At 42.4% G+C, this 576,716-nt stretch overlaps 3 protein-coding genes and 3 long non-coding RNA genes across 24 annotated transcripts; 5 read left to right on the top strand and 1 right to left on the bottom strand.

Moving 5' to 3' along the window:
* Nucleotides 1-118,355: 118,355 nt before the first annotated feature.
* On the top strand, nucleotides 118,356-124,712 carry EOMES (eomesodermin). Its single transcript, XM_039527078.1, is given in 7 exon segments — nucleotides 118,356-118,838; nucleotides 118,840-119,289; nucleotides 120,467-120,621; nucleotides 121,129-121,250; nucleotides 121,661-121,819; nucleotides 121,917-121,978; nucleotides 122,741-124,712. Coding segments are annotated over 7 exon segments (1,956 nt in total). The 5' UTR covers nucleotides 118,356-118,566; the 3' UTR covers nucleotides 123,477-124,712.
* An 839-nt stretch (nucleotides 124,713-125,551) lies between these two features.
* Nucleotides 125,552-128,285, top strand: LOC120399142. Of its 2 annotated transcripts, none has more exons than XR_005594981.1 (3): nucleotides 125,552-126,544; nucleotides 127,172-127,254; nucleotides 127,516-128,285. It is a non-coding gene; the product is annotated as an uncharacterized LOC120399142 (long non-coding RNA). The 2 variants fall into 2 exon arrangements; XR_005594980.1 differs by lacking the exon at nucleotides 125,552-126,544 and adding an exon at nucleotides 127,010-127,058.
* A 35,586-nt stretch (nucleotides 128,286-163,871) lies between these two features.
* LOC120399146 lies at nucleotides 163,872-205,871 on the top strand. Of its 3 annotated transcripts, XR_005594987.1 has the most exons (4): nucleotides 163,872-163,930; nucleotides 166,453-166,615; nucleotides 180,521-180,746; nucleotides 204,912-205,871. It is a non-coding gene; the product is annotated as an uncharacterized LOC120399146 (long non-coding RNA). The 3 variants fall into 3 exon arrangements; XR_005594985.1 differs by lacking the exon at nucleotides 180,521-180,746 and having other exon boundaries at nucleotides 166,453-166,606; XR_005594986.1 differs by lacking the exon at nucleotides 180,521-180,746.
* LOC120399145 lies at nucleotides 178,097-209,310 on the bottom strand. The gene is made up of 3 exons (XR_005594984.1): nucleotides 209,164-209,310; nucleotides 178,775-178,858; nucleotides 178,097-178,235 (listed from the first exon to the last, which is right to left on the bottom strand). It is a non-coding gene; the product is annotated as an uncharacterized LOC120399145 (long non-coding RNA).
* SLC4A7 (solute carrier family 4 member 7) lies at nucleotides 208,952-382,111 on the top strand. 5 transcript variants are annotated; one of them, XM_039527059.1, is made up of 26 exons: nucleotides 208,952-209,167; nucleotides 274,264-274,345; nucleotides 305,203-305,346; nucleotides 309,202-309,340; nucleotides 311,416-311,576; nucleotides 315,949-316,137; nucleotides 320,442-320,798; nucleotides 333,239-333,354; nucleotides 334,832-334,989; nucleotides 336,987-337,074; nucleotides 339,829-339,975; nucleotides 341,333-341,436; nucleotides 343,091-343,265; nucleotides 346,088-346,221; nucleotides 347,770-348,015; nucleotides 349,418-349,523; nucleotides 359,834-359,995; nucleotides 361,521-361,634; nucleotides 363,122-363,283; nucleotides 363,616-363,867; nucleotides 364,417-364,485; nucleotides 365,006-365,179; nucleotides 365,597-365,728; nucleotides 367,474-367,574; nucleotides 370,923-371,030; nucleotides 377,533-382,111. In XM_039527059.1, the coding sequence occupies exons 1-26, from the start codon at nucleotides 209,120-209,122 to the stop codon at nucleotides 377,612-377,614; spliced, it is 3,750 nt and encodes a 1,249-aa protein (XP_039382993.1). In that variant the 5' UTR covers nucleotides 208,952-209,119; the 3' UTR covers nucleotides 377,615-382,111. The 5 variants fall into 5 exon arrangements, with proteins under 5 accessions (XP_039382993.1, XP_039382996.1, XP_039382997.1 ...); XM_039527062.1 differs by lacking the exon at nucleotides 377,533-382,111 and adding an exon at nucleotides 367,842-367,893; XM_039527061.1 differs by lacking the exon at nucleotides 208,952-209,167 and adding an exon at nucleotides 255,726-255,829.
* A 1,380-nt stretch (nucleotides 382,112-383,491) lies between these two features.
* NEK10 (NIMA related kinase 10) lies at nucleotides 383,492-543,725 on the top strand. Of its 12 annotated transcripts, none has more exons than XM_039527065.1 (37): nucleotides 383,492-383,648; nucleotides 395,602-395,713; nucleotides 396,080-396,140; nucleotides 401,667-401,800; nucleotides 403,548-403,646; nucleotides 407,823-407,907; nucleotides 409,125-409,166; nucleotides 413,809-413,887; nucleotides 414,293-414,360; nucleotides 415,945-416,024; nucleotides 418,690-418,776; nucleotides 421,017-421,241; nucleotides 422,132-422,271; nucleotides 423,397-423,458; nucleotides 426,307-426,384; nucleotides 429,507-429,571; nucleotides 430,985-431,087; nucleotides 431,200-431,328; nucleotides 431,824-431,961; nucleotides 433,287-433,332; nucleotides 434,021-434,142; nucleotides 434,336-434,438; nucleotides 452,417-452,492; nucleotides 484,473-484,602; nucleotides 485,201-485,271; nucleotides 489,834-490,047; nucleotides 504,205-504,388; nucleotides 504,480-504,566; nucleotides 513,326-513,374; nucleotides 515,032-515,069; nucleotides 515,185-515,325; nucleotides 521,763-521,878; nucleotides 526,305-526,415; nucleotides 528,799-528,907; nucleotides 530,859-530,911; nucleotides 531,007-531,062; nucleotides 542,958-543,723. In XM_039527065.1, the coding sequence occupies exons 2-37, from the start codon at nucleotides 395,640-395,642 to the stop codon at nucleotides 543,004-543,006; spliced, it is 3,504 nt and encodes a 1,167-aa protein (XP_039382999.1). In that variant the 5' UTR covers nucleotides 383,492-383,648; nucleotides 395,602-395,639; the 3' UTR covers nucleotides 543,007-543,723. The 12 variants fall into 12 exon arrangements, with proteins under 12 accessions (XP_039382999.1, XP_039383000.1, XP_039383002.1 ...); XM_039527066.1 differs by having other exon boundaries at nucleotides 383,517-383,648; nucleotides 521,778-521,878; XM_039527068.1 differs by lacking the exon at nucleotides 515,185-515,325 and having other exon boundaries at nucleotides 383,517-383,648; nucleotides 521,778-521,878; nucleotides 542,958-543,722.
* Nucleotides 543,726-576,716: the final 32,991 nt, after the last annotated feature.

Below are 576,716 nucleotides of genomic sequence, written 5' to 3'. Positions count from 1 at the left end.
AGAGCTCCATAGCCCTCCGTGGGTGCAGGTCCCTCTGTAGGATCTCTAAAACCTGCTCCCCACACCTTTCTTTAGTGGAATCATATCAGCTGTGGAGGAGGGGGCAGGATTTGGCTTTAAATATGTAAAGGAGACCTGGAATTGCCTATTTTGACATGAAACTGATGTAATTCCAAAAGATGCCAGCTTCTAGCATTTCCTTCCCTTACTCCCTTGACCTTGAGAGCCTCTCTTTCTGCAGTTAAGAGATGATACTGTCCCAGGTTTGCCCCCTCCCACTCTCCTGTCTGAGCAGGGATCATCCATCATGCCATAGTGTGCCAAATCCTTTACAGTGGTTTTGTGATGTGAGCTATTATCCACTAGAGACACTGAACTGAGACATGAACTCATTTCACGGAGGGCTCGACCTGAATTCCCTGAAGTGAAAGGCTAGTTCTTTTACCCACCAAGCTCCCTCTTTTTGTATTTAATCAACTACTAAATCCTCTGAAGTGAAAAAATGCGCATTTTGTTTTCAATGACTTGCTGAAGCTGAATGCTTCTCACAACCAGCAAGGTCTATGAAACTAGTATTTATTAAGGATGAGTGATTTCTCACACTTATTCTGTTTCTATCCAAGACTGCCAGTTTGGTCCACCTGGGCCTCAAAACTGAGATATCACATTTCCCACGTCTCATGCCTCCTCTGTATTTGTCCTGCATTATTTATTATGGCACTGAGTGCTCCTGGGGTTCATTGTCAGACAGGGTCAGGCTACTTTGGCCTCACCTCTGCAGTAGTAGAGGGTGGAAAGGCAACTGAACTGCACCAAGTTTATTGAACAGGCTGGTGCTTCAGTTGGCATTTTTATTTAATGATTGAATGGGAACCTGAAAAGCTGCAATGCTCGGTGGAAAGAATGCTTGTCTCAGGTTGGGATCCAAAGCAGACATTACCACCCAAAGGTCGTGACTGTATTTCTCTAAGTCCTGCTTATCCAGATAACAGACAGTTTAATTGGCATCTCCCTTAGGCCTGGTGTGCACCTAAAACTTAGGTTGACCTAGCTACATTGCTCAAGGCTATAAAAAAATGAACACCCTGTGCGATGTAGTTAGGTTGACTTAACCCCAACTGTAGATGCAGCTAGGTCAACAGAAAGTTTCTTCCCTCAATCTAGCTGCCTCTTCATGGATAGCTGGATTAATTTCAGTGACGTATAAACCCCTTCCGTCGCTGTAGTAAGTATCTACACTACAGCGCTGCAGCTGTGTCTCTGTAGCATTTGTAGTGTAGACATAGCTTCAAGGTATGTCTACACTTAGGGCTTGGCTACACGGGCAATTTACAGCGCTGCAACTTTCTCGCTCAGGGGTGTGAAAAAACACCCCCCTGAGCACAGCAAGTTTCATCCCTGCAAAGTGTCAGTGTAGACAGTGCACCAGCGCTTGGAGCCACGCTCCCAGCGCTGGTAGCTATTCCCCTCGTGGAGGTGGTTTTTTAGAGCACTGAGAGAGCTCTCTCCCAGTGCTCTGCCGCAACCACACAAGCCACATTAAAGGGTTTTCCCAGGTAATCCAGTGCCCTGAGAGCCTGTGGCTAGCTTGAAAGAAGAATTCTTCCATCCAGCTAGCACCGTCTACACTGCGGGTTAGGTCAGCTTAACTACATCTCTCGGGTGGATTTTTCATACCCCTGTGTAACTATGCTGAGGTAACTTTTTAGTATAGACCATCCCTTACACATGTTTTGGCTATCATTTCTGTCAGAGCAGCATTCCCACTGACAATAACACCCTTAATGACAGAGTTGATCAAATCAGTGCAATTCATGGTTGTCCTTCTTGCCATACTTGTAGCACCACTTGTGACAGTGTTTCAAAAAATGGTGGGGTTTTCAAAACCAGTTTAGGCAGAAAATTTTATTAACTCCTTTCGTTTCTATAGTGCTTATCACCAGAGTGTCTGGGCACTCTCTCCTAATCATTTGTTTCACATCAAGCCTTTCTTCAATGTATGTTGCTAGCTAAGGCCCCGATTCTGTGATCTGTCTGTGTGAAATGAATTGAAGTGGCAGGGCCTTAGTAGAAGTTTTTTTTTTCTCTGCATACTGTATTTCTTCAGTCTGAGAGCCACATAAGGGAATAGTGACTAATTCTGATACACAAAATAGGTAAACAAATATTTACTACATTAGACTACACGCTATAGAAAACGTTTGAAATTTCATTTATTCCTATATATTTATTTCAGAATAATTTTGAGAAGTACGTATTGCTGTTACATTGTCTCCATACCTACAAGAGAGTGTGAGCTTCTGAAAGAGTGGTTTCAGATCTTTGGACAATACCTTATCAAATGCAACCCCTGCTGGCAAATGGAAGAAGACTTGTCACATGCAGCTCACCAGTGGAATACACGAGAGGCAGGTTCTTTCCAGATTTTGTGAGTCAAGTTTTATTTTTTAAGATTTTGTTAGTTCTATTATTTTTTTAATTTGGTATAAAGAAATACAGTTTCCTAGTATTTGTTCCATGCACTGCAGCATTGAGTAACTGTATATTTCTTAAAAACAACAAGGAGTCCGGTGGCAATTTAAAGACTAACAGATTTATTTCGGCATAAGCTTTCATGAGTAAAAAACCTACTTCGGGGCTTTTTTACTCACGAAAGCTTATGCCCAAATAAATCTGTTAGTCTTTAAGGTGCCACTGGACTCCTTGTTGTTTTTGTGGATACAGACTAACACGGCTACCCCCTGATACTTGTATATTTCTTGTTTTAACCTACATAGTTTGTCAGTCAAATCTCTTCTTTGGTTATTCATTTTTGTCCTAGGAAAGACAATTGGTTTTAGTGTTTTACTCTTTGCAATTAGACTGAGTAATTGGAATATCCTTTCCATAATACATGTGATTTCTTTTAAATCTGGTTGCAACAGTTAATAATCTAGAACATCCTATAAATTCAGGTTTGTGGACCAGTCAGCTGCAAATTAGGAAGGAAAAGAAATGATATGATGATGAAAGAAAGAAAAGTACTAGGGTACTATAACACAGGGGTTCTCAACCTTTTACTTTCTGAGGCTCCCCCAACATGCTATAAAAATTCCACAGCCCATCTCTGCCACAACAACTGTTCTTCTGCATATCCAATAGATTAAAGGCCAGGGCTGGTGTTAGGGGGCAGCAAGCAGGGCAATTGCCCGGGGACCCATAAAGCTACATTTCTTAGGCTTTGGCTTCAGCCCTGGGCGGCAGGGCTTAGGCTTCGGCTTTCTGCCCTGGGCCCTAGTGAGTCTAATGCCGGCTCTGCTCTCTGGTTTATTTTGGCAGACTCCCTGAAACCTGCTTGCGGCCTCCCAGGGGGCCCTGGACCCCTGGTTGAGAACTGCTGCTATAACAGATCCAGGCCACAATGAGTTTGACAGGCAGCAGTAGGGTGACCATACGTCCTGTTTTGACTGGGACAGTCCCTTTTTTTTTTAAAGCCCTGTCCCGTCCATCCTGACTTTTTTGACAAAACCTATATATTTGTCCCATTTGCTCTTTCCAACTGATTATTGATCTTCAAAAAAGTGGAGTGCGATCCCTAGCAGGACACAGAAGAACATGCGCAGGGGCATAGGCGCCGACTCCGTGGGTCCTCCGGGGCTGGAGCACCCACGGGGAAAAATTGGTGGGTGCTCAGCAGCCAAGCTCCCCGCCCCACCTCACCTCACCTCACCTCACCTCCGCCTCCTCCCCTGAGAGCGCCACATCCCTGCTTCTCCTCCTAGTGCTTGCCGCCATGAAACAAGCTGTGGGAGGGAGGGGGGAGAAGCGGGAACACGGTGCGCTCAGGGGAGGAGGTGCGGAAGAGGCAGGACCGGGGTGGGGATTTGTGGAAGGGGTTGGAATGGGGGCGGGCCAGGGATGGAGTCGGGGCGGGTCAGGGGCAGGGGTGGTCGAGCACCCACTGGCCCCAGGAGAAGTTGGTGCCTATGGGCAGCAGGACTTGGGCGGTCCCGCACACGGGGGGACAGAGGGTGGCAGAGTGCTAACCTGTGGGGTCTTCCATTTTCCCTTTGGGAAAATACTGTCATCTTAAGCAGTACCCACTCCCATGGAGGTGTGCTGAAGTTTGTAAATATTGGTTCCTCACTCTATAAGTGTATACATCAAAATGTATCCTCTCCTCTAACAGATCATGTGATGCCATTCTGCTTGTCACTGGCAGTTTACTAAGATCAGAAATGATGAACTGTGAAACAAAAGTTGCAAGAAAGGCCTTGAATATTTGCAAAAATGCTTTACCTGCATGGCCCTATCCTACAGTCTTTACTCCAGCAAAACTCCCATTGGTCTTTGTGTGCATGCATGTGTGTTCCTGATTTCTTAAAATTTCCTCTGTCCTTTACTTCAGGATCTGTCAGAGTGCAATATTTGCTTTGTGCTTGATTAATAGCTTGAGAAGTTAAAAGCTTTTTTAAAAATCTGTTAAAAAACACCACATGAGACATGAGAAAAGAGAGAAATAATGCAGCATGCAATAACATTTGGAAGCTGTCTCTATTTTTACCAATGTCAGATAGTCTTAGCCAGAATTGGACCCCTGTTTAAGTCCACAGAGTCTCCGTAAGAAACGGAGCAACAGCTGAAGAGTGAGCAGGAGCTGAGACTTCAGGGAAAACTTCCATGAACAATAAAAGGAGGAGAAAGGGAGGTGGGGGGAGCAGGATTTTTTTAAAGCTCTCTACAGATGGGATGACAAATTGAGTTCTTCAGCTTTTGTTCTTTCTCTTTCTGGGTCTGCTGTACTTGTGAACATCTTATTGTTTGTTTTAAAGTACAGACTGACTTGAAAAGCTAATAGAAGTTACATTCATGGAAAAGGAAAATGCAGGTTTTAGCTACATTTTGTGTGTGGTGATTTCAGGGGTCGTGTATTGGTGGTGGTATGTGGCACTTAGGAGCCAAGTTTAATAAGGTCCCTATGCAATCTAACACTGGTTGCTAAATAAGGCTATGGCTGAACCACAATAATGCTAATGCCAAGTGTTCAAAAATCATTGAGTCAGACCCTTCAAAATCACGAGTTTATAAAATTTCATGATTTGTAAGCCAAAGAACAAATGTCAGATTCTTGTTATTTGCCTTTGGGTTTTTGAACCTTTTTAGGTTCATTCAGGTCACACTATCAAGATTGTCTCTGGGCTGGTCTACACTACGGGGGAAAATCGATCTAAGATGTGCAACTTCAGCTACGTGAATAACGTAGCTGAAGTCGAAGTATCTTAGATCGAATTACCTACCGTCCTCACGGTGCGGGATCGACGTCCGCGGCTCCCCATGTCGACTCCATTACCGCCATTCGGGTTGGTGGAGTTCCGGAGTCGACAGGAGCTCATTCGGGGATCGATATATTGCGTCTAGATGAGACGCGATATATCGATCCCCGAGAAATCGATTGCTACCCGCCGATACGGCGGGTAGTGAAGACGTACCCTCTGAAACCACAGGGGCTAGGAGGTTACTTTTTTTTATGAAAGCTGAAATTCTCTCTCATTCACATGGCTCTAGGTTCTGGGCATTTAAAAAAACACCAAATATCATAAAACTTCTGAGAAATAGTTGGCAACAGCCATACCAGCTAGCCTGGACTGAAAGCACTGCCAAACTTGGGTCAGAGGGTTTTGTGTGTGTACGGGAACTGAGTTAGGGGCAACACCTAAGTTAACTCTGCAGTGAAAACATACCACGTGATCCAATTGGAAACATGCCAGCGGCCACTGGTACCTTAGTTATGTTAGTTCTTTCACTGTTGTTACCGAATGTGTGTGTGTGGCGGGGGAGTTTGGGGGAGAAAAGGTCTAGGGTAGACAAGCTATTTGGGCTCAAGCGTGTTTTGAACACGGTTATGTCATGGTGTAGTCCCATCTACTTATGTTGGCCCAACCTGACTTGGACCTGATCCTCCACTTCCTTGTAATTTGTGTAGTCATTTACACCTATGGAAAAAGTGCAAAGTGGGTGTAAAATGTGACTGTTCTGGTGGTAACATTTCACACCCACTTGGCACAGGTGTAAGTGACTACATAAGGTGCAAGGCAGGGGAGAATCAGGCCTGTTATAACAGGTTTCAGCCACAACTAAATTGAAGACCAGGGTTGTTGAACTCTGTTGCATTTGGCTGCATAGGCAGGGTATCAGAGCAGGCTGCAGTGTTTTGATCAGCAGCACAGCAATCTGAAAGTTCACAAGGTGAGACGCACTTCTCACCAAGAACATGAACTGCAAACTGCATTTGGAAGTAACATTTTTAATTAAAAGTAGCATTTCTGATCCTGTTGGCAGTGGCTATAGGGCATAACTGAGGATATCATTTGTGACAGGAGATGTTTGGGACCTTGATGTAAGAGACTGCAAACCAGTTTCAAGCCTGCTTGAATAATCAAATTAAGAACTTTCATTTTTAGGGATGCATTTCAAAGTGGCACATGAATATTTGGTACAGAGCTCTCATTATCACCAATAAAATAATTGACACTAAGGGCTTAGATCAGGGAAATTTGTAGTTATGCTAGTGTGACCCCCTGATGTAAACACGCCGCACAGGTACAAAGTGAGGCTTGCACTCATGTGTGGTAAATTACCAGGGAGGGTAAAGTGCACCAGTGCAAACCAATGACATCTACACTGGGGATTGCATCTGTGCTTAAAAACCCAATATAGACAGTGCATCACTATGCTAACCTCAGTTGAAATCCAGTCCTGCAGAGCACATCCTGCATGAATGCCCTTTGGTGCCAAACTGAGGCAGTAACCTGACACTACTCAAAGCTGGGGATCCTAAATGGCATCTATATAATCTCATTAGCATACTGAAAGGCACAATATGGAAAGCAGTCAGTGTTTGCTTTTCACTTGAATCAGGAATACAGGTGTAAGTGACAGACACTTCTGTAATTAAGCAGTTTGTATTCTTTTCTCTCCCCCTGACACACTCTGTTGTAATTCAACCAGCTAATCATCCCCATTTGATTAGGTGAGAGCTTTGTTTACATACATTCCCCGACACTTGACCAGTCAGCTTCCCAAACATTTTGAAAGTTAAGTACTTGATAACAAGCCTTCTGTTCTGGGCTTTCCCAGAGCTCTACAAAGCAGAGGACAGCCAAACCACCCCATGCATTCGGAAGGGGGATCAGGATGAAAGGGTTGTATGGCAATATATATTCTAATAATAATACATCATATTTTATGCTGCTGGTGTGTATCAGTATTCTCCGTGCCTAACAGCAACGTAAAAGTCACTGAAACATAAAGCAAATCAAACACTGGAGATAAAGCTGCATAGATCAGCAAAAAGGGGGGGGGCTGCAAGAATTCCCATTACTTTCAGTTCAGAGAAGGATCCCAAAATCCTCTTGCTCTGCAAAAAGCTGAATCAAAATGATGCCTACAAGTCTCTTTTAAACAGCTGTAGATATTTTGTTTGCACATCGATTTAGATACGCTGCTGTCAGTCATGACATAAATCAGTTGGGAGGGGGCATGGAAGTCCTAATGGAAAGACACCCCCTCTTTTAAAAAAGAGAGGCATTTTTCTGTTGTATTTTTCATCTCCTGCTACATCATGACCACTATTGGAACAACTGAGTCTGTTTCTCGCATTTTATGTCACCTTCTTTACTGGGAATTTGTCTCACCAACAAGCTTATTAAAGAATATTACAGAAATGTTTATTCTCTTAAACTATCTGTGTCCAGTTCAGAAAAGCTACAGTAAGCATACAGAAACCTGAAATTCTGGATTGCTCCTTTGTAGTGTGTCACCATAAATCATCCCAACTATAAAGATCTTAGGCCACTTTGTGCTACACTCTCCCAATTAATAAAATTCTTTAGGTTTGAAACTCTGTAGGTCAGGGATCTTAGTTTTGTTGATCTAGTAAATCTACTGCTAAGCACCATGTAAATGTATCAAGTATCAGAGGGGTAGCCGTGTTAGTCTGGATCTGTAAAAGCAGCAAAGAATCCTGTGGCACCTTATAGACTAACAGACGTTTTGCAGCATGAGCTTTCGTGGGTGAATACCCACTTGCATCCGATGAAGTGGGTATTCACCCACAAAAGCTCATGCTGCAAAACGTCTGTTAGTCTATAGGGTGCCACAGGATTCTTTGCTGCATGTAAATGTATAGCACTACATAAATGATTGGTGATACAGTGAAACCTATGGAAAGGGACCACTTAAGGCAGTGGTCCCCAACCTTGTTGTGGCCAGTAGCACATTCGTGTTTTCAGAAGAGTGTGGCGGGCGCCAACAATTTTTCAAGGCTTATTTTCTGTTTGTACATTAAATAATACTAAAAACATCATATTTACATAATATATGAATCCATAAGATAAAAAGGATAATTTCACATGTAAAAGGTATTAATTAAATTATTCGGCAATTACTCTTTCACCTTACCATGTGAATTTGCTCTTTTTTATCTACAAACTATTTTACAAAATAAATATCATAAACAGTTTTCATCGTATTTATTTTTAAAAAAGTAAAACATTGTTGAACTGCTGGTCCAAATATATTTATTATTCTTACTTTAACATAGAATGAAGCCTGCAGCCCCGGAGTTCTCTGTCCCTGGCAGGCGTGGGGCTACAGTTTCTCTCCGGCTTAAGCCGCGGCCCCGCACCTGCCGGGGACAGAGAACACCGGCGCCCATAGCCTGCAGCCCCGGAGAAGCCAAAGAGAAGCCGCAGCCCCACGCCTGCCAGGGACAGAGAACGCCGGCGCCTGCAGCCCCGGAGAAGCCGGAGAAAAGCTGCAGCCCTGCGCCTGCCAGGGATGGAGAGCGCCAGAGACAGAGAGCACCGGCGCCTGCAGCCTGAGTTCTCTGTCCCCGTCAGACGGGGGGCCGCAGCTTCTTTCCCCTGCTGGGCACTAGGCGGGAGCACATAAATGCCCCGGCGGGCACCATGGTGCCCACAGGCACCGGGTTGGGGGCCACTGACTTAAGGAATGGGAAACAAATAATTTGTTTCATTATGCAGTAGTGTCAACTCCAAGAATTCAAGAATCATGAGTCAGGGCCTGCAAATTTATGAGCTTGGCTTAAAAATCATGAGCTTTAAAAATAATATATTTGTGGTTCTTTTGGTTTGCCTTCTGGTTTTTTTTTTTGTTTTGTTTTGTTTTTAGCCTTTAGAGTTCTCATTTTCAACCTTTCCTCCACAACCATGAAGACTGGAAACTTACCTTGAAAAAACAACTGAGATTCTCGTATAATCATATGACTTATGACTCCAGGAGATGGGAATTTAAGAAAAACAGTCAGTATTGTGAGACTCATGATAAAATTGCAAAATTTGGCAACACTGATTATTATCATCATTTATATTGTAATAGCACCTAGAGTTCAACCAGTCAGGGCCCTGTTGTGCTGGGCGCTGTACAAACATATATAAAAAATGACAGTCCCTGCCCCCCAAAGAGTCTCCTAATTAAAGGCAAAGCAAAATTGTATTCAGTATCTTTTATGGCTACTTTGGGGTTGTCTCAGGATAGATGCTGGCCTAAAAAAGGTGGTCTTTTGTACAGGTTTCACTGTATATCTCAACGAAGAGTTGACCATGGGTAAGATTTCATTCTCCATTTTGTACACTGAAAGGTGGCTGGGTTACTGAATCTGATCCCATATTAATTCAGGCCTTCCTGAAAGGATCAACTAAATGTCTTTCTTAAAGCAGTAAGCTCATTTCTACAATACTAACCAAAAAATGTGATAGTCAAGAGCAATTAAACTATTCGTATTTAATTAGATTCTAATGCACATCCATGGCATACAGTATTTGTAATGTTCTTCATTTTCATCAGCATTCATTTAAAAATAGTTTAATGCTGCCTCTGACTGCCAAGTGCTAAAATACGAATCTTCACACTTCTGAGTCACCGATGTAACCAAGCTGTGGCTTCAGCATCAGAGAGTTTCCTAGGAGTAAAGCTAACTGTGCATTGTGCCCACAATAACATCTGAGTCATGAGTTCCAGGGTGATTCTAGCCCACCGTTGTCAAAACTGAACTCCTACATTTTTCCCTCCCCAGCTAACCCAGCAGATCTCTGCAGCCCCCTTCAACGATAACTGTGTGGTTTGAGCCTTCTGATTTTAGACGGGTTGTCAACCTGAAAGTTACTAACTGCCCCTGCCTCTTCTGACGCAATCAGCATCAGCTTCGAAACAGGCACCGCACAAAAATGCTTTCCGTGTTATATAAAGATAACATAGCCAATCTTGTTAATCCTTTCCTTACAGAAGTATGGGAGAGAAAGGATACATGGGGAGTTGCAGTGGGGCAGGAAGACAGCAATTTAATGTCTCAGCCCTACCAGCTGAGAGCGTAAAGTATACCAAACCTACTCTAGAACTGGACATGTGACGTGAAAAGGCTGTAGATAAATGCTTAAGTTATACTGTGAAGAGATGTGTTGCAAGGGAGAAACTATGGTACCCATAAACCAAGGGACCCCAAATCTGTCCATTGTCAGCATAGCTAGTTAATTACTGTTACAGATGATCAAAAATCAGGGAAGAAATTGTTCTGTAATTAAAATAAAATTGCAATTTTTTTCAGATTTGAAAAATGGCTGTTAGCTGAAGAGATGGTCTAAAAGGGGGCAATTGTGAATATTTCACTGAAATGTTTCCTTTTTTTATTTTTTTTATTTTTAAATTTAAAAAAAAAATTACTGGCTCCGCTTAATAGAATGTCACACACAGTTACTTCTAGAGCCTTTTAAGGTCACTCTGGGCCTGGACCAAACTAATTCAACTGGATCCATGCATATCTGGCCCAGGGACCTCAGCTGCCTCTGTGATAGTATTTTGTTCCTTTTTTCCCGGACCTCGTGGAGGGCACTTAGAGGGCCTGGACATCCACAGGGAGAGAAGAGACAGGGAAGGTGGAAGGAGGAATAGGAAGATGGACACTGTCCTCCCCTGGGCCTTACAAAGTTTGTGGCTGAGATGTAATACACCTCTAGGCAGTGCTGCCTTTCCAGCAGTCTCCTTTTCTGTTGGGTTCCCCTCTTGAGGAGGGGACTCCCAGGGCAGCTCCTATTTGCAAAAGCTGTGAGAGCATTTTAGTGGAGCAGCACTGTCAGGCAGCAGAGGAGGCCTGTGGGTGCACAGAGGCACAAAAATCTCTGCAGAGATGCCCCCTCTCCCCAGGATGCACAGATTTGTGTGCATCCTCCAGTCTGTTCCACAGGGGACAAACCCAGCTCCCTTACTGAATGATCAAAGACAAATTCCTCAAGGAGAACGTTGCTGAGATTTCCTCCTCCTTTAGCTGCATCCTGCAGGTTTAACCATAAGTAGTCAATCAGGTCTTTTCTTAACAGAATCCTCTTCTATCAGCCTGGAGTTTACGAGCAGAGATGAGGCTATGTTGTGGTGAAGTGGTGCATAAAGGAAATCTTGGAAAACATCACTTCTGATATATATTTCTCAGCATCCAGTGTAAAGCAATATAAACTGTATATCTTACCTCAGCTTGCCTTCTTATTCTTCTTTCTTTTAATTTGTCATGTTAAATATAGCAGCTCATAAAAATAATGGGCCTAATTCTTCTAATAATAATATAATAATAAAATAATATATGGAGATATACCTATCTGATAGAGCTGGAAGGGACCCCAAAAGGTAATTGAGTCCAGACCCCTGCCTTCACTAGCAGGACAAAGTACTGGTTTTGCCGTGATCCCCCAAGTGGCTCCCTTAAGGTTTAAACTTGCAACCCTGGATTTAGCAGGCCAATGCTCAAACCACTGAGCTATTCCTCCCTCCTCCTGTCTTGTGCCTAATTCAGTTACACCAGTTATACACCTGTATAAGTTGAGCCCTGCACGGATACAAAGTTTATATTCACATCCAATCTGTGATCCACAAACATGGTCCGTGAATGTCTGCGGATATAAATCGGATATCTGCAGATTTGCAGGGCTCTATGTATAAGTGCGAGAAGAAATAGGCCTAATTATTTTTATGTGCACCAAAACTTGGAATCAATGTATCAGGTTATTTTCAACAAGTAATCAGCAGCACTCCCTCTATTGTATGTATCTATGAGGAAGCAACTCAAACATATTGGTTTTCCTTTGGGGCTTGGAAAAAGGATGATAACAGAAAGCAAATTAAAATGATGGAGGGAGAGAGAGGGGCTCTTTTTCTCTGTTCACTTCATGTTGAAACAGGTATTTTTATGCCTGCGCACAACCCCAGTCAGTGAGGCTGTGCATTGGACAGGGGCGGCTCTAGGCACCAGCGCGCCAAGCAGGCGCTTGGGGCGGCGTCTCCGGCGGGCATTTTCTCCGTGGAGCTCGGCCGGCCATGCCTGCGTCCAGTCCACGCGCGCGGACGCGCGCGGACCTGGCCGGGCGCAGGCGCGGCGGCGCGGGTCCGCTCTCCTTCGACGGTGCCCGTGCGCCGCGGCGGCCGGAGCGCGGGAAGAGGACCGAGAAGGGGACGCGGGAGGGACGACGGAAAGGCGGCGCGGCGCGCGCGCTGCCGCTGCCGGCAGGGCGAGTTTCTGGCATTGGACTAGAGCAAAGTGAACAAGGTAGCTTTCTTTAGGAGCAACTTGTAAAGGAAAATGTCATCCAGTGAATGAACAAAATGAACTTGCTTATACAAAACAAGTCGAGTCTTCAACAGGAGCTCCTTTAGCCCTCCAAATAAAGCAGCACGTTTGGTTTTTCTCTCTTCAGGTTTGGAGGACAGGGCTTGAGCACTAGATGGCAATCAGAAGTTTGCCTTGGCTATATCAGCTATTAATTTAAACCAGTATTTTTTGTTTTATAAAGAGTAATATAAATAAAATGCATAATTGTACTAGGGCATGTTCTATTACTATGTGCAGTTTCAGGCATTCTGACACTTATCCATGCCCAGGCACATAACTTGAAATATTTCTGACTTTAAAATTGCAAAACCAATTTTTGTCAAACTTAGCACAGTGACTATTGTTCATTAAGGACTAGACATACACCAAAAAAAATCAATGTTTTATATTTGAGTTATTGTAGTACAAATTATACATAAATAACACAAAAAAGAAAAGTGTTGTCTTCTTCACACAACTCAAAAACGACCAAACATGGGTCCCAAGTTTCCTACTGAATTCAGTGGGCCTTGGAGTGGGCCCCAGGTTTGCTCAAATGTTTAAAAAGGATCACCTTTGAGCTGAGACCTTGGTTTTGACCACAAGAGAGAAAGTAGGATTTGTAATCCAACACTGTTGCAATTCCATAAAGGGTAGCAGTGCCCGAAGCTGTAGTGTAAACAGGGCTAGGCATTTAAAAACAGTTGTCTAATCCTGTTCAGAGTCAAGTTAGATGATACAGTGGTGAAAAGAGGGAGCCGTCATTACACTGCAGCTTTCACGGTGTGGGAAATGCATAGGTGGAGACTTATGGGTTCCAGTTTTCCAGATGTAGCACGTACTTAATGTAATGTATTGACTGATCTGTATATATGCCACTGCCCCCTGGTGTGTGAATACACGACTGCCTCCTGCCAATTGTCTTATTTCATGGAGTACCTTACTTGCATTTAAATGGTCCTAACTTGGCTTTGAGGTTAATATTTCTTTGATGGGAGTTAAGTGATCTGCTTCATGTCTTCAGTTGTTTGTTTGGGGACAGGTCTTTAGAAGACTGGCTTAACAAGGAAGCAGAATTTTGGGAATGTTAAATTCACAATAATAATGCATAGTTCTTCCATAGCCTCTCCATCTTCAAAGTGCTGTACAGCCGTTAACTAATTAATCACAGTGATAAGGGCTAGAAACAGTCATTGTTCTGAAAAGAAAGCTTTTGGTTCTGTAGAAAGCAAACAATTGTGAGAGCCATTAAGCTGGGCTGTCCACTCACTCTATATCTAAATAGATTCAGGCTTCACGTAATTTATAAACAGAATAAATACTAATTTGTGTATGTTGATGGTTTAGGTAGGGTCTTTTCCTCCTTTTACCCTCCAACCCCAGATAATCGTCCAGATTTTAGTACATTTTCCAAAATTTAAACTTTAATTTAACACCCTCACCACCCCCAAGAGTTCGGTCTCTAGCCCATCTGGCTTTGAAGATAACCTTCCTCATGCAAATCCATGAACTGTTGTTTTGAGTCTGGAGCCAGACAGGCTAAAACAATAGTGTTACAAGACGTATACACTTTCCCCATTCACCTCAAAGGGGGTAAGTTCTGACACTTAATTAAGATGGTTTAAATGCTAAAGCTGCCATTTCATTGTTGATTGCCATAGCAGAAGCATCCACCTCACATGTTTAACTAGTGCAGCTGCAGGTCCTGACATATCCCCAATCATTTGAAAGGACATCACAGAGGAATGAAGCTTCATGTTTTCAACTAGTCAAATACTGAAATTACCAATCAAATGGTCCTTAATGTTGGTCCTCAACTGATCTAATATTTAAGATGTCCCTTCCCTTTTCACATTTCTTTTTTCTCGCTCTTTCTCTCTGGTTTACTAGATTTGTTTGTTTTTTTCTGGTTTTGTTTTCCAATGGTATATTTTAATTAGAATCATTTTACATTTTCACACTGATCGTGTGAGATGTTCTTTTCAGTGGGAAGCACCTCTCATTTTTCCTTTTCTTTCTCTCCCTTCAAAAACTCATTGTTACAGACAAGGTTAACTTCTTCCTCCACATCTGATTAGTGCAATTTCAGTTCAGTTCAGTGAGACTTTATTGTCATGACAAGCTATGCAAGTGTTGCCAAAGTGTTTAAAAAAAGAGACAGACTGACAGATTCCTTTGCTCTGCATGCAGCTTTAGCATGAACCAGTAAGTATTCCAGAGTCCCCTTCCCCCTCAGGGGCCGAGCATGCTGCCTTTGCAGCAATGCCAGTGTACTACAGGTATGAGGAGCTCTGGGCCTTCATTCAGGTCCCTGCATGGCAGCACATTGTGCCTCCCTGAGAGCTTGGCCAGCCTCAGCTATGCTTATTTTTAAGATGTGGATTTCCTTTCCTGAGTAAGGAAAATGCCATACTTAGCTTATGTTCATGCAGCTTTTGAACTCCTTGAATTGCACTCAGATACCACAGTGCTGAGTGTGTTATAAATACCTGGATAGATAGATAAAGTGCACTGATTTGATTAGTTGGCTTTAAATAAGGTAGACAGACAGGTAGAAAGACAGGTAGAAAGATCTAATCTAAGATGCTTTCCCTATCTTATATGCCCTGGTGGTCTTGCCTGCCTATCTGGTTGTACATTTCTAATGTGTCCATCACTGTAGTATCTAGGCACCTTTTTAAAGCAGATTTACGAGACAAAATTTGGTCAGAGTTTACCATGGTTGTTTGTCCTTGTCCACACTTGCAACTGAATAGTGTTCAGCACCAGTTCAAATGCACTCAGTTGGCTTGTCTGCACCAGGAACTTGCATCCTGTTAGCCCATCACCCTGAAGAGTCACATGATGTGTAGAAAGGGACAGTGGTGCATACCGTCATGTCACCCTAAGGTTAGACACAACCAGCTGACAATGTTACACTCAATGTTGGTTATCACAATACCTCAGGGTTGTGTTCTAACACAAAGTAACTCCCCCATGTATACAACTTCCTTGCTGACACCTGTTGGCAGCACATGGGTAGTTTCTTTAGGGTAAGCAGTGCCTTAGAGGTGAAAGAGTAGATCTCTTCAGTCACATCATTGGTCCTTTTGCTGATTGTGTTTATAAAGGAGTCAATGAACTCCAGTTTCCATGGATTTTTGGGAGGTGAAGTGGACACCCATCCACTAGGGTCTGACTAAGGCCACTAAGTGATTTGGCAGCGGGGGGACACCAATTTTTGATGACTTTAATCTATCAGTCTAGAAGTGAAAAGTTTCCTTTTGTCAGTTTGCTGAGTTTTCCAGTCTTCTTTGTATCATAGGGATGCGGTCAACTTGAAATCTAGTCGCTTTGAAAAAAAGATGAGTTATCGGTAGTTTCAGGTACAACAACTGCCCCTGAGTGTGCTTGCCAACTTGTGTGGTCTTACAATCACATTTTCCTATTTTCTGCCTGATACTAACAAGGCAACTGACTAACTATGGCCCTGATTCTGCAAGCACCTGGGCACATATGTAATTTTACATGTGTAAGAGTTTGCAGGATCTGGCCCTAACTAACTGTATACAAAGAAAGATTATAGAAAATATATTTTTCTCTCTCGAATCTTTATCAGTTGTAATAGTGTTAACTGATAAAAAAAATCAGCTAGAGGCTGATTTTTAAATTGTTAATGTCCCTTTAATTATCCCTTCAGAATGCACATCTTGTAATAAACAAGCTCCACCATCTACTCTTTGTAAATACAGCCAGACAGGAATTAGAAGAATCAACACCAGTGTTAGGGCTTTGATCCTGCAAAGACTTATGCATGTGAGTAATATACATCCATGGGCATAGCCATATCAAAGTCAAGACTTGTGTGCATATGTCTTTGTAGAATCAGTGCCTAAGAGATTAGTCATTCTCTAAAGTGACATTATTGTAGCGAACCAGACAATAAAGAGAGGGATCATTTTGTATAAAAAAATGAATGTAACTACAGAAAAATATACCAGAATCAGAGAGATTGTCCATTTTCAACTTTCTCTCTAAATACATTATTGTCTAGAGCGAGATGATTTATAGTTCAAAAGACTTAAAAAACATATTTGGCTCTTACACTCTTTGGGGTGGGGCCGTCTTATTGTTCTGTGTTTGTACAGCATCTAGCACAATGAGGTCCTCCTCTATGAGTGGGGCTGCTCAGTACTATCAGTACAAAACATAATAATCTATGGTTGAAATGACTGCTCTCTGAATTTAATAATATGGTGGTTACCTGCCTGAAATGGGCTCTCCCTTTGCTGCTTTAAATGCTGCTTCAGGTCACTTCTGTCAGATAGCTAGCCACTGCTAATCTCCACTCAGCTATTCCCTGCTCCCACTGTCACAGCTGGACATTATAAGTATATGATGCATGTAACATCTATGAAATATAGCAGTTCAATGATAGCAGCTCACTGAAATCATAAAGGAAATGTTAAAAAAACCCAACTGCACTCCTTAGTCCTTCCTCGACTTCTGGCATGAGTCTTAGGGCTTTGAAAACTGTTTAAGCTAAACAGGATCCAGGTACTCTTACTCTGAAATAAAAGTGTCCACACATGGACTATGAAGAAACATCTGTTCCTGAATAACTCCCTGTGTAAACAAACCCATATTGATGAATATATCTTACTCAGGGTATGTTTTCCAGGCCTTACTCAGCTTGCTAAGCACTTAGGTTAATAGCAGCCTTGTGGGCTGCAATGGGACTACTTGTGTGAGTCAGTACTTAGCAGCATGATGACGGGTTGCATGATCAGGTCCTTAGACTGTAAACTCTATGGGGAAGGGAGCTTGTCTTCTTCTATTTAAGTCCTGTGCATACCCATTGCACTATATACATAAATCATCATCTAATTCAATAGATAAAACAACAGGAAACTAGCAATTGAAAATACATGTAGGACCATTTGGGATGCACCCGTGCATAAGAGCATATTTGGAATGGTCATGCAAGGTCCAAGGCATTTTTCCCCCATATCATCCCCATGCATGAATGGTAGACATCTTAGATGCATATATGAGTTAGAGAAGGGAAGATGTTGCCCTCATTTACTGTGTCACATGAAAATATAGGCTATGTAGAGGTATGAGAGAGACCAGACGTTTTGAACTGGGGCACGTGTCTTTCATGGTATATTGGATAATTAGGAGGTCGAAAGTGATGCGAGGGCAGATTTGCTAACAGGATCACAAACCACCATAGCAGAATTTTCAAAACTGACCTTAACACTCTGTTACTCATGGCTCTTTCATGATGACTTCTTGTAAAAGGTAAATGAAAGGGCTGAATTTGTAAAGAAAGAAAAATGAAACTAAATTAGTAACATAATAGAAAGAGGAAATATGATCTTACAGCTAAGACCCTGAACTCAGAAGATTTGGGCTGAATTCCCTGGTCTGCCAAAGACTTCCTGTGTGATCTTGGGCAAGTCACTGAGCTCTTCTGTGCCTCAGTTATCAGGGGATAACACTTCCTTTCTCCCACCCTTTGTCTATCTGTTTAGACTGAAAACACTTCAGGGCTGGCACTGCCTCTGACTATGTATTTGTACAGCACCTAGTGCTTCAAGGGCCTCATTTCAAGTGGGGGCCTCTAGGAGTTACTGTAATACAAATAATAGATCATAGTAATCTATACAGAGACTTAACAATTGTGAGTGCTTTTATAGTAATAGAAAACTATTCAAACATTTGATTTTCTTTAGTTCACCCTATCATGGCCAGATTGTCCCTGGCTTATGCCCAGACTAGGGGATGGGATGATATAAAGATCCTTTCTCTGGAGCCCTCCATACAAGGGCAAGGGCAAAATACATCTCTCCACTACAGGTGAAGGGTAGGAGCTGCTCCTGGTGTATCCACTGAGGATGCAGTCCATCTCAAAAATAGATGGAGAAGGGCAGGGGGCTGGCTGGCTGAAGATAGATGAGCATATGTCTCATCTCTTTGCAAGACATAATACAGCCTGTGTGCTTTACCTGTGCTCCCTGGAGCTATTCTGCCTAGGTACTTTATCTGGCCCTCATCACTTTAGTAGCAATGCACCTCAAAATCATCAGTGGATGTTAGCCTCACAACATCTCTGAGAGGGGTGTGTGTGTATGTGAGGAAAATGTTATCCCCATTTTATAGATGGGAAACTGAGAGATAGGATAGATTAAAACGAACGTCACATAGGAAATCCCTGACAGGGCTGGGAGTAGAATCCATGTCTTCTGATTCTGTCTATCCCCTATTCACTAAGGCCTTGTCTACATTACAGAGTTTTGTTGACAAAAGTTATGTCTGACACATGCGTCTGACGAAGTGGGTTTTCAACCCACGAAAGCTTATGTTCCAATACATCTGTTAGTCTTTAAGGTGCCACAGGACTCTTTGTTGCTTTTTACAGATCCAGACTAACACAGCTACCCCTCTGATAAAAGTTATGTCGACACTCAAAAAGCGCTGTAATAAACATTGGTATTGCACACTCACACATACTCCCTGTCAGCAGAGCATGTCCACACTTGGGGCACTAGCATCGACAGTGTGAACAGTGCACTGTCGGTACCTATCCCACAGTCCAGCATGATACCTTCTACCGCTAGGTCTTGGGCAGATCTTGGGACCGGGCTCAATGTCCCATGATGCATTGCTTTCTGTCCCCTTAAAGACTAACAGATGTATTGGAACATAAGCTTTCGTGTGTTGAATACCCACTTCGTCAGACGCATGCGTCAGACATAACTTTTGTCAACAAAACTCTGTAATGTAGACAAGGCCTTAGTGAATAGGGGATAGACAGAATCAGAAGACATGGATTCTACTCCCAGCCCTGTCATGAATTTCCTATGTGATCTTCGTTTTAATCTATCCTATCTCTCAGTTTCCAATCTATAAAATGGGGATAACATTTATATTCCATGGGCTTCTGGCTTTCTTTTGCAAGATTTTTCAATGGCCCTTGTTTGCTGTGTACCACAGCATCTTTGTGAGAAAGGATGGATCATGCACTGCTTTCCTATGCTCTGATAACTGTCATGAAGACATCGTGGGTGGCAGTGCAGTTAATTGTGAAGTTTCTAACTGAAGAAGATTCCCAGTTGCCTGACATGCTGTGTGATATGGATAGTAGCAACTTTAGATTGCTTTTGGCATTTACAGAACAGCTTCAGAAGGTAGACTGTCACTTTTGGACTCGGGAAACAAGCACTGAATAGTGGGATCGTATCGTCATTCAGGTGTGGGATGATGAGCAGTGGCTACAGAACTTTCGGATGCGGAAAGCCACCATCCTGGAACTGTGTGCGGAGCTCACCCCACCACTGCAGCATAAGGACCACCAGCATGAGAGCTGCCCTATCGGTAGAGAAGCATATGGCAATCGTTGTGTGGAGGCTGGCGACTCCAGACTGCTACCAGTCAATCGTGAATCAATTTCGAGTCAGGAAGTTGACCACTGGGGCTGCGTTAATACAAACATGCAGGGCAATTAATCCTGCTACAAAGGACCATGACTCTGGGAAATGTGCATGAAATAGTGGACAGCTTTGAAGAAATGGGTTTCCCTAACTGTGGAGGGGCAATAGATGGCACACATATTCCAGTTTTGGCACCAGATCACTGTGCGACGGAGTACATCAACAGTAAGGGGTACTTCTCCATGGTGTTGCAGGCAAATTAGGAAGGCTTTGAGGCAACACTTTGAAAATGAGAACCAGTAATGTGTATATCTGTGATTGATGCTGCAATGTTACATTACATATAGTTTTCCTAGGAAGCAATGGTGACATTTGGGGCCTTACATTCCAGTAAGCAAATGGTTAAACTGCCTGGGTATGTATTGGTAGTGCCTGCTATCTCAATTTGTAGGAAACAAATAAAGATGAATTACCATTCAAAAACTTTACTTTTATTGCACAAGAAACACACACACACACACACACACACACACACACACACACACACACACACACACACACAAAGATGCTTGGTGGGAAAGGAGGTACCAGGAAAGGGCAGACTTTCAGAGCTGTGTGCCGGTCCAACTATCATTTTAAAAGTTGTCAAGGGAGTGGAGTAAAGGAGAAACCAAGAAGTTCCAGAAAGTGGAAAGGACTGTGAGGGCAGAGTTGGAGGGGAGGGCATGCAAAAGAGTTCTGAATGTGCTGCAGGGGAGGGCGGGCATACATCTGCTCAGTCTGCAGCATTATTAAGAATTTCAACATCTGCGTTTGCTCCTCCATGACTTTAATCATCTGCTCAGTAGCATCCTTAACAAACTCCTGATTTTCTTTTCTGTCCTGCCATTCGTCTTCCCTCCACTCCTTTCATTCCCTTTTCTCCGCATTGGAGACGTGCAGTACCTCCTGGAACATGTCTTCTTTGCTCCATCTTGGGCACTTTCTTATCTGGCGCAGCACAGATGCTTGGCCAGTGTGGCGGGGGGTATTCCTGAGGGCCACGTCTGCCGAAGCAGAAGAAACAATGCACAGAAGCATGATTGTTAAGTTCATGCACAGCATTAAAACATTTCAGTAAAATATACCTTTTGTACATAATCACTTTCTCACTGACCCTTGGCAAGCACATATCTCTGCGAACACCCAAGACATGGTGAGTGTTGGCTGGGCAGGAGGCACTCTACATGGGAAAAAGAGCACTCTGCAAGGGTTGCGGTACAGCCGACTACAGAAAAAATTCTAAAATTCTCCCACACTTTTCCACAGGTGGGGGTCATGTAGCAGACATCTCACTGCTAAGGGTAAGCAGGGAAGTGAGCGTACATCTACGACAGGCTTGTGGCTTCTGCCTTAATCCCTATGCTGCTCACCTGTGTGCCGCTTTGGTCCCCGAACAAGTGATTGCCGAATGGCCTGGGAAAGTTTCCTACAATGGGGGAAGAAACAAAGCAGCTCTGCCAAGGAACCTTCGGCAGAGGAATGACGAGTACCTCCAGGAAACTTTCTTAGAGATCTCTCTGGAGGATTCCTGTGAGATCTCAGAGTGCATCAACACCTTGTTCCACTGTACTGATTAGCTATACAGGGAAATGTCCAGCACACAGAAACACAGCCAGCCTTACATTTCTATGCGCCTCCGCACTACACAAACCACAGCCACTTACCAGGCATCTCCTCTCCTGCTTCTTGCTCGCCGGACTTGCTGAGACTGGCTAGACGCCTCCGGAGTAGTGAACAGTTCCTGGCTGCCTGCCCCACTGGGCGAACCCACCAGGAACTCCACATCATCGTCTAACTCAACCTCTTCATCAATGACTTCATCCTCCACTGGATTAGGTCCTCTTTCCGCCGCCTTCAAGCCCACCAAAGTATTCACGGGGCTCTTGGCAATGGAGGTTGGGTCACCACTGAGGATAGTGTCCAGCTCCTTATAGAACCGGCAGGTTTTTGGTGCAGCACTGGAGTGACGGTTTGCCTCCCTCGCCTTATGGTACACCTGCCTCAGCTCTGCACTGCAGCGAGTCCTGAACAGAGCCCTTTTCGCACAAGTCTTGAGAAATGTGCCCGTAGAGATCCCAGTTCCTATGGCTCAAGCGCAGCTGGGACTGCACAGCCTCCTGTCCCCATATATTGAGCAGATCCAAGAGTTCTGCAGTGGTCCAAGCAGGAGAGCATTTGTTGTGATCACCTGCTGTTGTCATCTGGGAAGACCAGATGAGACTTCTCCACACCGAGCAACCTGGAAATGGAATTTCAAATATTCCCAGGGCTTCTAAGGAGGATGGGTGGATGATTGTTTACCTGGCTGCAGGGAAGTGGAGTTCAAACTGCTGACCAGAGTGGTCACAATGGGCATTGTGGGACACGTCTTGGAGGCCAATTAAAGCGATAAAATCAAGCATGGTGGCACTACACTGGCACTTTGTCGACTAAAATTTTGCGCAAAAATCCTTATGTCTCTCGTTGGGGTGTTTCATTTTGTCGCCAAAACAGGGCATTTTTGTCACCAAAAGTCGCACCACAGTGTGTACGCATCCACTGTTTTGTCGACAAAAGCTGCCTTTTGTCAACAAAACTTTGTAGTGTAGACAAGGCCTAAGTAGAATATCTTTCTCCTCCTCACAGATTTCCTCAACAATCCCTTTCTCCAGAAAAATACCTTTACTCAGAGCTGTGGCTAAATGCCACATTCTAGCCCAAGGGCTTGAGTATATTGTTTCCTCTGTAAACAGTTTAAATCACTCCAAGGAACACCTAAAACAGCAGTTTTTTTGACCCTCCTCCCCCATGCATAAGAAATCCTGAACTCAGGACTCCCTAGGTAAATGGAGGAAATTATCTTGGCATAATTTAATATTTTTATTAATACTAAAATATTCTGTTATTGATTGGGGATTGTAAACATGTCATTGGTTTTATGAAGCTGTTTTAAATTTCATTTAATCTTTAACAAACATAGAGTGGTGGAGAAAACATTAAAGTGAAAGACAGAGGTAGAAAAAAGCTGTATGCTTTGCACTGTCTCACACCTTCTGCTGTTTTCTGCAGATGTATGCTACTTACTCCTCTTGGTTGCACAGTGGCGTAGAGTACATAATACTTTTATCTTTTTTTGGTTTGCTTAGTAGTTGTTATATTGGCAAAATATAGTTCACCTGCTGTTACAAGTGTTTAAATTGGATTTCACTTTTATATAATATTAAGTATTACAAAACTGGCTGAGAGTCGGTGTACACACTTGGCTTTCCTTTAGCAAATGTAGAAAAGGACACTATCGATTTTAAATCTAGTCAAGTTTTTAAAATGAATTGAAAGTTTCCAGCATTGTACCTTTGTGTCATATTTGGGAATTAAAAACAACTTCCTATATATTTATTCCCCTCCATGGCTGTGGAATAGATCCATAAACAAAAGGAGAAACTAACTTACTATATAGGAGGAAAAGGTGAAATTGACTGGTAGAGCTGGTTGGAAGTTTTCCTTTAAAAAGAAGAGAAATGAACGGATGAAGGGAGATCTAAAATACATTCACAGTTTTCTGACCAACTGTATTGACTATACACAAAGTGATTTCAAATGCAAAAAATAAATCAACTGAAAAAGAAGAGGAAAATATTTACTGTACTTAGTATAATTATATATGTTGTTACTTGTGACAATAGTTGGTAAAATAAAACAATGCAGATAGATATTTGTTGTTTAATTCAGAGAGATTAAGTTGCTCTTTTAACTTTTAGTAAACATAGAGACTTTCCAAGGAATGATAAAGCTCGAACATAAGCCTATCTTTTTGAAAGCCAACATACTTCACTAGCAGCTGTGGAACTGCTTTTCTGTACAGCCCATCCTCCACACTAATTAACTAAACACAAAGTACAGGCTAGAACATTAGCTGAACCAATATGTTACTCATCACAGATCTCCGCCTATTGTGCCCAATAGGAACACAGCAGTTCAAATGGACTACATTTCGCTCATGTGTATGTTAAGTAAAATGAAACCTTTAATTCTTGGATTAACACACTCAGACCATTAACACACAAAACACATCTCTAACAGAAATGACTTATTACCAATATTAATTAAAAGCACCTCTCCTGACCCTACATAATCTTTTAAAACTAGGCTATTTTTAAATGAAGAAAGCTCTTCATTGTCTGAGGTCACTTGAGGTATGTCTTCACTGCAAAGTTAACCTGGGTAATTGGCATCTGGATCTGAGCATCCAGGTTAGCCTGGCCCTGGTGTGAGCAGCTGGATTTCAAAGCCACACTCAAGTTAACATATCCTCACTAGCGTTGCACTCACTTATGTGTGTGGCTAAGGCTTCTGGGGCAGTGCAGTAAACTGAACTGTCTATGATTCTTTCCCGGTGACTTGTGGGAGAACTTCTCTGTTCTACTCGACACACTGGGGGAATTGTGAGAAGGCACTGGAAGACAATCAGGTTTAGCCTGTGTCCTCACTGCAAAGTGAGCAAGTTACCAGGCTGAGTGAAAGCAGCACCTAATCTTTAGCTTGTACTCCTGGATGGGGTAGCTAGGCCAGGTTGAAAACACCGATAAACTTGGATCACAGGGGTTAGTGTGTGGATGGGAGCTGAGTTATGGGCAACAGCACTGTGTAAACTCTGCAATGAATACATGCATACCCTTAGAAACAGCACCCCGCCCACTGAAGTCAATGGGAGTCCTTCTATTGAATTAATTGGCCACTGAACTGTGCCTTTAATTATTACATAGATCCAGGGGCGGCTCTACAAAGTAGGCTGCCCCAAGCAGCGCGCCGCCTTCCCAGTCCCCTCTTCCGCGGCTCCGGCATCCTGGGAGGGCGGCATTTGCATGCCTGCGGCAGGTCCACCGGAGCCCGGGACAAGCGGACCTGCCGCGGAGCTCAACCGACCGAAGGCGGTACCGCCGCAGGCATGACGCAGGTCCGCCGTCCCGGACTCCGTGGACCTGCTGCAGGCATACCGGCGGAGCTCCACCGAGCCAAATGACGCCCTCCCAGGATGCCGCTGGTGCCTAGAGCCGCCCCTGCATAGATCATCCTCTGTCCCTCGGGGAGACCCAAAGAAGAACAAATTCCAACAGTTACACTAAACATGAAGCTCTTGTTATGGGAACTATGAAAGGAAAACCTGAATTGCTCTGTGAATTGCTCATCCTTATATTACTCAAAACAGAATGTAATGTCAGTACTTTGCATAATTTAAGAGACAAAAAGACCCAAAAGAAAACCTTAAGAATTTTCAAGGATTTGACATAGTTTAATCTAATTACTGACGGGTCTCACTATAATAGAGTTGGTTTATTTGAGCAACAACCAACATGACAGTTTGTCATGGTCTCTCTGACCAGTGTGGTCTGGAATTTTTCTGAGAACTATGCTATGTAAAGCATATTGACGGGCTCGTCTATATTAGAAAACTTGCACCACTGTAACTAGAGTTTTTCTCCAGGAAGAGTTGCACTGTTTTAATTAAAGGTGTGAATTTAAACTCCTACAGTTAAACTGGTGCCGAAGACTGGATGAATGCTCTGATTTGGTTGATGAGTAGCTTATTTTGGTGTAACTTAAGTCTATTAGGAACAGGAGATTTTGCCTCTATATGGCATTGGTGAGACAAATTCTGGAATACTGCATGCATTTCTGATGTCTACATTTTTTAAAGGATGTTGAAAAATTTGAGAGGACTCAGAAGAGCCCGCAAACTGCCTGGGAAAAATGTTTTATTGTGAGAGACTTAAAGAGCTCCATTTGTTTAGGTTATCAAAAAGAAAATCAAGAGGTGACTTTGATTGTTGTGTATATAAAGGGATCTTTAGTCTAGCAGAGAAAAGCATAACAAGAACTAATGGCTGAAAGTTAAAACTAGACAAATTCAAATTAGAAATAAGACACAGTATTTTAACAGTGAGGGTGATTAGCAAGTGGAACCAACTACTTAGGAAGTGGTAGATTCTCCATTTCTTGATGTCTGCATGTCAAGACTGGATGCCTTTCTGAAAGATATGATTTAGCCATACTCGGGCAATTGGGCTCAATTCAGGGCTAACTGGATGAAATTCTATGGTCTGTGTTATATTGTCTTAAAATCTATGAAAAAGAATAAGCATTTTGCAGGGGTTTAATTAAACTAGGGCAAATTTGTGTGTAGGCCTTAATAAATTTAGTTACACTTATGAAAAAAACCAAAACCATGTATATGGTGTCCATAGACTTGACCTGGATCTGCTCTGTATCACCTCTCAGTAGGGCAGGGGATTTGGCATGTATGAGTCTAAGGTCCTATCTACATTATGAAAACTACCAAACTGTGGGACAAAGCCCCTGTGGTAAAACCCAGATAAGACTAAACATGAACTTGCCTATTAGGGTGGCCAGGTGCCTGGTTTTCGACTGGAAAGTCTGGTTGAAATGGGGACCTGAGGTTGTCCGGTCAGATCTACTGAGTGGACACTCAAAGTCTGGTTGCTGTGGGCGGGGGAGGCAAGGAGGCGCCAGGTCACCTCTACTCAACTGGGGCCACCTCCTACCTCTGTTGGACGGCTGCCGCTCCCAGCCCCGGCTCCGCAGGAGAGTCCCTCCTGACCTGGGCAGGGGGAATGCAAGGGGAAAAACAGCAAGCGACAATGGGGAGGGAGAAAGATGAGTGGACTGGGGCAGGGCCTCAGGGGAAGATCTGAGGCAGGGAAGGTTCCAGTACTCCTGCTGGAGTGTCCAGTTTTAAATATTACCACGTTGGTAACCCTATTGCCTATGTAGCTGTGACCTTTTAAAGAGCCTTTAAATCTTGCGAGGGAATTGGACTTCACAGCTTAACTAAAATATTTTGATGACTGTTGACCGACAGGCATATTAATAATTTGCAAGGATAGCGTGAAGACCTGTTTATAGCAAGTACCATCTGTGGTTGAACAAATACAAAATTGTACCCAGGACAATAACAATTAATGCAGCTTCACCCAATTCTCTCTCCCTCCCTTTTGTGCAGTCATATTCTCACTGGCTGTTGCCTCCACCCGAGAGAAATTCGGAACTATCATTCTCCACCAGTGCAGCAACCTTGATGGTCAAAATGTCTATACTCTGGCCTCCACCATTACTGCCACCTGGGGGAGCTTCATTGACTGAGAATTACAGGTCACAATTTTCCTAGCCTTCAGTTTGCTTCATTTCAGTAATGGATAAAGTGATATCTGTATGTGTAATCTCTGTCATTTTGAGATCCCCTGTGATGAAAAGTACTATATAAAATGTGAGTTCCTATTATTATATGATCATGTGTATGCCTTCTAAAGAAAGCAAACTCCTAGGAAGGCCTTGAAGATGAAAAATTACAATAATCAAGCCCAGAGAAGACAAAAGTGTGAATAAGACTTTCAGCAGAAGTGTGACTGAGACTGTGTTGAATATAGGGCAATATAGCGAAAGTGTTAATAAGCAGATTTACAAAGACAGGAAATGTGAGAAACAAAGGTAAGCTCAGGATCAAAGAGAGTGCACAGAATTCTTTCTTCAGACATAAAATGGCAACAAAGACTTAAAACCACCAGCACAAATGTTAATAATTCTTCGGCAATGACCATCAGAATGAAATATTTTATGAAAAGATAAACAGAAATACTAAGAATCCTTACCAGCAAGACAAGTGCAATCTGGCTCGTCTCAATGCATTTGTAACCTCCTTTTTTAATTGTATTTTAAAAGGCTGGGCCAAATTCTGATCCACATATACTGTGGTAACTAATGAAGACAACGGTGTAACTGTGGATTTTGCATGGTTGTCGCCGCTAGAAGAATCAGGCTCACTGTATCACTTTAATAATGATCAAACTTTGGCATTCCCATTGTTGCTTTTATGCAAGGGTATTGAATCAAATTAATGAGTTAAGATTCAAAACACTATTGGGAAAGGTGATGTCCCCATTTTAACAAAGGGGTTAACTGAGGCAAATAGAGGTTTAAAGGGCACCACCAACTTGAAAGCAAATCATTTTTTTAAAATGAATTAAAAGTTGTCTCAGATGTTGCACCTGCCTCTGAGTCTCCCCTGCCAATGCTGGTGGTTTCAAATCACATTTTCCTATTTTTAACATTGTTCTCTCCCCTGTTGCTGTGAAACCCACGCAAACAATAGAGGAAACTGACTGACTGTACGGGGGAAACAGTGAATGTGACTTCACCCAAAGTGCTGGCACATGCACGAGGTAAACAAATGGAAATCTTCTTGCTGTCAAACCCCTTCAGTTATAGTAATGTCAGCTGTTACTTGTGATCATTAACAAAAAATTGTCAGACAGGAGTGTGATCTTCAAGTTCATAGTGCCCCTTTGGGTGTCTTTTTGGCACAGGTCACACAGGAAGTCTGTGGCAGAGCTGGCAGTGGGACTCACGCTTCTGACTCTCAGCCCTGTGTGCAGATATATAGATACTGACCTAGATAAAATCACAGAAGGGCTGTAAAGAACCTTCCTGGTACCTTGCATTAGAGCAGGATTATGCTTTTCACTAAACCCAAAGAGCTAGATTGTCTCCTGTGCTGGAGATCCTCAGCCCACTGCATAAAGGAGCAGAGGAAAGGCACATCAAGGAGCTGGTTACGGCTCCCTGATTCTGTGGGCTATCAGCGCAGCCTCGATCTCATTGTGGGGTCTAGCACCTGCTCCAGTTTGTAGGAGTTGAGAACAGGTAGAGCAGAGCTCCACTTCAGCCCTGACAAACCCTCTGCTGTCTCTGACATCCCACCTATGCAAGAGTGAGGCCGTTGTCACAGGAGTTGTCTGGCAGTTACAGCCACAGTCTAGCTGCTTTCTGCTGCTTGAGCAGTGCAAAGGGGTCAGATCAGAAACTTGAGCCTGGCCCCAAATGATATGTCTAGACTAGGTTGGCAGTGCCTCAGTTTAGTCCATTGTCCTGTCACTAGACTCTCTATTACAGGTTACTTATTTAATATTGAATCTAAATGTTCTGTTGTCCAGCTTGAGGCTGTTACTCCATGTTGTAACCATCTTAAGTACAATGTTCCTTGTCCTTTTTTCAGTGATTCCCTCTCAAGTGTTTGTACATGGCTAGTCCTCTCTTCATTGTTTCCTTTTGAAGATGAAAATGGAGTCGATGGAGCTCTGTCAGGGAAGAATTTGGCCTATGCAGTCGTCACATTTTGAGAACACAGATGTTGCAGTTGCATCCCTAAGATATACTTGTGTGTACACACACACACACACACACACACACACACACACACACACAGAGCCCAGCTTGTGTGGGTGCCAAAGGGAGGAGGTACAAGGAACATTTTCCCCTCATCCTTTATGGCCTTTTTCATGGGCTGATACAATCCTGCTGCCGAGTGGAGACACTGCTCCTGGCTAGTGCTGTTGACAACACCAGCCTCCCACAAGTGAGTGGGGCGGAGTGACTGTAAGAGTCAGCAGAGCTGGCTTGCTGCAGAAAGTGAGCACATTGTACCCTTTCAATTCTGAGTGAGCCTGAATTCCTGCAATGGCTCGCACTCTGGCACAGCCTTACCTCATCCTTTCACCTCACCACCACCAAGTGGCCAGTTGTTTACAGCAAGCTGCAGTCTCTCTGCAGCCAAAGGCTAAGCAAAGTACTTGCATGAAAAAATAACCCAGGTGTACATGCAGGAGAATCTGAAGCCCAGCCCTGCTCAAATAGCTAGATAGAGTGCAAGCACTGTTTGAGGCTGCTGGAGAGGATGGCAGGAGCTCCACAGCAGTGTGTGCTGCAGTCCCTTCTATCACACAGGCCACCCACACAGCACTTGTTCCCAGCTCCTACATGTTACTGCTCTGAGATCTCCCACAGAGAAAGGTGCACCTTCTGCATGGCACCTGCTTTGTATCTAGCTCCCCCACTGTGCTTCAGAATAGCACCAGTTTTGTTACCATTTTGGTCCTTAGTTCATACCATTTCCTGTGTGTATTTGCACTTTCATATCTTATTGGTATATCTTAAGCCCCTATATTTAGTATGATGCCCACAAATTCCTTTAATTTGTCTTCACAGGTTATGCCACCAAACCCATTTTTTTCCTCTTTATTAGCCTTCATTGGTTTCCCTTTAGTTTATCAGTCATTTTATAGTGAGGATCTTGGATCTGTACACTGTACTCTTGTGCAGTTTCCTGTTGAGTTTGGCTAAGCTACGATAAATACAACCACAAAAATATTCTACATTTATTAAAATAGAAACATTGAGTTTCTTATCTACAGCCACAAAAGCCAGGAAATTCAGAATTAGTTAAAAATTGTAGACTGACAGGGCTGTTAAATGACAGAGGGCTGGGGAAGACATACCACAACAGTTAAGGACTGAATGCAAAGCTAGAGTTTTAGGTCTAACTTTGAATTTTAACTTTGTGCCCTTGGCTTTGTGGCTTGTAGGTATAGTGTGGTTATATTTGCTTTTGTTTTACTGCTGCTTTTACAGTAGTTAAAAGAAAAACTAACAGCCTGGGAGTAATGCTAAAATATTACTCTGCAAACCATCCAAAGCCCAATGCTATGGCCTTTACTCATGCAAAACACTGACTGAGATTGATGGGAATTTTGCAGGAATAGAGACTACAGAATCAGGCCCCGGGATGATAAAGGATGGAAGGTAAAGCATCAGGACTATGATGGAGGTATACAAGTATTAAGTTACTGACTTTGGGTGGCAAAATTTTGAAAGGACATAGTCAATTTAAAAATCTCACTTTTGTCTGATTTTTTTTAATACCTATTATAGTTACAAGTAACAAGATTGCTACAACTGAAAGAAATTAGAGAAAGGTACTTTTTTCAGTCTTTTCCACTTGTTTACTTTATGAACATCACAGCACACTGTACATAGTCATTTTTATTGTTTCCCCTGTATAGGCGTGTACAAGGGTTTGCCGGAGCTCGACCCCCTCCAGGGCGGCGGGGAGCCACACCAGCTCACTAACTGCAGTTGACGCTTGGGGAATTAGTCTGTCCGTGGGGTCTTCCTCGGCAGCTCTTGTGGTAACTGGAACAAACACCGTAAGCCCAGGCCCTGGGTCAGGACGGGCAGTGCAGAGTCAGGAGCTCAGGCCCTCAGACAGGGCTGAGCAACAATAGTAGGCCCCAAGCCTCCAAAGGCCTGGGAGACAGGGGGACGCAGGCCCTCCCACTTCACTGCGTCCCAGCTCGGGGCCCTATCAGCGGCAGAAGATCCACTGCTGAGTCAGTGGGGATCCTGGCCGCAACACACTGACATGGGCTCTGGCAGTGCTGCAGCCAGACTAGGGTCAGATGCTCCCAGGCTACTTCCAGACTCCCCCTTGGGTCGTACCTGGGTCAGGGTATTGTCCTCTGGGGTGTTGTCCTCAGGACCATACGTTCCTAGGCAAGTGGCAGGCCCGGCAACTCTTCCGGGTAGCGGGCGCGGGGCAGATCTGGCAACTCCTCTGGGTAGCGGGCACGGGGCAGGCCCGGCAACTCCTCCAGGTAGCAGGCACGGATCAGGTCTGGCAGCTTCTCCAGGTAGCAGGCGTGGAGCAGGCGTGGGGCAGGTCTGGCCAGTCCTGGCGGCCGCCTTGGGCCACGGGGTTTTCCCAGGCGCGGGCTAGGCTGGAGGCATCTGGGCTTTCTGGCAGCTCGGGCCTTACTGAGCTCTGAGGGCGAGTCTTTATACTTCCGGGTTGCCACCTGACCCTCTGAGGGGCGGGCTCATAGCTCCCTAGATCCGCCCACTCCGGCCTCCGAAGGGGTTCTTTTCTCTCCGGGGTGGCGGGGAGCCAAACCGCCTAACTACAAGACACACACAGTCAGATTCACTCTGTGTGTGTGTGTTACAAACAGCAACAGGGGAAAGATAGCCATTTTTCTAAAACAGGAAAACGGAATATAAAACTTACACACACAAAAAATAGTGGTGGGGATTCAGAGATAGGTGTAGTACCCGAAATTGACTTTTAACTTGTTTTTTTAAAATTGATTAGATTTCAGGTTACCTGGCCCTTTTTAAGCATTGCTTTAGGGCAGAGGTTGGCAACCTCTGGCATGCGGCTGCCAGGGTAAGCACCCTGGCGAGCCAGGCCAGTTTGTTTACCTGCCACATCAGCAGGTTCGGCCGATCGCGGCTCCCACTGGCCACAGTTCACCATCCCAGGCCAATGGGGATGGCAGGAAGCCACGGCCAGCACATCCCTCGCCCGCGCCGTTTCCCATCACCCCCATTCGCTTGGGACGGCGAACCGCAGCCAGTGGGAGCCGTGGTCGGCTGAACCTGCCTACGCGGTAGGTAAACAAACTGGCCTGGCCCCCTGGCAAGCTGCGTGCCAGAGGTTGCCGACCCCGACTTAGGGTGTAAGCTATTTGGAAAGCAGTCAAGTGCTATGTATAGTGTTGTTATAAATGGTGAATGGAATAAACTAGTTATGTACTGAGTATAGCACTCAGAAGTTATAATGTATATCGGGGTCGGCAACCTTTCAGAAGTGGTGTGCCGAGTCTTCATTTATTCATTCTAATTTAAGGTTTTGTGTGCCAGTAATACATTTTAATGTTTTTAGAAGGTGTCTTTCTATAAGTCTATAATATATAACTAAACTATTGTTGTGTGTAAAGTAAATAAGGTTTTTAAAATGTTTAAGAACCTTCATTTAAAATTAAATTAAAATGCAGAGCCTCCCGGACCGGTGGCCAGGACCCAGGCAGTGTGAGTGCCACTAAAAATCAGCTTGCGTGCCGCCTTCGGCACACGTGCCATAGGTTGCCTACCCCTGATGTATATGATAGGCTAAATGTAGTCGTGTGTGTGTGTGTGTGTGTGTGTAAGAACTGGATGGAATGCCAGGGCTGTGTTTTCCAGCACCCTGTCTCTGTAAGGTTTGGAACTCTGCTGAGGAGGTCACATTTCTGGTGATCAGGCTATGGTGCTCTGGGAGAAACTCCATCATCTGGGCTTGTGCAAGCTCTGTGTGTTTGTTGGATTCTGCCAAAAATGTTAATACAGTGTTCCAGTTTAAAACAGCACCCTGATACCAGAATGTGACATGAGCACTGCTTATAGAGCCCCTCTCCCCACTGATGCTTTGTTTTATTGCATGCTTTCTGAATACAGCAATTGCTTTCTTGCTTCTATTGAGAGAGCGGAGAATAGGGAAAGGGTGGGGAAGAGAGGGTGGAGAAGAGGGGGAGGGGAAGAAAACAGGATCCTGGAGGCAGTGCTCCCTCCCTCCAAGCAAGGAAGGGGAGATCCACACATTGAAGGCCCGTTTAGTGCGGGACTCCTTTAGTTTGTAGACTACATACTCCACCAATGCAAACCAATAAAAACAAGAAACAAGGGAATAAACAGCTAAGTCATTCAACACCCCATCTACACACCCATCACAGATTCCTCTTCCAAACCTCAGCAACCACCCTTCTGCCACACATAACCCACATATCTCACCCTGATCCTGAACAACTAACAGGCAGCCTTCACTCTAACCATATTTATTCATGGTTACACGTTCAAGTCCTTTGAGTAATAGAGGGTTGGTTTGTTAGATGATATTGTACTTAGTTCTCTATATAGTTTTGTACTGGTGTGTGTAAACGAGATACACGAAATACCAGGTTACGGATAATGACTATGAGGTTATTTTCTCCCTATAATGGGTAAAGTTATGTGAATGGATAATCCAAGTTGTGATTGTTCTAAATGTGGTGGTCATTATAAGAATTGAAATCTGTATTTGTATGCACATTGATGCATTATACTTGTGATCTCAGTCCAGGGTGCCGGCTGGTTTTCAGAATGAGGGTGAAGATACATGGGGAAATGGGCAAATTTTGTTCCCTATCAAAAATTTCACTAAAAAACTTACATTAAAATGTAAATTGGCCCTTGAGTTTTATTGTGCCAATTTTGGAGAATAAATTAAATCCTTAAATTATGAAACAGATTTTATTCCTGCTTTAAGTATAAATTGTAAAGCAACCTCAACTGTGGTGTTGACAGAGCTGGTCAAAAATTTTTAAACCATTTTTTTAATTTCAGATGAAAATTTTCCCCAAAATCTGTCAACGTCAGAATTTTTTTTGGTGAAGCAATTAATACTTTTTTCCCTATATATTTTGGTTTTTTTTTATCAGAAATGTCACCCAAGTGGTTGCACTTTCAACAACTATTTTGATTAAAATATTGATACTGATGTCAATAAAAAATTAAAATATCACATTATGGGGGATTATGAAAAGGTTTCTAAAACAAAAAATGGAGCCATTCCAAATCCTTAAAAAGAAAAACAACTTCAAAATTGTGAAATTTTTGCAAAAATAGACTTTCATATTTCAACCAGTTCTGGTTGTTAAAGTTTTGTAGAAAAAAAGATGGAGAAAATGGGGTCCAGGCTCTGAACATCTTGTATCCTAAAAGATATAGGCTGTACAATGACCAGAGGTAATTTGAGTTCCATGTGGACACTAGCACACTTGGCAAAGATTAATTTGAAGTCAGTTCCAAATGCATGGGGCAGTGTGGAACAAGGCATTGGGCTGGGAGAAGGAAGCAAATAGAGTAGATGGGAGAAGAGTTTGTGAAGAGCTCAGAGTGCAATATTACCAACTCCAAGCATCCAAAAATCATGAGTCAGGCACCCCGATGTTATGAGATTGACTTAAAAAATCAGGAGGTTTTTTTTAATAATACATTTGGGATTCTTTTTATTTGCCGCCTAGGTTTTGAACCATTAGGGTACACTTGGATGATGATTTCAAGCATTTTCTGCAAATCTGTGAGGGCTAGACACTTCTATTTAAAAATAAGAGAGAACTGACATTCTTCTGAAATAATATGACTCCAGGAGCTAGAGCATTAAGTAAGACACCAAATATCATAAGTCACATGATAAAATTCTGACAGTTGGCAACTCTGGGATTTGAACAGGGAGTAGGCAGGAATTATGTTGGAGATATAGGCCTTGATTCAGCAAAGGACTTATGCAAATAATTAATTAAGTCCCTCTCTCTTCAGCAAGTATCTGCTTAAAATCCATGGAAGTCACACCAAGTTAATGAGACATTTCAGAGTAGCAGCCGTTTTAGTCTGTATCTGCAAAAAGAACAGAGTACTTGTGGCACCTTAGAAACTAACAAATTTATTTGAGCATAAGCTTATACATACACCAAGTTAAATGTATGCTTAAATGCTTTGATGAATCTGGTTGCTAGAAGCAGTCGTAAAATGTCAGATTACAGCTATACAGGAATGTATTCAAATCAGGGATGGGTAAATTACCTGAGATTAAACAAGAACAAGTCCTATTATTATAATATATATAATTATTGTGCAAAGTGCTTAATAGTCAAGTAAAAACATAAGATCCCTGCCTGAGCAGTTTACAGTGTAAGTTAACTTCACTTTAGCTGACCCCATTTAAAATTCTAAAAAGTTTTGATTAACTTATTTATTATTTAGTGGTTGTTTTTCATTTTCTAACTTCTGCTGTCGTGGGTTAACACTAGGTCTGGAAGTGGAAGTTCTGATGCACCACAGGAAAGGCTGTTCTCATAGTATTTCCTGCCTGGCTGGAAGCAGAAAAGTACCAGAAATCACATGAGAGCTAGACTTCCTGCCCAATTTTGGAGATGAAGAAGTTCAGCTAAACCCTCAAATAACTACCCAATCACAAGGATGCTTATCCAAACTAACAATAAGCTCTGAAACTTATTAGGTCTGGCCATCACTACTTCATAGTTATTTTAGAGAAGAGTTTTGATACTTATCCTCTCCATGTAAACATTTTTTTAATAAAGTCAAAATTTATTGTGCTTTCCTAAAAAAAAAGAAAAAGAAAGAAAAAGAAAAAGAGGGAGGGGGAAAGCAATCATCAGAAAATATGCCTTTGGGTAGTAGTTTTTTGTTTATATATGGCATCAAACTACAATGAAACTAATCATTAATATTACTATTATTATTATTATTATTACTTTGCACTTATGAAACATCTTCCATCCAAAGATCATAAAATTACTGTAGCTTCATAATACCCCTCTGAGGTAGGTATTTTCATCCCTGATTTGAAACTAGGCAGAGAAGTTAATGGTCACATTTTCTAATTTGGCATGCCTCCATTTTTTGATGCCCAACTTTAGATACCTTGGATTTAATTTTCAGAAATGCTGAGCAGTCACTGCTCCTACAGGCCTCCCTGGGAGCTGGAGGTGCTCAGCACTTCTGAAAATTGAGCCTAAGGTATTGTCATGAACCAGCTGACTCATTACCTGGAGCTGTTTTTATCTGTAGTGCAACATCCAGCCAGCAGAAGGGCCCCATAATCTTCAACACAGGAGAGAAGTACTGCCAGAGGTGAGAGACCTCTGAGAGATGTAGTTAAACCAACCTAAGCCCCAGTGTTGACAGTTCTTCCCTCGACCTAGCTGCCAACTCTCATAGAGGTGGATTTAGGGCATGGCTACACTTGCAGATGTAGAGTGCTGTGAGTTAAACCAGCCCTCAGAGATCGCAGCAGGGAAAGCGCTGCAGTGTGTTCACACTGTCAGCTGCAAGCGTAGTGGCTTGGCCACATTTCCAGCACTTGCAGCAGCATTGGGAGTGGTGCATTGTGGGCAGCTAACCCACAGAGCACTTCTTCCCATTCTGGCACTGTGGCTTGTGGGAAGGGAGTGGGGGTCTGGGGCATTCTGGGTCCTGTCCCAATGCCCCGTGATGCATCGCTTCACATCTCAGCACTCTGTGTGCTTCCATCCACATTTGGTGCCATCTTTCAACGTTTTTTGTACTGCACACTGTCTTTCCTTTCGGTCTGCAGGAATGGAGCCCGAACTGCTGAGGAATATGCTGATGGGTCTTGCCAGCACATCATGAATCACAGTCGAGTTACTGCTTAAGCTACAAACTGACAGTGAGGAGTCCAACGATGATGTCGACTCGCATAACGCATACGACACGAGATTGCTTGTGGCATTCATGGACATGTTCACCACTGTAGAATGCCGCTTTTGGGCTCGGGAAACAAGCACTGAGTGGTGGGATCACATCTTCATGCAAGTCTGGGATGACAAGCAGTGGCTGCAGAACTTTCAGGCTATGGCTACACTTAGCGCTGCACAGCGCTGCCGCGGGAGTGCTCCCGCGGCAGCGCTTTGAAGTGCGAGTGTGGTCGGAGCGCCAGCGCTGGGAGAGAGCTCTCCCAGCGCTGTCCGTACTCCACCTCCTTATGAGGATTAACGTACAGCGCTGGGAGCACAGCGCTGGGGCTCTGATCACACTGGCGCTTTGCAGCGCCGCAACTTGCAGCGCTGGAGGGGGTGTTTTTTCACACCTTGCTGCAGCGCTGCAAATCTGCAAGTGTAGCCAAGGCCTCCAATGAGAAAAGCCACTTTCATGGGACTCTGTGCTGAGCTCTCCCCCACCCTGTGGCACAGGACTTGAGATTGAGAGCTGCCCTGATGGTGGAGAAGCGGGTGGCTATTGCAATCTGGAAGCTGGCAACTCCAGACAGCTACTGATCGGTCGCTAACCAGTTTGGAGTGGGAAAGTCTACTGTTGGAATTGTGTTGATGTAAGTTTGCAGGGCCATTAATTGCATCCTGCTCAGAAGAACCGTGACTCTGGGTAATGTGCAGGACATTGTGACTGGCTTTCCACAAATGGGTTTCCCTAACTGTGGAGGGGCGATAGATGGGACGCATATTCCAATTCTGGCACCAGCTCACCTAGCCTCCGAGTACATAAATCGGAAGGGGTATTTCTCTATGGTTCTCCAGGCACTTGTGGATCACCGTGCACGTTTCATTGATGTTAATGCAGGCTGGTCCTGAAAGGTGCATGACGCACGCATCTTTCAGAACACTGGCCTGTTCAGCAAGCTGCAAGCCGGGACTTTCTTCCCAGACCAGAAGATCACCATAGGGGAAGTCAAAATGCCCATTGTGATCCTTGGAGACCCCGCTTACTCTTTAATGCTGTGGCTCATGAAACCTACACAGGGAGCCTTGACAGCATCAAGATGAGATTCAACAGGCTGAGCCGGTGCAGAATGACTGTGGAGTGTGCTTTTGGCCGTTTAAAGGGCTGCTGGCGCTGTCTGTATGGGAAGCTGGACCTGGCCGATGACGACATTCCCACGGTTATATCCGCGTGCTGTACCCTCCATAACATTTGTGAAGGGAAGGGTGAAAGCTTCACTCAGACATGGACCTCCGAGGTTCAACACCTAGAGGCTGAATTTGAACAGTCAAAGAGCAGGGCTATTAGAGGGGCCCAGCATGGGACTGCAAGGATTAGGGGTGCCTTGAGGGAGCAATTTGAGGCTGAAAGTCACCAGTAATGTTTGATGCCTGGCACGGGAGTGAAGTACAGTGGTTTCAATGTTAGTAGGAATCTGTGTTTGCTACGTATGATGCACTGACTTGCAGTGCCTGTTGTTTTCCTGGGCTATGGTATCTTTTCCTTAATGCAATAATAAATAATGTTTTCAAAGCCAAAACATTCATTTATTGAAAAGAAAAGTCTTTTGTTGAAAAGAAACACAATTGCTTGGGAAACAGAGAGAGCATGACACATCTGTGCTGTGTGGGACGAGGGAAGGCAGTGGGATGGGAAATGGGACAATCACAGATTTGCATATGTCCTGTTATCATACTCAGCCTTCCTGTCTGGAGTGCCGTGCAATGAGTGCTGCACTTCAGGCTGGCTAAAATGCATGGTGATGGGGGTTGAGTGCAGTGAGTAAGGGTCATAGTTTGCAGGGCTGGGTGGTGAAGCTACAGGTATTGGAGGCAGCTGGTGGCGATAAGAATCTGGATGTTGGGGAAAGTGGGTTGGCAGTGACATGGGGGCACAAGGGAAAGAGTTTTGGGACAAGGGCTGCAGCAGGGGGTGGGCACGGAAGTGCTCCGCCTGCATTGCTACGAGTGCCTGTATTGAGTCAGCTTGGCTCTCCATGATGCTTAGCAGCCGCTCCGTGTTTTGCTGCTGGCGATCCGCATTCTGCTGGCAGACCCTCCTTCCACTCTCCCGCCACTCCTGCACTTTTTAATTTTCATTAAAGGACTGCTGCATGACTTCATGCAGCATGTCCTCTTTGCTTCTTTGCGGATGCTTCCTGATTCTTTGGAGTCTTTTGGCTGTTGATAACAAGGACGGCTGGGATCTTAAGGTTGCATCTGTAAAGCCAAAATGCAACACTTAACAGAGGCAGCATTGTTTACGACAGACAGAGCAATGATTCAGCTGAACTTAAAGACAAGTACAGTGTACAAAATAGCAGAAATTGCCCATCCCAAAGTTAGCACACAGAACCCACAGGAGCCCCAAAATGGTGAGTAAGCACAGGGGCAAGGGGATCTGATTGTTTCACGGCTGTACTGTCCGCTGGGGTTCTGTGCCTTGGGGTGAGCCAATAGCTGCAGGGGGCCCCTACACTGAACACTGTCCCCACATTTTCCACAGGATGAGTTTGTCCTGGAAGATTGCCCAGCTTCTGCATGAGATCTTTGAAGAGATCACTGAGGCCGATTATGGTGATGTGAGAGAGCACATCAACGCCCTATTCCGCATCTGCGCATGCATGCAGCCCTAACCCTCCTCGCCCCAAGATCCCACACCAAACAGCTTCCTTCCCAAAATAAAAGCCGCTTACCAGGCACCTCCTCTGGTGTTTGTTCTTCCACAAGTACCATCCCCTGCGACTGGCTACCTTCCTCCTGGCTTGAAAACAGCTCCTGGCTGCATGCATCTATGGATGCCGGGCTGTCCCCCCAACTCCTCACCACTCTTGCTCCCGCTTTCCTCCTTCTCCTGCCTTGTTGAACTGGGCTCTGAAGTCTCCATTGTGGTCTTTGGAGTGGAGGTGGCGTTGTCCCCAAGTATTGCATCCAGCTCTTTGTAGAAACGGCAGGTCACGGGGGCAGCAATGGAGTGGTAGTTTGCCTTGTGGGCTTTGCGGTAGGCATTCCGCAGCTCCTTCACTTTAACCTTGCACTGCAGTGCACCCTGGTCATGGCCCCTTTCCATCATGTCCCTTGATATTTGCCTGAAGGTATCGTAATTCCAATGGCTGAAGCACAGCTGGGACTGGATAGCTTCCTCCCCCCAAACACTGATGAGGTCCAACACCTCGCCATTGATCCATACTGGGGATTGCCTGGCACATGGAGGCATAGTCACCTGGAAGGATTCGTTGAGAGCACTCCACACCTTGCTAAGCAAACAGGAAGGGGATTTTCAAAATTCGCAGAGAATTTAAAGGATGGGTCTGACGTTTGGTTACCTGAGGGTAGGGCAGTAGAGTTCAAAGTGATGACCAGAGTGGCTAGAACAGGCATTGTGGGACACTTCTGGAGGCCGATCAGAGTGCATTAATAGACCAGGGCATCCACACTGGCACCGCAGCGCTCCAGCCGGGGCTCAGCAAGCGTTATGCTTCTCGTGGAGGTGGATTACCAGAAGCGCTCCAGCCGCAGAGTCCGGGCGCTCTACGTGCCTTGCCAGTGTGGACGCATCATGAGTTAGGGCGCCCAGGGCTGCTTTAATACGCTCTAACTCGCAAGTGTAGCCAAGCCCTTAGTCACAGATAAACCCCTTCCCATCTCTGTACTAAGTATCTACACAACAGTGCCAGAGTGCCAGCACTGCAGCTGTAGTGTTTCTAGTGTAGACATACCCACAGTGTGTGGTACGCCCACCACACTACCAAAAATCCAGGAGATTGGCATACACACAGCACTTACACCAATTCCCTGCAGCGGGGACAGTCACAGTATATCAACATGTGCTTCCAAAATCAGTGGCCACTTCTGAAAATGTTGGCTTTAATGATTTGTCCATGTTGGTCACTCAGCAAATCTATGGCAAAGGTGAGAATAGAAACCAGATCACTTGACCAGTGCTAATAACAATAACTCCATGCTTCCTGTCTCAATACCTGCTCTGAAAAGAAAAGAAAAGAAAAGAAAAGAAAAGAACTCCTATTGTAACGCTGTCAGAAGAATAATGTTTAAGAAAGAAAAAGAGCACTGAGGAAAAACAATTTCATTTGGAAAAACCTTAAACAAAGAGCTCGTGAGCACAGGTTCTGCTATTTAATTATTTCATCCTCTGCCTGTATGCGCCCTGCAAATACCTTCTGTAATGTTAGAGGTGGTAAGGTTTCAATACACAGCCCAATAGGAGATTCCTCAGAACCTGAGCCTGCAACATCTTCTCACCTCTGACAGAGAGGAAATTGTATAGACAGCTGGCATGGCACATCTGCTGCGCAAACCTTCAGTGACATCTCTTTGGCTGTGCTTTCAGGTAGGTTAGAGCTACATAATTAGAGAGAGTAAAATAAATAGCTATATGCATCTTTGCAGAGTACCATGTGATAATATATAGCCCCTATTTATCAGTCACTAGTGGCTAGAAGTCTGGACTTGTACAAAAATTGTGCTGACACATGTCAAAGGTCAAAAGATGTCACATACCAAAGAACATGAGACACTTCCCAGTTTGCAAGCAGCACAATTCCTTCAGTGGTTTGCACCTCTTCAATTATTTTTAAAAATGGTTTTGATAAGCTGCCAATTTAAAAGGTGTGACTTTTCTCAGCCCTCTGCTCTTTTTAAAAAAAAAATTGGTTTTGGGGTTAGGATTTTTGTTTGTTTATTTGTTTTTTACCATTTTACGTAAAATCAACAGTATAATGCTCTCTCCCAGCTCGTGTCATTGGTTTTTTTACAATATGCTCGCTAAAGAAATAAAGCCACTAAATGTATTCTGTACTTACTGTTCCAAATAGAAGGGGTTCTCAGATTTTATCTTAGTGTGAACCACTTCTTAATAGAGAGACTGACTTGCAAACCAACTCATCTCCAAACATAGGTCAGCTGCCTTTGGGTTAAAAAATGGTGTTGAACTTGGTTCAACTCTAGTTGAAGGCGAACAGGAAGCAACAGGTTTGACACCCATTGGATATCTTAGTTGTTCTTTATCTTACTTTCCAGCCTTAACACTTAAATGTTTTCTTTGGTTGGTTAAACTTAGTCCTTGGGTTACCTGCAAAGATTTTTTTTAAGCGTTTGGCTTTGTGCCTTTTTTTGTTGTTTTATGAGATACAAAGAAGATCTGAAAGGTTTTTAGGTTTTTTTTAGTTCTTTGCTTGTTGTCTTTTTCATGTTATAAATATTCACAATATCAAATCTGCTCTTACCCAGATGTTTCAGAGCATGGATATTGTGAACTCTCTCTCGTTAATTGAAGTGTTGAGAGTGCTGTAGCTTTAAAAGAAAGATATCCTTTCTCCAAAATGCTAATTAACCACTGAAGTTAAATAGGCATTAAAATTCCTTCCCTCTGAATTACTTAGTCTTGCAGAATGCAGAAAACATTCAGAACCCTCTCCTTCTCTTTTTTTGGAAAAAATAAATACATTTTTCCAGGCCCTCTTTATCAATAAATAGAAGTAAAAATGGTCGCAAGCTATTTTTGTTCATTGGCTGATCACCCTTTAAACTTAGCTTTGTGATTTGAGTTGATTTTTTTTTATTAGAATCCAAAGAAAGAAAATAAGGAGAAAGGTAAAAAAAGAGACCCTATGAAAATATATAAATCACTGTACATGTAATTAAGGGCTTCTTGAAACAGATGATTCGCATATATGTGGGCTATTAGTCTATTGTATTGATGCATAATTCGAGGCTCTTTAAATTCAGGCTTTTTTTGACACAATAGTCTATATTGATTATTTTAAAGCTGTTGACCTCCACTACAGTGTCAAGGGCTATTTTGTTACTTCTAAATGAGGAGAACATTATGTAAATACAGTGCATGTATGTATCAGTGACTCAATAAGTGTAATTACACAATCAGTAATTGAGAATTTATTTTGTACACATTTTAGGGATTGTTAGTAGCTTGTTGTACTGGTTTAACTAAATTGGTTTAGAAACCTTAGAATTATTTAGAAACATTTAGAAATCTAAATAAGCTCCCAGTGTAATGCTGTGGCCAAAAGGGTTTATGTGAACTTTATGCATATGTAGTAACCCTGGCCCAGGCACTACCACCACCAGTGTAGGATGCTGTCCTGGGGGGTTGAGGGGGAGAGCCAGTGAGAGGGCAGCTCGAGCTGGGGAGGGGGCTCGGAATCCTCATTAAGTGGGAAGCTGGAAAAAGCTATTAGAGAAGAAGGAAGGAAGGAGAAGGATCTAGATGCTGAGCTAGCAGATGAACAGGAGCTGGCGTAAGAGGTGAGGGGATAAAATAAAAGAACAGGAGAATAAAAGTAGTGGACTAGGAAGTGAAAAGGAGGAAAGAAGGAAAATACAAAAGGTTCCAGATCAAGAAAAACAGGGAGTATGTAAACAGACACTATTAGAAAAGCAAAGTAGAAGGAAATTAAATCTGCAAATGTTCGAGAGAGAGAGAATCAAGGGAAAAAAGGAAAAGGAAATAACACTGGTGAAAAAAGGAATTGATCAAAAAGCTGTTAGATGAAAACAGATCCTGAAAACAGTAAACAAGAAGCCCACTGACAAAGGACCTAAAATATACGAACAGAGAGAATGACTGTGGGAACAATTTTTGGAGGAGTACAGTTCAAAGGTGCCTAATGGACAAGTGAGGGCCCACCAGATGAAGAAACTCCGCTGGTGGATAAACTTGGTGAAAAGAGGTACAGCCACAGGAACATCAAATCTAAGGATACGTCTACAGTACCCGCCGGATCGGCGGGTAGCGATCGCTCTATCGGGGATTGATTTATTGCGTGTAGTGTAGATGCGATAAATCGATCCCAGATCGCTCTCCTGTTGACTGCGGAACTCCAGCTCGGCGAGAGGCGGAAGCAAAGTCGACGGGGGAGCCACGGCAATCGACCCCGCGCCTATTCTCATAGCTGAAGTTGCGTATCTTAGGTCGATTCCCCCCCCCACAGTGTAGACCAGGCCTAAGGACCACTTCAAGCTGAAGAGAAGTAAAGAACAGGACAGCACAAGTGGACCTGGACTTACAGGCAAGGAGAGGAAAAGTTGATTCTCCTCTGAAGTGACACAGTATATTGTTGAGTAATCTCTTTTGTTCTTGATAATAACAATGCGTTTGGTATTAACTGCCCAGCGTGAGGAAGGTCCAAGCTCGCCAAGGTTAATGTGTTGTTAACCTATAGTTTATTATTGTAAGTAGTAAGTACTTGGTAATGTTCTATTTATGCTCCGGGTACAATTTTTGGGTTTTCCCTTATAAAGTTCTAAAAGTTTAAAATTATCCCATTTATCTTGGTTTGCCTCTGCCTCTCCTCACGGTTAGACTAGTCTAGCCAGGTTGCAGCACATAAACAGGGGAATTTCAAGTAGGAGTAGAGAGGTTATATTATGTCTGTGTTTGGCACTGGTGGAACTGCTGCTGGAATACTTTGTCCAATTCTGGCATCCACAGTCCAAGAAGGATGTTAAAAAAACCTAGAGAGTTCAGAGAAGAGCCATATTTCTTTGCTCCATTTTACCTTTGCTACCATCTTGTGCCTTTCTCCATTGTTTTTTCCAGACAATAATGTGATTTTTTTTTCATTTTTTATAAAATACAGCATATTTCTTCAGGTTATTGTCAGCCTGGTTAATTTTCATAATATTTGATCTCAGTATTTCACCTACTCATAACCTTTTGACTGCACCAGCAAGATAACCTGTTAAAAATCCATCTGTTTGAAACTCCCACCAACCAACCCACACAGGCTCCCTCACTAGCATTGTTTCTCAACTTCATACGGAGTATTTCATCTGGTTTCCCATCACATTTTGGCTTTGTATCAAGTTCTGAATCAAAAGTCAAATTCAAGAGAGTCTAGGTGAATTTAAGAGAATTGTAAGTGGTGAAATTTACACCTTCTTTCAGCTCCCTCAAAGAGTGCAAGTTAAACCACCTTAGATGTGTTAGACTTCACACCCACATATTGATATGCAACCTAGACCTCCTTACACATTATCTGTGAATTTGAGCAGTATGGAGATACCTGTACTAGGCTTCTTTGTAGGGCTGTAAAGCGATTAAAAAAATTAATCGTGATTAATCACATGATTAAAAAATTTAATCACGATTAATCGTGCTGTTAAACAATAATAGAATACCATTTATTTAAATATTTAATACATTTTCAAATATATTGATTTCAATTACAACACAGAATACAAAGTGTACAGTGCTCACTTTATATTTATTTTATTACAAATATTTGCACTGTAAAAAACAAAAGAAATAGCATTTTTCAATTCACCTAATGCAAGTACTGTAGTGCAATCTCTTTATCATGAAAGTTGAACTTACAAATGTAGGAGGGGAAAACCTGCATTCAAAAATAAAACAATATAAAATTTTAGAGCCTACAAGTCCATTCAGTCCTACTTCTTGTTCAGCCAATCACTCAAACAAGTTTGTTTTCATTTGCACGAGATCATGTTGCCCACTTCATGCGCTAAAGATTCATATGTCCCTTCATGCTTCAACCACCATTCCAGATGACATGTGTCCATGCTGATGACGAGTTCTGCTCAATAACAATCCGAAGCAGTGTGGATTGATGCATGTTCATTTTCATCATCTGAGTCAGATGCCACCAGCAGAAGGTTGATTTTCTTCTTTGGTGGTTTGAGATCTATAATTTCTGCATCGGAGTGTTGGTCTTTTAAGTCTTCTGAAAGCAAGCTCCACACCTCATCCTCTTTGATTTTGGAAGGCACTTCAGATTCTTCAACCTTGGGTTGAGTGTTGTAGCTATCTTGAGAAATCTCACATTGGTACCTTCTTTGCGTTTTGTCAGATCTGCAGTGAAGGTGTTCTTAAAATGAACATGTGCTGAGTCATCATCCAAGACCACTATAACATGAAATATATGGCAGAATGCAGGTAAAATAGAGCTGGAGACAAACAATTCTCCCCAAAGAGTTCAGTCACAAATTTAATTAAAACATTATTTTTTTAACGAGCACCACCAGCATGGAAGCATGTCCTCTGGAATGGTGGCTGAAGCGTGAAGGGGTATATGAATGTTCAGCATATTTGGCACGTAAATACCTTGCAATGCCGGCTACAAAAGTCCCATGTGAATGACAGTTCTCATTTTCTGGTGACATTGTAAATAAGAAGTGGGCAGCATTATCTCCCATAAATGTAAACAAACTTTTTTGTCTTAGCGATTGGCTGAACGAGAGGTAGGACTGAGTGGACTTGTAGGCTCTAAAGCAGGGGTGGGTAAACTTTTTGGCCTGAGAGCCACATCGGGGTATGGAAATTGTGTGGCAGGCCATGAATGCTCACGAAATTGGGGGTGAGGGCTCTGGGGTGGGGATGGGGATGAGGGGTTTAGGGTGCAGGAGGGTGCGCCAGGCTGGAACCAATGGGTTCAGAGGGTGGGAGGGGGATCAGGGATGGGGCAGGCTGTTGGGGCACTGGGGGGTGAGGGCTCTGGCTGGGAGTGCGGGGTCTGGGGTGGGGCTGGAGATGAGGGGCTTGGGGTACACCAGGGGGCTCTGGGCTGGGATCGAGGGGTTCAGAGGGTGGGAGGGGATCAGGGCTGTGGCAAGGGATTGGGGCACAGGGGGGCTCAGGGGTGCAGGCAGCTCCCAGAAGCATGTTCCCCCTCCAGCTCTGAGGCGCAGCCAGGCGGTTCTGCATGATGCCCTGTCCACAGGTGCCACCCCTGCAGCTGCCATGGGCTGGGAACCGCAGTCAATGGGAGCTGCAGGGTCGGCGCCTGCAGACGGGGCAGCATGCAGAGCCGCCTGGCCACACCTCTGCATACTACGTAGAAGCTGGAATGGGGGTCATGCCCACTCCCTGGGAGCCGCGGAGAGTGGGGGAAGCCCCAACCCCGCTCCCCAGCTGGAGCGGGACAAACTCCCAGCAGTTGAGGGCCAGATTAAATGGTCTGACAGGCCAGATGTGGCCCGTGGGCCATAGTTTGCCCACCCCTGCTCTAAAGCTTTGCATTGTTTTTTTTTGAGTGCAGTTATGTAACAAAAAAACCTGCATTTGTAAGTTGCACTTTCACTTTGCACCACAGTACTTGTATGAGGTGAATTGAAAAATACTGTTTCTTTTGTTTACAAATATTTGTATTGTAAAAATGATAATAAAAAATAATAACAAAGTGAGCAGTGTACATTTTGTATTCTGTGTTGTAATTGAAATCAATATATTTGAAAATGTAGAAAAAAATCCAAAAATATTTAATATTTTTCAACTGGTATTCTATTTTTTAACAGTGCAATTAAAAATGTGAGTAATTTTTAATTGCCATTAATTATTTTGAGTTAAACGTGTGTGTTAACTGCGATTAATTGACAGTCATACTTCTTTGCAAAAAAAAAATTCACCTTTCCTATGACTGGCCCAACTCCAGAGTATAAGAATTCTAGGCAGCTGCTAACTCAAAGTAGATCAAAAGATTTTAATGCCAGAAGGGACCATTTTGATCATCTAATCTGCCCTCTTGCATAACACAGGCCACAGAATTTCACCTTGTAATTCCTGCATCAAGCCCATAACTTCTGTTTGAGCTATACAGAGCATATTTTTTAGAAAAACATCCAAAAGACTTAAAGGATGGGGAATCCCCCACATCTTTAGCTAAATTGTGCCAATTTTTAATTATAATCAGTGTTAAAAACCTGTGCAATACTTCTAGTCTGAACATAGCTAGCTTCTGCTTCCAGCCACTGCATCCTGTTATGACTTTCTCTGCTAAATTACAGAGCCTCTACTATTGGAAATCCTCTTCCCAGCCAAGGAAAATCTTCTACATGACAAAGTGCTTAAAATACCAGAGTTTCTTAAGTATAGTAAATTATACCAGCATAGTTAAAGCAGTAAACCGTTCCCCCATTGTTTGAATGCCATTATACCAGTATAATGTTAATGTATACAGGTATTGCTATGCCCATACAGGGAAGGGGAATAACTGTACTGGTATATGGCACCCACTACACTGGTATAATGTACCTTTATACTGGTATAACTGTATGCACACACAGGGCTTGGCTACACTTACGGTTTGCAGCGCTGGTAGTTTGCAGCGCTGGTCATCCAGCTGTGTAGGAGCAGCGCTGGTGTGTGGCCACACTCACAGCTACCAGCGCTGCAGTGTGGCCACATTTGCAGCGCTGTTGGGAGTGCTGCATTATGGGCAGCTATCCCGGCGTTCAAGGGGCAGCAACGTGCTTTTCAAAAGAGGGGGGTGGAGGGTGGTGTACTGTGACAGGGAGCGGGGAAGAGAGAGAGAGTGGGTTTTTGGAGCCAACAGTTTAGCTTCCTGGATTGAAAAATCACAAAATGTTCATGAACCCTTGGTCTTAATTGCAAACAGCCTGCCTCCAACGCTGTTTCTCTGTCAAGCAAACATTCACTCCCTGCCTCTCATTTGATCGTTCACAGCCAGGTACAGATAGCTCCTGTTTGCTGTGATCAGTGTTTGTTTTTTAGATAAGCAGTTCAACGGAGCTCCGATCGGAGTTCACAACAAAACAAAGAGAGGCTGCATAACAAAACAAAGAGAGTAATTTAGTTAAAAGCTTTCTGGGATATCTCCTTATTCCCTGGAGGCCAATAAAAGCGCTGGTGTGTGTCCATACTTGATGAGCAGCGCTGGATCACCAGCGCTGCAATCGCTACACCCCAACCTGGCCAGGTGTACAGCCAGCGCTGCAGCCAGGGAGTTGCAGCGCTGGATGTGCCTTGCAGGTGTGGACGGTTACTAATTGCAGCGCTGGAAAGCCTCTACCAGCGCTGCAACTTGCAAGTGTAGCCAAGCCCACAGACTTTTAGGGATGTAGGTATCTCAGTAAAAACAAAAACAAAAAAAATCACACCCTTAATCAAAATAGTTATACCCAGTATCACTTTCAAGAGTAGACCAGGCCTCAGAGGAAGTGGTGGCAGATGTGGCCAACTAGTAGATTGCCCTAAATACTTCACTAGACTTACCTGCTGATCTAGATAGTAACATGACACTCTTGACTGTCCTTCCCCCCTCCCGCCCGCTCCTGATTATGGAAACGTGGCTTTAGAAAGCAATGAAACAGCACCTGTCAAGAAGTGTATGAGAACATGATAGCACAGAATCAGTTTCAGCCATGTATTTTATCTGTGGTTTGGTGGAAACCACTTGAAATAGCACCATTTATGCACAGATCAACTCTGCTATGTTCTTATTCCAACCTGCCAGTGCAGATCAGTGATTAGCTTACCTTCCATGGTAATGGCCCTTGCCTTGGGCCAGCCACTTATGCTGCAGAGACTCTTGTATTACAAATTTTAGGCCTTACCTACTCATGCTACAGCTCTAACAGATTCAAGAAACATGGTTAAAACACAGTTCTACAAGTTGTCCCCATAATCTATCATCTATGGTAATCAGGACTCCCAGTATTGAAGCATCTGTATGCCTCAGAGTCTTCTCTACTTCATCACACTCAACAAAATTCTCAAACCAAACTTTGGGGAACTGACACTGAATCTGTACATTTGTACTAATGTTATCAGTGCCGTATCTGAGCACGTCTAGGTCTGTATGTAAAAGTTCTGGAGTGGAGAGCCTGACAGCTTCAGAGTTTACAAGGCCAGAATTTAGAAAGCCAGCTAAATACTTTTAAAGAAGCAAAGAAGAATATCCATTTATTGGAAACAATAAGATTCTATATCAGAGGGGTAGCCGTGTTAGTCTGGTTCTGTAGAAGCAGCAAAGAATCCTGTGGCACCTTATAGACTAACAGACGTTTTGCAGCATGAGCTTTCGTGGGTGAATACCCACTTCTTCGGATGCAAGCCATTGCACCCACGAAAGCTCATGCTGCAAAACGTCTGTTAGTCTATAAGGTGCCACAGGATTCTAAGATTCTATAGATGAACATAATCCATGGGGATGGGAAGTCACCACTTAGCTGTAAAACGTAACAACCTATGTCAGTGATTAAGCAAGACAAATGCCAGTGCTGTATGCCTACTGCATCTGATGAACTAAACTGGGATCATGCAGAACTGGAATTCCTCAGATAAAGACGAAGAAGCTTCTTCATGCCATCAATAAGACCAATACAGTTAATATCCTGATTACTAGTAGCCTTCACATAAATGTTCCATCCTTTATTCATGTGGGAACAAATAAAAAACAAATTGAAGGATAACATACTTGTGGTTCTGTGGTGGATTTGATGCCACAGCCTGCAAAGGGATGTCTGCAAGTGCACTGGTAGCATCTCTTCTCAAATACAGTTGAATGGTGATATGCAGCTACCTAGTCAGGTCTAGGCTATAAAAGGACAGGGTTACTTTGTAATGTAGGGATGAAACCAACAAACAATGAAATAGTCCTATGAGTAATAGCAATAAATAAAGAAAACAGTGTAACAAGGAATATAGGAATTACCATGACAGATCAGACCCAAGGTCTAGTATCCTCTGTCTGATAGTGGCCAGTATCAGATGCTTAGAGGAACAACCCTTCGGAAGGCTGATGTGCTCCTCACATAAGTCTCATCCTGGTCTCTAATAGTGATTGAGATTGGCTTTAATGCTGAGACACAAAGTGAGGCACAGCTGGAACAGGTGCAGAGAAGGGCTGCTACGTTGATCAAGGGAATGGAGAACTTATCATACAAGAGGGGACCAAATGACCTTGGCTGGGTTAGCCTAGCACTGAAGACTGAGAGGGGATATGATTGGTCTATACATATATCTTGAGAGTAAACACCAGGGAGGGAGAAAAGCTATTTACTCTAAATAGTTGGCAGTGTTGGCAAAAAAACAAATGGATATAAATTAAGCATGAGTAACTTTAAGGTGGAACTTAGAAGAAAGTTTCTAACTAGGGGAGTGAGGCTTTGGAACAGCCTTCCAATAGGAGTAATGGGGACAAACAACTTAACTAGTCTTAAGATGGAGCTATGTCATATATTTAATATCCCTTCAAAAAATTTTGCTGTCATAAATTATAACTGGATATTTCCCATGTCCACATAAATGTACAATCCCACTTTGAATTTTGTTAAGTTCTTGGCCACAGTGACTTCCTGTGGCAGTGAGTTCCACAGTTTAATAATATATTGTATGAAGCAGTTGGTTGGTTGGTGGGAAAAAACACACTTCTTCTGTCAAGGGTGAGTCCTTCAACTGAGCCTTAGGACTAGTACTCCAGGCAGATTAATGAGCTCAGCTGGGTTGTGGTAGGACCACCTGAATGGTCAATCTGCCTGATTGGCTGAAAGGGGCCCTTTTAATCTCAGCAGCAGAGCAGGATGTTCAATGCTTATGCTTGCAACTGTTTCTATCCTGCCTTGTTTCTATCCTGCTCCAGCCCACACCAGTCTGAGCCTCACTGGCTCCAACCCTCAGCTTGACTCTTGGCTCCTGATTTCAGCTCTAACCTCTGGCTTGAGTCCTGACTCTGGCTATGACCCTTGACTCTTGTGCCTGACTGCTGCTCCAACCACTAGGCATGACTCCTGCTCTAGTCATTAGGCTTAACCACCCATGCCTTGGTCATAACACCTCCATTTTGGAATAGGCCCAGGTTTTATTTTTTTCTCCCTGGTCTTGAACCAGCTGATAATGACATTCTGCATTTATTCTCTATTTAGACAAAGAATTTAAAGAAACATAGAAACATTACATAGTGAGATCAAGTAGTTGGCTTTTCATGTAGTAGAAGAGAATGGTACCCAAAAAGTCAAGATGATAGCTCCAGCATGGCCTAACTCTGCTGATTCTTGTGAGAGAGATGTAAAGGAAATATTACTTAGAAAGCTGATCGGTCTGATCTGCCTACAGGATAAACCTGAGGCGGCAGTATCTTCGCTGAATGGTTCTGTCTTTGCATTTCACTGATGTTTTCAGGAAATTTTGTTTTGATTTTGCCTTTCACTTTTTGGCCACTGTTCGTTTTGCAGGTCCCTCTTGACTGGGTCGACATAAGAGAACCCAAGAAGCTCTGAGGGTCCTTAAGACCCTGTATTCTAGCTTTCAATCTGCATGCATGTTCAGAATGGCTCATTTTGAGCTGGAGGGTCAGTGTTCATGTTGTAGTCAAGTGAAAGCCATTGACCTGTACCTTCTGTACTCATTTCCAAAGCAGAATGGCAGTGTTGCACCTACCTTGCACTCACTTTGCTGTGGTGGAGGTGAGTGCAAAAGATGCAGATCAGCAGGATCAAGTCCAAGGTTTCCGGACTCAAATCTCAGCAGTTTGTTTCATTAAGCAGAAAAATGAGAGAGGGAAGGAAACCTGAGGACCCCCATGATCTAATATGTAACAGCCCAACATTTAGTCAGCTTACATTTATCAACGTGCAGAGTCATTAACTAATGTTCACTGATGTGCTCAAACTTTTAGGTTATGCAAAAATCACATCTAACAACCTTCAGAACTGAAATGTAACAGCTTTTGTGGATTGAGAACATTGTGCTGTGAGGATCCTGCATGGTATAAACAGATAACTGTGTATGGAAGAGGGATCATTGTGTTCAGGTATTTTGTCACAGTGAGAATCATAAAACAGGCAATGTTCATTTCTCTTTTGAGCTAATAGTGCATCTGTTGTCCCCTGCTAAAAATTGTCCATGTGACACTGTCATTTAGCATTTCCAACAGTGCTGGTTATACAGTACATTTGTCATGACCAGGGAGATGATTTGGATTCACACCTCATTCACCTCTTAAATTTCTAACAATAACAAAACTGCAAATTGCGAGTAGAATACAAATATATTTCTGTTTTACACAACTGCAAGATGTTTCATGCTTCCTAAAATCTCATCATAAAGCAACAGCCCTGTTGAGAGATAATAAATCACCCTTCCTGAATTAATTCTGATCTAATCAGATTAGATCTGACCTAATCTAATTTTATGTTTGCCCACCGAGGAGGGACCTCATTGTGCTATCATCAGAGATGATGTTAACACAATGGCTTAGGTTGTTACTTCCTGCTTCGACCATAGATTCTTTGATAGGCTGGCTAGCTCCCACTTCCTGGCTTCAACTAAAGAGTATAACTTTGAGTGAGATGATGTTTGTTCTCCTCTTGGTGTAAAGGATCTACTTTAGGTTTAAAAACAGCAGAGCTGGTTACTAGAGCTGATCAGTTCCTCTGCTACGGGGAACCTTTGTGGCATGCTTTTGTTTCGTATTTCCTTGCTAATCATGGCCGGATTAATCTTTTGTGGGCCCCATCCCCTGGTCTGTCCTGATACCCTACCCAGATGCCACCCCGAGGCCCCGCCCTCATTCAGCCTCTCTCCCCCCAACCCCACCCACCGCTTACACTTGTGCCTTTGATCACTAGAAACTTTTGCTGGTATAATAATGTCAATCAGGGGTGTAGTTTTGCTTTGTTTTTTAAACATTTTTAAACCATCAAAAGCTCTACTGTAAATGCAGTTATACTTGACAGGTGAGCGGGGGAGGGGCAACTTACGGGTTGCCAAGAGGACAGGCGGACCACCAGCCTGCAGAGGGCGCTCCTGGCTGGCAGTGAGCTAATTCCCGAGGACAACCAGCAGGAGGCGCCATGGGGGTGAGTCTGCTTGTCTACACATGGATTCCAGCTTTTTTTCTCTTCATAAGTAGGCTTTGATTTTTGTGACTGTTTTTTATTCATAAACGTTTGATGGGCACCATGTGCAAACATTTCAGCCTATGGAGGACTTGCAAACTGTGTTCATTATGTTTGTTTGTAACTCTTCAGTCATTATCACTGCATGGTTAATCACATGGCGTCGTTTCTGTTCTCTGACTGGATCAGTGTAACAGTAATAAAGGGGGGAATGATCCAGTCTCATAGCATTTGATTCTCTAATTGAGAGGTTAGGAGCAGTTTATGGAGTAATGATGAACTAGACTGGTAGATGTAGGGAATTTTGTTTTGGATATTTTAAAACTTTTCCTTTTGGGGTCACTTGAATAAGGCTATCATTGCTCAAAAAATTAGGCTTTTATAATAGCATAGGCTTGGATCATAATTAGAATTAAAATTACTTTTCTTTCACCATATTCACACAAAGTAGTTTCATGTGGCATGTACATATGCAGTCCTAGCCACAAAGATCGCAATTAGAGTGGGTCAAAAATATCAGAATTTTGAGTTGTCAATTATTTGGTTTTTGTCAAATTTGATTTTTTTCTTACTGGGGCATTTTTTAAATGGAAATAGTTGTAGAAATAGTTGTGTTTTTGGCAAATTATAGAATTGGTAAAAAAAATAAATAAAAAATATCTACATTTTTCAAAATGGGGGGGCAAGTTTGAACATTTCACATTAAATGTTTCTTCAACCAATTTTAGATGCAGTCACGTTGCTATCTCAGTTAATTAAATAGCTCCTTCCAGAATTATGACGAGGGTTGTTTTTTCATTGTCCTAGTTAAGTTATACATTCCTTGTCTGAATCTTTTAACTGCATTGTTGTCAGGAGTTTGTGAAGTACAGTTTGCAGGATGCTGTACTGTTAAAGATTGTCCCATCCCATCCACAGCTACTTCATATATCTGTCTAACTAATGCTTTTATTGAATGTTTATTGAATATTTATAAATGTTTATTGAATGTTAAATTTCAGCAAAAAGCAGGACCACTGCATACCAAATGGTCACTAAGCAGTTATTTGACCGTGTGTTACTATAAGTGTCCATCACACTACTATGTCAGGTCTTTATGGTTAAAAATAACTCTTTAATTTCCTTGATCCACCATACCTTCTCCAAAGTGGGATCCCATGACTCTGTGTTTTCCTCATAGCTGGTCTCAGGCTTTTGTAACACATACAGTCACTTAGGGCATCCCTCTTGCAACTTCATGCCTGTAATAAACTGGTTACTGGTTGCTTCCCCGAAAAACGGGTGTCCCCAGGCTATTCTCGCTCGTAGTCAGAAAAGTTGTAAGACTGGCTTTCTCTCTTGTGGTTCTCCTCTTTCCTTACTGACTGTGTCTTCATCATTGCTTTGGCCAGCTCCTCCTCTTGTCCTCTTCCTCTCAGCTGGAGTCCGCTAGGATTTAACTCTTCCCGCTCTGCTCTCTTGCTGAGTGACCTTTCAATTACTCAGGTTCAGCAATTTCTACTGACTGCATGACTCCCACATCTCCCTTTTCACTTTTAACCTTTCACCTTCTCTTCAATCATAAATCTCTGCCTGTCTCTCTTCATGAAGGTTTTACCACCAGATCAAACTCATCATATCTGAAATGGAGTTTATTTCCTCTTCCCTCTTCTCTGCCTGCTTCTCTGTCACTGACAGTTGTACCATCCTCCTTGTACCTTGGACTCACAACCTTGGTATCATCTTTGACTTCTTTCGCTCCTTCTCCAGATTCAGACTAAGAATCTGGACCAAAGTCCATTGAAATCAATAGGAGTCTTTCTCTGACACTCTTCTCTCTAACATCAAAAAGGAAGTTTGTCCTTTCTTTTTATCTATACGGTGAAAACTCCAATCTATCCTCTGGTAATTTTTCACCTCAGCTATTATGATCTCCCTCTTTCCCACCTTCAGATTGTTCAAAACATTGGTGCCAAGATCATCTTCCCCCACCATTCTGAGTTCCCTCCTTCCTGAATCTCCTCTTATATTGCCTACAGTTCAAACCATCACTTTCTTTAGTATATGTTATCTGTTGTAAAGTATCATGTAGGTTTATAATGCTAGATAAATAAAACGATGCTACCTTGCCTTGTTAGAGCTCTTTTCGTCTGAAGAGCCCAAAGCTGTTTATGAACATTGATTGGTTAAGCCTCCCAGCACCCCGGGACATAGATATTACTTATTTTACAAATGGGTAAAATGAGACACAAAAAGGTAAAGGCCTTGGTTATCATTAGCGGTGATGACCTACAGCTCCTATAGACTTTGGGTCAGATTGCAATTGCCTTACTCTTGTTTTGAAAAGCCATACTTCACAAGGGGTCCTGAGTACCAATGGGACTATACATAGAGTGAGGTACTGCTCAATGTGAGGAAAGGTATCAGAATCTAGCTCTTTATCTAGAGTTGTGGGTGACCAGCACTTGTGCAAATTAGGCACAAATAGTCACACACTGAGTCAGTAGCAGACCAGGAAGAGAATCCAGAGTCCTGAATAGCAACCAGAACGTTGCTCCCATGTCTTTTGTCAGAAGCCTATTTTTTTCCATGCTGTAGGAGAGGAATGCCATAAAACAAGTCTGAGAAGTTCCACTCTACTGAAACAAGATTTCTCATGTAACATCTCAGAAACTTGGACATTTCCAACAAGAAACAGACAGACAAAAAGGGGTGTTCTGGGGTGTCTGTCCTCCTGCAGTTTTAAGAGAAGTGGTCTTACAATGGGGTATGTGTCAATCCTGCAGTTATCACTACTCTCATGTCACATTATCTCACATCATTGTGAGTCAGCAAGGCTGCAAACCCTTATCTCCATCGAAATCTGGCTTGACCTGTCTGAGGAAACAATAATACTTACCATCATTACTTACTTTGTTCAACTGGAATTGTTGCCTTATGGGAAAGATGACTTGCACTAATGTGGGACTATAGAGATCTCAGAAGGATTCTCCTCAGACCTTGTTCACACATAAATTTGCACTGGTTTAACTAAAAGGTGTGTTTTTAAACTGATTTAGTTAAAGCAAGTTTGTGTGTAGATGCTTTTTTTTTGGTTTAATTTAATCCAGTAAAACACAGATTAAACAAAATTGAAATAATAGAATATCAGGGTTGGAAGGGACCTCAGAAGGTCATCTAGTCCAACCCCCTGCTCAAAGCAGGACTAATCCCCAGACAGATTTTTACCCCAGTACCCTAAATGGCCCCCTCAAGGATTGAACTCACAACCCTAGGTTTAGCAGGCTAATGCTCAAACCACTGAGCTCCCCCCCCAACCAAAATAAGTACCTGCATAATGTTTTACATTGGCTTAATTAAGGGCATCACCTCAAAATTTATTTGGATTAAAGTAGGGTCTGAATTTAAGTGACAATAGCTATTCTGGAATGACTCCATGTGTGGGGCACTTATTACTGAATGAGTCCTATTTAATCTCAATGGATTAAGGGGTCAGCAACCTTTCAGAAGTGGTGTGCTGAGTCTTCATTTATTCACTCTGATTTAAAGTTTCGCGTGCCAGTAATACATGTGAATGTTTTTAGAAGGTCTCTTTCTATAAGTCTATAATATATAACTAAACTATTGTTGTATGTAAAGTAAATAAGGTTTTAAAAATGTTTAAGAAGCTTCATTTAAAATTAAATTAAAATGCAGAGCCCCCCAGACCGGTGGCCAGGACCCGGGCAGTGTGAGTGCCACTGAAAATCAGCACACACGTGCCATAGGTTGCCTATCCCTGGATTAGACAAAGGTCTGATCTTTGTACAGACCTATATTGGTATAACTACTTCACTCAGGCTGTGAAAAACCCAGACCCTTGAGCTATGTAGATATAGGGATTCAACCACTGTGTAGACAGTGCTAGGTCAGCGGGAGGGCTTCTCCCACCAACATAGCTACCGCCTCTCAGGAAGATGGATGAACTACACCAACAGGAGGGCTCTCTCCTGCTGGTGTAGAACATTTTCATTAAAGTGCTACAGTGACACAGTTGCATTGGTGCAGCTGTACCATTGCAGTGTTTTAAGTGTAGACGTGTTCTAAACCAGAGCAACGTGCTCTTAAGAAGCAATTTTGTCTTCAGTTCAGGGACAGGCAGACCTCTCTTTCACAGAGACTTCACTTGTGTTCTTTCTTGCTTTGTTGCTCTAATAATCTAAATCACTCTGACAAAGTATTCATATGCAGTTTGCAAATGCAAAGCCACAATAAACAAACTGGTATTCAAGACTGACTACATCAAATCTCTCACATTGTTTTCAGCATCAAACATGGCCGAATACAAGTTCTATGTATCACTTTTTAAAAATTCACGTTTGTAAGTGAAGGGCTTGTTTTACCAGGTGGGAGGGGCAATTCTGGCCCAGAATTCTTTGATTGAACTGGTATCTCTCACCTCACTTCTCTTTTTTTGTCACCATCCTGTAAGAGTCCACAAAACACATGACATTTATCATAACTGGTTTGATCCATTCAGTTGACAATTATAAATCCCCTGTGGCCAGACCTGAGGCCTGGTATTTATGTTTGTGTTATTTAGTTTCAGTCTTTCTGTAACCCTTTGTTTCCATTGGTACTGCAAAAGTCAGCACTGAAACTGCTAGCTAACTGTATTTAACCCAGTAAGATTACTTCTCCTCTCACCAGAATGAAAAGAACTTTGGATTTTAAGAATCATCTGTGTGAGGATGCATCTGGAGGAACACTGTGGTTTTTTTGGCTGAAATGTTACTGAATGGACACATTTGTTAACAGGAAGGCTCCATCAGCTTATCATTCTAGAAATTAAAGACCAAGTCTGGGGTTAGATTGTGCAGTGATTCAGTGTGCCACTCTTTCACCTGTTGAAATCTTGGATCAAATTCTGTTCTTAGTTAAAGCAGTGTAAATCCAGGGCATCCACATTGACTGAAGTGGAATTCCTTTGAATTTTCACTGCTGTGACTGAGAACAGAATCAGACCCCTTGTCTAAAAGTCTGTGTTTAGTTGCATGTGAGATGATTTTCCTGCTCATAACATAATCCCCTACTGATGTTTGTCCATTGCTAATAACCACCACATGTATGTGATACAATCCAACAAGGTTGCACTCTCCAGTCAAGACAGGCTCAAGATGAGAATAACTGGGGTGGTCTAGAACAGAAGTAAGGTGAAGTGGCACAGGCTATTATAGTGCGTCTCCCACACTATGCCTGGATCTAGAGGAACTAGTGCTCCCTGATATTTAAGATCATAATTCCACAAACAAAAAGAAATCAGGTGCTGGCTTGTTTATAGATGTATACAGATAATTATTAGCAACCTAGCCTCATTTTAACCATGTAGAAAACATTCCATGTTTGAATTTGCCTGATTTAAAATGTTAGACTTTATTTCCAGGCTTTCTGCACCATCGATTCAATCCCACCAGCACTGCTATCACCACTAGTTGCAACAGAAACAGCTTCACTGTCAGCAAAATCCTCCTCCGATGGCTGTAATACCGCACTGCCTGAGGATGTGGAATGTTGATTGAAGCATGTTCTCTATGTGTCATGTGTCAAGGATGATATGTCAGTAAATCATCCTTGAATCTCCATATAAGCTGTTTTGGTAACACAAATAGTGGCCTAATTATTATTTTTTAATAACAACATTAATCACAGTGAGCTCATTTAGGATTAATGTAAAGTCAAAAGTGCCTACAGTGTACTTCAGGATGGAATGATGGGTCCAGTAAAACCAAAAGATTTCAAACACAGATTTGAAACTGAAGTGAACACACACTGGGCCAAATTCATCTCTGGCATAACTGAATTTCCATTTACTTTAGTTGAACTGCACCCATTTACCCTGCATTGAATTTTGCCTGATAAATTTGCTACAGCTGGATGACTATTTCCAATGAATACTTTATTAGGAAAATCTCACCCCTTTGGCAATTGTTTGTCAAATACTTTGTGTGAGCAAAATTTAACCCAGGGGTTGTCTCTGTGAACAGCTTACTGCAAGCATTCACAATTCATGTTGTGTGATTGCTCACCTATGGGTATGTCTACACTGGCAGAGTTACAGCACTGGCAGTTACAGCGCCGCTCAGAGAGTGTTGAAGGGAAACCACTGTTGTGTGTTCACATTGTCAGCTGCCTGCGCAATAGCATGTTCACACTTGCGGCACTTGCGGCGCTATTTGGAGCAGTGCACTCTGGGCAGCTATTCCATGAGCATCTCTTCCTCTTCTGCTGCTAAGAGTTGTGGGCAGGAGGAGGGGTTCACGGGGCATCCTGGGACCTGTCCCAATGTCCTGCGATGCATTGTTTCGCATCCCAGCAATCCCTGTGTTTCTGTCCGCATTTGACGCCATCTTTCAACTATTTGTGTACTGCGCGCTCTGCCCCTTCAGTCTGCAGGAATGAATCCCCCACTGTTGACCAATATGCGGCTCACTCTCACTAACACGTCACAAGTGGCTGTGGAGTTATTTCTTAAACTACAAAGGCTAGAGCAGTTCAACATTGATCTCCCCATGCATAGTAGCTACAACATGAGATGCTTGTGGCATTCACGGAGGTGCTGACTACAGTGGAATGCCGCTTTTGGGCTTGGGAAACAAGCACTGAGTGGTGGGATCACATCGTCATGCACGTCTGGGATAACAAGCAGTGGCTGCAGAACTTTTGGATGAGGAAAGCCACATTCATGGGACTGTGTGATGAGCTTGCCCCAGCCCTGTGGTGCAAGGACACAAGAATAAAATCTGCCCTGCTGTTGGAGAAGCACATGGCAATTGCACTGTGGAAACTGGCTACTCTAGACTGCTTCTGATTGGTTGCTGGATTCGTGTTGACGGAAGTATTCAGGGCTATTAATTGCATCCTGCTCCGAAAGACCATGACTGGACAACGTGCGTGACATTGTGAATGGCTTTGCACAAATGGGCTTCCCTAACTGCAGAGGGGTGATAGATGGCATGCATATTCCAATTCTGACACCAGACCACCTAGCCACTGAGTACATTAATCCGAAGGGGTATTTCTCAATGGTTCCCCAGGCATTGTGGATCACTGTGGGCATTTCATGGACATTAACGCAGGCTGGTCTGGAAAGGTGCATGACACATGCATCTTTTGGAACACTGGCCTGTTCAGGAAGCTGCAAGCAGGGACTTTCTTCCACGACCAGAAGATCACCGTAGGGGAAGTCAAAATGCCTGTTGTGATCCTGGGAGACCCTCCCTAATCCTTAATACCATGGCGTATGAAGCCATACATGGGGCATCTTGACAGCCGCAAGGAATGGTTCAACAACAGGCTGAGCAAGTGCAGAATGACTGTTGAGTTTGCCTTTGGCTGTTTAAAGGCCGGCTGGCGCTGCCTATATGGGAGGCTGGATCTGGCCAATGACAATATTCCTATGCTTATAGCCACGTGCTGTACGCTCCATAATATTTGTGAAGGGAAGGGTGAAAGCTTCACTCAAAGGAATTTATGGGCTGGGAATGACGGTTGGTCACCTGAGGGCAGGGCAGTAGAGTTCATACCGATAACCAGAGATGCAAGAACAAGCATTGTGGGACATCTACTGGAGGCCAGTCGCAATGTTGTAACCTACCAGAGTGTCTACACTGGCACCGCAGTGCTGTAGCTCTGGCGCAGAAAGTTGTATGCCTCTTGTCGGGGTGGTTTTTTTACAGCACTGCAACTGCACCGTTTCTGCACACGAAATGGCTTGGCAGTCTGTAGACCTCAGGAGTTACAGCGCAGAAAGCTGCTTTACTGCGCAGAAGCTTGCCAATGTAGACAAGGCCTAAGTCACATGGTATTATTTCTGTTCCATGATTGGATGAGTCCACAAAGAGTTTTCATGCAGGGCATGTGAACTTGTCTGGTGCCAATTCTCATGCCAATACCAATTCACATATGAATACATATTCATTGCAATTTGGCTTCCCAAGCACAAAACATGCTCACTGGAATGTCTGTAAATAAAAGGGGCTGAAGACACAAGCAAAGCACACTGTCATGTATATTTACAATTACTTTTGTTCCCTGGCCTCTATTTTTTCAGCTCTTTTTTCAAGCTAGGTTTGGAAAAATTAATGATCTATATATTTTCAGCGACTTTGCACTGAAAAAAGATATGTCAGTGCTTATTTTGTAACAAAAGAGGTGCCAGGGCTCAAGCAATTAGGTGCTAGGGCTCATGCAACTTTTTTACTTTCATAAATGATGTTGCAAGCCCAGAGGTGCTGGAGCTATGAACTGCCAAGCCAGAGCTGCCAGTGCTCAGCACTGAAAAGTCCTTGGCACAAATTAAGCACTGCTTTTACTTCTATCAAAAACTTTTGAGGTGATTTTATCTGCCATCGTACGTGTGAATCCGGAGGATTTCACAGCTGCCCATGGTTCTGAAGTGGTTAGCAAGAAACACTGACCCCTACTCTAGCACACTGCTACCTTCAGTAAAATGCTTATTGTGCCTTTGTTATGTTGCCAGACCTGCACGCTTAGCTCAGCCATATAATTGTGTCTATTTCAGCAAAGGCTCTTATCTCATAAATGGTGTGGAGATGCAATCGTTTATAATTCCTGTCTCTTTAAAGTGTATGTAATATGTTTAGTATTGACTTGGTATCTATGCTCTGAAATATTTATAAACAACTTGCTGGACGTCATTATTTGCAGCACAAAATTTTCACCCTACATTTTCTCCCTGCTGGGTTTTGAGATCAGAGACAGATTGTGGTGGTCTTCTAGGGGATCCTGACATACAACAACAGAAATATGGATGGACTGTGTCCATCATTTGCCCCCAGCAGTTGTATGGTATACTCCTTCTCTAGCATTGCAGCATGCAGCCGCAACCTGCTGCATGACAGCCTTATTACATTTTGCCTAGGACACCGGGTCAGAGAGTTGCTGTTTTTCAGTGTCAGACTGCACGCTGGTTATCTGTACAAAGCAGATGCATTAGCCTGCAGTTGCGGCAATCCACACACATCAGCAGGAAGGTGAATGCTAACATCTCACTTCAGCTTTATCCAGGCATTCCTGTGTGTATGTCTGTTTTCACAGCCTTGTAATTTAATAGAAAGTATGAGATGATGGCTCATCACCACTTTAAGCTGTGATGGGCTCATAAATGTGGCAGTCTAGGGAAATAAGTACACTGGTATTCCCGTGGGAGGATCAACTTGGGCAATACCCTGTTCTTTTGGATCACTAAATTCAACTGATCATGTTAGGGGTGTCTACAACAGCCTTCCTCCCCCTCCCCCCTGGTCAAAATAATATTTTTCTTCTGTTACTACCACTGGTTCAGTGCCACCAGTGATAACAACATGGGAAGCAACAGCATAGACTGGACTTCAGGTAGCTGCTGGCATTTTTGGCAACATGTTGTCTAACTCTGCTTGGAGCAGGTTTAAACAGCTCAGTCTAAGGAAGGGCAGCAGCTCACAGCATGTTGTCTGCACTAGTAGGAGGCAGCATGGTCCAGGGGACTAAGGCTATGCCTACACTGGCAACTGAACAACAAAACTTTTGTCTTTCAGAGGTGTTAAAAAAAAAAACCAGCCCTGAAAGACAAGTTTTGCCATGACAAGTGCCAGTGTGAACAGCACATTGTTGGCAGGAGCGCTCTCCTGCCGACAACATAAACCCACCCGTTGGGGGTAGAAGTTTTTTGTCAGCAGGAGAGCCGACAAACAGCAGCTACACTGCGTGACTTTTAGCAGCATGGCTGTGGCGACAGCCATGTCACTAAAAGCTGTGTAGTGCAGACATAGCCTAAGACTCAGGAAGACCTTGGTTCTATTACTGACCTGCTGTGTTACACTGAATGCAACACATCCCAGCCCTATGCCTCAGTTTCCCCATCTGTAAAATGGGTATAATGATGCTTACCTTCCTTTGTGAACTACTTTGAACAGTATGGATTGAAAGTTCTATATAAGGACCAAGTAGGTAGCTGTTCCCACTGGTGAATCTGAAAGCATGGTAACAACAGCTAAACATTTTGGGGAAAAATTACTAATGTAGATTTATGTAGATCAGGGGTTGCCAACCTTTCAGAAGTGGTGTGCCGAGTCTTCATTTATTCACTCTAATTTAAGGTTTCGCGTGCCAGTAATACGTTTTTAGAAGGTCTCTTTCCAAAAGTCTATAATATATAACTAAACTATTGTTGTAAGTAAAGTAAATAAGGTTTTTAAATGTTTAAGAAGCTTCATTTAAAATTAAATTAAAATGCAGAGCCCCCCGGACCGGTGGCCAGGATCCAGGCAGTGTGCGTGTCACTGAAAATCAGCACGCGTGCCATAGGTTGCCTACCCCTGAAGTAGATCCATGAAACCATGAGCTTCCAAAATCAGATGTGTGCATAGACTGAAAAAAATAATCTTCATTTTAAGAGGAGTGAGCCAGTTCTAGGCATTTAAATGCCAGAATAAGCCAATCAAGCTCTAATTGGCACTCCCACAGTCATTACATTCTTTACATGCAGCTGAGTGTCACTCAGAGAAGGTGTTAATTGCTTTACAAAGATATCCAGGAAAATCAAAGAAATCGTTTCCAAGCTGATATATTGATTAGTGGTGCAGGCGCTTGTGTAAGTGACAATGGGAATGAACTTTTGAAAGCTAGATATGAACCATGTATCTGATTAACCACTCCAAGATGTAAACAGTAAAAGACATGTTCCACTGTAATCTCCACAACTGGAAGTGACTGGTTGTCCAAAATATTGTTTCTACTGCATCAAGTTCTGCTCTCTAGTGCACTGTAGCTCCTTACACCAGCACCTGCTCAGACCCAATGCAGAGAGGACCAGAGGCTGGGTTATTTTTATTTATTTTTGCAGCACTCCTGGGTAAGTCACAGAGAGCAACTAACATTTTTATTTTCAGCACAACTGGGCACATTGCACTTAGCGATTGCCCCAAATCAGAAGTGTATGAAACTTTTTTCCCTCCACCATTTTAATTTCCTTCAGCAATTTAGCACCTTTTTGCAACTCACACATATAGAACAACCAGGAACATTTCTTAACACCCTTTTGGCAAGACACATGGAGAGAACCGCTATAGTATTTTTTATTTTCAGTCCCTATGGCAAATCAGACTCAAAGTAAAGAGCACCCACCCCAAAACCAAAATACACTAAATTCTTTTAATTTCTTTTAGCAACCGACACCCTCAGGCAAGATGCAGGCAAAGAGCATGAAAATCGATGGTTTTTCTTGTCTTTTTGAATGGGACTACAAGGAAAAGTGAATTGAAAATGGTGTCATATCAAATTTTCAAACCATCATCATCTTTCATTTATTTATTTATTTTACAGGTATGTGCGTCCTTTAAAAACAGAGTTTGGGTAGTGTCTTAAGGATCAGATAGCCACAGGATAAGCAGCAGCAAACTTCACTCTCTGCTCATAATGCATCTTCATGCATAGTCATTTAAAATTTGATTCCATCCCTACCACCAGAAACATTTTTGTTCTGAGTTAATTAAAGTCAGGGGAATTACACCAGGGATTAATTTGGCCCCATATAGCCAATATGGCCCCATATTTATTTTTAATTCTCAAGGCAACTGATTACTTGGCTGTGTAAAATGGTATACTACCGAGTCCGCTGCTTTATTCACTCATGGAGTACTCACTGTGCACTTGTAGTGTAGGAGACGGGAATCAGCCCTCCATGGGCAAAAACTAGAAAAGACATAAGGACGTGCAGCTCCATCTGCAACTCTCCCCGCTAGGCTACAGATTCATACATTGAGTTTAAGGCCATAAGGGATCATCAGATCATCTAGTCTGATCTTCTGTATATCATAGGCCATCAGGGATGTGCGAAGGAATAAATATTTGGCTGCTTTTGGAGGGGCACACAGCTGAAGGAGCTGCCTAACCCCCATCCCCCTTGGCCAAAGGAGCTGCCTCTTCCTTCCCTCCTGCCCACCGTGGCTGGAGGAGCTGCCTACCCCGACTGGAGGATCAGCCCTGGGGCTGGAGGAGCTTGCTCTCCCCACCCCGGCTCCAGAAGATTTCTGTGCCCCCGTTGAGTGATTTATAATTGAATTTATCTGGCTTTAACTTCCAGCTACTGGTTCTTGTTATGTCTTTCTCCATTAGATTAAAGAGTCCTTTAGTACCTGGTATTTTCTCCCTGTGAAGCTACTTCTGCTCTGTAATCCAATCACTTCTCAATCTTCTTTTTGATACCGACCTCTTTAAATCTCTCACCAAAAGGCATTTCTCCAGCCCTCAAATGATTTAATGGTTCTTTTCAGCACCATCTCCACATGTCCCATTGTGGGAAGGGCTCTGAACGTAAGCAATCTCATCAAGAGGCAGATAAAATTTTTGCCTCCCCAATGTGCAATGAACTTGGAGGTGGGATGGGAGATGGCTTCCACTCCAGAACCCAAAGCTATCCATGTCGAAGCCCTGTTTCTCTACACTTCTTCCTATCCCCACATGCCATCTATTGAGAAGTGCAGCTGCTTTGGAGCTGATAAGGCTTCCTGGGCTGGTGGCTGCTCTTGGACTTCTGCCAACATCCCTATGGGAGAATCCATGGTGTGGATGAGGCCTTGGCTACACTTGCAAATTTGCAGCGCTGCAGCAGGGTGTGCAACCTCCTCTCTCTCCAGCGCTCAAGTGCGACTTTGCAAAAAGCGCCAGTGTGGTCAAAGCCGCTGGCGCTGCGCTGCGCGCTATTGTTCATTCCCACAGGAGGGAGAGGTGGGACAGGCGCTAGGAGCTGAGCTCTCTCCTGGCGCTGACTTCACTGCTGCTTAGCGCTGCCGCGCTGCGCTTTTTTTAAATACAAGTGTAGCCAAAGCCTGAGATGCTGTTGTGGAAAAACTAATTCAGCATTAACTTTGTTGTGCATTTGTGGGAAATATAGCACACCTTGCCAGCCTATCTCCACAGCCTTGGGGAGTGCTTGCCACAAGGTCCGGGGCCTGGAAGAACAACACTGTGGAAGTGTCTGACTTCTTCCTCTACCACCCAAAGAAGGAGATCCAGGTGTGTTTGTGGAGATCCATCTACATTCTTGAGGAACATTCAGGAGCAGTGATGTTAAGGAGTTTGTGAATTCTTTAGCCTGTCTTTGAGAGGTTGTCATCTGCACTGGGAGATATTGTGGCTAATCATGACCTTTTGAGTACATCCACACTGCAACTGTTGGTGCGATTTCTGGCTCAGGTAGACATACCCACGCTAGCTTTGATTGGGCTAGCACACTAAGGCCATGTCTTCCCTACATCAGCATAAAGCCACTGCTGTTAGTATATCGCTTGTGCATGTATATACTTGGTGCTGCACATACTCACCATGAGTGCTTGAGTCTATGCATGGTGTGATACACCATGGGTAGGCATCCCAGTGTACAACTCACCACTATCCAGCACACTGTCTTTGGGACTTTTTGGCAGTGCACTGTAGGACAGAAATGAGTCAGGCAGAGGTGACTGGGAGCAAGGGGTCAACTTTCCAGCATGAAATGGTTTCCATCACATAATGTCACCTATATGCCAAAATTTTCATGCCTTTTTAAAAAAATCCCAGAAACTGATGTCACCCTCCTTGCTGCCTGCCATCTCTGACAGAAGATATGACTATTGTCACAAGCATCGCAGGCAAGTGATGCAGGGCCGGCTTTAGGCCGATTCGCCCGATTCCCCGGAATAGGGCCCCACGCCTAAGAGGGCCCCGCGCCTTAGGCGCCTTTTTAATTTTTTTTAGGGTTTTCGGCAGCCCCGCTCCCCTGGCCAGAGCGCCGGCCGGAGTGCGGCAAGCCCGCGGCCCCGCTCTCCCGGCTGGACCTCCGGCTGGAGCGCGGCAGCCCCATGGCCTCGCGACCCTGGCTGGACCTCCGACCGGAGCGCAGCAGCCCCACGGCCCCGTGATCCCAGCCGGAGCGCGGCAAGCCTCTCGGCCGGCAATCGAAGGGCTGCTGAAGACTGGGAGCACCGCCCGGTGAGTACAAGCCCCGCCCCCAGGAATTGGGCCCCGCACTTGCTAAAGCTGGCCCTGATGTGATGCATGATCCTCCAGTATTTGCAGAGCTGTAAGAGGAACCGAATTAACAGGGAATGTGACAGTTGCTTGGAGGAGGGATTGCTTAGGCACATAGTAAGACCCAATTCAGGGTTGTTGGTGGTATTCACAGAGCAGGTTGAGCACCGCTTTGGACCTGAGAAATGAGCACTGGTGGGATCACATCATAATCCAAGCTTGGGGTGCTGAGCTATGGCTGCAGAACTTGGATCTGTGTGCTGAGCTCATTCCGCCCTCTACCTCAGGGACACCTGAATGAGAGCTGCTGACAGTGGAGAAGCAAGTGGCAATTGCATTGTGGAAACTTGCAACGCTGGATTGCTGTTTGTCAGTGGGAAATCATTTTGGAGTTGGAAAATCCACTGTGGGGGCAATTGTCATGCAAGTGTGCACGGCCATTAATCATCTCCTGCTACACAGGACTGACTCTCGGCAATGTGCAGGCCATAGTGGATGGATTTTTAGCAGTGGAGATCCCGAACTGCACTGGAGCAACAGACAGCAGCCATATCACTATTTTGGCACCAGACCACCTTGCCACAGAGTACATCAACAGAAAGGCTGTTTTTCTATGGTTATGCAAGTGTTGGTGGATCACCCCAGGGACACTTCAGAGACAGGGAAGGTGCATGATGCTCACATCTTTAAGAACACAGGACTGTTCAGAAAGCTACAAGCAAGGTCTTTCTTTCCCGACTGGCATATTAACATTGGCACGTTGAAATGTTGATAGTGATCTTGAGATGGTGGTGATTTAACTAATATTTTGCTGCTGAGGATAACAAAGACAGAGAGAGCACATCTGCTGCTGGTGTCCCGAAGCAACCTGGGCCCATATGCTGCTAGCCTGTCTACTGCTGAAGTTTATCGCTGACTGGTGTGGGAAAGTGTTCTGCAGCAGCAGAAGAAATAAGGCTGCCATCCCTAAAAACCTTTGGGAGAGGATTGTTGAGTACCTGCATGAAAGTTTCATTGAGATCTCTCAGGAAGATTCAAGGAACATCCCTGTTTATCCAAACAAACTGCTCCACCTGCCACACGCTCCCTAATTCTAGAGGCATGTGACGGGGTGTATCAGCCCCGCACTGGTACAGGTGGGGTTAACCCTTCTCTCTTAGCCAAGGAGGCCACACACCCCCAGCTCTGCTGGGCATGCGCCAGCTGGAAGCAGGATATAAAAGCCAGCAGAACAGCTCAGTCTGGGCTGACCGCTGGTGGGGAAGGAGGTGTGTCACCAACTCCTGAGGGAGGACCGCCTGCTCTCCAAGACGCGGAGACCAGCCAGTCCGAGACAGACCCGGACACACCGGCATGAGACGTCCCAGAGAGGGGAGAGACCGGAGACTCGGGTAGGAAGTGACACAGGGAGGTTTTGTGGGGAAATGGTGACAGAAGTGGACCAAGGCTCAGCGTGTTTCAGTTGGACCCCTGCCAAGCTGGTAGTGGCAAACCCACCACCGACAGGGCCCTGGGTTGGGACCCAGTGGAGAGGGTGAGACCGGGTCCCCCTAGCCTGGACACCACCCATCCCGGGGTGGTGGCCCAATCACCAGTAGTACTGACTCTGGCCATTGGGCCGCACTGCCCTGACAGCAAAGGCTGTGGTATTGATTTTGGCCGATAGGTCGCACTGCTCCGCTATCAAGGGCATTAAAGACTGAGGCCCCTGATCAGCACAGCCCCGAGACCAGGGACACCCCTTCAAACTCGATCATGGGGCTGTGATGCACCTCTCCCCTGCCCCCTCATCAGCCCCACAACAAGGGGAATGAAAAGCAGATAACAATGCTACCTCTCTTTGTTGTACCACTACCTACTCTAGCATGTGTAAATTAATAAAAGTCAGTAGCTGTGCCCTGTTAAGCTGGGGGCTCCATCAATACAACCGCTGGGACTGACTGGATTGCGGTGGAGTCTCAAACAGATCCTGGCTTGCATCGGATCTGGACCCTCTGGTTACATGTTCCCCATCCTCCTCTTCTTCCTTCTCCACCTCCTTCTCATGCTCACTGTTCACACCAGGGACCTATGACTCGGGCTCCTCGGAGGGATACACAGTGGTTTGCCGGGTGATAGTGGGGTCTCTGGAAAGTATCAGATCTGTGGCTCAGCACCAGATCAACTGTTATCTTCTCTGGCCTTCTGATGTGCCTGCCGCAGTTCCTTCGCTTTCAGGCAGAACTGCTGCTGGTCCCTGTCGTACCCCTTCTCTTGTGTCCCCTGTGCAATCTGCTTGTAGATGTCATCATTTCTATGGCTGGTACATAGCTGTGCTTGCACAGCCTCTTCTCCCCACAGGCCCAGGTAATCCAGTATCTCCTGTCAACTCCAAGCCGAAGCATGACTGGAGTGCGTAACTAGCATGGGCAGGTGCACACAACAGTTAAGATCTACTAGGTGTGTTCACCAAGCTGGACAATTTATGTGTCGACACATTCACAACTAGGTCGATGCAAGGCAGCTTATGTCAAACTAATGTTGTAGTGTAGACCAGGCCAACAGTAGCAGCGTAGCTGTGGCTACATGGGTGTTGGCACAGGCTAACCACTAGAGCACATTTGCATGGGGTCAGGTGGGATTGTACTCAAGCGACTAGCTCTGTTGCTGCCCATGTAGCTGTGGCTAGCCTGTGTACTGCAATGGTAGCACTTCAGTGAAGTTACTATACCAACGGAAGGGCTTTGCTTGTTGGCATAGGTAATCCACCTCTCCGAGAGGGGTACATAGATCAATGGAAGCATTCTCCTGTTGACCTAGTGCTGTCTACACTGGAGGGTTAGGTTGGCTTAACTATACTGCTCAGGGGTGTGGATTTTTCACATCCCTGAGCAATGTAGTTTAGCTAACTTAATTTTCTAGTGTAGAGCAGGCCTCAGAGTGTCACAGCTTAAATACAAGGTGGAACAGATTGTTTAGCATAAGTAGTTAACACATATTTCAAGGGACCATTCAAGGTGAAATGACCAATTAACACCTCTTGAGTCATAGGACAAAAAAGGGGGGCTAGTGGGTTAGATTGCTGTAATAAGCCATAAACCCAGTATCTTTATTAAATTTGCCTAACAAAGTTATGAATTTAAGTTCCAAGGCTTGTCTTTTGAAAATGTTGTGCAGATTTCCTGTTAGGACAAAGAATGAGAGGTCAGATATAGAGTGATTGCTTTGTGAAAAGTATTCACCCACAGGTACATTGTTTTTGTCTTTTATCATTTTTCTGTGCAAGTTCACTTGAGCATAGGGGTTGTCTAGTTTCATCTACATAGTTGTTGTTGAGGCAGAAGGATTTTTTCCTTCCAGTGTGTGCAAGTATGTGATAATTTCTTGTTTGAGGTGGTCCCTTCTTGGAGTATTTGAGGTGCAGAAAATGGTTCCTCTGAAGTCCTTCTGCAAAGCTGTTCAGCCTATTTGGAGTTGTATGTAGTGCCTCCCTATACACCAGTATCCCTCACAATGACAGTGTCACTGCCAGTCTCAAATATCTACAAGACAATGGACAATAATTAGGTATCCACCCCAATAGACATTGCCAAGCTCAACCATTTCCTCCTCGCCCATAACATTTTTACATTCCACAAAAAATGCTTTGTCCAAACTGTGGGAACTAGTATGGCTCCCTAGAATAGAATATCAGGGTTGGAAGGGACCTCAGAAGGTCATCTAGTCCAAATCCCTGCTCAAAGTAGGACCAATCCCCCATTTTTGCCCCAGATCCCTAAATGGCCCTCTCAAGGATTGAGCTTATAACCCTGGGTTTAGCAGGCCAATGCGCAAACCACTGAGTTATCCCTCCCCCACGTGGGCCACCTTGAGGAAGAATTTGTGGACAAATGCACCATGAAACCAATGATATACCAGAGATACATCAAAGATATTTCCAGCCTCTGGACAGATGATCTAAACTCCCTCATATATTTTCATCACAACTTCAACAACCACCATTCATCCATCAAATTCTCACTAGAATATTCTAGCCCCAGAATCAACTTCCTGGACACCACTATCAGCTTTAACAATGGGACCCTATAGGAAACTATGTACAAGATACTCCCCAGATCACCACATTTACCTTCACAGATCCAGTAACCACCCCAAACACACCAAGAAATCTGTTATATACAGCCAGGCACTCAGATACCAGAGAATATGCTCCAAGGAGCAAATCCAGGATACACACCTAAAGACACTCAAAACCGCCTTCACCAAGCAACGACCCTCCACCAGAAAAGTAGATTGCATCATTGAATGGATCACCCAAATACCGGAAGAGAAACTGCTTCAATACGGAAAGCACCTCACCTCTGACTGCACACCCTAATTATCACCTACCACGCCACATTTGAACCTATAAGTGGATTCTTAACAATTACAACCCATAGTCCCCCTTTCTGGCCTACAAACTACCCCAACCAAGCCAGGCTCATCAGAAGCACTCCGACTCAAAGCACCACCAGACTCTGCCATAACAACAGATGTAAAACCTGTAGACACATCTCCACTGCTTTGATGATCAATACCCCCCATGCATGCATCCGACAAAGTGGGTATTCACCCACGAAAGCTTATGCTCCAATACGTCTGTTAGTTTATAAGGTGCCAGAGGACTCTTTTGTCGCTTTTTACAGATCCAGATTAACACGGTTATCCCTCTGATACTCAATACCACCCATAACACACCTTTCAAAATTTATGGGTCCTACACATGCCTATCACATGTGGTGTACCTCATTCAGTGCATTAAATGCCCCTAACAACAACTATGTGGGTGAAACCAGCCAATCACTATGCTCTTGAATGGACTTACACAGGGAGAGAGCAGGGAATGATAAAAGACAAAAACATTATAGCACCTGTGGGCAAACTCTTTTTTCAAAGCAATCACTCTCAAAATGGTCCCTTGAAATATGTGCAAACTACTTATGCTAAACAATCGGTTCCACCTTGTATTTAGCTGTGATACTGAGTACTTTTCCCAGACCTGAAGAAGTGCTCTGTGTAGCTCCAAAGCTTCTCTTCAACTGACAGAAGTTGATCCAATAAAAGATATCAACTACCCCACCTTATCTCTCATGGAAAAGGTACAACACTCTCACATAGTTATAAATATAATACATATATAGAAAAAGAGTATAATATTCTCTGGGCATTTACATAACTTCCTTTATCAGAAGGTCTAAAACTATTTTACAGAGGTGAGCAAGGACTAGTATCGCCACTTTACAAAGGCAGTTTACTGAAACATAGATGAGTGAATTGACTTGCTAAAGATCACAAATTGAGCTGTGCAAATAACTGATTTTTCAGTTTATTGACCAAACCAAAAAATTGGGGGAAAATCATTTGCGGTCAACCTGAAATGAAAACCTTTGTTTTCTCTGTGAACCAAAAAAGTAAAATAAATAAATAAATACAAATTATTGCAGGTTCAATGAAACATTTTGTTTGACCTGAAAATAATATTGCATTTTGGTTTTTAGGTTTTTTTACCTTTTTAAAATAAAATTCAAAGTGTAAAGTCCATTTTTAATTGAAAAATCAAAATGTTCTCTTTCAAAAATGTCAAAACAAAAAGTTTTCTCTTTTTTGTCCTGATCAAAACACTTCAGAAAATTTGACACATGTTCACTAAATGTTTTGGTTGACCCAAATCTGCATTTTTTTTTTTTTTTTATAAAACAATTTCTTCCCAGAAATTTTACCCAGTCCTGGTATACACTAGAAATTTATTTCAGCGTGGCTATGTCTCTCAGGGGTGTGAGTGCCCTTGAGTGGCATAGTTAAACTGCCCTCCTAACCCATAGTGTAGACGGTGTTAAGTCAACAAAGGAATTCTTCCATCAACCTAGCTACCGCCTCTCAGGCAGGTGGATTACCTGTGGTGACAGGAGAACTCCTCTCAGTGGGCCTAGGTAGTATCCATGCTGAAGTGCTATAGTGCAGTGCTACACCACTGTAGCGTTTTAAATGTAGACGTATCCAGATGGCATGTCTATACTTAAAACACTGCAGTGGTGCAACTGTGCCGCTGTAGCACTTCAGTGAAGACGCTACTACGCTGATGGGAGAGCTTCTCCTGTCAGCGTAGTTAATCCACCTCCGTGAGACGTGGTAGCTAAATTGATGGAGAAGCCCACCCATTGACATAATGCGGTCTACACCAGGAGTTAGCTCAGTATAACTGTTACTCAGAGGTGTGAATTTTTTACATCCCTGCGTGACGTAGCTATACCGATGGAAGTTTATAGTTTAGATCTGGACTCAGTGTCAGTCAGGCATCAAATCCAGGTCTCCTGATCCCAGCCGGACATTCAGTCCATGAGACCACAGCTGTAGATTAGAGCCAGTGTACTGCATGTATTCCTTTTAAAATACATGCAATAAAATACAACTATGGTCATTTAAATATTTAGATATATTTTAAATTTGCAGCATGAGCAATGATGACTTACCAAAGTGTCCTACCTATATGGAAAATGTAAGCCATATGATAAACTTTTCATTAAAGGAAGGTTATAAAACATGAGCTAGATATTACCTGGGGAGGGGGGGAAGTCTGTGAAATTGATATTTTTACTCAGGAAAAGAGAAGATTTTAACCTCTAAATATGCAGAGACACTATATCAAGTATCACAAATGTGCGTTGGTACTGCAGCCAACAACACTTAATTATCAGTTCTACAAGCAAATTAGGTGAGAAAATTACTTGTCTTTTTATATTTATTTTATTTATAAAAGAATCCAAAGAAGAGAACAATTCTATCACCGCAGCATATTACACGGTGAGTGCTTGCCTATCTTATTCTTCTCCCCCACTGTCACATATCTGCACATTCTTATAATGTATACCTTAGAGACTAACAAATTTATTTCAGCATGAGCTTTTGTGAGCTACAGCTCACTATAGAAATTTAATTTCTCTATCACTCTTTTTAAAATGTTGCATTGGGTAGCTTTGAAGACCACTGCACTGGTGGAAATGAAGTAGCTTGTGGTGTGTAGGATACCTATGCTTAGAACTGTAGAAATGGTAGGACCAGAAGAAGCTATTGCTTTCTCCCATTGGTTTTTTTTTTTGTTTTTTGCTTTGGGGGGGGAGGGTGTCTTAATTCCAGTTTTCTGCCTTCTCACCCCATGCATCTCAGTCCTTTCCACTTCTAGAAATGACTGTAGGTATCTCATGAACAAGTCCTAGGTTCTGAGCCTGTGGGGGAGGTCTGAGCCCAACCTGTGAAGTACTGAGCAGAGTTGGGAAGGAGTCACAGAAAAACACTTTTCTTGAAATGTTTTCCCTTTTTTTGGGTGGGGGGAGGATTGAGAGTTTTCAAATTTTAAAATGTAATTTAAATTTTTCCTCTGAAACTCAACATTCAAAAATTCTCAACAAGTTCTAGACTCCCACTGAGCACCACTGGCATCTATGACCTCACACTATCAGTGGCTGGCAGTCTGATTGTGATCTCACTATCACTCCTGTAGATAAAGAGGCATTCCAATGGAGTTAAGTGGCCGTAAAAGTGGTGTGAGCTCCAAATCAGGACTTTAAGGCTTCAACCTCATGTATACCAGGGGTTCTCAACCTTTTTTCTTTCTGAGGCCCCTCCAACATGCTATAAAAACTCCATGCCTATCTGTGCCACAATAACTGGTTTCCTGTATATAAAACCCAGGGCTGGTATTAGGGGGTAGCAAGCAGGGCAAGTACCCACGCCACAGGGGGCCCCGGGAAGCTAAGATGCTCAGGCTTTGGTTTCAGCCCCATGAGGTGGGGTTTCGGCTTTCTGTCCTGGGCTCCAGCAAGTCTAACACTGGCCCTGCTTGGTGGACCCCCAAACCTTCTCATGTCCCCACCCAGGGGACCCGGACCCTGGTTGAGAACCACTGATATATACTACTCTGGATCAGAGATCCAAATAACGTAGAGGCTGGTTTTCACGTACACTCAAGCCCATATCTGGTCCTGAAGTCAGACCTAATCTAGTGTAGTGAGAAACAAGTTAAGCACTGGTTTCAGAGTGGTAGTGGTGTTTAGTCTGTATCAGCAAAAACAACAAGGAGTTCTTGTTGCACCTTAGAGACTACCAAATGTATTTGTCCATAAGCTTTCATGGGTTAAAACCCACTTCATCAGATGCATGGAGTGAAAAATACTGAAAGCTTATGCCCAAATAAATTTGTTAGTCTCTAAGGTCCCACAAGTTAAGCACTGTCTCTCTTTTTAAGTGAGTGCAGATGGATTAAAACACACATGAAGGCTGTGCACTAGTGAGTACATTTGGCTACTAGAGAAAGAGCCCAATATCTCCTAGATGATGTAAATAGTTGGACAGATTTTTTGAGGTTGTTGCTTAATTACCATGGGGCAGTAGGGTTGCCAGGTGCCCAGTTTTCAACTGGAAAGTCCGGTCAAAAAGGGGACCCAGCAATGTCTGGTCAGATGTACTGAATGGACACCAAAAGTCCGGTTACTGCGCCGGGGGTTGTGGTGGTAAGGTGCCAGGTCATCAACCTGCACCAGAATCTGCTCAGCCAGGGCCGCCTCCTCCCTGCAGGCAGGCAGCAGGCTCCGAGTCAGGCTGCAGCTCCTATCCCAACCCCAGAGCTGAGGGAGCGAGCTGGGGGGAGGGGGGAGGGAAGTGTAAATGATCCAGCAACAAGGAAGGAGAAGGGGGAGAGCAGCAGGGTGGAGGGGAGAGGAGTGAGCATGGGTAGCGCATTGGGTAAGAGGTGAAGCAGGAGCAGGTAGGGGAAGAGGTGGAGTAGGAGCGGGGCTTTGAGAGAAGAGGCAGAGCAGGGGTGCAGAAAGTTGGCAACCCCTATGGGGTGGAGGTGTCCTAGGTTGAAAAATCATCGTTGAATCAGTGCACTCCACTGAAGTAGGTTAGGTCTACACTTAAAACGCTGTGCAGCTGCGCCGCTGTAGTGCTTAAGTGAAGACACTCCTTGAGAGCTGGTAGCTATGTCTATGGGAGAAGCGCTCCCGTCAACATAGTGCTGTCTACATGGTTGGGTTAGGTCAGTATAACTATATTGCTCAGGGATGGTCATGGATTTTCACACCCCTGAATGACATAGTTATATCAATATAGGTCTGTAATGGAGACCTGGCTCCAGTCAGTTCCTGACTTGAGGATAGTGTCTGACAGTGCAGCAGCAGTAAATACATGTTTTCCACCCATACAGTAGCTTAGACTTTGGGATCCAAGGACATTCCAGGAAATTAAATGAATGATATGAAAATAAAATTATGATTTGTGGACATAGCGCAAGAAATAAAGCACCAGGGATTAACTCAGTTTTCGTTTGCTCTGGTTAATTAAATAGGGACAAGCTGTGAAGTCTTTACTTACAATCCTGGGCAGTTAGTGAAACAACTCAGGTGAGCTCAGAAATCAGGCCCAAAATGTCACCACTGGTGGCATGACCGTTTACATATTTCTCCATCGCTGGCAATGTTTTTCTAAAAATTATGCTCTAGTTCAAACAGGAATTATTTCGGAGAAGTCCTACGGCCTGTGTCATGCAAGAGGTCAGACTAGATTATTTCAATGGTCCCTTCAGGTCTTAGAATCTGTGAATATACTAGACGAGAAGAAAAGGTCCCAGCCAAATAATCTTTCAGTCATCAATATGTAGTGAAAAGAATGGGGGTGAGTTGAGAAGTCAACAGACAATGGAAAGATATGGGAAGCTTATACTATAGAATTCTATTCTGTCCAGGTTCATATACAGGCACTATTTGGATGGGGGTGACAGAATATTAACCAATAGTAAACCAATGGGAGAGCATTGCTTTTCAAGGAATGCTAATTGTAGGTGTTTTTGTTTGTTTTGTTTAGGGTTTTCTTTTCTTTTTTTTTAAATAATGATGAGGCACAAGAGTAGGAGGAGACTGTGTCACTGGTGGAAATTAAATGAGAAGTGCGGATTTTTAGGAAAATATTGCCATGTCCATCACAGTCACAAGGAACAAATTAATTTGCGTTCAATTTCTATCAAATGCCAAACCATTTAAGACCTACCTGACAGATCCAAACTAGACAGAGGAGAGAGCGGGGCAAATCTTGCAGTAAAAAAGGAAGTAGAAGCTGCTGCAGTTGGTTTGTTTCCCAGCAGCCCTCCCTCCAGGGTGCTAGGGTGCACAGATTCACTAATGAGACCGCGTTATTATTCCTTCCATTAGTACATGTTAAGTCACTCAGTAGCAGAGCCCTTTTGAGCCTGCCTGGCCCATAAAACCTGGAGCACTTCCCTTTCATGTGCTCTGCTGCTTATCTGCTCTGACAACAATATGGAGAGACTTCCCTTCCTTTGGCTCAGGGCCATGCTAGGTCACCCTCAACACACTGAGTTTTATGAGTAGTCAGAATAAGTGATGAAAGGTCAGAATTAGTGTTTCGTCCTCCAGAAAGGATATAAACATTAGCCTGGTTGTTCTGATTAGTCTGTACAATAAAGGAGCAATAACTCCCGTACACGTATAGGCAAATTTGTGACAACATGTTGGCTGGAGCTACTAAATCTGAAGCAAATTGGAGAATCACTGCTTGTGTGAGGTGTGTCCAAAGCCTGTCCTGTCCCAGTATATGAACGGTGAGCATTCTCATACAGTAAAGTAATGGTTGCTGTGAAAAACACATGCAGAGTGAGATTTTAATTCTGCTTGTGTTTTACAGTGGGTGGTGTGGGGTGAGGATTAGATGTGGGAAGGAAAGGTGTCAGCATTGGGGTCTGACTTCAGAGATCTCCAGGTAGATAAGGCTACTGTATATGATACAGCAGCACAGTGAAAAATAGGCAATTCTGAATTTTTAAATATCCATTTTATTTTATTCACAGTCACTCATTAGCAAACATGCAAACAGGGGGATAGCTCTTAGGTAGCCATTTGAAATTGGTCCTTGCACTGGCTTATTCACTGTCTCCATCCACAGTATTTCTGGAGTACAGCCAATATGATCACTATCACAAGGGACACAGATCTAGCGGGGTCTAATAAAAGGTCTGATAAGAGAAATTTCCACAAGATATATTTCCCCACAGGGAAACTAAACATTGTGTACTAGGTATACATGGCATATGTCTGTCTTTATCCATGAGAATAGTGAATATAGCCCCTAATTTAGCAAAGCGCCTAAACATTTATGGAACGTAGGCCACACTTTTAAAGTTAGGCACATATTTAAGTGCTAGCTGAATCAAAGCCATATTGCAGTTGCACATATTTAGTATAACTATAGGCAAGCAATTTCTATTTTGATGACTGAATTGTATTTTTCATAGGCAAGCATGGAGTTCAAATATGGAAGTGAACCACCAAATCTAACTTCCATCTTCATGAATTATTCTGTTTCCTCCCTCCCCTCCAATTCCTATCGACAAAAAGGGAAAGGATCACAAGAGTTGCCTTGCAGGATCAGACACATAGTCCATCTAGTCCAGTCTGCTGTCTCTGCCAATGGCATCAGAAGAGGGTGCAACAAACTTTATGGTGGACTGTTGTAAAATAGACAGATCATAGGGGGGCTTTCTTCTTAGCTTTCATCAGTTACAGGTTTCTTTTACCTTAAAGCCTGAGTGTTTATATCCCTACTTTTCTTCCTATAAAATATAACACTGACAGCACTCATTAACCATGCATGAATGTCTAATCTTTTTTTTTAATCTTAAATCCTTGACCATAATGGTATCTTGTGGCAATGAGTTCCACAGGTTAATTATACACTGAGGTTTTTTTTTAAAAAAGATACTTATTTTAGAAGTTTTAAATGTATAGTCTTTGGATTAGATTGAAAGTCTCCTTATTCTTGTGTTAGGAGAAAGAAATGGACATGTCATATTCTGACTAGTCATTCTTCTGTCTGTTAATGATGATTAATGAAAAGGAATGAGTTACCAATTACTTTATAAAAATAGAGAGCCAAGTTTTCAGCAATGTCTTCTATTTTTATGAGTGTCATTTAGCACTCACAAATAAATCTTGTCATTTTTTCATCAGGTGACACCATACCATTATCTGACTAATATATAATTGGGATAGAAATCAGATTGGAATAAAAGACTCATTTTTAGCTATTTTAATGTCTCTTATATTGTGGTTCAGGATCTTTTTTTAATAGGCGTTTGAATTCACATTCTTTTTAACCTATTTAATAGCCCATATACTCGTCAGTCTCCATTGTTTGTGCTGACTTGCTTTTTTCTACATTTGCATTCAGTATAAAATATTATATTGAAATAACACTATAAATCTGGCAGACAAACCAGCAGTAGCAAGAGAATTCCGAGTTAAGGCTGCCATTCCATCCATATATAACTGCATTGCAGCCAGGTCACTGGACAGGTCTTCAAGCAGTGGGAGATTTTACAAGTGGCATTAATAATGAATGTGCAGTGACATGTAGGTAGAACAAGGATGAATTAAGGATAGATTTGGAAGTCTTAGGGCCTTCTCCCAATTCCAGTGAAGTCAATGGACAACATTTTCTTATCAGTTATACCAGTGCAACCCCATTGAACTCAAAAGGCTTGCACCAGTGTAACTGTGAAAAATTTGGCTGAATTGGCATCTTGACATTGACTTAATGGGTGCAAAATCATTTGGAATAGCTATTCTTTCATCACTCCTAATCAGGTCTTTTAAGTTGTAGGTTAACAAGCTGTTTTGTTTAGTGTTTTTTTTTTCAACAATAGCCTTTGGGCGGGTGGAGTAAAGCATTCCAAAGGAATTGTAAAACCCCATCTGAAAGTTACTTGAATTGGCAGCAAATAATGCCTTTGATTTTTATATTAAGAACCTGATCCACAGCCCATGGCAGTCAATGGGAATTGTTCCATAGACTTCATTGGGCTTTCGATGAGACTGTAATTTCACAGTTTGAGAGGTTTCTTTGGGCCTGATTAATTTCAAGATGTTTTTTCAGTTCATTTCCTAGTATGAGACATTTCTCTTGATACCACTTTTGGTTAGGTTCTCCATACAATTGCAATAGAAGTTTCACTATGCAAGCTGCTAATGAAATCACAGGTATTTTATGTGATGATGTGTAATAAAAATAAATAAATAGGAAACACAGATGCTATGCTGAGTTTAAAAATTAATTGATATCTATTCCAAGGAAGGAACATAGTCTAGTGGCTAGATTTCTTGTTCTGTTCCTGGCTCAGCATTGACTTGCTATGTGATTTTTAGACCCCATGCCTCAGTTTCCCCATCTGCAAAATGAAGATAGTGAGAATTCCTTACCTATAATAAGAATTATTGTTTAGGGTCCTCAGCTGATAGGGACGATGGAAATGCCAAGTATTATCTTCTGTAGCTATTAGCTATAAAAATCTCTAAAATTCAATCAGTGTTAAGGAATAAGTGCCCCCACAAAAAAATTAACCCCAAACTATTCTATAACGTGACAATATGGAAAAGCATCTGACTCCACAAGATCCTTTTTGTTCACCAACTATGGGACTAAAAGAAAATGCCTCAGAAAGACAAACAGGATGAAAAAGGCAAGTTATAACCACCACACACACACATACACGTACATACAGAGGCACACACTCCTACCTTTGTTTATAATGCAAACCCCAGAAGCTTGCATTGTGGAGCTGTGTGATGTGACAGGTCACTTTTTGTACCCTAACCTTATGAGAGAACTTTGGGACAAATTTAAATCAATGGGATTAGTTGTGGAGTGCAATATTACTTGTGAGTGAGGGTATCATAATTTGAGCCTTTAAGAGGTTTTCAATTTTAGTTTCAGATGGAAATCCATAGACTTTTTTTTTTTTTTAAAGAAAAAAAAAGTCCTTCTGGTTATATATTTATGTGCCATAAGACGTGTTTGTGTGTTTGAAACTCAGCTTAATTGCCAAAATGCAACTCTTCTGAGTATTTGAGAGAGTGAGATTTAAGGATTTGGTGTTTTGAGTTGCTGCCCCAGCCATCGCCCTACTGATAAGTTCCTGGGTGTAGGTGTCCACTGCTCAGGGTGCTATGTAATTTCATTGTCACATCTTGTCTGACTGGAGCTGTGTGATGTGACAGGTCAAGGTCTCAACTGTAGTTGCCAGTCTGTGCACTTTAAAGCTTTGATTCCTCCCTCCCTCCCTGCCCCACATCCCCTAAGCTCGCACAACCTTCATGACCAATATGGTAAACAAAAAGCTCTTCAATAGTTTGAATTTCATTTCACTGACTCTAGGATTGTGGGTTGAAAGTCAGTGGCAGTGCTACTAGAAACGCAAGATGTTTTATTGCACAAGAAAAGCCATCTTTTAACTTTTTTAATGAATCGCCATCTCCATGTCTCCTCTGCCCTATTAATTCTGATGTCCATGTCATTATTGTAAAAGAAGAAGAAATCATACTTTGGGCATAATAGACATTTTCATTAGAGGCATTTTATACAGATTTCTAAGAACATTTTGTTATAAACAAAGTGCATGGGAAATGCCCAGTGTTTCTGTGATCTAATCATTAGTACAATTCACCAAAAGATAGTGTACATAGTAAAAGTGTTTGCTTTTTTATTGTAACGGAAAGAGCTTTGTCATAAAAACTTGCAAGGCAAACTCAAAAAATCATGTGTCCTGATTTCGCCAAAGTAACATTTTCTAGTTTTGCCTGGAATTGTTTTTACTGATTTCCACAAAATTACCATTCACAATGGAAAAAACTCTTTTATGAAAATAAGCCATTTGTTTTACTCTTTTGCTATTTTCCACCTTGGCGAAGTAGTTTTCCTTTCTAGAAAGTGTGACATTTTGTTTTGAACCAAATTAATTAATTCTCAGGAAAACTTGAGTGGGGCTCAGATTTTGTATGTGAAATTTCCCAAAAGACTGCTAGGTTTGATTATAGGGCCAGATTCAACTCCCCTTGTAGTCCATGGGAAAACTCCCTTTGGGCTCTATTCCCCACTGATTTGCACTTTGCGTAGGCATTTACAACAAAGTGGGTGGAAATCATTGCCAAATTAGAATAGTGGCGCTTAAACACACTTTGTGCTCACTTTCCACTGGTGTACATGAGTACACAAGATTCTGGGCAGTGGTGAATCTGGTCCATTAACTTCAAAGGACATTAAATCAGGCCTATAAACAGATACCATAATTCCTCCTTTCTGTGGTTACTCAAGAGTAGATATGCTGTTTCATTACCACCAGTTTTTTTCATAAGGGATGAATGGCCAATTGAACAGAATTTTTTATTTGAAATGAAATGTGTTAGCATCAGTATTTTTCTCTATTGTTGTCAGTTACTGAGCCTAATTCTCCTCCAGTTTACATCAGTTTTATATAGGTGTAGCTCTACCACCTTCAATGGATTTACTTTGAATTTTCACCAGTGCAAGTGAAAGCAAAGTCTGTCTGTAGCGGGGTGGACCCCCGCTCCTGCCCTGAAGGGTTAAAAACAGCCCTAGGAGGGGCTGTGGCTGGAGAAAGCAGCTTTTAGGCTGGGCTGATTGGGGGAAGTGGCTGCAGCTGGGGCCACACCCCAAACAGACTCAGTTGGCCCTATAAAGGCAGAGAAGCCAGGGGCAGATGGAGTCTCTCTAGCTGTAGAGCGAGATGGGCCTGGCTGTAGGCAGCTGGATACAGGGTACCTGAGTGAAGCAGGGCTGGGGAAAGGCAGAGTAGCTGGGGAGCTCCAGCCTGGAAAGCCCCAGGCTGCGGCCTAGCATAAGGCCAACAGGTACTGGGGGTTGCAGAGGGCAGCCCAGGGGTAGGCCAAGGCAGCAGGTCCAAACCCCTTTGCCCAGGATGAGTGGCTGATACTGCAGTCTGCCCCAGTGAACTGGGGCTAGATAGAGACTGGGCAATAGCCAAAACTGAGGCAAAGTGGGGATAGTGGGTTGGGGGTTCCCCAGGGAGGGGAGACCCTAAGACTGAGGGGATTACTGCTAGGGAGCAGCACCCCAGGTACAAGGGCACTGGGGTCCAGGAAGGACATGGGCGCAAGAGGACAGGCGGATCACCTGCCTGCAGAGGGTGCTCCTGGCTGGCAGTGAGCTAATTCCCAGGATGACCAGGAGGAGGTGCCGCAGGGGTGAGTCTGCTCATCTACACTGTCCATCCTCCCCCACCCTCCTGACACACACTTTTTTTCCCTGTCAGCAGAAGCAAACATCTTCTATTTGCAGAATCAACAAATTGTTTATAGATTTTTTTTTCTATCTCTGCAAAAATTATTTCCAAAATCAGAGTAGTTGTACTGCCATCGTTAAGAGAACAACTGGGCAGCTTTATGAACATCTTGTTTTTGCAGATAATAAGTTTTGTGGGATTATTCACAGATTGAGCCACAATTTATTTCTCAAAATTTCCTCTAAAAAGATGGTCGGTCAAGGGTTGTTTGTTCCTATGATAACATCTTCCATTTAAAAATTGCAGATAATTCACAAGCAAACTCTTAATAAGTGAAGGTTAATGTTTCTTTATTTTTCATAGCCTAATCAAGAACAATTATGGGGTCTAAAGGCAAGTTCTTTCCAATTAAAAACTAGCTCTGTAAACTTTGGATCATCTGAAAATGGTTCAACTTTGATTAGGATAATGATATGGAGAAGAGTTTTAGGGAGACTGAAGTGTTTTGCTGAAGTGGCCAACACATTCACCCGGGATGAAATCCTGGTCCAATTGAAATCAACAAGTCCAATATTTCACCCCAGGTATATTCAAACAAATTAAATTCAGGCACTGACACACAGAAAGGCCTACCTCATCCTCTTTGGAAGCTAGAGACCTGGATTATCCAATTAAAGAGATCTTGGGGTCACTTGTGGATCGTTCTCTGAAAACTTCCATTCAGTGCATAGCAATGGTCAAAAAGGCTACCAGAATGTTAGGAACTATTAGGAAAGGCATAGAAAACAAGACAGAAAATATCATAATCTCACACTTTGAATAGTGTGAGTTCAGGTTTCCCCGTCTCAAAAAGGATATAGTAGATGTGGAAAAGGTTCAGAGAAGGGCAATGAAGATGACTAAGGTGGTATGGAATAGCTTCCATATTGGGAGAGCCTTAAAAGATTAGGACTGTTCAGTTTAGAAAAGAGATGACTAAATGGGGATATGATAGAGGTCTATAAAATCATGAATGGTCTGGAAAAAGTGAATAGAGCAGTATTTACTCTTTTACACACACACAAAATTGAGGGTCACCTGACGAAATTAATAGCAGCAGGTGTAATACAAACAAGAGGAAGTACTTTTTCACACAATGCACAACTAACCTGTAGAACTCATTGCCATTACAACATTCTATGGCCAAAAGTATAACTGGGTTCAAAAGAGAACTAGATAAGTTCATGGAGGGTAGGTCCATCAATGGCTATTAGCCAAGATGGTCATGGGTGCAACCCCAAGCTTGGAGTGACCCTAAACCTCTGACTGCCAGAAGCCAGGTATGGAAGACAGGGTAGATCATTCCAAAATTGCCCTGTTCTGCACACTCTTCCTGAAGCTCTGGCATGGCCGCTGTCAAAGACAGGATAGTGAGCTAGGTGGACCATTGGTCTGATCCAGTACGGCAGCTCTTATTTTCTAGTGTAATGCATTACTCCTATTTTATGGCAGTGAAATATTGATTTCAATGGAGTTACACTTGCATAAAACAGGAGTACAACAATTCAAAATCAGGACTTGTATGCTGTCCATATAGACAAATGAAATACTATATTGTATGAGCTGTCTTTACCAGCAAGAAAAAGGACGTTGGTTACAGTTGTAATACTGTAAATGTGCAGAAGAAAGAACAAAGCTGAAGGGAAAAACGACAGCTCTTTTGTGCTGCCAAAAGTAGAGTTTTGGTGCAGCTTTCTGGATATCCAGGTTTCTGATACCATAAAGAAGCTAATGGTTTGAGTAACAAACAGGAGGAACTACCTGATCCAATATGCTGAAAATCTACACTGTGCAACAACACTGGGAGAATAGTGCATTCTGAAAATGTGCAAAGCTTCATGTTTCTTACTGATTTTTGAATACAAACAAGGGTCAGACCCTAAACACACACACACCCATCCCCTCGATATGGAAGGCTCTGAAAGCATCTGAACTGTGTGATTTGAGTTATCCATGTGCAAAAAGGTATCTTGAGATTTTTGAAGGACTCACATTTCATCCATCCTCACATCACTAAAAAACCTTTATGCTGGGTTTTGGGGTTTTTCATTATCCAAAAATACTAAACAAGGAAGAAATCAGAGAAAGTAATGAGGGAATGAAAACAGGGGATTAAAATGAAATGGTTCTTTCAGTCTGTTTATGGTGATTCTGGATTTTTGGCTGTCTCCACAGAATACCCAACATTGAAACTGCAAGTTTATTTTCCTCTCCCTTCCCTAATATTCCTCCTCCCAACAGGAACCACCTCCTGAGGCACTTTTGAAAATTTTACCTGCTGTTTTCTGCATACTCCCTCCAATGCCTTAAGGAGAAGATCAGCTAGCCCTTTCCCAGGCATCCTTCCCACGTCATCATTTTTTTGTTTGGTGGCAGGATTAAGCCAGCAGAAGCAATGGTGGGGAAATTTTAGGGAGTAAAGACTAGCATAGATAAGGCCTTGTTAAACTCTTTTGTTTTCATAGGCTTTGTCTACACAACTGTTATTTTTCAAATCTCCATTTGCTGCATTCCCCCTGGTGCAGTAATAAGGGGATCATACCCACACCCCACTTTTTAGGGATTGTCTCTCCTTTCAGACCATGATTATGCACTGAAATCTTTTTATTTAGTTTGTAAAATCACAATGAAATGCTTTGGTCCTGTAGCCCTCAGGTCAGATGGGTTGATGTGACTGAGGCACACTAGCTACAGGAAGGTAAAAATGGTCGAAAGCTACACTTTGTAACCCCCGGGCCTGGAGCCACTCTAGAAATTGCTGCCCCGGTTGAGCTCCTGCCGGCATGCCTGCGGCAGGTGTGAACCTGCGCGCCTGCTTGGCGCGCTGGTGCCTAGAGCCGCCCCTGCCTGGAGCCATCCAGCTACTGGGCTACTACAATTTAGGTCCAGCTGCATAAGGCCCCAAAGAACCATTCTAACAGCCTGAAATCACTGTGTTTTAGACGTATCCCAGCTATACCCTCTTTCCCCTGTGCATGTCACTATGCCATCATGAATTACAAAATGGCACCCCGGATAGGACGTGTACTCAGCGCTAGCTTTGTTCATTTAACTTCTATTACAATAGTGCCTACAAGTCCCAACCAAAATTGGGACCCCCCATTGTGCTAGGCACTGTACAAACACAAAGTAATAGACAAAGAGCATACAATCCTATACATTTTTCTAACAGGGCAGTATGTAATACACTGCCTTAGTGTGGTTATGTGGTTCTTTCCCCTTATGGGCTGGCCCTATCCACTATTACAATATGCTACTTGCAACGTACTCCTTGAGCTCAAATCGTAGGGCTGGTGCTGAAGGTCTGTTCCTTTCAGTCCTGTTCTTTTTGTGGATACAGACTAACACGGCTGCTACTCTGAAACATGTCTTAATATGTATGGCTATGGTGCATTCAGCATGCATGTGCAGTACTGCACCAACAGGAAACTAGGCCTCTCTGTTTAAAGTAAAACATTAGTCAATTATACCTGTGCGGCAGCTGAGTTCCAAAATGATTTTTTTTTTAACTTTGACTTTACCATCCTCTGATACAGTTAGTGAAAGCCCCTGTTAGGAGATAAAGCAGCAGCTGAGTATTCTAACAAGTGGCTTGTTAGTAAGGAATGTCCTAGCTGTAAATATGGAGTAGTCTTGTCACTTTTCAGCCAATCCTCTGAGGATAATAAGTAAGGAGGACAAAATGAGTGCAGCCCTCCTGGGCCTCCCCTTAAGAGTTTAAAAGCAAAATATTGATTTTGAGTTACCCTGCTTCAACTCAGCTTCACTCTCATGATATTTTTATTCCCTTGTAGATTTCTGAGTCCATTTGTTTTTTAAAAAAATCACTGGCAAAACTGTGGTGTGTCCATGTAACATTCCTGCACCTAAAAATATGGTCAATTGACACCTTGAAGGTTTCCAGGCAACTGTAACCATTTGTGACATCTTTAGTTGCATCTCCAGGATGTTCAAAACAGATAAAGTGGATGAATTGATTTTAGTTGTATAAAACCCTCGACAAAATCTCTTTGTGGCCATCTAGTCAGTCTCCTGACGATTTGTAGAGTATTTGCTTATGCCATGAATTTGATCCTTCCCGCCTCTTCACTTTGTTTTCCAACTTGATCCATTCTTTTCCCAGTGGTGGTAGAGGAATTCACCTAAAGTAAAACACAATGCTGTATTCACTGCCCTGATATCATCAGCTCTGACTCCAGACATTCCAGTGTATTAGAAGTTTGAGTCAGAGGTTCATCCTTGGGACTATTTAAAATAACAATACTAAGAAGAAAAACTCTCTTTCTTTCTTTAATTCACTCCTATCCAGCATAATTCCCCTTGCCTCCCCCACTGCCCCATCACACAATTTATTAGTCTTACAGGGGCTGATCCAAAGCTGAGAGAAGTGGATGCAGGTCTTTCCATTGACTTGAGCTGACAATGAATTGGGCTAAAATAGCAACACTGAGTAAACTTTAATTTCACTGTTGTGCAGAATTTGAATCAAGCTTTAGCACATTAGTGATCATATACAATATATTTATTTAATGGATACATCTGATTGTATCTAGCCCAAGGGCTCCACACTGGTGCAAAACATGAGTGCAGTGATGGCAATTAACATATAATAAACAGTAATTCCAATGTACAATACTTGGCATCTCAATTTCCTTTGCCATAAATGGAAAATTATATCAGAGACAGGGACTTGTGGGATGTGCTGTTGGCAGAGACAACATATTGACAAGCTGCAGTGATAATACTGCTAAATACTTTAAGAAACATGAAATGCCCCCTTAGTTAGAGAGAAACCGATAATGAGTTGTCACAGAAATCAATGAATCCAAGCAAACCACAAGTGGTTTTATAGCCAGCAATCAAGTTAATAAGTAGAGGTGCATGCAGTTCAGAGAGGCCTTGATTCAATAAAGGACTGAAACATGTGTAAATCCCATTGACTATACTGTTCGTTAATACCCATTTAACCCATCTAGTCTGACTGGCAGCACAACGCAGGCCCTAGAATATCACTCAGTAGTTCCTCCTCAAACCCATAATTTCTGGCCGATCTAGAATATATTTCTTAGAAAGACATCCAACCTGGATTTAAAGATTTCATGTGACAAAGAATCCACCACATCCTTACATTAGCTGATATTCTAATGTCAAAAAGCACCTAGAAAAACATTTCTTCCCCCACCCCAAAAATAGCCTTCCCCATAGAGTGGTGGGGGGTACCTACACACTTTTCAAGACTTCTTTACTTCTGTATCCATCATAAAGAAAGAAAAAAGAGCATGAACCCTATTTTTACTTAGCAGGTTCCTTCAAACACCAATATTATGTGAATGTTTTTAGCTTCATTCTCTCCCCACACACATGGAAACCAGTCATAAACATGCAATTATGGAAACTGTCAGGATAAGGGAATTGTTTGGAATCCATTGCAAACCTGATTTCCCCACTGCCTTGCATATTGTGTAGTCATTTTGCACAGATGAACATGACTACACCAAGTGTGAGAAGGTAGAGACTCAAGCCCAGAGAATTCCAGTTTAATATAAAAACAATGCACACCAACTCACTTCTGTGTTTTCCCTTTTTAAACAACCGTGATAAGATGAGAAACCACATGGGCACAGATAGGTCCCAAATAACCATGGTCAATCCATAGGCTGTATCTACACTTCGAGGTAAGGGTGTGATCCCCTGCTCGTGTAGCCATGGTAGCATGGGTAGTGGCAGCAGAGGCATGTGCTGAGTATATACCCACTGGTTTTAGGTAGGGATGGACTCAACATGGCTCAGCTGTGTCTCCACAGCCACTACCATGGTTACACTGCTGTTTAAACCTGCGCTAGCTCAATGAGAGCTAGCACAAATATGTGTACACAAGGCCAGAGGGACCATTGTGATCATCCAGTCTGACCTCCTGCATAACACAGGGCATAGAACTTCCCCAAAATAATTCCTGCAGCAAATCTTTTAGAAAAACATCCAGTCTTGACTTTAAAATTTCCAATTCCAATATCCAGTTTCTTTGCGTTTCTCATTCAACTATGAAGACTTTGCTAATCTGCATTTATCATTTATTTAGTCTTGATATTCCTTTTTTCTATCATCACAGTGCTTTCAGCTTTATGAAACTGGCCCTTTTAAAGCTTTCTTTATTCTGTTTGCACATTATAAATATAATCAACTCATGATCACTTGTACCTAAGCTCAGGGGTGAAAGTAACTTAAAGGACTTCACCAAGGACAAGTCATGCCTAACCAATCTGATTGCCTTGTATGATGAGATAATTGGCTATGGGGAAAGCAGTGGACGTGATATATCTTGACTTTAGCAAAGCTTTTGATACGGTCTCCCACTGTATTCTTGCCAGCAAGTTAAAAAAGTATGGATTGGAATGAATGGACTATAACATGGATAGAAAGCTGGCTAGATCGTCGGGCTCAAAGGGTAGTGATCAATGGCTCAATGTCTAGTTGGCAGCCGGTATCAAGCAGAGTACCCCAGGCGTTGGTCCTGGGGCCAGTTTTGTTCAATATCGTTATTAATGATATGGATGATGGGATGGATTGCACCCTCAGCAAGTTCACAGATGACAAAGCTATGGGGAGAGGTAGATACAGTGGAGGGTAGGGATAGGGTCCAGACTGACCTAGACAAATTGGAGGATTGGGCCAAAAGAAATCTGATGAGGTTCAACAAGGACAAGTGCAGAGTCCTGCACTTAGCACAGAAGAATCCCCTGCACCGCTACAGGCTGGGGACCGACTGGCTAAGCAGCAGTTCTGCAGAAAAGGACCTGGGGATTACAGTGGATGAGAAGCTGGATATGAGTCAGTAGTGTGCCCTTGTTGCCAAGAAGGCTAATGGCATATTGGGCTGCATTAGTAGGAGCATTGCCATCAGATGGAGGGAGGTGATTATTCCCCTCTATTTGGCACTGGGGAGGCCACATCTGGAGTATTGTGTCCAGTTTTGGGCCCCCCCACTATAGAAAGGATGTGGACAAATTGGAGAGAGTCCAGTGGAGGGCAACAAAAATGATCAGGGGACTGGGGCACATGACTTACAAGGAGAGGCTGAAGGAACAGGGCTTGTTTAGTCTTCAGAAGAGAAGAGTGAGGGGGAATTTGATAGCAGCCTTCAACTACCTGAAAGGGGGTTCCAAAGAGGATGGAGCTTGGCTGTTCTCAGTGGTAGCAGATGACAGAACAAGAAGCAATGGTTTCAAGTTGCAGTGTGAGAGGTCTAGGTTGGATATTAGGAAACACTATTTCACTGGGAGGGTGGTGATGCACTGGGATGGGTTATCTAGGGAGGTGGTGGAATCTCCATCCTTAGAGGTTTTTAAGGCCTAGGTTGACAAAGCCCTGGCTGAGATAATTTAATTGGGGATTGGTCCTGCTTTGAGCAGAGGATTGGACTAGATGACCTCCTGAGGTCCCTTCCAACCCTAATATTCTATGATTCGATGAAGCGGAGCTGGGACTGCACAGCCTCCTCTCCCCACAGAGCCAGCAGATCCAGCAATTCAGGTGTACTCCAAGCAGGAGAGTGTTTGCTGTGTGGATCCACCATGTGGAAAGATGTGATGTGAGCTCTCCACGCCGAGCAAACAGGAAGTGGAATTTCAAATAATCTCAGGCCTTTAAAGGGGGAGGAGCAGATGCCATGTACCTGGGTGCAGGACAGTGGAGTTTAAACTGCTGACCAGAGCAGTCAGGATAGGCACATCTTCTGGAGGCCATTTATAGTGACATAACCAAGCGCAGTGTCTACACTGACACTTTGTCAATATAACCTTGCCACAAAAAAGCTTTGCGTTTCTCGTCGAGGTGGTTTTATTTTGTTACCAAAGCAGGGGAGTTTTGTCGGCAGAAGCAGCATTGCAGTTTTGTCGATGACACCTGACTTTTGTTGAGAAAACTGTGTAGTGTAGACAAGGCCTGAATAACTCCACCTTTGTGAGAGGCGTAGCGCTTAAGTCGATGTAGTTACATCAACACAGCGTCAGTGTAGACACTGCATTCCTTAAATTGACTGTTGCTGCCTTTCAGAAACCATCCCACAATGCCCAATACTGGCAGTTAAATTGGTGCAAGCACCCCTGATGAAGACATACACTGCTGACACAAGGAGCATAGTGTGGACATGTAAAACCAGTTCAATGACTGTGGTGGCTGCAGCACCGTCCTTACCCATACGCAAACTACGCAGCTGCGTAGGACACCAGGCAATTTGCTCCAGCGGCCAGCCCACCCCTGCTCCCACTCCTGCCCCAACCCCCGCCCCTGCTCCGTTCCCGCTTCATTTTTTCCCACCCCTGCTCCACCCCATCCCCATCCCCACTCCACTCCTTCCCCTGAGCTATGTCCCAGGGGACTGCAGCAGGGGTCGGGTCCACCCTGCAATCACCAGGCGGCAGGAAGTGGAGTGACCCAGTCCCTACCCACTCCACTCTACCAGCTCGTGCTGGGGGGGGGGGCGGTTTCCCCCCTGACTCCCACGCCTGCTCCTGCTCCCCAAAGACCTTGGGCGCAGCCCACCCCCCTGCAGAGGTCTGGGGACACCCCTTGCTGGCTGTATGTTCACATAACTTAGGTCAACTTCATTTTGTGCTGTAGACTTGCCCACAGAGTTTTCCTGCCCTTCCCACTAGAATCACCAGATTACACTGTGCTGACCATAGAGGTGAAGCAGATTACTTTTCCCCCTCTTTTGCATGTGTGTGTGTGTGTGTGTTTCACAGTAAGGATGGGTGGAGGGTATCAAAGGCTGGGGGAGGCTGAGCTTCCTCAAACAGCCCTGCGTGGCCCCACCCATGCGCCACCCCCAGGTCCCCTCCTGCTTCCCACCGTGCTCTGCTTCAGCTCTTCTCCTGTGGCCGGGACTGGGGCTCGTGTGGGCCAGCCTGCAGCCAGGGACTCCAGGTAGCTGGAGCTGGTGCTCACGCCACCATCCCACATGGTGCTCCAAGGCTGGGGGCCGCCCAGCACTCCATGGCTGAGGGGAGCTACGCCTCCTGCCTGGCACTCTGGCTGTGGGAGAGGGGCATGCCACCCACCCACCAATCTGGCACTCCGGGACTTGGGGCTGTGCTGCCCGCCCACCTGGTGCTCCGGTGCTGGGGTGGGGGCCACACCGTCCACCCACCCAGCACTCTGGCAGCCACGGGGGGTGGGGACGGACTCTGGCAGGGGTAGGGGGGCTGGAGGGGTGGGACCTTGGGCAGAAGGTATGGGATGGGGGCTAGCCTCCCTGAGCCCGCAGTTCACCGCCGCCCATGCAGTGAGGCCTGAGACTCTATTGCAGCTTATGGCCAGGTGAAGTATAAAAGAAACCATTGTAAATTAATACTGCAAGACTTATTCAGTTTGGGGAACATGCATTCTTGTCTTGAGGGCTGTTGGGAGTTTTCTTTCAAGCTGTTCCAATTCACTTCTGTGACTTGTCTTCAACTGAACAACATAAAACAAAATGCATTAGATATTTCCAATTGCTGGATGCTTCCTTCTGCTTGTGCTGACAGAAGAGAGCAAGAATGAAAAGAATTGGTGTAAGGAGCATGGAGAAGGGGGAACAATAAACTCCATGGCATGCGTGCGACCTCTCCCCCCGCCCCCTTTCCTGAGCCTGAAAAGCCTCTCCAAAGGCAAACTGCAGGATGGAGACTCTGGTATGTTTGCAGATGTGGAAAGGAGGCAAAGCTGGAGAACAGCTGCTGTCTGTGGCTGGCTTCCCTGGTGGATTTCTGACAGGAAATCTGTGTGGGAGTTAATGCAACTTATAAAGCAGAATTTCCTCTACACCTTCTGTCCTGTTGCAGGGGGATGGGGAATGCAAACAGTATAGAGAGAATCCAGTGGAGAAGGTAGGGCCAAGAGATCAAGGTGGCTCTATCTACTGACACTTAGGGTACGTCTACACTATGAAATTAGGTCGATTTTATAGAAGTTGATTTTTAGAAATCGATTTTATACAGTCGATTGCGTACGTCCACATTAAGTCGGCAGAGTGCATCCTCACTACCGTGACTAGCATCGACTTACAGAGCAGTGCACTGTGGGAAGCTATCCCACAGTTCCCGCAGTCTCTGCTGCCTATTGGAATTCTGGGTTAAGCTCCCAATGTCTGATGGGGCAAAAACATTGTCACGGGTGGTCTGAGGTGGAACTGGTCAGCTGAGGCATACTGTTTCTTTGGAAGCAACCGATCTGTGAATACCGTGAGTGCTCTAGTTGCCCAGGGGCTGGACACTCCATGGAGATCCTCAGAGCAGAGGGGTTGGAGTGTGCCAATCACTAACCTGCAGATTTACAGCGGGGCCTGGTTTGGAGGTCAGAGAGAATGGAAAGATGCAGGGAGTCCCTGGTGTGGGCAACGTTTGGACTACTGAAGCAATAAAGTGTGTGACCCCTTATTTCTAGAACACATGGGCCAAACTCTATTTTTGGTGTGATTCCATTGACTTCATTGGCGTTACACCAGGGATTAATTCGGCTCACTGTTATTGACCATATTACTGGGTTTATAAAAACTTGTTATAGAAGCCACCAAAAAAAAAAAAAGTTTAGTCATTGGTTTATTTTCCTGTGAATGATAGTAACAGTTGAGCCTGCAAAAGCTGAAGTGATTGTGAACTATTTTTTCAGCTGTCACAGTCAAATGCCCTTTGCATTTATGTTCTGTACAAAATTGCCTTTACAGCCTTAATTCTCTATAACACTTTGTTTATAATGTAGGGTATGTATTTAATCTTCCTCTAACTTGATTTTTTAAAGAATATTATATTAATGAGACAGTCTCCAAGCTTGTTGGCACAAACTTTCTTTTATCCATATCTTATGTGTATTTGCAAAACCTATATAGTTATATTTCGCAAAAGAAAACAACTATTAAAAATGCAAGTATTCTGTGAAATGTTCACACTTCAGTGGCCATAACCCTGTTCTCTCTTGCCTTTTGCTGTTTTTCACTTGTACCTTTGAGGAACTGTCTCTATTAATTACACCAATTCACATTTTCCATAATGAAGACAGGTCAATTCAGGCTTTCAGTACAGAGACCTGGTCCTGGCCAGAGGATGGACTGAACCCATATGCAGCGAAACACTTGATCAATACTTTTACGGCATACACAGCAATTTCTGTAGAATTAAAATTCTCTTTAAAAATAAAAAATGTTTAGGTTTCATGTTTGCAAAGAAAGGCTTTAGTATCTGGAACAAATTTAAACTTATACTATGTTGTCTGACTGAGTCTTTAATTAGTCAGCTGCATTAGACTTGATTTGTCATAATGATTGAGCAAGGTGCAAGGCAGTAGAGAATCAGGCCCAGAAGCTCTGAGATTTGAATTTCCCTACTGTTCACTCTGAAACCTAATGGTGACAACTGGCAATCAAACTTTATTAACTGATCATTTTAGCAGAAATATCCAGCAACCCTGGAAATTTGAATAGAGTATAACGGGGTTCAAAAATAGAATAGAGTATAACGGGGTTTGACCTCTGACACTGACAGCACCATATACATTTACAACATAATGGGCCTGATTCTCAAGGGTGATAAGCAAGCAACTGCAAATCTCATTTTAGTCAAGCCCTGAAAAAACAGATGATATATCAAGCATGGCAGTGGTCAAAAAAACACCTGATCCTGCAGTCCTCACGAAGACAAACCTCTCTATGTAATCCAGGTAGGTATTTATTTCTATGCATATCGCTGGGGTATATGAGCATCTTACACATTTTAAGCAATATATACAGAAGGATCACTGTGTATCTCTCGCTCCTGTCTCCTATGGGAAAGGATTTTATTGGGTTCAGTGAGAAATTGCATTAACACGCACACAGATTTCTTGCATGCAAATCCAGAGGCTGAGAAAGGGATAGTGTGATGAATATGCTAAGCATGGAAAAAGTGGTTTATCATTTGGAGTTAAGTTATAGTGTGTTTAAAAAAGAAAAAAAATCAAAATACAAGTATTATAAGTTTATAACATTTAAGCAACAAGAGATAAGAGAACAAAAATGAGAGGCAGCGGGGGGTTTTAAATGCCATTGAAAATAATCAATTATAGCTTGTCTGTATTGTAAAAGTGGTCACATATTCCCTGGTTAGGAGGATGAGAGGTGCCTAGACACAAAACTAGTTTTGATAGGAGGGTTGGGGTGAATTCAAAATAAAAATATAGGAAAGGTCAGGAAATTGTCATCCTGGTGAGATCCAGTCAGCTGCAATATTGTCTCAAAAGGAACTGGTGAAAAACCAGCTAAGTCATTTGAACCAGACTGAACAAAACTCTAGGGAATATACTATAGCCAGGTTCTCAACATGAGGGGGGTCACAAACAGCTGTCAAGAAGTGGCAACAAAGGTGTCCTTCCCATATTACTAAATTGGAAGTGGATGTGAGCTTAATTCTGGCTAGATAGAAGGGAGAATCTGTGCTTGGAAAAGGTTAAAAACTATTGTACTATGGTGACAATCCTGCACTGGCTGGAGATGGACTAGAAGGCCTCTGCCAACTATAACTTCTGTTATATCCAGCCACATGGGATAAACCCATTTCTGCTAAAATGATCTGCAGTGAAAGATATCAACATGGATATTTAAATTATCCATCAGGATTAACTCACCACTGAGATAAGTGGTGAAGTTCACCTCTCTGAGCACTATTATTTCCAGGCTGGTTGTCTATTTACAAAATAAGTAAAGACCTGATCCAGTGCCCATTGAAATCAATGGAGATACTGCCATGGTCATTGGATCAAGCCCCTTAGGTTACATCTACACTGCAGCTGGGAGTGTGCCTCCCAGCCCAGGCAGACAGACTTGCACTAGCTTCGCTTGAGCTAGTGCTCCAACAATAGCAGTGTGGACATTGCAGCATGGGCGGCGGTTCAGGCTAGCTGACCAAGTCCAAGCACATCTGACCCACTGAGTCCACGCTGGGACAGCTAGCCCAAGCTGCCTCCCATCCCGCAATGACCACACTGCTACTTGTAGCTCATTAGCTGGAGCTAACCTAGTGTGAATCTTGCTACCCAAGTTGGGAGGTGTGCTCCCAGCTGCAATATAGACATGCCCTGAAGGGCCTGAAGACTCGTTTTAACTGCAATTGACTTTGACTCAGGCTCTAATTGCACTGCACTGGTTCTTGTCTGGAAGGGTCTATTTGCAACCAGAGACCTTGTCTCCAGTAGGACCCAGGACATTTGTATCTACATTTCCCACCATCACTACTCCTAATAGGAGCATTGGTAGAGACAGGGCCCAGTGGCACTTGCATTTTAGGTAAACCCGCTTTGAGCAGGGCTAGATCACACAGTACTTTAAAGCGCTGGTGGCTTCCTGGAGCACTGTCCACAACAGTGCACCCACTGTTGCTTCTTCCACTGGAGCTGATCCATTGATAGCGACAGTGGAAAATTTTAACCCAAATTTCCTAATGTCGATACAGCCACAAAACTTATTTTCTAATCAATGCTGACATTTCTACAGAAACTGAGGAGACCACTAAGGAAGTGCAGGGACAGTGATTTGGACCATGCCAACTCACTGCAACCTCAGTCTGTACTGTTTTTCTTACAGTTCCTTCCCTTCCTTCTCTAACACTTGCTTTTTTTCCTTCTCCGAGCTTTTCAGTGATGCCACTGGAAAATGGAAATGAAGTTATTTTTAAAAGATCACACCAAGGAATGTAGCTTCTTTTTTAAGCGTTCTTTGACATCAGTTGACTAACAGCTGTAGAGTAAGTCTTCAGGGCACCGATTGTGTTCTCTGTCAAGGGACACTCATCTGCTTTCTCACATGAGTCCTGTCTGTTTTGTAACTTTTTGGAAATTGTATTGTTAATTAAAAACACAATGAACTCAAATTGAACTAATAAAAAGAACTGCCCATCTCTCCCCTCACTGTATGGTTTTCAAGAAGAGATGAATTACAGACAGGCTATTTAATTTTTTAAAAAGACATTTCCTTTCTCTTTTCAGTTTAATCCCTAAACATTATTTACAAATATTTTTTCTTTAGATTGTTTGTCTATGGATTGAATAATGAAATCAAGCAGTTCTTATTTAGGGTCTGATCTAAAGCACATTAAAATCAATGGGCTATGGACTAGGCCCTTACAATAAGAGAAAAGGCTAAAAGATTTTGCCCATATTGTATTGAAGGAGATACAATATGTATGAATGAATATATTTTGTCCATGAACATACATACTTTTCTTGGCTCTTCCCCTAACCCTTGGGCAATTGGGTGCTGAGATGTGGATATGCAGTGTGCTTACTAGCTCGTCTTTAATGAAGAGGTGTTTCCTCTCTCTCAGCTGTCATTCTTGGCCACATCACAGATTCTTTCAGACAGAAAAATAATTGGCCATTTTCTTTGAGCTTAGAAGCAGGAAAACCATAGGGAATTGTGCAGTGTGTATAAATCTGAAACGATTATTATAGTGGCACCCACTAGCATCTCCTCAGACCTAGGGATTCAACTTTCCATTAGCCTCCCGTATTTCCCAGGCTTTGTCACTCAGCTGTAAGTACTTGCATGACGTTTGGCATACATTTTCATGAAATTTAACATACAAGGTCCAAATCCTCCAAGGAAAAACATATCCCTTTCTGAATTGTTAAACGATGGGACAGACATGCCAGTCTCTCCCACTGCCCAATCTCCTTTAACTGAATTATTTCAGGATATCTGTCCAGATTTTGAATTGGCTTCTTTTGCTCTTTCCTTTAAAGAAGCAGTTTTAGACCTACTGGGCTGTTTTACTTAGGGGCACCTGCAATTTTTCCCCTTGGGTGCTCCAGCCCCGGAGCACCTCTGGAGTCCGCACCTATGTTTACAACCATTTTATAGTGGGTTTTGTTTGCTCAAATAAATTTGTTAGTCTCTAAGGTGCCACAAGTACTCCTGTTCTTTTTGCAGATACAGACTAACACGGCTGCTACTCTGAAACCTACATAATTCAGACTCCCTCAGGGGGTCAGAGTTCCCACTCCAGTTCTCTAGCCCTTTGAAGTTATCCGGTAACATAAAGGAAGACAAAACTTAATATTTCCAAGTTAGAAAACAAGCAGAAATAAACTTACCATGTAGGGAGCAGAGGAACCCTTTCAGACATTCTTTCCATGTCAGAGGAGTGAAAAATGGCACCAGCATAACAATTGTTCCTTTGTAGGTCACATTTAAAGCGACCACTTTCTTCATAATGTAGTTCACTTCATTGTACTAGGACAGGAGTAGGCAACCTATGGCACGCGTGCCACCTTTGGCACGCGAGCTGATTTTCAGTGGCACTCACACTGCCCTGGTCCTGGCCACTGGTCCGGGGCCTCTGCATTTTAATTTAATTTTAAATGAAGCTTCTTAAACATTTTTAAAAACCTTATTTACTTTACATACAACAATAGTTTAGTTATATATTATAGACTTATAGAAAGAGACCTAAAAACGTTAAAATGTATTACTGGCACGCAAAACATTAAATTAGAGTAAATAAATGAAGACTCAGCACACCACTTCTGAAAGGTTGCCAACCCCTGTACTAGGATATTGTAGCCTATATACTGCATCTACATGGGCAAAAAATCAGATGTGTATTTCTTCATTGGCGGTTGCAATGAGATAAACTCTAGTATTATCAGGGCTCAGGTGTTTTACCGCTATTTTGCCTAATGTCCGAGTCCTCTTGGCAGTAGAGTTTCCTTCAGGTGAATGACGTGTCTGATTTTTGCCAGTATAAACACACCTGCCTTGTCTACACTAGGAAGATTAGGACCCCTAATTCTCGACTAATGCAGCCCCTCTGGTGGTAGCACAGTAGAGTAGACAAGGCTCTTGACAAATATTTTCAAACCTGAGAGCCTAAAGTTGGATTCTTAAATCCTTTCTTAGCACTTATATAGCACTTGATTCTGAGCACCCACAAATGCTAGTAAAGTAAATGGGAGCTGCAGGTTCTGGGCACACTTGGAAATCAGGCCTCTTATACTTAGGTGCCTACATACGAATTTAGAAGCTTAACTTTATATAATCATGTGTTTTAAAAATGGGCCCTTTGTGTTTTTTCTCAGGCTGTCCTCTTTTGCCTTCGTCTTGCAAATACTCACATGAGTAACTTTGGAGCTATTTATGTACATAAAACTACTCTGGTGTGCAACTGTCTGAGGGACTGGATACTTAAAAATGCATTGTTTTAATTAACAAATAAATGGAACCCGGAAAGCACACTAACATGATCATATACAATACAGTAACTTCAAAGTCTCATGTTTAATCATCCCAACTGTCTGCAAGCAGTCATTTCAAATTGTATGACCATTTCAAGGTGCTTTTTTATAACAGTCTCCTCTGTGATCGTGTTAAAAGTTTGCATGTGTTTACTTTTTACATGGTTGAACTATTTAGGAATGTGTAAAACATGAGTGAAGTATATAGAATAATTAATATCCTTATGAAGTACAGCAATTGCATATAGTTATCTATTAATGGAGATTCTCTATGTCCTAATAAGGAGGAGAGGATGGAAGATGATAAAATACTGGTAGGCTCTGATGAGAAACAGTCAAATGAAACAGAGTCCCATTCAATAACATCACATAATGGCAGACAGCTAAAAAGTGGCAATTTTTAAGTGTTTATATCCAAATGCTAGGTCTAATTAATAAGATGGGTGAACTCGAGTGCCTTTTATTAAATGAGAATATTGATACAATAGGCATCACAGAAACTTGGTGGAATGAGGATAGTCAAAGGGACACAGTAATACCAGGATACAAAGTATATAGGAAGGACCAAACAGGTTGTGGTGGTGAGGGAGTAGCACTATATGTGAGTGGAAGCATAGAATCAAATGAAGTAAAAATCTTAAATGAACCAAAGTGTACCGTTGAATCTCTATACATAGTAATCCCATGTTCTATAATAAGAATATAGCAGTAGGGATATATTACCGACCACCTGACGAGGATGGTGATAGTGACTGTGAAATGTTCAGGGAGATTAGAGAGGCTATAAAAATAAAAAAAAACAATAATAATGAGGGATTTCAGATATCCCCATATTGACTGGGTACATATCACCTCAGGACGGGATGCAGAGATAAAGTTTCTTGACACCCTAAATGACTGCTTCTTGGAGCAGCTAGTCCTGGAACCCACAAGAAGAGAGGCAATTCTTGATTTAGTTCGAAGTGGAGCACAAGTTCTGGTCCAAGAGGTGAATATAGCTGGACCGCTTGGTAATAGTGACCATAATATAATTAAATTTAATATCTCTTGGTGAGGAAAACACCACAGCAGCCCAGCACAGTAGCATTTAATTTCAGAAAGGGGAGCCACACAAAAATGAAGATGCTAGTGAAACAGAAATTGAAAGGTACAGTGCCAAAAGTGAAAACCCTGCAAACTGCATAGAAACTTTTTAAAGATACCATAATAGAGGCTCAACGTAAATGTATACCCAAAATTAAAAAACATAGTAAGAGAACCAAAAAAGAGCCACCATGGCTAAGCAACAAAGTAAAAGAAGCAGTGAGAGGCAAATAGGCAACCTTTAAAAAGTGGTAGTTAAATTCTACTGCGGAAAATAGAAGCAGCATAAACTCTGGCAAGCGAAATGTAAAAACATAATTAGGAAGGCCAAAAAAGAATTTAAAAAAACGGCTGGCCAAAGACTCAAAAAGTAATAGCAAACATTTTTTAAAGTACATCAGAAGCAGGAAGCCTGCTAAACAACCAGTGGGGCCACTGGACGATTGAGATGCTGAAGGAGCAGTCAAGGACAATAAGGCCATTGCGGCAAAATTAAATGAATTCTTTGCATCGGTCTTCATGGCGGAGGATGTGAGGGAGATTCCCAAACCTGAGCCATTCTTTTTACGTGACAAATCCAAGGAACTGTCCCAGATTGAGGTGTCATTGGAGGGGAGGGTTTGGAACAAATTGATAAAATAAACAGTAATAAGTCACCAGGACCAGATGCTATTCACCCAAGAGTTCTGAAGGAATTCAAATGGGAAATTGCAGAACTACTAACTGTGGTTTGTAACATATCATTTAAATCAGCTTCTGTACCAAATGACTGGAGTATAGGTAATGTGATGCTAACTTTTAAAAAGGGCTCCAGAGGTGATCCCAGCAATTACAAGCCAGTAAGCCTAACTTCAGTACACAGCAAACTGGTTCAAACTATAGTAAAGAACAGAATTGTCAGACACACAGATTAACATAATTTGTTGGGGAAGAGTCAACGGTTTTTGTAAAGGGAAATCATGCCTCACAATCTACTAGAATTCTTTAAGGGGGTCAACAAACATGTGGACAAGGGAGATCCAGTGGATAGACTGTACTTAGATTTTCAGAAAGCCTTTGAGTGGCCCTCACCAAAGGCTCTTAAGCAAAGTAAGCTGTCATGGGATAAGCAGAATAGTCCTCTCATAGTTAAAAGATAGGAAACATGGGTAGAAATAAGTGATCAATTTTCAGAATGGAGAGAGGTAAATAGTGGTGTCCCCAAGGGTCTGTACCGGGACCAGTCCTATTCAACATATTCATAAATGCTGTGGAAAAAAGGGATAAACAGTAAGGTGGCAAAATTTGCAGTTGATATAAAACTACTCAAAATAGTGAAGTCCAAAGCAGACTGCAAAGAGCTACACAGGGATCTCACAAAACTGGGTGACTGGGCAACAAAATGGCAGATGAAATTCAATGTTGATAAGTGCAAAGTAATGCACATTAGAAAACATAATCCCAACTATATATGTAAAACAACGGGGCCTAATTTAGCTGTTACCACTCAAGAAAGAGATCTTGGAGTCATTGTGGATAGGTCTCTGAAAACATCCACTCAATATGCAGCTGGGAATAAGTGACAGGGGAGGGATCACCTGTTCTGCTCATTCCCTCTGGGGAACCTGGCATTGGCCACTGTTGGAAGACAGGACACTGGGCAGTGGTTTCTCTAGGAATTGAAATTGGGGCGGGGGGGGAGGGTCGAATTTACGGGTAGTGTGTGTGTGTCAGGGCCAATGAGGGGTGAGACTGAGGGTGAAGGTGGGCTGGCACCATAGTAAAAACTGAAAAATGTTTCATGACCATTTTATTAGATTTAAATCATGTTTTAAAATCATCACACAGATTAAAAGTTGGCTACTCAGCCTGCTATGAAGCACTATGTCTACATCCTTCTTGGTTTCTTGTTATAATTTTGCACAACTCTGTTAATGAACTTCTTGAATTCAATGTGTTCATCTTTGGTGGCTTCTCATGTGTCTGGTACTTCCATTCCTTCAACTGATAAGCTCATTAGTTCATTCACATAATCAGACAGAAGGCGACTTCTTTCAGAACACAGTTCTATTCAATGATTAAAAAGAATGCTCAACTGTAGCTGTTGTGACTGGGGAGTAGCAAGAGATGAATTCCTACTTCTTTCATCCCAGGAAACAGAACACAAAGATCAGGTCCTGCCACTAGTGATGGTAAAAAAGAAGTTGAAGTCAAATCTTCATTCATTCATCGTATGATATTCCACTCTGTGTTCAAAGTCTCTGTTCTGTCCTGATCACATGGGTAGTGCCTCACTCCACTCAACTGCTGGTGTTTTATAGGACAGGCATCTGTAAAAGCTATGTGGAGGTTGAGTAGAATCTAGAAGTCGCTGTTGTAGATTTTTAAGAATCAAGTCTGTGTACTTTTTCAGTTGTCTTAACAAAACACTTCTTGTCCTATTCACTTAAGGATTCAATATAAATTGCCTTCATTAGTCAACTTCTGGACTGAAGTCTTTGCTTCTTCCAGTACTTTTTCAATGGATAGCTCTGATTGATCCAAATGTAGCTTCTATTGCTGGACAAAGATCCACTACTGTTGTAGCAGATGCCTGGATGGCATTGTTTAATGACTCAAGTGGTTTCAACAGTAGACTTACAAGAGAGAGAATGGCAATAGTCTTCTCTGAACGTAGTAGCAAAAGTAATCCACCAGCCTCACTACTTAGATCCATCCCCTCTTGGTAGATACTTTCCAAAGCCAGTAATAAAAACTGGAGTAATTTTAAGACAACAGCCAAGGATCGCTCATGAGAAAGCCAACAGGTTTTCCCAGGTTGGACTAATTTGAACTTCAGTCCCAGTGTATCTTTTATATTTTCCAAGATATTCAGTCTTTTTGGACTCTTACTGAAAAAAGAATATAATGAAGACATTAAATTTAGAACTTTTTAAATGTCTTTTGAAGATTCTGCTGCTCGTACTAGTGCTAGTTGGAGTAGATGGCCTCTGCAGTGTGTATAGGGGAGAGATTAGGGTTACACTTTTCTCTGAGCAAAGCTTGTACTCCACCATGTCTTCCAGAGAAGTTTGCAGCTCCATGAAATGCACAAGCAGCCATCTGTTTGGGGTCCAATTGACAAGCATTTAACTCTAAGATGTGAGTTGTCACAGATGCAGCCGATGTGTCTTCTATAACTTGAAGATCTAGAAATGCATCTACTGGCTTACCCCTGACATCAAGATAATGTACACAATGACTTAATACTTGATGCCCATTTGCATCGGTGCATTCATCAGCCATGTATGCAAATTTTTTGAATGTGGTGGAGAGTTCTTCACTTTTTCAGCGGTTGAGTCTTTCACTGTTGCACCGCATGCTTCTAGCCAGTCAGTTGAGTTTCTTGCAGAAAGATAGTGAGCATTTGCTGGTCTTGTTCGGAACCAGTGTTCAACTTCAGGATGAACAAGTGACAATGCACTTACCACACACTACAAACTGGAGGCCAATGTTATCTCTTGCTTAAATAGAAAGTTTGTTCGCATGAATTGTGTTGTGTCTTCAGCATTCTTAACAGCCTCATTAAGTACTTCTAAAATTGGCTTTGAAAGTAGGCTTATAAGGCTTTCTGCATGTTGATTCACTCCAGAGGCCTGGTGTTTTGCAGCCTTTTCACATAGTTTGTCAGCATTGGCTTTGCTGATCGGTTTGACAAACCAAGCTCCTCCACTTTTACCAATTATATCATTGGGAAGCTTTCCTTTTTCGTAAGCTTTTTTGCAAGAGGTGCGCCAGTAGCCATCTTTTGTAACTTCAATAAATGGGAACACTTTAACTGACAAACATCTAGAACTGCCTTTAGGTTTTGGAGACACTGTTTCTTCAGTAGGTAGCTGTATTTGTGCTTCGGGCTGGTTGGATGTAGATATACCACTTGAACCTTCAGGTGACATGTTGATATATTCTTGGTTCTTGATGTGTTCTTCACCTTGGTTAGTTTTAGAGGCCTTTGAGTGGAAAATTTGTTGTATTGTTTTTTCTTTTCATTTTCACTTTGACCTGCAACATATAAAAGAGATATGAATAAAGTAAATGTTTTGTTAGGATAATGCAAATTTAACATAAGGATAATCCAAGTTACACCAAAACACATAACAGGTCTAGATTTCTGAAAAAAATATAATTAAAAAAAATTAAATTGACTTTTGAAAAGTAAGTCATCATGGGATAAGAGGGAAGTCCTCTCATAGCTCAGTAACTGGTTAAAAGATGGGAAACAAAGGGTAGCAATAAATTATCAGTTTTCAGAATGGAGAGAGATAAATAGTGGTATCCCTGAGGGGTCAGTTCTGGGACCATTACAGTTCAACATATTCATAAATGATCTGGAAAAATGGATAAACAGTTAGGTGGCAAAATTTGCAGATGATACAGACTATTCAAGATAGTTAAGTCCCAGGCAGACTGTGAAGAGTTACAAAGGAATCTCACAAAACTGGGGGACTGGGCAACAAAATGGCAGATGAAATTCAATGTTGATAAATGCAAATCAGGACCGGCGCTTCCATTTAGGCGACCGGGTGCCAGGATTTGGCGGGGGGGGCGGCAATTCGGTGGCGGTGGTTCCTTCCGCGCTCCGGGTCCTCGGCGGCAATTCTGCGGCGGGTCCTTCACTCGCTCCGGGACCCGCCGCCGCCGCCGAAGTGCCCTGAAGACCGGGAGCACGGAGGGACCCCCCCGCCACAGAATTGCTGCCAACAACCGGGAGAACGGAAGAACCCCTGCTTAGGGCAACAAAATCCCTGGCGCTGCTCCTGATGCAAATTAATGTACATTGGAAAATAATCTCAACTATACATACAAAGTGATGGAGTCCTGAATTAGCTGTTAACACTCAAGAAAGAGATCTTGGAGTCATTGTGAATAGTTCTCTGAAAACATCCACTCAATGTGCAGCGGCAGTCAAAAAAGCCAACGGAATGTTGGGAATTATTAAGAAAGGGATAGATAATAAGACAGAAGATATATTGCCTCTATATAAATCCATGGGACATGCACACCTTGAACACGGTGTGCAGATCTGGTCACCCTATCCCAAAAAAGATATATTGAAATTAGAAAAGGTACAGAGATGGGCAACTAAAATGATTAGGGGTATGAAACAGGAGGAGAGATTAAAATGGCTGGGAATTTTCATCTTAGAAAAGAGACAACTATGGGGGGACATGATAGAGGTCTATAAAATCTTGACTGGTGTGAAAAAAGTGAATAAGGAAATGTTATTTAATCCTTCATATAACACAAGAACTAGCAGTCACCCAATGAAATTAATAGGCAGCAGGTTTTAAAAAAACAAAAGTAGTTCTTCACACAACATAAGGTCAACCCATGGAACTCTTTGCCAGGGGATGCTGTGAAGACCAAAACTATAACAGGATTAAAAAAAGAACTAGAGAAATTCCTGGAGAATAGGTCCATTGGTGGCTATTAGCCAGGATGGGGAGGGATGCAACACCATGCTCTGAGTGTCTCTAGCCTGTTTCCCAGAAGCTGGGAGTGGGCAACAGGGGATGGATCACTTGATGATTACCTGTTCTGTTCATTCCCTCTGAAGCACCTGGCCTTGACCACTGTTGGAAGATAGGATACTGGGCTAGATGGACCATTGGTCTGACCCAGTGTGACCATTCTGATGTAAAAATTAATTATAATAATAAAAATGTTTAGTACAGAAACTACCCAACATAATGACCTCTCAAGATAGCAACGATGTGAGATAACAACCTTTGAAAATAATGCATTTGAAAAATCTTGGCCTACTAGGAAACATATTTGGAAATGGAAACTTACATAGTCACAAATCTAGCATTCTGGAGTAAAGTCACTAAAATATAGTCCAACAAACAAATGTTTATTTAATGTGCCCCTCACTTTTCCCTCCACCACACCCCACTCACTAGTGTTGTCCTTGGTCAGTGGAGACTCAGAGTTCAGAGGTGCTTTTACATGAGTACACCTCTCAGTGGGGGGCAAGAAGGCACCTTGCTCATTCCTCCAGCTGCTCACTGTCCGCTCTGGCCACTGCTGTTTGTTGTGCTACCGTTCACTCCACCACTCTGTTGCCAATGGCCCTGCTCAGTCACCTTCTGCTGCCACCTACCACTGTGACCTCTGTAAGTTGGTCTCTTGGGGTTCCACCCAGCTCTCAGTGATTTCAGCTGAGCTCTCAGTGGGGGAACCTCACTGCTAGTGCAGTCTGGGCTGTTTCTTCCACAGAAACACTGTCCCCACAGCAGGGCTAAGCACTTAGTTTTTTTTTTTTTTTTTTTAAATCAGGTCTATCTGGGGATTTGTCCTGCTTTGAGCAGGGGGTTGGACTAGATGATCTCCTGAGGTTCCTTCCAACCCTGATATTCTATGATTCTATGATTATCAGTGATTTCAGCTGCAGTGGTCACTTAATAGAACAAAAGACTATCTATGGAGCCTTATCAGCTCTGTCTTTAAACAGTGGAGAGGGACAGGTCCCCACCCTCTCTCTTGATGCCCTCAATCAGCACAGGCTAAGTACAGTTCTACTGCCCTTTACTCATACAATAAGAACATTTCATTCCCCTCTCCCCACATTCAAGTGATTTGTAACCCAACCCCAGCCAAAATCTATCACTTGGGCAACACAGCTCTGTTTGCTGGATACCTAGGTAGATTAGGTGTGAATGTAAATACAATCTGGCCCTGAAGCCTTTCCCCCCAGCCCCAGCTCATCACTAGCTGTCAGGGAGAGCTCATTTAGACTTTGCTTACAAATCATCATTTAAAATTATTAGGTTAGCCAACATCACCAAAATGAATGCACTGATGTCATAAAAAACAACAGCTGTATAAAAAAGCTAGTTTATGTTCATACTTTTCAAATCTATTATACTTGTTCAGATACACGTATTTTATCATACACTGTATATTCTTTTAAAGTGTGTATTAATGTTTCAATTTCAATTCAAATGTCCAGTCACTAAATTGGCATGTAACTAGTTCATAAAACTGGGGGGAAGGGGAAATTCGGGGGGGGTGTAGGGAAATCACTGACACTGGGTTAGATAGACCTTTTGGTTTGACCCAATCTGGCCATTCTTATACCTGCAAAGCACTTAGCTGGAGGGGCTGGTGGCCTGGGGAATCTCCTGGCAGGAATGACTGTCCAGCGGAAGGGAGGGAGTGGGAAGCTGGGGCAGGGCCCTGGGAAAGGAGAACCAAACACAACTCTACTGCTCAGCCCCACAAGCTGCTCAGCCCTGCAAGGTGAACTGGGGAGCCAGCCGGGAGGGGAACGAGCCCGCCCCCGCACAGACCCAGCGGCTCCAATGGGCTGGCCACGCGGGTCCGCTCCAGGGGCCCGCGGCGGGATTGGTGCTGGAGCCACGCAGCGCGGCCTACGGGGCGCGGCTCGGGAGGGCTGCCGGCTGCCTCACGCTCCCCGCGCAGCCCGGCCAGCCCGGCGGCGGGAAAACAGGAGCCGCCGCCCCGACCCGCCTCTGTCCCGCGCAGCCCGGGGGCTCTTCCGTTCTCCTCCCCGGAGCGCGGAGCCTCAGCTCCCCCCGGGAGCCTCAGCCCCCGGCCCTGCTGGAGCTTCGCGCGCTGCGTGCGCCGGGGCCGCCCCCCTCGCGTTGACAAGCCCCTGGGCTGCCTTCATTTGAGCCATGCACGTGTCCGAGTCTCGGGGGTAAGGGCCCGATCCTGGCCTGCGTCCTCGGGCAAAATCCCCACGGACTTGAATAGGAGTCTCACAAGAGAGCGGAGGGGAGGGCTGCGTCCACAGCCGCTACCTACCTACAAATTGGCCATAGACACTGGGTGTGTGCATCCACGTTCCGCCCCACATCCCTGGCACACGTATTGGCTTAGGTGTCCACAGCTATATTATAGTGGGTGTGCTGCACACATCAGAGATATTATGGACCTCTTTATTGCACACCTTTATCTACAGAGCATCCTAGTACAGGATGTCTAGTGCTCGCACCTTTATAGATAGATAGATTAGATAACTATCAATATCAAGGTATGTATGCAGCGGGCATATAGAGAGAGTGTAGAGAGAACATTTTATATATCGTTCAAGTCGTAGTGAGACGTAGACTTTATCTCCCTGTGCGTGCATAATGGTATATATTCACTCTAGAAGACTGTATAAGATTCACCCTGGAAGACTGACAAGAATCTGCTGTCAACTTCAGATCATGCAGGGACCCTCTTTAAAACGTCTTATTCCCAGGCAGTGTGTATTGAGTGAGAAACAATATGCTTGTAAGGACTGAGCTGTATAACTGTTATTTAACAATTTGTTAACTGAAAACAAATAGTTAAATATCGGAAGCTGGTTCATGATCTGCAAGATTTACTCAGAGACACATATTTATTTCTCAAGGATGACATGGGTTAGGGATCATTACTTTACCTCGGGCTGCTGTATTGTGATCAGTGTTAAAGAGAAGGGGGAGCTGTAGTGAGGCGTTTGTGTTAGCCTCAGGCAAGTGCATTTCTTATAAATCAGCTGATAATCGGGAGCTCTTTGCTAAACTTCAGAGTTCTGAGTGGGTTTCACATAGAAGGATGGAAATTTCTAATCTGTATGACACATTGGGGAGGCAGGTGGTTCCTCTTATGTAGGTTTCCCCATTGTTTACAATCCAGTAGATGCACTCAGAATATTTCCAGTCTGCAGACTAAATGGACTGGGTACAGATCAGGAATGTGTAGTTCATAGCAGCTGAACAGTGTGTTTGTTCTCTGTCTTTTAAATGAGATATTATGCAAATTAATAAAAAATGTGTATTGCAGAAGAAAATGAGAGAGCCAAACAAATGAACCTTTAAAATCTATTTACAATGTTTATTGATACTTGTTAAAAGCATAAAACCATTACTGGAAAGATTCCTACTGACCTGATGAGAAGTCAATGCTAGTGTGTTTAGAGAAGCTTTCCATTAACTTCAATGGACTTTGGATCAGGCCCTCTAAGATTAATCTCCATTAGAATTTGTACATAAGAACAGTCATACTGGGTCTGACCAAAAGTCCATCTAGCCCAGTATCCTGTCTTCTGACAAAAAGAACAGGAGTACTTGTGGCACCTTAGAGACTAACAAATTTATTTCAGCATAAGCTTTTGTGGGCTACAGCTCACTTCTTCGGATGCATAGAATGGAACACACAGACAGGAGATATTTATACATACAGAGAACATGAAAAGGTGGAAGTATGCATACAGTGGCCAATGCCGGTGCCCCAGAGGGAACAAACAGACCATAATCAAGTGATCCATCCTCTGTCGCCCATTCCCAGCTTCTGGCAAACAGAGGCTAGGGACACCATCCCTGCCCATCCTAGCTAATAGCCACTGATGGACCTATCCTCCATGAAATTATCTAGTTCTTTTTGAAGCCTGTTAGAGTCTTGGCCTTTACAACATCCTCTGGCAAAGAGTTCCACAGGTTGACTCTGTGTTGTGTGAAGAAATACTTCCTTTTGTTTGTTTTAAACCTGCTGCCTATTCATTTCATTTGGTGACCCCTAGTTCTTGTGTTATGAGAAGGAGTAAATAACACTTTCTTATTTACTTTCTCCACACCAGGCATGATTTTATAGACCTCTATCATATCCCCCCTTAGTCGTCTCTTTTCCAAGCTGAAAAGTCCCAGTCTTATAAATCTATCCTCATATTCCATACTCTAAACATTTTGTTGCCCTTCTCTGAACCTTTTTCAGTTCCATTATATGTTTGGAGACAGGATGACCACATCTGCATACAGTATTCAAGATGTGGATGTACCATGGATTTATATAGTGGCAATATGATATTTTCTGTCTTATTATCTATCCCATTCTTGATGATGCCCAACATTCTGTTCACTTTTTTGACTGCTGCTGCACATTGAGTGGATGTTTTCAGAGAACTATCTACAATGACTCCAAGGTCTCTTTCTTGAGTGGTAACAGCTATTTTAGACCCAATATTTTATATGTATAGTTGGGATTATCTTTTCCAATGTTCATTACTTTGCATTTATCAACATTGAATTTCATCTGCCATTTTGTTGCCCAGTCACCTAGTTTTGAGAGATCCTTTTGTAGCTCTTCACAGTCTGCCTGGGACTTAACTATCTTGAGTAGTTTTGTATCATCTGCAAATTTTGCCACCTCACTGTCTACCCCCTTTTCCAGAGCATTTATGAATATGTTGAATAGGACTGGTCCAGTACAGACCCCTGGGGGACACCACTATTCACCTCTCTCCATTCTGAAAACTGACCATTTGTTCCTACCCTTTGTTTCCTATATTTTAACCAGTTACCAATCCATGAGAGAACCTTCCCTCTTATCCCATGACAGCTTACTTTGCTTAAGAGCCTTTGGTGAGGGATCTTGTCAAAGGCTTTCTGAAAATCTAAGTACTCTCTATCCACTGGATCCCCCTTAGTCACATGCTTGTTGACCCCCTCAAAGAATTATAGTAGATTGGTGAGGCATGATTTCCATTTACAAAAACCATGTTGACTCTTCCCCCAACAAATAGTGTTCATCTGTGTGCCTGACAATTCTGTTCTTTACTATAGTTTCAACCAGTTTGCCTGGTACTGAAGTCAGTGAATTGATCCCCACTTACAGCTGGGTACTCACTAAAACTTCTTGTCTGATGGTTGTCATAAGTGGTACTGGGTGAACAGTTACTGCTTCTGATATTACTGTATCCCACTGTTAATTATTTTTTTCAACCCACAGAGTTAATTGTTTTCCCACTGTAAGCCTCAGCTTGAGTCCACCTGGAGCAAAAATATCAAAAATGTAATATTTCTCTACTAACATGTTGTCAGCCGGAAATATTTGATAGCTCTGACATGAACTCGTTATGCAAGCAGCTCAGCGTGGGTTTTATCAGGGCCATCACGATGAAAGTTTACTTTTTAAAGTGCTAGGGGAAAAACAAAACATGTACAGAATTTAAACTGACAACGGCAGTAAGCAGATGGAATAAAGTCAATGATAGAAAGAACAGCGGAGCTATTTCTGTTATCACAATCTAAGCATATTACAGTGAGCTTGTCAAAATTGTCTTGAAATCAGAGTACTTCAAAGTTTATCCTTCTAATGGCACAGTATTTGCAACAGGGATTTGTTTTAGCTATCAGTGATTATTTTATAGACCAATATTTCCTTTTATAGTGAGACTGAGAATTTTGAAAAATCTATGTAGTAGGTAAGTTTGCCTTAAAAAAGGTGCTCCAAATTGTCTAGGCTCTTCTAATTACAGGTATTGGCAGAAAACAGCAAGTACTTGATGGAGTACTATTCTGGGAACTCACAATAGGTGTAGAATATAAGATGTTATATTATTTGTGGTTGAGGTTTGTTCTGTGGTTATTCAGTTCTTGCTCTAGTCTTTCTGCACCCTTCCTTTCAACTTCTAATATTCCTTTTGGAGAAAAGAGAGCCACCAAACTGCTAATTCAACTTAATTCTGTTGTTATCCCTGTCCCAATCCTCTATGAACCTCCCCAGACGCTTGTTGAAAATATACTGGCATCCAACTTACATCTTCCACCAGTACAATGCTTGTCTATTTTTATAGCCTAAGGTGTGCTAATGAAATTTGGCCTTGCCTGTACAGATGGAACTAAACTACAGCTTTATCTACGTTCACTGAAGTACCCATTGCTGATCATGCAATAGATTCAGCTGAACCTAGTTTTCTCTCTAGCTAACTCCCACTCATGCTGAGCATGGTTTGTCCTTCTCCATGTTTACACCCAGAACTTCTCAAAGTGGGATGTGTGATCAAATCCATAGTTTCTAGTTGCTGTTTTCCCTGTAACCTTGTAGGTGGGGGGAGAAGGAAAAGTGAATGGTTGCAATTATTTTAAAGTTGTTGAGAAGATTATTTTATTTTCAGACACTGAGCACTACTCTACAATAGATTCCAGCTCTTGATTCCTTAATTTTTGCCCGTTTGTTCTTTTCATTAAAGTTATTCCTGGTGGCAGCTGATTTTTCCCATCTGTTGCTGAATTTTCAGGTAAGTGTCTTTCTTTTTAGTGTATGGTTTAGCTTAATGTTTATGCCCTGGCTTCTGCCATTTAAAATGTCCATGTTCTAACCTCTGATTTAAAGGACTAAATGGCCTATTCAGCCCATTCACATTTTCCATAGCTCTGGGTCCAATTCTATCTTTCAGTAATTATTATAAAAAGGTAAATCTGATGATAACCTAGTGAATGTTAAAGACAAAAGTACTTCAGTTTTTAGGAGTATTGTTTGCTTCTCTTTAAAAATAAGTATACCCTAGTTCTGATGAAGTCCAGCTTCACCTTTTAGCCCTATAGGAATTCAGATTTTAAAGTGCTACATATAAAAACTGTACCTTTCAAATGCCCATTGAATATGTCATTGTTTAATCTGACAGATTGGCAGTCTTGATTACCATATAACACCACTTTGTACTTCTTTCTCTCTGGGGATCTCAAAGCACTTTATCAACGCCCAGAGGCAGTAGGTGAATATTATCACCCCATTTGATGGACGAGAAAATGAAAGCATAGAGAGGTATGCAGCCAACTTTCAAGAATAGCCATTAAATTTCAGTGCCCAACCAGAAACAGCTGGGCCTAATTTTCAGAGGTGTTGAGAGCCCACAGCTTCCTTAACTGTAGCACAGCACAAGCTGTAGGTGCTCATTAATTTTGAAAATGAGGACCAAGCTATCTCATGGTGGGCATATGTAAATGGAAGTATTCAAAGTCAGTAGCCACTTTTCAAAATCATGGGCTTAGTCACTTGGAAAATGTCACACAGAAAGTTTAAATATAGAAAAAAAATAGGACCTAGAATTCCTGAGCTGAAGTCCCATGCATGAACCACAAGAGCATCCCTACCTCCTTTGTTTGAGCAGGTTATTTTTATTTGTTTGTAGTAAAAAGGACAAACTGGGTGAATAGAGCACCTACAACTTTTCATTTCAAATATGTAGCATATATAAAAGCCTCCCAGCCTTTGAGATGGCATTTGTGCCAACCAGGCAACAGGAGTCTAAAAGGGAGAGCCCAAGATACATTTTAACAAAAATAAAACCAAAGATCATTAGTCAGAGACAGATAATTTGTGTGAATTTGGCTATTCATATTTATCTAGGGTCCAAGAGAAGCCATGATGACCTGTAAATCTTGAGATGTTTCAGCAGGTCTTCAGAAAATGAACAAAGTGTCTAACCAACATAGAAAGGGATTGGATAACATTCTGTTAATATGGATTAAAGTAAAAGTTTTCTTAGACTATTAGGATCCATTGGGGGCATGCATGAGAGAGAATCTTGGAAGCTAGATATGGAAAAGACCTACTGGATCATAAAGTCTTGTCTTTAGGAGACAAATATGTGCTAAAGGGCTTTGCTGAACTGGGGCTCCTATTTTGATATACAGATCTTATATGAAAGAAGTAACAATTATTATTACACTAAATCTTATTCAGAAGGCAACAAGTGTAATGTACATTGATACCTTACTGTAAATAAAACCACATAAACAGGGTCTCCTTGAATAAATATTGCTTTTGATTCAGTGACAACCAGATACTTTAATTAAATCGAACAATTCATCATTCTATGAAACTCTCTGAAACCTCAGATTTCCTCCTGAGGTTTGGGGATTTTGTGGTTTGGGGATTATTTAGTAGTTGTACTAATTTGACACTCTTTTTCTTTCTGAAAAGTCTGCATTTATTGTAATCTCATCTGAAGAGTTCAGTGATCCAGTTACAAACCCATATATGTTATCCAATACATGACATGGCTCAATCTTGCAGTGTAGCTAGAACTGAACTGCTACAGTCCTAAATCCATCATTCAAGAACATGGTTCATTCCAGTGTACAATAGAAGGCTTAACTTTGTTTTTACTATATCTGAGAATTAGTCTTATAACTGGATTCCCCTGTAAAATAGATTTTTTACAATCTAGTTGGGATTAGAAAGTCTAGATCCAAATTGGTTTGTGTTAGTAAAGAGTTACAGAATAGATAACTCTTAATTTAGAGTGGGGCAAATTATTTTTTCAACCATAGGGACTGCCTGTTGATTTCCTGTGCAAAGAATAAACAAGTGTAAAAATATGTGTGTGCTCAAACCATCATATGGCCAGAATTAATCAGTGTGGTTTTGGGGAGAGGGAAATAAAATGTTAGTATATCCTTTACGCAAACAGAGTCAAATCCTGCGGCTCTTACTCTGTCCAAAATCACATAGATTGCAATGGAAATTTTGCCTGAGTTAGCACACAATTTGGCCCATAATGTATAAGCAAGTTCCTATCTCTCTGCTTCTTATTTTCCTAAAAGCCATATACTGTCCTTAGGTGTCTATACAACCTCCTGGGACTGCTGTGGGAGATCCATGTCTGGATCGAGGCCAGCATATGTTTCCCTAAAGGTGATCTGAAATCTTAAAAGAATACTGAAAATGTAAAGAATCTGATTAAAATCTTAAATCATTAGCAGAATCCGTGTGTAATCTACATTACAAATATATTTGAAAATAAACTGAAAAGCTTTCTCTCTCACGGGCTTGTCTCTTCTCTACAGAAAAATCCCTAAGGGGATATGGAGTTGGAGTTGTTCCTAATTAGCAGATCTTGATTAACTCTACGTGTGGTGTGGACACGCTGTATTCTGGAATAACAGTGCCTTGTTCTTGCTTTTAGTTTAACTCATTTTGAAAGTTAATCAGATACAATTAATCAGGAACAACTCCATGTGTAGACAAGCCCTTTCAGGATCCGATTGAAACTAATTGGAGGCTCCAAATGAAATCAGTGGGAACTGCAACTAGTTCCTAAAGCAGTCCAAGGCGCTAAGCCTGTCCAGGTGGGATGTTCTCAGAGTTTGTAGAACTAAGGTCTTGGTAGATAGGTCAAGGAGGACACATTCTGCGAATATTTCGATGACAATGTGTACTTGTTATGGAAGTTTATAGTCTTTTAATGATTTAGCATTTTAAATACTTTTTAGAACTAAAATCAGTTCACCCAGGTTTAAGAGAATATGAAATGTAAATATCTGTGCAGCGCTTCGGTAGCAGGGCTTATAGGCGCTATATAAAAAACCTTTGATAGCTAGATGTTTTTCAAAATCTGTTCGGTGTGCTGCATGTTCCACATGCGGGAGGAATTTTGATCACATTAACGCCCCCCTTTCATGAGCGGTGGTCATTTTGCTTTTGAATAGTAAATGATGTCAGGTCTGCAAACCGCTTTGCAGTCCATTACTAGTAAAGATCCAGCTGAATGGTTTGTATCTGCTCCATTCTTCTCCCCCCCCCCCCAACAAAACCATCACCTTGCCGAGAGAAATAGCCGCGATCAAAGCGCTCAGGAACACAGCGCAGGCAGATCTTCGCTGAATTCCCGGGCTGCTGCCTTTGCAAATGGTTTGTCTTTTTCGTCTGAACACCAAAAAGCGAGGCAAAACTTTCCAAGAGCGAGAGTGAACGAATCGGGATGAAAGATAACAGTTATAACTGCAGGCTGTGATCCGACCTGTTCTGCAGCACTAGCTGCCGCTTTACCGTCTCCCCATGCATTTGGTTGCGCTGCAGTTTAAATTTAGTGCTTAAGCATTTGCCGGCGTTTCGCTTTTCTTCCGCTTCTGATCATGATATATTAAGTCAACATCACTGCCCTTTAAACTGATCAGCTCGTCCTTTGCCTACTGTCCTTTAACCAAACGTTTGGCTAGTATTCACAAACAAGCCCGGCACGAAATAGCATCGGAGTTCCTGTAACTGTCAAAGTTTTGTAAAGCTGGAAATATGTATTCTATTCCACGGGGATGCGCGGGTTTGGTTAATTGTGAGCGCCTTATCTTGGCTTAATGTGACCGTGTCAACCTGTTATACATATTAAAAAAAATCAGAAAGGAGTTGCTCAAGGCATTCTGAAGTTTGGATTATTCTGTATCAGTAACTGTTAATTCATAGTAAATATGCTTCGTTTGCTTTTTTCAGCAACGAAATATTTATATAATCTGCTTTAAAAATTGGATGTTAGGAATATTTATTCTGTTGAACTCAGGGCAGATCTAGGCATCTGCACGAAAAGAGGTCGAAGGGGCTACCAACCTCTCTCTATTGCAGGCATCAGTCCATGCTCTGACTTTTAAAAATCAGAAATAAATCTAATTCTTCTTATTCGAGCTCTTCAGCTGTCTGGGTTAAAACAAACCCACCCGCTGTATCAGTGATGGGGAGACATAATTCCAGGGGGAGAATTTTATAAAACAAGGAATCTATCAAACAATTAAAGTATAATTCCGCTTTGCAGCAGCGGATTACTGAAGCAAATAAGTTTTATTTATTTATTGGGGGAAGGGTAGAATTGAAATAGCAAAACAGCCTTTACAGTTGCTTTGAAAGAGAAGCCCCTGATAAGGTGTAAAGAGCTCTGGGTCATCCTGCTGTAAATGATGCTCTGATCTTTCGCATAAAGAGGGGTTTCTGCCCTAGCTGGCATGGCTGCAGAACAGGCTGAATTGTTTCAGGGGCGAAACTGCTGTTCAGAGCTTTTAATCTCGCCCATCAAATTTAAATGAAATGTGGATCTCGTTTCTTAGCTGGCACTGGCGATCGCAGATGTCGGGCTTGCTAAATGTTAAACACCATCTACAAAAGCATGGGGGAGCAAAACCCGCTGCATCTTTAGGGCTATATAACTACTTGGATTTCAGGTTGCATCACTGAAATTTTGTCCAGATCGTCTTCTCTTTTCCCCTCTGAAAGTTGCTTTCTTCCCATTAACGTCTTCCATGTGCAGGGTCCTTTTCATTATCCCCAAGCAGCTATTATCCAAGAGGCCTGCACCATCTTTCTTAGAAGATCAGCATTTTGCTAACGCCTGGCGGAGGAGTGATCACCCTAGCCACCCAGTAATCCAGTTCAAGTTCCTGCTTCCTCTCGCCCTTAACCAAAGCAGGACACGAAGCGGTTTTGATTTCCTATCAGGAGCCAGTTAAGGAGGGGGAATGGAGTCACAGGTGAGTTGTTCCAATTAGTAGCTGTCTAATTAAATTAGTGTCACACAAACCAGCCAATGGGCCAGCCGGGATGAAGGGGGCTGCCACGAAGTAGACCTCCCCAAGCCCCTCCCCGGCGGCCTGAGGAGCCCAGCGTGCCTATATAAATAGTCTCGGGTTAATTCAGCAGCAGAGGTGGCTGGTTTCAGTGGGGAAGACGGAAGCAGGAGTGGGGGGGTTAGCAGGGGCTGCAGCCCGGGGAGAGCCGGCGGGGGTGGGAAAGTTGCAGGGGAACTTTCCGGCAGGGGGCCCGTGCGGCTGGGCGCTTCGCCTCCCCGGGAGAAGCCCGGCTCCCCGCCCGCAGCCCCAGGCTCCCCCCCGGCTGGCGCCGGCGAGGATGCAGTTAGGGGAGCAGCTCCTGGGCAGCGCCGCTAGCCTGGCCGGGCCCCCCTTCTACCCGCCCGAGAGCAGCAGCGCCCGCGGCGGCCACCGCGGCCAGCCCAGCTCGGGCTCCCCGCAGCGCCTGGACTTGGACAAGGGGCCGAAGAAGTGCGGCGGCGCCGGGCCGGGCATGCTGAGCGAGGCGGAGGCCGGCGAGCCCTTCCCCGGCGCGGGCTCCAAGCAGGGCGGCCCGGACGCGCGCAAGGCGGCCCCTGGCGGGAGGCCGAGCTGCCCCGGCCGCCGCCCGCTACCCGCTGGACAGCCTGAGCCCGGAGCGCTACTACCTGCCGTCCCCGGGGCCGCAGGGCGCCGAGCTGGGCGCGCCCTGCTCGCTCTTCCCCTACCCGGCGGCGCAGCACGGCTCCGTCTACCCCGCGCCCGGCGGGGCGCGCTACTCCTACGGCTCCGTGCTGGCCCCGGGGGGCTTCTCGGCCGCCGTGTGCTCCCCGGGCGGCCGCGCGCAGTTCGGGGGCGGCGGCGGCGGCTACCAGTACGGCCAGGGGGCGGCGGGGCCCCTGTACAGCCCCTACCCGGCGGCGGGCTCCTGCGGCGGGCTGGGCGCCTTGGCCGTGCCCGGCTCGGGGCCGGGGCTGCGGGCGCAGGTCTTCCTCTGCAACCGCCCGCTCTGGCTCAAGTTCCACCGGCACCAGACCGAGATGATCATCACCAAGCAGGGCAGGTACGGAGGGGCGCGGGCGCGGGCGGGGGGGGGCCCGGAGACACGGGGCGGAAGGCGGCAGCTATAACCCCCCCCCCCAGGTGCCAGCCCTGGGCTCAAGGGGGGCTCCGGGATCGGCGCCCGCTAAAGCGGCGTCTGCGGGGGCTCGCTCGGTGGCTTTTGCCGCTTCCCGCTCCGCTGGACAGAGCTCGTTTCTCGAGGGCGAGCTGGAGCCCCGAGCCGCCTCTCGCTGCCCTGGAGCCTGGGGCGGGGGGGTTAATTTAGTGCCACGTTAAAAATCCAACCAAACCAACGCTCCTTTGTCGCCTGCGAAACTCGACGGGAGCCGGAGAAGCGCCGTTTAAACGGCGCCTCCCCCGGCTCGGGCTGGCCGGCCACGGGGCGGCTTCGCGCTAATTCGGGGGCGCCCGGGGCTCGGGCAGCGGAGCCCGAGAAGCGCCGCGGGTTCGGTGCGGGGCCGGTTTGCTTTTGTGAGCTGCAGCCCTCGAGGCCCGGCCTCCCGCTCCCTCCCCGAGCCTGCCCCCGTGCGGGGCTCCGGGAAGGGTTAGCGGGGGCGGACTCGCGGCTCCCCGGGAAGCGGATCGGGCCTGGCGTTTTGGGGGAGCGTTAGCACCGTCTGTTAGCGGGCAAACTCCCTGGCCGAGGGGCGATGGCGGGGAATGGACGGGAGGTGGCTGGTTCCCTGCTGGTGGGAAGGAGCCAGAAATGTGGCTCTTGCGGAGGTTCTCTGCGTGCTGGGTCTTGTGATTAGGTCGCCTGATTTGGGTGGGAGACTGGGGGGAAGGGACCAGGGGTGGGGGTTGAAATGTAGCCGCCCTGATAACGAATCCCAAGTGGAAACGGCCGGGCTGCTTCCCGCAAAGCCGAGGCCGATTTGGGCCCAAGAGCCGCTGCGAGACCCCGGCTGTGACGCTCCCTATGCAGGATGCGATCAGGGCCGGCTGGGACAATCCAGTCCCTGCCTCAGTTTCCCCCCGCTTGGGCTCCACGCTCCCTGCACTGCCGCTCTTCCCGGTGGCTCGCAGCCCGCCCCCGAGCCAAGCCCCGCGCACGGTGCCCGACGCTCCAGCAGCGGAGCCGGAGCCAGAGCCGGCCCCTGAGCTCGGGCCCGGCTCCCTTCCTTGGCGTCCCCGGGCGCGCCGCTAACTTGCTCGGTCTCCGCGTTTTCCTCTCCTAGGCGGATGTTTCCCTTCCTGAGCTTCAACATCACCGGTCTCAACCCCACGGCCCATTACAACGTGTTCGTGGAGGTGGTGCTGGCCGATCCCAACCACTGGCGCTTCCAGGGGGGCAAGTGGGTGACGTGCGGAAAAGCGGACAACAACATGCAAGGTACCTTGCGGCCGGGAAACCGTGCCGCCGATCTGCCCTGGCCCTTCCCCTTCCCCTTCCCAAGCCAGCTCTTATCTGGGACCGGTGAGCAATGGCCGGGCCCGGAGGTGCGTCCCATGGGACATCTGCAGGGCAACGCAAAATGCTCAACCCCCTTTTCCAGGGTGGTGAGGGTGTGAACGCGCGCGAGAAACCCCTGGGCTGGAAGATGGCGCTGCGATGGCCTCCCTGCCCCTCTGCAGGCGAGGCCATGTGCTGTCCCCAAGCCGAGCTGAGCACTAAATGAAATTTCACAGAATTTAATACACAAAGGTGTAAGCTTGGCCTTCCGGAATCCAGCAGCACCCAGGGACTAGCTTACAGTGCATCTGTCTCCCCTCGTTTTGTCCCATGGCTGGTGCTAGAGATGATCCCTGTCCCTCCAGTATCTGTTTCCTGAATTGTGTGTGCAGGATTGTTCTTGTAATCCTTACATTTGTCTTTCTTCTCTCTCTCTCTTTCTACTAGGCAACAAGGTGTATGTTCACCCTGAGTCCCCAAACACTGGGGCTCACTGGATGAGGCAGGAGATCTCTTTTGGAAAACTAAAACTGACCAATAACAAAGGTGCTAACAATAACAATACTCAGGTAAATAACTGATAAATAGCGTGGTAGTGCCTCTAAATCAAGAAAGTAGCATCAGATAGTGATTGGGTTTTCAGGGCTTCATGAGCTTACCTTGCAGATCTATACTAGCCTCAGAAAATGGTAAAAACATTTTAATCTGTTTAAGTTCACTTAACAGATACAGGAGGAAAAAACTTGCCCTTTCTTCTGTTTAGTCAGTGCAAAATGTGGTCTATATCTACTCCTGTAGCTCTCTTAGAGCAGTGAATTTTGTACCACTGTACTCCTAAAGCTATTATCCTTGTGAGAGTCTGAAGGCTAAATGATCAGCTTCCAAACATCTGATTTTTTTCCCCCATGTTAGCACTAGTTTTAGGTGCCTTTTATCTGAACAATATCATAGACTATACTTCATGCATTGTTTCTTCTAGATGATAGTACTTCAGTCTCTACACAAGTACCAACCTCGACTTCATATTGTGGAAGTGACTGAAGATGGGGTTGAAGATCTGAATGACTCTTCAAAGACTCAGACGTTTATTTTCCCGGAAACCCAGTTCATAGCAGTTACTGCATATCAAAACACTGATGTAAGTCATGAGGGGGTTTAAACTTGGAAAAAATATATGGTGGAAGGTGCTTGATGGAATTGAGTTAAATTTTCTAAATTGCATCTCCCCCCCCCAGATCACTCAGCTTAAAATTGACCATAATCCTTTTGCAAAGGGCTTCAGGGACAACTATGATTCGTAAGTATAACTTTATTTCTACCTCAGTCCAATCTGCCTCCATTTGGGAGGCATAGTTCTGGTGGGTTTTTTAAAAAAGGTAATCTTTCTACAAACAACTTAGAACTGTTGTGGGTTTTTTTTAATTTTTATTTTATTTCAGGGATAATCTATGTTCACGGCTTCAATAGATGGTGCAACTCTTTCCTAGCTTTAATTAGATTTTTTTTTAAATGCCTTTTGTGCGTGCACCATGTAGTTGTCTGTCTATGGGTTGGTGACTGTAAATTTTTGTCTAAAGGAGTTGACACAATCCTACACAGAGTAGATAGGACCTCTTAGTTTTAAAGTTTCACCCAAAAGATCCAGGGTAGTGTGTGGTACTCATTTCACCTATCTTGGCACAAGGGAGAAGTTCATTGTTTACTACTTGTCTAAAATTGTGGGGGAGGTTGTTGGTTTTTTTTTGTTTGTTTTAATCTATAGATACCTCTTGAAAAGGTGCTGGTCACATTTTTGGTATGTGGAGTTATGATTTATGAAAGCAGTTGTTTTCACAGCATATGTGTAAGCTATATTAAAAGGAGCTGTAGGTAGAATTTTAGGCTTGGAAGTGTCTCCTGAGTTGAGGACCAAGGTGAAACTGGACTTTTGATTGCAGAATGTATCAAGTGTCCTAAATCCCAGATTTTTATCCTTGGCGCACAGTTCAGTCCCTGTCTGTTTTTAATAATATGTGGAATTGTAAAGACCAACACTTAGCGTTTCTCTTTTATATTGTAGCATGTACACAGCTTCAGAAAATGACAGATTAACTCCATCTCCCACGGATTCTCCTAGATCCCACCAGATTGTCCCAGGAGCCCGGTACAGCGTGCAACCATTCTTCCAGGAACAGTTTGTCAACAACTTGCCGCCAGCCAGATTTTACAATGGTGAGAGAACTGTACCTCAGACAAATGGCCTACTTTCTCCTCAGCAAAATGAAGAGGTGGCCAATCCTCCCCAGAGATGGTTTGTTACTCCTGTGCAGCAACCTGGTACCAACAAACTGGACATGAACTCCTATGAAACAGAATATTCTCCTAGCACCTTGCTCCCCTATGGCATTAAATCCCTTCCATTGCAGACATCCCATGCTTTGGGATATTATCCTGATCCAACATTCCCTTCCATGGCAGGGTGGGGAAGCAGAGGTTCTTATCAGAGAAAAATGGCGACTGGGTTACCTTGGACCTCCCGAACAAGTCCCCCGGCTTTCTCTGAAGACCATCTTCCCAAGGAGAAGGTGAAAGAAGAAATCAGCTCATCTTGGATAGAGACCCCACCTTCCATAAAATCTCTAGATTCAAATGATTCTGGCATCTACACTAGTGCTTGTAAGAGAAGACGACTCTCTCCTAGTACTTCCAGCAATGAAAATTCTCCAACAATGAAATGTGAAGACATGAATGCTGAGGACTATAGCAAAGACACTTCAAAAGGCATGGGCTACTATGCTTTCTATACTACTACTTAGAGCATTATTTCATCCCGATTGGCTAAATTTTCAGAGTGGCTTTGGTTTTTTATTTTTTCTGCATAAAAGTTGCCAAAAAGGCTCTTGCCTTCCACCTTGAATTGTTTTGTGCAATTCTATATAGAAGGTGCCAAAGCTTTTTGACTGCTGGAGGTAACTGGGTGGGGAAGGAACTGTATTATAATTTGATCTTAATTTTTAGAAGGAACAGTAAGGGGGTTGTTGGCAAGATCTTGGCTTTTACAATTGGCTTATTTATTGGAGACACTAAAGTGTACAGTTTGGCTGGCTCAGTGGCCTAGGGTAAGTGCTATGCACTACCAAACTGGAGGTATGGGTTTGTAGCCTGAACTCCTTTTTGCGCTTAGGTCTCTGAGAAAGAAGTGTCTGGAACTGCTACACTGTGCTTCCGATAGAGTAGGCCTCATCAACACTATCAGCTGCCCAATCAGAAGCATCTAACTCAGTTCAGTTAGGGCTGCTTGGACAGAAGATAACACAAGAAGGGAGGAATACTTTAAAAAAAAAATTCTAAATGGAAAGTTTTGACTTGAACACCCCTGCTGCCCATGCCCTAGGTTTGATGACCAAATCTGGCTTTCCTTATCTTGGGTGGGATAAAATGACTTAATTCTGGAGGGGGGTGGGTGGGTTATGAGAGTGAACTTTACTGAGGTGGTGAAAAAAATGACAAAGTGTACAGCTGTATTTGTCTAGGTACACTGTAGAGTACTGTGGAATACATTGTATAAATAGTCTATATATTGAAGTCTGGTTGGGATCATATGAAATTGGTGCTTTGGGAGTTCTAAAAGCATTTTTGATTATTCCAGCAAATTTAGCATATTGGAGCATTAAAAAAAAATGCATTGCTGAAAGTATATAAAAAGGTATCTATATTGACTTGTAGGTAAAGTGGTCTTTTTTTTCCAGCTGCCCTCTATTAACTTGAAAGTGATGTAATTTATCCACTCTACTTGCAACTAGTTTCAGATGTTTCAAAATAATGCAAACCCTAAAGCACTGGCACACAAATTTCTCAACGTTTTTCTCTTGGATTTTTCTATGTACATAGTAGTAATTTTTAATAAATGTGATGTGTGCTGGGGCATGAATGGGTCTATTTTTTTTTTCCTCCTCTCTCCAAAGTTAGTGTGGATGGAGGACGCCTTGAAAAATGCAGCGTATGGTTAGTTGGCCCTCCTAGCAGCTAGGGCGGACCTTCGCATGGATGTTTTTGGGGGGACTTCAGTCTCCTAAGGGTAGGGGTCAGTCATACTGTCTTACTAAAGGTCTTAATACCGAGGTGGGGGTAATTTCGTGTTGGCTGCTCGCTGAAGAACTGGGGGGAGGGTAGCCTGGAGTAGACACGTTCTGTCACTTCCAAACCCAGACAGTGGCAGTCGGAGAAGTCGAAATAGGTGAACAAATAGCTGGCTACCGCAAAGCCTACGTTTAATGCAGATGTGTCAACACTTTTTTTTTTTTTGGGGGGGGGGGGTGGTTCTTGTAACTGAGCAGGGGCTGACTCTGTAGAGGCCGGATCCCCCTCCCACTCAGGGGGGCAGGGGAATTTTAATGTTTCACTGACAATGCTGAGACGTGGACTGGCAGCTCAAATCTTCTCACACGGCCAGGTTGCAGCCTGTGAAACCTAACTGCAATCAAAGAACCCTTCCTGTGATTTTGGGGGGAAGGATTCTGCTGTCACCTTTGCAGATAGGAGCCAGCCTTGTCTCCTTGGAAATGAAGTGTGTGTGTGTGGGGGAAAGATATCCCCTCCCCAGCTCATTGCCCTGTTACATTTAGTTCCCCCTCCTCCCGGAGTCTGTGCTGCTGCGGCTAAAAGTGCCCCCTGCCCCTCCGGAGCCATCCCCACTGTCTCCGTGAGCGAGGTGCAAAGCAGCCCGCTCAGCTGCAGGCCGGGGCTGAGCTGCCCCCCCGCCCCCTGCGGTTGTACGTTCTCCTTGCAAAGTTACACGCACTCAGCCGCCCGGGGTCCCTGCGGCGTGGGGCTGGCGCCCGAGCCCGAGCCTTGTGCGTGCTGCCTTCAAAGCCCTCTCTTCGGATCAAATGTCATGCCCTACCCACAGCGGGGGGCGGAGAGCCAGTAGCTCAGGCCAGCTCCCAACTGCGGGGGGACTTGTGAATTTCACTTATCACCTCCTGTGAGCTTCTCTACGAAGAGGCGCTTTAGCAGCGAGGTTGGGTGAGAGATGAGGCAGGAGTTCCCCTGCTCCCATCAGCCCTATACGCCCAAGTGGTGGCTGCAGGGGGGTATTCTCTAGCTGGGGGCGGCAGGAGTTTGTGGTATGACATCGAGCACCAGCCAAGTTCCTAGCGACTCTACTAGACACCACTTTTTCAACTGTTTCTTTGGAGGGAACAGCTAGAAGCTTCCTTCCTTCGATGATGTTGTTAGTAGAAAATCCTCTCTCCTGCAATCATTAGTCAGGGGGGGGAAGCCCTCCCAACAAGGCAATCTAGCCCAGACTCCAAAGGCAGCACGTTTTGCATGAGAGAAACTTTGAAAAGGGACGATCTCTGTCCTTAGGAAATGCAGTTAGTAATAGGATTAAACTGTTAGCAATGCCCCAGTGCAAACAACATAAAACAAACCTTCAGAAATGGGAACCTCCCCGCCTGAATTAACGCAATCAACGGATCATTTGCATCAAGCCTTTTACATGGACCTTGCAAATGTTAGCATGTAAACGCTTTAACGCTTCTCGTAAAGCTTCTGAAACGGGGCCAATAGCTGTCATCAAACCTCAAGCGTGAGTTTCTTTCAGGCTAGAAAATAGGATCAAAAAGTATTGAAGGGAGAATCGTTAGTTGGGAGTTTTCGGTGAGAGTCCAGGCGTCACAATTAATCGTTCCAAGCCAAACCCAGTCGCAGTGCTGAGTTTTCTCTCAGTCCATCGTTCTCCCGAACTGTCTCAAGGGAGTTTGAACTTCAACCAGCATGAATCTAGAGTGATCAGACCCGGGGGGCGAAGGGGGAGGTTAGAGATTCTTGACGCTGTAGCAGATCTGGAAGAAATGATCCACACGGAGTGGGGGGACTGGTGAGCTGATTTTTTGTTTTCAATTATTCGGTGCGTTATAAACACCATAAAACGGTGCCCGTATTTCTGCCTCTATTTATTGACTGGCGCTGCAATGGAATTTTAACGAAATCGCTTCCCTAATCTGCCTTCTCACCGTTGCAAAATGCCAAACCAACTGATTTTAGGAGTCCGATTCTATTGCAGTGTGTTTAAAATCTGTATATTTTTGCACTGCACAGTAAAAAGAACTTGCGAAAAGTCCTCACACTGTTTAATAGAAACATAAGTGCCTGGCTGGCCCCAATTAACACCTTGTGATTATAAGGCATTCCTAAAATGGGGTGTCAGACACCAAATTGTGAATAAATGTACCTAATTAATCTTCATAGGCTGACACTGATAAACACGTCTATATTTAAATAAAGATCAAGGGGCTAGATGCTGCTTATTTGTTTACATTAGCAGTAGATAAAGTTAAATACCCCAGCGTTTGCTTGGTAATGTGATTTACAGAGACAAACACAATACATGGGTAAAGGAATTCAGTCCTCCACGGCTTCACTGCCGATTATTTAACATGTGTTCCCTATTTAAAAAAACCTAACGATTATTTTTCCTTTCATGTAACTATCAAAACCGCCACAGGGAGACAGTGGCATAGGGCTGCTGCGATCCATGCCGAATTAGTCCTAACCAGAAAGCCCCCGATGCTGAATCCGCAATCCGAGGTTTGATTTACAAAGAGCTCTTTTTCTCCTCGCTTTCTTTCGGGGGTTTGGGAAGCCAGGGCTTTAATACACCTTCAGCCCGTCCCTAGTACGTTTGAATCGCTTTTGCGGAGAGGGGCTTAAAAAACCTTTCTTAAGTGAATAGAGAATTAGTGAAAGGGGCGCCCGTTGTGAGATCACCGAATGGGAATTCGGGTTAAACAGACTTTAGTGCCTCAGTGTTTGAATTCGTTTGCTGGCATTTCCTTTCGCTTCCTATAGGCTGCTGAGTTAAGAGAGAGAGGATCCGGTCCGTTGCCAATTACTGGGACATTTCCCTTTCCCACTCAAGCGATGGCGAGCGATTGTCTCTTTAACGCGGCCATTCGTCAAAGAAAAGCTCCCTCCGGAGAGCGAGAGAGTAACCAGTTTCTGTGGCCTTTTGAAACCACCTTCCAATCCTGCTGTAGGGCCACATCAATATTTAACCGCCGCCCCTCCTCTCCCGCCACCTGTCAGGGGAGGAGAGGGTCGCTGGCTGCCGTCAGCCCTAGGGGCATCCCTTGTAAAAGACATCACAGCGTCCCAGGCGGCTGGCTAGCCAGCGCTGCGAGGGGATGAGTGCAGAGATCCCAGCTGCGGCGACCAGCCCGCGGGGTGTGGGCTCGGTCCCATGCAGCCCAGAGACGCCGAGGAGGGGCGTGCTCCTTGTTATTTGTTACCCGCTTCCTGCTAATTGCTCGCCCTTCCCTTTTCTGCTCGCAGCCCGCGAGGACTTATGGCAACAAAACGAAACGATTTATTTTTGGGCGCTGACTTTACGCTCTGTCGCGAGTATTCTTTGTCAGCGACTGTCCTGTACTGAATGGAGCCTTCCTCTGCTTGACACGCTTTCCGCCTCCTCAATCGGAATAGGACGAAGATAAATCTACCGCACGTGTGAACAGGATGCCTTCTTTTCAGCTTTAAAGCAGCACATTGCAGGGATATGATTCTTACTATATATTTCTTTGCAAATGAGATAATACGTGCTCCACGCCAAACTCCCCTGAAAACATGGAGATTTTAAAACGCCGTAGAAAGGCGCTATAACAACGTTAATGCTCAAGGTTAGCGAGTTTTAAATATTGAATCAGAGGGTCTTATTGCCAATCTGCAGGTGTATCAAAGGGTTTTACTTTCACTCTTAATTTCTCCATTTCTTTTATTCCCCAAGCGAAGCAAATACTAATTATGCCAAACTCCGCTTGAGCTGGGGTTTTGTTTTTGTCACTCGATTGTGCTGTGATTTTTCTGCCCCCTACGGGGTGCACACGTGTGTTATGTGGCAAGCGACCCTTGCTCCTGATTTAATGAACTTCCTGGGCAAATGTTGCTTTGTTGCAACGGGGTATCCTTGTTTATTTCGATGCTACAGCGGCGTAAATAAAGACAGGATTGCGTTCCGTCCCCCGCAATACCTTTAAAAATGGAGCAAACCCAGCCCAGACAACAGACAGAACGAGGGAGCTCATGTTTTACGTGTTATAGAGCTGCTTCGATAATAATGCACAAGCGCGGAGGCATCATTTTGTTTAACCCTTTTGCCGCTTGACCCATTTCCTTCCCTTACAGAAGCAAGTCAAAGAGTTACAATTTTTCTGCTAGGGTCAGAGCTGCTACACGTCCTTCTCTGACTAGCTTTAAATTGCCTTGATCATTAGCAAGGACGTGCCCCTTAGAAAGCCTAACACTGTGTGGGCTGCTTCTGCAGCACCGCTCCCTCCGAGCTCAGGGGAGCCTTCCGAGGCACTGGTGCTTTTCCTTAACTTTTGTCTGCATTGCCTGGGTCTGCCTGGCAGCTTCCCCGCGTTACAGCCGCTGCCTGAGGCTCCCCTCCAAAGACTCGCTCCGCTGGGAAGCGATTGGTTCCCTTGTGTCTTTAGGGAAGTTGGGAATAGCCCGGAGATCTCTGCCCACCTTTTCCCTGCTGCTGGGGCTGGGGGGGATTGGCCTGGGGGAGGAAGGGGGTTGGTTGTGGGGGTTGGCCTGGGGAAGGAGCGGGGGATTGGCCTGCGGGGAAGGGGAGGTTGGCTTAGGGGAGGAAGGGGGCTAGGGGCATTGGCCTGGGGAGGAAGGGGCTGGGGATTGACTTGGGAGGGGAAGGGGGCTGGGGGGGGATTGACTTGGGAGGGGAAGGGGGCGCTCTTTCCCTAATATTCCTGTCCCGCTGCAATCTAGTTTAGCTGAACTGCTCCCTTCCCAAACTGAGCCCCCTCGCTCAGGAGGCAACTCTCCAGCCTCCCCACGAAGCAGCAGCAGCCCGGGGGCCGGCCCTGCCCTAGGGAGGAGGGGCCGGCGGGGTGGCCGCTCCCCCCGGGGCTGCGGTGGGGACTCTGCTCCATCTAGCGGCGGGCTGCAGCCTGCCTGGTGCAAGTCAGTCCTGCGCGCTGCTCCCCGCCGCCTGACCCCTCCCCCGCGGGCTGGGGCTACCATTAGCCCCCCGGCCTGTAACTGCTGCACATGGGCGACCTCACTGCCCCGCCCTGCAGGCGCGGTACCGCAGTGGCTCATCTCCCCGGGGAATTCAGCCCTGCCAAGTCCTCCTCGCCTTGCTGCGCAGCCTGGCTCGTGCTTTGAGAGACAAGGTGGGTGAGGCAATAGCTTTCATGGGCCCGGTCTCTGCTCAAGGGGAGAGAGCCAAGCACTGAGTTTACACACAGCTCCTCTTCTCCAGGTTGGGTTTCTTTTGATGTGTTTGATTCACCTCCCGCCCCCGTTTTGAACCGTTTTCAACATTCCCTTTAGAGGAGGAGATTTATTTCTACCTGCATCCCTCTTCAGCCTCCTTTCCCCTAACAAAATAGCCACCGCACTTGATGGCTAATATAAATATTAATCTCCTCATTCCTGGAAGGATTTTTAGTGCCTGCTCAATATCACAAAAATATAATCCGGAGGAGCATGACATTAGACTGAAAGTGTGGAGTGCAAAATATGATTTGAATAAAGTGATAGGGTGGTATCTAATATTTCCTTTGGGGAGTACTAGACTCTGAGCTGTCACAACAGATTGTGTAAATAAACTAGACTGAGGGCTGTGATCCTAATCATATTGATGAAACAGTCATCTGAAAGATGGAGTGCAACCAGAAGAGACTCATCAGGAATACAATTAAATCCTAATCTGGGGAGGGGAAATCCTCTAAAGACACCACCTGACTCCCCACCCTCCCCATTTCCCCCCCCCCCCCCCAAAAAGAGAAGGAAACTAGGAGCAGCAGTATTTGCTTCCCTCTCATCAAAGGAAATTGAGCCCGGGTGATTTGCCTACCTGAAACTAATGGATGATCCCACTGGGTGCTGTGGGGGAAGGGGAATAAAATTTGTAGACCTGATCCTGCAAATATTACACCATGCCTAACTTTACTCATGGGAATAACCCTACTGACTTAAATGGGACTCCTCACATCAGTAAAAGTATGTGGCCAAGTGTTCACAGGATTGGGCCCTATAGGACCCTGAACTGGCAGTCAATTGAACCCTAACCATGTGAACAAGACTCACCATTAAATGCCCTGTAGGTTCTGTTGGCAATAGGAAAATGTTTTGTTGCTTGTAACAGTTATCAGCAATGAATTTGCTTTATTCTGTGTTGGCTCCTATATTGTACTTGTCACTATAATATCTAACTGCCTTCTTAGTGCATTATCCAGTGTTAACTACCATCCCTTAGTTCCCCTCTGTCTTTTCCCGGCCCACTTCAAATGGTGTTGAAAATGGCTTAGCTGCTACTGTAGATGGGGCAACCCATTTTTGAGGTAGTTACAGGAAGTGTGATCCATATCTGATATAACATGACCTTGCTTATGCCTTCGCTAATGGTGCTGAAAACAGTTTTGACCTATTGACCTAGTTAATAGTGTCTTTCTCATCACCAGTTGAGGGAGGGGGCATGGATCAGCATTTACTTCCGCAGTCCTTGTCAATACCTGTCCCAAGCTGGGGAAGCTAATGATCCAACCAGTGGACTAAATTCTGTGATTAATCCTGGTCATGTGTCACCAGAGGCACATTGCGCATATGCTAAGAAGACCCGTGGAGGGGGGCCAGGTGGGACCCATTTTTTATTATTGTTAAGAGGCCTTTTTCTCATGCAAATAAAGCCTTATGCCACAAAATATATACACCATATTAGTGTCTGACCTATGGCAAAGATTTACAGCACAGTCCCTATCTGAAAAGCGATCCTGTTTCAAATGACTTCATGCAAATGGTTGCTCAGTGACCACATCACGTGTGCTCAGTTTACAAGTATGGCCTTTATTTTCAGGAGTAACTTGCTTCTGGGTGCTTCAGGTTTTGGATTCCCAACCTGAGACACTTTGAGGTGGCATGATTGTCAGAGGCTGGATGCTCAGCATTTTCTGCAATCAGTTGTCTTTAAGGTGTCTCGGCTGAGCACCCAAAAACTGAAGTTCCTCAAATCGAGTCACTTTTGAAAATACACGGCTGCTCTTTCTAATTGCCAAACCAAACCTAGCCTGGGGTTTGACAGCCAAGTTGGGTTGATTCCAGCTTGTGTATCCTCACCAGTAATAAAGATCCTGAAGGATAAATTCTGCCCTCATTTCACCTCCTTACACTTTCAGTGGGATTGCGCAGGTGTCAATGAGGGAAGAACGTGTCCCTGCTATTGGAAATTAGCTCATAATTCTGTTGATACATGAGCAAGAATAAAAACCAATGAGTTGTCTGTCACAGATATATGGGCTCGGCAGGACTAAATTTTGAAAAAAAGTAAAACATTAATTTTTATCACAAATGTGGGCAGATCTTCAGAACAGAATGATTGTGTAAGAAGGTGCCAGTTTCCAGAATAGAACTACACTTACGGCTCATCTATGCTATAATTATTACCATTTTATCACGAGGTCAGGGGACCCACCTATAAGCTGGCTATTCCCTAACCTACTTACAGCATGGTTTGATTTTTCAGCGTAGACAGGACTTCAGTTGTTAAAGTCCACAAAACAGTTATTTTATTACAGAGTTTAGTAAGTTATCAGATCCACTGATGTGCTTGCAATTGCAAAGCAGACGTAAGCCATAATCCTCAAATGTACTTAGGAGTCTAATTCCCTTTAGGCGCCTAACTTCCATTGATTTCAATGGGAGTTAGGAACCTAAATACCTTTCAGGATCTGGGCCTTAGCCCTTCATGTCTCATCTATACTCCTAAATTAACCATGTTGTGGGATCTATATAAGGTGAAGTTGTCTCACATGATCAAATCATGTTTGAACGCTATCTATATGCATGTTTTAACTCTGTGTGTGCGTGCGTGTGTCTATTGGGCGGGGGGACACAGGGTAGCTGGAAGCCTCAATATTGTTGGTTTCTAATAGTGTAGTTAGGAAGTAAAAGTTGATTACTCACAGAAGGGGAAAAGAAGGTTTGTTTTGTCTGAGTTTCCATGAGTGTCCAACACCCTTTGGTTGTAATTTGATCTGTTTGGAAACGATGCAAAACTAAAGGGGATCACAAAAAAGAGTGAGGAACTGTTCAATCAAGCAGCAGTGCTCTGAACCATCGGCTACTCCCCTTGGGAGATAACGTGCAAGCACCTAGACATATCAAAGTGAAGTAAACTACCATAAATACATATTCTCAGTCACAATAATTTATTCTTCTGACAAACCTCTCCTCTCCTATCCCCAGTAAGGATTTAAGAAGCTGAAGAGGACATTCCTACTCTGGCAAACAACATAGCCAAAGAGAGCTTTGCAATGGAGGCTAATGACTTCCAAACATGGGTAGGTCGTACTGACTCACAGGCACATCCAAAACCTCCTTACAGGAATATTTTATGCTTTATCTGACTGCAAACACAGTAGCCAAAGCCTCTCCCACCTAATCTAAGGGGCCTTTGGTGGAACATTTATACACAAAGCAGCTTACTTTGCCAGTAGCTTTCTGTTTTATGCCTTGAAGATTATTGTTCAACAAGAGATTTCTTGCTCTTAACTTTCCAGCTGCTTCATCCTGCAGTGAGTCCAAATTCTGCTCTATCACTGCATCATTAGCATTTTGACTTAATGGCAGGATCAAATGAGAGAAAAAAATAGGGCAAAGTCCTGTTTAACTAGAATGTCCTTGATACAAAAATGGCTAGAAAGGTCATGGAAAACCTGTGACAGTTGAATGGATCCATTTTCAAGTACAGCAGGAGCTATTTTAAAATTTTCCCCAGTTCCTCTGAATTCAACAGATAGATCCGAACCACGAGCTCACATCCAAATCTGAACTTTTCTATTAATCTATTTTACCTCCTACAACCATGTATTTCTAGTGCACCAGTGAAAATCCTCCTCTGCAGGAGTGGAAGGATAGTCCAGTAGTTAGGGCAGTAGTTGGCACTTGGTCCAATTTCTCGTTCTACCAACTTCCTATGTGGCCTTGGGCAAGTCACCTGGACCGATATCCATGAAGGTATTTAGGCTCCTAATGTCCATTTAAATTAATGGAAGGAGCCTAATTACCTTTGTGGATCTGGGCTTTAGTCTCTCTATACTTCAATTCCTTATCTGTATAATGAAAGGCTATTGCTTTCCTGGCACTCATATACTCAATAGATACGGCAACCCCTTGCTATTTATTTCAAGAGACTGTTAGCTCAAGTGCTTGGCTGATCTCAACTTGCATATTACCACATGAGGAGAGAGGCATTTTCTAGGGTATTAAAAAATGTGCATTATGTATGGATCTCCATCAGAGAAATTTACAAAAAAGTAATCAGTAGAGTCATTTAAGAGAGTTTGTGCAATAGCCTGAATCCGACTTTAGCACACAAACAGTTTGGTTGCAGCATGGTGTTCAGCTACTGTTTCTGATATCCCCCTTGAGTAGATGATTGTAAGAATGCTTAGGGAATTATGATTCCTCAGAATGGGACTTAAATATTCAGAACTCCAATGTGTAGGGTCTTTGATCCCAGAGAATATCATGGGTACTCAGCAACAGACATTTCCCCACTCCACAGTCAGAGTGGGATTCCTGTTAATGAAGGGTGTCCTACTTAGTGTTAGAAACAGCATGGTTTTGTGGGGATTGCTTTACCGTTCCTACACAACAGTCCACACTCAGAGAAAGATTATTCTTGGGGTGTTTCACTAGAGCACGGGTGGGCAAACTACGGCCCGCGGGACCGTCCTGCCCGGCCCCTGAGCTCCTGGCCCCTCCCCTGCTGTCCCCCGTGCCCCCGCAGTCTCAGCTCACCCCGCTGCCAGTGCAATGCTCTGGGCAGTGGGACTGTGAGCTCCTGGGGCAGTACAGCTGCAGAGCCCGACCTGACCCAGTGCTCCAGGCAGCGCGGTAAGGGGGCTGGGAGCAGGGGGCATTGGATAGAGGGCAGGGGAGTTCAGGGTCAAGGTCAGGGGGTGGGGGTATGGATAGGGGTCGGGGTGAAGGGGGCCAGGGAGGTTCCGGGGGGGCCCTCAGGAAGGAGGGGGAGCTGGATGGGGCAGCAGGGGGGCAGTCAGGGGCAGGGGTTCTGGGAGCAGTAAGGGGACAGGGAGAAGGGGTGGTTGGATAGGGCAGGGGTCCGGGGGGGGCATCAGAATGAGAGGAGGGCTTGGATGGGGCAGTGGGGGTCTGGGCGCGGTCAGGGGACAGGGAGCGGGTGTGTGTGGATAGGGCAGGGGTCCCAGAGGGGCCATCAGGGAATGGGGGGGTTGTATGGGGCAGGAGTCCTGGTGGGGGGGCAGATAGGAGGTGGGGGCTGGGCCACGCCACGATCCCTTCCCCTAACTGGCCCTCCATACAACTTACAAAACCTGATGCAGCCCTCAGGCCAAAAAATTTGCCCGCCCCTGCACTAGAGAATACCGCAGCTTTTAAAACCCATTCTATGCTGGTTTATTGAACTGGAAGATGACAGTGGTTAGAAAATGTTTTTGACTTTTTTTTTTAAGTGGCCAATGAAGTTGCATTACCAGAGATGACACCTGCATGGGGCCAGGGTGGATATGATTTAAATAATGAGTTAAGTCACTAGTCAAGAAGACTCGATTTAATCATAGATTTCTACAGAAAAGTGCATTCTTGTTGGTTGTTATAACCTTAATACATATTCTTCACAACTCAGAGATAGATGTAGGTTTCATTTTTAGAAGGTACACACTATACATTTTTAAAGTGATTTATTTTGAAAAATTTCAGATTAGTTTTACAGCTATATCAGAAAATGAATGATTGTTTGGTTATTTCATTTACCAAAGGGAATTGAAGCAGATATTTACGAAGTCATTGGGAGGTGAACGATCTCCAATTCAGCAGGTTAATCATTAATATTTGGAGGATTTTCTTGCCATGCTGTATTAGGAGGAGAACATCACTGGACAGACATTTAAATTGTATTTAACTAAAACAACAACGCTATGTATTCTGGATTTTTTTCTTCAACAGCAAACATAATATTTTAACAAAACAAGCATATGAATTTTTGAATTTAGTTAAACATTCAAGTTTTTTAAAATCAGGTTTGTTTTTGTTAAAATGGTTGTGATTACCTGTTCGGTTCATTCCCTCTGAAGCACCTGGCATGGGCCACTGTCAGAAGACTGGGCTAGATAGACCGTTGGTCTGATACAGTATGGCTGTTATGGTCTTAACCCCCACAGGGCCAGAGGTGGGACACCGTGCATGGACCCTAGGCCCATGGCTTATCCTCCAAGAGGATTCCAGAGTGTGTGGGTAGAGGGCAGGGTGAGTGTCCCAGGGTACCTCCATTGCTATCCCAGTGCATTGCACTGCCTGGCCTGTTTCATCACCTCACATTCATAAACGCACCTGGGCCGTTTTCCTTCCACCACACGTATTTTTTATTTCTCTGCTCTTTTCCACACATAACAGAACCCAGGCATCTTGTAGCAGAAGCTTTCCACACAGCCTCCCTCCACAGCACAGCTCACTTGTGACTAAGCTTCCCCTTGCTTCCTGCTCCTTCTGCTTCTCTCCTCCCAATTACATCATTAGCTCCAGGGCTGTCCTTACCCATACGCACAGTATGCAGCTGTGTAGGGCACTAGGAATCTTGGGACACCAACTTTCCTGGTGCCCTGTGCAGCTGCACTGCTCCAGCCCCTTTCCTGCCTCTTCCCCAGGCCCCCTGCCTCTTCCCACCTTGCTCTGCCCCAGCCCTGCCCCCACTCCACCCTAGGGTGACCAGATGTCCTGCTTTTATAGGGACAGTCCCGATTTTTGGTTCTTTTTCTTATATAGGCTCCTATTACCCCCCACCCCGTCCCGATTTTTCACATTTGCTGTCTGGTCACCCTACTCCACCCCTTCCCCAAAGCCCCTGCCCTGTTCTGCCTTGTTCTGTCCCAGCCCTGCCCCTGCTCTGCCCCAGCCCCGTCCCAGCCCCACCTCTTCCCGCCCCTGAGGACTGCAGCAGGGCTGGGCCTGCACTCATCAGTGGTGGGAAGTGCAGGGACCTGGCCCCAGCCATGCCACCAGAATAGGGCCCCAGAATAGCTAGAGATGGCCCTGATTAGCCCAGTGTTTACCATCTAGGTGCTCATAATCCCCCAACAGAAACTCTTCAGTTGCTCACAGCTGAGCCTGCAACGCTCTTCAGGCTGCAGCAATGTCAGTGATCAGGATGCTGTTGCTAGCACTCTGTAGCTGTGGGTCACAGAAGCAGCTGAGCCCCCGTCTGCATAGGGCGTGGGGAGCAGTACAAGGATCTCTTGCACGTATGACTCTCAGGGGGGCATTTGGGCGATAGCAGAGACTAAGATGGGCACTTGGCCTCCCCTACTCTGTTCACCTCAATGAGTTTTGAACTGCATCCCCCTCCAGCCCCTTCTCCTCAATAAGGCATTAATATTGTTATGCTGAGAGCTGCTAATGGCTGGTCATTAGGGATCATTAATGTATAGAAACAGTTAAAGATGGTAAGTTACAACCGCACCCAGAGAGACTGAGTGAGAAAGACTCACTTTCTTTAGTATGAGAGACAAGGTGGGTGGGTGAGCAGAACAGTATGGACAAATTTACTTTCTTTTGTCTCACCTTGAAAGCTTTCAGGCTTCTTTTTTTAGCACAGCCGTCCAAGGAGAGGAAAGTGGCCAGGGCGCTGGCAGGTGAGGCAGCCTCCGTGAGCATGAGCAGTCACAGGATGTCTTCGCTGCAGACTTAACTTGGGCTCTTGCTCCTATTGCCCCTACCCTAACTTGTCTCCTGACCACCCACAAAACCCTCTCACCCAAGTTGAGTGGTGCTTTCAACCCAGGCTAGCTGGCATAGCCTGGGGTTAGAGCCGTGGTTCCCAATCTTTAACAACCCGCGAACCCCTTTCACTAAAATGTCAAGTCTCGTGAACCCCCTCCTCAAAATGAATATTTCCAGGGATTTTCTCCTGTACTTAAGTATAATTTATAAAAGCAGCGATCTTGGAAATATTACATTTGTTTTTATGACATGCTTATTACACACTATTATTATTATCATTACAGCATTAATTTTCTTACATTATGAAAACAGCGACACTCTTCCAAGATTTCACTTTTGTAGCTTGTATCACTTTGAATAAGCCTGTTATAAGACAAGGCTCCTATGTTTCATCAAGGAGTATCAGATGTGAAACAGCATGAAAGTATTTAAGAAGCCAACTCAAAGAGTTCCTCCTACACAAGCATTCAGGGCTTGAGCAGTCCAAGCAAACAATGCACATTACAACAAAGCTTAAATTTGTTCTTCATAATAATTTAAAAAACAATACTAGCTGCCTATTTAATTTAAAAAACAGCAAAAAAAATATCCACCTCCCTTTCCATTTCTTGTAAGGAGTCTTGAAGTATAAATCTCCTCAGTGTGATAGATATGCTTGCTTTGATCTGCTTAGCTCTTGGAAGTCCCTGGGGCTCCATGCTGCCCGAGGTCCCTAGGGACAGCTCTGTCCGCCATTAGGGAATTTTTTTCCCAAGAACCCCCTGTAACATTTCATGAACCCCCAAGGGTTCACGAACCCCAGTTTTGGAACCACTGGGTTAGAGACTGGGTTCCACTTGGGCTGGTAACCTTCCCCTTTGGAGTGAGAACACAGAGTAAATCACTTGATAGCTGATTGTCCTCCAGTGCCATTGCCTACCCACAATCCCCCCCATGTGTGCAGCTGGGGAAGAATGATAGAGTGGCTCAGTTTACAGCAGTACAAAGAACCATGGGATATGCCCCCAGAAGTCCTAGTGACACGAATGGGGGAATACCGCACCAGTGAGGACGTGATGACTCAGGCATGGCTTTTCAGATTGACTGCTCACTGTTGTGGTAGGCGAGCCCCAGTGTTGACCAATCACTCAAGTTAACTCTGTAATGAAGACCTACCTAGAGCGGGGTTTCCTAGGTTAATTGATCTCAACTTGCTTAAACAACAAGGATTTTGGTGGCACCTTAAAGACTAACAGATTTATTTGGGCATAAGCTTTCGTGGGTAAAAAAACCCAGATGCATCTGAAGAAGTGAGGTTTTTTACCCACGAAAGCTTATGCCCAAATAAATCTGTTAGTCTTTAAGGTGCCACCAAAATCCTTGTTGTTTTTGTGGATACAGACTAATACGACTACCCCCCTGATACTCAACTTGCTTGTTACCACAGGAGGAGAGAGGCATTTTCTAAAGTATTAAAAATATGCACTATGTATGGGTCTTCCTCTGAGACACATTGTGTGTGTTAAGCAGTCAGATAAACTCACTGTCTGGTCACCCTACTGTGGATACTAGGTAAGTGGATCTGATTTTGTGAATTGCTGAAGCGAGTTGTTGGGGGCAGGAGGGTTGCAGAAAGCAGGTTTGTCTCCCACCACATGCCTAGTTTGAGCGGCGGAACAGGCTGTTGATACACTCCCTCACTTCACGGGAATCTCCCTCAGAGATCTCCAGGAAACTCTCGTGGACATACTAGGCAATCTGCTCCTGCAGGTTCCTCAGCAGAGCTGCTTTGTTTCTTTCCCCATTAATAGTAACTTTCCTGCACCACTGTCCCATCACGGGGAGGGGGGGAACGGGAGGAAGAGAGACATGGACGGGACCATTGCTGCACACAGGTGAGCTGCATAAGGGCCAGGGTGGAAGCTGCAGTCTTGGAGAAGGCCCTTCCTTGATTCCCTGCTCACCCGCAGCAGCGAGATGTCTTCCCTAATGATCACATCCTGTGGGAAGTGTGGGGACAGGAATGATTATCAGGCCCCCCCACAGTGCTGGCTCTCCCCAAGAGCCATGTGCCCAGTGTACAGCAGGATCAGGAACAGTGATTTACCCTGTCCCTGTGGCTACTCACCATTTTTGGGATCTTGTAGCATATGTGTGCTTGCCTGGGGTCAGCCAGTTAGTGACAGGTGAGTGAGTACTGGCTGTGTTTTAAAGCACTGAAATGGTCTGTGTTGCAAACAATCCTGCTTCTGTAAAATGTTGCATTTAAACTTCACAGAGGACCTTGGGAGCACAGCCTCCCTCTTTATCGACGGCAGAATGGTTGCAAAGAATTAGAAAGAGTCCAAGAAGAACTAAGGAGGACTTTATGCATAAGGTTATGATGCACTCCACTGCTGAGAAAAAGGAATTAAAGGATTGGTGGGACGGCGAGAAGAGGGACCAAAAGGAAAATGCAGCACACCAGAAAGAAGCCACGGAGCGGCTCTTAAACGTTACAGAATGCCAAGTGGAAATGCTCCAGGCGATACTAGGTCTTCAAACCAAGCAGCTCCACGCCCGCCCTTCCCTGCAGCTGCTGTCACAAAACTCTTTCCCATGCACCTCCATCACACTGCCAACACACAGTTATCAACCTCCTGGATCCACTCTCTACCCGCAGCATTCCATTCCTCAGTCCAGCAGTGTGGACTCCCAATACCCACGGCACTCAACACCCATCCCTCTGCAGTTTGGCCCTGCTGAAGTACAGCACCCACTGCATTGTACTCCAAAGGAGAAGGTTGGGTATGATCCCTGAACGGAGGCAAATCTGTAGCTGTCCTGGGACCCCTCCTCCTCCTGAGACCTTCAGGAGGCTTTCAAACAGCCAAATGCACACTCAACAGTCATTCTGCACTTGCTCAGCCTGTTGTTGAACCGCTCCTTGCTGCTATCAAGTTGCCCTGTGTATGACTTGATAAGCCACGGTATTAAGGGTTAGGCAGGGTCTCCCAGAATCACAATGGGCATTTCGACTGCCCCTACGGTGATCTTCTGGTCCAGGAAGAAAGTCCCTTCTTGCAGCTTCTTGAACAGACCAGCCTACGTTAATGTCTGTGAAATGCCCATGGTGATTCACAAGCATCTGGAGAAGCACTGAGAAATACCCCTTGTGATTAGTGTACTCAGTGGCTAGGTGGTCTGGTGCCAGAATTGGAATGCGTGTGCCATCTATTGCCCCTCCGCAGTTAGGGAAACCCATTTGTGCACAGCCAGCCACAATGTCATGCACGTTGCCCAGAGTCACAGCCTTCGGAGCAGGATGCGATTAATGGCCCTGCACACTTCCATCAACACAAGTCCAACGGTCGACTTTTCCACTCCAAACGGGTTAGTGACGGATCAGTAGCTGTCTGGAGTTGCCAGCTTCCACAGTGCAATCGCCACGCGCTTCTCCAGCGACAGGGCAGCTCTCCTTCTTGTGTCCTTGCGGCGCAGGTCTGGGGCAAGCTCATCACGCAGTTCCATGAATGTGGCTTTCCTCATGTGAAAGTCCTGCAGCCACTGCTTGTTATCCCAGACGTGCATCATGATGTGATCCCACCACTCAGTGCTTGTTTCCTGAGCACCATTCCACTGTGGTCAGCATCTCTGTGAATGCCACAAGCAATCTTGTGTCATAGCTACTACGCATGGTGAGGTCAATGTCGCACTCCTCTTACCTTTGTAGTTTAAGGAATAACTCCACTGCCACTCGTGATATGTTGGTCAGAGCAAGCAGCATTCTGGTCAGCTGTTCAGGATCCATTCCTGCAGCCCGAAGAGGAAGGGCAGGGTGCACGGTACACAAACTGTTGAAAGATGGCCCCAAATGCGGACGGAAGCACAGGGATTGCTGGGATGCGAAGCAATGCATCACGGGGCATTGGGAAAGGACCCAGGATGCCCTGTGACCCACTCTGCCTTCCGGCAAGTCTTAGCAGTAAAAGAGAAAGAGGTGCTCTATGGGATAGCTGCCCAGAGTGCACTGCTCCGAATAGTGCTGCAAGTGCCACAAATGCGAACATGCTATTGCGCAGGCAGCTGAGAGTGTGAATAAACAACAGTGGTTTTCCTTCTGCGCTCTCTGAGTGGCGCTGTAACTTTGTCAGTGTAGACATGCCCTTACTCACATGGCTAGTCCTATGTTAAGTGCTCCCCAGGGCAAATGAAGGTTCCCCAATCTAGTCCTTAGATACTATGCTTTAGTTCTGTCAGGGAGCATCAGTTCTCAGCTTCAGTGTTGCAACCTATGATGGTTTGCAAATCTGTTTTCTGGGGTTGCAACACTTTCTCTAGCAGCTCTGGTTGCAAACATAATACTTAGAATATAAATTGTTGAAGTAATGGAGGTTATGGAATATCTAGCACATTACTAATTACACAAAATTAAAGGGAATTTAAGTATGAAATGACTGACAGTGTACTTAAATATAAAATCTGAGCTAGGGGATTAAAGGAGTCTGTGTTAGGTTATCATAGGAGAAAACTTGGATGTTTTGTGGTCATGGGCTAAAGAACTCCTGCTGTGAAAGCAGAAAATCAAAGGGGCTTTACAAATCTACAGAAAGCCAGGGTTCATGTTGACAAGACAGGAGAGTGACAAGGGCCAGATGTTGTAACCTTTGCACGTGCAAGTGGTTTCATTGAGTAGTACTAATTCATGCATCTTACTGAAGTCAGTAGGAGCAGAAGATGCTGAATTTGGCCGTAGGTTAGTGACCTAAAAATCTAGCCTTTTAAAATGGATGTGAAATGAGAGGCTCAGGCTAATGCCACACTGGCCCTGACAGTATTGTTGCCCAGTTTTCTTACAGTGCTAATACGAAAACAATCAGTTTAGAGGTGGATAAAATTAGAATTTGTTCCCTTAGACATAGTCTGAGGTACTGCCCGAGTCCTCTAACAGCTAGAGCTTTTTGTGTATTATATTCAATAGCAGCCCCCCAAAAGATACATTTCTGTTGCCTGGGGTTAACAACTCCTGAGATTTCTGAAGTCAAGCTAGTACATTAACACCTTAGATTTAGGTAGTGCATGGCTACAAGCAAGTGTCTTTGGATGATAGAAGCAAATCAGACACTGCTTTTGTACATCACAAGGGATTATTCCATTTTAGTGCTATGCCCTTTGGCTTTACAAATGCACCTGTAATGTTCCTGAGGTTAATAAAAAAAATGTCTTGGTAAAATTAATTTACCATAGTTGTTTTACCTCTGTCGATGACAAAATATTAGAACTGACTACATACAAGCAGTATTGCCAGACCTGCATGCATTGTTTGCTACAGTTCACAGAGTATGGCATCATTTCATTATTTAATGCCAGCAGTGCTTTCATCAATGTAGCTTTATATTAATAAAAGAAAAACGGTTTGGCTTTTTTTCCAGTAAACTTGCTATGATAGCTGGTGTGATGGGGTGAACAGCCCATCACAAGCCCTGAGTGGTTAACATGGGTAAGCGCAGTGTTTTTCAAACTGTGGGCTGTGGCATGTAAGGCGCTGGGTCGCCTTGCTCTGGTCAGCACTGCCGACTGGAACATTAAAAGTCCCATCGGCGGTGCTGCCCAGCTAAGGCAGGCTAGTGCCTACCTGTTCCGACACCAAACTGTGCCCCAGAAGCAGCCAGATGCGGGTCCGGCTCCTAGGCAGAGGGGTCACGGAGCTCCCTGTGCTGCCCCTGCCCCGAGCAGCAGCTTCACGCTCCCATTGGTCAGCAACCGGCCAATGGGAACTGGTGGGGAGGGTGCCTGCACACGCAAATCGCGCAGAGCTGCTTGTGTGCCTCCGCCTAGGAGCCAGGGTATTATCTACCCTGGGGGTGGAGGTGCTATTGGTGCAGCTTTGTCAGTGTAGTTGCCCCACCAGTGTAAGCCCCTGTGCAGACACACTGTAAAACTGTAAGCTGTGATTTGCGTCTGTGCAGCTTAGAACTGGGGTAAACTGCTCTGGTCACTCTTTGCAGCAGAGCAACACATCTACACTTGGGGTACCAATGCAGCTATATCATCATGGCTACTCTGTCAGCTACTAGTCTGCGTGGACAAGGCCTCACACTAAAAGGAAATTGTTGTGCAGAGTTCACTTCTGTAGTGAGCAGCTTGCTGGGCTCTAATGCAAACTGCCGTGATATATGTCGCTATACTGCCACCTTGTGCAAAAGAGAGCTGAATACAGATGACTGACTCAGAAGTGGTGTAAGTAGTGCTGAGGCCTGGTCACAACTTAACAATTAGATAGTCCTAACTGCATTGCTCAGGGCTGTGAAAAATTTTGCGCCCTGTGCAATGTAGTTAGGTTAACCTAACCCACCAATGGGATTCATCTGCTGACCTAGCTACTGCCTCTTGTGGGGGTGGTGTAACTAGAGCAGTGAAAAAACCTCTTCCAGCTGTGTTGGGAGGGAGCGTCTACACTGTGGTGCTATCGTGGCATAGCTGCAGCTCCATGGCTGTGCCACTGTAGCAGGCTATAGTGCAGAAATGGCCTGAGAGTCAGAAATGAAACTAAGGGCAAAATGTGTGTTGCAGTGTTGTTGTTTTGAACTCATTTTTAATCACCAGCAATGTGCCTGGTTTTCTGTAAGATGCAAATCTAGAGACAGTTTTTGCTTTAGGGCTCTTTCGATCTAAAACTGGTTTGGTGTTCAATATCCTGCTAGTCATTCTGAGCTCAACTGAGAGAATATTTCTGTTGTGATAGTACCCAGAGGTCCCAATACAGACTAAGGCCCTATTGTGCTAGGTGCTGTACAACCCCTCAGTATTGCTCCTGCTGTACTGAGGACGTATGCCTTACCAAGAAGGAGAGCAGATAAGCAAAGCTGGTCCCCTTTGGGCAGGACTAAGAAAATGGCTTTGCCCTAAGACTATTGTCAACTACACCTCATCCACCTCAGAAACTACAGAAGCTGAATGAATACATCTTGATGAAAGAGAGGAAAATTCCAAAGAAGAGAGGGATCCAAACTAAGTGAGCAGGACGGACCCAGGAGGTTTTTGACATGTTACCTTTAGGAAATGGCAAAGTAGATAAATCTGCTGTGATCATCCTGTTTGAAGATTATTGCAAGGCAAGAAAAATACCATGTTTGAGCAACATGTGTTTAACAGTGACAAACAAAAATCAGGAAATATTTTCCTAGTTTGTAACAGACTTTTCATCACACGTCAGAAATTATATCAGTCTTTCAGAGAATATAATTTGTGATTACAATTGTTATGGGGTTGTAAAAGGTGACCAAGGAAGATGACAATTATATTAGTAGAACTTATAGTCCCAAAGTATGTGAAACTCTGGCGAGTTTCAAACTTCAAAACATCAAAAATAAAATCAAGACAGTAACTGTACAGTAAACTCTTAGCAGGAGATGAAATAGCATCAGGTGAATAAACCACATTGTGTTATACTTACACTTCAGTGTATACCACATAGAGCAGTATAAACAAGTCATTGTATGAAATTTTAGTTTGTACTGACTTCATTAGTGCTTTTTATGTAGCCTGTTGTAAAACTAGGCAAATATTAAGATGAGTTGATGTACCCCTTGGAAGACCTCTGCGTACCCCCAGGGATACACTTACCCCCAGGGATACAAAGGGACTGCCTGGATGTAACTGGAAGAAGAATTTGGCCATTATATAGCTACCCAACTGCTCCCATCTTCAGTTCCTCTTGCTTGTCCCATTCATTCTCCCATCTGTTGTGCAGTTGGACACACAGATTGTACCTGTAAATACCACCACCTGCCCTTATGCTAGGGCAATAAGAGATTGAAATGGATTTCTGACACTACTCACTGTCCTCTCACATCTTGAGACAGACAGTTCACTTAGAATAGTGCCCTTGATCCGAATGAGTGTGTCATAAACCGAGCTCATTCACTAGTTATGCCTTAATGAAGAAAGATGTAATACCCCCTGTGACGGATATAGCGAATGGGGGAGGGCAGATATATCCGCCCTAGAATGGTGAAGAGCCTGTTCCCTGTGAGCTGGTTAAGTAGAGACACCTGAGGCTGGTTATGGGCTGCCAGTGACCTTTTGAAAAACCCAGCTTCTGGGGAGAGAGGGGAGGGGAGAGATGGGAGATAAGCTGTGGAAGGCTGGTCTCCTTCCTATGAGGCAACCATTGCTAATAGACCGTTTGGGGAAGGACTGGCACCCAGAGGCCAGCATAAGGAGGCAAGGCCCTAGATTGGGGGCAGGGAAAGTTATTCCCCTTTTGTGTTATGAGCTTGTTTTGTTTGGCTAAGAGTATCCTTGAGGCCAAACTTGTAAATATGGAGGAATAAAAAACCCAAGGGAGGAATAAAAACTCTCCACAGTGGGACTGATTTGCGCCCCCAACCACAGGGGGAGTCGCTGTGCCTGGTGAGGTGAAGGAGGTGCCCTGCCATGCTACCCGTGGGGAAAAATGATGTGAAATAATTTAGACATATAAACCAAAGTAACTATTTATATTTTAAATTACAGCAATTTGCCCTTTTCTCACATCTTTCACCTGAGGACCTTGCAGTGCTTAAAAATACTACTCAGCAAATGACTGTGTAAAAAAGGACATGATGGTATTCCATGTGTATTGTATCTCTTCTGTTCCACAGTAGATGTGTTCAGTTTATAAATACAGGCTGCAATTAAAGTCAGTGGCATTCCTTGCAGATGCAGGAATCTGATTGCAGGGCTGAGGCCATAAAGGTGTTTTTTCCTTTAATTGCAAATGCTGCCTCGGATCTGAGATCCAAGCTGGTTTCTTTTCTTCTTCTGCATCGTCACCAGTACTAAAGATTCTGCAGGCAAAATTATGGCCTCTGTTTCCCCTGTGCAGCTCTTATTTTATGTCCAAGACTGGCTATGGGGAGTGGAGGAGGAGGGAACAAGCAAAAAAACATTGTGATATGGAATATGATATGGAATCAGTACAAAACAAACATGGAACCCTTCAGTACTGTTTTCACAGGGTCACTTTTCAACAGGGCTGCCCAGAGGGGGGGCAAGTGGGGCAATTTGCCCTGGGCCCCGCAGGGGCCCCCATGAGAGTTTTTTGGGGCCCCTGGAGCAGGGTCCTTCACTCTCGCGGGGCCCGGGCTCCAGGTCTTCGGCGGCAATTCGGTGGTGGGGGGTCTTTCCGCTCCGGGACCTGCTGCCGAAGTGCCCCGAAGACCTGCAGCAGGGGGTCCTTCTGCCCCGGGACCCACCACCGAGTGCCATGTCTTCGGCGGCAATTCAGCAGTGGGGGCCCCCCGCCACCAAAGACCCTGAATCCCCTGAATCCTCTGGGTGGCCCTGCTTTTCAAAGGAGAGACCCCCTTTAAAACTGTCAAGATAGATCCAGTGCATGTCCCTGATCTTCCTAAAACCTATACCACTGCTTAACTTTGAGTACATGAGTAGTCCCAATGAGCTGTTTGCAGTCTCAGAGCCCAAATTAGGGTATGTCTACACTGTGATAAAACACCTCTGGCCAGCCTGTGTCAGTGACTCAGGCTTGTGGGGCTATAAAATTGCAGTGTAGGTGCTGGAGCCTGGTTTCTGGGATGCGGGGAAGGTCTCAGTGGCTGGACTCCAGCCCTAACCCAAGTGTCTACATTGCAGTGGAGCCCTGCAGCCCAAGCCCCACAAGGCTGAGTCAGCTGACAGGGGCCAGCCAGGGGTTTTATTGCTGTGTAGACACCCTGAAGGTCAGATGGGAGTAGACAGCCCTGGTGAGATCAGCAGTGGAAGAGCGAGTGTGAATTAAAGAAGAAGATAGCTCACTCGGCATGCAGGAAGACAGGCTGTTCCAAATGTAGGAGGCAACATGAAAATAGGAATGAAATGAAGAGTAGGAGGAGACTGAAGAGAGAGGCCTGACTGGAAAACAAATCCTTAGGAGCACATAGGAAAGTGAGAGCTGAAATGCAGAATCTATGTAGGGCCTTGTAGATGAGGATGGGGAGACAGAATTTATGCTGAAAGAGAGAGGAAACCAAGAAGGGGTCAAAAGGCCATGCTGGTAAAAGTGAACACTGCACCCCATTTACTATGCAAGCGCATACAGGATGCAGCTTTTCTAGACATAAGCACAGGAACTTTCCTTATTTCAACTTCAAATGCAGTAATACAACCTGGTTTGATTTGATATCCTTTCCTAGTGAGCATCTGAGGTGCTGGCGTGTTGCCTCCCAAAAAGCTGTCCGTGTGATAAGAATATTTTCTTCTTCAGATAAATGAAATAGGTTGAAGTGTTTCCAGTTTCAGAATGTTCTTACTCCAGTAGATGCTGATAAACTTGTAAATTAAGATTTCTCAAAGTGCTAATTATTCCTGAGGCATTCTTGTTTAGCAAGTTTTCAGATTGCTAATTTATGGTTACAATAATTTGAAAATCTAGACTGTGTGTGTGTGGTGCAGGGGTGGAGGATAAAGAGAAGCTTCAGTGATTTTCCAGCTCCTAGAGCCACTGATGTTTAAAGTCCCAGCTACACAGTAAAATTGTCATATTAGGGAACGTAACAGGGTAGCTGGCCCATTCAGTGAAACTGGTCTCAGAACTCCTGTTCCAACCCAGCTGCTCTTAGTTGGGCCAATGAAGAGGGTGGGGCACCACCAGTGGAGCTAGCTGAGGCCTGGTGGAAACCAGTCTCAGAACAGAGCCAGCCAGGAGAAGGGTGGGAGAGAGAGCTGCCAGAGAGAAGGTGGTTCCTCAGGAGAGGACTGAAGGGAAGAGAGCAGCAAGTAGGATTTGCTGGCTGGTGTGCCCAAACCAGAGAGAGTCATCAGCTGGCTCTAGGGCAGAGAGCTGGAGCCCGGGGCCAGAAAGCGCTGAAGAAAGAGAGAGCAGCAGAGGGGCTTATTTGATGGTGTCTCCTTGCCGAAGAGCTAGGCCCACGAGGACCCATGAAAGGGCCAGGGGGAGTGAGGGATGCTGTGCTAGCAAGGATGCTCCCAGCGGTGGGAATTCCTGGTGGGAAGAGTGGGGTTGCACCCCCAAAGGAAGGGTTGGGGTGGCTTTCCTGGCAGAAGGACAGAAGAGGACTGGCAGAGTCTGGGTGTGGCAGAAGAAGCCAGAATGGGGTAAGTGTTATGTTAATGCCCAAGAGGATATGTGATTTTTAAGGACTGTGTGCAGTGGGGTAATACGGACCATGTTTTGGGACTTTTGTTATGGATTGCTGGCACAATGCTTGTCCTTAAGCTGTTGTTGGACTAGAGGACAAGATTCTATGAAGTTATTGGGGATCCAAGAGGGAAACAGGTGAGGTGCCCCTTGCAGGTCTGCCCTAAGGCCACCGCAGGGTGCCCAAGAGGAGGCTTTTGGTTACAGGGCACCAGGTTACAGCATAGTAGTCTCCCGATACAGTTACAAGTTGTCTTGTAGTGTCTGGGATCAAAGCACGTTGAACCGTGCTCAGTGACTCAGTTGCAGTTATAGGCTATGAGCCTAAAACTGACTCTATGCAGGCAGATCCCTGCCTCTGTGCAGGGCCCTCTGACTGCAGTGGGTTTCTGCGTGGGAGCAGGGCTCTGCCTGTGCAGAGACTGTTGGAGGACTGGGGCCATAGTGCAGATGAGCCCCTAGCTCCTCTGTTTGCCCAGCTTTTCCCTACTCTCCCTGACCCTATTAGTAAATACAATACTTGTATTGTGCACTAATAAAATATCACAGTGGCAGATTTGTTTGGTAACTCTTCTGTGGTAATAAACTGAAGGATCTGATTTTAAGAGTGGGCCATAAACTAATGTTAAGGTGGAGAGTGGGCTACGTCTGGACAAATCTGCTTTTCTTATGAGTATGTGGTATCTAGTTACTATAATGATGATAACACTATGGGCTCAGTCTTGCAAAAGTGCTGAGCAACTTCAGCTCCCATTGACTTCAGCGGAGTAGCAGACCCATACCGTACAAAAGCAGCAATAGATTGTATGTATTTTATCTGATGAGCCTTTACATCTTTACTTGTAAGAAAAATAACTTGTTTTTTAGACAATTGAGATGAAAACAATGATAATCTTATACGAGGAGCAAGCAAATTTTATAGTGTAAGGTTACCATTTCTGGGGTATGGCCAAAATAAATATACAGATAACACTATGAGGCTGAGCAAATACAGAAGTGTTTCTTAAAAGTGATAAGTACAGGGGAATAGGCAGAAGTGGAATTGGGTGGATGATTTCCATAAGAAGGGAGCTGTAGAGCAGCTGATTATTACTTACATGATTTAGAGAGAAGGGGAAAAACAGAGGAAGAGGAAAACTTCTGGCAGACTTGATACATGGGTATAATACCATGAAGATGAGATGGAGTAGCTATTTACATTTTGACAATGAGTGCTGCAGCCTATTGACCAGACCTTCTAAACCAGTATTTATGAACTAGAAAGGCCTTCTAAACTCGTATTGCCAAAGGCTGGGAATGGGCAACCGGGGATGGATCACTTGATGATTACCTGTTCTGTTCATTCTCCCTGGGGCACCTGGTATTGGCCACTGTCAGAAGTCAGGATAGTGGGCTAGATGGGCCATTGATCTGACCCAGTATGGCTGTTCTTATGTTTTTGCGTGGTTGCTGTTTAGAAATCTGAGGCCCTCTTGATTCTTTGAAGGTTAAATAAGATATTAGTAGGAGAGATATGGAAATTGTTTTTATACAGTAGTTATGGATAGGGTGACCAGATAGCAAATGTGAAAAATTGGGGGGGGAGGGGAAGGGGTGTAAAAGGAGCCTATATAAGAAAAAGACCCAAAAATCGGGACTGTCTCTATAAAATCGGGACATCTGGTCACCCTAGTTATGGATGAGATTTATTATGTGAATTCATTAAGTTAATGTTAAGAAGGATAAACATCTATATAATGCAGGGGTTCTCAGACTGGGGGTCGTGACCCCTTGGGGTGATGAGGTTAGTATGTGGGGGGGTCACGACCTGTCAGCCTCCACCCCAAATCCTGCTTTGCCTCCAGCATTTACACTAGCGTTAAATATAAAAAAGTGTCTTTAATTTATAAGGGGGGGTCACACACATAGGTTTGCTGTATAAAAGAGGTCACCAGTACAAAAGTTTGAGAAGCACTAATATGACGTAAATGATTAAATCTTCTTTTCATGTATGTTAATGACAAAAATAACTTAAAATCCCCTGTGTTTATTAAAAAAAAAAAAAGGCTATATTTGGATTCTGGTGCCTTTTAAATATTCCCTTTTATTTCCAGCAGAGGGCAGATTTGTGTCATAAACCTTCCATATGTTCATTCTATTAGAATTGAATTCTGAAGTACATCGGTCTGTTCAGGCATCATTAGAACATAAGTCTCTTCCTTTGGTAATTTTCCTTGCAAAGTACATTAGAGAAAAGATCAGACCCTAAGAGTAAAACAAACAAACAAAATCCCAGTAGTAACTTCTCATCTTGTTAAAGGATTGGGTTAGCCTGCTGTGCACAGAGGAAATGCAAATTCTTTCGTCTGATTCCTAAAATCTCCATTGGATTGTTTCTCCTGGTGATTGTTTGCATATTTACCCCATGCATTAGAATGCAATATTCAAAACATTTTCCCCACTCATGTCAGCTGATGATAATCAAACGACATTGCTCCTGTTGCAAAGACATGAAATAGGTAGCATTTTTAAAAAGTTATACTAGTGAAACCCAAACATAATTAAGGCCAGGAGGCTAAAAGTGGGGGAATGCCTGATATGGTTCTGTCATGCAAAACACTCTAAAAAAAGCTCTGGCTGTTGTATCATGGTGACAAGCCCTGACACGGTGAGCCGCATGCCCATGTTTGTATAAGTCATCTGAATGCTGAAATGCTCCCCTAGTTCCAAAGCAACGTGTTGTGGCAGTGCTGGCTGGGGGAATTCTGAAGCAAAGATGCATGCTTTGCTGATTTGCATGTCATCGCCCAGAATCTTCTTTTCCCTTACGGCTATTTCATATAGCAGTCATGGTATGGGAACCAACAGGCATCAAGTTTATGCATATACTTACTGCTTTAGTGTCTTGTCACAGCTTCCTTCAGCTCCTCTGTGTGTTGAGTCTCATTTCTCGGTTGCAGCCCATCCTCTGGCCAAAATTAGATTATTAATGTAAATGCTCTCATTTTATAGGCATCTACACACACATTAGCAGTTGTTGCTGTTCACTTTGTTCTCTCATATGTATGCCCAACATGGTCTTGCTGTTCTAGGCTTGCTTGGCTTTTTCTCCATATTCCTTTTTCCACCCTGCCTTTGTTTGAACAGTAAATGTTTTGTGAAATATTTTACATGGCATTGCAGACAATACAACTGCAGTGTTACTGTGCTCTGATAGCTGGAGTATAGTCTAGCATTCTAATAATTACAGAGAAATACACTGAGTACAGTGTGGAGCTCACAAATTTTAGCACTGCTCCATGACTCCATGCGGGACATTTTTCATGGATGAGTATATTGCACGTCACTTTTCAGGGATGTGTGGCTGCCACTTAATACCCTCTGCCCAAGCATGGCACAGCTGGTATTCCCTGCCTCAGTTTCCCTCTCTAAGGCTGGTGTCCTTGGCTTCCCAGAGACTGGTCTGTGCTAGAGATGTGGCTTAATCCTTCAGCAAAGTCACAACAAACACAACCTTTTCCCAGGGTACCAAGGTCCAAACTAAAAAGTCCCAAACAAACAAAAAGGTTCCCCTGCCCTTCAGGGCTTTGCTTCAGCCCAGCCTCTGGGCTCTGTTCCCAGCTCCATTCTGGGCTTTGTGCCTCATGTCCTTCCCAGCTCTAGTATAGAATCCTGGCTTCCCTGGAGTAACCTTTTCCTTTCACACCCTGGCTCAGGGCCTTGCAGAGGAGAGACAGCCTGCCTACTCCCTGTCACTTGCACTCCACCCCCCTCCTGATTTCACTTTTATAAGATCCAGGAACCCCTTAATCTGTCACCCGGCCATCCTTAGTCCTTCCCTCTCGGGCTGGGAAGCCACTAATTAATTATGCCACAAATGTGGCTGCCCTTCCACAAAAAAAGAGCCAGTCACCCTTTGACCTATCCCCCTTTCCCCTCACATTTGGGTCTGTCTTTGTCTGTTTAGATCATGCACTCGTCTGGGCAGGGACTGTCTCCCCCTCTGTACTTGAAAAACATCTAGCACATTTTGGGCACTACCCATATAATAGTTAATAAGTCATCACTGTCCGGGGTGATGTGATGTAGTATCCAGAGAGAGCCTGAACTTCATGAAAAAGCAGGGAGCTTGCCTTAAGTGTCCTTCAGTTTGGTTGTCAAATTTCCACAAGGATCCCTGTGTGCCTTTGGCACAAGAGTGTCCCCAAGGCCGCCGAGAGCGGGTTCGGGCCCCGGTGAAAAATTTTTTTGGGCCCCCCAGCAAGGGCAGACCGGCTAAACAGGGCCGATGAAGCCAGGCCCCGGGCCCCCTTCCGGACCTCTGGGCCCCGGTAATTTGTACCGGCTTCCCCACTCTCTCGTCAGCCCTGAGTGTCCCTAGCTGTTTTGCCAGCCAGGGCAGAAAATATTTTCAGTGGCCCCTACCCCTGTCCAAGCAGCTGAAGTGGGATGGGGGTCGTGGCGGTGGGGTGAAGGGAAGCTGAGTGGCGTGGTTGTCCAGTGCCTCCTGGAAGTTGGCACCTAGCCCTGCTTGCCACTCCTAGAAGTGGCCTTGCTCTGGCACATAACTGAGTTGGTCAGTTTTGAACCCGGGTCTCCAGATGTGAAGGACTAGCATACGAATCCACTAGAAAACCTGCCCCCAAAGAAAAATACCTTTTCTAATTACCATCGCATTTATGATAGTTACTAGGGCAGAATAATGTTTTGTGACCTTGGATTGTCCCATTATTACTACATAATTTTGCAGTGCAAGCTTTGCAAAGGTCACTATAAGAGTTAAAAAAAAAAAATCCAACTGTGATATATACCCTTAAACACAGTGAAAAATAAATGTCCTGACAACTATAGTGACATTTGTACCATAGGGCGTAGTGCAAAGGTTATGAACCATTATTCAGCACTAGTAGCAATGTTATCCTTTTACTTTTGCCTGGCGGATACTGGATGACATTTGTGCTCCTGGAGGAAGTGCCTGTGAATATCAATAACTTAAAACATGCTGCCTTAGGGGCTTGGGGGAGAGGCTGTCATTCTCCCACTGAAATCAATGGGAGTTTTTGCTATTTATTTTAATGGGAGCAGGATTGGGCCTGAATTTCCCATGACAGTTCATCAAAAGTGAGATGACCACATGGTTGAAAAAACATTTTTAATGAAGAAATAGAAACTTTAGGTCACCTTACATACGATATAGGGTAAAACACAGCAAATGTAGTACTAGGAGGATGGGTTTTATCATTGGTTGTCTTGAAAGGCTTTTGGATCATAATACAGTTTAGCACTTATGCCATGCTTTCCATCTTCAGTGCACAAACATTGGCTGCTTTATCTTCACCAGGAGGTAGGTAAAGAACTATTCCCCCATTTTACAGAGAGAGAGATTTGAGTCAACATTTTCTGACTTGGACGGCTAGTGTAATGCTCCTAAATCTATAGATACATAAGCTCCTAAAACAAGTGGTCTGGCTTTTTCAGAGCTGTGGGAATACCTGAACCTCACAGACTCTGGCCCTATGCTACTTGTTTACACATGCTCAGCAGCAGAGTTTTTAAAGCAAAGGTATATGACAGTTTTCTTCACCAATCTAATCTGAAATGATAATGGAGCCCTCAGGGTGAGGGAAATTCTGTCTGCAACTGCAATACATGTTGGCCCCTGTCTAGAAACACACCTTAGCAATCAAAATGTTGGATAAGATATACAAATCTGAAAAGAACACCATGCCTCCTCCTGTGTTCCGGGACAAACCTATCTGGATACAATGAACTATATGAAAGTTAACACGCATGACTAATGATGATAGCACCTGTTTACTCTTTGCTTTCGGCCACGGTGTGTCAGTTCCTAATGTGGGTGCATGGTGGGGGAAGACATAATGAGCCGTTCCCTCTTCTCTTTTTGCTCCTGCACAAGAATCAGGCACAACAAGTCTTTGCACTTCAGGAAGTGCAGGGGCTGCTCCCACCTAGCACTCCCAGGGACAAAAAGCACCCCAGAGTATGGCTCTGGTCCTTCGTGCTGACCAGAGGTGCTAGCTAACCCCATGAGGAGGTGAAGGAATCAAGCTGTATTATCTGGGAGGATGATAGTGCAGTGCACATTGTTACTCTGTGCTTCATGGGGCTTGGGGAGGTACTGTGCCTTCTGAGACACAGCCCCCCTCTGGATTTTCCTCTCGGGGGGGCAGTGCCCACACTGCCTGAAATTTGGGCCAGTGACTAAAAGGCACAATCTGTCTCTTTTGTTTATTTTGGTGTTTTATAGTAGGTAAAAATGTCAAGTGTGTTTTCCCCCCTCCCCCCAAGAGTGCTTCCATTTTCTGTCGTCAGTTTTGTACCTGGAGTGGACTGTGCTCATAATTTTGCACCCACAGTTCATCTTTTTCCTGGCAATTCACCTGCGGGTGTCAACTCGTGGGATTCTCGTTAATGGTGCAGAGCTGTGACCACAGAAATGGATTGATCTGAAAAGGGGACCACAAATTTGCTGCTAGTTAAAAACATATGTAGTTTTCCTCGATGTTAATTTTATGCATCTTGTGGCTACAGAGAGGTACAGCATGTCATCAGGAGCTTTTAATAAATCAGTTACAGAGAGTCTTGCCAATGACTGCAATGGGTCAAAGATTTCACCCTCATATTTTTTAAGTTAAAAATTACGTGATACTCAAATGCTCTATTACAAAGGACTAAACTGGTGTTAATTTTCACAAATAGCAGTTTAGATTTGCATGTATATCAAGAAAGAGAAGCTAAATCCATCATATGGCTTTTCACTGATTTCTCAAAGCTGTTGAGTGACGTTGATGGCAGACCTAAGTGTTAGGAGGAATGGCTTGGCCACAGACTCTCTGTGAGTGCCTCTCTGACTCGCTTTCATTTTTCAGCCATAAAATACTTCACAACCCACAGCGTTTGGAGGGTGGATGTCCTGGTATATTGCTGTGGAAAGCAATTGCAAGAGTTGTTCAAGTGAGTGAATAGTTACAGTGGGCAACATTTTCAAAGGCACCTAAATCACTTGGAAGCTAAGTGCCATTTTCAAAAACACACAAATCACAAATGATTTTGAAAATTGCATCCACTCTGTCTATAACTGTGCCCCACTAATAATCTGAGCCCTCAGCCCAGAGCTTTTGGGATCAACTTCATCAGCAAGACAAATCAGGCTTCTGGTTGGATTATGTACTTTTAATTATTAAGGGACCAGATTCTGTCACTATTCCATATAGCACTTACCCTACACTGCAGTAGTCACATTGAAATTAATGGGATTACTCATAGAGTAAAGTACGAGTAATAGTGAATAATACTCAATATGAGTAATAGTGGCAGAATAGAGCTCTAAATATGTACTTAGACAAAGGAGGGTCTGCTGGGAGCCAGCATCTCATTCACATGAACTTCTTATTTACAGTCAAGCCAGGTTGTTGCATGAGCCTCCCAAAGCACAGGCTATAGAATGAAGGCACTATTTTACCAAAGACTTCTCAACTGTATTTTTGTCTTTTTCTCAGGGTGTAGCTTACACGCAGGACAGAAAATGAGTCATGCACTCAGCTGGTCCCCTGACCCCTGTTCTATTTAATTTTGGTACAGTTTATATCCTTACAGCAGCTTTTACTTATGGTTTGTATTTCAAAAACTTCTGACGATGTCCCTCTGAGGAGGCTATTTGTAGTCATAGGGTGAGAGGTAAAGTGCTGCCATGAAATCAGAAACTGGTTAAGAAATGGCAAACCAAGTGTGGAAATGGTTAAAGGTCCATAGCGAAGTACCTTAGGCTCTGTACTAGAACAGGTCATGATTTTTTATTTATCATATATATGCTCATTATCAGAAAGAAAGGAAAAATTGTTGATGATACACAATTATTTAGGCTACTGAGGAAGAATATAACAAGTTTAGGCAAATGGGCAACACGATGGCCAATGAAATCATGATTCCCAAATACAAGGGAATGAACTATGGCAGGAACAATTAGAACTACTCACTACAGGTTTCTTTTACTGAGTTTTAAAGTAACTCTAATGACGCTAGGGGAAAAAAGGCCTGGGTGTCATTGTGGACAGCTCAGTGTAAATATTTCCTCACTGGACAGCGCTGGCCATGTCCTTCTCCCTCACTGTAGTGGCATGGATAAGGGGAGACAGATGCCGTCAAAGTTTTGCTGGGGTGGGGAATGAGGAATTCAACACTCCACTCCAAATATCAAGTAAGTTCCATTCCTGCTCTAAAGTGAGTGGTGGAGAAGAGATGTGTCCTTTCCCCACTCTCCGAAGCCTCAACTGCCTCCTCTTTGCCAACTCCCCAAAAACTGATTCCTTCTTGGATTGGAAATGCCCCAGCTCCCTACTCAGCTGTTAAAGCTTCAAGCTTTCTTCGAACATCCTCTGTGGTGCTAGTATGTGTTGTCATCTGCCAATAAAAAAAAACAGTGAAACAACCATTTGCAGGCAAAATAAACAGAATTGTATTTATATATTAGGGATACTATTGATTTGGCTGGGCTGAGGCTAAGGGAATGGGAGTGAGAGGGTTTGGGGAGAAGGCAGTGCCACATAATTCAGGGATCAGGTCCTGAGGCATAATTTGCTGCACACTAGTCAAAGCTAGTATGGTTTTGACTAGAGTAATGCATTAAGGCCAGTAGGAGCAGTGGGTGCTCAGTAGCTCTGTAAATCAAGCTACTTTTATGTAGGTGCCTAAATATGGACTTAGGAATCCAACTTTAGGTCCCCTTAGTGGAAAATGTTGACTTGGGGACTAATGCCTGACCAGAACAATATTGAATGGTTTGACCTACTGAAAGAACATAAGAATGGCCATACTGGGGCAGACCAAAGGTCCATTTAGCCCATTATTTTGAGATAGGGGGACCACATCTGCACACAGTATTCAAGATGTGGGCATACCATGGATTTATATAGAGGCAATATGAATTCGTTGTTCAAGAAAAATTACATGGTCCAAGGTATGAAGTGATTAGTAGGCAGAGAATGTCTCTGTCAGACACAATTAATATATAATTATAGTTCAAGTCAGAGCAGTCTCTGTTATGACCACATCAGAGGCTATAGTCAAACTTTGCTCAGTAATGATTTTGTAATGTGGACAAAAATTTACTAGTGCCTCAACTAAGGTCATTAAATCCATCTTAGTTTTGTTTTTAAATCACATGTGAATCCAGGTTTTCAGATGCTGGGGGCTACTTTGCTGCTGCCTACTTTGCTGCTGCCTAGCCCAAATAGAGGATTTATCATCATAAATGATGATAAAGAAGCTGACTTGGCTACACCAAAGGAATATAATTCCAAAATGTTCAAAACATTTGCTTTTACTGAGAGGAGCACTACTAAAATCCTGTTAATCTGCTTTAAAATTTAGCCCATGCTTAAATTCACACCCCAGTAAATTACTTGTGTAAAAATCAGTGTGATCTAATCAGTGAAGTCAGTGGAGTTTGACCTGTGTAAAAACTGGTGTGAGGAGAATCAGGTCCACTATGTTTCAGCTGAAGTGTCACCAATGGCTTGGTTTGGTAAGTGCAGCTGAAATTGGTTTTGGTATCTACAACATCTTCTATTGCATCCTGTGAGTTGGGTGCATTGAAGATAGAAGTAGCCAAGCTGGCAACAGTAAGTAGCATCAGTTCCCGCAATGTCTCTAGTGTGATCTTGGAGTTGATGGAGTCAATTACCTCTCTCCTTGCATTTGTCAATAGACTGGAGAGACAGACAGGATTTTTAAGTCTGTTTTAAAGATAAAAACTCAGCAGGCTTTTTGTTACCTAAGACAACTTAAGTGGCAAGAAGAGGGAGACATCCAAGACTGATGTCTGATCTGTGGAGCTTTTATACATGGGTCATTGAAATCAACAGAGAAGGCTCTCACTGATTTACATAGGCTTTGAATTGGGCCCCTGAGCGATACAGCATGTTACAACAAACTAGAAACATCTGCTTAAAGCTGCCAGCGCTACTAAGTATTTGCATACATGTGGAACGTTCGTCAGCTTTCACCAAAATCAAAAATGACTTGAGAATTCTGTATCTAATTTATACTTGAGATAATTTTTCACATATCCTGGAGATTTGATGTGAATGCTATTTGCTATGAGCTGTTGTGGATGGGATATGACTTCTAGCAACACACTGTGGCCTTCATGAAGAATGCAGCTTACACAAGGCAGGTTGCTATTTTGTACTTTTAGGAGACCACCCAGGAATTAACAGCAAGAGTCCACAATTTTGAGGCAAAAATGTCCAATTACTTGGAAAAATAATCTCTTGAAGTGCAGAGAAAGGTGCTCCAGTACATATGTACATGAGAGTAACAGAGCAAAAGCCAGTAAACAAGAAAATACTTAAAGCAGTCGGTCACATATCACAGCTACTAGGGTTAAGGGCCTGATTCAAAGCCCATTAAGGGCAATGGAAGGACTCACTGATTTCACTGGATAAAGACATACAGCAGGGGAGACATATATAGGGCCGGGGTGCCACCCATTGAAAGGCTACATTTTATCATCATCCAAAAACATTTAAACCGTTGAAAAATCAAACCAATGTTTCTTTACCTTGCTTTCCTTTTCAGCAATTTGAACAGGTTCAAGAATCTCCACTGGAGAAGAAAAATCTCAACCTTTGACCTGTCCACCATTGAAAGCAATGGAAGACCCAAAGAGGATGTGTACAACATTAAAGGGATACCTCCCATTGATGAATGACAGGTCTCAGTAACAAGGTGTCATCTTCACCTGAGGAAGAGCTCTGTGTTAGCTCAAAAGCTTGTCTCTCCCACCAATGGAAGTTGGTCCAATAAAAGATATTACCTCGCCCGCCGCCCTTGTTCTTCAAATCTCCTTTTAATCCAAACTTTGCATCACAAAGGAGCCTCATTAAGATCTAATGGCTCAGATAAGAAGGATTTAACCCGCATAATACTTTCAATGACACTCTGAGGGTGATTACTGCATATGGCTTCTCCAACTCTTTCTATAGAGAGTTTAACCCTGGGCGCTTATGCATCAGTGACGTGCAATGTGCAACCATTAGTGTTTTCCGCCATAACATATGTTGGCACTTTCACTTCCAATTCAAGCAGGAACTCAAAAGTCCAGAAGTGCATATGCAGAACTGGGGGAAAATGAATTAAGAAAACATGTTTGAACTTCAAAAAGAGTTCATTTCAGATTCAGATACTCTAATTTTGGGTGAATGTCTGGGAGCTGGGAAGGTTTATCTGAATCAGTTTTTCCATTCGTAATAACCACTTGTTTACTAATTGCTCTAACCTTTCTATTTCAAGCAATTTTGCACATTCCACATTCTTCATAGCCAGCTGTTTAAACCTTCTTGGCAGTAATCATCAGGGTTTTTGTTTGTTTGTTTGTTTGTTTTTGGGGTTTTTTTGGTTTACTAGAATGAACAGTTGGAGGTGGCTACAGCAGGAATACGAAGATGCTTTTGTGTTGTTTTAATCTCAGACTCTGGAGCATTAAATGTAAATTGTGGATCTTAAACAGACTTACACATAAAAAGAGCACAAGGCCAGATGCTGGTCAGTAACAAAGATGATGCCTGGTCTACAAAGGAGGTTAGGCAGTGATGAGCTGCCAAAATCTTAACAACCGGTTCCCTATAAAAAGCTCTGATTTAAGAGATGTTCAAAAGTATGTATTTTTTGTACCTTTCTCCATAAGAAATAGCAATGCATTGAGTCATTGGGAGTCATACTTTACAATAAAAAGAAACATTTTCCCATGTTTATTACAATAACCTCTCCCCCCTTTCTCCCAATAATTGCGAGGTGGCTGTTGATGTTTTTCTTACACCTGACAGAGCATTGCTGAGCTCCTGCCGCTTGGCCCTCCAGCTCTGAGCAGGAGGAGCTCAGCCCCGGAGACATCCTCGTGGGGCCAGGGGCCCCCGCAGGGCCTGGGGTCTGGGATAAATTGCCCCACTTGCCCCCCCGGACAGTCCTGGAGCTCGCAGCCCTCCCCCCCCCCCCTTATCTTTCCGGCTACCGCCTAAAGTGGCAGGACTCAGGAGCTGAGCGGCCCAGCTGCCAGCGGCTCGGCACGCTGCAGCTCTGCAGGGGGGAGGGGAAATGGGGGAGGGGCTGGGGCTCCTGCGAGCTCAGGTGGGGGACAGGACAGTCCCGCGGGCTGGATGTGACCTGCAGACCGGAATTGTTTGCCCACCCGCCAGCCCCTTAACAGCCGGTTCTACACCAACATCTAATTTTAACAACCAGTTCTTGTGAACTGGTGGGAACCGGCTCCAGCTCACCACTGGGGTTAGGTTGAATTTAGCTGCATTAGGTCCATTTAAAAATGAATGTGTCCACACAACCAACCCCGTTCCATTGACCTAAAGGGCTCTTAAAATCAACTTCTATACTCCTCCCCGGAGAAGGGAGTAGCACTAAAATCGACTTTGCTGGGTCGAATTTGGGGTAGTGTGGATGCAAATTGACAGTATTGGCCTCCGGGAGCTATCCCAGAGTGCTCCATTGTGACTGCTCTAGACAGCACTTTGAACTCCGATGTACTAGCCAGGTTCACAGGAAAAGCTCCGGGAACTTTTTAATTTCATTTCCTGTTTGGTCAGCGTGGCGAACTCAGTAGCACAGGTGACCAGGCAGTCTCCCCAGAATCGTAGAGCACAGAATGTTTCTACCCTCCCCCATCATCTCCGTCTCTGCGGTTATCGCAGATTAGAAGGCGAAAAAAATGCACTTGCAATGACATATTTTCCGAGCTCATGCAGTCCTCCCGCACTGATAGGACACAGCTTAATGCATGGAGGCATTCAGTGGCAGAGGCCAGGGAAGCATTAAGTGAAGACTAAGAGCGGAGGTGGGACATGATGCTCAGGCTAATGAGGGAGCAAATGGACATGATGAAGCATCTGTTGGAGCTGCAGGAAAGCCAGCAAGAGCAAAGCCCCCCGCTGCATCCACTGTATAACTGCCTACCCTCCTCCCCATGTTCCATAGCCTCCTCACCCATATGCCCAAGAACGTGGTGAGGGGGAGGCTCTGGGCACCCAGCCACTCCACTGCTGAGGATGGCGAAAGCAACAGAAGGCTGTCATTCAAACAGTTTGATTTTTAGTGTGGCTACAATAAGCAACGTGGCCTTGTCCTTCTCTCCTCCCCCACCCCACCAGGGCTACCTTGTCCTTTAACTCTTTTTTTTTTTTTTTAATTAATAAAGAAAGAATGCATGGTTTCAAAACAAGTTACTTTATTTCGAAGGAGGCGTGGTTGGCTTAGGGAATTAAAATCAACAGAGGGGGCGGATTTGCATCAAGGAGAAACACACACAGCTATCACACTGAAGCCTGGCCAGTCATAAAACTGGTTTTCAAAGCCTCTCTGATGCACAGCGCACCTTGCTGTGTTCTTCTAATCGCCCTAGTGTCTGGCGCAAAACGATTGTCTGCTGTTGCTTTCACGGTGGAAGGGGCAACTGACGACTTGTACCCAAAACCACCCGCGACAATGTTTTTGCCTCATCAGGCATTGGGAGCTTAACCAGAATTCCAATGGGCGACGGAGACTGTGGGAACTGTGGGATAGCTTCCCACAGTGCACCGCTCCATAAGTCGATGCTAGTCACGGTAGTGAGGATGCACTCCACCGACTTAATGCACTAAGCGTAGACATACACAATCGACTGTATTAAATCGATTTCTAAAAATCGACTTCTATAAAATTGACCTAATTTCATAGTGTAGACATACCCAAATACTCTTCCTTTATTGTTTTTCTACAGAGAGACCTACGTAAGATGGCTGCTGCTCACTCAGAATTGTTAAGATTGACTGTTAAAGTGGACTCTTCTTGATACTGGGACTATGCAAAACTAGATGAAGATCATTAACTCTGGACAGGGACCAAGAAATACCTGGAATCCTCAGCATTCCTTGATCCCTTTCCTTCTAGTGTTAGGTAGAGTTGATTGAAACTTTCTGAACATTTTTTTCCCACCAACATTGGCCTTTTTTAAAAACAGAAAACTTCATTATAACAACTTTTCATTTTTTTAATTACATTTTGACAAAACCCCCAAATGAAAAATATTATTTTCCATTCCCCCCAACCCCTTTGTTTTTAGTTTTTCCTTCCACACCACGTTCCCCTCCCCTCCCCGCCCCCAACCAATCTGTTTATTTAGGTTTTTACCAAGAGGATGATTTGAGAGGGGGTTCGTGGATCAGGGATTTGTGTGTGTTTGTTTTTGCAAATGCACCTATAAGTTAAGGGTGCATTTAAAAAAAAGATATAAACACATTTCCACGTAGATCATAGAATAACCACCTCACGGCAGTGACTTTCACTACTTTTCTGAGTTGAACTGGTGATTTAGATATGAAAGTATCTGTGTTCAGGTACTATTCAACTGTCCAATCCCTTTTTATTTACTATAAAACTTACATAATTGGTGAAACATAAAAAACAACAACATTGAGCTCACGGAACTATCCATCGATAACGTGAACCAAGGTCAAATCTCCTGACCTATACATGAGAGCTATTCACTTCCAGCTCTTTTACTTTAGGCAGCAGCATTTGAGTTTTCTCTAATATTCATCACATAATTCTTAGGTGACGCTAGGTGTGCATACAGATGTGGTCTCCTCATCTCAAAAAAGATATACTGGCACTAGAAAAGGTTCAGAAAAGGGCAACTAAAATGATCAGGGGTTTGGAATGGGTCCCATATGAGGAGAGATTAAAGAGGCTAGGACTCTTCAGTTTGGAAAAGAGGAGACTAAGGGGGGATATGATAGAGGTATATAAAATCATGAGTGATGTGGAGAAAGTGGATAAGGAAAAGTTATTTACTTATTCCCATAATACAAGAACTAGGGGTCACCAAATGAAATTAATAGGCAGCAGGTTTAAAACAAATAAAAGGAAGTTCTTCTTCACACAGCGCACAGTCAACTTGTGGAACTCCTTTCCTGAGGAGGTTGTAAAGGCTAGGACTATAACAGCATTTAAAAGAGAACTGGATAAATTCATGGTGGTTAAGTCCATAAACGGCTATTAGCCAGGATGGGTAAGTGTAGCAGGGTGACCCCCTGCTTCGGCCCAGAGGGGTTTAAAAGTGGCCTGGCAGGGCTTGAGAGCAGCGGTTCTCAAGACTGGGCTAATGGAGGAAGTGGCTGCAGGTGAGGCCACGCCCCAAACTGAACCACAGCTGGCCCCTATAAAAGGCCAGGGAAGCCAAAGGCAGTCAGTCTCTCTCTGCCTTCAGAGAGAGAAGGGCCTGGCTGCAGGGAGCTAGACTGGATACCTGAGTGAAGCAGGGCTGGGGAAAGGCTGAGGAACTGGGGAGCTCCAGCTCCAGCTCCAGCCCCAGGCTGCGGCCCAGCAGTGGGCCAACAGGTACTGGGGGTTGCAGAGGGCAGCCCAGGGGTAGGCTAAGGCAGCAGGTCCAAACCCCTTTGCCCGTGATGAGTAGGCTGATACTGCAGTCTGCCCCAGAGTGTGGGGCTAGATAATGACTGGCAGTAGCCACTACTGAGGCAAAGTGGGGATAGTAGGGTGGGGGTTCCCCTGGGAGGGGGAGACCCAGTCAAAGGGGCACCAGGGTCCTGGGAGGGACACGGGGCCAATAGTAAACAGGTGGATCACCGGCCTGCAGAGCGTGCTCCGGGCTGGAACAAAGCTAATTCCCAGAGTCACCAGCAGGAGGCGCTGCAAGGGTTGAGTCCGACCCTGTTACAGTAAGGAATGGTGTCCCTAGCCTCTGTTTGTCAGAGGGTGGAGATGGATGGCAGGAGAGAGATCACTTGATCATTGCCTGTTAGGTTCACTCCCTCTGGGGCACCTGGCATTGGCCACTGTCGATAGACAGATACTGGGCTAGATGGACCTTTGGTCTGACCCGGTATGGCCGTTCTTATGTTCTTTACCACTACTGTATATATAATGGCAAAGCACTTCTAGTGTGATCGCAGCTACTACAGCAAAACTGTGCTTTGTACTGGTATAGAAAACTTCCCCTCCATCCATGAATGAAACAAGCTATATCAATAAAAGTGCAGCTTTTCTGGTATAACTTCATCTACCATAGGGACTTCTGCCGTTACACTGTGTAGGTCAGGGATTACATCTCTTCATAGCCCTGACCCACAGAGCTATGCCAGCAGTGTCTGTAGTAGAGACATAGCTTTCAAAAATAATCATTTGGGTCTGCTTTCCCATGCTGTCCATGTGGTATTGACCCATGACGACATGCTGTCCTGAAGCACTATGTACATTAGAATTTTTGTAAAAGTAAATATGCCTACGGAGGTCAGATTAACCACTACCCTTTTATTGTGCCATAAAAATGTGCTTTCAGTTGCAGTATCGAAGTAATTAGCAAAAGTAAAACAGGAAACCATGAAGGTTAAACTTTTGATCCCATTAAAGTAACTATTTCTAAAGAGAGTCAGATAAAGATAATGTCTCATTCAGGCGTCATTTATCGTCTGGGGACACGAACAACCTTGCACGCTTTGCAGATGACTAATGGATTTATTAGCGATTAATGCCTATGATCTGTTTTACTTGGAAGTTTAGTATGTACTAAACTGACTTTCAGTGCCAAAACCGTACCCATTTCTTGTAAAACGACTTGGAGTGAGTAGGATGGTGCTGGATGCCAGCTGTAGCCTGCAGTATGTGATAATCTGTACCAAAAATGGACCCACAAAGAAAGCAAAACATGCTTGGAACTTGCAACTCCAGAAGACTGTCCCTGAAAGAGGTTCAGTGTCTCTCAGAGCTCTGTGGGGTGCAGTGTCAAATCCCTCTGTACCCGATCTCTCTCTGCTGGCCAAGAGAGACAAAGCACCATGCAGACCTTTGGCACAATATAAACATATTAATCAGTACTGTTTATATTAGTGCCTATAGGCCCCAGCCAAGATCAAAGCCCCATTGTGCTGGACACTGTACAGAGGTCTAGTCAGAGACTGTCCCTTCCCAAAGAGCTTCTAATCTAAATGTACAGGATAGGCAAAGGGTGGGACTCATGAGAGAGGAAATATCATTATCCCAATTTTACAGATGGGGGAACTGAAGCACAGAGACTAAGTGAAATCTATGGCAGAGATGCGAATTGAACCCAAATCTCCTGAGTCCCAGTTAAGCATGAGACCATACTTCTTTTCTAGCACTGTCGATGACAAGAATATTTACTCAGTGTTCAATAGGGGGCTGGGCTACACATCCTGCTGCAGCTCTGCAGCCTGTTCACCCAAGCCCCAGCAGCTGGCACTGACACACTCACGCTCTCTTTCCTTAGAGGAGGAGGGAAAGGAAGCCGTGGAGGATACAGCACAGTTGTGGAGAGCTGGCATTTGTAGGTAGTGCAGACAGATTCACAGGGTTTCTTCTCCTTCAGGGTGGCAAGTTTGTTTTTTCACTTATTTACTGTCCAGTGTGTGTTTGGAAGCTTGCAGCTTCCCTAGGCACTTGTCTCATGGCCAGGGAAAGCAAACTGCCGGCATCTGATGCTGTGTTAGAAGGCTAGGGTTGGTGTAATGAATGAGCCTCCTATAATGATTGCCCCTTGCAAGGAGAGTGGGGTAATATAAGAGGAACAATGTAGAATGGAAGAATGCACATGGCTAAATGCATTTGACCGCTGGGGCTCAGGGAGATGTCTGTACCAGCTGTGCGCACCAGGGTGCTTAATACAGATAGCTTAGCTGGTAACATGGTGAATTCAAGTCTTGCGGCTTTTGTTAGAAGTCTGGAGGCCAGGCGCAGTTCAGGCACCTGGGAGGAATACGTCTTTGCAAATTCTGACATGTACAATGCTTTGGCCTTTCTTCCCCTGGCCAAGCTGAGAACCTAGTTATTTAAAAAAAATGCTCCCAGCACCAATTTACCCTTTTAACCTCTTAATATGCCAGGTATGGAGGCATGCATGTCTACACGCGATCAGATGAAGGGAACTGGGGCTGGGAGTAACGTCTTGCAGAGGAGAAGTGTCTACATGCTGGAGGAAGCATGCACTCCTGAATCAATCCCTGATGTCGGCAGAACTCTTGTGCAAGGAAGCAAACGGTAAAATTGGTAATTAATGTTTCTCCTTTTTTGATCCCAATGGTTAGTCAAAGTGCAGGTTGTTTCAGCTGGGAGTAGAAACTGATGATGGAATCTGGTATCTTCTTGGATGCACTCTTGTTTATTTACAAGGAATGTACAAAGTGCTGCTTGTCTGAATGCAGAAGGACCCACACACAAAAGGAGTAGTGTCTTAGCTTATGGGTTCAAGTATCTTTCAGCAATGTGCTTTTGATAATTGTAACAGGGTGGTCTGTCTCTTTTAAGGGCCAGGTGGCCTGGAGCCAACTCATCCAGTTGAATAGAGGTGATCAGAGTGCTTCCAGTTTTGTTGGAAAACGCTGGTATGTTGAACTCAAAATACTTAGTGCAAAGGGATCAGGTTCAATGAACTTTTGTTGAATCTCAGGCAGAGTTTTGATGTTACTCTGTCTGCCGGACAGGTCGCCTAGGGGATCCCAGAGCTTGCAGGGTCTGTGGCTATGGGGCAACCTTGCCATGCCAGAGCTTCCAGGCTCTGAGACTTCTGAGCTGGCAGCCTCAGGAACCAGCTGGCCTGTGAGTCCGGAAGCCCTTGGGTTCCTGGCCCTCGGGCCTTCCACGTGATGGCGATGCCCAGAAGCTGCAGACTCTGGGAGTCCCAGTAGCTGCTGACTGAAATTGGCACTTCTGTCAGTTTCTTGACTACTGTTCAGATAGCAGCAATAGAGCAGGTCACACACTGAGCTTGGGACATTGCAACCCTGTGGCCCATCTGCATGGCTTTGCAGGGATTGCCAGCTTTGCTTGAATAGGTCTTGGGGCTTGAAAAGTGCTATGTGAGTGCCGATAATTATAATAACAGTAATAAGATGTGCTTGGAATCCGTCATAGAGCTAAATTATGTGTGCAACTTTCCCAGGAGAGGCTTCAAGAAACCCTGGCCCCCCAGTGTTCTAATGTAGGGGGTAAACTTAATCTGCCTGCCAGCATGGCAAGAAAGGGGGCTGACTCATACTGTCTGTGGCACTGTCCATTCCCTGAGTCTCTGAAGAATTTAATAGGACTGGAAAACCTACAGAAGTGCCTACTGAATGAAAACCTTACTAGGCAATTTTTAAATCAGGTTTTCATTCTCTAGTTGCTTCTATCAGACTTTTCTCCAAGGGTGAGGTAAATCTTGCTCCTCTGTGCACCATAGGTCTGTGCTAAAGGTCTAGCAAGGTTCATTACGCCCTGTGCTTTTCTGCTACATCTGCAAGGCATTATTTCTTTCGATGGCAATCGTGCCTTCAGGCACTGCACCTCCCTCTATATCAAATAGTTGTTTTCCTGACCTGTCAGAGTGCCAACAGTTCCCTTGACAAATTGACTATAGTAATTTCTCTTGCTTTCTCTATGCCAATTTCCAAAGGACTGGTCATTTCAATTAGTCTCTTCCCAAGGATGTAGAGGTGGGATATGTTTGTTTTCCTGTGATGAATTCTGCATGAGTGCTTTGTTCCTTCACACAGAGGACGTGGGGAAGAGAAATAAAAACACCCCACCAAACAAGAGAGAAATACACAGAGAAGAAGGGAAGTGCTGCAAATCGGAAGGAAGGGGGAATTTAAAAAGCCCAAAGGGGTGGGAGGCAGGAAAAGGAGCAAAAAGAAAGGAAAGGGATGCATTTCCCTGGTTATATAAATGTTATTAACATCCTTGTTTTTTCTGTATGTAGTTATTTACTAGCATAGGGTGTTTATGGCAGAAAATATGTATCATTGAGTTATCTGTTGAATTAGTGTCTTCCATTACGTGTAACTCTAGGGCAGGGAAAGCTTGAACAAGGGGCTAAGCCTTAGGGGTGGGCCATGTGGGCGGACACCCAGGGCACCGGTGGTCAAGGGGGCACCATGCGGCAGCGCAGAGGTGCTAGTGTCAGCACCACTTGGGTGCATACCCAGCTTTCTCCCTGCTTCCTCCTGGCAGAGGAACATGGGGCGGGGGTGCGAGTGACCACACACAGATACTGCTCACCCCCCCTCAACGTTCCTCCACGTCCCCCTAGGGGTCTGTGAGTGGGGAAGTGAGGAGCAACATCAGGGTTCCCTGGATCTAGGTCACTTTCCCCATCTGGGCTGTGTTGTGAGGCATGAGGAACTGCTGCTCTCTGTCCTCCCCTTTCACAGCCCAGGCGGTGAAAGTGCCCTGGCTACAGGGAGCCCTGATGTTGCTCCTCACTTCCCCTTCCACATACACAGCCCCCTAGGTGTGCACGGAGGAGCAGCAGTCAAGGTGAGGCGCAAGCAGCAGTGCCAGCTGCTCCGTGCATCCAGGACAGTTTCCCCACGTGGGTGTAGGAAGGGGTGCAGGGGCAAAGAGGGCACAGTGCAGGGGTTGGGGTAACAGGAGAGGGGCAGGGGCCAGGGGCACATGGGTTGGGGAGCAGGAGGGAGGTGCAGGGGTTGGGGGTGCAGAAGGGAGGTGCAGAGGTGAAGGGGGTAGAGTGCAGGGGTTGGGGGTCCAAGAGGGAGGTAAAAGGGTTGGGGGTGAAGGGGAGAGTGAGGAGCCCACCTGGGTCCTGCCCATGGGCGGTGGGTGCCATGCTCATGGGGGGCAAGGATGCCAAAATACAAGTTCGCCCAGGGTGACATTTTCCCTAAGGCTGGCCTTGCTTGAACAGATACATGTTGTAGCTCAGCGGTTCTTGATCTTTCTCATAGATCCACACCTCACTAAAGAGGCTGTCTCACAGGCTATCCTCTCTTCCATTTACAACTGAATGTCCCACTTCTCCTCCCTTTCATGATCACATCACATCCTCCTGGTCAGCTGCGGCAACTGCTTACATGAATAAATAGTATTCAGAAAGTCTTTTTCCATCCATCCATCCAAGGCCTTGGCTACACTTGCAAATTTGCAGCGCTGCAGCAGGGTGTGAAAACACACCCTCTCCAGCGCTGCAAATTGCGGCACTGCAAAGCGCCAGTGTGGTCAAAGCCCCAGCGCTGGGAGCGCGGCTCCCAGCGCTGTACGTTATTCCCCACAGGGAGGTGGAGTACGGACAGCGCTGGGAGAACTCTCTCCCAGCGCTGGCGCTTTGACTACACTTAGCGCTTCAAAGCGCTGCCGCGGCAGTGCTTTGAAATGCAAGTGTAGCCAAAGCCCAAGTCTGATGTTACTCTGGAACAGCAGCTCTGTTGCAGGGATTGTACTTGGTGGCTAAGTCTTTACTAGCAAAATGCAAGACCTTAAGAAATGAATTAAAAAAGCATAAGAATCCGCTCAGTTATGCTGTAGAAACACAGCACGGTTGTTGCTGCTGGCAACAAGGAGGAGATCCTGCAGTAAGTGACCAAGCAGCTCTACACAGGCCACCAACCAGTGCTCTGTAGGCCGCCATCATCTGAGAATGTAGAAGGTAGAGAGAGGTCAGGTGTCATGTGATAATCCTAGGATGCAGGACTGGAAGGGACCTTCAGAGGTCATCTAGTCCAGTCCCCTGCACTCAAGGCAGGGCTAGAACATTCCTGACAGGTGTTTGTCTAATGTGTTCTTGAAAACCTTCTGAAAACTGAGGCCATCTGTTGATGCTGTGTTTTGTGACACTTTCCTAGGAGAGTATTCCAGGTTTGCCCTGGCATCTGAAGCATATTTATAGATTAGGGACAAGACCCACAAAGGGCCTTTGGCATTGCAGCACCTAATTTTGGGGCACCCTGTCACCCACTGGCATCCTCAGCCCTGAGTTAGGTGCTGTGCAGTGCACCTAACTGTACAGTGCTGTACAGTGCATGGGGAGAGCTAGGAGCCTAAGACAGAGCTTAGAAGCCACCAAGCTGAGTAGCTAGCTACCTAAACTAGCCAGTAGGAAATGCTGAGGAGCAGGGTCTAAGCCCTATCCCTTAAAGGTAGGTAGGCACCTAACTCTGCTCAGGATTCACAGATCTGAACCCTCTCCTGGAGTTAGGCACCTGAACCAGGTCAGCCCTATTTCACGATAAAAACCCAGACACTCCCACCTTTTCATAGCTCACAGCCCAGTGGTTGGGGCCCTCACCCGGGATACAGGAGACCTGTTTTCAAATTCCTGCTCTGCTTGATTTGGAGCAGGGATTTGAAGTTGGGTCTCCCACATCCCAGGGAGTGGCCACCCATGGCTGTCTGTTGCGCAAGGTAAGCATGCTCAGAGCGTGCCTGGCAAGTTGGGCCCTGCAGGCGAGGTAGTTGGAAAATCTTGCCAGAGCTTAGGCATGAGCTCAGGTGCCGAGCAGCTTGGTAGTATCAGGACTTAAGTGGTGTTGCACATGTGCACTGGTGGAAATATAGATGCCTATAAGCAGAAACTGAGATGCCTGAAGGGTTAGGCGGCAGCTGAGCGAAGGTTTTAAGGCTCTCAGTGGTGTGTAAATGGGTGGATTTAGGTGCCTCAAGTGGAAGTTATGCACCTAAATCCCTTTGTGTATCTAGTCATAAGAACACAAGAACAGCCATACCGGGTCAGACCAAAGGTCCATCTAGCCCAGTATCCTGTCTTCCGACAGTGGCCAATGCAGGTGTCCTGAAGGAATGAACAGAACAGGAAATCATCGAGTGATCCATCCCCTGTCATCCATTCCCAGCCTCTAACAAACAGAGGCTAGGGACACCATCCCTGCCCATCCTGGCTAATAGCCATTGCAGTTTTCAGCCTCAAAGTATATTAAAACCACATTTCATAGGCACTGATAGTGCAGAGAATTTGTGGATGCCATTATGCATTTCAGAATAACTCACACAGCCTTAGACTTGAGAACTGATTGTTGGTAGTGGGAGCATAACAGTTAGAAAACATGCCATATTTAACTTCTAGACTTTGGACAAGGTCGAAGATATTTTAGACTCTGACTTGGACATGCCAAAATAGATTGGTCCTGAATTCAGCGTTTCAGCCAATAGACAGTATTGCTAGAAATGCAATGAACAGATATTACTCCGGGGTCATATATAAAAAAGTTCAGCAAAATGTTCCCTATTTAGTCTTAATCCTGGATTTCTGAACACCCCACAATACACCCACAGAGTCTACCTTGACTTCAGTGGGTTTCTGTAGGGCTGTGTGTCTTCTAGTAGGATCAGAGACTTGCGATGCGGTAGATCACAGGTGTAGTGTGGTGCTCCACCAACCACAGAAGATGTGTTTTTGTTTTGGAATACTCTGTGCTTACAGTACATATTTATATCTTAAGGATGTAATTTTAACTTATGATTCTCATTTCAGAAGCACAATTTTCTATCAGGTGACCTAAAAAAGCAATTCCATTAACTCAACCACTAGAGGGAACAGTCATATACATATAAGCCAGTTATTTAGTGAGGCTTTTTAAAAAAAAGCATGCACAGAGACCACTGAATCACAGCATGCCTAAATCCAGAGCTTTAGGGTTGGGGTCTTTTTCTCTCCCACGTGCCAGTTTCTTGGCTGCAATGAAGAGAAAGTAAGAGGAATTTTGGAAAATACATTCATGGAAAAAGCTGAATTTTTTTTTTAAAGTTGCAAGTGTTCTAAATATATACTTAGAGGAGTAAAAGTGCATTTGCATCTGCAAAATGAGTATTTGTGTATGCATTGCATTACATGAGAATATTTCGTAAGTGCAAATTACATGGCCTATTTTTATTTAAAAATTTTGTTCTGAGCATACGGAAATAACCATTACTACTTAATGGTAAAATCATTTATAAACTTAATGCTAACACTGTTAACTTCAGAACATGCCTATAATTAATTTTTCTGAGAAAAGAAGTGCACTAATATTTTAAGGATAATATAATAACAGTATAGCTACATAGATAAAAACACTCTCAGTCTATTCCTCACCCCAGGTGCTTGGGGTGCTGTACAAATTATGTTTTAGTTACACTTTAATAAATACTTTCATAAATTCAAACACATAAAATGAATAGAGATGGTCCATGGAAAAGGAAGAAAAGAGGGATGATAGGAGAACAACGATAAATACTATGGGCTTGATTCTCTGCTGTGTTCGAGCAGAGCTCATGTGTAGTGGAGACGGGGAGCTAATAGGGATCACAGCTCCTTGATTCTCAGCCATCTGGCCCTGGCATGACCTAAAGTTACAGAGGGTCAGCTTTGACTTGTAGTGCTGGTGTGAGGAACCAAAGGCTAATCTGGCAGAGTAGAGTCGCTTTCCCTCATGACACTTTCCCTGCAGTGCTCTCTTGCTGCCTGTTCTTGTGCTGGGTGACCAGTTCCAGGGTGTGCTAGTGGGTAGCAGAGCTGGTGCAGGAAAAGGCAGAGCCACCTCTGCCAGCATTGTGCCAGTAGAGTTTCCCTAACAATGGGGAACTTCACTACAAATCTCCAGCCACTTTTGGTTCACTTTGCGCCACTATGTGGAGAATCCAGCTCTATGTGGGGCCAGTAATGGTCACTCTAAACATAGCTGATGTAAAGGTTAATTAATCAAATAACTTTGGCTAGATTAGATCAGTTATTAACAAAGCAAACTTTAGACCCAATTCAAATAAACCTTATCTATGGGTATGTCTACACAGGGATAAAAACCCCACAGCTGGCACAGGTCAGCCTACTTAGGCTCACAGGGCTTGGTCTCTGAGGCTGAAAAATGGTTGTGTAGGCGTTTGGGCTCAGGCTAGAGCCCGAGTTCTGGGACTCAGAGCTCTGTCTGCAACCAGAGCCCAAACCTCTACACAGCAATGTTTAGCCCTGCAGCCTAAGCCTCGGAAGCCTGAGTCCGATGACTTGGGCCAGCCGTGGCCATGCTGGAGGGGTTTGATCCCTGTATAGATGTACCCAACACAGCGTGACTGACGTAGTAATTAGTGTGATTTATGGACTGTAACTACACTCATTGCATTCATGTTTGAAAATGCAGCCCTCGGTTTCTGCCTCATTTTCTAGTGCTATTTTAAATTTGGAGTGTTTTATGGTTCTTTTCTTGAGTGATGGCTTATGGCTCTCTCTTTTCCAAAGGAAATAAATAGGAAAAAGGCGAAGTACTGCCTGCCTTAAACAAAACCCCCATTGATCTTGGGCAGAGCTCTGCCTGAGTAAAGACTGCGATATTTGGCCCATCATTGTTATATTTTGCCCTAAACATTCCTCCTTCTGTGTTGATTAAATTAAAAGGTTTGCCTTTGGGTGTCTTTTAGAATTTTTTCCTTTGTCTTTTAGATTGTTCTATGTTAACTTATTTCAGTATAATTATCACAGTGGGAAATGTCTGTATGTAGAAGTCTGGCAATTAGATTTCAGCAGTTCCCACACCAACTTCAAATCCTACGCAGTGACTATGCATATTTTGTCCTCATGTTGGCAAAAAAAACTTGACATAGGATTGAAAGCTTCTGCTTGTTTTTGTTTCTTGTGGAAATGGTGGATTCTGGCTACTACAGTGTAGAGGGACGTGTCTGCTTGTACATGGGATCCTTACCCAGGTTAGAGGACATGATTCAGCTCAGTTTAAACAAAGTTCCAACACAAGGTAAATGATGCTTGACTTTCAAAACCCTATTGGAAGCCAATAGGCACTGCAGGTCCTTGGCACCTCTGGAAATCAGGGCCTTTGAAGTGTGCAAAACTCTCTACCATGTTGCAGTGGCCAGGGCTTGGAATGAAGGGGAGCTAAAAGAAAACAACTTGTCACAGCAAAATGAGAGGATGGTTAACTTATCCCACTCCTGAAACCCATTCACTTGCTCTTTCTTTTTCTGCATGAAGTTCAAGCTCGTCAGCCTGTTTTGTGTGATTTCAAGGCCCTGAACAAATCCATCCCTGCCTGCATAGTGCTCTCATTTTCTCCCATGTCCATCACCCTCCACTTTGCTTCCTACTGTGGCAGTCGGACCTGGCAGCTAGAAGAGCAGAGGCGCTTACTTTCTGAGCTCCCAGGGGGTGCTTGACCACTGCTCCACACCAGGCCTGACCCCCATGGCTCTTCCTGCCCCTGATCCTCCCCCCTCTTTCCCAGCGCCTCCTGCACGCCGTTGAACAGCTGATCACCAGTGGGTGGAAGGCATTGGGAGGGAGCGGGAGGAGCTGATTCACCCACTATTTTTTTTTCTGGAGGTGCTTCAGCCCCGGAGCACCCATGGAGTTGGTGCCTATGTAGGGAAGAGAGGGGAAGTAGGTATATCAGTCCTAGAACGGTGAAGGCCCTTTTCCCTATGAACTGAAAACAGGTTACCTCAGGTTAACTAGAAACACCTGAGTCCAATTAAGGGCTGCCAGTGACCTTTAAAAAGCCTCCTTGTGGTGAGAAAGAGGGAGGAGAAAGAAGAGGTAGCAGGGAGAAAAGGCTTCTAGGTGGAAGGCTGTTCTCCCTATAGGGGAAACAACAACATTTACTTGTATTTGTGGAAGGGCTACAACCAGAAGCCAGCATAATGAGTCAATGTCTTCCTCCCAACTGCCCCCTTTGGACTTGATCCAACTCCCATTGACCTTTATGGGAGCGGGATCAGGTCCCTTCTCTCCTCACTCTGTTTCATGTTGTCTTTTATGTCTCATCTCCAGCTGGAACTGTCTGTGAATTCTCATCACATCAGTGACATCCCTGGCTCCCTTCAAATTTCTCCTTAAAATACACTTCACTCAGGAAACCTTAGTAAGAGCACAGCTACACTAGAGAGTTTACAGTGGCACAGTTGCATTGCTGTAAGCTGTCTTTGTAGCTGTTCTATGCTTTCCTGTTGGCTTAACTACTCCAGCCCCCCACGAGCAGCAGTAGTTATGTTGGCAGGAGAACCTCTCCCGCCAACATAGTGTTGTCCACACCGGCACTTACGTAAGCATAACTTATGTCGCTCAGGGCAGTGATTTATTTCTCCCACCCCCCAAGCAACATAAGTTATGCTGACATAAGCTGTAGTGTCAACAGGCTAAAGGGATATCATCAATTTTGCCAGCAAGCACCATGTGTATGGAATAAACCCAAGTCCCAGGCCTGTGCGCTATATGGTTTAAAGATTTTGTTGACATTCATTTGGGAGAACCCATATGAATCAATCATCATTGAATCACTTGTGAATAATGCAAATCATCCCCCACTCAGAGAAACATAGGACTTGCCAGACTGGATCAGATATGAGGGCCATCTATCTGTGCCAGATGCTTCCGAGGAAGATGCAAGAAACCCTGCAGTAGATACATATGGGATAATCTGCTCCCCAACGGAGTCTCCACTTTACCCCTAAGAGTTAGATATTAGCTTAAACTCTGAAGCATGTGGTGTTATATCACTCCTCTTTTACAAGTATTTATTATGATGCTTCTGAATATTCGTGGTAGCCATATAAACGTCCACTCCTTCTCTGAATCTAGCTAAGTTTTTGTGTTCAGTGATATCCTATGGCAATTAGAGACACAAGGTGGGTGAGGTAATATCTTTTATTGGACTAACTTCTGCTGGAGAGAGAGAGACGGGCTTTCGAGTCACACAGAGCTCCACTTCAGATCAAATCAAAATCTCTGTGTGGCTCGAAAGCCCGTCTCTCTCCCCAAAAGAAGTTAGTCCAATAAAAGATATTACCTCACCCCTGTTGTCCTCTAATATCCTGGGACTGACGCGGCTACAGCTACACTACATACATCCTATGGCAATGATATTCGAAGAGTGATTATGTATTGTGTGAAGAAGAATTTCCTCTTATCAGCTTCAAATTTGCCACCTTTCAGTTTCATTGAATGTCCCCTTGCTCTTGTGTTATGAGTCAGGGAGTACAGAAGTTCTTGATCTACCTTCTCTGTACCGTTAATTATTTTACTTTTATCATGTCTCCTTGCTTATCTCCTCTCCAAAGCAAATAATCTTTATCTTTTCAGTCTCTCTTCATAAGAGAGGCTGATAAAGCCTTCTAGTACACTACATCACTATGGACTCTGTGTTTATCAGTATATTATAACAGCAATCATACTTTGCCTTTCTACAGATCCTCATCTGAGGATCTGGGACTGTCTTACTATCAGTGTTTGTACAGCTCAAAGGACAATAGGGCTGCCATTGGAGCCTTTGGATGCTGCTGCAGTATAAACAGGAAGCATTAATGAATTAATCTGCACGGCTGCTACTGAGAGTGTTTACAGGTGTGGAAACGGAGTCACAGAGATATTAAGAGCAAGTCAAGTCAGAATCAGGAATAGAACTCGCATCTCCTGACTTCCGTTCCCGTGCTTTAGACAATTCAGAGCATCTCCTGGTTAATCTGTATTTCAGGCTTAAAATGTAATTTAAACCATCTCTCCTGTATAAATAGATCTTGCTGTATGACAGCCAATTGCCTCTTCTATAATACACTGAATTTGTTACAGATTTATATTTCCCAAAGTTTGTTTTAATTTGAATAGATTCTCCACTGTCTTGCATCTTGTATAATCATTCCCACCTGTGCATGTGAAAAGCTGCTATTCTCGTCTGCTAGCATTTTATACCCTTTCTGTGTTCAGTTTGCAGAGATGGAAATCTGGGTGGAAAATGGAAATCTCTTCCTATGAATAATGTTGCATTTTTTGGAGGGTGGGGGAAAGTAATCACAAATCAAAAATACTATAAGAAAATCAAAAAATTTCAGCGAAAATTAAATTTCCCCACAATTTTTGTGAAAAGCATATTTTTTGTCAGAAAATCATTCTGATGAAAAATTCCAGGTGAGCTCTACACAGATGTAAGTGACCACCCAAGGTACAGGGCAATGGAGAATCAGGCCCAGAGGAATTAAAATCCCCCATTGCTAGTTTTGCTCATTTATTGTCAAATTATACTCCTCAGTGAATTACTTTGTTTTCTTTATGTTAATTATATGAAAGTAAACCATAATCACCTACTACACTTTTCCATTCTTACAGGTGAGGCTATTCTGCTGATGTATCATTGAAGCTAGCTCACTTTTCTTTGTATCTTTTTATTTTCCAATTCCCGCTTCTTTCAGTTCTCTCTACACTTTCTGCTTATTTTCCCTTCTTTCTCTGTTTTATTTTCTCTGCCCTTTGAGCTGGACCCTGAAGGGAAATTCTACCAATTCAGGAGCGACAATTTAAGGTTAACATTGCCATATGGGTAAACAAGTCTTTTGTGGCTAATAAAGCTTACCACTGCCTTAGCCGCAATGTTTAAACACTTAGGGCTTGTCTACACTACACAGCTTTTAGTGACGAGGCTGTGTTGACACAACCTTGTCACTAAAAGTCAGCTTGTGTGAACGCTCTGTCAGTACTTTGTCAGCACTTTTTCCGGCAAAATACTTCCAGCCCCGCAAGCGGCGTTAGCTCTGTCGGCAGGAGAGCGCTCTGCCACTTGCAAAGGCAAAACTTTTGTCTTTTGCGGGGGTGCTTTTTAAAGTAGCCATGAAAGACAAAAGTTTTGTTGACAATATCGCAGTGTAGACAAGCCCTTAGAGGAGTTAGCGCTGTTACCACATTTATTAGATTAGTGTGGAAAAACCATCAGGGTACCTTATATAAATGCCTGGAAATTTGTGTTCAGGCTGATTCACCATCTTAGGGTTATCTTCACTGCAAAGTTAAGTCCGTTTCCTGCTTGAGCATGGCACCTCTCATCTGTGCTGCTGGGGTGGGCCAACCTCCTCCCACAGGAATTTGGGCTTTCCTCATGTGGAAGCTCTGGGCCCATTGCTGGCCAGCCCAAGTCTGCATGACAAAGTAGTCCCACTAGTATGTGCTTGTGGTCCTGCTCCAGGGCCACTGGTCAGGATAAGGGGAATCCACAGTTATTACAACCTGCACCAGCTGTCTTCACTGTTCCCAGGGCCGGCTCTAACTTTTTTGCTGCAAAAAAAACAGAGCGCCGCCCCACCGAAACACCCCCCCCGAACGCCTTGCCATGCTGCCGAAACACCCCCCCCCGAGCGCCACACTGCAAAAACACCCCCCCAGTGCTGCCCTGCCAAAACACCCCCCCAGCGCTACGCCACACCACCGAAACAAAAACAACCCCACCCCCACCCCGAGAGCCGCCCGGCCGAAACAAAAACAAGAACAACAAAAAAAAACCTTGAGTGCCGCCCCGCCAAACCAAATAAAACCAAAAAAACCCCAAGCGCCCCCTGGCATCCCAAGATTGGCCGCCCCTTACAAGGTGCTGCCCCAGGCAAATGCTTGGTCGGCTGGTGCCTGGAGCCGGCCCTGACTGTTCCATGTCTGCATGCAGCCTGCGATAATCTGCTCACCGAGCTGCACTTGTCACGTTTCAGGGCAACAAGTCACTGCCAATATGATCCTATGCCTTGTCTTGTGCCCTCTGCCTCCCGTTCCTGAAATGAGAATTGCATTAATACCAATAGCTGGAACAGCTTGTTATGCTGAGGTGGATTCAGGCATTGCCACCAAGTGAAACACAGGCCACGGACAGCAATCAAGAAGGTGCCATGCCAGAAACGGTTGCTTTATTGAATTGGTGTTCTAAGACCACTTTGGCACGTGTGCCCAGAAAAAAGAGAGTTTCTCCGACAATACAGTGCTAAGAATCATGAGAGGTGCCCCCAGATGTCCTATCGCCTCACACTATTGAGTGCAGCACCAGTGTGAACGCTGTAATGATGGCTTTGAGGAGTGGCTTATGCAGGCTAGACCAACTCAAGGAGTCACACTTGAGCATCGGTCACTCAAGTGAGTTGTGCACTGAAGACTAGGCCTTAAAAACAGGCCTTTGTGCCTTTCTTTTTCACAGACTGGCAGGCTTTTGTTGATGTATGTCACAGCTCAGCATTATTCAGTGATAATTCATTTAAACAGGCCTCCCAGTTTCTTTTTTCTGTAAAGCTCCCACCAGCAAATAGCTTGAAGTCCTGATGGCTGAAATAAGTTCTCTATTCTGAAGCGAAGCCTGTGATACAAATAAGTTATCATATGACAGTGTAATTTTACCTAACAATGCACTGAGCTGGTACATTATGTACATGCCTGTCAGCACAGAGAGTCTATCCTTATAATTGTGATTGCTTAGAGGTTGACAGGATTTGTCTTCACCCAGTTTTAGTACCAATTTAACTAAACCAGTTTAACTTTGTGTAGAAAAGCCGTTACAAGTACATTATCTGAGCACTGATCCTTTGATTAATCCCTTTGAAGTTCCTTAGAAGGAGAGGGCAGAAAGAAAGGAGAATCACACCATCCAGTAACAGCAATAGTTTTGTCTAAACATAAAATTGTACCACTTTAACTATGTGTTTGTAGATAAAGCAGTACTTACTGGTATCCCAGATTAAAAAATGTAGAAGGTGAGGTCTACATGTGATTTTTTTTTTAGTGCCTCACATGTTGGTTGCCCCACTAGAGATTCAATTAAAAGAGCTTTCTGAAAACCAGTCCCTTTTAGTGTGTTGTAAATTAGGCACCCAAAATCACGAGTCACTGTGATCCTAAGAGCATTCTCAGGCCAGAAAGTCAATGGGCTTCAAGATATCTAGCAGTGAGTTTCAGCTAGGGTTGCTAACCCTCCAAGGTTGTCCTGGAGTATCCAGAAATTAAAGATTATGCCATGTGATGAAACCTCCAGGAATACATCCAACCAAAATTGGCAACCCTAGTTTCAGCTGGCCTAGCCAGCTCAGTGTACCCCAACTCACTATTTTTATAATCTGTATTTAAAAGGTGTCACATAATATGTTATTGGAAAACTAATAATTCATTGATCATTAATATTCTGGTGTGACATATGTATGGTCAATCCACAAAAGATTATACAGAGGTGCTGGAATTACAACTAAAATGTGTTTTAAACCAGGTGTGACAGGAGGAGTTGATAAAGTTTTTTGTCCAGACAAAGAAATGTGGTTCTGCCTGCTTGAATGTGTCTTCCATGTAAACTGAGCAAAGTGTGACCAAAGACACAGAAAAGCACATTTGCATGTCAGGCAAACAAAGTCATCAGGAGTGCAAGTGGGGAGAAAGTGATCATTTAACAATCTCAACAGGGGATGGAGACTGCAACCCCAGGAAGCATTCCTGCTGCTTGAAGCGAGGTCAATGAACTTTGAGAGAGAGAGAGACCTTTTGAAGATTTACTGGTCTGTAAAGAGAGGGCAGAGAACCCCTAAATTATCCTTCACCTGAGGAGACCAGGAAAACCAGCACCTTGGACTCTGTGGGGATCCTGACTAAGAGCTAGTCAGCCACTGCTGGAAAGGGAAGATTGGTGAGGTAACTACCTGGAACAAAGACTGTAGCTTATTAAATTAGGCCTTAGCCATTAGAAAGTGAATTCTTACTTTGCTTTGTTTCCTGTGGCACCTTTATAGACTAACAGACGTTTTGCAGCATGAGCTTTCGTGGGTGAATACCCACTTCTTCGGATGCAAGTCTTGCATCCGAAGAAGTGGGTATTCACCCACGAAAGCTCATGCTGCAAAACATCTGTTAGTCTATAAGGTGCCACAGGATTCTTTGCTGCTTCTACAGAACCAGACTAACACGGCTACCCCTCTGATACTTTGCTTTGTTTGTAACCCTGTCTAGCTTTATTCCTTGTACTTGAGCTCATTTAAAACCTCTCTCTTTTTGATTCAATAACCTTTTGACTTTTTATTTAAACCAACCCAGTGGTTTGATTGAGTTGAAGTGATTGTTAACTCCAGTCAAGATAACAAGGTGTGGTTTCTATCTCTTGAAAGGAGCAGCAAACTTATTATCTGCTGTGAATGCACAACCAGAGGCCTGTGCATTGCAGAGACATCTCTGAGGAACTCGGGGACTGGAGTTCGCTGATTGTTACCTGCTAGGCCAGGTTTGGGCTGGGAGAGCCCTGAGGAGTTTGCCGGCAAGGCAGACAAGCTGGTGGGTCAGGGAGTTATCACACAGCTTAGCAGGAGCAAAGCTCCCATTTGCTGAGGCTGATAGGGTAGCACTGTGTCTCACAGCTCTAGGTCTCCCCAGCAGCTTGTCACAGTCACTATTGAACATTTAGGCCAAATGAATTGGTCAAGGTCTCACAGCATATTTGCAGCAGAGTCAATAATAAAACCCATATCTAAGTACCAGTCCTGCTCCATAACCACTAGCTCACCGCTCCTCAGGTCCAGCAAATTAAAGAACAGAACATGCACTCAGTCAGATTTATTTTGAATTTCCCAGTCTGAAATCTGTTTTGGAATATATGGTTCAGTCACCTTTAGAATTTGATGAGTCACTTCATGTTATAAAATCATAAATAAAACCAACAGCTGATCTTAATAAATTGTGAATGGGAGAGGCCCCACAATGTGGAGCAGGGGTTGACAACCTTTCAGAAGTGGTGTGCCGAGTCTTCATTTATTCACTCTAATTTAAGGTTTTGTGTGCCGGTAATACATTTTAACGTTTTTAGAAGGTCTCTTTCTATAAGTCTATAATATATGACTAAATGATTGTTGTATGTAAAGTAAATAAGGTTTTTAAAATGTTTAAGAAGCTTCATTTAAAATTAAATTAAAATGCAGAGCCCTCTGGACTGGTAGCCAGGACCCCAGCAGTGTGAGTGCCACTGAAAATCAGCTCACGTGCCGCGTTTGGCACGTGTGCCATAGGTTGCCTAACCCTGATCTGGAGCCGAGCCCTTTGGAGACTGCAGACCTGTTTATTCATTTGGCTGGAGGACTGGAAAATACCCGTATTGTAAGGGTTAAATGGTCAGTTAAAGCCTCTGTGATTTTATTTTCAGCATATGCGTTTTCACATGTAATATTTAGTGTCTCTGAACTGAGCAAATGACTTTCAAAAAGCTAATAGATTTATGATGAGCACCAAATCCAAGAGTGCTGCACACACCCAGGGGAGGCCTAAAAGCAGCTTAAAAACGGTGTGCTGGCTGCACAGGTACTGGGGCAGCAACAACAGAGACTCTGAGACAGTGGAACTCTGCCCCACCTGTGCTATGAAGATTTCTAAAGTAGGTGTTACAGTGGAAGATTCCGTGCAAAGCCAGTGAGCGCATGTATTTCACACACCTATTGGACTAAAACCCCCTTTAGATAGGGGGACATCTGCTACATCCTTTACTTCATCCAGTGCCCAATATTAGGCCCCAGCCCTGCAAACATGCATGCAGGGGCAGCTCCAGGCCCCAGCACACCACGCGTGTGCTTGGGGCGGCATGCTGCAGGGGGCGCTCTGCCGGTCGCCGGGAGGGCGGCAGGTGGCTCCGGTGGACCTCCCGCAGGCGTGCCTGGGGACAGTCCGCTGGTCCCGCGGCTCCAGTGGACCACCGAAGCCGCGGGACCAGCGGACCCTCTGCAGGCACGTCTGAGGGAGGTCCACCGGAGCCGCGGGACCGGCGACCGGCAGAGCGCCTCCTGCGGCGTGCCGCCGTGCTTGAGCCATGCTAGAGCCACCCCTGCATGCATGCACATACTTAACTCTACTACTGTGAATAATCTCATTGAAAACAAAGCAATTACTCATGGTAAAAAAGCTAAGCATATGCATAAGTGTTTGCAGAATGAGTGGCTGCAGGCTGGCTGCTGTGCCATTGAGGACTGAGAATTCTGTCCCTTAGCTCCACAATCTATTTTATTGGGCTTTGCTCCATTTCCCAAGTTTTGGGCCTTAGTATTTGTACTACAGTAACACTATTCACCAGAGGCTCTGACTCCATGGGTGCTCTAGGGCTGGAAAAAAATTTAGCTGGTGCTTAGCACCCACTGGCAGCCAAGCTTCCCCATGCCTCCTGCCCATCGGCGGCCTTGCTGATCAACTCCTCCCCCTCTGTCCAAGAGCCTCCAGCGGATCAGCTGTTCTGAGGCATGCAGGAGGCATTGTGAGGGAGGGAGAGGAGCAGGGATGGGGCATCCTCGATGGAGGGAGGTGGAAAGAGATGGGGAAGAGTGGGGGTGGGGTTTTGGGTGGATGGGAGTGGTGGTGGTGTGGGGTGGGAAGAGGCAGGGTGAGGGGTTGGGGGGAAAAGAGTGGTGTGGGGGTAGGAGCTGGGGCAGAGTGAGAGTTGAGCACCCCCCAAGTAGAGAGGAAGTTGGCACCTATGCTGTTGACCACATATTACTGCACCAAATCAACACAACTTTTCTTTAAAAAACAAAACAAAACATGAACCAAACTAAAAAACCCACATGAAATCTAGTTCCTATACATTATGGTCAAAAGTATTCAGCACATTTTAACCCTGTCTTCTGCTTGGCCTGTGCCTAACAGGAGAGACCTGCCTGTTGTTGTTACTGTTGTTAGTTTGTAATACTGTAGCACCTATAGACCCCAAGCATGGATTGGGGCCCTATTGCATTAGGTGCTGTACAAAGTTGAGGTAAAAAGACAGTCCCTGCCCCAAAGAACTTACAATATATGTTAATGACAAGGTGCAACTGCTGGCTGAGACAAATGTGGGAGATTGGGGGAGGAAGAGGTAAGGCTGATAGGAGCATAATGTAGGTAGAACAGCCTTCCAAGGGGAGCAGTGGGGGCAAAAAAACCTAAATGGCTTCAAGACTGGGCTTGATAATTTATGGAGGGGATGGCATGATGACACTGCCTAGAATAGCATGTAGCCCATCTGCAACTGCTAGTAGCAAATATCTCCAATGGCCAGTGATGGGACACTAGTTGAGGAAGGCTCTGAGTTACTTCAGAGAATCCCATCCCAGGTGTCTGGCTGGTGGGTATTGCCCACATGCTCAGGGTCTAACTGATTGCCATATTTGGAGTCAGGAAGAAATTTTTTCCCAGGTCAGATTGGCAGAGACCCTGGGGTTTTTCACCTTCCTTTTCATTATGGGACACAGGTGACTTACAGATTTAAACTAGCATAAATGGTGGCTTCTCTGTAACTTGAAGTCTTTAAATCATGATTTGAGGACTTCAGTAATTCAACCAGAGGTTATGGGTCTATTACAGGATTGGACGGGTGAATTTCTGTGGCCTGCAACGTGCCCTAGGTCAGACTAGATGATCATGCCTTTAAAGTCTATGAGTCTTATGATCTGTTTATCTGTTGGCAGTGCCTACTAAGTGGCCTACCAAAAGTGAATCTTAAGGCAGGATCCGAAGAAGGAGAAGATAGTGGACTTGGTGCTATGCATAAGTGGTTTAATGGAAGGAAGCACAGAAATGCTCATTGACAAAGTGGACTAACAAGCAGTAAACCCTGACCATGTTGGAAGAGTAAAGGCAGCAATCAATGACATAAGAAACTAGTAGATCTGATGGATAGGGCACAGAAAAGTTGTGATGGGCCTTAGGAGTAAGGACAAGGAACAATGAGATGAGGTAGGGAAAGGGGAACCATTGGAGGGACTCAGTAATGGGGTTGTCATGATCAAAGTGACAAGTTCAGAAGATTATTTGGCCAGCCATGTTTTGAATGGAACTGAAGGCACGAAGGCCAAAGAAGAGTAGAAGGCACTTGTAATTGATATGATGAAAGTTTTGGCCATCTATACAGAGAGGAAAGGAAGTATCTGGGAGAGGTTATTAAAACAGTGGCAAGATTTGGATATGGCCCAGCGTGAAGGTTCATAGAAACAGTTGCATCAAAAAATGATGCCAACATTAAAGGATGAAAGATTGGGGCCATGTCTTGCGTAGAAATATGAGTCTCAAATACCCTAGATAAGAGCCAGCGATTGACAATGACCAGTTAACATGTTTGTAGAGTAGTTAAGTCATGTCTACACTAATGATAAAATTGTGTTAAAACACGTTAGCTAACACACTATATACCTGGCCTGTTTTCCCAGTTTAGACATAGCCTGAGCGGGATAGTGGTGTTAAACAGTGGTGATTGAGAATGGGGGAAGAGGGAAGGACTGGTACAAAGAGCGCTATATAAATTCACACGCTATTGAGCATGGAATTATTCTTACCACATATTTTCTTCTGTCCAGGGTAGGGAAAAGAAAAGTTAAGAAACCTACGGTTCAGACCTGCAAATTCTGCCTCATTATGAATAGTCCTTACTCACATAAGTGGAAATGAGAGACTTCTCCTGTGGAGAAGGGTTTGAAGCATCAGGCTTCCATCTTTTAGGATTTTTTTTTTAATTATTATAAATTTTATTATTATGTCTTTAACCAGTTTAGCTGTACGAAGCATCATTTATCCAGATTATCTTTTTGCCTAATATAATTTTACATGATGTAAAATTCTTTTCAAATAAGATCCACGAAAGCTTATGCCCAAATAAATTTTGTTAGTCTCTTTTTTCTGTTTCTCTAGTTGCTCATTGCCTTAGTAAAGGGATACAGTTACAGATTAATGAAGAGGTCTATATCTAACCCACTGACAAGAATAAATTCAGCTTTGAACTTGTTCTCTTCAGAAAGAATGATCACAGGCAACTTGGAAAGCTAACACCCTATAAACCCAAATATATTCAGAATAAATATGCTGGTTTCAGCAGACTAGAGTCTTGATTATAAACCTTGGATTATTTACAGGTCTAGATTTTTAGTACTTAATTACAGTGCATGATCATATTACTGAAGACAATGAAACTGATTCTCCTGTCTTTAGACAAAGAGCTTTATATGTGGGGGAAGTTTTTTTCTTGCCTTGTTGCCAGATTGCTTTGTATAGCCAGTGCCATAATTTATTCTGATTTACTCTAATATGCACTGCCTTTGTATGTTACATTGTACTGGCCATTGGTAAGGGCCATTGAGCAATTTAATACTGTTGCACTGCGTGCTTCTGAATGTTACATGTTCTGAGTAATTTGCTGCATGCTTTGGAAGGCAGACACACCTATGAAATTAATTTTTATTATTGCAAAATCAGAGGTGACTGATGCTGAGTAATTAATAGCTGAAATAATTTACTCCTTTTTTTTCTTTTCTTTTCTTTTCTGGTACAGAGGTAGCTTTTTCACTTCAGTTGTATCAATGATTTATCAGTATTTTTTTGATGGAGCGGGTATAGGTGTAGTTTCAGCTTTGTGAGTTATCTAATCAAAACACCAGATAGTGTAGTTTCAGCTTTGTGAGTTATCTAATCAAAACACCAGATATTGGAAGCATTCAGGAAATAATGATATGGGTACTTGTGAAAAGAAAAAGAATTTTATATACCTCTGAGTGGGACTTTTTCCTGTCTTTATTAATTTAGCTGTCCCAGTTATGATTTTGACTAAGGTAAACTTCATGCTATGGGAAAAGTTGGGTTGCTTACAAGAACATCTCTTGTATTAGGCTTTGTCTACAGTGAGTCAAATTCAACTCTCAGTTACACAGGTGAAGTCAGTGGAGTTGCACCAGTGACTGGGAGTAGAGTATGACTAGTGTTTTATTAATAATAACCATGCTTTGCACTTACGTAGCTTTTTTCATCTCAAAGCACTTTAGCTCACAATTGCAATAATTGTGCAAAAAAAATACCCTGGTTATTTATATGGTCAGTTATCATAATAGCTTTTGCTCTACTGGTAATGTGCAAAATAGCAGCCCAATTGTCAGGTCTGGCTGGGAAGTGCTCAGTATAGAGTTGGCAGAGATGAGGCAAAGAACATGCCATCCTTGAGGCTGACCAGGGGCTGATTTGGTCCCTGGCACAACTTAGAGCAGCCACAAGGCTGTTTAAAGTGTCCCCAACAAACCACAGCCTCATAGGACTATTTTAGCACTCAGGGATAGCTGAAATACAGCTGTGCTCTGGCCACACCTGCCCCCTATTTCCTGGCCATGCCCACTATGTCTGAGGAATCCCCAGTCAGCTGGTTAAATTGGTTTTATACCTACTTTGCACTTTGGAGAAGACACAGATGGAATGAGAGCCAGGATCTGGCCCTTGGCATATGAACACATTTGCACAATTCTGAAAGTCATTCCCTAAAGTCTGAATTCTCTTTAATTGTTCCTGCATGAATATCATTTTGAATTTTGTGTTAAATTTGTAAGACTGTTCTAATGCTCTTGTTAATGAGGGATTCATAGTATAAGATTAAAACCAAGTGCATGCAGGCATTGTGCAAGATTCTGCACATGCTGATTTGACAGTGTACCCCAATTCTAATGAGCAATACCTAGAAATATAAAATCTTTCTGTTCCATTATGGGGGCTCTCTTGTGCAGGAAATACTGCCAGTTGGTCTGAATTGTGTGAAACTGTCAATGTAGCTTTGTCTTTTGAGGGCCTGGGCAAATGAATAAACTCTAGGTACTTTTGCATAGGTAATTTTTAAGATGAATAGCATATTGTTCTCTCTGTACCAGGTTTCAGCTGTTTGGGGTGTGGACATTTATTAATTTTTTATAGAGCAGTTTAAGGTGGCAGGTGTAGGGAAATAAGCACACAGTTTATTGTTGTTCAGGGACAAAGGCAAAGTGTAACCTACACACGAAAGATTTCCTGCTAAGAGAAAATATTACAGATATTGACAGAGTTAGAAAGAATGTTTTCTCAGCATTAATAGTTTTTAAAAGGATAGATTTTATTATGCTTTGGTGCCCAGAATGATCGGACTAAATTATATTCTCCAACTAGTGTCACTGACCTCATTGAGAGAGATTCTCTGTGTTGATTACCTCCTGTATGCTCAGTATATTGGATTAATCAGAGAGGTCACTAATTGTTGTTCTCAGGCTCCCAAAAAAAGAATGGAAGGCTTAAGATTAAATCTGCAGCAGCTGAAAGACATCTGGCAGCTAATTGGTTTTCTAGTGAAGATCTTCCTAGACTGTAACAGCTAGCCAAGGTTAAAGAGAGTATTTGGATAGGCCTGTGGAATATTTTAATCTCTAGTGGTGAGGAATATTTAAGTAGTTACTAGATAAACTTTTTAAATTTTCTGCATCCAATGTCCAAGGTATCTAAAGGAAGGACTGCTGACTTCTCTCAATGGCATGTAGCATCCATAGGTAGATATTCCCCTCTACCCCCCCAAACATGGGTAAAAATAGCAGCATAGCTGGTGAGGCGTGGCTTAGGCAGGTAGGGTACAGACCCACCTGAAGGGTGTGAGTATGTACACAAGTACATAGCCTACATATCTCTCTACTCGCCCAAGCCATGCATCCCCATTTGTGCTGCTATTTTTAGCAGTGCAGTGTCCTGGCTGGGAGGTTTCCTCACTGCCTCCCCTTGCCAAAGCCGTTCCTCCTAACAGTGAAAGGCTTCAGTGGTGGGGAGCTGCTGGAGCCTATCCCTGGTGCCAGAGTCTTTCATTGACTCATGTAGCTACATATGACAGTGTAGATGCAATCTGCATTTCATTGCACACTACACCTCTACCTCAATATAACATTGTCCTCGGGAGCCAAAAAAATCTTACCGCGTTATAGGTGAAACTGCGTTATATCGAACTTGCTTTGATCTGCCGGAGTGCACAGCCCTGCCCCCCCGGAGCACTGCTTTACCGTGTTATATCGAGGTAGAGGTGTATATACTGCTGCCAGTGGTTTGTAGTGATGACATAGCCTAAGGGTACGTCTGCACTGCAATTAGACAACTGCAGCTGGCCCATGCCAATTGACTCAGGCTTGTGGGGCTTGGGTTAAGGGGCTGTTTAATTGTGGTGTAGATGTTCAGACTTGGCCTGCAGACCCTCCTACCACACAGTGTCCTAGAACCCAGGCTCCAGCCCTAACCCAAACAATTAAACGGAACCTTAGCCTGAGCGCCATGGGCCCAAGTCAGTTGGCATGGACCAGCCGTGTTTTTTTAATTTGTAGTGTAGACATACACTAAGTGTCTTAACCATCAGTAATTAGAAGCAACACGCTCTCTTATCCCCTCTACTTTGGGAATACAGTGGGGGAGGGAGAAAAAAGCAGAAAAACTACTAAAATGGTGCAAAATATGGTAAGGGGAAGGGAGCCAATGTTGTCTCATCTTTCCAGTTTTCACCCCTCAGAAGATCATGTGAAAAGCATTGCGCACTTGGAATTCCATGAGCAGAAGGCTTTACCATTCAGTGTCCATTCTACATAGCATCTCCTGAGAAACCCACAGAGGAACACCTATGAGAACTGATGCTGACACATCAGCCTAAATTCTTGCAGGTTTCCACCATATGTTATAAACTCCTTTCAGAGACGCACTGGCAGCTCTATTCCAGATAGAGCCATGGTGGTTGCATCCACTTTACACTGCCCACAGCCTCCCCGACTTTATGCTACCAAGAGCTCTGTCCTTTGTCCTCCTTTACTCCAGCAGAAGCCAGAGTAAACCAGGAGTGAGTTTGGGTGTCAGTTACAGCCCAGGAGGGGCTGCGGTCAGAATGCTGTTTGCTGGAGGTATGCTTTTCAAAAGTCTCTAAGTTCCATTGTCACTTAGGCTAAGTCACTTGATTTTCAATGGAACTTAGGCTCTCAAGGCCAGATCTTCAGAGGTATTTAGGTGCTTAACTCCCATTGATTTAAATGGGAGTTAGATGCATAAATACCTTTTGAGGATCTGGGCCCAAGTGACCTAGGTGTTTTTAAAAATGGGACTTAGGCTTCTAAATTATTTCGGGACTCTTGAGTATCATGATCTTGGTGTCTATAATTGGCTTACAGCAGAAATTCACTGGGAGGGTGGAAACAGTGACACCTATTTGTCTTGGCCAGTGGTATTTGAATGTGGTGTTTTCTCTTTGTATAAGAGGTGTATCCTTTCATCTGCTGTGTCTTGCACTAAAAGTATTACTGTACTTGGCTCTGCTCATTTTCTGCCTGTGGGATGACTATTACGTGACATGGTGAGGGAATGGTAGTTTTGCAATGTATGTTAGGGAGATAATTGAGGGCATGCCATGATTTCTACTAAAGTCACACCAGCCAGAGGCATCTTTTCTTAATGCCAGTCATTAGACTCTGAGCCAGAATTTTAAGATTGCAGACTAGGGATTACTTGATTATTCCCATATCCTTTAGACACTACAAGGACTTAAAAAGTCAGTAAAGCCCAACAAAAAAGGCATATGCATGAAATTGAAATGTAAGAGCCAAATAATGCTTCTGTTCTGTTGGTAGAACTCTGACCAGTAGCTATGAGAATTTGATGTAAAAACAGAGGGACAAATTCTACTTTCAGTTTACACCTGCGTAAATTTGGAGTAATTCCATTGATGTCAATAGTTATTTTGGTGTGAGTGCAGAATTTGGCCCAGATTGTAAAATATGTCCCACAAAGCCACTCAAACTGTCACAGATAGCTGTAGTTCATTATTATAAATTAGTAAATTGTAAATGTACCACATTTAAATGTTTTAGCTAGTGTAAAATATAGAAAATATTAACTATACCTATATGTCTGTAGGATGAAATTTTCAAAGAGCCATTCCATTGAAATTCAATGAGACTTGTGCGTCTGAGGTACGTAGGCACATTTGCAAATTCCACTCTTAGCTAATGATATTAACTAGAGAAAAAAACAAGTTAACATCCTTGTTAGGATCATATAGATATTTAGGCCTGTCTGAAAAGGCCTATACTTTAAGAATGTAGGTATATGTTTATCATTTAGCTAGTTATAGAGGTATAAAAGAAAGAATCAAAATTTCTGTTTGCCCATGTAAGGGCCTTCTTTCACTGTGACAGTCTGAGGCCCTGTTTTTAAGCTAAGGCCTTTGGCTAAGCAGTGGGAGCAGCCATAAACTGGGAAGCATATGGTCACAGCCTCACATTCCAAACTAGTCATATTGAAATAAGGCAATCTGGGGCTGTTAGAAAGGTGATCCAATCTATTATCTCCAGATAAAGGGAAGAGCCTAGAAGATGTAAAAGGAAATTTAGTTTGATAGTTTTCTGTTTGGTAAGAACTGACTTATTAATAGACATAGATGGAAACCCTTATGCCTTTATAGATGTAGTTGTGAAAACCTTACTTCTGTATTGTTTTGTCATTATAGTTCCCACTTTGCTATTGTTTATTTGCATGGTCTTGTCTGGTTCTGTGATTTTTCCCTTTGACGTATAATTAATTTTGCTGGGTGTAAACTAATTAAGGTGGTGGGATATAATTGGTTAGCTAATCATGTTACAATATGTTAGAACTGGTTAAGTAAACTTCAATAAAATGATTGGCTAAGGTATAGCTGAGAATATTACTAAATAAATTAGGGGCAAAAAGGAAGTAAGTTGGGATTCAAAAATAAGGAAAAAGGAACTTGGATTTAAGCTTGCTGGAAGTTCACCCCAATAAACATTGAATTGTTTGCACCTTCAAACTTCAGGTATTGTTGCTCTCTGTTCACGCGAGAAGGACCAGGGAAGTGAGAGGGTGAAGGAATAAGCCCTCTAACAATCCTTCTGTCTTATTTAATAGTCTTAAATTAAGAACCCTTCAGATCATCTCTGATTGTTGCATAAGTCTAAATTATAGAGCCCAAGATACTGAAAGACTAACCTTTTCTCTTTTCCCAGTCCAGGACTAAAAATATTGTCTCTGGCTTTCGCCGTTTAAAGCAGGAGGTAAAAACTTGCTCCTCTCAATCCCTGTAGGATACCGGTGCCGGATTTGGCAAAAAGACAACATTTCTAGTATATGCAAGAGCACTGGACTCACTGCATCCAGCAAAGGACACAATGCATTTGATCATGGAGCTGTTCTCAGGCAATAACTGAATACATAGCTGAACCAAATGAAAATTTATGCAGAAATATTTTATGTAAAATCATCTATGTGTTGCTTCCCTCTTGCTATTGTGACTGCCAGATTTTGCTCCTCATTTACTGTTGCCATGGTCCTTCACCCATCTGTCTCATAGATAAACACAGCATTGCCAAATATATTTTTAGAAAGAGGTCATAATCATGGATTCATGGACAATATTCTCTCTCTGTCACACATTAGAAACATTTTTGTTATGAGAATCTAAATGTTTATTGTGTGATTGCAGAGCACATAGGTCTGCTACATTTGCTTGCTCTAGCAGTATGCAAGGTGTTTAATTTTTAAAGCGTAACGAGATACCTTAACTGTGAAAGTGCTATATAAAATCGTATTCTTTGCAAATACTAATAATGCTGGCATTTAATCATGGGATAGGAGGGAATATATTCTAATTATACAGTGGCTCAGTTAGGAAATCATTAAACTTACAGAAATCGATTGTAGAGACTTTCATGGGTGTAGGAACAAAGAAACAAACACAACATCCATTGTGAGTCAGATTTGTGTTTCACAAATAATATCTTTTGCTAGAGCAACAGGAAGATTGGATTTAACCTAGCAACAATGGACGTTGTCCCACAGGTTTATGCTGTCAGCATTAAACCAAGTGACATGGACTTTGGTATAATGCAAAACATAATTAAATAGCAAATGCAAATCAAACTCTGATAGGAGAACCAAAGTGAGGGGCTACAGTAGCTTTGCTAATCCTCAAAGCAATGGAAAAGATCATCTGTTTATATTGATTCTTTCAGATTTCTTGGCAGTTTTGGATACCACTAATCATGAAATTTTGTCACCTTGACTATTGACTAAGGACCCTGGCAGGGGTGCGTTTGGGTGCTTCCACTCCTGTTACTTGGAAAGATTCCAGAGAGTATTGTTGTGTCATCTCTTATCTATCCTGATAAACTCTCTTGTGCAGTGTTCTGTAGGGATCTATTTTGTCATGTATCCTGTTCAAAATGTATATGAAGCTACTGGGGAGGAGATGGAAGCAGTTTTGGCTGTGGTGCCATCAGTATGCAGATGACATGCAGCACTCTTTCACCAAAGCTTGGAAGTGCGACATTTGCTTTTTCAGTGCCTGGTTGACATTGGAACCAGGGTGAGAACAAGTTTGTTGAAACATAATCCAGATAAAACAGAAATGGTTGGTTGGAGTTTAAGGAGCATGGTAAGAATGGGATCTGTTCCCTTTATGGAGGGGGTTTGTCCACTCTTTGGAGTTTTTTTGTTTTGGTTCTTTTATCATAGAATATCAAGGTCGGAAGGGTCCTCTGGAGGTCATCTAGTCCAGCCCCCTGCTCAAAGCAGGACCAATCCCCAGACAAATTTTTGCCCCAGATCTCTATATGGCCCCCTCAAGGATTGAACTCACAACCCTAGGTTTAGCAGGACAATGCTCAAACCACTGAGCTCTCTCTCCTGCCATGTTGTAACCAACATTAGTCAGCTGAATTTGGTATTTATTAATGTATGTGCATATGCCCTGAAAAAATGTGATGCACGTTGCCAGTGGGCCTGATCCTCAGCTGGTATAACTTCGTAACTCCCCACTGAGGCCATGATGATACTACCCAGAGTGTGTCAGAATAGAATCTGATGTTGTGATATGGAGTGGTTAGGACCAAAATCATGTTGCTATCATATTGAAGAACCATGTTACAAAAGTCAACTGAAGCTGAGCAGTCACATCTGCCAGTGCAGTTCACACACGTTACAATTTCTTGTACTGTATACTTTATCATATAATTTATTATTATGTATTTATCATTTATATTGTAATAGCACCTAGAGGCTCAACCAAGTCAGGGCCCCATTGTGCTAGACACTGTACAAACATATAGAAAATGCAGTTAACAATGAAGCAGTCTGGAGGATCACCTCCCTGGTGTTGGAATCTGAATAGTACCCTCCATATAGACTCATCGACTTTAAGACCAGAAAAGACCATCATGATCATCGACCTTCTGCACGTTGCAGGCCAGGGAACCTCACCCACATAACCTCTGGCTGAATAAATCAAGATTTGAGGACTTCAGTAAAAGACTTTAAGTTACAGAGAATCCACCATGCTAGTTCAAACCAGCAAGTGACCACCTTCTCATACAGGTGAGCTGATAGAGACCCAGAGAACATATGATAGATTTAAATGGTGAAAGCCTGGCCCACTGAAATCAAGGACCAAACTTCCATTGAGTTCAATGGGGTCAGGTTTTCACCCAGTTTTTATCTTCCTCCAAGGTCTCACTTGTTCAGTCAATAGGAGCTGTGGACATCAAAAAGGCAATTTTGTAATCTTCTGCTGGACACTTTGAAGAGTCCAGAACTCTTTAGCCAAGATATTTCAACAAAGACTACTGGTGTGCACAATTCATAGCCTGTCAGTAGCACTTCAGTAATCAAGCAGAGCACAACTTGCCACTGGCGTAGCCATTTTGAGATGGCAGGAATATGGCAAAACAAAAATCACCAATGATAGCTTTTAAGGAAAAGATTGAATTCTCAAAAAATAAAAGCAGTAGGAAGCAAATCCTCCCCTAAGCACACAGTCCAATTATGTGACTTGTGCTCTCAGGTATAGCGGCTTACTTGGGGGCAGGAGCGCCGCCAGCTTTTTTTGGCGCCCTAGGCGGCGGAAGGTCCCGCCCCTGAAATGGCGCCCCTGACAGAGGTGGCGGAAGGTCTCGCCCCCAAAATACCGCTGACGACTGGGGTGGCCGCCGCCCGCCAAATGTTAGTGCCCTAGGCGACCGCCTAGGTCACCTAATGGGTTGCGCTGGCTCTCCTTGGGGGAAGGAATCCTTGTCCTCAGGGCACAGAGTAGTGATGGAGCTGCTTCAAAGCTGCTAATGCAGCCCTGAGACTTTTGTAACTACCATGGCTCCTTTTGAATCCATTCTGTGGGAGAAAATGGCTGGTGGATTTATCATCTTCACCCCACCTCTGACACACCTCCATACCCATTCTGCATCAGCTCCTCAAATGTATTGTCTGGTCCCATCTTGTGCAGTGGAATCACATAATTTCCACTTCATTTGAGGACCTCTGCATCTAAAGACGGGAAGTGGCAGAGCAGGATTTACCCTTAAAAACTAAGCATTCTAGTTATGGCAGAAGAAAATAACAAAATTCTTTGGAATCGTGTTAGTGCTAGAGTTCTTTACCAATCTTTTCTAAGATCCAGTCCATAGATGATGAAATTTTTAGATCTTTATAAAGAGACGATAAAGTCAGTTTCTTTTTGACAACTTTACTTTTATTGTTACAGGCATTCCAAACACTCAACCCAAATTGGAGTCATTCAACATACCATACATCATACAAAGTTTCATCAAACCCTGAGTGCCCAATGATGGAATCCTTGCTCACTTGGAAGTTAATGGGAATACTCATGTAAGAGCTCATCTAAGTAAGCACGAGTTCCACAGCTGGGTAATGAATGAATAAAATGAATTAGGTTCTCATGTTAATTTTAAAGTTTGTCTAGGGCCCTACCAAATTCACGGCCATGAAAAACACATCACGACTGTGAAATCTGGTCTCCCACTGTGAAATCTGGTCTTTTGTGTGCTTTTACCCTATGCTATACAGATTTCACAGGGGAGACCAGTGTTTCTCATATTAGGGGTACTGACCCAAAAGGGAGTTGCAGAAAGGGTCACAACATTATTTTAGGGAGTCATGGTATTGCCACCCTTACTTCTGCTATGACTTCAGAGCTGGGCGGCTGGAGAGCAACAGGTGTTGGCCGGGCACCGAGCTCTAAAGGCAACACCCCATCAGTAGCAGTGCAGAAGTAAGGGTACCAGTACCGCAACCCCCTCTACAATAACCTTGTGACCACCCCACAACTCCTTTTTGAATCAGGAACCCTACAATTACAACACCAGGTAACTTCAGATTTAAATAGATGAAATCATGAAATTTATGATTTTTAAAATCCTATGACTGAAATTGACCAAAATGGGTTTTCAGAGGTGCTGAGTACTCACAACTCCTATTCAACACATTTGAAAGTCAGGTTATTTAAATAGGTATCTAATTATGGATTTAGATAATGCACCTTTAGATAGTGTAACTTTAGGTATTCAAGTTTGAAAATGATGTACTCTGTACATAGTACATCTGTTTTCTGAGTCATCTATTCTCCTGAATCCTGCCCTTTTTGCTCCCTCCCTTCCTCCTTCCCTTCCCAGTTATTTCTTTTCTTCCTGCTATCCTCGTTCTATTGCTCCTGTGTTAAGTTTTATAAAGGAAGGAAACACCCCAATATGTTGGGCTTTTCACATATGTATTGTGTGGAGCATACTCAGTAAGTGGTAATTAGTTCCTAAAATATTCTATAAAGTACCTTTCTAATAAATTGATTTCACTCAATCCACGCTAGATTAATTATTGAATTAATATAACAGATGAGATTTTCTGGCATTGCCCAGATGCAACATGAACATGACTAGAAATGTTTTGTGGTAATACTTAAAGAAAAAACCTTTTAAGAATCTGTGACATCTCCAATATCAAACCCAAACTTAGAACATCTTCCATCCACATGCAACCTCAAAATAGGCAGTAATAAGGAAATAATCTTATTCAGGATGTGAAAGATCATGTAGGCAGATGAATGATAGAACAGCCTATCTAATGTATCCCTGTGAAGACAATTTTTGGGAATGAGGAATGGCTGATTTATACCTACTTAGACAGAAACCGAAGATGCACCTACCTTCAGAGGTGAATGAGATGATGTGAATATATCTGGCAACTCAAAATCTGCAGGTTAATATTTTATGAGAGTGAGACGTGGTGAAATTTTAACCACCCCCCTCACAATTAAAAGACTAAAGGCAATCCAAGTGGTTTGTTTGTGTTGTGGCTGTCTCTGTTGGCTAAATGTTGATACAGAGCTCAAGCTTGTAAATTTTCTGCATAACCAAGCTTGAACAACCATTAAAGAAAGAATACAAAAATTACTAGTCTACACTAAATTACTAGTCTACACTACTGTGCTACATCGGTGTAGCTGCAGCACATCTGGTGAAGATGTGCTATGCCGACAGGACAGCACTCTCCCATCAGCATAATTACTCCACCTCAATGAGAGGTGGAAGCTATGTCAACAGGAGGGTGTCTCCTCCTGACATAAAGTGGTGTGGACACAGCTTTAAGTCAATGTAACTTATATTGCTGGGGGTGGCTTTTTTACACTCCTGAGCAACATAACTTACATTGACATAAGTGGTAGTGTAGACAAGCTAAGTTTGTGCTACATAACTAAGAAGTTGTCCTATCTTTTAAAATAAGATCTGTGTGTTCTGCATGTAGCATTAAACCCTTCATTAAACAAGTGGTAGTACAACATCTAACTTTTGCTGCAATTTTGTCAGCATTTTTACTCCCTGATTAGTCTGTCATTTCATGGGTAAATGGCTGTGTAACAAAGTCTGTTTGTTTTAAGCTATAGTTCATTAAACCAAATTTATAGTTCATTAAACCAGTAATTCCTCCATAACTGAAGTGCAGTGCATGTGGTGGTGCACAGCTGTCTATCAGGGACACAGCTATTTGTATCTCCTCAAAGCCCTCACAAACAACTTGGTTGGTTGTGCAGTCACAAGGCTGTTGGGATGTAATCTGATTCCACGCTAGACACATGTGCTACAGAAGCAACACTGTGCATGTTCAGTTTGTTGATAGAAAGTTTGGTTTTGGTAGCATTTAATTCCGAGTTAGCAATTTATTCTTCATAAATATTTAAAAACATTATAATCCTTATACATAAAGTGTAGATAAGTTTTAATTTTCACGACGATGGAGTAAGCAGACTGCCAGCTGAACCTGTAACTCCCATGAACAAGGAACGTGGGTGGCTTAGGAAACGAGGTAGAGAGTGCATACTGTACCTGACCTTTCCACTTGTTAGCTAGCCATTTCCATTTCTGGCCGTTCTCCCCCACCTCACACACACCTTTGATAATAGATTGGGGACGTTTTTCTCAACTGAGATCTGGTTCTCTTGATATTTGGGAGACCTCCTGACTTCTCAGAAGAAACATGTTAATAAATTCTTCATTCATTGCCTTTTTTTTTTAATTATTTCAGGCCCTGATCACTATTGGTAGTGCACAAACTTAATAGAAACTCACAAGAACAGCATACTAAGAAGAGTCTACTAGCAATGTGTGCATGAATGGTAACCTGAAAAGGAAAAATAAAATTGGGTCTGTGCCCTATTTTTGCATCTTTATGATAAGTACCCCACAGCAAGTAGGTAGGAGATATACTCACATAAACACTTCACCTGCTTAGGTTTTCATTGAGTATTTTAGAAAAGAATCAAACCTGGAAGCAAAAATAACACTTCAGGCACTGAGCTGATTCAGTAACAGTCCCCTCTCCCTTCCACATGTTATCTTATCATTGCACTTATATCACCTTGTGGTATTTGCTCTGCTCATTACAAGTCTCAAATGGAAGTCTTGAACTTTCTAGAAGTTAGACTCACATAAGGGATTTTGACAACAATCCCCTTGTGAGGAGATGATAACGTCAGTAATTCCTAGCGTGATATCCTTCAGGGAATACGGGCTGCTCATTAGAGGTGCTATCTTCTTAAGTTTAATTATAATACGACAAAACTTGGGGTAATCATCTGTGAGTTTTAAATAAGTGATCCTCACACCCATGCTTTCCTGCCAATGCTGTTTTTTCTCAGTTAGCCTTGCTACTGGTCCTCTCTTTGGTATTTTATGTAAATTGGTGGAATTATCTTTTAATTTTACCTCTAGAAGAAAGGCACATTTACATCCTGGACAATCTCCATGTTGCCCTTAAGGGAGAGACTAAAACAAACTCTCCTATTGTACAATTTCCTCACAGATTGGATAAAATTGTGAATTTATTTCCATGCTGTGCCTACTCAGTATGGTACTTTGTCCCCCTCTCTAGTGGTGGCTAGACCCACTAGAGATTGATGAATCTGCTACAGCCTTGACTAAGAGACAGAGGTATTTTAGCTCAGGCAGTAGAGGCTCATGCATTAAAATCCAGAGGCTAACGGTTTGATCTCTGCTGCTGCTGACCCACCCAGGGATGTCTGCATTACATATTCGCTGCCACTTACATTCCTTCTTGGGCACCTATTCTTATGGCATACTTCTGAGAACATGGGCTGCTGTATAATAAGAAGTGAGAGCATTCACATAGGTGCATTCAAACCTAATTCAATAGGATACTTTATGCAACTCTGAAAATACAACCTCTGGTTGTTATCATGAAAGCTGACAGTAATTAATGAGAACCTTTTTTTATCAGCTCTGATGGCCTATGGACTTTGATAAATGCCACTTGTATGAAGCCATAATTTGGGTACTTAGTCCCCTGTAGGTTATGGTAAGCAGGTGGTTATTGGCAATATTTAAGGTATCTTATCACTAATAATTAAGGACGTCGAAAAGCTATCTTCTACCTTATATTTCTTGTTGGCTCTGAGATACACAAAGTGGAATTGTTATGATTTCTATTAATGCTCTAGTATACCTTGTGGCTTTCAGTGATCATAAAAGGAAATTTGATCCTGGCTCTGAACTGAGTCTGAGGTTCAGCTCAGGAGTAGTGGCAAGGCCACCTTTACAGACCCAGCACTCTGGGGCTGCCCAGGGACTGGTCTAGTCCCTAACTTAATTTAGGCCTGGCCTACCCTAGTAAATTAGGTTGGCTTAACGGCATCGTTCAGGAGTGTCAAAAATCCACAGTCCTGTGCAGTGTAGGTAAGCCGACCAAAGTCCCCATGTAGACAGCGCTAGGCCGACAGAAGAAATCTTGTGGATTACCTACACAGACAGAAGAACTCCTCCAATCAGCAAAGGGAGTGTCTACACTTAAGCGCTGCAACTGTGCCGCTCTAGTGTTTCAATGTAGACAAACCCTTCAAGTAACTCGTCCCTTTCTCCAGACGCCATGGAGAATGGTTGTTGCGGAGCGGGTAAAAAGAGGGTGGTCCTGTTGTGGGTGGATGAAGCAATGTTGGGTGGAGGCCGATCAACCCTGTGAAGATTATTTTAGAAAGGTGTTACAGCTTGAGGTTGTATTACTTTCCCTTAGAGCTCCCTTTGCAGTGGAGAAAGTCCCTTTCAGGGAGAGTACCAGAGCAATTGCAGCCAGGAAGATTACATCAGGGCTCCAAAGCCTGTGCAGAGGCACAGGGACTCCACATAGATACCCTTGGCATCAATCTCCTGTCCATTAGCCATAGTAGGAGCTATGTCGCTGTGTGCTTATTAAGTTGAGGGTTAGGCCTCATGATCTGTATGATGGTGCAATTCACTGGCCAGTGCCCCGCAATGCCTCTTGCAGGGAGAAAACAGGGAATAACATTCTGTGGAGTGCGGGGGATGTAAAATCCATCTGCACAGCATTTCCATCATTTTATTCCCACCTACTACAGCCACACAATTTCCACTGTCCTTGGGGATTTTAATGCCTGCAAAGGGAAAGGGGCAGAATGCCACTCTAGGTCTTCAATATGGGAGAAGGATTAAGCTGATTGAGGTCTCTCCTTCTGTGTGTGTGCTTTGGTGTGGGTGAGGGAATTGATTCTGAATGTTCCTTCTTTCAGTCTTGCTTTTCCTTACAAGAGAGTGTGTGATGTGTTTATATTTAGAGAAGAATCTTCTTCTGTATGAGTGAAGAAGAACAGAACTGGGAATGACAGCATGGTGGGACTACATTTTTTGGGGAGGCGGCCATAGAAGCTGGGTGCACATGACACTTAGATGCCACAATAAGAGGTATTTTAGCAAAACCGCAGGTACTGTGGGAGGTAGCATACACAGCAGGTATTTCCATGGGAGATGTGGGAGGAAGGTAAGCTGCCAGCCAGCATTCTTCCCTAAAATATCAGATAAAGAAGAGCCTGATGGTGCATGTAACCTCATGTGTGTCAGTCATGTTCTTCATTTGCAGAGAAGTTTTTAATTATTCATTCTGTGCTCATCAAGAAACCACATTCAAACCAGTTCCCTAAAAACTGGCCTCAAGCTAAGGAGCCACCTTCCTGGTTTACTGATACATTTGTCAGTTCCCTTTTCACCCTCTTTTCTAAATCTCCCTTTAGAAGTAAAGTTTTCCTAATTCTTTCAAACACAGAATGCCAATGTACAGTTTGTTCCTCAAACACGAGAGAGGGAGAGAGAGAGAAGGCAATGTATAATGGACTTGGTAAGCCATAAGAAAAACAATATATTTTAAACTGTCACTAAATAACAATTTAGGATTAATGGTCAATTTAAGTCTTGCATGGTTGAAAGAATATAATCAAGGTATTTTTAATACAGATCTCCTACCCAACACACACACATTTTCCAAAGACTGAAATGTCACAAACACTTAAGAATAGATTTTGGAAATGAAGCATGTGGTTTTTAGTCTTGTGTCACCCATTGACTTTAATGGCCAAAGCTCCCATTTAGGGTATTTAAAATGTTGGTTTAAGTCAGTATTCCCTCCAATTTTGTTATGTGTACCATCACATCATCTCCATATTGGCGCCTGTAACAAAATGCATGTGGCAGGGGCGGGGCCTGAGGGGTTTGGAGTGTGGGAGGGGGCTCAGGGCTGGGGCAGAAGGGTGAGGTACAGGGGTGAGGACTCTGGCTGGAGGTGGGGCCAAGGATGAAGGGCTCAAGGCTGGGGGAGAGGGTTGAGGGGGGTGTATGGGGGTGGGTGGGGAGTGGGGGCTCCAGCTGAGGGTGCAGGCTCTGGGGTGGGGCTGGGGATGAGGGGGTTGTGGTGCAGGATGCCCCAGGGCTACAACAAGGAGAGAGAACTCCCCTAGCTCTCTCTCCCCGCAGCATCACCTGGACTGCGGGGGAGAGGTGCCTCTCCCCGCCACAGCAGCTCCGGGGCTGGGGCCGCGGGATAGGCGCCTCACCCCTGGCTGCGGCAGGTCCGCACTGGGTTAGGGCCGGGGGAGGGGCACCTCTCCCCGCCGCAGCCTTGAGTGCCTGCACAGGGCTTAATAGGCTGCTTTGCAGCCGCACAGCTTAAAGGGAACTTCGGTTTTAGTACCTACTGAAAACTGGTGCCTTTGTTATTTTAAAAAAGATACTTCATTTGGAAACATGGTGGTTGCACAAGTAGAATGGCTACCTTAACATTTTTTTTACTTATTTTTACTAGGTATATAACACAAAAAAAATAATTAGATTATTAATCATGTCTTGTGAATGAAGGAATTATTCATCTGATGTAAAGTTCATGGCAGTATCTTAAGCATTTACATGAATACTGAACAACTGAGAGTGAAATTAATGAAACTGAGAGTATAATCATAGAATATCAGGGTTGGAAGGGACCTCAGGAAGTCATCTAGTCCAACCCCCTTTCAAAGCAGGACCAATCCCCAGACAGATTTTTGCACCAGATCCCTAAATGGCCCCCTCAAGGATTGAACTCACAATCCTGGGTTTAGCAGGCCAATGCTCAAACCACTGAGTGATAGATGTCAAAATGGCTCTTTCTTTTGGCTTAACTTTTCCAAAGTCTGTTGTCTCTGTTTCAAGAAGAGCTAGGAAAGCATCCTGAGGGTGCAGGTTCCATCCCCGTCATGATCATTATGTGGATTTCCCTTCATCTCTCCCTGCTCATTTAGTTGATGGCTTTGTTTACCTTCTATATAGATGTCCTTTCCATTGTCCTTTTAGTGTTACCTGGCTCAATTTACATTGGGGAGACAGAAAAAACACAAAACAACATTCCTTTGTCTAAGATAGTCTGGGTTAATGCACTGCTCATAAAACACCTTTTGAGAACATATTTCCATCACATATCTATAATTCTTTATACATCACCCATACACACATAACTCAATAATATTAATTAACAGCATGACTGTTACAGAGTTATGGGTTCTAATTGTGTGCTGGAAACCTTCAGAGGTTAACTCACCCTGGAAATACTAACTCTGAAGGCATTTTTTTTATATTTAGAAAATTGCCAAACTCCCAATTAAGTGTGTGTCAATGAGCCCAGAGGGTGACTAAACACATTGAGGCTGGCTTTGCAGCAACAGGGTGTGATCTAACTCCCTGGGGTAGGGGAAGGAGATTGTCTGGGAAGAATATGATCTGCCAAAACAGCCTTATTGGAAAGGATAAGAGTCTCAAGTTGCACAATTCCTTTCAGAAACCCTATATCTTTCATTTATGGATCTGTAGACACTTTACAAATGGAGCTAAGCTTTATTATTCCTATTTTACAGATGACAATATTGAGGCATAAAGGGGTTACATTATTTGCCCTGAATTTTATGGTAAGGCTGTAATATAGAGAGTTAATGACTTAAGTGCAGAGAGCCGAAGGTGGAAGCCACCCACTGGAAGTGTTTGATTAAAATGTTAAGTGGATGGCAGATGTATATAATCAACAGGGAGCACAGAGCTTAGGTGGTTGGGGTAAGAGTGAATGACTCAGCAACATGAAGGTGAAACTTGAGGGTCACTTCTTGTGGTGAGTTGGGGGTCAATGGTGCTCAATGGTGATCCAGCAAAGCACTTAAGCCTATGCTTAAAGTTAATCATAGACTTAAATTCTTTGGTGGATTGAGGCTTAGCTGTCTTACTGAGATGAGATAAATGACCAATTTTGGACCTCTAGCCCCATCTGCAAGTGCCTCAGGTGAACACAACTGTAGATGAATGTATGCTGCTTTTGGCTTCAGTCGCTCCTTGATTGCAGCCGTCCACAAGTTCTCAAAATCTTTCAGTCTGAGGTGGCAGAGCTGCTCTCATTGGATCTTGTCATGAGCTAAGAGCTCCTAGGTGTTGAAGTCAAGATTGGAGGTTGGCCTTGAAAGTGTCTCTGTAATGTTTTCTTGGTCTGCCCCTAAAATGAATTCCAGTCTGCAATTCTCCATAAATGACAACCTTTGGTATCCTGCTGTCAGACATATGGACCACATGACTGCACCACCTCAGCTGTGCTCTCACTATAAAAGCTTCAATGCCTGTAATGTGGCAGCACTCAAGGATCTTGGTATTTGGAACCAAATTTTGCCATTTAATTTCCATTTTCCCACGCAGATGTCATAGGTAGAATTGGTCCAGTCATTTTATGCGGCATCAATAAGTAATTCATGTATCAGAGCTGTAGAAGAGTGTGGTGATGACAACAGCATAGTAAACATCAGTCTGGACACCCTGTTTGTTCCAGAGATGATGCTGAAGTGTTCCGAAGGCACTGCTGGCTGAACCAATGTACTTTGTAATGTTGTCATTGATCATTGCATCTTGTGACATGACACGGCCTTGGTAGCAAAATTTGTGAATAGCCTTGAGTGGTACACCGTTGATGGACACATGTAGAGTAGTTACATTACTCTCCAATCAAGGTTGGGCCATTGACTTCTGTCGTCTTTAGGCGCTAAGCCAAAATGTTTTGCTGCATGTGCAAAGCAGTCAGTGAGCTACTGAATGTCCCCAAGGTTATGGGTCAATAAAGCACTATAAAGTGGGGGTTCTCAAACTGGGGGTTGTGACCCCTCAAGGGGTCATGAGATTATTACGGTTGGGGTCGTGAGCTGTCAGCCTCCACCCCAAAGGCCCCAGCATTTATAATGGTATTAAATATATTAAAAAGTGTTTTTAATTTATAAGGGGGGGGCTGCACTCAGAGGATTGCTGTGTAAAAAGGGTCACCAGTACAAAAGTTTGAGAACAACTGCTATAAAGCACAAGCATCAGTGAACAATAATTTGCAAATAATTGTCTTAATAACTTTTGTTTTTGCATGCAGGTGATGCAGAGGAAGGACCTCCATGCACATGGTACTGCATATAAATGCCATACTCAAAGGTATGTGTGTCACTTCAGAGTGGCAGAGTCTCTGAGTGCATCTACTAGAACAGCTGCAAACATGATACTTGATAATGTTGGAGCAAGAACATAGCCTCGTTTTACTCCACTGATGACAACAAAGGAAGCTAAGAATGCAGGACATGAACTTGCATTCCTGCATGAAAAGATTGAATAATGTTGACAAACTTATTGGGCAACTGAACATGTGGATGACTGTCTACAGGCCATCTCAATTTACAGAGTCAAAGGCCTTAGTAAAATTGATAACAACTACATATAGGTTTTGATTCTGCTCACATTTCTCCTGAATTTACTGGAGTGCAAAGATCATGTCTGAAGTACCACTCCTAAAACAGAAGCCACAGTGGCTTTCAGGCAATATCTTCTCTGCAAGTTGATTGGTTAGCAGTGGCAAGGAACAAGATGCCCCGATGGTTATTGCTAGAAGTGTGACTGCCTTTCCTTTTCTAAAGGTGAATAATGTTGGCATCTTTAAGTTCCTCCTGTTCCTAAAACCTCATATAGAGGTCAGTGAGCTTCCTGATTAGCTCATGGCCCCCATATTAGAAGATCTCTGCAGGAATGCCATAAGGATTTGCTGCTTTGCTGTTTCACATTGGCTTGACAGTTTTCCATACTTCAGAAATGAGATTTGGAAGTTGTTCAGGATCATTAGGTGTTGATGCTGATGTAGTGGATGGGCAGTTCAGAACCTTATTAAAGAGCCTAGCCTATCTTTTCAGAATTTGTCCATGATCAGTCAGCAGCAATGATGAATGTACATTCTAGATCAGGGGTGGGCAAACTTTTTGGCCTGAGGGCCGCATCGGGTTTCATAAATTGTATGGAGGGCCGGTTAGGGGAGGGGGTCATGGCCCGGCCCCCACCTCCTATCTGCCCCCCCAGGACTCCTGCCCTATCCACCCCCCTCATTCCCTGATGGCCCCTCTGGGACCCCTGCCCTATCCACACACACCTTCTCCCTGTCTCCTGACTGCCCCTGGACTCCTGCCACCCCATCCATCCCCTCCTCTCATTCCTGATGGCCTTCCCGGGACCCCTGCCCCATCCAACCACCCCTTCTCCCTGTCCCCTGACTGCCCCCTGCTGCCCCATCAACCCCCCCTCCTTCCTGACTGCCCCCCCAGACCCGTGCCCCCATTCATCCCCTGTTTCCCCCCGACCATGATCCACACCCCCACCCCCCGACCACCACCCAGTACAGAGCACCGGGTCAGGCCGGACTCTGCAGCTGTGCTGCCCCAGGAGCTCGCCGCCCTGCCACCCAGAACATTGCGCCAGTGGCAGAGCAAGCTGAGGCTGCCGGCGAGGGGGAACAACAGGGTTGAGGGGGAACAGGCCGGGGGCGAGCCTCCCGGGCCAGGAGCTCAGGGGCTGGGCAGGACGGTCCCGCGGGCCATAGTTTGCCCACCCCTGTTCTAGATAATGGTGATACCATGAGACTGCAGGCTGTACGTGGTCTTCAACTCATCAAAAAACCATTTGGAATCTCTTTGGTCTGCCACTGATTGAAACTGCTTGGCTTTTATTTTTCACCCACTACCCTTTATGTGGCAAAGCTTAGTTTGCACATTACACTTTGTACGTGAATAAGACATCTTTTTAATAGACAAGTTTTTATCGTTTATCCAAAACATGTGAAGAGCATGCATGGATATCAAGAGTTGCTTTATCTCAGCATCATTTTCATTAAAACCGTCCTGACACTTCCTTTTTACAAAAGCCAAGGGCTTCTTTAGACATATTGACTACTGTTTCCCTAAAAGATGACCAGGCAGAGTCGGTGTTTACTTTGTCCAATTGAGAAAGCGTATCAAGAACTTCATCAAGTTTTTAACAAATCTTGCACGTTTGAGCTCAGATCCCACTGAGGTTGGATATTGGAGATTGACGACATCTTGCACTGTATCATTTTACATCTCAGGAGCAGATGATCAGACCACATAGATGCTCCCTGCATTGCATGGATGATTTTGATGTTCCAACAGTTGCATTTCGTAAATGCTATAGTCAATTAAATGCTAATTAATTGTCAATGACCAGAGCGGGGATGAAGCCATTTTGTTCTGTGCTTTGTTCCTTATCTGTAAAATACTAAGTGTTCAAATTACCAGATCCTTATCTTGAACCATGCCATAGAATTTCAGCCTGACATCCCTTCCCTAGTTGGAAATGGCAGGCATCACGACAAGGATGGACACATTTCTCCAACACTAATGACACAGGCACTTGCCCTTGCAGCACTGCTGGAACTTATTACATGTGGGTGTAAAAAGGCAAGTGTGAGCTCAACTGCAGTTGTTCAAGACAGAGCAGGGCATGCATGCAGCCTGGCTTGTGCAATGGTGGTGAGTACTCTTCTCATCATATGGTTGCCCGTGTGGATCCAGATGAGTGTGAGACTACAGATGGTTCCTATTTAGAGATGTAGCATATAGCAAATGTATTGGAAAAAGGCTAGACACACATGTACACTGTCATATTTCCCATACCTGAGAGGGAGTCCATTGGCTATTAGTGTTTTGCTATTACCATGCAACAGTATACGTGACCTCTATTAATACAAAACACAAGGCCAACATTCTTTAAGTAATGAGCCTTACTAGTAATTTGTGTCAAACAAATTATTTGTATGAGTAAAATTTGTTTTTCTCTTGAAATAAATTTATGACACTGTCAAACCTTTTACCTGACTAAAATTTGCTTTTTCTTTTAAAATAAATTGTTTAAATCCCACTTTATTAGTAATTTTTTTTCAAATTTGTATTGATAATTTAAATACAATTTTTGTGCTCTTTTCACTCGCACAAAAGGTTGTTTTGACATGGATGCAAAAATCTTGCCTTGACATACCTTGTTACCACTTTACAACATCACACCCATCCTGGATAAGTACCTAAGCAACAGCAGCAAAGAGTCTTGTGGCACCTTATAGACTAACAGACATTTTGGAGCATGAGCTTTCGTGGGTGAATACCCACTTCGTCGGCTGACGAAGTGGGTATTCACCCACGAAAGCTCATGCTCCAAAACGTCTGTTAGTCTATAAGGTGCCACAAGACTCTTTGCTGCTTTTACAGATCCAGACTTAGACGGCTACCCCTCTGATACCTAAGCAATGTGTCTATCACAATAACATACTTGTTTTTTTTTCCTATATGGTGAGGGTTACTACATCAGCCAAACTGTCCAGCCTAGGGCTCCAGGCTGTAAGTTAAAACAGAAAATATAGCTTGTGCAGTTCTGCCACCCAGTATCTGATTGCTCTCATAGGGGAGCTATGGCCTGCAGAAATCTTACATTCCAGCATCATGTAATGGGTCCATCTTGATGCCATCACATGTGCTTAACCTTCCACCTCCCTTTTGCATATACCCTTCCTGCTGTGTGCAGAGGCAATGCGAGCCCATTGAAAGCCCTACGCTGGAATATTTTGGGGGGCCTCCCATACAACACACTAAAAAAGCAAACGGGCCCTCCTAGAGCTGCTCGGGGCCCTAAGCAATTACTTAAGCCTGGTTATGCCTAGCGGTGACTCTGAACGTGTGCCTCCCTCGCAGCGGCCCAAATGGGTCTGTGATGCCAACCATGGCACAGTCTCACTATTGGGGGGGGGGCAATGGGCAGGAAACTTCAAATGCTTGAGTGCAAACTGATTCTTCTCCCATCCCCGCGTTGTGCTGCTGCTTCTCTGATGTGAGCGGCTTTCACCAGGGGAGGGGAGAAGGGGCCCTGGCCGGGGCGCTGCTGAGGTCTCTCCTAGGGAGAGGTCGGCAGGTCCCCGCCCGCTCGTGCCCTGGGTTTCCTCCTCCCCCCGCCCGCCTGCCTGCCGCCTCGCGGCGCTCCCGCCTGTTGCTTTGGGACGGGACGGGGCGGAGCTGCCTTCTGGCTCCGATTCGCCGGAGACGCTGCCAATCGGGCTGAGGGGGCGGGGCTTAGCTAGAGCGAGGAGGCGGGGGCGGGGGGAGCGTGTGGCGGAGAGTTAATGTAGCCTCGTCCTCGGCTCGGCAGCGGCGCTTCCTTCATCTCGCTCGGTCGCCCCCCGCGCGGAGCCAGCGGCGACCCCCTTTCCAGGCGCGCCTCTCTGCCGGCAGACGGGCGTGCGGGCGCCGCCGCCGGGGCGCCATGGAGGACGAGCGGGCGGGCGAGCAGATGAGACCGCTACTCACCACGGTAACGCGCCGAGCCCTGCCCGCTTTGTGTGAGCCGCGGCGGGGGCGCGGGCCCGGCCCTTTGTCACGGCGCCCGGCCGGCGAGGATGTTGCCCCCACCCGCTCTCTCCGGGCGGGAACACGGAAGCGGCGCCGCCGGGTACCCGAGTGCCTGAGGCGGCAGAACCGCCCCGGTAACGGCCGTGGTGTGAGGGCTCTTCGCGCACACGTGCCGCCCCCCCCTCCCGGGCTACGCGCTCGCGAGGTGCCCTCCTGGCCTCAGCCAGCCGCGGCCCCGGCTCCGCTGCTGGCGCATCTGGCGCGTTTGTGCGCGCACTGGGGGCTCTGGGCGAGCAGCCGATCCTCCCCCTCCCGTAGCCCTGCCTGCGCCGTGTGTGTCAGGCTGCTCCCTCCCCCGTGCCCCCCGCTGGCTCGTGTGTGGACGGGGGAGGCTGTGGTAGAGCGGGGCGAGCTGGTTCCTTTGTTCCAGCCTTGTCTCTGTGATACCCTCTCTCTTGTACAAGAGCATGGGCTGCAGGGGCCTGAAACGGGCATCTCCCATCCCTCACTGTGGTGAAACCATGGTAGGGCTAATGCACCCGCTGGGAGGGCAAGGGGTGATCCGCTCTTCCCTTTCCTTAAGGCTGCTGTTGCCTCTCTGCCCAGTATTGGGGGAGGGAAGGGAAGGAAGAGAAGTGTGCACACATGGTAACTAAAGATTTTATTTTTCCTTTTGTTCTCATGTTGCACAGCCTTATACTCGGGTCAGGTGGTGGATATGATTCCTAGTCAGGTGTGTCTCACCAGTGTCTGTGAGGGAAGGATAAAACTAAATTGATTTGGTTCATTTCCTTTCGTGGTTGGTGGTGAAGTAAGGCAGACATGTGTTCCCTTACTTCCTGTGCTACTGAAAAATACATGTGGCTTCATAGTTGCAATTTCCCCTCTCTCTACCCCTCCCTCCCTTTTAGATGACTCAACTTCAGGGTTTTATTAATAAGCCTCTTTGTCCTTATTCCAATGCCCTCTTTTAATGCCTTTTCCAAGTAGGTATTGCATAGCAATACCCTCTTAGTATCAAAAGAGGAGGGATGTGTGATTTCCAACCGATGTAATGTTCTGATTCCTGAAAGAAACCTGGACATCTTTATTTTGTTTTACACAAGACTAGTAAAGTATTTTTTGTTACCCCTTAAGAAATAAATCTAGTCATTTTTTATAAATATTGGAATAAGTGAAGTGCTAATTTGCTGTCAGTATACTTACCTATTTCTCATAGTATTACAACAGTGTCAATAACTTGGTATGGTTCAGAGGTCTATGAATGTTGTATTTTCCCTGGATTCCTGTCATTTGTGTTGCAGGTCAGCTTTGGTTTAAGAAATTGGTATAATATCTCCCCCATAAGAGTCCAGCATAAAGAAATGTGCATCTCTTTCATATGGCCTTATTGTCTTCAATTAAGAAAAAAGGTGGTGGTAACTCCTGTTAGCTAACATGCAGTCACTTAACGGGAATTAAGAACACAACTTTTTCTTAAGCGTATGTCTACGCTACAAGTTCTACAGTGGCACAGGTTAGCGCTACACCAGGTGGATTGAGAAGCTTTGTAGGTTGTGGATGTATTGGGCTAGGATATTGGAACCAGAAAACCAGGAGAGGGCTTGTGAACATGACCTGGAGAGGAAGCAGAAAGACAAGGCTTCCTGGGCACAGATCTTGCTAGTAGTAGACTTGAAGGGCTGTGGGGAGAGAAGAGTATGCAGAGGATGTTTGTGTAAGTTAAGCGGAGTGAAAAGGTGTGGGAGTATGTGAAAGAGACCAGCAAAAAGGTAGGCAGAAGCTAAGTTATACATGTCCTTAACGGCAAAAACAAGGAGCTGTGGTGAAATAAGTGACAAGTAAGCAGGTGAGCATGGATGATGTACTGATCCACAGGCAAGGTAAATAGCTCTTGGATCAGGTGTACACTAGAAACTTCTGCTGGTATAGCAAGGTTGGGTAGGGATATGTATCTTCTTGGGATAATTCTATACCAGCAAAAGTCACAATATAGACTTAATAATGCTAGTATAAAAGTGCTTTTGCTGGTATAGTTTATTTTGGTCACTGAAATGGTGTAAGCCAGGGGTTCTCAAACTGGGGGTTGGGACCCCTCAGGGGGTTGCAATGTTATTACATGGGGGGTCGCGAACTGTCAGCCTCCACCCCAAACACCACTTTGCCTCAAGCATTTATAATGGTGTTAAATATATTAAAAAGGGTTTTTAATGTATAAGGAGGGGGTCGCACTCAGAGGCTTGCATGTGAAAGGGGTCACCAGTACAAAAGTTTGAGACCCACTAGTGTAAGCTATACCAGCAAAAGCACTCTTCCCCCCCCCCAGTATCATCTGTGACCATGTTTACACTACAGTAGTACAGCCACAGCACTGTAGCTGTGCCACTATAGCATTGTAGTGTAGACACTTTCTGCCCCAATGGAGGTTTTTTTTTCTGTTGATATATAGTTAATCCTCTCTGAGGTGGGAAGGGTGGCTAGGTTTGATGGAAGAATTCTTCCGTCAGCCTAGCTGCATCTACAGTGGGGTTTAAGCTGACCGAACTGTTGCACTGGATGCAAAATTATAAAGTTACAGAAAAGTATGTCATATTATGGAAAAGGTTGAATTATACTAGTAATTCTCATTTGCCTATTGAGAGGCTTTTCACTTTTTTTTTTTTTTTTGTGTGTGTGATGGCAGAAAGTGGGGAGTCTTGTCTGAATTGTCACAGCTGGCTTCCCAAATAAACTTATCTGGGCTGTTAGGTAGGCATCCTTCTGATATATTGTTCTCTGGCAGGGAACCATAACTAGCAGATTTCCTGTCTCTTTAAAAAACTGTAGGCCAGGGTTTCTCAAACAGGAGTCACCGCTTGTGTAGGGAAAGCCCCTGGCGGGCCGGGCTGGTTTGTTTACCTGCCCCATCCTCAGGTCTGGCCGATCGCAGCTCCTGCTGGCCCAGATTGCTGCTCCGGGCCAATGGGAGTTGCTGGAAGCCGCTGCCAGTGGGAGCTGTGATCGGCCGGGCCTGTGGACGGGGCAGGTAAACAAACTGGCCCGGCCCGCCAGGGGCTTTCCCTGCACAAGCGGTGACCCCTGTTTGAGAAACCCAGCTGTAGGCTATATAAAAGTTGAGGTCACAAAGGTTTATTGTAAGGTGCACACCCTTCCTCCTTCTTTTGCTACTGGCAAATGTACCGCTGAAGAATGTTCTCATGGAGAGGGATGCCTTTCCTTCAGTATTCTAGTATGTTTGGACCCCCCCCTGCCCCTTCATGCTGAGTGAGACTCAGGTGGAAAATTGAATGGGGGACAGGTGCATGCACTGAATAAAAGTTTTAGAAATCTGTGCAGAATTTTCTTACTTTACAGTTCTGAAAATCTACTGTTATTGGAGAATCTGTTAGTGAGATAGGAAGTGAGGTCTGTTTACGTTTGAGGCCAGAGTGACAGGGAATGTCTACAAAGAGAATTTGTGGAAGGGAGGAAAATACCTGTCTTGCATTCTTGCTTCTTCATTTTAGTGTAACTGCCTTCTAAAAGAGCCGTCTCTATTTCACCTTAAGATGCTTGAGAGGAATACTCCTATGAGTGCAAGAATTGCCATCTGGGTCTGATCAATATTCTGGTTTTGTTGTACAAAAACTCTTCTTCACACCCATTCACTGCTTCATTTTGTATGGGGGTGGGTTATTTTTCTATATCAATAACTTTTGATCATGGCCCATAGCTGGGCAACCACTAGCAGTCCATGTGGGATCCTCTCACGAGTCTCATGTGCCTTGATGCTTATGTCAGTTCTGGGGAAAATGAACTCAGTAACTTTCTACTTAGACAGGTTTCAGAGTAGCAGCCATGTTAGTCCGTATCTGCAAAAAGAACAGGAGTACTTGTGGCACTTTAGAGACTAACAAATTTATTTCAGCATAAGCTTTCGTGAGCTACAGCTCACTTCTTCGGATGCATAGAATGGAACACACAGGCAGGAGATATTTTATACATACAGAGAACATGAAAAAGTGGAAGTATGCATACCAACATTCTACTATGCATACCAACCATTCTACTTAGAGACGCTTGCAGTTATTTAGGTGATGTCTTAACCACATCTCCTAGGACTGAGCAGAGCAGTGTGACTTCATTATGGGGGCTACTTGAGTTTGAATATCTGCCCTTCTGGTCTTTTAAGTCCAAGAATGTAGGGGGGCATAGAGTCCAATGGCTTTGTTTCCTCTCCCACTCCCCGTAAGCTATTGAACTTATTTTTGTTTTTGCTGAATCTGTTCCCTTCCCATACCCTGCTGTGGAAGATGTTGGGATTGAAAGTGTTCTTGTTGGGGGACAGAGAGAGTGTTTGAGGATTCTCTGGCTGGTTTACTTGATTTAAAATACTGCAATAATATGACTCACCTGATTTTATTGGAGTACGTGTCTGCAGATCTTCTGTAGTGGGTTCATGGTTGGTTACTACTCTTTGAACAATAGCTTTGGAGGTGACATGGGGAGTGGGTGAGTCCTTTTCCAGTGTTGAATCCTGTTGCTAGAACAACTCCAGATTTCTGAAGGATATGTTTACATTGGACACAGGTTTATAGATTATTTTCACTGAACCTCTGTAATATGGACTGACATTTTTCAAGACTTCCTTTTAGTTTTTTATTTTTATTTACATATTTTTGATGGAAAAAAATCACTGGGATTACAAGTCTTGAAGCCTGTGACAAAGATTTTTAAGGGCTTGGGAGGGTCATACAATAACGAAAATTGGAGTAGTTGACCAATATAACTACAGGCAAGTTGTATCTTACGCAGGGGTTCCGTTCCGCGGTTATCGCGTAAAGCGAAAACCGCATATACTCAAAATTATATCCCCAAGCCCTTTAAATCCCGCCCGCAAGTCCGGTGGCTGGGCCGGGGTGGCATTTAAAGGGCTCCTCCGGGCTCCCGGCCAGCGGGGAGCCTGGAGGAGCCCTTTAAATGCTGTCCCGGCCCGGCCGCCGGAGCTGCGGGCGGGATTTAAAGGGCTCCACCGGGCTTCCTGCTGCGGCGGGAAGCCCAGAGGAGCCCTTTAAATCCCGCCCGCAGCTTTGGTAGCCAGGCTGGGGCTGGCATTTAAAGGGCCCGGAGCTCCACGGTGGCTGGAGCTTCAGGCCCTTTAGTTTGCCCCAGGGGCTCCCAGCCACCTCTGCAGCTGGGAGCCCCCTGGGTGATTTAAAGGCCCTGGGACTCCCAGCCACAGCTGGTGCCCCAGGACCTTTAAATCTTGAGGCCACGCCTCTTCTGCTTGAGGCCACGCCCCCCGACTCTGGCCGTACAGTGTAAAGTTGAAATCGCGCATGGTAAATGCGCGTAAGTTGCGACAGACCTGTATACATGTGACAAAAATGCTACCTAATGTCAGTACCTTGCTAGAAATGACATAACTATTATCATTGTCTTAATTAATCAAATGTACTTTCTTTGGTTGTTCTTCCTTCCCCAATCATTTTCATCAGTCTCTATTCTAGAAACTAACTTCTGTTGGTATGTCTAACTGCATATCTTGATTGTTCTTGGAAAGTGACTCTGATATTAGGTTTTTTGGAATACATGAGCTCAAACTCAAGAATTTAGCTGGATTATCTCATTTTGAAACAGTTCTGGCAACTTTGTATCACTGCTTTTGATGTATAATCTTGATTTATAGTATTTAGTTACTGAAACAGTTACCTTTTTAAATAATTTATGGCTTTTTTGGGTGGAGGTTAGTTTCATTTTTTGGGATTTGTTTTTGGCAATTTTTGAGTTCTATGCAGATGTCGAAAAATCAGGGTTTTTTTTGGGGGGGGCTTTTCTTTTGTGTATACTGAAGTGCAGTGGTTCTCAACTTGGGGTTCATGGCCCTAGGAGTCTGCAAGCCCTTTTGGGGGGCTGCAGGACCCCATGGCTGAAACCCAGAGCCTGAGCCCAGGCACCCATTGGTGTGGGGCTGAAATCCTGAGCCTCAGTGTCCCTCTCTGTCAGCCTGAGCACTGGTTCCCCCCGCTCCACCCTCCCACTGCAGTGCCAGAGCAGGGCAACCCTGAGGGAAACTCCACACACTCCCAGCCCTGAGCAGGGTGGATTTGATTTAAATCAAATTGATTTAAATCACTAGTCAGCTTCCTGACCCGATTTAATCATGGATTTCTACAGAAAAGTGCATTCTTGAGAAGAATATGTATTAAGGTTATAACAACCAACAACTCAGAGATAGATGTAGGTTTCCTTTTTTAGAAGGTACGCAGTATACATTTTAAAAGTGATTTATTTTGAAAACTTTTCAGATTAGTTTTACAGCTATATCAGAAAACGAATGAATGAATGTTTTGGTTATTTCATTTACCAAAGGGAATTGAAGCAGATAGTTCACTGGGTCCCAATGACTTTATAAATATCTCTAATTCAACAGGTTAATCATTAATATTTGGAGGATTTTCATGCCATACTGGATTAGGAGGAGAACATCACCAGACGGATATTTAAATTAAGTATCAGAGGGGTTGCTGTGTTAGTCTGGATCTGTAAAAGCAGCAAAGAGTCCTGTGGCACCTTACAAATTGTTGTATTTAACTAAAACAACGTTATGTATTCTGGATATTTTTTCTTCAACAGCAAACATATATAATATTTTAACAAAACAAGCATATGAATTTTTGAATTTAGTTAAACATTCAAGTTTTTTAAAATCAGGTTTGTTTTTGTTGTTGTTGTTTAAATAAAATAGTTAAATGAAATATATTTAAAAAACCAACCAAACAAAAAAAATCGACTGTCAGCCAGGCCAACATGAGAAACTTAAATATTGGCTTCTGCAGCTAACGCAGTTGTCTTCACATTCATTTTCCTCTTTGTTCATAATCTGGAAAAGAAAAACAAGCTTTCCTGCTTTTTCAGTCCCAAACAATTTCTCAATTTGGAATGAATTAGTTTAAAGGAAGAAAATATTCTTTCTACATCGGCAGAAGAAGTTGCTGCTGTTAAAAGTAAGATTATCACTTCAACAGTCTCAGAATCCAAGTGCTTAAGTGACTTCCACCAGTGAACTGGTGGGACTTTCTTTAAAACATCATCAGCAAACATATATTTCTTGAATGGTTCAACCTTAGCTCTGAAGTTTATTATAGTTGGCATTATGGTAGGATGATTGCTGGATCTCCATGTCATAGCCAACTCCTCTTCTTTAGCAGTTAAGGTTTGACCCTGGTACCGAGTATTGAGATAGTTGCAAGAAAATGAGCTGGAGATAGTGCTTGTCCCATTCATTATTATTTTTTTTTTAAATGCTTGTAATTTAACTCGGTCATTGCATATTTCTTTTTTTAAGCTCTCACTCAGTTTCATCCAAATTTCAACAGCATCAGCAGTAAAACAGCTATTTCTCTGCATTTTGTTCAAGACTACAGAAATAGGTTTCAGGGTACTCGACATGTGTTCAACATTTCTCTTAAAACCAATGTTGAAAACTTTGGCTGTGACAATGCCGTCTAGTTTAACAAAGTGTCATCAGATTAGGCCAGTTCTTATTATAGGCCCCATCTATACTGGCAAGTATGTGCTCAGTAAAGCAGCTTTGAGTGCTGTAACTCCCGAGGTGTACACACTGCCAAGCCACTTGGTGTGCAGAAACTGCACAGACGCAGCGCTCTAAAAAACCCACCTCGCCGAGAGGCGTAGAGCTTTCTGTGCTGGGGCTACAGCGCTGCAGTGCTAGTGTAGACACCATGGTGATTACAGCACTGTGATTGGCCTCCGGGAGGTGTCTCACAATGCCTGTTTGCACCTCTCTGGCCATCAGTTTGAACTCTACTGCCCTGCCCTCAGGTGACCAACTGTCAGCCCCACCCCATAAATTCCTTTGCAAATGTAAAAGTCCCCTTCCTTTTTGCTCGGTGATGCATGCAGTGTTCTTAGCGCATCTTTCTAGGTGGCCGTGCCCGCTCCACGCACCAGGCGATCCCCTGCTTGGAACAATTCTGAGCTGCTGGACCTCATCGGCACTTGGGGAGATGGGGGAGATGAGGCAGTGCAGTCACAGCTGTGCTCCAGCCTTCGGAATTGCGAAACCTATGGACAGATTTCTAGATGCATGATAGAAAAGGGCCATGACCAGGACACATTGCAGTGCAGGGTCAAAGTGAAGGAGCTGTGGAATGCCTACCACAAGGCATGGGAGGCAAACCGCTGCTCCAGTGCTGCACCCACAAGCTGCCGGTTCTACAAAGAGCTGGATACGATACTCGGTGACCACCACACCTCCACTGCAAAGTCCCCTGTGGATACTTCGTTGGCTCACGTGCCAGTTGAGAGTGGACCAAGGCAGGAGTAGGCAATCTTGGATGAAGGGGGGAGGGGGAACCAGAGGGGGAGGATGACTCGGAGGCCAGAGATTCATGCAGTCAGGAGCTCTTTTCTACCCCGGAGGAGCCTAGCCAGTCACAGCAGTCTGCGCTTCATCAAGATCAAACAGGGAAGGAGGCCCCTGGTAAGTGGATCTGATTTTGTGAATTGCTGAAGCAAGTTGTTGGGGGCAGGAGGGTTGCAGAAAGAAGGCCTGTCTCCCACCTTGTGCCTAGTTTGAGCGGTGGAACAGGCTGTTGATACACTCCCTCACTTCCCAGGAATTTCCCTCAGAGATCTCCAGGAAACTCTCCTGGAGATACTGGGCAATCTGCTCCTGCAGGTTCCTTGGTAGAGCTGCTTTGTTTCTTGCTGCATTAACGGTAACTTTCCCATGCCATTGTACCATCACAGGGTGGGATGGGGTAGGACCATTGCTGCACACAGGCTAGCTGCATGGGGCCAAGGCAGAAGCTGCAGGCTTGGAGAAGACCTTCCCTTAATTCCCTGCGCATGCTCAGCAGCGAGATATCTTCTATAATGATCACATCCTGTGGAAAGTGTGGGGACAGGAATGATTATCAGTGTCCCCCCCGCCCTCCCCCTCCTGGTACTGGCTCTCCTCAAGTGCCCAAGAGCCATGTGCCCAGTGTACAGCAGGATCGGGGAACAGTGATTTACCCTGTCCCTGCGGCTACTCACCATTTTTGGGATCTTGTAGCATATGTGTGCTTGCCTGGGATCAGCCAGTTAGTGACAGGTGAGTGAGTACTGGCTGTGTTTTAAAGCACTGAAATGGTCTGTGTTGCAAACAATACTGCTTCTGTAAAATGTTGCATTTAAACTTCACAGAGGACCTTGGGAGCACAGCCTCCCTCTTTATCAACGGTAGAATGGTTGCAAAGAATTAGAAAGAGTCCAAGAAGAACTAAGGAGGACTTTATGCATAAGGTTATGATGCACTCCACTGCCGAGAGAAAGGAATTAAAGGATTGGTGGGACGGCGAGAAGAGGGACCAAAAGGAAAATGCAGCACACCAGAAAGAAGCCACGGAGCAGCTTTTAAACATTATGGAGTGCCAAGTGGAAATGCTCCAGGCGATACTAGCTTTTAAAACGGAGTAGCTCCGGGCCTGCCCTTCCCTGCAGCTGCTGTCACAAAACTCTTTCCCGTGCACCTCCCCCACACTGCCAACACAGTTATCAACCTCTTGGATCCACTCTCTACCCGCAGCATTCCATTCCTCAATCCAGCAGTGTGGACTCCCACTACCCACGGCACTCAACACCCATCCCTCTGCAGTTTGGCCCTGCTGAAGTACAGCACCCACTGCATTGTACTCTAAAGGAGAAGGTTGGGTATGATCCCTAGACATACACAAATTTGTAGCTGTCCCGGGACCCCTCCTCCTATTGAGACCTTCCATTCCCCCATCCCTCTCCCTGCTGATGAATTTTTTCATTTGACTCTCTCCTTTGGTTGTTGTCTTGCAATAAAATAACTTTTGTTTGAAAGCAATCTTTATTCTATTAAGTGAAAGCAAAAAGAGCACAGCAAAGCAACATACAATTATGTTAAGGCCCCTTCTTGCATCATGTGCTCCAGTCATCTCCTAGCATTAGAAGCACTACAGTCCTGAGCATAGCAACAAATATTAGTGGCTTTCAGCTTGAAATTGCTGCCTCAAAGCATCGCTGATCCTTATGGCCCCCTGCTATGCTCCTCTAATAGCCCTGGTCTCTGGCTGTTCAAACTCAGCCTCCTGGCGCTGAGCCTCTGTGATTCAGTCCTGAGTGAAGCTCTCACCTTTCCGTTCACAAATATTATGGAGTGTACAGCAGGCGGTTATAAGCATAGGAATATTGACATTGGTCATGTCCAGCTTCCCACACAGGCATCGCCAGCAGGCTTTTAAATGGCCAAATGCATACTCCACAGTCATTCTGCACCTGCTCAGCCTGTTGTTGAACCACTCCTTGCTGCTGTCAAGTTGCCCCATGTATGGCTTCATGAGCCACAGGATTAAGGGTTAGGCGGGGTCTCCCAGGATCGCAGTGGACATTTTGACTTCCCCTACAATGATCTTCTGGTCTGGGAAGAAAGTCCCTGCTTGCAGCTTCTTGAACAGGCCAGTGTTCCGAAAGATGCATGCATCATGCACTTTTTCCAGACCAGCCGGCGTTAATGTCTGTGAAACGCCCACGGTGATCCACAAGAGCCTGGAGAACCATTGAGAAATACCCCTTGCGATTAATGTACTCAGTGCCTAGGCGGTCTGGTGCTAGAATTGGAAATATGCGTGTCATCTATCACCCCTCCGCAGTGTGGGAAGTTCATTTGTGCAAAGCTATCCACGATGTCACGCACGTTGCCCAGAGTCAGTCTTTCAGAGCAGGATGCGATTAATGGCCCTGGACATTTCCATTAACAAAGTCCAACCATCGACTTTCCCACTCCAAACTGGTTAGCGACTGATCGGTAGCAGTCTGCAGTAGCCAGCTTCCACAGTGCAATCACCATGTGCTTCTCCAGCCACAGGGCAGCTCTCATTCTCATGTCCTTGTGCCGCAGGGCTGGGGCAAGCTCATCACAGTCCCAAGAATGTGGCTTTCCTCATGCAAAAGTCCTGCAGCCACTGCTTGTTATCCCAGTCATGCATCACAATCTAATCCCACCATTCAGTGCTTGTTTCCTGAGCCCAAAAGCAGTGTTTGACTGGTCAGCACCTCCGTGAATGCCACAAGCATTCTTGTGTCATAGCTACTATGTGTGGTGAGATCAATGTCGCACTCCTCTTGCCTTTGTAGTTTAAGGAATAACTCCACTGCCACTCGTTGGTCAGTGCAAGCAGCATTCTGGTCAACAGCTTGAGATCCATTCCTGCAATCAGAAAGAGGCAGGGCAGGGTGCACAGTACGCAAACCGTTGAAAGATGGTGCCAGATGCAGACAGAAGCATGAGGTTTCCTGGGATGTGAAGCAATGCATCACAGGGCATTGGAACAGGACCCATGATGCCCCATCACCCATTCCACCTTCCCACAAATCTTAGTGGCAAAAGAGAAAGAGGTGCTCTATGGGATAGCTGCCCAGAGTGCACCGCTCCAAATAGCGCCACAAGTGTAAACACGCTATTGCGCAGGCAGCTGACAATGTGAATACACAAGTTTTTTTTTCCTTCGGCACTCTCTGCGGCTCTGTAACTTTGCCAGGGTAGATGTGCCCATAGTGCTCAAAACAGTCCACTACTGAGTTCCATCACACGTCTTGTGGGGGAGTTAGCTTGCTTCCTCCCACTTTTTTCAGAGTAGCTGCTGCAAAGTGGTTGGTATGGAAGTATTTTGCAGTTTCAACAAGATTAGTCTTATTTCCGGAACACTGAAGTCTTTTGGCTAGGAGATGCATCAAATGAGCACTGCAACCATATCTTATTAACTTGGGACTCTTTTCTAAATTTCTTTTCATCTTGGATTTGCAGCATTGTCTGTCACCAAGCATTTGCAGCATTGTCTGTCACCAAGCTGTGTACTAGACCATTTGAATTTTTTTTTAGTTTATTATTGCTTTTACTGCTACTTCTTGTAAGTATTCTCCTGTGTGTGCATTTCCTGATGTATCAGTTGTTTCTGTGAGGAAGACATTTCCTCCTTCTGTTGTCACACAAGCACATGCAATAGGATCATTGTGGACATTGCACCCATCAAGAATCAGGTTAACAATTTTTACCATCTAGACCTTTTGCACACTGCTCAATTTCTCTTTCATACACTTTTATCCAGCAATTTGCCTGTGACGCCTGCAACATCTGCTCTGTTGGGTGGACTGTATCCTGGTCTTAATGACTGAACTATGTTAATGAAGTGTGGGTTCTCCATCATACGGAAAGGAGACTTTGTTGCATAAACAAACTGGGCAGTTTTTTCATCAATGACCTCTTTTTGTAATCTACTGGTTCTTATCACAAACTTATCTATGGTTGTTTCTGGATGATGGAGATTTTTTTTTCTCCTTTTGCTACAGGTGGCTGTGTGACATACATGATGTGACTGAAACACTATCATTGGCAGAAAACTCTGAAACTATAGAAAATGATGACTATCCACCTTCAAGATCTTCAGAATCCTGTATATTGAGAATGGATTCTCCTAAACAAAATAAGTCAATGCAGTTATTTTATTATTATTACTATACTACTCATTTAGTATTACTCATTGCATTCACTGACATTCAGTACTATTTTAAAGGTGAAATTGTAAAAGGAAGATCTGCCTATTTCAGCTATTTTTTTAATCGCAACTGCATTTACAGTGATCATACCGTAGAGTAACAACTATATTTTTTGCTCAAACATGAGAATTCAAGAATAGTCCAGAAGAAAGACAGGCAGTCCTTAGGAAAGAAGTATGAAATAAAAAAGGTTACCAACCTGAAGATCCTGCATGTTCAGGCATGTTCCTTCCATCATCTTCAATGCAGCTTCCTCCTGAGAAGGAACACTTGCGTCGGACGAAGTGGGTATTCAGCCATGAAAACTTATGCTCCAATACGTCTGTTAGTCTATAAGGTGCCACAGGACTCGTTGTCACTTCTCATGATGATGTTTCATTTGGGCAACCAGGCCTTTCATTTCTTTGTTGCGCTGCTTGCATTTTGCACACATTCCTGTCTTACCCATAGGTAGAGGAACTTCATTAAAATATTCCCAAACTGGGTCTCTCTTACCGCCTGCTGCAATTATAGGTTTTCCCTTCTAATGAGAGAATGGTATGGTAGATCTCCAATCAATGAAGGCTACACTCAGAAAGACCTCAAGACTTCTGGAATATGCTGCTCAAACAGTTTCACTTCTGTTTCTACTGCCTGTCCTTCCCTTCTCACATTGATCTCCAGATTTCTCCTTGTCCAGATCTATTCCACCCCCAACAATCTTCTATTCATTAAACTTTTCGAAACTTTGCACTTTGAGAGAGGTAAGGGATTGACTCTGTGTACACAAATTTGCAGAGGGACAATAGTGTTGAGGTCTGTTATTTCTCACCTCTAAATACTTTTTATTTTATTTAAAAACATTTTTGCTGTTAACAAGCATGGTATCTCTGGAGGCACAAATCCACAGTTTGAGAACTGAAAAAGTAAGCATCTCTGATGGTATCTTCTAGACTAAGCACTGAGTCCCATTGGGTAGATAGAAAGGTTAACCTAAATCTCTACAGAAGTCCCTGGATCCCCATAAAATGGGTCCCTAATCCATGAACTATTGGAACTCATTTACAAAACTTTTCTTAAAAACATTAATGAATAAATTGCCTCATACTATAGCATTAGAATTTATAATCCTTAATCCATGATGAGATATCTTTGAGCTATAATGTAACTTAATTAAAGCTATCTTTAGACAGTGTTTTTCCCTCAAAGCCTTTTATCAAAAAAATATAATTTAAATAAAATCTGATTTAAAAAAAACACTGTTTTTATCCACCCCGGGGAGTGGTATCTCTCCCCATGGCACCCCTGAGTGCCTGCACAGTACTTAATAGGCGGCCATGCATCTTAGGGCGAACTCAGCTTGTTTTTGCTGATTTTTATCAGACTTGAGCTTGAGTGGCTAGCCTAAGTCTCCGCCAGAGATGCAGTGTCCACTCAGCTATTTTTAGTGTGCTAGCTCGAGCCCATCTATCATGAACCTGTCTGCCCAGGCTGGGAGGCTTAACTCTGTGTTAATGAAGGTGGTTTTTTTTTTCCCATTTAATTGTTACCAAGTTCTAGTTCGGTTTCAACATAGTTATCTGTTTGTGTTGTAAAATACTCTGAGTTGCTATGCACAATAAGTGATTGGTACAGTCCTAGATGTATAGCTTTTTTTTCTTTTTAATGTTAGGGTATGTTTTTAATAGGTCTTTCAAAAATACATCAGCAATATGTAATTATGCAAGTTTGGAAATAATTCTTAATCCGCTTCTTCAAATTAAGCTAGGACTCCGGCTAATGTTTTGAGATAGCAATATGAGCTCAACTGTTAAAAACAGCTTGATCCATATGAAGCTCCTATTAATCTCTTGGTTTATAAAAGCACTACAAACAGGCAAAGTTGCTGATCCATATAGCTTGGTAGGGTGAACATCTGAATCGCATAACTGATGCTTAACTTGGAGCTTTGGAGTGCATAGGACCTTTAATAACTGAGTTTGCAAACTGCCAATGTGCTGACCCACCTCTTGCTTTGAGTTACTGTCCATCCAGGGATTTAGATGGAAAAGTGACAATGTTGTTTGTTCATAAGTGAATATTTCCTATTGAAAAAGAGCTACTTTATTACTGTGGTATATTTTAAACTTAACTTTATACCTCTCTATATTACCTTTGCCTAATTTGGCAGAATCTAGAAAGTCTGCAGCGTCTCTACCTAGAGACTAAGGAAAATCTTAAAACTTTTCTTAAATGCAAATTCAGTGCTTGCAAAATTGTCAGATTTTAGTGTATGTCTACACTACAAGTGCTACTGTGGCAAAGCTGCAATGTTGCAGTTAGGCACTTGATACAGTGATGAAAGAGTTTTTTTGTTTTTTGTTTTTGTTCTCCAAATTGTAGTAAAGCCACTGCCTTGAGATGTTAGCTGTCTCTACTGTGGGTGTTAGATTGACTTATGAACGTGGTACATGGCATGAATTTTTTTCATAGCCCTGAATGACGTAGCTAAGTTGACCTAAGTTTTAGATCAGGGGTAGGCAACGGCACGCGAGCTGATTTTCAGTGGCACTCACACTGTTGGGGTCCTGGCCACCAGTCCAGTGAAGCTTTTTAAACATTTAAAAAACCTTTATTTTACATACAACAATAGTTTAGTTATATATTATAGACTTATAGAAAGAGACCTTCTAACGTTAAAATGTATTACCGGCACGCGAAACCTTAAAATAGCGTGAATAAATGAAGACTTGGCACACCACTTCTGAAAGGTTCCTGACCCCCATTTTAGATGTAGGCTCCAGCGTCTGGGATGGAGTTGTGTATTAATCTACGGAAGAGATGAACAGCGGCAGTGAAAGATTGGCAGAGTAGATTTGAGAATGTGTATAGCTGAATTACTTTGCTCTCTGTGCCTCTTCAGTACCTTCCCTCATTTTAAGATGGCATGTAAGAGAATGCATTACCTTTCTTGAAGCTTCTAACTTATCCTGTTTGGCTTCATTTAATTTCTGAGTGCTTCTGTAGTGCTAAAAATCTATATATAAAGTTATTGCAGTTAATATTGTCCCGGTGCTGTCATTACAGTTGTAGCATCATTATTGCTGAGGTTTTTAAAAAAAGTTATCTTCAGTGCAAGTGCGACAACTCTCCTAAAACATTGCACAACCTATCAAATGTGTCTCATATACTTGTGAGAGTGTATTGTAAGCATTATGAACAACAGCAAATATTCAGATTTAAAAAGTCAATTATGGAATTTAGAATCTCTCTATTCAGATGTCTCAAATTATTGTATAAATATGCAATCCTGTATCTTATCCGATAGATGGAGCCATTTTGGTACTTTTTGTCAATACTTACTTGTGTAATGGGTTTTTTAAGTGTGTGTTCCTTTTAGTTCAACTTTTTTTTTTCCTTTGGGGCATACACCATCACTATTTAGTCTCTTCCATGGGTAAGAAGAAGATGAAGTGTTCTATATACTCCATAGCAGTGTAGATATATTTAGGGTTGTACTGTGGGAAAACTGTCAAGCAAGCAAGTTTACTGCCCAAAAGAGCTTTCATATTATGAGCACCTACTGGTGTATGCAACAGAAATAACAAATGTTAGGATTCAAACATGCTGCTGCTACTGTTAATTAGTATACTAACTTGGGATTCTTTCTAGAACAGGGGTAGGCAACCTATGGCACGGGTGCTGAAGGCGGCACGCAAGCTGATTTTCAGTGGCACTCACACTGCCCGGGTCCTGGCCACCAGTCCAGGGGACTCTGCATTTTAATTTAATTTTAAATGAAGCTTCTTAAACATTCTGAAACCTTATTTACTTTACATACAACACTTTTTAGTTTATATAGCATAGACTTATAGAAAAAGACCTTTTAAAAAGGTTAAAATGTATTATTGGCACGCGAAACCTTAAATTAGAGTGAATAAATGAAGACTCAGCACACCACTTCTGAAAGGTTGCTGACCCCTGTTCTAGAACTACAATCTCTTCTATGAAGAATGAATTTAAAATTTCATTCCACAGTGGGTATGTCTACACTGCAGCTGGAGGTGTAATTTCCAGCTTAGGTAGAGATACACTGGACCTTTGCTAGAAGGTGGGATTTGGGATCCATGCAGGGACCACCTTAAAATGAACTGCAATTAAAGTGATTAAATTTGGGATCCATGGCTATGACCACGTTATATGTGAATTTGCGCTATATAGATGTGCGTTCTAGTGAGTGTTCAGTGTATATGCGCTAGCATGCTGTAGCGAGGAGAGTGTCATGTCTCCGTCAGAAAGGGACCACAACACGCCCCTGGTTGGCCGAACCAGGAGAGCCATGTCTGCCCCACTGGAAGCGGAAGAGTGGGACAGGAAGGGGATGTACAAAAGGCAGGCCCTGAAGCTCAGTGGTGATGCAGCCACCACAGGAGACAGATGCCTGCTACCTGCTGCTGGAGCCTGCAGAGGAGCTTCCAGGACTGCCTCCTGAAGACAGCCAGAGCTCCCAGGACTGCTGGCTGGCTAAGATGCTGAGGAGTTGCTGGTACTGCCACCTGAGGACTAGATGGATCTCTGCAGACTGCCGGCTTACTGAAACGCTGAGGAGCTGCTGGTGCTGCTGCCTGTGGACTGGCCAGAGCTCCCCGAGATGACAGATGCAGCTGCACCTGAGGGGGAGATTAGGAAGCAGCCCAAGGAAACTGGGCAACAGTCTGGTTGGGAGCTGGCCTAATGCAAGGTCAGCGTGTTGTGGGTGGATCCCTGCTGACCCAGTTGTGGACCACTTTGCCACTGTTAGGGCCCTGGGCTGGGATGTGGTGCAGTTGGGTGGGTCCACATCCCACCTGCCTCACCACTCCTGGAGTGGTAGTACTCCCCCTCCTTAGGCCAGGAGGCCCTGCGCTCATCAGGCAACCCTACCCGAGCCCCATATACTCTCTTGGTGCTGACCCTTACCTGAGCCTCAATGGTAGTACCTTTATGGTGCTCACCCCAACTGGGGCTCTTAGACTGATTAGCTGCTCTGCCCTGAGTGCAGGCCAGAGCTTACCCATCATTTTGCTGCTCTGCCCTGACTGGGCCTCATACACTGCTCCCTATTTGAGCTCCTTTATAGATACGTAACAGCAAGGAGGCATGGCCTCCCTCAGAGACTGACCGAGGATTGGCCACACAGCCTACAATGCCAAAAAATAGCAGTGTTGCTCTTTTGGTTCAGACTAGCTGTAAATGTTAATGCAGGCAGTCAAATCTTTGCTCTTTGAGGATTGTTCATGTGGATTTCACTTTTGGTGGGAATGTGTCCTATGCGCTTGAAATCGGATTCTTGTGTCCATTGAGGCTGTGTCTGCACCCTAGAGGTCCAGGGCGTAAAGGATGGAGTGATCCCAGCTGTGCCTCAGTTCTTTCTTACTATCTGGTGGCAGTGGGACAAAACCCTTGCAAATGTCTGCCTGCTTCTGTACAACTCTGCAGTTAATATTAGGGACTAGTTAATTTTTAGGTTGCCAGTTGGTTTTATAAGAGAATATTTTTACTAATTGCTGCAGTGGGCCTCAAAGATGACCGAGAAATCCACACTTATTCCAACTTCTAGCAGAAAGTTCATAGTAGCTGTATTAGATTCCAGGTCAGCGATTGCTTATCTTCCACAAGAAAGATTCCAAACTATAGTGGATTTCATCAACCAGCTTCAAGCTCATCCAGAGATATAAAGAGCATGCTTCAGACACCTGTGACATATGTTCTCATGCACTGTGATTCAGTTTGTCAGACTTTGCTTACCCTTATTGCAAGGGTGGTTGAAATCAGTGTCTGCAAACTCTGTTTGTTTGGTCATGGACCTGCAAGCAGTCCTCTCACCGTTAAACTGGTGGAAAACCCTCCCCTTTATGGGTACCCTTCTCTGCAGCTTTACCTACCAAACTCTGGTGACAGATGCCTCCAGTAAGGGATTTTGTGTGTGTGTGATCTAGTTCACCTTCAGCTAATGGTCACCTCAAGAAATTCATGGGCACATAAATATCTTGAAACAGGGAGCCATCCATCCATCTGGCATGCAGAAGGATTCCTGCCTCTACTCCTGGGCTCCATAATCCAAATTCTGACAGGCACCTCCACAGCTATGTATTATGTCAGCAGACAAGGAGCCAGGTCATCCCAACTCTGTCAGGAAGCCATTTGGCTCTGGGCTTAGTGTATTTGTCACTGGAGCACACAGCTGGCTGTGCATCTTCCAAGCTTTCAGAACTTGCTAGCAGATAATCTCAGACAACCATGAATGGTATATAAGGGATGCAGTATTGTAGAGCGTCTTATGCAAGTGGGGATATCCATCAGCTCTGTTTGCCACAGCCTAGAACAAGAAATGCCAAGTGTTCTGTTCTAGAGGGGATGCCAGTCTAGCGTTCCCTGTCAGATGTGGGTTATCCCCTGGACATCGGGACTGATGTATGCCTCTTCTCTCCCCCTCTCCCCCAATTCCTATAATGCTGAGGGTCCTGATGAAACTGAGGCGAGATGTTAGATTGATCATGATAGTGCCAGTGTGGACTAGACCGTTCTGGCATTTGGATCTGGTGACCCACTGAACACAGCCCCCAGTTACTTTGCCTACCCTGCCCCACATAGTGTCACAGAATACAGTTGCATCCTGCAGCCAGACCCAGTATTGTTCTGACATCTGACAGCGTGGATGATGGCTGGCTGATCTCCATGGATAGAAGCCATTCAGCTGAAGTTCAGAACATTTTTCTCCAAGGCAAGAGAGTCTCAGCTAGACTGAAATCACTCAGGTAAGTGGTTTTTTGAGATGTGGTGTCCACATGGCCTAATACTAGGGAGTCCTCCTTCTCTAGGATTCTTTGTTGATGAAAGAGCTAAGTGACAACTGGGCATGCTCTCTTTAGCGCTAGAGAGAGGGTGTGTGTGTGTGTGTGTCTCTCTCATGAGGATGTGTAGGACATAGGCATGGCCCCAATGGACACTCCAGGCTAAAATTATTCTGAGTTGCTTTGCATGTGTACCATGAGTGGAATCTATATGGACACATTTCTAAGAACCATATTTATTGATGTGGTGCCCATATAGAGCAGGGCACATTAGTATTGGAGAAGGAGGGTGGTCTGTGGAATTGTGTGGATATCACATTTACTTTAAGGTAATTGTTTTTCCTAGCTGTGGTTCTCCCTGAACTGAGCCCTAGTGTTGACTATGACTAGACGTGCTTGAGCGTCTGCGTCAGGGATGGGCAACTTTAAGTTAGTAGAGGGACAAAAAAAAATCCAATAAAATCCTTTGGTGGGTCATACAGAAAAAGTTGTTTTTAAAGGTTTGAGCTGGGTCCCCAAGGGGTGCAGTCTTTCAATAAAGCTGCTGCTGCCTCATACCACTCATCTCCACTTCCTCATTAACACAGGCTCTAACTCAACCCTGCTGCCTCCAGCTCCAGTTACTGCCTCCCTATTGGCTGATTGGCTCTCAGCCATAACCTGATTACATTACTACACAGATTTGACCCAGCTGTCCCTCCATCTTTCCAGCAGGGAAGAGACTGCAATGTTATGCCAGCCAGTTCTGGTTACTGGCTGCCCATTGGCAGAGGTTCACACACCTACCCAGGGCTCAGGGAGAAAGTAGTGGTGCTGACCACATTCAGATTGGCTGTGGGAGCCAATGGGAAGGCAGTAACCAGAGCTGGGTGGTGTGGGGTGGAGGAGCCCTTCCCCCTGGAGAGGTGATTGGGCCAAAGAGAGGCATTGTGACCTGGCGTATGGGTGTCTGCTCAGTCCCAGGCTCCAATCCATATCCCCTGCAATCCCTCTTACTTTAAACACTGCCTGGTTCTCAGGCATTACCATGGCTACACTCCTGCTCAGTCCTTCCCAAAGACTGTTTTCACCAGCTGCCTATGGATGCATGTAATAAAATGATCTGGCAGGCCAGATGTCCATTCTTGTCCTGCCTTTATAAATACCAAATACGTTTTTGAGCAGAATAATTTTCATGATCAAACATAAGGTTGTGTGGTTGAACCCTTAGGATAGAGGAGTGAGGATATTGGTAAGTGTGGGAAGGGTGGTGGTGTCCAAAACTTTGTCAAGCTGCCAACCACTTTTCAGAAAAAAATGCTGAGAAGGGGGTGCTGACTTTGCCTCAAAAAAAGCGCCTAATCAAAGCAGCTGATCTTAAGATGCTTGTTACATCAACACACCACAATCTTGAAAACCTCTGCAGAAGCCTTGAAAATCTTTGAGCAAGAGCTGTTGATCAAAAACAAACTCAGTCACATGAGTTTCGATACTTCCTGTATTTCAGCAATTTAACATGTTTGTTTAAATCATTGTAATATAACAACCAGGTCTCACTTGATGTCCATTTCTGTAGTGATGGTTTCTCCCTGATTCTAGAGATTGAACTAGTGTGCTATAATGGGTGGCAAAACGATTGCTAGAAATAAAATTGGGGTCTGCTTCATCTGCTCAGAACTGATCATGCATAAAAATACGGCTATATGAATTAGACTTATTTCTGGTTGATCTATTATTACTTCTGTCAGTGGAAAAAGTCATCTATCAAGCAGTCTCTGTCTGGTATAAATTCAGCTTCATGTAACAATACCTGCATCAGATGTCTTCTCACTGATATGAATTACTTGGTGAGAGCCAAATCCCAGAAAGCAGTTTGTTCTTACAGTTGTAAAAGAAAGCAGAGATTAACATTGATAGCCCTTTTCAATACACAAGTGCTATTTTTCAATTTTAATATGTAAATTTAAAATAGACAACTTAAAACATGAATTTTTTTTAAAAGGCAGCCCTTCCCCTTCCTCAGATAAGATAGTGAAAAGTCACTGTTGACTTAGCTTATTTTTAAAATGGATAAGGAATCTGCCTTGATTTGTTGTTGTTTTTTTTGTTTTGTTTTTGTTTTTCTCCCTTCTGTGATCTCAAATGGGCACTTCACACAAACATTCCGTATTTGTACACAGTCACACAAGGTAATGTAAAGGCAAAGAATAATTTGCCAAAATCCATGATTTGGACTGTGCGCTTCCTACCATGATTCAGGCAGGAGAAGGAACAGTGCTGCTGCAGAGCACTACTATCCTCTCCTGACCCTGTGGAAATTCCCAGAGAAATTAATTCAGCCTGGGTGTGATCCGTTTTTCTTTTTCTCTCTCCACCAAACGTTTATCGCTTGGTCCCAGAGGCAGCCACTGCTCGGTTAAGGCCCTGGGAGCATGGCTTCTGTAGTGCTTTGCTCATGAATCCCAGGGAATTTGGTGGGTATGGGAACAGGCCTTGTGGCTGATTTAACAGGGATGTAGAAATTAACTATGCTGCTGAATAGGTGTGTGTATGGTGGAGATTTCCTTTCCTTACAGCTGCCTTTGGTAGGTTTTACCATGTGAGGGGATGATTCTGAACCAAGTTACGCAGCCAGAGTTGTTGCTAATTCCTGAGCTCTTCATTTAAAGCAGGGGTGGGCAAACTTTTTGGCCTGTGGGCCCCATCGGGGAATAGAAAATGTATGGTGGGCCATGAATGCTCACAAAATTAGGGTTGGGGTGCAGGAGGGGTGAGGGCTCCGGTTGGGGCTGCAGGCTCTGGAGATGAGTTTGGGGTGTAGGAGGGTGCTCTGGGCTGGGATTGAGGTGTTTGGAGAGCAGGAGGGGGATCAGAGCAGGGGGTTGGGTGTGGGGAGAAGCTCAGAGGTGCAGGCTCTGAGCAGAGCTTGCCACTGCTTCTGGGAGCCACTTGAAGTATGTCCCTTCTCTGGCTCCTACGCGGAGGTGCAACCAGGTGGCTCTGCATGCTGCCCCATCCACAGGAACCGCCCCTGCAGTTCGCATTGGAGTGCTGGAGGGTGCCATTGGAGCACGTAGGAGTGGGGCTGTGCCATGTGGAACGGCCTCTGGCTAGAGCGCTGGAGGGACCATGCTGCGGCTTCCAGGAAGTGTGTGTTGTGGCCCCCGCCCGAGTGCCAGAGTGGGGCAAGCCCCAGACCCCACTCCCCAGCGGGAGCTCGCAGGCCTGCTTAAAATGGGCCATAGTTTGCCCACCCCTTATTTAAAGCTTAACTAATTCTGTTGCCTGACTTCAGGTCAGCTTAGCTTGAGCTAGTACTGTGTTTCATTTTCTTCTACATAAACTCAGAATTGACGGTCTAAAACTATGAATAATCCTCCTGTTTGGAAGGAAAAGCATGTGAAATTTAAGACTAATAAACCCTGAATTTATAATGATGAAAAATCAAAGTCAATAATGGCAGGTGCTAGTTAAATGAGCACCATAAAACTTTCTTGTCCAGTACTACAGATAGTTTATTCCTGACATCTGGCATTCTTCCTATTCAAATCTGTTTTTTATTTTATGGCAAAATGAAGAATTACACTAAATTGTCTCAGATTATGTGACTGTTTTATGAAGTGCACAAATGAAAAATCTGATCTCATTTTTGTCACGTGTAATAAAAGACAGGATGGTGGTTTTTGTCAGTCTAAATCGTAGTCAGTTAACTCTCTGTAGCATCTAGGTGTTTTTTGTTGCTGCTGTTTTTTTTCATAGTCTACACTAAAAACCTGCAGGTATGTAAATATTCTGTTCTACAAAAAATAACTTTATTTCCTTTTTGCCTTGCATATCATGTTTGTAAATGTTAAATTTGGACATACAGATGTCTGCAAACAGTAGCAAATACTGTGACTGATACTGTCCATGTGATTCTGTTGGTACATTACTGGCTATAACTTGCTGGTGTATCAACATCAGGAGTAGCTCTAGTCAGTGGTTCTCAAACTTATTTTTTACTGGTGACCCCTTTCACATAGCCTCTGAGTGCGACCCCCCCCTAAATTAAAAACACTTTTTAGTATATTTAACACCATTATAAATGCTGGATACATAGTGGGGTTTGGGTTGCAGGCTGACAGCTCACTATCCCCCGATATAATAACCTTGTGATCCCCTGAGGGGTCCTGACCTCCAGTTTGAGAACCCCTGGAGGGTGGGGAGCTCAGTGGTTTGAGCATTGGCCTACTAAACCCAGGGTTGTGAGTTCAGTCCTTGAGGAGTCCATTTAGGGATCTGGGGCAAAAATCTGTCTGGGGATTGGTCCTGCTTTGAGCGAGAGGATTGGACTAGATGACCTCCTGAGGTTCCGTCCAACCCTGATATTCTATATACCAAATATAGCACAATTCAGGTTCCATGTTTTGGGAAAATGGAGGTGTCCATAATTACATAAAGTATCTTTCTTCAGGGCTTGAAATATTCCACCAGATATCTACTAGTCAGATGCTCTAGTACAGGTCTGTAGAGGAAAATGTTCTTGTGAAAAGCCCAACCCCTCTGCCCCCGGGCCTGGGAGTCAGGAATGTACTGAGCATACCCATGCAGCAATCTATCTTTGGACTGTGGTCAGGCTAATGTAAGATGATGGAACCCCATCTATAGTAGCTCCGCCTTCTAGGTGCTAGAGGGAATTTTCTATTCATGTTTTTCACAATCTGTAGTGCATGTGCATCCCTTCAGTCTCTACCAGAGAGTGTATCCTGGGAGGGAAAACAAATTCTTCCTATTATCCCATCTCCTAGTTTGCTGCTGATGTGGTTTGTTACTCTGTCCTTTATTCCAAGCTTCTTTTGATCATTCACTCTCTAATGAATTGGTTTCCTTTGTTGTTGCTATTTTTACCCTTCAGAAGTTGCATCAGAATGAAATTAATGCCATTCTTTGTCCGTTTCACTGCTGCTCACAAAGTTCTGAATAGTAGCCATGAAACTGAGAAATCCGTTTCCACACTGTTGCAGACTAGAAAATGTCTTAGAAGAAAGTCACTGGGTTCATCTACACATGTAGAAAAACAGCACTATACATCAGTTTACATTCATTTCACATTCAGAAGTTTATTTTTGCAACCATAAAGGATGGAAGTGCAATAATAAAAGCTTTTTCAAATTTAATGGTGTTTGGTTTTCCCTCTCATCCAAGAGAGCTGCATGTGCCCCACTAGTAAGTAGGCAAATTTAATTTTAAAATCCTGCATTATCAGATAATATTTTATATCTTGAGAGTTATTAAAATATTATGTACCATAAATTTGGGATGGGAGTCTGGCCTTCATTTTTCTTTAGTGTAGAGTTCTTCTGATCCTCAAGCCTCTTCCCTAATTTTAATTTTTCAGCAGCCTATGAATTCTAAGATGGGACTTGGGAGATCTACGTTTTGTGCTTGGCTTTTTTTTTTGTACTCTCCCATGCGGCTTTGGGCAAGTCGCTTTCTCTGTTTCCCTATTTGTAAAGAATGGCTTTTGTTTATTAAACGCTGCAGTACTGCTTAGAAGCCACTTTTTTGGCTTCATAGGAGTATCATGATATGTGGAATGCAGAGGCAATAAGATTTTTTTTTTAAAGCTATAGTTTATAAAGTTACCCTTTTTTATGTCTTGCAACATCAAATGAAAAAAATGTTTATCTGTCAGATTTAAAGTTTAGCTATTATGGTGTTTTCCTGTGCTAACCTATTTCTTTATGCTGTTACTAGCCTTAATATATGCAACCATAAAGATTTTATTAATATGCCTCTTAAAAATTTATATACCCTTTACTTTGAAACAGGTTCTATAGGCTTGAGTGTTTCACAAATGCTACCTGGTTTATTTTCATTGATTTACTGAAATGCTTTCCGATTTACCTCCAGAAACAAACAAACCCCTCTCCCCCATTTCATCCTATTGGTTTGGTGTGTCTTTGTAAGAGCATTTAAAGCTACTTGCAGCTGTTCATTGAGCATTTCTTAATTGTTTTTTGACAGGATTAAATATATTTAGAATCAAATGGCTGACAATATAAAGTATTGGATCCGTTTCAGTTGTTGTCATCTATCATTTCTATAAGAAAAGAGTGCCTGAGGTTAGTCTGTGGGGTCTTAAAGCATGGCTCATTGCTGTCCTCTTCTTGTAACTACTGGGTGAGGACAAAGCTGACTAGCTGCAGGGCTTTACTGCGTCTGAATTTCAGACAAGCTGCTTCTTTTTTACAAAGGAATATATAAATGTTCATTTAAAAAAAATCCTATTTGACAGATGATGTGCTCAAAGGCACAGAGGAAGTCAGTGTCAGAATGAGAACTAGAACTTGAGGGTTCCTGGCTTCAAATCCAGTGCTCAGGACATTAGAGAGAGGATATAATCTATGAGTTTACATCTGCTTTGAGGCTAGAACTCCTGAGTTCTAATTTTGGCTTTCCCAGTAATTTGACTTTTTTTTTTCTGTGCAATGTGCAAGTCACAATTTCTCTGTCTCTTTACCGTTAGCATAATGGGAATCATGCACCTGTTGTGTATGAAACTAATACATAATGTTAGGCATGGAAGAATTAAATTTTTATCAATAAAGGTTGGTAGTGTTAACACTGTATTTACACACAGGCAATGAAAAAATATTTTCATTGACTGAAATTTACAAATAGGCAATGTAAGGAAATGCTTATCAGTTTGATTTAATGATATTTACTTTGTATATTTTGACATGCTATCTTGACAATTAAGCTTTAAAACCATTAACTTTTTGAATCTGTGTCCACTGTCACTAATTCTGAGCAACTCATTATTTTCCACAATTGTGAAAATTTAAATTGCTAAAAATAAAAATGCTTAAAAATAAACGTTAATATTAATCTGTCAAAATTATAAAAAATGAAATGAATTCTGCCAAGACTAATGTTTATAAAGCTCGTTGAAGATGAAAAAGCAATATGTTGGGGGTAGGTGGGGTAGGAGTTGAATGCAAATTCATGGCCTGTTTGCACTAATTCTAACCCTGTCAGTGCTCAGGTGTCTAGTAAGTTAGGAATATCTATTTTCTAAAGTGTGTGTTTGTACAGCTAACTAAACATTCTAGAATTGTTTTGGCCCATCCACTTTTAAACAACAACAAAAAAGTTTACAACACGGATTCCCTTGGTTAGTATGTACACATTTATAATTTAATTGGTGCTTTGGGCAAGTGGACTTCTGCCATCCTGCTAGTAATGCCTTCTTTGTCACCCTGATAGAACACAAATAACTGTAAAAATACTGTTGGAAATTTTAATATGAAGATTAATTCTTAACCATGAGTTAGAAGTAATGGGCCACTTGAACTGAGAAATCCTAACGCTTGTGTAGTAACACTTGAATTCTGTATAGATCTGGATTAAAAGACTGATTTTTGGCCAAAGGAGGAATATCAGGTTTCATGAAAACTCTGGGTTATTAAAGCACTTTAAAAATCTAAATAAAACAAAATCCGTGCTTGTGTTTCAAAACAAATGCTTAAATGTTTTTGTACTTGAATAACTAAAAATGTGGTTTAAAATTATTTTAACCACCCCAGTGTTCCCGATAGGTGAATGGGTGATTCTTTATCCTGTTCGTGCCCTGTATTGTCTCCACGCTAATACTTCTGAACTGGGAGCACAGGATTTAGGGGTATTGGCCTGATCAGATAGATGCAGGAATGAAAGTCTGCCTAGATTTTTAACATGTACACAAGCAGTTCTGGAATGTAGAAATGTTGCTATTTGTTGCAACCTGTGTCTGTCATTTTTGATTTATAAAAGTTTTCCATGCTCTTAATTTATATTAATCTTTCTTCAAGAATCCTTCCTGATACATACACACAGGGTATGCAGAGTATGACTACCTTATCTAAACTGTACTCCATTGATATACAGTGATCATGAAAGGTGTTTGGATTTACAACTCTGAACAACAAAGTCCTTTATCAACAGTATAAATATGACCTTCTTCACAGTACTGTATTATGTGTGTCAACCATTTAATGAAAGGATCACCTGTTGCAGTGAGTTCAGTCATCTGTCTCTTTGAGCATGAAGGTGGTGTGGTTTGCATTAAGAATTAGACTATGATCTCCAGTTTGTCACAGGCCACCAAACAGCTTTGACAGTAATGATTTTTGGTCACTATTAATCAAAACCCGACTTGAAGTGTCCTAGCAGTGAAAGGTTTCTTAATTAGCTATGCCTGACCCATCCAATGCCTTTTCTTGAGGAAAGTGGCTCCCTTTTAGACCCATTAGCTTCAAAGAAGAAATCCTTTTGTTGGAGAAAAACTAACAACTGAAGAACATGTATACGTTGTATCCTCTGCGTAGTTCCTGTAAAACTACTTTGTTTCTGACCACAGTCATTTATTTGATACTTATAAAAATTCATAAGTGGTTCAGAATTCTGTTTTTTGACATTTACAGATATGAACAAAACGTCATATATGAAACCACGAGCAGGATGAGTTATTTGTATGCTTTACTTCGATAGCTTTAAAATATTTCATCATAATGTTCTGGAATAAATTGAAGTTGAACCATTTCCATTAAAGTACAGTCACAAAAATATTAACAAAGGCTGGTCTTGTGATGGCCTCTGAAAACAACAATTTAAGCCAGAAGAAACAGGGAAGACCGGAGAGTTATCATGGTGAAAAGCAGCAAAACTTTTGCAATAAGCCTAAGTTACTGCCAGTGTTCATGCAGTTGATTATTAATTTCTTCATGAAAGAAAGAAAGGAAAGCTGTTCTTTGTTAGCTTCATCAGTTGATTATGTAACTTAAACTCATTAGAAACAAGTAGTTTGGCAGAAGCCTGAAAGGGAGGAAATGGTTTACGTCAAAGTTGTTCAGAGACTAGATAAAAAAAATTTCAGAGGGCTAGCCATGTTAGTCTGTATAAGCAAAAATAATGAGGAGTCCTTGTGGCACCTTAGAGACTAACAAATTTGTTTGGGCATAAGCTTTCGTGGGCTATAACCGACTTCATCAGATGCATGGAGTGAAAAATACAGTAGGCAGGTATAAATATACAGCACATGAAAAGATGGGAGCTGCCTTACCAAATGGGGAGTCAGTGCTAATGAGTCCAATTCAATATGGGTGGATGTGGCCCATTCCCAACAGTTGACAAGAAGGTGTGAATATTAACAGAGAAAATTACTTTTTGTAGTGACCCAGTCTTTATTCAGGCCTAATTTGTTGGTGTCAAGTTTGCAAATTAATTCCAGTTCTGCAGTTTCTCACTGAAGTTTGTTTTTGAAGGGTTTTTTTTGTTGAAGAATGTGTAGAAGCTCTCTACACCAACATTCCACACAAAGATGGACTACAAGCCGTCAGGAACAGTATTCCTGATAATGTCATGGCAGACCTGGTGGCTGATCTTTGTGACTTAGTCCCAAATCTGAAACAGTTGCAGGTGAGGGATGATTTATACCTTCAAGTCAGCGGCACTGCTATGGGATGGGTGCCCGCATGGCCCCACAGAATGCCAGCATTTTTATGGCTGACTTAGGACAACGCTTCCTCAGCTCTCGTCTCCTAGCGCCCCTACTCTACTTGCACTACATTGATGACATCTTCATCATCTGGACCCATGGGGAGGAGGCCCTTGAGGAACTCCACCAGGATTTCAACAATATCCACCCCACCAGCAACCTCAGTCCACACAAGAGATCCACTTCCTGGACACTACAGTGCAAATAAGCGATGGTCACATAAACACCACCCTATACCAAAAACCTACTGACTGCTATACTTACCTACATGCCTCTAGCTTTCATCCAGACCACATCACACAATCTATTGTCTACAGCCAAGCCCTAAGATGCAACCGCATTGCTCCAATCCCTCAGACGGACACACAAACCTACAGGATCTCTGTCAAGCGTTCTTAAAACTATAATACCCACCTGGTGAAGTGAAGAAACAGATTGACAGAACCAGAAGGATACCCAGAAGTCACCTACAACAGGACTGGCCCAACAAAGTAAGTAACAGTATGCCACTAGCCATCACCTACAGCCCCCAACTAAAACCTCTCCAGTGCATCATCCAGAATCTACAACCTATACTGGAGGACGATCCCTCACTCTCACAGACCTTGGGAGACAGGCCAGTCCTTGCTTACAGACAGCCCCCCAACCTGAAGCAAATACTCACTAGCAACTACACACCACACAACAGAAACACTAACCCTGCAACAAACCCCATTGCCAACTCTGTCTGCGTATCTATTCAAGGGACACCATCATAGGACCTATCCCCATCACCCACACCATCAGGGGCTCATTCACCTGCACATCTCCCAGTGTGAAGTATGCTGTCATGTGCTAGCAATGCCCCTCTGCCATCTACAAACTTGACAGTCTCTACGCAAAAGAATAAGTGGACACAAATCAGACATCAAGAATTGTAACATTAAAAAAAAGTAGGAGAGCACTTCAGTCTCCCTGGACACTCAATAATAGATTTAAAAGTGGCCATTCTTCAACAAAAAACTTCAAAAACAGACTTCAATGAGAAACTGCAGAACTGGAATTAATTTGCAAACTTGACATGACCAAATTAGGCCTCAATAAAGACTGGGAGTGGCTGGATCACTACAAAAAGTAATTTTCCCTCTGATATTTGCACCTTCTTGTCAACTGTTGGAAATTGGCCACATCCACCTGGATTGAATTGGCCTCGTTAGCACTGACTCCCCATTTGGTAAGGCAACTCCCATCTTTTCATGTGCCGTATATTTATACCTGCCTACTGTATTTTTTTAACCCCTTCATCAGACGCATGGAGTAATAGCCCACGAAAGCTTATGCCCAAATAAATTTGTTAGTCTCTAAGGTGCCACAAGGACTCCTCGTGTCTTTTTAGATAAAAAGAAACACTGCCAGAATATTTTGATTTTTAAATTGAGTCACTGGATGTGGTTAGGAAAATTCCACCTGGTAGATTGCCGTAGTAACACAAGAGCATGGAATTAGGCATTTAAGACTAATATTCATTTACAAAAGGGGAACAAATAGCTGAAGGCTTGTGAATTGTCTGGTTATAACTCCTCACAAGTGACCTCTCTCTCAGACAAGGTAGGTGAGGTAATATCGCTCGTGCTTCTTTTGTACCAACTTCTGCTGGTGGACAGGACAGGGTTTTGAGTTTATCAGAGTTCTTCAGATCTGGAGACACTGGTTACCTTTCCCGAACTTGAAGAGAGGCTCTGACACACTCAAAAGCTTGTCCCTTCCACCAGAAAAGTACGTCACTTGCCTTGTGTGTGTCATCCTGAGACCAGCCTGGCTACATCAGGTTGCAAATATCTGTCACTGAGCAGTTAAGCCCTTTAATTTAAATACAAAAGCACCTGATTCTGCAGCCTTTATTTAGGCAAAGCACCCATTGAAGCCAGTGAGAATTCTTCTAAGGATTACAGGATTGGGCATCTAACTGATCTGCGCATATATATATATATATATATATATATATATATATATATATATATATATATATATATATATATATATATATATATATATATATATATATATATATATATATATATATATATATATATATATATATATATATATATATATATATATATATATTTTTAAAAGATTACATCTTTCTTCTCAGTACATGAATTTAAGAGGTGGTCAGTAATGTTTTAATGAATGGACTCTTTTATATTGTATCTACTAGTAAAGGACTCAACACTTTAAACCTCTGCCCCCTTATCTTTTTTTCCTGTCTATAAAAAGGTTCTCTTTGAGACTTCTGATGTTGTGACCCTTCCTAATTTCCATTGCTGTGTGATTAAAATTAATACAAATAAAATTGTAAAAGAAAATGTGAAGACGTTTCTGTTTTGAGACCATATAGACTCTTCTAGAGTATTCTGGAATATTAGCCTCTGTTTTACTGTTTTAACCTGTTTTCACATTTCACTTACTACTTTCATATTTTCTCATTTATGTAGCTTTCCAATTCCAAAGAAAACGTGTCAATATTTTCCTATATTGCTTCTCTATCTTTCTCAGGACTTTTTTAGTTCAGGCATGTTCATGAGTCAGTAATTGTACTGTCTGTCTATCTCTGTTTCCATATATGTATGGACACTTCCATTCATTTAATGTTATGGTGTGATCACAGATACTTCCTATACCAGTGGTCCCCAACCTTTTCTGGGTGCTGTGCGCCAGATGACGAGCCACCGAGGACCATGGCCGGCGGACAAGCAGCTGCCGCCGAAATGCTACCAAGAAGCGGCAATGTCAAGAGGCGTCGCCACTGAAATGCCACCGAAAATCAGCGGCGATGCCTCTTGGTGATGCCGCATTTCGGCGGATGCTTGTCTGCCGGCCAGTATGCAGGCGCACATAGATGCCCCGGCGGGCACCATGGCGCCCACGGGCGCTGTGTTGGGGACCACTGTCCTATACACTTTTTTTTTTTGGTGCTGTCAATTTTCTTCATTAGATTTGACAACTATATTAATAAAGTATGAGCAAGAAGGTCATGTGAGGTGCATTTAGCTTGGGGTATTTTTTAGTGTTAGGTGAGGCGTGATGTTTTTGATTTTTAGATGTAGAAATGTAGGTACATTACATTACAGAGACGAGAGTTAGGACTTAAGTCTCTGATTCAAAAAGATGAGTTATGAAATTAATACTATCTGTCATTTACTTAAAATGTGAATAAATATGAATATGGTATTTAAAGTTGGGTTCCAGAGGGGAGTTTTTGGCAAAGTACTCTGACATATTTGGACTTCTCTCACCACTATTATAAAACTGCTTGGCAGGTATGAGCTGCTATGGCATCTTTCTAAATCTACGCATCAGTCTATTTTTGTCTTTTAATGCCACTTAATTCTTCTAGAGCTTTCAGCCATGTGGGCTTAGTAGGTTCTGAGTAAGATCTAGCATAGTGTGAAGCCTGCTGTCCCAAATAACAAGAAAAGTCTGGTACACCTCTACCCCGATATAACACAGTCCTCGGGAGACAAAAAAAATCTCACCACGTTACAGGTGAGACTGCATTATATTGAACTTGTTTTGGCCCCCCTGTTCCTTGTTCCCTGACCGTTCTCTCTAGAGACCCCACCCCCCTGCTGCCTGGCCCCTGACTGCTCTGACCCCTATCCACCCCACTCCCCTGCCCCCTGACAGGCACTCACCGGCAGCGGCGAGAAATGGAGCAACGTGGCCCCAGCCCACTCCAATCTGCTGCCATCTCCCATCCGTGGCACTCCACTTCCTGCTGCAGGGAGCTGGCGGAGTAGAGCGGGCTGGGGCTGGGCTGCTCCTCTTCCAGCCGTCTGAGTGCGGGGAGGTTGGGGAAAGGATGCCCTCCACACTCCCCAGCGGTGGGAAGCGGAGCGATGTGGCCCCAGCCTGCTCCGCTTTCCTTGCTCCAGCCCCAGCCGTGTCGCTGTGTGGGGTGTGTGTGTGTTGGGGAAAGGTCCCACAGTTACCTGCGACGGGAAGCGGAGCACCGCGGCTGGGAGCTGGCAGAGTGGAGCGGGATAGGGCTGGGCTGCTGTGTTTCCGCCACTGCCGGTGAGTGCGGGGGGGATCCCTTCTCCCAAGCCCTTTTCCCCTAAGCAGCACGGCTGGGGCCAGGATGAGGGAAGCGGAGCGGGCTTCTCCTGGCCCCCTGCTAATCCTCTGGGCCACTCTGGGACTGTGGAGCCCCCAAAATTGCCCCCCCCCAGCTCCTGCCTCCTAGACCCTGGGGGGTGGGGGAGTCCCTGACTGCCCTCGAGACCCTCTGCCCCTTACCCAACCCCTCGGCCCAGCCCGCCACCCTTAACACGCAGCTCAGAGCAGCGTGTCAGAGCTTCACCGCGTTGTATGCGAACCCGTGTTATTTCGGGTTGCGTTGTATCAGGTAGAGGTATTTTGATACTGCACCTTTTCTATATGAAGACATTAACTTCATTGCTTTGCAAAGACCCCCTTTTAAAAGTTTCTAATTGTAGCAATTTGTTATAAATTCCATTTTGTTCTAGTTTTGTAAAGGGGGGATTGTTCAAATTCTTTTCGGTTTACACCATTTTTGTTTACTGCATAGGTTTTTTTGTTCTTGGTCCACTTTCACTTTTTTCTGGATTTGCAAAAATAGAAAACAGCTATGACTATCTCAGCATTTAATTTTGAAATAATTTAAGTGTAACTGTGCTTGGACTGGTCTCCAAATATTAAACTTTGTTGTACAGTAAAAAGCTTTGATTTGAACTCTTCCTCCGATTAATAGCCTAGCCATTCAACTTTTTTTTTTCTTGAAAAATAAAGGGATCCAGGAATACTGGACATGTTCGTATATACTACAGCCAACATGTTCTGAGTACTGTGTACTGCCCCCCCCCCCGCTCTTGTTGAATACCATGTTTTTTCCTATTAAGTAAATAGTGTGCTCTTGTGAATACAAACAGATTTATTGTAGGCTTTAGCTTTTATTCCACTTCCGTTTGCCGCAACTGATTGATTTACTTTTGGGATCTGGATTTACAGGTGTGTGTATATCTGAATTAGTGTTAGTTATTCCACCTGCTTGTTTTGTGTGCCTCTTAATCAAAATACTCCAGTAGTGTACCGTTGTATGTATTGCCTCTGGAGGGGGGAAAACATCTTTTTTTATAAAATGTTTTAATCCGGTGTTAAGACATCTCTTGTACTGCAGTATTTCCAGGTCTTGTGAGGGGTGGCTGTTGTCCTTGACCTTTGTTGTGGTTGCAAGAATCCTGCTATTCCTCCCCCCTTCCCCCTGTCTTGATTTTTATACTTCCTATCAGTCTGGGAAAGGACGGTGAATTGACTGTGTAAAGGCTTTTAATTGGAATAATCATGAGTATGTTGACCTTTTGATGAGCTGGTGACCAAATGAAAGTATTCAAATAAAAGGTTCTTGCTTGGAAGAGCAGTGAATCTACTGGGCCATGGACTCACCGCCTGCTCTGCTGTTTTAGAAAGCTGCACACTTCTAATGGAGACTCCTTCACTCCCACCTGGAATACTCATTAATATAGCAACAATACTTCAGATTTATATGCTTCAATGGGGTTGTTGTATATTGTCTGTGTATGATTACCGATAGGCTTGACAGAATTCGATTTTGTCTTATTGTGACAGATAATATTGATTATTTTAAAGCATTTATTAGATTTTGTTTAATTTATATTTTCAGTTGTGGGAAATTATGGGGGTGGGGATCAGGCAATCTGGGGGTCAGACAATTTTTTAATGACAATAGACATTGAGATTCAAAAAGTTTATTTGTATTTTAACTAATATGAAACTTTATCATCATGTCAAGATATACAAAATAAATATCCTTAAATCAGACTTAGTTCCTAGCTAAAGCAAGAAAAATTCCGTTTATCTGTAAATTTCAGTTATTAGTGGAAATACTGTTAATTGGTTTGCGTGTGTATGATGAAATCAAGTTTTACTGATATTTGCCAATAAAAATCAAATCCTCCCAAGTCTAATTATAGAAGGTTGGCTCACTGGATGAGTGAGTTGTAGCCATCCATTCTGAACTTTTCAATGTAGTACCAAGGTGTATCTTCAGGTAGTGTGTGCCAAGGAAGCTTAGTGTTTGAACTTTTTATTAATCTTGTTACTTGAGATGCTTGTGCTCTTGCTATTTTGTTGGTGTTTCATTGGTAGCAGTTTCTTTTGTCACTTACAGACAGGAGGATGAACTGGCAGAGGAGACAGTGACTATTTGGCTATAATAGGAACTGCAATTTAAAAACTTTAAACAATCGCACTTGAGACTTTGGCTCATTTTTACTCTCTGAAATGTACCATTGTGTTGCTTGGAAAGTCTGTGTGATAACTGTGTGATTTTTATCACCCATGCATAATCCTATATATTGGAGGACATAATTGGGGGCATTAAAATGATTGAGAATAACTAAGAACTGCAATTTTTCAAGTCTTTGATATGGTTTATAGGAATGCTGGCAAAGACAGAAATTGTGTGTTAGATTTTGCTTACAGGTGTCTTATACCATGGTTCGTAAGAATGAGTTTGTGACTCAGACTTTTATAGGGAATCCAAGTCACAGTAGTTCACTTCATCCTTGGTTAGGAACACTGTCCTTGAGCAAGCTTGTCAAATCTTGGCCTCTCCAGCAGGAGCCTTCAGCAAAAGATTAATAGTGAAAGTGCGAAACGCTTACTTTGTGGTGCCTCAAGGTCTTCGGTTTTTAAGGACTCTCCCCACGTACAAGGTCTTCTAATTGTCTTTTTTCCTCTTTCTGACTATGGCGTTTGTAGCAATTAAATCTGTTGGTCACAGAGTACTGTCTTGATCCATCTAAATTTACATGAAAAGAGGGACCAGTGTTGCTGTTGCCCTAGTCATTTAATTCATTTGTGGTTTTTTTTCCCATATTTAAACTTCCTGTTAGTTCCCTTGTTCTTTGAGGTTTTAAAGCTATCTAGATGAAGTACAGTGGAACCCTTTTTATCTAGTCTAATGAGGACTGGGGCTAGATCAGATAATCAGAAATTCAGATAATCAGGAGAATGAGCAAAAAACTTTCTATCCCTTGTTTTAAGATGTGGAGTTGCTTTTATACTAGGTGACCCCTCCTGGAAAAACATTAAAACATACCCCCCCTTCTTATTTACTTATCTACTTAGCAGAATATACAAACTTCTCAGCCCTGGGCAGCAGGGGTGAAGCATCAATTTCCCATATTCCTGTGTGCTCACTTGTGGTTCGGTTAATATGGAGAGCCGATAATGGAGGCTTGGATAAACAAGGTTCCATTGTACTAGAAACTCTGTTTCAATGTATTTAACCTATTTTATAGAAAGTTATTTCCTGGTAACATAGCTGTAAGTTGCTCAGTGAGCAGTCTTGAGACTTTACTGGCTGATCTTCCTTGTTCTAGGACTCAAGCTTGATGATACAGCCTTGTTTTGGTTATGTTCTTTTCTTGGTGAGATTCTTTTCATCAAGCTTGTCATGTGGGATCTCTCCCTGCACCCCAGCAGTTTAAAGCCATTGAAGCTCTATCCAACTTCTTGTTTCTCTGAGACCAATTCACTTGGCATTGCTGTTCAGAGGGCCATTCCTAAAAGTTGTCCATCTCCATTTCTTACTAATGTAATCTAGGTAACCCATATTTAGTAGGTTACTTGTTACCCAAGGTAGAGTAGCTTCTACTGAGAACCTAAGGAATGATTCACTTGTTGCAAGTGGTAGGTAGTTTACATGTCCTTCAGGTCACTTCAAATTATCCCACTTCCTAGAGCTTTTTTCCCCTCATTGGGATGTTCATTTTCTGATTTGGTCAAATTTGAAGATCTCTTGTGGTGGAGAATTCTTGAAATTGTGTTTTTTACTCCTCAATGTGGTTTGGAAGCATCTAGTTCCTCCTTTTATAACTTTTAACCCCCTCTCCCTTCCCCCTGATGACTTCTTGGTTGCTTTTGAGGAGGAATCTAGATTTTCCTTGTTGTTTGATATGGAGAATGTATTAATGTTCTTTAATACATCTCTTGAGCTACTTTCTAAAAGAGACGCTTGCAAAAATGTAGGTAGTTTGTGTTTTTTGGAAGAAGACAAATTATCTTGTGTATCTGCTTCTTGGAAGATAGGTGGGAGATACTTGCTGTATCCGGTATCTTCAATCTGTTTTATTGAAAAAGTAAATTAAATGAAACAAGGAAGCAAAAAGGTCTCTTTCAGGATTAAAAACAAGGACACTATTGGCAGATGAAAGGTAGGCGTCTCCTGATGGTGTATATTGGAGCATCTCAATCAGGATAGTAATAGAGAATTTCTAGCTGTGATGAGTGGTGTTAACTAAAAATGGCACATTTGTTCCAGATGCATTTTTAATGCATTGGAATGATTTGGCATGAGACGTGTTATGACATACTTCTCATTTTACTTCTCTGCCAAAAGCAGAGATATGAGGCATAAAGGCTAGAAAGCATAGGATGTTAAGGATCCTGGCCTCAGTGAAATCTATAAGGACTTTTTGCCATGGAGGCCACCATGGCACACGAGTATTTTAGGGACAGCCTTGAGGGCATCCAAGAAAACACTGACCCTAACCTGGACTCCAGTGAGGAAGAGATTTCACCAGAAAGCCAGGATCTCTTTCCCTATGCACGAGCCTAAGGCAGACTCTGCTGGAGATGGTTCCTGATGCCCAGCACGACAGTACTGGAGAATGGACCTCCTTCCAGTAAGTAATATGTGCTGTATTATATTATAACTGTTTACTCCTGGGGGAATTCTGCACCAAAAAATTAATTCTGTGCACAGTATTTTTAAATTATGCAAAATTCTGCATATTTGTAAAAATAGCACAATATAATCTCACGGGTTTCAATTATTTAGGTAATTTATTTAAACTACAGTACAATGGATGGAGAATGTGAGTGGGGAGCCTTGGTGGAAATCCCCATACCCCCTTGCCTAATAATATAGCTAGGTTTGACAGTTTATTTCTAGTTATTATTCAACAAATATATACAACCATATAATCACTGTTACATCATAGGCAACTGAAGAGCAAATGATGGCTGGGGAGTCAAATTCACAATTTATATTAGCTACTTACCATCTCCAGAAAGGTTGGTAGCAAACAGTTCATGGAGCACATTTTGATTAAGAAATTTTTTTGCTTGTAAAAAAATATAGACCAGTTCTAATCACTAAATCACCATAAGCATTTATAAGGCCATGCTGTCCTTTACACCACTCTGGCCATGTAAAGGAGCCTTAGAACGTTCACACCTGTTTTATACACCTTACGAAATACACAAAGACCATGGGAACAATTCACTAAGCGGGCAGGCTACTACATTCTGCTTTGCCTGAGGGAACAGCCTGCGCCTCGCCTACCTCCTCAGAAACACCCTGAAGCCCTCCATGCCAAGTGTGCTGCAATAGTGAGTGAGAGGGACAGAGTGTTGGTCTGTCTGTCTCTCATGACTGCTCACTCCTTCACACACCACCGGTGGTGATTTATGTCCCTATTGACTGCTCCAGGTGCCTGAACAGACCTGCCTGTGCTGCCAGGGAGGGACACGTGACTGCTCTTGTGGCTTCCCTTTTGCTCCCTCGTCAGAAGTAATTTTTCTGAGGGGAAGCAAATACATTTGTGGGGGTCTTGAATTCTGCACACGCACAGTGATGCAGAATTTCCCTAGGAGTATATAACGGTGTGTAGAGGGTTTGAACAACTTGTTGTTTAGGCTACTCTAAATTGGCTACTATCTTGAGTAGGTGTGAATTTAGGAGCCTTTCCAAGCCTACTTTTAAATTTTGTCTCCCTCCCACATGCTCAAAATGGCATTCATGCCAGAGAATTTAAGCTCTATTTAGTATTTTTCTCTGTATCAAATCCACCAACGAAATGGCATTCCCAACCCCCCCCTCTCTTCTGGTTGGCTGCTGTCCACTCCCCTCAACTCTGCCCCTCACACACTTAAACTGGCAGTCTGCAGGAATTAAAATAAAAATTTTATTGAAATGGCAGGCACAGAAAGAGGAAAAAAATATTTAAAAGTACTTAACTTAGGGCATTGCTAAGGTAGCTGAATGCTTCAGAGTTGAGCATTTTGAGGAATGTTTCCCAAAATGAAACATTTCAAAATGCATATAGTGCTTTATTTCGGCATGCACACTAAAGGCACTGCAGCTTTCTTGAGGCTGCTTGTATATGTAATATCCTTCCACACCTGCAGCAGCTCTGGGAAATAACATTGCTGCATAATGTCTTGTTGTTTTGCCCATTTCCTTTTGAACAAGACCATTCTCAGCCTTTGATCTGCAGTAACGATAGCCTGTGGTGGTACATGTGCGGTTACCACCCCCATCACTCCCCAGGATTGGTACAGGGGTCCAGCCTCCATTCCAGGATTGATAGAAGGGCTTTATGGAAAAGGAAAGTATGGTGGAAAATGTCTTACCGTTGCAAGCTCCTCCCAGACTTGGAAGATACTACAGGAATGGCATTCCAAAACTGAGGAAAGAGCAATGGTTTATTGTTGTTGCCATGGAGACTAGGATTAGCACAATAACTACTTGTTCTGTTTGTCATCTACCCCGGCTCCTGCATCTCACGTGCTGTGGCCCCCACAGAAGGAATGTTTTCCCCTGAATGCCTGACAGATCTGTGGGTGAATTAAGAGAATCTTTGGTTCTGCATCCAAGAAGAGAGAGACAGATGAGTGGAGGGAAATCTCTTTATGGAGAGACTGCGGAGGACAGAGAATTGATGGGGGAGAGTGGAGAAAGATAGGGACATGCAGAAATGACAGCAGGAGTTGATGTAGAAGCAGACAGTCCTGCTGAAGAACACTTTGGTGCAATGTTCCCTCCCAGCATCTTCGCCCAGCCATGTCTTGCAGCCCCTGGAAAACCATGCATATTGAGAACACCACTGCATTTTCCCCACATTCTAGCTACAGTCACTTGCCTCTCCCACCCCACAAGATTATGTGAATAGGGGATACTAGGACTCCCCTTGCACTCCTACAACTAAAAGTGATGGCTTCTTCCCTCATCTCTCTGTGCCTGAGGAAAGAGCAACAGTCAGAACCCCCCCCCACCTACACACATTTGTGACCAGAACAGCATAATCAAGTGTGCACTATTAACACCTAAAGATTTTGTCTTTTGTTGTGGTTATGGTCAATAAAAGATGTTTTTATTTGCACTATTTTATCTTCAGTAGAGTTTATATTGGCAAAGATTCAATACCCTTTCATAAAATTACATGTGCGAGGAGCATAATGAAATATGTTCTTATAAAATTGTTGCGAAAAAGCATAATAAAACTTCATTTAATGAAATCCTTACATAACACACAATAAAATTTAATTTCAGTTTTAGTTTGTAGCCTCAGCCTGGGATCACAAGCCATCCCTGACTGTGGCTCTAGTGATTTGTTGCAGTTTGTGAAGTCTGCTTCTCTGGCTGTTCATAATATTAAGAAACTCTTTATACTTCTCCTTTCCACCCATTAGTGAGGTGCTCTCCCTTGATTTTGCAGATATTGCTCAGCAGCCTCCACATTAGGCATCTGCACCTCCCTTTTTATCCTTCCGATATGCACTCCAATGCCATTCTGCAGCTGTTTAGGATATAATTAAACAGCTCCTTTCTCCTCTTCACGTGTCCAGTAAAAGGCTTCATAACTCAGGGGAGCTCAGGGTAAGATGGGTCTCCTGAAATGACAGAGGAAATCACAATGCCATTATTGTCCATAGTAGTCCTGGGAGAGAGAATTCCCCTTTTCAGTGTAGAAAATGGTGGATCTTAGTTTCTAAAGATCCTAGATCATGGGTCTTTCGAGATCATCGCACACAAATATTGGTGAACTTTCCACGGTGATAAGCCAGGCCTTGGAGAACCATGGAGCAATAGCCATCCCTGTCTGTTGAACTCTGAGGCTTGCTCTGTGTGTGATAGGGTGAGGAAAGAATAGGCATAAGGGACCAGTCAGTGGACCCAGTACAATTTGGGAACCCCTACCAAGCAGATCCATCAATAACCTCCTGTGCATTTCCAGGGTTTATGCTCCCACCCTCGTGGTATCAGAGAGGCGTGTGCTGCTAATAGCTCCCACCGTTGATTTACTTATACCAAACTGGTTAGCTATTGGCCAGTAGCAGTTGGTGAGATTCCAGATGGCAGTGGCCCACATTTCTCTATGCTGAAGAGAACTCTCATGTTGATGGTCTGCTGGCTGCTGCATCTCCAGGGTTTGCACTTAGCAGATCTCTGGGAGAGCAGCCTTTGTAATTCTGAAATTTTGCTGCCACTACCGGCCATCCCAGTCTGCATCATTATCCTTTCCTGACAGTCAGTGCTAGGTTCCCATGCCCAGAAATGGTGCTCCAAGTGAAGCTGCTCAAGGAAAAGTTCATCCAGAAGAAGCTACTTGATTTCATCTGCTGCCACAGCCTCTTTTATCCAAAGGGAGAGGCAGCTGACTCCTGATGTCATCTGGCTGTGTGACTGCAAATAAAAGTGCATCAGCCTCTGTGTATTAACAGCTGTCAGGGTTGTGGAATACAGCAGTGTTCCCTTCATGCTGGCTGACAGCAATGTGGAAAATGTAGGAGTCAGATGAATCATGGGATACTAGGAGAGGAATCACAGGAATTTTCCAGTTTGACTCCCAAGTCCCACAGTGCATAGAGTTCAGTAGCAGAACAGTGCACTATGGGATATCTTCAAGAATGCTGTGCTTATTTAAAACAAAACAAAAAACAAAACCAAACCCAAACTCAATGCTAGGTGGCTGCATTATTCAAAAGGAAGTAGATAAAAGCAGGCCACATGGACAGAACTATTTTGTGTGTTGTTCCGCAGAAATTCATATGCAAAAACATATTCTGCAAAAACCTCCATGTGTAGACAAGCACTTACTCTTCTTGTGGACAGCTCCATTTTATGTAAATGGTAAGTAACTTACCAAATTCTCTACATCTGTTGGTGAGGTAAAATGAGTGGAAGAGTTAAATATATCTGGGAAAGAATAGCCTCCTCTTGTAGCATGTGTCTACAGTTTCCAATTCAGTAGAAACAACACAAATGCCTCCTTACTTGGTATATGGTACCTGTTAGGAATCTGTATTCTAATCTGCTTCTGCTCCTCCTCTTATCTTGATGGTGTTTTTTGGTGGGAAAAGATGAAAAATATTGGAGGACCTGTTTTGAATAATTTTTACTAGTTTGAGTACTTTATCTACTCTAGATAGATGCTCTGGCAACAAAAACCTTAATATTAATTACTTTCAGCATGGTATGTTTGAAAATAAATGTTGCTGCGTTACCTACCCAGGAAGAAAGGTAGCAGTGAGCTTGGCTCTTTTTTGGTGTTCCTGAAAAGGAAAAATAGCTTTAATTTAGGAGTTATAGCCAATTTGAGACAATGCATGTACTATATTACTAGTTTGCAAAGGACATAAAATGTGATGCTGTTCATTTTATGTACACAGTTGGTTGATATATTGACAGTGATATATGTTTCTGTAGGCTGAATTATAATCCACTTTTTCTCTTTAGTAGTCTAGTCATAAAATATTAACATGAAAGCTATTTTTTTTCTAATGGATTGGATCAGCATAGAGCCTCTCTCTATCCTGATATTTGTTAGTGAAGAGAATGGGATTGCTGCTATATTATGATCCAAATGAAATGGAAGTACTGGTTTCTCAGCTGACTCTTGGAGAACCTTCTCTGTGAAAGCTAGTACTGCATGCCTGAAGGTCATGGATGATGTATTGCCTACCAAGTATTCAGTTACATGTGAAGCACTGAAAGCCAAATATGCGTCTGTCTCTTCCATTTGCCAAAAGTTTTGCTGCAGTTAAAATTTCTTTTTTGGATTATTATCCTCTCTTGAACATGCTTTCTAAGAAAATGCCACTTCTGTGACTAGGGATTAGTTGAAGTGAATGGTGTTTTTTGGTGGGAGGAGGAGGAAGAAAGATTGGCTAGACTGAAATGCATGTGTTATGTGGAAACTAAATCCTGTAGTTGATTTTTCAAAAATAAAAAATGCACAGAGTTTTTTGTGAGAATGCTGGATGGTATTGCTACATGTGGTTAAAATGTTGCTACTGCACAAGATGTAGTAGACTTTTTGTTTTGTTTTGTTCTGAGTTCTCAGTGTTGTCACACACATCAAAAACCTTCAGAAAAATTTTGAAGATACTTGCTGGACTTTGTTTTACAGGGTCAAGGGTGGTGACCTCAATATTTAAGGGTGAATCGGTTGCCATTTTGAGCCTGATACTTCATCCCCGTTTAACTTTCTTGAAAAAGCTTTTTCCTCTGAAATTTATCATGCCTACTTTTTAGGCAAGAATAGACTTTTGGGGAAAGTTTGAGGTAAATTTTTTAATCAGACAAGCCATTTTATGATGTCTGGAAAAACTGGAATTTCTTTTACTGTTTGAAATGTTTTCTGTGTTGTTCTTTGCAACATGGGGTCTCAAGTTTGGCATGGTTTCAAAAATTCACTCAGTTTTTGTTTTGCTCTGTCCTGAAATCTAGTGAATATTCCCTATGAATATTTCAACCTTGGCAGGCTCAAAGATTTCAGCAGAGTTGTTGAGAGCTTGGAGTTTACAAACTCAGCAAGAGTAGCTTCTGAAGCTTATAAAAATCCATAAACTGTTCAGAAGCTAAAATGTCAGCAGGATCAAAAAGTCTAATTAAGGGACTTATCATTGCAAACATGTCAGATGGACTTTATGACCAGTTTTTCAATAGGAGTTGTTTGGCAATTCTAGTTTATAGACAGCCTGCTGTTGACTTCTCTAGCTCAGCTGGCCAGCAGTTCCTTCAGGTCATGAGAGTTTGCATGGGTTTACCAAAACAGACAAAATGTTAATTTATATAAAACCTACCAGGATGCTTGGACAGGTGATAAAAGCTTCTGACTTCCTGGGATGCATTGGTTATATGTAGTACAGTGTATAATTATAGGTAGATGGGCAACCTTAACTGAAGGTGGCACTAACACTTTCCATTATAAGATCCTGTTGTTAGTTGCTTATTAAACTGTTCCAGGCTAAAATTTTCCATGTTGGGTGTCTCCCTTGGGCTAAAATTTTTTTGGGGGAGACAGGTCAGACATTTCTCAGAATGAAGTTAGGGAAAAATGCATTTATTGTTTTCCCTATATATATATATAAAATTGACAACCATTTCATTGAAAAGCTCTAGTGTTTCTAGTTTTTTGGAGGAGGGACTTGACATTTTGCAGGGTGTTACCTTTGTTTTCAGTGAAGTATCTTTTGCCATCCCCATGAAAATACACCCGGATTTAGCCTTGTATTGCTGCCAGTTACACTGTTAGCTCAAGTGGTGAATCTAATGATCTGAGCTCTACTGATGCAAGTGTGTGTGTGTCAATATAGTTCCACAGGATAAAATTTGGTTTTTTTTAACATTAAAGCTGTTTAAAACCATGTTTTTAAAAATGTAACTTCCTATGTTAACTTTTGAGTGCTTGAGTATGCAAACTTAGGAATTGACAGAATTAAGATTGTATGGGCAACCTTAATTCAGCCTCTCTTGAGTATTTATGATAGTATTAATCACATGAATACATACTATTTTTTTTTCCATGGACCACTGCCTCATTCAGTGCAGAGAATGGACTGTGCTCTGGGATTGAATCAAGGATGTGTAGTGAAGGAGGTCTGTAAGATCCTTTCCTCATTTGTTGCAGAAGTTGGAAGATATATAGTGAGTGATGTGAGAAGACAAGATAGTACAGGCAAGTGAATTTCCCCTTTGAGCATTTGGAATCTATTCTTGCCTCTACCACAGGTTGTTTGGTTTGTTTTTTATGTATTTTTAATGTGATGACGGGCAAGTCGCATATAGCAAATCTTTCACAGGTGGCCATTGTGTTCCTCATTTTCTGGGTACCTGCTTGACACCTTGGCACTAACCACTTGGCACTGAGCACTAATCACTGTTCTGAACATACAAAGTTCTCTAAAATGCCAAGTACTTTGAAGAATCAGGCCCTAGACTTCTCATATTGGGCATCCAAAGTTAGCTAGAATCATAGAATACCAAGGTTGGAAGGGACTTCAGGAGGTCATCTAGTCCAACCCCCTGCTCAAAGCAGGACCAATCCCCAGACAGATTTTTGCCTCAGATCCCTAAATGGCCCCCTCAAGGATAGCGCACTCAACCCAATGCTCAAACTACTGAGCTATCTCTGCCCCTGACACTGAAAATTTAATTGGAGGGGGAGGGGTGGATGGACCAAACATGAGTGGCATTGCAATCCCTGTGCTAAATCACAAAACCACTCAGATTTGGCCCATCTGCTCCTCTGTAGGTGGAGATGGAGTGACGGATGGGCCAAACCTGAGTGGCTCTGTGATCATGTCAGGTTGCAGTGCCCCACTGAGTTTGGGGCCTAATCAAATGCATTTTTATGGCTACTTCTAAGATTTAACATAGTTTTTTAAAATTCATGATTTCCATGACCTCTGTGATAAAACTATGGCCCTAGTGATAGGTGGGTGATGAATCGTGAAGCTTGTGGTCAATAGTGGGAAATGTGGGAAGGTGTTGTGGCGGGGTTTGGATTTCTATGATTAAGTTGGGGAGGGGAATCTAAGAACACATTTTCTCACTTTCAGATATTTTTTGTTTCTATAATATGAATGAGTTATTTATAGTTCTAGATAGTTATCTTGCTTAAGGCTTTTGGCCTGGTCTACACTACTGGTGGTGGTGGATCAATCTAAGATACTCAACTTCAGCTATGAGAATAGCGTAGCTGAAGTCGCCGTATCTTAGATCGACTTAGATTGACTGACTTCATGTTCTTGTGGCGCGGGATTGATGGCTGCCACTCCCCCGTCGGCTCCACTTCCGCCTCTTGCCCTGGTGAAGTTCCGGAGTCGACGGGGAGCGTGTTTGGGGATTGATGTATCGCGTCTACACAAGATGTGATGCATTGATCCCCAATAGTATCCGGCGGGTAGTGTAGACATACCCTTTGTCTGGCTATTAATTTATAGCCTGTAAACAAGACTGAATTAGTTACTGCTAATGAAGTCTTTTTTTTTTTATAATTCTTTTTTTTACCCCAACTAAATGCAAGTTACTTTTAAATCCACCTCCACTAAGGAACAAAATATAAAGATGATTATTTTAGAAATCCTTGGTTTATGTTCCCTAATAGGAATGTTTGATTTCTGAAGTGTGTGTATGTGGAGAAAGGAACAGTCTTCAGAATAAATATGCATTGAAAAGGTCTGTAAGAGGAGTATAAACACACTTAGCAGATGTTTAATTTTTTTGTTTCTTAGCTTTCATTTTATAATGTTAATGAAGCCTTGAATCGGAGCAAAAATAATAACTTTTTCTGTTTCAGAGCTGTTTTTAGTAGTTGCTTTTGCAGAAAACATTGGGTCTCAAATTGCATAGTTTCAGTTCCTTTTTTGGTGTTCTCTGTGTTGGAATTGAAGGCATGCTATGTTCCCTAATTCTGCTATTCTGTGACCCTGTGGTAGTTGCAGTTATTGGCTTGGGAGTGTAAGTAGTCTTTCATGATAGTGATTGGCTGTAGGATAGAGAACAATTTGCTGGAGTACATCTGTGTAAAGCCCAGTGTTCTAAATCAGTCATGTGTACACAGTCTGATAGCTCAAGAGACTCATTACATTACAGTGTCTTGCACAAGGACGTTTACTGCTTCTGCAGATCAATATGGAAAGAGCTCATCCAGAGAAGAAGCTGCTACCTGTACGTAAAAAGCTATGGTATAACTTTTTAAAACAAACACTTTTTTGAATGTATTTTGATAACAGGCTAAGGAAAAGCTGGGGATATTTATCAGCACTGTCTTAGAACAGTATCACATCCTCATGTCCTTGGTTGTGCAAGTAATTTCCTTTGAAAGAACCACGGCTGGAAATAATTTTTGTAGCATAGATATCTGTTTAGAAGTTTCTGTGTAACTGGAAGTTTTTTGATTGAATTGTCGGTCGGCCTAATCTAGTAAAACTAAGTCCTTTTGGCTTGAGATAATCTGTTATCAGATTTTGAGTAAGATTTTTAATTATTAGTTTACAACTCTGCTTTTCTTCACTGAAGGCTGTTTGACTATGGAGAAAAATAAGTAATTCTATGTGGCACGTAGTTTCTGGTGAGGGATCTCAGGAGCTTGATTGTATCCTACCAATCAAACTGTTTTTCAGCAGTGTTCTGCCTATATTGTGATTATCATAGAAAGTTCAGCATCTTTGTAAATTGTTCCTTTGGGTTTTAATTTTTTTTCTTTAAGTCTTTAATAGTATGTTTATAAACTCCCTTTTGTTTGGAGTCTCTATACTGAAGTAATGAATTTATGCCATTATGGGCTCTGGCTTTTTGTATGTAGACGTGTAGCTTTTATCACAGGCATTTATCTCAGTGAAGTGTTCAGCAGGGCTTGCAGTTTAATTAGAACCCAAAGGAAACAAAAGATGATAGGTGAAATTTCCCTGAGATTTAAGTTAAAAGCCCACTGGAGCATTTTGGAGGTTTAATGGACTTTCTGATTTTTAATTGCATTAATCCATTACTACTGACGCTACAATACAGTTTAAATGAATCTCTTATTTAAAAAAAAAAGTCAGATGTTGTCAAATGCATCTAGCTGCAATGGTCTTATTTGCTATAGGGGCTCTATACTAGAGAAACTTTTTTTTTTTTCTTCAATGCAATTATGCAGTTGCCTATAACTCTGGATGCGGAACTTGTATCAGCATTAATTATCTGTCATGTGTATATCACTGGGGGCTGTTACTTTTGCTTAATTAGATACTGGTTAAAGCTGATTTGATGTTTGAAGGTAATCTGCTTTAGCTTTAAATGTCCAGGCATAGATTCGTTTCCTGTATGTTTAACTGTAATCTAGATTTGCGCCTCTAGCTGAAGATATCTCTAAAAGATCTTGTAGTTCAACACCCACAGTACTGTCTAATAACTAGCATTGAAAAGGTCAAGGATGTTCCCATAAGTTACTCAAATGTTTAGTAATATTTTAATATATTGAGGGCTGTTTGCCCTGATGGCCTACAAATCACTTGGTGTTGGTTAGGGCCAGTGACCATCTGTGTCCAATCTTCTGTGTGCCAGTTTATGCTAATACACCTGTCTCTCATGTTGCCTTCTCCTCCTCCTTTCCTCCCTCACTTCTCTTCAGATTGTTTTATGGCTTATCCACCTGTTGCATATTGTCTAAATTCTAGATTGTAACCTCTCTGAAATGTGGGCTGTCATTTTGTTTGTATAGTGCCTACTATATCACCCTGATTGGGATCCAGAGGTGCTACCAAAGTAGTAGTAATACATTACTTAAAAATAGTATATATCCTGAAGGTGTTCGGTCATTTTCACATATTTACACACTGTTTTTAAACCTTTTTTCTAAAAAGGATTATACATTTTTTTATAAAAATAAGTGTATATTTTTATCTTTTAGTGTTCCTTACTCTGCTTCTGTAAAAATTAATGATCTAAGATGCTGCTTTGGAGGCTTCATTGAAGTACTGCTGCAGTTGTTCTAAACTAAGTGAAGGATTTTAAAGCATGAATCCTGTTGGAGCAAGACAGTTGTTTGTTTGAGCTGCTGGATTTTGCTGGGACAAATGGAGTCAGAATTAAGGGGCTGGCTGGTCAGCGAAATCTCTCAAATATTCCTAATGTCTTTTGTGTACCTAGAGTCAAATTAATGGGGATGAGCCTTAAAACTCAAGTCTTCTTTTCAGTCTCTCCCATGATACTCTTAAGGTGGTTATGATTAGCAAGAAGTTTCTAAATATAAAGATAGTTATGTGACCACAGGATTCTTATATATCCACAGGTAGAATTCATTGAATAAATAAATATATCTGGTATACCTTAGATTTTTCTCTATTCTCTTGGAATACTGCCTACTGCAGTGTTAGTGGTTGAAGTCTGGAAAATGGCAGTTGTCTTCTGTGTGTTTGGAAGTAGCAAGTGGGATAGAGAGGAGAAGAGGTCTGAAGTAAGTATATTGTTTTGATAAATTCAAAATGGAAAATTAGTATGCAGGTCTGTGGAATTGTAGTGCATTTTAGTCTCAACAGGTGTGCTTACTAGAGTTCTAAAGGTTGAAAATGAAGGTCCGTGCTGAAAAGCGATAGAGTAAAATAAGTACTTTATTACACAAATGGATAACTGGGGAGTATTGAGTTACATCCGCTCACTTCAGTATAAACAAAGTGTTTAGTGTTTTTACTACTGCTAATCCTGCAGAAGTAGTTCATTCAGTGTAGCAGCACTGGACTCTTTCAGTCAAAGTTGATGCACCTGACTTATGCATCAACAAACTAGTTAAGTAAATTCTTCTTGCAGGGCCTCTGTTGCACTCCCATTTAAGCTGAAAGGGTTGTACAGGTGTAAGACAGCAAAAGGTACTCGTCACAGTACACTTGCCAGAAAGAACTTACTTTTGCTTTTCCGGTCCCAGGCTTAGTTCTACAGGGCTGGTTCCAGAAAAATCTTTCTACTTATAAACTGAGCAACATTAATATTTAAATGAGTTAATAAATGTGGAACCCCACAGTGCCATTATTACCTAGTCACTCTGAGAATAGAACCTTACATAAAGGCTATGTCTACTTGAGATTTTCTTACCTTAGAGTTCTAATGTAAACTTCAGTGCTGATGGCTGCCAGTGATATAACTGCCATGTCATCAAACCCTGCTTCAAGCAGTCCTGTAATTAGGACACTGTAATTAATAAAACAAAACAAAACAAAAAAAACAAACCCCAAACCACCAGTGGCTGCTGGACCCTAATCTATGCTAGAGCTCCCACAGATGCTACCACTGGTGGAGCAGTACCACTAGTAAATTGGGAAATTTATGGAGGAAAAAGTCTTGGGATAGACAAGGCCTAAGATAATATCTGATGTTTGTACCTAGATGGAAATTCTGGGAGACTGGTTTCCTAAATTGCAGCATTCTCTTTGCTCCCCCACGCTGCCCCCCCCCCCAAAAAAAAAGCTTGAGTACTTATTACAGTAACTGGTATCATTTTTTGACTAACAGGCATCTCTGCATGTGCAGGATATGATGTGTACATTGGGGGTGTGATTGAGACATCTAGTTTTCTGAAGGTTAAAGTTTTTAGGAAATGGAGGGAAAGTGCATTGTAAGTGATGCTACTAATAGCTACTACAGTTTTTAAAAAATTATCTGAAGAGCACACAAAGCAAATGAGACATTTAAAAAAGTACGCTGTTTAGTTGTGAGTTCAGTTTTCTTGACTTCCTTTTATGTTTTTTATTCATGTGAATTGTGCAGTCAAAATGAAAGTTCAGATAATGTCAAAACTTTGATTTTTTTTCCCCCCAAAAATAGGGGATATTGTGTGTAATGTTCAGCTGTCTGCTGGATTCCTTCTCCTTTTGTATTCTGCTACCAAACTGTATTGATTTTAAAAAAAAAAAGGCCATTTTCTCTGTTCTTTATAGTACTAAGCACATTATCAACACTCTACAAACACAGATAGTAAACAGAGTGACTGAATTAATTACTTATTTCTGTTTGAGGTATGAAAATATACTGTTTAGGAAATGCAAAGTGACTGTTTTACTCTTCCTAGTGACCGCATATCAGTTCAAACAGCCTGAAACTATGAATGATTTACACTTACAAGGAACAATTAATGAGGAGGAGGTCCTAAATGCATATATTTTTATATATTAAATATGCACTTATGAGCTGTTCTGGGTGTGTTTCAAATCATTAAAGATCAGTGTCAACATTATAAAAAAATCATGATGTAGAAGGTGAGGAAAAGACAAATGTCACTCAACTCACACTAGGAAAAGAATGATGAAAATAAAGCCTTATAGCATATCCTAAAGGTCAGGAACAGATTTCAGCTCTGTCGGAGTAAGGGTCAGGAGACAAATTCCAGAGTTAAGTTGAGGACTTTTCATTGAAAAAATCTTGCCACCTACCACTTTTTTCCCTGTATGGTAACAAGGATGCAGATCTTTTATGGCAATTTAGTAGAGCTGGCTGGAAAAAAATAATTTCAATTAAATTTTTAAAAATATTTTTGTTTTTTAACAGAATGTGTATTTTGTTTGGGGTGGGGTGGGGGAAGCTTTTCAACATTTTATCAACTAAAGTAGTGATTTTTTTTTTTCCCTAGCAAAAATTTCCATGTAGTCAAAAAGCTACATCTAAATTCATCTGAAATTTTCTTTTAGGTCAAAGCCAACATCTTGATTTATACTGAATAACTTATGAGAAAATAGCCTAAAGTACAGGACACAAGAACAGTATTCTCTGTAGGAAGCAAATAGCTGCATTCTGCACCAGCTGAATTGTCAGATTGGTCTCTGTGAGATCCCAAATATAGAGCATGACATTAGTCCAGTCTAGAGGCGTTGACGATTGTAGTGAATTCCCTACATCCAAAAGGAAAGGTTATCAACTCCTTGCAAGTGCAGATGTTAATTAACTGCTGCTGCCTGAATATATGCAGGCAGCTCAGGATCCAGTGAGCCCAGAAAGCTGTGAACCTGAATCGACTAAGGGCGAGCAAAGTCCCTCTTTTGGAGGGAGTGGTCTGACATTCTGTCTGGGTTTCTCCTCCTTAACCATACTAATATTACCTTTTGCTTGGTTTGAGCTTGTTGCCCATCTCTTATACAGACCCCAAATCTGTGCTGTAGAAAAGGGAAGTCAAACACACAGCCTGTGCCTGATTAAAATGTAGATGTAAATCTGTGTGTCATGCAAATACTGAAAACACTGCAGCCCAAACAAAGCCCCTTTTGGCTTTGTGGAACCATATATGGGGCAGATGAGCGTTGGCTCAAATTTAAAATTGGGGGGGAAGTTGCTCAAGCAACTGCGTTTGGCCCTGCCAGGGTCCACAGTTATATAAAGAATAACCCAAGGTTAATGGTTTCAAAAGCAGGTGATGATCATTGTCAATCAGAATGAGATATTGATTTATTATATTTCATTAGATTGTAAGTCTGTTGGAATAATACTTTTTTGTGCATTGCTGGCAAGATGTATTATTGCTGGCAAGCTGCTACTCTGCAGTGTAGTTTGGGCAATAAGCCCATTTGAAATTGGTCCTGAGTATGAGACTGCATAACATTAGACCAGTTACACAGTGAGAAGAGATTGCACAGAAGACAGAATGGAAAAGCTCACTTCAGATTTAATTTTCTGTGCATCATTGTCTGTTGGGCCAGAGTATGTATTAATACATATTGGCTGTGGACAGCTGAGCTTCTTTAGGAAAAGGCTAAAGTCTGCCAAGATGCATGCTACTCTGGATTAGTTATTTTTAATCACCTTATAAATATAACGTGTACAAACACCATATCTGAAATATTCTTTAGACAGAAAAGTGTATAATTCTATCTAAATATTAATCTTGGTTTAGTGACTACTTCATTAAGTGTCTAGTTTTAAGAAGAATAGTACACTGAAGAATCAAAAAAAAATTCTGCTTATAGTCTAAACATTAAGTGTGAGAAGAGATTCAAAGAGTAAACTTTATCATTATTATTATTACCATAGTACCTAGGAGCCCTAATTACGGACCAGGACCCCATTATTTTGCTAGGCAGTGTACAAACAGAACAACAAGACAGTCCTTGCCCTAAGAAGCTTACAGTCTAAGTATAAGACAAGAGATGTATGTAGACAGATGGGGGAGTACAAGTGAACAGTGAATTAGCATTAGTTTGCAGAGACCAAAGTCTATTTTGCTAACCAGAAGCTTAATAGTTGTAAAGTGGTAGTGTTTTTTGGTGGGCATCATGCAAAGTAGAATTTGAGGAGGGATTTGAAGGTGGATAATGAGGTAGCTGTGGATATTTGCATGAGGCATCTTGAAAGAAAGCACAGATGTGTGTGTTTGAAAATCTAACAAGTGGGGAATCGGTGCTCGTGTACAATAAATCTGAAATTAAAGAATTAAGGTTAGTTTAAGTTTGGCTAAGGAATTATGTATGTGTTGTAAAGAGAGGCCTGGACTAGCAAATGGAAGAAAGGCCTTGAAAATGAGTTATATATTGGACGTCTGGTTCAAAGGATAGCCAACAAAATAAGAGGAAGTTTCTAAAAAGAAGGCCACTGACTGAAAGCGGTGACTGGTTTTAAATGAGACTGAGAATCTATCTTCAAACAAGCCAACCTGTTCCTTTCCATGCCGCACACAAGTGTTGTTTAAAAAATTAGGGCCTATGTGAACTCAGGTACAAAGGAAAAACTGTTGGTCAGCAAGAAGAGGAGGAAGAGGTAGGGAGGAAAGGCCTTGGGAAGAAAGGTTGTAAATCCTAAGCGTGAATTGTCTCATTGGTTTTTAGCGGAAGTCAATAATTAGCAATGACCTCATTTGTTGAAGGGTATAAAAAGTTACAAATCTGAGTGTTCTTTTTCAGACCCTACCTGATCATACTATGACATCCTAGCATGAGACTCTCTTCCCTAGGTGTGGCCTGTTTGTGAGTATACTGACCACATACTTTGTTACTGTATTCGATATAGTGACTGCTTATTTTTAGGCTGTCAGGGATGTTTTAGAGTAATTGTATAAAATACCATTTGTCTTTTGGACTAAATAAAGGAATTATGATTAAATATAGTGTCTCCTGATCTCCCATATTAATTTCAACAGCTGGAGTCATGGGCCAATTAGAGGCGAACATCAACCTCTCGATAGTGAATGAGAAATGATAGGTGGGGTGGGTAGGCCATAAAGGGTCTTGAAAGTGAATACAAGCAGCTTATGGTTGATGCAAAAGAGGAGGAGGGAGCCAGTGGAAGGAATCAAAGAGAGGGATAATGTGGCCAAAGTGACAGGTTAGGAAAATGATCTGATTAGCAAAATTCTGAATGGATATGAGCTGGGCAAATTGCGTTTGTCAGGACCAGAGAGAAGGATGTTGCAGTAATTGAGATGTTGAGAGCTTTGGTGAGAGTTTTAGCTGTATGGATGGATAGGAAAGGCCTTTTCTTGGCGATGTTATATAGAAATAATTGGCAAGATTTAGCTATGGCCTGAACGTGAGAACCAAGAGAGTTACGAGTCAAAAATAATGCCCAGGTTACTGGCTTGAGTGACAGGCAGGATGGTGGCATTGTCCACAGCAGTTGAGAAATGAGGCAAAAATGAGGGGGACGTGGGGAGGGAGGAGGGAAGATTAGGAGCTCTGTTTAACCATATTTACCTTGAGCTGATGGTTAAACATCCACAAGGAGATGGCAGAAGAGACAGGCCAAGATTTTAGTTTTGACAGAAGGAGAAAGGTAGATTGGAGAGTCATCAGCATAGAGATGGTGTCACAGGGTCTTGTCTGTGCCCCAGCCTTTAACCAGTCTCCTGGGGGTGACTTGGATAGTGTCCTGGGCCCCACAGGACCAACTCAGTTCCACAGGGGCAGGTCCATGGCCTCCAAGCCTCTTAAGATAGGAGCTTTTGGCACCAATGATCTGTCTCTCTCCGTGGCTCCCTGCAGCGAATCCAGCCAAGCCAGAGTCCTGTGGGAGGCGTGTACTGTGTCCTCTCAGGGCTCTCACTGAGTATTTGCAGTGACATGAGGCAGCTTTTTTTCAAAACAAGGTAACTATTAATCACCTGGCATACAGAATCTAAAGGTTCATAGGTTAGCACAGAGAGGTGGAAGTTAAGTCAGAGTTCATCCTGGCCAACCCAGTGCCATTAGCCAAACTGTGATGGACTCCATTCCTGGCTACCTTCTTTGTCAGAGCTTCCTAGTCCCTCCAAAAGTGCCCATCTTATTCCAGTCACCAGACGTTTTTGTATTCTCCAGCTCAGTTCAAATGTTGTGCATGCTGGGGTTTCCTGCTGTTAGATGTTTGTTGTTCAGTCATTGGGACATCTTTGTCTTGCTGGATCCTCTGTTGATAATGGGGTTAGTTTCAACCAGTTCTTTAATGACCTTATTTGTTCCTCAGAGACCGCTAACTTGCATGCATACCTCATGCCTTCTGTGCTGTTCTAGGAGCAGATTAAAACCTTTTAACAATGCAAAGTGAAAGGGAAACAGGAGCATACATAAGGGTCATAAAAATATTACAGAAAATTCCTGCTTTGACATATATGGAAGTTGAATTTGTGTTTGTCGATAAGATTACCCAGAGATAAGGTGTAGATGGAGAAGAGAATGGGCCCAAGGACAGAGCCCTGTGGAACCCACCACAGAAAGTTGAAGTGGGGACGCTGAACGAGTGATTAGGGAGGTAGGAAAACCAGGAGAGGACATACCGTCTTAGTACTCAAAGTGGGTGGGTATTCTAAATTTTTTCATTTTTATTTACTTGTGTCAACACAGTGCCTAGGAGGCCCAGTCATGGACCAAGATCCCATTATGCGGCTACAGGCCACTCATTCTGCTGCAGAATGCTTCTACTAGCCTGCAGTACTGGGTTGTCTCCTCGCTGCAATACTTCTGGGGTCATTGCAAGCTGTGGCTTAAAATCCATAATGAGGTGCTCCCTCTTTCCCAAGCTGCCTAGAGGTCCTGCCTACAGCAGAAATACCGGATGGCCCAGGCTTCCTTTCTAGAAGATAATTTTCCTAGCATTAGTTAGCAAGTAGTGAGCCTGTAAGGGTTAAAACCCCTTTCTTCTAAGCTTTCTGCCTTGGGGAAGGAAGTATGTTTGGTGCATTTGGTCTGTGCAGACACCTTTCTTGTGTGCACTCTGAGACTTTCCATTCCTCCTCTAAGTGGGAGTATTGTTGAGCAGGCAAATAAGTGTTCCGAATTAAAGGTATGAACAGTTTGTGGATGTCTGCTATAGTGGGTAGCAGAATGAGACTTGCACCTTGCCTATTCTCATCCAATCTGCTGGAGAAAAGAGCTCTGTATCTTAAAGGCAGGAAGGAGTCTCAATCCTACTCCTCACAGCCTGGGTTTCACCACTGAGAGCAAACAGCACTGGGAAGTCTGTACTGTCCAGAACAGAGAGATAGGACTCAGTTTCTCATACAGTCAAATCATTAGAGCATACTTTGGGGAAGGAGCGATTTAAGTCTTGCTGGGTGTACTAAATGCCATCTGTCTTTTAATGAGTACAGATCTAAGGGGTACCAAAGTCCCTCCTACAATACTCATATGGGTGCTCAGCAGCCTGGGGAAGCAGGTAAGCATTCTTTCAGTTTTCTATGGCTCACCAGAAGAATCTTCCCACAACTACAGGAATTCATCCTAGGGTCTTGTTCTAGGTCAAAGTATCCACAGATGGAAAAACATGCTGCTCCCCTTTTAGAAACAGCCAATAAGAGGCATGTCAGAAAAGCAGTAAACCAGGGGTCGGTAACCTTTCAGAAGTGGGGTGCTGAGTCTTCATTTATTCACTCTAATTTAAGGTTTCGCGTGCCGGTAATACATTTTAACGTTTTTAGAAGGTCTCTTTCTATAAGTCTATAATATATAATTAAACTATTGTTTGTAAAGTAAATAAAGTTTTAAAAATGTTTAAGAAGCTTCATTTAAAATTAAATTAAAATGCAGAGCCCCCCGGACCGGTGGCCAGGACCCGGGCAGTGTGAGCGCCACTGAAAATCCGCTTGCGTGCTGCCTTCGGCACGCATGCCATAGGTTGCCTAGCCCTGCACTAAACTATCCTGTCTCTTCTCCCCTCCCCGCCTTTTTTTGGGACAGCGTAGTCATTGCTTATTAAAAAAAAAAAAATCAAGAAGAGTAAAAAGGCTAATAAAATATAAAGGAAGGAAAAAATCCCCAAAGTATTTATTTAATTCCTGTTTCTTAACAAAAAAGAGAGAAACTGAAATTTTAAATCTATTGAATTTGTCCAGTGAGAGTTTGAACTTTTGCTTTTGCTTTTGTTTTCTACCCCCACTACTCTCTTCTGTCTTTTTATGTGTCGGTAGGATCAGCGCAAGTAATATTTCACACATGGAAACCACTGGAGACTGCAAAGGGACAGTTGGTAACACTAATCAGTTTATTCTGGGCTGTTTACATGGAATTGCCAGAGAAGGGAAACTAAATAGGTTCACACAGTCCTAGTTAATTTACTCTTTATCCAGAAACTAGAATGCAGGCTTATGCCTCCTGACTCTTTTTAATGTGAAGCTATAACAGCTGCCTCTTTAGCTTTATTAGCTAAAACTAGCCTGGCAGATTTTATATGATTGTTGGAAGTCTATACCCTATATATCTATCTTTAGCAAGAGAGATGCTATGTCTTAAAGTTAGTATTATAGTTTAACTGAACAGTTAGTTACCTTATGTCTGACCTAGGTTTAAAATATCTGGTTTTTGGTTCTAACTGATTTTACAAATGATATGATGCTCCTAGTGTGGTATTGTCTTTCCAAAGAATGAAGGTTATGAATGGTTGCTTTCTGGATGTAGGATGTTTGTGGTTGCTAGTAGTTTATTCTTGGAAGAGTCTCTGCATAAATTGGATACACTGAGATAGCAGTGTAACAGGAGGGCTTACAAGGGCATGCATGCCTTTTGGTAATCTAATCTCAATAGATGTGCCGCTTTCACATGATGGAGATTTGAAGGCCACTTCTGTATGTGCATAATTGGCAACATACCTCTTTCATTTGTGTCATTAAGAGCAAAGGATGGTAAATAGTAAGGTCAGCTTAAGTGATACTGCAAAATACAGTTTCAAAATGTGGTATTGAGAAACTTATTCCACTTGTAGTTTTTTTTTTTAAATGTTTGCTTGTTCTATCTGCCATTACACTGTGGACTTTCACAATGGGCTGGGCAAAACTGTCTTCATTTGATGCTCTAAAACTTTTCCTTTAGGACAGTTGACTCAAACACCATATTTAAAGCAATGTAGGTGACTTGAAAATCACACTTTTTATTCTCTGGAAATTGTATACCCAATATAGTTAAAAGTAACAGCTCAAATACTGTAACTGAAAGAAGTTAATGAGGGGAGATTTATTTTCAGTTTAATTTGTGTTTTTTGATAGCACAGTGTCACATACTGGACTGTTATGTCCGTAAGCATACTCAAGAGGCATAATTTAATTTTTTATTCATTTGTAATACTTTAGTTATTCCTTCTAATAATTTTTCTTTCAACTTGTCTGTCTTTCTGATAATGGGCTGCCCAGGACTTAATTCATCTGATGTGGTTGCACCAGAATCATGTAAATCCTGATCCTGCATCATGAAAGTCAGTGGGCCTTCGCCATTGACTTCAATGACTTTGTATGATGAAGTGCATAGATAATTACTGTACTTGTCTCCGTGCTTTTGTGATGTTATACCCTTGTCCGTTTAGCTCAATATTACATTGGGCTAATTTGCAGCCATATTGAATAGCAAATGTATCTCCATATGACCCTGTAGGTCTTTTTCAACAGTACTCTTTCCAGGCTTTTCCTTCCTGTTGGATCAATGCATTACATTGTTTGTTTTTTTTCCCCCTAGATATATTACCGGGGTGCACTTTTTGACATTACGTTCACTAACAGTGCATGGTACATCATGAAATGAAATAAAAATGAAGAAGTCCCCCCTTCTCCTCCCCCCCCCCCAAATTCCCCTGGGAAGTAGGGGAGGAAGGGGAGAGCGAACACATGACAGATAGCAATCACACAGTTAAATGTACCTTTGTAATGTGCTTAGCTATCATATGGATGCGAGCAGTATGAGAACTTGAATGGAACAAGTAATTTAACCTGTTTTCTAAGTTGAATCTCTTTAACTATGGCATTTCCTTGACTCTGAACTTCTACCACATTTCTTATGTTAATAAATGGCTGTTGTCATTTCCACAACTTTGCCCATTAGATGCTACTTTGCCTAAACCTCATGAAATCTTAATCTATGATTCCTTTTCTCTCTGTCCTCCCCAAGATTATGCTGTCCAGACTAGTGTGTACAGAATACTGTACATCCAGAAATGCCCATTAAATACTACATTCTTCAGGATCCTATTCTGAATTGTCTTTTGTTTATAAACCCATCATGCATTTGCACCAGCCTGTCTTGCAGTTCTTTCTCTGTCTACTTTCTCTCTGCATAACTAGCACCGGGGGTGAAAGTGAGCTGGTAAAGGCTGGTACGGTGTACCGATAAGAACCCGCACCAACCCATATCCAAAGCGCAGTAACGTTAAAGCGCTGCGGCGGCAAAGAAACCTGCAGTGCTTTAACGTCCGTGCCCCTTTTGCCCTCCCTTGACCACTGACAAGGCAAAGGGAGCAGCTGCCCCGGGCCCTTTAAATTGCCACGGGAGCCCTGGGTGGCGTGGGCCAGGTGGCCTGGAAGGGCTGGATGGGGATGCTGATCCTCCGGTCCTGCCCCTTCTGCCTGAGGCCCCGCCCCTTCTGGGGGCTGAAGCCAGCCCCGTACCGGTAAATGGTGTGAGTTACTTTCACTCCTGACTAGCATTACCTCTTTTCCCCTTTATACAATCTAACCATTGTTAATACGCATACTTTTCCTATAGACTAACTGAGATAAATATACAAAAGGCTGTTTTATTTTCCCTCCCATTTTAAATCTCACTTGAAAACATTTTCTCCCTTGCATATACTTCATAATTTTTCCTCCTGCTGTTAATTAACCTGCATTTCTTTTATTAGTCATAACTGTATACAGCATTTTGGAATGCTGTTAGTATGAAATATTCTATACAAAAACGTGTCCTGTCTGTGGTAGAAAGAGGTGCAAGTTTACTTGTTATAGTTTGTGTGTGTATGTATGTACATACATACATATGTGTATATATAATATAGTGTTTAACAAGAAATTCAAGTTCTTGTAAATGCTACAGTTGGTGTGCAGCTATGGAAACTTGGCATGACTAGCTTGGCTCTTATTTACAGGAAAGGAATTTGATGTTGAACAGTGGTTGCAAATTGAAATCTGATGGGCAAACTTGTAGGTTGGAAACAATTCTGAGATTCTAAAGAATCAGAATAAGATCCTGAAATAAATCAGATACAACCCAAAAACTAGAAACAACTTGCCTCTGAATCTCACTGTATTCTCTAACTAAATCTGCAACCAAGCAGGTTGTGCACTTATGTTAGGGGCAGAGGTAGCTTCCTGATTCAGTGGCTGCACTATACTAAACTGCAGAGGGGGCACTGGCCACCCACAGTAGCACCCTCTGCCCTGGCACAGCAACCCTAATTCCAGACCGGACGAGAGGGCTGGTGGGATAGGGGGAGGGAGAATTCACCTGATCTTAGTTTCTTGGGTATGTCTAACAGGGGACTTACCATGTAGGTTTAAAAAGTGGATGAAAATGTATTTCTTTAAAAGAAGGTGGATATACCATTTTCACTCACTTATGTTCCTTATAATGTTCCAAAAATGAATGCTTAGATTACTTGACTGTTAAAAAAAAAAAAAAAAAAAAAAAAGGCTTGATTTGCACTAAATGTCTAGAAAACACATTAATACATTGAAAGTCAAAGCATGTGACAAAGGTGGAGGCTACTGTTTTCTTAGGATGGTAGTGCACGACACACATAGCATCATACATAACTCTGTGCCGGTGTCAGCATTGGTGGCACCGCTGGTAGCACTGTCGGCTTCCCTTTTGATTGCACCTGCGGCGATAGTGGTGCTGACTGGTCAGAAGGAAGTCAGGGTTACAGGACCCAAAACACAAGTTGTATACTCTGAGAACTAGGAACTATTTGAAGTTGTCTAACCCTAACAGATAGTTTTGACTTTCACCACAGTTTTGATCCTAGCATTTTCAGATAGCAGATTGCTGTCAGATAAATGTAAGATATAAAACCTAAGATTAGGATTCCCTTTGAATGAGAGGGACGGCTCCCGGAGGAGGAATAGGAACATCAGAAAAAGGCCGCACCTGTCCTCAGGCCAGGGCTTTGGCCATCCCAAACCACCTTCTGGCCCCAAACTGGCCTTTTTGAAGGTGCGGTCGAGGACGGTGCACCAGAACAAAAACTGAGATCTACCCTGCCTTACCTTTCCTCCCGACTGTCCCCTTTCTACTGTGCATGGTCCTGTATCACTTCAGACCGCTGGGTGCTCCGCATGGTAGAGTGGGGATACTCCATCCAATTTTGTGCCCTTCCACCCTTCCCCGTCCCTCTTCAGGGACCCCTCTCACGAGCAATTCATTATACAGGAGGTGCACTCACTCCTTTTACTAGGGACAGTGGAATAGGTTCCTCAGGAGCAGAAGGCAAGGGTTTCTATTCTTGGTATTTCCTAATACCGAAAGCCAGGGGTGGGCTCAGGCCCATACTAGACCTGTGAGAACACAACAAATTCGTGAAGAAGCTCAAGTTCCGCATGGTCTCTTTGGCCTCCATCATCAGATCCAGGAGACTGGTATGCTGTCCTTTACTTGAAGGACACGTCCTTCCACTTAGCAATAACCCTGTCCCACAGACAATACCTCAGGTTTGTGGTGAACAACACTCGTTCACAGTCCTTCCCTTTGGCCTGTCAGCGATGCCTCGTGTTTTTACCAAGTGCATAGCAGTTGTGGCTGCGTTCCTTCGCCTACAGCAGGTACAGGTGTTCCCATACCTCATCAAGGGCGGCTCCAGGTCTCAAGTGGAGGCACAAGTTGACTTCATAAGAGTGACGTTCGACAAATTAGGCCTTCTTTTGAACGAGGGGAAATCAACGCTGTCCTCGATTCAGATAGAGTTTATAGGGGCGGTACTGGACTCACAAGCCAGGGCATACCTCCCGGAAGCAAGGTTTTGGTCCCTCGGCGACATCATACGAAGTCTTGGGCAGTTCCCCACCACAGCAAGGAATTGCCTGAAACTTGTGGGACACATGGCGGCTTGTACCTCGGTAGTGCAGCATACCAGACTCAGACTTTGACCTCTTCAGTCATGGCTAGCATTAGTGTATTGGCCGGTCCGAGGCAGCTTGGAAAGGATTGTAACCCTGCTTCACGTGGTGCTTGACTCCCTCCAGTGGTGGCTCTACCCACAGATAGTATGTGCAGGGATCCCCTTCACCAGCCCTCAGCCGTTCCTCTCGCTAGTGACAGATACATCAGATCTTGGCTGGGGAGCAAATATGGGAGCCGAGAGTGGTATGCCTGGTGTGCCAGACTTTCCAAGCCCATTTGATAGGGAGATGTGTATCAGTTATGACAGATAATGCCATGGTGATGTTCTATATCAACAACGGGGGTGCATGTTCTTCTCTCTTGTGCCAGGAAGTGCTCATGTTGTGGGACTTCTGTGTAGAACACTTGATGCATCTGCAAGCATCGTACTTAGCCTGCCAACTCGTTCTGTAGTCCGGGGATCTCAGTAGGTCATTCCACGGCCACCACTGGTCCTTTCACCCAGACGTGATGAACTCGATCGTCCATCAGTAGGGCTTTCTCCAGATAGACCTGTTCACCACGTGACGCAACAGGAAGTACCAGCAGTTTTGCTCCTTCCTGAATTACAGTCTGGGTTCCATCGCGGATGCATTCCTCCTCCCATGTGGAGATCATCTCCTTTACATGTTTTCACCCATTCCATTTGTCCACAAGGTACTCCTCAAGATTCGGAGGGAATGAGGTCTGGTAATATTGATAGTTCCAGCCTGGCCCCGCTAGGGTACATATAACTCCTGGAAATGTCCGTGGAAGCTCCAGTCCATCAGGGTGCAAACATTACATGTAGCCAAAAGTCACTGTCTTTTATAGCTTCGACTGCAGGCAGAGTGATCTCACTGGACCAGGTAATCCACCCAGGAGGGGATGAGACAGCCTAGATTTAGGGCACCTTTTCTAGCCCTCTCCCCGTGCAGGGTGAGCAGAGAGGATCCTAAAGAGGACTGCTCAGTCGTGATAGTAGCTGCCAAATTACACCCCTGTCTCAGTCCAGGTGCCAGACGACTATCTGACTACTGCCGCTTATGTGCAGATCCACTAATTCTGTCCCCATCACCACTAGTCTGTCTCCACAGGATTTGGAAGGTTGGAAAGATATTTCCTATGGTAAAAGCTTGCACGCCATTTCTTTTAATGTGGGGAAGCTGGTGTGCCTACAAAGACCACATAATCATGACAAGCTGGAGGTCTGGGGTGCAGCGGCAGGGAAAGTCCAAGACGACTAGAGATCTCCAACTTGCTGCAGCCTTCATCTGCTTTCATAGCCGTTGAGATCTAAAGAACCTCTTCTGCCTGATCTGCTGTTGAGGACTTAAGGGATTGGACCGTGGGACCTCTCCTCAGACCTGTTCACGCTTGGAGACCCTACCAGGAGTATGAAGCTCCCAAAAACGTAACTCTGAGTATCATTGGAATATGCAAGCCTCTTCATCACAACAAGGTGACTATGCTACATCAAGGCCCTCTTCAGGGACAATTTTAAGTTGTACAGATCAGTTGCAGAGAGACTTACTCTCAAATACTACTTGCTCATGCTGGAGAAGCTTACATAGACTCTCTCTACAAAAGTATGCTGTTCAGAATATTTTTCTACAGTTCTTGGATTGAGTTTTAATTCCGAAGTCTTTTAATAAACCAGCACGGGTTATCTTATTTAAGTGAACTTCTTCCACTGTTAAACATAAATTGCTTCTTGTCAGTATCTTTTATCCTTAAACTTTAATGTTTATTTCTTGAGGAGGAGCAATCTAGAATCTTGGAAAAGTCCAGGTATTCTGTGAATCTGAACACTTCCCATGTTTTTTTCCCTCCTATATTGTCTGGAGAATTTAAACACTTTTTCTGAAATATGAAGTTTTTTGGCCTAGGATTTTATGAAGACTGTCTGCTATTTCCGGCTGTCAGCTCAACAAAATTGCAGTGCATTTATTTAGAGGCACTGTGACCTGGAAACAAATTGAAGGCCTTCAATTTTAAGGCCTTAACAGCCTATACCTCCTCTACTTCTCTTGTTCAGCATCAAAAGGCTGCCTCCTGATTAGCCAGATGTCAGCTGCCATCGCTCACTCGTTAAAATTTCAAACGAGCACCTTTATATAGTCTCCCCAGATGCCTGCTCTTCATGCTTGCAAGAAGCTCCCCATAAACATCTGCAAAGGTCCCTCCTTATCTACCTTCAAATCCCTCCTTAAAACTCTCCTGGGTTATGATGCCTACAGAAAACTTGACAATGTTTAGGCTGCTGGTGTGCTGAGACCACTGCTTAACATGTTGATCACTACAATCTCATTGTTTCCTTGTAACCCCCCTCCCATCTATCTAACTCTTTTTGTCTTATACTTAGGGTACGTCTTCACTACCTGCCATATCGGTGGGTAGCAAGCAATTTCTCGGAGTTCGATATATCGCGTCTCATGTAGACGCGATATATCGAACTCCGAACGCGCTCCCGTCGACTCCGGAACTCCACCACCACGAACGGCGGTGGCGGAGTCGACGGGGGAGCCGCGGACATCGATCCCGCGCCGTGAGAACGGGTAAGTAATTCGAACTAAGGTACTTCGACTTCAGCTACGCTATTCGCATAGCTGAAGTTGCGTACCTTAGATCGAACCCCCCCCAACCCCGCCCAGTGTAGACCAGGCCCTAGATGGTAAGCTCTTTGTGCTAATGACTGTCTTCTTGTTTTGTGTTTGTGCAGCACCTAGTGCAATGGCCTTCTGATCACTGAGGTGGAACGCCTAGGAGCTACTGTAATACAAATACATCACCTGTGCTGTATCTCTAATCTATCCTCTTTAATTTAATGTGGCATTAGCCAAAACTGGGCTCTAAAGTTTTTTGTGCCATTGTCAGGACAGCTGGATCGAGTTTTGTTTTGTCACGAGAAACGCACGCAGTCAAAAGATAAATGCATATGTACAAAAGGTATTCTGTAGTGTCTCTTCTTAGTCTAAGTGAAATATTTTGTAAGTTCTCCTTTACTATTAGGTAACCTCAGTTGTTTTAATGATGCATAGGCTCATAGTGATATTTCCCACAAGCAGAATATTTTCCTTCAGTAGTAAAAGGATTTTTTCATAGAAAACGAAAAGATATTTCTACATAGAACTCCACTTCTTCCTCCTCCTCCTCCATGAGTTGGACTCTTTATTTTATTATTGTATCAGAAAATGGATGTATAACAACTTCCGCTGTCTTTTTAAATTGTATGTATGAGTGTATTGTATAACCCATTCTTTAATGTGTTACGGTAGAAATGAGTTTTGGATTTCTGGTTGGGTTATCGAAAGTGAAACAAATCCATATTGTTTGTTTCTTTAGGGTCATGATGAAGAAGCTGTTGTGGATATGGGCAAAACTAGCTCTACTGTCAACACAAACTTTGAGAAAGAAGAACTAGAGAGTAAGTGGTTTTTAAAATCTTAATATAACTTTACAGCCTGAGCGGTCTATTTCCCTTCAGCGCACTACATGGCTCTCATTAATATGCATGCATATGGAGAGTAATGATTGACTACACTATAAGCTTAATGGCATGGTTCTTAGAATTTTAACTTTTTTATATCCTTTTTCTTCATTCAGAACATTAGCACTAAGCAATTTTTTTTAAAGAAATCTTTCTTTACAACTGCCATAATATATATATATATATAAAACATTTCTGGAAATTGCCCCTTTTTGTTTAAGAAAACAGCTTTATTGTTGAAATCATTAATTAGATTGAGTCCTCTAGGCCAAGGACCAGGGGTTGGGGGAAAAAAAAATCTGATCATAATGGATAAGTAGGAAGCCTCCCTGGTTGAGTGCTGACAACTGCCTGCAGATTCTAAGCTTTGATTCTTTTTGAAAAAGTGAGCTTTTATCCCTTGTGGTTTGTAAATGTACCATTCAAGATATGAATAGGGTATAAACTGATGGAGTACTGTCTTCTCAAGACTTCAGACTATTTCAGTGCCGTTGCTGCTGCTCATACATTTAATTTGCGGCAAAACAAAAACTGCATGGAGTCTGGTTAGTTTTCCTTGTGCCTCAGAGTCCTGTGTGCAGAAGCAAAACCAACAAGGTTTGGGTCAGTTTCATGCCATTGCTTGAAAAAGCTATGTGCAGTATTAGAGGAGGATGTGGTTGGATCTGGTGTTTGATATTAAAGGTCTGAAAAAGGGAGTAAATAGCATGGTAATAAAAATGGCAGGTGCTGCCAATACAAATTAGGTAAAAAAAAAAAAATGCGAACACTAGACAAACTACAAACAGACAGAAAATATCATGATTTAGTTTAGAGGAAGGATAATCAAACAGATGCTCAATAGTGAGGGAAGACTGGAAAGCAGTAATACAGAAGGAGACTTGGGGATAAAATGCAAGTTTTAAACACACGTTTGGAATGTGATGTGGCAACTAAAGAGGTAATTTTAATTTAGATCTGGATACAAGATCACTCTTCCTTTTTATCTTCCCTGTAACAGGGTTCATGACCTGCCTCTCTTCCTAGGGCCTGCTTGCTCTCCCCAATAAGGCTCAGAGAGGCTTCAGGGTTGTGAAACACCCGTGTCTTTTATTTACTTAAGGTTGTCCCACCATCAGTGTCCATCAATATACAAGCTTTACAGGCAGAGTCAGCCTTCAGGTAGGAGGCCTCCAGCTCCGTCCCTGACTGACTTCTACCCGGCTGCCCCCTGCCTTCTGGCTCCCTCCCAGCCTTTATAGCCCTTGGTTTGTCAGGCCACCAGGTGTTGCCAATCCTCAGGCCAGCATCAGGCCTTTTTCGCCAGCCCCAATCTGCTTTCCTTGATTGGAGCTGACCAGTCAGGCTAATTCGGCGCTTCTGCAACAGCACCCTGCTACACTCCCGTTCTGGGGTTTTCCTATCTCCACCACCCAGCAGAGATGAGGAAAGATGAGTGACTAAAGTGTAGAGGGCTTGGGTGACTGGATTCTGTTTTCACCTCTGCCACAGACTTTCTGCCTATGTAACCTTTAGAAAATTGTTTAACATCTGACTTTTTCTTCATTGCAAAATGGGAATAATACTTGCCCATCTCATAAGGCATTATGAGGCTTAATAAATATTTGCAAGGTGCTTTGAGATCCTTATAGAAGTGAAAGTAGTAGTGGGGCACCTCTTGTTACTACTTCACTGCCTCATGCAGAACTGCTAGAGTAGCTGACTTGCCACCACCCTTCGTGGAGGAAACAGATTTCAAGTTGCTCTTCCCCTTTCCTCCATGATGGACTTAGTTGGCAAAAAAATTTAAATGGGGGCAGAGTTAAGGCCAATGTGGAGCAAGACTTCTATCCTTCAGTAGGGATAGTAATGCTCAGTGACCACAGCAATGCTGTGGGAGGCCAAAGACAAAAGGGCTGAGCAGAGATAAAGCAGTCGCCCTCACAACACTGAGTATAGTCCTGCCTTTTGGAGATTTTCCTTCTTGTGGGGGAGGTGATGGGAGTGAAGCAAATTTTGAAAACTGCACAATCACAGGGATTATCTTTTTTTAAAAAAAGAGAGAAAATAAAGCTTTAAATGTATTGTCAGGTGTAAGTAAATGGCAGCTGACTAAGGCCTGGTCTACACTAGGAGTTTGTCGAATTTAGCAGCGTTAATTCGACTTAACCGTGCATCCGTCCACACCAGGAAGCTAATTAGTTCGACCTAGACGGCTCTTTAGTTCGAATTCTGTACTCCTCCCCGACGAGGGGAGTAGTGCCAAATTCGACATGGCTATGTCGAATTAGGCTAGGTGTGGACGGAAATCGACCTTAGTAGCTCCGGGAGCTATCCCACAGTGCACCACTCTGTTGACGCTCTGGACAGCAGTCTGAGCTTGGATGTTCTGACCAGCCACACAGGAAAAGCCCCGGGAAAATTTGAATTCCTTTTCCTGTCTGGCCAGTTTGAATCTCATTTCCTGTTTGGACATCGGGGCGAGCTCAGCAGCACCGGCAATGATGCAGAGCTCTCCAGCAGAGAAGTCCATGCAATCTCTGAATAGAAAGAGGGCCCCAGCATGGACTGACCGGGAAGTCTTGGATCTGATCGGTGTGTGGGGCGAGGAGTCTGTGCTTTCGGAGCTGCGCTCCAACAAACGGAATGCAAAGACCTACGAGAAGGTCTCCAAAGCCATGAGAGACAGAGGATACAGCCGGGATGCAACGCAGTGCCGCGTGAAAATCAAGGACCTGAGACAAGGCTACCAGAAGACCAAAGCGGCAAACGGACGCTCCGGAGCCCAGCCCCAGACATGCCGCTTCTACGAGGCACTGCATGCCATTCTCGGTGGGTCTGCCCCAACTGCCCCACCAGTGACCGTGGACTCAGATGATGGGATAGTGTCGACGGCCAGTTCCTCGGCGATGTTCGCGGACGGGGAAGATGAGGAATGGTTTGTGGAGGACGAGGCAGGCGACAGCGCTTACAATGCTGGTTTCCCCGACAGCCATGATCTCTTCATCACCCTCACGGAGATCCCCTACCAACCCTCCCCAGCAGTTATCCCGGACCCTGAATCAGGGGAAGGATCAGTCGGTAAGTGCTTTAAACATGTAGACTTTTATTATTAATGTAACAGGAATCTGAACTATGTGAAAAGGAGGTCTATATATATATATATGGGGATAGAACAGAAATCCTCCTGGGAGATCTCCACGAAGCTCTCCTGGAGGTAATCGAAAAGCCTCCGCAGGAAGTTCCTGGGGAGAGCTGCCTTATTGGGTGCTCTGTGGTAGCACACTTTTCCGCGCCAGGCTTTCATGACGTATTCTGGGAGCATTGCCTCCACGAGCATGGCAGCATAGGCCCCTGGTTTGTGCTGGCTTTCACGCAGCATGCGCTCTCTATCTCCTTCAGTGACCCTCCACAGGGTGATCTCGCTCGGCGACTCCTGCATCTAATTAGGGGAATTACTGTAATGTTACGCCTGGTCCAAAGTGTTTTTAAAAAATCTCCAGACAGACGGCGTAGCAGAGACTTAGCACGCTGCTGCGTGACAAGCATAACGGAAAGCCAAAGAATCAAATGGACGCTCATGGAGGGAGGGAGGGGGGACTGAGGGCGCAAGCTATCCCACAGTTCCTGCAGTCTCCGAAAAGCATTTGCATTCTTGGCTGAGCTCCCAATACCTGTACGGTCAAACACATTGTCCGTGGCGGTTCAGGGCATAGCTTGTCAATGTACCCCCACCCCGCACCCCCAGAAGGAAAAGGGAAAAAAAATCGTCTCTTGACTCTTTTAAATGTCACCCTATGTGTACTGAATGCTGCTGGTAGACGCGATGCTACTGTAGTGTAGTGCAGTAGGACTGCTATCCGTCCTCGTCATCAGCCCATAAGTAGACGGCCTGCTAACCGTCTTCATCATAGCAACAGGGGGCTGAGCTCCATCAGCCCCCGCCCTTCATGTGTAAAGAAAAGATTCTGTACTGCCTGGACTATCATAGCAGCAGGATGCTGGTCTCCTCTCCCCCACACTGCTTAATGTCCTGTCTGGACTATCATAGCAGCTGGAGGCTGCCTTCCCCTTATTTCATTTCACTAACAAGTCACTGTTTCTTATTCCTGCATTCTTTATTACTTCAGCACACAAATGGGGGGACACTACAACGGTAGCCCAGGAAGGCTGGGGGAGGAGGGAAGCAACAGGTGGGGTTGTTGCAGGGGCACTCCCTGTGAATGGCATGCGGCTCATCATTCCTTCATGATCTGACACGGAGCGGCTGTGCTCTCTAGTTCTCTGATACACTGCAACCCTAGTACACTTGCCCCATATTCTAGGCAGGACTGATTCTATTTTTAGATACCATAAAGGAGGGATTGACTCGGGGAGTCATTTCCAATTTTGTCTTTTGCGCCCCCGGCTGATCTCGGCCAGGGGCATCTATGACAACAGCAGAAGGTATAGTGCAGTAGAACTGGTAACCGTCATCACATTGCCAATTTACAATGGCATGGTAGATGGTACAATATGGCTGATAACCATCTCTGCTATCATGCAAAAGCAAAGGAATGCTGCTGTGTAGCGCTGCTGAATCGCCTCTGTCCGCAGCATCTAGTACACATACGGTGACAGTGACAAAAGGCAAAACAGGCTCCATGGTTGCCATTCTATGGCGTCTGCCAGGGTAATCCAGGGAAAACGGGCTCGAAATGATTGTCTGCCGTTGCTTTCCCGGAGGAAGGAAGGAATGACGACATTTACCCAGAACCACCCGTGACAATGATTTCTGACCCATCGGGCACTGGGATCTCAACCCAGAAATCCAAGGGTCGGGGGAGACTGCGATGGGGTGGAACAGGGGCAGAGTTTATGCTTTCCGGATTGCCTGGAGCAGGAGTGCGCACGAGACAGGTGCTGTGCATGGTCTTGTTCACAGAGACAGACTAGACTGTGTTCATTGTTCGCAGAAATGTATCTTTGCAAGGAATTCACTCCCTTTTTCCCATCACACAGCTTCGACTGTCTCCAGACCTGCCACAGCATCCCCCTCACACAGGCTGGCAAAGATTAGGCGGCAAAAGAAAAAGACACGGGACGAGATGTTCGCTGAACTTATGGGCTGCTCCCGAGCCGAGGCGGACCAGCAGAGCCAGTGGAGGGAGACCCTCTCTCTGTACCAGCGCTTATACAGCGAACAGGAGGAGAGGTGGCGTGAGGAAGAGAAGCAGGCGACTCAAACGCTGCTTGGACTAATGAGGGAGCAAACGGACACACTCCGGCGCCTTGTGGATGTTCTGCAGGACCGCAGGACAGAGCCCCCCCTGCAGTGTATCTGCAACTGCCCTCCCTCGCCACAAAGTCCCATACCCCCCTCATCCAAAATAACCAGAAGGAGGGGTGCCAGGGGCCGTGAAAACTGTCACTGCACCCCAGCAGAGTGCTTAAGTACCCAAAAGCTCTCATACCCTAAATTTTGAGAAGTCCTTCCCTTCCTGACTCACCCAAGCCCCAATCCCAGTTTCATCCCCTGTCTAGTTAATTATTAAAAATACTTTGCTGTTAATTACTGTTTCCCTCATGTGTTTTTTTACAGAAGACTGTGTTTGAAGGGAGGGGTGGGGAAGGGGGTTGGTAATTGCACAGGACAGTCACCTTTACCAGGGTACAGACACAGGGGCAGGATCAGCAGCAGGTCACACACACAGTGCAGTCAGTAGGCACCCTGGTCGGTATGGGAGGTGGTTTGCAGGTTCTGTGTGGGTGTGGGGGTACATGACTTTGTAGCGGGGGAGGGCGGTTACAGATCTTATGCAGCGGTCCTTGTCCTGGACCACAGAGCCACGCAGCAGAGGAATCTGTATCCGTCCTCCTCCGCCACAAGGTCACATAGCCCCCGCACACAGAGTCCCAAAAAGGAGGGATGGCAGGCTCCTTTGAAACAACCAGTCCGGCACTGCGGACCTCTCTAGGAGCAGGAGCCTGTCATTCCTCGAGTTTACAGGCGGTCTTTACATCACCGGACACCCTACCCAGCACAGTCTGCGTCCCAGTTTCAACCCTTTAACGCAAAGTCATTAATAAAGAAACCTTTTTGTTAAGTAACAGTGGAACATGTATTTTATTTTTACACGTGTGTTGGAAGTGGGGGAAACGGGGTGAACGGGGTATGTAACTGCAGAGGATAGTCAACAGTAACTGGGTAAAGAAATAGGGGCAGGTTCAGCTTCTCTGTAAAGAAACTGAACAGTCACAGGTCACGCTGCTCGCTGAGGAACCTAGGTTTCAAAGCCTCCCGGATGCACAGCGCTTCCCGCTGGGCTCTTCTAATCGCACGGGTGTCAGGCTGAGCGTAATCAGCAGCCAGGCGATTTGCCTCAACCTCCCATCCCGCCATAAAGGTCTCCCCCTTGCTCTCACAGAGATTGTGGAGCACACAGCAAGCTGCAATAACAATGGGGATATTGGTTTCGCTGAGATCCGAGGCAGTCAGTAAGCTTTGCCATCTCCCCTTGAGACGCCCGAAAGCACACTCCGCCACCATTCTGCACTTGCTCAGCCGGTAGTTGAAGAGTTCCTTGTTAGTGTCCAAGGCGCCTGTATAGGGCTTCATGAGGCAGGGCATTAGCGGGTAGGCTGGGTCCCCGAGGATCACTATAGGCATCTGCATATCCCCAACAGTTATTTTGTGGTCCGGGAAGAAACTACCTTCCTGCAGGCGTCCAAACAGACCAGAGTTCCTGAAAACACGCGCATCATGAACCTTGCCCGGCCACCCGATGTTGGTAAAACGTCCCCTATGGTCCACCAGTGCTTGCAGCACCATTGGAAAAGTAGCCCGATTTCTCAGCAGCTGACTGTGGAAGAGGTGGATGATAAGGTGCGAGGAGTTGACAACGGCCATAACTGCAGCAGGCTCCATGCTCGCAGTGCTGTGGCGTCCGCGCTGTCACTGACCAGAAAAGTGCGCGAACAGATTGCCCGCCGGCGCTTTCAGGGAGGGAGGGCGGGAGTGACGGTTCAATGATGACAGTTACCCAAAACCACTCTCGACACATTTTTTCCCCCAGCAGGCATTGGGGGCTCTACCCAGCATTCCAATGGGCGGCGGGGACTGCGGGAACTGTGGGATAGCTGCCCACAGTGCACCGCTTCCAAAGTCGACGCTTGCCCCGTTAGTGTGGACTCACGAAGTCGAATTACTGTCCTTAGTGTGGACACAGAAATTTGACTTTGTAAGGTTGATTCCACAAATTCGACTTAAGTTAAATCGAACTACTCTTGTAGTGTAGACATACCCTAAATCTTCACATCTAGATGGAGATATTCTGAATCTCAATATACATGACTAGGTTTCTTTTTTTCCCCCCACATTACTTACTTTATTTGCTTTCAGATACTTATTTTAAAAGATGGAATGGGGAGAGAACCTACATGTGTTTTACTTTGACATTGAAAAATCTTCAAGAGGGTTTTCTTCTGAGAAGCAGTTTCCTTAATGTGGGAGAGGAGAAAATATCTGTAAATAGCTACTTAATATGACCTATTCAGTGCACAATTTACAGAAGGCCTGCTTTCTGCAAGTGTGAAAACTCAGCAGCAAGAGTTTCTTTAGATGCCAGCTGTTTTTACTTTAAACTCAGATGAACCTGCAGACACTGATCTTACTCCACTGTAGTTGGAGATGAGTAAATTCCTATAGTTTAATGTGGTAAAATATTAAATGGGCATCAGTGGAATTGTCAGTGGTATATGGGCAACACCCTTAGAAAATATTGGGTATTAAATCTTTTTCATTACTTTGTCTTGCTGGAGACATTTTTTTCTGTAGCTATAAGTACTATCCTTAATGCAAGTACAGAACATCCCATAAATGTTTTAAAATCTGTAACTATTTTTGTGTTCTTCCTGTGGCAACTATTTTTCCTGCTTACTGAGGGACCAAGTATGGAGTTCTAGGAATTTGGAACGTCTCCAGAAAAGTGTTAATTCACTTATAATATACTTGCTGTATTATAGCCTTCATCTTTCTCTCTTTTCTGTCAACAAGCATCAAGTGCTCATGTGTACACAGATTACTGCTAGTGCCCTCTAAGACCCCTTTCATCTTGATATTTAAGCACTGAAGGAGGCCTGAACAAACTGAAGTCTATGGGGCTGATACTTACTCTGTGGTGTTGGCACAGTGTCTTCTACACTGTAGGTTACTCAGTGCTCTTGGTACCACAGATTTGTATGCAACTTGGTATTAGTTTTGTTACTCTGTGACAAGATGCTCATGGAGAGAAAAAGCAATAGAAAATGAGGTCTTGGGTGGAGTGGGGAAGCAGATAGGGATGGGTTGTATACGCTGGATGAGAAAAGATGGCAATGTGGTTTAAAGTGATAGCAATATTCAGGGTAGAAAGTTTTATGCATTCTAACACAGTTTATCCATTCTGTAACATTGTACTAATATTTTAAAGAATCTCCACTGGTCCAATTTACCAATGGTAGCAATTGTGTAAGCACCAGTGCTCACACAGGGCACAAACATTTTATCACAGTGTCCTCTAGATCTGCTTAGACTGGGGTTAAACCACATAATGGCAAAAACAAAAGCCAAGTCTATCTTTACAAGATTTTTGAGACCAATACAATATCTACTTATATACCTAGCACAGTAATGCCCTGCTCCTGATTGGTGCTGTTGTTATGCACTACCTCAATAAAATAACAGATTTTTTTTTTGAGTAGTGTCCCTATGGGTGGTCCACTGTAGGTGTGTGTGCACCCCCACACTGCCGATTGGAGACTTTCAATATCAGTCTGTCCCTCCCATGCCTCCTGCCTGCCATGAGGCTAGCCAGTGTGTTTGGGCATTTCCTCCTCAGTTCCTTCACAATCACCCCTGATTAGAGACTGAGCTAAGAGCTGTCCATTCACAGATCGTTAACTCCCTATAGTTTTTCACATTTTAGCTTTCCTTGCAGCCTTTTTCTTTCAGTACCTTGTTTGTTTTTCGTTGCCCCTGCTTTAAAAAAAAAAAGGGGGGGGGGTAGAAAAGAGTTGCCTTCCACCAACCCTGGTGCTTGGCTTTTCAGGCTTCAAAAAGTGCCATAGCTGAAAAGAATCCATCCCAGTGACGGATGGACATTTGCAGTGTGTAAGCTCCCTGGGGGGAAAAAGCACAATCCAAAAAAAGTGTGGTTGGTGACAGCAGTTAAAAGCAGATCCAGGAAGGACAGAGAGTTAAGGCTTAAACTCCTGCTTGTGGAATCGGCCTTCAACCCCCAGCGTCCCGATGAGGGCTTTTGCCGTGACTTTCTAGGTCGAAGGCAGGAGATCCCAAGGAGATGAGCCACTCATTCAAGACAGTTAAGGAAATGTCTGAGTCTCCTCGTAGTGAGCCCTGATTGAACCAGAAATTATCTCCGGCTCCATCGGTACCGACAGCACTGAAGCCATCTAGAGATGGTACCCAGGGAGGTGTGGTCCTGAGCAAATCAGTCTGTCCAGAGACCCGATGAGCATTGGCAAAGAAGTACCACTACTGCTGGGGCATGAAATGCATGGAAGATCTGCCCTGGGGAAGGCTACATTGATACTGTCACCGGCACCAACCCAAATGTGCGTGGCACCAACGGGCCATATGACTAGGTCTGCATCTCTGACTCAGTCAATACAGGCCTCTTGCCACCAACAACCAGTGGCACTAACATCTGCACCATCGAGTTTCTATTGCGCACTGGAAACCTCTCTGTGTCGAACATACTGGACTTGCCACTACTCAGTACCAGGGTTCCGGTGCTGAGTTCTCCCAGAACATTGGACTCTGACATCTCCATGCCATGCATCACCTTTCTTCTCATCAGACCAGAGTCAGATAGTGAGGGGACATGGGTTCCCATCGCTCATCCTACCTGCCTATGGGTCCCAATTTCATCATGGATACCAGGCGTATTGCCAGCCTGCCCCTCAATCTCCATGGTTTGGGCAACCATGACACCAGCACCAGCCACATACCCTCAGTGTACTGAGGCCCCAGGCAGGCTCAGAGGCAACAAGCCTCCCAGGCCCCTAGTATGGCATACCAACAGGCAAGGAGGCACCCTCCTTCAGCTGAAGCATCAAAGAGTTCGGAATCTCCTGAGCAACCGTGGAAGGAAGTTGAAGCTGAGGCAGAAAGGGAAGGCACTCAAGCTCATCACTCATTGTCCTAACCTGTTGAGGCAGTGATGCCCTCTCCACCAACCATGGCGGATGGTTTTAAATAATTCCAGGACTTAGCTCAGAGAGTGGCAGCTGCCCTGCAAATACAGCTGCACGAAATGACTGAGCCTTACCACAAACTGGTGGACATTGTCCCGGTTAATGAGGCACTACTGGATCTTGCCAGAGTTATATGGCAGACTCCTGCATCCATCCCGTTGACATACAAGTGGGCAGACAAAAAGCATTTTGTGCAGGTGAAGGGCATGGAATTCTTCATTTCCCACCCACCTCCAAATTCTATCATTGTGGATGTGGTTAATTCTAGGGACTGCCAATACTAGTTTAAATCCACCCCCATATGACCGAGAAATGCTTGGACCTCTTTGGCAGAAAAGTGTATTAATCAGCCACTTCTCAGTTCTGGTTGGCTAATTACCAGGCCTTATTGGCCAAATATGACTACCAGAACAATGTGAAACTAGTTTCCTTTATTGATCAGCTTCCAAACTCTCACAGAGACCAATTTATGGCCATAATTAATGAGGGCCAGTTGATGGTGAAAACGTCTCTCCAGTCTGCATTAGATGTGGCAGACATGGTGGCACATTCAATTTCCATGGCTGTGGTTGTGAGAAGGGCTTCGTAGCTACAGTTGTCAGACTTCTCTAAAGAGATCCAAACCATGGTGGAGGACCTTCCCTTTGAAGGAACAAAGCTGTTCACCAAAAAGACAGATGTGTCCCTTCACACATTTGAAGGATTCTTCGGTCACCCTTCGTTCCCTAGGGATATACATGCCAGCCTACAAGAGAAAATACAGCCCTTGGCTGCTGTTGAAGCCCTGGTCATCACAGTATACGCCTCAGTACTCATCACAGAAATCTTATGCGTCACAGAGAGAGAAATCAAGGTTCCCTAAGCAAAAGCAATTGGGACAACAACTGACTTGGTCTCAGCCCTCAACCTTGAAGTGGTGGTTTTGATGGTTTGGTCAAGGCACCTGTAGAACACTCTCTCCTTGTCATCTTACACTAATAAACCTGACTCCTCCTTTCAGAGACCACCGTACCCCATTCCGCAGCACTGGAGAATGGATAACTTCTGAACAGTGGGTGCTGGAAATCATCCAGAATGGATATGCCATCCACTTCTCCTCCCTTCCCCCTCGTGAACACATTTTCCCCATCCCTCTTCAGGGACCCTTCTTGCAAGTCTACTATGTCAAGCTGTAAACCATCTCCTCAGTGTAAGAGCTATAGAACCTGTGTCTGTACATCTGAGGAAAAGGCTTCTGCTCTTGTTGTTTCCTGATCCCAAAGAAAAAGGGAAGTTGGAGACCCATACTGGATTTCAGCGTGCTCAACGGATATGTCAAAGCTCAGAAATTAAAGATGGTCACCCTATCAATAATCATCCCAGCATTAGGAGGAGGAGTTTGGTTCTCATACCTTGACCTTCAAGGCGCATACTTCCACATTTCTATTGTACCAAGTCACAGGCATTACCTCAGATTCACACTGGGCCAGGACCACTGTGAGTACAGAGTATTCCTGTTCAGCCTCTCATTGGCCCCCGGGGTGTTTTTTCCAAGGTCCTCTCAGTAGTAGCAGCCCACTTACACTCTCAGGGCATAATGATTTATCCCTACCTGGAGGATTGCCTTCTCAGGGCATGCACAGAGGCCTAACGAGTCACTCAGACAACATGGGACCCATTTCTGAATCTGGGCCTAGAGATCAATGAACAAAACTTGATCTTAACACCAGTTCAAAGGCTAGAATTCATAGGAGCTGACCTTGACTCTACTGAGGCAAGGCCACTCCTTCCACATCAGATTTCTGTCTCTCTTCATTAATAGAGAAAATATAATCCAGCCCCCAAATCTTGGCCAGACATTGCCTTCAGCTTCTGGGACACACGGCCGTGGGCGCATCGGTTGTTGCTCATGCCAGACTATGCATGAGATGCCTGCAAGCATGGTTTGGTTCAGTGTACAGGCCGAACAAAGACAACATAGACAAGCTTCTATCAATGCCCACCAAGTTAGGCAATCCTTAGACTGGTGGAAGAGCCCAGTAAACGTCTGTTTGGGAATCTGGTTTGCTCAGTCTTACCCCTCCCTTCTCCTGACCACCAATGCATCTCTCATTGGATAGGGAATGCATCTCAATGCTTGTACAATACAAGGCAAATGGTGTCCAGCAGAGACGTGCCTCCACATCAGCCTGCTTGAGCTCAAACGAGTGGTCAGAAATGCATGCACTCACTTCCTCGCACTGATCAGGGACACACATACAAAGATCATGACGGACAACATGACCTGTATGTACTACATAAACCGACAGGGAGGTGCCAGGTCTCATTCCCTGTGTGTAGAAGCACTGAAGCTATGGAACTGGTGCATCTCCCACAACGTCCTAATATTAGTGGTGTACCTATTGGGAATACACAACACGATGTCTGACGGTCTCGGCTGCAGATTTCCACATGATCATGAATGGGGAAATAGTCGGTGATTCTGTATAACCTAGTCTGTCAATGGAGTACACTGGTAATAGATTTGTTTGCTACTCATCAGAACAAGAAATGTCCAATGTACTGCTCCAAGGCAGGAATGAGATGACACTCCATGGGAAACGTACTCCTCCTTTCTCAGGTCCAGGGCCTTCTTTATACCTTTCCCACATTCACTCTTTTGTCGCCAGTCCTGTTGAAGATAAAAAGGGAAAAAGCAAACATCATTCTGATCACCCAGACGTGGTACTGTTACCTGTCACAGCTGGGACTGTGTCCACTGATGGTTGACTCTACCAATCACTCCTTACCTCCTGTCACAGAATGAGGCCCAATCTGTGAGTCCTGTGACTCAAAGCGTGGTTTCTTGACGGTTACAACACATAGAAACTTCTTGCTCTGAGGAGCTAAAGGAGGTGCTATTACACTGTAGGAAGAGCACTACTTGTCGTACCTACCTTCAGAAATGGAAGAGGTTCCAGATCTGGTGCCAACCCAAGGGTGTCACCCCTAATTCAGCCACCTTAGTGGTGGTCCTAGACCACACATGTTAACCGTTAAGAAATCAGGTCTCTTTATTAGCTTACTGAAGGTTCATTTAGCAACAGTTGCAACCTTCCACTAGCAGGTAGAAGACTACTCAAACTTCTCCCTCCAAACTATGAAGAGGTTTCTTAAAGACATAGCAAACCTCTTCCCACAACCAGGTCCCCTGCTCTTCAATGAAACCTCAATCTAATGTTAAAAGGACTAACTAGACTGCCATTTGAAACCATGGCCTCTTGTTCACGAACTCACCTTTCCATGATGGCGGCGTTCCTCATTGCCATCACTTCAGCAAGAAGGATGGGGGAGATCCCTCTTTTTTTAACTGTGCTCTTCCCTGACGAGGTCACACTCAGACCACATCCAAAGTTCACCCCTAAAGTGAATTCTGAATTTCACAGGAGCAGCTTATTTAGCTTTCAACATTTTATCCCAAACCTCATGAAGACAACAGGGAAACCATCCTCCATATGCTTGACATGAGAAGAGCCTCGACCTTCTATTTGGACAGAACAAAGACCTTTAGAAAATTTGAGACTTTCTCTCTGTTGCAGATAGATCGAAAGGTGCAGCGATCTCAACTCAGCAGCTCTCCAAATGGGTCTCTGCCTGTATTAAACTCCACTACCAATAGCGTGGGATAATACCCCCATCTTCAATATGCACGCATTCCACCAGGTCAGTCTCCTCTTCCATCACCTTCTCCAAGGGTATACCTATATCCGAGATCTGCAGAGCAGCTACATGGGCATCTGCGCATACCTTTTGCAGAACACTCTGCCCTTGGGGATTTGGCTACAGGTGCCCAATTTGGTGCCACAGTACAGTCTATATCACTTGACTCTGCAGTCCCAGCCTCCTGTAGTGGGTACTGCTTGAGAGTCACCTACAGTGGAGCACCCATAGGGACACTATTCGAAGAACAAGTTACTCACCTTGTGGTTCTTCGAGATGTGTCCCTATGCGTGCTCCATGACCCACCCTCCTCCCATCTGCTTCGGAGTTCCACTGGTTGACTCTGCGATAGAGAAGGAACTAAGAAGGAAATGCCTGTGCTAGTTGGGTAGCCTCGTGGCAGGCGGGGAGCTGAATGTGCCCCATCGGGACAGACTGCTATTGAAATTTTCCAATCGGAAGCACCAGGGTGTGCACACATCTATAGTGGAGCACCCATTGGGGGACATATCTTGAAGAACCATTGTTACTGCACAAAGTGAGTAACTTTGTTTTATCAGTTAATTTACAGAAGTAACAAAAGACAAGGGATAACATTTTTCAAAAGCACTTAAGGTCCTTAGCCTGAGCAAACAATCTATAATTCATGTGATGCAATGTATGAGGGTAATAAACAAAAGTGAGGAAAGGGTGGAAGTAGGACAAGAGTTCTAAGATCAGAGCTAATAGCAAATATAAACGGAGTCATAGTCTAGCTCAGTTCCCTTTTTTCTCCGTGAGATGCTACAGTTATTCCGAGAATGCCACTGAATATTTGCACCTTCATCTGGAGGGAGTAGTTCCTGTTTTGATGATGTATATTGAAAATATTCTGTCATCCTCAAAATAATCCAGGTAAGAAGGCAAAGAAAATACGGGATTTACTTTCACATAACGAGTAGTCTGCTGGCACCTTAAAGACTAACGGACTTATTTGGGCATAAGCTTTTGTGGGTAAAAAACCCCACTTCACAGTTGCAACTGAAGTGGGGTTTTTTACCTACAAAAGCTTATGCCCAAATAAATCTGTTAGCCTTTAAGGTGCCGCCGGACTCCTTGTTGTTTTTGTGGATACAGACTAACATGGCTACCCCTCTGATACTATTCACATAACAAAATCCTGGCCCCAGAGACAACCTTGGTAAAGAGTTTCTATGCAGTCTAGTTTTATATGGCACGAATCCAGGGAGCAGTTTTCAGCAGTTGAGACTTTAGTAGTTACTATATTCTCAGCTTTTCTTGCTCCAAGTGTAAGAAGTGTTTACATTTGAGTGACATCATTTCCTGCAACACTGATAATTTAAACCCATATTTTTTATTTAACTAATTTTCTTAAAAGGCAGACTTTTTTTCTTTATCTGCATACCTGTTCTTGCGAACTAATTGTATTCCATTCTCACTTTTTGCCCAAAAGTAATGTTAATATGGCTTGATGAATATTTGTTAAACAATTGTAGGGCAATTGGCAATTTCAGTAATGTAGTTTGTTAGTAGCAGTTAGAATAAAAATTGCATCTTAAATACTGACTTGTTGAAATAGGTAGGGCAGATATTTTAACTTGTAAATTTCATGACCAAGATGCTTTAATTAGCAATGGATTCTATTACAAGTTTTCATTCTCTCTTTAGATGCATTTTAAATGGCAACTGTTTAAAAAAGTCTAAATAGTATTTCATAAATTGCCATAACTTCCCCAAAGAACAAGATGTACAGGACAGTATAAACGAAAGAAATGAAATGGAACTGATTATAATTGTTGCATGATTTTTGTAAGGTACCGTAATTTATTATAAGACAGAAAATGTAAATACTACAGTGCTGGTTTCGACCATCAATGTGAGATGAGTTTTACTTTGCACTCTGAAACTTCCTTTGTTCTCTAAACAGCCCATTATAGTAGCCCAGAGCCCAATAGTTACCCCGTCTTAACAAACAAAACTGAGTAGAACGAACATAACACTATAAGGAAGAGCTGTTAGACAAAAAGGCATAATGATAAAACAATTACATGGATACAAATGTCTTACAGTAATTCTTGAGGATGACTCCTGAGGAACTCTGGCAGACATCTCTAAGAGGAGGCTCTATACATGAAGGTCTATGAACTGAGAAGGCCTGGCCACAGGCCCAATTCCCATGAAATAGAGAACAAGAACAATATGGCTGAGCTTGACTTGCTTGGAGGCACTATGATCACTCAGGTGTCTTGGGCCTAGATTAAGAGTTTTTTATAACTTCAGCAAAACATTGATTTGTATCTGTCATCATACTAGCAACCTGTGCAAATTAGAATTCTTCACACTTAAAGAACATGGGCCTGATAGCTACGCTCAGCAACCTTTTTAGCGTCTCTAAGTTAATGAAAGTTAGAAATAAGGCACGCTTGTATGTATGCATTATGATACAGTCTTGAATTACATGATTGCACAGTATCAGAGGGGTAGCCGTGTTAGTCTGGTTCTGTAGAAGCAGCAAAGAATCCTGTGGCACCTTAAAGACTAACAGACGTTTTGCAGCATGAGCTTTCGTGGGTGAATACCCACTTCTTCGGATGCAAGCAGTGGCACACTATTGCACACTATTTTTCCCCACTTGAGCTGCCTCATTTAGAGTACAGAATGGCCAGTGCTCACTTAATGAGCAGCTATTCGATATTTTAGCTTATCTTCATATCCTCCTCTGCTCTGAAGTCAGAATTAATAATTTCCTCCTGGGCTTTCTATGGCAGTTGTTGCAGCTGAGTGCTTCACAAACATTATCAACTTTATTTTCACAACACCCATGGGAAATTAAGGGGTGGCAGTAAATCCAGTTTTAAAGATGGAGAACTAAGGCACAGAGTAAGGTCAGAAGTATCCACTAACTTTGGATGCCCAATTTGAGACACCTAGGGTCATTTTTCAGAGTACTTAGCACTTCATATGTTCAAAGCACAACTCCCGTTGACTTCAGTTGGAGCTCTGAAAGCTCAGGACCAGGTAGTGGCCACCTGTGAAAAGTTTGTTTTAAGGGATTTCCCTAGACTCACATAGGAACTCTTTCAGGGATAGAAATCAAGTCTCCAGGGCAGTGCTCAGTTGCTTTAACTATGAGACCATCTTTTCTCTTCCTGCAATCGCCTGCCTCATTCATTATACACCTTCAAACTTCTCCATCAAATGAGTCGGGTACTGCAGACAACAGCCTCCTTCACTACACAGCCCTGATTAATCCCATGCACATAGCCCATCCTCTGCACTGAATGACCCAGGATTTCCATGGAAAAATTACACCTCTACCTCAATATAACGCTGTCCTTGGGAGCCAAAAAAATCTTACAACGTTATAGGTGAAACCACATTGTACCAAACTTGTTTTGATCCACCGGCCTGCACAGCCCCCCCCACCCCCACAGCCCTGCTTTAACATGTTATATCGGAATTCATGTTATATTGGGGTAGCGGTGTAGTATGTGATTAAAGACTGTATCACAGTACATACAACTTGGGCTGAATTAAGATTGTACAGGCCACCTTAGTTTTGGCATTTCCTTTTAGCGCTTCACTTTACAACTTATCTTCTTTTTAGTGTAGTTTTCTTTTTTGTACATATATAACTTCCTAACTTGTACATGTATAACCTTAAAAAAAAAAAAAAAAGGGGTGTGTGTGTGGGGAAAGCAGACTGAAAAAACATATGATGGCATATGGAATCATGCTGTCCCCTATGTGGGTCATCGGCAAGGTTGGAACCTTTAGATCCGCTATACCATCTCTGCTATTTCACCAAAGATAATAGTGATGTTGGTTATCCTCTATGTGGACCTGCCACTAGAGGGAAATGATGCAATTTGCCAGTGGGTTTCACAAATGCTTGCTGAGAGTGGAGGAAAGTTGCGGGAGTAGCTTTATCTCTCATATGTTCTCATTCTCCACACTTTCCGCTTCAGTTCCCAGCATCACAACACCTCTGGGCAGCAGCGATTGCAGGAATAGTCCTGCTCAAGCCTGGTAGAATTTAGCAGCCAAACTTGAAGTCTGAGTATATATTGTAACACACGGTACCCCATGTGACAACTTGTACCCCATATTCACCACTTTTATATGGTTATATTTTGTACAGTGTATGCCTTGAGGTTTCATTTGAAACTCATAATCTACTGAACATCATTGTCCTGTTAAAATGTGTGTATCAACATTGTATATGGAGCTATGAGATTTACTATATGATTATTGCCTAGAGCTACAGCATATTTCAGTAACGCCCTCACACCATTTTCTCAGACAAAGGCACATTGGCATGTGAGTTAGGTGCTAACAGGCAATTACCTGCTTAGTTGGCGATTCACCAACAGCAGGGTTGTAAAAAAGAAATTTAAAATTCATCTGAAGGACAGTTGATAGCTCACATATGCCATAGAATTTCCTGACCCCTTGACCCAGTAAAGACTTTTCTAGTACAAAGGGGCAGAGTATAAAAAGTGAGGGACAGTGACCTACTCATCACCACTTTCCCCCTGCCCCCATCTCTGCTCAAGTTAGAAAGAACAAAGGAAGTTTTTGGAACCAGGGAGGGGTCCAGCACTGCTTTTGGGTGAGAGAAGCCTTTTTTTTTTGCTTATTAGCCTTGGTAAAGTTTAGGAATTGCATGTTTATATTGTTTTCTTTTGTAACCAACTCTGACTTATGCCTTATCACTTAAAATCTATCTTTCTCTAATTAATAAACTTGTTTTACTGTTTTATCTAAACTAGTGTGTGTGTTTTGAAGTGTTTGGGAAGCATCCACTTGAGACAATGTCTGGTGCATATTCATTTCCCTTTGTTGAAATGATCTAATTATGAGCTTGTGCAGTCCAGTGGGCTACTGAACAGTACAAGACACACATTTCTGTGGGGCAAGCCTGGGACTGAGGGATATGTGGGTGTTGCTGTTCATGAATGGCTGAGACAGTATTCATGTAAACATCTGGGAGTGATTTTATGTGGTAGTGGCTGTGCATTAGCAGGCCAGGAGTGGCTTTTCTGAAAGCATTGTAAAAGGTACCTCAGGCTAGAGGGTTAGGGGACACAACAGTTCAGGTTGCACCCAGGGCAATATCACGTGCGAACTGAGTGGTTTTTCTCTTTTAAAAAAAAGAAAAAAAAGGTTTATAACTTGACCAAATACGGAATTTTTTACATGGGAATGTCAAAGCACATCTGACAGTAAGCTGGCCCCCTGCCAGATTTCAAGTCCTTGCTCCAAAGCATGGAGATGCTAGAGCTTCTAACTACATAGTTGTAAGAATTTTAAAATTCAGGCCGAGGCTCACATCCTGCATGGAAAACTTCATCCTAAATGGCTACATTTTGGCAATGTTTTATAAGTAGCTGCAATACATGGTCTTATAATGGGAAGTGTTAGCCAACCTTAACTACAATATCCAAGGAAGCCCAAGGAGTCAGTGAGAGCCAGCTAGACAGAACCTGAATGCTGATACTAAATTTACTAAGACATAAATGACTAATGGGATTAATGTTAAAGGATGGATTTTCCAGATATGATAGCCACATTAGTGTAATGTTGGAACTCCATATTTCAGAGAGTTATCCATAGTTACTCCTAAATTTCAGAGCGATCTCATGAGAGGTGACCTCAGCTCCTGAAAAACAAATGTTTATATTACTCACAAATTGGCTAAAATTCCAAGTCTTGAACATCTAGCAAGTGTAGCTGTGTTAGAAGTGAGCTTAAGCAAACTCTTCTTCTTTAAAATTAAGAAAAACAAGTTTTCCAGATTGATAACTAGGGGAAGTCTAGAGAGGATCAAAAGTAACATAGCCATCAACGCAAATGTCAGTATTCTGGTTGTGTCAGCTCATGCCCTTTTTTATAAGCCCTAGAAATCTTTTATACATGTTGTGTTTCCTGATTTTCAAAATAAATCCTTGCAGCACTCTATAAGGGAGACTTCTCAGTGATAGTAAAAAGTACTCTTCCTGACCTTGAGAACCCTGTCGTTCAAGGAAAGAGCTCAACAACTGAGGAACAGTTTGGAATATCTCAGTTGTGACTAACTGTATCAATAGCTGGTGACCGCTGTAACATTATAGATAGTGGCAGACCACTTCTGTCTGTTGCTGGGAATTGCACCCTTAGCTTGTAGTGTAGACCTAGCCTAAAGAACTGGTATAAGATTGAGGCTATATATGCTACAAACAGTTTGAAAATGGAATCCTTGGCTAGATAAAAAGGTATAAACATACTTTCATAGCACTCCTTTCATTTGTAAAAACCAGTCCTGCATAATATACAGGAATTCATGTTATACTTCATTCCAGTTAATAAAAAAGTCCCTTGTTTGGAGAGGAGAAAACACTTCTAAAGTGGAGAGAAGGGACTTGTTGCAATTGTTTGTTCACATAAAATTACATTCTGTTTCTGGGTTGTAGTTGTTAGTTTTATACTTCAGTGAGTTTGACCTGCAAACACGAACTTAGGAGTAATTCTTCCTTTCATTTCTCGAATTAATTTTAAGATAGGAGGCCTGCTCATAAAAGAATCTTCTGCTTGGAAAGAGATTGTTTAACAGGACAGGAGGTTGAATAGAGACAGAATAAACATTTCCTTAACGTCTCTCACTACTGTTTGTATAGAGCTAGAAGTCAAACCTATGCTGAACTGAACACCAGCTTGTTTGAGTTGAGATGTTTTAAGAACAAGGAAGTTTATTCTACTATTACAAGAAACAAAGCCTGACTCAGTACAGTGTAGGCATGGAGAAAAAATACAAAAACAAACTAGTTGAGATGTTGAACTCCTATTAGAATCATTGCATGAGAACATCTGTGGCAGATGACAACTTTGTTTATACTTAGACCAGTCACCAAAAATCTATTTTGGGAAATTTCCATGCCAGCAATTTCACAGTCAGTGGCTCTTAGTAATTCTTAAGGCAAAGTTGATTTTAAAACTTAACAAATAAACGACTCCTTTAAGTACTGCAGATTAAAGCCTGAAGATTTAATGCAAAATAAAACTATGAGGCAGATGCTATGCTTGAGAGAGAGGAAAATCTTTCAGAGTTGTTTTAAGGTAAGTTATTGCTATTAACATAGTGCCTAGGAATCCTAATCATAGGCAAGTCATAGCACATTGTATTGGGCACTGTACAGACACAGAAAGAAAAGAAGGTCCCTGCCCCAAGGAGTTTACAATCCATGTACACGACAATAGGCAACAGATGGATAGAGACCAGCGGGGGTACAAGGAAACAATGAGATAGTAGTGGTAAGCATGATAGGCAGTGGTCTTAGCACACCAGATGCCTAACTTGTCAAGTTCTTTGTAGGCATTCCTGCAAAGGAGAGTTATAAGTAAGGATTTGAAGGTGAATAATGAGGCCGCTTTGCAGATGTTTACAGGGGGATCCTCCCAAGCCTGTGAGGCAGCATGGGAGAAAGTATGAAGGTGCTTGTTTGAACATTTTAAAAAGTGGATGATCAGAGGCAAGTATCAACAGCTTAATAGTGAATGAGAAAAGATAGGTGAGGTTGAGGATTGACTGTGAAAGGCCTTGAAAGTGGATACAAGCAGCTCATGTTGTGTATATAATAGAGGAGGAGCCAGTGGAGGGATGCAAGGAGAGGTATGGAATGGTTAAAGCGATGGGCTAGGAAAATGATCTTAACAGCAGCATTCTGAATGGATTTGTTTGGGACAAGATTACATTTGTCAAGGCCAAAGAGAAGGATGTTGCAGTAATCGAGACATGAGAAGCTTGAAAAGCTTTTTTTGGCTAAAGTGGCTGATATACTTGGCTTTTTATAATATTGAAAGCTTTGGCCAATAATTACAAGTCATACCTATTGTGAAAGACAACTGGCTGCAACTTAATACACCAAAACATACCTTTTTAACAGTTACTCAAGTTATTTGGCCACAAAATGAGGTTGAAAATGCTGACCTGTAAGACCCCAGCCAAAACCCATTGAAATTAATAAGCAGCCGGTTTAAAACGAAACAAAATAGGAAGTACTTCTTCACACAACACACAGTTGACCTGTGGAAGTCTTTGCCAGGGGTGAAGGCCATAAGTATAACATGGTTCCAAAAAGAAATTAGATAAGTTTGTGAAGGATAGGTCCAACAATGGCTATTAGCCAATATGATCAGGGATGCAACCCCTGGGTCTCGGTGTCCCTAGACTCTCATTGCCAGAGGCTGGGAGTGGATGACGGAATGGATCATTCAATGATTGCCTGTTCTGTTGATTCCCTGTGAAACACCTGCCATTCTGCTGTCAGAAACCGGATACTGGGCTAGATGGACCGTTGCTCTGACCCAGTATGGCTGTTCTTATGTAAGACTTAAAACTCAGTTTTATGATTAGAGTTTCATGACATGAGATCACCTGTCCCACTGCTACTGTTGCAGAAAAAATTGGACATCTGTACTTGATACTATAGCCCACTTATATGATGGCTTCCCCTAAAAGTTACGTTATTATTTCACCCTTGTACTTCAGCTTTAGAACTGGTGATTTAAAAAACCCTTTGGTAGCTCAACTGGTCAGGGTTCCTGCTTGTGTTTGTGAGTTTAAAAAAAGAAAATCCCTATAAGTAATTCATTGAATAAAATTTCTAAATGGAATTATGCTAACATAATCCTCAGCTTTCAGAGTTTGTGAGACAGAACCTTAGGCACAAAAATACTTACATTTTAAAAACATGCTCAATCTTTATTAATTTACAAAACTAAAATATAGAAAACTAAAAATAATGGGGGAGAGTTGGGTGCCTTTGCAGAAAAGGTAACTCTCCCATTCAGGATTGTCTCCCTTTATAAAGCCTTAACCTGGCTCAAGCCCCTGCATCCAATATGCTCAACAGGAGCCATTTATTTTTGAATGGACAAATCAGATACAGGAATTGTTCAAGAGATTGTGTGTGTGTGTGTGTGTGTGTGTGTGTATGCGCGCACACACACCTAAGGGATGTATATGTGTTGGCATCCTCTGTATTCTTAGTGCTGCATTGCTGGGTTTAGCTAATAATAATCACTGGGTGAACTGGATAACTTGATATTTTTCGGGGAGAGGAGGCGGAAATTTTATTGGTTTGTTTTACAATTACAATGTTGTGAAGAGGGTAAATCCACACTCCAATTTCAACCCAATTAATGCATCTTGTGTTAATGTTCAAAACTCTTCCCTTTCTCTGTCTCCAGAATTTTTCTTAATTTAAGAACAAGTTTAAATTATTATTAATCTGAGTCTCTCACTGAACTGGCTGTTTCTAATGTTTGTTCCCTTACCCCACAGCAGCAGAAATAAGCTCTGGTACGTCCTTTTTTTCCCTAGCAGCTTTCAGGAGAGAAAGGCAGACTGCACAATCTGTTCCTCAGCAGCAGGATTGGGCCCAGCCATCTTCTGTCTATCATGGAAGACACAAGGGCCAGCAGATGTCAAGTGCTGGCTCCTCTCCCAGAAACTCCATGCTTGAAGTTAGCACCAGAGATCTATTAAAAGCCTATAGTCGATCTTCTTATAACTTTGAAGATGAAAAGTATTTGTAACTACTTTAAGGGCACTTGATTTTTGAAGGAAATTGGTGAAATCACCAATGATATGGTTGCTTAACAGTGACTTTTTTGTGTCCCTCTCATATAGAAAGAAAAAAAAAAAGCTTTACTGTAAACTTCAAATTTTACATATAAGTTAATACTACTGAAATCTTGGGCAAAGGTTAATTAAAATATTAGACTGCATTTTTTATGTCGTATGCGTGGCTTGGTGGACACTCTAAGTCTAATTGGGACAAAGAAATGAACAAGAAATGGGAACTCTTCAGATTATTCCTGAGTTCCACCTGGTAGTGCAAAGTGAGAGTTTGAGGAACATGTGGCACTCCAGCGCATTTTATAGTGAAGGTTGAAGGGGAGCACTTGGAGCTCAGTATCTACTTTTCTGTCCACTTTTTTGCCTATCTTTTTCTGTGTCTCGTTTCCTTTCTCTCCTTGTTTTTGACTCTTTCCCCCTGTTTTTATTCAATTTTGTTGTAGTTTTTTGCTGCACTCACCTGGCTGCATCCCCTGTCTGTTCCTTCTAGCTGCTCAAAGTTGTGTTGTAAGAGAAGTGCCCCAAAGCTTAGGTTGATGAGCCTGTAGTTCCGCATGTATGAGCTTCTCCTGTGATTAAATGTACTGGGGACCAGCAGTGAAAGAGCGCGAAGTGAAAGGTAGGTTTCAAAAACTTCCCATGCCAGCATATTTGCAGTGGTGAGTTGCGCATCCGAGGGCCTGCAGCTTTCCTTACCCGGACTCCAACTTGTGGCTACTCTGTGCCTTTCTAGACTAATGTAGTACCTTCCCAGGGGATCCATCGGCTATTTTGGGAAGCACTATGTTAGGGGAACGTAGAGTTGTACATTTAAGAAACAAGATAAATATTCAAGTACATCATATAAAATACTACATTAGTTCAAAAATCAGCCTTGTAACATTATACTTTCATACTACTAAGTGCTTTTAATGGTAATATTCCTTTTTGTGTATATATATATATATCAACTTCAGTGTAAAACTACCTATTTTTTTAACCATACCATGCTAAGTTTTTTAGTATCCGAGTATATGGGCCTAATATGCCATGTGTAAAGCTCTTTGTTACCAAACTAATTGCTAGAGGAAAGCACGTTTTCTATTACAACTTTAAGCTTTTCCCTGCTAGTGGCTTTGGACAACACCAGAAAGAGATTAGCTTATTATTATTATTATTTTATGCAATGACTTTTGTGTTATGTATGTATTAGTAATTGAACTGTGAGATTTTTATTTTATGCAAACTGATTTTTTTAGCCTAATGAGAAGCATGTGATAACATTTAGCAAACTTCTAAAATATGTTTGAATTGATTCATACTAATAATGACCATAAGTACTAAATACCCTTGGAGGATTTCAGCAACTAAGCTTGGATAAAGTCATGTTAGATTAAAATGAACAATTATCTCTGGAGTTTTGTAAACTAAATTTAGTGTCATGCGCTATACTAATTCTGTTGATTATTGGTTTAAGCTAATTCTGTAACAAGCTTGGATGGGATCAGCAATACTGTGTACAGGTGTATGTATGATTGGAGGTTTGAAGGTCATATAATAATTCAATTATATCTTTTTACTCCTACCTGAATTGTTGGTTTTAAATTTGTATTTGCCTATAGGTGAATGTATTGATGCAAGTAATTTAACTTCAAACTCTTAAATTCTTCATAGTTACTCCTATTTCTTCCCCTTCTTAGCTATTATAATAAATTACTTTCCAACATCTCTTTGAGGAGGATACAGATAAGTGTGTTCCTCTTTATTCAGTTGGTTGGAGGACATAATACTATGCAACCAGGTTTTTTTATCTTGTTGGAAACTGAGTTTATCACATGCATTGAAACTTTAGCTTTTCATCTTTAATCATTCTCCATTTATCTTTGGGTAGGGAAGAAGCAGGGAGTAGGATGCTACTTGATATAAGCAGCTGTCTGCATTTTTAAAATAGTTTTCTCAGTGCTATTCTCTACCTAGAATTGAACTCACTGAATCACTTTGCTTTACTTTGAGGCTTTAACACACTTTTGGGTTTGAACATACTTGCAACAGGTTTTTAGAAAATATGTTGCTTATTTTATTTACTATAAAATCTTTGTAAAGAATAGAAAAGTGCCTTCTGTATATGTAATTGAATTTTTTTTGCTAAGGAGAAGTCACTTCATTCATAAAACAGTCTTTCTAAAGATTGTGGGTTGCTGGTTGCAACAATCAATTTAATTGTCATTATGACATGAAGGAGCTCTTTTGTCTGGCTATACCGAAAGGAGACCAGGAGACATTTGACATGGGTTTAATCAGGCTGCAACATTATTATTAGATGTCTGGGACTACCTGACAGATAAAATTGTACAGTGCAGGCAATCCCATGTTTTTTCTGTAATTAGCTGGGGGGCTTTTACCAGCTCCCCCTCTTTTTCCATCCAGGTCCCTCCAGCAAATCCATTGCCAGGACCTTACCATCTGCCCCCCTCGCAGGAGGGTTAAGGTGGGCTATTGGAATGGGGGGTTGGCTCCCTGCTGTACCAATCATAGGAGTCCCCTCTTTTTAAGTCCCTTTCCAAGCCATTTATCCGGTCACTGTATATCTTTCCTATGGAGGACCTGTACTGGACATCTGCTGTATACTTAAATAACGAGTTGCAACATACAGCCTACTGCTCTTCATGCCATGCATGAACAGAGCCCTTCCTGAACCCTCTGTGGGGAATGTGAAAAAACACCAACTGCACCCAAGCCAATATAGTGGTAAGGGAAAAATTCCTTCCCACATCCCCTAAAAAGGGGCAGGTAGCGTAATGCCCACAGCAGGTCTTGATCAAACCTGGTATTTTACCACATGAAGGGGAGGGAGGGCGGATCCTGGTTCACGCTGCTCCGTGTAAAAGGGAGGCTTCAGGTCCAGGACTGCCCCTTTTAAATCCTGCATTCCTAGGGGACAATCTCACTGACCCCCACTGACCCTTTTGCAGCACTTTTCATCTCTCTCTTCCCTCCCTCCCCTCCCAGCCTGTCAAGGTTCCTTCCCCACTTTGAACTTTAGGGTACAGATGTGGGGGACCTGCATGAGAAGCTCTAAGCTCAATTACCAGCTTAGATCTGGTATCGCTGCCACCATTCACAAGCACTCCCTTCTTTGGGTAGCCTTGAGAACTTCACCAATTTCCTGGTGAACACAGATCCAAACCCCTTGGATCTTAAAACAAGGAGAAATTAACCATCCCCCCTCCTTTCTCCCACCAACTCCTGGTGGATCCAGATCCAACCCCCTTGGATCTAAAAACAAAGAAAAAATCAATCAGGTATTAAGAAAAAAGGCTTTTAATTAAAGAAAAGAAAGGTAAAAGAAAACCCTCTGGGAGAGATCAGCTACTCTCACAGACAACAGATTCAAAACACAGAGGATGTTCCCCTGGGCAAAAACTTAGTACACCAATGAAAATACCCCAATACCCAATTTGATTCTATCTCTAATTGCACAAGACAGGTTACAAAGAAATAAACATAAACCTATTTATCCCTTTCTAAAACTTACTACTCCGATAAGAGGCTGTTCCTTGATCTTTTTCACTCCGGCAGAAACTGAGACTCTAAACAAAGGAAAACTTCCCTCCTTCCTTTTGAAACATCTTGTTCCCCCCATTGGTTCCTCTGGTCAGGTGTCAGCTAGGTTAGGTGAACTTCTTAACCCTTTACAGGTAAAAGAGGCATTAACCCTTTACTACCTGTTTATGACACAGCCATAAAGTACTGTTGCCTTCATTCGGCCAACCAGCTAAACACCCCCCTAATTAAAGGTGCAGGGCAGTCATTGGCCATAAACTCAGTTTGTAAAACCCTCATACCACATCCCTTTGGACGTTGTGTTTAGCCAACACTGCTGCTTTTTGGTTTCTCCTCTTTGTGTCTATCCCAAAAGAGCCAGGGAGAACTGCTATCAGTGGAACATAAGGACTGCTTGCTCTGTGTGCATCTTCTCAAAGGGTAGGGGAGAAGGTGGCCATTGACCAGCCCCATTTCTGCACCAGCCTCCAGAATAGACAGTGCATACTGTTAGTAGCTTGCACACAAATGCTGCATCTATACTTGGAGCTAGGGGTGTCATTTCCATCTTGTGTAATCATACCCTTGCTAGCTCTCATTGAGCTAGCACTCTAAAAATAGTGCAGCTGTAGTGGCACAGACAGCGGTGAGCGGTGGGATGGGTTAACTGTCCAGACTACAGACCTGCCTGGGCCCTGTGAGTAATTACTTGGGGTGGCTAACCTATGCTGCCAGTGCCCATGCTACCGTAGCTAGACTATTACTTTTAGCATGCTAGCTAAATCAAAACTAGAGTGAATACGTCTACGTCAGCTGGGAATTGCACCCCTACTCCAAGTGTAGATGTAGTATAGTCTTTCTCCAGCACTGGAGAGCTGAAGGTAGTATAGCCTGAGCATTTTCTCCAGCACTGGAGAGCTCATGGGTAGTCCAGCACTGCCCACTTCAGAAGGCAAATGGCTAAATGACAAAGCCTACCCTGTAACTAGGGCTGTTTGAAAATTTTCCATAGAAACTTTTTTTGATGGAAAAGTGTTTTTTCATCTAAGTGAAAATAATAGTAGAAAGTATCTGTTCTCCTCAATTTTTTTGTCATATTAAAAATCCCCCAAATACTTTACATCCAAAAGTTTAAATTTTCCTAAAGCTCACTTTCGAACAAGCTCTGCCTATAAATTTTATGGCAACAGATTATGCTATCATTAAAGTTATCATGCTGCTTCAAATATTGGATATGACAGTGCTGAAATAATTTGTTAGGGTGGGAAAAAATCTTTAGAAAAATGGGACTGGTTGATAGTTAAATATTTTGTTTCTTATTGTGACTGGCAGTATTTGGGAGCCACACACTTAAAAGCCCTTTTACTATATGTCTTTAAATATTTTTTAAACCTTTTTTTTTTAAATTCTTTCAAGGAAAGTGCAAATGCACACAAACCTCTTCAATGAAATGAACAATATATTTTAAATTAATACAATCATTATTACCAGCGTCAGGACAAATTTTTTTTTGTATATATAAAAAGCCACTAGCTGAGGCAACAAATTTGCTTTCACGTGAATACATTCATATGGCTCATATGTAATGTCATTATGAAAACTTTTAGTTTACATTTTTAAATAGTATACAGTGATCCTATGATTGTTTGCTTGCCAATTTTTTTTAAAGACAACTGAACTAGCAGCATAAAGCAATAATACATTTTAGTTTATTAGATCTGTTGTCTTTTTAACTTTGACACAGGAGAGGGCCAGTGCACAATCATAGGATCAGTATATACTGTGTAAAAATGTAAACTAAAAGTTTTCATAATGAAATTACATATGAGCCATGTTGTATCAAGCTGCATTAATGCATCCAAATGAAATCAAATTTGTTTCCTCATTGTTGCCAATAGTTATTTTCACCATCAGAGCCAATTGACACTTCAATCATTCTGAATAAACTTCATGTGTTTAGAATTTCATTTTCTGTATATAATGCAGATGCCTGTTTACATGTTCAAATCCCTGCGTGTGTGTGTTTGAATAGATATTTGCACACTTTGATGCCTGTGCTCAGTGACTGTGACTGCAGTTTAGAAGGCTGCAGTGGGTATAGAATACAGAAGATAAATCCTTCTGGATGTAGAAAAATAGTGGAGGATCCTAATAGTGTGTACCCATAAAATAATCTGCTAAATAATGTATAACTAATGCTCCAGGATTCAAAAGGCAGACAAACACCTGTTTCGTGTTTTCTAGACTTCCAGCTTGTCTATACAATGAGTTACTGTGTGGCAAGCTAAGATGTGAGTCTCCAGCGCATGCATCACCTTGCCATGTGGTAATTCACTGTGTGGACACTCCCACAGCACAGTGAAAATCTCTGTGTATGGCTCTCAGTCCCTAGTGTTTGTAGCTCAAACGTAGTGTGTTCCTGTAAAATAAGAACATGTTGATTCAGTACTGTAAAAATAAAAGATTAAAAATGTTTGAGTCTTTATATATATATTTTTTAAAAAATGGATTTGATATTTATAGCGCTTTTCTGGCTCCTACTGATCTGCTGAGTTTACATATCTTCAACAGCAGAAGAATCACTTCCTGTTTCTGTTGTAAAGGCAATCTTCTGTAGTACCTTTTATAGTAAGACCTGAAACATTGTGTGAGCACCCATGCATTTAGCTACATTTTACTATTTTTGTTAGATTGTTTCAAAAGGAGTTGAAAAGATTATTACATATAGTTAATATTCCATTATATGTCTCTCATCAAGAGTGTATTCAGAACATTTTGCAGAGTTCCATCTTTCATCAAGGCTGCCTGTATTGGCTTCATATGTAGGGCTTTGCGTCAGGAAAAAAGAAAAGATAAAAAAATATTTCCAATTGTTTGAAAATAACTTGCTATTGGCAATAAATGCTACAGCACTGCATTTATTTTTTTCCTCCTTTGCTTCCTCATTCCTTTTAAGACCCATATGCTTTGATTTGAGGATACTTTATTTAAATTTAATTAAACATGTTTTTGGAATAAGAAAAAGTAGTTTTTGTATTGACTGTATGATATTACAGGATATTGTCAAACCTGGCTGCCTAAAGTTGGTCTCCCAAATCCATATTTAAGTAACTAATTTAAATGATGCCTCTGAAAGTTAGACCACCAATGCTATACTGTAAATGGGGCTCAGAATTCCAGGGAATTGACACAATCAGAGAAAATTAATTACAAAATTTGAGTGATGGATGGAACCACCTTTTGTACAGTGTACCTTGAGTAGGAAAATAGGTACCTGGTGAAATGCTCTCAGTATGCCTGTTTAGGAACATCGTCAACAGTCCTTGCACTAGCCCTTCCTCAGGAGTGTTGTGGCCAGGATTCTGGTGTGATGCATCCCACCTGGCAAAATGAGGGCACCATGATGTTCTTTGACTTTTTTGACCCCCCCCCCCCGGCATATGGCACAGTGATCTCAACTGCATCCCAATGTTGAGAATCAAGATTGAATTTTCTGACATGAAAGGCTGATGTGTTCTGTAACTGGATCTTCTGTATTATGGCAAGAAAGAGCAGAGACTGCTATATTGACCCATTTTGGGGAAGTTTCTAAGTCACTGATTCTTTGAGCCCTGCAACAGACAGAAGGAAAATGTAGAGTGGTTTTAGTGATGTAAAGATGCTACGTATTTGTATGTTTCTTGGATTTTTGACAGAATATTTGAAGTCTGGGTAAAATAGTTCTTCATACATTTTTATTGCTTACTTTTATACTTGATAGGCCACAGAGCTGTGTACATTGGTGTACATGTCCCATTTGGAAAGGAGGGCCGTCGGCGTCATAGGCATCGTGGACATAGGCATCACAGAAGAAGAAAAGAGAAAGAAACTGATAGAGAAGATGGGCGAGAATCTCCATCATACGGTAAGAAAATTCTGCCTTTTAGGGTTTTTTCATGTTTAAAGAAAAAAACCCCAAACAATAGCTAATCTAGATTATTAAACCGCGCTCTGTTTTGTTTACTGTGAAAATATCCGGGATCAATTTAAGGGTAATTACTGTTAATAGCGGGCAGAGGTTTTGTGGCTGTACTCTTTTTAAATCACAAGTTATTTGGCTCTGTGCAGGTATCTCTGGGTGAAGATCTATTTCCTATAGTATACAGGAAGTCAGATTATATGATTATAATAGTCCTTGTTGACATTAAAATCTATAGATTGTTTACCTGTCAAAAGTCCTCTTTAGGTTTTGTGATCTTATGTTGCTCTTCCTTGTTGCCACCTGTAGTGTGCTGGCAGCCACATTGTGCTGAGGTGCACAGATCTATTCCAGTGAGTACTTCATCCTGTCTGCAGCTTGGGGGCAGAACCAGACTTGACAGTGACCAAAAGCAAGGGAGTGTCCCACCTCCTGAAGTTCCCTTGATTTTTTTCTGCCCCCAGAGTGGCCAATGGCTCAGTCCAAATTTCTTGCTGCAGAGTTTTTCTGAGGGAAATTCCAAACTTAATTTAAAAATGTTAGACTAACGGTTTGTCCCAATCTCTCTAATCCCCAATTCAGGGCCAAATTTGACTTTGTTGGAGATTGTTCCTTCTGCTCCACTCCTCTTTTGAAGAGTTTGCCCTTCAGGCTTCTAAGAAAGAGCTAGGACGAGGAAACATCAGAGCCAAAAGGAAAGGCCTGTGTCTCCTGATTTTTCTCATTTCCCCAAATCATATTGAATGCCCTGTTAGAGAGCTCAGTCAGCTCTGTGGGTAGAACATTGTAGCCCAATCTGGGAAGGAAAGGGAGCCAAGCAAGATTGAATAGGCCAGCTCTGCTGTGCAAGATGCAGTTCAGGCTGGATGGGGTTGCTTCAGCAGGAAAAGAGGCAGGCAGGACTAGAAAAGAACTGAGTGTGGCACAAGCAGTTTCCTCCTCATCTCCATGAGGGGAGTGAAGCCAGAAGGGTCGAGCGCCAGATGGAGGATCATGACTGTGTCTCTAAAGTCCGCACCACCAGCCGTTCCTTTGACTGTGGAATTCTCACCACCTTCTCTTCTGCTTCCTTGTGGGTTGCAGATGGAGGGCACCAAACCAAGGTGGAAATTTTTTTTTGTTCGTTTATTTAAAAAAATGATGGATTTTTTTATTTAAATGTGATTTTATTTGTTTTTTTTCTTTTTAAAAATAAATCTGTTAAAAATGAAATCTGAATTTAGGCCTTAGCATATTTTGTATTAAACTTATTATAATTTCATAAAACATTTAAATAAATAAATATGCTGAATCCATGACTCTCTCAAAAACGTTGAGATAAAGGCTGCTTTTCTATGTAAAGAATGAATCAAGGGAAAAGCATCTAACTTCTGTGTATTTAATTAAATTCCCGTTACCATCCTAATGTTGCTTGACACAATTCATGAGCAATAAGTTAACTATCTAGTAAATAAGCAATATATCTTTCACCATTTTCTAACGTACTAAAATGTAAAATTAATAAAAATATTAAGCTATATAGTTGCTTAAATAAATATGTATAGGTATAGTGTACCATCCTGGGAAGCAAAAAGATATACTATATTTATTATAATGGCTCTATTTAGCCGTAAATCAGCAGATTTTAATGGTTATATCAATCAATGAGTGTGATGTTATTAATATTATAAATTTAACGATTTTTGTAATATACAGAGTTTTTAAGTTTTCAAGTTTTTAAGCTCATTGTAGTGTAATTGTTGATAAGAGGGTGCGAGAACATATTTTGAGAACTCCAGACCATCAGCGGGCTGAGAAGGGCCGGGTGTAGTGTATTAAATTGCTCCCCATAGGAATGTGCTACTTATGGTGTACTACTTATGGCTGCCAGTCCTGAAGCTCTGAGCGGCATGGGTAAGATGGGGATGGGGAGGGGTTGTTGTTGGATGGGAGTCCGGGGGGGGGGGGGGGGGTGGGGGGGATGCGGGGGGGGGGGGGGCAAGGGGGGGGGGGCGGGGGGGGGGGGGGGTAGGGGGGGGGGGGGGGGGGGGGAGGGGGGGGGGGGAAGGTGGGGAGGAGGGGTGGGGGGTGGGGTGGGGGGGGGGGGGAGGGGGGGGGGGCTGGGGGGGGGGGGGGGGGGGGGCGGGGGGGAGAGAAGGGGGAGGGGGGGGTTGGGGGGGGGGGGGTTAGAGGGGGCAGGCAGGGGGGGGCGGGGGGGGGGGGGCGCTGGGGGGTGCTGTTTGGGAAATAGGGTAGTGGTACAAAATTGTTCCCTTTCTGTAGCAGCCAGGACTGGCAGCCGCAAGTAGTACACCGCAGTAGAGTATTTAAGTAGAGCACATTCCTCGAGAACCCCAGACCACTATACCCTAGACGGCTGTGGCCCCCCCAGGGTCTGCGGTCTGCTGCACACTCAGCCCCGCCCCATCTCCTGCCCCGCCTCCCATGCCTGCCATGCCGCTGCCCGCCACTCCTCTGCGCTGCCGTTCCGCAGGGCAGCCAGCAGCAGCACCAGGGCCAGCTGGCAGCACCGCGCTCAGCAAAAAGAGCCAGCAAATTCTCAGGTTGCATCTGCTCATGGCCCTCAGGTTGCTGGTATTGCCGATTGTTGCAACGCATAGTTGTGAAGGGAGATCAAGTAAGGTGTCTATGGAAAGGTGGTAATTTGCTGGCTTTGATTATTCTGTCTGTCTGTGTGTATCATTTTTGTATTTGAAGTTATGAATATTGGCCCTGTACTTGTATCTCAGTGTGTTTGATTCTAAGTAGCATTAGTGAAGCATTTGGTCAGCTCCTTGAGAAAGGACTATTCTGAATAAGTGCCCAATCCTTTCTCTGTGATATTTTGTTCTTTCTCTCGGAATTTTGTGACTGTTGAGAAAATCCTACACTGAAGATCTGCGGATATAACGCTGAGAGAGGATGGGAGAATTTGTGATTGCTTACCTAAAATTTTCTTTTCATTGAGGAGAGAGGTCTCCAAATCTGGCCCTCCCTGAAAAAGGCAGATCTGTTTAACTTATAGTTAAACTTTTCTTGTTCACCTCATGTTGAGTATTATTTCTGCAAGGTGCTGATGCAGGATGAGAGATTTATTTTTTTGTTTTATAGTCCAGAGGGGCCAGTTTTGGAAGCATCTTGAAAATAAGGGGGGGGTCTTCAGAAGGTGGGGACTAGTCCCAGCTTTCCAGTCAGCTTTGATTTTGCCCCCTAGAGCTAGAGACTGGTGATGACCCACACTGAGCATCTGTGGACCTATTCCTTCAGAGAAGGGAAAATTTTAATGTAAGCAACCCAAATTCTCCCACATGCAACCCTTATCTCTGTCTGTTGAAATGGACAACCATTATAATAGTTGTATGATTTATTGTCTGGGACTTATTTTCCTTTTTAATGCCCATTGTCTCATTGTGTTTTGCTTTGAAGAGAAAAGAGTAGATATGATCTATTTTGCTTTCAAGTATGAGACTAAGATGTCTTTCCCTTTGAGTTTGTGTTTGACTTTTTTCATGTTACCAATTTTGTTGTTGAGGCTTGTTTCGAGGTGTGAAATTATGGCAAAAAGCTTAAAAATATTTAAGCAAGTATGTTAACTAGAGTATAGAAGTAGCTTATTTTCCTCCTCCTCCTTTTGTTTTCAGAAACCCATTATTGGAAAACTGTATTTGGCTTTTAAACTATTCCCATCCTCTTCTGATGAGAGATTTTCAACACTCCGTGTTTCCAGCTGTGAGAGGGAGGATAACATTTTAATTGTTGCAAGATGTTAACATTTCAATAGAAGTATTACCTTCTAAACTACTTTCTTTCCTCCCCATCAAGACACCCCATCCCAACGAGTGCAGTTTATCCTGGGTACTGAGGATGATGATGAAGAACACATTCCCCATGATCTCTTCACTGAAATGGATGAACTGTACTTCAAGGATGGGGAAGAATATGAATGGAAAGAAACTGCCAGGTGAACCAAACATAGATCTGTTTCATGTAATCTTTTCCACTGATCTTGTTTACTTTGTCCTCAGAAATCAATTTTAGGTTAGAATTTTCAAGTTAATAAGCAGGAAATTTCCCTCCCAATTAACACTAATGAAAACTGCAAGTCTGATTCTCATTGAAAATATACCCAGACTGAAATTTCTTGAAGGTCTTTATTGTTGCTGTGCTGACTTTATTTCCTAAAGTTGATTAAAGGTAGCAATGCAGTATAGGTGTAACTGACAGTGAGTACGATGTTCTAGGTATGTAGTATTGTTTTTGCTGTGACAGAAAGTTAACAAAAATGGAAGGAAGGGAAGTCATTGATACTAATTTATTGTATTTTTCCTTCAAGAAACAAAACAACCACAAACTAGGTAATAATGCATACTAAACTACATTAAAAGAATGTGAATTAGGTTGCAAAGTCAAGTACTTGAAAGTTAGCATATGCCAGATTTAAGGTTGCCCTGTGCAACCTTAATTGCCCCTCCTTATGCATATGCATTGTGATGTGATAATCTTCAGTATTTGATATCTTTAATTACATGATCACATACTATCCACAACGCACAGTTTGGACACCCAAGAGGCAGGACTAAGATTACATGGGCATCTGTAAAGCTGGCATTTCCTAACTTTTGAGTGCTTGACTTTGCACTTTAAGTAATTTTAACAGTATAGTACCATAGATATGCATAGTGATTGATAAACTAAATATTTTCAACATGTTTCTGACTCCAAAAGCCTACAGTCTGTGTTTGATGGATACAAATCATATAGTTAAAAGATTAACTGAGTGTGGGAATGCTCAGTCTTGGCTGATCATGCTTGGTAAGTGGGCAGAGGGATGTTGGGCCAGATTCACAGAGGTACTTAAGCACCTGGATTTAGGTGCTGCTGCAATCCACAAAACCCCTGCTCAGCTGCTGCTTAACCCTATAGGTAGCTAAACTCACTTGGCACCTACATTTTCAGGGTGAAATTTCCTTAGGCACCTAAGTTTCCACCTCTGGGCATGCATACCGGTGCCTCACTCTAGGTGCCCAGGTGACTGTCTCACACCTAAACCCCAGCATGATCCATAAAGCAGAATACATAAGCATTCATTCCCCCATCTCTCTTTACTGTGGGACCTGATCCAGTCGGTGTGCTCTGAGTTTGCCTACCACATTGTACCCCATTCTGAATTCAGCTGGTGGTAGTGCCTCCCTTATAACTGTTAGCCCAGTGGTTAGAGCACTCACCTGGGATGTGGAAGACCCTAATCACAGGGCTACGGGGAATTCAGATGTGGGTCTCCCTCAGTCTCTCCTATTGAAGCAATTTAACTTTTTAGAAAAAGATGATAGAGAGATGAGAATAAGTGACTCTATAGTGTGATATTGGGGCACCCATCTGGTGACTGGAAGACCCAGGGTCCAGTCCACCTGCTCCATGACTACTTATCCAAAATGGAAAAGCTTCAACGGGGGGGCACATGAGAATACCACACAGCTGTCCTGAGAGATGGGAGACTCCTGTTCAAATCCTTTCTTCCCCTCAGGCTGAGAGGGGAATTGAACCTTGGTCTCCCACGTCCCAGGTGCTGTAACTACTTCCCATTGGATAGCTTAGGCAGTTTCCGGCCTAGCAGGTTGGCTTTTGTGGATTCCAATCTTAGGCCCCTTTTTCTCCGCAAGCATTGTGTGGGGAAACTAGGCACCAAACTCAGGCTGTGTGAATCCCATTGTTGTTCCAGTGATTTTCTACACGAGTTAGGCATTGGGGCATTCAGTGTTGTGACACCTACATCCTTTTGTGGATCTGGGCTGTTTCAAACATAAGAAGTGGCATGAAAAAAAGCAGAGTCAAGTATGGGAATGGGTGATAGCGGATGCGTTAAGGTAGAAGGATTGAGCACGGAGCATAGGGGCTGAAAGGGGGTGAGGACAGAAATGAAAGATGATATATGCAGGTGGATCTAGATTTTGTTTTGCAGCCTATTGAAAGGACAGAGAAAAAGTCTCTTCAGTAGTAATCTGTACATATGTCATAATATATATATTTATATTTCAGGTGGCTAAAATTTGAAGAAGATGTTGAAGATGGCGGTGATCGATGGAGCAAACCTTATGTGGCAACTCTGTCTCTGCACAGTCTCTTTGAACTGAGAAGCTGTATTCTAAATGGAACTGTCATGTTGGACATGAGAGCAAACACACTAGATGAGATAGCAGGTTGTTTTGAAGTTTTTGAAAGATTTAATTTTTGCTAGTTTACACTAGTTTGTGACTGAAAAACACAAAAGCAGTTTACTTTTAGTCTTTATATTCATGACAGTTTTCTTTGTCTTTAAGATTTGATTCTGCAAACTTCACTCACATGAGGAGTCCCATTGGGACATACTGTTTTTGTCTCCACAGTAACTAGACACCTGTGGCTGGCCCATGCCAGCTGAGTCATGCACGTGGGGTTTGGACTGTGGGGCTGTTTCGTTGCTGTGTAGACTTCCAGGCTGGAGCCCGAACTATGGAACTCTCTCACCTCACAGGGTCTTAGAGCCCAGGCTCCAGCGCAAGCCTGGAAGTCTACGCAATAATGAAACAGCTCTGCAGCCTGAGCCCCATGAGTCCAAGTCAGCTGGCACGGTCCAGCCGTGGGTTTTTCTTTCTGTGTAGACATACCCTAAGTTGTCTTTATTCTAATCTTTGATTGGACAACAAATGCATCTTCTAGACTCTACAGGTGAAATGTAAATATGTATCAGGATACTTAAGGGATAATTTTTACAGTACCGTGCTGTAAACTATTAAGCACTATTCAGCTGATGTTAGCTATTGCTATTAGCACAGTTCATTGTTGCACAGCTTGATTTAAACCAGGGGTCGGCAACCTTTCAGCAGTGGTGTGCCGAGTCTTCATGTATACACTCTAATTTAAGGCTTCGAGTGCCAGTAATACATTTGAACGTTTTTTAGAAGGTCCCTCTATAAGTCTATAATATATAACCAAACTACTGTTATATGTAAAGTAAACAAGGTTTTCAAAATGTTTCAGAAGCTTTATTTAAAATTAAATTAAAATTCAGATCTTATTAGTTTAGTGTGATCCTTGCCCTTGCTTTTCCTTGTTGAGTTTTCCAATGTCTGGTGGCACCTATTTAGATACTTTAAGCTGCAAACAGGCTTCTGAGTTATAAGTTGATAACCAGCTGACAGAAGATCAGTGGCTGGAACCCCTGATCCACAGCTGAGGTGAGTGGAACTGGCAGCTGGTAGGGCTGAGCAGGACCGGAAGCCTGGACCCTGTCTGGCAGGGGGCCTGCGCTGGAACTCTAACTGGAAGCAAGGTGAGTGGGGCTGCGGCGGGGATCCCTGCTGGCAAAGGGCCAGCAGCAGCCAGAACCCCAGAGCAGCTGACCACCAGAGCTCTGGGGTTTCCACCACCGGCTTCTGCCAGCTGGGGTCTCAGCATGCTTCCAGCCTGGGGTTCCTTCCCCCAGGCCAGCAGCGGGTGCTGAGTGGGACCCTGGCTGGCAAGGGGCCAGCAGCGGGAACCCCAGAGCGGCGACAGGCTGAGCAGCTCAGCCTGCCCCGCGTGCCATGAAAAATCAGCTCGTGTGCCACCTTTGGCACGCGTGCCACAGGTTGCCAACCCCTGATTTAAACTTTCACTTTATAAATGGTAAGAGAGGAGCTGAAATAAAACTTACTTTATTTAACTTAGCATGTTGAAAATGTCCTCAATAGTCTCTAATTAATTATATAAAAACAGCTTTGAAAACGTTTTGCGTACACACACACACACACACACACACACACACACACACACACACACACACACACACACACACACACACACACACACACACACACACAGTAGCAAGTGGCTTTTATTTTAAGATCCTTTAGGCTAGCTTAATTCCATTTTCTTAGTATCTGTGATTTCACTGAGTGATGCATTTTTGTGACTCATAGTGGACTTACTGCTGACCAGCGGGATCATGGGGTACCAAAAGAGGGAGGGACAAAGGGTTTTCAGTAGAATTCTCAAAATCTCCTAAGTGACTTAGGAGCTTTTGAAAATTTTACTCTTTAGCTCTTTGTATTGAGCTCTTTTCTTAGCTCATTTAGTGGGAGCATTTAGTACATACTTTTGAAGTAAATAAAACCTACAGATTTTTTCTTCTGATTATATTTATCAGTGATGTTAGTGCAAAATAACTGTAGTTACTTTCCAAGTCATCTTATGTATTTGTCATGGTTTTTAAAAAGTTGGTAAATACTGAAAGAAGCTGAGCTAGAAGATATTGAAAGACATGCATAATATTATCAATATTTGGACACACAAGTCTATTTTCCAGTTCCAGTGCAGGGTCTCAGTGACTGGATATCAGTCTTTGACTAGTTGTTGTGGAGGCATAAAGATGTTCTGTTTTCTCATCTTGCAGCCAGATTTAATGGGTCTCTTTGGTTCCTATTCAAAAGTATAAAAGGCTGAGTATCTCTCTGAGGCTGCAGAGCTATAGGGAGGGGCAGGACATCTTGCCAAGAGAAACCCTAGCAACAACCACCTCAGACTAAAGTTTGTTTCTAAATACAGTCCTGTCTCAGGACTTAGTTACATACATTAAGAATAAAGACAAAGGATGGGGGATAACTTTGGCTTATAAAGTATTTTGTGTGCATGTGGTGTATGTACTGTATGTACATCAGAGTGAGGGTTGTTCCTGTTTACAGAGCTGTAATTGCAGTGCAGTTTAGACCATTGCTCATTCTTTCATATCCTTCATCTAAGTTTGATGTACCTTTAAAATTGGTCGTGCCACTCTCACTCTATCCAACACGTGCACACAAAACCTAACATTTCCTGTGTAAGGGGCAGTCTGGTTGGGCAGATTTAGATGAATAAAACTAAGACCAAGAAATATCAGATCACAAATAGGTTCACAAGAATTGCCATACTGGATCAGACCTGTGGTCCGTCTAGTCCAGTTTTTTGTCTGACAGTGGCCAACACCAGATGTTTTGGAGAAAGGTACAAAAAACCTCTTAATCTCTAGTAGTTAGAGATTGGTTTAAACTTTGAATCATGAGGTTTAATCTCTTCCAATTTATCATCATCATCATCATCTATTATAATGCTGGCTGGATATTCTTGTTGTTCATATAAATGTCCAATCCCTTTTTGAACCTTGCTAATTTTTTGGCCTTAGTGACATCCTGTGGCAATGGGTTCCACAGTTTAGATGTATAAATAAATAAAATTTAAGATGAATTACTTGTCTAATCTAGATTTGCTAAAACAGATTTATTAAATAGGATCTTCAGGGCAATATTCTATGGCAGTGGATTTTCATGTAGGAATAATATATTAGTTAATCTTTGTTTCCTCTGAAAGAGGAACAGATACATGTATAGAATATCCTAAAGACATTTTTTTTTAAACAACATTACAGGACTCACTTCATCTGAGTATCAAAGCATCACAATATTACTAAAATTTCAGACATTGTGGGCATTTTAAAGATCCCAGGGAACTTTCTTATAAAAGCTACAATGTTAACCCAATGTCTTCTGTAATTATATTTTGCCTACCTCAATTCTTTTTCATTTTCAATTAGATACATATACTTGACTTCCTGTCTTAACCAGTATAGATTGCTGTGTGTGGTGTTATGTGCTGTAAAGCTGTAATTGTGTTTATCTTCGGAGGAGACTGCAGATAGATAAAATGATCCCTGCATAGTTTATTTTATTTGGAAGGCATTATATCCTCTTTTAATACAACAGGTACTATATCAATGTAAGTTCTTAACCTTACTAGGGATCTCAATACCATTATTAGAAATGGTAAAATGTAACACAAAGGTCTTTATATAAACAGATTCATACAAATTTCTTCCAGGTAAGTCTTGTGTTACTGAGTTTGTGCAACTTAAGATGTTGGCCTAGAAATCTTTCAAGATTCTTTAAACTAGTCAGTAAAAGAAAATGCTGGTTTCTGTTTTACACAGCCATATAGGCAGATTTTCATTCCTCAGTTTATATCTAAGGTATTTTGGAAACATGGCTGATCATACATTTTCATGTGATTTAAAAATATCGAAAAACCCACCCAAATTTTGCAAATTGACCAGTTTTGCCACAGTTTACGTGTCATCTTCACTCTTTGCAAAAGTGTGAAATGGAAAGCACCATAAGGAATCTTGACGTTTAGGGCAACTTAAAAAAAGAATACACACCTGCTTTTTGTAATGAAGGCTGTAGTAAGTAGGAAGTTGAAATAAAGATAAATAATATTTTAAGTGGTAAACAATCTATTTATTCCTATAGGCCTTGTATTTTAAAATGCTGTGTATTTTGGAAAGAATACTGTTTAGTGATCCAAAGAAACGTTTGTTCAAAATGCGTAGATTTGAACTGTTGGCCCGCAATATTCTTGGCTGTTTCTTTTTAGTGGATCTAGATGCACAGTTTGCCAAAGAAAATAAACTTGAAGATTCTTCATGAATTAGTTTTACTGATTTTTCAGATCTGAGTTAATGTGGTGGTGTTGGGAATGCATATATTTAACTTAGATTTGATTTAAGTATTTTTCTCATGATAGATATGGTGTTGGACAACATGATTGCTTCTGGTCAGCTGGATGAGTCCATAAGAGAGCATGTCAGAGAAGCTCTCCTCAAGAGACACCATCATCAGAACGAGAAGAAATTCAGCAGTAGGATACCCCTGGTTCGGTCTTTTGCAGATATAGGCAAGAAACATTCTGACCCTCACTTGCTTGAACGAAATGGTGAGATAAGTTGTAACATCTAATTTATTCTAACCCGATGCAAATAATATATTAACATGGGAGAGGAGGGAGAAGTCAGAAGATAATAGTGGATACATTTTGTGAGTCCTCCTTGGTATGTAAAAGTTGTGTGGTGGTTCTTTTGTGGAGTTTGGACATTTACTTATGTTTTGCATGTGTAAAGTCTTGTTTTGCTCCTTGTAACCACTATGATGTCTTGACTTACTGTTTTCATTTATGCTATAGTATGGTTTAGTTGTCTGTTATGAATAAGGCTATGATTTAGTCATGGGTATTTTTAGTGGGGGGGAGGGAGGGGGACTGTCCCTGGGCCAGTCGCACTGGCCACTGCAGAAGTCATGAAGGTCACAGAAAGTCACGGAATCCGTGACTTCTGCGACCTCTGGGACGGACATAGAGCCCTAGTTATGAGGTATATAAACAGCATTTTCTCTACCCCAGCAATATTTTCAGTTGGTCATAACACTTTCACAGGATATGCTTCAATTAATTCTATATTTTTGGAAGGTTTAAAGTCATCCTATTACCTCAGCCAGGCAAAGCTTCATGTGCATCCAGGAGTCTGACTACCGGATTAAGCTTCCAGTTCAGTCTCCTTTATTGTTTGAGACTTAATCATGGTCTTAATGATCAGTGAAACTTTTAATTTTTATTTCGTATTAATTGTGTTCATCTTACTTGAGTTTTGCTTTCGCATAGTTGTCCAAAAAGGGAGTCTATTTTTTTTTAATTAAAAATAATAAACTACTTCTAGCTAAGGTTTGTTTAGTATAGTAGAACCTAGGTAAAAAACATCTTCACAAGATATACCATGTCTCCTGCTGATAATTAATTTCTGACCACTCTGGCATCCTGGTGCATTTCTTCCAGGTACTCAATTCCTAGGTTCAAACATTACCCCTCCAGGACAGCCTGTCTTACCTTTTATTCTTCCTTTATGGCCTCTGCCTTCCCCCCAGAGTTCTCCATCTTCTGTTTCGGATTTCCAGTCACATCAGCCTCGACATCTACTGGTTGACTTGAGAGCTTTGGCCTAGTAAGGACTGAAGTATTGGGCCCATCACAGAGCCTGATTAATGTCTCTCCTTAAAATAAAGTACTTGGGTTCTTGACCATTCTGGTGCAAGATGTGATATGTCTGTTGCCTTGGAACATGTACTTGGGTTGTTTTAAGTGCTAGTGTGTGCTGAGTTTGATCTGTGCCATAGAGATCTTTTAGCTAGTTTCCTAATGTACACTGAGGATTAGGAAAAACTGGACAGTATCTGATGTCAGCACATAGTAAAAACAGTTTTTTGCCAGGATGTCTTGGTTTCTAAAAGGAAGAAAATGGTCCTAAACTTTGAACTGATTGTGAAGACTTCAGTTGCAACGAATAACTGATACTTTTTTCAGTATGTGTATTGAAACTTGCCAAGTCTAACTAACACATGCCCAATCCATACATCTGCATCCCTAGAAAATAGTATTCAGAGAATTTAATACCTATGTAAGATATCTTCCTGGTCTTGAAAACAAATTAAGTTGCTTTTCACATTATGGACTACATTGGATTCTTAATTACAACATGCAAAATAGAACATTGGGCTTTATCTGTCTAATTTGCTACCGAAGCAGCAGTGCACTAGAGACTAATTTCAAATCTTTAATACTGAAAATGAAATAATTTTCAATAAAATTCATTCTGTAGAATGCACTCTTCAGGTAAACCCTCTAAAATTGAGTTTTTCCTGTATACTTGTGGACACTACCTCTCCATCCCCCAAAAGAATGTTAGGATTGTTCAGTATGTTCGTCCTCCTTATACATTTTATATGCATGTGATAATACTGAATGCATCTGTGTTTTTTGGTACCTGCCTGATGGTATAATATATATGAGAGAGAGAGAGAGAGAGATGTGTTCACCTCCAGGTCTTTAGCAAAATCCATCATACTCTTGCTCTGTCTGAAACGGAACACCAATCATTATGCATGTACTCATGTAGGTTTGGGGAGTTGCAGTCAGTCTTCTCTAGAGATGCTCTTCCCTCACCCCCCTTTCCTAAGGGAAATAGTGGGGTGAACTGTTTAGAATCTTTTTCCCTGGTAGGGAAGAACAGGCACCCATTAGAAACTTGTCTCTGAGGGAAGGATGGTGACTCTATTCTCCATCTTAGAATAGTGGGGAAACAAGAAGATAAAGAGAGACTACATTGTGTGGCAAGGGTGAGAGACTGAGAGAGATTTGGAGAAACCTGAGGTTAAGTAGATGAATGAGATTGTAATAAGAGACCGAGGAGTAGTATAATTTTACACTTGTATATTTCACTACAGCACAAGCAGGAGACACTTTGATCTAGAACATAATACTCCTCAGGGAATTCTGTACACCTGCGCAATGCAGAATTTGTGCAGAATTAATGTTCCGTGCAGGATTTCCTTTTCTCCTCTACTGAAATGGGCTGCAGAGCTGCTGGTTGCCACTAGGGGGCTGCTGGACCCGGCAGAGCCCAGCTCCCTAGCTGGCAAATAGAAGAGACTGCCACGGGGAAGGGGATGTAGCTGAATGTTTCCCGGCAGCTGCATTTCATGGCACACTCTGAAGGAAGGAGGCATCATGCAGGAAACTCCATACAAACCTGGGACGCAGCATCAGGCTGTTTCTCCCGCTGGATTCCTTGGCTCTGGGAGGGTAGGGGATGCAAGTGTTTGGAATGGGGGGGGGGCATGGCTGGGCTCTTGGCGGGGAGGGTCAAGTGTCTGGACTGGGGGGAGTGACTGGGCTCTGTGGGGTAAGGGTGTGAGTGTCTGAGCTGGGTGGTGCGCCACAGCTGGGCTCTGGGTGGAGGGGGGGCAAGGGGTGCGGGTATCTGGGCTGAGAGAGGGCACCCTGCAACTGAACTCTGAGGTGAGGGGGAGGGGCGGGGGAGGTGGCAGAGAAACAGGAACTGTGTTGTTGTAGGGGTTTCTTTAATTCTCTACAATTTTTTTGTGTGTGTGTCTGTATTGTTACAGACAGTTTCTGACAGGCATTTTGAAATAAATTACCACAATAATTGAAACTGGCATGATTATATAGTGTTATTTTGACAAATCAAATATGCAGAATTTTCAGTTTTTTGGCACAGAATTCCCCAAGGAGCAACATAAAATAGGCTGCTGCAGCCTGTATTAAGTAGCAGCTGCCCTTAATTTTTTTTAAAAATTGAGTATTTCAGCTATTATATTGTTATATTATGATGTGATGTGACTTGACATGTTGTCATATCATGCACCACCACTATTACAAAACTGTAATGAAATAATGCAAAAATTATAAAAGTAAAAATATTTTTGAAACTTTTTTTTTGTTTTTAAATGAAGATTTTGATTTTTTTTCCCCAAATAAAACTTCTATTTCATGGAAAATTCTGAAAATGTGTTTTCATTCTGATATGTAATGAAAATGAATTGTAAAATGTCAACATTAAGTTTTGGCGAGCTCTAAATATGATAGCATCTTATGCTATGTACAAATAACTGACAGGAGTGGTGTCAGTTGGACTACACCCTTTAGTGCTGATGGATTGAAATTTGGTCCCTGACCAAATGTTAGTGAGTGCCAATGATTTAAGATATTCTCCTTCAGGTTAGATTTGGTAGGTTATTTTTAACTTGGAAACCTGACACCGTCCTTTGTCCTCGACAATAAGTTTTACTGAAATATTAAATATTAACTATTTCCTTCCTTCCCTTTACAAGTTTTTATGTAGTGCTTTACAAAGAGTTTCATTATCCCCATTTCACAGATGGGGAGACTGAGGCATAGAGAAGTAAGATGATTTGCACAAGCTCTCCCAGCAGGCCAAATAATTATATTTAATTTGTGGTACAAATGCTTCAAAATCTCCTCACCTGACATTGTCACAGTAGCATTATGTCTTAGCCTAGTAGAAAGCTTCCAGTACGAATGATATGTAGTAATATCCGAACTTGATTTTTTTTCCTTTTTAACATCTAGTGGAAACAATTATTTTAGATGTCAATATTTTATGATCATATGCTAAATTCTTATTGGACCTTTTTTAATCAGTTACTGGCCATATCCTTTTCTCTTAAATTCCCATTATGTGCTAATTGGTACTTGTCAGTAAGGTACCTGCTGACTTTTCTAATATCTAAAAATCTGATTCACTCTTGCATCTTGCTTAACTCTTATCTCACCTGCATGGATGTGATGTACATGCATAATTTGTCTTTTTTTAAAAAGCCTGTTTCCCTGCTGTAAACTTCATTGTGTTTCATTTATTTGTTTTATCTCAGGGGAAGGCCTTTCAGCCTCCCACCACTCTTTGCGAACAGGTCTCTCTGCTTCAAATATTTCCCTGAAAGGAGAAAAACGTTTGTCCCTTCTTCTCCATTACCTTCTTCCTTCTTCAAGAGCTGGAACCCCGGCAGATTCAAGATGTACAACCCCACTACCTACCCCTCAAAACACACCACCCTCCAGTCCTAGCAGCGGCCGCCTGGCAACCACAAGTTCCCAGCCAAGTCCGCTTCAGGGCAAGGAACTGCTGGTGTCACCTGCCAGTGATGATATTCCCACAGTAATAATCCATCCACCTGAGGAGGACTTAGAAGTTCAGGAAAAGAAGAGAGAGGATAATATTGACATACCAGGCAATTATCCAAACTTAAAACTGTCCATGTGTGATGCTATCTGAATCTGGATCACTTGCATTGCAATGTTGAGCACTTGGCTTGGGCATAAATGAGTATTATTTATAACTGTTACCTCTGTCTGCATGTTTTATTTCTTCTGAAGTGTGATTGTTTCTTATTCAGCATAATAGATCTATTCCAAAGATTTTTACTCTTAAAAAAATTAACACAAACATTGTTCAAGTTCACCTATTTATAATTGCATTTTAACTCCTTGAAGCAATGAAAAATAGAATTTTTCATACTTAACCTTTTTTATTTGATTAAAAAGTAATGTTTGTGTTTTTGTTTTAAAAATAAGCAATTTTTAAATAAAATTGTCTTTAAATAGGCAAGATGTCAAAAATGGTGGCCTTTTCCTTTTACTCACCTCGAATCCATGTAAATGAAGATATTAAGTTAGTCCTTAAATGTGGTATGTGGTTTAAAGACATGGGACATGCTCTGAAGTATTTATAGTCTAAATCAGACATGTTACAACATGTGGATAGAAATGAAAGACGGTAGGGACAGGAAGAAACAAGGGTTACAGTTACAGAGTTGGGGTAGTAATTTAGTCAGTTGTGTGTTTGTGCCATGATGGATTTCGGTTTTAAATACTTTGTTAGGCTTTAGCTTAAGTTTATATTATAAAAATCTCAGAACGGTTATGAACAGAAGTAGTGTACCTTAAAACTGACACATCCAGCATTTCCATAATTGGTGCCAGTGAATTTTCCAGTGGTGCATTATCACAGTGTCAGATGCTTAATGACTGTTGAGGGAACAAGCAGAGTGTTTGGGTTTTTTTTAATTTGCTGAGTATTGTAAATTAACTAAAGGAAACCTAGTAACAGCTGCAGTTCTTTTTTGTTATCGGTCCGTGAAACACTTTGAGGCTGTTTAGCTCGTGTAAAAAGCATAATACATATAAAAACACTGGATATAAGAGAACAATATTCCTCTGAAAATGCCTTATTAATATGTTGAGTAAGCGTTTGTTTTTTATCCCAGCAATTGATTCATAACATTTGAGTTTTTCAGTCATTTCTTAGCATTAGAGCCAATTGGAAGCTGAAGATTTTGGCAGTTTTTCTAATTAACGTATAATTGTTTGTAGAGGTCACTTTTCTCTTTGCCTCCAAGTGCTTTCCTTTTTTTTTTTTTTTTTTTTTGAAAATGACTGAACACCTTACCAGGAAGAACAGAAAATGTTCAAAACATGAAACTGCTCATTCTCACCATTCTGAAACTGATCTCCATTTGTGTGGATTTGGACTGCTGTAACTCAAATATTTAACCCCCAGGCACAATCTCCTTGGTGTTCTTTCTTATTATCCAGTAAGAGAAATTGGGAGACAGATACGACCCTCCAACCAGACTGGCTATCTAGCACAAGCCCTTTGTCTCTGGGCATCTTGAAAAAACAGATCCATCCCATTACCTGGCCAGACCTGAGGTGAGTGATCCTGGCCCAGCCAACGCTATCTATCCATCTCTAATACAGGCCCAGGTTCAGGGTAACAAGGAGCAGGAAGTTTAAGAGGCATGTGGTGGATGGAGTAATCAGTGTCAAGTGCCCTGGTTTTCTGCTTTTCCTCATTTTCCACCTAAGGGTAGTGAATATATTATGCTTCAGAGAGTAATTAGTGCTAAATCTGTCCTAGCACCAGTGCTCTGAGTCACTGAACAAGGCCTTTCCTCCCTTCATAAACGAAAAGAAATCTTGTCCCCTGCCTCCTTAATATATAAAAACACTCTTAATGAGCAGAATGTTCATATAAAGATCATTCTCCCCCTCAAATCCAAGGATGATCTTATATTTTTCATGGAGGAGGATGACTCTGCAAGCATTAAACAACTGGATATGGTTAATGGCTCTGCACTAAAGACCACAGCCTTCACTTTGGTATCTCTTCTCTATTGAGAGAGACAAAATGCCATACACAGTACTGTAGAACCTGAGAGAGACAAATGAAGATAAAGTTCTCCAGCTGAATCCAAGTCAATCTTAAATTGATTCTAAGCTTCAAGGAGATGTATCCCCATATTTATAAAAGAGAAATCTGAAGAGGATGATCTCCCAATTCCTCTGGCTGTATATACTCTGGTCTCTTTTTGTCTGATCCATTGTTTAGAAGTGGATTCTTTGGTTTTCTGGACCCCCAAAAATCCAATATTAACATAGAGATGCCCTTGAGAAGAGTCTCTCAAACTCTGGTCCATGGGCTACCACTGGTCTGGAGTCTTTCTTAAGAACATAAGAATGGCCGTACTGGGTCAGACCAAGGGTCAATCTGGTCCTGTATCCCGTCTTCTGACAGTGGTCAATGCTAGATGCTTCAGAGGGAATGAACAGAACAGGGCAATTATTGAGCGATTCATCTCCTGTTGTCCAGTCCCAGTATCTGGCAGTCAGAGGCTTAGGGACACCCAGGGCACGGGGTTGTGTCCCTGACCATCTTGGCTAATAACCATTGATGCACCTATCCTCCAACTTATCTGATTCTTTTTTGAACCCAGTTATAGTTTTGCCCTTCCCAGCATCCCCTGGCAGTGAGTTCCACAGGTTGGCTGTGCAGTGTGCGTGTACTTCCTTCTGTTTGTTTTAAACCTGCTGCCTATTAATTTCATTGGGTGACCCCAGTTTGTGTGTTATACCTTGTTCACTTTCTCCACACCATTCATGATTTTATAGACCTCTATCATATCTCCCCTCCCCCCACAATCATCTCTTTTCCATGCAGAACAGTCCAGTTCTTTTTAACTTCTCCTCATATGGAAGCTGTTCCATGCCCGTAATCATTTTTCTTGTCATTCTCTGCACTTCTTTTCAGTTTGTGTGTGTGTGGTTTTTTGAGATTGGGCAACTAGAACTACAGGTAGTATTCAAGGTGTGGGCATACCATGGATTTATATAGTGGTGGTATATTTTCTGTCTTATTATCTATCCCTTTCCTAATGGTTCCTAACGGTCTGCTAGCTTTTTTAACTGCTGTTTCACATTGAGTGACTGTCTTAAGAGAACTATCCTCAGTAACCCCAAGATCTTCCTTGAGTGGTAACAGCTAATTTAGACCCCATCACTTTGTATAGTTGGGATTTTTTACCAATGTGCATTATTTTGCATTTATCAACATTGAATTTCATCTGCCATTTTGTTGCCCTGTCACCTAGTTTTTGTAAGATCCCGTTCTCTTCGCAGTCAGCTTTGGACTTAACTATCTTGAATAAACTTATATCGTCTGCAAACTTTGCCACCTCACTGTTTATCACTTTTTCCAGATCATTCATGGATATGTTGAATAGCACTGTTCCCAGTACAGATCCTTGGGTGACCCCACTATTTACCCCTGTCCATTCTGAAAAATGGCCATTTATTCCTACCCTTTGTTTCCTGTTTTTTAACCAGTTACTGATCCATGAGAGGACCATCCCTCTTATCACGACTGCTTACTTTGCTTAAGAGCCTTTGGTGAGCGACCTTGTCAAAGGCTTTCTGAAAGACCAAGTGCACTATATGCACTGGATCACCCTTGACCAATGTTTGTTGACCCCCTCAAAGAATTCTGGTAGATTGATGAGACATGATTTCCCTTTACAAAAGCTGTGCCAACATCCCCAACAAGTCGTGTTCATCTATGTGTCTGAATTCTGTTCTTTACTATAGTTTCAGCCAGGTTGCCTTGTACTGGTGTTATGCTTATTGGCCTATAATTGCCAGGATCGCCTCTGGAGGCTTTTTAAAAATTTGGTGTTACATTAGCTATCCTCAAGTCCATCTGGTACAGAGGCTGATTCAAGTGATAGGTTACACACCACAGTTAGTAGTTCTGCAGTTTCATATTTGGGTGAATACCATCTGATCCTGGTGACTGTTACTGTTTTTAATTCATCAGTTTGTTCCAAAACCACTTTGATTGGAGGTTCATGGAATGAATAATGGAAAACCGATTTTTGTCTTTGGGTTCCATTGTCAAAAGGGAATTGGAGCCCATTCCACTATGGAAGGGCATGGCAGTGCAGATTTTCCCTCTACAGACATGAAGGGCTACAACCTTGTTGGCTGTTGCATGTCCATTCTAAGCTTTAGGGACTAGCTAGCTATACCTTCTTTGGGCCAGTCTTTAGAAGATATTCCCTGAGGTAGTTTCTAGTGTCTGATATCTTGTTTTTCTGTCCCTTGTTCTAGGTTATTCAGAAGCTTAATATATATGGGATTTTTAGAAATAACCCAAACGTGAGTTGGTGTATAAGGTGGAGAAATATTACTTTTTCCATTTCAATTTGTTCTTTGTAGTGCAGACACTAGCTCCTAACAACTCAATCATGCATCAAAGCATTCTCTTTCACAAATTAAATATTACAGTAATTTCTTAAGTTTAATGTTTAGCTTTTCAAGTTTTCTTGTACCATCAGTGTTTCTCCTATGAAAAGGCAATTCAGAACCAGTGTTTCAGAAATGTTCATGCTTTGGAACTACTGAATTCCACAGAACGGGGGCAGAAATAGTCAAAATAAATACTAAAATAACCATCTTTGGCTCTGCTGGTAAATGAGAGAGGAATGCAAACTTCTTATGAATAGCTGTGGACAACAAAAATAAGTGAACAGGCAAATATTTGTATTTGAGGCTTTGACGGTTTTTTGCTCTAGTATTCATTTTATTTTAAGTTTAATAGATACAATTTATGTTTTTAACACTTAGCTAATTTAGAATAGTTTTGCCCTGCAATTCCTTAGCATCCGATCATTTACTAAAATAATTGTAATAATTGCAAACCTACAAGTATTTCTTCTGGAAAAACTCATCCAATTCTTTGCTTCTTTAACAGGCTGCGTAATGCCAGGAAAACACATCTTGAATGTTAGACATCTTGAAAGTTTAATTTCTTTAGGAAGTCTAGAATTAAACTCTCTTTAAAAATAAATAATTCACTGTGTAGGATTTGATATACATGCATGCAGTTATGGTAGGACAGTTAGCATGGAAGATATAGCTGAGTCCAACTCAATGCCTAAAGCAGCTCCGATTTACACTGTGATATCAATGTCTTTTCTTAACTTGATGTTGATCTCTTCTCACTGAGGCGGAGATCGAGGCGGAAAGCTTCTTGATTTCTTCTTTTAACAATTGGGACCTCCTTTTTCCATCAGCAGTCCATGAGTCTAGTACTGAATTAAGTCCAATAATGAATGAAGTCTGAATAAGGAAAAAGTTAAAAAAAACAAACTATAATTTGGTATTTCTTTTAGATAGATTTTGTAAGAAGACAGAGAAGAATTACTAGTTAGGCCTTTATCCAACCTCAAATTGCCTCTGTCACAGAGTCTGTGGAACCTCTATAGAAGCTGCTCCATATCTTGTGGGATTCTTCCCCATTGGAAGTACCTTACTTAGCTATACCAGGAATCCCCTTCCACAGAGTGGAATTGGTGAATCTGCTTTTCATGATGACATCAAGAAAGGGTCTGGGCATGCTCATTGTTTCCCTCAATATTCCAGCATGGGGATAAATGAATGTTTTTGTATCTGACAGCCTGGAAAACAAAGGGCAAGTGTTTTCTATGTGGGAGAGCTGTTATTGGGCTAGAGCTAATAGATTGGGGGAGAGAGAGACAGGAATTGTTTCCTCACAAATGGAGATTGCATGGGAGAACTCCATCACCAGAATGAGGGCTGGGGGCTGGAAAACAATTTAAGGCAGGACAGTGACCTGGTTCAACAGTCTGATGCAGTATTTGAGAAGCTGTATCAACAGGGCTTTTCATTCAGTTTTTTTGATTGTGTGCCCCAGAATACCAGATGGTCTTATAGGCTGGATAAGAGCATATATTGTAGCCTGATTTGGGGTGTGTTAGTAGTGTTGATATAATTTATCCACTTAATTTTAATTTTATTTGATTAATTAATTTTTAATTAATATTAATAATAATTATTGGATATTAATTAGTATGGGTTTGGCTCGCCAATATATTTGATCAGAAGATAAAGTTCGTCCTGAATCAGTCTTCATAGAGTTTATAAAAGGAACTTTGGGGTTATGACAGGAGCTTACACTGAGACAAATATAGTCATATAGACCTTTTTATTAAAATCAATAAAATGGTAAGCAAATGGTAAAACAGTTCAGGATTACAGAGTTACAAATATCACAGTTCTTTAAGATATATATTTATGATTTATGCAAACTTGATTAATACTCACACTCTGGTGCAGCAGCACCTTGGGTGTTTTCACACCTCTGGCAGAGGAAGTTACTGCAAAGTTGTTTGCTTTCTAATTTAACTCTATATGCTATATGCTTTAACTAAAATAAAATATAAGGGAGATTAAATCCCTTTTCACTTAGTTTTGAAAAGAAATAATACTACGGCCTCTTAATAGTTAATAGCTGTCGTAGATGGGTAACATCGATACGTAGTGGAAGGTGGAGGCAATGAAGAGTAGACAGGAGCAGATAGATGGGTAGAATTGCCTGTCTAATGGTGAGCTGTCTCACCTTTTATGTAGGGCATTAGTCAGAATTCCTTCCTCCTATGCCCAAATTTCATCTTTCCCCCACGGAAATGTTAGGGTACATTTGCCCCATAGGCCAGTATGTGTGTGCGTATGAATGACAAGTATGTACGCATTTGTGGTGTACTTGTTAGATTTGTGGCAAAAATCCCCCTTTTCCACCCTTTACTGTTATTGGTCTCCAGACATCTGCATAGGTATTTTGTCTATTATTACTTTTCTGAGTAAGGGTCCCAAAATGTGCTAAAGTTGCCTTAGCGTCATACAGGATGTTCGACCTGTAGGTCTCTTGCATTACAGCCACTTATTCTTAATATAAATCTATAAGCCTATTACATCAAATACTTAAATTTATAAGAAAGATATTTATACAGACCAGCAGATTAATCCTTAGGGCTACAATATAGATATGATTTATTTATATGTGTAGCTAGATACATAGATATCATATAGTGTTCAGTGTGTCAAAGTATAGTTGAGCTGCATAATAGCTCTGCCTCTTCACAGACCAATTAAGAACTTAAACTCATTGTCATTTACTTTAACTTTGTAAAAGTACTTTGTAAAAGTAAATCAATCTGACATTAAAACAAAACCACGATAAGGAACCTATCAGGAATCTTGCCTGAGTAAGGAGTGCAGACTAACTCCTAAGTGAGCAATTTAAACCATGAAACAAAGGGAATTCAAAATTAAACATTGTGAGGAATTAAGTTTCAGCTTTTAGTTAAGCTATTTAAATAAAGAGAATGAGGACGGGTTGCTGGAAGGAAAACCTGATCCATTAGGGAGGTTAGTTGAATTAATCTCATCTTATCAAAAGTCTGAGAAATAGGATCCAGAACTTGGAAAATAACCAATGAGATACAACAGATGTCACTCTTACAAATATAATTACAGTGCAGTAAATGTCTACCAAGAGAATCATATTTATGCTGTTAGTGAAAGGACTGTTTTCTATTATGATTTCTACTAGAGTCCTTTTGAATTGGAAATACCTAATTACCTCAGAATTACAAACACCAGAGTAACCAACTGACCAGTCAACCACACACCTCATTTGGAACTGGAAGTACACAAAAGAGAAAGCAGCATTTTTCTGCTGCATAGTAATATTTTAAAGCTGTATTAAGTCAGTGTGCAACTGTAAACTTTTGAAAGAACAACCATAACGTTTTGTTCAGAGTTACGAACATTTCAGATTTACTAACAACCTCCATTCCTGAGGTGTTAGTAATGCTGAGGTTCTACTGTAAACAAAATATAAATTAAACTTAAGAGAAACACTTGGTCCTCGGCAAATAATTTGAGACATTTGAGCCCAAACAATTTTTTTTTTAAATAGAGGAAAATGTATGTAGATGTGCTGATGGACTCTTCAGTATTGAGCTTGTGATATCATTTGTGAATGCAGCATAATTTCATTATGTTGCTTAAGCCACAAGAAACCAATTTATTTTTATTATGTATTTTCTAGCACTGGTTGATTTAAAAACAGCAGGAAAAACTATGAAAAATTTTATGGAAATGCTTCCATTTTTGTTGCAACTTTAGAATGCTGGAATCCGTAATTTTAGTAAGATTGTGAGAAAGCAAAAGCTAATAATCCTTTGGATTTGAATGAGATAAGGATTTCTATATTAGCACTAAGAGTTTTTGAACCTGGGCTGTAAACAGTTGGAGAAATTCTGACTTCAGTCATAAAAAGATCAATATTATCCTAATGCCAAAACTGAGAAATGGGCAAAATGGCAATTTACAGTTACTGTTTATGTATGAACCTGAGTGGATCAAATTCAGGGTACCAGTTCTGTGAACTTGGGAAAGTTGCAGCCAAGTACCTTTTGTCCCTTGCTCTCACCCTGAACACCACAGAATGTACATATTACAGATACTCTGGATAGGACAAGAGTGTCGCCTGTGAGATTATTCCCCCCACTTTCCTCCTACCCTGCTATGCATCCTCAGATTTAGGGATTAATTGATCTCTTGCCATGAATAATCTGCATTGGGGCATTGTTGAAATGGTTGGAATACAGATGAAAAATGACACATAATTGCACATCTTTCACAACTTACACTTCTTACATTATTTTACATTATTGTGCTAGGAGCAAAAAGTGAAGAGGGCATGAATTTGGCCTTTCTGTATTTATCTGAACATGTTTTGTTTTTTCCTCTTATGTACTAAGATGTAGACTTCCTATTTACTCCACGTAGCAGATATATTGCATTCCTGTTTCAGTTTTATAAACTCTCGCTAAAAAACAGAGTTTTATTCTAAATGTGGTGTAGCAGATTCATGGATTGGATTGACGGGTTTATGGGTTATCTCCTTTTTGGTGAATAATATATATTGCAGAGCAAAAGGGAGGAATGTGATTTTGCCATTTTAGTTGGCTGAGATTGGCATTTATGGTAGTAGTTAATTGCTAGCATAGTATAGGTTTCACAAAGAAAATTAAAGCCTATTTAATATCGTTGTTTTTATTTTATTAGATCGTCTTAAATGCTTATAAAATGGAAGAATGAAAATTGCAGTCTTATCACTAAATGATGATAGAACTTTTGGTTCTGACTCTTCTTTGGAATAGCTATATAGGATCAGATTTCTAGAATTCAGCTGTCTGAAAAAAAGTGAAACAGTTAAAAATGCCAAATGATAAACTTATAAGGAGTTTAGGCCTGTCTTGACGAGGCAAATGGTTGTGTTTAGATCAGGCTTAGCTAACATGAACTATTTATACTCCAAAGCTTTTTCTAGTTTAGTCAAAGCCTTAGGCCTTGGCTAGACTGAGACTGAAAGGTGTGATGTTAGAACATATTAGCTAATGCATTCTAATGTGTTTATTGTATAGGCAGGGCAATGTATACTTTAATGTGTGGCATAAGATGGTTGAGTTAAAGCCTAGAGGGAAGGCTCAGCTTTAACTCATTCAGTTTAGCATATGTTAAAATATTAGAGCTGTCAAGTGATTAAAAAAATTAAGCACGATTTAAAAAAAAATTTACTGCGTGATTAAACAACAATAGAATACCATTTATTTAAATCGTTTTGGATGCTTACTACATTTTCAAATATATTAATTTCAATTACAACAATACAAAGCGTACAGTGCTCACTTTATTTTTTATTACAGATATTTGCACTGTAAACAAAAATTTTTTTTTCAATCCACCTACAAGTACTGTAGTGCAATCTCTTTATCATGAAAGTTGAACTTATAAATGTAGAATTATGTTCAAAAAAGGCATTCAAAAATAAAACAATGTGTAACTTTAGAGCAGGGGTAGGCAACCTATGGCACGGGTGCCGAAGGTGGCACGCAAGCTGATTTTCAGTGGCACTCACACTGCCTGAGTCCTGGACACCAGTCCGGGGGGTTCTGCATTTTAATTTAATTTTAAATGAAGCTTCTTAAACATTTTAAAAGCCTTATTTACTTTACATACAACAATAGTTTAGTTATATATTATAGACCTATAGAAAGAGACTTTCTAAAAATGTTAAAATGTATTACTGGCACGCAGAACCTTAAATTACAGTGAATAAATGAAGATTCAGCACACTACTTCTGAAAGGTTGCCAACCCCTGCTTTAGAGCCTACAAGTCCACTCAGTCCTACTTCTTGGTCAGCCAATCACCCAGACAAACAAGGTTGGTTACAATCTGCAGGAGATAGTGCTGCCTGCTTTTTGTTTACAATGTCACCTGAAAGTGAGAATAGGCATTCGCATGGCACTGTTGTAGCTGGCGTCGCAAGATATTTACGTGCCAGATGTGCTAAAGATTCATATGTCCCTTCATGCTTCAACCACCATTCCGGAGGACATGCTTTCATGCTGATGATGGGTTCTGCTTGATAACAATCCAAAGCAGTGCGGACTGATGCATGTTCATTTTCAGCATCTGACTCAGACTCAGATGCCATCAGCAGAAGGTTGATTTTCTTTTTTTGGTGGTTTGAGTTCTTTAGTTTCCACATCAGAGTGTTGCTCTTTTAAGACTTTTAAAAGCATGCTCCACACCTCGTCCCTCTCAGATTTTGGATGGCACTTCAGATTCTTAAGCTTTGGGTCAAGTGCTGTAGCTATTTTTAGAAATCTCACATTGGTACCGTCTTTGCATTTTGTTAAATCTGCTGTGAAAGTGTTCTTAAAATGAACATGTGCTGGGTCATCATCCAAGTCTGCTATAACATGAAATATATGCAGAATGCAGGTAAAACAGAGCAGGAGATGCATAATGCTCCCCCCGAAGGAGTACAGTCACAAATTTAGTTGACACACTATTTTTTTAACGAGCATCATCAGCATGGAAGCATTGCCTCTGGAATGATGGCCGAAACATGAAGGGGCATACAAATGTTTAGCATAACTGGCATGTAAAACCTTGCAACACTGGCTACAAAAGTGCAGTGCGAACCCCTGTTAGAACTTTCAGGTGAGATTGTAAATAAGAAGCAGGCAGCAGTATCTCCCGTCAATGTAAACAAACTTGTTTGTCTTAGGGTATGTCTACACTATGTGATCAATCTATTGGGGATCGATTTATCGCATCTAGTGTAGACGAGATAAAATCGATCCCTGATTGCTCTGCTGTCGACTCCGGAACTCCACCGCGGTGAGAGGCGAAAGCGGAGTCGACGGGAGAGCAGCAGCGGTCGACTCGCTGCCGTCCTCATGGTCAGGTAAATTGACCTAAGATACGCCGACTTCAGCTACACTATTTGTGTAGCTGAAGTTGCGTATCTTAGGTCGACCTCCCACCCACCCCAATGTAGACCCAACCTTAGCGATTAGCAGAATAAGATGTACGACTGAGTGGACTTGTAGGCTCTAAAGCTTTACGGTTTTTTTTGTTTTTTTTTGAGTGCAGTTATGGTAACCAAAAAAATTCTGCATTTGTAAGTTACACTTTCAAGATAAAGAGATTGCACTTCAGTACTTGTATGAGGTGAATTGAAAAATACTATTTTTATCATTTTTACAGTGCATATATTTGTAATAAAAATAATATATAAAGTGAGTACTGTACACTTAGTATTCTGTGTTGTAATTGAAATCAATATTGAAAATGTAGAAAAACATCCACAAATATTTTAATAAATTTCAATTGGTAATCTATTGTTAGAAGTGCAATTGATTGCGATTAATTTTTTTAAGTTGCGATTAATTTTTTTGAGTTAATCGCGTGAGTTAACTGCGATTAATTGACAGCCCTATAAAATATATGTTGCTGTGTCTATACTAGATTATTTCAAACAGAATGCCTAAATCGTAGTGTAGCCAGGCCATAGCATAGATAGGGTAAACTGCTTCAAACCAGGTTAAGCTTCACTGATGTATATGATCATTTACATAAGTTTACCCAGAGAGTTGCACTAGTTTGGTTGACCACTAGTGTCTTAACCCTGATATGGTCAAAACCTGAGTCTCAGTTTTTTTTAATCAAATATCCACTTCAGATAATGCATTAAATTGTATGGTGGGTATGTTTTTGGTTTTTGGTTTTAATTCTAGGGCTTTCAAATTTATGAGTGTGTAACCTCTATCAGGTAGGTTCTGTACACAAGCATTGGTGGTGAGGATTAAAATTTTTACATTTGTCTTCTTCCCCAAAAGTCACTCTAGTTTTCTTTTCTAAACTGTTTTGTAAATGGCCACCATTTAGGCAACATCTGATTTTTAACTATTTTAAACAAACTTTAATTGTTTTCCAGAATAAAATAACTTGTTTATGTTGAATTTGTGGTACTAATATGAGGCACTTTTGTTTATTAACTTGCACATTCGCTTTTAGCAAGCTGCCACATTGAGTTCTTGCATAGTGTGTGTCTTGATTGGTCCATTTGCTGTGAACTCCATTTTGAAAATGTGTATTTTGTTTAAATCTAGGGCTTCTAGCATCTCCGCAGTCAGCACCTGGAAATTTGGATGCTGGAAAAAGTGGAGATGTTAAAGGTAATGGAACAGGAGGAAGCAGAGAAAACAGCACTGTTGATTTCAGTAAGGTAAATGACATTACATATTTTCTCAATTATAATAAGTAGGGCCATGTAACAGTATGGTAGCCAAACTGGTTGTTATTTTTACCGTAATTTGGGTTAACTACAGCAGTATCAGAATGCAGTATAGATTAAAATTAATTAGCCATTAAATGTTTTGGCTACTTTTGCAGTACATCTGGATTTAGTATTGTTAGATAATTTTGCCACTTCACATGTGCAGTATTTCCTGTAACTTGACATAAAAAGCCACTGTACTTGCTGATTGAGCAATACATAATATTTTCAGGTCAGATACACTGCAAAAGTTTTTACAAAACAGGAGCGTTCTGGGTGGTTTTGCATATAAAGTAGCTTAAGTTTTGTGAATTTCTGTTTTTCTTACTTTAGAGACTTAAGACCCCTTTTCAGAAAAAGGGCTTTTATGAATTATTCTGTAAAAGCCATGGAAATCTTAAGGGTAAAGAGCATTAGTTGTGTTACTTCTGGAAGCAAACCTTGTGTACTACTGTTAACCTCTCCCATCTTCTGTAGCTTAGATGTTTTGGGCTATAAGAATCACTATGGTTCTTACTACAAAATTCACCTGTTCAGTGTAATCTGTACAGTAAAAGATTGTAATAAACTGTTTGTCAAATTAAATTTTATAATTGTGCTGAAGCAAAGCTAATTTTAAATAGTAGTTCTCATCTGATCATGGCAGGTGCCATTTATTCCTACTCTGTCACAGTTTTTATATTTTTGCTTGGCCTGTCCTTCTGTACACCTGCCTTGTCTCCTGTTGGGCAGGAGTCAGCCTCCTGGCACTGTAGTTGTGGCACACTTGGTGTGGGACTCAAGAGGCCAGCTGTAAGTTTTCTAGATAACAACGTAACTAGTGTTAGTTTCTTGTGCCTTTTGTGTAACTGTTTGTAAACTAAAGAGTTCATGTGCTGTACAGTTTTGTAATGTTCCTCTGTAATTATATGCAGAAATGTAAGTTTCTTTATTCTATTTCAGCTGTTTATTTTTTGTGAATGAAAATTATATTAAACCTATTCATTCCTTTAAAAATATTTAAAATAACATTTATAAAATGTTAAAATAACTAAATTCTGGAAACTGTGTATAATTACAGGAACCCTCCTTAGTTATTGTTTTGTCGATTTGCTGTCAAGTAATGTCACCTACCACAGAGAAAATATTTCTGTCCTGAGAAGTTACTGTGGAAAAGTGATTATGTAGCTGAAACGTTTTAGTAGTTATAACTTGTAACAATAAAATAAATGTACTAATAAAATACTGCTGACAGACATATTTTATACACATCATATGCTTATCTTTTCTGTTCCTGTACATGTGAAATATTTCATTTGCATTTATATTGTTTTCATCAAAACAAGAGTTAAACAGTCAATGCTCTTCTTAGTTTTTAAAAATTCTTTGTAGAATTATCAATAAGAATTGTAAAGAAATAAGCAATTGTTTCATCTCTATATAATAGGTTGATATGAACTTCATGAGGAAAATTCCCACAGGAGCAGAAGCATCAAATGTGTTGGTGGGAGAAGTAGATTTTTTGGAAAGACCAATCATTGCTTTTGTGAGACTGTCCCCTGCTGTGCTTCTTTCAGGTCTCACAGAGGTTCCTGTTCCTACACGGTAAAGAAATCCTTGAATAACATGCATTTACCCACACAATAAAGTAACAGCACTTCAGTGTTCAAGCAGAGCAGAGATCAGAGTTTAGATTGTGAACTCATTTGGACAGTAACTGTCTTACTGTCTTAAATCTGTCTTGCATGGCAAGCAATTGTTGCAAATTTGTGTAATGAGGGCCATTTAAACCTCCTCCCAAAACTTTAAAAAAAAAATCATTTGATGATGATATCTTTATAACTGTTTATGAAGTTTGAAACTGACAATCCAGGTGGGTTTGGGAAGGATGGATCTCAGAGCTGCCGGTCCTTTTCTTACACCGTTTTAACTGTGTGACTAAGAAGACGTACGTTCCTCCTCTCCCACATGTTAACATGACAATGGATATAATCCATTAGGGGCTGGTCTACACTAAGGGGAAAAATCGATATAAGATACGCAACTTCAGCTACGTGAATAACGTAGCTGAAGTCGAAGTATCTTATATCGATAACTTACCCGTCCTCACGGCGTGGGATCGATGTCCGGGGCTCTCCATATCGACGCCGCCACCGCCGTTCGGGGCGGTGGAGTTCCAGAATCGATAGAAGCGCGTTCGGGGATCGATATATCGCGTCTAGATGAGACGCGATATATCGATCCCTGAAAAATCGATCGCTACTCGCCGATACGGCGGGTAGTGTAGACGTAGTCTGAGTCTTGAAGTACACCTCTACCCTGATATAACGCTGTCCTTGGGAGCCAAAGAATCTTACTGCGTCATAGGTGAAATCGTGTTATATCGAACTTGCTTTGATCTGCTGGAGTGTGCCATGTCTCTCTCTCCCCCCCCCCCCCCGCCCCAGCACTGCTTTACTGTGTTATATTCGAATTCATGTTATATCGGGTTGCGTTATATCGGTGTAGAGGTGTATGTGTACTCTGTGTAGAGTGCTCTATTGTGAAAACACAACTAAAGTGTGGGAAACTTATTTGATCATCTGATATCTAGAGTGCACATTCTAATATGTATTTACCTGTGAATACGGATGCTAGTTTTTGCAAATCTGATACCAAAGTGAAATACATTTACACCTTTCTTTTTCTAATGGCTAGGAAGTGCAAAGTGAAGGTTGGGTATAATCCTTCTCTTCTCCAGTTGCTACCAATGGTATGGCTTTAAGGGAAAAATTTTCAATACTTTGGTGTTTATCTCTGAGGATAAAATTCACCTTCACTGGCACAGGAAGTGTATGTTGGATCTGCCTGCACTAGTATTCTGAGGCCCCCAGGGGAGGGCAGGTTAATATTTTTGTTCGTAATTGAATGTGTCTGCTGGGACTTAATGTTGAAAGCAGTTTGATAAATTGAAAATTAAATACATTTGGTAGACAAAATGTGACTAATCTGATGATTGTGAAATGATTTTCAAGATAATTTTTTATGAACTAATTTATGCTGCACACTCCCAGACACAATAGGGCTAAATCATTTGATGCATGTTTTCACCAAATTCATTTAGAGCTGCCATCAGAGAAAAAATATGTTCATTGGGTTATTGTTGGAGAAGGGTAAAACCTGTGAATGTTTGGTTTGGTTTTATATCTAAAATGCAATTGCAGTTTCTTCAAGGAACTTGTCTGGAGATTTTCTTACAAGGACAGTGTGGAAAATTAAACTTAATGGCTTTCAATATAAATATTACATACTACTAATCTTTACAATAGTCTTCTAACTGAATTACCTGGTTTTGAACATTTCTTTTTAAAAAACAGCAACACTGCTTTAATTTTTCACAGGAAATGGTTCCAAAATTACATCAGTTTAAATCTTTGTGTTATATTTGTGTAGCTGAAACATCATTTTATCAGTACCAAAATGAGCCTACAAATTATGAATTCTAATATTTGATATGAAGAAGTAGCCTCAGATTTGATTTGAGCAGTTGGCTTTTTACAAAAGGCTTAAGGTGAAATAACTCAGCTCTCCTGGTCTCCTCTCCTATCTAACTTTTCCTACAGGTTCTTGTTTCTGTTACTGGGTCCAGCTGGCAAGGCACCACAGTATCATGAAATCGGAAGATCAATAGCAACGCTTATGACTGATGATGCAAGTAGTATATATTTACAATCCATTGAAAGCAAACCTGAGTGCTGAATAAAAATTTGCATTGCAGAAGTCTGAAATCATGTTCTCACAGACTATGCTTAATGGAATCTCTTTACAACCTATAATTCACAGATACCTGGCACAATCAAACTAACTTTATATAAAGAACAATGAAGAGACAATCCACAGAAACGAGGATGGATGTATAATAGCAATTTAAATTTATCCCTTGCCTTTCTTGTAGAACGATCCCAAAAGTACTGACAGAAAGATATATAAGCTATATATATATCTTTAACCTACCACTTAAATGTGGCCACTTGTTCTTTAAATGATGGCAGCTATTAAACAATACATTGTAATGGTACACAGCAGTTCAGGACAGAAAATTAAGAATGTTGTATAAAACTCAGACACTGAATGGGTATTTTTAGATGAGCAGAATGTAATGGCCAAATTTGAAATTTTGCTAGACACTTGAATTAATACTTCTAGTTTTCTGTGAAGTGCTGTGAGGTCTTTAAAGAGAACTGGGGATCAGGATCTCCATTTATTTCTCATTCAAAAGAAGACACCTCCCACAGCATATTTGGATATTATTTCAATACTGAATTCTCATACTATTAGAGTAAGTTAACTGAAATGTTAGCATTTCTTTAGGTAACAGCAATTTTTAACTTTTGAATTTTAATCCAGAAATATTTCTAAAATTATGGTATTTAATTAGGGCGTCTGGTTTTAGGGTGTGTATTTTTAGGAACATAATAGTTTACTGTTTAGCAAATGAATTTTATAAAACATTTTAATATAGAATTTTTAAAAATTCCAGAATTACATATTTTTTTTCTCCTCCTGAAGACCTGCATTTCTGGGGATTAACTTCCAGTACATATAGCAGCTCTTTAGGATCTGCCTCTGCAAACAATTTCTAATACAAACTAAACGTATCACTTTTAATGGGTAAAACGCCACCAAAGGAAAAGTGTGATTAGTTTTTTTTAAATTAAGCCTTATCTGTTTATCTTGAAACCAGAAACCCCAAGTTAAGATGGTCACTCATTGGTTTGTGAAACTGAATATAGTCTGAGATTCTTTTGCAAAAGCAAAAGTTCCATTACCTTTAAAGAGAGTGTGATTTGACTCTGTATTTTCTACATTTGTAAGACGCCACCCAGAATACATAAAATTTAAGGACACATAGTGGATGAAGTTCCTGAATTAAGCAGTATGCATATTTTGACATTGAATTAGTTTTAAATAGCTTGAACATGTTAATTCAGGGGTGGCATACACAACTGACTATGGTGCATTGAACTGTTACTGAATCAGAGTTCAGTAGTTGTAAATCTAATTTGATTTATTGAATGTTGTGAAGATGAGGTATTTAATATTTACAAACATTTAATGAATTAATCCTCACAATATCCCTGTGACATCTGAAATGTATAATCCCTATTTTGTACATAGGAAAACTGTTTGAAAGGGGAAGCTCGGGGGGTGGGGGTGAGTCTCAGCGGGGGGTGGGACGATGTGGGTGTAGGGGCATCTGGATGCATGGGGGTTGGGCGGCGGGGGGAGCAGCTACCTGTACAGTGATCCCTCCCCCAACCTGCGCACCCAGAGCCCCCCACACTGAGCCCCTTCCACATCAGGAGCCTCCTGTACCCAGAACTCCCCCTTCCACTGAGCCCCCCAAATTCCCATCCCTACTGAGCCTCACCCACTGCATCAAGAGCCCCCCCACCCCACTGAGCCCCAACCAGCTGCACCCTGACCCCCCACCCCACCAAGTCCCACTCCCCCAGTCCCCCCACCCCACTAAGCCCTAACTACCTTCTTCTGGACTCCCTGCAGAGTTCCTTTCCCCCTGCACCCAGAATGCCGCACCAAGCCCCTGTACGTGCAGATTCCCCCCTGCACCCAGACCCCGCCACTGAGCTGCCTATATCCAGATTGTGCCACACACAACTCTTGAGTGAGTTCTGCACCAAAAAAATTAAATTCTGCAAAGTTCTGCATATTTTAATTGTAAAAATAACACAGAAACACAATAACAAAATAATCACACCATTTTCATTTTGGTAACTTATTTCAAAATACTTGTCAGCAAATAATAGAAAATGATGTGTTTATATTGTGTTATTTTGACATATAAAATATGCAGAAGTTTGCAGAATTTTAAAATATTGTGCACAGAATTTTTCATTTTTTGGAGCAGAATATTTAATTTTTTGGTACAGAACTCCCTCAGGAGTATGTTCTTGTTTCTCTAATCCTCTCTGCATTTCTATTTGTTTGCCATCATTTTGTAAAATATAAATTGAGACATCTGTCTGTGCAGTAAAATGCTGAGAGAAAGGCAAAAATTAACCAGCACAACTATTGTAAAGAAAAGATGGATTTTTGGACGTTTTGATTAAATAAACTACAGTCTTGTTTATAACATAGCCAAGAACACTTCAAAAATATTTGGAACCACATTTACATATGTACATGCACAAGGTTATGAATGCAAGCACTCATGCACACACATGAAAGAATTTGCATGTGCAAAACCCGCCAACTACACACACAGTTGTTAATATTTGAAAAAGGCTTGTACAAACCTATTAATATCCAAAATTGCAAGTGCACAAGTAAAAGCCTAGTTGAGACCCATGGAAAATTTGCCTATGACTTTTTTACTCAAGTGTCCCTCTAAGGGGTTGCTCTTACCCAGCATTCATTTTTGTGTGTATTTTTCCCCCAATAAAGGTTTTCCATGATGTTGCTTATAAAGCTAAAGACCGTAATGATCTGTTATCAGGAATAGATGAATTTTTAGACCAAGTGACTGTCCTGCCTCCAGGAGAGTGGGATCCGTCTATACGCATTGAGCCACCAAAAAGTGTTCCTTCCCAGGTAAAAGCTTTTACAGTATTATGGTCTGTGATTTGTTTCTAAAATACATTACCCAATGAAATCCAAAACTTATAATACTATATTAATATTTATTAGAGCAGCAGTACCCTCCTCCCTTTTCAGTTTGGGAGAAAGATTAGACCCTCTGTTAAATAACACTGGCTGTATTACCTTAACTTGTTTATCTGTTCTCCTCTGTTTTTGTTTGAAATCAATTTTGCTAATTTCTCTAATCTTGAAATACACTTTTGACTTTTTTAAGAGTGACTTTTGAATGTTACTCTGAAATCGTATATTTTGGTATTTTTATAATAAAAAGTTCTGTTATGTGAAACTAATGTTTATAAATTAGACTATTGCAGTTTTTTCAAAGGAAAATGGAAACAAAAAGTAAATTCAAATTTAGGTAGGAGAAATTGGGTTAGAAAATGAAAACTCTGTAAATTATATGTGAAAAATAAAAATGGATAATATTAATGCATTATGCTATGTTTGGAATGAGAATTTGAATCCCAAACATGGTCTTCTGCTTGTTGTTCTAAAGAGTATTTTGTGCTGCTATTATGCTGCACCACACAGGCGTCTTAGGGTGGGAAATTGTGCTCTAAAAAAAGCCTGATTCGTTCTCACTGTTGAGGGAAATTGCTGCAGCAAGGGCCTGGTGCAGTGCAGGACTGAGGGTCCCCTTTTGGAGGGCTGGTTGTATACTCTGTCAGGTGGTAACAATCTTGGAGAGGTTTAAAGAGGAGGATAAATTTTAAAGGGGGGAAATGTAGCTTATTTAACAAGTAAGGTGAAGTTAAAACCTTGGGCTCCTTACAGCCTGGGTTTTGGTTTCCAAAGAAAGTAGGTATGAGTTAGACAAAGGAAGCCTGTGGTATTTGTGTGCTGTTGGTGGACCTTGCTGAATATAAGGAGCTAAGTTTTTACATTTCCATATAAAAAGCAAAACTGTCTGCATAATGAGGTGCATTTGTGTTTACATTACCATGTGTATGCGCACATGATAGAGCATATATTTAATCAGCATATAAATACATACATAATTTTTAGATATACACTTTTCAGGTATAATAGTTATATCTTGCCATTAAAATGTATTGTTAATTGAGCTATGAATTTACTCCTCAGAGGCCCAGGAAAGTGTATTCAGAGATACTATTGCCTTTTGGGAATTTTATTTACTAGTATAATCCATATCATGTTGTACATTTGTATTGTAAATATTTATAAAATACCTTGTATTAAAATACTTTATTTTGGAAGTATTGGGCCTTTGCAAACTTTTCCTGATCAGAGGCTTTTTAATAAAAGGTGACCCTAAAGTAAAATGTTTTTATATACTTTCCTTACATAGGAAAAAAGAAAGATACCTAAATTTCCAAATGGATCTACTTCTACAGGAGAGATTCTCAAACAGGAGAGCCATCATGCTGGACCTGAGCTACGGAGGACTGGAAGGTGGGTTTGCTTACCTAAATACTAGTCATCACAAAAAAATACAAGCAATAAATCATTAATATGATTACCATTTTGTAGAATGATACATTTAAATATTTTAAATTCATGGTAAAACACATCCTTTTTCCTTTTCAAGTGATTGGTTCTTGCCTATGATTGTTGTCCTGCTTAAAGCATTATCAACCCTGTGGCAATATTCCTCAACACACTTGTGAAGGATTTCATAGTATGAGGATGCCTCCTTTAACTGACTAAATTTTCAAAATATATTTTTAATTTTTAAGCTATTATAAAGCATGCATTTATCATGAGTGTAGCAGCAATTTAGAAATTGTCTATATTGGGCTAGATATTCAAAATATTGCATAGGTACATATCAATGTCTAAACTATTTTCTAGACCCCACAGAAGAACATTTAAAAGAAGAGGTCAGTCTTTATATGCAGCATCATATAACAAGATTTATAGCTTCCAAAGACCAATGGAATATGGGCAAAGTAGTGATTTTTAGACTTGTAAAAAATTCAAAGAAAACTCTTGTAGATGAGTTGCATTTCTTGTCTGGAAATTTTAGTAAACTTAAATCCTTGGCTAAAAATATGGATTGCCTACAAATTAGAAAAACAACTTGCAAGACTTAACCAATCTTAATCTTCACTAAAAGTCTATTGCAGGTTTGGATCAGTTGCAAAAAAACTATAGAGGTTCAAGAGTTAATATCCCACAGGCAAATAAATTTTCAACATCATGAATTTAGTGATACTTTTCCAGAGAGAACCTATCTCCATATGAGCTGACTGTTTTCAGCTCCAGTATTATGCCCTATACCAAGGGTGGGCAAATTACAGCCCGCAGGCTGTTTTTAAGCCAGCCCGCGAGCTCTCACTGGGGAATGGGGTCTGGGGCTTGCCCTGCTTCGGCACTCCAACCAGGAAGCAGGGTTGGGGGCCACAGCATGTGGCTCCTGGGAGCCGTGGCATGGCCCCACTCTGACTCCTACGTGCTCCAGTGGCCCCCTCTGGCGCTCCAATGGGTGCAGAGCCACCTGGCCGTGCCTCCACGTAGGAGCAGGAGAAGCGGCATGCCGCTGCTTCTGGGAGCTGCTTGAGGTAAGTGCCGCTAAGAGCCTGCACGCCTCATTTCTGGCCCCCAACCAGAGCCCTCTTTCCCTCCCGCACTCCAACCCCAATTTTGTGAGCATTCATGACCCGACATACAATTTCTATTTCCAAATGTGGCCTTCGGGCCAAAACGTTTCCCCACCCCTGTCCTAGAAGCTGGATTTTTAAATATTCTTTTTGTGCTTATTATGTGTTTTGATGACCACTTCATTCAGATGTGGGCTTCTTAAAACATTCTTTGGGCAGAATGATTTGCCAAGATATTTTCAGTGTCTAGCCCATTATATGCAAAATAGCTAGCCAGCATTTTAAAATATATGGTTAAATATAAACCACGTAATTTTTGTATACAATTAACTGAATTGGAATTGACTAAATTAGTTTGTTTTAATCTGTGTTGTATTTTAAATTGGAATATGAAGTTGTTAACTTTGTGCTGGCAATCGGCATTGGCAGTCTTGTGTAGCCCATAGTTTTAAACTAGCTAGAATCCTTTAGTGTACAGTTTGACGAGTTTCATCTCACCTATTTAGGCTTTTTGGTGGTTTGATACTTGACATCAAAAGGAAAGCACCTTTTTTCTTGAGTGACTTCAAGGATGCATTAAGCCTGCAGTGCCTGGCCTCGATTCTTTTCCTATACTGTGCCTGTATGTCTCCTGTAATCACTTTTGGAGGGCTCCTGGGAGAAGCTACAGAAGGCAGAATAGTGAGTACAAAGAATGGTAGTGGCCAGGCTTTTAGATCTTCAGAGGCAAGTGACTGTGTGCATTTGTCTCATTTATTCATACTTTTATTTGAAGAGTTTATCCGCAGCACTTGATTAGCCTGCCCCAAAGCAGACATTCCCCAACAGGTAATTGCTGTGGAAATTGTGAACAGGAGAGGATGCACAGTTAAGGTAACAATGTTTATCCTGCCTTACTGGGTGAATGGCTTCATGAATTCAAAAAGAGCTTTCATTGCCTTTTTGGAAAGAGACAATAGAATTGACTCAAAAAATGTAAGCGCTAAAGCTGCACCATCCCAGTCGGCCTACTTAGGATAAGTCAGAGGCTCAAGGTGGATAGCTAACCAAGCTTAATGGCCTTGAGTAGTAGGCCTGTGTGGATGATGATGCTGATGATGCATTGGCAGAGGAAGCAGAATTATATATTTAAACCATGGAAAAATATAAATGTTTTTTCACTAATTGTGTACTATTTTATATTCTTAATAAGAGGCGATAACCAAGGTTTATAAACAGAAAATACTCTTCATTTTAAACCTTAACAAATTTGGCTATAGAGAAATATCTTTTTAATCTTGGTAATGCCATATTGGATAGTATGCAGACTATAGACATTTTAACTAAATTACTTACTAGGGCTTTGCAATTTTCATAAAGGGGGAAATGGTCACATCCACTATTGTATAAAGTCAGTGTTTCAGTCTGAATTAGCCAGTGACTGTTAATTAAAATAATTTATGAAGTGTATTTTCTATTTCTAAATTTGTTGTGAAAATGACTTTTTTTCTTTCAGGGAAAATATAAGGATGTATTCAAATTTTTCCTTAAAACATCTTAGGATTTTGATTATACATGTATTGAAAATACAAGAAAACTCCATGTTGCTTTTCAGAGCACACCTTTAAACATAAATTGTAGTACTTGTTTACACTAGTACTTATTTAACTGGACTTCATTTTTTTGCAAAGAAGGCCTGTGACTTGAATATTTCCTTATTAACATGAGAGTTTTAACAAGCTGTTTGCTGGTACAAAATCTACTTCCAGAAATAAATTATATTCTTGTACTGTACCATAATTTTATTACTCCAGATTTAGGAAGTACATTTTCAGGCAGTTGGCATAAAAACATTAGCATGGTTTGTACCTGTACCTTGTATGCATAACTTTAGAAAATGTGCTCCTTTTTAAGATTTGATTTTAAATACTTTCTTTTTTTAGCTGTCTGGGATTATTTGCGGGCTTGTTCCTGCCTTCAGATACTTTGGTGTGCATCAATGAATATAATAAATTAGTTACTGCACACGTATGTTGAAGCACAGTAGCTGACTTTGTAAGGTACAAAGTTTGTGTTCAAACCCCTCCTTCACATTCCCAGAGAATGTCACTTTCACAGTACTCCCTGTCCCTGCCACCATCCTGATTCAGAGCCCAAAGTTAATGCATTGACTGAACTAAAATACTAGTTTGAGGCTTACACTTGAACAACAGGCCAAATTGATATATCTGCTTTTTATGTGTAGCATGCAAAATTCCTTTTATTGCCCCAATTCAGCAATTCACAGCCCAAGTTTAAGTGCTTTGCTGAATTAGGGCTTAAATCATGTTTGCTTAGTTTTAGCTTTCTCAGGCATGAATAATTACAGAATAGCAATTTTTTTAAAAGTGCAAGTCAACGTTATTGTCAAACTCATGTCTTTTCATAGGTTTTTTTTTGACTGGCTTAGGTAATTTTTTAAAACTTAAACAATGTTTTAGGTCCAAAGCTCTGCTTTTTCTCTTTTGTGGTTTATAATTATTTATTTATTTATTTTAAGAGGAAAGTGTTTTAGTAAAGCATGTAATTCAAGGACAAAAACAAATAAATATAACTCTCCACTGATACAACACGGTCCTCGGGAGCCAAAAATCCCTACCGCGTTATAGGTGAAACCCCGTTATATCAGGGTAGTGGCGGCAGGGCTCCAGCGGTGATTTAAAGAGCCCGAGACTCTGGCCGCGGGGAGCCCTGGGCCCTTTAAATCGCCACCCGAACCCCGCTGCTGGAGCCCCGGGCGTAGCAGTGGCAGGGCTCCAGCGGTGATTTAAAGGGCCTGGGTCTCCCTGCAGCAGCCAGAGCCCCAGGCCCTTTAAAGCGCTGCCCGAGCCCTGCCGCCGGAGCCCCAGGGTTACTACACTATATGCGAACCCGTGTTATATCTGGTCGCGTTATATTAGGGTAGAGGTGTAGTTTACCTTAACAAAGAGAAATGCATTACCAGATGGGATGTTGGCTTACTACTCCATCTTTTCATTGTCATGTATACGTAAACCATTATTGTTCAGTAACACCCAGTCACAGTTTTTCTTTTGTAATGCTTGGTTGACTGGTGCAGGTTTGATACAGCACACTGTATTAAGTTTTCGTAAAGATATGCTGCAATATCTTCTTTCTTACAGAGAAAGACCGTTTTTCTCTTTTTCTTTAATCACATTTTGATAGACCTTGTGTTTGTTAAAATTGTTGGTGTGTGCTTTCCTCCTTAGCCTTCAGAATGAATAACTTGTTCTTACGGGTATGGATAGTTGTACAGTTGTTCAAGAGTGAAGCATTCCAAATCTTTTGACCATGATACTGTTATTTCAGTGCTGTGTTAAGTTACTTATGTGTATAAAGCATCAATATCAATATTGATTTTACTGTTTTCATTCCTAACTTTATTTCTAAGTTGGTGATTTATAAAATCATATGTGTGAAAACATTGGTGACAAATATTAACGATAAATGCAATGTGTCATAGCAATTTTTTTCCCTCCAAACAGAGTGCAATAGAGTCTCTTTTTGGAGCCTCATTAACTGGGATTGCCTATTCACTGTTTGCTGGGCAACCTCTTACGATACTGGGGAGCACCGGACCAGTTCTAGTATTTGAAAAAATATTATTTAAATTCTGCAAGTAAGTAATATTTACATTGACTTGATACATTTTGTGAACTTAAAGGTAACTCAAACTTCCTGATAGATTTGTAGTAGTTGAAAGTGGAAATCTGCAAGTAGGCATGGACTGAAACCAGAATTTACATTTTAGTTGGGCTGCATTTTAATTCTCAGATGCGAACCTTGCTTTGTGACTTTGCGTTGGGTTGGATCAAAAGCCAGAAGAAATCTGCCTTTAGTTCCGGTGACCATAATTTTGCAATAACAACACGCAAGATCTTGGCATTGTCAAATGTCAGTCTGCACTCTAGTCTTGATTTGGCCAAAAATCTAAACCTTGAACCTTGCCTTGAATTTTATCTAGATCCAGATACTGTTTCTATCCCATCTCTAGTACAAATATAAATAGATTAAACATTACTTTTGGAATTACAAATAATTTGATACATAGTCTATATCAGATTTGTAAATATAACTACTTGTGTGTTTTAAAATTGCAACAGTCTTAGATGAAAGAAAAGAGGAGGATCACCATTTCCTTGTGGAAGTCTTGTGTTGTGTTGTTTTTATATTTTCTTGATGGTGTATATGTATCAGTATAAGTTCTTGTTCGCTTTCAACCATAGTGTTTCACAGCATTAGTTTTTTCTTTGATCTTCTAGAACAGTTCAGATATGTCGATTGTGGTTCCTCCCAACCAGGAAATTAAAAAAAGAACACTTATGACTTTAGATCTTAGGCTACGTCTACACTACCCGCGTGTATGGGCGGTAGCGATTTTTTTTTTTCGATATTATATCGTCTCATCTAGACGCGATATATCGATCGATCCCTGATCGCTTTCCGATTCGAAAACTCCACACGGCGGCGGCGGCGCGCGGCGGGAGAGGAGAGCGATCCGGGTCGATCCGGCGCGGGAGGGCGGGTTAGTTATCGATATAAGATAGCTGACTAGCTCGTCACGTTCTGAAAGTGAAGTATCTTATATCGATTTTTCCCCTTAGTGTAGACCAGCCCCCAGTGTTGACCTTTAGCTGTTAGATTACAGCATGTAGAGACCACTGGCCCAGGCATGCTGCTGCTAGAGGAGAAAACAGGAGTTGGAGGATTTAAAGAAGCTCTGTGCCATTCTGATGTGAGGCACTGTTGATTCCAGCAAGGAAATCCGGATTCCAGTCCTGTGCTAGAAAAAGTCAGATAATAACTCAGCAAAGAATTACCAGACCTTTCTGCCTAAATTGCAATAGTGACTTTGATGCTGACAGGGAATTCTGAGGGTGGAGAGGGGGTTCATATGCCCCCAACCTACATAACTGCTTGTTTGATCCCAGCACCCCCTCTCCATAGTAGCAGGTCCAGCCACCTCAGTATGAGGAAAGAAGTAGAGTCCCAGTTCTGCTTCTGCCTCAAACAAAGGCTGCATTCAGGTCAGGATAAGGAAGCATCAAGAGAGTACAAGTGCCGGGACAAAATTTTGTCTTACCTTTTTTTTTCAAGATGGAATGATTTACCATTTCAGGTAGCCTTAAAATTTTACTGAACACCTGTATTTTCTTTTTTCAAATAGGGATTATGGGCTTTCTTATCTTTCCCTGCGAACCAGCATTGGTCTGTGGACTTCATTTTTATGCATAGTATTAGTAGCAACTGATGCAAGCAGCCTTGTGTGTTACATCACTCGATTTACTGAGGAGGCTTTTGCAGCACTCATTTGCATCATATTTATCTATGAAGCATTGGAAAAGCTTTTTCATTTGGGAGAACTGTATGCCTTCAATATGCACAATGACCTGGATAAACTGACTTTATATTCGTAAGTGTCAGGTTTTTTACCTTTTTTACACCAGGATAATACTAATGGAACACCCTACAGTCCATTAGTAAAATTTCTGAATGTATAAATGTAAGTGTGGTATAAATTACATGTAATCTCTACTAAATGTTTAAACATGGTGGACCAAGCGCTACTCTGTTATACCAGTCTGAATAGTTATGCTGATGTAAATCTCCACTAACAGAGGATCAGTTTGTTTTGCTGTACACCTGATATGGTGTAGTAAATCTTAAAACCTTAAAATAATATATGTACATTTATGAGAAAACAGTTTTGTTAACTGAAATATTTTGTACTGTAAAAAGTTTTCAGTAATGCAAATAATGATATAGACTAAATTTATACAATAAGGATGGAACTTTTGTACCTTCTGATATTTTTTTATTCACCTTCTATCTTTAGATGCAGTCACAAGATGTACATGTTTTTTTATTTTTACTTGTTATGTTTGATTTTCAGGCTTGGGTTCACTGGAAAACTATTCCCCTAAGCCTAGTTCAACTGTCTTCTTGCCTGTCTCTGGTTATTACCTGTTTCTGCCCAACCCATAAAAACCCACAATAGCTACATGAGCACGTTCTTTTATGGAGTGCCAGTATCCCAAAATGCATTTCACTTGCAAATAAATATGCTAATATAAAGTGCAATTCAAGCATAAAATTCAGGTTCATGGCCTCAGATTTTTTAATTCTGTTAAAGGGATGCTGTCAACCGGAATTTTTTAAGATAATTTTCTTTTCAGATTGAGTGCTCTGATGTCCTCCTACTTTAAAAATTGTTTTGGGGTTTTTCTGCTACCTACTTGATGTTTATAAGGGTCTTTACAACAATGGTGAAATGTAATGACAGAACAGGTTAAAAAGTGAAACTGACTCTATCCAAAGTCTGTCAAATGTACAGTGTAAACCAGCTAGGAAAAACAGTTATATTCATTATAGTAGGCACCATGTTCTAGAAACAAATGTGGTTTCTTCCTCTCAAGTTTATGGTGTCCATTTTATAGGGAAATTTTTGACGGGCACCTGCTACCTGTTTCTGGAGAGACCTCTGCTTTATGCAGTTTTGAAGGAATTTAATGTGTTAGAATTTGAGAGGAAAATATATGGAACACTTTTTCCTGGAACTCTTCAGAAAATATTTCTAATAGTTCTTTTTAATAAAGCCACTTTCTTATCTCATGTATTTCACTGCATATAATGAGGAGACTTGTACTCTGTCATCTTTATGTAGTAGTTTGGGATAGAAGTTATTGTAGCCACTTTAACTTTTTGCAACTGTAAATAGCTTAAAATTGCAACATTGTGTTATGAGTTTAAAAGTTCAAAAGCAAACTGAAACAAGAATGAAAAGCTCTTCAATGATACTTAATTTTACTTTTCAGATGTGTGTGTTCTGAGCCTCAGAACCCTAGCAATGAAACTTTACAGATGTGGCTGAAGACCAATACATCCGTGGATACTATAACATGGACTAACCTCACAGTTTCTGTGAGTAACTCAAAAAACAAAACAAAACACTGTGACTTGTTTCATCCCCCAGTTGAACCTGGATCAGCTTCTTTACAATGCTATATATGCAGAACACTTTTAGAACACTAGGGGAGAATTGAAAAGATGAAATAATATTTTATCCCTTTTGAGTAGGTGAATGCCTTCTTTTTGTGTTATGAGCCATGGCAGTAATTTTCAGTTTCACAATAAGGGCTTGATCTAAATCTTAAATATTTATCCATGCATGCCTCTGTATTTGGCAGGCAGGGCCAAGTTCTTTTAGAGGCTTGGCGATTATTTTGGTATTAATTGGTAATTGTTTTGCTGTATTAATATAGTATCTTAGAAACATTCATTTTTAATAAGATATGAGGCCTCGATTCAGCAGACTTGTGTATGTGCTTAAGATTCATTGACTTCAGTGGACTTAATGTACATGGGTAAAGTTAAGCATATACTTAAGTGCTTTGCTAAATTAGGGCCTGAAAATTGTATACAGTACATTTGAGGATCATTTTTTGGTTCAGGAGTGAGGGAGATGTAAAGATAAGTCTTCAATTGTAATACTCTATGCTAGGACCAAAAGTAAATACAAGTTAAAAAAAAAAGAAGTAGGAATTATCCAGAGTCCTAAAAGGTAGTATCAGAATGTTTCTCTGGTTTTCTATTACATAAGCAACCAACTCTGAAATTTTCCCCCTGATCCTCCCCAGACACCTTTGGTCTAGGATAGAAACAAAATTAACAATTTAAGATTTGCTTCAAAACTTCTCCAACTTTAGGAGCATATGCTGAGAGCATTTGGTGTGTGGTCCCTACCTCCCTTAAGTCTTGGGGTAAATAGTCTATGTAGAAAGCTTCAATATAGACTTTGCTTTAAAAAATAAAAACTTAAATACTTCTTTGAGTGTTTGCTCACATCGATTCCATTCTAGGTGTGCGTACACCTAAGTGCATGGTCATCAGAGATTTTTGCCTTAGTATCTGTAGGGCCAGCTATCGCACCTCCTTGAGTGCTGTGCTCATGCGTCGGTATATCAGGTGCCGCTGGCACTATGCCCTCATTTTGAAGGTGCGTTCGAGAACAATGCCCCAGTCTTGTTTTTCCTCGATTGTCTTCGCCCTACCGGTTGGCCTGGTTGCGGGTCACCTCAGACCATTGGGTGCTGGACATAGTATCTCGGGGCCACCTGTCCCTCCCACCTCCCCCCCTTCCCCATCCTTCTTCAGGGACTCTTCTTACTAGCAACTTCTCATTCAAGAGGTCGAGAACCTCCTGTGCCTGGGGGGTGGTGGAGGAGGTCCCTGGGGACATGAAAAGAAAGAGGTTCTATTCCCACTACTTCCTAATTCCGAAGGCAAAAGGAGGCCTCAGACCCATCCTGGACCTGCGTCGCCTCAACAAGTCTCTCAAAAAATTGAAGTCTCGCGTGGCGTCCCTGGCCGCCGCCATCCCCTCCCTGGATCCAGGAGACTGGTACTCAACCCTCAACTTAAACAACGCTTATTTCCATATTTCCAGGTAACAGACGCATCCTCCTTTTCATAGTAGGCTGACACCATTTTCAATTCATGGCGCTGCCCTTTGGCCTCTCATCAGCCCCAAGGGTGTTCACAAAGTGTATGGCGCCAGTGGCTGCTTACCTGAGACGTCGAGGGGTCCTGGTCTTCCCATATCTCAACAACTGGCTCATCAAGGGCAGATCTCGGGAGCAAGTGCAAAGAAGCCTTGAACTGATGTGTTCCACCTGCCGCCACCTGGGCCTGTTGATTAAATGAGGAAAAAATCCACCTTAATGCCAGTCCAGCGAATAGAGTTCATTGGGGTGGTTCTCAACTCTACCCGAACCATAGCCTTCCTTCCAGAAGCACGTTTTCTGGCCATGTCAGACCGGATCTCCCATGTCAAGAATCACCCGCTCACCACGTCTCTCACCTGCCTTCAGTTGTTGGGCCACATGGCTGTGTACACTTACATGGTCAGCCATGCTTGGCTCCATCTCCGGCTCCTGGTGTTGGTCTGCATTTCCAGCAGGCATGACCTAGATCAGGGTGCCAGATCACATCAAGTGGTTCCTGGATTGGTGGTTGAACGCCAGGTCGGTGTTGGAGGGAGTTCTTCTTCAAGTGCTTGCTCATGTGTATTCCACAGTAGGTGTGCATGCTCGCCACTTGCACCAGTGCCGGAAGTTTTTCCCTCAGCAGTATGTGAACTACTTGCTCCAGCTTTGCTGCAGCTTGTCCCAGAACTCGTTCGTTGTTAGTAGTGCCTGTGTTAGTTCAATAAAGTTTCAGCTTAGTTAGTTAGTTAGTGTTTGGGCCAGGGCATGCCCCAGGGTTTAAATTGTGCGAGTCTTGCAGGCGTTCGATGCCTAGAAGTGACCCGCACGCCGACTGTCTCCGCTGCTTGGGGGAATCTCACATCAGCGACTGCTGTAAGATCTGCAGGTCCTTTAAACCCAGAATTAAAAAAGAGAGAGACATTAGACTTTGGGCCCTTCTCATGGAGTCGGCACTGGCCCCAAACCCGGTGCGCCGAGTGGAATCGGCACTGGGTACTTTGTCTTTGGTGTACAGCGATCTCCCGGTACCTTCCAGTGACCGACACCACTCCCTGTCCAAGAAGCAGAGAAAGGCCCCGTCCTCTCAGAGGCGTCGAGTGAAAGCAAGGGGTGAGGCTAGACCTGTGTCAGGCAGCCCCAGTTCCCCCCCCAGACTCCAGAGCTCCAACTCAAGTTGAGCGGAGCAGCCCGGTTACGTTGACTCAGGCCTCTCTGGACGTCCGCATGCATTTGACGCCGGAGGCCCTGCAGATAGCCAAAGACATTATGACTCTGCAGGTGCCCAGGGCACTGCCGGCACCCAGATCCCGCTCTAGAGGCGAGCCACCGCTGGGCTCTCGTCTGTCGAAACTGACCCGACGCAGATCCTGGTCAGGGGATCGCTCTTGGGCCCGCTCGCCACTCAGCGTCCTGTCAGGACACAGCCTCCAGCCTCCGCTTTCATCGCCCAACAGGTTGTCTGGTCGGGTGCCATCGGAGCACAGTTCCAGGCACCGCTCCACGCAGAGTACAGAGTATCTGCAGGACAGGTGCAGACACCGTAGATGCTCCCATTCTTGGCAGAGCTACCGAAGCTGCTCCCGACACAGGCACTGTCACCGGTTATGCTCCAGCTCCCTCGCCTCGAGGCACCGTGCCCATGGCTCCCTGTCGTCGGAGATCCAGGCATGGAAGCATCTAGAGGAGTAGCAGCTCGAGGCGGCACTGTTCCTCGACGTTGGAGTCCCAGTCCCGTGGCAGATGTTGCTCTCGGTACCGCTGCTCTTATCACTCCCACGGCACCGATAGGTCGTTGGTAACCCCAACCTCGACCTCCATGTGGCGCCATACGACTCAGCCGGACCAACCCGACCAGCTGGTGCCGCCGGTGCTGCACCAGAGTCAATGGCAAGGGCCCCCGTGGCAGGGCCAATGGTGCCAGTGGACCCCCTGGTCCCCCGTACACACCCAGCAAGGCCCTTGGTCAATAGCAGGGGCATCGGAGGCTCCTTCAGCCGCACTATCCAGACCTCCGAGGGATAGATCGGCGGGTCATGGATCCTCGGCACCGCACGAGGAGTCTGACCAAGGAGTGGATCCCGTGGCACCGGCCGACGTGCAGAGCCCCATACTGGCCCCCTCCCCCACACTGGATGACAAAATTGCAGCCCCATCCCCCTCCGCACCTTAGGAGGACTTCAGGGCTCATTGGGAACTACTAAAGCGAGTAGTGTTGAGTCTCCAACTCCAAGCTGAGGAGATGGCGGGACCCTCGGACTCGCTGTGTAATGTGCTCTCGTCCGCAGTACCGGGCAGAGTGGCCCTCTCGCTGCACAAAGGGGTGGCTAACATCTCCAGTGCCCTCTGGCAAACGCCGGCCTCCTTCGCCCCAATATCGAAAAAGACAGAGCGCAAATACTTCGTACCCACAAAAGGGCATGAATACCTTTATATCCACCCGGCCCCCAACTCCCTAGTGGTGGAGTCCATAAATCATAGGGAAAGACAGGGTCAACCAGGACCCACACTCAAAAATAAAGACTCTAAAAGACTGGACTCTTTTGGCAGGAAGCTTTATTAGTCTTCCAGCTTCCAGCTCCGGGTGGCCAACCACCAGGTCCCCCTCAGTTGTTATGAGTTTAACTTGTGGGGGTCACTGCCGAAATTCGAGCCCTCACTCCTGGAATGCGAAAGGAAAGATTTTAAGGCGCTGGTGGAGGAGGGCGCCGCTGCCGCAAAGGCTGCTCTGCAGGCAGCGGCGGATGCAGCTGACACGGCTGCTCGGTCCATGGCCTCGGCTGTGTCCATGCGCAGGGCGTCATGGCTTCTGCTGTCTGGACTCTCCACGGAGGCGCGGTTTGTGATGCAAGGACCTGTTCACGGAACAAACAGACGTGAGGCTCCATGGCATGAAGGACTCGTACTACCCTCAAACCCTCGGGCTCTACGTCCCGCCCAAGGAAAAGCCTAAGACACAGGCCTCGGTCCCTGCGCTCCAGCCGAGATACAAGCCCGCCTACAAGAGGTCCAAGACCCAAAAGAGGGTCCTCATCACCATTTCCCAGGGTTACATGCTACAATGCGTCTCACCCCTGCCCTCCCTCGGATGGCAAGGGGGAATCCTTCGCATTTACTTCTGCTACAGCAGGAAGTGATTTGGCTCCTCAGCTTGGGAGCTGTGGAGAAGGTTCCGTGGAAGTTCTGGGGGAAAAGGTTTTACTCCCGTTACTTCCTGATCCCCCAAGGCGAAAGGGGGGGGGGCTCAGGCCCATCCTGGAGCTGTGAGATCTCAAATGGTTCATGGCAAAATGCCGGTTCTGCATGGTCTCTCTGGCATGTATCATACCTGCTCTGGACCCTGGCAATTGGTATGCGGCCCTGGACCTTCAGGACGCATACTTCCATATCCATATATTTGAGGGGCGTGGACGCTTCCTCTGTTTCCTAGTGGGACAGGACCACTACCAATTTTTGGTCCATCTGTTTGGCCTGTCCAGCACGCCCAGGGTATTCACAAAGTGTATGGCGGTAGTGACGGCCTACCTCAGACACCAAGGGGTACAGATATTCCCCTACCTCGACGACTGGCTGCTCAAGGACAGCTCGTGGTCCCAGGTACAGAACCATGAGGGGTCAACCAATCTTCACCCAGAGGCTTTCCCGGTGGATTACATTGTGCGTCCACACATGCTATGACCTAGCAGAGATTCCTGCACCACCTATCATAAGGGCTCACTCGACAAGGGCTCAGGCCTCATCGGCGGCCTTTGTGGCCCATGTCCCTATCCAGGACATCTGTAGAGCTGCTACCTGGTCCTCAGTACACACATTCGCGTTGCACTATACGATCATCTTCCACACCAGGGATGATGTTGGTTTCGGTAGGGCTTTGCTTCAGCCAGGGAGTCTGTGAACTCTACCCACTTCCATCAGACATAGCTTGCAGTCACCTACTGTGGAATACACATGAGGAAGCACTCGAAGAAGAAAGGACAGTTATCCGCCCTCCTTCCCCTCTGTCGGAGTTGGTCCAGCAAGAAGAAACTGAGGGTAGGGGGAGTGCGCTATAGAGTTGCCGCTCCAGGGGTCGCAGCAGCCCTCCCCCTACAGGTACTGCTGAGGGAAAAACTTCCGGCACCAGTGCACGTGGCGAGCACACACACCTACTGTGGAATAGACATGAGCAACACATCTCGAAGAATGCCAGTTACGGAACAGGTAACTGTTCTTTCCCTTTGCAACCCTGTTACCATCGTTTACCCTTGTATCCGATGCCTCAGACCTGGGCTGGGGACCTCACCTGGGCGAGCTAAGCACCCAGGGCTGCTGGTTGCAGGACAATGTGGTCCTCCATATCAATGTCAGGGAGCTCAGAGAAGTTTGCCTGGCTTTCCAGTCTCTCTTGCCCACCTGAAGGGCAAGGTGGTGCAGATCCTGACGGACAATACTGCCTCAATGTATTACATCAACGGGCAGGGCAGTGCCAGGTCTTCAGCCCTTTGTCAGGAAGCTCTCCACCTTTGGGATTTTTGTGTGTGGCATGCCATTCATCTGGTAGCCACACACCTGTCCGGAATCAGGAACGTCTTAGCAGATCACCTCAGCAGGACCTTCTCATCTTGTCACGATTGGTCGCTCCACCTGGAGGCGGTCCGCATAATCCCCCAGAGGTGGGGGACTCTCCAGGTGTACCTGTTCACATCCAGACAGAACAGAACGAGCCACATGTTCCGTAGGTTCCGGGGGATGGACAGGGGCTCCCTATCAGATGCCTATCTCATTGCATGGTCGGGGGTGATGAGGTATGCATTCCCATCTGTGATGTTGATTCACAGGGCGAAGGTCAAGCAAGACAAGGCGAAAATTATCCTAAAACCCCCCATGTGGCCTCGCCAGCACTGGTTTGGCACATTGTTGAGCCCCTTTGGCCTGATCTGTTGTCCCAGAACCATGGTAGCCTTTTGCACCCAGACCTGGCAGTGCCGCACTTGACGATTTGGCTGCTGCATGGCTAAGTGTGGACCAATGGGCATGCTTGAACCATGTTCAGCAGGTTTTGCTGGGTAGCAGGAAACCCTCCAGCAACGCGACTTACCTGGCCAAATGGAAACGGTTCATGTTCTGGGCTTTGGAGCAGCATATACGGGCTGAGCAGGCCCCACTACAGGAGATCTTGGATTATCTGCTGCACCTCAGGCTCCAAGTTTTGTCCCTATCAATAATCAAGGCCCACCTGGCCGCTATATCGGCTTTCCACCCTCCGTTCCAAGGCAGGTTGCTCTTCGCTCACAACATGACGGTTTGGTTGTTGAAAGGCCTGGAACATCTCTACCCACACGTCCGGAATCACATCCCTCCCTGAGACCTGAATTTCTTGTTATCAAGGCTCATGGAGCCTCCCTTTGAGCCTCTGGCTTCCTGCTCTCTCCTTTTTCTCTCCTGGAAGGTTGCATTCCTGGTCGCAATAACATCTGCCCACAGGGTGTCTACTTCAGAACCACCCTATACGGTCTTCTATAAGGATAAGGTCCAGTTACGACTGCACCCAACGTTTCTGCCCAAGGTAGTTTCCCAGTTTCATACTGGCCAGGACATATATTTACCTGTTTTTTCCCCGAAATCTCATACGTCAGATGAGGAGCGCAGGCTACACACCCTGGATATCAGGAGGGTGCTGGCCTTCTACATAGATAGAACAAAGCCATTCAATAAGACTACTCAGCTATTCATTGTGGTGGCAGACAGAATGTCTGCTCAGGATTTCGTCCTGGATCACGGCCTGCATCTGCCACTGTGATGAGCTCGCTAAGGTGCCTCTGCTGACATCGTGATGGCACATTCGACTAGGGCACAAGTGTTGTCAGTGGCCTTCCTGGCACAGGTACCAATCCAAGAGATCTGTAGGGCTGCTACCTGGTCATCTGTTCACATGTTCACGTCTCATTATGCACTTACCCAGCAAGCTCATGACGATGCTGGCTTTGACAGAGCAGTGCTGCAAGCTGCAAGACAGTGAAGTCTAAACCCACCTTCATGGACACTGCTTGTGAGTCACCTAGAATGGAATCGACATGAGCAAGCACTCGAAGAAGAAAACATGGTTACTCACCTTTTTCGTAACTGTTCTTTGAGATGTGTTGCTTATGTCCATTCCATTACCTGCCCTCTTGCCCCTCTGTCGGAGTTGTCAGCAAGAAGGAACTGAGAAGGCAGAGGGTCGGCAGAGCCTGATATACTGAAGCATGAGCGTGGCATTCAAGAGGGTGTCAGAGCTGGCCTTACGGATACTGCTAGGGCAAAAATATCCAACCACGCACGTGGGCGTGCACATAACTAGAATGGAATGGAAATAAGCAACACATCTCGAAGAACAACAGTCACGAAGATGGTGGGTAACGTTTTTCAATATGTTTGTAGGATTTTTTAGAAAATGCATATGTTGAAGGAAGAGCTGTGGAACAAAGTTTTACAATAGATGAGCATGACCTGAATAAAGAAGGAACTGTTTGCTTGAATTCAGCTGAGGAAATACAAAAATTAAGTTAGGGAAAAATACTAAGATTTTCTTAATGATAGAATGTGACAGTACAAATGTTTATTTTAAGTCAATGGTGGGCAACCTGCGGCCCACGGGCCGCCCATGGCTCGTCAGGGTAATCCACAGCCAGGCCACGAGACAGTTCGTTTACATTGACCGCAGGAACAGCCACTCTCAGTGTCTGTGGTCTGCCATTCCCTGCCAATGGGAGCTGTGGGAAGCGGCGGCCAGCACATCCCTGTGGCCTGCAGCGCTTCCCGCCGCTCCCATTGGCCGGGAAAAGCAAACTGCAGCCACTGGGAGCTGCTCGCAGCCATGCATGTGGACGGTCAATGTAAACAAACTGTCTTGCGGCCCCCAGTGGATTACCCTGACGAGCTGCAGGTTGCCCACCACTGTCTTAAGTTGTTACAGTATGGAACTCGGGGAAACTTGCTATAGAAGGGAAAGGAAACATGAACTAGCTGAATTAGAGTGAGCAATGGAGAAGGGAAGATTAGAAGGAAGGAAAGGGGAAAAAAGTTGAAGGGGAGGAAAATGAGAAACGATTTAATTTCAGTATTGAAAATGTCTGGATAATTTCAGTATTTCTGTGGCTAAGTAGAAAGACACCACAGTGATACACTGATGTTCCAAAATGGGAGCAACCTCATGGAGGTGAGGTGCAAGGTATTTAGTAGGAAACATTGTTTTCAAATGTGTTAATACTCTCCAGTGTTTGAGTGACTGTGGCACTGGTGGTCAAAGGCTTGTTTGGGGATGAAGTTTGGGTGTGTCTTGCACTGCAGAAAATGCTGCTGTCTCCCTGGAAAGAGCTTGCTTAATGCTCCCTCAACCCTTCCTTTGCTGATAGCTTTCTTGTCTGCTACTGTGCTCTCCTTATCTTTCCAAATCTATGGTGAACCTTTTCAGGAGCAGACTCTTCCAGACATAACTTCCTACTTAGGTGACATATTTGGCTTTCCCAAATACTGGTAATCTTCCCAGATCCACAGACATGGCCCAAAATTTGACACTACTCCAGTTTTATGTTACACAGTTTAAATTAGTTGTTCATTATTTATTAGTTGAATGGTTTGATAAATTCTGTTGAAAGTTTTGCACTGTGGACATATTTCTGTCAACTATGTGACTATTGTCTCATTTCTCCCTTGTTTTCTCCCTTTCAGTATCCACCTGTTGTCTCTTTTCTGATACTTAGAGTGTAAGCTCTTTGGAGCAGATACTCATTTTGTAATGTGTTTGTACAGCAGCTAGCACAATTGAACCCTGTTCCATGATCCGGGCTACCAGACACACTACTGCAATACTATTACTGAAAAGTAAAAATTCAACTTTCAATTTTCACTCATAAATTAATTATTTGGCTGCTCTATACAGTCTTGCATCCGACGAAGTGGGTATTCAACCACAAAAGCTCATGCTCCAAAACGTCTGTTAGTCTATAAGGTGCCACAGGATTCTTTGCTGCTTTTACAGATCCAGACTAACACGGCTACCCCTCTGATACTCTATACAGCTTGTTTCTATTTCTCTTGCAATTGATTTTTTTCCTTTATACAACTCAGCTAGGGAAATAATCTCTTCTCAAGAATCAAACACATTTTCACAACAATTAGACTAGTGGATGATGGCTTTAATTTATTGAATTAAACAGCAACATTCTTTCTTCTAATAAAAATACAGTTCAGCTTTAAAATGTCATATTATAGCTTCTTAAAGTTTTAAAAGTAGACACTAAGTGGAGGAGAGTCTAGTAAACAGGACACATACAAGCCATGGAATAAAGAGATGGGGAGAACTGAGGTGCCATTAAAGCAAGGGAGTTCATTCCTGTCATCATCAACTTGAAAGTTGACATCGCATGATGTTTTATTGATCTTGGGCACTCAACCCTTCCCTTCCAGCAGTCATTATCTAGATGGTGTTTTGAGAAATAAGCCAGAAACCAGGTGACTATGTACTGTGGAATATTTCATTATGAGGCACCTTCCCCTCCTTGTGCTGAAAAGGCTCTTGGAGTATTGAAAGTTCAGGTTTAGATCCTGAGACTATTTTGGAACACACACACAAAAATGAGTTGTTTGAAATTTCAATTTGGGATTGCCTTTTTGAGTGCAATTTTTTTGTTTTGGTGAATTTAAGGGGGAGGCTGCAAGTTACAGTGCTCCTTTTTAATTACCTTTATTTTAAAGAGTGTAACTTGGTTTTTTTGTTTTTGTTTGTAGGAATGCAAAAAGTTTCATGGTGTGTTTCTTGGATCAGCTTGTGGTCATCATGGCCCATATATTCCAGATGTTCTGTTTTGGTCTGTGATATTATTCTTTACAACATTTTTCCTCTCCTCTTTTCTCAAGCAGTTTAAGACCAAACGTTATTTCCCTACTAAGGTAATTAGGGTTCACTGCCATTTTGCTTTGAAATGACAGTCTTTCGTTCTTGCATACAATGATGTAATTCACTACAGTTTTTCTTTTATTTACTGTGTTTCCAAAGTTTCAGAGCATCGGATTGAGCACATTAGTTTGCTGAGATCATTCTCCTAGTGAGAACAGAAATAAGTGATTGATAATTGGCTGATAATGTTGTAAAATTAGGAGCTAAAACTAAAAATATAGACACTGAGACAGAAGGTGCTGGAAATGGGTAAAAGTTCTTGAAATTATGATAACTGTACGGTCATTTTCTTAAATTCTTCACGGTATTCATAGCAGTGAGTAACCTAAACATTCACAGATGTAAGCAGACCCCCAAATCCACTTTGGGATATAGTCAGATCTCACAAAGGGATTAGACATCCACACTGTTTGTCACATCCATTGGCACAGGATGATGGCTTGATACCTAACCTGTGGGAAAAAGTACATCCCCAAACACAAGGGTGTTGAGAGCAACATCCCTTCATTCAACCTCTGTTAGGGGGTTGATCTAATCCTTGCTGCTTGGATCAAGTGCCAGAAGGTAATTCCATTTAGCCAAAAGAAGGTGTGCAAGATGCTTGTGAAATTTAAACCCATACTTATGTATCATGCACATTAACTTTTACCAGTCCATCTTCCACAGCTTGAAACTATAGTATAACTCAAATTAGCTGAAGTATACACATGCAGATTTCAGTAAAACTGTAAATTCTAAAGTGTGTTCTTGGAAATAAGAGTGACAATGCAGAAACAAGACTAAGAAGGAAGGGTTGAGCAGCCAGCCAACTCCCAAGTGAGAGGAGATCCCTGAGATTAGCCAGTAGCACTGTTGGCTGGCTGGTACTACTGCTCTGTTATATGGGGAGGCATCCTGTGGGGTAGCCTCTACTATGTTTTGCAAGTTGAAAAAGTCATCACTATTTGTGCAGGCATCTTGCAGAAAAGCATCATGGCTATTGTTTCATAGTGAAATCACACCTTATCACATATGGAATTCAGCTGTACTAGGTATGTAGTGTTTAGGATAGGATTGGAAATTAAGCAAGAAATTAGACTCTTGCTATGGAATGGCCATTATATTTTATATTTTGAGGTGGAGGCACATGCATCTTGTCAGACTGAGGGGTCTGTTTTGATGGTCTGGTCCTTCTTTTAAGGCTAATGGAACCCAATCACTTCCAAAGGCCTTTAAAGGAATTTGTTTCTTCCAACAGATCACTTCTTTGAGGCTAGGATTTAAGATAATATTTTATCCTCCATTAATAGGGTGGGCAGTAAGACAATAGGGTTATGGTCACAGGTCACTTTAATTTACAGATAAATTATGAGAGAAGATAGATGGAGTGCCAGTGATGGGAATTTTGGGCTAAATCTGATCTGTTCGATCATTTAAAAAATTGAACTAATTTAGAGTTGCAAAAATTATCCATTTTCACAGGCATTAAATATATCAGTGAAAATAGCTTGTATTTTAAGATACTTTTTTTCCTTCCAGGTGCGCTCTACAATCAGTGACTTTGCTGTATTTCTGACCATAGTGATCATGGTTTTGATTGACTGGCTTGTTGGAGTTCCTTCTGCTAAACTACATGTTCCTGAGAAATTTGAAGTAAGAAACAAAAGCCTTGTCCATTTAAAAAGGTTTAAATGATCTGCAATTTCATGGATAGTTGAACAGTGGAAAAATGAAAAAATTGCTGTTAAATGTGGGGAAAAGAAATTCACTTTTTTTGTGTTTGGAAAGAAATACACTATAATATGTCTGGGTTTTTTTCCATGCTAATTTTTTTTCTGGATTGATATGCATTTTTAATTTCTCTGCATTTTCTGTTCTGGGTCTAATTCTCATCTGATAAAGGAAGTTACTGGAGATCCTTGTTACTGTGTGTTGTTCTATCTCACAGGGTAACATGAACCCCTTTTCAAGAGAGATGTGTAGAAGCCAAGGAAAATGGAAAGGATTGTTTGTTTTGTCTTGCTACATTTTTTTTTCACATAAGCCACACCCTAATGTTATACTAATGCACACCTAGCAGCTAATTGCACCACTCCTTCAGTCCACTAACTAAATGCATTTTAGGCATAAGCCTTGGTAAGATCCTCACCTACACCAGTTTTGCTGAGGACGTAGCACTAGTTATCAAATCAATGGATGAGCTACTTGTGGCACCTAAATCCATGAAAGCTCAGCAGCAAAAGTTGGCCTGACAATTAATTGGGGTAAAATCGAGCTTCTTACAACTGGCAGTTTTGATCATCCTGCAGGCTTTAGCATCTTCACGGGTGATCACCCCAGTTGAGATTGATGATGATTTCACCTAGGTCTGCTCTGTTGTTGATAACTTTGGAGGCGTCACGAAACAACTCGATGCCCAAACTGCAAAAACATAGTCAGTAAAGGGGCCACCTCATCAAGAATGTCCTTCATAAACTCAATATGCTGATAAGTAGAGAGACAAACTGAGGATTTATAATGCTTTGGTGGCCAGTATTTTGACCTATGGGATTGAAACATGGCCTCTCAGAGTCAAGATTGAAAAGAAGTTGGATATCATTCAGATGAAGCATGTTCAAAAGATTGAAACTATCAAATGGACAAATTTCAAGTTGAATGAAGCGATCCATTTTTCTAACTAAACGTGTCCCGCTACTTCAAAGTGTCGCCCAACACTCTAAAGTGGTATGCCCATCTGTTCTGAAGCATACCAGCTTCCCTATGGGAAAAATCTTTGACTTTCCATCAATAAAGCAGGAGCAAAAAGGTCTCCAGAAGACTTAAAACATGGCTGGTCGGCATCAACAGACACCCGTCCCTCATGTGCATCCTATCCTGTAACGCCTAGGCTCAGGACAGAACATGATGGAGGCACATAATGCATTTGGCAGCCTCTATGCTGTCCAAGTGACAGCATGAGAACAAACATAACATAACCTAACTTCAGTCCAAGTCATTTTCATTAATTTAAAAACTTGAATATGATTTTTAAATGCCTTTTAAAAGAAAAGTTTTTAATTTAAACTGAGTTTGACCTACTTATTATAGCAGGCATTTATAGTTATTGACTTTCATTTCTATTACTTGGATTTGTTTTCCAGCCCACTCAGAAAGACAGGGGATGGCTCATAGATCCTCTTGGAGGTAATCCTTGGTGGACACTACTGGTAGCTGCTTTTCCTGCATTACTCTGTACCATTCTCATTTTCATGGACCAGCAAATCACAGCAGTAATCATAAACAGAAAGGAGCATAAGTTGAAGGTAATAGTTAGCTTTTCTCCATTTTTTCAAATATATTCTGAACTCATTTGTGAGCACATACGTCAATTTATTGCAAAATAAACTTGTTCAGTGTTCTCTAAATAGGCTACATAACAGTAAATAGTGTAGGTCTTTGAAACATAAAACTAAATTGCAGCTACTTAAATGACCTATTCATATCTAGTAACAAAATACATGGCTACTAGAATGGTGGCACTCTAGAAATCTATTTAGAGAATTTTTTTTAGTGCAGAACTATGAGTGTATAAATCTTTTATGTGCTGCAAATCTTCATTTTTGCAGGTAACTCGTTTCTTTATTTGACTTTACAGAAAGGCTGTGGCTATCATCTTGATCTGCTCATGGTTGGTGTTATGCTGGGGATATGTTCCATAATGGGCTTGCCTTGGTTTGTGGCTGCAACTGTCCTGTCTATAAGTCACGTCAATAGCCTAAAAGTAGAATCTGAATGCTCTGCCCCAGGAGAGCAACCTAAGTTCTTGGGAATCCGGGAGCAGCGAGTGACGGGTTTAATGATATTTGTTCTGATGGGCCTTTCTGTGTTCATGACCTCTGTTTTGAAGGTAAGAGATAATGGTTGTTCCAAAACATGGCATGCTTTATATTTTAATATCATTACTTACTATTTGATAATGTAAGCAAGTTTAATATACTAATTAAAAGAAATCCACTTTCATTTTAGAGTTGTCTTTATGTAAACAGATGTATCATATAGTTTAATAGAAATGACAGAGCAGATGAGAGTAAAAGACATCTGAGAAGATAAGGAACAAGTGTTTATATATCATAACCCCTATCTCAAATGCTTGCTTACTTAAGACTCTTTTCTGACTACTCATTTTTCAATTTTCCAAGCTTAGGTTAACTTCTGGATAGTCTGCGCCCCTTTAGAACATGGTTGAAGAACGGTGGGAAACCTGCCCTCTTCCTTGTTGCTGCTATGTTCTGTATTTATTCTCTGGATAAATAAAGGACTTCAGACTCTACATATGGCAACCTAGCATTTAAAAAAAAAAATCCCTTCCCTTAGGCACCTTCCATTAACCCAGACTGCCATATTTTACTATGTAATTCTGTAAATGCAAACTTTTAACTTTGTTTTCCCCCCCTAGTTTATTCCTATGCCAGTTTTGTATGGTGTCTTTCTTTATATGGGAGCATCTTCACTAAGGGGCATCCAGGCAAGTTCTATTTTTATTAAACAAGCTGATTGCTTTTTTAGAAAACATTTTCTACTTGATAAGGCTACTAAAAAATCACTGAATTTTAAGTTGTCTTTGCCTGGAATATCCTTTCTATGAATAGAAAACATAAAACATGCAAATATGATCTGAAATCAGTTGCTTTGCATCAAATGAAAAGGAAACTTTAAAATGTCATTTTATTGAACTGTAAGTAAAGGTATAATGTGTTGTCAGATTAGGATGTAAAAACATGTACTGAACGTTATGTCTGGATAATTGCTGTTATTTCTGGGGCACTTAAATTCTGGCATGTGTTCTTTCACTGGGCGCTTGATGAACAATATGAAACCCTTAAGTATTGACACCCATTTTCTAAGATCCTAAACATTAATGTATTTCATGTATAGGCTGTAAAATGAAGGAATCTTACTTTCAATATTCCCAGTGTCTTTAATTATCCTGTCCACTTCTGTATGGATAAAATCATTAACTGAGGATGACTTCCTTCTCAATATAGTTTTTTGACCGTATAAAATTGTTTGGAATGCCTGCAAAACATCAACCTGATTTGATCTACCTGCGTTATGTGCCACTCTGGAAGGTCCACGTCTTCACAGTTGTTCAGCTCACCTGTCTAGTTCTTTTGTGGGTGATTAAAGCCTCTGCAGCTGCTGTTGTTTTCCCTATGATGGTAAGTTCTTTCCCAGCATCTTTGGGAATTTATTCATTTTCCAAAAGGGTCTGTGGATTAATACAGCTCTTCAAGGTTTATTTGCTGACTAAAAAAAGGTTCTAGTAAAAATCCTGCTATTTGGAAGCCAATTATGATTTCTTTCTTTTATTTAAAATAAGCATCAGATTTAACTGAAAAGCTGTAGACTTGGTAAAAAATTATGGTTTGTGGTAGTTAGCTCAATGGTCCATCTATTCTTTTAGTAGTGAGTCAGATCTATTTTTTAAAGTTATGATGTGATAACCTTTGTATGACTAGAAAAAATATTCTGTCCTTAGTTTAAGAAGCTGATAACATATTAGTGTATACATATTTTTATTTTTCTAACATTCATATAAATAGATTCTAAAGGATTCAATTCTTATTTTCTGAAAGGTTCTAGCATTGGTGTTCATTCGTAAGCTCATGGACTTATGTTTCACCAAACGAGAGCTTAGTTGGCTGGATGACCTTATGCCAGAAAGTAAGAAGAAGAAAGAAGATGATAAAAAGAAAAAGGCAAAAGAGGTAAGTGTACAAAAGGCCAAAAGTGAGTTGAAAATTGCTAGAGGAACCTGCTACAGAAAACCTAAGCAAATACCCTAGTATTTAGAAGTTAGCAATGTAATTGGCATGAAATTTAAAAAAAAAAAGTAGTTTACATTAAATACACATAGGTTTTTATACCTAAAGTAATCGAGATTTGGAATTTTCTGCCTTAGAAGTTACTGCCAGAATCTCTGTTATTAGGATTCAAGGAGAGAATAGGACAGTTATAAAAATAGTAATGGTATGGAATTTGATACCTAATTGTGGTTCAGTGGATTTTTGAAACTTAGCATCAGAAGCAATGTCTACCAGAGGGGTCAGCAGTCTTTGAGAAGTGGCATGCCAAGTCTTCAGTAGTTTAAGGTTTCACATGCCAGTAATAAATTTTACATTTACAGGGGCCCTCGACAGAACCCCAGACTGTCAGCAGGCTGACCGGGGCCGGCAGCCTGGACCCCGGCTGGCATGGGGCTGGCAGCAGGAACCCCAGAGCGGCGGCGGGCTGAGCGGCTCAGCCAGCTGATGGTCTGGAGTTCTAGCCTCGGGCTTCTGCCAGCCAGGGTCTTGGCCATTGACCCCACTCAGTTCGCTTCCGGCCTAGGATTCCGTTCACCCAGGCAGGCAGGGGGCTGAGCAGGGCCGGCAGCCAGGACCCCAGACCGGCAGTGCAGGCAGCAGAGGGAACTTCAGACCGGCAGCATGCTGAGCCGCTCAGCCCGCTGCTGGCCCAGGGTTCCATCCATCCAGGCCAGCAGCAGGCTGAACAGGGCCAAGACCCCAGCTGGCAAGGGGCTGGCAGCCGGAACCCCAGACCGGCAGCGGGGCCGGTGGCTGGAACCCCAGACCGGCGGCGGGCTGAGTGGCTCAGCCCACCGCCGGTCTGGGGTTCTGTCTGCTGGCTCCTGCCAGCCGGGGTCCCGGCCCTGCTCAGCCTGCTTCTGGCTCGGGTTCTGTTCACCCAGGCTGGCAGTGGGCTGAGCGGAGCCAGCGGCAGGAACGCCAGACCGGCGGTGGGCTGAGCAGTTCAGCCAGCTGATGGTCTGAAGTTCTGGCCGTGGGCTCCTGCCAGCCGGGGTCCTGGCCATCGGGCCCACTCAGCCCACTGCCGGCCTAGGATTCTGTTCACCCAGGCAGGCAGGGGGCTGAGTGGGACCGGTGGCTGGGACCCCGGCTGGCAGCAGCGTGCCAGTAAAAATAAGCTCTTGTTCTGCCTTTGGCATGTGTGCTGTAGTTTGCCGACCCCTGGTCTACCATGATATACTGGTTGTGTTGGGATTTTCATCATTCTCTAGTGACATAAGGTGACACTCTGGCCCCAGTGAAGTTAATGACTGAACTCCATTGGGGCTAGGGTTTCAGTCACTGTATGTGACAGGGCTGTAGTTAAAACTGAACAATAGATATTTATTTACCAATAATTTTGCCTGTATAATTTTTCCCCATTAAAGTTTCAGCTAAGCTAGCCCTCTCATCGCCAGTTCCCTAACAAATCTTTCAAATATATTGTTAGAGGTCCTTATTTACGTTAAACATTATTTAGTCAAGGCAGGGGAGGAAGAGAAAAATATCTCAGGGAAGTTCCCCCTGCCATCGCAATATTCAAAGGTAAATGGGTAATTTTTCCTACTGAATCGATCAAAATGTGTAATACTCAGTCTCCTTGGCTTGGGCTAATTGCTATTTCTGCTTCTTGAGTAATTTTATATCATGCATGTGATCTGCAGGAGGCAGAGCGAATGCTTCAAACAGTGGACAGTGAAACTGTACATCTTCCATATGAAGGAGGAAATGTTTTACAGATTCCTGTAAAAGCCCTAAAATACAGGTATGATACAACTTGCTGCTTTTTTGAAATTTGGATTTTTAAATAGCTTTGTATTACATGCAGTATTTATATTTTCTACTTTAATTAAATACATGTAATTGACATATTTGAGTGAACAAATTTACATTTAAGTTTGTGACTCAGCTAGGTACCTGGGGAAGGGGTGGGGAATAGGAAAGAATTGAAGCAAATCTTGCCTTTTATGATATAGGGGATCTCTTTTTTAATTGCATTTTAATAATTCATTTACATAACCATCTTGAACAGATCAGATGACTCAGTTTCGACCAGCTGTTCACAGGGTGAAGAAGCTGTTTTGGTCAGTTCTTGTCTATAGAATTTGTGTGTTACTATGCATGGCTAATGATATGAAATGTTAGGTGTCATTTAAGTATAGTTAATTAATGGCATTAGTTGAGCCATATATTTACCAGCTGCTTTGATTTAGAAAGTTGAGGTCTAAAACTGTCTTTTACAGATCATAATTTTTACACCTTTTTAATTATAAGTGTGCGTATATCAAATAGCTTTCTGATTATTAAACTGGAACCAGAGCACTTAAAAATAACGTGGTCACTATTTGGATACATTATCTCAGTTTTTCTCTTGCTAAGAATGAGCCTTATTCTCCAAAGTCTCACATGTTGTGGAGTCGTATCTGAAGAAAACGGATTTGAAATACTACTGACCTGATAAGATAGTGTTTCAAGCCTACTTTGCATCGGTATGAAATGATCCATAAGGTGCATGCTAGTGGAGAATCAGGCAGTGTGTCTAATCATTCCTGTAAAGCAGAGGTCGGCAACCTATGGCACGCGTGCCAATTTTTGATGGCACGCAGCTTAGCCCGCCGCCACTCTGGGGTTTCCACTGCCGGCTCCTGCCAGCAGGGCTTCCGCCGCCGGTCCCATTCAGCGCCTGCTGCTGGGCTGGGGGAAGGAACCCCAGGCTGACAGTGGGCTGTGAGCCCAGCTGACAGGAGCCAGCCTCCGAAACCCCAGAGCAGTGGCGGGCTGAGCTGCTCAGCCCGCCGCTGCTCTGGGGTTCCCGCTGCTGGCCCCTTGCCAGCTGGGGTCCTCCCCCCCGCTGCAGCCCCACTTAGCGCACGCTGCTGGCCTGGGGGAGAGAACCCCAGGCTGGCAGCAGCCTGTGAGCCCAGCTGGCAGGAGCCGGCAGTGGAATCCCCAGAGCGGCGGTGGGCTGAGTTCCCGCCACGGCTCTGGAGTTCCCGCTGCCAGTCCCACTCAGCGCCCACTGCTGGCCTGGGTGAAGAAACCCCAGGCTGGCAGTGGGCTGAGACCCCAGATGGCAGGAGCCGGCGGCTGAAACCCCAGAGAGGGGCTGGCGGAGACGCTAAGCCCACCCCTGAAACCCCAGAGCTGGGTGGGCTGACCCGCTCAGCCTGCTGCCACTCTGGGGTTCCAGCTGCTGGCCCCTTACCAGCCGGGGTCCCTGCTGCAGCCCCACTCACCTTGCTTCCAGCGCAGGCCTCCTGCCAGACAGGGTCCAGGCTTCCGGCCCTGCTCAGCCCTACCAGCTGCCAGTTCCACTCACTTCAGCTGCCGATCTGGGGTTCTAGCCGCTGACCTCCTGCCAGCTGGTTATCAACTTATAACTCAGAAGCTTGTGTGCGGCTTAAAGTATCTAAATAGGTGCCATCAGACACTGGAAAACTCAGCAAGGAAAAGCAAGGGCAAGGATCACACTAAACTAATAAGATCTGCATTTTAATTTAATTTTAAATAAAGCTTCTGAAACATTTTGAAAACCTTGTTTACTTTACATATAACAGTAGTTTGGTTATAATATTATAGACTTATAGAGAGACCTTCTAAAAAGCATTAAAATGTATTACTGGCACGCAAAGCCTTAAATTAGAGTGTATACATGAAGACTCGGCACACCACTGCTGAAAGGTTGCCGACCCCTGCTGTAAAGGGACTGCATTTGGGGGGGGATTGAATGGGGGGGAAAGTGGCAAAAATGACTTGACTGACACACTGCGTGCTGTCTGTATAAATACTTGTCCGGGGGTAGGGTCGGGTGGGGTAGAGTGGGCAGTAAAAAGTAGATTTCTGCAACATCTAGCTTATCGGCAGTCTAGCAAGTATCACCTGATTTCAAATGCTGGATCAGCAGAAAAAGTTGACAGTTTAGGTCTTCATACTTCATGATATAGGTCCACTTCAACCTCAGTTCTTTTATCAAATTCAGAATAATAGTGCCTTTATGCTTTCTTCCCTGATTATTTCCTAGGGACAGGTCAGAACAATTCTGCTCTCTGAAAGATGTCAGCCTTATTTAAAAAAATTAAAAAGTACGACTTCTTCTTTTAATTCCTAAACAACCCACAATGGATTTTTGAAAGATTAAAGGAAAAGATATTTGAGAAAATGAAGTATCTAATTCATATTACAGTGGGAGGGGGTCACACACTTCAGAGCTACTGTAGGCCAAACTCATTGTATATAGCAGGGGTTCTTTGCATTCCTGCATTCCACCCCACAATCTCTTTGTGCCACACTGCCAACCCCCTCTGTTGCAAGGACTCCCTGCAACTCTTCCCAATCTCCCCCATGCCAGGGGTTCTGTGGGCTCTCCATAATCCCCTCTTCTCTTACCAGGGTCCCCCGCCCCCCATCCCAGGGGCTCTGCACCCCTTTTCCTAATGCCAGGGGCCCTGTCTGCCTCTCCTTCCCCCATGCTAGGAGCTATGTGCTTCCCTACCCATATTATGGTCCCTCATTCTGCCCCAAGCCAGGGGCTATGTGCTCACCCTTGTGCCCCATATCCCCCCTCCTCTCCCCCCCCCGCACACATTAGTCTGCGAGATAAGTCTGTCAGGATGTCATCATGTCAAACTCCATTGGGAGGCTGGGCGAAGATGAGATATGGGATTGTTATGCTGGAAGGGCATTAATGATGGTGCAGTTTGATCTATAGATAATTGCAGAGGTGCATGAAGCTATGGGTGTGTTGATCAGATGCTGGGGCTCCATGTGTCCCATGTTTCCCCCTTTTGGTTTTCTGATTCTTCCCCCAAATCATTAGGGTTCTGGCCATTGATGCCTAGAACATTCCCTGAAATTTTGGAATTGATGGGATGCTGTGTTCAAAAGTTACTGTGTTACAGACAAAGAGTTCTAAGCTGCTACGACATGGGAAACCACCCAGGATTTGGTGTTCTAAATTTCTGTTTAACTTTGTTAGGATGATTTTTACTTAAAATGTCACTTGTGGCTATGTAAGTGATAACAGAAGGCACTACTGATGTGAACAGTATTGGTGACAAAATTAATGCTTTTGCAAGGTATTGAGTACTAACCAAAAAGTATATTTGTTCTTCAGCATTGATCCCTCAGTTGTAAACATATCAGATGAAATGGCCAAAACTGCACAATGGAAGGCTCTTGCCATGAGTACTGAGAATGCCAAAGTAACCAGAGCTAACCTGAGGTAGCTATAATTACCCACTTACACATTTTCTAACTGCAGTTTTGTTTGTGTTTAGCAGCTGTTGGCTGTGAAAATAGTTTGTTTTAAAAATGAATTTTCTATACCTTGAAAATATATGGCAGAATTTATATTGACATCTTACTTTTAAGGGACACTTGAGATTCTGAAAACCTTTTTTTGGTGATCTTTACCAAGAGGTTATACAGTAACTAGTATTATACCTGCTATGAACCCTTTTAATTAAAATGTAAGTAGTATTGTCTCATAATTAGAAGACGTTTCCAGTTTGCTTGACATATGTATGCTAATCTGAAAAGGACTTAGATTAATAAAAGTTTTATTAGCATGTGTTCATAAAGGATCTGAGTATCAGAAGGGCCTGGCAGCTGCAGGTGCTCAGTACATCTGAAAATGACCCTAAAGCTAGTGTCCAGTGCCTGGCATAAGTAAAAATAGCCTCTGCATGGTTCGTGCAGTCCCATCTTCATAGATGTCCCTTTTCTCTGGCCCTATCTCCTGCACTCAGAAAGGATAGAATGAGGAATTGATGGGTGAGCTGTTGCATCATCTGTATCCCTATGGATTTGCCCATTGTGGAGATGGAAGGAGGGTGGAGAGATCCTCAGGAGGATGAATCCACTGGCTTTCTGACTGCTTTGTGCTGCCTGGGACTTGGTCCTGTTTTTTGCTTTCTGACTTTTTAATTACTCCCTGTCTTCAATAACCAAAACTTGTGTCTAATTTTAAAATTTCAGTGGAAAAAAAAGTTTGTTTATTTCAATGGAGATAAAACCATCAAAATGATATACGGGAATGTTAGGGCGCTATGCAGCCATGAATTTTCTGTGACTGGACTTGCATGCTCCATGATGGCCAATAGCCTCTTTGTCATATGGAGTTTGTTTTCATCCCTAGGAGCAAGCACCTAATACAAACTACATTCTGAGTGATTCCTCCCAGTATCCTATTGCAGGTTCTTCCTTGGTTGGCTGAATCTCAGTCGGGCCAAAGGGAGATAAAAACCCAGAGACTGCTTATAGGAAAAATGGGAGCTAACACAGCACACTCCATTTAGATTGCTAGTGGAAGGCATTTTTAAATTTTTATGTTGTTCTGCCTCTGCCCTTGTCAGGAACTCTGTAAGGGAGTTATCCCTCTCTAGGAAGAACTCTTCAAGTTTCATGCTCTGTAAAAGGATGACTCCTCTCGGGGGAGAGGAGATTACTTATACACAAACTCTCCTCCTCTTTTCCCCCTCCAGTCTTTTCTGCAGTTCCCAGACAAACAGCTAAAATATATTTTATTATTGTTTACCACCACCATTATCATATCAGCTAGGACTCCATTGTGCTAGGCTCTATACAAACACAGAATAAAAAGATGCAATCTAAGTAGACAAGAGACAAAACACGGAGACTGACAGACTGATAGAAGAGGGGAGTATAAGGAAACAATTAGACCAATATTGGTCAGTGTGACAGGCAGTAGGCTCAGTATACCAGCAGCCTAACTACTGTCAAGTTTATTGTAGGCATTGCTTCAGAGAGTTTGAAGGAGAGTAATGAGGTAGCTTTGCAGGTGTTTTTAGAGAGCTCTTCCCAGATGTGAAGGGCCATCTGGGGGAAAAGAGTGCAGGTGCTTGTTTGAAAATTTAACAAGTGGGTGATAGAGGTTGTCTTTTGCTGATGTCTGCCTGTTTATACTGAATGAGATGACATGTTGACCATGAAAGGCTTTAAAACTGAAGACAAGTAGCTTATGTTTGATGGAGTAGAGAAGCAGGGGAGCCAATGGAGAGTTGCAAAGAGAGGGGTGATGTGGTCAAAGTTATGGGGTAACAGCATTTTAAATGGATATGAGTGGGTTAAGATTGCATTTTTCAAGGCAAGAGAAAATGATGATGTAGTAACTGAGATGATGAGAGTTTAGCTGTGTGCATGGATAGGAAATGCCACATTAGAGAAGTCATGCAAAAGAATCTGTAAGATTTAGATGTAGCCTAGATGTGAAGACCTAGATGGAGGTCAGTTGAAGATGACGCCCAAGTTACTGGCGTGAGTGACTGGTAGTATGATGATGATGTCCACAGTGATTGAGAAGGATATAATGGGAAGGATTTGGGGAAGAAGATTGAGCTCTGTTTTAGCCATGTTGAGTTTGAGCTGTCAGCTAGATGTCCATGAGAAGACATCATACAGGCTGCAATTTTAGATTGGGTAGAAGGAGACAGATCTGAGTCATCAGCCTACAGATAGTAGTTGAATATGTGTTTGTGGATGAGATTACCCAGAGATATGATGTAGAGGGAAAAGAAAAGGGACCAAGGACAGAGCCCTGTGAAACTCCCACAGGAAGTTAAATGGGGGATGAGGAAAATCCTCTGAAGGAGTGATAAGAGAGGTAGGAGGAGAACCAGGAGAGGACAGCCACAGAAGCCAGGTGAGGACAAGATTTCAAGAAGAGCATGGGCTACTGTTAAAGGTGGCTGCGAGGTCAAGGAGGATGAAGATGGAGTACTAGTTCTGGCATTTGGCTAGAAGGAGGTCTTTAGAGACTTTGATCAGAATGGTTTCAGTGGAGCACAGGAGGTGGAAGCTGGATTGGGAGAGGGTCTATAATGGAATTGGAACAGTGGAACTCCAGACAGTAATTGCAAACAGAGTTTAGAAATGAAAGGGAGATGGGGAAGTGGTGGGAGAGGCAAGTTGGGGCCCAAGTGTGGGTTTTTAAAGATGGGAAGGACTGAAGCATGCTTGTATTGAGGGGAAAGAGCCAGAGGAGAGTGAGAGGTTAAGGAGAAGAGTAAGGGAGGAGATGAGTGAGCATGACTGATAACAGGAAAAGAATGAGGTCGCTGGGCAAGGGGAGGGATTAGAGGAGGAGAGCAGATGATAAACTTCATGCTGTAGAGTATCTCTGACAGAAATCCCATGAGGAGACTGACTTCTTCCACTACACATTCGTTCTCTCTTCCTTCAGTTATCTCATCTTTCTAATTAAACAATTTAATTCAGCCCCACAGCAACAATTCTGTTTGCCTTTTCACCATCTTAGACTCACTCTTCAAACTCTCCTCTCCCCTCCTCCTTTTCTCTCTCCCCACAGAATCTTGCCAATTTCTTCCAAGAGAAAAATAATAAAATATGATATGGCCTTCCCCTCAGCTTGTCTGGCCTTCCCCTCCTACAACTCTGTCTTCCTTCTCCCCCGTCACAGATGCAAAATGTAAAGTTTTATACAGCCAAGCATTTGATTCATTTATTTACCCCTTTGTTGGTAGCACTGGATTGGTTGGTCTGCTGCAGAACCATCTTTCTTCCCCACCAGTCCATATAGATATTTTCAGATTAATTAGGCACTTACAGGATGTATTCTACAGTCTTTCATTCAGCTCTGTGGTGCGCTCTAGACCAGTTTGCTGCTCACCTAAGGGACTGATATTAGGAGGCTCACTCTTAGTTGAGTTAATGCCTATTCACCACATTTACACCAAAGCTCTTTGATTTGGATTTTTTTCCAGTTACCAGTCTCTCAAATCTTTTGAGGTTCTGGTCTGTCTTTTTTCTTTTGGAGTCTAGAAAATTCTTCTTTTCTTTTCTGTACAGATGCTGTCCTCAGAGGAGTCTTACTCATGCTCACAATCCAGAACTACCAAAGCTTTCAAACTATACTATTCAAAGCTTTTTGGCCCTCTGGGGGTAGTGGCAGATGTGACTATTTATGTGACAATTTATTGGTCATATATTGTTTCCCATCAATGCCTCAATAAACTTCCAGCCAGTTCTTTGACTATGCTCAGGCAACAAGTTCTCAGAGAAGAGACAGCTCTACTTTCTGGATGAGTGATTTCTTCCTTTCATCTCTGACCCTCCAATCAGTTTCCATTTAAATTAGTTTGTTTCTGTTCTTTGATTCTCCAAGTTATATGGTTCCTTTATGCAATAATTATAAATTAGTTTTTATGATTTAATATCTTATTACATGCAAAACGTATAAAGAATTTTAAAAAGCTCTTTAAAATGTAGCACAACAAATCAAATATGAAGCTAAGATTAAAGACCAATTATGTGTATCATACATAACAATAAATGAGTCAGATATCAATCCAAATAAGGACAGGCTCAAAGGAGCAGCCGTAATTAATTAGTTAATAGTAGAATAAGAAAAGAGGCTAGCCTAAAATTCAGCAAGTGCATTAAGCACTTGTAAAGCATTGCAACTTTGCACTGTGCTCATGCCAAATCTGTTAAGTCCAATAGTGTAAATGAGGTGTTCCCTTCCAAAATCATCTCTGTGCATGCCTGGTTTCCTGATTCAGATGACTATCAAGCATACTTCTCATATTTTTAATCCAAAAATCTCTGCAACAGCCAGTCTCTGTCTGCAATAGAGGAGCAGAAGCGTTAGGTGTCCTGAGAGTGCTCTGGCCACATTCTTACCCATAAAATTGAGAATGCTTTTGCTAATTATAGTTTACTCTCCTTGCTCTTCCTGAATTAATCTGAAATCAGCAGTTACTCCCTTTTCCTGCTGCATATAGGTATCTCTGAATACAACTCTTTCCAACCCAAGTTAAAATATTTCCAAGAAGTTTATTCTAATTGCTAAAAAGCCCAGTATCTATTACAATTAGGCTGCAATAGCATGCAACAACAATAGCACAGTAACATTTAAGAACTGTTTTAGTAAGCTTGGAAGGAGTGGTCAAAAGGCAGCACATCAGAGTTCAAGTCTTTGATCTTGCATACCCAAGGTCAACTGTTCCCCTCAAAAGGAATAAGAGATGGGGGAGGTTGAGAATATACCTTGTATTGCTCTTCAGTGATCCTCCCTTTCCAATTACCTGATATTTGGAGCAGTATAGGTGGTAATCATGCCCTCTTTCCCTGTTGCATCAAATTCTAGATTTCTCCTTTCCATTTAAAAGGGATAATTTTCCCATTGGGTATTCTAAAGTTTAGAGTATATGTTTTAGTAAATAAATGTTACAACTATCTGAGCCCATTGCATCCGCCCTCGATGCCACCGTTGGATGCTGTTCGGACTCAGCTGCTGGATCCCACATGCTCAAGGCTTGCTGGGTCTGATTAGAGATTAGGCATTGTTTGTCCCTTTGTCCGTGGGCACACTCTTGGGGTAGAGATCCTTTGTCCCCTTCTTAGAAATGGGACTTCACAATCCAACTGCACAGGCACAGAAACTAGTGCCAACCCTTCCAAGCTTACTCAGTGGGTTTGCGTACTCTGAGTTCCACTGAAGCTGAGGACCATACAGTTTACTGTTTCCTTCCTCAGGCAGAATGTGACAATGAAAGCAAGTAATTTTGCAAAGTAACTTACAAACCAGTCACATTTCACTCAGACCAAGCACAAGAGAGATACTGATTTAAGAAAAAATAAAAATACCTTCATTTAAATCCCTGCCTCAGTTTCCTTACCACTCTGAGAGCCCTTTAGGATTTGGACAGTGGCTCCTAGGGAACTCAAGATCCTTCCTTCTCTTCCTGCACAGTTTGCCTTCTGGTTCTTGTTGCTTATAAAAAGGCCATTGAAAAGACCCTTCTTTTATAAAGTTCCAGTTCCCCCTGCTAAATGACTGCACTGAGCTGCTTGAAGTTTCTTGTCAGGTAATCTGTTGCTTAGTTAGGGCCCACCTGAGAAAGGACTAGAATCATAGAATATTAGGGTTGGAAGAGACCTCAGGAGGTCATCTAGTCCAATCCCCTGCTCAGAGTAGGACCAACACCAACTAAATCATCCAGTAGTCATCCAGACTACTTTGGGTGGCAGCCAGCTCATTGTTCATGGGGTCTTTTATTTGAATAAAAGACAGTTTAGGTGAACAACTCCTGATGGTTCTCCTTTAACCCTCCACTAGGCACAAGCATTTCTCCAGACATCTTCTGGAATCCCAATCCAATATGAAGGTTAAAAGGCAAAGGTTTAGGCACAGTACAGTTTTACAGTCAAGATGGTGTTCACAAAACAAAATGGAGTTTGCAGATTGATATGGATAAATGCAGACATACTAATCCATAAAAAAATGTCTGTGATATAAATTGAATTTATGACAAATGTTTCTCCCTCAACCCCCACACCTCCAAAAAACCAAAACACTTTTCCCATTTCTATACAATTAACAAAACTAAATTTCCCTGAAAATAATTAAATGATGTAAATACTATTGTTTGGTACACATTTTAGTGTCGATACATTTACATGTCAAAATACATCATTTTCTGATAGGGCAAATCACAGTTCACAAGAATCTTACTATCAGGGTTGGAATGCAATAGCAAAATGGCATGCAAGATTTTACTTTTAGGTTTGTTTGCTGCCTTTTCAAACTAGTACTGTGTGTATGAGATTTTTATTATAAATGCATCCATCTATAAAAATCTCTCAAACTTTGGATGCGTGCATGCTAAAGTTTGGAAGTGCTTGGCTTAATCTTTTTGTCAGGTTTTTTGGAGACCATAAACCTTTGTCTTTACTTTCAACAGCCCTGAGAAACCAGAAAGTGTGAAAATAAGCATGGAAGATTCACCTATAATGAAGTATGTGGATGCTGAAACATCATTATAGAACGAAATCAAGGGGAATCATGTATGTGTGTGTTTGTATGTGTATATATCACTGTAGGATATCATACCATTGAATGGTGATTTCCATGTTTCTTTAAGAAATATCACGTTTGACTCTGCAGTTATTAGCACTGTAGATACTATATGTGTATAATGAGATGTTCATAAAGTAAGATGAGTGGTGATCACTCCTCAAATATTTATTTTATTGGAAATTTTATTTTCATTTTTTTAAATAGGAAGACTGAAATGAATGCATATTCTTTTTGGTAATCAATATGTGCATAAATGTAAAATCAGCTTTTGCTGATAATTATTGGTCCACATTACTTAGTATGTTCTAATATGTCTCTGTTGTAACTTCTGCTACAAAATTTTGTTTTCAGTGCAGGCAATTACATTTGTGATTTTTTGCAGGGAAAGCACAGATTATATCAGTTTCCATAGAACAAATGTTAATGTGCCATTACGTAAACTGCATATTTGACTTTTCTCCACTATATGATGATGATCTTTCTGGATTCTGTGATTCATATTTCATGGCATTGGCCTTTCAACCATAAACTGATACATGATGTAGTCCCTAAAATATATATAATGCTTTTCCATCCCCTTTTAAAAAAAATCTGTTCTTCAAATCCTATTATATTACTCAATAGCAATACGGGTCCTCTTTAAATGTAGTTTTAATCTCAAATCAGTATTTGATATTTCTGGAAGCTCAATGTTTAATGTAAAATGGCTCTCTAACACAAATAATTTAGTATGTATTTAGTTTGGTTGATAACTATTTATTAGAGCACATTACATTATAGTTTTGAACTCTTAGAGATACGTTCTCTTCTCCCTGTGCATGCATAACTTCTGTTGACATTAATGGAAGATCCACGTTCTCAGAGAGGAAACTGAAGCCTTTCCAGCATCTCTTGTCCTCATCAGAATCTTTTTCTTGAATTAGGCTTTATTCTTTTTTTAATTTATAAAGTGTTTGACTAATTTATCATCAGTTGGTTATAATTCTGAGATAGCTTTATGACCAGTATTTTATGGATTACAAATTACCTTGGGTTTTGTGTTTACAGTTCTGATCCTTTCCATTGTAAAGGGCATATTTGGTAGCATATTAACCTTAATTTTTTTTTAAAAAAGTTTTATTTATTTTAATTGGTATGAATCTTAATACTGTGTAAAACAAATTTGAAAAAGTTAATATTTGTATACTAAGTTTATTGGGGCCCTCGGACATTTAGATAGTTCACTGAGAATGCAGTTGATGTGTTCCAAGTTATTGTACTGGTATCTCCAACCCCTGCAATGTGTAGTGTGAGCATTTGTATTTGAGGAAATGTTATAGTTTTATGTAAAGATCAAAATCTTGATCACTTACCTGTTTTCACTGTTGATGTTTTTTTGCCTTATTTTTGGGGTTTTTTGGTGTTCCTTTATTTTCTCAAATTATTTATCTAAATTTTGAGCTGCTAACAGCATTTGCTAGGCCCATAATAGTTTTAAGTACAAACTACATATATTAAAAAGAGAGGGCACTATTTTCAAAAGCACTCACCTTTGGCTTAACTCTGCTCCTATTGAAGTTAATGAGAGTTTTTTCCCTTTGATTTTATGCTTAAACTCTCATTAACTTCAAAGGGAACAGAATTAAACTCGGGCAATGTTTTCCAAAATACTACTCAATGCGGTGCTGGCAATTCGGGGTGAGGATAATTTTACAGTAAAACTAAAAACAGTTATTGGGCATGGTGGAAATATTGCTACTGGCATTAAAGTTGTACTAAAAAGTTAAACTTTACATAGATTACCATCCCCTTTAATTGTAATCATGGTATAGTAAAATGGTGCTGCTGAGGTTAGGCTGAATTCCAGGGAAAAAAAGTTTTTTTGGACACAGACAACAATACAAAGCAGTATGAGTAATGCTATACAAACGGACATCACAATAATAGCTAAAGTCTGAGCAAAATCAAATAAAGTCTGCACTATGAATTTGACTAATACTGAGTCAGGCACAGTATAGGTGTTTGTTCATTCCTGGGTGTTTGTATGGCCTGTTTCTGAGCCTGAACATATGCTCCTTCAAGGAACATGTTTTTTCTCTGGTTGAAATAAGATATATACTAGAATTATGGCTCTCTCTCTCTCTTCTCCCCCCCCCCCCCTCAAACCTCAGGAAGAATGAAGTCCATGTCTGCAAGTCAACTCTTGACTGTTAAGTATCTTGTTTCTGATATAGTCAAGAAGGAGAATAAAAACTCCTCTGCCAGTGTACATAGCATTATCCACAGTGCTTTTTTACTTACTGGTCTTCCTTTAGCATTTTATTCTTCCATGTCCACAGCTGCACAACAGTTTCCAAAGACCCAAACCGACATCACAGGTCTTGAGATTTTTAATCCTTTAATGCCAGAGTTCAGGGTTTCATGACACTGAATATTTTGCATCTGGTTTTCATTGCCAAAGCATTAATAAGTTTTGGCCACTTTACAGGAAGTGGGTATTTTTCTATTTAAAGTAAAAAATTGAAATTCTCTTAGAATCACAGTATTCCTTTGATTCTGTTGAATAATGTAAATAATTAATCAGTGCCAGAAATACCATGACTTGCAAAGTTGTTTACATTTTGTTCCAATGTTCTTGGTTAATAATGTGTTATATTCTCACTTCTTTTTAACCACTGGACATCAGAATCAGACATGGTATTACATGCATAAAAACCCAGTGGTAACTTATGTTTAAGTAATTTACTGCTTATTTTTTACTTTGTATAAATGTTGTTTCCTTCTCTGCATTCAAAAAAAAAATCACGTATACAGTAAAATAGTGAAGGACATAGTTTCCTGTACGCGTGTGTGTGCGCGCACATACATATGTTCCCTTAATAGGTGTAAATGAGCAGTGATAATTACTGTACACTGATTTACCTTGGGGTAAAACTTAAAATTAAGCCAATATTTTCCATTCTAACAGTGGAATAAAATAAACAGCCCTGCACTTTTTAGATGCCTTGTTTGCCAGGGATGGAGCTTAATGCTACTGTGTATCTGGCTGCAGAGCCACCTCAGGAAATTCCTTTTGATCCTTTTTAATTTATTTATAAAGATGTATGTTTACATAAATATAGGTCTTAATTTTGACCACTCAATTCAGATATCTCCTAAAAGGTCTCATTTACAAAGCAGTCATTTTAAAACATTAACTTCACAAAAACTCATTTTTAGTATTTTCCTATGTATTGCAAGAAAAACATTCTAATTCTGTTTTAGATGTGTCCAAGTTAATTATACTTTCCTCTTTGTTTTAATGTATATGTTTTTTACGTAAAAAATGCAAAATGTTCCAGGTTGCCAAGTTATCATCACAAAACTTGTAGGACAAAATTCAGAGCCACTAGTGTTTTGGGTTGTTTTTTTTTCCAGCCAAACGTATTAACTATTTCTCTTATGTTTAACAAAACCTCTCCCAGTATCTTTCATTTCAAATGCATTTATCTGTGTAAACAGTAGTTTTCTAACATTTTCCCTTTGCAAAGGCAGATTCAAAGTGCTATCAAATATAACTGTAATAAATAGGTGCAATTTAACAGAACCTGTAGCATAATAAAGGGTTATATATTGTATATAAATTCTGTAAATGAAACTTAATTGGTTCATATTGTTTTAAATTCACAAATATAGAATTTGTAGGGCATTAACACAACATATTGATTCTAATTTGCTTTTGTTTCATATTAGTAATTCAGTGTTTTAAATTACTCCTCTAGGTCACATCCACTATCTAGCATAGTACGAGTGTGTGAAGGGTGGCTTGTTTATATCAACATTAATTTATTTTATAGAAAATGAATTTATGACTACAGGCACACAGTTTTGAGTCTATGAAAAAGTAGTGTTATAAATGCAAAACAAATTTGCCTAGTGATTTTAATTAAAAATGAATTTTATTTTGTAACTTTTTTAGTAAAATTGTCAGCTGTAGGAAAAACTTTTAGTTGGAATTGATATTAACCTAAAGACTTTTTCATATTGAATTTAGTACATATTGACGGTTATTTGGAGTTCTTGGAGTAATGTGTCAGACATCCAGGGTTTTTCTAAATAAAGACGACATGGCATTTATAACCATATTTTTCCCTTTTGGTGTTATGTGATTCACATTGTTTTTCTGTGTCTTCCAATGTTCAGCACATTTAACTGAACAAAATTTTTAATTTTAGTATTCATTATATTTGGTCACTTGTGATGTAATTACATTCAATACAGTTCCAGCTTTTTATGACTGCTTTTCTAAATAAAACAGTAATGCTTTTACTTTTATAATAAAACCCAAAGCAAGTTAAACATTATTCCAAATGGAGAAACAATGTTTTAAGTTTATATAAAGTACACAGTTCTCTGACGTCTCTAATGTAAAAGATCCAGCCTTTGTAATTTGTTTGTGATTAGAAGAAAGTTATTTTTTGTAATGTTTCAAAAAGTTGGCAAAAGCAATAAAAATCTATTGAACTGAATTAAATGTTTTAATTTCTCCTTCCATGCAATATGTAAATGGCAAGTACAGGATTAATGGCACTGATTATAAAACTATTCCAGTATCGTTCGCGCGCGCTCTCGCTCTCTCTCTCTCTCTCTCTCTCTGATAAGGGACAGACAGCCTTGAAAAATAATGTGTTGCATCTGCTGACTTTTGCAGACTTTTCTGATTTATGGAGTGATATGTGTGCTCTATTTTTCTACACATGAAAGTTATTATAGAATAACTCCATGTGTAGAAAGGCACTAAGTATCTGAGCAAATGATCTATATCTGTTGTGCTGCAAATGTGCCAGAATTAGTCTGTATTGTATGACATTCTGACAGAATGATCCTGTAAGTGTTAAATTTATGACTTTCTAACCAGATTTAGAAATTGCCCAAATTATGAGTACTCAATCAAAACTGGATTAGGTGTGTTAAAATGAAATAACCAAAATTTCCAACCAAATAACCAAAAAGAGGATGGCTTCCAGGAAAGGCAGGTTTCTTCTGATTTACTGTGTACAGTAAATTTCAATACAATTATTAAAAGCATGCCAGCAGGTACCTCCATCTTCCATTATAAATACTTATTTTAATTTTAGCCTCTTTATGAGTTGGAAAACTGGTGTGGATTGAAAACCTATGTAGATACTGAAGGGAAATTATATTTCGCCAAGTTTTTGTTGTTTTTTGGGGGGAGGCTTGCACAATGTTTGAGTTGCAGGTCCTGTAACTGCTTGAACTAACTATGGAAATTTTAAAGAGGTAACTCCTGGTGCGCAGGGAGTTACAGCCTGGCTGTATTTAAAGGCAATAAGTTGCAAATAAGCAAAGTTATTAGTGTGTTTTAGAGCGGACCCCTCTGGGGCGTAGTCCCGCTCTGAATGGGATTTTTGTGCCTTGGTTCAGTGGGGCCGGGGTCGGAGCGCTTCCAGAGGCGGGGACCCGCGCGTCGGTGCGAGCTAGCGGCTCAGCGGGAAAGGGGCCGCAGCGCTCGCTGCTCCCAGCACCCGCCCGCCCCCGTGCATGCCGCCCCCGGGGCGCTGAGGCGGCCGGAGCAGGCTGGGCTGCCTCACTCCTCTTTGCGAGCTCCCCCAGTGCCAGCGCCGCTTCGCTCCTAGGCCCCACCTGGGGGAAGCCGCGGCCCTGCACCCCCTCTGGTTGGGGGAGGCCTCGACCCCCGCTCGGGGCCCCAAGCCCCAGGACAGTGACCCCATCCCACCGTGTTACTTTGACCGAGCTCGACCCCGGAGCGTTGCTGTGACCATGGCAACAGCGGCGGCGTTTAGCCGTCTCTATGGTGCCCCGCACCTTGTAGCAAGGAGGACAGCGATTGGACGGGGAACTCGGCGACTCCGAAGAAGGAGTGATCTGATTGGCTGCGGGGCTGTCAGTTGATTAAAAAAACAAACTCGGGGGCTGCGGCAAGAGGAGCGGGGCCCGGGGGGCGCCGGAGCGTAGAGAACGGGGGCTTCCCCGAGGACTAGCCCCTCCCGCCGCCGCGCAGTGAGTAGGAGGGAGCCCGCTGCCGGGTTGGGGAGGGTGAGGGGCGCCTGGGCCCGGCCACAGGCGCGTAACGGGACCCTCACCGCGGGGCGTGCGCCCCTCCCGCGAGAGAAGCCGGGAAATAACTCGGCAGCGGGACTGACCCGAGGTGCTGGTCTGCAGGAGGCCGGTGTGTCTTGGATCGCAGGGAAGGTGGCGGGTCCGAAAACAGGGAAGTCGCTGCCCCTGTCCCTTCTGTTTGCGAGTCCTGGGACGGGGATCGAGGCCCCCTCAAATTGGGCTGGGTGAAGACCCATCAGACCCGGGCCACAACTGAACACCGGGGGCAACATATGAAACAACAGGGACGGCAGTGAGATCAAAGGCTAAAAATCAGGGATCCAGAGGGGTAGGGTGACCAGACAGTAAATGTGAAAAATCGGGACAGGGGGTGGGGGATAATAGGAGCCTGTATAAGAAAAAGACCCCCAAATCGGGACTGTCCCTATAAAATCGGGACAGCTGGTCACTCTGTGGAGGGGACACCCACCAGAGAACCCCTGACAGCACCAGCGGCTTCTCCCAGGTCTCTGAGGTGTCTGTGGCCACTGCCCAGAGGTCTGATTGGATAAGGGGGGGGGGGGGGACCAGAGGTATTCCCTTCAGTTCTGAGCCCCACGTCATCAGAGATGTGTTAACAAGTTTGGAGGAATGAGAGGGACGTGGAGAGTGTTAAATACACACAGTTTCTGCATAGCATTTCAAACTGGGTTTGAAAAAGCAGCAGGAAAAGAAAGCAATCTGATAACTTTTTGCAAGTAATCCCTTGAGAATATGTACAAACTCAGTCTGAACAGTATAAAAAAATAAAGTTACATCAGCAAACTCAAGGCAAGATATCTGAGGTGAATCAGACCAGCTAATAGAAGATAACACTGCTAAAATAGAGATTCCGTAATACTTTTTCCTGCTAAATACAGTCTAGTTACATAGTTCTGCTCCCATCCAACCCCAAATCCCAGTTGTGGAAACTGAAAAGGAACCAAATCATTGATGCTTTAATCTATCATCATAATTTCCAAACCTCCCAGTCACCAACAGCATTCCCAAAAAGGTCTGTATAATGGTTAAAGCACAGAAAATGGATTTAAGAGAGTTGGATTGTTATCCCTGCTCTGTCACAGACAGGGGTGGCTCCAGGTACCAGCACACCAAGCATGTGCCTGGGGCGGCAAGCCACGGGGGACGCTCTGCCGGTCTCCACGAGGGCGGCAGGCAGGTTGCCTTCGGCAGCACACCTGCGGAGGGTCTGTGGGTCCCGCGGCTTCGGCGGACCTCCCGCAGGCTGCCGCCAAATCCGCAGGACCGGGGACCTCCCGCAGGCAAGCTGCCGAAGGCAGCCTGCCTGCCGTGCTTGGGGCGGCAAAATACCTGGAGCCACCCCTGGTCGCAGACTTGTTGTATAACTCTCTGCAACAACTTAAGCTCTTTGTATCTGTTGCCACATCTCTAAACAGTGATTTACCAGGATAGGCTCAGGCAGGATCTGGGTCTTGAGCTGGATAAATGTGCACATGAACCCACAGTGCTCCAATTGAATTGTTTGTATGGAGGGAGAATGTTGGATTCCACCATAGGAACTGAGGAGATTGCTTTGGAAGGACAGAGATCCAGCATGTTGGATGAGCATATTGATTTGTTATGGGAAATCTAGGCCTGTTTAGGCTCAGTCCTTTTCTGGACTTAAAATTAAAAAGGTCGTAGAACAGTTTTTGAACGAAGGGCTGGGGGAAAGCCAACAGGTTCGGAGGAGCATGTGGTTTGGACAGAGGCATCTGTTAATGGAGATTCTCTACGTCCTAGTAAGGAGGAGAGGATGGAAGATGATAAAATACAGGATCTGATAACAAACAGTCAAATGAAAAAAGTCCCATTCAGTTACATCATGTAATGGCAGACAGCTAAAAAGTGACAAGTTTTTAAAGTGCTCATATACAAATGCTAAAGTCTAAATAATAAGATGGGTGAACTAGAGTACCTCATATTAAAAGTGGGTATTCACCCACTAAAGCTCATGCTGCAAAAACGTGTGTGGGGTCTATAGCTTCAGATAGATTTTTGTTGCTTTTTTCATCCACTGATACTCATATTAAATGACATTGATATAATAGACATCACAGAAACTTGGTGGAATGAGGATAATCAATGGGACACAGTAATACCAGGGTACAAGATATATCGGAAGGACAGAACAGATTGTGCTGGTGGGGGAGTGGCACTATATGTGAAAGAAAGCATAGAATCAAATGAAGTAAAAATATTAAAAGAACCAAACTGTACCATAGAATCTCTATGGATAGTAATTCCATGCTCTAATCATAAAAGTATAGCAGTAGAGATTTATTATGGACCACCTGACCAGGATGGTGTTAGTGACTGTGAAATGCTCAGGGAGATGAGAGGTTATTAAAATAAAAAACTCCATAATAATGGGGGATTTCAACTATCCCCATATTGACTGGGTACATGTCACCTCAGGATGTGCTGCAGAGATAAAGTTTCTTGATACCTTAAATGACTGCTTCTTGGAGCAGCTGATCCTGAAACCCACCAGAGGAGAGGCAATTCTTGATTTAGTCCTAATTGGAGCACAAGATCTGGTCCAAGAGGTGACTATAGCTGGACCGGTTGGTAATAGTGACCATAATATAATTAAATTTAACATCCCTGTGGTGGGGAAAACACCACACAGCAGCCCAACATGGTAGTATTTAATTTCAGAAAGGGGACTACACAAAAATGAGGAAGTTAATTAAACAGAAATTAAAAGGTACAGTGCAAAAAGTGAAATCCCTGCAAGCTGCATGGAAACTTCTTAAAGACACCATAATAGCGGCTTAACTTAAATGCATACCCCAAATTAAACATAGTAAGAGAACCAAAAAGGTGCCATTGTGGGGAAACAACAAAGTAAAAAAAAAGCAGTAAGAGGCAAAAAGGCAGCCTTTAAAAAGTGGAAGTTAAATCCTAGTGAGGAAAATAGAAAGGAACATAAATTCTGGCAAATGCAGTGTAAAAAGTGTAAACATTGGAAGGATAAAAAAGAATTTGAAGAACAGCTAGCCAAAGACTCAAGAAGTAATAGCAAACATTTTTTTTAAGTACATCAGAAGCAGGAAGCCTGCTAAACAACCAGTGGGGCCACTGGACGATCGAGATGCTAAAGGAGCTCTCAAGGATGATAAGGCCATTGTGGAGAAATTAAATTAATTCTTTGCATCGGTCTTCATGGCGGAGAATGTGAGGTAGATTCCCAAACCTGAGCCATTCTTTTTAGCTGACAAATCTGAGGAACTGTCCCAGATTGAGGTGTCATTAGAGGAGGTTTTGGAACAAATTGATAAGCTAAACAGGAATAAATCACCAGACCAAATAATATTCACCCAAGAGTTCTGAAGGGACTAAAATGTGAAATTTTAGAACTACTAACTGTAGTGTGTAACCTATCATTTAAATCAGCTTCTGTACCAAATGACTGGAGGATAGCTAATGTGATACCAATTTTAAAAAAGGGCTCCAGAGGTGATCCCGGCAATTACAGGCTGGTAAGCCTGACTTCAATGCCAGGCAAACTGGTTGAAACTATAAGAGAATTGTCAGACACATATATGAACATAATTTGTTGGGGAAGAGTCAACATGGTTTTTGTAAAGGGAAATCATGGCTCACCAATCTACTAGAATTCTTTGAGGGGTCAACAAGAATGTGGACCAGGGGGATCCAGTGGATAGAGTGTACTTAGATTTTCAGAAAGCCTTTGACAAGGTCCCTCATCAAAGGCTCTTAAGCAAAGTAAGCTGTCATGGGATAAGAGGGAAGGTCCTCTCATGGATCGGTATCTGGTTAAAAGAAAACAAAGGGTAGGAATAAATGGTCAGTTTTCAGAATGGAGAGAGGTGAATAGTGGTGTCCCCCAGGGGTCTGTACTGGGACCAGTCCTATTCAACATATTCATAAATGGTCTGGGAAAAGGGGTAAACGATGAGGTGGCAAAATTTGCGGATGATACAAAACTACTCAAGATAGTTAAGTCCCAGGCAGACTGCGAAGAGCTACAAAAGGATCTCTCAAAACTGGGTGACTGGGCAATAAAATGGTAGGTGAAATTCAGTGTTGATAAATAACAAAGTAATGTACACTGGAAAACATAATCCCAACTATACATATAAAATTATGGGGTCTAAATTAGCTGTTACCATTCAAAGAGATCTTGGAGTCATTGTGGATAGTTCTTTGAAAACATCCACTCAATGCGCAGCGGCAGTCAAAAAAGCAAACAGAATGTTTGGAATCATTAAGAAAGGGATAGATAATTAGACAGAAAATATATTGCCTCTATACAAACCCTTGGTATGCCCACATCATGAATACTGCATGCAGATGTGGTTGCCCCATCTCAAAAAAGATATATTGAAATTTGAAAAGGTTCAGAAAAGGACAACAAAAATGATTAAGGGTATGGAATAGCTTCCATATGAGGAGAGATTAATAAGACTGAGACTTTTCAGCTTGAAAAAGAGACGACTAAGGGGAGATATGATTGAAGTCTATAAAATCATGACTGGTGTGGAGAAAGTAAATAAGGAAGTGTTATTTACTCCTTCTCATAACTCAAGAACTAGGAGTCCTAAATGAAATTAATGAGCAGGTTTAAAACAAACAAAAGGAAGTATTTTTTCACACAACATACAGTCAACCTGTGGCACTTTGCCAGAGGATTTTGTGGAGGCCAAGTCTATAACAGGGTTTAAAAAAGAACTAGTAAGTTCATGGAGAATAGGTCCATTAATAGCTATTAGCCAGGATGGGGAAGGATGGTGTCCCTAGCCTGTTTGCCAGAAGCTGGGAATGGACGACAGGGGATGGATCACTTGATGATTACCTGTCTGAGGCACCTGGCATTGGCCAGTGTTCGAAGACAGGATACTGGGCTAGATGGACCTTTAGTCTGACCCAGTATGGCTGCTCTTATGTTCTTATGTTAATACTTCCATATCTCACAGGAGTGTTGTGAGACTTCAGCAATGTTTGTAAAACACTTTGGAGACTTGGGACTGAAGAAGTGAAAAGTGTTTTGTTCGTATCAGGTTTGCTCTAATATACAATATCAAAACCCCTTTAAATAAATGATTATTCCAAATTAAATATTAATAAAATTATACCTTCAGATCTGTAAAATACTTGACATAGATAAATATGAAGACTTCTATATTGATAGAGTTTGCAAAAGTCGTTGAAAATAGATGAGTTGCTCTTTAAGAATGCGTAAATGGATACATGAGCTTGGAATCTTTTGGCAAACATTGTCCACAGGGCCCCAAGTTTAACATCCTTTCTCTGGGTATTATAGAAGAAGTGGACCCAACCACTCTTCATTCTAACTGGCAAGGGGGCAGTGAGCTCAGAGTGCAGAGCAGTATCTTTGATACTTCTCATGTCAGGGTTCATCCTTTTTTCTAACCTATCAGCATTATATTTGTATATAGCTAGTTTGTTACTTTTAAAAAAAAAGTATACTGATTGCTGTACATTTAAAATGCCAGCCATACCATCACTTGGTCTTTTTGTTTGCATTTAATAACTAATTCAAAGTTAAGGTTCCTATGTTTACTAGCTTGTCACTTTGATAATTCATATTGTCAAAGCTCTGTGATGCCTACCCCGTGGTGCATGCCATTTGTTAATATAAAAGGAAAATATGTACATGCATCAGGTTGTCAAGGAAGAAAAATAAATCCTTTCATGATAAATATTAGCTATACAAGGTGGCATAAAAATAATCTGTCCTGTATATTTTGAAGTAGTGACTTACTGACAGGCAGCCATGACCACAAAAGAAAAATAAAAGCAATGAAATAACAAAGGCAAATAAATAAGCGACTCTCAGGACTTCCTCAAATCAGCTGTTCAGTTTTCTTCTAATTTCCACTCCTTCCTGTCCTTGGGCCCAATCCTATAAAGTGCCAACAACCTCCTGAGATGCGCTGACCACCCTCATCTAGTGGGAGTGGACCTGATTCAGATCTCTGTGAACTGGCAGAAAGCTGGACTTTTATTTAGAGCTGAATTGGGCATTCCCTTAATGAGATCTACCCTTTTTGTAGTCCCTGACTTTCTGACACTCTCAACTTAAAAATGTATATGTTGCAATGAACACATTTCTATATGTATGTTTACTAAAAACATCTTGGATTCTTTTTCTAGGACCTCAACTACCTCCTCCTGTAATAGACCTATAACTTCTGACTGAATTACTGAAGTCCTTATATTATGATTTAAAGACTTAAAGTTACAGAGAATCTGCCATTTACTCTAGTTTAAACCAGAAAGTGACCTGTGCCCCATGCTGCAGAGGAAAACAGCCTCTCCCCCAATCTGACCTGGGAGAAAATTCCTTTCCAACCCAAAATATGGTGATCAGTTAGACCCGGAGCATGTTGCAAAACCCACCAGACAGCAGGGGCGGCTCCAGGCCCCAGCATGCCAAGCGCGTGCTTGGGGCGGCATGACGCAGGGGGCGCTCTGCTGGTTGCCGGGAGGGCGGCAGGCAGGCCACCTTCGGCGGCCTGCCTGCAGAGGGTCCGCTGGTCCCGTGGATCCGGTGGACCTCCTGCAGCTTCGGTGGAGCCGCGGGACCAGCAGACCCTCCGCAGGCACACCTGCAGGAGGTCCACCAGAGCCACGGGACCAGCAACAGGCAGAACGCCCCCCACGGCATGCCGCTGTGCTTGGGGCGGCGAAATGTCTAGAGCCGCCCCTGCAGACAGACATCTGGGAAATAATTCTCTCTAGTCACTCAGAGCCATCCCTATCTAGTGCCCCATCTCCATCCATTGGGGATATTGCTACTAGTAGTCAAAGATGGGCCATATGCCATTATAGGCAATCTCATCATACCAGCCTCTCCATGAACTTACAAGGCTCAGTCTTGAAGTCAGTTATGTTTTTTGCCCCCACTGGTCCCCTTGGGAGACTTCTTTCAGGACTTCACTCCTCTGATGGTAAGAAACATTCACTTAATTTCAGGCCTAAACTCATTGATGGCCAGTTTATATCCATTTATTCTTGTAGTAACATTGGTGCATAGCTTAAATAATTATTTTCCTTCCCTGGTATTTATACTTTTGATCAGGGCCGGCTCCAGACCCCAGCGCGCCAAGCGCGTGCTTGGGGCGGCGTGCTGCGGGAGGGCGGCAGCCGGCTCCCGTGGACCTCCCGCAGGCGTGCCTGTGGAGGGTCCGCTGGTCCCGCGGCTCCGGTGGAGCATCCGCAGGCACGCCTGCGGGAGGTCCACCGGAGCCACAGGACCGGCGACCGCCAGAGCGCCCCCGTGGCGTGCCGCCCTGCTTGGGGCAGTGCAATTCCTAGAGCCGCCCTGCTTTTGATGTATGTCTAGAGAGCAGTCATATCTTCTCTCAGCCTTCATTTGGTTAGGCTAAACAAGCCAAGCTCCTTGTGACTCTTCTTATAAGGTAGTTTTACCAGGGCCGCCCAGAGGAGGGTGGGGGCAAGTGGGCATTTGCCCTGCAGGGGCCCTGCGAGCCCTGGCCCGGCGGCGGTCCGGGTATTCGGCGGCATTTCAGAGGCGGGGGGCCCTTCAGTGCTGCCAAAGCCCCGGAGCGACTGAAGGGCCCCATGCTGCCGAAGACCCGGACCGCCGCCGGGTGAGTACAAGCGCCGCAGCTCCCCCGCTTTGCCCCAGACCCCCTGAATCCTCTGTGCGGCCCTGAGGTTTACCATTCCTCTGATCATCCTAGTAGCCATTCTCTGCATCTGTTCCAGTTTGAATTCATCTTTCTTAAACATGGGAGACCAGAACTGCACACACTATTCCAGATGAGATTTCACCAGTGGCTTGTATAATGGCAATGACACTTCCCTATCTCTACTGGAAATACCTCACCTGATGCATCCTAGGATTGCATTAGGCTTTTTTCACGGCTGCATCTCATTGGTGGCTCATAGTCATCCTGTGATCAGCCAATACACCCAGGTCTTTTGTTTCTTCTGTCACTTCCAACTGATAAGTCCCCAGCTTATAGCAAAAATTCTTGTTGTTAGTCCCTAAATGCATCACTTTGTACTATTAAATTTCATCCCATTTCTATTATTCCAATTTTCAAGGTCCTCCAGGTCTTTTTGTATGATATTCCACATCTCCTCCATATTGGCAATATCTCCCAACTTTGTGTCATCTTCAAATTTTATTAGCACATTTGCACTTTTTGTGCCAATTGTGATGGGTTGGATCACAGAAACCCCCTGGGAGCTGCCACCTGATGTGCCAAGACTACTCCTGCCCCTGCCTTCCCTGCCAGCTCAGGACTCCAGCACCCTGTCTTGCTGAGCCAGACACACTCGTCTGCTCCAACAAAGACCCAGGGTCTGAATTACTTGCCCCAAAGCTGCAGGTTTACCTGAAAGCAGCTAACAGAAGTACCTGACTTTAACACTCAGATGCCCAACTCCCAATGGGGTCTAAACACAAATAAATCCGTTTTACCCTGTATAAAGCTTATACAGGGTAAACTCATAAATTGTTCACCCTCTATAACACCGATAGAGAGAGATGCACAGTTGTTTGCTCCCGCAGGTATTAATACATACTCTGAGTTAATTAATAAGTAAAATGTGATTTTATTCAATTCAGAAAGTAGGATTTAAGTGGTTCCAAGTAATAACAGTAAGTCATCAAGCAAAATAAAATAAAATGTGCAAATCTATGTCTAATCAAACTGAATACAGATAAGATCCTCATCAGTTCCAGAATGCTAATCTCTTTTTAGCACTAATCTCTTTTACACACTAATCTCTTTTTAGTCTGGGTCCAGCATTCACTCACAGTCCTTGCAGTCATTGCTCTTTATTCCAGTTTCTTCCAAGTATCCTGGGGAGTGGAGATGCTCTCTCTTTAGCTAGCTGAAGACAAAATGGAGGGGTCTCCCAGCGGTTTAAATATGCTTTCTTTTGTGGGTGGAGACCCCCTTCTCACCCTTATGCAAAGTCCAACTCCAAGATGTAGTTTAGGAGTCACCGGGGCAAGTCACATGTCCATGCATGACTCACAGTTTTTACAGATAGCATCCATTGTTTACATGCTACCTTGAACATCTTCAAGTAGACTTCTTATGTCCATTGGAGCATTCCAAGATCCATTGTCCTTTAAGTGTTTCTTGATTAGGTACTTAATTTCAACATTCCTTTCTCCAGGAACTGGCCAAATGCTCTACTAAAGTTATTTAGAAATCAAGCCAGTACACAGCCAACATTCATAACTTTTCGAATACAAAAATGATACATGCATACAAATAGGATTCATACATTCAGTAGATCATAACCTTTGATCATGGCATATGTAGCATAAAACACATTCTAAGCATATTTCCATAAAACCTTATGGGAGATACCATCAAACCAATGTCATTAATGTTAAATAAGGTTGGTCCTATGACCGATCCTTGAGGAACTCCACTAGTAACCTCCTGCCAACCTGACAGTTCATAAATTTCAGAATGACCTGTAGTAGTCTCCCCTTTAACCAGTTCCTTATCCACCTTTAAATTCTCATATTAATCTGCATCTTCTCCAATTTAACTGATGCTCTTCCACATGGGAAATTATTAAGTGCCTTACTGAAATCCAGGTATATTAGATCTACTGCATTTCTTTTGTATAAAAAATCAGTTCTTCTCAAAGAAAGAGATCAGGTTTGTCTGGCATGATCTACCTTTTTAAAAGCCATGTTGTATTTTATCCCAATTACTGTTTAGCCCTATGTCCTTAGCAACTTTCTCTTTCAAAATTTATTCAAAGACCTTGCATACAATTGAGGTCAAACTAATTTGCCTGTAGTTTCTTGGATCACTTTTTTTTCCATTTCTCAAAAATTGGTACTAATTAGCAATTCTCCAGTCATAGGGTACGACCCCTGAGTTTACAGATTCATTAAAAATCCTTGCTAATGGGCTTGCAATTTCATGTGCCAGTTCCTTTAATATTCTTGGATGGGGATTATCCAACCCCCTCCCCCGCCTCCTCTGTTTGGACTGTTAAACTGTTTGCAATTGACTTCCATCTCAGATGTGGTAATTTCTACTTCAGTATCCTCATGTCCATTAGCCACCCTGCCACTACCTCTAAGCTCCTCATTACCCTTATCAAAAACTGAGGCAAAGTATTTGTTTAGGTGTTGGGCCATGCCTAGATTATCTTTAATCTTCACCCCATTCTCAGTGTTTAGCAGTCCCACTTCTTCTTTCCTTGTTTTTATTTATTTATTTATTTATTTATATAGTTATATAATCTTTTACTGTTTTTTTTAATTTCCTTTGCAAGATCCAACTCTGTTTGGCTTTTGGCAGTTCTCACTTTTCCCCTGCACTTTCTGATCTCCAAGAGGTAGCTTTCCTTGCTGATTCTTCCAATCTTCAATTTCTTGTAGGCTTTCTGCTTTCTCTTAATAACCTATTTGAAATGTTTGTTTGTCCACTTTGGTGTGCAACCCTTCTCTGAGAATTTTCCCCCCTTGTTTGGGATCCAGGCTTTATACAGATTCTACAACTTTGCCTTAAAGTAGTTCTAAGCCTCCTCCACATTCAGACACTTGAGTTCTTCAGTCCAATCCACTACCTTAGCTAATTCCCTTAATTTTTTAAAGATTGTGCTTTTGAAATCAAGGACCCTTGTTGCAGACCTGTTTTTGTTTCCTTGCATTTAGTTTAAACTGAATTAATTCATGATTACTCCAAGATAACATACATGCGCAGCTTCTGCATCGAGTAATTTTCATTGTTTTTTCCATTCTTGGGCCACTGCCTCTGCTGTCTCTGTAGCTGTCATAGCCTCCCTCTCATTTGTAAGGTTTTCCTATCAACCATGAAGGCTAAAATTGAGGGTGAAATCCTGGCCCCAATGGGAGTTTTGCCATTGACTTTAGTTGGGCCAGGATTTCACCCCTAGATTATTTTTTTTTTTAAATGAGAGTTTAGAATCTGTAGAAACTGATGGCACTAGATTTGGAAAGTTTCCTACTCTCATGGGCAAGTTGATATTTTTTTCTAGTCTTGACTATATCATTATGGCATAGCACAGTGGTTTCCAAACTTTTAGTAAGGCCAATGACCAACTGCATTTTGTGTTTTTTTTGTGACCCATCATTATATATACAGTCCTTCTGCCCCAGCACCGCAACCCTAGTCCCAGCCCACTGGTAGGGGGGTGGCCCAGTGGAAAGGGGGTTGGAGAATGAGCTCATCCTGCAGCAGTGAGTGCTGTCCTGTGGGGTTGGTCTCGGCTCCCTTTTCCTGGAGTTGCGATCTGGCACATGGGGTCACAGTGCCACTCAGGTTTGGCCCAACCACTCCATCATCATGCTGAGGAGCAGCTGGTCTAACCCACAGTGGTGCTGCAACCCTTAGTGCCCAGTCGTAATACCTGAAGTTGGAGAGCCAGTCCCAATCCTGCAGGACAGGCGCCACCACTGCAGGGTGAACTTGGTTTCCAACTGCCTTCATTCACCTCCCTCAGCATCACTTAGTACAACAGGGTCCTGATCTCAGTGGGGGCCGTCTGGCACTACCATAATGTAAATAGCTAAATCCACAGCGAGAAATAATAATATGCTGGAGGAGGGAACAAGCTAGTAAAAATGGATGGTGGTACAAGTTACTTGGGATCCCTCTTTGTCCTCTCTATCCTCTTGCCAAAAAACAGGTGTTTAGGACCCAGGACTTACTTATCTTGTCTTTTATGTCCTGTATTTTAAGGGATGTCCTCTGTTTAATACCTAGTGTCTCAGGTTGGGCATACAGTACATCTATTCTTTTTCACATCTTGAGTCCTAAAGTTTCTCAAGTTGGTTCTACTTGCTGCCATTATAGCACAATCGTATTCTGTCATCCACTTTATTTTTAAGGGAATGAGATGTTAATTCTGCAGTGTTGATGTTTTACAATGCCTGATCAAGACAAAAAGGTGAAGAGCACAGAAAAGGGAACAGACAAAAAACCTCAAGGGATCACTGCAAGGTATAGTATCTGATAATGGTTTAGTTTGTTTGAACCTCAACAGTGACTTTCTGGAATTTGTACCATCTGCCAAAGTTAAATGCTTTAACATGAAATGCTCTATACACCTGGCAACTGTTACTCTGGTCACAGAGTTTATTTAGACCGTTGGTGATTTCAGGCATTCTGGAGAAACAAATCAATGGTTATGTATGCAAAAATAAAACAATAGTCTACTAAGGCAATGCCAGAGAATTGCCTTTTCTCTCACCAATGTCGATCACACAAATTGACCTTATTTATATTGAGCAGACTACTTGTTGACATGGTTATAAATAACTTTGTCTAATGAGTTATTAATAGATACATTATTATGTTTTATCCTAGGGATTACTCTGATCTTAAAAGACTTCGGTCTCTTTTAAATGTCCAGTCAAGCAAACAGCAGGTATTTTTTAGTAGTCATTATTCAACATGCTGAACAGTTGTATGATCATGCAAAACAGTGATTGTGGTAGTCAGTGTGAATTTTGTGCATTGTCAGAAATAGTCAAAGAAGTTTTTAGTGAGCTCATGTGCAGTTCACTTCACTAGAAACTTTTATTTTTTTTGGCAATAGCAGAGTTTCTCTCTAGGGAAAATCCCATTTACACAGTGTAAAGGAATGAAATCAATCAGCTTTTTATGCATATATGTCATATTCATTTTTAAAATAACAGCAAAATTATCTTCATTTGTTTTGCTGTGTCAACATATCTAGCAGAGTTTATGCTGTCACATTTATCGCTAAACAATTTAACAACTTTGCCTTTTTCCACACCCTTTGATAATGTCATGAGGAAGTAGTCCCCATTTTCAGAAAGACGCAGGTTAATTATAACATCATGAAAGGAAGTGAAGGATGCAAAACCACAGGTAAACAATTCCACCATGATTAAATAATCTTTAGAGAAAGACAACTTGAGGTTACAACTATGTCAAGAAAATTGATTACACTGGTAGTTATCTGCTTATAAGGTCTTCTTCGAGTGATTGCTCATGTGTATTCCACAATACGTGTGCGTGCTCGCCACATGCACCAGTGTCGGACGTTTTTCCCCTAGCAGTACCCGTAGCAGTGCCCCTAGCAACCATGGTGCGGTATTAGGGGCGCTGTGTGCTCCCCCAACCTTCAGTTCCTTCTTGCCGGCAGTGAAGGTGCTTTGGAACTGCTCTGCTCTAGCTTTGCTGTAGCTCATCCCCATAACTGCTTGTTCGTTCAGTGTGTGGTACCTGTAGTTAGTTAAAGGGATTAACAAATTTATTTTAGCATAAGCTTTTGTAAGGCTAAAGCCTACTTCACCAGATGCATGCAGTGGAAAATACAGTAAGAAGATATAATATATATATATTGAATATGAAAAGATGGGTGTTGCCATACCAGCCTAATGAGACTAATCGAATAAGATGGCTATTAGCAAGAGAAAAAAACGTTTGCAGTGATAATCAGGATGGCCCATTTCAAACAGTTGACAAGAAGGTTCAAGTTGCAGCAGATTCCTGCCCAGGCCACCCATTCAAAATACAAGACCGCTTATAAAAAGTCGTGGGACTATAAGAGGCGCCCACAGAGGCCTGCCCCCCAGCCTGGGTCCTCCAAGGGCAAGCAGGCGGGGAAAAGGCAGTTTTGACGGGATGCCCAGAGGCGCCCTGCCAGTCCTCCTCAGGGATCCACCCTCAATAAAGCTTCCCTTCTCCAATTGGTTGTGTGCTTTCCTCCCAGAGTGGTCGCAGCTGAATTTGGACTGATGGGTCCTCAACACCATCTCCCGGGGCTACAACCTCCAGTTTACTTCCACCCCACCCAACCACCCTCTGCCCCATCCCTCCTGGGGGACCCCTCGCACGAGGCTCTGCTCAAGCAGGAGGTGGGGCGGTTCCTGGGCCTAGGAGCAGTGGAAGCAGTGCCAGGGGAGTTCAAAGGCAAGGGGTACTACTCTCGCTATTTCCTTATCCTGAAGGCCAAATTGGGGCTCAGGCCCATCTTGGACCTGCGGTGAACCAGTATATGGTGAAGCTCAAGTCCCGCATGGTCTCCCTGGCCTCCATCATCCCCTCCCTGGATCCCGGGGACTGGTACACCACCCTTGATCTGCAGGAGGTGTACTTCCACATTCATATATTCGAGGGGCACAGACGCTTCCTCTGTTTCATGGTGGGGCAGGAACACTAGCAATTTACGGTCCTCCTGTTTGTCCTGTCCACTGCCCCCAGGGTATTCACGAAATGTATGTCAGTGGTAGCGGCCTACCTCAGGCACCGTGAGGTCCAGATCTGGACAACTGGTTGGTCAAGGGCAGCTCCCGATCGTAGGTGCGGGATCACATGACACTCCTTCTGTCCATGTGCTCCGCTTTGGGCCTGTTGGTAAACATCACCAAGTCCACGTTATACTCTGTTCGTTGTACCGGGACTATCGGGGCGGTTCTGGACGCCTCATTGGCCAGAGCCTCCCTCCCACCGGACAGGTTTGAGACCCTGAAGGGGCTCATCGATACAGTCACAAGGTTTCCAGTGACAGCAACCAGAGCATGCCTCCAGCTCTTGGATCACATGTCGGCGTGCACGTATGTGGTCCATCACGCCAGACTCAGGATGAGGCCCCTCCAGCTCTGGTTGGCCTCTGAGTTCTCCCACGCCAGGGACAGGATGGACAAAGTCCTCACAGTGCCCGAGCCAGTGATCACCTCCCTCCAGTGGTGGTCTTCCCCAAGAAACATGCTCCAAGGGATCCCGTTCAGGGGCAGGGCCCCGTTGCTGGAACTGGTGTACGACACGCTGGACCTGGGATGGGGGGCCCATGTGGGGAAGGTTCAGACCCAAGGTCTGTGGTCAGCTCAGGATTTGACCCTCCACATAAACATTAAGGAGCTCAGTGTGGTACGACTGGCGTGCATGCCTTCTGCTCACAACTGGATGGCCAGGTGGTCAGGGTTCTTACGGACAACATGACCTCGATATTTTACATCAACAGGTAAGGCGGAGCCCAGTCCTCTGCCCTCTGCCACGAAGCTCTCAGGCTATGGGACTTTCGTATAGCCCACGACATCTGCCATCTACTGGGGTCCAGACCGTGCGGGCGGATTGCTTGAGCAGGGACTTCTCCTCTCGGCACGAGTGGTCTCTCCACCCAGAGGTGGTGCACAGACTTTTCCAGGTGTGGTGAACTCCCCAGGTGGACCTGTTTGCAACTCGGAAGAGCTGTCACTGTCCTTAGTTCTGCTCCGGGGGAAGGGCTGGGATGGGGCGCTATCTCCAATGCCTTCCTCCTGTCCTGGTCAGGCCAGTTTCTCTGTGCCTTTCCGCCATTCTCGCTGATTGGAAAAGTCCTGGAAAAGATAGACGGACAAGGCCCGGGTCCTTCTGATTGTCCTGGCATGGCCCAGGCAGCATTGGTATGGGACCCTCACGGGCCTGGCGGTCGCCCTGCTGTGGCTGTTGCCGTCCGGCCCAGACCTACTTTCCCAGGACCAGGGCCGCCTCGTCCACCCCAACCTAGCGGCACTCCACTTCACAGTGTGGCTGCTCAATGGTTAGGCCGGGAGGAGAGGACATGCTCAAAAGAGGTTCAGCGCGTCCTGTTGGAAAGCAGGTGATCCTCCACGCACCAAGCCTACTTGGCAAAGTGGTCTTGGTTCTTCCAATGGGCAGATGAGCGGGGCATTTCCCCCATGGCTGCCCCAATCCAGCTTATTTTGGACTACCTCCTTCACCTTAGAGCACAGGGCTTGGCACCCTCGCCCATCAACGTGCACTTAGCGGCCATATCGGCCTTCCACCTGCCGGTGCAGGGCCACACAGTATTCTCCCATGCTATGACTGGCTGATTCCTTAAGGGATTGGATTATCTCTTCCCATATGTCAGGCCCCCAGCCTCACAGAGGGACCTGAACGCGGGGCTGGCCTGCCTAACGGGCCCCCCCGTCTGAGCCACTGGCTACATGCTCCTGGTCGCACCTCTTGTGGAAGGTGGCCTTCCTAGTGGCGATCACGTTGGCTAGGTGGGTCTCAGAACTCAGGGCCCTGACCTCCGAGCCCCCGTACACGGTGTTCCATAAGGATAAGGTCCCGCTCCACCCACATCCTTCGTTCCTCTTGAAGGTGGTCTCTGCCTACCACATGGGTCAGGACATTTTCCTGCTGGTCCTCTGGCCCAAACCCCATGTGTCCAGTGAGGAGCGCTGCCTCCACACGCTGGATATGCGACAGGCTCTGGCTTTCTACTTGTAGTGGACAAAACCATTCAGAAAGTCCTCGCAGCTTTCATTGCCTCAGCCAAAAGCATGAAGGGTCGGCCAATCTCCACTCAGCGGCTCTCCAATTGGATCACATTGCATCCATACCTGTTATGACCTTGCGGGAGTCCCCCCTCCGTCAATTGTGAAGGCACACTCAACTAGGGCGCAGGCCTTGTCAGCTGGCTTTTTGGCCCATGTCCCCATCCAGGACACTTGTAGGGTTGCTACGTGGTCTTCAGTTCACACTTTCACCTCGCACTAAGTGATCGTCTCCCAAACCAGGGAGGACGTCGGGTTCAGCAGGACTGTGCTCCGTCCCAAGAATTATTGAACTCCTTCCACCTCCAACAGATACAGCTTGGAATCACCTATTGTGGAATACGCACGAGCGATCATTCTAAGAAGAAAAGACAGTTACCTTTTCTGTAACTGGTGTTCTTCAAGATGTGTTGCTCGTGTCTGTTCCACATCCCGCCCTCCTTCCCCTCTATCAGAATTGTCTGGCAAGAAGGAACTGAGGGTGTGGGGGGGAGTGCACAGCACCCCTTATACCGCACCATGAAGGCGCCACTCCGGGGGTCGGTAGGGGCGCTCCCTATGGGTACTGCTAGGGGAAAAACTTCTGACACCAGTGCATGTGGAGAGCATGCACACCTATTGTGGAACAGACATGAGCAACACATCTTGAAGAACACCAGTTACAGAAAAGGTAACTGTCTTTTTTTCTAGTGTTTGTAGCAAAGTCCTCTTTCCCCCGACTCCCTGTTGGGACTTCTCTCTACCATCCCTACTTCTTGTGAATCCACATAATTGTGAGTGTTACTCGGTGGTCTAGCTGGATGGCCTATTTCTCTTGTTCTTCTACATTCTATTCAACATGATTTTCATGGGATTGACTGCTGTGGCATGGCTGAAAGTCCTGACATTTTGGAGGCAGTCCTGAGAAATCCATCCAAAGCCCAATGTAGCTAGATATGTAACATAGCAAGGAGCCTCCTTACTGCTTGTAAATCCATTGCTGATGCTGTACAAAGGTGTGGAGAATTGATCCAAAGGATTCTTTGTAACATACAGGGCTATGTATTTGCTTCACTGAGGCTGAAGTTTGCAAGCTCTGAGGCAGCTAAATGTGAAAAATTATCCTCCAGGATGCTATCACAGTGGATAGCAGTGGTTGGAGGGAGTATTGTGTGTGAATGCACTGCACCTGTTTACACAAATCAAGCTAGTAGGTATGGACATCCTTACAGTAACTAAGGGTGATAGAAACACTTAGCATTTAAAGTTGAAATGGCTGAGTCACCTAATACAGACAGACCTCTAAAATGACAGGAAATATTGTACTTCTGTGCAGCTGTGTGAGTGGGATTGACAGTAAAATTTCTGAAACAGTGTATAATATCAATGGTTTAATACAACCTGTAGCAGGCTGGCCTGGAGGGTCCCTGATCTCAAAATTTGTCACATTTCTTCATCTACCAGTTTGATTCAGCACTGTGTTGGATCAGCATATTAATATAGCTTTGTTTGCATTGTGGGATGTATGCATTACCTTTATAATGGCAACTGTTGGATCTTAAGTTAGATAGTATCTGAAATCCCAATAAGTATTTGAGAAGACAAAAGCTAATCTTTTCTCTGCTTGGTTACTTTCTATATACTGTTTGCCTTATACATGCCCTTCCTTGCATTTTCAGCTCCCAGCCATTAACTTTGAAACTGCTCAAAATAGTATGACCAAGTCAGAACAATACACCAACAAGACTAATGGACAAAGAAGCCGATGTCAATGGCAAGAATCAACTGAAGCTGTTGAACTTGAAAACTTTAGGTAAAGATCGTACCTTTCTTTTAATCAAATATGCAAAGTATGGATGGAGCATGAACTTGGATTTCTAATCCTAACTTTGCTTCTATGGGTTTAAATCACACCTTTAAATTTACAACAGTTTTTCTTCTTACCTTATTAATGATGATTTTTTTAAAAATAACAAAGGAGAGGTTAACAGTGCTAAAGGTATAATGGCTACTTGGAACCCCAGAATCTCATGCTTTTTAACTGGTAAATATTTGAAGGACATATTAAATTATACATATTCACTTCTAAAGGAAAGAAGAGATGTGTGGTTTGCAAAATGCAACAAATAATCAGATTAAAGGTTTCCCAAGGGCAGTTAGGCAGTTCAGATTGCTGTTTCATTAAGCATTTTTTTTATTTGCATTGTTACAAACACAGGAAGGAATCATAAGATGCCTAAGGTAGAATCTGTTTTGTTCTTCTGATGTTGTGTGTTCTTAGGTGCACCCATTATTTAAATGTATTTGGTTAAGAAAGTTCTGCCAGCCATCCTACCTGAAAAGTTGAACATATCACATTTAATTGGTTGAAATGCTTTGTTATATCATCAGGGTTGTACTGTGTACAAGTGTCCTGGCTGTGAGAGAGCATGAGCGCACACCACATCAGGAGAATTAGGAGGTTGGATAATCAGGGGATCTTGAGCACATTCCTCAAAGCCTGTTGGGCTTCCTCTTCAAAGGATAGAAGACGTGTGCAGCTCCTAAGATTTGGAGGACAGAAGCACCAATCTTTCAGAGTTTAGAAGCTTTGTTCAAACCTTGGGAGACACATCTGACCTCTTAGCTAAATGAGAGTTGGATAATTGAGATCTCACTGTTTTGTTTTTAATTAATTTTTAAAACATTCTATAACATATTAAAACTTCTCTAAATCAAACATCATTAGGAAATATCAGAAATATGAAATATGGCTATTTTTAACCTTCAGAAACCCTGTTATGTCAGACTAATTCTGTTTCTGAAAGTGCTACATCTTTCTAAGCATTTAGGTTAACAGCACATGCGTTTAATTATTATGAATTATTGTCCTTCAAGACCTTTTCTTCATGACTGGCTGGTCCCTGTCACTGGCCCAAAATGGTTCCGTGCCACTTCACTCTCATTTGTCATTGTTATTTATATAACACTTAAAGCGTGCATCATGCTTTCCAGACAGAAGGCACTGTTGCTGCCCCCAAAAGCTTACACCATACATTGAACATTACATAACAAAAAGTGATGGTAGACAATAGGGTGGGCACTGGAGTAAGGTTGGGACCATGCAACTTAGGATCATGCATTAAGTCAGTAGTTCAGAATCAGGGGTTTAGCTTTTTCTGATGCATTTTGCGGTTGATGTTTCTTTTAAGTAATTTGGTTTTACCTTATGAGTATTTTTTAATACTGTTAATACATCCGAAAGTGATATGATTCAGTGAGTAAAAAAAGAGAGGCAGAGCTGGAGCCACAGTACCAGTAGGGACAATGTATGAAGGCAGTTACCGAATGGCTGCTCCCACTTGCTGCTGCATAGGCTTTGAGATCTGCTAAATGCTAATTTAAATAAAAGTAGTAGTCATGTTAGTTAAACAATTTATGTTGTCATACACTATTATAATCTCAACAGTTAACTGTCTGCTAATAAAGTGTGCTTTCTCCTCATTAACTTTCAGTAATCTAAATTTATCTTACTACAATGTAATTAACAATACTGCATTTTTCTCCCTCCCCCCGCGCAGTGTGAACTACAGGAATGAGAGAAATTTTAGCAAGCATGTTCAACACAAACAGTTTCAAGAAATCTTTACAGCTTTGGTTAAGAACAGACTTATCTGCAGGTAAGAATATGTGATACATGTATGTCTGGAATAGAGGAGACTACTCATTTGCTTGGATTAGGCAGGGATCCAAGAAGAGTAAGTAAGGTGTGGCTTGTACACATCAGCAACAGTCCCTGTTGTATGGAAACTGTTGGTTTCACAATATGGGTCTGGGAGATCTTTAATATAAAAAAAAAAAAGTGGGCAAAAACTGGGTCTCCCAATCTAAATGGGCAGATGATAACAATACTTCTCTGCTTCCTGAGTTCATTTACACACTGGAACCTGTTGTCTTAAAATTCTGTAATTTTTTTGTTGGAAGTCAATTCTTTGATTTCCCCTGTTGCTGATGGCATGCCCATCTACAGAAAAAACAGGCTCCATGTCGCTCATTTTGCTCATCTCGATTGCATCAGCACTGTAAAACTAGCTTGCTACTCATAGTTACTTGACCATTGAAGGCTTATAGAGAAGAAACCCTTTTCATACCATTTCTCATAGAATTAGATTGAAACTTCACATTAAATTGTAAGGACTGGCCTAACAGTCACAGCTGGGCTGGTGTCCACAGGTAAGGAAGTCCACTAGATGGTAGGGATCAGAGTAATTGCTAGAGCCGTGATCAATAAGCAAAAGTGAGAGTCAGGCTGGGGATCCGAGACTGGAGATTAGAGTTAATTACCAGGCTGGAATCAGGAGACAAGAGTGAGGGACAGAGTCAGGCTGGGGTTAGATATTTGAGATCAGAAGCAAGATGCAGTCTGGAGTCGCCAAAGGCCAGAAGTCTGTGTGGTTTGTCCAGGAAACTTCCTGGAGTGCCCTCCAGGGTTAAGTATTGCATTTGGCCAATCAGAAGGCTGCAGGGTGCTGTCACTCTAGACAGGGGTGGGCAAACTTTTTGGCCCGAGGGCCACATCGAGGTTGCGCAACTGTATGGAGGCAGGGTAGGGAAGGCTGTGCCTCCCCAAACAGCCTGGCCCCTGCCCCCTATCTGCCCCGTCCCACTTCCCGCCCCCTGACTGCCCCCCTCAGAACCTCCACCCCATCCAACGCCCCCTGCTCCTTGGTCCCTACCGGCCCGCTCCCGGGCCCCCCACCCCCTGTTTAGCCCCACTACTCCCTGTCCCCTGACTGCCCTGACCCCTATCCACACCCCTGCCCCCTGACAGCCTCCTGGGGACTCCCACCCCTATCCAACCACCCCCTTCTCCTCATCACCAGACCACCCCTCCTGGGCCCCCCCACCCCTAACTCCCTCCTGGGATCCCACCCCCTTATCCAACCTCCCCAATCCCTGTCCCCTGCCTGCCCTCTCGACCCCTATCCACATCCCCGCCCCCTGACAGGCCTCCCGGGACTCCCACTCCCAAGCCCCCCATTTCCTATCCCTGACTGCCCCCCCAGAACCTCTGCTTCATCCAACCACCCCGTCCTTCATGACTGCTCCCCTTGGACTCCCCTCTCCCTTTCCCAACCCCCCCGCTCCCTCCCCCTTACCAGCAGCAGGAGCTTGCAGCTATGACACCCGGCCAGAGCCAGCTGCGCTCCCCACGCTGCCCAGCGGAGCGGCGGGCCAGAGCGCTGCCCGCGTGGCAGTGTGGCTGCGGGCGAGGGGAAACAGCAGGAAAGGGGCCAGGGACTAGGGTCCCTGGCCGGGAGCTCAGGGGCCGGGCAGGACAGTCCCGCAGGCTGGATGTGGCCCGCAGGCTGTAGTTTGCCCATGTCTGCTCTAGACCCTTGGGGCAGTACTTCCTGCAGTGCCTAACTGTCAATGTGCTCCATGGATGTAGCTCTGCGTGTCCCCCCCACACCCCATCCTCTCCAGTGGCAATATGGGAATGTCAGCCATCCCAGGCTCCACAGACCTGGGTTCTAGTCTCACAGATCTTTACAGAAATAAGTGAAAGACATTCAAGAAAATATGGGCACTGAAATTTATTTTCTGAAAGAAATGTATATTTTATATTTAAATAAAATTTTCTATTTAAATCCCAGGTAAAATTTTCAAAAAACACCCAAGTGATTTAGGGGCTTTAAGGCCCGCATTATAAAGATATTTAGGCTCCTAAAGATCCAGTTAGCTGTCTAGGGGGATTTTCAAAGAACTTAACCAAGTTAGTCACCCACCTCCCATTAAAAATCATGAAAGTCAGTGGGAATTTGACACCTAACTTGCTTAGACCCTTTTGTAAATTCCACTAGATGCCTATCTGCATCTTTAGACACGTAAATACCTTTGTAAGTCTGGTCCTACTTTTAATTTTCAACAGTGTTTTATGCACTTAGGAGCCTAAGTCTCCTTGCAATGGGACTTTGGCCATGTCTGCACTACAGACTTCTGGGCTGACATAGCTCTTCCAGGAATCATTCCTGACCAACATAGCTGTATTGACAGAAACCCCTAGTGCAGAGGCAGGTATACTTGCAAAACTACACTTTTGCCACTATATCTTATTTTGCTCAGGGCAGTGAGTGGAAGAAACTATGGCAGTAAAAGTGCAGCTTTGCTGGTATAGCTGCATCCACGCGAGGAGCACTTTGCTGGTAGAGTACAGAGGTATAGCTATAGTGGTAAAAGCTCTCCTAGTGTAGACATGGGCTTAGGTTCCTATGTGCCTAAGTCACTTTTGAAAATGGGACTTAGACTCTTAATTCACTTAGGCACTTTTGAAAATTTTAGCCCCCTTCTCTTTTGGGTACAGTGCAATGTGTCATTGTACTCCTGTAGAGGAACTGTAATGAGACAATTTCATTTGCTGATAATTCAAGGAAACTGTACGTTATCTCTTTCCAAACGCTTTATGCATTGTGACAAACCTAATTATTTCTGACTTTTTTGTTTTTTCATCCCTTTGACGATGCTATAATAAAGTTAGTACCTTGTATTGAAAATGAAAGACCTGGATGAGGTTAATATTGCTAGCATATATTAATAGCCCTGTGAAACCAGTAACACAAGTGCAGTCACAAGGGGATTACATGCTCTTTTATAAGCACATTGCTACTAGTATGTTGATAGCCTCTCTTTACAACAACTGCCATTGCAGAAGGTCAAAGCCTCTAGAGGTTGCATTGGATAACTACTACCCTGTAGGGGAACACGAAAGACAGATTGCCCTGTTAAAGCCTATGGATTCTGTCAGGGATCTGGGCCTCCTGAAAAACTGAGATTTTAAGGAATCACTTCTTAAGGCATGCTGAAGAGCACTCCCCTTCGATTCCACACACCATTGCCAAACAGAATAGAGATCATTTTACAGCATGTAATAAGCACAACCCCCACCCCCTTTGCAAAAGCATTCTGTGCAAGCCATCAATTTTCCTTGAAAGCAAAGTACCACTTTTCTGGGGAGGCAAGTGTGAGCCTCTAGGATAGAGCCTCTACTCTTAACAGGGCTTGGGTGCAAAGAGGTTGTGCCAAATACATTGATGCTGGAGTTCTATTTGCATCTATTACGGCACGGCCTTTATTTTTATCAAAATATTTTTAGCCATTGGCTTAATTCCCAACAGCAAATGATAACAAGGGAAGAGAACTGCCACATCACATAGACTTCTGTTTCTGGATAACTTGTCCAGATAAATACAGATACACACCCCTTTATAGGTAGATACTCACCCCTTATATATAGAGATTGAGTATCTATCTATAAAAAGGGGTGTGTGTGTGTGTGTGTGTATAGGTGTCTAAAGATTTTTTTATAAGAATACAGAATATATAACTTTCAAAGACAATGGAAAACTATTTGTTTGTATTGTATCTTGAAAAGCTATAGATCAGTAATACTCATTCCTGGAACTTGGTAGTACTGTTGTATCTAGGTGCTTCACTTTAAGCACATGGGCAGTCCCATTGAAATCAGGGGGACTACTTGTGCTTAAAGATCAGCATGTGCTTTTCTGGATTAGGGCCTGAGTGAATATTGTGTCTATTAGGTGTAACAAGTGCTGGTTAGTAATGTGCAGTTTAATGAAATCTAATGTGTTCATAGGGGATTCATATTGTGTCAGCTATATTGTATTTACAGTGCTTGAATACAAGTAGTATTAAAATATGCTGTTTTGTTGGTTTTCGTGCTTAATCTTATAATGATTCATGCCCCAAATTGAAAAACAGTGTTACATATGTTCATTGTTATGCATTTGTTATTGTCTCAGGTTTATAACTGGATGTTTTTGATGTTTCTGCTACAGGGAGTGGGTTAACCGAGCCCCATCCATCCATTTCCTGAGAGTACTAATCTGTCTTAGATTATTAATGAGGGATCCATGCTATCAGGTTGGTTTGCCAAAATATTGTTTCTTATTGAAAGACAGAACACATATAAACTATATATGTATTGTATATGTAATATGAAATTATAACTACAAACATTCAACAAAACTCCAGTAGTGAACGTTTAACCAAGTAAGAGTACTGAAACTGCAAAACTGTTGCAGTTGATACAAACATTTTGCTGTATACATGTGCCTTTTGCAGAATACATTTATTCAACTTCTGATGTTTCCTGTACAGTATATATAGTCATTAACTCTTAATAAGAACATAGGAATTACTATAGCAGAAGAGATGAACAGTCGAGTCTAAGAATCCTGTTCCTGATACTGGCCAACTCTGTAGAGAGACATATAAAGCCCTCACAATGCAAATGCATTAATTGTAGAAAACGATAACATTGGGGGAAAATACCATCCCACTGTTCCCACTGGTGTTCATCTGGTATTCTGAAATATAATGACTGGGTGCCATTAATATTATCCTAGCTGTTATGATTATAGATTGTTATTCATATAGGTTAAAAAGGTTTAAAAACACTGGGCATATTTTAGTCTTCAAAAAAGAAGACTGAGGGTGGACGTGATAACAGTCTTCAAATACGTTAAGGACTGATATAAAGAGGTGATCAATTGTTCATATCCACTGCAGGTAGGACAAGAAGTAATGGGCTTATCTGCAGCAAGGGAGATTCAGGTTAACTATTAGGAAAAACTTACTCTAAGGGTAGTTAAGATCTGGAATAGGCTTCCAAGGGAGGTTAGCAGCAAAGGGAGGTTAGGAAATCCCCATCGCTGGAGGCTTTTAAAAACAGACTGGACAAACACTGGTGAGGGATAGTCTAGGTTTACTTGGTCCTGCCACAGTGCAGGTGGCTGGACTTGATAACTTCTTGAGGTCCCTTCCAGTCCTACATTTCTATGGTTCCATATCTCTAATCCTCTTTAGAAGCTTAATCTATTTGCCTCAGCATACTGCAGTTCCATGCATTCCGTAGCTTAATCATACATTATTGTCCCAATTTTCAGATGTTTAAAATTAAATGTAAGTATCCTGATTTTTGAAGGTGCCACAAGCACCCACAAATTCCATTAACTTCATTATGCTTTGGGAGAGCTCAGCACTGCCAAAAACAGGCCATTTATATTAAAGTACCCATTTGTCCCAATGTTTCTGTGTTATGACAAACTTAATTAGTTTTCTTCTTTATTTTTGTTCAGGAAGTGCTCCATAACCTGGGTGGGATTGAAAATCTAGCCCAGGTAAAATATTCTTTGTTTTTGTCTCTTATCTTATACAATAGTTTGTTTTTGCAAAGGCAAGAATGAAATGTATTGTAAAAGTGTTATTCTGTTGTAGGGTGACCAGACAGCAAATGTGAAAAATCGGGACAGGGGGTGGGGGGAAATAGGAGCCTATATAAGAAAAAGACCCAAAAATCGGGACTGGGTCTATAAACTTGGGACATCTGGTCACCCTATTCAGTTGGCACAGGAAGAGAAATAAATTTGTTCTCCGATTAGCACATGGATAAGTAGGTGTGGTTACCAGTTATGCCCAAAGCAACTGTACATGTAATTAAGTAGCGTGCACCAATGACATTTTCTTCCAGCTAATTGGATTAGACAGTAGCTAGTTTGCTAAAGTGAAAAAGACTATTAAAGGTCAACACATGTTTGGCTCAATCATGAGAATAAATTCTAGGATTTTGAGGGAAGGGTGTGTAAAGTCCCCGACTGACTTCTCTGAAGGAATAACAAAAGTGACAGAAACACTATTAGTTTGAAATAAAAGCACACTGAAATGACTGTTTTTCACAGATTGCTGTGCTTTAATTAATGAGATCTGTTAGGGTTTTTTTTATATCATTGCTTCCCGTGCATAGCATTCCATGTTGCTGGATGTGACTTTGGTCACGGCAAATTAAAAGAAAAGTCTCTGGGCAGTTGTGAAAAGGACAAAATAAATAGAAATATAATTTTGAAAAAAATCAAAATGCATGACATTATTTTTTGTTCTGCACAAAATAGTTTTTATTTGTCCAGGTTTAATTCTTGCAGACAAAAAGGGTAGCACATATTATGTGGTAATACAACTGTTTGGAACACAGAAGCTAGCATTCTGGAATACAGCATTGATTAATTTAGTCTGATGATCCAGGGAAGCCAAAATGCCTTTGGAATGCATCTTATGTTAAAAGTTTTCATGTTCATTAGGTTCCATTTTATGGAAAGTAAAAATGTAATCCTGGTAAAAAAATGCTAAAATTGTTTTCAAATCACCAGACAGTAGGTCATGGATGCATGTCTGTGGCTCCCACTGTGCCCACATTGGCTCTCCAAATCTAAACAAATTCAGTTTCAAAGAATAAAGCTCTCATTTCAGAGTACACTTGTGCGTCCTACTTGTGCTATGTTGGTGTAGGTATTGAATCCTTCCTCTCTATTTAGGGTGACCAGACGTCCCGATAAAATCGGGAATGTCCCGATATTTAATTGTTCCACGTCCTGACCGATGTTTGGTCGGGACGACTATTTATTTATTTATTTATTTATTTTTGCTCCACCGGCAGCACTATTTTCTTTCTTTCTTTTTTTTCCCCTCTGCTGCCCCCCCCCGCCCCTCCCTCCCATGTGGCTCGATATTTTATTCCTCTCATTTGGTCACCCTATCTCCATTAGACTCCCTTTATGCTCAGGGTTCAAAATATTCAGCTCTTAAGGTTCACAGTGAAGTTTGCTCAAGTGTTTACTGTCACATCAAATCGCCCACATACAAATATCTCCAAATGTCAGACGTTATGACTATTTTTTTACACCATTAAATCCATTAGTCTAATGGCAACTGTGGCAATAGTGCGGCTATGTACTGTGTATTGTATTATTGGTGCAGCAGTAGCACTGCTTATAGTTAAAATTACATAATAGTTTTCATTCTAGCCCCTGTTTTCACTTGCTCATAGCTTTCTGAAACTTTCACCTTCTGTGCTGAATTTTTCAGGCTTGGTGTCTGCCTGACGGTGAATTATTTTTAGAAATGAAATCTTAGCAGTATGATATCTCACTACGCACTCCGTTACTAAGTTGTTGCTGAGAGGTTAGTAGAGGCTCATAGGTTTTGTGTATGAAGTATGGCTGTGCAGATTAGTAAGCTGGTATTAGTGAGGATCCACTCTATGTTAATTTTGCTTCTAGAGAGAAGGAATCATAAGTGATTGTGCACTTCCAGCACAGACTGTGAAAAACTGACACCCTAGGATATGCTGTTTTGGGTTATATGCTGTTATGTTTGTAGCCCCATATTTCCTCCCAATAGCTTTCATAAAAGTCATGCGGAGACCTGTATAAAACTTTGGATTCTGAAATCATTACTATGTGCTGCCTCATCAATATTCTATGACATTTAAATTGCGTAGCAAGCTGGTTGTTTGAAAGAAAATTGCACTCATCTTACTTAAGGCAGCAATCTAAAAGAGTAAACTCATGGCAGAGATTCTTCTTAAAACAGAATGATTGGTAATAGTCTTACCAGATACTGGTGCGAACCACAAAAGCACTACACATTTCAACATTATTGGTAGCATAACCCTTGACTGTGCCTCATTATGAGAAATTTGCTCATTTGAGATGCAAATGTGCCTTTGTCTAGGAAACATCTGGTATACTATGAGTGTCACTTAATTATTGATATCAGAAATGCTGAGCCTTAAAATTAAGTTTCTAATTAATTCAAGCTCTCTTCTCTACTATATGTTCTTGTTGTGTTCCTCATTGTAGATATTAGCTGTATGATTTAAAAGCTTTTAAAGTCATTTTGGCTTTGACAGTCTGAAAAATGTCATCTGGAAGTCTCTGCTAAATGGTGATACAGTAGTTCAGTTCTTCACCTTTGGAAACCTGATGTCGAGTACTACTCTATAATCAGAAGTAAAATTGCTCAGTTGACCTGAAATAGTCATCATACAGTTTGCAGTATCTGCTCATAGGAACCCAACACTGTACTAACAGAATAGTTTCAGGTCACTTTTTAGGAATTGGGATGCTTGAACAGCATTATGTGCCAAATGAAAAACCAATGCACCCAAAAGTACACCTGCTATTGCAGACTGTACCATGGTCAGATTCAGTTTTCCCCAGCATAACCCCTGGTGGCAGTTAGTCCACATGGAATAGGATTGCAAGTTGCCAACAACGCCACCTGTGCCTTCAAGGGGCTTAGTATGAGCCAGTTTACTCCCAAAAGAGGGTGGTGCAGACTGGGAATAGACCCTAGATATCTAATATAAAAAAGCCACGTTTCATCTACTTAGCTGCAGTCTTTTAGAAAGAACATGCCAAATTAGTTGCTTCTGTAATTCAGACTAATATAGTAAGGCTTTGTGTCACTCTCCAGTGGCTAGCTAGACCACATGCAGAAATTATAATTTTGATGTGTCTTCTGTGCTAGGGTGTCCTGTGTGTTAGCTCAGGTGGTGTGGTTCATGTTGTTAGATCCAGAGGTTGCCCAGTTCAGTTGCTGGAGATGACCCAAATGGGCATTAGTACATTTATAGAGCCTTTCACGGACGCACAATTTGTATCCACATCTGATACGTGGCTCTCTTACCCAGGCCAGGATCCAGCTTCTAGCCTTCCCAGGGGGCAGGGTCTTGGGGAGAAGAGGAGAGGCAGGGGCAAAAAGTGGATGGGACCCTGTTCTGATGTTCCTGCTACACAGTCCATCTTTTGTCCTTTGCACCTAAGGAGATGGGTGATGGGTAGGGCTGGGTAGCGATGGTGTGGGATTCTGGAGAAGAGGTTCATTAATTCCTGTTAGGTTATTGCTGGGTTATTTGAACAGTTAACTTAGTAACTGATGGGTCTGTTTATTTACGAGTATATTTTAAAAACTAGTCCAGAACCTCCAGAGCATTGACTGAGCTCTCTTTCATCATAAAGTAGTAAACAGGAAGAGGGCAATTAACTCAGGTAGATGTTGTTAATTAGCAATGACTATTATAATCAGACGTGTAATGGAAAAAGCTAGTTTCTACCATAACTGTGGAGAATGTAATATCTCTTCCTAATGCTGTAGTGCGGTGGCTTTGAACCTTTCCAGGCTTCTGTACCCCTTTCAGGAGTCTGATTTGTCTTGTGTACCCCCAGGTTTCACCTCACTTAAAAACTACTTGCTTACAAAATCAGACATAAAAATAAAAGTGTCACAGCACACTATTACTGAAAAATTGCATACTGTCTCACTTGTACCATATAATTATAAAATAAACCAAGTGGAATATAAATGCTCTACTTACATTTCAGTGTATAAGTATATAGAACAGTATAAACAAGTAATTGTCTGTATGAAATTTTAGTTTATACTGACTTCGCTAGTGTTTTTCCCTGAAAGATCTGTATTTACCCCCAGCGCCAGTGGTACACATACCCCTAGATAAGAACCACTGCTTTAGTGTCCTTCAGCCATAGCAGTTTATAGTCTCTTGTGAAGTTGGTGCACCACCTATAGGCAATGCTTGTGCATAGCACTTTCAAATCTATACAGTAAAACCTCCATTTTACAGACACCAGTCTTACTTACAACTGACCAGTTATAAAAAAAACAAAAACATTTTTCTCTATGGAAAAATAAAAATCACATAATGAAAGTAATATTGATGAAGAACAAGTTGGCATCCTTTCACATTTAGATGCCTTCAGCGCATTGCAAATCACTTTGCAGTAGTTTGAAGGACAAGAAAAAGTGATAGATTGCAGCATGCTGCGACGGATACACCCTACCTACTGTAATTTTGAGATGTTCAAGTTTATGAACTTTTCCATATATGAACTTGTCAATCCCCAATTAGTTTGTAAAATAGAGACTCTACTGTATATATGTTAACATTGTATTTTGTCCCGCTTACAGTATATGGAAACAGTAGCAAACGGATATCTTGGCTTTGGAGAAGAGCAGCATAATGTAGACAAATTGGTCAACATGACATGTGAGTGTTGTAACTGACATATGCATTTATAACCTTAATATGGATGAGGAGCAAGGTTTATATGACAGACTGAGGGATGCTTAAAATATTTGAAAATGGTTTAGCAATTGTAGTGTTGCTAGACACTTTCCAAACATGGTCATGCAAAAGAGAACAGTACTTGAGTAGACGAAAGCACAGCGCAATAGCAGATCTCACTCTTGTACATCTGTAGTAATGCTTCTGAAGAAATTGACACTTCTTTGTACATTAAAATATTGAATAACATAAATTATATCATGTCAAGAACATACCCAATTTCAGAGTGTAAGTCAATGTTTTAGACCTGTTATTTTATTATTCTATTAAAAAAATGAAAAATCTTAAATTTGAGACACTCAGTTTGTGATTTCCTTCATTTCACAGATATTTTTCAAAAACTCTCTGCTGTTAAAGATCAAAGAGAATGGGTTATAGCCAGTGGAGCACATAAAGTAAGTGGTTTAAAGAACAGTTAATTATAACCAATCAGCTTCCTGTGTGAATGATTTATACTTCCTAAATTTGATCAAGCAGGGATCAAACTCCCTCCATTTTTCAAATGACTGTAACATAAGCTAACATCAGTTCTTTGACTTGTCAGCCTGGGCTAAGATCATCTGAGTTGTCTCTTTTTATGTCAGCTGCTGAGATGTTTTTGTTGGCCTTATGCACAAATTGTGGATCATTTCATTGAGTTAATTTAACCCTTTAAACATTTTGGTAAAGCTTGTTCCTATAAAGGCAACATCAAATTTACTTTGTTAAACTATATATTATTAAGGTATAAATAGCCTTGAAATATCTTCTATAAACAAAAGCCTTGATCCTAAAATTGGGTCTCTAAGGGTATGTCTCAGGTTGCAGCTCAAACTCTGGGAGCCTCCCGTGTCACAGGGCCCTAGGGCCTGGGCTCCAGCCTGAGCCCAAAGATCTACACTGCAATTAAATAGACCCTTAGCCAGGGCTGGCTCCAGGGTTTTTGCTGCCCCAAGAGGCGGAAAAAATACTAATAAAAAAATAAAAAGCCGCGATCGTGATCGGTGGCAATTCGGCGGTAGCTCCACCGCACTGCTTTCTTCTTTGGCGGCACTTCGGCGGCAGGTCCTTCCCTCCGAGAGGGACCGAGGGACCCGCCGCCGAAGAGCCCAACGTGCTGCCCCTTCCCCTTGGCCGCCCCAAGCACCTGCTTGCTCAGCTTGCCCCATAAGCCTGAGTCAGCTGGCACAGGCAACTTGCGGGTTTTTAATTGCAGTATAGACATATCCTCCCACAGACGTGTGTGGAATACTCTTGACCTCATTGGGGCTCATCATGATGGCAGGGATGTGCACTTAGTGCGATCTGTTTGTAGATTTGGGGCCAAAATTAGAAACAGTTGAGATCAGTAATAGTGCAACTAGTGTTTCATGTATAAGTCTGATGCAAAATGAAGGCAATTTTATTTACATCAGATGGTTCAGGAGAGAAAAAAGCAGTCCATGAAGTAGGGCAGGCTTACAACAAGTAAAAATGGAAAACTGGTTTATTTTAGAAAACCACAACTGCATTTATAAAAATATTAAATACGTAAATCACTTTAAGATTTGAGTTATTAACAGAATACATATGAGGCCTTAAAATTACAAACATAGTTATTTTAAATATAAACTAAAAAGTTTTTTACTTGGTAGGACCTAAGTTCAGGGTTCTCAGTGTCTTGCAGCAGCAGATGCCACCCTTAGTACTTTAAGTAGGGCAGATGCTTTACCCTGCTTGAGTTGTTTCAGATACTGTGTTGACTATTGGAGGAGAAATACACTTTCCTGACCTTAAGACTTGGCAAGTATGGAAAAGAGCAAAATGCTTTTCTGATATATTTATTTGAAATCTCTAAGGCTAGTCATGCATTCAGTGATGATTAGTGTCTTTGCTAGATATGTACATTTATTTATTTTAATAGTATTTAAATTTTACTGAACAAATATGCATGTTTAGGGTCCTAATTGAAAAACACATCATGTATATAGATTTATCTTTTTAAATCTCTAATTTTCCAGACTTTAGTAAATTTGCTAGGAGCCAGAGACAGTAATGTGCTGTTGGGTGCACTCCTTGCTCTTACTAGCTTAGCAGAAAGGTAAGTTCATTTTAATAGCTGTTGTTTGCAATTAATCTTAGCTCTTGCAAAAATATTGAAGCTGACATTTACCGGGAGATAAGTGTTACTGTACAAGCTAAAGTCTCTGTCCTGAAGAGACGGAGGCATATACTTATGTTAGTCTGTCTGGAGTGGCTCACAACCGTGAGTGCCTACCTCAGGGTAGACTGTCAAAAACAGGGCATACACCCAAAATGGGTGGTAAATTCTATAATTAGATTTCACCAAGCCAATAACAAATATGAACTCCTAGATCATTGTAACAAGTCTTACCATGGAGTCACAGACAATTCCCTTAGACTCTCCAGTCTATCTTACCACCTAAGCAAGCTGGACTTAGTGATGAATGGTCACTTACACCAAAAAATCACGAAATATTCAGGTTGCTTCCAGTCACTTACCCCAGATCAATTGGTCTAGATTTTACACTAAAGACAACACCTGTAGCCAATCCCATAATAAACTATCTAAAAGTTTACTAACTAGGAAAAAGAAATGAGTTATTTACAGGTTAAAGTAAGCAAACATATAGGCACAAATGAGTTACAATCTAAATTCTAAGAGTGACAGAGTTGGAGTGACCTGTCAATTCAAAATGTCTTTCAGGACAGACCCAGGGGTAACTCCCAGGAATCTCTGGCTTCACTTGAGTATTCCTGGCCCTGTGAGAGTTCAAACAGCAAAGAGATGACAAATTTTCCTATACCTTTGTTTTATTTATTTTATAAGCCTCCAAGTCCATAGGATTAGCTTCCTTGCATGTAGTATTTCCAAGGTCTGATAGGGCTATTTACCAATCCTTTGTATTCCTTGATGGCCCATCTCATTTTGATTGTTGTTCTGGATGGGTGGGAGAAGCATTCTTCCCATCTGTATAAGCCTTTGCACGATCAAGGCCTTACTCTTTCCAGTTGTTTAAATATACATAGCCCTGATCCTTCAAGACAGACCCTATTCCCATGTTGGAGCACTTTGCAAGACTAGGGCCATACAGTCCCATCCCGCAGTCCCTATGCAGGCCTTGGAGTTGATGTTCTCCATTATTATTCTATTGACTTCCAAACTTGGAGAACAACTTTATGCTTTAGAGATTTTACACAGAGAGAGAGAAGGCATTTGAAACATGTTTTGGTTTGCATTCTCTATTAACCCTTCCCGCCCCCCCACCCCCCCCACGAGATACTCAGAATTATAGATATTTTGGTCTTCCATTTAATTTTATACTAGGAGTGAAATACATTTATCTTGCCTGAATATCATTAACCTGATGTTGAAAGGTTATTCCTTTTCAAATACCATTGCACAAATCACACCTGCAAAGACCAGAATTTTTCACCCCCAAAAGAACACATAAGTTCTCCGGTTTACTTAGGCCATGTCTACACTTACAACCTTACAGTGGCACAGATGTACCGATACAACTGTGCCGCTGTAAGAGCATTTGTGCAGGCACATTAGGCTGACAGGAAGAGTGCTCTCCTGTCGACATAATAAAACCAACTCAACGAGTGGTGGTAGCTATGTTGGCGGGAGAGCTTCTCTCACCGACATAGCGCTGTGCATATGAGCGCTTATGCTGGCAAAACTTATGTCCCTCAGGGGTGTGTTTTTTCACAACCCTGAGCAACAAAAGTTTTGCCAACATAAGTGCTGGTGTAGACATCACCTAAATGTAAAATCCACTCTCAATTCAGAAGAATGCTCATTCCAAATCCCTACTAGGGAAGATAAGGTCTGAATTTGTAATCTATGCTTTTCTTAAATCCATTATTGTCTTCAGCAGCTTTCCAAAAATGCTGTTTCCTTTGTCAGAATAATTAGGCCACTTTCAGTTAACTCTGCTTCTTTTAGTACATTTGAACGTTTTTCTTTTCCTTGTAGTAATTTAAAACTGATTTTTCCCTCACTTGAGTACTCTTTAATACTATTTTAAAAGATTCTTAATTTTATCTGAAAAGAACATCCTATATAATGGGTAAGCAGTTATTTCAAATTAGGGCACTGAGTCGGGAGAGAAGTAAGTCCTTAACTTTAAGTAATGAAGTCAGTGGGACTTAAGCACATATTTAAGTGTTATTCTGAATATGGATACTTTCTGAATCAGGGCCTAGATTATTATAATCTTCTAGAGTTAAAGAATTTGGTAATTATGATGCCCTGTAAATTCAGTTATTCACTTGTAAATTGCAGCTTCCATTGAGTATTCCTCATATAAACTACTTTTATTTACACTTACACAGGATAAGCAAAATAGTAATAGAATATAATAAAAATATGAAGACATTATATTTGCATAATAAAAAATTAAACATCAGCTTTTGTAGTTAGTTTTTTCAAAGTTGGTTTTCTAAGCATATTAAATATTTAACCTTTCCCCCTAATTTACCATGTTAATATTTCACTAAACCAATCTGTATTATATAAAAAAAAGAGTAAACTTATGCAGGGTCAGTGTGGAACCAACTTATTTTTGTATTTTTAAACCTGAATATACAATGTGACATCATTACCTGAGCCATAAAGAAAGACAGTGAGCCAAAGCAATGGATGATGAAGTATAAGTAGGCAGAAGCGAAGTAAAAATAACACTTGTTTTTCATATAATTTTATTTTATGTAAATATCCAATTTTTTTCCGTTTTTAGCCCAGAATGTAGGGAGAAGATCAGTGAGCTCGCCATTGTAGAAAACTTGCTGGTAATATTACATGAATATGACTTGCTATCTAAAAGGTAGGACCTTATTTATAGACTAATTATGTTAAATACTTCTCTGTTTTAAATTTTATTTTGAGATATTGCATTTATTTAATTAGAGTGGTAAAGTTTCAAAGCTGTGGCATTTAAAATCAGATATTGATGCAGTAAAATGTTCTTTGGTGGTTATCTAGTACATGTTATTGTCTTTCTTCCCATTGATGGGTTACATCCTAGCCTACAATTCAGCATAAATGGACTGTAAAGCTGCCCTAAAGTATAACTGAGAATTCCCTGGGCACTAGACCACTGCCACCTGTGGGAGCTGGAGGCATGGCCAAAGAGCATGCTGGACTGTGGTATTTCAGTTGGGGGCCATTATAACATGGCATAAATTAGAGCAGCCCTGAGACTGCTCTAGTTTATATCTGGGACTGGTTCAGATCCCAACAGTCTTGTAGATCAGAGGTGTACAAAGATATTCCTACCTACTTTAAAGTCATCACAGCTCAGTTGGACTTGATGATTGGGGCTGATAAGTCCATATTTGAAAGAAACTGGTGGTAAAGTGGTCACTGGGTATTAAGTACAAAACATCAAGAAGACAAAAACACTCTCTCAAACATGATTGCATTTTAGTCACCAAAGAATATCAGACATTTTAAAACAGAGATTTTATTGCATATTTAACTTATAATTAGGGACAGGGAAACCAAATAACAGGAACAAACTGAATCTTCTGGCATATTTGAAAAAAGTTCTGGTTAACTTTAAAAAAAAAATACTACTTCATTATGGGAAAAAAAAAAAAAGGAGTGACCATGACAGAAAAGATTCTCTGCTGAATACTGCTCTGTGACTGCAGTAGTCTTAAGTTTCAAATTCAAGGAAGAAGTAATTGAAGTTGAAAAATTAGCTAAGTTTGAAGGTTCAAAATACGAGTTTTCATTCTTGTACACTTCAGCACTTTGTGATTCCAGATTGAAGTAGAAGAGCCAAAACACAGTGAAATACCATTTTCTTGTGGTCTCTCTAGCCGTATTGTGGAGGGAGGAAGTAATAGAAATCTTGTGAGAACTTTTTCTTGTGACATTTCCAGCCAATTCTGTGAACACAAGTGTGGAGAAAGATCCATATTCTACCATAGGTTATTCTACCATAACCTATGAACCACCACTACTTGTAATCCATTAAAAAGAAAGAAGGAATTCAGAAAAACGACAGCAATGGCTAACGAGTTCACCTGGAAAACATTATCGATGGAACCAGAATCCAGCTTCACTGAATATTAACACAATAATGCAAAGGGCTGGTGCTGCCAGCCCTGCAACTGCAGGGACCCACAAGACATGGGTCTTCATCAGTTCAAGGGTTGTATATACTGTATTCAGTGATGAGCTGCCAAAATCTTAACAACTGGTTCCCTATAAAAAGTTCTGATTTAAGGATGGGGAGCGGGGGAGGGGCCGAGGGCCCCTGCAGGGCCTGGGCCAATTGCCCCACTTGCCTCCTCTCCTCTGGCCAGCCCTGGAGCTTGCAGCAGCCCACCCACACACCTTGCTGGGCCATTCAAAAAGCGGCAGCAGGATGACTCCAGAGCTCAGCTGAGCTGCCCAGCTGGTGGTGGCGGCTGGTCACGCTGCAGCTGGGGGTAGCGGGGGAAGGGCTGGAGGAGCCTCAGCCTCCCCAGCTGGGAATCCTGGGAGCAACAGGATGGTCCAGCACGCGGACCAGAGTTCTTTGCCCACCCCCTGGCCCTTTAACAACCAGTTCTCCACGGAGGTCTAATTTTAGCAACCGGTTCTTGAGAACCTGTGGGAACCTGCTCCAGCTCACCACTGACTGTATTAGTTGCAGTGTCGCAGGGTCTGGAGTTTGAATTGCTTCATGCTGACTAAGTGCCCTCTAGCACCATCTCTGATTTCAGAGCCCCATCTGAAGTGAATTTAGAGAGGCTTACAGACATGTCTGAACAGCTAATACACGTGCAGGAAGTGATACAAACTTATTAGTGTTATGAATTACTGCGCACCCAAAATGTGACAGGCTTCATTTAATAAAGTTTAGGGCCATTTTAATAGGTGAATAAAATATGACACCTTACTGAATGTAACTTAACAGAAAATGTATTACAGATTACTTGGGCATCTTTGTATATACAGTAGCACTAAGTAACAAGAATGTAATAGGAATTGCAATAATAACTAACTGTCTGGGTGATTTAACATAGGTGACCTATATGGTGAGGTTATAATTTGTTGCTGATCTCTTTCTAGGCTGACTGCAGAGCTGCTACGCCTCCTCTGTGCTGAGTCACAAGTCAAAGAGCAAGTGAAACTGTATGAAGGAGTTCCTATCCTGCTCAGTTTGCTCCATTCAGATCATCTCAAGCTTTTGTGGAGTGTAGTTTGGATTCTGGTACAGATTTGTGAAGATCATGAGACTAGTGTGGAAATCCGTATTTGGGGCGGTATCAAGCAACTCCTTCATATATTACAGGGGTAGGTCTTCAGTCTTCAAGATCAGTATAATTGTCAATGACTTTTCCTCATATTTTAAGGTCATCACACAACCATTTGACCTCAGGAGGTCATCTAGTCCAACCTCCTGCTCTCAAAGCAAGACTAACACCGACTGAATTATCCCAGCCAGGGCAATGTATAAAAAAGCTTTCATCCTCTGCTTCTAGCGGTATTTGCAGACCTTACGTACTGCAGAAATTAAAAGAAAACAGGTGGATAATTCAAACATTAATGACTATGAAGTGTATTTTTTTCAAATATACTATGCTTTTCAAAAGTATAACATGGCTTTGCTGTGTTAAATCAATTAAATAGAGATAAAATACATAGTTAGTGTCCATATAATTTCCATGTTGATTAGGCAGGTAGAAAGGGACATCTATTTTGTTATTTGGATTTATGAATTTTTTTATAGTATGTTAAATTTTCAGTCTAGTGATAAGACCATGGGCCTAAGTTTTCAACAGTGACTAATGATTTTGGATACCTGAGTTTTTGGATGCCTAACTTAAGCTATTTTCAAGGGGCCTAATTTTCAGAAAATCCTTTAAAAATCAGGTCCTATTGAAATATTTGTGGTTGGGCACCCTACATCAGTACTTGCTTTAGTAAATTTAGGTTACAGTTCAAACTCTTCCCCACAATGTCTTATTTGAAACTATAAAGGGGGCTAAACTGTTTACCCATTCACTGTGTGGTTTATATCTGATGCTTTTGATGTTAATTTGAAATGTATAAGTGCTTTTTAAATTTTTCATTGGGGAATATATGTAGATGTAGAGACAGAAATAGAAATCCAGGCAAATTTCAGAAATGGCTAACAAAGATATTTATTAAATATTTATTTTACGCTGTGATTTGTTTTCCAGAGATAGAAATCTAGTTTCTGATCGTTCTTCTATTGGGAGTTTATCTAGTGCAAATGCAGCAGGGAGAATCCAACAGCTTCGTTTGTCAGAAGATTTAAGTCCTCAAGAAATACAAGAAAATACTTTCTCCCTTCAAGCAGGTATGTATATTGGGCCTCGTCTTCCACAGCTTTGCATTTTGTATAGTCACTTATACCTGTGCGAAGTGGGGTGCAATGTTATCAGATCAGAATGGTATCATTTTACATTCACTCTGCAGAGGAGGAGAATCAGGTCAGCTGTGAGGTTTTTTTAGATGTGCAATATCAATGATTTTTTCATCACAAAATGAAGGAAGTAGTATTCAAGAGCTCAACTGGTGTTTCTGCTTTAAACTCTTGCTTTAACTCAAGGAAAATTTAAATTCAGTTATTAAAGTTTTACTTCATATCCAACTTTAGTGTACTCATAAATAGCCTTGAAAGGATTCGATTTTTATCAGTAAATGTTGGTAAACACGATTCCACCATACATGCACAAACTGACAACATATCAATAATAATCAAATTTACAGATAAGCAAAGTAAGAAAAATGCTGCTTGAGAACTTATTAGAATTTGATTTAAGAATATATACGTTGTATATTTTGATGTCATGTTGATAATTTGTGTTTTAACTGTTATAAAGGTTTAACTTCTAAAATCTCAATGTCTACTGTTATTAAATAATTGTCTGACCCCCCCCCACATTTGACCCTTCCCCCATGATTTCTTGCAGCTATGAAAATGTAAATAGCTAAAAACTAAAAAAATGCTTAAAACCCATACTTTTACACAACTGTGACAATTTAAATTGATAAAAAAAATTAAAAATGCTTAAAATAAACATTAATAATATCTCTCAAAATTATTAAATACAAATTAAGTTCTGCCAAGCCTACTCATAATGTGCTTATCCTGGGGATAATGTATTAGAACTTGTTCAGACTTTCAGTTTCACCTCTCAGGACCCAGTAGTGCTCAGGTGACATTGCTTAGTAGGTCTCAGTATCACGGTCCTGTCAAAGAAATAGCATGCATCTAACATCAGAGTCTGTCTGGGACATATTTCTTGTGTACTTTTTATGACTGCTTCCTTAATATTCCTAGTGTAAGTCAATGGGAGGTAAGCACCTAACTTGCTTAGGTACTTTTGCAAATCCTGTTAAGCACCTATCTGCATCTTTAGGCACCTAAGTACCTTTGTGAATCTGGTCCTGAATATTTATATATGATTTTTCATTCTAGCTTGTTGTGCTGCAATTACTGAACTGGTGCTCAATGACACTAATGCTCACCAAGTAGTACAGGTAGGAAGACTTTATCACTTCCATATCTCTTGTTTATTTACTTGTGTCTCCTTGTGCATTTGTACTGGTGGTTTATAACTCTCATAAACTCATAGACGTTAAAGCCAGACAGGACCATCATGATCATCTAGTCTGACCTCTTGTACATCCCAGGCCCCAGAATCTCACAGTAATAGGCCCATAACCTCTGGCATTGTCTTTCACCCCTAGGGCTCTTCTTCCATCCTGGTCTGGTCTCCCAGCCAGTCCTCCAAGCTCTCCTTCCATGGGGCTCTGACGTCCGGTCCCAAACACTGGCAAGGTTTCCCACCCCTACAGCGGCCTCCTAGTCACACTGGGCTTTATTCACCAAGAGTACTGGTCCTGCAGGAGCCTTTTCCTTTTTGGCCCAGAAGTGTCCACCAGCGCAGCTCCCTGGCTTCCCCTTTTTAATGCAGCCACCTTCTACTCTGTATAGGGAATTGCCTGAGTCTCCTCAGGTGGGGCTCATTCCGTTACCAGGGGTGGCTTACCCCCAGGCTCTCCAGCCCACAGGACAAGCCACTTAGTTACATTCACCTTTCGCAAATTCCTGATTTTGTCCAGTGGAGTCATATGGAGGTGGGAATAAAGCATTTCCAGCTGTACATCCAGCTTAGAAGTCATCCTGGCCTGCAGTTGCTGGGGCAGACAGCCAAAGGCATGCAGCCACAGTGTACAGCTTATTGCCTTTATGAAAGGAGTACAGTATATGTAGGGTGACCGTATTTCCCAAAGAGAAAATGGGACACCCCTAGCTGCTCACCCGAGGCATATTCAGGATAGAAAAAATTGTCTTAGAATTGACTGACAAACATAAATTCTAAGGCTCATGTACACTCTGGCATTTCATCTCTGGACTTGTGGATTTTAACAAGTGACATCATTTTAATTGGCTAGAATTTATGGTTCTAAAAATGGTTTTAATTAGTGGACTCTTGTATGGATCCTATGCACACCCCAAGGTGCTCAAACTCAGTAATTAATGCCAAATAAAAAATGCATAGCCATCTATTATATACTACATTTTAAGTCAAGACCATGAATGATACATGAGTGAAATCATCAATACATTCGCTTTAAACGCAGAGACATACCTAAAGGGAGTAGAGCAGGGGTTCTCAAACTTCATTGAGTTGAAACCCTCTTCTGACAACAAAAATTATTACACTGCCCCAGGATGGGAGACCAAAGCATGAGCCTGCCTAAGCCTGAGTGCCCGAGACGGGGGGGCCAAAGCCGAAGGGCTTCATCCCAAACCATGGGGCTTGTAACCTGAGCCCTGCCGCCCCAAGCTGAAGCCAAAGCCTGAGCCCTGGGTGGTGGGCTCGGGCTTTGGCTTCGGTCCCCGGCGGTGGGGCTCGGGCTCCGGGCCCAGGCAGAAGGGCTTGGGCTTCGACTGTGGGCCTAGGCGGTGGGCCTTGGGCTTCAACTTTGGGCCCGAGCAGAGGGGCTCAGGCTTCAGCTTTGGGCCCGGGTGGTGGGGCTCAGGCTTTGGCTTCCGGCCCAGGCCCCAGCCAGTCTAACGCCAACCCTTGCAACCCCATTAAAATGGGGTTGCAACCCACTTTGGGGTCCTGACCCACAATTTGAGAACTGCTGGAGTAAAGGGAAGGAGAGTGCTTAGATAGAACAGGCACAGGGTTTTGAAATACTTTAGGTGCCTACTAGGCAAGAGGAGGAGTGGAAAAGAGTCTGAAAAAAATTAACTCCTTGTATAGCTTAAGCACTCAGAAGCAGATGAAGATTTATTGGGGCCCTGGGCACAAAGAGGTTTTAGGCTTACCACAACCTCTTGCTATGGGGCCCCACACCCTGCTCTTCCTCTCCCCAACAAAGTCCTGCCCTTGGCCAGGGTAGAAGCCAGAGCCAGGCTATGGTAAGAGGCACAGGTGCCCATGGAACCCAGGCCACTGTGATGAGCCCTGGACTCTCCACCTGCCGTGGATGGTGTGCCCTGGGCAGCTGGAGGGTTTGGGGCTTCTTACAGCAACTGGGGCTTACATGGCGGCTCTTACCATGGCCCGGCTCTGGCTTCTGGCCTGGCCAGGGGGTGGGACCCCAGGGAAAAGAGGAGGAGTGAGGGTTGGGGCCTCAGGGGAAGAATAGGAGCAGGATGTGGGATCACAGTTCTGGCATTGGTGGCCCATCCACTTCTACTCAGGTTCCAGCGCTCCTGCGGTGGGCCCCAAAATTGGCCAGGGACCCTGGGTACAGGCTCTCTGGATCCATAAATTAATCTGCCACTGTAAACACTAGAATTATAGAAACCATATAGGTTTAGAGAAACCATTTTTATCTGAGTCACACATGTTATCTTAATAGGAATCCATTTTTTTGTTTTTATAGTTAAGTCAGATTAAATGTTAAAAACAGTACATCTTTTTTTTTTTCCCCCCTGATCTACAACATGATTTTCACAGAATCAGACTGGGGACATAGACATATTTCCAGAACTATCACATAGGGTTTTATTCCAGCTCAGGGCTTTTTTGGTGCATAAATGTCTGATCACGACATTCCAAAATGCACAGTGGATGATGGGCGCTCTAGTGGTGCAATCCCTTTGACTTCAGTGCAGCTCAACATGGCTTCAGAGTCCATCTGCATGTGCAGGATCAGTTTACAATCAATGTAATGATGGTTTTGCTCTTATGAGCTTTTCACTGATCCTACCTTAAAACTTAGTGTATAATAGATAGCTAAGAACTTTTCAAATTGACATTAACTTCTGAATTGTTTACATGAAGTAACATTTAATTTTGTTTCCACTTTCTGTCCTAGAGCAGCACGCTAACATTGATGACTTTCCTTTATGTTTCTTTTCCAGGAAAATGGGGTATATACAATAGCAAAACTGATTTTACCAAGCAAACAAAGGAATGCAGTAAAAGCTAATTTATTACAGGTAATTCTCTTTCACGTTGAAAGCTTTACATAGTCTTTGGAAATTTATCTTATGATTTTTGGTATTTTAATATACAGTAGCAACTTTATTAACCACTTTATTAAAAAATATATGAAACAAATGGCAGATGGCTATACCACAGGAAAGTAAAAGTTAAATCATGACCTTATGTGTTTTTATTCTACTATAAAACACTTTATGCTTCTTGTATCCTATGTAACATAGAAGAAAGTGAAAGACAAAACTTTTGTCGTTCAGAGGTGTTAAAACCTCCATCCCTGAAAGACAAAAGTTTTGTTGATAAGTGCCAGTGTGAACAGTGTTTTGTCAGCAGGAGCACTCTCCTGCTGATAGCGCTACTGCCGCTCCCTGGGGGTGGAAGTTTTTTGTTGGCAGGAGAGCTGACAAACAGCGGCTACACTGCATGCCTTTTAGAGGCACAGCTGTAGCGGCACAGCCATGTCACCAAAAGCTGCATAGTGTAGTCATAGCCTTAGATGTGATGAAATCCCACTTTCCAGACAGCCCAATGTACATTCTCCCTTTGTCAAGCCTATGGCTTTCACTGAAAGCCGATAAACACTCGACACAATGCTACTGACTTCAGTTCTTTTGAGTTGGAGCACCTTGCTGTGATTGTTAAATAAAGTATAGCAAAACACAACATAAAGTACTGTAAATTAAAAAGCAGGATGATCAATCTTTGTTTGCTAAAGATCGGATGGCTTCTGTGTTTATGTAATTTTATGTAAATTTATTGGTTACAGTCAACCCATGTTGGTAGTGACCAATAGTTGTTAACTATCTGACTGCTATTCTGTGGCCTCTGAGAAATGAGTGTGGTGTCTTTCTGATTTCTAGTGAGTAGTTGTCCATGTCACTAAAATCATCACCATAACTGTCACCTAATGGGCACTCTTAGTAGAGAGGAAAAGATGGCCATTCTTATTGCCTTTTCCCGCGATAGTCCTTCCAGATCAGGCTTGAGAGACACTGGAGAAGTGGTTTGGGGATCTTACACTGCTGTTGTATGCTGCACGTACTCTTTACGGATTAACAGATGAGACTGCAATCTCAAATGTTAACTAGTGCCTATCATCTGCACTAAAGTTTTTTTAATAATACTTAAATTAATTTAAAACTTTTTGTAACATTATCCTTTGAAGAAAATTAAAGAAGAAGTAAATTTATATAATCTTTTTATGAAACTAATTTAATGCAGTTAGGCATCTGTTTAACAATAGCTTCAAATATATACATATTTTTAATTAGATTAATTTACCAAATGTGTTGTTAACTCCAATTTAGTACTTCAGCATAAAGTTACAAGAGATTATATTTTACAATAGATCATGAGTGAATGTAGTATGGTTTAAATATAAAGTGACATCAGTTAATTGAGTAACAAGGGTTTTATTGTGACTGTGCTGGTGTACTAAACAGAAATCCCACCACATCCAGGCAAATGATAAGAAATCTGTCTTTAATCCAAACCATGTTTAACATCTCATGCTGCTTTTCTATAGTTCCTAACTCATAATTATTGATTTCCAGGATATTTGTGAATTTTATTAATTTCATGGGCTTTTTCTTACAATTTGGCCCAAGACCTTTGTCTTGCTAATCAGTCTCTTCATTCTTTCTACTTCTTTAGGAATCACAATTCATTACTTGGAGAGTAGTTATGATATCACAATCATTCTTTCACCATTCATTCAGTCTGTAAAGAATATGCTGCCTTAAATCTGAAGCTTTTTACAGACATTAAAGTATTAAACTCAGAATACTGCTGTGAGGAAGGAAAGTAGTAGTATTCCCATTTTACAGGTAGGAAATAAACGAACAGGGAGGTAACTGACAGTCACACAGGAAGATCTGTGGTAGAGCTGTGAATGGAGGACAGTTCTCTTGATTTTCAGTCCTGTGCTTCAGTCTCATAACCCTGCTTCCTTCCTACATTAGGGTCTATGCACAGTCACTAAAAAGGAGAACCTTCAAAGTAATAACTATGGCTCCAGTCCTGCAAGTTACTCCACACTGACAGACCCTTCTGACTGTGAGAGTCTCAGAAGAATATTGGAACTACAACATGGATGTTTCTCCTCTGTTCAAAGGGCAATTATTTTGGATTAAGAAAAAACAGTACTCTTTAAATAAGACTGTTTCCTTGCAGTATTGGTGATTCATGCCCTGCTTCCCTCAAAAATAGTGGTTAGCTTCTATCTCCTTCATTGTTTTGCAGTCATTACTCAGGCAAAACTCCTACCGTCTGAGTAAGGATGACTGGATTGGACCCATAATAGGATTTTTAGTCACGAATGTAATCTAACAGTTTGAATATTATTTAGATCTATATTATTGTTTCCACTATTTTAGAGTCTTGGTAACTCATTTTCCTTTGACTTACACATTGCAGTCATCTTTGTTTAGTTAGCTAGTTTTTGCATTGGCTTAGATAGATGGATGTAGTTGGGGAGAACTCAAGTAGTTACCTAAAAATCTCTATATTAACGAAGTGACTCTAATTTCACCTATGGCTGTCATGATTTTGTTTTTAATGTTTATTTTCTCTAATAGTGATTATATAGAAACAGAACTATGTGGATCATTTTTTGTAAACTAGATTAAGTGTATTCTTGTGTCTGATCTTCAGATTCTTGTAGACTTAGGGCTTTTTGTTTGTGTTTTGTTTTTGTCTCCTGTTGACATTTTTAGGGCTCTACACTTCAGTTTCCAGAAAAAAGGGCCAAATTCTGCTCCGTTATCTAAATGTAACCCCATTGGGCTGCACTAGAGTCATTGAGCATAATGTGGCTCTAAAATTCAGCAGTGCAGAAATAAAATTATTCGGTATCTAATGTAGCTACACTGATCCATAGTTTTTTTTCAAGAGGGCCTGCCCACATTGGAAATACAGCATGAAGTGAAGCAGATGGCTTGTGACTAAAGTATAGAGCTTTTTATTTTTGGTTTATTGAGAATGATTTCCATGCTGATAGCCTGGCCTACTTAGTTACTTAAAAATTAAGGTTAAAAATATGTTTAGGGCCCTTGCTGTTTTATGAGCAGCGTTTTAATTTGTACATAATTTGTTATTAATTTAAGCATTTCTCCCACCCCAGTGTTATGCTTTCAGAGCCTTGAGGTTTCTCTTCAGTATGGAAAGAAATAGACATCTCTTTAAAAGGTATGGTTTCTCAATTAATGTCATGCTCAGTTTTCAAATGTAGTAACTGATTTTCAGAGAACAAGAAAAAAACAAACAAAATCTGATTCAGGATCTGAATCTGAGGCAGGATTTAGAGAGTGGAGGAGGCCTGCATCATAGGAACTCTACAGAAACCAGCCCTATAGAGGCTGCTCATGTGTTTCCATGTAGCAAGCTTTGGAGCAAGCTGGAGGTAGAGTGAAGTTAGGACTGTTGGATCTGCCACTGTGTAGGTCCATCAGCCTTTTCCCAGAAGATTAGCGTAGCTGCATGAGAAGCAACATGGAACCTCAGAGCTACAGTACCAGATATGGAGCAGTTGGGGAGGAGTGGATTCTTTCTTTACCCATCCCTTTTGAGAACTGATCCTACATCAAGTATGTTTAAGTTGGCTGGGTGCTGGGAAATATGACCCTACATGAAGAAAAATGTCTGCCACCAATAACCATCTCTACTAGAAGGGTGTTACTAGAGTTTTACCAGAAGGTTAGAATAAGAAGGTTATGTGTAACCAAATGCCAAACTGTGGCAAAAGAATGACAATCAAACTGCAAATTGGCTGTGACTTTTGGTAGTTCTTATCTATCCATCACTTGTTATCAAAAGACTTAAATTGATAGAATTATGAACATACACACTCACTTTTCATCTTACTGGCCAGTTTTTCTTTTCCTGGAAGGGCTCCAGCCTATAAAGATTGTACAGTACTAGTAGGGCTTGAGTTGTGACTGAGCCATTTCCTCAACCTTCGTTTTGCAATTCCTTTACTTCCTGATTTCCATTCCTGCCATTCCTCACCCTATCTATAGCTCCTGTTGAAAAAAGGAAACAACAAAACACCAACCAAACATGTAACTTACAAGGCTTTACCAATTCTTCACTATTTTAATTGGCTTGTGTGTTGTAAATCCATTCCCTACCCTTTGTCTGTTTTGTGTCTTTTTGATTGTAAAACTGGGATAAGGATTATAGCCCCAATCCTGCACATAAACAGGTATTAGTCACATCATTTAATGCTCTACTGGAAGTTGCTGAGATAATACAGTGATGGCGCAATATGAGAACTTGTACAGAATTGCATAGATACACCATTGCATCCACATGGAGCTCCATTGACTTCAGTGAATCTCCACCTTTGTCTGGAGTAGGATCTATGTTTATGCAGTATCCAGGAAAATGATGTCCTAATCCCAGCTGGGACCTTTGAAAGTTCCTTTTAGTCCCAGATGGTGGCTATTTGAGATTAGGAACATTTGAATGGCTGGTCAAAAATAATAATTATTTAGAAGGTTATAAAATAAGGAGTAGCAATACATTAGTTTAAAAAGTCTTCACGGTGTGTAATCTGTTATGAACACTCTCCAAATTTATAAAAATGTTAAACATTTTTAGACTCTTCCCGACTGATCTGTTTGAGATCTTCATTGATATTGGACATTATGTTCGTAATATCAGTGCCTATGAAGAGCTGGTATCAAAGCTAAATTCATTACTGGTAAGCACAAAATTTCCAATTTTTTTCATAAGGTTAATAAATAACTATTCTTTTCAGTTTGCTGCACATGTAAATCATCAACATTGCATTTTTTAAAAAATTTTATAATTAGGAGGATGAACTGAAGCAAATTGCTGAAAGTATTGAAAGCATTAATCAGAATAAAGCACCATCAAAATACATAGGCAATTATGCGATTTTAGATCATCTCGGCAGTGGAGCTTTTGGAAGTGTTTATAAGGTAAACTTGCTTTTTGATATTAACTAACAATTTTCTGTTGACATTTCTGTGGTATTTTCCACCATTTTTTAGGTTTATTGTGAATCTGTTTGACACCATTTGTACCTGTAAAAATGGCCAATATGTTTCTCAGAACAACAGTGATCATTATTACTACTCTTTTTCTTTGTACTACTTTCCACAGACAGCAGTTCTGTCTGCTAGAAAGTGTGACAAATCTGTGTTATCTGCAGGGATTCACACCACTGTTTCTGCAAAGCCCCACACAGAGCATCTATGAAGTTATTTAAAACATCTAAGCAAACCCTGCAGGACACTGCTATCTGCATCATTGGTCTCCAACACTTTTTAGCTGATATCACACTACCTACAGAAAGAATAATGACTTTAGAATCTGAGAGATTTAGACTCAGTGAACTCACCACATATATTTGATTAATGTCCTTTCTGACCCCATCCTTTTTTGTTAATTTTTACACATTTTCCCCCCTGTAGGTTAGAAAACATAGTGGCCAAAATCTACTAGCAATGAAAGAAGTCAATTTACATAATCCAGCATTTGGAAAGGACAAAAAAGACAGAGACAGCAGTGTAAAGAACATTGTCTCTGAATTAACAATCATTAAAGAACAGGTAAGTGTCATAAACCCTTCATTAGGGGACATTTTCTAAAAATTTCTCACCATCACTAACAGCAGCTCAGCTGTGTTTTTGGGAGCCCTAGTGTATATAGGCTGCCAGCTGCTGCTGGTGTTTTTAGTCTGATCAACACAATGTAAAAAATGCGAGTGGCCCATCTACATGACTCCAAACATTGCAAACAATTCAGTATTAGCTGCAGTGTAAACAAGCCCTTATTGTTACTTGGAAATTCTGAGCTTGTTAACTGATGTATTCAACAATTTAAAATAATTCCTTTAATAAAGCATAATTTGTTAGCAATAGCCTAATGAAAAGTTGGTCAGTGTTTCTATTCCATATTAAGTTTTCTTGGCTTTGAAATTGTCAGATTTTAGTCCAAAAAAGTCACTGTTGTGACTTACAAGTTCTCCTTTTCAACCTAAGTGTGATTTTAAAATTAAAAACAATATTGAATGCAAATCAGATTTAGGGTTGTCTGTTGCAGCAAAGGGGACTTTGTGCATGCTTAATGGCTTTGCCCCAGTATTTCTTTGCTCCATTCCTTCCACTGTTAGGCCTGGTCTACACTGCTGGAGGGCGGGGGGTGGAAATATCGATCTAAGATACGCAACTTCAGCTACGAAAATAGTGTAGCTGAAGTAAATGTATCTTAGATCAACTTAGATTGACTTACTTCGCGTCCTCGCGGCGCGGGATTGACGGCTGCCGCTCCCCTGTCCACTCCACTTCCGCCTCTCGCCCTGGTGGAGTTCTGGGGTCAACGGGGAGCGCATTCGGAGATCGATTTATTGCATCTAGATGAGATGCGATACATCAATCCCCGATAGATCGATCACTACACGCCGATCCGGTGGATAGTGTAGACATACCCTTAGGGGCTAAGTCAGAATCATCTTGTTTGTTCTCCCAACTTCCTGGTTTTGTGGGGAAGGAGAGTAATCTTCAACGCCTGTTTTTTGTAATATACCTTCCCTCCAAGTCTGAAATTGGGAGAAAGGGCAACAATGGCTCAGCCTACCCTGTTAACTCCTAGAGTGACTGTGATTAGGGAGTCCTTATGCCATCTGGGCAAATGGGGAGAGGAAATCCTGTCTGCTATGCCCCATATGCCCATTAAGGCAAAGGCACATTTATCAGATAGAATTAGTTACAACCCTCTGAAATCCAGAAGTTTTTTGGAATACAAATTTCAGAAACTTTTATAATATTTGTATTACAACTATTGCTATTCCGCTCAATTTATAGATTGATGTTATCAAAATTGTGCCCTCAATCTAATATTAATTCCAACTGTCTAATTTTTTTTCTTATTGTAGCTTTATCATCCCAATGTTGTACGATATTACAGAACCTTCCTGGAAAGTGAGTAAAAACTTAGCAACTAAAAACCATGTTGTTTGTCATGAAGAAATAATAGCACAATAAAAGTACTTAGTAGATCCAGAAAAGATCCTATCCAACTTGAACAGTAGGAGCTAATTTTCTCTTAAGAATAGCACTACAGCTCAGACAGATTTAGACCTAAGTATTGGTTTAAAAATTGGCTACAACAGACTGTAAATAACAATAGCTATTATTTACATTGATTTACATTGCAGTAGCACCCGCAATGTGCTAGGCCCTGTCCAAACATATAAGACACACCCTGCTCTAAAAAATTTACAGTCTGAAAAACAAAATTGAGATGCTGAGGGTGGGAAAGAGATATCATAATACAGGGTGGTGATTGATATATGAATTATTCATTCCATTTCTCCCCCCAGCCCCTTTTTGTATGCATGAACTATAGGCAGCTGTCCTCCCTGGCTGTTGTTATTAGCTATTTAATTTCTTGTAGGTGTTGCAGCAGATGTGACTCTGAAGAATGAATTTGAATGACAAGAACAAGAGTAGTCATTAAAATATATTTGCACATACAAATAATTTAAGCAGAGTAATAAGATAACAATCATATATGTACATTTTGACCAAGCTCATGTTTTCTGTGGATATGCTGGATATATGAATGTAATATTCTTTTAGGATTGCCATTTCCTTTTGTTGTGCATAGATGATAGGCTCTACATAGTAATGGAGCTCATAGAAGGGGCACCGCTGGGAGAACACTTTCATTCTTTGAAGGAAAAGCAACAACAGTTTACAGAAGATAGAATATGGAATATATTTATACAAGTAAGGACATGCATTTTAATTCGTGACCTTTCTTTATAAAATTTGTAGAGCCATTTGTATATGTTGGACTAATAAATTTATAAAATAATACTTATAGTGCCGAAGCACTCATGTCATAAAATGTTAACATAATTTTATGCGATTTTTATTTGGGTTGCAGTTAAAATTCTTTATATGTCTTTTTGTTTTGAAGCTGTGTCTAGCTCTCCGTTACTTGCACAAGGAGAAGAGGATTGTCCATAGAGACCTCACTCCAAACAATATCATGCTGGGGGATAAAGACAAAGTAACAGTTAGTAAGTGGAATTTCTGTGGCCACAGTGGGTTTCAGCCCAGTTCACCTTGTTCACCAGCCTTGTTCACCAAACTTCAAGAGTGGGGGATTCTAGTGAATTAATTTAGAATCACACAGTTGTGTAAAACAATTGCTAATGTAAACTCACTGAACACAACTATCAGGTTTTACCAATCATAACTATACTGTGTGCACCTAATATTGCAGAGCATACAATGTCACCTTTTAAAAAGGTACAGTTAGATCTATGATGATATAAGAGAGACTGCAACTGTTAAAGTCAGTTGGAAAAGCAAGATAGACAGATACTTTAGGTACCACATCTAATGAGGAGCCAGTCACGTAGGGTGACCAGATGTCCCATTTTTAAAGGGACAGTCCCATTTTTGGGGACTTTTTCTTATATAGGCACCTTTTATCCCCCACTCTCTGTCCCGTTTTTTCACAGTTGTTATCTGGTCACCCTATGCCAGTGAAGGTACAAAGTTGAAGTGGCCATCTCTTCTGTTCTGTGGGTTTCATTCGGTTGTAAGTGAACAACAAGCCTGCCTCAGACTGTAGTCTCTCTCTCTCTGCTTGTTGTGGGTACACACAAGAGGAGGGCCTCCCATTGCAGGTCTATGTGGCAGACAGTCTTCCAGCATGACATAGCCTAAAATCCTTTGCACTACATGCTGCAGTGCCTCCTTTGAAGTGCTGCTCCAGCCTGTGTAAAAGTACCAGCTTCACAGTGCACACCATGAAGCAGGAAACAGTGACAAAGTGCAAGAGGTACAAACAAGGGACTGGCTGCCACAAAAGATGGGTCAGATGAGGAGAGGGCCAAATACATTCTCTGGTCAGCACACCACTGCAGCTTAGTCCAGAAACACCTGTGTCTCTTATGACTGAGAGATACTACCCTCTCCATGATTATCTTAAACGAATGTTTTAGGCTCTTCTTGTTCCCATCAGTACTCAATTACAGTATTAGAGATGCTGTTTATGCTTGAATAATGCTCATGTGTCTAGTCCTGTGGTGCGGTATATGGCTGGCATGCATCTCTCCAGTCTCCCCAAAGGGGTCAGAGGGAAACCAGTCACAGGTAGGGTTTTATGATTGGATTTGAAAGCAGCTTCTGAGCATGAAAAATATTCCAAAGAACTGCAGTGTTTTAATGCAGTGTCCTCTGTGACTGAACTGAAATGCAGCATGGAACATTCAGCTGGCCTACCAGGCACTTCAGAGTCCTCTTATTTATTTATTTTTAAAATACAGGTTCATAATAGCAAATGGACTGCTACATTATTTGTATTGCTTAAGATGCAAAACCAAATATAGATTCTGAGTAACAGAGAATAGCAACAGTAAGCCTGGCTACAAAAGTCAACCTCCCTTGTTTAAAACACACACACACACACACACACACGACTGACCATTCTACTGTAATAGATAAAAATGTAGTAATATTAGAATACCGTAATTTTCTAGCAGGAGTCAGTTATGTCAAATAATATGCAGAGGAGAGTTCCTTGAGTGGTATTAAATCTAATGTACTAAAAAGTATTGATTCCTAATAATTGTGTCATTTTAAATGAAGATGATTTAATGGTGCTTTAACTCTGAATTATGAAAATACACATTCAGAATATTTAAAAAATATTGACATGTAGTCATACTGTATAAAATCATACTACCACTGAGAGGCAGTCTTGCCTTGAGTTTGCTGCGTTGTCTTTCTGCCTACCTACTTGCAATGCAATTTTAAAACATATGCCCAAAATTGTACCTGAGGAACATTAGAATTCTGACAGGAAAATTGGAGTTACTGAAACTCTGTCCTTAACCCTCTCTATTGTGATTGGTTATTGCATATTTGAACCCCATGTTATTTTACCTAGTGTATAAAATAATAATATGTTGCGCTGCATATATGCAGTGGGAGGAGGGGACATGATGGCCTTTTCTCTATTATTTTTGAATATCACTGAAATTGTTGTCTCATAATCTTAAGGGTAATAGAGTTCCATTCCTTTCCTCCTAGAGAATGTTTTAACTATTGCTATCTGTGAATTGACATAGCATCCTGCAGTAACTCATACAATCCATACAGACCAAGGATTGGAGTATTTATAGTTTTGGTAATTATATTCTACAGCATAATAGGTATTTGTGGAGGAGGTGTATTATTTATCTGACTAAGTATAATGTCTCCATATAAAGGCAGATACATAGGGCCCAATGTAGTTGAAAATACATGCACAAGTCCTGGAAAGTCATAAATCCTGGCTCTTCAGCAGGTTTGAAATATTTAGATTTTATAAATGTAAACATAAATAAAACAAAAAGGTTCTGCTCCATGAATTTAACCAAAACTCAACCACAGCTCAGTGGCAACAAGTTGCAGAGTAACACCAGAGAAGAACAGTTCCATGTTCTTTTGACTTTCAAACCCTCAACCTGTGGAGGTAAGTGAAAGTTACCCCTGTCTAAAGCTGGAGTAACTCGTCCATGGAGCTGCCAGAAAGGTGCTGGTTGGATTAATGAATAATAAGGGTACAGCCTGTAGTTGTTAGGATTGTTTTCCCTTTTGTAAGCAGGGGAATGGTCTCACTGTTGTGCGGAACTTTCCTGGCTTATACACTACTCCAGCGAAATGGGCTAGCAAAAGGATCTGAGTCCTCATGCCCATTTCCTTTACCCAGAGGTCTGCCTGACCTCAAGAGCTCTCCTTCCATTCTCCTGTGTGGCAGAGTCCTCGTAACCCCAACAAGGCTGGGCCCAGGATTCCTGGGGGGCTCGACCCCCAACCTTGTCATGGTCACCTATGGCAGGGGCTAGGGTGTCCCACTTGGGGGTGCTCTCTCTGCACTGGATGCTTCCTTGACCAGTCACTGATCATTACATACAGTTCAAAGCAAATACAATTTATTAAACAGCAATCGATTAAAAAAGTAAGGGAAAAGTGGGGAAGGTTAAAGGAAAACACGTAACCCCGCTCTGTGGCATGGGGATGTCACAACCAGCCTCTCTGGAATGTAAGGGCAGTTCAGTCTGTTCCTCACAAGTCCCAGGCCTCCTTCTCAGGTCCTGGCTGTGCTGCAGCGATGCTGCGGGTTGGACACTTGCCCTGGTGGTAGCCACATGCTCTCAGGCTCTAGGTGGCAGGATCCTTTTTCCCGGGGTTACAATCCCCCTCCAAGTCTGGCCTGCCAGGCGTCTTGGCTGGAGGCGTCCCCCTCACTCTCCTCAGCTGCTCACCGCACCCGGCTCCAGACTGCTCCAGTTCCACTCTGCCTCAGAACTGCTGCTGCTGCTCTGCCTCCAGCTCCCTGGGCTGCTTCTCTGGCCTCTCTGGCTCGGGTTGCTAAAGCTCTGCTCCCAGCATTGGTCTGCTCTGTGGGCTGCTTCTGTGACTCTGCTCCCAGCACTGACCTGCTTCCTGGGATGCTTTTCTGGCCCCTCTGGTGGCAGGGCTCTGCTCCCCAGCTCAGCTTGGGCTCCTGCTTTTTCCTTAGCTCAGCCCCACTCTGTCTGACCCCCCAGCCTCCCTGATTAGCTTGCCCACCCTGTCAGTCAGACTGATCTGGAGCATTGGCCTCTCCCCGTTGTTCCTGGGGACTGTCAGACTCAGGGTCCTGATTTTTCATCGACCTTTCCCCTTTCTTTTGGTTCTGGGAGCTAGCCAACCAAAACACCTGCACTGAGTTTCAGTAAGGGGATAACAGTCCCTTTACACTTTAAAAATAACATGTTTTTACTTGTTGTGCTCCCGTCCCCAAATATCCTTCCTGCAATGAGAATCTGTGTGGCAATAGCATAATGGAAAAAGTTTACTCACCTGTAACTGGTGTTCTCCAATATATTGTCATTGTGAACTACAGTGACCCTTCCTCTGTCCTTCTCTTTTTTAAATCTTATATTAGGTTTTGAGCAATGAAAAAGAATGAAGCTGAAGGATAGTTGGGGCCATGAGATCCAATAGATTTAAAACATAGTTCTACATTGGGTACACTTTTCCAGCAACCTCAACAATAAACTGCTATTAAACAGTTCTGGTATTCATCTGACACACACGTGGAAGGAGGCTCAGTTATATCAGTTGTAACATCTCCCTGCCTCCAGACCCCATGGAGGCCTCCCCTGAAGACCATAATTTTGTGCTGGAGGAGGAAGCAAATATTGGACATGTTTTGGGAGGGGGACCTCATTGTTCCTGCTATCCCAACTGTGCAGAATTTACCCAGAAAAGATCATAGAGCCCAGGGGCGGCTCCAGGCACCAGCACCGCAAGTGCGGGGTGGCATGCCAGTCGCCAGTCGCTGTGAGGGCGGCAGTCAGGCATCCTTTGGTGGCATGCCTGCGGGCGGTCCGCCGGTCCCGCGCCTTTGGCGGCAATTTGGCGGCAGGTACACCAAAAGCGTGGGACCGGCAGATCACCCGCAGAAACGCCACCGAATCCGCATGACCAGCAGACCACCCACAGGCGTGCTGCCAAAGGCCGCCTGACTGCCGTGCTTGGGGCAGCAAAAACCACAGAGCTGCCCCTGACACAGCCTGATGTTGTAGGAGTCCTAGGGGCAGCTGCAGCAAGGGGAAGTCTCTTGTAGTGCAATTCCAGTGGACATGTGTTGTCAGTGACCCCGGAGATGGCCAGCTGAGAGCCACAACCAGGGCAGACATAGAGAACCTCTCTATGATGACACTGGCTGCGGGTGGGAGAATCTCTGTGAGGGTGAGGAGACTCCTGCTGAGATGATCTCCTGTAAATGTCCCTCATTTCCCTCCCGTGTGGTTTACTGTAGTAAGTGATAACAGGGCACGAATGGTACAATTTTTCAATCTGTATATCCACAATTTATTATTATTTTTTAAATTCCAAGAACGATTATACTATATCATTGTCTGACCCCTTACCCAGTAGTTTTCTGCAATTGATGGAAATAAAAATAAACATTCTATGCCCAGTGAACCTCTGCATTTTAAATATTCTCACAGTGAAACTGTATACTTTTCTCTGCTTCTTCCTCAAATGTCTTCTTGCACTTTCTCCCATGCTGTCCCTTACATGTGAGAAAACAGGCCCCCATCAAAAACTGCAAAGGCACCATGGTATCCTCTTACAAGTCGCTCCTCAAAAATTGCCTCTTCTGAAATGCATACTGAAAACTGCAATCTGATCATGGCTAGGGAGCTAGGGAGGTGTGATCACTACTCCTGATTGGCTAAAAAGTGTATATATCCAGTTATTTTTGTTACACTGTCTCCTCTACTTTCTGCCCCGGCCCATTTGTCTTGTCTTTCAGACTATCAGCTCTTTGGGAAGGAACTGTCATTTACTAGATGTTTGTTATTTTTTATTATTTAATATGGTTATTATGGTAGTGTCTAAGGGCTAACCAAGAGTGGGGCCTATCAAGGCTGATTCCCCACTCTGGCACTTCGAGTGCAGAAGGTGTGTGGGGGGGTGGGGGATGGGGAGGCACAAGGATTCTAAAAATTAATACTGGCCACTCCAGGCTTGTATTAAACTTCTAAGGTTACAGCTTTTCTCTGACCTTGGATGGGTAGATGCTGCCACCACCCAAGTGCAAAAACCCCTTTGAGAACCCAGGAAGGCACACTTGGGAGTTCCTTCCTGTGGGGTACCCTCAAGCCCTTTCACCCCCAGCTCCGGGGAAGAGCTGAGAAAGAAAACAAAGGAAATCAGCTGTTGCTATCAGCTAATTAAACAATATGTGCACAAACCTCTCAGGGACACAAAAATCCAATCCTGTTCTTTAAAAAGGTAAATTTTATTAAAAACAAAAAGAAAGAAAATACATCTGGAACTTAGGCTTTTTGCTAGATTTTAAAAAAAATTACAAGGATTAAACATCAAGATAGCTTTATTGAGGTCCATCTTAAAGGTTACAAACAAAACAAAAGCACCTGGGATTAGCACAGAGGAGTCCACAAGCCATAAAGAAATAAAAGAGATAAACCTAATTGCGTCTTCCTAGACATTTTGTGATCTACTTACATATCTGGGGTTTCAAATGAGTAGTTTCTAGGTATGATCTGATGATTTTCATACCTGGCCCAAGCTTTTACAGCATAGCTCCAGCCCTGTCCCTGCTCTCCGGGAGAACAACACAGGCAAAGGGGAAGTTTTTTCCCAATTTTAAAAAGTTCTAGCCTTCCTAATGGCTCTTTTGGTCAGGTGCCCACTCCCTCCCTTTTACCTATGGACTTTTTAATCCTTTACAGGTAAAGCAAGTAGAGAACAGCTACTAAAAGGGATTTTATAGCTAACTGGCTGGCTGGGTGTCCATAAAAGGGAGCTACGCTCCTCCCTTCATTTATCACAGGGCTCCACTGTGCTAGGCAGTGTACAAACAAAGTAGTAGACAGTCCCTGGCCCAAACAGCTAACAATCCAAATAGACAAGACAGGCACAGGGTGTGAGAAAGTGTGTTATGCACAAGCACGGTGAATAATGAGATGGCAGCAAATGTCCTATTAGTTACACAATTTTTTTGAGGGTGCAAGGGGGTTGGTTTTCTTAATAGTATTAGAATCAGGGATCAGCTAAATAGAAAGGAAAGGGAAGGGAGTTGGGGTGAGAGGGACACGGCAGGAGCAGGTGTGGAGTGAAGTCAAGGTGAAGAGACTGAGGGGGAGCGGGAGCAGGTGTGTTGGAGCAAGCAGCCAATCAGCACAGGACCGAGAGTCCAGACAAAACTGTTGAAAGTTCTCCAAATGTCCAAAGGACCAAACATCACAATGGGAACCAGCCCAGTTGGCCTCTAGGTGCTGCCACAATATAAATGTTACAAAATAGTAATTTTTAAATGGTTAAACTTTTTATTTTAAATTGGGGAAAAAGTGTCACTGAAATGATATACTGCTGATCAGTGTGAGTGTCTGAGTTATAAATTTCTAATAAACAAAGTTTACATTGAAATTGCAGGTACAGCATGGCATCCCCACTCTAATAACAACAATTATTCGGTATGCTGTTTTAGCCATACCTTGGACTGCTATTGTCCCTGGCTAGTTTTCATCTGCTTAGGTTTTTTTGTATATAGATAGTGAGAGCTAATGGTTTTCTGAATTTAAAATGAGTATGCTTTCTTTTTTTCACTGTAGCTACATTTTGTAGCTTGGGGTGCTTATTTCTATGTAAATCCACATAGGTTGTTCTGCTTATATCAGGAGTGGGGAACCTATGGCCCATGGGCTGGATCCAGTCTGTTGCTTAATTTGATCCGGTCCATGCATGGGTGGCGGGTCCCATAGGCTGGGGGAGGCTTTGCCTCCCCAAACAGCCAGGTATGGACCTGCCCACGCTCCGCCCTGCCCAGGCTCTCCCCCCACTGTTTACTGCCGCACAGCGTTTGGCTCCTCCAGTCTCCCTGTGCTCCAGCCAGGGCTGGGGAGGCTGCGGACACAAACCACCCGCCTTTCCAGCACTCTGAGGTTGAGGGGGTTGTGGCCGTGCACAGCCCACTCCTCTGGGTGGGGGCTCGGGGCCGGTGGCTGTGCGGGGGGCAAAAGAGGCAGGGCTGGGAGCTTTGGATTAGTCCCTTGCTTTTTAATTATGTGTGGCCCGTGATTTATTTTTTCTGTGTGTCAATGGCCCGTGATAGAAAAAAAGGTTCTTCTGACTTACAGGATAAAACATACAATTGCATGCAGCAGCAGTAGCACAATATATTTAACATGGGATATGAAAATCCATGTACCTGTCGTGTTCTCAGTGGACTTCTTTCCCAACCTGCCCTGGTTCAGTGATGCAAAGACCTTTGAGAGTCAAGAAAGTCTGCATGGGACCCTCTCATAGGGCTAGCTTGCCTGGAGCACCCTTCAGCAGCAGGTTGCAGCATGACATATGCACCAGTCTCCATTTCCCTCCTTCAGAGTCCTGAGAAATAGTCCAAATAGTCCTTAGTGCAAATGGCACTTGTGGGATTAATTTATTACAAAAGAAAGCCCTGTGCACATAACAAGTCCCAACATTGTAATCAGTGCAATACATCAATACAGCCCTTGCGTCCTCACCATGTCCCGGGCATCCTGCACCACGCCCCAGCTCTCCAGCACAGCCAGCAGGCACTGTCCTCTGCTGTTCTCAGGCTTCAGCCCTCTCCAGTCTTCTCTGGCTTTGGCTTTCCATGGCTCAGGAAGGACAACCAGCTCGCCCCTCCATGGGTTCCCTAGCCCTCAGCCCTTTTCATTCTGTCAGCACTGGCTGGCTTTGACTCAGAAAGATCAGAAAGCTAGTCCCTCTCCTGGTTCCTAGCTGTCTGCCCCTTTCAGCCTCCTGCCACTGGCTCTTCAGCTCAGAAAGGTCAGCCAGCTAGCCTCTGCCGTGGCTCCTAGCCCTCATTCCTTTTCAACCTCTCAGCATTGGCGTTGACTCAGGCTTCCTGATAATTCCTCCCTCTTTCTAGGGAGAGCGTTCCCCAGAGACCTCCTTCAGTTTTCAGACTGAGACTCACCAGAACTTCCTGATCCTTTATAGCCCCCAAGTTCTGCCCACCATTTTAATTGGCCAATGGGAGCACTTGCTCTGGCATAGGGACACTGCCCCCGTGACAGAGCCACTCCAAAGCCCTTCAGATTTGCCACCTCTGAAGAGAACTGATTCTATGGGGATTGCTGCAGGGTCCTGTCTTCCCTTGGACCTGTCTACAGTGCATCTGGGAACGAGCCTCCCAGCCCTGGTCTACAGGCTTGTGCTAGTGGTGCTTATGCTAGCGCTCTAAAAATAGCTGTGTAGACATTGCTTGGATGTAATGGATTGGCTTGCAAGCCCATCCCTCCACCCCAGGCATCAGAGCCTCAGCTGCAATGTCTACACAGCTATTTTTAGAAAGCTAGCACTAGCCCCGATACCACAGATCTCTGGATCCAGACTGGGAGGCTCATTTCCAGATGCAGTGTAGACATGGCCTTAAGGGCTGAATATTCTGCTTCTGCAATACTCCTGTTTCCTGCCAGTTGGGGTCTGAGAGACCTGTCTGTAATTCGAACCCAGATTTCTTGTGTAGCAGCAAAGAGTTAAGCCTTAGATCAGTCTTCCAATTCCCACTTTAATGTACAATATAATTCATATCATGATGGGCAGCTGTGAACTATGGGCTATAATGATGACGTCAAACAAGGAGAATGAAGCTTAAATGGTCTGTGTCGTTACCAGAGCTGTAAAGTGAAACTGCTTGGTTGTTGGTGTACTTTTATTAAGAATGTAGACAAGCAGACTCACCCCGCGGTGCCTCCTGCTGGTGTCTTCCAGGAATTAGCTCGATTCAGCTCTGGAGCGCCGATCCTGCAAAAACTTATAATGTGTTTAACTTTCCATACAGCATTAATCCCACTGGAATCAATGGAACTACTCACAAGCCTAAAGTTAAGCATTTGCAAAAGGCTTTGCAGGATGAGGAGCTATATACCTGAAATATATGACAGTGATATTCACATATGTAGGATTAATTCTTACAATGGTACATATTCTTACAGGAGTATAATTCTAGATATTGGTATGAATCAACATTGTATATGCAAATTCAAATGTACTAAATAAATTATAGTGCAATTTTTTTAAAGAGGTATACTGGTTTCTGCTCAATTGTAAGGTGTATCTTTAAAAAACAACAACCCAAAATACAAACTGTTTCCAAGGGTGTTTCTTTGTGCTGAGTGAATAACCCACTAATCAGATAAGATAGATTTTACAGAGTTCTATTGTCTGGATGATATTCGGGCTCCTTATCTTAAAAGCACCTGCTCCTGGCACCTGCTTCCTCTGTATTCTCTCCACTTCTACAGTCCTATATTCTTCCCTGCCTCCCCTGTCCTCCTTCTTTAGCTGCCTTCTAATTAGGGGGGGGAGGGCACCCCCCTCCCCGGGCCTCCACAGAGTCTTCAGAAGGTGGTTGCTTCACCTATTATCTAACTCCTCTGCCTTCTACTACCATTGTTTTCCTGAGCTAATCGGAAAGGAGCCAACTGGACTCTTTCCCTCTTTCAGCTTTTCTGAGGGCAAAGTCATGCTCCCCCTTTAATCTTCTTGTGAATAAACTTATCAATAACAATGTGGTCTATTGACCTCCAGCACTGATCCTGCAGCAGTGGGAACTGGGATGTTGCTCTTGGTCTTGTTACTGCTTCATCTTGCCCTTTTAAACACTCTACACTTTAAAACATCTATTTGGAACCGGAGGTAAGAGCGTCTTCCCTGGTCACAGCTGGGGACCAGATGAAAAGAAACATAGTCTTGTCACCTTGGTTGTGTCTGGGGGAAGAGGAGCAATTGTTCAGGTATAGGTGTAATAAATGTTCTCGTCTGAATAGGATGGAAGCTCACGCTATTTGGCAAATTTAATATTCTATTCACTCCTCCCTACTTTGTGTGTGAAATATGCAATGTCTTTCACATTTTTTGTAGATTTTAGAAAATCTCCCCAGTGGTTACTGCATTATGAAATATAAATTATGTAGATAAATGTGTAGGCATAGGGATGGTTTTGTGGTAAATATGCAATGACCAGAATCTTAATTTTTCTCATCTTTAACACAGAGAATCAATTCATTAAGTACAATCTGTAGATAACAAAAACAGCAAAAGGAAGAAGATACAAATTCATCCATTGCAGATAACCTAGACAAGCCTACAATTCTATTGCTAAGAATGAGAACTTGGGTTATTTAGGGTTTATGAGCATGAAAGATATTATTCCATAAGAATTTGTTTTTGTTCATGTCTTTTTCTCATAATAGTTTCCCCCCCTTACTGCTTCTCTATAATGTCAATATCAGATATGCTTCTTTGTGGAATAATCTTACATTTTGGACATTATTAACATTGTTAGATGTTGCTGCACCGAAAATAATGTAAACTTCCAGAAAACAATCATTTCCCCAGACAAAGGCGAGTGTTCTAGATTGCAAAAGATTATGCTTGTGTATTTTCATTGTAATGTTTCCTTTCTGTTTGAGTGTCATCTGTTACATGGTTGCTTGACTTCCAGTGTCATGAAATCCTGTTTTTATAATTTTCTAAAAATAAAATATTTAGTTTCTTTGATTTCATTATATATATTAATAAAAAGAGAGACTGAAGATAAATGATCAGCTGGAACAAAATATGATATTAGTCAAGTATAATAATACCTTAGAGAAACAGCTATATCAGCAAGACATTCTTGGAGAAGTTGCAAGTCTATTCATAATGTATAAAAATCATTCTAATGGTTAAATGCCTGCTTGTTATTTACTGTCTCTGAATAGACTTTAAAATATCTTTTGTTTTTGTACAAGTATGCCAAGTTTCCTGCCATTATCTAAATTAACTGCCACCAATGTAGGTCACAGAGAACACAAAGCAGGGTATTACTATGGAAGATCTGTTCTACAAAAATTGACAACTGAAGACTAGTGTACATATTGTTCTCTTCAGCTTACTTGATGTCAGATGTCATGACAGCACAATAAATTGTTAAATCTGAACATAATCCACACTTATTTAAAAAATTTCAAGTGGGTGCTTTTAAAAATACAATTCTGTAGATTAACTGGAAAATTATTGTACTTCCAAAATCATATTCTCTTTATAAGATTGCCCCACTCTTGCAGAAATAGGCTGCTCCTTCTCCTCTTCTTCAAACAGGTAGTTAGATCTTTTCACTGGTTGTATTTAAATGCTGGGATTTCTCCCTCATGGGAATAATCCATTCACCAACACTTCATTTTACCTTCAACCTCATAGCAAACTAAACATTATTTCTCTTGCTGCTGATCAGAAAAGGGCAATTTCTCTTTCCCAGGGAGGAGGAGAGGTAAGAAAATAGTGAGATGTTGGCACTGGGCTGCTCTAGTCAGACTGAGCTATTTTGCCACTTGTACTATCAATCTCCTTCTCTGCATGGTTTACCAGAAGGGCCACCTAGATTCCTCTTACCTAGTGCTTCAAGACAGCTCTGAGATCATGGGCCTGCACCATCAGAACTGGGACCAGACTTCATTTGAATCCAATCATGCGTGGCCTATCTGGATGGCAAGATTGCCCGGACCATGGACTTCCCCACTCCAAACAAAATAAAAAGGATTATGAGTGATACTGTGTCCAGGCATTTCTGCTCTCCTCTGCCTCCTTTAAAGGATTCTTTCCAACCTCCACTCTTGCCTCCCCTCTTCTTTGGTCCACTTGGCTTAGTGGTTACAGAGTCTTTCACTGAGATTTATAGATTCTAAGGCCAGAAGGGACCACTGATCATCTGGCCTGACCTCTTGTATAGCACAGGCCGTAGAACTTCCTCAAAAGAATTCCATTTGAAGTAGAGATGTACAGTATGATTCTTTGGGGCCTTCCCGTTCCTCATCTCCTGTTGTTATCTACATGGCCTCTGTCATTGTTTTATCTGAATACTTATTTACTCCTTCCCAGTCAAAAGGAGCGATACCTTGGTTGGTTTATAGAATGTTTTTCTGTGTTTGTGTCAGCGGGTGTTGTGGGTGGATAGAAAATTTATTGAGGAAAGCTAAGTTGGAAATACAAGTTGTATATTTCATTTGGAAAGTGGTGAGTTTTGTGCTCACTCGCATCTCTTGCAGGAGTGAGTTGTACAGTCTAGGTCTAGCTACTGTTAAAGTTCTGTCTCAGTCTCTGCACTCATGATCCTCCCTTTATTGGTTGACAATGCCATTGTTCTGGCAGAATGTAGCTGTTGGATGGCCTGGTTGTTTAGGAAAAGCAATTTCTCAGGTTTTTTCTTAGCGCTTTTAATATCAGGAGATTTTGAAGTCGACTCTGTATTAATTGGAGAACCAGTGCAGAGATTGGATTATTGAGCTGATGTAACACCGGTCCTATCAACGCTAAGCAGAGGGGCTGCTGCTGTGTGGAGCTTTTTAAGGAATGTAGCATCATTCCTAGATATGAATTGCCAGAATCATGACTGAAGGTCTGCTGACCTTTGTGGCTGGATCTGTACCCAATAGGATGGGAACAATTTTCTAGCCAGTCGCAGATAGAAGTGGGCATTTTTTGTTGCCATCGCTATTTTGGCATTCAGTACCAGTTCAGGAATCTAGAAGGACCCAAAGGCTGCAGACCAATTTAACAATTAGAGAGCAAATGTCCCTGATAGTTATATGTATTACTGGGGAGGCAAGTTCCTTGAAGTTTTTCAGTATTGCCTGGGTTCAGTTTTTACCAATTGCTCTTCATCCAGGTACCTATTTTGGTTTGAGAAAGCTGTGAAGTAGTGTTTAGTTGATGTAAAGATGGTTGTCATCTGCTTCCACTTCAGGCCATATGGTCTAATTAGCTTTCTTAATAGAAAAGGATAAGCCTTGTGGGATTATGCAGGTGAGGGTTCTCAAGGTGGGAGGAACAGTTGTTCATAATAACCTTCTGGGTTTGGTATGTGAATAAGAATTGGTGCCATTTCAGGGTGTTTATGTTTAGCCGTTATAGCTTCTGGGAAGTGGAATAGGAGTATTTGATTATCAAGTGTACAGAGAGGCCCAGAAGGATTGGTATGGATGTACTTTTCTTGTTGTCTACAGGCAGTAGGAGGTTGTCCAACAGCAACAAATGGTTTCTCGGTACCATGCTCTGGCCTGAAGTCAGACTGAGAGATAACCAGGATACTGTCAGCTAGCAGATGGTTTCCAAGTCTGTTTTTGCTAGATTCTAGATTTGTATGCTTAGAAAATTGAGAGTAGACACTGGAAAATAGTTCATGAGGTCTGATGGGAGGAAGTTCTGACCAACCACAAGGTCTTTCCATCCTTGAGGTTCTCCATTGCTATCTTTAGGACTAGCAGGATGCACAGGACTTCAAGAATGTGGATACATCCAAATGAGCCAGCATCACCACTCCCTGTATAGGTCCTGCAGGGCTTTGTGGTGAGTGAGACACAAGTGGCCAGACTAACCAGCATCCCTGCTCTTTCATCCAGTTGGTTTTGAGTAGTGCCCAAGTAAATGAAGGGAGGCTTTGTGGACCACCCTTTCTCCCTTCCCTGATAGGGCCCTTGTGTGAAGCTAAGGTAGAAAGCAGAACTTCCAGACCATGTTACAGCCTGTTCTTTCCAAGATGCCTTGCAGGATGACCTCTTGTGAGTGAGGTGGAGTCCAGTTCCTGCCAAGACCTCCCTCTCTTAGCCATGAAGCTTGGGGGGAAGCTTGTCACCTGTGGTCTACAGAGAGGCTCCCACTTGCTGGCCTAGCTGTTCTATCCTGCCTCTGCCTCCTTGGCTTTGGCAGAAACAATTGGAGACTTATCTACAGCTTGCTGGTGTACGAGTTACTCAGCAGCATTTGGAACAGATCATTATGTCTGTGATGCAGACTTTTGTCCCCAAATTCTTGTGACTTCAATCCACAAAGCATGAGAAATACCTGCCCTAACCCTAATGTGTTAAGATTAGACACTGTAAAGCTAAAATAGATTAATTCTTTTAGAACCAGGCTATCTATCTCACTTCCTTCTGTCCTTCTTTCAAGCAAAGGGCACTGAATTCACTGGATGTTGTAAGGGCTTAAAATTATTTCTCCATGGAATCTATCTTCTTTGAAGGGCTCAAGAGGAGGGAAAGGGCATCTTGCTAGGCTTCATTGAAGCTAATTCAAATAGCTGTCAACACTGCAGAAGTCTCCTGCCTCATGGGGATTAATCACCGTTGGGGTTAACTACTTGAGGAGTATCCACCTTATAGGCAAAAAAGGGATTTGTCACCTACCTTAGAGATCTGCCAGACAGCTACCTGGCACATGTGCTACATATCTTTTCCACACAATGTCATTGCTGGTTTGGACATTCTGTTCTCGGCTCAGTAATCCAAGAGTACCTAAACCTTGGATTTCTTATCAAAGGACCTTCTGAGGGTGAGAAAGCTACTGCTAGGCAGAGCCCTGAGTATCAGACTGGGTAAAAGTCACCAGAAATTTGTCTAACCTATAAATGCATTTATGTGAGTGCCTCTCCTGTTCTGGGACACCTCACCCAAGCCAACCATTTCTAACTATCATACATATTTTTGTTTCTATAATAGCATAAACAGAGTTGACACAAGAGACCGGGTGGGCTCTCACACGGTACTGGGCTAGCTGCACCTGAGACCCCTCTCGCGTGTATCCCAGTGCACCCTCTCTCCCAGATGACAGCTTTCCAGTCTTCGCCTCTTGAGGTGGAATCTCATGATTCTCTCACTCTAGGACTAGGTCCCCGGACTACATTCCTTGATTTTTCAGAAGGCCTGCCTGTGATCAGGGCTGTGACCAGAGGTTAGTGCACTGTGACCAGACAGCTGTTTCCAAAACAAAATATTGCTTATTTTAACATTAGGAACAGAGCTGCACAGAAGAGAGCAAGATAATTTGAACTCACTAAACAACCCATATGTATGTCTAGCTTACTGTTTCCCTGATGAGACTGGACTTGACTTATTCACACTGTCTTGCAGGGTCTGTTTCTCTTTCTCTCTTCTACAGGGCAGCAGCCCCTGACAACTGATCTTCTTCCCTGTGTAGAACATCACTTTGGAGATCCTGTGTCCTTTTGGTCTTTAGGTTCCAGGCATGACAGCTGTGTAACTCTTGGGTGCAAGCAGGATGGATCTAGGCAGTTAATTGCTCAGCCTTGTCTTCTGCTGTGTTTGTCAGGCAGTAGCTTATGTGCACCCATTGTCTGGCCTTCATGGTTGTTTTACCAACAGTCAGCTAGTAAATTGAGCTAACCTATGTGTTTAACTCCCAATAACCCAATATAGCTACCCAGTACCTGTCCTTTACAACAACTGGATAATCATATACAATATGTAGCATTCAGAGATTAATACAGAGCAACCCCACTTACTTACATGCTCACACTAAGAGTTGTGGTTTTGGTTCCAAAACTCCAGCCAGTGGGGGTGATCCATCTTCTTGGAGATGAGTAGGGCCCTACCAAATTCATGGTCCATTTTGGTCAATTTCACAGTCATAGGATTTTAAAAATAATATTTTTCATGATTTCAGCTATTTAAATCTGAAAGTTCATGGTGTTGTAATTGTAGGGGTCCTGACCCGAAAGGGAGTTGTGGGAGGAATTGCAAGGTTATGGTTGAGGGGGTTGTGGTACTGCTACCCTTACTTTTGCACTGCCGCTGTCGGCAGCACTGCATTCAGAGCTGGGTAGCTGGAGAGCAGCAGCTGCTGGCCGGGTGCCCAGCTCTGAAGGCAGAGGTACCACCAGCAGCAGCACAGCAGTAAGGATGGCATAGTAGGGTATTGCCACCCTTACTTCTCCACTGCTTCTGGCAGAGTGCTGCCTTCAGAGCTGGGTGCCCACTCAACAGCCATCGCTCTGCAGCCGCCTAGCTCTGAAGGCAGCACAGAAGTAAAGGTGGCAATACCATAATCCCCCTAAAATAACGTTACGACCCTCCTGCAACAACCTTTTGGGTTAGAACCCCCAATCTGAGAAACGTTGGTCTCCCCCATGAAATCTGTATAGCATAGGGGGAAAGCACACAAAAGACCAGATTTCATGGTCCGTGACACGTTTTTCATGGACGTGAATTTGGTAGGGCCCTAGAGATGGGGAAGAACAGCTGTTATTGCCATACAGGGTCTACTGTTCACAGAAGAGGGGAAGAAAGAGCAAAGCATAACACAAAAGTTTAACAGCTTTACACATGGCAGGGTCCAATCCTGCTTCAAGTTTCCCACTCATGATTCAACTTTTCAAAAACAAACCAAAACAAAAAATGATATATATTGTCACAGTTGGAAGGAGAAAAAAGGAAAACAAAAGCCTTCATGAGGATGGGATGAATTTTTCCAGAGACCAAAATACCAAACTAGGGAGAGAAAAGTTTAAGTAACATGGATTTTAATATTATGTTATTTATGTATTTTATTGTTACTAGAATAGCCAAAAATTAAATATGTAAATAATGGGGAACAATGAAGGGCAGAATGCTGGAACAGGAACTAAAATTTAAGCCAATCTTACTTTGGCCCCGATCCTGCTTAGACTTAAGCACATACTTAACTTTAATACTCTTTGGGACTCCTCACCTGCTTAAAGCTAAGCACGTGCAAAAAGGCTTTGTAGGTTACAGGCCTCAATATATACAAATATTTTAAACAATATTAAGATTATTTACCATTTTAAGTCTTGCAAATTAATAAAATAACAGAACATTCTGAACTTTGGTTAGCAGTCCATTGTTAATTGAGGTGTATTGATGCTTTCTGTGATATGGTTTAGTGAAGAGCAGTTAAGTCTTATAAATGCTGTTGTATCACAATAGTTCTATAGCTTTTGACTAATGAGATTGCAACTTTATGATGTGGAACTTCAGTGAGAAAGTAGGGATTCTTAATGATGTATGTGTCTTGATTGTATGAACGACATACACTTGATAATTTCAAGTGGCTATGGGTATTTGCATAACTATATGACAACATTAAATCGACAATTTTGGTCATGTGATAAGACTAAAGTTTCTTCATTGGCTTCTGAAAAATGTTGTACTTCAGCTGCTGCTGAATCATTTATTATGGTTTAGAATAAAGCAAGAGTTGCTAAATAATTGCATCCATTGTTTAATTTATTTTTCTATTAGTTTAGGCATTTATCTACTGGTGCTTTTTCATATATTTTATTAGATTATTTTTAATATATATTTCATGTTCATAGCAACTGAATGGGTCACTGATGGAAATCTGAAAACTGGGAATTGGTATTACATTTTGCATCAGCAGTCACCAGAAATATTTTTCTGATTTTTTTTTTATCTGGTATATCTGATTAAAATGTGTGTCATTAATTAGTGCAGAGATAGGTGTGGAAGATCAGCAGATGGTATGGTACATTGCAGCAAAGTGTAAAAGAGAAAAAACTTTCCAGCTGTTTGAACGTACATTAATTGTCACCCTAACACGCAAAATTTAAGGAGCTATGCCTGTCCCAGGAAAATTTTAATTACTTGTAAATCTTTTTTTTTTTTCTGTATTGTAGCTGACTTTGGTCTTGCAAAGCAGAAGCAAGAAAACAGCAAACTCACATCAGTTGTGGGAACTATTCTCTACTCCTGGTAAGAATAAAATAACAAGTACAATGACTTCTGTCTCCATGGTTATTTTTCTTTGACTGAAATATGAAAGAAGTTTTTGAATGGAACAATGTGTGCTCGCACAACAGAATTTGTTTAGTGATTGTGACATGTAGTGGTCAGTTACATTATACAGATAAAAAAGTTATGTTCCAAAAGGCATTTCCAGTTGGTGCTGATGGATTTGATTTATGCTGATCAGTCAGCATTTGGTTGTAAGATTAGCTTGGAAGTTATTGTTGTTGTTCTAAATGTTCTTTGATCCTTCCAACACACCTTTTAGTTGGTCACTCAGTTGCATGTAAATAGTGGTATAGCATGTGGGAGTACCACTTTGAGCTAATCACCTTGATTGGCATTAAAATACTTAGTAGAACTTGCTCTCTTATTGCAGGATGGAAATTTTTGCTTCACTGCATGTGTGCATTTGGGAACTTCAGTGTTCGATAGACTGGTTGTAGTGATCCCCCTTTGGTTATGATCAAAACATGGATTACCCTTGTCAGTCCCTATAGTGGGATTCTATTGTATTTCACACTAGACTATCTTGACCTATTTTAGCTTTGTTGCAATACCCTTTTGGTGTAGGCCCCACTATGCCCTCACTTGTGATCTGATGCTCATGTGTCCAACTTCCTTAATATCAGAAATTGGTTTCTTTCTCTTGGGAACTTCCAGCAAATCTTATTACCACTTACAACTATTGTAAATAAAACAAAATTTATTTGACACAGGAAATAAACAAAAGAAAACTGTGGGTAAATGACAAATAAGCAGGATATAAATACTGCACACTGTAAGTTCTGAAGTCTAACACTGTGATACTCTTAGCTACCTCTATCAGACATTTTCAGGTATGTTTACATTGAAATAAAACATCCACAGCTGGCTTGTGTCAGCTGACTAGGGCTCGGATTGTGGGGCTTTAAAATTGCAGCGTAAACATTTGTTGGCTGCTGTTGACTTCAGTCCTTGTTACCACTTTGACTTGTGAATCCTTTTGCAGCAGTAATGGTAGTTGAGATTCATTCTTCAGAAACCCCCAAATTTAAAATGGCATCCAGGAGTGAGTCCCTGTGACTGATTTTAAACATCATTAAACATTCAGGTCCATATCCTGAACTCCAGTATAGCTGGTGTGTGTGTGTGGTGGATGAGCAACTGGAAAACTTGCTTAGCTGGTTACCCAAAAATTCCCTAAGAATGGAAGAATCTATGATTGGTGTGCTGGTATAGCTGGCTCTACACCAGTTCTTTCCATCTCTTGTAGAAGGTATGTAGGGTCATGGCTGGACAAACACGGTGTTGCTGAAGAGCTAAAGGGCTCCAGCAATCCCCAGTTTCTGGAACAGCCTGTTTGGGGCAGTCGCAGCCAGTCACAAGTTAGAGCAGTTCTTAGGCTGCTCTAATTTGTGCCTGGGACCAAACGCCTCGGTGATTCCAGGATCATTGAGGTATAATGGTGTACAGCTGCCTTCAACCTTTCCTTTCCTCTCCCAAACATAGCTGAGTTAGATCTGTCAATTGGGCCTTTCACAATTCATCTTAAATTCCTATTTGAGCATCCCCTATGAGTTTCTGTTTAATCATTTGAAGGTTTAAAGATATTGCGTTTAGTTTTAAAATATTGATTGTACCTAGATTTTCATGCGTGTCTCTCCTCACCTTGATACCCCCAAACACAAATCAGTGTTGAGACTCTGGTGGTCCTCTCCCATCTGGATCTTAGAAAGAGGCAGCAGGGTGAAATTCCACTTCCCTATTGCAATGTCCCAGCATGTGGTCTTCTGCGACACCACTTGTCAGCTCCTCTTCTGCGCTTCACCAGCAATCATTGCTGCAATGGTCCTTGCCTTGTCTTCAATCAGAAAGAGAAGGCAGGAACTGGTGACCGCTATCTTCATACTGAAGCTGTGTAGTGGAGTTATATAATAATCCCCCTTTAAAAGGGCGTTGAACTCTTTACAATGCTGGGATTATGTATGAATGTTAGTAGGACTTGCAAGGAGATGAAGGCACTGGATGCTTGAAGGGTACCAGTTAGTGCCAACTGTTACAGTGGGTTTTTTATATGGAAACCTATCCATGAGGAACTAGAAGAGCTCCTCAAGTTATTTCACATAAGTCATTAAACAGTACTCCTATCCTAAAGGCTCTGTCAGTACTAAGACTGGATTGTTTTAATGACTTATAAGAAAGGTGAAAGGCTATAATATAATCAGAATGTTGACAATGCATATAGCAGCAACAACAGTATAGTCCCCTCAGAAAAAGAGAAAGAGGGAAGAGAAATACAGCAGTGTCATATGAGAGTGGCAGAAACTGCTTTCTTTTGAATTGGTAGGATAATAGTTTTGAGTAGTTTGAAATACAAGGCACTTCTGGGACGAATACAGTACAGAAACAAATTAATAAATGTCAAAATAAGTTGTATCTGATGCAAATTTGTTAAATATGGATTATATGTAGCAGCTGAGGTGATATGAAAAAATACTGCTATATGTATGCATGTTTGTATTCGGGTCTGACTTGCCAGAGGAAGTAGTGGATCAGTTTGCTTGGGGAATTGTAAAAGCTCTTTTTTTAGCATCATGAAACAACAGCAGACATTGTTTTATATGTGACCCTATGTGTAGAGAGTGAGGCTTATATAATTATGTTCTGTAATTGTTATGTTTTTCTATTCTGGTTCTTTGAACGATCATGCTAATTAAATTCCTTTAAATTGGTTATGTCCTTGAATTCAAATCTCCAGCAATATGAATGTTTTGAATACAAAATATATTAAACTAATGTGCTTGTATTTAATGTATTAAAATTGAGGAACTGGATGCCTTTGAGGACTGATAATGAGCTATGGAGCCTTTCACTAGACTAAGGTACCAGAAACAATCTGGCCCAAGTTAGTACTGACAGAATCTTTATTATCTGTATCTCTTGAAGGCATTCCTAGAAGAGGTGATAAAAACTGAATGGGTATGGAAAACAATCTTTCTTTTCCTATATGCTCGCCATCTCTCTTTTTCAAACACACACACGCGCACACACAAAGATATTGATCTTATGATGACGGCAAATCAAGTATAGACCAGTAGGCCTCAGCATAAGACATAACATGTATGTCTTAATCATGGATCTGATAGCTGCTTTTGACCACCAGATCTGCATATGAAAAGACAAGAAGACATCTGGGCAGAAATTGAAATAGGTTCTGATGTTATGATTGAATGTAGAGATCCTGTACCTTTCAGTGAAACTTTATTGGTATGGCAAGCTGTATAAATGTTGCCAAACTGACAAAGAGATAGGCCTCTGAAACACCTGTCAAAGGTAGATAAGGTCAACCTCTGATAAGTCCACACTCCGTCTTTGGGGTTTTAACCCTATGTCCATTTGTCATTACTGTCTATTCCTGATCTGTTGGCAAGTTGAAACGCTCTGTCATCTCCTTCCTTTTAGCCAGCAACAGTTTTTCCTTATCAGCTTTTGATGAGACATCTTTTATGATTCCTGATGATTCAAGGAAATGCCTTTCTCCCTCACATTTTGGACCATGACGCAGAAAGTGCCTTTCTCCTGGGAATGGAAAGTTTGCTCCATTGATCAGGGGTCTACAGTTGTTTAGCTGAGGGAGTAATAATAAAGAGTAGATCATATTTCCATTTGGATTTATTTTTTTATCTAGTTTGACTGAAATGACACCAAAATTTTAATAATTATTTCTGTATGTTGATTAACAAAAGAAGAAGTTTTGCATGGGTGCTGTCAGAAAAACAGAACTGAACACACACAAGAAAAAAATCAAGCTAAAATGTTTTGCTGTGACTTAGGGTACATTATTTAACTTTGCTGTTACCCTCTCTGTAAAATAAATATAATAGTGTTTTACCTGTCTTTATGAAGCACTTTGAAACTTATGGAGGAAGAAGCTCTTTGCAAATGCAAATTCTTCTTTTACTTTATACTGTAATTTTCCATTTGTGTCTTATGAACAGCAGTTTTTTGTTTGTTTTTGTTTTTAGATAATCCTTTTGTTAGAATAATACTACAAAGTTAATGGAAGATTGATGGAAAAACACATGTATTATTAATCTTGTGAAAGAGGAAGAAAAGTGATCCTGGCGATTACTGTCTTTTAAATGTAACCTCTCACCCCAGTGAAACAATAGAATAAATGTAGATAGAAAAAAAATCACTAAACATCTGAAACAAACAGTCAGCATGAATATTAGATCTTACTAAACCAATTGGATTTCATTCTTATTTTGAATATAATTACAAAATAAGTGGATGAAAAAAAGTGGTAAATGAAACATAATTGGATGTTAGTTAAGCCTTAGATGCAGTATCTAAGGAAACAGTGCGATCAAAATTAATTCAGATCACCTTTGCTATGAACACTATCACCTGGATTGAAACCTATTGTCTGGAAGACTGGACTATGATACAGTAAATGACAAACATTCAGTTTTGGAGATGTGCTTACAGGCGTGCTACTGGGTCCTGTGTAACATCCTATCCCCTTTTTAAAAAAAACATGTTCAGTAATGATTCAGATGGTAAACGTCACATTAAAACTTTCAAGTAAAACTAAACTGACTCAAGTCATAAACACCAAGAGGGTAAAGGAATAATATAAGTAAATCTATCCAAGGTACTTATCTGGCCCCCAGCAGTGTAGCATCTCAGGGTATGTCTACACTATGGGATTATTCCGATTTTACAGAAACCGGTTTTTTAAAACAGATTGTATAAAGTTGAGTGCACGCGGCCACACTAAGCACATTAATTCGGCGGTGTGCGTCCATGTACCGAGGCTGGTGTCGATTTCTGGGGCGTTGCACTGTGGGTAGCTATCCCATAGCTATCCCATAGTTCCCGCAGTCTCCCTCGCCCTTTGGAATTCTGGGTTGAGATCCCAGTGCCTGATGGGGTAAAAAACATTGTCGCGGGTGGTTCTGGGTACAGCCTCACCCCTCCCTCCGTGAAAGCAGCAGACAACCGTTTCGTGCTTTTTTTCCTGGGTGAACTGTGCAAACGCCATAGCACAGCAAGCATGGACCCTGCTGAGCTCAAGACAGCAATCATGGACATTGTAAACACCTCGCACATTATTGTGCAGTCTATGCTGAACCAGGACCTCCAAAACCAGGCGAGGAGGAGGCGGTTACGGCAGCGCGGTGACGAGAGTGATGAGGACATGGACACAGAATTCTCTCAAACCGCGGGCCCCTGCGCTTTGGAGATCCTTTTGGTAATGGGGCAGGTTCTAGCCATTGAACGCCGATTTTGGGCCCGGGAAACAATCACAGACTGGTGGGACCGCATAGCTTTGCAGGTTTGGGACGATTCCCAGTGGCTGCGAAACTTTCGCATGCGTAAGGGCACTTTCATGGAACTTTGTGACTTGCATTCCCCTGCCCTGAAACGCCAGAATACCAAGATGAGAGCAGCCCTCACAGTAGAGAAGCGAGTGGCAATAGCCCTCTGGAAGCTTGCAACACCAGACAGCTACCGGTCAGTCGGGAATCAATTTGGAGTGGGAAAATCTACTGTGGGGGCTGCTGTGATGCAAGTAGCCAAAGCAATCATTAAGCTGCTGCTACGAAAGGTGGTGACTCTGGGAAATGTGCAGGTCATAGTGGATGGCTTTGCTGCAATGGGATTCCCTAACTGTGGTGGGGCGATAGATGGAACCCATATCCCTGTCTTGGCACCAGAGCACCAGGGCACCCAGTACATAAACCGCAAGGGGTACTTTTCAATGGTGCTGCAAGCACTGGTGGATCACAAGGGACGTTTCACCAACATCCACGTGGGATGGCCAGGAAGGGTTCATGACGCTCGCGTCTTCAGGAACACTACTCTGTTTAAATGGCTGCAGCGAGTTACTTCCCAGACCAGAAAATAACAGTTGGGGATGTTGAATTGCCTGTAGTTATCCTGGGGGACCCAGCCTACCCTTTGATGCCATGGCTCATGAAGCCATACACAGGCAGCCTGGACAGTAGTCAAGAGTTATTCAACTATAGGCTGAGCAAGTGCAGAATGATAGTAGAAGAAAGTGCCTTTGGCCGTTTAAAGGAACGCTGGCACACATTACTGACTCGCTCAGACCTCAGCCAAACCAATGTCCCCTTTGTTGTTGTTGCTTGCTGTGTGCTCCACAATCTCTGTGAGAGTAAGGGGGAGACCTTTATGGCGGGGTGGGAGGTTGAGGCAAATCACCTGGCCGCTGATTACGCGCAGCCAGACACCAGGGCGATTAGAAGAGCACACCAGGAAGCGGTGCGCATCGGAGAAGCTTTGAAAACGAGTTTCATCACGGGCCAGAGTATGGTATGACTGCTGTGTTTGTTTCTCCTTGATGAACCTCCCCCCCCTTGATTGACTCATTCCCTGTAAGCAACCCACCCTCCCCCTTTGATTACAGCTTGCTTAAGGAAATAAAGTCACTATTGTTTAAAAATCATGTATTCTTTATTAATTCATTATAAAAAGAGGGAGAGAACTGACAAGGTAGCCCGGGTGTAGTTTGGGAGGAGGATAGGAGGGAAGGAAAAGGCCACTAAAAAAATTTCAAAATAATGACAGCCTTTTGGTTGGGCTGTCCATGGGGGTGGAGTGGGCGGGTGCACGGAGCCTCCCCCCACGTGTTCTTACACATCTGGGTGAGGAGGATGTGGAACATGGTGAGGGGTGAGGGTGGTTATACAGGGGCTGCAGCGGCACTCTGTGATCCTGCTGCTGTTCCTGAAGCTCCACCAGATGCCGGAGCATGTCAGTTTGATCACGCAGCAGCCCCAGAGTTGCATCCCGCCACCGCTGATCTTCCTGCCTACATCTCTGATCTTCCTGCCGCCACCTCTCATCTCGAGCGTCCCTCCTGTCCTCACGTTCACTGGCATCTTTCCTGTAATTTGGTACCACATCCTTCCACTCATTCAGATGAGCTCTTTCATTGCGGGTCACTTCCATGATTTCCAAGAACATTTCGTCTCGCGTCTTTTTTTTCTGTCGCCTTATCTGAGATAGCCTTCGGGATGGAGTAGGGAGGCTTGAAAAATTTGCAGCTGCATGAGGGAGGGAAAAAAGGGAGAGAAGTATTTAAAAAGATACATTTTACAGAATAATGCTTATACTCTTTCACGGTGAACAACACTATTCACCTTACATAGCACATGTGATTTCACTACAAGGTCGCATTTTGCATCTTAATATTGAGTGCCTGCGGCTCTGGTGTTAGAGATCTCACAGACGCAGGTCCGGGCAGCAGAATTCGGCTTGCATGCGGCCATGGTAAGCCATTTGTCTTTCGGCTTCTGCAGCCTTCATATATCCAGCGCCCTCCTTTACCAAATAGCAAGCAAAGCCTGTTCAGTGCTGCTTCTTTCCTGTTAACATGCAGCAGCAGAAACCACCGCCCCATCCAATTCTCTGGGATGATCGCTTTACCCCTCCCCCCACCGCGTGGCTGATATCATGGAAGATCACTGCTAAACACCCCTCCCCCCCACCGCATGGCTGGTAGCAGGGAAGATCCCTGCTAGCCAAACGCGAAAAAGCTCAGCGCCAATCACCTCCCTCGCCCTTCCCCCTGCTTGGCTACCTGCAAGGAAGGATTTCTTTTAAGCAACAGGCAAACAGCCCAGTAGGAATGGCCATCTCTGTCCCCTTAATTAAATTCCTGAATTTCAACCAGGTTACCATGAATGATATCACTCTCCTGAGGATAACACAGCGAGATAAAGAATGGATGTTGCTTGAATGCCAGCAAACACCGGGACCATATGCAGCTAGGCTTTGTCATGCAATACCAGATTACTTGCTACATGCATGGCGTGGTCAAGTGTCCTATCATGGAGGACGGAATAAGACTGCCCAGAAACCTTCTGCAAAGGCTTTTGGAGTACCTCCAGGAGAGCTTCATGGAGATGGCCCTGGAGGATTTCCGTTCCATCCCCAGACATGTTAACAGACTTTTCCAGTAACTGTACTGGCCGCGAATGCATCCCAAGTCCTCAGGGCAAATTAATCATTAAAAAACGCTTGCTTTTAAACCATGTTTTATATTTACAAAGTTACATTCACCAGAGGTCCCTTCCATGGCTTCATTGTGTGGGATAGTGGCTTGGGAGGGCTGGGAGAGTAATTCCGTCAGGGTGAGAAAAAGCTCCTGGCTGTTGGGGAGAACGGAGTGCTGTGTGCTCTCTGCAAGCCCGTCCTCCTCTTCCTCCTCCTCATCTTCCCCATCCGCAGACTCCTCAACCATGGCTGAGATTACCACCTCGGAATCCACGGACAGGGGTGGGGTAGTGGAGGCGGACCCCACTAGAATTGCATGCAGCTCAGCGTAGAAGTGGCATGTTTTCGGCCCTGCCCCGGACCTTCCGTTTGCTTCTTTGGTTTTCTGGTAGGCTTGTCTGAGCTCCTTAACTTTCACACGGCACTGTACTGAGTCCCTGGTGTGACCTCTCTGCATCATGGCCTTGGAAATTTTTTCAAATGTTTTTTCATTGTGTCTTTTGGAACAGAGTTCTGTTAGCACGGAATCCTCTCCCCATACAGCGATCAGATCCAGTACCTCCCGTGCGGTCCATGCTGGAGCTCTTTTTCAATTCTCAGGAGACTGCATTGTTACCTGTGCTGATGAGCTCTGCGTGGTCACCTGTGCTGGTGAGCTCTCCACACTGGCCAAACAGGAAATGAAATTCAAAAGTTCGCAGGGTTTTTCCTGTCTACCTGGCCAGTGCATCCGAGTTCAGACGGCTTTCCAGAGCGGTCACAATGATGCACTGTAGGATACCGCCCAGAGGCCAATACCGTCGAATTGCGGCCACACTAACCCTAATCCGCCATGGCAATACCAATTTCAGCGCTACTCCCCTCATTGGGGAGGAGTACAGAAATTGGTTTTAAGAGCCCTTTATATCCATATAAAGGGCTCCGTTGTGTGGACAGGTGCAGGGTTAAATCGGTTTAACTCTGCTAAATTCGGTTTAAACGCGTAGTGTAGACCAGGCCTCTGTGCCTTCCACTCTTGAATGTATTTATCCTGATGAAATCCCTCTAAAGTTGGGAAGCACTATTTATTCTTATGTTACAAGTGTGGAATAGAGGCACAGAGAGGCAAAGTGACTTGTTTAAGATCACACAGGATGTTGTAGTGGAGCAGGGAATTGAACCCAATTCTCAAAAGTCCTGTACTAGTATCCTAACCACTGGACCATCCTTCCTTTCACATGGGTAGAGTATAATAAAATAAGATTCAACTTAAACCAAGAAACATTTATACTGGGGGAAAATAATTGAAAATACAGCCATTCCCTTGGAGGGAGAAACCTTCAAAGCCTTGATACCAAATGAAATGTAATAGTGAAAGTGAATGGTAACTTCATCATAAGTAAGCAGTGTGATATGGCAGCCAAAAGGCCAATGCAGCTTGAGGTAGAATAAACAAAACCAGCATATCTCAAAATAGGGAGGTAATCGTCTCTCTTTACAGCTCTGATGCAACCACACCTGGAACCTGGCCTTTCATTATGGACATGACATTACCAGAAAGATACTGACAAATTGACAAAGCTGGGGCTGAAGCCCTTGGATTTTGGCTTCCCCACCCCAGCGTGGTGGGGCTTGGGCTTCAGTTTTGCCTCTCCTCCTCCCCTGGGCAGACGGTGGGGCTGAGGTGGGCTCAAGCTTTGGCCACAGTGCAATGAAGTTTGAGAACCCCTGATTTAGATTATACAACAAGGGAACAAGACCAAGAATGAAGAGGTGTAATGTAGAAAGGGTAAATGTCGGTAGACTGTCCCACCTGTTAGGCTTGCTGTATTTGCCTGCAGAATAATATTCCTAGGGAAATGCTAGAAGTTCTATCACTAGGCATATTTAACATTAGACAGGACAGAACATTAGAAAACGTCTGATAGAGAACCATCCTGCACTGTTAGGGAAATGGACTAGATGGCCTAGTAGGTGTCTTCCAACTCTGGATTCCAGGAACTGCAGGTGTCTTCCAACTCTGGATTCCAGCAGAGTTCTTTTAGTCAATGTAACTCAATGTATGAGTTTTACAAAGTCATAGTGTGAGCTTTGTTGATAAAAGAGAAGTTACATTTAAGGTCAGCTCTCTCTCTTTCTCTCTCTCTCTCTCTCTCTCTCTCTCTTACATCCCACCCCTACCCCCATCCTGCTCATCCATATCCCTCCAGATTCTAAAGATTTGCTTTAACTTATTTAAAATATGAAACAAGTAGAGCACAATAATTTTGCTGAACAGATGGTGAGTTTAATCCACTAGTTTGAAAAGGAAGTTTACTAATCTAGCAATCCAACAGAGTTTTGTCTCTCTGAGAAGTACATGATTGCTTTTATCTTTGTATGTGCATTGCATATCAGTAATGTCAGTGGTGACAGAATTGTCATTTAATCCTTTGCCTCTTTGATGTGAGATTTTTAAATTTGTGATCCTTTTGTGACAGAGAATAAATGCGATATGAATGAGCAACTTTCCACCAGATAGAAATAGTCATTTCATCCAAATATTTTCTGAGCTTGTAAATGTCTTCTTTCTCCTAGCGCTAATTTTACTGATATTTGCTTAATGCCATTAATTCTCCTTTTCCCCTCCTGCTAATGGCAGAGAATCAACATTCAGATGAGCTACATGTTACTGTGACATCTGACCTGTAGTTTCTTTTCTTTCATTCTCTCCTCTTTCCTGTCACTGATGTCATCCATCTGGTATCATGGCAGTTTTTCTATTCTGTTCCTTTCCTCTGTGCTCTGTTGCCCAGCACATGCTGTGCCATCCCAGTCCCCAGTGCCTGTGTATGTGAATAAACAACCTCATGATGCTTTCTTTTTTGATGTCTCCCCAATGTTGTGTTTGCTGTTTTTCTGTGTCATTAGTGATCAGTTCGTGCTTTCACACAAATATTGTAGTTCAGTTTGGAGTGTGGCTTTTGATGAATTGCTTTCTTGTTCACTATGGCTGGATTTCTGAGCTTTGCAACAGAATAGTACAGGCTGTGCTCACCTGCCACACTCTGTTGTTGGTTTGGGCAAAGGATCTTCCTTCCCTTCTACTCTCTCTGTCTCTCTTTTCAGCTGAGTCCAGCACACTGAGTGTTAATTGTACTTAAAGATCTGTAACTGTTTACCAGTAAACCAGTGCCTTCCAAACACTCACTACTACTAGCCAAAAGTCCTCCTACTCTCTGGAGTTTAAAAAAGTGAGGGCCAGGGAATAAATGGCCAATCATGTCTTTAAAAAACATTAATTTTGGATTTTTAGTGGCTTTGCTCTTCTTCTCTCTTCATCTTCTCTCTCTCTCCCCCTCTCCTCACCCCAAGAAAATGGTCTATCCTTTACGTAGGTGGGTTTGTGCTTTCTCATTAAGGGGCCAGGGGCCAGCCACAGCACCAGCCACATGTGAATCAGCATGACGAGCCAGACTCTGATACATGGAGCAGCCACCACAAGAAAGACTGGTGGGATAGGAAGAAAGAGGAATGTTTGTGGCTCCCCCCAAAAAGAATTTTGGATGGAGGATAATCACCACCAGAAATAGGATAGACATCTGGATGGGGGATTCTGCAAAGGTGCACCTGTGCTCCCCAAGAGAAATAGGAGGCAGCTTGGAAGAATCAAAAGAGAAACACACATCCTCCTCCCTAGTGATGACATAGGCATTTGTAGGGGAGGGGTTGATAAAAGCACCTTTGCTCTCTCCTGCATGGATTTCAGGCAGCTGGGGGAATGCTGGGGGAATGTGGAGGGGGCAATCTGGAGCACAGAGTTGGGAGAGGGAGGAGAAGGTGAGCATTGGGAGCACTGCTGAGGAGCTCAGTTTAAACCAACTTTGATCACTGAATTCCCTGTTCATCACTTGTCTGCTTGCAGAGCTGTTAGCAGCCTTCTCACCACTTCCAGGAGTGATGCTATCTGCTGCTTGGGATGCTTCCCCCATCACCTCCTACGTGGCTACAATATTTGTTTTCAAATCTACATTATGGAAGGAATCTAGTTGGCCAGAATGGGACAGAGGTTCTCTTTCATAGCCACACACCTTAATTTATGTGGCAAACTGCTGGGAGCTAATGGCAGTAATGCCAGTCATGCTGCCAGTTCTTGGCAGGGGAAGGATGGGAGGTGTGCAGAGAGATTTCTACTAAGTGAATATGACCAAGATCTGTGGGATTGGGGCATTATATTCCCAAGGTATCTTGCACTCTGTGTGGGTCAGTCCACACACCTGCTTTCCTCCACTACTAAATCTATACATCTGAGAAAGGAGAGTAGCTCATTTTTCATTATCTCCAACACATGGAATTTTTCAAGTATTTTTTCCCTGCTGTGGAACTTTGCAGAAAATATACGTCTTAGTTCTTCAGAACCAATTTTCCAGTATGGTTGCAAATGCATTTTGCAGTAGAGTAGTGCTAACAGCAGAATTCTGGACTTGTCAGTGCCAAAAGAGTTAATTGAAAAAGATAAGAAGAAAGTTGCTTCTTTGAGGTGGCCTCAGCATATTCTCTTCTATGGTATAATATCATAAGAACGGCCATACTGGATCAGACCAATGGTATATCTAGTCCAGTATCCTATCTTCCTACAGTGGCCAATGCCAGATGCCTCAGAGGGAATGAACAGAACAAGGCAATTATTGAATGATTCATCCCTTGTCATCCAGTCCCAGCTTCTGGCATTCAGAGGCTTTGGGATATCCAGAGCATGGGGTGTGACCCTGACTTTCTGGCTAATAGCCATTGATGGACCTATCCTCCATGAACATACCTAGTTCTTTTTCAACCCACTTGTAGTTTTGGCCTCACAACATCCCTGGAAACGAGCTCCACAGGCTGACTGTTCATTGTGTGCACAAATGCTTCCTTTTGTTTGTTTGAAACCTGCTGCCTGTTAATTACATTGGATGATCCCTGGTTCTGGTGTTATGTGCAGGGGTAAATGACACTTCCTTGTTCACTTTTTCCATACCATTCATGATTTCATAGACTTCTATCATATTGCTCTTTAGTCATCTCCTTTCCAAGCTAAACAGTCTCAGTCTTTTTAATTTGTTCTCATATGGAAACTGTTCCATAACCTAATCATTTTTGTTGCCTTTCTCTGTATCTTTTTGAATTCTAGTATTTCTTGTTTTGGTTGGGGTGACCAAAACTGCACCCAGTATTCAATGTGTGGGCATACCAAGGATTTATATAGCAGCATTATGATATTTAGTATCTTATTATCTATCCCTTTCCTAATGGTTCATTATGATACATTATATTAGCTTTTTTTACTGCTGCTTCACATTGAGTGAATGTTTTCAGAAGACTATCCACAATGACTCCAAGATATTTTTCTTGAGTGGTAACAGCTAATTTAGACCCCATCATTTTTTGTATGTATGTTGGAATTGTGTTTTCCAATGTGTATTACTTTGCATTTCTCAACCTTGAATTTCATCTGCTGTTTTGTTGCCCAGTCACCCGGTTTTGTGAGATCCCTGTGTAACTCTTCTGAATCATCTTTGGACTTAACTATCTTGAGTAATTATGTATCATCTGCAAACTTTGTCACCTCACTGTTTATCCCTTTTCCCAGTTCATTTATGAATATGTTGAACAGCGCTGTTCCCAATATAGATCCTTGTGGGAGTCTGCTATTTACCTCTCTCTCTTCTGAAAATTGACCATTTATTCCTATCCTTTGTTTCCTGTCTTTTAACCAGTTACTGATCCATGAGAGGCTCTTATCCCATTATTGCTTACTTTACTTAAGAGAATTGATGGTCCAAGTACACTATATGCACCTGATCACCCTTATCCATGTTTGTTGACCTCCTCAAAGAATTTTTTGATTTTTCTTCACAATAGCAGCATTGACTTTTCCCCAACAAAACGTGCTCATTTATGTGTCTGATAATTCTGTTCTTTACTATAGTTTCAACCAATTTGCCTGGTTCTGAAGTTAGGCTTACCAGCATGCAATTGCCAGGATCACCCTGGACCCTTTTTTAAAATCAGCATTACATTAGCTATCTTCCAGTCATCTGGTATAGAGGCTGATTTACATAATAAGTTACATATCACAGCTAGTAGTTCTCCAATTTCATATTTGAGTTCCTTCTTGGGGGAATACCCCCAGGGACCCACATCTCGAAGAACCTCAGTTACTGTACAAGGTGAGTAACCTTCTCTTACTGTTTAATTTATTAATTGGTTCCAAAACACCCTCTATCAATACCTCAGTGTGGGACAGTTCCTCAGATTTGTCACTGAAAAAGAATGGTTCATGCATGGGAATCTCCCTCACAATCTCTGCAGTGAAGGACTGATGCAAAGAATTCATTTAGCTTCTCTGCAACTTCTTGTCTTCCTTGAGTACTCCTTTAGCACCTCAGTCATCCAGTGGACCCACTGACTGTTTGGCAGGCTTCCGGCTTCTAATGTACTTAACATTTTGTTTGTTTGTTTTGTCCTCTGGTGCCACTGAGCTTCAGGGAAAAACAGCGCCTGCTGGAGCCACACAAGTAGTCTCTCTGGCAATGTTATAAAACAGTCATATGGCCCTAACCAGCCAACCAGAGATATAGAGACCATTTCTTCATGTCTGGAGCTACTTCTGGGGTGTTTGATACAAAAGTCCCTTAATTTCTACAGCTAAACTGTTTGTTTGTTAGTTGGATAGTAACTGGCAGGTAATTTGTGGTGTTGGACTTTTTTTTTTCTGGACCTAAAGTCATCAGACCATTTGGTGCTGGCCATCCATGCCTCCAAGTCTTGGATAAGAAGGAGAGAATCAAGTGGTGTCTAGTCTTGCTCCATGTTCTCAGATGTATGTGTGTATCTACTATTTGTTCTGCTTGGGGGGAAGCTCCTTCCTGTGAGTGCTGCTCAGTGTGTGGGGCCTTCACAACCTGAACCTGCACCAATAGGCAGCAGAGGCTCCTTGTCTTCATCACCAAAGAGTCCTAATATGCCTAGATCAACATCAGATTAGCTATCTAACCTGTGAATATACAGAGTCATCTTAATTTCTAAAGATGGGCACTCAAGGATGACTTTAGCACTGGAAAAAATTGGTGCCAAATAAGGTCCATGGATGTAGTGAGGACGTGGGAGGCGGCACATCCCAACTCTTGAAGAACCATAGTTAGAATGGAAAGTAACCTTTTATTTCCCATGTGGTCCAGATACAGACTAAGGAGATATAAGATAGGTATATTCTCCATATTTTATTTTAATAGTAGAAGTGGTATAAGGATTTTCAAAGATTTTGTGCTTAAATTATGTTTAACGTTACAGGATGCATTATTAGGCTCTACCATGAAAAATTTCAAGGCAACTGATGGTTATTTAGAGGGCAAATATTTCAAAGATCTGGTTTACCTGGGTACATGTAGTGTAGGTTGCTAAGTAATTCTGGTTAATGTGAAGCTTTGTTGGATTATAAACTTATCATATGGAGTATAATGCTTGAGCAACAGAGCCTATCTCAAAATCAGAATGCATATTTGAATGTAAAATATAAAATGTACCCATTGAAATTTGAAAAATCAGAAATGTAAAACTTGTGTTGAAATGATCTTACTAAATTTAAAGTCAAGCATATGCATGAAACAAATACATTTTCATACAAATCTAGGTGTCCGGTCATTGAACTAGTGGATGTAGAATTGTGTGGTAAAAGTGAAATACTAAAATTATTTAATAAAAATATTAAAAATATGCTTTGGCTGATTACTGTATATAAATATGCATGCAGAGTAGAGTCTCTCCCCTTCATGTCTGATGAAAAGTTGATGGTGTCACTAATTTATTCCCCTGGAGAAGGAAGAATTCTAAGAGATTGTAAAAAATGCCGCCTTCATCATAAGGTCACATGAGAATCCAATCTGGGCATTTATCCAGTTTTGTCCCTTGCCAGTTAGGATGTTTAAAACAATTTCTTCCTACTCTGAAGTTTGACATTTACTGTGTTCAGAGGTCAGATTGTGGGGTACAAAACTGATACTCTGCTCCTAAACCTTATCCACCCCACCCTCAGTCCCAACTTAAACCCTCTTGTCATACATACTTGTCTGCTTTCCCCATATTGAGGCATGGTATGTCATGAAACATGTGAGTCTATATTGTAAGTATTGTACTAAAATGCTCATTGAAATATTTATTCTTTATTATATTTACAGCACTTTAAAATAAGTCCTGATCTTGTGCTCTGTGAAGAGTCCCCTCTATATGAACCTTGTTGCAGATTTGGGGATCTTAGTTTGTGTTTAAAAAGAGAGAGTAAATTGCCATTTGCTTTAAAATATCAAAGAAAATTGGGACCACCTTCACCTATATCTGCAATGGAGATAGGAATCTCTAGAAATACGGGTTTAGTGAGAGACTCACATTTTGGATTTTGATAATTTGAATTCATGAAAGAAAAAGCAAGGCAGCCTATTTTTCTTACAATTAAAGAAAGAATTATTCATCATGGGAACAAAGTTAACTTTGTGGCCTTTTATCCTTGTATCTTTAACTTACTTAAACTTATCATATGTGCTAAAACAGAAGACAAATTGACTATAGAATTATAAATAACCTGATTTGCTCTTGTTGATGCTCCTCCTCCACCATATTGCTATTTCCCCAGCTTCTGTTTCCATTTTATATAAGCATCTGTTATTTAGTGGACTGGCTCAGCAGGTGCATTATTTGCACAGAGAATCTTTATGAAATTCATTTAGAAAGATATGCGACTCAACAAGTGAAAACTTTTTGTTCTTTTGAAGTGATAGGGGTCTTGTTCCATAAAAGAAGAAAAGCCTATTTCCTTTTTTGACCCATTCATAAGATTACAGATCTAAGGCTTGTTTACAAAGTATTTTATGAAAAATTGCAGTTGATTCACTGCAAAACATGTCTGGTAAAAAGGAATCAATTCTTCAATGTGCCTTTCAAATACATGCTAGGAGCACCCTTAGAATATTTTTTAAAAGTTTGGATATCACTTTGCCACAAATTACAAATATAATTTATCTTTAATATTTCATTTTAAACTGACAGCTTGACAGTTTGCAAGATTTGGTGTTGCATAAGAAGAAACATACTTCTGATCATTGAACTAAATAGCAACCCTTGTTTTATATAATATTTAAGCAGAAGTCACATTGAAATTAAGTTTTCCACTTCAAATTTTAGTATTTGGTGTATATTGTCTGTTGTGGTTGTCTTAGATGTGTTCTAAGATGTGTCTGAAGGAATAATAAGTGTAAATTAATGCACATTTTCTGTTTCTTGTCTCCCAAAGGCTCTTTATGTGATATTGGAGCTCTTGTGTTGATGCTTGCATTTATGCTTATAATTAGTCAGAACTGCAGATGATAATTCTGAAAATCCAGAGGCATGAAACCAGTTCAGACAACTATGCACATGAGAACTTGAGCTTAATTAGATAATTGTAATGTTTTCTTTATAATGTGAAAAGTGGTACTTGATGACATTCTTCAGGAATAATGAGACCGTGGAGCAGCGAGAAGCTTGCTACAAAAATCAGCTCTTGCATTAGAGTCTATAGGTCTCATTAGATTGTTCCTGAAACAAGTATTAAAAAATAAAAAATAATTCAGTGCAATTCATAAAGCATTTGGTATGCCCCAAAATACATAACAGGCTTTACTCACAGCAAGTTTTTTCCTAATCAGCATAAAAAGATGCATAAAAAGAACAAATCCTAATTGCAATATATCTTTATGTGAAATGCTCTCAATGTGATTACACAATGTAATGTTTGTAATTTTATCCTGCTGAGTGGGGGAAAGAAAATTGTGACTATGATCTAACATTTATTTTTACAATTTATATAACCCATCAATTGAGAGTTGTGGCTTCTAATAATCTGTGAAGCTCTAATAATTGCAGTCCACTTATAAATGACAAACGAGTAGTTATAGCCAAAGCCCCGGGCATTCTACAGTGCGTTAGTGCCAATTTCTATGGCAAAAATGAGTGAATTCTGCTGCAAATTTTTATACTGTAGGTGCCACAGGATAGCTGTGTTACTAGAATTAACGTTCTTCTTCGAGTGATTGCTCCAATGCATTCCAGTTAGGTGTGCGCGCCGCGCGCACTCTCCCTCCGAACTTTCTTTTTCGGCCGGGCCGCGGGCCCCCCCCTGGGGCGGGCCGCGGGGGCGCGCTAAAGGCAGACACTGGGCCGTTGACTCGCCAGGTCCTCCCGCAGTCGGTACCGCGCCGCCCCGGTGCCGGGCCGTTGAGCCAAGCTGCTGCCGACGCGGCCGAGAGTACTCCGCCGCCAGAGAGCCAGCCAGCTGAGTAGAGGCACCTCCCTCCCGGCAGTCACCTCCCGCGGAGCCCTCGATGCCGCTGGGACCACCCCCCCCCCCCCAGCCTGGCTTGGCTGAGGCGCCTCTCCTCCCTCCTCCCCCAGGCCATCGGCAAGTGGCTGGGACTTCTGCTAAAGACCCCCCCAGTGACCTCAGGCCACCAGGAACACCTCCTACTCCGGGCGGTGGCCGGGGCCTGGCGCCCGTGGCAGAGAGGAGGAGGGAGGAGGACCCATACCCCATGTGGTCGGTTGGACACTCACACTGCGCTGCGCTTTCCCTTTGCCTTTTAAGAAAGAAGAAAAAGAGCACGCCACGCAACACACAGCGTCCATCCCCCACTGACATCCCTGGCAAAATACACCGAACTTCTGCCGAACTTCTCCCAGGGAGTTCTCTTCTCATGCTCGAGAGGGACAATAGCGACAGGGGTGACGGCGCCGCATCATCTCATGCAATGCAATCTCTCGCTCCCACAAGAGGTGCAGTAGCTGCAGGACCCCATTTTTTTTTTGACAGGCCGGATACAGACCTTGAAAGATGGGTGTCGCCATACGACGAACTTGGGCATGCACGCCCGCTCCATAGCGCTCTTTCTTTTCCGGCAACCCCTCCTCTCTCCATCTCGGATCCTCCCGTTGTTTTTCCACGCCTCTCTCCTAATCCTGCCCCGTGTCGATAAACACACATCAGCTGGGTTCTCTTCTTGTCCAGTCGGGATGGATCCCGCCTAAATTTTTTTTCCCCCTTCCCACCCCACCTCCCCCTCCTCCTCTCAGGGAACTGAGCGTGGGTGTCATAGAGGTAGTGCTCCCAGACGACGGGGCAGGGATCTTATTCGTTATTTCCTTATCCCCAAAGGGAGAAAGGGAGGGGTTACCTATCTACCCTGCTCCCAGCACAGCGGTGGGCTCTAGCCTATGTGAACAAGCAGGGCGGGCTCGCGCCCCCCCCCCTGCAGGAGGCGGGAAGCGTCCTTTTCTTCCGGTGCAGAACCGCACGCCGCCGACGCCCTCAGCAGGTTTCTCTCTCTCCTGGTCCTCCCGTCCCCGTGGGTACGGTACGACATCTTACAGCCTGGTTCCTGCGTGGGACCCACGCAGAGAGGAGTTTGTTCGCAGCCCACAGCTTCTTCCGAAGCCCCACGCCCGCCGGGGCAACAAGCTCCACACCACCCTCGTGTCCGTAGCGCTGGCGCCTGTAGTAACTGGTGTTCTTTCGAGATGTGTGCTCCCAACTATTCCAGACCCCGCCTCCCTCCCACCCCCGGAGTAGCCGAAGAAGGAACTGACGCCATAGCGGCGCCACTCCAGGCGCGCCCCCCGGCCGCCCGGGGCTAGGAAAAAGTATTCTTAATGTCCTTTTCTGACTGCAGAATTCAAGACACCCTGAACAGATCTTTGAATTGCAATATATGTATTTAAACAACCACCACTGTGTACATATTTCCTGGGAGACTAGTCCACTTTAGGTGCGTAATAAGAGGCAGATATCACACAACATACACTTTCTGTTGAATGTGATATTCCTGTGATGAAGGGATTAGCTGAATTATTAAAAAATCAACCAGTATGATGACTGGTTTTATAAATATTTTTTCAGGGGATAATTTTATAGTTTTTAAGTCTCTTTATACTGTACATATTTCCCCCCAATAATTTTCAGACATTCATTTCAGTCGACATTTTACACTCATTTGAATTAATTTAATAAAAAGCTCTGTAAGCTCCAAGACTCCAGGGTCCTTTTAGGATCTATCTAAACTACAACTTTTGAACTGCCTGGCCCGACTTTGAACTGTGAGCTCCCGGCTGGAAAGGCTGGACCCCAGCCCCTCCCCTGCTGGATCTGTTCACATGTTTCATGACATGCCCCTGTTCCCCATCCCCTGACCCCTATCCACACCCCTGCCCCCTGACAGGCTCCCCTGGGACTCCAACGCTTATCCAACCCCTCCCCTGCTGTTGTTCCCATGCCGCCGCACTGGCAGCACTCTGGGCAGCGGGGTGTGCGCTCCTCCCGAGCAGCACGGCAGTGTACCTGGCTCCGGCTGGGCGGCACGGCTGCCAAACATGCTGCTCTGAGCAGCCTGATAAGGGGGCCGGGGGGTTGGATAAGGGGCGGGAAGTCCCAGGGAGCAGTCAGGGGACAGGGGGCAGAGGTTCTGGGGGGTGGTCAGGGGACTGGGGGGGAGGGAGGTTGGATAAGCATGGGAGTCAGAGGGGGGCCTGTCAGGGGCAGGGGCATGGATAGGGGCAGGGGATGGGGACCAGGGGTTTGGATAGGCGTAGGGTCCCGGGGCCTGTCAAGGGGCAGGTGTATAGATAGAGGTCAGAGCAGTCAGGGGACTGGGAGCAGGGGGGGTTGGATGGGGGTGGGGTCCCAGGGGCATTTGGGGAAGGGGGTCCCAGGAGGGGGCAGTTAGGGGACAAGGAGCAGGGGGGTTTGGATGGGGCAGTCAAGGGGTGGGAAGTGGGAGGGGTCGGATAGGGGGTGGGGGCCAGGCTGTTTCGGGACGCACAGCTTTCCCTACTCAACCCTCCATGCAGTTTTGCAACCCCAATGTGGACCTTGGGCCAGAAAGTTTGCTCACCCCTGCTCTAACAACTTCTAACAACTACCAGATATATACACAAATAGAATAAGAATACAGTGGACAAATATGGGAGTGAAATTATGATAGTGTTCGCACCAGCATGTCTGTCCTAGTCTTGTAAATGCAAAATTCCTCTCATAGTAAAATGATCATCTGCAGTTTTTCCAAAAGATCTGTAGATAATGATGGCATTTGAAATGCTAAACATTTTCCATGTGACTTTTGTATTACGAAAAGACACTGGCAAAAGTTATTCTGAAACTTTTTGTTACCTTCTTTAATTTAATAAAAAAGTGATTGACCTAGCTGTAGGTGCCCACTCACAAAAAGACAAGAAAAGATACAATTCAGCACTATGAAGTAAGAGTAAAATTGTAAGTCATTTTGCTTCAGTAGAAGCTGCCTTTGTACATAAATGGCTGACATCCTAATAATTATGATTAGCACTACCATTCATCTAAAAAGGGTCTTGTGACAGGCTTCCCACAGGGGGCCATCTGGAACTGGGATCCACAGGGGTGCACTGAGCCTGCCTGACTCACCAGCCTGGGCTCCCTTTACACTGCACTGCTGTGACAGGTTCAAGCCCCCTTCAGCACACATACAGGTAGGGACATACCCAGCTGCAGCTCCACACAGATGCTGAAATCAGCGCTGCATGGGAAGGCTCAGCTAAGGCATCTCACAGTTCCATAAGCACGCACTCCCCTTTGGAGGGTAAACCCCAAATTATACCGTCTTGCACTGCACAGGGAACTGTACAGCATAAGCTCATTAAATTTGCCCCCTCTCTCAGTGTGGAGGAAGATATGCAACAGCTTTCTGCCCCCAGTTATGATTTCCACACAATGGTTTTAGACAAAACAAAAACAAGTTTATAAACTACAAAAGATAGATGTTAAGTGATTATAAGGGACAGCAAACAGATCAAAGCAGATTACTAGCAAATCTTAATATAATAAAGAGATTAGCTATAAGTAGCAAATTCTCACTCTAATTGTTGTTTTAGGCAGTTTGCAGAGATTCTTGAGGGTAAGCTGCACTTGCTTGCAGCTTGAAACCCCAGGTTTTCCTTTCACAGGGTAGAAATCCTTCTAGCCTGGGTTCAGCCCTTCTCCCCTAGTCCAGTCTTTGTTCCTCAGGTGTTTCCAGCAATCTTCTTGGGTGGGGAGTCAGTGAAGAACCACAATGATCTCACTCCCCTGCCTTAAATAGCTTTGCATATGGCGGGAACCGTTTGTCTCCCCTCTTGGTTCCTATGCCCAGTCGGTGGAAAAACACTGGTATTCCAAGATGGAGTCCAGTACCAGGTGATCTGGTCACATGCCCCTGTAGTGTCAGAGGAGCCATAACTCAGAGGCTGTTTTTAGTGTCCTCAGGAAGGCTCCCCAGTGGGCGATTAGCTTCTTCTAAGACCTATTGTTCTCCCTAAAGGTCGTTCCCAGCCAGCCGTCTAGCCTGATTGCATTCTGCCTAGTGGGCATTCCCCAGGTGTAAACATATTTGTAATACAGGTTTATAGTCAATATTCCTAGCTTCAGACAAAAATGATACATGCATACAAATAGGATAATCATATTCAGTAAATCAGAACCTTTTCAATGATATCTCACATGCCCTATCTTGTATAAAATACATCATAGTTATGCCATAATCATATCATATAACTATCTCTATGAAGAATGTGGGGCATAGTATCACAGGTCTCTTCAAATAAATCATTTGATGGTTTTGCAGATTTCTTTGGGCAAAGAAAACCATAGTCTTAAAATGTGTCCCAACGTTATCTCAATATTTTCTTAGTTCCCAAGCATGTGCTTGTTGCCTTCCTTTTTAAAAACAACTTTTACAGTTTCAGAAGTCTTTACTAATCTAATGTCCTATTCTATAAAGAGAGTATCTTTTTCCGTTATTCACTTTTATTGACAGTTATCCTTTATGGCCTGTAAGTTTAATTTTTCTTAAGTAATTGAAAAGTTTTGCTCTCTCTCTCCCATTTTTTAAAAAAGAAAATACTAAAAAAAGTCCTCAAATATAGACTTTAATCTTTTGTTTGTTGAGCCCAGATGTGCCCAATTTTCAAACTTGGCTGACTGTCAGATTTCTCTCAGGGTATGTCTACACTTCAAACAGCCAGTATGAATTCCAGCTTGAGGAGACATATCTGCACTAGCTCTGATCTAGCTAACACACTAAAAATAGCATATAGCCACAGCAGTGCAAGCAGCAGGAGGGGCTACCTGCCCCAAGTGTACCCAGCAGACACATTAGGTAGAAATTCAAGACAGCTAGCCCCTCCCATTTGTGTTGTCATGGCTGTACTCTATTTTTAGGGCACTAGCTGGATAGGAGCTAGCACAAGTATGTCTCCTCAAGCTGGAAATCACACCCCCAGCTCACAGTATAGAGGTACCCTCAGTTGTTTCAGGCCCATGTCTATTCTGTGCTCACCCTTGTGATATGTCCAGAAACCTTCCACAAATATATGTGGTTACACCATACTATTGCAAAATCCCTAGCTTGATATAAATTAAAAGAAGGGGACCACTTTGGCACTGGAGCTGCAATTCCAAGCTCTCCTGTTTGTCAGAGCTGATGAGGAATAATTTCTTTCTTAATGGAAAGCTTTGGTAATTTGAAGAGGCAACTGTTACTAGATTTGCCTGTTACTTTGGGGTACGCTCATTTATTAGGGTTACTCTTCTGGGCGGTGGGGCGGTTCTGTAATTCTGTTAATGAGAATACTGCTTGTGTCACTTGTGTTTTCATATGGAGCTCTACTTCTCACTTCTGCAAGTCCTCTTCCAATGGAGCTATCCTGCAGGACCTAGGTTTCCCAAGGCTGGGTTCCTCCAGCCCCAGAACCGAATGCGCGCGCGCACACACGCGCACACACACACACACAGAGCAAGTCTGAGTGGACCAGGTCAATCAGCACTTTCAAGCTGATCCCTTATTTTTCCCTGGACTCAGTGGGATGGGTCAAACAGCACTTTCAAGCCGCCACCCTTATGTGCCAAAGGTATCACACCGGAATAGAGTAAGCCTGAGCAGGCTGGGTTGAACAGCACTTCCAGGCTGCCACCCTTATATGCCCCTGGACTCTGTAGTCAGAGTGAGCCGCATTTTCAAGCTGCCACCCTCGTATGTCAGCATGTCCCTATCCCCACTTTCACATTACAGTTGTTCTGGTAGTAACCCACTTGATGAGCAAACCCCACAGTATTTTTGGGCACTACAGGGATCTTTAGCGTAGGTAAAAGAAGCATTGCTGCACAGTAAATGGGGAAGCTAAAAACACAAAAAAGTAAAGTTCAGAGAGAGAGAGAGGGAAGCAACCAGCTTAACCATGAAAGTTATTTATTATAACCACAAAAGGAGAGCGTAAACAAATATAACCATTACATTATTAAAGGTTACAAAAGTCATAAATAGAAAACTATGCCTGCCTGAGGTAGAAAAGAAAACACACAGAGAGAGCTGGGGTCTCACCACTTCCATAAAGCTTGAACTGGTCGGGGTTCCCAGGTGATGATGGTAGCTCAGGGTTTTGCATGCTGGAGACAGGCAGACCCCAGCATGATCAGTCAGGAGAAGATGGAATCCCAGTGGAACTGATGCAGAGTTTGAATTCAGGCATCAGAACACTTACTGGAGCATGAGTAGGGGTTTTTGTAGGGAAAATACAATGGTTCAAGGGAGAACACTAGATTTGTTTATGGGTAGACTGATGACTCAAGGGTTTTCTTTAGACTAGACAATAGGAGCTGATCACTCCTAGCTATGGGTGATGTTCCTTCTAGGGACCTCACAATGCAATTAGGCTGCTTCAGTATTTTGGATATCAATCAAGGATTCATTACTAGAATTGGTCTGAACACTGCTGATCTGGGTGTGTGCAGGCATAGGTTCATTAACACCTGGAGCAGAGATCCCCCAGGATGAGTGCTTCCCTGCTTTTCTGGTCCCAGAGATCAGTGCGGTTCCTGCCTTGGAATGTCTGTTCTCCATTCTGTATGCTAATGGAGATGCCTCCCCATCCCATCTTTGATGCAGATGAAGCTAGGGGAGTTGGCTTAATCTTGTCACCCTTGTTAGGAGGGGTCTAGGTTTGTCTCCCACCGCCCTTCACTGCTCTCTGCAAGTCTTTTCTCTGATTGGTTTTGGTTCAAGCAGAGGCTCGGGGAGGGGGTGTCCTTCATGAGTCAGCCAGGCTGGATACTGCTCCCTGGTTCCCCAAGAACACAGAGCTGACTGTTGTCACAACTGAACAAAGTAGTGCAGGCTTGCAGGATGACTGCATCACCATAGTTAGGGGTTCATTGAAGTTAGGGGTTCCTTAAAGCAAGGATTCAGCCTCTTTGTTCTGTATGAAGAACAAGAATCTTTCTCAGTATGGCAAGGGGAAAGATTCTCAGCTAGGCTGACCTCATACTCAGTGCAGCAGAGGAGATGGGGTAAAGTGCCTCTAAGTAACCTTTCTGCTCTCCCAGCCTGGGGCCACTGGAGGCCATTATGGCCCTTACTGTAATATAGACCAGTCTAAAGTCTGTTCTAAGTCCTGCTAGCAGGGTCAGCCCTGTTAGGGACAACTTCTCCAGTGGAGGATTGGAAGGAGTGCTGTATGCTCTGGCCTGCACACATAGCCTAAATGGAGACCACCATCTAAAACAATTATTTCAAAAAAGTGTGCGGGGGTGTTGGGTTCTTTAGAGCAATAAAAGTAAGTGGTAATGGCAGTAAAACAAACAAACAAAAAACCCCCACACCAATTAATTCATGTTAAAAATTATGCTCCTGAAATATACTGTGAAATAATAAATTAAAAATAAATTACTGACACATTTTCTCAGCTCCTGTTGATATTTTGGCACATGTAAATATTGGTGTTTCATATCAATTAGTTATTTGTCAGATCATTTGTCATTAAGAACAATTTAATATTATATTTAAATATTTTATTTTCTCAGTCAAATGAAATAAAAATAGATTTCAAAGTTTAAATTGGTGTTTCTGTAATTATTTATTTCCACAATTGTATAGTGTAACACTTCAAAACAACAACAACCACCACCACCAAGAAAGATCTTGCACAAAAACCCTGTCATTTTTGAGGGCACCTGCTTGTGATTGTGATGGACAATCCATATGTGTTAAATGATGTCAGGTTACATTTGTGCTTCCTCTAAATTGTTGTTGATTGGTTGCTATGTAGCTGTGAACTGTAACAATGTAGGCTACTAGTGGTGGGATCTTATTTTACACAGAGAGAGATGCTCAGTGCCAGTCAAGAAGTGTCAGGAGATCCTTTAACCTTTCAGTTTTACTCATTTGCAAAATGTAAACATGCATAATTTGCATAATAAACAGGGTTCCCACCAAGATATTAATAAAAGGTTGAGGGAAGTAACTGTCAAATAGTCTCAATGTGAGTCCTACATTGATTGGAGGCCTGCTAAAATTTGATCTCAAATAATTGTTGCTGTCCATAGACTGAGTTAAATGTGTGGAGGGAAGCTTTCTGGGAAGGGAATGCATAGGGCAGAAAATGAAAATGTGAAGATTACACCCTCTAGAGTTTTGATGGAAACTATGACAATAGGAGCTACCTGTATCAAATGATTTAGTCAATTTTAGAATTACACTCCCTTCATGGTGACAAAGGATTTATTACATTGTAAAGTTGCAAACTAAAAGTAATAAAAGTGCTCTTACCCACCTGTCCCACATACGGTGTGTAAAATCTCTTGGAAGTGAGGTGATTAATTTTTATAGACTCTTAAGGTATAATGTGTCTGTTTTAAGAAGCAGTAAAAAGAAAACACACACACATTTTACCAAAAAAACCAATCAAATGAGAAGTTTGAAATGAATTAAAGTATTGAATTTCTTGGTGATAAATTTTAAAATAAACTGTAAGAGCAAAGTTTCCAATTCTTGATTGAAAATCCTATTTCAGCTCCAGCACTTTAGGGGTAAAGAGAGTATCCCCAAAAAGCTTGTAGGGTGAGAAATGCAAAGGGCTGTCATCAATGTTCACAGTGCCTCTTTATTTAATCTGTCAGTTTTGTGGGTCCTGTTCCTTCTTGTTCATTGCTTTTAATAGTAATTATGAAGCTGTAATTCCATCTGGGTATTTGTAGCTTGCAGTATACTATATCAAGAAAAATATGATGCAGCAACTGCTTTTCTGTTTTTCCTTTTCCTTCTATGGAATGGTGCTGAAGGCAAAAAGATGTATTTTCATTAAGTTTCATGTGTTTTTTCCTTCTGAGGTTCAAACAGAAAACTGAATATAAACTTGCTGTTTCTTTCAATATTGCTCTCCATCCACTCAATAAATATTATAACAGCTTAGTAAATTCAGGGATTTATCGTTTGAGTATAAATGGGGCCATCTGGTTCATATAAAATTAGAGATGGAGCTCAAACTAGAACAGCACAGCAGAATCCCCTCAGACTTTGAGAATGCTTGTGTCCAGAAATGAACTTCATGACTTCTACTCATCTCTACATTGAAAAAGAGCCAACCGGAAGATGAATTAACTCTGTCTATATGGTTCAAGACTGAAAGGGTTGCCCCCTTCATCTCCAGCCAGCTTCTCCTGAAAACAGGAAATGAAATTGGTCCCACTGTCCCTGTGGGCTGCCTATGGTGCTGGTTCAGAATTTAGAAAGCAGGCAAAAATTCAAATATGCAAAGCAATGGATTGAGCAATGTCCAAGTGATCACAGAACAATGACAGTGGTTCATAGCTGAGCACAGAGCTCAGTCAAACCAAAATAAAAATTTAATCATTTTAAGAAAAATCGTGTCCACCTTTTTCTCTTTCTTTTTTTCACTACATGCTGCTCCTTATTTTCCATTGCCCAGGACTTTGGTTTACTGAGCGTATAGCTTGCCAGATTACTGGAACCAATCTGAAATTTTGCACAAAACAAGAAAGAAACCTACAGTAAGATTTCTAATCTATCTGTCTAGGTTCTTATATAAAATGCATAACTGTGGTGTCTGAGGGTGAAATTCACCACAGTATAGAGACAGCATAAGGCCTGTGCAACACTTAAATTTATGCCATTTATGCCTTATTTTGAGGGATTAAGTGGAATTTAAGTGATGCATAGTCCTATGTGGATCATTTGCACAAGAATTAATTTCACCTTGAGTTAATTGTGAATTTTGCACATACATCTCTCTCATTCCTCCAATCAGCAGAACCTAGAGTTTGGTTGGAATTTTTCTTTTTTTTTTTCTTTAGTTTTTTTGTAGTTTTGTTGTGGGAAGATTTAAGTCTAAGAAGTGAGTTTGGCAGTTTACTCTGAAGACGCTGATGTTCTGGTCATCCTAATACTTTTTGGGAGTGAGTTTTGGATTGGTAGGGCAGTTATTGAGAAAGCTCCATCTTCCAGATTAGGTTAATGCTTGATGTTGATGGTTCCATTATTCAGTGGAGCGTAGCTGTTGTAGAAGGTCACTTGGTTTCACTTTTCAAATTTTAGTGCATCTTTGGTCAATGTTGATACTGGTAGAACCTTCAGCAGTCTTCAACACTTCCAAACAATCTATCTACTAGTCATGAGTAAGGCTACGTTTATGCCATGGAATCCGTGACTTCCAGAGACATCCGTGACATTTTCAGCTTCAGCCCATGGGGCTGTAGGACTGGAGCTTGCAGCCAGTTGCTTCAATAATTGTATTTGTGATGTCCTGGGTCTCAAACCCGGCACTGTGAGTTCCCACACAGCCGCTGCATCCTGGTCTCCATCCAGTGTCTGATAAAATCTGGTGGGCTGAGGAGCAAGTAGGACTACAGTGTCAGCCAAGGCACCACCCTGATCCGAGGAGCACCTGGCTCCACCAATTGGTCCAACCACATTATTTAAGCCAGAAGGAGGCACAGGAAGTTGTTGGAGGAACAAGGTGATATACAAAATATAAACAATGCAAACTGTACAAAGTAAATCAGATGTTTAAAATTCAGTTTGAGCAGCTTTTTAAAAATCATGAGTCAGGCCTGCAAAAATCATAAGTTTGACTTAAAATCATTAGATCTAAAATATTTTGGCTGTTCTTTTTATTTGCCTTGTGGTTTGTGTTTTTAGGAGTCACAAAAGCTAGAAACTGTTTTATTTATTTTTTAATGAAAGCTGAAATTCTCATATACTCCTGTGATTCCAGGAGCTGGGGCTTTAAAATAAAACACTAAATCTGGTGATACTTGTGATAAAAATGTGAGAATTGACAACTCTGTTTTTTCTAATATAAGTTAAGCATTTTAAAAAATAATGTATAACCTAGTATCTCTTTTCCAATTAAAGTGATGACTAGAATGGAAGACTGTAGAACTCATACAATAGGTTTATTTTTATTGGGCACCAACAATGTGCTTAGCATTGTACAAGCAGAGTAAGGCAAGGTTTTTCCCTCAAGAAGCTCACTGTCCAATTATGTTGCCAGATTCATGTTTGTGTCTGTGAACAGATCCAGGTTAATGTACAGAATGACCATTTACCTAAGGTGACCAGACAACAAGTGTGAAAAATCGGGATGGGGGTGGGGGGTAAAAGGAGCCTATATAAGAAAAAGACCCAAAGATCAGGACTGTCCCTATAAAATTGGGACATATGGTCACTGTACATTTACCAAAAGCCTCATAATGAATTGAAAGTCACTATGAGGAATAACTAAAAGCCATTTATAAAAAGAGTGTTATGTTCTAACACTGTTTTTTTCTCCGTGATTATGTAGAGATGGCAACAGTTTAAAGAAAGTTGCCAGCTAACCCTCACCCACAAATTTGTACCTTTGCTAACCAATTTGATCAGAAAACTAATAACCAATCAATCCTACTCACTTCCCAACAGAATGCCCACAAGTCCAGTTTCCTGTTGTTGTAGTTACATTGTTAAGGTATCCCTTTTCGCTTCATTTGAAAACCAATCTTGTTTCTTTTATTTTATACATACCAGCATGCCTTCTAGCATTTAACTTCATCTTGACTTGCAACAGTAACTTCAATTTACACAGTGCCTTTTCATGCCAAAACATCTCAAGGCATTTTACTAAAGATGTCAGTAACTTAATCATACAGTCGGTAGTTCCAAGTTCTACGTTATTAGCTGAAAACAAAGGGAAAAACAAATGAGGTCAGGCTGCTTTTAAGAGTGAAAGAATGGATGCATCCTTGACATCTCTGGTTTGCAGAGAAAAGGTGCTAAATTAAAGAAACTACCATGTAATTTGACATTTAGTTAATGATGAGATATGAAGCCCAGAATCAGGTTACCTTGATTGGCATAAATTGTGACCACATCACAGCAAGAGCATAGTCCAAAATTCTGAAGGGCTTTGTTAACCGAGACAGCACCTGGCATCTCATTAGCAATCAGTTTAAATGAGCCAAAACTGAAATTATTTACTTTCTCCATCTACTGTAAATAGGATCTTAGTAGCAGAACTATTTTTTATCAATTTTAGTGTGTTAATTGTGCAAGCAGAAATATCAGAAAAAGTGCATTACTGAAGTCTAAACAAGAGAGAACAAAAGGTATTGTTTTATCACACGAGTAGCAAAATTACATCCTGTAATGTTCCTAATGTAGTACAGTAGAACCTCAGAGTTACAAACATCTCAGGAATGGAGGTTGTTCATAACTCTGAAATGTTCATAACTCTGAACAAAACATTATTGTTATTTCACAAGTTTACAACTGAACATTGACTTAATACAGCTTTGAAACTTTACTACGCAGAAGAAAAATGCTGCGTTAATCATCTTAATTTAAATGAAACAAGCACAGAAACAGTTTCCTTACCTTGTCAAATATTTTATTAAATCCCCTCCCCTTTTTTTTAGTACTTTATGTTTAACACAATACTGTACTTTATTTGCTTTTTTTGGTTTGTGCTGCTGCCTGATTGTGTACTTCCGGTTCCAAATGAGGTGTCTGGTTGACTGGTCAGTTCATAACTGTGTTCGCAACTCAGATGTTCTACTATAGTAGTTTTGTCACAGTAGACCTGTAATTCAAATATTGGAGCAGCACAGCATTTGACAATGCATGTGTTAATAACATTGGTACATCATATATCACACAAGCAAAATCTGAGTGCAGTAGTTTAGTTTAATCCATTAAACCAACAGTTATTATGAAGGGACAACTGAACAAACCTTTACACCACTAGTGTCTTGAGCAGAAATGTTACAGAAATGAAATAGCTATCAGTTACACTTGTACCTACAGTATTTAAGCAATGAGAAAGTAAATGCTTCCATTTGCAAGCAATTTTGATCTATCAAAATTCATTGTAGAGCACAGTGAATAACTACCAACAAATAATTTATTCAAATTTAGTCTATTTTTGCTTGATTAATATCAACAAATGGGGATTTCTCCAAATGCATTAATTATTCAAATTTATTAACAAATATATTTGATTTTTTAAATTATTGTTAATATTCCAAATTTGAACTGTGTTGCTTAAATACAATTAGTCAGTTAAGTTGTGTGGTATTCATTCACAACTGGACGAGAAAGCAAGCACTCCTGGAACAAATAAATACTTGCTTGTGCAAAATTTAAATCCTGTTTCCACAAATTCTTCCATGTGTAACCTGAAATTTGCTTTTTGAAACGTTTGCCAATAAAACTTGATTGTGAAAACTGACCACCTTAGAGGAGTAAGAACTTAGTAAATCAAATGTATTTAAAATTCAAACTAATAGATTTGAATTTTAGTTTAGTTTATTTTGTATTATTCAGTGAGCTCTAGTATGTTGTATTTCTGTAAGATTGTGGAATTATAACCAGGTATCATTAGATAAAGTGATGACATTTCTTGATGCACAAGTAATATTGCATCACAAACTTAAAGTGGCATTATGCTTTTTAAGAAATGGTAACTGATTGCTTTTGTTTTCTGTGTTTACATACTGATATCAATCACTCAGTATTTTCTATACCTGATCTTTTCTCTCCCACCTTCAGTGAGTATTAAATTGTATTTATTTTTATTTAGTCCTGAAGTTGTAAAGAGTGAACCATATGGCGAGAAGGCTGATGTCTGGGCTGCGGGGTGCATTCTTTATCAGATGGCAACTCTGAAGCCACCTTTTTACAGCACCAATATGCTCTCCTTGGCAACTAAAGTACGCAGGTTTGCTAGATCAAACTGCAGTTATTTTTGCATGCACCTTCTGGGTCCCCCAGGGTTCAAATATACAATTGTAGGAGACAAGCTACTTTGCAGTACAAAAATGTGAATGAGTAGAAGTAAAATCTGGGTGTGGATTGCAGTGTTACCATTGTAACCACTAGAAGTTACACTCGCTACACAGTAGCGTCTTACAGTTTAATTACCAATACATTTTTACCCTATCATTTGATGGTAGGATCTTTAGATCTTAACGGTTTCTGATGGTACTATAGGGTTGGATTTACAATAGGCCGTGCACTAGTAGAAGTCTAGAACATTATCATAGATAAAAGATATTTCAATTTTTGTGTAAATTTCACCCTGACTCAAATGCTGCTGTTCTTTAGCCTACAGTTACTTAATATTATATTAATCTGTTTATCTGATAACAAGTTCTGCATTAGAAGAAATGCTCCAAAGTTTCTTTATGTACTTATACTGGTGATGTAATGTCTGCCATGTTGTTCCAAGGAAAAACATTAATCACACAGACTTCCACGTGTATAATGGAATATCTTTATTTTCTTCACTCTCACCTATTTATTTTGCAGATAGTAGAGGCTATGTATGAACCAGTGCCAGAAGGAGTTTACTCTGAAAAATTGTCAGTTACTATTAAAAGGTAATTGCTCATGTAGTTTTATTTCTCAGTCTTCCCAGAAAGGTGCTTCATTTTGTACATTTTCATTAATACAGATGGCAATGTAACAACTTACTGACTTTAATAATCTTCAGTTTTTGTCTCTGAATGTAAAAGGGCTTCAGGGTTAAAGGAAGAAAGAGAGATGTGCTCACACTGCTAATAATACATATAAGAGGTGCCACTGTCATCAGCATGTCTAGCCCTGTAATATTGGTTCCTCTTGTAAATGGTTTATTGGCTGCATGTTCCCTTTTTTATAATTAAAAAGTGCCTGATAGGTTGAGCCATGTAATAAAATGAGTCTCCCAGTGCTTCTTTTTAAGATATTGCATATTTCCATATTCTGCAAATTATAATGGAATGTTCATTTGTTTCTATTGATACAGGAGTTTCTTCAGAAATGTTTTAGATTCAAGATGTTTCTCTTGTATTTATTTTCATGTAATGAGAAGCATTTATGAATGTATAGTTTGTAAATATATATCTATAGATCAGTTATCTCTGTTGTATCCCTTTTTCTCTCTCTGTGTTTCATATAATTTGGGGATTCAGAGTGTGTATGAATGATCAGATGTGTATAATTTTAGATTTCCAGATGCTGAAGGCTCTGTCCTTTATTGTTGGAAATGCAGCAAGGAATTTGATTTGCTCTCTCATCTTGGCATTACTCTGACATGAAGTAAGCACTCAGGAGACAGGTTTTTTGGAGCGAAGAAATGGTCTAGGCTTATAGAAGCATAGAACTGTAGGATTGGAAGGTACCTTGAGAGGTCTTCTAGTTCAGTGGTTCTCAAAGCTGGTCCGCCGTTCAGGGAAAGCCCCCGGCGGGCCGGGCCGGTTTGTTTACCTGCCATGTCCGCAGGTTCGGCCGATTGCGGCTTCCACTGACTGCGGTTCACTGCTCCAGGCCAATGGGGGCGATGGGAAGAGGTGCGGGCCGAGGGATGTGCTGGCCACCCTTCCCGCAGCCCCCATTGGCCTGGAGTGGCGAACCGCGGCCAGTGGGAGCTGTGATTGCCGAACCTGCGGATCTGGCAGGTAAACAAACCGGCCTAGCCCACCGGGGGCTTTCCCTGAACAAGCAGCAGACTGGCTTTGAGAACCACTGTTCTAGTTCAGTCGCCTGCACTGAAGATAGGGCTAAGTACTTAGACCATCCCTAACGGGTGTTTGTCTAATGTGCTCTTAAAAAATCTCCAATGATGGAGATTCCACAACTTCCCTAGACAATGTATTCCAATGTGAAACCACCCTGACAGTTAGGAAGTTTTTCCTAATGTCCAACCTAAACTTCCCTTGCTGCAATTTAAGCCCATTGCTTCTTGTCCTGGCCTCAAAGGTTAAATAGAACAATTTTTCTCCGTCCTCCTTGTAACACCCTTTTATGCACTTGAAAACTGTTATCATGTCCCCTCTCAATCTTCTCTTCTCCAGACTAAACAAACCAATTTTTTTTTCAATCTCCCTTCATAGACCCTGTTTTCTAGATATTTAATAATTGTTGTTGCTCTTCTCTGGACTCTCTCCAATTCATCCACATCTTTCCCAAAATGTGGCACCCAGAACTGGACACAATACTCCAGTTGAGGCCTAATCATTGCAGAGTAGAGCAGAAGAATTAGTTCTTGTTGCTTACAACACTCATGCTAATACATCTCAGAATGATGTTTACTTTTTTTGCAACAGTGTTACACTGTTGACTCATACAGTATTTAGCTTGTGGCCCACTATGACTGGTGATAATGGGCAAGGCAAGAAGTACACAGTTTGAGTTTGTGCACTTCTGAGCAGCTTCAGCTCACCTTGGCTCCCTTTAAAAAAAAATCAACCTGGAACAAAAATGCTTCTGCTTTCTCCCTCAAATGTGGTATTCTGCCTCCAAAAAAGTCAAACTGAGCCCACAAAAGGAAGACTTGGGTCCTATATCAGCATCATTTCTATACATAGAGTTCCTGTTCTCTCATGGCCCTGAATGGTGGGAAATTCTAGCTTTATGTCTAGGCTTAGCAGAATTAATTTTTTAAAATATAATTTTGACAGATACTATTGATGTTTATTGTTAAATATTTTTTTAGATTTTTATTGATTTACATTTTCACAGTTGTGGAAAATTATCAGGGGGGTCAGGCAATAGGGGTCAGACAATAATTATATAATGACAGGAGATGCTGACATTCAAAGAGCTAAAGATTTAGAACTGTTAAAACACAAATTATCAACATCACATGTCAAAACATAGATAGTAAATAGCCTTAAATCAAACTCTGAGTTCTCAAGCAGCACTTTTCTTTCTTTGCCTGTTTGTACATTTAGATTATCATCAATGGAAGTATTTTTTGTCAGTTTGTGTGTGTATGGTGAAATTGATATTTACTAACATTCACCAATAAAAATCTAAACTTTCCAAGCCTATTAATGTATTGGAAAAGTTAGAATCCTAGCTTTCCAGCAGGATTCAGACTCTAGCTTGAAACGGCCCTGACATAAATTACTTTCAAGTCATGCAATTTTTAGGCATAAAAACATATTTTTGGTTGTTTTCAAAGGGTTTTCTGGCACCCTCCTGATCCCTGAACAGTTAGTTTCATGGTAACTAAGGGAGCCTGGCTATACAAGTGAAAGAAGACAAAAAAACAATAACATTTCTAAAATAGGTATGGGGGTTTGTAGCATATGTGGCACATTCTGTGTTACTGGCACTCATTTGGAATGACTTGCATTACTCACTTACTGCTCACCACTTAACAACTATGCAGTGATCCCAAATGTATCCTGATAATACCTTCATGCCTCATCGTGCCATAATCATGTATTCATTCTGTCTCTTTCTGACTGGATCAGATCCTCATGGTGACTTCAAGGGAGCTATCCCTTTCCACAGTGCTGAGGATCTGTCCCTTTATGTCTTTCTTCCTCCCTCTTATTCATAAATACATAATACTTCAAAAATTGTAAAAGGAAGTATCTGATTGGTTGAGGGCCCGCTATTCTGTTACCCTTTATAACTATACACACAGTGACTATTGTAACCTGTTCACTGATAATCCCATATAATTATCAATATAACTGAACTTTTCATCACTTTATCCACATTCTAATAAGTTATAATAGATGTAACAGATAATTATATGAAAGAGGCTGGGAATAAGCTGTCATTAGCACAAATACTTGTTTTGGGTGATATTAACAGTTGTGGCAAGCATAAAATAAACCAGATAAATATTCTGCATTCCTTAGTATTGGTCAACTGAAGTATTTTGTTCAGTTTTTGCTTCATACTTTCAAAGAGATTTAGACAAAATGAAAAGAGTTCAAGGAAAACAGCAAAAATAAGAGATGTGGAAAATAAATCTATGAGTAAAAGTTAAGACGGCTGGACATGTTCACTCCAGATGACTGAGATGTGATATGTGTCCATAATAGGGATGCTATAAATAAGCCAGGTATCAGTTTTTCAGCCAATGAGGAGCAAAGAAACAATGGCTTTATGTTGCAACTGGTAATTTATGTTCAGTATTTCAGGTAAAATTTGTAAATATAAGAACTTGTTGTCAGAGGAAGTTGTGAAATCACAGTCATGGTTATATTCATGGTTAAATATCCATCTTTTAGATGTTCAGTTGTAAATAAACCAGTTCTGCCATGATGCAGGGGAAATGGATTAATGACCCACTAGAGGTCCTTTCCAGCTCACATGATTCTTGGAAATTCTCACAAATTTCACTGGATTGAAGTGAAGAAAATAAACTTCCCTTTGACTGCCATTTTTTAAAACAGCAAATAAGCCTGCATCTGTTAAAAGGAAAAGAATGCAAAAGTTTGAATAAAACCAGGGAGGAACAAAATGACATGCACCATAATGATCTTGAACAATTGATACAGAGAGAGATTTAAATGGACTTGTTTTCTCAAATACTGTATAAAACATCGTATAAAGTATTACTATAAATGTAGGATATGTTTATGAAAATAGCACTCTTTTAGGAATAACAAAATCATTTTCTGAAATTTTCCCTTCAAGAAGTGTGTTTGATTCATGTATACACATGCCTGAACTCAGCTGGTTGAAAGTACTTTGGGGGCAGATCCTCAGCTGCTGTCAATTGGCCTCTGCTCTGCCACTCTTCTTTCAGTATCAGATGTAGACCTTGTCATATATCATTAACATATAATGCTGCCCTACAGTTAATTTCAGTATATGAGACAATACTGAATGTGAGAACACTGCTTAAAATTTACCGCTATTAAGACTTCTGCAATAATATGTTTATAAACTAGTTAGCAGATGTTCTCACTTTGTACTGAAGTGCTCTGTACCAGTTGAACATCGTAGGCATTTGGTTGGTTGGTTTTTATTCATTTTTGGACTTTCAAGCTGCTGACCTACTAGATTTCAGTTTTATCCCAGCTGCTACCCAATATGACCACTGGTAATTACCAGTGAATATGTGTTAGTGATATTAAGTGGATATCCAGAAATAGGTAAATAAAACTGTGTTGTAATGCATAGATTTTTCATTAGGCAATGGTTCTTTCAATAGGTGCTTGACTCCTGATGCAGAGACTCGTCCAGACATAGTAGAAGTCAGTTCAGTGATATCTGATGTGATGATGAAATATTTGGATGGATTGTCCACCTCCCAATTTGCTTTGGAAAAGAAGCTGGAGCGCGAGAGGAGACGCACCCAGAGATATTTCATGGAGGCTAATAAGAATGCAGTGACATGTCACCAACAGCTTGCCATCTTATCTCATGTAAGTAAATGACGTAGGGTTTTGTTTTTTCTTTTATTATTATCACACTGTGCTATGCCTGTACATTTTGGGGACTAATAAAATATATGCATTTCTCAATTAAAGGGCTTATTGTTTTATAAAAATTAAAGTTGAAATCCATGCAGATTTTAAAATTTATTTTAAACTTGATATTTATTAATTTTCCCATGTGCACACAAATAGAGTAATAGTTACAATATCTTACAAACTACCTTCATCCAATGTTGAAAATGGCATGAATCAGACTGAAATATACTGGCTCTTGCATTTTTAATAGAAACTGCTAACATTTAATTATGTATGCACATTTTTAAATGATTAGTGAGTAGCAAAAATGTACTCTTGGCCGCAATGGAATAATCCTGTGCATGATTCACAAATGATGGCACCTAGAAAGTGACACCTACACACATTTAATTTTTAATTACAGGTTGGTAGATAAAGAGTAGTGAGCTGATAGTGTATTTGCTAAGCTTGTCTTGCTATCTGATATAGTTCTTTAGAAGCATCTTTTGCAGTTCTTTCATTTTGCTTCAGGCTTTGTTTTGTGAGCTTAGTCAAGGCTTTCAGTGTTTTATTTAATGAAGGTCAGCTCATATGTATTCTTGGAGAATTTACTGAAAAAATGACAGAAAAAAGTTTTCCACAGTAAAAACTCACAGTATAAATTATTATAAACTCAAGAAAAAAGTAAAGTTATTATAATTTATACAGCTATACTGGTAGATTCAATAATCACATCTCTCTGAGGAGGGCACTTTTAAACTCTTCTGTTATTTGGACTCAGCCTTATAGCTCTCACTGAAAATCTCTGTCTCCTGGAGAAAGATTGAGAGTAGCTCCCAGTCCCCAACCAGTGGATTTCTTAAAGATGCTTCATTGTCTTCATCACTAGCTCACTATAACATTTCATGGAACAAGAAACTTATTTTTGCATTGCAGTTTTCCAAGTCTCCCACTCCAATAAAACAATCGTTATTAAATTATTCCAATTCAGATTTTTTTTTCAATTTAAAGGGACACCAACACACATCACACTGGTGTGAAATTTTTGTGCTATGGTTACAAGTCAATCATGAAGGTAAGGAAATCATGAAAGGAGGTATTGGGGAAAATATTTTCCTTCCTCTCACCTGTCGTCCCCCCCACCCCAGTTTGCTTACTTTCCACATATGAAAGCTCACTTTGTTTATAGTCATTTTCAGTATCTTTGGATGGTCAGTTTCATTTCCTGTCTCATGCACTAAAATGATAACAAAGCTGTTGTCATAAACAGTTAGTTAAAGGTTAAAGTCTCTTTTACCTGTAAAGGGTTAACAAGCTCAGTAACCTGAGAAACACCTGACCAGAGGACCAATCAAGGGACAGGATAATTTCAAATCTCTGTGGAGGGAAGGCTTTGTCTGTGTTCCTTGTTTGCTCTGTGTTCTCTCTTTGGATCTAAGAGAGGCCAGACATGTCTCCAAGTTCTCCTGGAGTATTTCCTACTATCCAGTATAGTGAGTATTTTTTTACTTTTATTTCTGCATTGGCAATTGTGTGTTTTGCTGAAGTAATCTCTTTATTTCTATTGCTGTACTTTGCTTTTACTGAGAAAGAAAGGGGGAGGGGGAGTTCTCTCCAGGTTTATAATTTAGACTCGGTGTATTGTTCCACCTGGTATGACAGAGATAGTGTACTTTCTTTTTTTGTTCTTTTTAATAAATTCTTTTCTTTTCTTTGGACTTGGTTAATTCCTTCTCTTGTGGAGATTCAAGGGAAGGGGAGGGGGGAAGAGTGAGTTCCTCCTGAGGTTGATTCACAGAGTTGAATCGGTGTGTATCTCTCCAGAGTGGCTAGGAGAGAGGGAGGGGGGAAGTGGGCTGCTTCCCTGTGTGTAGAGAGTCAGGGAGATTGAATCTGTGTTCCCCAGGGAAAGTTGGGGGAACAGGCAGTGTGTCAGACACTTAGAAAACTGACTGGTGGCAGCGTATCAGATCTAAACTAGGATTTTAGTTTAGGGGAGTCCATGCAGGTCCCCATCTTGTGAACCCAAAAGCTCCAAGTGGGGGAGAAACCTATGACAGCTGTCATCATGCACAGCTTTGGAAGAGCTCATGAGAGTGCTTGCCAGGTTTTGGAAAATGGTGTATAAATAGGCAATTAAAAAATAAAAATCTTACTGTAGGTTAAAACTAAAAATGTATTTATTTTTATACACATACATTATGCAACAGTATGAAACCAAACAATTTATATTTAAACATTCTCCTAACAGCTGTAATAACTTGAGTTCGCTGTGCTTTACTTTAATAAAACTAGCATATAAAATACACATTTTCTTAGTTTTAAATCCTGGTTCTGGTTCTGTGATATTAAGGGGCACCTAGGAGCCTTACTGTCATGTATGCCTTTTACCCAGATGACCAATCTGGAGGACTTTCAGACCTCAGTCCGTGGCCAGGGTCTATAATGCTGCTTAGTAAGAAGCTCCTCCAAATGATTTCCCCATCTTCCTGAGGATCCTGATCCTATTTGTGTTCAACACACAGGATGCAGAAGCTACTGCATGGATTTCCTGTCTCGGCTAGGGAGAAAATCAAAAGAGGAATTTGTTGCCATTTTCATTTTAGAAAATTTATACTTTGTAGGGGTTGCATAGGAGAGGTTGTAATCTCACTGCCCTTCAATTATCTTGTGGTATGTGGGGTTTTTTGACATTATTGCCCTTAAATACTGCCCTGAAAGTTCCATTGTGAAGTATGTGACCATAGCAACATACATAATACGTAGAGTAATTCACCCCATTGCCATAGAATTGTGCTTCAGAATCTGAGCTGCCTCTTTGAATGGTTGCAGACATGTATTCCACTCAGGTTTGTGTATTTCCAGCACACTGAAGCCAGAAACTTTGCCTAGCGGTACCCATAGGTACCCATAGGAACAATGCTTATGCCCTCTGGTCCATAGCCCCGCCTGAGGCTATTTAAAGGCAGTGCCAAGTTCCCTCAGTTCCTTCTCACCATCCGCAGCTTGAGTCAGAACATTCTATGTTGTGTCTCACCTCATACTTTTCTATGTTTCTATGATTTTGTTGTATATAGTGAGTTATTTATTGTTAGCTATAGCAGTACCCTTAGGTTTTAGGTAGTTAGTAGTTAAGTAGGATTTAGCCTGGTGGGCTGCCCTTGCCAGGTTTTAAACACTGCCCATTGTGTAAGGTAGCTATCCTTATTACTGACCCCACCACACACACACACTCAGAGTTCATTGTACCTAGAAGAGAAGGGCACATTATGGAAAGGTGCTCCATCTGTAAGTCATTTAAGGTGAGAATGCAGGTGTCGAGAGACTTGTGCATCAAGCAGCACCTTGTGGAGCAGGCCATGCGGCTTCCTTTGGTTCTGAGAAGCTTAACTTTGGACACCCATGTTTTAAAATCTTGGCCTTTGTATATCAGGTATCTAACATTTAATAGAATCTGTACAATAAATTTAAAGCAAGTTACTTTTATTTAATTACTGTAGAAATACCTGTTGGATTACATAGTCACCTTCCATTATCATTTCATGATTACACATGATCTCAGGAGCTGGCTACCTTAGCTGTAATGCTTAGAAGCTCTGAGGAAGCAAACATATTCACATATCCTGGGACTTAAAAATGGGATGTAATTTCTATAACTGCCAGCGTTTTCCACTTAAAATATCAAAATTCAAAAACCAATTCAGGCTAAATTTGACATTTGGCTGAAAGTTCTGCAGGAAATTCCAACATTTCAAAATTTATTTACATTCTAAATCAGAATGAAATGTTGAAATTTCAGAATTTCTCTGAGTGGAAATTCCCCCAAAAATTGATTTGGAAGCATTCCAAACCTTTTATTTTGCTAATGTCAAAACATTTTGTTTTGATTAGGTAAATTTTTTTCATTTTGAAAAATACATAATACAAAATATTACATATTATACACAGAAGTAAAATTTAAAGATAAACTATAATATTAAAATTAAATTATAAAAATCAAAATGAAATAAAACAATAGTCAAAATGAAACATTTTTACCTTATTGAAATGAAACATTGACGCTGATATTAAATGTTTTTATTAAACAAAAAATGAAAATGACTTTTTCCCATAGAAAATTTCATCAAAAGTGACACATTCTTGAAAACATTTCAAAGGCATTTTCTGATAGATACCTTCTCTCAAAATTTTTTGACCAGTTCTACTTCTATTGCTCTCGAAAAATTAAGTAGAGAGATAAGTACTGAGTGAGGTCTTTTACATGCTTTGCTTGGGGGCCAGGAGTCTGGTGTGCCCTTTTCATCTTAATGAGGCCCCCTTTGTCGTCATAGACAGGCAGTTGAAAAAAATACAGACTGGAAGCTTTTTGTATTTCCCAGTAACCTGAATAAGTAGATATTCTTTCAGCCTTCCCAATTTTCAGTGCCTTCTTGGAAGGATTGTCACTTTTGTCCCATTCTGCAATTGTGATTTGGTGCTTATCTTTTAGATCACTATTCCATTGAGAGCTGAACTTCAGTTTATTTTTACATGAATAAACCCTTTAGTTTTAACTTGACAAGTTCAAATATTATGCCTTTTTGGATAGGTTCAAAAATCTCTGCGTAACCTGAATATTAGAGCTCCCTTCCTGAAATGCATTGGGATCTCTTTGCACTGTTCCACCAACACAAAGCAGCTCTACAGTCAATGCAGTGGCTGGAATCCTACAGTAATACAGAAGCAGCTCCTACACTTTCCCTCCCAATGAATGGCAAGTGGCATAGCCAGTGGGAAGGAGCATGGCCTGGGCTTTTCAGTGCCCAAGTAATCCCTGGTTGCTGTGATTGCTCCCACCCCCCAGGCTATTGGCAGCTAGTGTCATGAAGAGCAGCTGTAATTTACACAATAAAACTGGACAGTCACATAACCAGCTCAGAATCAGGGGTGTTCAAAGTGACCTAATTCCACTTTTGCCTTGCAATCCTCTACCATCTCTAAACTGAGCTCTGCACTCCCTAGCCACAGTTAAGGATGGTGGCCCTACTTCTGATAACCTTGCATTTGTTTCCAAGTATCATCTGCAGTACAAACTAAAAATGTAGTTAGCAAAACAGTTATGAGTTTGTTATTTTTACTCCTATCAGCTCCGGAACACAAATAAGAATTGGATTAGTTTAATGTTTATTTTTATTTTCCTCTTCATTTGTGCGTAGATGTATCTTTTACTTGATAGATTTGAGTATTATTCATTGATGAGGGTTAAATTAAATACAACTTCAGCCAGTCAGATACCAGTTCATTCCTAAAAGTATTTTTCTTTTAAAACAATTGTGTATGTACGCATAGGCTGGTCTCTTATTAGTTCAAGCAAATAATACGTTTGTTTTCAAATCATGCAGAATGCAACAGGTTATTAATGTTACAGTGAGCATAATACAATCTTGACTTTAATTTAAAATATGCAAACCTTGTACTTGTGATTACAGTTTCATGGAGGCAGTTTACATCTGCACTGATGTACACAATTGGTTTTTTTTTAATTTTAAGATGAACAAGGACCATTATTTGTCTTGAAAATCTAACCCTCCATGAACTGATATCTTCTTCCTCCTTTTGCTCTATTGATCTCATCCTGACGCTGCTCCATTTTGGCATTTAAATAGCACATATTTGAACTACAGTTTAAGAACTGGAAGCTATTTTTTGTATGATTAAAAGAAACCTGGAAGAGGTTGCTTGCTTAAACATAGTACAGTATAGTATTATCAGTAAACTGTTACAGTATTTGGGAGAATAAGATACATCCATTGTGAACAATGTTTTGGTGGTATTGTTTTTTCAAGAGTTGCTGAATGTGGTAAATTAGCCATTTCTTGTATGATTTATTTTCTAAATTGTCAGCTGTGAAAATGTGTGATCAACATATCAAGGACATTAGAAAGACAAGGACAAGCATATTCATTAATTTCATTTAGTTGCAGTTCATTAATGTGTTCAAGTGTTTTTATGCCGTTTATTATAGTGGTATCATCACTGCTCTGCAATTAAGAGTGATAATTATAACCCTCTACGCCCACCCCACCAGCCTTTTATTTTAGGGTTTTATATTTCTAGTATAAAAACGCTTTGGGCTGAAATGTGGCAAAAAAAGACCCAAGCCAAAGAGCAATGACTTTCTTTTTATTACATTTTTTAAAACGTTCAATCATTTCTGAATGTTTGTGTTGCAAACAGGTCAGAAAGAAATGTAATGGTATAAGGTTTTTATTTTTTCATAATCATAGGTTCCTAGAAGTTAGAAATGGAAGAGATTTATTATATACAGAGGTCACCCCTTTGAAAGTGGAAGATACAGTCTTCTGATAGTGCTCATATCCTTGGTGACGAGGGCCATATAAGTACATGGATGAGGAGAGAGAGAGTGTGTGTCAGATATTGCACTGAAACACCAGTGTCAGGAAGGTGGTGATTATAGAGAGAAATAGGAGTAGGGAGTGCACTCGACAGGTTAACGCCACAGAGCACTTGGAAAGGAAGCAGAAGTGTGGTTCACGTATAGCAATAGTTTTTTTAAAAATCAGTAAGAGGTGAGAGACAATTTATTTATCTTATATTCTTAAAAATAAGAAAGGGCTTTTGTTCAAGATGGGGCAAGATTGGAGCAAGATTTTCCATTATGCCTTCCCTCCTCCTGTCAAGGGCCATCAGAAAGTTGAGGCAAGGCAGGACATTGAAAATCTGATTCTCAGGCCTTTGGAGCACAATGAAAAAAATCTATATATCAACTTCTAATTTTTCTAGATCTTCTGTCTCAGACAGATCCTACACCCAAATCTGAAATCACTGCACTTGGTGGCTGGGATTATAGCATTTTGCTAAAATACAGACTTCAGCTGCTCTTAACAAATGCATCAAATCTTGCACAGAAGTCATTTGTCCTGCACAGTTAAGACTTCTTCTTTTTCCATTGTAAAGCATGATTCTGAGACTTGCAGTTCAACAATTATGAAAACAGTGGGCTGCTGATACAGCATGCTGGTTATATATAGGTCTGTTTTCCTCATTCTCAGAGAAATCCTGGAAATAGTAGGACCAGTTGTGAGTCTCTCTGGCATGGAGGAGACCAGGAAGGGGTAGGAGCTCTGACCCTTCCAAGGGGAAAGGGATTGAGGAAGAAGCCAGAATTAGAAACCTGGCAGGAAGTTTTGAGATGAGTTGGGCAAAGACAGGAACTCAGTATAAGAAGGGGTGAACTCCTGAGAAAAAGGGACACAATTCACCTAGGGGTTGACTAACCACTGGTGTCTGTAAGGCAGGAGGGGCAACATCACTTCCTTGTGGCCTTTCTGGGGGAGTCTCTTAATTTCTGGGTGACCATGTGGGGCCAGGCTCCCTGGAAGTATTTCTACCCAGAGAACTTGTGTCAGATGTCAAGGTAGTCAAGTATAACTACTTTTACCCGGACATAGTATAGGGCAGACACTGGGTCCAGTCCCTGGTATGCAGGTACTGGCCTTATGGCATACCAGCTCCTGTCAGGTAAGGTGATAACAGGGTGGCCCACTGGTCAGGTGGCACTGGGTTGCCATCTCCCACTTACTCAGACATTACCAAGAAAGCCTCTGGGTTGTCCCCAGGGCCTGTCTTTGTGAGTTTTACTGCCACGGGTGGGGCCACTTGGGCTGGGCTACAGTCGCTGGAGGGGAAACTGTATGGGGACCCAAAGGCTCCATCAGGGCCATTACTTATTGGAACAGCCTTTGCTGCTGTGCCTGCTGTTCTGCCCATAAGACCTGGACCAGCTGATGCTGCTGGGTAGCTATTTGCTGCAGGAGTTGCTGCTTCTGGTTTTCAGTCATCCATTTGAGAAGACACTCTATATTCATGTTGTCTGTCCTATCAACCCACACCTTTAAGTCTAGGGTATTTGCCTGTCTGGACCAGTCAGTCCCCCTGCTCTCCAGGGGTGGGAAGGATGCCTGCATTCGCCAACCATTGTGAGGGGGTTGACTCACCACTGGCACCTCCTTGTGGCAGGACATGGTGTAACATGTCTCTCCCTGCTGGGTGGCTCCTGCCAATTGCTGCTCCACCTCTGCGGTGACCTGCCTCTTCCTGTGACTTAGCCCTCCAGACAGTTCACTTAAAATGTCTCCCCTTCTGGAGTAGTCCGGGAACAAAAAGCAAGGGGAATTAACACAATTAAACTGAGCTAGTAAGAGATAAGAGGGGAATGACTCCCTCTCAGGGTACATCAGGATCTGGCCCTCCCTTTTCTCAGGGAGGGACCTTTCAGGCAGTGGTCATCTGGGAAGCTCCTGTCTTCAGTCAGCCCTTTCCTCAGGAGCCGAGGGCTGAAGGTCTGTTCTCTTCCCTGGTCTGCCAATCATTTAGCTGCTCTGATCCCATTATAAGCTCCTCCTCCTCCAGCCTATGCAAGCCTTGCAGGTGTGGCATGGTGGAGCTGACTGAGCTCGGAGCAGCTCCTTCACCCCGTTTGTCCAGTGTGGGGTTTGCATACTCCATCACAAGGGGCTTTTGCCCAGGGACTTTTGGGATTTGCTTTACTTTTTGTGTAGTTTTTGTTTACACTGGAAGGGGGTGGGATTGATTTCTCTAGGAGATAAACTTTCCAACCCATGATAAAAATGAGGCATTGGCTAAATATGATGATGGGAAAGGAAGCTGCATCCTCACAATGGGCCTCCACCAAGAATACGCTTCTTAGGCCTGGTCCACACTGGGGGGCAGTGTCGAGGTAAGATTGTCATAAATAAACAGATCAGGGTTAAGGTCTCTTTTACCTGTAAAGGGTTAACATGCAGTACCTGATGACCACCTGACCAGAGGACCAATCAGAGACAAGATTTTTTCAAATCTCTGTGGAGGGAAGCCTTTGTCTGTGTTCTTTGTTAGAGCTCTCTTTGGATCTAAGAGAGGTCAGTCATGTCTCCAAGTTCTCCTGGAGTAGTTTCTACTATTTAATAGTGAGTATTAATTAGAAAGGCGGATTAGTCTTTTGAGTTGCTTTCTATATTTGCAATTGTGTGTTTGCTAAAGGATATTCTTTATTCCGGTTTGCTGTTACTTTGCTTTCACTGAGAAAGAAAGGGGGAGGGGGGATTCTCTCCAGAGATTGATAAGTTTAGACCCTGTATTGTTCCATCTTGGTTACAGAGACAGTGACTTTTCTTTTTTTATTCTTTAATAAAATCTTTTCTTTTAAAAACTTGGTTAATTCCTTCTCTTGTGGAGATTCAAGGGGAGGGGAGGGGGGAAGAGTGAGTTCCTCCTAAGGGTGATTCACAAAGTTGAATCGGTGTGTCTCTCTCCAGAGTGGCTAGGAGAGAGGGAGGGGGGAAGTGGGCTGCTTCCCTGTGTGTAGATTCAAGGAGTTTGAATCAAGGTATCTCTCTCTCCGGAGCAGGCTGGAGAGAGGGAAGGGGAGGGGAACTGGCTGTTTCTCTCTCTCTGGTGAGATTCAAGGGGTTTGAATCTGGGTTCCCCAGGGGAAGCTTGGGGGACAGGCAGTGTGTCAGACACTTTAACCTGACTGGTGGCAGCGAGAACCAGATCTAAACTAGGATTTTAGTTTAGAGGGAAACCAAGGCAGGTCCCCACATTGGAACCCAACAGCTCCAAGTGGGGGTGAGACCTATGACAAAGATACACAACTTCAGCTACGGGAATACCGTAGCTGAAGTCGAAGTATCTTATCCCGACTTACCTCCCGTCCTCACCGCTCGGGATCAACGTCTGCGGCTCCCCCGTCGACTCCGCTACCGCCACTCGCTCCGGTGGAGTTCCAGAGTCGATGGGAGCGCGTTCGGGGATTGATATATCGCGTCTAGATGAGACGCAATATATCGATCCCCGCAAAATCGATCGCTACCCACCGATTCGGCGGGTAGTCTGGACGTACCCTTAGATCCTCCTCTTTTTTGAGACTATTGTACCCAGGAAATCAAGAGTTTCTGTAAGCATGGTTAAAGTTAATCACACAGTCTTTTGTTCTGTGTTTGTACAGCACCTAGCACAATGGGGTTCCAATCCATGACTGGGGCTCCTACAGGCTACGATAACATAAATAATATCATCATCCAGCCACACCCCGTTTAAAGGCTTATAAGTCTTTGGGTATCCTACCATTAACATATTTCTTCAAGGACATAGGTCTTTCTACCTGTATGAGAACCACCAAGCTCATGGGAACTGAACCTGAGGTTGCCAAACTTGATGGAGCCACCTTTTGTACTAGTGGAGGAGTGTCGTCTTTACCATCCAGATCTCAAAATGGTATTCTCTGTGGCCGCAACAATAGACAGAGTAAGTGAGAGCCAGGTCCTGATGGCTGGCCCTCTGAATGTGACATTCCATAAGGATAAAGTTTTCCAAGCTCCTCCCTACAGCTATCTGGTTTCCTTCTAAACTTTTCCAGTGTCCTCCAAGAATCTCTCCTTACAGAGGGAAGAATAGTCTAAATATTAAAAATTATTAGCTCTTTTCTAGCTGGGACTAGATTTATTTATTTATTTAACATCCTTCCTGCGCCTCTGGGGGTGAGGGTGGAAACCAACATATTCTATTCCTCTCCATCACTTGCTGCTGCTTCCATCGGCTCTATGGCGTTGGTACTAAATTTATACTCAGCTCTGTCAGATTGATAGCCGGAGATGGAGAGTCCTCTTTGTTCAGAGATTAACTAAACAGACTTTGTATATGGATCTTTTATAATCTTGCAGGTGTCACACTGCTTCAAGGCTGAAGGACACATTTAGCCAGTTCCAGCGCAGCCTCCAGAGTATGTCTGAAGAATGTTTCTGTCACAGAGATTTGTAAGACTCAATTCACACATTTTAGGCAGCATTACTTTCTTTGATTTGGTGTCTAGATCTGATGCCAATTTGGGAGAGTAATCTTGCAATCTTTTTATTTAACTAGCTTTTCCTCTGACCCACTTCCTTTGAGGGCTGTTTATTACCAGTTAATCTCTCCAGGGTAGGGTTCAATATTAACAGTACTCAAACGATTTGTAATTCTTCAAATAGATTATCAGTACAATCCTATACTGCCCAACCTTCACTCCCATTTCTTCAAGTCTTTTGTTAGTTTTTGATTCAATGGAAAAGAACTAGGGATATGACTCCTGTAAACCTTGTGCTAAATGTTCAGTTCCTCAAAAGAGAGTGCTCATGCCCCAAGTGCTTAGGCACTGATTTCCAGAGGCACATGTTTATCCCAACAACACTGATAATTTACTCAGTTACTTGGCAAGTACATTTTCTTTTTTGAGTATTTACTCCTGGGAACCAATCATAATCTTTTCAGGTTCTCTCATCTGTATCTCTCATCTGTATCTTGTAAAACTAGCAAATTGTTTTGATTAAAGATGAAGTTTGGCAAACAGCCCCACAATATGATTTGATATTGCTTTGGGTATTTCATAAAACAGTTTAATTATTTCTGCACCAGATATGTATATTTCATTCATCACAAAAAACTGTGATTGGGAGTGTTACTATAAATCCACTAATGCATTTAAAAATGCCTAAATGAAGAATGGTAATTATCCAATAGACCAGATTTGTTCAGTTGGAGTCATTTTAGTCTATTGGTCACAAGGAGCTTTTTTTAGAAAAACCTCCATAATATTGTAATTATGTCGTAAAGTGGCAAGTTTCTGAAAAGGCTGTTTCTACATCTGGGAAAAATAATATAATTTTTGGAGTTTGGTAGTGAAAATGTATTTGACAGAAATGCTAGAAAAATATATTTATAAATATACAAATGATTACCCACCAATGTCAGAAAAAGAGGACAGGGTATATGTAAACGTCTTTATTTGAAACTACCTTTTGTCTAGTTTTCCATCCATTAGACTGTGTACACTTTTTTGTGATTAAACAGTTAAGTAACATATTTATCCAATCAGCACATGAGCGCTAGGTAGGACTCACCTTTGAAATTCTAAACAGAAGGAAGAAAAAACATACAGTTGATTCTATATTGGGAGAAACAGGCCATCCATACTTCAGTGCATCACCATTTTCTCTTTATTGGACAGTCTCCTGTGGGCTGAAATGATTATGGGCAAAAGAGATTTCATATATGTACCATCCATTCACTAATTCCAATGATGACCTTGGGAGAAAGTAAGAAAAGAAAGATAGAAAAGAACCTCACGAAGAGAGGGAATTCTGGAGAAGACAGCAACTGTGAGAGAACTCTCCTCCCATCCCAGCCAATTCCTAATTTAAATTCATTGTATTTCCATCGGGAGGTCAGCAGCTGGGACTACATCTTAAACTTATTGAAGATAAATGCATCAAAAGTCACTGGGTAGATCTCCACTTTTGGGTCACATCATCAACATGTGGTATCAAAATGCTCTTTAGATTGAGGCTTCTAGAAATTCCACATGAAGGCAGCAGCCCTAAAATTGTAGATATCCTTTTCCCCCTGTTCCTGAAGCATTAAAGTGTCTTACTTCACTCATACTGTCTGAGAGAAATTTGTTTTATTCTTAAAAATGATGTTGCTTTTAAGATTAAGTTTTCCATGTTCCTAAATAGTACCTGTTTATATAATAATAACTTTTACTATTGTAGTCATCAGTCTGGTATATTAATACCTCATCTGCATTAATAAATTTATCCTCTACACACTTTGAGGCAGGGAAGTATTGCTATTGCCATTTCACAGAGTAACAATTGAGTAACAGAAAATTTTGAAGTACATAAGATTCCTTGTGAAGCCTTTGGCAGAGTTTCCTAAATCCTAGTCCAGTACTGAGCCATAAGGTTATCCTTCCTGTTAGGTGTTGCAATGGAAATTCCTGAGGATTTATTTATTTGGCCTTCTGGATTGAGTTGTAGAATTGGGAATGAGGGGAGAGAATGGAGGGAACAATCAGCTTAAACTATTGGGCAGTTAGCACTACCATCAGTATTCAGGAGTTTGACTAAGTGACCTTCAAAGGAGTGAAGGAGTTGGGATCACATTCATTTTACATGGTGAGATGACAGTCACCTTAGGGAAGGTGTATGTAGAAAGTCTGAGAATCAGTTAATATCCAGAATGGCAAGTACCTAAGACAGCACCTTTTGTAAGTGCAGACTGTTTGGGAGAAACTTTATTGTCCCCTGAAATTACTGAATATTAAAGTACAATAATACAAATAATAAATAATAATAAAGTTAATGATTTGTTTTATGTTCTTTTTATATATTGTTCCTATCTTTATGTATAATAGCTATTGTCTGTAAGTAAATTCATCCTTTGTTTTACATTATCCTGTTGGAGTGTTGCATGATAAAAGGGAATAGGAGATAAATAATATAAACTGGTCTGCCTTCAAAACATGTCTCGTTAAAATAGAGGCATAAGAGGGATCAGAGAGCTCTACTGTGTCCTGAAAAGCTATAAACAATCAGAGTGGTGGTTGGAGCATTTTATATTCATTAAAGACCTCCTTGTTATGGACAGATTCAGCACATACAGGAGACACTTACGACAGCAGTATACTTTGTATGACAGTTTTTTATTTCCTTAGCTTTGTGTCAGCAATAATAGCCAGAATCCAGTTGGTTCCACTTCATGAGGTCTCTGAGGCATATACATCAAGCTTACTTTATTTATATTTTTTAATAAACTTGATTGCCTTACACACTTTGTTATGTCAAGAAACCTGTCTGCTTTTAATTGTCCAAGCTGAAAGAGGTTAAATCTCTCAGCTTGGTTATCTGTGGGACCTGTCCATGTCTTTGTTCAATATTTCTACTTTTAAATTCAATATTTGTTCATATTTTCATATTGTTCCCCTTTTAGTTTGTAGAGAACACATACGGTGAAAAAGACCTTTGTCAGTACTCTTTGCAACCTATTTTTGGAGTTGAAATACAATTTCTAGGGCATCTTTTATATAAAAAGTAAAAATCATTTCAGACAAGTAAAAGGGCTCTACCATAAATGCAGAATCACTGGTAGGATGAGAGAGCAGGACAAGCAGCCGAGTAAGAACTATAAGTACGTTTTTATGAATTATGACTTTTTATTGTCAGATTTTATAATGAGCCTTGGACATTGTTGTGAAAAGGAAAATTGGTAATATTTCCTTCACTTGTTCTCCTCTTTGTTCTTCATTGTTAGGAGCATTCTGAGAAGTCAAGCCTCAGCAGCAGCAGCAGTGGAGCAGCCAGTTTTAAAAGTGAATTTTTAGAAACAACTGACAATCCAACCGAAAACTTTCATCCAACATGTGGAAAAGATGAAGACAGAACATGTGATGAAATCCTATCAGATGACAACTACACTTTAGAAAACTCTGAGAAAGGTAGTCAATAGCAGAAGAAACACCAGGAATGTTAGCATTCTGCTTAGAGCTTGGTTAAAAGCTTCCTTTCTGCTTTTATTTTTATGCACAGATGTCTTCTCTGAATTAGATGATGAGCTGGACATATCAGATAATTCCAGCAGCTCCAGTTCAAGTCCTTTGAAAGAATCTGCATTTGGTGAGTTTCTTTAAGCATGAAGCAATACACTGATTTCTAACAGTAAGACATCTGAGTTGTTCTGAAATATTTGGGTATTTTATGATTAATTGCAAGTTCACCATCTGTTGTGAAAGCAAAGGCCCCCAGTAAAAGAAAACTAAGATAAACATTCCCTAGTGGTGCCATTCTTTCACTGCAGTATAATGCTGTTTTATTTTGTATAGCATCTTTCTTATGAGATATATTCCAATATACTAACCGCTCTTTTAAAAAGCAGATGGATAGAGAAATTGAGATGCTGTATAGGCAAAGGAGAAAAGATAAGTTTTCAGATTTGAAAAATGAGAGAGCTGGTGAGATAGAGATAGAAGAAGGCTGCTCCTTATGGAGCTGCAGAGGAGGAGGCTCTTGCGTCAACAACGGTGAGATTATGTGAAAGAATAAAAAGGAGGCCTATGTTAGATAAACAGAGGGAGTGCAGAGAGATAGTCTGGGTATGCATTTGAGTGTGATTGTATGGAATTGGATTATGCAGTGTGGTTAGATGTTGGAATCAAAAGGGAGTTTACTACAGAGTGTAGTCGTCTGTGTGCATGCTTGCTTATTATGGTTGAAAGAAAGGTGGAGTTTAGTTTGGCGTGCATGTAAATGCTGGCTTACTGGTGATTTCCTAGATTTTTAGCAATTGTATTACTAAATGGGCTCTTAATCTTCAGGTCAGAAGTAGGTGTCAGGAGGTTGCCACCCCCTTGCCCTAGCTAAATGGGAAGAGATTCTATAGGCATCCTGGTGCGGAAAAGGGAGTCGTGGTATTGAAAAGCTTAATAACACCACTGTGCCAAAATCAGAAATTCCATCTCTCAGGGAATTCCAATATTTCAACATTTGTTTTTGTCCTGAATCAGGATGAAAAATTGAAACAATTTTTTTTTCATGGAGTGAAAAGTTCCAAAAAGTTTTGCTTCAGAAATGTCAAACTATTTTGTTTTCTCATTTCTGATCTAAACAAAATATTTCAATATTTACATTTTTTTTCCATTTTGGTTTGTTGAACTGACTCAAATTATTTAGTTTCAGTTCAATTCAACATTAAACTGTGTTTCCCTATGGCAGCGCATTGCCTCATAGGAGTTACAGCTGATAACCCTGTTCTCCCCTATGGGCTGGGCTCACTTGCTGGACTACATCTTCCATGATGCACCTGCAGACAAATGATTCCCATATACTATTCTGCTCAGTCAGAGGGGAGACTGTTATACTGGGAGATGCAGTCTGGCCAGGCAACAGTCCACAGGAGAGAATGAGGCCATGAGTCATCCAAACTACCATTCCCACGAGACAATTTCCCACCATAGGGAAATGCAGTTTTGTGTTAAACTGACTCAAAATTAAACATTTCAGGTTTGTTCAGCAAACCAAAATATTTCAGTTTTGGTCAAACCTTCCCAAAATGACATAATTTGTTTTGGTTTTCCCACCAGAAAATCAAAATATTTGGGTAAAATCTCAATTTTCCTGCAGAATATTTCCATTTTGTGGAAACTCTATGTACCATCAAAATATTATTCAGATGGAAAATTCCTGCTCACCTGTTTAAGAACTTTGGAAGATAGAGGAAATGCAGTTGACTGAAGATTGTTTGTGGGGTTTTATTCCAGGCTTCAAGAACCGTTCAGAATGTTGCTGTTTTGATAGGGTTGTTACATGCAGTGCTAATTACTAGATGGTTTTCCTTCTTCTCTCACACATACTGACTGATATGTCTTCTTGTTGATTTAACTGTCTAGCCAGTAGAGGGGAAACACAAAATAACTGGATAATGCTCTTTAAAATCCCTTAATAATTTTTGGAGAAGTTAGCAGCCTACATTTGAAGTTGTCATTTGTGCAGCTCTTTCAAATGCCTCATAATTTATTCTCAGTTCTGGCTTATAAGTGGCATCCCATCCCAAAAAATGTCATGTTATATAATAAATATATTGCTTGTCATTCATTTTTCTTGGGCTGTGATTTGCACACCAACAAAACGTCTTCATTTGCTAATGGCTAAATAGCTCTTTGCCAAGTTTCAGCTCGTCCACTGAAGTGCCTAATGGGGAAAGAATCCATCAGTTCCTCTTACATCCATTACTTTTAATCAGAAATTCCAGAGTTTGTCACACATTTCCCCACCAAGAAAGTTTGTAACTGGTACAAAACTACTGCTCGGTTACGTTTAAGAAAAATAATTACATAAATCACACATTTGAGATCACCTGACTGTGGTTTCTACTTAATGCTGAATATTTTCAGTGTTGGGAATAAAAGGTTGTCAAAAGTTTTCTTTTCTTCTAGGGAAAAATAAAAGGCAACTTTATGAAAAAATAATGTTGTTGTTTTTTTAACTTTTAAAGTTCCCTGATATTTGTAGCATCTTTATTAGAGCTGTAAGGAATTTTTTACAACATATTTTTCAATAGAAAATGCAACATCTAAACTGAAACTTTTCTTGGAAAAGGGTTGGTTTTGATGAATTTTTCAACTTGAAAAAAGTTTTCAAAACAGTTTTGAAATTCTTGAAACATTTTGTTTTGACATTTTCTAAATGAAAATCTTTTTGTTTTTTTTCTGGATCAGAAAAACTTTTTGTTTTTCTCTCTCTCTCATATATATAGCTCCTAATTATTTAAAAATAGGACATGGTCAAAATTGAAACTAAATATTTAAATTGATCTGAACCAGTTTTTTCCCCCCAGAATTTTGTTGTTGTGAACATTTTTGAGATTTTGAGTTTTTGTCCTGATTTGGGAAGGGGAATTTTTCACACAACAGGTAAAACTCTTTCCCATCCAGCTCTAATGATTGTGTTATGGTGTATCATTCCTATGAATATGGTTTTTCAGCATGCACCCCTACTTAACAAGTGAATAACAACACCCAGGATTTCTAGACATCACTCAGTCTCTTTCTCTGTAGGATTCCCCCTCTCCTCCCTATTTGAAACTTATGGCTCTTTTGCAAAAAGGTATTCCATGCCACAATGTTTTATGGGACAGAAACTGGTGTGCAGGATAAAGTATAATACAAAAGTATTTGGCTCGATTATGGGCCAGGAGATACCGTGATGTATTTAATTATATACTTTATGCCCTTAAAAAAATCTGTAAAGATAGAACTGTATTTAACAGTTATAATAAGAAGAGGACTGAGCTTGTAATGCAGTCATTTTAACCTTACAAGACAGTTTCCCTTAACAACTTCAAGTTTGCCCTATGCAAAATACCTTATATACTGTAGTAATTGTTCATGCTTCTTGACGATGCCTTGTATCTGATCTTACCATATAACTTGGTGTGCTGAGTCAGGAGTTGACTTAGTACCGTCACTCAAATCCCCACCAGTATACATTAATTTGAACCTGATTAATTGACTGAGAGTGCCAATTAACTCAGTAGAGATATAGCAGAGGGGATAATTGGGTGGAAGTAACCCCAGCAGCTGGAATGCTATAATTGGACAGGAAGGAAATGCTGAGGAGGAGAGTAGGTAGCCTAAAGGAAAGTAGGTGTTGGCAGGACTGGCTGCTGCTAATACTGTACTGTACTGGTCCCCAGAAGGAGGTTGGGGATTCTGACTTAAACAGTGTGTAAATAACACTCCAGGCTGTGGCCTGCTGAAGGAATATAATAAAGCACAGTGGTGGTAAACAACACCTGGAGATGTTGTGATCAGTTACTGAGGCTGGAAAAGACTCTCAAGGGATCACCCTGTAACAGTCCTGAAAATCAAATAGGCTGGATATGATTATTATTTGTGTGATGGCAACATCCAAAATGTGCTGGGTGCCAGTGACATATTGTTGAAGAGTTTACAGTCTGAATGGATAAAAGAGACGCAAATGGTGAGGGAAACATACAGCCAGAAAGAGACCAGGGTGATGCTAGGTACACAGTTTTTTAATCATTATAATATATACACTGTCCCCAACTACCCTTTAACTTAGTCATTTGTAGGTGCTTATTTTAAGTGTAAATGCACTTAATTTGTAGACAATGCTGCAGAAATGAGCAAATAGAAAAATGAAACAAGACAAATAGGAAAATCTCTAACCTAATTGTTATTTGGGTACTCCTACATAGGCCTGCTTTTACTTCAACTGTTTGATGCTGATAGGATAAAATAGTATTTGATGTTTTTACAAATTCCTCTCCTCTTATGTTCTCTGTGATGTTGGTCCTTTTATCTTATGACATTTTACTCAGTGCACCATGGTTAGCTTGAGTAATAACTAATCAGTCACCATTGAAATTGGACACTTGGTCCCAAATCTGATCAGTAAATATGGGTGTTTCCTTCACTTGACTTTGGCTGCTTTTTTGAAGAGGCTAGAGATCATGCTGTCTTGGGGACAGTCATCATTTGTCTGCCCAAAAATGCTACATTAGGACAGTCAAGTACACTTAGAAATTAGATTTGAGTCTCAATGAAGGCTATATAACAAAATTCCAAGATTTTAAACATTAAGAACATTACTCAGGTTCATCAGTCATACTATACAGATACTTGGAAACAGAATATAAAATATTACTTGGGTTGAGAATGACAAACTCTTGACTGTTTACACTATAAAAAAAAAGGTTGCCACTAGATTTTAAAACATTATAGGTAGCACAGCTTTGCCTGCTGTCTCTGGGACTTGTATGGGGGGGAGATAATTTGGGCACAACTCATTTCTCAGACCAGATGTTTTCAGCCACAGCATCCTACTGGCAACACCAAATGTCTAAGGAGGATGATGAAGGAAATTATGGTTCTTATAGATGATGAAAATCTAGAGCTTAGTAGAAGTACAGGGGTGGTCTTTGCAAGCATTTGTATTTAAAACATGAACGGGGCAAAAATATCAACATTTCTGGTTTTTTGCTGTTGTTGTTTGATGTCTGTGTGTTTTTGTCAGATTTTCAGAGACCTGTTTTTTAAGGACTGAATCCCCAAATTACATGACCAAATTATTCAACTGAGTTTTCAAATCGGTATTTAGACATCTAACCTAGGTATCTGGCAAAACTGAGTATAGATAAATGCTGTTTTGAACACCCAAATGCAGTATGATGCACAGCTTAGATGGCTATGTCTGAAAATTATAATTGTGCAGAAGGGGAAAAAAAGCAGAATTTCAGCCACTGGGAAAATTAGGCAAATTTAGTAAAATTTGCAGGAAGAGAAAACAAACTATTGTCCAGGTGTCTCTACTTCCCCAGCAGACGCCTGATTCTTGATGTAACAGTGTAGCTCACTGTCTGAAATATTTTTCAAAACTCATTTTCTTTTACCATATCATTTAACCAACACTGCAGACAAAACAGTGCTGTATGAAATTGTTGTTAAAATCATTTCAATATTTTAATTGAAAGATATTTCTTAGGTTAGACAAGAATTTAGTAATTGTTTGTTTATGATCTTCCCTGTGTCTAATACAGTGGGGATATTGTGTCTTTGGGTCACAGTTCATATAGGAATGAATCCTTATCTTAAGTTTATTAATAAAGAACAGAGCTTTATGTGATACTAAGCAAAGATAACAGAAACAGAAAATGGTTACAAGCAAACAAAATAACATGCTTTATAGGCCTAAAATGTAATTCTAGCAAATTGTGTCTTTTTCAACAGCTTTCTCACTTACAGCATCCCCAGCCCTTCCTGGTAGGAGGCTCCAATGTTCAGAGAATCAGAAAGTGTTGTCCCTTTTGTTACCAGAAGTGATGGATAATTAGAATGCCTTTTTACTCCCCTTATATTTCACCAAATCCATTGTCTTTGCCTCAAGAGCCAGGTAGATTCCCTAGGGTACAGACTCTGTCCTCCAGTGTGCTTAGTACACTGTTTCCTCCATGACTTAGAGCTTGATTGTTTACCTTATATGTTAATATACTTTCAATATGTCAATCCACATTCCTTTATCTGTGTGTCAGGCTTGATTTATGCACTGCCTCCCAAACACATTTTAAGCATATATATCTGGCACATATACATAACTCTTTATACATAGCCCATATACACATCATGGTGTTCCTGACCAGCATGTCACTAGTTTACGTATGATACCTTACAAGAAAAACTTGTATAGTACAATACTAGGTATTCAGTTGATTCAGTATAGGCCAAGACTATAAAAGGATTCAAAAAAGAACTAGATAAATTCATGGAGGATAGGTCCATCAGTGGCTATTAGCCGCAATGGGTAGGGATGGTGTCCCTAGCCTCCGTTTGCCAGAGGCTGGGAGTGGGCACATTCAGCACCCACGGAGTCAGTGCCTATGCAGGATGAAGTTTCTGAATGTGCAGCTATTGCCCAGGATCAACTAAAATAACTTTTAAAAAGCTTATAAAAACTATTATATATAATTAGGCTAATTTGACCTTACAACTGAGAAGATCTTAGAAAAATCACTAAAAAAACAAATACTGTTGTTATTTTCCCCTCCCTCAGGCAGACCAATAATTCTTACATGAGTGCTGATTTAATTTTTCTTTCATTCCAATTAGTTTCAGGAGGCATTTTTTTAAAGGGACTACCAGACAGAAAAGCAAAGCAAAACATTCTCTCTTCCTATTTTTTATAGTCTTCTCTCCTTGTCACAATATCTTCACTTGATGTTACATGTTGTAAGCAGAGGCAAGAAGATGGTCAGACTACTGCAAGGGGAAAATTTTTTAAAACTATGCACTAGAATTTTTAGTATGACTTTTACTGATGTTCATGTGAGTCCTGAAGCTAAACCCTTAAATATTCCTTTGAAAAAGTCTCCAATTAAAGATGGCAATCAGCAACTTTCCTGAGGCCCCATTGATTTTCTTAAAAGACCTCACAGAATTAATAGCAATTTTCATAGTAGAGGGACCGGTAAAGATCAAAGTTGCGTCATTTACCTATTCTTTGAGCCAAATGCCATGCAGTAGGTGTACCTGTTCTGTTGTGTACAATAGGAACAGGGAAACAAGAGAGAGGCATGACTTTTTTATTGTCAGCTCTGGCCTAAATAAAAGATGAATGGTTTCTTTTATAATTTGTCTTAAACTGAGCTCCACATGGTAGATGACAATCTCCTTCACAATCTTGCCAGGAAACCTCGAAAAGGGAAGAAAACGGTAGAGACTATAATGCAGTAGATTTTAAGGGTATGTCTTCACTATCAACATTAAAGCACTGCTGCAGCAGCGCTTTAACGTGGTTGTGTGGTCGTGGCAGAGCGACCCTTTCTTCCCTTTTCAAGATTCGCTGGCAATAATGAAAAGATCATGAAGGAGATTGTCATCTATCATGTGGAGCTCTGTTTAAGACAAATGATAAAAAAAACCCAACACACTGTTGCACTGTTTACACTGGCACTTTACAGCACTGAAACTTGCTGTGCTCAGGGGGGTGTTTTTTCACACCTCTAAGTGAGAAAGTTTCAGCGCTGTAAAGTGCCAGTGTAGAGAAGGCCTCACATCTTGACATGTGCTTGAGCCTCATGGAAAAGGATTCAAGTCACTTGGAAGTTTATTTAGTTTTGAAGGCTGGGCCTTTTCTGAAATCTCCTACTTTTGCTGTAGTACTGATGCAGTTCCACCAGCACTAGCCATGGTGGGAAAACTAGTAGAAGATCTGGCACAACATTTTTTAGTACACTGTTGTCTGATTCTGAGTGATTAAACACTGCTGTTCCCAGTCAACGATAATACTTCCATTGTTATTACCAATAGTGGAAAGATAGGTACCTCAGACAAGGGTAGAATATACTATGAATATGCAAAGGAAAAATGGTGAAGACTTGCCTAGTTTCTGTTATTAAGATAACCGTTGATAGGATGAAATATTTCTTTGTTTTGAATGTACAGATACATTCTGCCTTCCCACACAAAATGGGGGCAAAAGGCAGTGGTCTAAACGGTTAGAATTAAAACGGTTTGCGGAGCAGTCGATAAGTTATCATCAATGGAACAGTTGTACAGAAATCTTTTCTGTCATGGCTTGTAAGTGAATAAATAGTAAAGATTATGGAGGATTTCCTCCCCCTCCCCCCTTGATGCATTGGGGAACTATGTGAATGAATGTCCTAGCATTGATTAGGAGACTGCTCAGTCCAGTGATTTAGAGAACAGAACAGACGCACTGGGTTCTGTTCTAGCTCTCTTACCGATTCACTGCATAATTGTAAGCAAGTCAGTTAACCTCACTGCACATTAGCTTTTGTGTCTTTAAATCAGTGGGACAATTTGAGAAGTAACGTACTGCTCATGTACACAAGAATGGCAGAATTTGGCCCAAAGTAAAAAAGCTAAAAATTAGTGACAATTTTAAGTTTTGTATTTATTTTCTGCTGTTGTGTACTAAGACATTTCTAGCATTACATAGGACATTAAATATGTGTTTGATATTTTATATTGTGCCATGAAAACTGAAAATTTTCTCTCTGAAAAATAGTACTCTGTCTGCAGGGAAAAAGATACATCTTAAGGTCCCAACCTTGCAAAGACTTTCATGAGTGCTTAGCTTTTAAGCAAGTGAATGATCCAACATATACAGCAGTCTTTGTGGTAGTGAGATCGTGGTTCTGATGCCGGCAGATCCTTGGTGCATCACAAGGGGACTCAGTTCTTAAATGTGTTGTTAGAATTTTGAAGTTTAGATTTAGTCCTAAAGGGATGGTGGGGGGTTAAGATTTTGGCACAGTATATCTGCTGGGAAATTGACTATATTTTATTTCTATAAGATTAGTTCAATACAGAGAATATAACCTTTGTGATTTGTTTCAGGTATAATTAAACGAAGTTTCAGTGCTTCTGAAAGACCACCTCAGACAAGGTATGTACAATTTTAGGTGTCAAAAATCAGATTTGGTCATCATTATTTTGAATTCCAGTTTGGATATTCCACAAAGAATTTTTTCCAGTTGTCCTGGATAAAACTTTTGTGGAGTGTCTGCAAACATGTTAATTACCTCAAGCTAACTGACAATCAATTAACTTGAGGTAAAAAAACTCTACTGTCAACATACTGTTATAGATTGTCTATGCATAGAAGTTGCACTGGTTTAACAAAAGGTATAACATTACATTTATTTAGTTAAACCAGTGCAGTTTTATGACTGGACACCTTTATGTCCGTTCCAACTAGAGCTGGTAGAAAAATGCAATTTGTTATTTCAGCAACATATTTTGAACAAAGCATATTTTTGGTGGGGAAAAATATGCATGTGTGTATTTAACTGTACACACAAGTGTCTTGTCCTTTGAAGTACTCTAAACCAGCTAGTGCTTCTTTACAAAATTAGATGAATGTTTTGGGAAATCCATGATCTGGTAAAATAGATTCTCCTGTTGCTGTCAACATATAAATGCCTTCTTGGTCAATGGAGGAATGAGCACCAGGATGGGTACCAAGAGGCCTTGAATACTATTCCCACGTCTTTGTTAACTGACCTTAATAGTACGTAGACCTTCACAATCCTTTTTAGTGAGGCATCACACCACTCGTCTGAGATAGGCCAAGATTGTTACCACACTTTTACAGTGGAATAACTGAGGTTATGCAAAGGTTATGCAATTTGCTCAAGATCACATACAAAGTCTTGTTAGAACCTGGAGTAGACTCTGATCAACTAATACCTTTTATCCACTAGACAAGAATGCCATCAATGCAAATTTTCTGTTCCTTATAGTCACATAGGTAAAGTGGGGCTAATAATACTTACTTACCCGCCTATATAAAGTGTGTTGAGCTATACTGAGGAAAAAGTTTTAGATAGTTTAGCAGATTAGTGAAGGTTTTATACACTGAAGATCTGGATCTACTACTCTTTTGCTGCACATTAAAGGCTCAAAAAACAAAAGGCAAATAAACAGAACCTTAAATATATTATTGTATAAAAAACTCATGCTTTTTAAAACAGTGTCATTATTTTTTTTGGAACCTGACTCATGATTTTGGACACCTGTGGTTGTCAGTCCTGTCTACTGCTTGTCAGAAACTTTGTAAATTAAGGATCATTGTTTTTGCACACTGCTGAAGCAAGTCAACCTCTGTTTGTGGTTTTGTGGGTCTTTTTTTGTTTTGTTTTGGACCAGATCAGAGAAAAGCTCTGCACAGTGGTACATGCACCTTACAGAGGCAGGCACAATATGTTGTTTCTTTTAACATTGTTTAATCTTGTCCCCCTCACAACCCTAATTTTCTTTACCTGTGACTATGGCCAGGATCACTTGCAGAGAGATATTTTCATATGTATGCGGAGCAGTGTTCAAAATTATTTTAAAATGTTGATTCCAAGTCATGTAGCTGAAGCTGCTGGACTGTGCCAAATATTGGGGAGAAAGGGATGGGACGTAGGAGATCAGGAGGAGGCAAGTGAAGGGAGCAAGGGATATTTTATATTTCCCCTATGATTTTGTATTTTATTTTATTTGAAACAAATTTCTATGATTTGAAACAAGACAATATCAAACCTACTTCTGTTTTATAGAGATTATATTGGAGGCCTAGGATCAAGACCAAGACCAGGTAATTACATGTTTATGACAACCAGACTTGCGCTGAAATTAATCTTACCATTTCCAAGTTCTTTTAAAGTTTGTTTTAGTTGCATATACAGTATCTCCCTCTTTTATTTCTTCAGCTTTGCTGCCTCTTGATCTGCTTCTGAGAGTACCTACGCTCATGTTCAGGGCCAACGTTAAGAAAATAGAGGCATCGTTAGTGACAGGGTGGCAGTCTTATAGCCTTCCAGCTGTGGTTCTTCGCAACCTAAAAGATCATGGTAGTACTCAACAGTAACATTTTGAAGTGAAACAAATGATAGGAGAGAACAAAATTATATATGAGACAGGAACACAGTATGTGAGTGATCCTTAAGGAAACATTTTAAAAATATTAATTCCAAGAAAATTCTTCAGGGCTCTATTTTAGCATGCCTTACCCAGCGCAAATTTCCATGTCATGCAGTTGGAATTTCTCCTGAGTAGGTAGTGATGCATAGAGTCTTTGTAAGTTACAGTAGGTTTGCACATGTATCATCATCGGTGAAGCAGTCTTGGAGTTTCAGATGCTTTTTATTCTCACTAATATGATTTAAATACTCTGTGCTGTTACTTCATAGTGAACACTGTCCCCTGGAGTCAGTTGTATTTGAAAGAAAAAGATTTTGAGCAATTGGAATACCACTCTTCATAGAGTCTCTTCCATGTACATATAGTAACTGTTGTTTCACAGCTTTTTGGTTATTAAGTCTGTTTTGGAAATTTTAATTACACAATACAAAACACAAATTATTGTCCAATTATAACAGTGACTATTGTTTCCCCCAAAGTGTTGTAATTAAAGATATACAAACTCTGTGAATGCACCCTGGGGTATCCAGCTAGAATATCTCAAAATCATAATGGTCTGTGAGACAACACAGCTGCCCTTAGGGTAAATTAAAAGAGAATGTTGATATCTCCCATTAGAAGGTTTTAGGGCCTAGGTCTAAAGTGGACTCTAAAGCATGTCTTAGAAATACCTCCATTGCAGAGATGCATGTCTGCTCCCTGGATTTCAATACCTGCATTTATGCTCTTGAGTTGGTTTCCAGAGCAGTTGTACAATCTTGTTTAGTAAGTTTTCCTCCGAATTTTGCTACTACTATAGGGGTGGGCAAACTATGGCCTGCAGGCCAGATCCGGCCCGTCAGGGCTTTGGATCTGGCCCGTGAGATTGCCGCCCCCATGGTGCTGTGGGCCCCGCGCCGCTGCTGCAAGTGGCCAGCACCATGTCCCTGCGGCCCCTGGGGGAGGAGGGACAGAGGGCTCTGCATGCTGTACTCGCCTTTAGGCACCGCCCCTCCAAGCTCCCATTGGCCAGGAACGGGGAACCGTGGCCAATGGGAGCTTCGGGAGAGGTATCCGCAGGTGAGGGCAGCGTGCAGAGCCCTCTGCTCCCTCTCCCCCAGGGGCCACAGGGACGTGGTGCTGGCCGCTTCCGGGAGTGGCGCAGCGCAGGGCCAGGGCAGGCAGGGAGCCTGTCTTAGCCCCGCTGCGCACTGCTGCCACCTTGGAGCAGCTAGAGGTAAACAGCGCTGGGCCGGAGCCTGCACCCTGAACCTCTCCTGTACCCTGCACCCCCACCCCCTGCCCTGAGCCCCCTCTCGCACTCTGTCCCGCACCCCAACCCCCTGCCTCAGCCCTACATTCATGGCCCTGCATGCAATTTCCCCACCCAGATGTGGCCCTTGGGCCAAAAAGTTTGCCCACCCCTGTACTACTATCTAATTCCCTGAGAGTATGGATCTATACTGACAATCTGATGACTAAGCTCTTTATTTAAGATCCAGAAGAGATAATGTATATGACTTGTAAATGTGCAACATTAGAAAGTCATAAGTTGCAATTGATTTATCTTGTAGGAATTACAGAACTTTAAATCTGATGTATATTAAAACCCCTTTACACTATTCTGGCAGGCAGAACAGTGTAGAGGGGGCCTATGTGAAAATAAGAATCGTGCCAGTGTTAAATCAGTTGTATCTTCTGACTTTCTGTGAATCAATTTTTATTTGTAGAAGATGTAATATATAGTTGTATGCTTTAGTCTTTTAAAATGGTCTAAAGCTTGGTCAGCAATATTTTTTCTAATGATCCTTAAAGTTTGAATTCATATTTTTCCATGGAGCACAAATAAATCATTATTATGCCACTATGGTTCAAAAGGTAAATGCATAGTGCTCTTTAATGAAGCAAAGTTAACTTTTCGTTGTGTAGTACATAAATCGGGGTTTAGTATACTCTGCTTAGTAAATAGCTCAGCAATACTAGTTCGTTTAAGAAGGCTTGTAAATTTGTTTCCTATCAAGCTGCCTGTGGCTAATCTATATCTGATATATCATTGAGGAAGGGAGGGAACAAATCACATAGGAGTCTGAGATTACTTGCTGGCTAGCAAATGAACGTTTTTGCTTCAAAACAAGTAAACGGACTTTTAACTGTTATTCTTAAGGGAAAAATACTAAGAACATTTAGTTACTTACATATGGGCACCAACAGAAAGAAAACATATCACTGCACCAGGCAATTTTGGCTACTACATCAAATTCCTATGACATAGATATATAATATATTACAGCCTATAGACTATCACAAGAATAATGTTGGAAGTGTCTATGCTGTAATGACTATTTTTGAGCAGAAGGCATAACACTGTTTACCCTTTGGCTATCATGTCCGTTTTAGGCTATTATTCATTTTTCTAATTTGGTTAAGATATTCTTACTCTATCTTCTCACTTGCCTCTGTCAAATTCCAGTTCTTCCTCAGTCTTATCTCAGGGTGAATGCCACTTCCTGATTTCCAAGAGTGGGGTTCTTTCTCTCCATTGGTCTTTCCCACAATTCCAAACTCTCCTCCTCCCAGCTTGTCTTCAGGTTCTTACCAAGCAGTGTCTTGAAATGCCCTCTTGTCATCTATGGGTACATGTATAGAGGGGCAAAACTGACCATACATACCTATCCATAAGTGATCTGGTGAGTATTCATGACACAGCTCAGAAATCCAAGACAGTAGCTTTGGGAGGAGATACATTCATAAACTCCAATTTCATGTATGTAACCTATTTATGCTGAAAGCCATATACTTCAGTATAATCTACACACATCCTCTTATTGGATGGTTTCACAAAGCTGTAAATAAAAAAAATTACAATACAGTTGTAATATAAATAAATGTACAGTAGAACCTGAGAGTTACAAACTGACTGGTTAACCACACACCTCATTTGGAACCGGAAGTAAGCAATCAAGCAGCAGCAGAGACAAAAATAAATAAATAAAAATGTAAATACACTACAGTATTGTGTTAAATGTAAACTACTAAAAAAGGGGGAAAGTTTAAAAAAAGATTTGACAAGGTAAGGAAACTGTTTCTGTGGTTGTTTCATTTAAATTAAGATGGTTAAAGGAGCATTTTTCTTCTGCATAATAAAGTGTCAAAGCTGTATTAAGTAAATGTTCAGTTGTAAACGTTTGAAAGAACAACCATAACATTTTGTTCAGAGTTACAAACATTTCAGAGTTACGAACAGCCACCATTCTCGAGGCATTCATAACTCTGAGGTTCTACTGTATTTTGCCCAGGCAAAAATATAGCACCTATGAATGAATAACTTCCTCTAGTTGTATTTCATGAATGAATCAATACTACAGATTGAGTAGAATAACAGATAGTGATGATCTAGCTTAAGGAAAGCATGCAAATCTAGTTAATATGTTCATGCAATTAAATTGGAAAATTCAGCTTCTCTTTCTCTTTCTTGTAAATAAAACCAATTGTTAATAACTGAATTACATTTCTTTCTTGCCTAAATAAAATCAGCAATAACTAATTTAATACATTATTCATAAGTAAGACTTTAAAGAAGTGTTGTTGTGTTCTTTATACTAAAACTATGAATGATTGCTTTTGTTAAAGAAAATTACTTTGAATTTTTTTTTTCCCCCAATTCCTTCAATTTTTCTGTCAGACACAGTTCTGGATTATCAAACAGAGATTCAACAAGTGCATCAGTAAAAATCCACCTTTGCAAACACAGTGAAGCAGTTACTGGTGCATGCACCAGATGTGTGTAGTTTTTTGTATGCATACCTATTGCCTCCTGTATTTGAAAATTTGACCCATAATATGTGCTTAAGTTATAACTCTGACTAAAGAAAAATTAAAATTCAAAACACTAATTTTTTTAAAAAAAGATTGTTGGCTTCTGTTCCCAGTGAGGGCGAGAACCTGGAGACAATGCATAGGGGCATGATTTTCTGAAACTCTAAGAAAGAAATACTTTACAAACCACATAAAACAATATAAGGTCTGTACTCAGTATCCTGAAACAAGCTTACTTCTGTGACCGACGGAAAGGGGTGTGTGTGTGTATGTGTGTTTAAAAAACCCAATGACTTTCATGAGTACATCTCACACATGTATACATGGGGATGAAATTTGTATTTGCATTTGGTGTTTTCTATAACCCATACTCACCTTTTAATCAATATTCAATTAATGTGGCATCTGAAAGTTGGAAGTCTTAAAGCCAACTATCCCTGCATATCATAGATGAAGGTAGCTCTGCTTGTATGAATCTCCACTCATGTATATGTAGCATGATGGACTATGAAACGGAGTAAATTCATGCCACTAAATCTACAGAAAATGTTAATTTTATTGATAAAATGCCCCATGGCAAGGTGTTCAAGATGCTGCACAGTTAAAATATATAACAAAACTACAATTAACAGACAATACAAAAAACAAATAAAACACTAAAAAGACATAATGATGTCATTAAGCAGGAGTCATACACAGGAGCTGACTGGGATTTCAGGTGGAAACACCTGCTGTGTCTTCAATAGTTTTTTAAAAAGTGGGGCAGGCATTGTCTGAGGTGGATGTCAAGGGAAGTAAGTTTCATCTCCCCAGGGCCACCACACAAAGGACTCAGTTGCCTGCTGGTGCAAGTCATTATTATCAGTGCCATGTGTACTCCATGGCACTCAGAGAACCAATTTTATGGAAACAACTGGAATTTCACACATCAGTCTTTGCAAAGCAAGAAATATTGATCCTTTGGCACCATGCAAACACACACAAATCTGGCTCATAGTTTAAAATACTCAGAAGTAAAATTCAACAATAATTAATTTTTACAGTGATTATTTTTGAGATTTTTTTTCTTTTTTTTTTTTGCTGTGCTTTCCAGGCCTTGATTACTGTGATGTTGTCTAGCCTGTTTCAAAACCTGCTTTTCTACAAGGGTGCCAAGGAAGGGAGTCCTTTTAGCTGGCTTCAGGGGTTCCCCTCTCTGGTTTCTGGCACACAGCTGCTGCCCTGTGTGTGCATTTATACATGTGTGTATATATTTTATATGCATAACTATAATCTGTGGACATAGACATAAATAGTATTTGTGAATATGTATACATACAGAATATGTAGAGCAACTACACTAACCATATAATACATGAGCAGAATTATGTGCTAGTATACACTTGCCATGGGGACTATAGATTTGAAATCTCAATTATATATATACACCTATCTCATATAGCTGGAAGGGACCCTGAAAGGTCAAGTCCAGCCCCCTACCTTCACTAGCAGGACCAAGTACAGATTTTGCCCCAGATCCCTAAGTGGCCCCCTCAAGGATTGAATTCTCAACCCTGGATTTAGTAGGCCAGTGCTCAAACCACTGAGCTATCCCTCCCCTCGAACATTGCATTAACCCTTCTCTGGGCAGAGGATAGGGGAGTGAAATGATGGGCTTCATTTATAGCATTGCATTTTGATTAGCCTCTACGGTCTTTTACATTATGCATGATATATGCCAATTATTTAGTAATATACTTACTATGATGATGATATCTAGAGGGTTTTTAACAAGTTCCTACATAGCCTGTCCTGAATTTTTTTTTTTTTTTTGTCTGTCAGCCAAAATGGTATCTGGCAGGAACAGGGAATTCTGACAAATAACTACCATTTTCATTGAGTTAGGCAATGAACAGAAAACATGAGGAAATCCATTGTCTCACATTCTCACTGAGGTGTTCTCAAAAGCTGATGCGGCTAGATATTGGAAAGAAAAGTTCACTGTTACAAGAAACATATGGTACAATAAGTGGGAATAAAACTATTTTGTGAAAAGAATACTTCCATACTATCTACATAAGATATATTATAATTTCTAAGGTAAAAGAGATGCTTGTTAATTGTAGTAAAATATTTGAAAGCAAAGGAGCATGTGTTAATCTGTGTGCAAAATAACGGATAGTTTGCCACAATTAAAATCAGAGGACCATGTTTATTATATTGTTAGGTAACCCTACACATAAAATTGAAAAGGCTTTTATGAGTAGCAAAATATATTTACGCCTCTTCACTCCCAAATAATCTATTTTAGTTTGAATGAAGCAGAGAAAGTGATTTTACCTTTTGAATTTATGATTAATAAGGCTATATAACTTATTATTATTGTAAGGTTTTTAGTGTAACCCTTTTAGCCTTTTGTAATGTTAGAACTGATCTCAGACTTGGACATTATTGGGAAAAAGTCAGAGAGTAAAAGGCAAAGGACTATTTTTGTCTAGATTCCATATAGAAACAACAATATTAAAGAATAATCTATACACACTAGTGCTATGTCTTGGAAAAACAACAAAATGGGCTTTCCTCCTGATTGTAGCATTATCATCTGCAGCATCTGCAGGGATTGCTGTGTCACAAAGGAAGGTGCGCCAGATCAGTGACCCTATTCAGCAGATTCTAATTCAGCTGCACAAAATAATCTACATCACTCAGGTATGCATTTCTGCTGCTTCAGAACACTCCATCCTCTTTGTTTGCTTGTTGATGCCAAAATGATTGTACTACAGTGTTGCTATTTTAGTTGCTCTTCTTTAAAACCAACAGAACCTGACATTTTTACAGATGGCATGATCTAAAAAAAAAGATTTTAAATAAAAACTAGCCTTGAATATTAGTATGTGGAGAATGGTAATAATTGAGTCATATTAAGAAATGCCATTGGCTCACCTCATTAAAATGGATTTTATACAGAAACTTATTTTAATAACATTCTGTCTTGCCAGTAATATGAGTATTGTATTTCAAATGACTTAATATAAAACACCGACACAGAGATTTCATGAAATGCTTTTATTCTTATAGTCATTTTTAAGAGTTTCCTATTATTTCTAACACAGTACTTCAAATGCTGAATGCATTAGTTGGCTTAAATATTTTGAATTTAAATGCAGTTTCTATTCTGACTTAATGCTTTAATTTAATGAAGAAATTCAATGTTTAATATTTAAAGAGAGTAGAAGCTCTGATTTCAAACTGGTACTAAAGCAAAACTGTAACTAGTATAAATCTCTTAGATTGTACTCTCGAACTGTTAGTATAACAAATGATTTCACTCTCCAGCAGCATGGCTACAACTCAGTAGTAAAGGTCACAATTGTTAATTTTAAATAAATGCCAGCTTACCCTCCAAAATTCACAGTTTATACTTGGCAAGATGTGCTTATCACCACTGGAGCTTTCGGATTGCTGAGCAAAGTTGGTTCAATTTTCTTTTAAAATAGAACAGCCAAACTGAATTTATGTGTATCTCACATAATAGGACTCGTTAACCTATTTTACATCCTTGAAATTATTATACCTGTCAAAGGTGAAAAATTCTGGAAGTGAATCCCCTTGGCCAAAGAAAAGAAACTTCTCCTTAATTTAAAAAAAATGAACTGATTGAATTTCATAGAATTTAATGCCAGCTTGACAGTGTGGCAAGTCCTCTGTATGTTAAAGAAGAGATAAGGAGCTGTGCAATCTTCCCTACTCTGCTCTATCAATGTGTGTTGGAGGGCCCACCTGGAGAGATAAGCAAGTATTTCAGGCTCCATACCCATTAAATACTAGTCTCTCTTCTCAGAGGGCCCTCAGAGACATTAATTAAAACCATTTGTGGTTATCATAGTCTGGACACCTGATAACTAAGAATGGGCAGCACTCACCAGGCTCACTTCAGACAGTCCACTGAACAGATAGTAAAAATGTTGATACTGTTGCCTCTTTTCGACCCACGTGGCTAGTCAGAGTTTAGGGTTCTGGGGATATTCTAGTTGGAAGTACAACTTGGTGATAGTCAGGTATTTCTTTGATGCAGTTTTGTTTACTTATAGAAAATGTATAAACATCCTGTGTCTGTGAGCACAGAAGGAACCAAGGAGTAGGAAACAGTTTCTTTTGCTCACAGGACCAAGAACACTCTTTTCAATCTGCACCTTTTGCCCAAAAAACCACTCCCCAGGTTTCTGCCAGAATCAGACACCATGCTTTCAAATGCTCTTTCCGGATGTCTGTCTGTTTCTCACTAGAGAGTGTACAGTGGTGCAACTGTACCAGTGCAGCTGTAAGATCACTTGTGTAGCCGGTCTATGTTGACGGGAGAGAGCTCTCCCGTCAACATAATTAATCCACCCCAAACGAGCGGCAGTACCTATGTCGGTGGGAGAAGCTCTCCCACCGACATAATGCTGTGCACACTAGTGCTTATACTGGCGTCATTTATGGTGCTCAGGGGGGTGGAATATTCACAGCCCTGAGCGACATAAGTTTTGCTAACGTAATGGTAGTATAAACATAGCCTCAAGCTTTGTCTACACTGCGCCGCTGTAAGGTCTCCTGTGTAGCCACTCTATGCCGGTAGGAGAGAGTTCTCCTGCCAGTATAACTGAACCACCCTCAACCAGCAGCGGTAGCTATGTTGGCATGAGAGTGTCTCCCCCTGACATAGCGCTGTCCACACTGGCACTTTTGTCCGTGAAACTTCAGTTGGTCAGAGGTGTTTTTTTCATACCCTTGACCGCCAAAATTTTACCGACAAAAGTCTGGTGTAGACAAAGCCTCAATCTTTCTCTGTTTTTATTCTGCCTCCCCCTGACACACCCACCCACTGTGGTCACAATACCCTCCCACCCACACAGTGCTAGTTTCTGGCCAGACAGGTCTTGTTTTAGGTGTGCCCCCCTAAGTGTTTGTTATAGCTATCTGAAGTGAAGGGTACATTCCCACCCAGTCTCAAAATGCTTTGTGTAATCCAAGCAGTCCCCAGTATCTCTCAGCAGTAACAATGCTTTCAATTTGGGCTAGATTTGAAATGGTGACCTCTAGATGAAAGTCTCCATGCCTTGTAACCAAATCCCTTGAGAGTTCCAATCCTTCTCATTATTTGTTTATTTTTTACATATCTGAGAAAGAACAGACTTTAAATATGTAGCTGGCTTTTAAAATGCTCAATTGCAGATCTCAGCTGACAACTAGAAGCTGAAGTTTACAAGGGAGAGTTCTTATTGCTGGCTCTTGGCTGCCAGCAGTCTTTCCAATCCAGTTTCCATGGAAACAGGTTTTGCTCTGGTCTCTGAAAAATAATGTAAGAACAAGTTTTTAAAAAAACATTATGTAAAACCTTGGCCTTATTTTCACTGATCTAACATTTGATTTCATGGAAACAGAATCTGGAATCAGACAGCAGCAGCTGAGACGACTCTGGTTATTTTCAGTTGCAGCTGACTGTTCCCTAAACCCCTGTACCTCACAGTGCCCCCAACATGTGCAGGTATTTGGTATTAATTCACACTGTATCACATGCTTCCGCTTACTTGTAGGATTAGAAACATTCATCATCTGATTGGCTGAAAGTTCTTAAGGGTTTACAACACAACATATGAAAGACATTGTCTACGTGAAAAGAAAGCAGCATATGTCTGGATGTAACTGGTTCTGATGAAGCCCTTTATACTCAGAATCAGATCCTGATCTCAATTTTGCCTGTGTAAATCAGGAATAACTCCATTAAATTCAATATAATTGTTCTGGATTTATACCAGTGTAATAACCACAGTTATTCCCAGAAAAATACAAAAACCCCCAAGTAGACTTTATAGCTAGATATGTGGGGATGGCCCGAATAATGGTCAAACCTTTCATGTATCAAAAAGTTTCCATTTAGTTATAACTGGCATTTGTACGTATACATTTATGAAGTGTAACATGGGTTAAATCACATCTATGACATATAACCCTGGTCCAGACACTTTGACCACAAGGATCTTGATTCGTCACTGAGTTATACCCTGTGTAGCTATTTGCACCAGTGCACCGTGATCGTGTCAAGTGCTACCAAATCAGAATGGTAGTTTTACACCCTCTGTGCACAGGGATAAATGATTATGCAAAGTACCAGGCAGTGGAGAATTAAGCCCAAAGTGTAATATGTGTTATAGGATGACTCTATCTTCCACATTGGAATGATGACAGATATAATTAAAAAGATGCCCTGACAATAGGCCTGACTAACCATTGGGACTTTACATTTATTTTTAGAGCAGAAAGGTAATTTAAAAATTCAAACACAAAAAGATTTAATCTTTCATAAAGAAGAGAGTTCAGAGGATCCTCCTGTAAGAGACCTGTTTACACCTTCTGAAAAATGCAGCATGTTTTTCTTTGTTAAACAGAGAAAAAGAGGGGAATGCATTTTGATGCACAAGAACATAGATGGAAAATTTTCCTGTATTGGTATAAAGTCAAAACCTTTCTGGATACTTTACAGACAAGTAAAATATAAAGTTCCTGTTCTGGAAAGCTTACAATAGAAGGGTCAGATTCAGCCACACTTTGTCATATTGAGTAGTACATTGGGGCCTTAAGCAAAGCCCATTGAAATCAAGGGGAAGATTCCCATTCACTTTATTTTGCATTGCATCAAGCCCTTATTCTCATATATAGTTCCACTGATTTCAATCGTGGTAACTCAAGATAACCAACACAAAATTCGGCCCAAGCCTTCTCCTCAGGATCTGTTCTTCCTAGGGTTCCTCCCTTAAGACTACCTAGTCCCAGATGTTAGATTATTTTGACCAGTGGCGCCACTCCTACCCCCTCTATATCCATGATCAATATAACACGCTACACCTGTCACCGTGAGCCCAGTTACCATCTCTTCAGGTTCCAACACCTTCTAACAGAGTGGGTGAACAGAAGAACGTTATTACAAATGCATTGTTTCAGATTCTATACAGTAGTTTATTGCTCGGGCTATTAAATATCAGTGTCTACATATACAGTGTAACTACCAATTTTAAAAATTAACACTGTAGGAAATGTGGCCTATAGAGGAGTCAAAATTGAGAGGTGATAACAGCTGTTTCTCTATCCCCCATAGCTTCCTCCAGCTTTGCACTGCAACTTGAAAAGAAGAGTTATTGAGAGATTCAAGAAATCTCTCTTCAGCCCACAGAGCAATCCTTGTAACTTGAAACTGGAAGTTAAAAAGGTGCAGTATTGTGAGACATTGTGATCATCATCTCTTTTCTATTTGAATTATGCTATATGAATTAATCGGGGGGAGGGAGGAGAAAAACTTTATAAAAGTTAATTAAGATGCTCTGAACTGTATGTGTTCTTCATATTCATCTTCTATTTTAGTCATGAAAAATAAGTATCTGATTCAACAAAAACTTGAGAAAATTAATAATGTTTCTAGTAAACAATTTTAGTTAGTATCACAAAAACTTTGATTAATTTGAAATTGTTTCCAATTTTTATGGAAAATGTTTAGGCAAATGCTTTATCCACCTTTTAGTTGATGGTCTGAAGGTCTCCTAGATAAGCAGTGATACAGAATAGTTTTAGATTTTGTCTTTGATCAGAGGCACGCATATTAAAAATGGAAAGATCCAGCCAGCTGCTAATAAACAAAACATAAAATCCACCTCCTCAGAGATCAGAGAACTTGTTTTTCCTTTCATGGATCAGATCAGGATAGTAGCAGGGAGGGATTTAAAATAAAACAGCAGGAGATCAAAACAGTCACATAGAAGTTTTCTGAAATTTGTTTTATAACATAATATGATGATTCTCATAACTTTATTTTATAAATATGAAATAGAATTTTTTTTTCAGTTCCAGGCTTAATGCTTAAAGGAAAATTAATGCTTGTCTAATTTTTTTTTAAATGCAAATGCTTCCCCCGCTCAATAGTTTCAAAAATGGGCCTCTGTTAGCATAAATATTTTATTAATTATTTACCAAGAAATGTTTCACAGTACAGAACAAACAGGGTTGCATTTTTATCATTTATCCTTCCCTTTTCTTGTCCTAGGATCAAATTGCAACTGTTTGTGTTTAAACTGGGGGGGGGGGGGGGAAAAGGCTAACTTTTTGTGTTAAAAGCTAATAGAGCTGGATTATGTCAACTCCTGTTACATTATCATTAGCCTGCCAACATTCTGGTATTTTGGAACAACATCTTTCTACTCAAAGCATGAACTCTTAGAAATCACTGAAACTGCCCAATGCTCTTGAAGCCAAATTATCCTTCCTGATTGTTGAATAAATAGTCTGTTAGCAATAATTCAGTGTCATCACTTGAAAATTACTGAAGACTTGCAAGCATTAGAAGGATATTTTTTCTGGTCAGATATAGATTCAGCCTTTGTGATTCTGGGACACGTACACAGAAGCATTGAGGTACAAGAAGATGATGATCCTTTTCTGTGGGGAGACAGTATTTGGAAGGCTGAATTCAGTTCTGAATATCTCCCTCCCAGTATTTGGAAGACTGAATTCAGTTCTGAATATCTCCCTCCCAGTAGGCAAGTTGGAAGCAGTTAATAGAACAATGAAAAATGTTCCGGGGACTGGGAGGATTGATGGATGAGGAAGAAGTAAAAGCTAAATATTTGAAAGTCAGTGGGAGTTGGGTGGCAAATTTCAGAATCTCAGCCCAGGACCACCAACATGAAGGGTATTTCGTAGTAAAACTAGGATTTAATGGGATGAAATTAAGTAGAGAAAAGTTTAGGATGAGCCCTGGAAGACCCTCCCCGACAATGATATTTGTTATATTGTACAATAATTTTCAGTGGGAAATGATGGAAGGCCTATTGCCTGAAACATTTAAAATTAGAGTGAGCAGGTGACTAGATTAGAATAACAGACTGTTAGAAAGATTCCTGCATTGCCAAGGGTTGGGGTGGAGTAAAGGACCTCCCATAATAGGTCTTGTGTGTGTCTAACCAGTGTGATTCTACAGTATTAAAAGCTGGTGAATGAGAAGAGTGTTGATTATGCTGGAGATACTGTAGAGTACGGGAACAGACATTTCTTTCTTATTTATCTACAAAAATGAGATTGTAATGTCAAAATCGTAGTGGATCCTACATCCCTACGTAGACACCCAAAAATGATTTGATTCTCAGTTTTCATATGTTCACAGCAGTCAGTTGAAATCAAAAGTGATGAGATCCAACTGATTGAAAAATCAGGCAATTTAAATATGAGTTTAGGAACCTAACTTTACGTACCAAACTTTGAAAATCTCAAACTATTGACTGTTTCTCCTCTAGTTTTGAGAAAACACATTTTTTCTTTTTTGTTTTCATACAAATTTGAACTTTGATATTTGATTTTTCATAGCTGTGAGGTTTATACTGAGTGCAGTTTGGCTGCTTTCAGTGTTTAATAAACACCTCTGAAGGGAAGAAGGTAGAGCATTCATGACTGATTTGACTAGTTCTTTATTCATTTCAAATGTATTGAAAGCTCCTTTCTCCTCTAACTCTGGATTTTAGGAGAGTGAAAAACTACTTATGTTCTGCGATGGAAGATTTTGGTTTAAAAAATTTAGTTTTAATATGGTTTTTGTTTTTTTCCAGCTGCTCCAGGGTTCTCCTGAACTGATTGAGCCCAACTTTTTTGCAGCAGATTGCCATTTATTACTTCACTCTTCAGGGGGAAATATATTGGCCTCAGATGATAGAACAGGTAAGGAAAGCAAACAAACACTCATGATCTGAAATACACTTTTCAAGTTGGGAACATGGTATTGAGATTAGAAGTTGTCAGTAAAGAGAAATTAACTCTTTGTTGTCAGTTACTGTCTTTACTGACAATTAAGTCATATTTGCGGAACTGATTTAAAAGACAGTATACTTTGTGATTGTGGACCAGACATAACCATTTAAAAGAATGTTCTTGAGTTTGGGGTATGTGTGGATTTTTTCAAATTGCAGTTAGGTGCCTAACTGCCATTGAAAGTCAGTGGGAATTTGGTGCCTCTTATTTGTGTCTTTGAAAATCTTCCACTTGGGCCTTAAGCAAAGCAATATTTAAACACTGTGCAAGAAAGATCTCTTCTTATACCATGTTTTATAGTGGTTGCACTAACATGACTTAATTGCTTATCTGGATGAGGCCTCAGAGGGTTGGAGAGGAAACAGTAAAACATAGTTCATCTGCTACAGCACTGTCCATACAAGGGCTTGTAAACATGTATACTTTTCATACGTAGTTATCAAATATGGTTTGCACCTAAGTTGAACACTCTTCCAAACAATGTGCTCCATCCTCAGCAACACTCAATAAGCACTGGGCGCAGCTAAACTGGGGAACCACAAAGGAACCACTTGTGATTCCCCATTTTTTATGCATTTCTTTTTGCATTTATACAGTGTTCTTCCAGATTAAAAAAGGGGAAAAATAGTTGTTAATCAAACATGACTGTTTTTCCAATATGATCACATCATCTACATGGCTGGGAGGCGCTGCAAGCACTTTGGAGGCCATTATTAGAATTCAAAATGCCCTTGACCAATTGGAGAATTGGTTTGAAATCAACAAGATGAAATGAAATAAACACAAGTGCAAAGTACTACACTTAGGAAGGAAAAATCAAATTCACAAGTACAAAATAGGGAATAACTAGCTGGGCAGTGGTTCTGCTAAAAAGGACCTGGGGTTATAGTGGCTCACAAATTGAATGAGTCAACAATGTGATGCAGTTGCAAAAAACGCTAATATTCTGGGGAGTCTTAACAAGAGTGTAGTGTATAAACCATAGGAGATAACTGTCCTACTCTACTCAGCACTAGTGAGGCCTCAGCTGGAGTACTGTGTCCAATTCTGGATGGCACACTTTAGGAAAGATGTGGACAAATTGGAAAGAGTCAAGAAGAGAGCAACAAAAATGATAAAAGGTTTAGAAAACCTGACCTATGAGGAAAGGTTAAAAAACTGGGCGTATTTAGTCTTGGGACAAAAGATTGAGGGGAAGCCTGATAACAGTCTTCAAATATGTTAAGGGCTGTTATAAAGAGGATGGAGATCAATTGTTCTCCATGTCCACTGAAGATAGGACAAGAAATAATGGTCTTAATCTGCAGCAAGGGAGATTTAGGTTAGATATTAGGAAAAACTTTCTACTATAAGGATAGAATCATAGCACTGGAAGGGACTTGAGAGGTCATCTAGTCCAGTCCCCTGCACTTATGGCAGGAATAATTATCTAGACCATTCTTGTGAAGCTCTGAAATAGACTTCCAAGGGAGGTTGTGGAATCTCCATCATTGGAGGTTTTTTACGAACAGGTTGGATAAACACCTGTGAGGGATGGTCTAGGTTTACTTGGTCCTGCCTCAGAGCAGGGCGCTGGCCTGATGACCTGTTTAGGTCCCTTCCAGCCATACATTTCTATGACTCTATGATCACAACCACATACCAACATCTAGAAGATCACATCATACTGTAAGAATTTCCTCCTCCCACCTGTTTATGTGATCACTGTGGTTAATGCAGCAAAAACAGATGAAGATCAAGGTTAGCCATTTATCTTGTTAACAAACTGTTCTGGCTATGCTGTGATTGCTAAGAAACTCTGATGAGGCATATGTAAGCCAAAATTTCAGTGATTTAACATTGCCTGATATTTGCTTTATAGGCTTTCCTGGCAGTTTTGACATGGAGGAAGGAATGACATATGAACAGATGCAGGTCAGCTTTTCACATTCTTCATGAACAATTTTGTTTTCTTACTTTTAACCAAGATATACATTTTTTTACTAACCTGAATTTCCTTTAATCTGTAGTCTGTGATTGAAGAGGTTCTGGAGGAAAGTGGTTATTACAATTTCACTTCTAACAGGTGAGTTTCAAAGTTCAGTTTCAAAAGGAAAAGTTAAATTATGATGTGGTAAGCCAATGACACATTTTCTTCTATTTCCTAATTGTAGCTTTCTCTTTCAGTTTTAATGGAACACATAATGTTATGGCATATAGGCCTGGACTGGATAGAACTGATTTAGGACATTTTAGCCAGTCTTCTAGATCAGCTACAGCTGCTGTATTCTTCACTAACAGAGAAGAATGGTGTATGCTTGGTAGCAATTTCCTCTCATTATTCCATGTAAAAACTCAGTTGAAACAAAAGGCACCTCTATCCCATTCATTTTAATGGGAGTTTATTTTGTTATAAAACCCTACCGCTACAAGACTGAAGCTAGCATAGTCAGTATAACGTTTGGATGCAATACAAAAAGGAAGAAATGTAGGTGCTAACAAAAAAGAGCAGGGGGAAGTGAAATAAAGATGTGTTGGAAACTGCAGGCAGCAATCTGTCTGTCTGTGACACACACACACACACACAAACCCACCCACACCCACACCCTACCTTTTACATAAAGAGGGTTATCGGTGGAGATACTACATGGAAAATAGAATAACACAAGCCTGGCATTTCTAGTTCTGTTCACTGGTCTAGTCCTAAAGCACCTTCTGCAGACTTTTAATAGTTCATGTTTCCCCTATTGAAGAAATGGTTCATCTTTGATTCTTTCCTACGTCTTCCCCAGCAGTCTGCTCCTATTGTCAGTGACCAACATTTTCAAACATGGGAGCCTAAAATTAAGCTCCTAAATATGTACTTAGGTTCCTTAAATAAAAGTGGCCTCATTTTCAGAGGTGAGAAGCACCTGCAGCTCCTGATGCTTCAGTGGTATTTGCATAGGTCTATCAAGGCTATAATATAAATGTACCACAGTTTTATAGGCATTTACCTCATGCATACTGACTGGCACAAAACATCGTACAAAGACTAAATATAACTAGGCAGGTGTTTGGTGCATGTGGGCAGGAGTCTTTTACACACATTAGTCTAAAAAAGAATCTGTTGCTTAGTGGAACTATACATAGATGTTAGCATTGCTGCAAAGTATGCATGTATGTCAGCATATAGCATAGGAATTGGGTATTAATGCCTGTTACATGATTGGCTCCGAGACTGTTCATATTCTCAGCCTTCTCGTTCCAATATCTATTTCTCAGCTCTGGTCCCATGTGTGTTGTGGATTCCCTAATGTATCGTTGTTCTTTGGTATCTACATTTTAAAACGTTTTTCTACATTTCTGGAAATCACACATTATGGGAGAGATTGTGACTTTTCCTGCACAGCTATGCAGGGGAACAATGGGGTGTAAATCACTGTCCTACTTCCCTATGCTGTCTGCTTGTGCCTTGGGTAGGAGCGCTAGAGGAAGAGCAACCACTCCTGGGTCATTACGCCCCCTCCACCCCGTATGTGGGCAGGGAATGCATGGAGTCTTGGCTCTGCCCTCTCCTCCACACACTGGGAGACAGCTGTCCCAGGGTATGTCCCCCAGAAGCAATGGGGAACTGGAAGTCAAATTGACTCTCTGAGTCAGACTCTGCTTCCTGGCCTGTTCCTGGGGCAGCATGTGGCAGAACCACAATTGACCCCATACTTAAATACATATTTTGGGAGGGTGTGGAATGGAGCCCTGCACACTCATTTGTTTGAAGTGTATTGTTTGAATTTGAAGTTTAACTATTTCTTACTCTCAGAGAATGTGTATTTAGACATGATTAGATTTTGAAATGTCACTGCCTACAGTACGTTCTCTTGCTGTTATTCCATGGTTTACTCTTCAACATACGTCCTATTATCTGCTGTCTTGCATAGTTACGCTTGGCTCCCTTGCCACTACAATACCATTCCTTCCCCAATCCACTTCGCCACTACCAAGTAGCCCACATATGTGTCCTTGTCTTTCAAAAAATGCCTTTAACTGCAAAGTCCGCCACCCGCATTTCCTGACAAATGACCATGTTTTCTACAATAATTTCTGCTCAATTCTATTTTGAGCCTTCCAAATCCTGCACATTTTTTTCTCCACACTCACTGTCTAGATAGCCAAACAGTACAGTTTTGATAGCTGTCCCATACAGGATGATTCATGTAGCCAGCAGACATACATCATTAGGTTTTATCTCTAAGTCTCCAAACAGTTTAAGCTGACTGAAAGGACAAATCACCCCCCTCAAACTGCGATCCGTGCTGCTTGTCAGTGTCCACCGTTATTTGGCCTTATTGCAGTAACCATAAATGGGACTGAAGACCTCGCAGCTGCATCCCATCAGCCTTGCCTTGCCTAAGGGAGCGTTGATCTTCTCCTACTTCTATCTACACAGTGGACTGTCTCAGGAATAACTACAACCTTTCCTTGCAATCTTTAATTATCTCCTTTTCTTAGGCAATAGTTCATAAAAAATAAGGTGTTGACAAAAGTTATTAATCATAGAATACTAGCAGGAGTCTGTGTACATTTTTCTTCTAGCAATCTGCTGAACCTTCCTTCTGCTTTTAACTCTCCTGGCTGTTTAAAATGCTTTGTTCTAGATCTAGCTCTGGAGTTTCTAAAGTGAGCAGCAGGAGGGTTGCTGGGCCTGTAAGGCCTTATGGCATGGAATCACTTAAAGCTGTTGCTTCTGGGAGGAAATTGCGTGGTCAGAGTCTGTGCGCTTTCATCTATGGAATTTTGGAGCTAAAATGCTCCAGCTGATGCACTGAGCTTACTTTATCCTTCCCATAGTGCAGCACAGGTGCCTGTCATGTTGCCAGCTCTCATCACAAGTTTGACAATATTTGGTGTTTTCTTAGAAAGTCGTAGCTCCTGGAGATGAGTGATTATCTGAGAACCGCAGCTTTTCTCCCTCTCTTTTAAAATAAGTTTGCAGCCTTCGTTGTTCAGGAAAAAAGCCTGAAAACATGAACTCTAGAGGCTAAAAAAGAGGCAAATCAAAAGATTGCCAAATTTAATCGCATGATTTGTAAGCCAATCTTTTGCTTTCTGGGGGCTTGACTCATGATATTTGAACACTTGGAGCTGACAGTACTTACTCCTAGGGGAATTCTGTGCCCCCGCACACATGCAGAATTCATGTCCCCCCGCAGATTTTTTTTCCTCTGCAGAAAATTCATTCTGCTGGGGAGGCACTGCAGTTATACCTTTTGACCACCAGGGGCTGCTGTGGTGCCAGAAGAGAGGGCAGCTGACTCTGGGCTGGAGAAGTCAGCCAGGGAGAGGGAGGGTGCAGAGGCTTCCTTCCTCATAGTGCCCTGCCCACGGGCCTGGGTAAGAAGGCACAGAATATGTGTGGGAGGGACAGAGTACGGCACACAGAGCTGCTGGAGGATCACATAGACTGAGTTCAGAAGGGTTAGTACGGGGACAGACTGGGGCCGGGGCACAGGAGCTAGTGAGGTGATAGCGTTGAGCCAGGTGATGAATGAGTATGGGGGTTTAGGGCCACATGATGATGGGGGTGTAACTGAGTGGGGATACAGAGACACATGGGGACAAGAGGGATGCATAGACACATGGGGACGGGGGAAGAGAGTGGCAGAATGGGGGTGCAGGGCTACATGGGGGATAGGTGTTCCAGGGACACACAGGGACAGGGGCAGATGTGTCTGACTGAATAGGAGAGGTTAGGGGTTAGCCAAGATATGTGTGGGGGAGGCTCCCCGACTCCCTAAATCACACCCTCCTCAAAAAAATGTCCATACTTCTCCCCCCCACACCCAACAATCCTCCAGATTCACTCCCAGGCTCCTTCCCAGCAATTACTTCCCTCTCCCTCAGCTCCTCTGTTGCCCGTGACTCCCCCAAGCCTTTGCACTGCTTCTGAGGGGTGCAGGACATACATTTCTGTATTGTAGTTTAAATGAATTATTACTCAAATATCCATATTAATACATGTGGGTTTGTACTTGGGTGGCTTAGCCCAAGCCACAACCCGTGCTGCTGTGGTCACACTGCTGTTTTTAGTAAGCTGCTTGTCAAGGCTGAAATTCCCCCTCTGTCACTCCGAGTGCAGTAGGGGCCCGCAAGGATTCTAAAAATTAATACTGGCCACTCCCGGCTTGTATTAAACTCCCAAGGTTACAGCTTTTTTCTGACCTTGGCTTGGTAAACGCTGCCACCACCCAAATGCAACCCCCCCCCCAAAAAACCCCAAAAAACTCTTTGGACCCAGGAAGAATCACTTGGGAATTCCTCCCTGTGGGGTGCCCTCAACCCCTTTCACCCCCCCACTCCGGGAAGAGCTGAGAAAGAAAACAAAGGGAATTAGCTGTTGCCACCAGCTAATCCAACAGCATATGCACAAACTCTTAGGACACCAGAAATCCAATCCTGTTCTTAAAAAAGGTAAATTTTATTAACAACGAAAAGAAAGAAAATACATCTGGAACTTAGGCTTTTGCTAGATTTTAAAAGAGCAATTCCAAAAATTAATCACACAAAATAGCTTTCTTGAGGGTTCAGCTTAAAGGTTACAAGCAAACAAAAGCATCTGGGGTTAGCACAGAAGAATCCACAAGCCAAAATAAAAAATAAACCTGATTGTGTCTAACTAAACATTCCCTATCCAAATAATTTCTTCTAGGTATGGAAGATGAATTTTCAGACCTGGTTCAAGCCTTACATAGCATTGCTGCTCTGTTTCTCTGCAGCCCAGAGAGACCAACAGACAGAGGGAAAGTTTCTTTCCCCATTTAAAAAAAATCTAGGCTTCCCATTGGCTCTTTTGGTCAGTTGCCCACTTTTTTTTCTTTACCTGGGGGACTTTTTAACCCTTTACAGGTAAAGCAAGTAAAGAACAGCTACCAAGAGGGATTTTACAGCTAACTGGCTGGGTAGGCCTCCATCAAAGGGAGCTATCTCCCCCCGCACCTCCTTTATTTATCACATTGCTCAAGCAGAGCTAGTGCATGTCTGTCTGCCTTTTCTTGGAAGCATGCTCCCAGCTGCTGTGTGGACATATCCTGTATTTGATAGCAAATGCAAAACCAACAGTTTGACTGCATACAGCACAGTAATACAGGTTCCCAGTTCTTCCAGGAACATATTTCTTCTGGAAAATCCTTTTCTTTTGTATACGCAGCATTTTTCTATTTTATGTATATTTGCTGCTCCCTTGGCACCTCTGCCCTAACCTGCTGCCTGCAAGAAGCTGGAACTGGATGACAAGGAGTGGATCACTCAATGAATTGCCCTGTTCTGTTCACTTCCACTGGCTACTGTCAGAAGACAGGATACTGGGCTAGATGGGCCATTGGTCTGACCCAGGGTGGCCGTTCTTATGCTCCCCACTATATGTCCCCCCCACATCTGTAATAATCATGGTGTCACTCAGTGTTACATAGCAAAATGACAGAAAAAAGATATGCAGAATTATAAACTGTGTGGAGTGCTGAGAACTGATTCCAACACCTGACTGGGTGATGTGTAGGGCATTAAATTGTTAGAAAATGAGAAGCTGAACCCCATAAGATGTCCATACACTTTTTTTTCATTATAGTAATTGTTTTTCATTTTCATTCTAATAATAATTACAGCCTCAGTGCAGGCCATTTCATGAGGATTAATGACCAGCTGGGGATAATGACCCTCAGCTGTGTCCTGAATAATCAATTCCTGCCCATCTATCATAAATCCCCATAAAATGCTCAGTGCTTCGATTAGTGTCACTTGTTTGTACAGAAACTTATAAAAAATTAGCTGAATATTTCAAAATGTGTTTTATCCAAATGACTCTTCCCCTCTTTTTCTTTTCTCCTGATTTAATGTCACACCACTTATGGTGACGGCTTACTCACATAAGTCGGATGTGTGTGTGACAGTTTTTACTTGTGAGATCATTTACAGATAGGACAATGTATATCTGTTGCAAACTTTCAGCATGCTTCTGTGCACTGAGGTGGTCCCACAGTATCCAAGTTGAAAGATCTGATTTTAAATGACTATATTTCCTTTATATTTGCGGTCTGTTACCTCATTATTTCATGTAAAGCTCCATAAAGTGTATTAAGGGGCTTAATCCAAGAGCAGCTCAGTTTATATGAAGGTGGATAGTGTGTTACAAATGAACAGAACCTGCAGAAATGAAGGTCAGACACTCTAGTGGTCTTCAGCTGAGTGCTGTAGTTCACCAAGACTCCAAATGAATTATTATATTGTATGTACCGTCAGAGGTCCTCTTTTATGGTAGAGAAGTGCTGTTTCAAGAGTGGTACTCTGTAACTGAGAGAACATTTCTAGCCCCAGTATAATCAAGTGAGAGGACACTCATCTAATCAACAGTATACATTGCTATATGTATTGTCATTAATCATTCTTTTTCACAGCTTTTATTCACTGCATTTTTTCATTTCTGTAAATATTTTAGACATAGTGAATGTCCAGTCAAATAGTTATAGGTAGATTACTGTGTTTTTAGCAAATATGAAATAAAAACCAACATCTACATTGAAATAAAACAAAAGTAGTCACCCCACAACAACAGCTTTTGCAGTTCCTGTCCTGCGGGACTGGGAGTGGCATTGCGACCTGGTGCATGGGCACAGAGACACTCAGCATTGGCCTGTCCTCCCTTCTGGCATGATGGGAGGACGGCTGGGCCAAATTTCAGTGAGTGGCATTACAACCTAGTGCTGTAATCTGGCGCATTGGTCAGAGCACCATTCACTCAAAATTTTGCCCAGTCACCTCTCTGTCATCATGACAGAGGGGCAATCAGACCAAACCTGAGCGGCACTGCCACCCCGTGCACCAGCTCTGGGCTGTACTGGGTCTGGGTTCAGGCCCCAGAGGAGCGGAAAGCAGGAAGGCTGTCTCAGGCAATCTGGAGGAGGAAGCTGCCTGACTCAAATGTAGAAGGGTCAAGAGATTGACCTGGGGGATGACGGAGGGGAGTAGATTGGGACAAGGAGCCTGAGGGTAGGAAGACTGGGACTGGTGGGGAGAGGAAAACTGTAAGTTGGGGTTGGAGGAGACTAGGACTGGCTGGGCAAGGAGACTGGAACTGGAACAGGGTAGCTCTGAAAATGACAATGCTCACTTAATGAGCAACTACAGGTGCTGCTCCACCTATAGGAAGCTCCCTAGGATGGCAGATTCTCCCTAGGGTGGATGGGGGCAGACAGACCAAACCTGCATGGTGCTGCAACTCACTCAGATTTGTCCTGGCTTCCCCACCATCCATCATTAAATACTTAAAATCTTCAAATACTTGAAAGCCTGCCCCCCCCCAAATGGATAAAGATTGTTCTCTCTTGCCACAGAGGGCAGGACAAGAGGCAGTGGGTTCAATCAGTTTGAGATTAAATCTCAGGAAAAATTTCCTAACTATAAGAACATTAGGACAATGGAACAGACAGCCTCGGGATGTAATGAAAGCTCCTTCACTGGAGGTTTTCAAAAAGAGGCTGGCTAGTCATCTGTCTTGGATGGGTTAGGCACAACAAATCCTGCATCTTGGCAGGTTGTTAGACTAGATGACCCTTGTGGGCCCTTCTAGCCCTATGGTTCTATGATTCTATGAGTACCTTAATGGCATTTCCTAACTTTAGAGTACTTGCCTTTGCAACCATAACATAGTTATTTGTGTGTAATTCTGTATAGGTTCCAGGGAAGGCCCTAGACTAGCTGCCAGCAACTGGCACCCTAGGTGAACCATGCAATCGACGCCCCCCACCCCCAAACCCCAAGGTCCCAGCAGATCTAGGCTGAGGTTTTTGGTAACTGGGAAACATTTTGACCCTTTTTTCCTTTTAATGTTTTTTAAGCATTTAAGCAAGTGTTTTTTTAAACAGAGGCTTAATTATTCAGTTTGTCAGTCCGTCCGTCTGTCCAACCAATGGTTCTGAGATCAGATAAAATAGAGACACAAAATTTTCAGAATAGATTTGTACACGACAGCTAGATGATATTTCAATACAATTTCAAATAAAAATGCATTAAAATGTTAATTATAATTTTTATTATTACAAATCCAGCATCATCCATTACACTATCCTGCTTTGACTGGCATTACCACCACATCCAATATAGAAAGAAATAAGAAAACTCTTCAGTGAACGTTAACCTGTATTTACAAAACACTTCGAATAAAAAACAATCTGTGCTCTTAAAACATGACTTTTCTTGCTTTAAGTTTTGAAAATTCAGTCACTAGTTCTTTTAGATGCACTTTTCCAGCTATTTCATGCTCTATTGACATTGTGGAAAGTCCAACAAGTCTCTCTTGCGCCATTGTTGAACGCAGATATGTTTTTATCAATTTTAACTTTGAGAAGCTACGTTCCCCACTAGCTACAGAAACTGGCAAAGTTAAAAGAATGCATAGAGCTATAAACATGTTTGGAAAACTGTGAGCTTATTTTCACAAACAAACTTCAGTACTTCTTCAGGAGTAGAATGTTTCTTAAGTCGTCTTTAAAAAGCCTGACGGTCACTACACAAATCTGTAGCATCAATGTCTTGAGTTTTCATGAGTCAATGCCAACTCCAGTTTTATACAAAATTCTCTTATCTGTTTTGCTGTTTTCTTTTGCAAGCTGTGGATATCATATAGAAAGCCAAATTCTGACTCTAGCTGCTGGATCTGTTGAAATCTTTTGTCAACCGAGTGAATATCAGTATCAAGGACTGCAAAGTAGAAATTCACTTTGAACTTTTGTTTTGGGTGCTGAATGGGTGTGGCTCATCCTTCATATGAAAACTGCTGTTTCTTTTGCCGAATGCAAACTGGCTCTGATTCAAAGTCTGTCAGAAAGTCTATTTCTTCAGCAAGCTTGAGAGAATCTACCAGTGTTCTTTCGAACCCTTCATCACTTCTGAATTCCTCCAGAATATTTTTAGTTTGCTGCAGTTTTTGAATAGCAGAATGTGTATTTAAGTTCTTTTTCTGAAGTTGCTTATTAGTGAGGTTAATCTCAAAAATGATATTATACCACAAAATGAGTGAAGTCACATGTTTGAACTTGGAAAGGCCATTTGCAAGAGCTTCTGCATCTGAACGTTCTGTATTGCCAGATGATCCAGTAAAGGTAGTATCATCAGAAATTTCAATTAGGGCATCATAAATGTTTCCAAGTTCATAGTGAAGAGGCTTCAAAGCATCAATGCGACTCTCCCATCTTGTCTAACTAAGTAATTTCACAGTTAGAGAATTTACATGGTGAGTCAGAATCTCCCAACGGCATGTTGAGCCTGAGAAAAACACATAAACACGTTACACTAGGTCAAAGAAACTGCTTGCCTCCAAACAGCATCTAGCATCATCATTGACAACCAAATTCAGAGAATGCGCACTGCAAGGAACAAAAAAGACCCTAGGATTGATTAACATCATTCTCCTTTGACACTGAATATTGTAACCAGTTTCGATGAATTTCTTCCCCATTAATGAGTTTCCTCTTGTAATGCTGAACAGAGAATTTTCTTTTATTTCCATCCTCAGGGAAGGGAAATTCATGAACTTGTTCGGGTCCATGTTCCATGAGAATTTGCCGCACACTGTCATCAGATCTGGGCCATGAATATGGGTCCCCATACTGTTACTTGTTTGTAGCTTCCTCATCCTTTCTTCCTTCTACTTCATTTACTTCAATTTCTGCATGTCTCTCTGAAGGTGAATAAATTTTCTCCACTTCCATATCAGTCTGATGCTGTGAGCTGCCTTCATCTAGAAGTAAGTTTCCATCATCTTGATGTTCCAAACTGCGTCCATGCAGATGTGAGCTAACCTCTTCTCCAAGTAAAATTCCTTCAGATGGATGCTGTGAACTGCTTCTATCTTTATTTGTATTAAAGAGAAGATATTTCAGGAAGGATCCCTGCTGTTTTGGTTGGTTCTTTTCCTTCTCAGCCTTTCATTTACAATACTCAGCTCCTGAGGGTTTTATTTTTCCTCTTTCTGCCATGGGGCATTTGAATATTGTTATGTACTGTGCTCCCGACTGCAAGCATTATAGTGTTAAGGATGGCTGAAACACCCACCACATGGTTGGCGATTTAAACCACATTGCAGCCATCCCAACACATCTTTTGACTGCATAAAGGTTCAATGATTAGTAACATACACTCACTTACCTATTAAAACAGTTAGTTACAGCGTTTACATGGAAGCAAAATGACCTTTTTTGTTGTCATGACCTGAAACTGGTTGTTTGGAAAGTAATCCCCTTCCTCACCCGCTTGGAGTGTGACATCATCACTTTCATAGTCTATTAAGCATTAATGCTGTTACTTTTCTTTTATGGACCTTATTTATTACATGTGAACCAGTTATAACAAAAAAAAGAAAAGTTCATAATTACACAGCCCGATAATAACGCTAAGGTTTAATAACACTTAAAGATACTCACATTTTGGATTTATAATGCTGAAAGACGTTATTCTTTATCCTTTGGCACCAAGAAATACAATTTTCCACAGTATGCACTTGATTCTTAACTATCTATCTGCGACGTGTTAAAATGACCGTGTGATATGAATCAACTTGCGATATCTCCGCTCTACATGAATTTCCGGCTATGCGACCTTGATGTGTATTCGAGTTAGGTGTCACTAGTATTGCAGCTCTTGCCGCTGGTGGATGTGTTTCATTGTGGCTGAGTTATTGCTTATCAAAATTGCGGAGTGGGTCATCTTGACCCTATGTCGCAAATAGAATTTTTTTTGCCAAAATATTATTTATTTTTGCAGTAAATAAAAGATTTGACACATTAATAAATTCTCAGAAATGTAGAGAAATGAACTATAGTTCATATTCCCTCTGTATACCCACCAGAATTGGAAATAATGAGATCTTCATTATTGTATTTGTATTTTTTTCATCTTTTTCATTTTTTTTCCATTTAATTTTTTTAAAATTTGATTTTTTTCCTCTTCCCATTTAACTTGGCACCCTAGGCGACCGCCTAGTTCACCTATATGGATAGGCCACCCCTCATTCCATATCCAGTAGTGCACTAAGCAGCATGACTAACACTGTGTTTGTTCTCTCACTCATCCTCTTCCCAGGGGGAAAATTGTGTGCACAGTTTAGTGATTTGTTTTGTTAGCACTTTGGTTTGAGGTGGGTTTTTACTGTACATGCTGATGTGTGTGTGTTAGAAAAAAACAAGGTAGAGCGCTCCTTGCACTCGAAGCAGAAGGTGATAAGGTTTGTGATGGAAAAAGAAAAAAAACATTTCTTGTTTTACTTTCTAGCTACAGTTTATGAGAGTAAAACCTTGGTGCATGTTTCTGCAGGACAGTGTAATATAATACAAGACTAGTTTGATTATTTAATGGGGGAATCTCCACTAGCATAAAGCTGACAGAGGCAGTTTCACCATCTCCCATGTTATCTCTTATGCCTGGCGGGTATGGGGCTTATTGGGAGAAGAGAGGGGTGTTGAGGAGCAAGACTTTGCTGTGCCTGGTTCTCCACTGCCATGAAGTCATTGAGGGCCTTTTATCCCAGCAGCGTAAGCTAACGCTGTCCCCTTGCTGCTTTAACTTATGCCAGGACTTGACAGCTGGGAATCAGAGAGCTATGACTGGCTCCCCCTCAGACCCTACCACCATACTATTTCTGTGCAATGTATAGTGAAGCCCATAGATTTTAAGTCCAGAAGGGTTCATTACAAACATCTAGTCTGGCCCTCCGAATAGCAGACTATATAATTTCACCCAGTAATTCCTGTATCAAGCCCAGTAATTTATGGTTGAGTAGAACATAGCAATTAGAAAGGCATGCAAGCTTTATTTTCTTACCCTGCTTATATATCACATTTCTATGATAGTAATTTGCCTGCTGATAGCACAGAGATCCATTCTGATGTGGTGAACATGAGTAGTAAAGATTTCCTAGGACCAACAAAGACTTACTACCTCTTTATCTTTGTAGGTACCACTACTATCCGTGGGGAACAAAGAACCATCCAACCAAAAGATGAGAACTTGCAAATCTGAACAGACTGGGTTTTTTTCTGAAGTCAAACTGCCCTTACTTCAGCTAATATTGTGTGATCACCAAAGGGATAATAAGCTTTGCTCAAAATATATGGATGGGAAGGGATTCCAATGCTGAAACAAATGGGAGACAGCTTTCAAAAGACCTCACGACTGATGAACTTCAGTATGATACTTTTGTGGCAGCTCTGTTTACAGCATAAACTTCTTGCACTGTACAAGGGGAATTCTGTACATACTATTTGGGAAAATGCTTCAAAGTTTGTGCTTTAGGAGAAAAACATAATTCCTGACCATGAATGCATATGTTCTATTTTTTTATTTTATTTTTTTAAAGAATTGTTGAATACTCAGGTTTGCTGGAGCTATATTTTAAGGCTCATAGTCAGGCTATCTTTTATAGCAAGAGAAAGAAATCAAAAAGGGAATGAGGCAGGAAATAAAATATTTTTAGGTTCACTGCACCAGAATTAGAAATTAGAAATTGATTCAACTATTAAATGTTTAAATGTAGCCATTTGGATAGTAGCAATTTCTAATGCTGGTATAGCACTAATTAATAGTCAGTATTTACAACTTGCACAGCTTCTGAGAATAATTGTTGTTTTTTAAATTGCAAATTTGAATACAATATCAGAATGTGTGTGTATATATGTACATGTTTTTGTGTGTGTGTGTATATATGTATATCATATATATAGACATGCATATATTGTATAGATACGTATATGTAAAATATGTATCATATGTATACAGTGTAATATACACACACATTTACTGTTTAACAGAAAATAAATAAGTAAACGAAACCAGTGCTTTGCTGCTAATCAAATTTGTAGTACTTAATGCACTTTGAGGATATCTTTCTCTATATGTACATTATATGTTAAATAGAGATGCAAAGTCTCGCAATTCAACATTACTGAAGCTATTATTTTCATCTTTAGAGTTTTGACAAAGTGTGAGAGCCATTGTCTACAGTTTGATTATACTATATCTAACATAACTACTGTAAAAATCAGAATACGTATGGTGACATATGCCTAGACTGTTGAAACTTATTTATTTCATGCTTATCATATAATTACTTGTGACTGGATGCATAAGTATGTCATATTTACTGTGTATACACTGGCAAAGTATTTCTGCTATAGCTTGCTTGAAACATATGTAAATAACTAGATATTATTTCTTAACAATGTACAGAATATTATTTCCCCTGTCATTTCGGATTTCACTAGCCCAGATTCTAAACTAGTGAAAGTTGGCAGCAGTGGGCCTAAGTGAGGTGAGGATACAAAAGGCATCCACCCCCTTCCTAGACACCTTCAGTGGAGAGGTTTGAGGTGGTGTAAAATGCATAGAAATTCAGAGATTGAGTGAATGATTGGGAGGAGTACAAAGCGAAAAAGGGCATGTTTAAATCACAAGGAGGCATGTTGTGCAGAACATGGGTTTATCCTTATGATGTGATGACCCATCCAGGAAACAAACATGTGACAGCCCAGTCTAACATAAAGCATTTCCCCCAGAAAGTTAAAATGTAGCGCGGAAGGCCACCACACCCAATTTTGGCATCTGGGTAGTGACAGACTCATAGTAGCCAAGGTCCACTGAGAAGCTGCTTTAGAAAGCAAACAAGGCTCTTACATGCCATCCTATGGAAAATAATACATCTGCATTAGACAGATAGGATTAGAAAATATATTGTATTTTGTTTTCTAACATAATATTTTCACACACAATGGTCACCTATGCATATCCCACTAATATCTACTGTCTACTGTTTTTCTGCTTTCCTAGTACCTAAGTGCTATAGTTAATATCAATCCATTTTTAGATACATCTGTTACTACTTCAAGGAGAGGCATACCCATCAGTTTACCTCTCACCTGTTAAAAATTGACTGTCTTGCTGTGCAATTCTCTAAACCCTTGTTACCATCACTGCTGGTTGCACCTTATTGGATACACAATCCTTGCCCTGATTTATAACCTTCCTGGATGTAATTTCATCTCACAACTCCTAAAATACCATGTACATTAAAGCCATAGAATAAGTCCCCCTATATGTTACCATTGAACTAAAAGGTGTAATCTATCATGCCCTACGAAATGTGTACCCCCTTAAAATGTAAATGCACATTTTTGAAAATGTAAATATAGGTGACCTGGAGTTAATATGTGTTTACACTGAGCATTCACATCATCTCGGGAACATGACGTAAGCATGGTATCTCCCTATATTTAGAATAGCAGAAACCACAATCACTGGAAAATGGAAAACGTTGAGTTTGTAATGGCTCCCGCTGTATATATTATTTGAAAACCAAACCAAACCCTGTTATGTTTTGCAATTAGAAGACTATCAAAATGTGTCTCCAACTAAGGTACCTGTTCCTCCAAACAGTGCCACTGAATGGTTACAGTTTACAAAGTAATATGAATATTAGAGCAGTTGCCTTGCAAATACATCATAATTAGCAATGGATGATGTATTATTTACAATGCAATCACTAAAAGTTAGTCCAGCTTCTGGTTAAATATTAATGTGGTTTTGATAGTCACAGTGAACATCTTTCTTAGTACAGGAGAAGGCAACAAGGTGTGATTAATATCCGAGGTGTTATAAAGTAAGCCTGTACTGTATGTAACAAGAAAATCAGAATTTGTATGACATTTCAATTACTTTTTGCGTGCATTTCATACACAGAAGACCTCATTTAAACTAACTCTCGATATATTGGCCCCACTCAAACTGAATACACATTTCCACAATTTTTTTTTCAAAATAGCATAAAATTATCCTTACTAATATAGTAAAAAATGTCTGTTTACAATGTTCTTCCTCCCCACGTGTTTTTTTGTCAGACTGTAGTAAATGGAAATAGGGGGCACTGTATCAACAACGGATTGGACCTTATTTTCAGGCGTGTATGAAAATGATGAGATTTGTGTTTGGGCTGGATTTGTGTGATGTTATTAAGTGCCTATTGATAGTTGATGGCATAGTTTTCATTGGAAAGCAGACTATAGTTAGTGACTTTGTGTTTATCCATAATAAATGTGTAGCACTGTCAATAACAGGATAAATATTGTGTGGGCCCAACAATGGGCCCACAGCACGGAAAGATGGCGTTTCAACTGAGCTTGGTGGTGGCAGGCGGTGCAGAGCAGACGTAGGGGGACTCTGCAACAGCTATCGGTGAAATGCAGAGTTGGGAAGTGAGCCTGGCTGGGGCATTAGCAGTGCGCATGAGTACAGCATGGTTTCACTAGGCTAAAAGTCCATGCTAGGGAATCAGTGGGCCTCATCTGGTACTTTCCCTATGTTCTGCAAAAACAGCTGGAACTCTCCAGCATGCTGGATATAGGAGATTAGAGTTGAGGATACAATTTCTGGTTCCCTGCCCCTTCCCCCACTCACCAAACTTTTAAGCACTTGTCCTACTTACAGTCGACATTAAAAACTGGATATTTCCCTCTGTAGGGTTGCCCATTCTAAGAGCAGACAATACCATAAAATCCCTATTATATGCTGCGGTGAGGGAAATAACCATTTTGCAAGGGCACCTAGCTTGTGTGCCATTTCCCAAATGCTGGCACTATGTGACGATGTATGCTGAGGGCCATCCATGTCATCATGAATCATCAATATTGAACACGTACATAGAATTCTTTTTGTTTTCAACATCATTAAATGTGAATCAAATATATCCTGTTTGATTGACTTACACATTGTATTTTATTTTTTAAATGCTGGTATATTGCTTATCTGTGTCTTTGGTGAGAGATCATCACTGGTTCACTGATCTGAGCTGTACGCTATTTGTCCGTGATTTTTTTTAACCTAATTTCCTGTGGGAATTTTTTGTGGGAAGGCAGTCCCACTGCTCCCATGAACCATTTTTTTTGGTGAGATTTCAGGGAAGAAACAACACTAAACACATATCCAAAGCAATCTTATATTGTACTTGGCTGCTCTTACAAAATTGCATGCAAGTTATCATTTGTTTTCTTCTGGATTGTTAGTGCAATGTGTTTTTTTTTTAAAGGGAGACCTCTGTAAGCAAATATAAATAATTTGTTGAAAGAAAATATGCATATTACTGACTGTTGGTATATTTTGTCTTTGAAATGAATTGCTGTTACGAGTATATCTATTTTTTATAGTCTTTTTCATATGAGTTGGAATTTGCAAATGTCCCATAGGCAACATTCTGTACTAGAGAAGTTCAGTCGATCATTAGCGCTAAATTCCATACTGCAGTTATGATTGGTGTAGTTGGTTGTGTACTACAATATTGCCTCAGAGAGCTGCAAATATGTTTGAAACCAAGTCCTTCACATGTCTAAATGGTTTATAGGCCTAGCAAATAGTACACCAAGGACACATACAATAAGATTATAAATTGTAGATTTTCCATGCATTTGTAATACTGTAGCTTCTGTGTTTAGATTTGTAAATGTAAAATGAGGTGCAATTAACTACAACAATGCACATTTTAAAGAAAAATATTCTCATTATCTCCGTTATTTTTATTAATTCGTATGTTATTAGTACATAGAGGTCCAAGCTGAGATCAGGGCCCGATTGTGCTTGGCATTGTACAAACAAACAGAAAAAGTCCCTGCCCTGGAGAACTTACTGTCTAAATGGACAAGACAAAAGGTAGGAAGGAAGACACAGCTGTGAAGTGAGTTGCCCAAAATCACACAGCAGGTCAGCAGCAGAGCTGGAAGTAGAATCCAAATCCCCTGAGTCCTAGTCCAGAGCTTTATCCACTGGCCCATGCTGCATTGCAAAATTGTTGTTAGAGCTGGACCCAAGCTGAAAATCTGAGATCTTTGATCACTACTTTCACAAAGTTTTAGGCATATGTGGGTCTGGTTTTTATTTTATTTGAGTCCACTACTAATAGAAAATGAATTCACATTTATTTTGAAGAGTATTTTGCAGTTTATACTAATGGCTGGAATCTGCTGCCAGTTACCCCAGCATATTTCCAGAAGAACACCACCAAAATCAGTGGAGTTACTCTGGGTTTACACATGGGTAACAGAGATCAGAAATTAACCTTAAATGTTTAGAAATGAAAGAAAGAAATTACACATGGGATGGTTACTTTAAAAGCTTTCCCATTCGACTGCATGGTGGTAACTGAGCAAAACAATAGCCTGAAACAAATGTAAGATTTGAGCTTGATCTCAGATATGAGGATATGCATCATGTGGCATCTTTCAAGATAAATGTTCACATGAGTGTGGTAACTGTTCCTGTAAACTATGCAGGAATTTGTGATTATATATTTGAAATCAGGACCAGCCGCTTCAGTTAAATAATGAAAAAGATCCAGCTAAAAAGTCTGGTACAAGCCACTGTTGGAGACAGGATACTGAACTAGATAGACCCATGGATCTTATTTCTATATTTCCCCATAGAAGTCATGTTACCTTTTATAGTCCAGTTATGACTAACTTTTGAAAGAAGAATTTGGAAAAGTGCACTGGCTCATCATTTCAATTGTGTTTTCAATTAGGAGATTTGACAATGAATACAAGGTGTTATAAAATGCTGTTAATAAAGTAGCGAGACCTGGACAAACATATGTCTTGCATTTCCCTCCAATTTAAGAGCATTCTTGAATTTCAAGAGCAATTTTTAGAGTACTGCACTCCAAAACCCCCCGAACCTATTCAAGTTGTTAATGTATAAGAAATTTTAGCCTGATTCCAGGAAGAACTGGCAATTTCAAGTGAGCAGGCATTTAGGTAGAGACAAAATAGGAAATCACTTTAGAATATTATTTATTTTCAAGTGGATGAACTGGCAGTTGATTTTGGATACCAAAGTCTGAGTTGAAGGTTCCATCATTCAAATTTGTCCAAATAGTAGCAATTAGAAAAAAAAATCTTTCAGTCCTTTTTGACTATTGGCTTTCAGTAAATTAAAACTAGGACTGTCAAGTGATTAAAAAAATTAATTGTGATTAATCACACAATTAATCACACTGTTAAACAATAATAGAATACCATTTATTTAGATATTTTTAATGTTTTTCTACATTTTCAAATATACTGATTTCAATTACAACACAGAATACAAAGTGTACAGTGCTCACTTTGTTTTTTTATTACAAATATTTTCATTGTAAAAAAAAACCCCTAATACAAGTACTGTAATGCAATCTCTTTATCATGAAAGTTGAACTTAAAAATGTAGAATTATGTACAAAAAACAACTGCATTGAAAAATAAAACAATGTAAAATATATGAATCCACTCAGTCCTACTTCTTGTTCAGCTAATCGCTCAGACAAACACGTTTGTTTACATTTTCAGGAGATAATACTGCCTGCTTTTTGTTTATAATGTCACCTGAAAGTGATAGGCATTCGTGTAGCACTGTTGTACCCGGTGTCACAAGATATTTATGTGTCAGATGTGCCAAAGATTCATATGTCCCTTCATGCTTCAACCACCATTCCAGAGGAAATGCTTCCATGCTGATGACAAGTTTGCTCAATAATAATCCAAAACAGTGTGGACTGACACATATTCATTTTCCTCATCTGAGTCAGATGCCACCAACAGAAGGTTGATTTTCTTTTCTGGTGGTTTGGGTTCTGTAGTTTCCACATCGGAGTGTTGCTCTTTTAAGACTTCTGAAAGCATGATCCACACCTTGTCCCTCTCAGATTTAGGAAGGCACTTCAGATTCTTAAACCTTGCATCAAGTGCTGTAGCTATCTTTAGAAATCTCACATTGGAACCTTCTTTGCATTTTGTCAAATCTGCGGTGAAGGTATTCTTAAAACGAACATGAGCTGGGTCATCATCTGAGACTGCTATAACATGAAATATATGGTAGAATGCCAGTAAAACAAAGCAGGAGAAACACAAGGAGTTCAATCACAAATTTAATTAATACATTTTTTTTAACAAGCGTCATCAGCATGGAAGCATGTCCTCTGGAATGATGACTGAAGCATGAAGGGGTATACGCATGTTTAGCATATCTGGCACATAAATATCTTGCAATGCCGGCTACAAATTGCCATGTAAATGCCTGTTTTCACTTTCAGGTGACACTGTAAATAAGAAGTGGCCAACATTATCTCCTGTAAATGTAAACAAATTTGTTTGTCTGAGTGATTGGCTGAACAAGAAGTAGGACTGAGTGGACGTACAGGCTCTGAAGTTTTACATTGTTTTGTTTTTGAGTGCAGTTATGTAACAAAAAAAATCTACATTTGTAAGCTTCGCTTTCATGACAAAAAGATTGCACTACAGTACTTATCTGAGGTTAATTGAAAAATATTATTTTTATCATTTTACAGTGGAAATAGTTGTAATAAAATAATAATATAAAGTGAGCACTGTACATTTTGTCTTCTGTGTTGTAATTGAAATCAAAATATTTGAAAATGTAGAAAAAAATAAAAAATATTTAATAAATTTCAATTGATATTCTATTGTTTAACAGTGCGAGTAAAGCTGCCAATGAAAGGAGAATTAATTTTTTAATCACGATTCCTTTTTTTGAGCTAATCACGTGAGTTAACTGCGATTAATTGACAGCCCTAATTAAAACTGAATTATTCAAGGCTTTCTGTAATTTACTGTTCTCAATAGGAGATGGTGAGGTTCACAACAAGAAAACTAGTAATTTAAAAAAAACAAACTGAACCAATTGAAATGCACGGGTAATGTCAGTGGCACCATGACACACATTGGGGACATGCCTAAAACTTCACAGTGCAATCTGTTATTCTTAATTTACACCTGGCTGAATTGATCATCTCTGTAATTAGGTTTATATTGCAGAGAAGAGGAATTAAATAAATGAGAAAAGTGAGTAGCCGCAGACAGAAATTTTTTAAGATACCTTGTGATATCAGACTTAAATAAATGTTTCCCTATCTGCCATTTCCCTCCTGTGAGACAGACATTTCCATTGATCCTTGTGCAAAGTTTAGATCCCCTCTCGTTATTCAAATGAGGAAGCTAGACAGTCAGAGGACAGCCTTGTATCTGGTGTGCTGCCCACTAACTTCCTCTAGAAGGAGCTCTTCCCAAGTCTATAGGTTAGTATTGTGTCTATATGGGGACAGGCATTTCCTGGCCTGGAGGACTAATAAACCATGGAACATAATGTGCTCCTGAATCGTAGAACCAACTTTGAGATGACTCTCATATCCGTAACCTCAAAAGGATATGACACCTGCCTTGAAGAATAGAAATCAGCAGAAAAATCCTTGTTTGCATTCTCCTTTCATTGGCAAGTTCACTGATCCCTACATATGGGACTTGACCACGGGTCAGACTGTTTTAGCAGGGAAAAGCAGAATTATCACAGGTTTGTAGAAAAGTACAGTAAAAGCAGAGGTACCACACCGCAGCACGGCTCTGCTGACTGCTGTTTGTGGAGATCATCAGATTCAATCTGTGGTGCTTTCTGAATATTTGATCATGTAGCTGTTCTACAAATTCTCTCTACTGAGGCATACCACTCCCCTACCCATTAAGTCAGTGTTTATCTTGAGGAGTAAATTGTTATTCCTACCAGAAATGAGAATTATTTAGCATCCTCTATGTAGTTTCTGAGCCACGTGGCTTTCATACCGCAGCATCTAGCACTGAAGCACAACAAAACAGATGGGATACAATGTTCAGAAATCTATGGGACATATGGAGGATAAATTCCTGAAGTGTTCTCAGTACCACCCTGCTCTTGAAGAACATGTAGTGTGGGGAGGTGTGTGTATGTGTGTGTGTGTGTGTGTGTATGTGGCTTCTGGGCCCAGAGGGGTGTGTGCGTGGGTGACTCCCACTGGGTACTTTGGGAAGCTGCAGGCACTGGACTTCCTTCCTTCACGCTGCAGCAGCTGGAGCATGAAGGAATTTGGAAGGGGTGGATCCTTTTACAGGCCACTTTGGTGGCTTCTGCAGCTTCTGCTTACTAGAAGCATTCACAGGAGAGTTCCTTATTGAGAGAGTAACCATCTTCATCGGCCTATCTTGTGGCCAACATAGTGGTATCCAAGCACTAACTATGGTACCTAGCTTTCATTTGGCACTGGTATTTCATTTATTTCTGCAATTTTATGAAATAAATGTGTGTGTTATGATGGTGCATGTCCTCCAGCTGGTTTCCACTGGCTTTCTTTGATTAAATAGTTCTCCACAGTTGCAGTATCATTCTGCACATCCCAGGAGAGAGAGAGAGAGAGAGTTTCTTCCTCCACTTTGGGAATCATCCTGTGTCCTCAATGAGATCTCAGCAACCTTGCACTTTGATTGAAGGAAGAGTGGTACCTCATCCTTTAGAAACCACTGTGTGATTTACTGTACCCAGTTGAGTTCTTACTTGTCAATGTTGCACACCATGAATGTCCACCACTCTCCAGTACTGGGTTTACCATGGCGCCAGCCCCACAATCAGAAGGGGCCCTGGCCAGCCCGATCCTCCGGCTGGCTGAGCCAGCCAGGAAAGCTGCCCCTGCCCCTGATCTACCCCCGTCCCACCTCTTCCCCAACCCCCCCCCCGCCCCGGCTCTGCCCCTGTCTGGCCTCTTCCCACCCCTGCTCCACCCCAGCTCCACCCCCACTCCACCCCTTCCTCCCCAAACCCACTCCCCTGAGCTACACATCCTGGGGGACTGCAGCAGAGGTCAGGCACAACCTGCACTCACCGGGCGGCAAAAGGGGAATGACCTGGCCCCAGGCCACTCCGTGCCACCACTGAGTGCTGGGGGGTGGTTCCCCCTCACCCAAAGTCCGGGAGCCAGAGGAGCAGAGTGGAGTGGGCTGGGGCTCTCTTACCCCCACACTACGTCTTTCTGCACTCGGATCCTGCTGCCTGGCTGAACCTGCTCACCCACACCTGATGCACCTGGCATGGGGGACAGGGCCCCAGGGTGTTTCTGAGGCAGGCCTGGCCCTTGCACTGTGTCAGTGTTGGGTGCAGCCTCACTGCCGAGTCCTTGTGGTGGGCTTGGGGGAAGCTGCAGGGTGATCTCCCACCTCCATGCAACCAGTGGCCTGTGCTCCCCACTGCCATGTTGGAGCCTCCACAATTATTTAGTGACAAAATTTGCAGAATTTTAAAATACTGTGCGCATAATTTTTATTTTTTGGTGCAGAATCCCCTCACGAATATGGGGTGCTGTGCAGCTGTGGTGGTGGGACTATTAGGAATGGGGTGGGCAGTGGGGAGGTCTATGGGCAGGGGGTGCTGGGCGAGCAGTGTGGAGTGCAGGGTGCTGTGCAGTTGTGGTGGGAGGCCAGCAGGGGAGGTGTCTGGGAGGGGTGAGGGCTGGGCAGAGAGATCTGTGATGGAGGTCTCTGGATGAGGGTGTGCTGGGCATGAGGGTGGGGCACTGGGCAGGGGGGCAGCATGGTGTGGGCCTGCCCTCAAGGGGAAGGGGCATGCAGGCAGCACAGGGCTGGGCAGAACAGTGTGCGTCTGGCAGCTGCAGGTTTGTAAACAGTGCCCTCCTGCTGGGCTGTGCGGAGGGGGCTGCTCCCACTGCGCTGTGCCTCATTGCCCCCAGCCCGCCCGTCACCCTGGAGACTTGCCCCATGGGGTGCCACAAATGTGTTTGGCGCCGGGCCCACAAAAAGTTAATCTGGCCCTGCCACTGTTTACTGCTTGGGAGACAGGCAAATGATAGAAGTAAACATTCAAACAAAAATAAATCCTTGCTGTACAGCCTGAAATAGATTTTATCATCATCTGGCCTGCCCATAAGAAAAAAACATGGGCTGTTTTGAAATGCATTTTGCAAAACATCACTGTATCTGATATGATTTTTTGTTAAGCAAATGATAAATTTTGTCGTGACTCAAATGTGTTAATGGTTTGGCAATAATTGTTCTGTACATGCTGAGTTCATTACTGAGGAAAATATTACAGCTCAAATATTCCTAGTGGGAGAAACTAACACCCTGTGTGTTTGCTTTATTCTTGTGCTGCTTACAAGCCCATGGGTTTGTTAAGCTATTTAATATTCTGCTTGCAAGTTTGGACAAATTTTCTGGAAGAAAAAATTCTTTCAATTGTGACAGGAGCTCAGAATTATTACTGTGTGTATCATTGGGTTCAGGCAGATGAAAGGGGAAGGGAAAAAAGCTAGGGATCATTCTAAATGGCATGAATTCATGTTTCATTCTGACATCTGAGGGCTTCACAATACCTTGTTAGGTTTAGGTTAGAGAAGCAAACCATCTTTCACTTGTGTGACATGCTGGAGAACATCATATTTTGTGCTTCAGGAGGGCCTTACATCTGGTGATCTCAAGAGCTTTAATGAACTAAACCTCACAACGCCTCTGAAAGGTAAATCATATAAGCCAGTCTTACAGATGCTGAAGATACACAGAAAGATAAGGGCTGTATTTTGATAGCCTTACTCATGATACCCTACGTTCGTGATGTCAAGGACAATATTTGTAGTGCAAGGCAATACCTCCCATAAGTAAAGGTATCAGAATCTCCAGTGACTTGCTCAACATCACAAGTCTGTTGTAGACCAAGGCATAGAATCCAAGTCGCCCAATTCCTAGTCCTGTGCTTCAACCACTGCATCGTTCCTCCTCCCGCAGAAGGGACAGTCACTGCCTGCTCTTGTAAAAGGCGCAAGTGCTCTCTCCATTATTTTGGAAATGGAGCTTTTCAATGTGTTTCTGGAGATGTTGTAGGAAATAGTTTCCAAGAATTTGACTCACTCACTTTATGCCTTCCAGTTCTCATCACATGCACCACAGTTACTCACTTCTTTTAAAAATCACAGACAGAAAGAAGAAATGTAATGAAACAATGTTATGGTTTGTCATCTTTCCTTGTCATGATTGGTGCTGTTGATTCACATGCGTTCCAGTGCTGGCACTACCAAGACAGGCAAAAATGTACAAAGATTGAGGGGTGGGGGGGGGGAAATGTCCAGCATAAGTTTTTGTCTGTAAATCCTTCTTTCTAAGGCTGTGGACAATCAAGTATCCAGCTTCTAATCACAAAATATATCTATACATAACAGAAGTGAATGAACAGCAGCAATCCATGCATGATACCGTTAGGGCTATTTAGAAGGTATGTTTTAGTTGTGAAAACATTAACTATTGTGCACTGCTTATTTTAACAATCTAAAATCTTTCTAAATAGTATGGCTTGATGTCTGATAACATCCATTATTAATCATCCAAAACTGGTGGGGGAAAATGTTGCCTTGACATATACAAGAATGTAATATATATGTTTATGTTATAAATACATGTTTGTGATGTTGAGTTAGGCCCTAGGGTGCATTGTTTTAAATTTGCGCTTGTTTGCCAAATTCTTCAGCTTGTTGCATTCCAACAAATTCTTTGTATAAAGACATAGGATAGAATGAAAAAAATCCAGCAAACAATGACATTCCAAATCAACAGAGGACGTTAAGAATGAAGACACATGTTAAAGTAGAAGAACTCAGTGACAAGATCTGGTTGAACAGATCTGGTTGAACAGTGTAGATAACCTTAAATTTGTATACCATTCTTCAAAAATAATCCTGAAATAGATATACTAGAGATTGACACTATTTCAATGTGTCAGATGAGTGAACTGCATAAAACCTGCTAATACAGTGAGCACACTTGAAAGCCTGCCAGTTCTCTTAGACAACCATATCCATTTGCAGTAAGTACAGGGAAGTACAAAAAATATTGCAAGTATCAAGGTAAGAGTATCTGCCCACTATATTTATGTAATTTCTTTTTAGAGTGCCCTAATGGCCTCTTTCTTCTTTAAAAAACCCTATTATTCCTTTTTAGAGCTTTGCCTGTGCTAGGAACATTTGTAAATATTTTTCAGCACTGGTGTTGCTCCAGCAGTGCTGCCAATGGTGAACATTGTCATGTAGACAGGGTGCAGGTTTTATACCACTTTTCCTTCTTAATCATATGACTTGAGCAGAAAACAAGATGCTCTATTACTGGGCCATGCTGCATGTTTCTCTTATTGCTGCATTCTCCATTATTTGATCATAGATGCAGACTTATTTTCCCCCGGAGATGCACACACCCCCTCTGCCCCAAGGCCCGCTCCACTCCACCTCTTGCCCTGAGTCCCCGCCCTCGCTCTGCCTCTTCTCGCTCTGCTCTGTCGGTTCCCCCAAGGCTCTGCCCCCTCTCTGCCTCTTCCCACCCCAGCCTCCACCCACCCGCTGCTCACTGCTCTCCACCCTCCCCCGGCTGCCAAACAGTGCCACAGATCAGCTGTTCAGCGGGGTCGCCAAACGGCTGTGGCTGTTTTTTTTTCCATGGATGCTTGAGCCCAGAGCACCTATGGAGTGGGCACCTATGATCTCTATACTTGGCATCAGAGATTGGAGAATTTACATCACCACTGTCCTTTTCAGTTCTGCCCCCAAAAAGCCACTTGTTTTACTTGAGCCTAAGGATGGTGCTCATCATCCCTGCAGGATGATCTCTCCTTCTGTAGAATTGCAGGAACTCCCAACTTTGGCTAGATGCTGCCCCCTCCATCTGTTAGTAGCCCCATTCCTTTCTGTTCAGATTTTTCTCAGGTAGCCAGTAAAACTCTTCCTTTGTTTTCTGCTTTCTAAAGATTGGTTTGTTTGTTTGTTTATCTTCAGTAAATATGTTGCTACTTGAGGGAATACCGATGTTTGATCATAGGCAACCTAGAGAGCCAGCTCAGTGTTCCAAACAGGCATAGTATGTTTAAGAGAACGGCACCACCACACACTCTCACCAGTGATCAGCTTGCTAAAATGTGAGTCTCATCACTTTGTGACATGGGATGAGTATATAGCCCTCTATCAGAACTTGCTTGTTAAGCTATGAACAGCCATATGCATTACTTAATGCTGAATACAAGCCACATACAACTGTTTTGAGCTAGTCCTGCTAGATATAAATAGTAAGCCCCAATCTGATTTTTTGCAAAATGCTAGCCATTTTTTTTCCTAAGCAGAACTGGAAGCAGCATCTTTTAAATCACAGCGTGAGGCCTTTTACAAAGTCTGAGCTTTATAAAAATTCCTATCAGCTACTAGCCCGGAATCGCAGGCACAAATGAACTAATTTTGGCTTACCCATTTGGATTTTTGTGGCTCCATTTGGCCTCCAGACAGAGTAACTGCATCCACAGTTATATCTTTATTGGGATAAGACTTTCTATTTTAAATAGCCATTAGCCAGAGACATAGCCATTCCAAAGAATGAATTGAAAATGAGTTTTATTAGATTTCAAGGGCTAACAGGCATTAATAGTCCAGTAATATTATAGTAAGAGTCAAAAACAGGCTTTGCAGTTTGACAGCTGGTAAATTACATCCAATGTACTGAAGGCAAAGAGCATTAAGAAACACGGTTTAAACATTAAAGAAATTTTGTTCCGCAAACAATATATCTGCCAAAAGCTGAGCCCAGAATGCAGAGGCCCCTCACTCAGTTCTCTTCCAACATAGATTTATACTGCAACTGACATCATCCGTCTCATTCAATTAAGGATATTACAACATGACCAAAAGGACAGTTACTACAGGAATACCATTGTTAAGTGAATGGACTGGCTGCAAAATGTGCTGTATTGACAGCCTTGGATACAGACGACTCCTAGCCACAGAAGAGGTGCAGCATGGGCAGGAGCAAGGAGTTCACCTCTTGACCCAGTCACTGGGTGACCACAATGGCCCCTTCTGGCCTTGGAACTATGAAAAAAATCTGTCAAAGCTGGTTGAGAGAAGCCACCGTAGAGGCAAGAGGACAGCTCAGTCTCACTGTTTAGCTTCTCTTTAGACAGAAAACATTTCTCCTTCCAGGCTGACTGATAACTATGCTAGTCCAGATCAAGCAGCCAGAGCTGAATGTCCTTCAGTTCCGTGGGGTTTGATGTCCAGGGGTGACCTTTGCTGAGTGGGCCTGGGCTTACTGCAAATCCGAAGAGGATGCTCATTGGTTTCATCTTTTTCCATCTTTATCACTGTCTGGAAATCCCATTTTTTCTAGACTTCTGTCTTGAGATGATTTTTGCTAAGCAAGGCTCGCCTCCTTTCCCCAGAATTGCCTGCACAGGCCACGAGCTCAACTCCAATAGCCTCAGAAAACATGCACTAACAAAAGCACAAATGTTGTGCTGGTGGAAGATGCTGGATCAACGAGAGTGAGACTGAAATGTTGCCTTCCTTGTCTGGCCAATTGGCCCAAACCCCATCCAAGAGAAACTACCCACAGTCACAAGTCACTATTGTAATTTAGGCTTCAGAGTAGCAGCCGTGTTAGTCTGTATCCGCAAAAAGAACAGGAGTACTTGTGGCACCTTAGAGATTAACAAATTTATTTGAGCATAAGCTTTCGTGGACTACAGCCCACTTCATCGGATGCATGCAGTGGAAAATACTGGTGGGAGGGAATAAGCATAGGGAAATAGTTTTTCTTTGTGTAATGGCCCATCCACTCCCAGTCTTTATTTAAGCCTAATTTAAAGGTGTCCAATTTGCAAATTAATTCCAAAAACAGACTCCAAGGAGAGACTGCTGAATTGGAATTCATTTGCAAATTGGACACCATTAAATTAGGCTTAAATAAAGACTGGGAGTGGATGGGCCATTACACAAAGTGAAACTATTTCTCCATGCTTATTTCCCCCTCCCCCCCACCCAGTTCCTCACATCTTCTTGTCAATTGCTGGAAATGGGCCATTTTCATTACCACTACAAACAGTTCTTTTTCTCTCCTGCTAGTAATAGCTCACCTTAACTGATCACTCTCCTTATAGTGTGTATGGTAACACCCATTGTTTCATGTTCCCTGTGTGTGTATATATATATATCTTCCTACTGTATTTTCCACTGCATACATCCGATGAAGTGGGCTGTAGCCCATGAAAGCTTATGCTCAAATAATTTTGTTAGTCTCTAAGGCGCCACAAGTTCTCCTGTTCTTTTTATGGTAATTTAATCTTCCATACAAGTACAATTCCATGTACCTCCTGTCCTCCAGCTCTCTGTTGAGATAGCCAGTATGGGGGCTGATTAGTGTTAGTTGTGGTGCTGACATCTCTGAATTGGGGAGGGACTGAAACCACAAAACACACTTCACATACAATTGGCCCCCAAAGACTTTTCAGGTGATAAACGCCAGTCACTACTGATAACAGACTGATTTTACATGAGTAATTGAGAGGTTAGTTAAGAAGGTTTGAAATAACCATCAACATTCTGCTAAAGGAATATGTGTTTAGCCTGTTCTTGTTTAGCACTGAAGGCCCCAAGGCTTTAGGCCAATATTAGTAGCAGATGGCTAGAATGCTGAATTTCACTCACAAGGTAATTCAGGCTCTAATACTTGAGTATTTCTATTTTTGAATGTGGTCACCAAACTGTCCCGTCTTCTCTATGAGATTCTTTTGGGTTTCCCCTCATTTTTTCTTCCCATTTCCCACTGGAGTGCATCAAATCTGACCATTGCAGTGACCTTCAGCTTCAGAAAAAGCAAGCAGGCTGCAGACGGCTCTGGGGCCACTCAACAAAGGCATGAGTGTATCCTTCCCCCCGGGGTGGGGGAGGAAGGAAGGAGTGGGGGCTGAGGCCACAGCCTCTGTAATGGGCCGAGTCTCTCCCAACCTCAGGATTGAAGGACAGAGTTGAGCTCAGAGCCTCACATGGTGCGGCTGGCCACAGCCCCCTTTATCCTCCCCCCCCCTCCCCCGCCGCTTTTACAGTGACACAGGATAAGCCTGTTTCACACTGTTTACATTATCCTAGACAGCTGGCCATAGCTTTTTGATCCAAACTTTTGTGTAGCTCTAGAGACATGAAACACTCAGCCTTCTAGAGGCCAATGATGGTCATTAGATTTCAGTACACTGCCTAGGCAGCTTTCATTTTACCGACACTATAACACGAAAGTCTTCAGCATTGGACGGGGCAGAAAATCAGAGTATTAGTTCTACTCTTGATAGTGTGGCAAACCCAGGACAAATGGCTACAAAGGGAGGGGTAGTAATTAGTCCCAGGGGGTTAAAAGGCCTCTCCCAATCCACTGAGGAGAGATAACCAGGGGGAAATAAGGTTCAGCTGGAACAGGGGTTACCAGGGAACTAATTAGGTTCAGCTGGCTCCAACTGCTGGAGACCTTTTTAAACCCTCCCTGGCAGGGAAGCAAGGGGGAGAGTAAGAGAAGCAGGGAAGCTGCCCGTAAGTTAGGTGCAGCAAGGCTCTGAACCTTTCCAGCAAGGAAGGCTGTGCTCTGTCTCCAGAAGGGGAGAAAACAAGCACAAGGGATTGACGGAGTCCAAGGCTAAAAAGGACTGAGCCTGCTGTGTACTTTGCCACAATAGACATTCTTCTTTGTATTACCTTTGATCTTTGCTTCTGGCTTCCCTCTCTAATTTCTAGGAAGACATCTGATGTCTCACAAAACCCCTCTATTTACAGTACCTAAAGAAATCATGGCTGCTGATCAGAGTGCAGCCCTGTCAGTCAGGATACGTAGTACTGGCTGTGAATCACAAAGAGACCATCACTATGCTGTGCATGTGCTGTATCCCGGGCAGAAATTCCACTGATGCGCTGAAGCTAAATATTTGATTTGAAAGTGATACGAAAGGGATTTGCAAGTGTTTGCATACAAAAACTGTGCAGAAATAGTGCCTGCCTTAAAAATAATCCGAGGAGCTGCATGAGGAGAAGCCCACAGCAGTGCACCTCCTATCATGGGCAAAATCGGACTCTCTGCTGGAGAACCAGAGATCTGTTAGCAGGAGAATGCAGGGGGTACATTAGCGCCTCCTCTTTCTACCACCTTGAGCTGCTCCTGATCATCCCTACTTGGCCCTTCTGTTCCCTACAGCCCACAATGACCCACTCCTACTGGTCTCCAGCTATCACCAGCTCATAGGCCTGTCTCCTGTACCAGGAAGTCCATAGAGGTGGTACTTTCTCTGCCAGCATCCCTAGGAAAAAGGAGAAAAGAGTTCTGGGGAATAACATCAATCATTTGGTATATACTGCATAACTTTTTTTCAAGATTAGCCTCTGTTGGTGTCCTATGTAAGATTAACTCCAGTAGGGAATTAGAAGACAGTGTTGGCTATAGTTATCTGAAATAAACATTAGACACCAAGGGAAAATTTGAAAAAGGGTTGTTTTTAAATTGCTTGGACTCCTCAAGCTGCAGCTGAACCTAGCATGACAATGACCTTGGAAATTCCAGTTTGTTCCCCTTACTGGAAATAGTGCAAGTTTGATAGTGATTTGTAATGTTAATGATTTAAGGCAGCGGTTCTCAAACTGTGGGTTGGGACCCTATAGTGGGTCAGGATGCCATTTTAATGGGGTCTCCAGGGCTGGCTTAGGCTTGCTGTGGCTCAGGGCTGAAGCCCGAGCCCCACCGCCTGGGGCTGAAGCCAGAGCCTGAGGGCTTCAGCCCTGGGTGGCCGGGCTCAGGTTACAGCCCCCCTGCCTTCTGCTGAAGCCATTGGGCTTCAACTTTGCCCCCCCACACCCCACCCGGAGCAGAGGGGCTCAGGCTTTGGTCCCCACTCCTGGGGTCATGTAGTAATTTTTGTTGTCAGAAGGGGGTCACAGTGCAATGGCGTTTGAGAACCCCTCATTTAAGGGATTTAAATTCCGCTGTAAGTGTAGAAATCAACCCAACCCATGCTCTGAAAGTAAAAGAGGTTGTTTTCACACTGAGAGAGCTTACACAGTTCACCATCCTAGTGGAGACACGGCATTGTAGTTTTTAACTTGCTGTAGCTAGTCGAGGTCCGCTTGCGGTGCAGAGTTCACCTATTTTTTGTAGTGAAGACATTGCCTTTGCACTGTTGTGTCCCAGCTCCTTACCGAAAGAGAGCTACATTACAGTACTGGAAAGGCAAATAGTAATAGCTGTCTCAAATGACAACGCCCCCCCCCCCCCATATGGTGGCTTTGCAGTGAAACTGAACATCATTCTGGCCGCCGACTCAAGTTTCTTTATCCAGAAGAAAAGGGACGTACTTCCTATCGAACGTTGAGAGGAGAGATTGCAAATGGATCAACCTTTGTGCATGATAAACCACTTGAGAAGCTGAAAAGAAAAAAAAGGACTTGACATTGGAAATACCAATAGAACTATTAAATAATAACAACAGTGCATCCCATTTAATTCCCTTTCAAAATTTCAGGACGTGAAAAGTCAAATTCTTGGATAAGATGAGCTGCAAGAAAGATAATTAAGTCATCTTACGCGGTGGCTATCTTTGCTTTGATATTCTCAGAATCATCTGATGATATTCACATTTATAAAGACAGTTCACATGAGAGATCCCAAGAAGAGTTACAGACAATGGGGTCATTCTTCAAATCTATTGAGATGCACTGAGAAGCTTCTCAAATCCTTTGAACTTACATCCTTCCCACAGCCTCCCCAGCAGGTGTTCCTGTTCCTTCTCTGGCTGCACTGAGCCCCTGGCTGTTCCCTCCCTCGTTCCCTTTCTAGTTTCAGGGAGCCTTAGGAGGTCTCTACCTCTGTTAATAATAAAAGGGGTTGGCATGTGCTGAATGATTTTCTGCTTTACATTCTGACTCTTCATTAGTTTGTGGATGGCTAAACTTTTGCTCTGTATCTTGTCACCACATGTTTTTAGTGACTGTTGCTGAAAAGAGCAGCACTGGATAGAAAACATGAATTCTGGTGGGAGTAGTGGGATGGAGGCAGCTGTAGGCTGATTTTTACAAAAAATGCATGCAGCCATTCCTTTGGTTATGGGTTAATGTGTAATACTGATTCCCTTTTTTCCCCTCACCTATTTTGAGGCTGGCTCGATGTGCCCGCATGCTACATATTTTTGTCTAAGAGAATCTTCTAGTGCATATGCTGGTGTGAGTGAGGTGTGATGTTATTTTTTCTCTCTCCCCAAACTTATGACTGAGAGGAATTTGGCAATTAATTTTGCCCTCTTATTTATTGTTGGAACTCTCCATCTGAGGTGCACCATGCGTGTATGAGGCCCATCCTCCTGCCATTGAAATCAATCAGTGTTATTTTGGGCATGAATGAGCTTTATTAAATGATTTTATCAATAAAAATTAGTCTAATCCTAGCAAATTAATTAAAAATTGTATATTTCTCATCCTTTATGTTACCTATATAAAGATCATTAATACCTAACAATGGAGAGGGACTAGCTGAGACCTAATTGCAAATCAAGGGGAAACTATTTTTCCAATGATCTATGGCCATGTCTTCAATTTCTGATCACATTGGAGGAGTTAAGACTTGACTGCTTATTCATAGAACTGTAGGACTGAAAGGGAGCTTGTGAGGTCATCTAGTCCAGTACCTTGCATTCAAGTATTCTAGACCATATCTGACAGGTGTTTGTCTAACCTGCTCTTAAAAATCTCCAATGATGGAGATTCCACAACCTCTCTGGGCAATTTATGATGGCTAGAAAGTTTTTCCTAATGTCCAACATAAACCACCCTGGCTGCAATTTAAGCCCATTGCTTCTTGTTCTATCCTCAGAGGTTAAGGAGAATAATTTTTCTTCCGCCTTCTTATAACAACATTTTATGTGCTTGAAAACTGTTATCATGTCCCCTCTCAGTCTTCTCTTCTCCAGACTAACACACCCAATTTTTTCAATCTTCCCTCATAGGTCATATTTTCTAGACCTTTGAAACCTGTCATTAATAATTTTTGTTGCTCTTCTCTGGACTCTCTCCAATTTGTCTACATCTTTCCTGAAATGTGGTGCCCAGAACTGGACACAATACTCCAGGTGAGGCCTCATCAGTGCGGAGTAGAGTGGAATAATCACTTCTCCTGTCTCGCTTACAACACTCCTGCTAATACATGCCAGAACGTTTGCTTTTTTTGCAACAGTGTTACACCATTGACTCATAGTTAACTTGTGATCCACTATGACCCCCAGATCCCATTCCGCAGTACTCCTTCCTAGGCAGTCATTCCCCATTTTGTATGTGTGCAACGGATTGTTCCTTCCTAAGTGGAGTACTTTGCATTTATCCATATTGAATTTAATCCTATTTACTTCAGACCATTTCTCCACTTTGTTCAAATCATTTTGAATTTTAATCCTATCCTCCAAAGCACTTGCAACCCCTCCCGGCTTGGTATCATCTGCATACTTTATAAGTTGCTATTATCTAAATCATTGATGAAGATACTGAACAGAACTGGACCCAGAACTGATCCCTGCCGGATCCAACTCGATATGCTCTTCCAGCTTGACTGTGAACCACTGATAACTACTCTCTGGGGATGGTTTTCCAAACAGTTATACACCCACCATGTAGTAGCTCCATCTAGGTATTTCCTAGTATTTCCACCTTATGGGCTCAATCCTGCTGCCATTGAAATCCCTCAGAGTTTTTCATGGACTTCAATGAGAGGATTGGGCCTTATGCAATATTGTTTGTTGCTGGTGAGAACGGGCCTTAAGGTCCCAAATTTTCAGAACTGGCTTCTAATGTTGTGGACACTGTTTATGTTTCTGAGCATGCCAAAAGACACAGCGGAAACAGCACCCAGAATTTTGGAGGTGAGACTGAAACCAACTGGAGCCAACCATAAATACTGTAGTTTTTCACTTTTTGTCACTAGGCATTCCCGAATGACTGCTTGGTGTCTCATCTATTTGTTTTCTTCCTGTGACCCATAACCATCACTGTCCTTTGAAGAGTACACATAATAATAATAATGATGATAAAAAAAACCCACTCACACACAATAGTTTCAAACTATTTGAAGGATAGATGTTATATCCTGAGGTGCCAGAGAAAAATGTTTCATAGCCTTAATCTTATCCCCATTGATGATACCTCTGCTTCTAGGTATACAACACAGCAAAATACAGATACCACTTGGCTTGCTTTATTTTCCATTGTGTCCTGCCCTACACTTCCCACAGTGTTTAAACCATATAAACACAAATCCCTGTGAAAACTGCCTAGTCAGCTTCAAAGAGACACATGCTGTCAAGTGCTACTTTTATCATTTTAAGGGTTTTTTTCCACTCTTTCCATTGTCTCTTTCAAATAAGAAATTAATGTTTGCGCAATCAAAAAGGCCAAACTTGGTATGGGCAGAGTTTTCACTTCCAAGAGTCTAAGAGATTATGGCCAAAGAGCAAGAAAGAAAAAAATTAAAAACCATAAATCAAAATTAGTGTTGCTATAAAGAGAAATAGAGCAGAAAATATACTAGTATTGCATGGTAGCATAGGGACATAGAGACTAAACATACCTTACCATAAAGGCTTTCAAAAATCCAAGTCTGGCCCTCTGGGCAATATTCTCACTAATGGCCAATATGGTACTGTAACCATTTCAGCTCAATCTTCTGAATTCAGTCTTCTGTCCAGACCTACTTACGTTAGTACAACAAAAGCATAAAATGGATACATCCAAGCTGGATGCAGCTTTTAATGTCCCAGAATAGACACTCTACTGTACAGTTTCCCGTCAGTCCATCAGTTCCCCTTCAGTCCATCAAATTCTCTCCCCATCAATTCTCACTGACCCATCCCCAGTCCATACTTCCACCACACCTCCATTCATTAGTCAAGTCATTCAATCCTCCTCCTCCCTCTACAGTTCTCAGGATGTCCCAAGTTATTCTGCCCCTCCCAGTCTTAGTTCTTGCCCCTCCCCGTTCCTCAGACACAGGTTGGGCAGAGCTCCTTGTTCAGCAGCTGCAGGAGCCTCTCTTGTTCTGGGTTCCCCCACCTCCCTCTGGCTTGCTCACTGAATGAGGGAGAAGAGTTGAGGGCAGGGTGGCAGTCTGATTGGCTGGCAAGGGACGTACAAGTGGGAACCTCAGCAACTAGCTCTGCCCATCCTGGCAGCCAGCCTAAAGCAGGAGGTTCAGCCACTGGCTGGAACACAAATCAGTAGCCTCCCGCCAAAAGCCAGTGGTTGGGCTGTTTTGCTTCTGTCTGACCCAGGGTCAACAACCCCCAAGACCTGCAAAACAATGTGACATCCCCCCAAAGTCATGGGGTTTAAAAACGTGAATCCTGTGGTTTTGGCGTGTGATTTGTGAGCGCTCACTCAACACCCAGTTGAATGTGTGCATGTGTCCAGATGAGAAGTCACTCTGAGTCAAGCAGAATAGTACCGACTTTCCTTAACCCCTACTGTGACAGCCTTCCCCCCTCACATGCAGCTTTGCATGTCCTGCTTCCCTTCCTCCTGGTATGCTCCAGGTCACAGTCTCGGTTTTGTCTCTCCTCTGCAAGCCAGACTCTATCCCTGCTCTTCCTCCCATGGCAGAGTCTGCTCTCCCTGACACCTGACAGAGTCCAGCAGCAGCTCTCTCTCCCCCCAATTCCCTCCCACCATGGCCAACACCAGCACTTTCCCCTTCTTCACCTCCTGGGCCTCCTAGGGCAGACTTTAGCAGCAGTCCTCAGGCACCCGGAGTGCTCCAGCAGCCTACCTCCAAGCACTACCCTGCAAGGGAAGCTACTGTGGTCCCCTGTCATCATTTTGTTAGTTGTGGTGGCAGGAGGAAATAGGGAGAGGGCTGCATTCCTGGATTCCCTCCTCTTTCCCCTGGATAACTGGCTTCATCACCTCACCCCCAATAAGAGGGTCCTGGGGTGTGGTGGGCCTAGCCAGCTTCCCGGTTCCTGCCTTGCTGCCTGCATAACCCTTCCCGCTCTGAGGGGTGGGAAAACAGCAGTCATCTATTTCCTGCCTTACAAACACAAGCAGCTCCTAACAGCAGCCAGCTATTTGTGTTAGCAGGGCCTACATGTACAAATGAGTTCAAAAGCACAACATTCATGATCAAACTGGCAAAGATCATCAGTAAAACCCTGGGATTTCCTGCAGCTGGGGTACCAAGGGCAGTGGCTCCTTGCCACTTCCCAAAAACGAAGTGCATTTTAGCTGGTGTGTATTTGACGGCAAAGGCTGTAGGTGGTAGTTCAGTAAACAGCAGTCTGCCCTCTGAATCAGTACCAAAGGAATGGCCCAGCATGGTATTAGGGGACACTGGTGCTATGTTGGAGACGTCTTCACAGAAAGGTATAAAACCAAAGACCCAATGCCACTGAAGAGCCTCTGGCATGTTTGTACAAAGTAGAGGTGGTGTTTGAATTTCATTTCAGGGAACTGCCCAAATTCCCCCAGGCAGTTTAAATTCAATATGGTTTTTATTGGTACTATACCTTTAAATAGTTTGTGAGCCCTCTAGTGGGTCTCCTGGTATTCTATTGCAAAAGGCACTAGAATGAACAGAGCAGCAACACATGTGTGTAGCTAGGCCTTGTATGTATGACTATGATCAGTAACCACTGTTATTTTGAACCCAGCTGTGTTCATGTGGTTTCCTTATATTAATGTTGTGTAGCAAGCAAAACCACAACAGTGCTCTTCATTACTTCTTGTCTTAAACCGCGGGGGCATCTTGCTGTGTGTTATTAAACAGCAGCTGTGTTTCACTGCAGCATTTCCGAGGTGGGTGAAATGACCCCTATATGTGGTTGGTTGGTTTGTTATGTGTGTAATGCACTGTAGCCCATTTGGGGGAATGGAACCGTAAAGTTATTTTTCACATTCAGACGAGCCATTGGGACAGAGGAGACTGCTGTCTCGTGCACCAAAGCTGAATAATATCACCACCGGCTGGTTCAAATTTTGCTGTATGGTAAGGAGGTATGACATTCATTATGATTGCCGGATGATCGTAACGTCGTTACGAGAACACATATAGGCTCCCGCTGTAAAATTCAGATCCAGATTCTGAAGAAAAGTCTGGGGTCCTTTGAGCTAGGCTTTGGGTTTAGTGGTTCACTACTTTATAGAAGGGAAATTTAAAACAGACCCTAATGGATGCCAGGCCCAGTACTCACTGTATGTGTGAAATTAATTTTGCTATTGATTTTTTTTATAAGCAAACAGACATTGAAAGGTACAGAAAAGGAAATGACTTACAGCTTGTATGGTTCCAAATACCGCATGCTTCACGAGTGCTGCAATGGAATGATGCAATTTTAATACAGTGCACACCACAAGCTAAAGGCCCCAGCCTCTGATTTTTGTTAGTGCTGTAACAAATAAAAAGGAACCCTGATGCACAGGCTATGGGGCTGTCCGGTAGTTGTGGAAAGAGATGGACGCAAGAGTTAAAAATCTCATCTGAAAATTATATCGTAGGTTATTTACCTGCTAAGATAGAATTAATTCCTCCACAGGCCAGTAATCATTTTGTTATGAGCTTGTAACTGCATATATTTTGAGTATTGTAAGGCTGAAGCAAGCTTCAGTATTAAATCAGCAGTGAATGGTCTTTGATTAGTGACACTTCAATCAATTTATACAAATATATTATTACTGTAGCAATCTTGCATTGGTGCCATGTTGAGTAAAGGGACATTCTGATACCCTGGTTTGGCTCATGGAGGGGTGGGGGTATTACACCTAAGGGGGAGTGTAGTGAGGCGATGTGGCCTCCCTCCGACCCAGAGGGGGAGGAACCACCCTCTGTGCCCGAGTGGGAAGAGCCAGACCTGCTTTGCCCCTCCCACTGGAAGCACACCACTGGAACAGGAAGTATAAAGGGCGGGGCCTCCTGCCCAGTTGGAGCTGAGACACCGAGGGAAGCAGACGGACCCTGCTCGCTCCCAGCCGCTGACCCTACTGTTGAACCCAGCCATACCCTGCCCTCTGGGGAGCCCGTTTCTGCCATGGACCTGCCGGGACTACCACAGGCCACCTAAGCAGAGGAAGCGGAGGATGCCCTGCTGTTTCAGGCACACCTCAAGGGGAGGGAAGGAAGTGGCCCGGGACAGCCGACCTTAGTCTGGCTGCGGCTTTGCCTGAGGCATGGCCAGTGGGTTGCGGCTGGGATCCCTGCTGACCCAGTTGTGGACCACTCCGCCACTGTTAGGGCCCTGTGTCAGCAGAGTGGTGGAGTAGAGTGGTGGAAGGGAGGCAGCCTCCCCTCGCCAGGCCCAGTGGCCTGTGCTCACCGGTTGTCTGCTGGAGCTAGGACACCCGACCACTGGGTTTTCTCTGGCTCTGCTCCAAGAGTCCAGGACTAATTGACTACTGGGTCTGCACTGGCTCTGCAACAAATGCACAGAGCTCATTGACTATGGGATTTGCTGTGGCTCTGTAACAAGAGCCCACGGCGAATTGACTACTTGACTGCTCTGTCGCTGCACCAAGGGACCAGAGCTGGGTGACTCCTGAGTTCGCTCTGTCTCTGCCTCCAGACGTCAGAGCTAATTGACTAGTGGGGTTGCTCCGCCCTGTGCTGAAGGGCTTGGAGCTACTTAACGCCGGTGTTGGCCTGGGCTCCTGCCACAAGGGCCCCGAGGCCATAGACTAAGGTGGGCACAGCCCCTGCTTGAAGGGTCCGAGTGCCCTAGACGGTTGGCTGCTCTGCCCGTTAGACCAGTCTGGATGCTAATGCCTATACTAACTCCCCTGACACTAGGCGGAGGCCCTGATGGCAAAGTGAGGCCCTGTGGCCTCCCTCTGACCCAGAGGTCAAGGGACAACCACCCCACCACTACAGGGAGCATGCTGTAGCAAGGTGGGACACTTAAAGGGACTGACATCTCAAAAGCTGCTCTGAGTGGTGGCCAGGTGGGATAGATCCACCAGGTGTGGATGCAGTAGCTAATGGTGGCTGTTTCTCCCCGCTGGTCTGAGAGGTATAGATGGGTGGGATGGTGTCACCCCTTAAAATTCAGCACTTTAGCTGGCCTCCTATATCATCTGCACCTGATGCTGACTGGTAGGTAACCCCTCCTTGGTCAATATACTGCTCCATTTTTCATCTTTCCAGTCCTTGTTCTTTGTCCTGTATCCTATCCTACTCTTCCAGCTCTAAATTTATAATATGTCAGCAAATGATTTAGTATGCAGCACTAGGCCCTCTCCATCCATTCTATGTGACTAATGTTACTGGGACAAATTTCAGAGGATCATAACTTTCATTGTTAGTGTAGTTTACAAAATGCTTCAGATCTACTTATCATTAACCCCAGTATACCAAATAAGCCTACCCATATGCACGATGTGCGCGCCACATCAACGTGAGCTAATGCCACAATAACACTTACTGGGATATAGGGTACTCCATACATAAATCTCATAGGCAGGGTCATATTACCAGCTGGCACATTGTAGCACCCAGCAACAATGGTGATGTCATGCATTGCTGCTTATTTTATTAACTTGGTTTGCTTCCTTGGTTACATGTTTGCTGCTTCAATTGCTTTTACTCGGAGAGCGTGAGAGAGAAACTCTAGCCAAATGGCATAAATAATCTCCCTCCATAACTGTCAGGCTCTGAATGTGTGTCTGGGAAAGAGAGAAATCTTTCATCTCTCGCAAAACCGGCAAAGTAATTCAGGATATTTGTGCTTTGTTCATATTGACTCTCACCTGCTGCCACTGCCTCAAAGGGCTCCAGAACAGTAAAAAGGTTTGTAATCAGCTCACTGTTGTTTACTTGAAGACAACCTCTGAACCAGCAGGTTTTTTGGGTCAGAAGGCAATCAATGTGCAGCCAGTTGAAATCTCTCAGATACGCAGTATGTGGCTTTTTATGTGTGACTAATGTAGAGATTTTTCAGGGAAGCGGGTTTTTTTTTTCCTCCTATGAGCACTTTCAAGCCTGTGCATCAGAGATAAACCTGACCCCAAACTCCTGTACAAACCTGAATTTAAGGACAGAAGGGGAGAGTATTCAAACTTTGGATCCAGAGCTGGGACTCAATTTTGCACCTTGAACCTCTTTCTTCTTTGCACATTTTAATGCGAAAAACAACCAAAGAATTTTTGTTTTGGTCCTGCTAATATTAGGTCTTTAGCCTGGCAGTTACATCCTTTGAGAGTCCTTCACCACAGCAGGTTTATGTTTGTTCAAAACAAAGGCCTGGGTCCAAGTGTGATCCTGTCGGCTGCTGCTTTTAGAATGTTCCTGCCATTTGTCAGCGGCTCTGACACTTGGTTTCAGATTGTTTTGCTGTGAACTGCTTATTGAACTTCTCCTTATTGAACATGCTCCTGCCAAGATATTTGTGTATGTGTGCTCTTTCTTGGAACTGGTGACTGTCTGGCTCCTGTGTAATGGAGAAGTGTTGGGCCTAACAGGCCCTGAACTGTCGGAGCACTTAAACAAGCTGTGATAACTATGTAGTCTATGTAGTCTCGATCTTGCTAATAGCTGTGGCTCCATGCACTGACTGGCAGCCTAGTAGACAAGTTCTATGGACACACAGCTTTCACAGATCCATGTAGGCTAGCATTTTGGACCTCATGTAGAAGAAGCAGGAGGATGTGTGAGGTAATATGTTTTATTGGACTTTCGCTGATGGAAGGTAACATAATACAATGCTTTTCACAAGACTGGTGAGCAATGCAATAGCTTTCAGGCAAAGATGATGGGTGCAAAGTTTACAGGGGCAATTGAAAAAAATGGCGAGAAATGCGGTTGGAAGCCTTTGGAATTATGGGATGGATAAAACTGCGTCTGGGGAGAGGGTGATCCCACCCCAATGATGCACTGTGATCCATTCCTGCAACTCCTAGCGGGAGAAGGTGGAGATTTGCACAGTGGGGATAGCTACCCATGGTGCACTGCTCTCTCTCTGTCAATGCTAGAGCACCAACTGTGGACGCGCTCCGCCAACACAAGGAGAGTTGTGTGAACATGTACAAGTGATGTAATTACAGCATTTTTTTTATTGTCAACATAACTTAAGTTGACTTAACTCTGTAGTGTAGACATGGGTGAAGACTTGGAGTGAGTTAGGGGTCACTCTGTGGTAATCTTTAAGGCTGGTAAGAGCCAAGGTGTGGGTGCAGCACGCACGCAGACATAGCTGGGAGTGACTTGCATGCTGGAGGCATGCTGAAGCAGTCCAGACTGGAGGCTACAGCAGCAAAGCAGTGTAAAGGGTACCCCAGGTTAGAGGGCCAAAGAGACACAGCTACTCATTAGCCTGGATTGTACCCGGCATATCACAGAGGTGTCACTATCTGTTCCTGGGCTGCTAGGACTCCTAGGTCCTAAATGCTCATGATCGATTTTTAAAATCCTGATCTTACTCTGGTCTCTCTCAATTTGGTGATGAAACTACAGTAGAACCTCAAAGTTACTCACACCTCGGGAATGGAGGTTGTTCGTAAGTCTGAAATGTCTGTAACGCTGAACAAGACGTTACAGACTTCAGCCACTTGGGGGGAATGGGGTGGGGGGGTTGGGGCAGCAGCCACAGGGTGGGGGTGTCAGGACTCTGGATGTGGGGGGTGTCAGGGCTTCTGAACCTCTGGAGCACCAGGGCTCAGGGCTTTAGATCTGGGGGGAGCACTGGGGCTCAGGGCTTCAGCCCCATGGCCCCGTTCCCAGCTTCTGTCCCGGGGATGGGGGGGCTCTGTGGCTCTGTTCCCGGTTTCAGTGTGGGTAGGGGGTGACCAGGGCTCGGGGCTTTAGCTATGGGGGGAATGCTAGGGCTGAAAGTAGCACTCCCCTTGTAGCTAAAGACCTGAGCCCCAGCATCCCCATGGGGCTGAAGCTGGGAAAGGAACCTCAGGGCTGAAGTCCTGAGCCCCAGTACTCCCCCCAGATCTAAAGCCCCTTGAGCCCTGATGCTCTGGAGGATCAGAAGCCCTGACCCCCCGTCCCCCTACCTGGAGCCTTGATCCTCCTCACCCTGTGGCTGCAGCTCTCCTCCCCTCTCCCCCGTCCCAAGCACTGAGCACCGGGGCAGTAAAGTATTTGCTTGTGTGTGTGTGTGTGTCTGCTGCTGCCTGGTTACTTCCAGTTCCAGAGGGTGTCTGGTTGACTGGTAAGTCCGGAATGCTGGTGTTTGTATCCTGGAGGTTCTACTGTATATAAGGCATATCCTACATCTCTAAGCTGCTTCTTCATTTTACCTCTGTCTCATATGCACTTGGTGTTCTAATATTTATTGTTGTAAATTATTTTAATTGGAAATGCTGAGTCATGAAACTGAAATAACAACAAATGCGATTTGTGCCCAGCATTACTGAGTCTGCCTGATATAAATTTTCTTGCACTGTTGTTTATCTGGGACTGTCCTGCACTGAGGTCTCTGCTATTAGCCTGTGGTCATGTTGTTCCCAGGTGGGTAGATGCTGATCCCAGGGGACAGTGGGAAGAGATGTTTTTTAATGAAAATCCTGTTATATTTCAATTGCCATTGGCACCTTAAATAAAGAGTGACTCTGAAATCACAATACGTTTGTTTTGTTGTTTTTCTCATATCTCTCAGGAGCCACTTGATTGTCTAGTTTCCAGATTAATGTTTCCTACTTGGGAGCCATCAACAAATCAAGGAAAAAATCATATTTGGAGAGATGCCAAACTGCCTGAAAGTAATTTGTCTAGTCAGTGAGCAAAGGTGTTTGCTGGGTCGTGACCAATGCAGGCATTCGAATGTTTTTTCCATTTGAATACACAGCATAAATGAATTCAAATGGAATATTCTGTGTCCAAATTAGCAGTGATCAGAAGCACATGCTGCTTTTCAACATCTTTGAGGCCCTATTTCAGATCAGATTGTGTTCTATCTATAATGTTAAGTGGTGGCTTGGTGAGTGTAAGATGAACCTGGTCAGAAGGGAAAAGGAGCATTCTGAGCCTTTACACAGTTCACCTGAAATGAACACCAAACCTTTTCCTGTTCAGATAAATTTAGGTAAGGATCTCCCCCTTCCTCCTGTCTTTCTTTGGTTCCCAAAATGGTTGAGGCGCTCCCTCTTCACAAACCTCCAATAGGCCTTTGACCCCACCCTCCTTTCAAATCCTTCAGTAGGCTACAAGTTCTATCTGTCAATTCATGCCTGTTCAGGGCTCTTTTCCCAGGATCTCCCACTAGACCCCAGCACTATCCTTCCTAACCATCATCCTAATTAAATTAAAATTTCATATATTCCAAAATTCATAGCTCCTGAACTTGCAACACATGAATTCAGCAGCATATGTAAGCAAAGAGGAAAAACTGCCTATTCTACTGGGCTTAATTTCCCAAGGTTGGCAGAGGTTGTGGATCAGGAAAAAAAAAATGTAAGAGGCTCCAAAGGAAGAAGTAGCGAACAGACTGTATAGTATTGCAGTGCGCGACTGACAGGTTGTAGATAAAGAGAGAACAAGAAGGTTATTCCATGGTCCTGGAAGAGAAAAGGGCTTATAACAGAATCAGGGAAGAGCTAGAAAGTTTTGAAGTACTGGGAAAAAGGACTGAAAAGGAAACATTATGGATAAGACTGAGAAGCTTTGAGAGCTCACAGAAACTGAGGTGAATCTCTGAATAACGCCTTCTTTTCCCCTTGCTAATCCTGGGCAGCATGCCATCACTATCCTTCTATCATCAAAACCCATTGACTGTAATTAAAAATTTGTCAGCGATCTGCTAAGCAAGGGACTACAACTCCCATCAATCCCTCCTCACTACACATCCCCTTCCTCCTGGCTAGTGAAGGGGGAAGGTCCAGGGAGTGGCCTGGCTCTGTTTGGAAGTGGCAGCCACATGGCTACCAAGGAGCTGTACAGAAGCTGGATGCACACAAAAATTCTCCAGGAACCATACGCAGAGCCATATGTTGAACAGGTTGTGGTTGCTGGACCTTACAGCTGGGTGCAGGTTTGTGTGGGCTTATAGTGTAGCAGCAGTGCCTGGACAGAGAGCCAGTGCACAGGGCCCCAGTGAGAACTGAGCCAGTCTTAGAAAGCTCTGTTTTCTTGAATAGAGACTGGACTGGAGAGGGCACCCTTGGCACTAGGCCTGAAGAGCCCTGACTCTCGAGTGGCCTGCCCCAGGGACCAAACAAGACCCTCCGTTGCTCACTTTGAATTGTTTAAGCCTGTATAAACTATGGTATCTGCAACCTTTCCCTGTCTCTGCCGGCCTTAGTAAAATACCCTTTTATTTAGCCATGTGTCCATGTGGTTATTGGGATAGCGCCTACCAGGCCTACCTGCTGAAGCACCTTCTGTGCTTGCCTCCAAGTCGTGGCACACTAGTGGCAGCCCAGGGGTTTGGTGTCCTCCAGCAATGAGCTGCTTTAATATTTACAAATGAATCTACACAATAGTTTTATTTCTTTAGTAGCTGTGGAACTATAATGACTCTTTATTCTTGCTGACTGTTGCTTTTCCAGAATTTGCGACATGTCCTGCCATCAGTCACAGCAACAGCTTCCCTTTCAGTTCTGCCCCAAAGCACCTCAAACTTGGTCTTCACCCATCCTGATAGCTCAGTCCTGGGACTCTGCAGGGCAGAAGACACCTGCTAATCATGCCAGCTTGTGCAATGATACAGAAACCAAGACTTAGAGTCTTCTCAGGGTACGTCTACACTACGGGATTATTCCGATTTTACATAAACCGGTTTAGTAAAACAGATTGTATAAAATCGAGTGCACGCGGCCACACTAAGCACATTAATTCGGTGGTGTGTGTCCACGGTCCGAGGCTAGCATCAATTTCTGGAGCGTTGCACTGTGGGTAGCTATTCTGTAGCTATCCCATAGTTCCCGCAGTCTCCCCCGCCCCTTGGAATTCTGGGTTGAGATCCCAGTGCCTGATGGGGCAAAAATCATTGTCGCGGGTGGTTCTGGGTAAATGTCGTTAGTCATTCCTTCCTCTGGGAAAGCAACGGCAGACAATCATTTTGTGCCCTTTTTCCCTGGATTGCCCTGGCAGACGCCATAGCATGGCAACCATGGAGCCTGTTTTGCCTTTTGTCACTGTCACCATATGTGTACTAGATGCTGCTGACAGAGGCGATTCAGCAGCGCTACACAGCAGCATTCATTTGCTTTTGCATGATAGCAGAGATGGTTATCAGCTGTTCTGTACCATCTGCTTCCATTGTAAATTGACAATGAGATGATGGTTACCAGTCCTTCTGTACTGTACTCTCTGCTGCTGTCATGGGTACCCCTGGCTGAGGTTGGCCGGGGGCGCAAAAGACAAAAATGGGAATGACTCCCCTAGTCAATCCCTCCTTTTTGGTATTTAAAAATAGAATCAGTCCTGCCTAGAATATGGGGCAAGTGTACTAGAGAACCAGAGAGCACAGCCGCTCCGTGTCAGATCCCGCAGAAATGATGAGCTGCATGCCATTCACAGGGGGTGCCCCTGCAACAACCCCACCTGTTGCTTCCCTCCTCCCCCAGCCTTCCTGGGCTACCGTTGCAGTGTCCCCACATTTGTGTGATGAAGTAATAAAGAATGCAGGAATAAGAAACAGTGACTCGTTAGTGAGATAAAATGAGGGGAAGGCAGCCTCCAGCTGCTATGATAGTCCAGACAGGACATTAAGCAGTGTGGGGGAGAGGAGCCCAGCATCCCGCTGCTATGATAGTCCAGGCAGTACAGAATCTGTTCTTTACACATGAAGGGCGGGGGCTGATGGAACTCAGCCCCCTGTTGCTATGATGAAGACAGTTACCAGCCATTCTGTACCATCTACTGGGAATGACCAGGAGTTTTTTACCCAGGTACCCCTGGCCGACCTCACCTGAAGCCAGCCAGGAGCACTCACGGGCTGATGATGAGGACGGATACCAGTCCTTCTGCACTGCACCATCTGCCACAAGGCTGATGATGATGACGGATATCTGTCATACTGCACCATCTGCCACCAGGGAGGGGGAAAGAGGATACTACAATTCACTGCCGCAGCA

The sequence above is a fragment of the Mauremys reevesii genome, linkage group 2 (assembly GCF_016161935.1).
Source record: "Mauremys reevesii isolate NIE-2019 linkage group 2, ASM1616193v1, whole genome shotgun sequence".
Lineage (NCBI taxonomy): Eukaryota > Metazoa > Chordata > Testudines > Geoemydidae > Mauremys > Mauremys reevesii.
Note: the sequence above shows the minus strand (reverse complement) of the source record. Positions and strands in the feature narration are given on the sequence as shown.

What these genes read in the sequence shown, in the direction of transcription:
- SLC4A7 (XM_039527059.1), top strand. Translation starts at nt 209,120, where the DNA reads ATGGAGGACGAGCGGGCGGGCGAGCAGATGAGACCGCTACTCACCACG. An exon ending in AAGCTACAGAAGGCAGAATA is followed by an intron (nt 343,266 to 346,087) that starts GTGAGTACAAAG and finishes CCCTCCAAACAG; the next exon opens with AGTGCAATAGAGTCTCTTTT. An exon ending in TCATGACCTCTGTTTTGAAG is followed by an intron (nt 363,868 to 364,416) that starts GTAAGAGATAAT and finishes TTCCCCCCCTAG; the next exon opens with TTTATTCCTATGCCAGTTTT.
- NEK10 (XM_039527065.1), top strand. Translation starts at nt 395,640, where the DNA reads ATGCCTGATCAAGACAAAAAGGTGAAGAGCACAGAAAAGGGAACAGAC. An exon ending in TCCAGTCAAGCAAACAGCAG is followed by an intron (nt 396,141 to 401,666) that starts GTATTTTTTAGT and finishes TTGCATTTTCAG; the next exon opens with CTCCCAGCCATTAACTTTGA. An exon ending in TACAATTTCACTTCTAACAG is followed by an intron (nt 531,063 to 542,957) that starts GTGAGTTTCAAA and finishes TTATCTTTGTAG; the next exon opens with GTACCACTACTATCCGTGGG.